This window comes from Athalia rosae, chromosome 4, assembly GCF_917208135.1.
Source record: "Athalia rosae chromosome 4, iyAthRosa1.1, whole genome shotgun sequence".
Taxonomy (NCBI): domain Eukaryota; kingdom Metazoa; phylum Arthropoda; class Insecta; order Hymenoptera; family Athaliidae; genus Athalia; species Athalia rosae.
Window position 1 is genome coordinate 14434818 of NC_064029.1, and position 564771 is coordinate 14999588.

Here is a 564771-nt window from a genome sequence, read left to right on the forward strand (position 1 = left end):
TCACTAGGTAAAGATAAAAAAAAAACTCCGCTAGGATATGAACACTTAATTTCTATTTGCGGACGCGTCGCTTATTCTTTATTGATTTAGGACGGCGAAAAGTCTGATGTATTTCGCGGTGCGGGGAAGCGGTTGAAAAAAATTAGATGAAAAAAATTTCGATCAACTAATTTTCATTTAGCCGTCAGCGCGATCGAATGCACGGTCCAATTTCGCGCCACGTACGACGTTATTATTACTTATTATTACCAACTCTTGGCATCCCGGGGTTTATCATACTTTGGTAATTGATAAGAGTCGAGCGAGAAACTTTTTCACGTCAAAGTGTCGTGTCTCGGTAATACCGTTTTTCCCTTAACACGCTGCGGATATAAATTTTTTACGTAACTTATCTACTCGTAACAGTGAAATAAGATAGTTGTTAAACTCAAGTACGCAGTGTGCGGCTACGACGCAGTCTACGAGCCACTTGATTTATCTGATATTTTCCATAATACAATAGAGGAGAGGCTCATCCTCGGTGATCGAATCGTTACAGTGTTTCGAGTGGAAATAGAAAGAAAAAAAAAAATGAATCAAACTGAAGAGACTCACTTGAGACACCTTTTCGACGGTGAACCGATACTAAATGTTTATAACGATGAAATTATCAACCTCTCGGTGGGCGCGCCTGGACCGGACCTTTTGCAGCTGTGCGTGTCGAACATGCGCCAGGCTACCGAACACAGACTGGTAAACCTACATGAGTATGAATTATTTAGGTGTGAGAATGCAGATTCGTATTTTCAATGTAAATAACATAACTTTAGAGCGACCGTTCACGTCTGTCATTCGCAGCTGGCCGAAGAAAGGGAGGGAAAGTATTACTTGTTCCAATATGGAATAACCGCTGGCCTTTACGAATGTCGTCGGGAACTTGCGAAGTTTCTGTCGAGACGCTACCTCGATTCGGTCGATGGAAAGGACCTGATTTTAACATGCGGCGCGACCCACGGACTTCAACTTTTGCTCTGCAGCGTCGTATCGCCGAACGGTGTAATTTTTGTCGAAGAAGTTACGTACATGATAGCGTTGAACGTATTCAAACAATTCCCATTGATGCGGATAGTTACAGGTACGCTTTAAAGTGCGAAACAGTGTTCGCGATCACGTATTACGATAATGAAATTTTTCATTTCATCCCCCCATTTACTGCGGATAACGCAGTGCCGATGAAACTCGGTGTCGTCGATCTGGACGCGATGGAAAAAATAGTAGCCGACGAAAAGGAGAGGGGGGAATATCTTATCGACGAAGAAAAGATATTTTGGGCCGTATTCTACACCATCCCGACCTATCACAATCCTACGGGAATGACCTTATCTCCGGGTGAGTTGCCCGTATTGAAATAATTGCCAGAAATCGTTCGCGTTAAAATTTATATACGGACTACGTTTCTCTCTGATTCAGAAAATTGCAAACGACTGGTGTCGATCGCTCGGGAGAATTCGCTTCTCGTTGCCTGCGACGACGTCTACAACCTACTCCGATACGAGGACGTCGAAGATCCTCCGCAGAGATTATTTTATTACGACAATCCGTGCGATCCGGAATACAGAGGAGGTAACGTTGTTTCGAACGGATCTTTCTCGAAAATTTTATCGCCGGCCATACGCCTCGGATGGATGGAATGCGGCTCACGAGTTTGCGGGGTACTCAAACAGTCGTGAGTTAAAAATAAATAAATAACCGCAAAGCGGCGAAAATAAAAACGGTCAAGGTTTATCGCGGCCTCCTAAAGTATTGTTTACCAGGGGCATCATGAAAAGCGGAGGAGCCGTCAACCACTACGTGTCCGGTGTTGTGGCCAGCTTACTCGAGCTGGGACTGGAGGACTCGTACCTTAATTTACTGATTCGAACTTACAAGGAGAGACTGGAATCTCTGTGCAACATCTTGGATCGTTACTTACCGCGATGCTGTTCTTATCGGCGGCCCGAGGGCGGTTACTTTGTGTGGATTTCGCTACCAGTCGGTAAATTTCTGCAGGCGTTAGAAATTTATCACCAGTACACCAGTACCGCACCACCTTACTCTCTGTTCGTTTATCTGTATAAATTGTTCAAGGTACGAACGGTGAACATTTTATACGCTGGTGTCAAGAGAAGTACAAAGTGACCGCGATACCCGGCTCTCGATTCTCGAACGCTGGAAGGTCCGAGAATCATCTTAGATTGAGCATCGCGTTTCATAAGAACGATGTTCTCGAAAAAGCTGTAAAGACCCTTTGCACGGCGTTACTCGATTACGCGAGAAATGAAATTGCGACGACGGGAAACGACACGAGGACGGCTAATGAAGATTAGCGAATACCTTTGTAAGTGCATACCGAAATAAAAATGATGAAATTAATCATCATGTGAGTCGATTTGCACTCAGAGGATCTTATTCGATTATAGAAATTCTTCAGAGGTCACTGAATTAACTCACCGCAAGGGGCGGGAAGGCTGCTGGCTAATGCATCGAGAAGATGAGAAGGTTGCACTGCCTTAATTTTCGTAAACTGAGCATCGATTATGCGGAAGGTTTCCGCGTGATAACGAAAAGTATGTAACATTCGAAGCAGAGAAATGGAACATCTGGTGTAATAGAGGAGATAAAATGAGTTAATCTTCCGACATCGTAGTTTTAATTGCCCATCTATATATATCTGTACAAAGACGTATGATTAAAATTCGCCGGTCGATGAATCGAATTATTATTTTTCTCTCCTTATTGAAAGAACAATTATTTGAACAACCTAATAGGCTGCGAGATAATCGACTCATTATTCGGAGTCTCCCAGCAGCTCCTTGTGCTTCGTTTTGAATATTTCGTCGGCCTCGCTTATGTACTTATCGGCTAAGGCTTGAATTTGAGTCTGCGTGCTGCGCAGCGTGTCTTCGGATATTCCAGGTTTATTTTTCAACGATTTAATGCAACGTAATTGAATATCCTTGACGTGGTCTCGTGCCTCAATAAATAAGGTCTTTGCGTTTTTCGCCAATTTTTCTCTGTGTTCCTTAGTTATTCTGTAGAATATTGCGAGATTATCAAAAGCGTGAATAAACTTGCGAACACTCGAGAATAATGAGGGACAACTTACTTTGGGGTAGGTACAAAAAGCGTCGTACCGTCCTGTTGCGGATTTAGATTCATTCCACTTTTTGATATTGCCTTAATTATGTTCGGTATTGCTTGTGGAAAGGCAGAGATGTTGATAACCACCATCTTTGGCTTTCTCGCGGTCTGCGCTAACTCTTGTAATTTGTACTCTCTACCTTCAAAGGTAACTGGAAGTTCCTCTATCGCACCAATTGACGATCTTAGCGTCAAGTTTTTTGTGTAATTAGTTTTCAGACCATCCAATGCTTTCTGCATTTGCGAAGTGAGATGGTCAACGTCCACAACTTGTGACAATTCGTTAAGGTTTACTTGTACTTTTGCCGACCCTTTCTTCTCTTTGCCGCGGTCTTTATTTTTTGCTAAACTTACGGCAGAACTTGCAATGCCATGTGTAGGCACAGAGGACAGCAAATTCAGAGACGGTAGCCGTCTATCCTCAGTTTTATTTTTACTGTAAAATTCGGTACAGCCAAATCTGTGCGAATAATTGATACTCGTTGATATCTCCGGTGTCTTTCGTGTCGGCGACAACAAAGTAAGCCGGTTCCGTGCAAAACGCGTGCAAATCCATAATTCGCGCGCCATTCCCAGGTTGACCATTCTTTAGAACTTAATGTTTAACTATTTCAAGGTCAATCAAAGCGCACTTGTTAACAAATTATACCTCGACTTGCGGATTCGTCTCACAGTTACTTGATTCAGACCAAGAAACGCACGAAAAAATGTTTGATTCACTAGCAATGTGTAAGGTAGGTTGTTTCAGCTTAGGTTGGATGAGGTGAGGTAAAGTTGGGTCATTCTCGGAATTCAGTAAGACGAGACCTAGAGTTCTGCGCCACTGCAGAGTTCGACCAATCTCATATCGGCTCTGGGAGGAAACCAGGATTGTGGTTCGCCTAAAATGCACTGGCGTCTGCTCAGCACACTTTAGGGATCCCAAAATTCAGCCTCAAGGGGCAGCAAACGTTATTGATTGGATGAATGTGACCATGCTTCAACCCTGTCCTAGGTTATAACCTCGTACAACGATCGATTTCAAACTTCCACGGTTCATTTCGGATTCTATTGCGCTCGTCGTACATTCGTACCGCGTGTCCTTACTGGCTATGCAAGGTCTCCTTTGTGTTTTACACAAGTATTTTATTGGGTGAAGGTTTTCCAAGTTTCCTGGAGTGATGCCGCAAGGCAGAAGAAAGGTGCCTTTCAGTGGCAAGGCGAAAAAATTACAAATGCAAGCCAAAAAACTCCGACAAACGCACGTGCCGCCTCCCGGTAATACATTCTTCAAACAATATCAACTTAATACTAATATCATTGTCTTCTACCAAGTAATTCAATCAATCTAATTATAAGATAAGTCTGTTCGTCCTTACGCTGTGCTTTTCAATCATCGAATCCTCTGCTCATTACCTACTCCACCAATAGATCGGCCCACAATGATGGGTACCGATTAGTCCCCATTCGACTGTTCTGCAACATTCTCGCACGTTCTCTCCAGTTATGGTATAAGCCTCATGATTGGCTGGAACGCCGTAAGATTCAAACTCCCATTATCTTCCCATAGATACACCTAAGTCACGTGATCGAGGAAACTGCTACAAATTTAAACTTCTGGATAATGAAGGCATAAAAATGTAGCCAATCCGAATGATATCCCATGATCGTTTAAATTTGAATAGGTTCGACAGCGAAGATTCATGGGGGACAACGGGGAGACCAGGAATCCGTGATTTTATCGTCTGGAGTCCAGAAAATAAATTTGCAACCGCGTGCAACTAATTCCTCAGGAAATAAATACGCGTTGCAGTTCTACCAGGAATCCAAGGAGGAACTTATGAAGAGAAAAGAAGAGGCCCGACAAGGGATTGTCCCGGTACCATTGGAAAAGCAAGAAATTTCTGACAATTTTTTTCCACCTGAAATCGATTTGCCAAAAAGACCACCATGGGATTTCAACACCGGCAAAGATGTGCTCAATGCGAAGGAACATAGATATTTTACCGTAAGATTACGATACGTAATACCTCCGCGTTGTCGATAATTGCTCTTGTATATCTGCGATGGGGGATGAAGCTAGATTATAATATGAACATTCCGCGTGTGTGCAGGAATATTTGAAGAATATCGAGAACGTGAGCGGTCTGAGTTACTTCGAATTGAATCTGGAGACGTGGCGACAGTTATGGAGAGTCTTGGAAATGTCGGATATACTTTTGATCATAGTAGATATTCGATATCCGGTGCTGATGTTTCCTCCCTATTTGTACGAATATGTGACCAAGACATTGGGAAAAGATATGATATTGGTGTTGAATAAAATCGATTTAGCGCCCGCTGGTTTAGTTATCGCTTGGCGCGATTACTTCAATATTCGTTACCCAAAATTGCACGTATTGACGTTCACCTCATTCCCAACTTACAATCTCCGCGGTCAATCCGAGGAATCCACCGGAGCGGGAAAATCAGAAGGGCTGAGAACGCGTCGCCTCAAAGGAAAATTGAGGATGGCTGCTGAGGGTGCTAAAAAATTATTGGAAGTCTGCGAACAGATCGTCGGAGACGCCGTCGATTTGAGTTCCTGGTGTGAAAAAATTCACGAGGAAATGGAGTCGGATTCCGTGATCGATGAAGTAGCCAGAAGCACACAAGCAGCTCAAACTGAAAAAGAAGATACTGGCTTTTATGAACACGAACGTTACAAAGATGGAATGTTGACGATCGGGTGTCTCGGTACACCGAACGCTGGAAAATCATCCCTGATGAATGCGCTGATGGGTAACAAATCCCGCCTGTAATCTTGCGAACGTATATCAATTCATGGTAAATATAAATTTTACCCAATTTCTTAACAGGAAAAAAAGTGGTCAGCGTATCGAAAACACCGGGCCACACGAAACACTTTCAGACGATATTTTTGACGAAAACGGTTCGCCTGTGCGATTGTCCGGGACTCGTATTCCCCTCCACGGTTCCCAAGCAGCTACAAATCCTCATGGGGTCGTTCCCGATTGCACAAGTCAAGGAACCGTACACCACGGTGAAATTTATCGGCGAAAGATTGAACTTACCGCGGCTTTTGAATATCCGACACCCGGAAAATGACGACACCTGGTCCGCGATGGACATCTGCGACGGCTGGGCATCCAAACGGAATTATTTGACCGCGAGAACCGCACGATTCGATTCGTACCGAGCTGCGAATTCCTTGCTACGAATGGCGCTTGACGGAAAAATTTGCCTCTACGTCTACCCGCCAGGATGGGCTGCTTCGAAAGGTACGTATTAAGATAATGGATTACAAAAAAAATGTCGATTACCTAAAAATTCGTCGTTTCTTTGCTTTTTCAGACGATTGGGAAAAACATCCCGACGTCGAAATGATCCGATGGATTCAGGCGAGGAGTCACGCTAGCGAGCGTCCAACTTACCAATCTGCCATTCTCTCTTCCGAGGAAGAGGAAGAGGATGAGGAAGATGAGAACAATGAGGACGAGGATGAAAATGAGGATGAGGATGATGGGGACGACGACGACGACGACGACGAGGACGAGGATGAAGATTCCGTAGGACTTTCGGGAGCAGGTTCCAGTATTCCACCGATCGTCAACAAGTTCGATGCGTTGGCTAAAACAGCATAAGAATTTAATTGGCGTCACTTATTTTCAAAATTGAACTGTTCTTCCATTTTTATTTGGCACGTGATACCTGGGTTTATTATTAAAATATATGTTACTCGTGATATTTTTGCTAACCATGCTGTCGATAATTATTTTAACCCTCACCCCGAACATTCATTTCAATTTAATAACAGCTGAGCTGATTACGTCGATATTTCGGTATCTGGAAATCGCCAAGCTGCGTAGTTTAATTGTCATTTTTATTAATAAACTATTTATTTGCATCGGATTGAGCGAATAACATGGGATAAAAATCTGTATGCGCCACAACGTCGGACATTCATTTGTACCGACGATTTGTTCTCATGGATCACATGCTCTATAAATCATAATGAGCAATTGATTATCATTATTCTAATTCGCTAATAAGATCAAATCACTCTGCTAACGAGAATCATATTACAGATAACAATTGAAAAAGACAAAAATATTTTATCGCTAATAAAGTATTGCGTACGTACGTTCGTGATTTGTGTGAATTGTGTCGCTATGTTGAAGTGAAATCGGTCCCCTCGAAGATATGTGCGAAATCTGGAGTATGTTCTACGTACTCCTCTCTAACAGTTTTGTACATGAGAAATATTGCGTCAATAACAAACAGAATTGCTGAGACCGGTGTTATTGGTGTGACCTGCGGTGCGTGTAAAAATACAAAGCGATGCGACTGATCAAATCAAGCGCCCAACATCTTTTTAACCGAGTAGCCGGGAATGGCGTAGAAAAATAGAAGAATCAAAACAACTACGGCTAGAAGTACGAGGACTCGGAGAATCGCCCATTTGTAGTTGTGCCATACGATGTATTTTATCGACTTGAGAGGGTTTAAAAACCACATGAATGAGGCGTCGGGTCGGCTGAAAAAAAAAAATGGTTCCATTTGTTGGCGCTGACTGATCATTTTTTGAACGAAGAAAATTACCCCAACTCACTTTGGCTTATCGAGAGGGTCTGGTTCGTTTCTTCCGTAACCAGCTGGATTTTTTTCAGCTTCGTCTTTGGTCAACAGATGAATTTCAGCCTCGACTTTTCCCTGTTAATAATCGACAGAATTATTACGGATGTTAAAAAGCTATTTCAGGTTTACTTACCGTCAATTCCATGTCTTCGTTTTCTTTTTTAACATAAAATGGCCACCAGCCTTTTATGCGTTTTTGCTTGAATATGTTTACGGTGGGTACCGTTCCGTCGGTTTTCAACATCCCTAGAGTGCAGAGCTTGCTGTTTTTCGCTCCCCGTGGAAATCGATTCAAATCCAAGGTGATAGCGCCCAGAAAATCGTCGGCGGAAAAATGATCCGCATCCCATACCTGGATTGCGTGATGGAAGAAAAACGATGTTAACGTTATTTTACATTTTTATGATGTCGAAACGTATAATATAACGATTATTATACCTGTAGCTCCAGTCGTGCAGGTATTTTACATTCCGTCTCATCCCAGCTGAACAAACTCTCCTTTCGATTTATAACAATTTTCTCCTCGGCCACGAGGTAATCGAAGGGGTATATAAATCGCCAATTAAAATTACCTTCTCCCGTCAACGATCTGTAGTGGATATCCGTACATTGGCAATCTTCTGGTCCCTTGAGCCACCTGCCAAAATGACCAAATCAAGTCATCCGGGTTGTCCTAAGAACCGAACGATAAAATTACGAACCCTTTGACGTAAATATCGCTCATCTTTTCACCGGTGAAAAATGCATCGTCCTCCAAAACTACGTCATCCGTGTTCCAAATGATGATCCTGAGTTCGTAGCTTTCTGGTTTCCTTGGAGAGATATCAATCGGTGGACCCGGGAGAGGCATATCCATCGGAAATAAATCGACCCACATTTCTAATTTACCTTGTTCGATGCCGGGCTTATCGGGATTGTACAATGGCCGTGTCTCGACGTGTTCGGGTACCAGTGCCGATCCAATGCGAGGGAATAAGTGCCATTGATGCAAGACTGCCAAGGCAAGATGCTCCTCCATTTCTATACGGCGAAAATAGAAACTCCATTTTTTGACCCCTCGATTGAAACTGTAAGTCACATGAAAAACGCCTGTGCATACCTTTCGTGTGGACGTAATTTTCCATAACGTCGGTAGGCAGAACGAAATTTTTCCGACCTATCGTTACTCGACCGTGAGTGTACGTTGGACCGTCAATTTTTCCATCTTTACAGAGCTTGGATAATATTTGAGTCGGTTTCATCGCATCCCGCCATTTATTGTACCCAAATCTGTGAGCCAAAATTATCAAGTTTTTACCGATTCGCACGAATCGTTCACGTTAACGGATCATCAGGAACTCACTCGTCGTATTTTTTAGCCAGGCCACAAGTCGCTCGATGTCTGCTGTAGAAACGATTTTCCAAATCGATTTTAGTCTCGCCGATCAGGTCGTCAGCCCCAACCAAATCCCAGTCCACTATTTGTACCGTCAAAAGTGAGTCCTGCGGAAAAGTAGCCTCGATCTCAAAGCATCTGTCGAAATATTAATTTCACATTGAAGGGATAAAGAAACGACAAGCGGTCTCAACTTATCGACCGCTACGTGCAAAATTTTTTTTTTTTCTTCACTTCTTTCCATTCACGACTTTCGCCATGTTATCCATTTGATAGGCATGCGAGTATTTAAATACCAAATCCAAGGGATTGAAAATCGGGACGTACTTTCCGAACACCGGATTCAACTGCTTCGATATGTAGCTATCCTTGTCGCTCAACCTCTTCCCCCCAAGCTGAAGAACTACGTAGGGATCGGCCTTCCCGTTCAGATCACAAGGGTGCAAATCGTTCGCTTTGACGACGTAGACTCTGACGAGTACGTGTATCGGTTCGTTCGATGGCACACCTTGGAAAAAACCGTACTGAGGATCGAACCCCATGATCGTGTGATCCGCCACATCCTTCGTGAGTGGCCATTTGTATACTTTTAACGCTCCTTTGAAACTGCCGACTATTCGCGACTCGTCTTCAGGCTCGTCGCCGGTTTTTTTACCGCGATACAACTCGAAGGTGTGAAGCCACTCCTTGAAATGTTCGTATTCCGGCTGCCCCTCTAACTCGTTCGGATAAATTTTGAGTAACGCGGTTTTGTGACAAGTTTTTCGCGCGACGTGTTTGGGACTCAATTTCGAAGCAAATTTTGCCGCCGTCCCTGGCGATCGGAGGCTGAAAAGTTTCTTGGCCGAATGAACGCCGGGACTTTTATTCCCACTCGTCGAACCCGTCGTGTTGCCCGGTAGGCCGAAATCCTCGTCCAGGTATATCGGCAAATTGCCGTTCTGCTGATTCTGGAACAGCGATTTTTCCTTACGTATCTCCTTGTTTTCTTCGATCATCGCCTCCACCGAGGCAAAATATTTCGTCCACCAATCCTGGCTACCTTCCTCGTCCTCGTGACCGCTGAACTCTGCGAAATTTTTTTTTTTTTTTAGTTAGTTAAAAAAAGCGTCGATTTTCGCTGCCTCTTTAGCGGTAAGAGACGTGTGGCCCACCTGCACTGATATCGTTGACCAAGCTCTGCTTTCGTCGAAAATTCTGCTCGGTTTTGTCTCTTTTCGCGGCCGCCCAACCGTCCAATTCAAATCCCAAGGTGATAACGGAATCGCCGTGATTCGACTCGATGTCCGTCAATGATTCGGGTAACGAGGTCTGCTGATGTTTCATTTTAGATTGTTCGAAAGCTGAAATCATCCAGATCGTGGCCGATATAAAATTTTGGTAAACCGAGGTACGAGCTAATCACCGATGGAAGTATTTCTCTCACATTGCAACTGATGGAGACTTCTCTTCCGATCATCCGCAACATCTTTTACGGCATTACGTTTCGACTGCGGTACGTACATGTATCTATGAATAGAGTTTATCGTGTGTGTTCCGACGAGAGTATATCTACCAAAACTTCGGCAATCCACAGCCCGAATGGTCAACGGCGGTCGATAAAGTTCCTGTTCGGGCAGCTCGAGTTCCATGAATTTTATGAGGGTGTTAAAGTTTGGATTTTTTTTCGCGTTCGGTACGACCGACGAATAAAGAATGTGACCAGCGCACTCAACGTCGACGCGTGGCTTGTCGACCGTGAGGAGATGCACCCGTTTCAGATCACGCAGACCCCAGAAGAGTACCTCGATTCTGAAAAACCAGAAAAAATGACTCCCTCGTCGTTCGATCATTTTTTCAAACAAACGATCCGTCGCCCGCTCACCTGTATTTCGAAAGAGTCGGTCTTATGCCGATAGGTACCGGAAGTATAGGTCCGCGATCGGCACCCCCGGACGTCGGGGTTGTCTGGGGAGTCTGGCCAGAGTCCGGGCAGTATTTCGGATCGGGAAGAGTCGGAAATCCGTAAGCATCTCTGGTTTGGGGATGCTCGAGAAGCTCGAAAACGGCCAGAAGCTCACCAGCCCTAGCGGCTCCTCTGGTGACGTCGTACCATTCCAACGAGGGTGGAAATTCGGGTGGAGCGTACGACTCCGACGCCAACTTCACATGGGGTCGGGCGATCGCTCTTCCGATGTACTCCGACTTGCCCTTGAGCACAGTTGAGGTCAATGATCGATGAGAGGTAAAAAATTATTAATTAAAGTTGTCTGTGGATCGCAGGCGTGTCGTATATGGGTGTGGATGGTGGATACAGTATATCCCTATACATGCGTGTACGTATGGTGGATTTTGGGTGTATATGCAATTTTTGGTTATTCTTTTTTTTTTCAGAAATTTTCCGATTATGATTTACTCGTGTGCCGTGGGTGCTGATAAATTGAACAGTGCGTTTCCGACGTGAAAATTTCGTTAAATGTTTAATGTTGTCATACAAACTGTTAAAAGCAGAGCCCTCGCATGCAGTGTTATGTCCTGAGTGTTTAACATGACTCTGAAAAAATGAAAAGAAAGAAAGTTCTTGAGAAGTTTGACAGAGAGAAGAGTCCTGCAGGGGTTGAAATCCCGTTTCATCGCTCAATCAACTCCGTTATACAATTATTACACAGGCGATGCAGACACACCGCAGCTGTCGGAAGAGTTTCACCGTACCACGGATATCCGCATATATGTTTTTGGCGAGTGGTGAAATTTTCAAATAATCGAAAGGATTTTCTTGCGACGGATTCACCCGATTTTTAAATATTTCAGTTAGGGTGGGAAACTTACCACTTTGTCCTGATCGAAGAGCTCTATGACGATCGAAGGTGGGTCGTTTTTTATCTCCTCAGCAGTTCCGTATATCAATATGTCGTCGAATATTAAAAGTTCGTCCCACGTCGGGCTCAAGGTTTCGTCGATGACCTGCGTTGACCTACAAAATTCGCCGCAAATAACCTTGGCGAAAGGATCGGACAACCCCGAGGCGTCGCTACCGATCAACGATCTCGCCTGATACATGTGCGCCCTCAACTGAAATTTCTGTCGATCATCAAGCAACGTGAATATCCTATACGCGTACGGAAAATTTGTGTGAATTTTTTTTTTTCTACGAGGATGCGATTTACGAACGTGTTTTTTGACGTAGTGTATCACGGAGGGTGGCAGAGCTCTGGGGCGGTCGACGTTTCTAAGTTCGTGACTGACTTCGTATCCCTTGGGCAGACCCTGGATGAAGTATTTCTTGTGCTTCAATATCCCGAGCCACATGTAAATTTGTAATTTGGTTTGGATCGACCATCCCGAGGGGCCGAATCTCTTCTTACCTGGTAACTGAATTATCGCGAGGCGTAAATAATTAATACGCGAAAATTCGAGATGACGAGATAATTGAATATGCATGCGTGATGCGTACCTTCAAAAACATCGTTTGTATTTTTCCACAATGACGACCGCATTCTTCGTCGACAATGGAATAAACCAAATCCCTCCCGGGAATTCTGTGATACGCAACTCTTCTGCCGGAACTTATTACCCATATGAATACATCCGGTAGAGAATCCTGCGGCTGTAAACGAAATCGATTGATTATTGATTGGCTCGATTGAAATGCGGTTCGTACTCACGTCTTCGACGAGTAGTTTCAATTTCTGTAAGTAACTCTGCGCAGTCTTGAGTCGTTCTCTGAAGGAGTTTTTGGTGACGACCGCCTTCAAATTTTTCGACATGTTCCCCACGCTCTCAATTTCCCTTTGACAAAGTTTGATTCTTTCTTTGTCCAATTTGGTTTTACCAACACCGGGACCCGTGACCGACGATCTACTGATGCTTACGTACCGATTACAGTTACTACTCAACTCGTCGAGTACGCTTTTCAAATATTTTTCTCCAATCGTGTCTTCGGCGTGCGTTAAAACCTCCGCGAGTCCTTCCTCCTGCGGAAATCACATACACCACAATTTTTTGTCAATCGAAATCCATAAATTTTCGTTTTTCGGACATCTCACCAGTTTGTCGACAATTTTTCCGATTATGTTACTATTGTACATTCTTCGCCGATAATCGGGCCATATACTCCTAACGTGTAGACAGGGTTTGTCGTCCCAGTATGGTAAGAAATAGTACATTTTGTCGTGAGTCATCGGTTTGCACGGGGGTGTCGTACTTTGGCAGGATCCGGTGACGACCTCCTGAAATTCCTCCTCGTCACCGCTTCCGCTCGCGCCGCCCGAAACATTGATTTCACAAACCTGAAAACGAAGACTCGCCTCAAGAAAATGTTCGCAGGACACGAGTCGCAATTATTATTATTATTATTGTTATTATTATTATTATTATTATTAACCTTCGAAGTTTCGTTATGCCCGTCCAAAGCGTTACCGGCGTTACCGATCGATATTTCGAAATACATCGGTTTGTCCCCGATCCTCTTGTCGATCATCGTCGCGTCCAAAATTGTGGCGAACATGAAAAACTCCTCGTTACGCGCGTAAGACGATTCGGTTATCGGCGTTGTCGGTTCGACCTCGACGTCCGAAGGGGCCATGTCCATATTGTCGCTTATTTCCGTTCTGATGGCTATCAGAAGTCTGAAATGTTCATTGCCACGATTGACTCAACCGGGACGATTTTGAGATCGCGAAATACAAAAGGTAGCGCGATTACCTTCCCCTGTAAGAGATGCCCTCGCCAAGCCCGGTGTTCAGGGTGGAATGTTCGTCTATTAAACTGTAATCCCTGATGCTGCCGTACATGTGAATGAAAGCGGGTCCGAACGTCGGTAAGAATCCTTTCTCACCGTCGTTGCTTACTTGTTTCAGATCGACAAAGTGCGTACCGATTACGGTAGCGTGTACCGGATCGTTGTCGCGAAGTTGTATTTTCATACGTTGACAGAGCGGCGGAAACATTTCCGTAAAGACTATCTGTTCGTTCCACACCGGCGCGTAGCTGTTGCGTTTCACACTCGTTTTACCCTGAACAAGAGGAGAAGAAGAAAAAAACAAAAAAAAACAAAAAAATTACGGAAGATAAAGTAATCGGGATAAAGAGAAAGTCTTGCGCGTATCGATATTCCTTTTTTTCTCCGCAGGATTGAGAATAATGAACTCACGCAAAGTCCCGCGAAAGAAACTTGGACGTAGGGATCGACGAGGTCCTTCGCTTCCCCGGTGAAAGCTTTTTTAACGTTGGCCATTATGCTGCTGTTCATTTTGGGAAGACCGTCGGCTCGGTAAATCTTTACGACGAATTTAGCTCGTTGTCTTTCGATCGGTACGCCATCCGGCAGTAGAAGATTGCCCTCGATGTCGTCCTCGTCCTTTTCACTTTTCGGTGGTATTTTAACCGAATCACCTTTCCCTATGACGCTGATGTCGCATTTCAGATATCCCTTTGGTCCACCGGCGACGTCGTCGGGGTCGGTGAGCAGTGCCCATTTGTGATAAAATTGATGATCTGTGGGGGAAAATCGAACGATGGCGTAACTTTAAATAATAAAACGACGAAAAATTTTCACTCCATTTTCAATGTCGAGTTCATATGCGTCTCATAAGTGGGACACCTACCTGCGATTTCACCTATCGATAAAGAATGGTGTTGACGAGTCTTTGAAAATAAACCATAAAAAAAAGTAAAAGAATTTTTGAAGTATCATACGGGTATTACACAGGTATATATATATACAAGAACAACGAGAATTCAGCATGCCGAAATATATAGTTATTGTTGAGAGGGATATCACATCGAGAATATTTTTCAACGAATAATTATTAGAAATTTGCAATGCTGTGCCGCACGTTCTTCAAGCGGGATACCCATTGTTCGTGTATGCAGCATTGAAATAATGTTTGGCTCGTGAATCGTTGATTCCAGTCGCTTGGTAAAACATGTGTACTCAAACCAAGTTCCTTGACCATAAGCGAGGTGTTAAAAATTTCGCAACAACGTGATATATACACACATTCGCCATCGACCATTGGCGGTACAGGTGTGGTGTGTACATACACGTCGTTATATCATAGCGGGTCATTCGTGTGTTTCGAGAGCGTGCAATGCGGTGCTTTGATTCGTGCGATGCTGTCGTACTCGGGTACACAGATTATTATAAAAAAACATATAAATATATTCACACGTGTACACATACCTATGTACATACGCGTGTAAATAAAAACTATGCCGAAGGAGAAGCGAAGGAGAGGAGTGGGCGCAACTCCCTTGATCGGAAGGAACTCGCTTTCTATTAATTATGCCAAAAGTCATTTGAACGGTCTGGCCCTAGGGCAATTATTTGATTGGTATACAAAAATGAAAGAAGAAGAAGAAGAAAAAGTAGGAACGGAACCGCGAACGTACGTAATCGAGCGTATGAAAATGAACAAAAAAAAAAAAACAATCTTCCTATACACAGATATATGACAAATGGGAAAGTTCTATGCAAAGCTCTCTCGGATCCAGGGAGTCTAGTAAAGCGTGTACCTGGCTGAGCCCAGACGGTGGCTACGTCTAACTTAAAGCTGCCCAGTGTTAGATTAGCGCGTAGAAGATTCCGCGATTGCTGCACCTGTGCATCATTACAAATCACAACACATTTATGCCTCACGACAAACTATTATAATATACATATATATATAATATATATATATATATATAAGTATATTCATGTATTTACACATTATTAAGGTTATATACTTATATTGGCTCAACACACCAGATGCTATACGTATATACCTATACACACGTGTATCTCATATCCATATAGGTATGCACGCAATTTCTCTGTCGCGTGCTTATTTACTCTACGCACACCCGGTTGTGCGCAAATATATTTACAGGCACGAATCGTACGTTATCTAATGTACGTACCAACGTACCTACCATATAATATATATATACCTACACAAAAAACATCACAAGATACAGGCGGTTTTTATCGCCCATAATCTGCAGGAAAACTATTTAATATGTGCCTATTGAGAGTCCAATGAATATCTTACTTACGGAAAGTGTGATAATTTTGTCGAACAGCATGATCGGCGGCATGTGGAAGTCGAAAACAAAGTACTGCAATAATTAATTAAACTCGCGTTAGTCATTGCCAAAAATTTTTACGGATGTAGTTCTTCAGAGAACAACTGTGAGAGATGGAGGGAAAAAAAAAAAATTAGGAGCGAGAGGGAGTGGAAGAAAAATTTTTCTCTGAGGAATTAATTGACCTCGTTGTAGTAGGGGCAGTTTGTAGATTCTTTGACGCTCGTATATTTTCTCTGGTCGCCAACCTGAACGCAGACCATGGGATCCATATTAAGTCCGGCGAGTTGTCTCGCCTCTATCACCGTCACACAGACTTGATAGTCCTGAGCTTTGAGAGCGCTCTGACCCGTCTCGCTGCTCTGTAACGAAATAAATCCCATCTTCAGAATGAAAGCCAGAAAAAAAAAAAAAAAAAAAAAAAAGAAAAATCGGTCCTCGAAGCGCGTCTCACCTTCGGTTTGATTTTTTTGGGGGTTTTGCCGATCGAGTCGCGTTCCTCGTGGACGCTGATCTGACTGTCGTTGTCGGATTGGTTCAATTCGAGGGACGTTGACGAATTGGTGCGGGAAACCGCGCTCGACGAAGCGCAACTGGAATCTCGTTGTTCGAGAAGTTGACGCGTCTCCGAATTACTGTCGGTGGATTTTTCTCGCGGTGGACGCTGCTTGCCCAGTCTCATCAACGAACGAACGCTCTTCAGCGTGGAACTCCTGTTATCGAACAATTAATATTATCGCAGTTTCGAAGTCGCGCCGATGACTCTCGACGATTTTCAGTCGCGTCGAATCGCATTTATTTTACCGTTTACGATCCGGTGATCTTTCCGACGCGGACATTGAACTTCCACGTTGAACGGGCCCCGCGACTCTCTTTTTCATTTTTTCCGGACTGTGCCAAGAACCTCGACGGCGAACGGTCCCCGTTTGCTCGAGACTACGTTCCAGATTCGCTATGTTCTGCTCGATATCGATGAGCATTTGTTGTTCGTCCTCCATGACCTCGGTACCGGCGTAAGAACTACAACTACCGTCCGGAGGTGTGTAACGGACTTCGAACGTGACGACTGTCTAAAATAATTGAAAAAATCGGCCGGATCAAACGGGACCGAATAATTTTCCAGACGCGATTTCCGGATCGGAAATGCAATGGTTACCGGAATCGGTCTGTTGTTGAGGTCGACGAGGCAATCGCTGACCAAAATTCTTCCTTCTCTAACGACCGCCTGAAGAACGAGATCGTATCTGGCCACGATTTTTTCACCTCGCAGCATCCCTTTGGATACGACGGCCAGTTGCAGCGTTTCGACATCTTCAACAGGTCTTCCAAGGTTCCACGTGAAACTCTGGAATAGATCGCGGGGTCTCTGAACTTTGAACTATTCGTCGTGAACAGAACGCGGTGATACGAAGTCGAAAGTGGTAAACAAAATTTTTCTACGATTCGGTAAGATACCTGGTCAATTGAGATGAGGTCACCGTTATCCTCGAGGCCTTGGGAATAATGAGATGCACCTGTAACGTCGCAAATAAATATTTCGTTCGCGATATTCTGAGGAGATCGACCTCGTGAACAACAACGGTTTGGGACTCCCCTGACAATTACCTCGAAAATCGAGCCTCAGGTATTTTTCACCCTTGCATTTCAGGGCTTGGAGATTCTTCACGCTGGCGACGAGCGACATAGTCTATGTTCTTCGGGTAGTTCGGCGATGAATCAAACGGAGGGTCTCCTTCACGATTGGCAAACGGCCAACACGTTCACCGTAAACACACCGTATCTAACGTACATTATCGTCATCGACGTGAACGGAACGACGATCTCGAGGACACTGTAGTTGCCGAGTTTTTCGCCAGAAGACTAATCGGCCGATACCGTCTATAATCCGTGTTTACAAATATACACGACGTAGAATATGTGGAAACGTATCGTCGTCCGGTCCGCGGGGCGCCCGATTCACGCACACCACCGAATATATTGACTCGAGTATTCTTGAATGGGTATGATACCGCGAGGGGTTGGGCGAAGGCTATCCTTCCTCTCCGAGACCTCCGGCGCTGCTCTAGTGCATGTAGGACGAATCATTGATCTTCCGACATTCCGCGCACCTTCGCGTCGCCCGCGTAACTCCACGGTTATTTTCACCGCTTTGCAAACGTAGCTTCCGACTGCGAGGGGTTGCTCTCCGCACCGTCCTACACGACTTGCACAATGCGCGGAAAGAATTAATTTCAACCTTACCGTCGACGCGCCGTCGCCGCCGGTATACCTGATATTACTGACTCGCGAACATCATCACCCGCGCCAGCAGGAACGCGACCCACCGACCCTTTTGATGACCACGTTATAAACCTCGTGGCACACTTACGTTACGTATTTTTTTATTCACCCCGTCGCGAACCTTGGATTCGTTGTATCGGTGCGCAGACGCTGATTCCGAATTTATTTCGAAGTGAAAAAAAAAAACGCAGTTTCAAAGGAAACGGGCTTCGTCGACTCGCAGGATAGCCTTCGTTGAAATTCTCCCGTCATCCGTGACGCATCGATCGAATGTTTTTTTTTTTTTTACATTCACCGCGTGTATTAACAAAGTTTCCGACACGGAAAAGGGTGTTTATTTTTCGAATTGTTTCCGGGGCTTCGAATTAGGTGGATCAATACGTCCGAACAGCGCGCTGTTGAATGCCGGTGAAAACGGTGACGTGGCTGAATTAGATTTTATGATTGGTAGTTTTGTTCTCCGTTTTTTTTTTTTTTTTTTTTTTTTCCTTTTCTCATGGTCAACGGAACTCTAAATTTTCTTACAGGACAGGTCGACACCGCGCGATCGCAATCCGACCGGCAACGAAATGTTAATTTTCGTTCTCGAACCCGCCACCTTCTAGCCAGTAAAAATTCTCGCTACAAGAAAACACGTTTATTATCAAAATAAATGACATATATACGAACGGAATAACAAATAAGATATTTTCCTTAAACTATTATTGTTGGAGTAGTGTGGTTTCCAAGCTGTAAGAAATTTTACATCATTCACATACACAGGTACAAAATTTATGTACATCAGATGAATCGATTGAGGCACGTGCGTCTTCGAGGCAGTAAAAAATAAAAAAAAACAAAAATTAAAACCAAAAAAACCTGGTCAATTTTTTGTGACCGGGAAGACGAATGGTGATCTCATCGACATCGTTCGTTGAGCGAAAACTTTCCAAGTACAAACGATCGCCTCGTTTTTCTTCACCTGGAAACTAATTACAAATGTGCTTTATCTACTAGTCCACCCACGATCGGAACACTTTTGAACAATTCCGTGGCGTAATCAAGACCCGTTTTGGCAATTTCGAAATTCTTGCAGACGTAGTAGAAGATCGTGAAGTAGAAGGTGTACACCGCCGCGTAATGAATAACGTAGAGCCTGTGAGGGGGAGAAAAAAAGAAAAAGAAATTGCGATCAGAAATGAAAGGGGAAAAAAAAAAAAAAAATTGAGCACGTAAATCCGCGCGTTATTTTGAGCTCATACATTTTTTGATGGAGTCGCGCTCTCGGCAGTGTTTCCAATTTCTCTTTCATGCAATACTGCCGAGCACCCAACACGACTCTGGTCATGTATTCGATCGTGTCCATATTGATGAAGTCGAAGGAGAAGACCTCCTTGTCCTCAGGACTCATTTCGGACCATACGCCGAGCAGATTTGTGTTGTGAAAATTCCATTCCCTCGTCGTGAAGTATTGGAGAACCTCGAGTCCGTCGCTGATACGTTTCTGAACACGCACCATGCTGCGGGTAATTTACGATCGATAGAAAAAAAAAACAAGTTGACAAAATTAACGCGATACCGAAGCAACGGAAAATACTCACAAACGTTTCTGACGGAATATCAGCATGAGAAAATCGATGAAGTAGGCGGGTATCAAGTGGAAGAAAAACACGAACAGATTGTGAACAAATTTACTGCTGCGAATGTCGCCGTCCGGATACCAAATCGCCCCTTCGAATGGATTGTCGTGTACCACACCGCGTCCTTTCTCCAACACCTCGGCCCACGTTATCGGCACCACGCCGCTCTGAGTGACGTTGAAGACCGGCATTTTTTTTGGTCTGGACGAGGGAGAGAAAAAAAAGTTCACGAGTTACGTAAAATCGCTTGCAAAATATCCCCACATTCGTCGACTGGATCAACTAACTTTTCCGTGAGCGACCCGGTCTTGGCGCAAATCGCTAGTATCGCGTTTATCGCCATGTCCACCGGTGTGACTTCAGCGTGATAATTTCCATTGCAGTGCATAGATCGAATCACACCCTTTCCCGCCCCTACTATCAAACCGGTGGGCCCGTTCAGACTGTCCACCCAACCGGGCAACGGCTCTGCCCACGCCGGTGTCACTGCGGCGTGGCAAAAAAAAAATACCCCATTGAATGACGAAATCGTTAGAAAAAAAAATCTGAGAATTCACGCCGGTCTTCCGGTCACTCACCTATGGACGGTCTCACGATTGCGCAGGGCATGGTCGCGAATTCGTTGGCGATCAATCCCTCGGCGAGTCTTTTCGAGTAGGTGTAGGTGTTCGGATGAGGTTTGATCAATCTGAAATTGATGAGGTGAAAGGAATAATGGCTTGGTTGCAGTTTAGCGAATGATATAAGTCGTATGTAGAGAGAGAAAGAACAAAAAAAAATAAGCCGCCAAAAAAATTACGTCGGCGTTACGAGGTCGATGGCTTCTTCGTCCATCCACTGCATCAGGCGCATTACATCGCTGGGATTTTCATTCGTATCGTAAACCCTTTCACCGAGTTCTTCCTGATCAACGTGGCAGAATGCCGTGCTGAGGTGTATCATAATTTTCAGTCCTTTCATCATCCTGCACAATTCCAGTACCCTCTGCGTACCGGCCTATGGAAAAAACAAATTATTCGCGAAAGTGTACGTGATATTGAAAAAAAATTAATTCGCGCTTATCGGATCCTCCGGATATCGTACCGTGTTCATCTCGATCGCATCCTTGAGCTTGGCTTCGAGACGTAAAGTTGCGGCGCAGTGAAAAACTACAGATACTTCGTCGGCGAGTGTTTTACGCTGTGCGGTGTCGAGACCAAGCTTATCGAGCGTCACATCCCCCTGCATCGGTACGAGCTTCTTCATCATCTCCGGCTTCTCTTTTCGCAGACGATGGAACATCTATCGACAAAATTGTTCGTTTTTTTTTTTTCTCTCATTTTGAGTCTTATCATTTGCTAATTACGAGAACGCAACGCGTGAAAAGATCAGCTGCGATTTTTCGCTTACCGGGAGCTTAAACATATCCTCCAAGCGACCGTCGATCGAGCGTCCACGTTTCGGTCGTAAAAGTATGTAAATACGTTCCAAATCACTGCAACTGTAGAGCAGCTTTTCTATGAGAACTTTTCCCATAAATCCCGTAGCTCCCGTTATGAAAATTGTACGTCCTACGTAGAAGGACTGTATCTTGGTGAGGCTTTTCTCCCCCATGATGGAATCTACGGTAAGTTATGCCTGACGTTCTTAATGCGTTAAATTATTCGGACTTTGATTTTTTTTTTCTTTTAAGGTGAAAACGTTTTATTTCGTATCATTCCAACTATGGATTAACAGGAATTGCGAGAGCGATTGTGGGATTCCGTATAAGTGGAAAGGAAGCCTGTAGGGTTCGGTGGCCGCAACGGTTAGTTTTATTATTTTATTATTATATCCTCTGAAAGTACGTTTAGAGCGAGTACAACGACCGAGACAGGATTTTCACGATAATGGAAGTGAACGGCGAAAAATTAAGAAAATGTTCGGTGAAAGTAATCGCACGGGTTCGTCGAATGATCCTATGAATACGCGACGTGGATTACAGCTAGAAATATACGATTGTTCGCTAACGATCGTGCAATGATATCTGGTTAAAAAATTCTACAATTTTAATTACAACAAATTTAAAGCTCGTTAACCGTCCCGATTTCTCTTCTCGACCGTGTGAATAACGAGACCGCCTAATTCTAAACGCAGGCCATTATTCCCGCGACCTGCACTCTTCGTTGCAAGTCTCGCGGCCAAATTCGGAATGATACTAATAGCCGCGGTTATTTCCGGCATTAATCTACCTTTCACCTATTCACCGACGCGATGCAGAGGGTAACAAATCAGGTTGATCTTCTCTCGCTGGTCGAGGAGTTGCAACGCTACCGGTGAAAGTAGACAAAACACGTCTCATACCTTCAGAGAAAATAGAGTGGCAGTTAACTCGATTAGATCGTAAGTCCCGGCCTATCCCATACCGTACCATATTTAATGAGTCCAAAAAAATGTTCACTCCGACTCGCCGAATGTTATGTATTCGTTCGCATGATATTTGGAAACACGTTAATTATCATATCGTGGATATTGGTCAGGTTTTTGCAACGCTCCGCATCATCGTCGGTCACAGGGGAAAAATAACAAAATTCATCAATCTCACGGGATTGTTACGTAAATTTCATCGATTTCAAATCTATTCGATGGCTAGGAAATATGCGTGATTTGGAAATTCTCGGTGATAATTGTGCTGGGACTCTGGTTATCGAGTCGAGTTTATCGTTATATCAGCTCTGGTCCTATTTTATGTAAGTTAGTTAAATTTTTACATCATCATAAATTGACGTTCGCGTTCTTCTTCAAATGTGACCAAAATTATCGTTTTTTCGATTAGTTCTGTTCAAGGAACATTAAACAGGAACATTTTTTGGTGGGAAAATCGGCTCGATTCTGCTTTCTCATGTGCTTTAGTTGTATTCGATCGACCGTACAGCATCCCACATGCACAGAAATGCAATCAAGGCTTACCCATGTTCTTGTCAACATACCTCGTACACCTGTGCACTTGAATTGTTGTTGAACTGGCGCTGTGGTTAGATAACAGCTACCGATTATATTAGAGCGAGTTTTTCTTTTTTTTTTTTTGCGGTGTACAGATCCTCAGAAAATTCCTCCGTATATCTTCCACCCGGAGATATTTTTCCGACGTGTTGCGCGTACAAAAGGGAAAGATGCGAACAATTTCCGACACTCGAATGGTCCGCGATAAAAACACGAGAATAAAAAAAGATGGTATTTTTTTTTTTTTTGTGCAAAGAACGTTAATGTAACGACGATCGCGCACGCACTGCGTTCAAGGCTCTCCAGCATCGGGTATATTCCTACGTTGGGTCTTCCCGCCTTCGTCCATTCCTTCGGTCTTCAATTCCCCCTCTCCGTTTCAATTCACTCTTCCTTTTACTTTGTGCACCGATTGCCAGTCGCTGGTCCTTTTTACTGTTATCGAGCTATAAGTGGAATAAAAAAATCTAGTTGCACCGCGGGTAAATATATCACCTCGATTACATGCAACGAATCCTTTCTGTCCGATCGGACGTTCGGATATTTCAGTTGAAACTCTTTACTCCGAACAGGTTTCACCTACCGATTATTTTCACGCGCTTGTCTCGGTCCATTAGGAACTTTTCAAACGAAGGTCCTACAATTAAGAAGCGTTCAAGTACGTTTTCATTGCCGCAGTACAAAGTTTCATGTTATTATTGCCATCATCATCATCATCATCATCGTTATTATTAACATCGCATGATCAATTTCATACTGATTTATGCTGGTTTTATTGAAAACATTCTAGAATGAAGTAAGCAATTACGTGTTATCCAACATTCTTGAAAAAAATTGTGCCACCGATATACGTATTTTTATGGTGTCCGTAGGCACTTCACGTTTTCGCAACAGTTTGAAAATTTCTATTTTTCATTAGTTTTGAGACGGATTTTTGCAAAGTACCGTCCAACCGTCGTAGCGTAAGAGTTGGAAAAACCGCGACGCAGTCTCCGTACTCACGCGAGTAACGAGAGAGTTTGCTTATCGTTAGAAGGAATCGAAATTTTCAAACAGTCGGATATGTCCTCTTAGTAATGCTGCTCATGAATATGCATTTCTCCACGAATACAAAGAGGCTATTTAAAAAAATTTCAACACCTCCAATGGACCGGTATATAACAAAACAGTCCTACGGATAACTTTCGAATGTCATATTATGTATAATAGAATGTACACGCATGCTCTGGGCCCAGAGGTACGGCGTCCGTTTAATTTCATCATAAAATTTATAGTATTGAATCCAAGTTACGATCGGCGTACAAGCGTCCGAGTCTCTTATATCACCGATAAAATCGTAGATTTGTCAGAAATTAAGCAAAACGACGGGATCTCGTATTCGAATTTCAACCGCATAACGGACACGCGGTTTCTTCTGAGCGCATGCTCGGCTGATATCGATCGTCAGTAGAGCCAACGTGATAAGAGTTTTATAAGCGTGGGCGAAGGTGATAAGCAGAGGTTTTTTTTTATTCCTATCCAATAATAATACAGTGTGGAATAAACAACGGGTGACAAACGTCGAACGTTGGACCGCGCAGCGAAGATTTCTTTTCGATATGATCGAAGAACTTGCCGTAGAGCACGCGGCCTACGTAAGAGTTGACCTCACTGACCAGGTGAATTTATTACACCGTACTATCCCTAATGCGACGAGGAAATCACGCACCTTGTGCAAAACCTTCTTGGCGCTCGTGTGTGATTTCACGTCCGAAGGCCAAAATGGTCTCCGCCATAATGATTATGTATATGTATGATATGCGTGTGGGAATGTGTTGGATATATAGTTCTCGTTACCAACTTGTTTCATGAAAACCACCAGAACGACTGACTACTACTATGTGAATTCTTACGAACGATCCCAGTCACGCTTTCGCCCACCCAACTTTATTTCGCATTGATTGACCAACAACTGTCGAGAACTTATTTTTAACGTTATTAACGGAGACTTCGTAATATGCAGACCAATATTATTTCCCAATCGAGCAGCGGGCCTATAAAATCTTGTGCCATACCCTCGGATATTTAAATTTCTAGATGACTGTATGAAAATACCAATGTCTCGCGCAGGTGTAACGCACTTTCTTTTTCTACTTCAGGTCAAAACTCTTCACGATACAATCGAAGATATGATGATGAGGCTCGAGGAGTTCGAATCCATATTCGGAATGGTTAGGGGAAGCTATCGGTTCATGGAATCTCATTACTTTCCCAAACATAAACCGGGATTAGCTGTTGCGTTGAAATTTTCAAATCGCAGGTTCAGACAGAAGGCGCGGAATGTCTTAGCGGGCAGATACCGCGGTTACAAATAGCGCAACAACAATTGGGCGGTCTGTGTCGTCGGATCGACGCCCTGGAACACGTTCTTGCACGGGTGAACGTGAACCTCGATTCTTTGGAAACAGCTGTGGAGGCTGCGGAGGCTGACTTGGGAGTCCCGGATTCGTTGCTCAGCAAACTCATTCCATTGTCTTTTTTCGTAAGTTTTGAGCAAACAGTTATGCGAACGTGGCAATGGAAAATTCCCCGTACGGGTGATAACTAGCGGTGGACCGCGTCTGCTTCGTATTCCTGGTAAAGGCTCGCCTTGTTCTCAAACAACAAATATCACGATTGCAGAAAAAAAACCAAGAACCGTCCACCCGCGGCGGAAGAACACCGATTTTCGAACCGCCGATCATTTACAAGACTGAAGATTTTTTCACCCCGGAATGAAGCGCGTTCAACTGAAAAATTGCACGACTATGTAATTGCATAGCGGTACAATACTTATTGATAACTCGTAATTTTGCGTGGGAGGAGAATATTCTCAAGTTTAAGGTCAAACGAAATCATTAGACGCCCCGATAAATGACATAATAACACACGTGATGTAGTTGAATAAAAATTTTTGGAAGATTCTAAACCCATCTTGATGAGATATTTCATGCAGCGACGATGATTCCCGAACGATCAGCAGTCAGGTAAATCGCAAGATTTTATCTGAGCTTCTTTCTCACCTGAGGCACAACCTCCGGTTACGCAATGTCTCCATCTCGTATATTTGCCAGATCCACAAGTAACAGTGCAGGTGGACCACTCACCCCAATGATCCCAGACCTTTGGTTCCTGGTTCCCTATTCATAAAGATATCAATCGCGATGCTGAAAAATAATATCGAATTCCTCGATCGTTTTATTCGTTCCGAGATAATCGCAATTATTCGCGAAAGTTCCGAATCAGCATGCCGAAAGTGTACACGTTTTTAATTGGGCCTCTTTTTCACCGAGCGAACAACCCCCGCCCGTGCAATGACGCCATCTCGTCAATTTGCCAGGGCCACAAGACACGCTGCACACCGACCAATCACCCCATTCGTCCCATATCTTCGGTGCCTGCCTACAACGACGTCCAGCTAATACCAAAGGCGAAATTACATTCACAGCCCCCGACGCCAACGGCGAAGTATCAGAGAGTAGCTAGATCCGATGTGAAAGTATATACATCGGCTAGATAACTTCGTTACCTTTCCACTTTTCCCGTTGATTCGTTTTGTCCTCATCATCGTCAACTTCGTTATCACTTTCATCATCGGCTTCGTCGTCTGGGTCGTCATAGCAACTGCTGCCTCTACGAATCAATCGATTTTTCTCTATTCCAATATCCCTCTTTTTATCGACTTTTATTAACTCCTCGGTTTCCAGGACCGGTGCTTCCGGGACCAGGGCGACCCGCTCAGCTTTTTCATCCCCCTTGTCAACCTTTCGATGAAAAGCCGTAAGGTTGACGGCATTCACAGTTGTCGATTTATTTTCAAGTGGCGATACCGCAGGGGTTGAGGACGTGGTTATTCGATGAAACTGGATGACAAAGAGGAGCGACGACAGGCTCAGGATATGGACTCCAAAAAATTCATTACTCATTGGGTTATGATAATTATTGACAACATTTTGCTCGCAATGAAAACTTTACGGAATATAAACGATGAAGTTGTCGATTTTGTAGTAATGAAACAGTGGAACGGTAGAAACAGCTGTTCTGAAAAATACAGTCATGGAATATCGGGGATATAATGTAATTGGCGCAGGTGACTGTACATCGTGATTAATTAATCCCAGGGTAGAAACGTATTAAAATCAGGCCTTAACCCCCAGCCATGAGAACAAGTTTTTGTTGTTACAATCTCTGAGATGGCACGTTCTTATTTCCGCTCTTTTCAGACCGTTCGAACATTCATTACCGACGCAATGCCGCCAGCGGACTTGCCGTCCGCAACCGCAACTCGTACTGCATTCGCTCCATTCGGCCCATTCGTCCCATTCGCTGTTGTCCACGTCGCTTTCGTCCTCGGTATCATCCCCGTTAGAATCGGCGTTGTCGTCATCGTCGTCGTCCGCTACGACAGATACATACGTCCTTAATCACGTGAATTTTCTTTTTCCGCGGTACAATTAATTCAATCGTCGCAAAACCGCACTCACGTTCGTCCTGACGTTTCGTAAGCCCGTGCGAACGGAGTCCGGTGGATCGCCACCTATTTTCATTCAACGGTCCTTTCAGACGCGAGTTATCATCCCCTTTCGCCTCCCAATTTTCATCGTCACGTTTCGTCTTCGAGTATCCTCTTTCAGAAACGCCGTTGAGCGGAGCGCTTCGATTTGCGAGAACCACTTTCCCTTCGGGTCGCTGAAACGCCTCGACCTGTACAAGGTCAATAGTTCCCGGCTATTTATTATCCGGATACGTGTAACCAGTTGTATTATCAAACGCTAAACTAACCTGGGTACCATTTTCTCGCTTATTTATATTGGACAGCGATTTCGCTGGTAGCAGATACACGGTGCCCGCCTCCCGCGCCCCTGCGAGTCTAGGATTTTTTCCCGGAACATCCGGAAGTCCCGGCTCCTCTTGGTTGTAAGAGATTCGCTCGGTAGTTTCTAAAATTTTTCGACCGTATCTACCGTCCGCGATATCTCGGCGATCCAGGTCGGATATAGAGTATCTGTGGATGAATTCCTCATCGGAATCCTCCGGGATCACACAGCCGAAGCAGTGCGTGAGAACTAATGCAGAAAGTACTCGCATATCATGTTTTCCGCTATGGTGACAGGCGATTACGGTTTGCAGCGGTTACGCGAACTCGTTGCAACTTTCACTTGGTCAATTAAAAAGTGATTTTTGAATCACCTCGTATTTTTATGTCGCATGATGTAGTGTGCAGCTATGATTATTCGATGTTACGCGGAGAGAAGTTGGCTACGGCGATTTATCATGCCCGTTACCTGTACGCGCACGAATGTCCGTCGACATCGACGTTAATTCATTTTTTACCATCGAGTGATTAGCTTTTGTTGGAAAAACTCGGACTGAAAGTGGCGACAAAAAAAATCCATGCTCTTGAGATTAATTATTGCGCGAGATGAACGCGCGTTGCGCAATTATTTTGTGAATTAATATCGAAAGACGATTAATTTAATAAGGTTTGCGGAACTTTATTACAATAATATGTAACAACATATATATAAATGATATGGTAAAAATCTATAAAAATTTCCACAACCAAGTATCAGAAATAGGATTTTCAGATTTTGAGTTCGTCTATAACTTATGATGATTTGTACAATTTTTAATCACGTATACCAGCTATGATTTATCATGTATCTAAAAAGCTGCAGAAATCTTTATCTCGTTATTTTTATAAATGACAATTATAATTTGTACAATTATTCAACAATTTTTTATAATCAATTTACATAGCGTTATTACATTCTGGTGTGAAATAATTGCGAAAATATTCAGAAAACCATCATTCACCAAAGTAAACTTGAACACTCCTCGAGAATTCTCTTGTACCGAGGTTCAAAAAAAAGACAACAAACAGTGGTATAAAATGAAAAATCAGGTATAACAGAAAATAGAATAAAACATTCGGTGAATAAATTTTACTCAATATTTTCGCCGTTATTTTATATAAAATTCGGACAGCTATTCGTTATTAATAAAATAATATGATGCTGCAGCGTTTTTAAACGTTCTCGTCATTACCTACGTCGATGTGGAAATAATATTCTGTTGTGGATATAAATTTTTATTTTTTTCCTGTACAAAATGGCACAATCCTATCCTTAAACTACATTGTGTGCGACGCAATAATTGCGACAAAGACAATTGGTCGAAGTACTTTTCTCTTCATTCTCTCTGGAGTTCACGTTTTCTCTTAACTCTAAATTATTTATTTACAATTGCTTGAAAAATTTCAATTTTTCTATTAATTCGGTTCTCGGCCAATTTTATTGGTCCGCTGTAGTGTAAAAACGGTGCGACTGTCTGAATGATTAAAAGAACGAAAAAATAGGTATATATTCGTATATCTACACTGAATTTCTGATTCGATTCCAGCTCGGTCCGAGTTACCGCAAAGACACATGCGGTAGTCCGACGAATTTTCTTTTTTTCCTAACGGTAAAATTCACCTGCACAAATTTCGATTCAAACGGATAAAACGTTCGTTCAATTTCACCTGTGTATATCCGCGATATTTTTGCAATATATCGATTTTTAGAAAAAAAAGTACAAATAGATATCTATACTGCAAAATTCGGAAATAAAAAAAAAAAAAAAAATACGCACTTCGTGTTATCATAGGCGTCCTTAAAAAATATGTATATAGATGTATACACGTATATAATATATATCTCTCTTATCACAGTCAGCGGCGGGCCGCACGATATTCCGTACAGGGGCGTAAAAACCGAATGAGGGGTTGGCAATATATTTTTAGTACGGACGCTATCAAACTTTGCCATCGATCGAGCGTATTACCAGAATTGCGGCCGTCCTCTCGTCGCTTTCGAGTAACGCGAAAATTCTTTGTCCAATTGTTCATTCGTACAAAATCGTCTTCTCTTAGTCTTGGTCCTCGTTTCCCTCGAAATGGTCGGTGGGAACGATTTTAACCCGCTGATTTCATTCGTCCCCCCCAATATATGCCCATCTGTACGCGAACTTTGTGGAAATTGAATTATGTATGTACCGGCAATAACTCGAGTGACATGATTTTTTTTTTTTTGAATAAAATTTTACGCACGATTTGTTCGTCGTAAGTATGCTACGAATGAAAAGAAAAAAAATTGGATAAAAAATATGATTAGAAAATGTGGTAGTCGACCCTCGCTTCGTTGGACACCCTACGCACGATGGCAAAAAACGCGTGAAAATTGTTCCCGTCGCGTGTTTTTTTTTTTTTCCATTACCGACATCGTATACGCATATATGATAATCTTCGATAACGGGATAGAGCTATGGATTATGAAATTAATTAAAAAAATTACCGATTCATACTAATAATATGTACGTCTATACATATGGTAGGTATCTATCTATTTACTCTAATTGTAAGCCTATTTATAATTGTATATACTACATTTGTATGTCCCTACAAAACACAGACGCATGTACAATGTTACTTAAGCTAAATTCGTATCTCCGAATGTGCGTATGCGAATATAGAGACACGGATAGATTACGTATACGCGTCCCTACGTCACATTTTATTTACAAACCACCGGCGACGGATGGCACATTATTTTTTAAGAATAGTTTTGCACTGAAATTCCGTTGTATTGAAAAAAGATTTTTTATCGGGGTCGCATCAGGAGTTCATCTCGACTTATTATCTGCGGCCCTCCCATATAAACGCCTCGTCAACAATAACGTACTATACATATATTATATAATTGTATACACACAGGTATAGGTATATAGATTTTTGTTCATTGGTAATATTTGTTTACCTTGCGATTTCAACCCCTTCGGGATCGAAGAACGTCGCGCTCGTTCAGCATCGTGTCGTCGTCGTCGTCGTCGTCGTCGTCGTCGTCTTGTAAGTACACAGGGCATTTTAATTATTCACGGTTCGATTTCTCGTTTACCTCGTCGTTCCGTGCACCAAAAGTTCTCCGACAGATGCAACCGCACCCGGTTTCCAAGGTGTCTCGGATCTGCACGATCCTTGTGCGTGTTTCACGTATGCGTACAAGCATGGAATTTATTTAAAAAAATATCCGAACTTTCGTCAGACTTTATTGCTATGTCTACGGGTGAGACGATCCCGTCGAATCGTTGATATGCGTCCATCATACCGTCGTTTCATTTTTCCTAAGCGGTTTCAGCGGCTGAAGTTCCCGCTCGAGTCTATCGAAGTCGTTGTAATACTCGTGATCCGATTCCTCTTCGGAACTTTTTTGCCTTACCTGAGATCCAAATCCTGCACCGTTAACGGGCGCTGCTTTAACTGAGTCGGTAGACGCGGGGATACCCAACGTCTGCGGTGTCATGATTCCGTCGTCCTGTGACATTATGTACTCCGGATTATCCACCGACGTTTTACCCGGTATGGTGAGAAACTCCGGATACTTTCGGTATCCGTTGTTAACGCGCTTCGTATCCGGCTCTGCGTGAAAGAGAAAACGAAAATTGTCAACGTTTCGCGACTTTCGCGGACAAGCGCGTCCTCACGTCGAGAAGAAATTTTCGTCGCAACTCACCCGTCGTTTTAGAGTCACCGATCAGATCCATGTATTGTATGGTATTAGCGGGCATCTGGGGCGAGGGCATCAAATAATCGTCCTCGTCCAGGGGAAGGTCCAACTTCAGATTTCCAACTTGAGCTTGTTGGTGTCCGGCACCGACTTCTTGTTCGAAGCAATCGTCCGTCACATCGCAGTCTGAAATTTATCGCGAGAGAATTGTAAAAAAAATGTACTCGAAAGTGGTTCACCGTTGTCATTTGTCGGTTCGTGAAGATTTTATATATTTTCTTTTTTTTTCACACGCGACGCTTTGTAATCACCTCTGACTCCGACCATCTTCAAAGGATCCGAACAGTATCTGGAACTGGAACCGTCGGACCCCGTGACCTGGCTGCAGTTGCCGTTCGCCTGGGCGTAGTGAGGATGTTGCGTCTGATTTCCTCCCGTAGGATCCCGCGACGTACCCCCGTTACCGTGACCTACGCAGTACCGCAAAAGCTCCCGATCCCAGTTCTGTTGGTTTTGGGGCGTCGGCGAGTCGGCCGCCATCGGCGTACCGTTAGGCCAGCAACTTTTTATCGGTGTAGCGGGTGGCGAACCGGACGTACTCGAAGTAGCGAATATCGGCGGTATCGGTGCCCTGGATTTTGGCTGGAGATACTCGTCCGCGTCCACAACGGCTTCCGGTCCGTCCATTGCCGACGCCAGATTTCGGATCATGTCCTTCTCGTCCTGAGAAAGAAAAATTATATGTATACCGCATCGTCGAGGTTGTGCCGGTGGGAACGGAGTGCGACGAATAAAATTGCCGAAATTTACCTGGAGTGTGTAGGACGGTAGCCTCATGTATTTGTCTCCCTTTATCGCCAGATAACGTCCGGGATCTCTGGACATTTTCGCAAATTCTTCGGCTAGTTCTTTGAAGCTCGGTCTCGACTCGGCGTCGAGCATCCAGCACTTTATCATGATCATGTAGACGTCGATGGTGCATATCGCTGGCTGCGGCAGCCTCTCTCCTTTCTCCAACAATTCGGGAACATTCCTCGCCGGTACGTTCTCGTACGGTCTTCCGCCGTAGGTGAGAATTTCCCATATGGTCACCCCGAACGCCCACACGTCGGATTTGTGGGTGAAAACGCGATGCTGGATGCACTCCAGGGCGAGCCATTTTATCGGCATTTTGCCACCGGCTGCTTTGTACTGTTCCTCGTTTATGTCGAGTAACTTGGCTAGTCCGAAGTCCGTTATTTTCACACAATTCGGCGTCTGGACGAGCACGTTTCTCGCCGCGAGATCCCTGTGCACCAGTCTCCTCTCTTCGAGATAGGCCATACCCCTGCCGATTTGGGTACACCAGTTCAGTAAAGGCTTCGAACCGATTTTATCCCTGTACTTTCTCACGAAGTCCAAAAGACAACCGAGCGGCATTAACTGAGTGACGAGCATCATTTGGGAAGTCATGCAGACAGCCAGTAACTGGAGTAAGTTCGGGTGTTCGACGCTGGCCATTATGTAGGCCTCGTCAAGGAACTCCTTCGAAGTGTTCGCACCGGTACCGTCGTGAAGTACCTTTATGGCCACCGGTATCTTGACGTTTTCACCTTCGGGTACCCAAACACCCTTGTAAACGTTGCCGAACGCCCCGTAACCAAGAATACCGCCCTTCCTCATTTCTTCCTCCTTGATTATGCGGAGTTTGGCGAGGTTCGGTTTTACCCCCGTAGGTCTTAGCGGCTCATTGTCGTCGAGACCGGTTAAAGCCATGGTCATTTTTACAGTGTTCTCTTTCGCCTTTGCCCTCTGTCTCCACAGGCACATAACCGCCGCCAGAAACACCACGACGATCACAACGCAGACCCCAACCCCAGCGAGGATTGCCGGCGTCCTTTCCGTATCTCGGGTGTAACTCAGGCCGTACGATTCCTCCGAACAGAAGGGATCGCTGTCCAGCGGGAACACTTTGTACTGAAATTCTTGAGGGCAGGTGTCCGTGCAGTTGAATAACGTTGTATTGTCCGTAGCGGTACCGTCCTGCGAATGAGAATGGGAAAAAAAAAAAAGAATTCCGTTATCGATCGATCGGATGCGTCGGTTTCGTCGGAAGTTTCAATCGCACTTACGATGTAGACCTTGTAGTTTCTACACTTGTGACATTGATCGACACCGGGACCGTAACAACCTCTGCACTCCGGCATGCAAGGTACGCATATTCTAGTTTCCGAATCGGCGAAATGATCGGCCGGACATTCGTCCTCGCACTGTTCGCCACGTTTGTATTTGTTGCACTCCTGGCAAACCTGTTCGTGAAAACCGAATCCCGTACACCTTCGACAACGGGGGTGACACTTGCGGCACACCGCTTTGCCGGCGAGTGCTCTGAGAGCGCCTCTTTCCTGAGGTCCGATCCACTCCCAGTAGTAACCTTTGCGCAAAAAAATACAATTATTCGAATGTGCAAGAACGTTCGCTTTTCAGGATACGAGGAAGATGGGAGATTTTTTAATTTCAACCACTGACCTTCGGGGCAGGGTTCTCCTTTGTGGAGACAACTTTCCGGCGTGTCGCCGTTCATGATCGCTTTCTCGCAGCTGTGACATCCGTTCGGTCCGATGTTATTTTCCGGACCGTCGCAACCGCCTACGCAATTTTTATGACAGTGTTTGCAAGTTCCGTAAACTTGGTACTTTGAGGAAGGACACTCGGGAACGCAGAATGGTCCGTCGCGCACGTGTTTACATGAATTGCAGTGCTCGGCATTGGGTCCGGAACAAGTACCGTCGCACTGTTCGTGGCAAGGTTTGCACTGACGTTCGTCAGCTTCGTAAATTCTGAAATGTCGAGGGAACGTTTAGCGTTTAATTTTTCGGAAGCGAGTGTAGAAATATCTTCATTTTTTTTTTTTTCCAACAGAGGTGTGAGTCTGAAATTTACCTTGCTCATATCCATAATCTTCGTAAGCAAGTGCGATACACAATTACAGATATATGTACTTTTCAAACATGTCAAGATCGTCGGGATATTGGAAAAATTCGACAATTTCTTTACTCACCCTGGTACCGCGGTACAATTCTGCAGGCAAATATTTTCCAAAAGGAAATTTCTGCACGACAGACACTGGTCCGGTCCCGGTCCCCAGCATCCTTCGTCCGAGCATTGTTCGTCGCACACCAGACCTTCGAGCGCTGCGTTATTAAAATACACGACGCATGAACAGACGAATAATAATTAAATCGACGAACGAGAGGGACAATTATTCGCTAATTACCGCAGGCTGACTCGTTCTTGTTATTGCTGAGCAGACTCTCGTGTTCGGTAGAAAGTTTCAATCTTGTCCAATTGATGCTCTGAGCGTAACAGAGATCTTTGTTTTCCAGGATAACTACCGCGCCCGAATTGATCCTCTTCAGTGAATTCAATCCGAGAGAAACCAGCGCCGTTTTCACGATATAAAGCGAGGCGAAGTAGTCCGTGAGGGTCCTGCCGCCGATTACTTCGAGATTTCGAAAATAGGACAGATTCGTAAAGTCCTTGTGATATCCCTGGATATTGACGTATCCCGTGACTTCCTTCAAGGTACTGAAAACCTCGAGCCTGTCGGGGTGCAACTCCTGATACCTCGGACCGAACGTAAAGTTCGTGTAAATGTGCTGGTACCCCATAAAGCTCTGATCCAATATCGTTATCGAACCCTCGATTATCGTGCAATCCTTGAAACTGTCGATATTTCCCGAGTGCACTTTGTCAACCCCTCGGCAAGTCTTTGGACAAGGTCCGTCGCAGGGCACGCACTCGCCGTTGGCGGCCTTTTTTTTCGGCGGACACGAGCGAACGCAGGCCCCATTATCTTTCAAAAGATGCGTGGGACACTGGCGAACGCAGGTCGCACCGTAAGCGTATTTTCCGTCAGGATTCGTCTCCCACGAATAACTCGTTGGATTGTACCTGATGATCGATGAATGAAAATTCATTAGAATCTTGAAGAAAAGAAAAAAAAAAAAAATCTCACGAATAAATCAGCATGCGTTAATTACTTTTGCATCGGTGGACATTCCTGGGTGCAAACACCGTCGTCGAAAAAGTTTTTGCACGCCAGACAATCGCTTTGTTTAGGGCCCGTGCAGCCAGCAGCGCAGAACAGATGACAGCATTCTCTAGGATTTCGACCGTAACAACGTCCCTGCCAGCACTGGGGCGAACAATTGGTTTTCGAAAATTTTTGACAATTTTCGGGACCCTCGCCCCAGCATCCTTGCTCGCAACTCTTGTCGCACTCGGGGCAGATCCTCTCCGGCGCGGAGAAATTGTAAACGTAAACATACTTCGCCCGGTTCCCCGTTATTATCTCATCCCAGTTAATGGTCTTCATGTGACACAGATTGTAATTATCGTACATTCCAACGCTGCCGTTTAAAATATCTGCGAAACGACGACGCAAAAAAAAAAAACAACACCCCCGTAAATCGATGTTCGATATAATTAAGGGTGACAAGGGGGGGGGGGGGGGGGAATACGGATTATAATTACCTCGCAGTGCCGGTAGCTCGAGGCTGTTCATTCGACACATTGTGACGAAGAAGGCGAACTCGACATCGTGTATGTTGAGTTTGAAGAGGGTTCTGCCGCGTATAATCTGCAGCTGGGGTAGAACGACTCTTTGAACGTCTACGTGACTGATGAGTACGTAACCGGTGACCTCGCGAATGTATTGGAGAAAACTGAGGTCGAGCTGGATATCCGGGAGCCAGGTGATCTCCAGATTACCGTCCACGTACGTACAGTTCGTGTAACGATCCCGCAGATTACGGTAATGGTGGTCCTTGTTCGAGGGCACCGAGAGCCGTCCATTCGTACCGATGCAGACTGAAAATGAAAATTTAAACGATCCCCATAAATTCACGCCCAGTTGAACGTTGTAATTCTGCGTTCGGCCGTTGCGGAGTCGGCCGCCAATCTTTGCTTATGTTTCGAGTGAATGTAAAATCATTGCATCCGTGCGACGAGGTTCGACGGAGTCTACTTTGGAAAGACATCGATGTAGCGGCGGCGGTTGATCGGCGTGTCGCAATACCGGAGATTGACGCCTGCCTCAATGAATGGGAGGAGGAACGACGATAGAATTAACGGGTTTTTCAGCGTAAGAGAACTTCCGGTCGGTGGTAAACGGCCGATTGCAGTCGATAGAAAAATTGGAAAGTTGACCCGCGAGATAGGTGAGATTGCATTGCGTCCGAAGGAAGGGCGTCGCCCGTCAAATCGCAACTTTCGTTCTCCAAATCGCCTCGCCAACGTCGTAGCCGAAGGGCCACGGATCCAAAGAACGGGCTGCCCACTCGTCGATAGTCGCGGATGGAAGGAAATTTTCTCTAGGTCTCGGAACCCCGCTAGGGAAGAGAACAAGTGGGCGATCATCCGTCGCACGCCCTCGCTACGCCGAGAACGGGTTCCTCTCCATTACAATATTGCGCAAGAAAATTTTCAAATCCCGAACGCTACGGATACGGGGACGATCGAACGTCGCGCGATAAGGTATCACCGAGTAAAAGGGTCAAGTCGTGAAGCGAAGCGAAGTAGTACCGAAGTACCGAAGTACCGAAGAAGCCAAAGAGAACCCGAGCGAACCAAAGTGTACAGACAAGGAACAAATAACGGCCCGTGGAATGCGCTTTGTTCGCCAGTCCCTGTTCGCGCCGTGTATCGAGCCTCTATCCTTCTCCCTCGCTCCCTCAGACACCGAGATCGCGGTGCATCGTGTTTCTAAGGTTGAGAGAGGCTGCGAGGCTGGACCGCGCGCGTAGTCGTGTCTGGCTCTGGGCACGCGAGTCTCTCTTTCTCGTTATTAACTTCGAGGTACCGGACTCCAGCTTACCAGCGGTATAGTCGGATCCGGCAAACGGTCGCCACTTTATTGCGAACCTCGATCACCTCGGTAAGCCTTCCCTCCCCAACCTTCGACCGAATCACGGATGCTCTCGCGATGTTTCGAGGCTGCGGGGTGCGCCTTGCACCTCCTTAAGCAAGGGTCGTTTGGACGGCCGAATTCGCGATTGAAAATAAATCGGTCGCAGGACTCGAAAGCTTCGCGAAGGCGATCGATGGTACGAGTGAAGTTCCTCGCATGCAGGTCGTAGGGATAGAAAGAAAAAAATAATTCAAAGCGAGCGCGTCCCGAGGGAACGGAAAACCTCGTCGCTCAGTATAAATTCTCGACGGTCGGCTCGCTCGTCTACGTTGAGAAATTAATGTAGAAACATTCGACGCTGAGATCGGTAGGAACGTCTTATCTCCGAATGCATAGCCGGTAGTACAAATGAGACTGGCATGACTGTACCCATCCACAGCGTTACGGAGGATCCCGATCTGAAAATCAGATATTGCTACACGATAGATTGATTCCTGAGATCCGACCGCACGGGATGGCGTATTTTCAATTCTTCTGGCCGGAGCCACCCAGTTCTCGGAACGTTGGATTGAAATTTATTACACAGGATTCTGCACGGGGAACGACGATATACAAAGTGGGCAGCGCCCGCGGTATCTGGCGTAATAAATTACTATTCCGCTCTATGAGCCGATTCACATGGGATATTCCCGTTTATCCTCAATCTTATCCTTGCCTCCTCGCGAGACACTTTGCTTTGTCCGGCTAAAATGCGAGACGACTTCTTGCCGTAAAGTATAAAAAAGAAAAAAATCTGCGGATTGAAAATTTTTGGAAACATGTCAACGAAAAAATTCCTGTGGAGAGAGAACAAATAATTTTCGAAGATTTTGTCAAGTACCAATGCAGCAGTTCCATTTTGCGTCGACATAAAACGTGAATTCAAAAATCGATACAATTGCGATTACATGGAATGAAAATGAGTCATATCGGGATAGATTGTTACTCGTTGGTTTTTCTCACTTTTCCCATCGACGAATTCCGATTTCAACTCCGCCGAGGTGCATCGGCAGAGTAGTACAATCGTCGCTAGAACGAGCAGCGCTGCGCCGAGGGGGCGACGGTACGTCGACGACGATTGTACCTCGATGCGGTGCAGGCTGGACATGGTGAGAGCTCATGCCCTCCACGACGAAATCGCTGTCTTCGCCGAGGCGAACTCGATTGAACGCGCCTCGTTCGACCCACCGGAAAGCGAGGCTCTTGACAAAGCGACGAGGTAGTCGAGAGGGTTGCGGTACGGTGGTGCGGTTCCCATCGCGCCCGATTCACCAAGTATGGCACATGCCGGGTCCGATATTCACTTTCTGAAACAGAGTAGATGGAAAGAAATGAAAAAAATCGGTACGATTAACCGGGCCACGATTTATCGCGCCGTATCGTGTCGCCGGTGTTTCTCTCTTTTTTGTACGAGTCGAATTAGCGCCTCCGCGAACGTCAGTCGGGGGGTTTTTCCTCTCGTATTGCGGAGTAGACAATCAACGTTTTGTTGTAAACAAGGATATGAATGCATAAACGGAGTGCAGTTAACACGGTTAACACGATGCCCACCGTGTCTCGGACCTTTTTGCCACAGGGGCGTTTCTCAAAAGACGCCGCTGCTACGCGGTCGCGTCGTCCGCCCCATCGCATCGCGCGAGGACCCGGAGTTTAACCACCGAGGGGACCGCCGCCGCTCGGTTTCTCGCTCAGGTTGATAAATACAACCGATGTTGCGGTTTGGCGGGATTTCTTTTACGTTTATTTATCGCTTTTGTTGTTGTTGTTGTTGTTGTTGTTTTTTTTTTTCGTTTTTTCGTTGTTTCTCATAGAGTTCCGAACACCGCAGGTATTATATATATACCACGTAGTGCGGAGTTTCGCGCGGCCGGCGATACGAACGAATTAATATTTCATTACCGTGGTAAATTTTGCATTAGATTCTACACGCTCGAGACGCCGGGAGAGAACACGTAATCGGATAGATCATCATTTATCGTGGTGCTCGAGAGGTGCCTTTGCTCGGGAGGCAAAGGCAGAAGAGAGAGAAAAAAAAAAAAAAAAAACGAAGAAGAAGAAGAAGAAGAAAAAAAAGGAATGAATAAAAGAGAGCCATCGCGGTGCGGTCCAGTGCAGGGATTAGCACTCGAACACGTGCCCGGCATGAGTAGCCAACAGCGTGAAAGATTTCACCTCGCATCCAGGGGGATTGAATCGTGCGCGCAAGCCGTAGGAAGAAACCGGTTCGCAAGTAGAGGTGCCCGTTTGTTCCTTAGATAGATGCGATCCCCGGGCACACACACACACACACGATCCCCGCCGGTTATTGCTCGTGGGATTTTGTAATTTTATTGCCGCAACACTTGATTGGTTAATTAAAATCCTCATTAACGTCGGTTGAGGGGCCTCCTTTTCGAAAGGGGACTCCGAGTTTATATACTCGAGCGATCCCGTCTCTCCCCTCTGCTCTATTCCCCACCGCGCGTTCCCCCGAATCGACGAACGTACCGTCCGTGTACGGCCCACCCGGTCCGCTTTTATCATTCGTGTAAAGTCCTTGAACCACGGGGCTCCGGTACCGTAATAAGAGGTAGGTAGGTACGTACCTCGGCTCCGGTAATTTCATCACCGCCTTACACACCACCGAGTCCAACGTGTAAATATGCGGCGTACGAAAAATTCTCCGATCTCGAGTCGAACGTACGGACGGCGAAGGTGTATTTTGGATACCTGCCGGGGGTGCGAGCAGGTGGTGGTGGTGGTGGTGGTGGTGGTGGTGAAATTTTACGACTTTGGCTGCGCGTCCGAATCACACACGGAGAGAGGGGACGGTTGAAAAAAATAACACTTCGAAGGCACATCGAGCGCGAAAGTCGAGAGCTTATACCTGTAATTACGTCAGATCGAAGAGTAATCTCGGACCTCGGAAGCGGTCCTCTCCTTTCGGGTCCCGAACGTTGGGCCCCCGGGACCCGGGACCCTGTTATTACCGAGGGGCGATGCCCCGCCGCTATCGCCTCCTTCGTACAGGTATACTTTTACCGTACGGGCGGACTATTTTTTTTTTTCTTTTCTTTCGGGACGATACGTCGGTCGCCGCTGGATGCGCGTAAGCCCGCAAGCGCGGGGTCGTACGATTTGTCTAAAAAGTCCGATCGGCTCGAGCACGCCAACTTCGATTACGTCGAGCGTATATTCCTCTCGACCGTTCGATCGCTCCATCTAAGTCTCCGAGTCAGCTGGTACGGTTAACGGTGATGTCATCGTTGCAGCGTACGCTACTCGCAAGTCGCCGATTCTGGCCCACACTCGCCGCGAGAGTAAAACCAACCACTTTTTTCTACGCCCACGTTATTTCGGCGTTCGGTCCGTCTCACGCCCGTACTCCTTACTCGTGCTGTAACGAGGAGCGAACGAAGCTTAGAGCGCGAAACACTCGAGGACGTAACACAGCTGAGCGACGACGAGATCAATTCGTACGACGTGTTCGATTCGTTCGACGTATTGCGGCAGGTAGGTACACGACCTACGTACGTGGGTTACGAACGAATATGGAAGTTCGTCGAATCTTTGGAGAGGAGAAACTCGCGTTCGACCCCTCGAAGGAAAAAATGAAGAGAACAACGCGCCGCGCTATTGCGGTTCGGCGAAGTTTGTTCGGATTGACAGGGCGTTTTATTTTCAATGAAATAATATCAAAGCGGCGCGCAGGAGTCGCGCGGCGAGGTAAAATTTCGTTTTTCTCCATTTATTCATTTATCTATATATTTATTTATTTATTTATTTTTTTGCACCGGTACCCGGGAGAGCCGCCGGCCGTTCGTGGACGGGCTACCGTCGAGTGGAAGTCGAAATCTCTGGTGTCGGCGTATAATAAGACACGGGGACCGGTGTTCGGTCCTCGCGGGACACATGTCAACCGAACGGTAGGGGCGACGTGGGTGCTTTTCTCGTGTCCCGAACTTCTCTCTCCCTGTTCTTCGCCCAGCCGTCAATTAGACGCGACATCCCCCTTCGGACACGAAAAACTTGGCTACGGTAGTAGCTGGCTGACTGACTGACTGACTGACTGACTGACTACTATCGGCGTTCGCCGACTCGCGGTTTATACGGGTATTCGGAAGAATGGCATTAACATGCCGAAGTTTGGTACCGCGGCACCAACGAAACCGGACAAGAAATCCACAATTGTACTTTTGCCGGATGATTCGGGGCGTGCGACGCCTTCCAAATACATCTTATAATATGTTTTGCCGACGCGTCTCCCCTATAGCCGTACGACGCGAGGCGTCCGTTTTATTTCCACTCGTTCCTCGAGGAGGACCTCGATTTATATTCAACGAAATATCGACGTTCCTACGGGACACCGGGGCAGCCCGCCCGGACGTCGAACGTCGTTAGCCGATCTACGAATTGCGGAGAAACTAAAAAAAAATGAAAAACAACGACGAGATTCGTAGTGAACTCGGAGGTCCCGATGTCCCGATTTATCTCGTAGGATTATTCGAGGCTTTCCTCGAGTCGGAGGTTTCGCTCGGTCGGCTCTCGGCTGCCCTCGAGTCTCGGTTTGTCGAAACCCCTGAGGTCATACTGTGAGCCGGGGCGAGATCCTCCTGAGATACGCCCGCTAACCCCGCCGTCAGGTCTCTCTCGACGGGAATGGCTAGGATTTATATTGTGTATACCTCCGTCTCCGGGTACCTAGCTTTTAGCTATGGTAGAAATGAAACAAAAAAAAAAAGAAGAAGAAGAAGAAGAGGAAGAAAATCTTGACCGGCGAGAGACAAAGGAAGATTCTATATACGCCCCGGTATAATAATATGAGTTTGACTCAACCTGAAACTCCAGTTTTTGGATTTATGTTGCGGTCCGGCTACCTTTTTTATCCTGCATACACTAAACGCCAGGTTTTCACCTTTGCCCGCTCATGGCATCTCTCGAAGCGACTCCGAGGAGCATCGGAGAAACTTATGGTATATAACCTACACCGCCGCGTCCGCTATATCCCTTGATCTCGGATGACCCTGCATATAAGAGCTACTCCGTCGCCGTGTGCTTCACGAAAGTTTTAAAAAAAAAAGTGTACGCCTTCTATACGTCTACACGGCCAAAGATACGGGGAATACATAAATATACACACACATATTTACCGCGCGCAAGCGACCGCGTCTCGTTTTTTATATCCACGTCGTCGTATAACTATTAAAAAATCTATCGGCGCCGGTGCAACGACGTCAGCCGCGTGTGCAGGTATACGGATATGGAAAAAAATATCGGTAATAGAAACACGCCACGGAGGCAGAGGCTATGCGATATGATACGCTATCACGCGCGATAGCTGCAGAAGGGGCTCGAAGTTTTCTCGTGGGATCCTCCCTTCGTCCACCTTTCTCACCTCGAACGGTCTAAATGTTGTGGGTTTCAGAAGTACGATCCGTATAATCGTGCGACGCTCGTTGTGCTCACAGTCAGAGCAAACACAAATCGATCGATTATTTTTTTCTCATTCTTCTTCTTCTTTTTTTTTTTTTTTTATCAGAGCGCACTTATCTGGAGTGAAATGTGAATCAGGTAAAACTCTGACGGAGCAAATTTTCAAATTTGTCCACGTCGAGTTTATCTTTTTGACAGCGAGTGTGACAGGATCCGACGATCGGGCGTTTCGGTAGGACGAGGACGACGCGAGTCCTCCCGTAATAGCTGGTGAAAATATATATTTTTTTTGTTTTTTTTCAAACTCTTCGAGAACTCCGTGTAACTGATTCAAATTTAAACTATCGCGTACACGGCTGCGTCACGACAGAAGAACACCGTGTACCGCGCGAGCAACCGGTTGGACGACCGTGTAGAAAACCCAACCGCGAACCAGTGTTTTGATTTTTCCAACGTTTCAACGACTCCGAACCGCTCGATCAAATACAGATGACGATACGCGTCTCGAACCACCCACATTTGTATCAATATGAAATCTACTCGCGGTATACGTATAGATAAATATATGGAATAATGTAAGTCACGTCGATATAGGGTATACGGCACACGTGACGTCGAAGACAGGTCACACCGTGTATTTTGTTGTACAGTACTTTCAAGTAGTCTACGAGAAGAATTTCATCCGAAGGTAAGTCATTCGAGAACGATCAGGATTTCTCGATGTGGCAGAATACAACGTGGTCGAAGGGACGATGTTTTCGGAACGGAGGTACGACGCCAACGCGCGTTCTTGGTGTCTTACCCAGTTGTTCAAGTCTCCGTGTTTTCTACTATCGGTTCAGCACGAAGCGATCTCGAACCCCGCTCGCGCTAACGGATCCCAAGAAATTCCTCACTTGCGTAATTCGTATGTTAAGTTCTGCCGAATACACCTACAAAGAGCGGCTACGCGTTTCTAGGCACGTATGTATATATACCACCGCGTGCAGTCGCTTACCCCGCGAACAATTATTTCTTTCCCGTACAAAGCGGCAATTGGCTCGCGACACACGTTCGCCCGGTAACAGACGCGTGTAGGATCGACGAGAGCTCTCGATCTCCGTAACGATATCGCGCGCAAAGAACGCCTAATTACGTCGGAAAAGATCTCGCCTCGGTTTCTAATCGATCCGACGTACGTTGGCCGGATCTCATCCTCGCGGATAAACGATGTTCCAGTCGGGGAACGGGGAGGGGACGCGAGTGGGAAGAAATTGCGAAAGAGTGCAGCAGTCCGGGGGACACGGCGAAGCCGTAGAGCGCGCGATCAACAGGCATTAACGACGGTCTATCGACGGGAGGATCTATCGCTCGGAAAAGTCGAAGCGGGCAAAAGATATTTTCCACGTATCTATTGTACATGTTTACAGCGGGAATCGGAATCGAGCTAGCTCTAGGAGAATGTAGATATATATATATCCATGATATCTGCGCGGAGGAGTATAACCTACGCCTGCAGTCGTCCGCCATGGTAGGTAGACCTCTCCGGAGCGAGCAATAGCCACACCGCGCGCGGCCTACTTGTGGCATGCTGCAGGATACTTTCATCGCGTATTTCTGGTTTTACTCCTATGTATTCCTGTGGCGCCCACATGTATGTACATATATATACGTTTGACGTTCGTCTTGTGTGCGCCTCTTTTATTCTTCGCTTCACTCGACTGTGCGCACGATCTTTGAATTATCCCGCTTTTCGGTAATCGTCGACGAGTAAAACGAGAGAGATGTCGGTGTGTTTTTCCAAGGATTCATACTCACGGAATCAGGGTCCTGCGAATTTATTCCAGACGTACGCGCGATTCCAAAATCGTTATCCGGGAGGGGTGGTGGTTGGTCGACAATTCGTCAAACTTGTTCAAGATTAATTTTTTTTCCACAGATTCATTCGTTCCGCCGTTGAAACGCACAATCGATCGCACTGATTATTTCCGTATGATTTAAATCCGTGACACGTGCACCGTTTCAGCTGATCGTACAACACCTGTCCGTGATTCGTTCACTGCACAACGAACGTTTCGAAACCCTTCCCAAAAATTTGTCCGACTCGTTTTTCCAAGTCGCACAGTCGCACTACGGTAAAAAACGCACCACACCTCGCAAAACGAATATCGTCCTACACTCGGTGTCCGTACGTTGTTGCGTAAAAATCGGCAGGGGCAGGAACAACGGTGGAAGTTTTTTTTTTTCGTTTGCACAGACAATTGCACAAGTTACCCGACGTGTGGTCGCACAATCTTCATTCCATGAATCTTGGTAAACATGTATTCGCGAAGCTCGTCCAATGGATTATTATATGCATCGGGCACCGATTGCGATAAAAATTTGCACCGAGACGGGAAGAGGGACCGGAGTTCGATTCCGAAACGGTTCGGACTCCAGGTAATCCAGGTGAACGTCTACCGGTGTACGCGCGGTATCGGAATATTTACATGATCTCGTTTCCTCGTTCTCACACCCGAAAGCGGTAAGATGAAGTCGAGGAAGAAATTTTTTTCACTCCGATCACAAACCGCGTTTACCTGTTACTATATTTGCCCATGTTACAACTCGAGATAAGGGTCACGCGACGTCTCGCTTATCGGAGAGTCGGGCCAACCTGGAGACGTGCAACCGCACGTATTTACACGGTTTATATATATATTTATTAATATCGATGTACGTCGACGCGGTTGTGCGGAGATCGATCGTAGGGAAACTAACTTTGAAATTGCGAAACTCGCTATCCTCTCCGCGTATACACAATATGTAATATCGAATGAGAAAAGTCCGCAAGTTGTGCGCGCGTCTCACCTCACCGCGTGAGTCTCTCGGATGGCCATGCATCGCAGGTCCACGCCGGGACTTTTTCCCCCACCCCCCCCCCCCACCTCTTCGACGACCATCGCCACTCTCCGGCACAGCCATCGTCGGGGACCTGACCGGGTCCACCGCGGCTCACCTTCCCTGGTCCCCTTCGCACTCCCTCGGGCAAACCAGAAGACGTCCTCTCCGTCTCTCCGCAACACGGTGCCGCCGCCACCCCTGCCTATACCTGCCCACCGGCCTGCCCGCCCGCCCGCCCGCCTGCCTACCTACCTACCTACCTACCTACCTACCTATCTATCTATCTGCCTACCTGCTCGCCTGCCTGCAGTCCACTCGTTTCGTTCACGTACCTATACATCATGTGTGCTGTATGTGTACGACTCGGTACCTTATGGACTACCACACCACCCCGAAACCCCCCGCGGTCGTATCGCGCGGTGTTTCGCTTCGAAGATTTAAAAGAGCCGAGGGTACGAGCGCGCACCGAAAACCACCGCGCAGGTACGAGTAGTAGACCGAAAGGGCTTTTCTGCACCAGATGCACCGAGGTACAGATTTTTCGCAAACACTCGGAGTTGTCGGGTTTCAACCCCATCGGAGTCCGATCGATTTTCGTTGGTTTTCGGGGTCGGTGAATATTTCCAGATCGATCGCGCGCTCCAATGCCAAGTTCGCGGGCGATTCGATACCCCACTCGAAGAGAGATTTTCGGCTCGGTCCCGATCGCCGTTTCGTCATATCCCGCATGCCCGCGGCGTAGCGATACGTCGTACACGCGAGTGCGACGGAGTAGATTTCTCATATCTGGTCACGTCTCCGCATTCCGAAGTCTGTAACCTGCAGCTGGCGTTTACATCGGTCGAAAGATGGAGGAAAGAAAGATCGGTCGTTCGGCGGTAAACGGGGGGGGAGGGAAGGGGGAGAGAGAGGAGAGAAGAACGGAGAGCGGGGGGAGTATTCGAAACACACGTGTCACCCAATTCCCGCCGTGTATCTCTTCCCCGTGTAACGGAGGAGCCCTTCGCGTATCCGCGTTATATTCGTCGATTTTTAAAAAGCGCGGGGCTATAGGGGGACCCCGGTCGGCTCGCCCGTGACACTCGCGTCGTTTAAATGAAAATAACGCGTCGTCGACGGTCAATCACCAATCATTTCGATCGCCTCAGAGAACTCGGCGCCGCCGTCGTCGTCGTCGTCCTCCCTTTCTTTCCATCTTCCATCTTCCTCCTCCCTCCCTCCCTCCCTCCCTCCCTCCCTCCCTGCCGCCGCTGAGAACCAGCTCGAGTTCTCGCGATAGCAGGTGCCTTTCGAATATCGACGCACCGAAATAGCCGAATGAAAAGGAGATAATCGCACGTTTCTGTTCTCTTCTCTTCGAGGACCCGACGCCCCTCTCTCCGGGCGCAGCCCCTCGTACCGAGAAATCGTCCGAAATCTCGCGCTCCGGGGGGTTACCCTCCAACCCCGTTGACGGGGGTTGCGGACGGATGCGGTGCGAATTCGGCGTTTCGAAAATTCTCGACGATTCGCACGTATTTTCGGAAGAATTTTTTTTAGCGATTTTTCGAATAATCGGCAGAGTCGCGCGTCCCTTTATTGTAACAAGTCGTCAACGAAATATCGAATACTCGGTATAATGGATTTAAAAATGGATTTAAAAATGAGCCGCGAGGCCCGCTTACAACCCGAGTTCGACGAAAAAGATTCTTGGGCAAGCCCGTTGTACCGTTAGAGCTAATGTACAACCTCCGTACACGAAACTATACGTATATATATATATATAATATGTAAACCTAGCGTATTGGATTCTTACAATATTCACGACACTCGCGTTGTTCCCGCAATAGTTTCAGAATTTAACTCGTTTTCCTTTTACAATACGCTGCACCTCGTCATTTACCTGTACACGTATGTCACGCGTACGTATCGCGATACATACCTCGTCGTATCACATGCACGATATATTACGTCGTCAAAGTACGTAGATATGTACATACATACATACGCGCGTTGCGCGGGTAAAAGTGGACGCGAATATTATCTTGAGAAACGTAACTAACCGACCGGTGAGATCATCGGGCCACTTCGGATGTTCGCGGATTTGAAAAAGTTTTTTTTTTTTTTTTCTGTTAAAATTTTGAAAATTTCGTGGGATCGGTACTCGAGATGATTCGGCAAAAACACCTTTTACGAGGAGTGACCATTGTCGGATGGTTTTCACGCTCCGGATGATCGTGTATACTTTGGCACGAGCGCGTGAAAAAATACATTTTCGGTACGAAACCCTCGAGATAGTCCCTTTTCCTTTTGACCATTATTGCTATTCCGACGAAATTTCATCCCTACTACTCCTGCTGTAACCGACTAGTTTCCCTTCTCTCTTTCTCTCTCTCTTTTTTTTTTTTTTCTCTCCATTTCTCTACATCAATCCATTTATCTATTCATCTATTTCTCTTATTCTTCTACTTGTTGCGCTCCTTCGAGTCTCTCTCTCTCGCCGCCTGCACGGCGCGATAGTAGCGGGGCTGAGTGATCGGAGAGAAGAGCTCTCTCAGGTAAAATGTTGCCTCGCGGAGGAAAATACCGGTCCAGAATACAGTGGCGCCGGTTCAGGGGGGTTTGTCGAAAATTTCGCCTCTCGCCCCGACACACGCCTTGTTGCATTTCAACTCGACGATTCCCCCTTAGAATTTTTAATCGACAAATTTTTCTTCCTCTCTCTCTTCTCTCATTTCGAAGCGACGAAAACTGCGTCCGTTCATTCGAATTATTTTCCCGATTTTTTTTTGGAGCTCCATCATGGAAGCCGAGAAATCCTTCGTTCCAGTACGCGTGTAACACCGAGACGAGAATATCATCGTTCTAAGAAGTAATTCGCGCTGAACTTTTGAGAATAAATCTTATGGAAGTATTAAAAAAAAAAAATACTCGAGCGTATGCAGAGAATTCATGAGGCGAAGGTACGTATGTACACGGCCACTCTAGTTACCGAGAAGTCTCTTTGCAGCTCCGTAGGTGACGCGAGAAAATATAAGTAGAGAAACATCGGCCTCCGCGTGTCCGCGTGTTTACTCCTCGCAGGACCGGTTCCACCGACTTACGATCTCATCCTCGTTCCACCGGCGACCTCCGCTTTACCGTTTCTCTCGCACTCGTACACGCTTCTCGTATTCAAATGACCTCGTACCTACGATGGACACGAGCGTCCCCCCCGCCCCCTACCCCCCGTCCCCCCCGCGTCCCTCCCCCTCTCGCACCTTCGTTCCCTTGTTCGTTGGCGTGTTCGGTAATTGCCGGTCTTCCTGTGTTTTCCTTATTGGCAGCCAATCGGCACTATTCATTTTAGTTTTACCCATAAGCCGCCGTCGGTCGTTCGGGTTTTTACAAGAAACAAAAATTAGTAGAGGTCGAAATTCTCGGCGAGTTTTCCGTGGCCCGAAGCGGACGGAGCGGGTTTCTCCGGGGGGTGAGGGTTGCCCGCGGGAGGCGGGAGGTCGAAGTCGCTCGTCGACAGGAGTTCGGCGGGTTGTAAGGTCGTCACACGCCTTCGTTACGAACGCACAATGGTCCCGAAAGCCGGTACCTTTATTCCCTTTTTTTCCTCTCCTCTCCCCCTCCCTCCCTTTATCCCTTCTGCGCCGCTTCGTAAATCAGAAAATAATAACCCGACACTCGAAACTGTTGAAAGTTGAGTGTTTTCGAATTCACTCGAACATGCCAGGAGTTACACGAGTGCAAAAAAGAACCACGGAATCCCGGCGACAGGCGTAAAAGCGGATTTGGATCCCGATCCTTGGCGAAGGACTTCGAAAAATCGCAACGTCGATTACGTCGGTTGTCCCCGTCCACGATGTACGTGGTTTTCGTTGAAAAGCACTCGGCGCACGCGAGTTAATATAACGTACGCGTTACGAACGGGATAGACGACGGGGAATAATAATCGCTGGGCGCGTACGATGTAACGTAGGGCAATAAAACTCGTTGGCGGAACCAGAACGGCATCGCGGTAGTCTTATCCCTTGGGAGTCGAGCATTTTCTAACGCGAAAATAAAGCTAATAAGAAAATGAAGCGAAGGAAATACTTTACGTACGCGATACCGTTCAAAAGTCGTTTTATATACTCTCCGCACCGTGCGGTCAACGAGAGCGTACCTATATGTGTATGCTAACGCAACGCACGCACGCACGCAGGCACGCACATACGTTGTTACCCATAGATTGTGTTGGCCGTGTCGCCGATACGTGCGTGATACCGAACCGCTTTCTCGATGTCCGTGTCGCGTGTACGGTACAGTATTTTACTACCGAACCTCGCCGTACCTGGGTGTATATTCCCATGGTCTACGCCTACGTGTGCGCGCGTACGCAACGGACGTTTTCCTGCTAAAAAAAAAAAAAAAAATATCACCGCCAATTCAGCGATAAACGCGATACATCGGAGCGGAAATAATCCGGGGATATAGATGAGATCGGGGATGAGAAAAAAAAAAATTTTGTTTTTCGCAAAAAATTTCAACCGTCAATTAATCAGCGCTAGGTGGTACGTGATACCGATGAAAACAATTACGCGTACGTCGGATCGCGAGAACGTTCGATCGGTAGCCTAAACAGCCGAACGGACCATTCGAGGAATTGTTTTATTATTTCACCATTCTCCATCTGTGTTCGCTTATTTAGTTTCTGCAGGGCCAATAAAACTAGCGTACGAAATTCGTTGTTTTTTTTATTTTTCATGAGGTAAAAAGTTATAGGTGGTGCGAAACCGTAGGGACGATATCCTTGAAATTCGGTGTACAATTTTATGTATTCGATACCGCGTACCGTTCCGCGCTGCGTTCGGGTTCGGGATAATTCGTGCGCCATGTGTTCGGTTTTCGAAATTTCGCCGTTACCCATGTTTTCGAACGGAACAGGGTGAACGCGATACGAGATGTTCGGAGAGTTCGATACGCGGTACGTGTACATGCATGTATACGCATTGTACGAGTGTACACATATCGAACGTTCGGAGCGTAAATACCTATGTAGGAATAGGTAAAAGGTATCCGCTTTCGAGGAGAGCCCGTGCCGCGTTCGCGTTCACCTGGGTCGACGAACGCTCTTTCATCCGAAGAATCCCGAGGTTGGAGTAAGAGGTAGCAGCCTAGGCTACTCGTTGCCACGAGTAATAATGCTGGTTAAACTCACCGGTTGCCATGACGAAGTTTGTGCTCCTGTTGGTCTCGCCGATCTTTTCACAGATATCGGCAACGCGCATCGCCTGTATACCCGCATCTCACCCCCTCGCCCCTGGTACGGCGGGCGGATGATATCCTCCCATTATTTTCGCATGAAAATCGTGCGGATGGATATTCGGCCGTATGTGTCGCGAATCTTCCGCACCGTCTCTTGCGATCGGGACAGAAATTTTATAGCGGCTACAGGGAAACGACGCACATTTTGTGGATATCACGTAATATCAGCCTCGCGCTTATACAAGGCTATGATATAAACGACGAGTGACGTCAATCTGCAACAAACTTCACATTAAAGGCATTCAAAGATATCGCGAATATATATGTATGCATAGGGGAACATGTATGCCCACATATACGGACGACAATCTGCGGTTTAATTATTTTTTCCTAACTAATTGGCGAGCGAAGAATATATCTGTGTGAGATGGATGTATGTATATATATATATATATATATATATGCGTGACGAACGCCGACCGGGCGTTTAATGACGTCAAGTAAACTCGGTTGAAATATAAACCGAGCGCGATATTTAATTATAAATAAATTTACCCAACGCCCGACCGTGTAATCGCGCTTCTGACTCCTCCATGTGATTTCTTCTCCGTTGAACGAGGAGAATGAATGTGGAAAGAAAAAAAATAATAATAACAAACAAACAAGATAAATAAGATAAAGAGAAACGAGAGCGAAATATTTTCTCCGACGTTCGTTGCCCAAAACAATCTCCCAATGATGGATGTTATCCGATCATTATTCGGCTGTTTCTTTAAATAATGATTCCCCAGACATTTAGGAAGATCCGCGGACGGCCGAAGAACGCAGATTGGCAACTCAGATAATGGCCTTTTGAACCGCGCGCGGCTTTTGAATACTCGTGTATAATACGGGCGCGTATATATGTGAGCATACATGTGGAACGATCGTTTCATTCCTTGTACATAAAGGACGTTCGTTTGCTGAAAGAAATGGATCAGAAGCTAGCATTGTATGACAATTATATTAATTATTAGGTGAATCATGATCGAGGCAATTTTCAAACCGTAGGAACTTCACCACTTCGTTGGTTCATTGGTACTTGACATATTCTTCGAAATGACGATCATTTGAATAAATTAAATATTAAAACACCTATATCTGAAAAGTATAATGAATTCTCCTCCACCTTTTACCACCTTCGTACTTCCTCAATTTCCAAACATTCGAACAATAACACACCGCATTCGTCGTACATCACATGAAAAATGCATACCTAAGTAACGTATACGTACGGCGACGGGAGTTATGCGGCGTGTGAAAGATCTGAAGAAAATTTAGTCGAAGGAGAAGAAAATCCAGGAATCGGTTGTCAGCTAATAACGTATTGCATGACGAATATTTTTTTTTTTTTTTTAAACTTTTGGAACAATAGCTGGAACCTCCCGGGGCGCGGAAACCTTCGAATATGGACGATGCATCGAGACGGCGAAGGTTCGTAAACCTCATCGGTCCCGAAATTCCGACACAAAAGAGAAGAAGAAGAAAAAAAAAGCAAAAAAAGCGCGCCCATCTTTTGTCCGTTTTAACAATGTGAAAAAAACTCTTGAAACAGAGGGCTGTGAAGACCCCGGCGAATCGGCGTGAAGCGGGTCCGAAAATTCTCCCTCGACTTTCTTTTTCCCCTCTTCTTTTCCCGCGACGGAAAATTGATTGGCGAAATCGAAGATTCTTTTTCAATTCCACTACGGACGGACCCGATCGTAGCACGAACCGCGCGGGCGTAACAGAAAACTTTCGCCAAGGTCTTAGCGTCAGCAAAATATATATACGTATCGTTATTTTATAACTTGGGGATGAATCTCGAGTTTCAGCGAAGGTAAAAGGCCAAAACAAAAAATATAAGTTAAATGGAATGAAAAGAAAAAATAAAAAATAAATAAAAAAAAAAAAAAAAGGTCCATAAGGACTCCGCGATTCTTATCGTTTTAACAGACATTAAAAAATATGTCAGTTTCTGTTCAGCACGTGTATATTTTTTAATCTCACCTACCAATCTCTAACCCCACGCAGACGAACGTGAAATTCTTGTACCTATTCGCCGTACGTATACGCGCGTAGAAATCTACACCGGGCCCGTGAGAGTCACGGGGGACAGCGGCTAGCCCTCAGCACGAAATTTTTCTTCCATCGCCACCGCGGTAGAAGTTTATGGTATATTTATTTCTACGAGTTTTTCCAACCAGTGTCCCTATTACACCCGTACTTCAGAATGCCCCGAGTTCGTGCCCATGCCGTGAGCCAAGCTGCAGGGTAACGTTCTTAACGACGGGTTTTCGAGGCTGAAACGCTAACGAACTGAGATGTTTATCCGAATCGGTGGTGCATCATGATCATCATCATCATCATCTCCACGATGCCCAGATGGAGAAAAGTTACCCTTGGCCCGTACGTATTTGGGGACAAATTGTGGAACAGGTTGCAGCTATAGCACGGATGATGGTTTACCTGAAACAGAACGAAAAGAGAGAGAGGGGAATTAAAAAATATTCCCGGTACAACACCGGCATTGTGATATTTAATATGATTCGACTCGGTGGAAGGTCGTTCCATAACCCGCCTCTGTAACGTAATGAAAGGAATCTTAATTAAACCCCGAAAATATAATGACCAGGACGAAGAAGAGCGTTATCTCCGTATACATTAAAGAATTTCCACTAGGTCATCCAATCGCTCGAAACACAGGTACGGGCGCGAGGTGGTTCGACGCGGCGAAGGAGGTACCCCGAAACTATTAACGGAGAAGAGTTTTCCTTCTTTTTTTTTTTTTTTTTTTTCTTCTCTCCTCTGTTTTTTTAGTCATTGTTTTTTACAACCCCGCGCCGCGTGAGTTCGGCGTTAATGTTGCCGTTTATACGCGTCATTCGGACGCGCGTGTTAACAGACGAGAGATATTTCATCGGTGGATCGATCCTCAGAATTTAAATAGGCGAAGAAACGGTCGTAAAGTTTGGAAACGAAACACCCGGTACCTAAAGCGTTTTTCTCATACAACCGACTCTAACGTGTGTTCACCACCGCAGCCTTGAAAAACGGTTATGATGTTCTTGTTATTAATTTGTTTTGCACGCTACCCGGCGAGAGAGGCTGCGCCGGACGGGAACCAGTTTCTTTACGTGTAAGATTACGGGGGCCGCCATGATGTACCTCGGAGATGAAGAATCTTCGAGATCGCGCCGGCACCGGTCGGATGAAAACGCTGAATTTTCTCATCCCCGAAGCTCTGGCAGCGTCGATCGAACGATCGATCTCTACCGAATCATCGCGGATATATTAATCGGAAACTTGCTCGCGGAGCGAAAAAAAAAAAAGAAGTTTTTCCACAAAAACTTCCAAAGGTTCGAAGCTTACAAATTCAGGTTGTGATGCACGACGATCGGGTCGCCGGTTCGGGTCTTTAGCCATTATTTATGAATTTGATGAGCGCCAAAGAAGGGAAGCGAAGACGTCGAACGATTGAATTTCAAATCGATGGGATCCGCTGACTCGTCGAATCCTCGAATCGAATATTTTTCTTCAAATAGGAGGTAGCGATTCGTTCCTCGCGAACGCGCATAGATCCCGCTTGTAAAATCTAATCAGAAATACATCGAACGCGCGCCTGTCGACCCCCGTGTTATTACGCGCAGTTGAAACATTTTCACATGCCCATAAAATGCTCCGATATACATATATATGTGTATACACGTTCGTCGTATTTCGTACACACGTGTGCGAACGGGTGTCCACCGGTCGTCAAGTTCCCTCCACATCTGCCTCGGCGATAACGTCGGAAAACTTTTGAGTCGCGAGCGCGTATTCTACGCGTACCTTACCTCGCGTATACATACACGCCTACGTACTCTCGATGCATTTACGTGCCCGCGTTCCTCATTCTCATGGTTAGCCGATGTATCGGGATACCGAGGAGACGCGACGCCGAACGGATCTTGAATTTTGCTCGTATTGCGTATCCGCGAGTAAAACGACCGCGCAGCAATCGCATTAACGAGAATAAAAATAAAGAATCTCTCGTACGCGCTGTACGTACGTCCGTTGGAAATGTAACTACGAGAGTTATATTATATATACACACACACGTTATTGAGATTGCGTTGTATGAGTTTTATCGAGGGTTGACTTTCTGTTTACAGATAGTTAGATAAGATAAGTCGGGGGGACTTGGGTAAATCAAGCGTAATCCAAGTGGCAACCGGTGTGTAGACTTTGTACGACCAACCCGTGGAATTCCATCGTTTCACCGCGCTCTCGAGGTGCCATCTCGTACAAGTATAATGCGTACAGTTTCTGTGTAAAGAACAAATATGAGAATATAAACGAGAAAAAAAACGCTGACGTTGCTTTTTCGTTGCTTGGAGAAAATTCCCAGCCCGAAAGAACCGGAGTTGAGGAAGAAAAAAAAGAAATTTCTCATTTCGTATCTCGACGTCTCGCTAGGGGGGTGGCGACGTCGCGACACCTTCGAATAGATGAAAAGCATTTTGGTAATGGTCATCCGATATTCCGAGTGTTCGCGAAACACACGGACGCGAGATACCGAGGGGTCCCGCACACATGCTTACATTTTAATGCGCGACCGCGGGGGTATTTTGCGACAAAAAATGACGATTCCCTGCAGAGGCGACTTCTCCGTCGAAATTCCGTCGCGCTTCGAACGGTAGATATTTGGCATCTGGTACCTTTTAAAACAACACTCTCAGAAATATGGTATTCAGCGGTAGATTGGGCAAAAAACTATACAGAAGGCGCGTTATGTCGCGTGCCGAACGCGAGTCGTCCTTCTTAAAAGCGAATAAAATTTGCGGTCGGCATTCGCGTTTCGCGCCAATACCGAAAACCCGTAGGGTTTCGTGTCGCGTCGCAAGAAACTCGAGCCGATGTAGATTATCGGGGATAATCGGACCGCTTCTATTCAAGTAATTAACGTTTTTACGAAAACTCGAGCGTTCGGCCGATGCGAAATTGATGCCTCCGCTTCGTAAGCGTCAGCGGCAAACGACGCCCGCCTCTTAATTCATCGCGTAATTAGTCCGGTGTAATTCGCGGGCCCACCCCGATTCGTCGCGAAAAATGACCGCACACCGAGTAAAATATTTACGATGCGTAGCGAATAATTATTATCGCGAGTGGGCACGCGGAAATTTGAGTGAAAAATTTTCGGGGGATTCAAAACTTGATTCCGAAGGAGGGCCGATGACCCCAAAGTTCCAGCTCTCCGGTACAAACCGACGTACGAACGGAGTAACTCGCCCGAGGGTGAAGAAAAGAGGAAAAGAAGACGCGATGCAAAGCTCGCGCGGTAAACTCTCACTTTATCCGGATTTTTTTTTTTTTTTGTTTCATATAATTTATAATCCGGGAGTGAACCGATCGCGGCAGAAACTTCATTCTTTCGAGTCTCCCGAGATTTTTGTACGTCGAGAGGAAGAAGTGATCTTGGAATCTGGATGAAAAAAATTCAATGGTCCAAATGAAACTTGAATCGAAGAGACGCTGACCAGATTTTTCAGTACAGTCGAATCCTTTTCAACGGTAAAAAAAAATCTAAATCATCGAAAGTGTCGAAAGTCGCTTCTGGTCCTGAGGAGTAGCTAAACTCTAGGATTTTTTAGTCGAAATTGTAGATTGGGAGGCAGTGATTTCCCTCTGACCATCGCTTCGAGATTTATTCTCGAGGGCCGATCCTGAGGAGCTTCGTATCCCGTAGTAGGTAGATACCTACGTTCAAGCTTTAGCGAATAGAGGAAACGGATATTACCGACGGCCATGCAACCTCTGAGAAGGTTACCGAGCGCCCGTAGAAAATCCTCTACCTCCGACAGCCTGTTTTACCGGTGACAAAAATAGCCGTGACGACGACGACGACGACGACGTCGGTGACGGTGACGGTAAAACGATGACGCATCGATGACGCTCACGATGACTTTAGCAGCCCACGATCTCTGTTCGATCGACCACGTTTGAGTTTAACGATCTAAAGAATTGAGAACGGATCGATTCCAAGAACCTCCTTCGCCGATATGACCTCCGCCACTATTGGCAGATATACACATATATATCCAGCGATCGATTTCATTCGTACGTCTCGGTGATTTCAATTTCCCACCTGCAAGAAGGTGTCTAGAGATCTAGAGATCGGGCTCATTGTCAGTTGGCAGACTTTTCGTTATTTTTTTTTTTTTTTCTCGTTCTTCGGGGTTGAAGCCTGCGATTGACTTCGGGCATAACGTGCGTCGGGCTATAAATCGGGACCCGGTCGTTGGATAGGAAAAGAGATACGGTTTTTCAACGGGAGAGTTTATAGTTAGCGCGATTCTCGGCTGGTTATCCTCGTAACGCAGCGTCGACGAAGGAGTTCGAAACGAAGGTGGGGTGTCACGGTTGAGGAGTTTTCTCCTCGGACGCGAAGGAAGGAAGGCTTATATGGCGGTAGATTCAGTCGCCATGCGAAGCAGAAACAAAAACATGACGACCTCATTGTTTTAGACTCGCGTGGTTCGAACGGACCGCGACGACGACGAACGGCGGCTTCGCCGCGTTCGCGCTACCGAGCCCGGGGATAAGATATATAACGACGAACAAGAAAACATATTCCGGAGCTACGTTGTTAGTTATACGTACCGATTATACTTACACCGTAACTACCGCTCGACTCTAGTCGACTCTAACCGACTCTACTCGACTCGACGCTTTATATTCTATTATTTTATTCTATTCACCCAAGTGGACATCGCCAACTCTATATTATTTCGCACCGGGTGATCCCATCGGTACGGATCATCATCCGCGATCTCGCGGCTCCGTGAATTATTTTTTTTTCCCCCGACTCCAAAGAACACCTGAATTTTCAGGGAGGGTGTTCGAAGGTTTCCGTAACCACTTGATGGTCGTCGGAAGTGTAGAGTAACCCTCGCCAGTTCTTTCGAGATTCATCTGGAAGCTATGCGATTGCGTTTCCGACCCCTTATCGACCGGGAGGATGTTAAACAAAGGTGGGTATATAGTTTGTACGTTGAAACACGAGATCTGATGAGAAGGCGAATCCCGAGCCCTTGATACCTCTCGAAAGTTGCGAGGGACGCAAGGAGACGCGACACGCGCGCACACTCCGCGACGCAATGGTATATCACGTATTTTATTTTTCTTTTCAAATCTCTCGGAATTACTTTCAGACGCGAAGCGGAAATCCCAAGGTAGTCGGGCATCGCATCCTACCCGTACGTCGCTCGCCGATGGTCGACGTCGTCGTATAAAAAAGAAATAAAACTCCACGCGCGCGCAGGACGTAGGGTCAAAGTTTCAGAGATAATTGAAAATTAAATTTTCACCTCTCGCGACCGACTGAATTCCATTAAACGTCGGGTTCTCTCGAGTTCATCGAAACGTTCACCAACGACGTAGTCGAACCGCAATTTGGTATTCTCCTTCCGAACTATCGGGCTTCGAGGTTCGCTTGCGGTTGAGATAATGGATTGAAAAATTCGCCCACCGTTTTTTTTTTTATTTTTTATTTATTTATTTATTTTTTTTTGTTCAGGTCGCAATTACGCGCGATCCGCGCCACCCACCTGCGTAGTGTACATCGAACCGATCGTCTTTCCGCGATGTACGCGTACAATTTGAGACGATACACCGAGGCGATCAATCACACCCGACACCTCATTATCAACGTTGAGAAGTTGTCGCGCGTTAACACCATTCGACTGCACATTATTCACATCTTTTGTTTATTTGGTTTTGATATCTGAATATATATATATCCAGAGGTGTTGACGGCCCCGCGAATCACGACAATCTGCATCCAGCGTTCCCTCCGTTCCGCTGACCGTGCGAGAAAAATATACAACAGAGTCAGCGTCAAATTTCTTTCACCGACTTATGTGCTTGCGTAGCCCGCGTCTCGCAAGGCCCCCCGGTAGTACTCGCAGCTTCAGCCTCGCTATATTACACACGACTCTTTTGAAGTAGGATGAGTCCGTTTGTTCGCAGTTGCAGCAAAAGTATTATACAGGCGTCGAGCTTGTACAACGTCGAGAAAACCTTATACACGCGGCCTAAGATGGGCGTAGGGGCAAAAAATGGATACGTAATTCAAGACGGCCGCTCTGCCCGAATAAAGGAGAAATTGTACTTGAACCAAGAACGATCTTCGGGGGAAGGGGGATACATGGGTGTTGAAAAAATAACGCGAGTGATCCCGTTCAATTGCCGTTGGCGCCCGTTCCTCGTCTGGGCCTCCGTACGGTTTTCGATCTTTTTTTCCATCGAAAAAATGAAGAAAATAAAGAAAATAAATAAATAAATGAGAAGAGAAAAAATTCGGTCAACGAACGAAACACGTAAGCGGACAAAGGGCTACAAGAAAATACCTTTTCTCATTGTCAGTCAATTCCTTAGCTCCAACAATGACCATCCGAATAAAACTACCCTTGTGTGACCCTCGGTCCTTCTCCGGTTGAACGCGCTCCAAGTTCAGCTAACTAGCCAATCGTAATATTAAAAGCAGGTAGACCGCACCGCCAGGTATTGTGGGGGGGCGGGTTGATGCCTTTCAACTTTACCTACCTGTATATATAATACTTACATAAGTAAGAATATGGTATACGAGTATTGCTTTCACTCGACGACTTGAAATCTGGAACGGACGCAAAGTCCACGCCAATTTTCTTTCTTACACTGTCTTCGAATCCGCAACAGGTACACGCTGAGCGCTATAAAATCCGGTTATAAATCATACGGCGTTGTGTAAAAAAAAGAAAAAGGAGAAAAGAAAAAAAAAACAGCTCCTCGAACCAACGATACCGAGCCGTCTTTCTATTTCCTTTATTTTTCCGCGTTCGATTATTTTTTCACAGTCTTTCGTAAATCACAAAATTCCAAGGAACGGAATACGACGTTAAGCTGGCAACCAACTGGCCCATATATTTCAATTGTGAAAATCTTTCGCAAATATATATCATCGCTCACGCACACACGAGTGTGTTAGAATTGACGTTCCGTGTGCGCGCTTTCGCAATACGTACACTGCTGTAACGTTATACCAACATTTTCAGAACGTCTCGCACACGGCGGTAATTACAAAACTATACATTCGCGCATATCTTGCGATATAATGTTTTTTTTTCCCTAAGGCAATAACGTCGCGTGGATACCGCGTAGAGAATCGTCGCGTTTACAACTAGCATAGAGGCTGTTTACATGCACGGCGTACACACGTGATCGGAGTTTAATATTAATTGTACACCTTGTCCTTATACGTGGCGCGCAATAGAACATCGAAACAATAGGAGGCACGTATGCTAATTAAGGTAGAGGAAAACTATCGCAATTTATTCAACTCGGTCGTGAGATAGGAGTAAGTTTTCAACTATCCGATCGGTTGGTGTGTACCCAACCACCGTGTACCAGCAACTATATTCGCATCTGTCGGATCGATGTCCGGTATCAATATCGATATCGGTGTAACGGTCTGAGGATATCGAATATCGGGAACTGCGTTCTGTTTGACCGTAAATAATTCGCGGTACGCCGTCAATATCGCGCACGTAAATGAAAAATTGATGGGAAAATAATTATTGAATGAAGAGAAAAAAGAAAAAAAAATATATGCCCAGAGTGAAATCTGCTTGTATATTTGATTCGGAGGCGCACAGATTGATTCGAGACGATCTATTATACTCAAGCGAATCACTTGTATATTTTTCGACAAGGTGTTTCAAATATCGTTCCTCGACGAACAAATATTTGGTTCGATGTAATCGGACTTTCGGCCGCGTGCAATTTTGACTAATTTTCAAATCTGTAGTACGACGAGTCGTGCGCGTTCGATTGTTGTTTTACAATACATCGTTCGAAAGGTTTTCGTAATATTTCCTGATTATGAGAACGGTTCCGTTGCGACGGAATACAACGCCGCTCGTGTATATCGGTTTATCGATCGTTATTAGTTCAGCTGAAACGATTATTTTTCCACAGAGGAGGTCGGAGTAGCCCCCGGGTGACGTGCGGTCGTTAATAGAAAGAATATCTTAATTACCGTTCAGAATTCTATCTAAGTGGCCCATATCACTTGCCCCGAAAGTGCATCTCGACTGCATGCGGGCCCTCCGCAAATTGGTGGGAAATTTTTTTCTTTATCAAACGTTGAAATTTATTTCCCACAAATATATATCGTTGTAACGCGGGGACGATCGTTGTCCGGGCGATAATCGAAACGGCAATTTTTCACAATTATATCAAAACCACCACCGACCCCGTGTGAATCGAATATCGCAGTGTAGAAGTGTACGCGTTGCGCACTGACACGGACTAATCGGCATAACATACGTTTCGAGCCGCTCATCTTTTTACAGTGGTGTAATAAAATAAACAGATCTTCCGATTGCGTCACAACGGAAAAAACAAGAATCTGATAAATGTGTGTTGAAAAATAATTCGCCGACGGATCGAGTACAGCTGAATATTCGACTCGATTCCGCGTACATTTTCAACGGTATCTCGAGACAATTGGTGGTAAAATTGGAAAAAATCCGTATCCGAAGAACGGTTCGCTTCAAGGAACGGCTCGTAGAAATAACGTGAGATATAACGCGGACTGTAAGAAGCGATTAAATATTCAAAAGGTGTGTCAGTCCCGACCGTGTACCGTCTAAAACGCCCTTAGAATGATAATGTTATTTATTCAGACGAGTTGAAAAATGCCTCGACGAAACTCCTCGCGTCCGAGTTCACTTCAACTCCTGCAGCCTTAACACGGGACAAAATAGCTCAAATCTCGCATCCAGAACGCCCCGTGGTTGAAACCTCCGCGTTCTTCGCCAGGCAACACGTGGTTTCACCCGAGTCCATCTGTGTATCAACGACGTACGTACCAGCTGAGTTCCTATTCCAACACGTGTGGAACTCCGCTTGTTTTTAAATTCGTAACTTCTCGTGGAGTCTCGTTTTTTTCTCACGCCATCGAGAGGTTCCCTTTTCTCCCTTGTATCTGTTTCCGAGAACGGATCGCGCGTAACGCGGCTACGGATCGCGTCGGTTTCGGTCGCATTGAAAATATGGCGCGTTCGAATCGCGGTGAATATAAGGCACGTCCGCGTTGTAAAAGCGAGAAGAAAAATTTTCACTCCGTATACGGAGCAAAGAAAAAAAAAAAAAAGGAGGAGAAACCGATCCGATCCGATGGAAGAAGATTCCCGTAATTATCATAACAGAAACTGCTGCTCGTCAATGGAACGGAAGGAGCCGGGTACCGCCCGTTCGAACGGCGGAAATGGTTACCACCTTGCCGCGAGATGAAAGGAGATGGATCCGCGCGTACGTCGTGACTGCTGGTACAGGTATAACGCGCGGGTTACGGATACCTACCGACGTACATAATGTGAAATTGCGAACCCGCGTACACCCGCGGTATATTATTCAACAAAGAATTTGCGTTTTTTACGACGCGCCGCGCGGCAGATGGAACTTATTCTTTTGTGATATGTGCGCGATATTGTGAGCGTTGCATTTCGAAACCCAGCATCCTTGAGCTACGAGATTATCCAAACAACGTGTCGAATCCGACAATAAACAAAAATTTCGGCATTTTTCTTTTAGCTCTTATTTCGCCGAAACGCGCGATACACAAGTGTGCAAACGCGACGTACGCCAGGTGGTACGTATTGTTATCGCAAGATCGCGGCGGGTGTTTCTCGGCGAGAAAAAATCTCCGCGTGGGAAGTTAGTGAAAAAAAGGAAGATATTTTTTTTCTTCAAACAGACACGTCTATTTGTTTGCCGAAGATGTTAATGGCGATGACGATGTAGGTATTATAGCGGTGATCTGGTTAAACGGGACGCGGCTGTGAACACAAACTCGCGGAGGAGTCCTGCGACTCGGAGGAACTGGGCCAATAGTTCTCCTTTGTGTGTAAGTTTACGTATACTATAGTCGGATATACGTACGTCGAACGTGGAAGTTATCCACACGCACCGTGTTTCTCATATACATTCAACAAATTCAACCTACGTATCGAGCATCTGCCCATAGTTAAAACTAACTCACCGGCAGACCTGTCTTCTCCTGACTCAACTCAACCTCACCCAATCCCAACCGACCCTACGGTCGAACTATAAAACGCATCGTACGGTCATCACCACCTGCTCATCTCCGGCGTGGGATGCTGCTGCGGATTCAGGTATACGTCCGCACTATTTCTGCCTCGGTGTAGATTTTTGGGATAAAAAGAAGCCGAGGAATATCCAGGATGGTCCGGGAAGATCGAGTGTCGAAATCGCGCCTGCGCGTCCCTAAGCTCCGAGGGTCAAGGATTTTCCAGGAACGTTGACCGTCCGATGATTATCCGCATCCGCGACTCGTTTTTTAGCAGGCTCTCGAGTACAGCGCGATAATTGATACGACAAAGTTCGGGCGAACTCGATGTTAAAATATCACACGAGATTTCCTGCTAAAAGGAAACAGGTTGGACCCTCGGAGGGTCGTTGTTTTTTAAAAACACGCATACACCGGATCCCCCATGTTCCTACACGGCACTCGAGGAGTATCCAGGTGCTGCCTGCGAGAGATCGAATGCGCACGCGAACCCGGAAGTAGGATCTTCGCACAGGAGAACATCCTGTTACGAGGATTTCATCCCGTTTTCGTCCCATGACCTCAAGTTTAGTGTCCTGTCACGCGAACCGCGGCAGCTGCCCGATTCCCTCTTCCTCCCTTCTACTTCGCAGCATCGGTTTCCCTCGGAAAAATTTTCATCCTCGCGCCAGACGGCCAACTGTTTTGCCTCAGTTCCCCCGAAAGTTTTTTAAGGTAAATTTATTTCCAAATTTCGACTGTAGCTCGCACCGTAAAACACGAACTGCGGTGCAGATGCGGCGAGACGCTGGCGCGCAGCCTCCCTAATTTTTTCGAAGGATCTGTGTCGAAGTTATAGGAAGGCTGCTTTTTCCGGGGCTGGATGTATATGTCGCGTCATTGAAAGAATTCCTCAACGTCTGTTTAAATTCGTTCAGACGAACACCTCGCGATTGGACATAAAACACGCGGCTGTAGGGGCGTCTGAAAAAATTTTCAGAAGAATCTCTTACCGAGGATAAAACGGCCTTAGCGCGGAGTTTACTTATATCCTCCTCCCAATAAAGCACTCGAGAACGAGCTAGCTCGCCTCTCGAGTAAATGATATATCTGTGAAAATACATATATACACACACAAAAAATACGAGGCGGCGTACCTGTGAGACCGAGATAAAGAATCCCTCTGTCTAATGTCTCGGCAATGATAAAAATTTCTGTTTGTACAAACATCCCCGTTTACAAGGGGCGCCGCTGGGGGGGGGGGGAGGGTTGTTTCTCGGTTCTCGTCTGGCTCCGTCTGGTACCCTTTCAGGACTTTCGAGGGTGCGTTTGCCTTCGGCTGTGCCAATATTTACGAAGCGGTGGCGCCTTTTTTTTTAGCTAGGAAAAAAAAATTTCTCATCGAGTCTATAGGTACTTTCGAAAACGGCAAAGAAATGACAGAGGGTCCGTGGGTGGTAGAATTCGACGATCGTGAATTTTCGACGACAAATTAAAGAGGTCTCGAGGTGTAAGAGGCTAAGGTTGCGCCTGCAGCGGACGTCTGAACAGTCCGCCTGTAAAAAGATCATCGCCGAGCGAAACGAGAAACGAGAAACGAGCGAGAACCTGCGCGCTGTACGGTGTACGGGGATTCGTCGGCATTCAGGTTCGGTGTATACACCACCGACTTGAAGTGGTCTCTACGCGTATTATACTTACACACACACACACACACACGCACGCGTACACACGGGGGGATATTCTCAGGTACAAATGCGAGCGTATAGACATTTCTCTAAAGAGGTATACCGACCAGCTCCTACGTTTCTCTCCCCCCCCCTCCCCCCTCCCCGCTGTATTGTCCGCGAGAGAAGGCGGAATACAATACCCGGCCGTACCGTCTCGTCGACATGGATTTCAATGAGCACCGGCTTAACGCACTTTCGTAGTAAACGGGGAGTCCGTAGACCCCGGAGAATCCAGATGAACACACTTCTCAGACGCGAACGGGTGCCCAAAATTTCAACGATATCAGCGCACCCCCGTATCGGTGAAAATCTCGGCTGATTGAATTCCGAAGCGATCGGACGCGCCGTTAGATTAATTGAAATTCTGGCGACGGTATCGCTACAAATGTACAATAAAAAAAAAAAAAAAAAAAAAACAAATAAAATCCAACGTCAGCTGAGGTGTGACACGGCTGCCTTGGCTCGGATGTGAAACAATTGGATTTACATGCGTGTATTGTATACATATCTACACACGTTTGTCCAAAGTGAACGGAGCGTAAGTGTAAGCTCTCCGCGAGAATATTTTTCATATTTCCCACGGAAAGTGGTCGTCAGCCGTCCTCCGGTAAATTGTAATGAAATTACGTTACAAGTTTCTCATAACAATTTCAACCGCGGGCGCAGCTTCCCCCGTGTGCAACGAGCGGTTGGAAAAAATGAAAAAAAAAAAAAAAAAGCGTCCAGCGCCCACGGGAGACTAGACTAATTCCGTGGTGGGGTTCTCATTGTGTCGAGGACTCGGGAGCAAAGGATGAAAAAAGAATGGAAAAAAGAAGAAGAAGAAGAAGAAAAAAAAAAATTAAAAAAAGAAGCGTTCTAGACACGAAGTATAGTGGCTGCCTACCGACAGCCGTGGGAATACGCGTACATGTGTGGACACGCATGAAAAGTGCGACCCGTCGTCGCTTCTACGCGCACGCATCGGCACAGGTATATGCAGGGATACGAGAAACTCGTGTGCACAGAAATCTTAGAATGTATAATATTCAACACGTACGTGTCCCGGGGTTATACGAGTCCCGCAGCCACCCAATCCTCCCGGAGCCATCTTGTACCTACACAACCGATGACAAGAGACTCAAGATCGCCCTGTGCCTGTAATTTACTAATAAAAATTCACCGCGTCCTCGCGCACACGCATAGGTGTATGTAATACCGGCGTCGTGCCCCGATACCGCGTGCCTTTTCGTATTGGTTTTAATGCGCGCGGTTGAGCTGGTGGTAAGCTCGGAGGCACGTACGTACGTACGTACTCGCTTGCTTGCTTACTTCGTGCGTCGGTCGACGTAAGCTGACGCAGGGTGCGGCAAAAGTTGGATCCGCAAGCGAGGATCGTTCGAAAGCGAAGACTGGCTACGGATACACCGTGTATCGCGTGTGTGATAAAGAATGAATAATTTCCACCGGGATCGAATAATAATAATAATAATCGATACGGTCCGGCGACTGTAATGCAGCTTCTCGTTTTCTTGGAGGGTACCCAATGGCGGCGACGGCCGTGATCGAGCGTTCGTCGCGATTTCCCAAGAGATTCGCGCGTCCCTCGAAACATGCGTTTATCTCAAAACTCGACGCGGTAATGTTATGAATTAGCGACATGTGCCGGTGGTATATACGCGATCGTGATCGTTCAGCCGGTGCAGATGGCCTCGCCGTTTTTTCTCCTCCCCCCCCTCCCCGTCCTCCTCATCCCTTCGCGCCGTAAGAAAAAACCAAATTGTAATAAAAAGAAAAAATTCGCGCTTAGCGTGTGGTCGTTGTTTTCGCAAAGGCGCATAAAGTATCGCGTTGCGTGTGTATAACGCTGAGGGGGAAACGAAAAAGAAATGAGGAGCAAAGATGAAAATGGAAGAAAAAAAAAAAAAGAGAATTTGCCGAAAGTTGCGGGCTTCGGGTTGGTTAGCAATTTTTTTTTTTCATTCGCCAATAACAATGGCGAGACACGGCGTTTCGTCCGTCTGCGAAACACGTGTAGGAATTTTTTGTTTTCCTCCCCGTTCATCTCGCGTTTACGATCGACAACAATTAGAAGACAACACGAGGTGGTTCTCGATCGAATGAAATATCGTGAAATCTATATATTTCTACCGATTATTCGATGACTAGTATTTCTAGGCGTAAGACGGTGGCGCGAAGCGATCGGTTTAGAATAACCCCCCCCCTCGTTTATTCACGATATCTCATCTTTCTCACCCTCTCGCATTCCCACCTGCGTGGGCAGTATCGCGTGTCGGTAAAAGGCACAGGTTACACAGGCCACAGAGGCTGACAAGGCGAAGTGTCCCTTATTGGACGACACTCGAGAATACCCAATACTCGGAGATCCCTACGGGTACCTGCAAAACCTCCACTCGATCGTATTCGCCTCTATTTTCTTACGGCGCTGTACAACGCTGAAACATTATCCACGATTTGAAATTTTTAAATATACGGGCGACCGTTCGCACACGTCGGAGTGAATACGCCACCGTGACTAGATTATTTGGGCCGTGGGTGGCCAACCCCCCGAGCCACTCCGTCGACGGTGTTTCGGGTTCAAAGTATAACAGGGATAAGCGAGGTAACGCGTACCGCGTTATACGGTGTAGTCGAGGAGTACGTTCACCCCTGAAGCTCCCGGTCGCTTCCACGTTTGGAGTTGCAAGGCCCCGAGAGACATATCTGGGTTGTTTTCTCGAGGAGACGGGTTTCCCCATTTGGTCAAGAAAGTCTACGCTGTGACGGGAGCCCTGACGTTGCCGTTCGTCGTACTTACGCATCGTACCTACCTACACTCGTCGTCCAGGAGAGTAAATTCTCACCAACGAGCGCGTATCGTCGTCCTGGTACCGGGGCTCCGACTCCTGCCACGTTTATTTATCGTCAAGCTCGGCTCGGAATGCAACTAATACCGCGAATCGAGGATCGCGCAACCCCCTTTTACCGAGGACGCTGAATTCTCATCAACCGTCGTCGTCGTCGTCGTCGTCGTCGTTGGCTTCGTGATTTTTAGACGCCGTACTCGACGATCCGTTCCTAACTCGGTTGACCCCGCGCAACGGGGTTCGAACGAGTCCACTTCGCTCGAATCTTCGAGAATCGATCGGTCACGATCGCTAAGGGGATTTGTCGAAGCGTCGTTTCGAATCGTACGGACGGGACTTACGAAAGTACAATATAATCTCGGCCTTTGTAAAAACTTTGCTCTCCCGCGGAGCGTACGATAATTCCCCCTTGCCCAGAACCCTCTTGGCTCCGTTAATTCGTCCCTCAAAGACGCATCGTAACGCTATTGAGTGACACGCGCGTCGTACGAGCGTCGAACAAAACGGCTAATAAATATATAAGCGCGCGGTGGACTGTCTCTCGGTGAATGGCTGCTCGTAGGAATGTCGCATACGTACCACCAGACACCTAACAGCTGATAAGTCGAGTCGACTATCGCCGGAGCATGCCTCGCTTTCAAGTCTCGTTATTATACATATCTCCGTTATATACATGTGACTCGTACCGCGGCGTTTAGAGGACGATTGAATACCCCGCGGTACCTCTGCGCGGTGCGTCGCCCGGCGGTGCGATTTTCATCGCGGGTATCTCGAGCGGGCGGACGGACGGACGGACGGACGGACGGACTTACGACGCGATTATCGAAACGATCCGGGGGCTAGCGTCTTCTCGCCAGCGGCGAAAACGCCGTCGCATACGTCTTCTGCCGCACTGAATTCCGGTCCAATACCAGAGCCCCCCTCATCAACCTCAATTAAACTTTAGCGTCTCGCTAGCATCGAGGCTTCAACTTCACACCCGAGTCTCATCGCGCCAAGTGCCGCCTGCCGCTGCTGCTACTCGGACCACCGTCGCCACTCGTAGCATTATCAGCCTAGCGGGATGGAATTCACACTACGTAACGGACGGATATCGGCGTACGAAATTACAGACGAATTTATTCGATACCCCGAACCGGTTGGTTTCTCCGACGGTGTATCGTTCGCGGTCCGACGTACGGTTTTTCGAGAACAACCGAGGCTCAATTGCACGGACACGGGTATTACGCAATCCCCGGCAATATTACTCCCGCTGTATCGCTGACCCGACCCTTGACCCGGACGGACATTCGAGGCGTGCCGGACACACGAGACATGTCGTTGAATCTCACCGAAAGATTAGCTGGGTGAAAAAAAAAAGAAAAAAAAAAAAACGACGGTGAAAAAATTTCAATGGTCGCGTTACGCGCGGAGGTTGAAATTGACGGGGAACGTCCTTTAACGTCTTTTCATATCAAGTTTAAGAGCGCGACGGTCGACCGGCGGAAAAAGGGCCTTTGATAGTGTAGCTGGGATGCTGAGCGTACTCGAATTGTTTCGAACGTCGCGACCGCTCGATGTGCATCCCGGTCATTCATTCTCACTCCCTTTAGCCTTTTTTTTTTCTACGTACCTTTTTTCGCATGTTTCCGGTCGCTCGTACACGTCGACTTCCCCCCTACCCTCCCGTTGAATGGAAAACTTCAAGGATTTCTTTCGGCTATTCCGGGAAAATAATATTCCCGTCTATCGCCGTCTATGTCCAATCGTGCCCAGCTCGTAAGTCGAAACGGTGTCGGTCCGCGCCTTGACTTACCGCGTAAGAGTCAAGAGGGAGGTCAAAGTCAGCGTACCGCTTCGAATTGGCTCCGGTCGCGGTTTGACGCGTTAGAACGGTTCTGGATTCGGATCTCCGATTCGTGGTAAATTATTATCGTTCGTCTCGTGAGACGGGGGAAAAATATTCGTTCGAATCTAGATGTAACCGAAATCTCAATGTTCTCCCCCATCAATTCCTCGTAAATTTATCGGCGCGCACGTCATCGCGAAATAACGTACAAGATGAAATTATGACGAACGAGAGACTTGAGCGCGTGTTACGATGCGTCATCATCGAGTGTTCGCCGTTGAATCAGATTATTGTACAGTTGATCTGTCACGAGCAACAATCAGACCCCTCCCCCCCACCCGTTCTGCGATTCGTCGTCGATTCGTGAGAAACGTCGTCGCATGGGCCACTTGAAATCATATCGAGAAGCAAAAAGCACGAGTCTCCATTCCCCCCCTACCTTTTTTTTTTTTTTTTTTCTCTTTCACCGCTTCCCAAACACGACCGACCACTGGACGTTTAAACGCCCGTACACCGTACTGCATATATACTTATGCACACCTACCGCGAACCACACGGTTATTTGCCGGTGACTTTTCCGTAACCCCGGAAACCGGAGGGTGACATTATCCCGTCCATTACCCCCGCCGCATGTGCCCGTTCACTCGGACCGAACGACGTCCCCAAAAAAAAGACACGCGAGTCCGAGACGGTCGACGATACGTCCCACCGAGGCTACCAAAATCACTGGCGAACGAATCTCGCGGCCACTCCCAAAAACTTGAATGGCCCGAGACCCTCGAAGATCCTTTGTACGATCGTCGCCATCCCTAAGCTCGCCGTAGAATTCCCGCAGCGCAAGGGCGTCTCTGGGGTTACAATGTACTCCTGAAAAGCTTCCACCCTCGGACCTCTTACATTCTATGAATTCGGCGTTAATCAGCGATTGCGCATTTTGACGGAATTCATCGTCGAATCGAGGCTCACCGATGAGATGGAGGTAAAGGAGAGAACGCGAATTACGTAGCGGAAGTAGAGAAATCTCCAAACACGGCACGAATTATTTACACCTGTCCTGTAACGAATGAGTGTTCACGGCATTGGCGCGACCACGAGGACAGTTTTTCTTTTCTTACCTTTTCTCTTTAGATTTTATCGAGTATGGAAAGCCGCGACGATTGTAAAATGAAACATGAGTATACGTACAGAGGTGCATATACATATATCGATTGGAAATAAACGATAACGGTTTACGGGACAGAGGCGAGCTAGCCGTATCCCCTGTACGCTGCGTGTATACACTCGAGAACGACCGCGATGAAATCGGGCAACGTCGCAGGCGGAATCTTGGGCAGACACAGAAGCCAGGTCTAGATGGGACATCGGGCCCTCCGTTCGGAGTTTTTGGTCTTGTGGCGATTTTGGGGAATAGCGGGGGATCGCACCCCGCCGAGAAGGCTCCGGACGTCGTCTACCCCGACGAAACGCGTCGTACCCGTCCTCCCGGACTTTCGTTACATTCGTGCGGATTTTTCGTGTTTTTCATTTTCCGACCGTCAGTCCAAAAGACGCGGACTCACAATTAGGCGCAGATGAGGCCGACCGCAAATTTTCGGACTTCTTTTATTTCGGTGCAACGTAACGTAACGTCGCCGTACACGCTGGTCGTATCTTCCTGAAAATATACGTCGTCTTACATTTGCACATTTCATCGCTTGTCACTCGATCTACGGATGAAAGGAATGCCTCGGCATACTGCTGCAGCGGTCTCCGAGGAACCGAGCTACTGCGGTTTCAATTCTTGCAGACGGTCGGGCGCGGGGCCCTATCGTGTGTCATGTGTGTCGGGAAACGCGCCCGCCTCGAACACGATATCTCTGTACCGAACACGCTCGTCGTATACCATACTGCAACGTGCATTCTCCGGCGGTAATTATTAAATAGAAAGGAATGGTATTGTACATTAGCTCCGCAACTTTTCAATCTCCGGCATTCCAAATTCCAAATTCCAAATTCCGAATTCCGAATCGGGTGACAACGCGGAACCGTTGCACGTGCGAACGGTGATGAATCTTTCAATTATCCCTATAATTCAGGGTATAATGGGGGCCCGGAGAATACGGCGAGGAAATAATAAAAAGCGAGGAAGGTAATAATTGGAGGAGAAGTAGGCGCGCGGTATACCTGGCGATATCAAGAACGAGAGGTTCACGGTACCCGGGTACGGGATACCTCCGCATCCATGGGGTACCACTACAACCCATTTCTATAGCCTGCGGAGTGCAGCGAGTGAGCGCGCCCCCCCCGTTATGGAGTATGATAAAAAAGCGGCGTACCGAGTGCGAGAAGCGAGAAGATATCCGAAGAAACTGAACGTGAAGTACAGTGAGACACACAAAAGCTGGTTAGCCGAGAGGATCTTTTATTTACTTGGACGCGTACGCGCGTACACCACCTTCTCGCCATGGGTAGAATCGAAACGGCGATAAACGACGGAGGCATCGAGAGAAACCGAGGAACACGGAATGCGTAGTAGTTGTTTTTTTTTTTTTTTTTTTTTCTTTTTTCCCCTCGACTCGAGGCTACGGAGTTGAATTCAGTGTTAGTTTATGCTTGGCTGATCACCCGAGCCCAGTACACCACCGGCTCGTCCGAGTCAGCCTGACAATGAGCTCTGGGCTCCGCTTGCTTCGTCCGTCGTCTCGAGGTACGATAGCGATCCGTGAAACGAACACACGCTGCGGGAAAAGTTTCGAACGTCCTCAAGATGAAATTAATGTAACTCGCGGAGTCGCTGCGAGTTCTGCGGTGAGCCGAGATGGCGAACCGACCGGACGACCTGTTGCTTCCGAAGAGAGATTACCGGGGCGGTCCGCCATTGAAAAAGCCGGGTTCTTCGAAATTTGATAACACGGAGAAAATAATTTCTATCTCGCTACAGAGCGGACGATGCGATAAGAGTTTGTGGTTTTTTTTTTTTTTTTTTTTTTTTCTTTCTTTTTTTGGCAACCGAACGGAGTTGACCTGTCGCGATTACGCTATCACAATTTGGTCCAGCGAAAAATTAAGATGTGAGGCGCAAAATGTTCGGAGCTAGAAGAACATTTCAGCGAGGAGTTTTTGAAAATCCGTGCGTTTGAAATCGTACCGTGCGAGGTGTCGCGACGTTTTGTCATACAGTTACAAACCGTGGATATCGCACGGCTGCGACTGCTATGCCCGGAATAACAAGATAAGGGTGATATAAAAGTGACGAAGTATCCGAATATCGTACGTAAACGTGTTCGAATCGCTCTCGCACGGACGTGGTTGGAAATAGGAATGAAACGGCAACGAGTCGGAGGAGATAGCGAAGATAATCAAGGTCGCCTGAATACATCGGCTATCGTTGACCGGGCTTTGTGCTTTTGCGTCTTTCAAAATAATAATACTCTCGTCAATTCTTGCACTCGGCGATACTACTCTCGCCTACGCGTACGGTACGTTTGAGACAAGTTCCTTGAGACGCAACGTTGTTGGCCTGAATTCGACGCACTGCTTTGGGTGAACTGATCTTATTAAGCCCTAATTAACCGTTTAACGAGATATATTTAACCCATGGTGTATTCGCCGCTAGCAGTGCACATTAGACGTGTCGCCACCGTTTTACAGTTATAAATAACAACAATAGAAACCACCGTGTGTGTGTGTGTGTGTGTGTGCGCGTCTCCATAGGCAACCACCGTCCGAGGTGCAGGGATTTAATTTTCCAAACTATAATCTCTTTCGTAATTACGTGTCGCAATAACATCGTTACTTCGTTTATCGTTACGACGCATCGTTGGAGCTGATAACGAAAAATTATCAACCCGAACTCCGTGTATTCCAATGTAGTAGAGACTACGGAGATAAGATTTCGGTGCAGATCTTTTCTTATCAATTATTTTTCATTCGTTCATTGTTTTTAATCGTCACCCTTACGCCTTGTTTTTTGAATCTATTAATCATTGTGTAGTTTTATTTTTCACACCGAATTCGGACAGAGGGGGAAAAAAGAAGAAGAAGAAGAAGAAGAAGAAGAAAAAGGAAGAAAAAGAATTCCTGATACGCAGTCGTCCGAGTCTGCAGGTTTCAAAACCCCCATAGGAATCCGAGCGATTCATCCGAGATGTGTTTTCTTCTTTCTTTTTTCCTCTTTTTTCCTCCTACGGAAAGGGGGCGACTCCGGCTCAAAGTTCGGAGCTCTGACCATTGTCGAAACGAACTCAATGGGGGAAAAGTCTGTATAGGTGGCTGATTTTTGGATGAGAAACCCGTTGGAATTCAGGGGGGGAAAAAGTTGGAACGGTTACGCACCAGTATCTGGTCGATCCACCCCCAGGTCATGATTTATGTACTCTGCGCTTCCACCTCTCCCCTCGACTTTGAGAAATATTCAAAAATTTCAACGGGATTTCAACAACTCGAATCAACGACGTCGACGACATTATTCAAGAGTTAGAAATTATTCAACGTGTGCCGATAATATGTAAGATGGAATATTTTTTTATGATTTTCCTCACCTCTTTCCTCGATGACCTCTGCAACGAAGATCCGCGCGAAGACCAGGATCAGGTATATCCAATGTACTGGGTTGATCCCCATTTTCACGAATCGTTTTTTCACGAGAAACGTTCACCAATAAATAAGAAATACATATCCTGCACTTCACCACACGGTTTCACTTCCGATAGAAAAAAAGAAAAAAAAAAAAAGGAGAGAAAGGACGAGAAAATAATCGAAGGGGTTTTATCACTCCTCTACACCGAGCACACCGAGCAGGACAATAATCGTACCTCAGGTATAGGAAGACATGAGTACACCGTTTTCGCACGGTATGTGCGAGTTGCGCGACCAACCAGCTCGGCGAACAACATGCGACTGATTCTCAGAGACATTCACTGTGTGTGTATCCGGAGCCCCGACGTTGATACGAACGTTCTTATATTATTGTATCGTAGGTATTACTGGCGCGTACACGCAACAAGTAAGCGAGTTGTGTTGCAGGTATGTAATTGCGCGTATCCCAACGACGCGCGCTCTCCGAGGTTTTTGACGAACGGCACTCGCTTTTTCTTTCACCTCTGCACCCGGGTAGGAGGTCGTTAGAGATTCGTACAAAGGAAACCGAGTAGGAATCGAGGCTGGATCACCTGTTGCCGCTTAAACGGAATGACGTCTCGCTCACCCCTGAGGCTGCGGCGGCGTTGCACAGTCCGTTACGTTGCACCGGTGCCTCTTCCTGACCTCTAGAGCCTTTTCCACCTGTCGACGGTGTTTTTGTTGTTTTCGAAAATTTCCACTTCACTCGCACTGAGCAGCGTTGCGCTGATTATCGTCGGGATTCTTCCGCGATTCGAACGGCTCCGCCACCCGGCGCAATTTTCTTCAAAGGACGAAGGTCGCGACGCCGCAGGACATTTGCTGATTTCTCGCGCGACTTTTTCTCGTTCTCATTGAATTCGGGAAATTATCGCAACTCCATAGAGTCGACGCACTCGTCGTTTTCTTCACTCATTTCGACGTCGTCGATAAAACCGCTTTATCCATCGGCGGTTTTATTCGAAAACAAAAAAACAAAAAAACAAACAGAAAAATTGCACCCCCTCGTTCAGAAATGGAATTCGCGAGACATCGAATTCGCGAAATTTATCGACGAGCGATGACGAATTACTTTGAGAAATCAACTGTCGGATATTTCGAAAGTTTTCAAACTTCTCATCCCGCAGATCGGTAGAAGGATCTAGGAAAAAAAAACGATCGAAGGAGCGTTCGTAGACCCTACCACTCCCGATGCGAGTCGACTCGAGAATACGCGCCCCTCGAAGGAGGCGGATTTAGGTTGTTGCCGCGTTCACCAGATGTCGTAAACTCTACCGTAATGGGAAATGGGAAGGTACAAAACGGGCTGCAGAAGACTGGGACCCAGGTTCTGCCGCTGGCCCTTCAAAATAAATTCGTATCGTTTACCCGGCCCGGCCCGGCCCGGCCCGGCCCGTCCCGTCCCTCCCACCCACCGATTTTCTAATGCGTAATTAAAGACGCGGTCGTTACATGAAAATTAGAAAAAAAATAAAAAAAAGAATTCGGAACTCCACGTTTCAACCGTAAATGGAAAGATCGTTTCGATTACCACGTCCCGACGGAAAACCGCGGATCGATTATTCGGTTAAACAATCCTGCAACGTATATTTCGAGTAATTTAGAGTTATTTCTCGTGGTTTGTCTCCAACGTATCAAACCGACTGGACTTACGACCGCGAGAAAGCGAAAAATTTCCCCCTCCCATCGATGTCGCATTCACATATGAGTGCGAGCCTTAGACGATCTTTGCCGTACGGGAGATGTGTATGTGGCGTTGTTAAAATCTACCGAAACAGTTCATACGACGGTGCAGATGTCTTCATCCGACGCCTTACCAGAAATTTTTTTTTCCCCAATTTTTCTTCTCTTTATTTTCTTCTTCTTCTTCTTCTTCTTTTTCCTCAGCATCTTCGGCGCCCTGTGCCTGGTCGTCAGTTCCCACAGAAACCTCCAGGATCTGCAGCCGGCGTTCTGTTAACTTTTTTACGGAGACGAACCAAATGCTCGCTCGCCCGCTGCACTTCTCTCCCTTCCCAATACCAACGGGCAGCGGGGGTGGCGAAGGGGGGAAGAAAAAAATCTTAGCATCCGCGGCTCCGGGAGTCGAACGCCGGCGCCATGATAAATATTGAACAGTTTATTAAATTTCGACGAGACGAATGTATCGTTGAAAACTCAGAAAACAAACCAAAAAATTCCGTTTGGTGAGATTTTCTTCACATTTTCGATACGATGTCGAGATCGTTGCGATATTCGGACGGTCCGCTTCGAACATCGACGAAAACGAAGCGGACGTTTCCTTGCGTGGATCGGGCTACAATTATGAATGGTAGAAAATTAATCGCATCTTTATGTTTTCTATATTTGTTTATTACAAATAACAGGGTGTATACATCGTTCGCCTATAGTGTTACGTGAGTCCAAGCTATGTAGTTCAAGCTTTTTATATACCTAGAAAATCGTTTCTCGATCGTTAATGCTAGACGCAACGGTTAACTACCTAAATGTATTTTCACGCCGGACCGACTTACCCATTTTTTTTCGTAATACCGTAGAGGGGTGATCGTTTCGCGGTAATATCCTCGATAAATCTGCCAGAAAAATCGATCGAGCGTCGTATCCGTACGCGACGCCCGTTGCCCGGTGCGATCCGATAAACTGTTTCGGTGCTGATTAATGACGATTAATATCGATTATAGGTACGATTATTTTTGCGTTATCGATAGCTTTATTTACTTATAATAACCTGTAGCCAAATTTTCAAATCCGCGAGACACCAGCGACGCAAGCTGCAGCCTCGTATTTTAATTCCGTGTTGGCTAATATTCCGCGCCAATATCATTCGTCCTCGATGAATGTAGTGGTACCGATCGTCGTTCGATTTCTTAGCGATCGGTACCGTAAGCCATTCCGATTTATCAGCTCACCGTTCCTTCCGTCACCACTGTACGTGTACCGGCAATTTCAATAAAATCCTCATCCTATAAACCTAACTATTGTATAAAAATCGATAATTAATTGTCTATACATTCAAATCGAACGCAATACCAATAAACAACAGGGCAGTCAACGATAATCAATGATTGCTGTTTAAATGCAAACGGCGGCAACAATCGTAGAAATGTTATTATTATTATTTACTTTTTTTTTTTTTTTTAAATTTATTTTATTTTATTTAATTATTTTTTTATTTTTTTGCATTCATTTTTTTTTAAAGACTTTCAAGACACGTTTAAAACACTCGAGAGCGTGCTTATCACAGCTTGGAGATTCGTGGGGATCACGGCCACATCCGTTTTTCGAATAACCGTGGTCGAGAGACATCCGAGAGCGGGCTAATTACCGTACGTATACGTATATATACGTACGATACAATTATGAAAAATAATCATCAATTCGATAAATAATGAATGCAACCGCGAGTAGTTATCTGATCGTTAAAATCAAGCTGTGCGTAGCGTATTCGATAAAAATAATATTTCACATATAATTCCATTCACATTACGTGCTCGTAGACAAATATATATATTTATATTTATTTTTCTTTCTTTTTTTTTTTTTTCTCTTTATACATACGCACAGCCACGTTCGGCCGCGTATTTAATTCTTTGGAAGATTAACCAACACCTTAGCAAAAATATAGCAACAGGGACTCGTGAAAATTGGATCACCATATTGTGCATGTGAAATAAATAATCATTCTACCGTATAATTACGGGGTGAGTCGGAACGGCTGAGTTGTTTTTTTTATTTTTTTTTCATCTGCTAAAAATGATCGCAGTCCTGCAGGATAAAATTCACCTATTGTCAATTTTATCGAAAGACATAAGGACTTGGGGGTATATCGCCGATTTATTCTTTCGACTCTCCTCTACTGGCAATACGTCCCGTTCCGAATCACTCCGTTTTATTCATCTACAAGGGAAAAGGAAATAAAATTAAACAATAATTAACAAAGAAAAAAACACAAATGATGATCGCTAATATTCGAAATCACGCGTACGTATGTAGCAGGCACGTCTTGTAATATGCTCTGGGCATGAAAAACCTCATATTATAGCTCTCTATAGAAAACAAACGCAACATTTGTCCCTAACTTATTGCACTACGATATACACGTATCTAATGCACGTATACCTAATTATCAATATCGACCTATCGGTGTTTCTATTTATTCAATTAACGAGGGATTCATGATTGTTGTGGGAACAAGATTTACATCTATCGATTATTTTTCTTCTTCGGTTCTAATCAAATCCCATGTGATAATAAAATTGTACGTTATTTCCCCACGTGAGGTTGTATAGCGATAAGAAACACCGTACACACTAGATAACATTAACATCTAATCAATGATTTCAATTTTTTTTCCTTCGATCTGCTCTCCTGCATCTTCGTCGTTCTCAACGTGGATTCAACAAAATTGTGCAAATTCCCCTTCCCCCCCCCCCCCCCTGCCCCACGTTTCATCCACATTTGAAAAGGTTTCCGTCGATCCTCTTCGGATCATTAGCGGATGAAAGAACAAAAATTTCTCATCTCATTTCCCCTCACTAAATAACGCACATGGAAAGCCGTGCGGTGCACGCTGCGTGCTCACTTATTTCGGCTACGAATTTAACGTCCGCGACGGTGATATACATGATATATATATATATTATTTTTCTTATATATGTATACCTATCGTTAATGTTTATACGAGTTTATTTTTTTTTTTCTTCTTTTTTATGTATATACTAAATCGTCGCTCGTTCGTTGATTTCGGATCGAACTCGTACGATATTAAATTATCCGGCTCCGTTCGCACGATCGTTTCAGCGTCCTTTTTAGACGATAAGATTAATCTACTTTTCGTTTCGTTCCCTTTTTTGCCAGTCTCCAACAAGAGCCCGTGAAAGCAGAGGTGTGCGCCAAAGATTTTGGGGGCACGAGACCGTCGTCGGGTCGAAAATTCTACGTTACCTATTTCAGATCCTCGATTCGTTCGTCTCGTTTCATCTGACGTCGATCAAAGTTCACGCTCCCTTACGTACATTTTATTAGAAAAATATCCAGACCCAGAAACAGGACGCCGATTGTTTTTATATACCTGGAGATCGTACCCGGCTCGTGATTAATTAGAGCTACTCGGTTGTTACAACCATTCTGACGGGGCGTCGTGATCGAGAACTTAATTTAATTTCTTACTCATTACCGAATCTTCTAACATTTTCACCGATCACGATTTGATAAAATTCATTTGTAATATGTGTATTTCGCGTGCGTGTGCGTGTGCGTGTTTGTGTTTTGTGTTTAACAATGTTTGTTTCTTTTTTTTTTTACTTTTCTTCTTCGCGTTCTCTTGTTCCTATATAATTGTTCTGCTCGTGTGTATAACTAATGAAATAACTTCGTAGGGATAGGAATTGTAGGAGCTCGCGCTACGACGGCGGATTATTAATATTATTTAGCAGACGACCGCTTCTGATATGGGATTCTCGGTGATGTGGATAGTCGCCGACAGCCACTCAGACTTTTGATTGCAGATTTCCAGGTACAGTGACGCTAAGCGATAGTCGGCGATCTTCGTGGGCGACAGAGGAGCAACTGAAAAATATTTCAAATTTTTACGATAAATTAAACTACCGATATAATATATTATTCAAAAATTCTTTCTTTTTTTTTTTTGCCAATCCGTCAATATCTTTCGATTTTCAAAGCCGCGTCGCCGTTCTTTTCTATGTTCACTTAGTATTCACGAGCTTTTTTTTACGTACATCCTATGTCTAGGCGCTAATTACTGTAGTACAGAACATACATTATAAATGATAGGGAAATAAAAAAGCGGCATGCAAATAAAATATAAAATTACGTGTGTCGGTGAATTTGTTGTGAGTATAATAGAGGAGAGTGATAAAATAATACCGTGAATTCTACTCTACCCGGTGCACCAATTTTTCTTAGACAAAAAGTAGGTTTCTTTATTTTTAAGTATATCTTTTCTGATCCTACCACGACGAGTGAGGGCTGCTAGAACAGGAAGATAGAACTATAGGCAGATGATAGAATTCAGAAGATTCATAGATCGATAGATTATGTCCACGCCACGCGGGTAAAATTCGGCTTCCCATCTAATTCGGATCTAAAAATTTTGTTTCACAAGATCTCAATTGGTGAGACGATGTAGTTAGTAGGAATAATTATTTTGGAATTTTTTTTCATCGGGAAAAAATCGCTTTCTACTCGGGGATTTCTGAAATCAGCATTGAGGTCCACATAAAGTAGGTTGATTACGAATACAATTTTGTTTTTTTTTTAGTACGTTAGTTGATAGCCTGTATAATTTTAAGGTGTAGAAATTAATTAGTAGGTTACAAAAGCTCCCCAAATTCCGTAAGTCCGTGTAGAGAAACAGATTAAACTCACGAAGCTTCAAGTTGGGTTAGATCAAAGTTCGATTAGTTGATTGAGTACAGGTATTTGAGTAGCACTCTAGATTTGAGGGTGACTTACTTAACATTTAGACGGGGGCCTAATTGATCGGCGGTACACTTGTCTCCTCGTTGTCTCAATTCCTAATTACAATTACCTTCGAGTGATGAGGACGTCGTGAGCTGCCGCGGGGCTTTCACCACTAAAACGCATAAAAATAAAATCTTTTAAAACAAACACCGGATAACGTTTGAAAATAAAAAAACCAATCATGTGCTCGTTCTAAGAGGGCCTCGTGCCGATACGGGGTTTCGGAGAAGAAAAAATAACCATTAAGAATAATCGCATCGATTTTAGAACAAACGTGAAAATTTTTAATGACATGGTAGTAACTACGTGAACAAATTTGGATTTCCACGTAATGTGATCTAAGGAAATTTATCTACCCGTCTGATTCTGGGACGTAATTTCGCAGGATGAGGTAATGAATTCACTCGTTGTAGTCGAAGACAAAGCGAAAAGATTTGAAAATGGAAGAGAAAAAAACAAGAACGTAATGAACGGACATGAAACGGTGAGAAATCAATGATTTGACGCAAGACAGGGAAAACGCTAATGATAAAAAGCTTGAGGATGTGATTACATCAAAGTTTTTAAAAATGATTTTGTAATATACATACCACACGAGACTCCGAGGCGCGTGGGGCGAGAGGGAGAAAAAAAAGTAGTAATAATAATAATAATAATAAATTCGCAATTTTTCAAAGAAATGTTATCACAAAAAATATTATAATACAAATCTAATGTAACGAAGAACCTAAATTATAGAGATCAGTCGTGATGATTTTTGATAATTTCATTTTATTTATCAAGTCAAAATGATAGCTGTCAATCGAAATTACATTATTACCGAAGCTGGGGATGGATCTTGGAGTGATAAGACGGTTTCAGGTCTTCGTCTACAGCCGCGAGATTCGCGCGATCGAATGCCCGTCGCGGATCGATCGGTCGGCGGCAACGGACGGGGGAAAAGGGGAGTTCAGGCCGACCCTTTGACAAACGAGATAACAGGAAGAGCGACGATAAACTTCGAATTACCGTGCAGGGAGTGGATTAACCCGTCGATGATAATCGAGAGATGATTTAGGGCGAAAAAGCCTTGAAAAATCCAGCGCGATTCGACTCGTTGAATTTTCATGATCTACTCAGGAGTGAAAATCTTTTCGCTCGGACCCCCCGAAGCCCCCGACAAATTTCCTCAACCCCTTATAACGCTAAAACCCAGCCCCATATTGAAAACGAAAGAGAGACATTGAGGCCGTTAACAACATAGGACATATATAATATTCTAACGAAGTTTCGTTGCGATTTTTTTTTTTTTTTTCTTCTTCTCATGGAAATTACACACATTCAGAACCTTTGGTTACAACCTTAATAACAATAATTCTGGTGGCACAGAAATGGTACAGGTATAACAGTGTAGTATTCGTGTGTCTGAATTGACTCGGATACAAATACCTACAACTTTTTTGATTCTTTTATTTTTCTTCTTAATCTTTGGGGAGGAGAAACATCGCTATTCCTACTGATATTCTACATAACAGAAAAAAAAAATTTTCATCGCAACACCGGAAAAACACGGAAACGAGGTAAATTTTTCATTCAATTTTAACGTTCCATATATAATTTTTCAATTTTAAAAGTTCGTCAATCCCATTCAACTTTCGTAACGTAACAAGCATTGTGTTTCAATTTATTTTGAAATTTTTTTTTTTTTCTTTTTTACTGTGATAAAGTGCCAGTGTGTAGAATTTTGTGACCAAAAAAAGCAAAACGCAACAATGAGCTTTTTAAGGATAAATACGATTGATCAAATCAATCGTGATCAGAATCATTGAACTGATAGTATAAATTATACGTATAATTATAATATGCAATACGCGCACCGTATACGATTAAATAGAATGATTGTGATGATCAGTATACAAGCAGTCTGTGCATGATGATAATCATCCCTTCTTAATGATGAATATTTTTTCAACCAGCGAAAATTGCTGCGTATCTAGAGCTTCGCGATCCTTCGATTACAGGCAATTATATTCCCCGATTTCAGGGTCGAAAGAAAACAAACTATTAATAATAATGGTAATGATAAATTAATTTATAATAACAGTGTAATATTAATAATGATGAAAACGAACATGTAAAATTATGAATAATAATTACGGCAATATAACAACCATAATAACAACGACAGTACAATGATGCGATCGTAATGATAATATATATATACATATATATATATATATATATATATATATATATATACCTACTCAAATGTTGGGTGAACAATAACGCTATGAAATATACCTATAATTATATATGTGTACAACATTTCAATCCATTGTGATATTCGAATAAAATTATACGTATATTGCGTGTACCATTACTGTTATAAATAAAAGATGCAAATTCGTCGAGATCGAAATGAAATCTCTAACGACTCATTTTTTCTTCTTTCCTCTTTCAATGCCTTTTCTCATTCAAGGCGGCAGCTTTTTTCGATTACCTGCAATGCGTAGCCACCTTACCGAAAATCATCGTTTGGGCATAAATTATGTTCATTTGAAATGAATTTAATTTATAAAAATGAAAATCAATTTGTCGAACCCCTGTGTTCTGAATGTATTTACACCGATTTTTCGAAGCCAAGATAATTTTCACGCTAAGTTTAACCCACGATCAAACTGATCCTTGGAGATGACGATATTCGATCGAATTTATTTTTTACATAAATCGTTTCAACTGCGTTACGAGTAATCAATTGAATCACGGCATCGGGACGAGGCGCATGAGATTCGGTCGGTAAGGCGGCCACGAAGCGGTTTTCGGGTTGTTTTCTAATTTTTTTTTATAATATGTTACAGTCCCATGCGCTATAGGAATGCCCGAACGGGTCTCGCTCAAGTAATGAAACTTGTGATGAAGTTTAATTTAAATTACGGTGCTTTACGCAGAAAAGGATCGGTTCGATGTTCACTTACCGTATCCCTCGCCCTGAAGGAACAGTCGGAAGGCTTCGCTGACTTTTCCCGGTTGTTCTTCGAGCACCATTCCGCAGTCCGAAATCTGTTGGAAAACGAAATAATGAGACGGATGTACTCTCAACGATCGGTCGTACACTTGATCTCATTTTTTTCTCCGTTTCGATAATCATCCCTCACCTTCATCCAGGAGCTGTTGGTCGGATCGAGGCGACCGTTTAGCGTAACGGTGTCGTCGACGTGAGGGCTCAACGAACCGGTAATATTTATAACTGGAACCCCTAGGGTGAGTCCTTCCTTCTTACGGGTCGGGTCCAACTCGCGTACGATGTTCAGGTCGGTGCGACGAACGTAGCTGTCGATTAGGAGGGCCAGATTCGTTGGGTTTACTCGTCGCTCGAAGTAGGTCTTGTAAACTTGCACCAGATCGTGATTACGTTCTTCGGTGCCCTGCGGATGTCCATCGAAGAAGCGAAAATAGCGTGAACTCGATCGGCGGGGTGGAAAGAAAAAAGGGAGGAAATTTTCATAAGAGAGTGAAAAATCTCACCCTTCCGAAGTGATGCCACATCAGGTAATCTAGAACACCCTGCGTCATCCCCTGGGAACGGAGGTGGCGCACGTTCAGTTTTTGATAACCCCATTCGATCCAACCGGCCTGCGTCGAGACGCAATTTATTAGGCACAACGCGTTGATTTTCTCGGGATGGGCGAGGGCGAATCTTGACAGAATATTAGCGCCGGCGCCAACCCCGAAACCGATCACAGATTTCAGACCGAAATGCCCCAAAACGAACTGCAACTGTTCCGCGAGCTCGTCCATGGACGGATAAGTGTAGCTGTAACGAATCAATTTTCAAAAATTATAAAACAATTTTATAATAACCGTGTATACACGCTCCGATAATAAAATCGAGAGAACAAACGAGCCGGAAAATTTTCTCTCCATCCAGTTCGTGCGTTTTATCTTCAAATTATAGCGCTCCAAGGTCTACACACGCTACGCGTCATGTAATCGAATCACGTCCCGGGATGCTTCGAAAGGATCCATCACATCTCCGACGTTCGGGAAAGCGGATCTCGATAATGGCGATGCTTAATTCAATTCTCTCAGGCCGTAGAGTAGTTCCGGAATGAACGAGGAACAAAAAAGAAAAAGAAGAAGAAAACGAAAAAAAAAAAAAAATGGAAACGCCGAGCGAAGCTGTGTACTCTTGGAAGCGCGTTACTTATTTCTTAAGAATAAATAATGAAGAAAAAGATTTCTCACTTCTCTGGCAACGTTGGTGCGCCTTCCTCCTGTCCAGGTGCGTTCACGTGATAGACGCAGAAATTTTCGAGGAGAACACGCATGTCGATGTAATTGAAAAATGCCTGGAAGCTCGAGATATCTGGAGTGAATAAAATCGTGGCTATCGTTAGATCGCTTCTGGTCGAACGATTCACGGGCAAATATCTGTTCGTCGGACTCACAGTTAAGGCCTAGGTCGTGGTAAGTTAAAATCGCTGGTTTTCCCTGATTCCCGTGAATGGCTACCAGCAAGCTACCCTTGTCCGTTTCGACCCGCTCCTCGCGTACAGGTTTGTCGTCGCGAGTCAGATACCGGAGTTCAGGGAACTGGAGCTGGATGTTTTTCAGTTCAATATCGTCCATGCTGTCTGAAGGCATCGTGCTGTCGTAGAAAATATCGTTAATATTCACGCATGTTCGTCGTCTCGATCGCCCATCGAATCGAACGACGAGAGATCGTCGTTAAAACAATGAAGAACAACGTGGCCGTGAAAATCGATCGTAACGATCCAAGCAGAAAATTTGGCAACCTGATTTATCAAAGCGAATGAGTTAATTTCAATTAAAATAAGCTGGCGATGAAAAATTCCCAACAAAATTATTTAAAAATCTCACACAGGTTAGACAGGTAACTTGTGACACCTGCGGTGCTATCGCTCGCACTTTTCAAGTCTGAAGTTACCAGCGATTCAGCATCCCCAATGGCATTAGAAAACCGTTAGCGATATTGATGTTTTTCATTTTTCATTTTTTTTTTTCTCCATTCCTTTATGGAATCGTGACGAAATTTTTCACATGCGACGATCCGTGTACCGACAAAACGTCGTCGTTCTCGTGTACGTTCAAGTTTCGCGTATTGATCTAAGCGTGCGCCGCCACGCCCGAGAGTCGAAGGAGCTGCGGGGAGAGTTTACGAGGCCTGAGAAATATAGGGAAGAACTAATTTCTCGGTGATACGATCCTCGAGGAGAAAAAGAAAAAAAAACAAAAAAAACAAACTTTTATACGACGTGACGTACGCCGTAACTCTGCGTCACGTTGTATACGTGGTTCGCGCGAGCCAAATAACTTTTACAGCCGTCGTACGATCCGATCCGATCCCCGAGGCGAAACGAGACCCTCGTTCTTTCGTGGAAAAAGTATCATCGGACCAGTTTTAGCGAGGAGGGATTAATTTTCATCGATCGATTCATCGCATTCTGTTGTTTATTACTCCGATTGCAAGTTACGTCATTTCGCGATTCAGTTCCATCGAGTCTACGGATACAAGTTGTATATCCCCTTCGCGGTCGGAGCGCTTCGTTTTCTGTCGAAGGACGATTTAACGCCCCGTCAAAACGAATGAAAATTCATATTTTTTCCGATTCGTAAAACCGATTCTTCGACGAATAATCGAGATAACGTCACCGCCGCGCCTTTGCGGAGCTGTTTGTGCATTTTACGTACGCCGTACGAACGTACGTTCGCTTCCGTTCCCCGTCCCGTAGAACCCGGTGCAACGTCGGGTTTACGAGCGTGAATACCAACGAACTCGCTACCGAGCCAACGATAAGTCGTCGGCAGCATTTCCTCGGCTCCCCCCGGCAGCGGTGCGTGAATATAGGAAACGAGATGTAAAACAAACAAAAAAATAAAGAAACAACGATGATGAAAAAATTATAATCGTGATCGAGATGCGACGGAGGAGGAAGACAGAATTTTTCTGTACGTCGTAGAGCGTACAGGGAGGTAGGTAGGAGGTGGGATGGAGGAGGGGGATTATCGTGACTGCGGTGAGGGCAACATCCGATACTCCGACACTCGATACTTGACCAGAAAATTTTTCTACGTCAAGTAAAGTTACCGCGAAAGGTTGCGGATGATGAAAAAAAAAAAAGGAAAAAAAAATTTCGGTTCTTCGGAATTTTTAGCCGAGCGATTATTTCAGGCTCGGATAAATCCCGGTATACCGGCGAGGGTGAAACGGTGCTTGAGGAAAATCGAGTACCTTGATCGCCGGCTAACGCCGGCTTTCGAAGGACCCTTGCCGATGATTCGAGCGAGGATAATTCCCTGCCAGAAATACAACGTTATAACCGTTGAAATCAGCCGCACAAAGTGTTTGTTCAGAGTTTCAAAAACTACGAATACGTAGAAATTTTTCTATTTCTATTTTTTTTTTAATTTTTTTCTCGTGTGTTCAACAGCGCTCTACCATGCTTCAATCGATGAGAAAAATTTTACTAACTCATAACTCGATCCAAATACATTATACAAATTATGAAATGTAACCCAATGCAAAATGTTACCTTAAACGTGTACGTTGGGAAATTTGGTGATTCTTTTTGTCATTTTCTTTCTATTTCCAAGGCGTCTGCTAGCCCTTCGAAACGTTCGAATATCGAGGTAATTACCAAGCGCCTATTGTTACTCCAGGTATTACTCGACGGAGGGACGTTAATGATGGATTTTGGGAACAACGCGATCCACGGTCGTGATCGTGGTCGTCGGCTACGATGTGTTAGCGATTACGTGCAGGCTCGCAAATTCGAATTACTATATCTATATATATATGTATATAAGTGTACAAATATACCTACTTGCAACCGCTGTTCGTTTATTCAATGTAATTACTGTTAATTTTCTGTTAATTACTTTGCGAGCACCGAACGCCGCGGTGTGAATACTTATAATCGTATATACACGTATATATAGGTACACGTATTTTATCTCGTCTTCGTTAACTCGGGACGACTGAAAACTATTCCTCCTTTTATATCACACGACTTTAACGTCACCCGCGACAGCTAAGGTCTCTTTAAAAGTGTCTCCGCCTACTACTCTACCCGTAATCAGTTGAAATTATACGCCGGAAACTAAGCGCACCGTGTTACCCGTCTCGTTATACCTATACATACATACATTGGAGAGCTGCGAAGTGTTCGAGCTAACGCTTAAAAAACCCCCCCGGTATTCTGAAATTCAACCGAGTCATACTCGGTGTCTACGAAACGAACGAGCGAAGACGGAACGATATCGGGGTACGTTAATTCCGATCCTGCAACAGGTCGAACCCCCTACTTCTTTTTTCTTTTTTTTTTGCTTTAATTTTACCGTTTTCCGAGGTGCAACTCGACGTTAGAACGAATTTCACAAGGACCTCGTACACGTTATTTGCGATATGTTAATTGGAATGAAATGTTGTTTTTTTTTTTTTAAATTTTGTTCATAAACTTCGCGAACGAATCAAGCTGCACTCTATCCCATTAACCGACTCCTGGGGCCGGCGAATATAGACGGAGGAGGGGGTACGCTTTACTTGTACGTTTTTACTCGCGTATATGTCGTGAGAGAGCCTCCAATTACGGTTGCGGGGACGTTAACTAGGTCAAAATATAGGAGCTGGTGGAAAATTTCCCTGCAGAACGAACGAACGAACGAACGAACGGTGGTGACCCGTTCTATAGATAATACAGAAGGGAAGTTCATACGTTGGCGAGGGGTATATACATATAACGCGAATGCGGTAAAAATGACAGTGGGATTTCAGGATCGATTCAATTTTATCGATTCCCATATAACGCGGGCAGGGGAACGTGGGGTTCGTTGGAAAATCAAAACGACCATCGCGATATCCGGTTTTCCGGTAATCTCCCCGAATGGTAAAATTCGATCGGTCTAAAAAAATGTGCGGACGCAGTGTAGTTCGCAGGGTAATCGAGTACTTCGAACGATGTTGCATTCGTCTAAAATAAATGAAAATTAAAACTGCGATTCTACGTTACGCAGCGCATGACACATAAGGAACTATCGAGGGAATGAGAGGAAGTCGTGTGTTGTGCCATTTTTAACTTACCCCAATAGAGCAGATTCTTCGGCACTTGCTGCTGTCGGCATCTTGTTTCTTTCCCTAAAACAAACATGGCGGCGAATAATCATACGAATGGCCCTAAAGGCTCGACTACTACACACTCCAGCTAATCCGCCGACACCGCAAGGCTGGTTAATATTAACTACCGTTAATTCAAATAATTAGCAAGCCTACGTCAACGAACAACAGGCGGTTATTTAAATTAAAAAAAAAAAAAAAAAAAAAAAACTCTCGTCTCTTTTCTAGACTCTGTTTTTTATTTTTGTTTTTTTTTTCTTTTCTTTCATTCACGTTGTACACTACTGGACGGTTACGACTCACCGCCGCGGACACAGTTGCCAAGGAAGAATTTTCTCAGTCGCGGCGCGTATTCATTGATTAGAATATATAGGGGTTCAACGGTATATACGACAACCTCAGCATGGGCATCGCGGCGTTCCACATTTTCCCCATCGATCCCAGTGAGTCACACTTACCTGGCAAAGGTTGCGCGGGCTGCTCTATATCTGGACATTCTATTATATTGTATACATATACGTATATATATATACGTTACACAACTACGCTAAAAGAAAAACTACGATGATTTCAGTTTTTTTAACACCCCGTTAACGTCCAAAGGTCGTCATTCGAACGTCGCGTCGACGCCGGTGACTTTTTCACGTCGCACTTTATGGAAAGCTTTCAAAAACGTAAACAAGTATACGTATACGCGGTACGTTACACCCGCACCCTTCGATCGTCCAGGATAAATAGCACGCGACCAGCGAATGCCATTTACCCTTGAGTCACACGTGGACTTTGGACGAGTACGCGAACTCAGGTGTGTACACACTCGAAAACAAAATGTCGCGTTCGTCAATAATAATCGTGTAAAATGTAACGTCGATCGTATATGAATGGGCGTACAGGTGATGAACAATACATACATACATACATATATAGCCTTACGTGTAGAATGCAAGTGCGATGCACGGTTGAAGGTGATCTCGAAGCGAAGCGTTACCTTTATCGAGGGTATAAGGGTGTGCACGATGAGGGGGGTTGGGTGTTTTAACGGCTCGTGCAAAATATAATATCCTTTAGCTTAAAGGTAATCTCATCGAGCGATGACGCGACGAGTGTAACTTACTTCACCTCAACATCTCTCGGTACACTTCCGCTTACAATAAACCAGCTAGCATGCGACTTACCTCGAGGTCTTCGGACCCAAGGTGATCGATAGTTCACCGGGCTAGCCGATGGTCTCTGCTACGGGATAATATTTACGCCTCGCAAACGAAATAAGTTTAGCCCGTCGAGCCACGTGAACGCTATTGATTCGATCGGCCTATTCGATCAGCCCGGATGAGCCCCACGAACCCGTTTTTACGCGAGCTTCGCGTTCGCCCCGCCGCCCGCAGAGAATACGACGGGATGGGTTTTTTTCCTGAAAATTTCGGTGCGGACAGTACCTGCGAACGGGGCTCGAATTCGACCGATTTCTCGATCGTCCTTTTTGCGATCCCGCAGGATCGCCGACACCTGGCCTGGATCGTTGGCTCTTTGCCCACTGTATTTTTTGCATGCAAACGAGTTGTACGAATACAGCTACGCGCACGTGGGACGTGTGTGTCTTTATATGTATATATAATATATATATAACGTGTGCAAAAACGCAGGTAAAGCAGAATAAGAAATCCTTCGACGACTCGTTCGGCGAGTCGTTGGAACGTTGAGTCAGCTCCCGATCGATCAGTCGGACGGTAAAGCCTCGACGGATGAAAAAAAGAGAAAGAAAAAAAAAAAAGAAAAAAGAAAGGAAAAGAGAAAATTCATTTTATACGGTTTCGCTGAAAGGTGGCAACGGTGCGACCGTTACCACCCTCGTCAAAGGTTTCCCTCAGCGATGCAGTACGCTGGATCGGAGAAGAAGAAAGAAAAAAAATGGAAAAATAGAAAATTAGAAAAATAGAAAAATAAAAAAATCTAACGAACGAGGGCGTGCTATTCGGATGTGTTAATGACAAACGTTCGGTTACAGGCAAATGGAGAAATGAATGAGAGACGTGACGGAAAATGAAGAGACAAAATCACCCCCCTCCCAACACCAAATTCCGAAGCCAGAAGCCCAAGAAGCCCAACGTGTTTCTCTACAGCTTTCAGTTCATCGTTGTTTTCGCTATTTCTTTCACACCAACAAAATTCCCATAGTATATATCTCTCGTTCTCCCGCTTTGCATGCGCACAATTCTTTTACTCTACTCCTTTTTATTTTTTTCTCTCGTCTTTACCTCTCTCTCTCCCTTCATTTCTTTGGACGTTCAACTTTCGATCAGACTTACCTTGATACGATCGACACGCACTCCCGGCGATCCTCGATCAACGGATCCTTTTTCCTTATCTCAACTTTCGGCGATGCGAAACTGAACGCCTTCTTAACACTCTCAAGTACGCTTTGCCCGGTGCTCTGCGTCTGGTCCGCAATGGTCGTGCTTTTGTAGACGTCTTCGCCCAGGTCACCTAACGACCTGTACGAAGCGCCCGTACCTGCCGGCATGGCTATCGGGTAGAGACTCCCTTAGGACCGCCGCGGGGACGGGGCCAGAGGGTCGTCTTCAAATTGTAGAGAAGGTTGCAGCAGCAGACGGGGTTGCCGAATGGGCCGCGTGCAGACTGGATGGTAAGGCGTGCCCAAAGCCAATATGCCAATTCGTACGTCAACAAGGCAAACAAACCAGACAGAACGAAATGAAAATCAAAACTGGAAAAATACGACAAATTCCAAGGGCGGGCGGGGCTGTGGGGGCCGGGGGTTAAGGGTACGCTGCCGGTAACCCGAAATCCGAACAAACCACCGCCTGGATTTCTCGATAAAAAATCGACCCGGAGAAATTTTATTGAAGAAATTCGAACAGACAGCAGGTCATCGGCAGCGAACCGATATCACCCCCTGTGATTCATATTTAGGGAAATAAGATGCCTATAGGTGTGTAATATAATATACAGCATGCATATTCATAGAAATATAATAAACATGACACATCGATATTCATGCGGTGTTTGCATGCCGATTGTATTGTGGTGTAGGTGTAATTATCCGATAAATTACGGGTGTGATTATTTCCGCATCGTTATTTTTTTTTTATCTCGTTTTTCTTTTTATCGGACGAACCGAATGATACACTATCCGTTCGCACGTTGAGTGAGTTTCAACCGGCGAGAATCAATCGGAACGTTTCGCAAGAGAGAGAGAGAGAAAAAAAAACAAAAAAACATAACAACAACATTCGCAAAACACTGGATCGGGAAGTGAAGGTGATTTCTGGTGCATGATCGATGAAAAGTCGATACGATCATCTCGTCGAAGGGCGCGCACATCGAACATTTAACAACGAACCACCCAACAAACATGGTATAACATATATACAAATTTATATACGTATGAGACGTATAAAAGCGATATTTTTTTTTTTTTTTTCATACAGACACAGAGACAAGTGTGCGAACGTCAAATCACGCACGTTTCATACCAAACTTCTCGCTACGTGTGTCGGTCTTCTTTTCAGATGCGTATCGTTCCTAATCGCGATTCCGACATTCGGTAGGTCTTTCTTTTTTTTTTTTTTTTCAAACATTTCGAATATCAAAAGGACACCCGACTGGTGCACACACGTGCGGTCGATCGTATGAATGTGTGCGTGTGTGCGTGTGTGTGTGAACTGCTGAGGCACACGTATATACCACAGACGGATAATATATTAATGATATTAAAGTAAGGTACGATATACGCGCGTGCTGCATATTCGTTATGTACGCCGCAGGTGCGGGTATATTTCGTGTGTGTGTGCGGTCGTTTGTCTGGAAAGGCGTGTTGTTTTGTGCTGTAATAATTGATGAAAGGAAAATTCTGTCATTCGTTGATCGTTTATCGATACATCGGAATATCGTCGTCTCGTTTCCTTGAATAATGAGAGTACTATGCAGTCGGCGAATGCGTGGGTAGGTATGAGAACCGTACCTGTTCGTAGACGTTGCAACAACGGTCGGTCGTCGGATGAGAGGAGGAGATTAAATGAAATTTTCAACCTCCGAAACGAATGACGTTAAAACGAAGTGTAAAAAAAAATCATCCGTAATCCAAATGGTACACCGTACACGACTGTACAACGCGCGACAAATGATCGGCAATGAAAATAATACAAAGATTAAACGGGGACCCGGTGAATGAATATTCAAAATTTGAATTTCAATTAAGAGTTGCGAATCGATCGAGTTTTAATTTGAACGTCGATACGAATCGGGTTTGTCGCACTTGTTACTGGTAAGACCACTGGCAACACAATTCCATCGTTCAACTGGGCCGGGTATTGATTTTTCAGGGAAACGTAACATTCGAGCCATTTAAAGCCATCCCTCCTCGTCCCTTTAAACTGTTTCAGCGGAGGTCGGTGGTCCGAGTATCGTGAAAATTGAAGATTTCATTGATATTAATTTCGTAACGACGTTGGCGCAATCAAACGCAGGAAGTAAGCCTCGTGCGTATACCAGTTACAAATGGTTTCAATTTGCATCGTCCTGACGTATCATACATTGGTATATGGTACGGTGAACGAATTACTCGGGATGACGATTGTTCAATATCAATTAAATTCACCTACCTTTTTGACGGCTTACGAACTTTTACCGGGGATCGACGCACACCCGAAGAGCCAAGAAAAAGCTGCAGCGTTACGAAAAAGACTACTGCCCTCGATCGAAAAATCCCTTTGAATTTCGGAGCGATTCTCGCTGCGGAATGTACGGGATGGACTGACGGTCGTTTCTACGAACCGATGCTGCCTGGGATTATTATTGGCTGCGGAGTTTTTCACTGGTTCGATGTGGTCTGCGCAGACAAAAACGCTCGCGCATCTTACTGAAGAAACCCTCGGAATTCCGGGAATCGTGCAGAGATGGACATCTGACGTTACTTACTTGAAGCTGAGGCAGTAACCAGCGGTTACTTTTTACTACTCGCCTTTCACGATCGAAGGTAGTCCGTTCCCCGTTCCCGTTCGAAACGACCGTTGAAACCGTAGTCCTTATCCTCGTCCGATACGGACGCGACGCACGGTAAACCTCGTCGACCTCCGCACGACCTTGGGAAGAAGCTTCGGCGATGGGGAAAAAAACGGCGGAACGAAGGAGGTTTTGGGTTTTTCGGGAAGCGGAATTCACGAGATCGAAACGCGCGTACATCGTTTTTTGGAATCGGTGGTGAAAGGATATGGATTTGCGAAATTTTTAGTTGGAAAAGAAGGGTTTAGACGGTACAAATTCCCCGGGGGGTGGTGGTGTTAACCGTCTGCCTCGCGGAAGGCGCGAAGAATATTTTCCATTTGCTTTCGGAGAGAGGCAAGATAATCCGGTAGAGATTACCGAGAGCGTACTCTTATTTATGTTCGGTTAAAAGGATTTTAATACACGTCGAGCACCTGTGTATGTATATATGTAGTTCAGTCTCATAATTCAAAGGGATGATGGCCGCCGTATATTTCATGCGCTTATCTCTATAGGAGATTTACATAAGGTATAAAAGTAAACTACTGACAATGTGATTCGCGCGGACCTCACGACGCATAAATACTATCTTCATTTCTTTCCAGATTACTGGAGTTTCTCGCACCTATACGTTCGATTCAACTTTTACTCGTCTGTAAGCTCGCTGGAACGGTTGCATCGATTTTCAAACAACACTCTAGTTTTTTTTTCTGTTTTGGTTTCTCGAATCGCGAGAGGCACGTGCCCACGTGGAAATACACGTATACATGTATTCCGTGTAGTCTATTTATCATACGGAGATGTATTTACGCATTTTTTCCTCCCCTCCTCCCCTCCTCCCGCCCCTCGCGCCACCTGTTATATATCGCGGGGTGAAAGGTGTTTTATAATACAATAACCGGGACGTTTCCCACGGATGGGGATGGCGACCCTACACGGCGTTTTGCGTCTCATCCCTCGGCATCGGGAGAAAGGCCTTGTTGCACACGGTATTTCGGACGTCGTGGAAGGTGACGGATAGCCGAACGCAGAGCCTCCTATAAACTTGATAATTTATTGCAGGATATTTGGGGGGGTGGGTGGGTCATCGGCGCTTAGGGTTTAATTTTTTTTTCTTCCCTCTCCCTCACCATTTCGAGTGGCAGCTAAGTTGTACGGAGTGCGAATGACGAGCGAAATTCCTCGTTCGGCCGCGGTTGACTTACCCCGGGTATATGTATAGTATATATATATATATATCTCTTCATCCGATAATCAAGGGATCTCTCAACTTGTCGAGATTATAATTTACCGCGAATCGGGTGCCACGTGAACCGGGAACGTTATACACTGGTGTATACCCACGCATAAATATACATGAACGTATATACACACATATATATATATATATACATATACACGAGAAGATGGGTACAATGAAGATTCTAAGGGATTTACATAATTGCGCGTACAAATTTCCCGAACTTTGCCTGCAGTAGTAAGGATTTGCGAAAGGGCGTCTTGGAGTTGTGCCACAGCCGGCGTGGTGTGGATTCGTTTAAATAATATTATGAATTATTTATCAATGGAAACGTATGATTTAAACACCTGTTACAGCGCTCTCGGTTCCGGAGCCTGATATCGATCGACGGCCGGAGGGTGAGAACGCGCTGTAAAATCCTCGGGGGAAGTTCGTTTGGCAATCGCTACCCGGAATCCGGCGAAATTTCAAGATTGACCCCCTCGGTCTGGCGAACTATTCTTGCTCGGTGAACGGTAGACGAAACGATGCACGCTTACCTCTACGAATCTAATATTAATGCACAGTTCGCTTCCACTGTCTTCCCCGAGAACACGTACTACGGTATATAATATTCATATATATATATATATATATATCCAAGTCGTGCGATACGCGAAACTCCCTGTCACATCGAGTAGAGGTGACACGAAATTTTCTCAGTCGAAGAAAATATCCTCGCAAAGATGAAGCCTAGAATACGACTAGGGGTGGAATTCCGCTGTGTGCGGGGTGGTAAAGTGCGGGGGGGGGGGGAGGGTGGTGAAAAAAAAAAAACCCGTTAGAGTAGCGCGGGGGAAAAACGGGAGAACGGAAGGCAACCAGGGCTGGGAATACACCCTGGTGCCTCGTTCTTGGATTTTTTATTACACCTGGTAATACGCCAACCCCTCCCTCGCTGCGTATCTATTGCAAAGTTTTCGCAACTGATGCTGATCCCGCGTAGCTGTAGAGGATTATCGGATTTACAGACGCGGGATATCCATTTCGCAGGGATCCAGTCATTGCGTACGGAGAGAAGGTCATCGTTTCGCGTACCTCCGATTCACTCACCCGAGTCCCTTACTTGGAATTCGCTAAAACTGGGAGCAGAGCTCGAGCTGAGCGGGTTGATTCCGGGCGATATGTGACGTAATTGGAGGGCGTTTAGCGAAATCCAGCGATACGCGCTTGTGAGTTGGTGTTCGCTTTTTTGAGTTTATCGTTTCTGGGGAGGAACGGCGACAATGTTCAGGTTTGGTATTTCAGAGGTGCAAACAGAGCGAGCCTTTGAACTTTTGTATTATCATTTTGAGTGGTTCCAGCTCCTCCGAGTTACCTGCCCCTACGTGTCACAGATATCCTCATACAGAAGAGGACAATATCAAACTGCAGCAACGACAACTCGCGAAGAAGCCAAAAGTCGAGAACTTACGGGGCGACTCGCGACGGTAGCAATCTCGTGAAATGTTGAATTAAAATTTGTCCCGCAATGCTCGGGGGTGTATTTGCATGAGAAACATAAAGTTTTCTTTTTACCCGACTCCCTTTTTTTCGTTATCCGACTCCGTCCCTCTCTCTCTCTCTCTTTCCTTTCTTCTCTCTACTCCGGCACTTTCACCGATTGTAGCAGAAAAGGCCTCCTCTTCTTCTTCCTCTTCTTCTTCTTCTTCTTCGTCGCCGTGCGTCTCTACGGCGAGCGAGCTTTTACGGAAATTATATACCCGTTTGAGCCGCGTCGCCCTCCGCGCGACCGTGCTCGCGCTATCCATTCAAAAGTTTTCATAACGGAGCCACTTATGCGAATAGCGCGCGATCGCATTCGCTGCAACTTAGTCGACGTCGCATAATACTCAAGACGAATTATTGTAGACATGTGGGTAAGCCGATGTTGCGTTGCGGGTTTTAGAAATGGCTTCAAAGTTGGCACATACCGGAACGATCGTTATACCGTGCGGCGCCGCGGTCTCTCGGAAGCGCTACAAGGTTGACCGTAGCGATAAAGAGAGAACAAAAAAACGAAACTGTATAAAACATGAAAATAAAAGGGGGGAAGGGAAAAAGAATTAGAAAAAAGCGCGTCTTTTAAAATTCATAGCCAAGGGCCAACTGGCCGGCCGAAAGTTCGCGATATTTTCATCAAAACGCCAATAAATTCTTGGCTAGAAGGTCTTCGGGGCATCAAAGGAGCTGCCAATCCCTGCCCATGCCGCGAACTACCCCGGAAAAGCCTGGATTTAAGATTCTCCATTTTACCGAGAAATATATTGGTATGAGCCACCGTTCCCTCGGGATAGGTTAACTTCTTACTTGGTACGAGGGCGCAGACGAGGAAGAGGAGGAGGAGCAGGTGGAGGACGAGGAGGAGGAGGAGGCGATGGGGTATTTCGGGTCGTGGAGAGCGCATCGATCAGATCCTCTGTCATTAAATATTTAATACGGACACGGAGTCCGTGAAACCACCGGGAGTTGTCGGTGGATCCCGGAGTCTGCCAACCTTCGAAAGACTCGGCGAAATTTCGCGACACTTCGACGAACTTCTCGAAGAATTACAACTGCGGACCGGTATATTCGTTTCACCCCACGAAATAACTGGACGATGGGAAAAATTTTTCTCGGACAAAATAACTTTTACCTGATCGATCCCTCGATTATCACCACCTTAGGGGGGTGCACGGTCAGTCGACCGTTCTCCTTCGTCACCATCGTTCCCCGATACATAGCTGTGATCGGCGACATCCCATCGATCGCTTCGATTTTCATGTGAGACGGAAAGTCCGTGGAAATGGAAATCCCATCGCGGGGCAATTTCGACTCCACCTTTGACGTAGTATTTGACTCGTCGTTTACCTCTTCGTTCACCATTTTTCCACCCCTGTATCCTTCTGATCCCAAAATTGAAAAAATAAAAAAAGGAAAAGAAGATACTAAGAAGGCTGGGATGTGTGTAGTTATCACATGTAATGTACTGTACTGTTATGGGCAAAACCCGAGCGAAAGTCACCGACGCTTATTAACGAGGAAAAACGCGACGGTTGTTCGGCCGGTTGGAAAAAAATCGACTGATCGTGAATTTCGTGCGTTCGTAGTTAAATACCGGGAGGATAATCGAATCGTACTCGTTTCCGAGGGAACGGTGTTCGCCTATGGTTCAACAATTGCGATCCATACTCGTTTGACTTCCGATATTTTGACGCACCCATATTTCGGATCGTCCGTAAGCGCTCCGTTTACAAACACAGGCGTCCGTGTACAATCGGATCTCGGGTGTGTAGGTCGCGATACGCCGTGTTAAATAACGAATGAGCTGACCCTCCTTGATCGCGATCCAAACATGTGAACGATCCGGCGTATTACCGCGACCGGTAAAACCATGAGACGAATGAGGATTTATGTGAGTTATGTTAAACCCAGCCGCCTTTTTCGTTACGTTGCGAGCGACGGGAGGGGGGGAGTTGCGGAGGACATAAAGTCGAGGGGTCAGAGGTGAATCCTTCCGCTCCCGCTACTCGCGCTTTAGTTTCACACATTTTTCCCCGCGGCTCTATGTACGTACGCTGGTCAAAAATAAATAAATAAATAAATAGGAGAGAAAAAAAAATAGTATGAAATAAAATCCGGAAACAAGATTTTTCAAGCCGCGGCAACTCTTCCGCCCTCGGTACAGTAATATACAAGAGTTCGGGTGCTGAAGAATTGATGTGGAATGTATAATAAAATTCTCGGTTTCTCGCAACAAAAAAAGTCAGCGCCGTTCGAATCGGCATGTGGTACGGGCGGACGTGATTCGCGAAATAGCTGTTCGTCTTCCGTAAACCCGAGACGGCAGCACCCCGCGGGCTTGATACATATTTTTTCCATCGCGATATACTCGAGGTTCTTCTGGCGCGGAATCGCGGAACGACAGGAAGTCGACGCGAACGTCATCGCGAAATGGTGGTACGCGAACTCGGTCTCTGGAGTTTACTCTTAACGCTCGTAACCCGCGGAGCACGTTAAATACCCGACTACGAGTGCCGCTTTTTTATTGCATCAACAAACTTGGGAAAAATGTAACGGAGCGACGAACGGCGGGGCGGCGGCATACGAGATGACGATGATGATGACGATGATGAAAAAAACAAATTAAATTTCAGAAAGCGGACGGCATTAGACGAAAATTCATCGATCTCTTCCGACCGCCGCGCAGTTAGGTCCAACTGCGATCTTGTTGTTCATAAGTTATTGAGGGTTCCATGGTTGCGTTAGGTGGAGGGTGAAGGTGGGGCTCAGGTGGCGCAGGTGGAACCGCCTTAGCACCAGTCGTTTTCGTGATGAACTAATGCATAAGTAAAATCTTCTCCTTGTAACTCGTAAAGTGTGGCACGTGCTACTCGACGACCCGAACCCGCCCGCATCTCTACGGACGGGTACGAATTTTTTTCCGCGGAAAAAAAAATATATTACCAAATTCATTAGGTATTCCGTATTTTTATTTTTTACGGTTTTATACTTTGGCATTTTTCACCACCCGGATTTAATAAGAATTTCGTTCACAATTTTTCCTTTTTTTTTCTAAATTTTCTCAGACTCTCTCAAAAACCTGATGTCGACTCACGGAGAGAAAGCGAGTATGTCTCGAATAACTATTTTCTAATTATGTACACCGGGCACGTAGGTTTCATCAAAACATCGTTTACACCGCTTAATAAATTAAGCTAGGGAACACACATCGAATATTTCAGATCAACGAAACGGTCGGCCAAGTTGAAATTATCGCCGGTTAAAAAGTTTTATTTTTTGACCAGCGGACGTAGATCGGAGAGTTTTTTATTTTTTTTTCAATCCAAAGCGATATTACCGGTCTGAGCGTTAGAGGATTTCGAACGTGACACGAATTTCGAAGTACAAGCTCTGGATGCAATCATCGTTCCACGCTACGACGTTTTGTGATGAAGCTGTGGACGACGTCGTTCGGACCGTATAATATAGGATAACGGAAGAGCGTTGGTTAGTCGTCTAGCGAAGAGAGCGGGTCAACAATCACGGACGATTGAATCTAACCCTATCACCCCCCAGAGTTATCTAGTCTCGCGACTCTCAATGAGACTGCAGTCCGGTTAATACGCCCGTACGGATGTGCCCCCCGTGTATTCGGAGCTGCCGAGCGACTCGGATAACCGGACCGAAAATCCTTTCGCCGTCGACCGCTGAAAGAGGGACAAGGTTCCCGCGAACTTCGCCATACCGGAGACAAGCGGTCACGTCTCCGCACTTTCACCGTAGAGATTATGATAATTAATCGCCGAAACTTGCCGAGCGAGAACTCGATTACTTCGTATCTCCCGTCCCGTGAACTTGACACTGTAAATTTTTTTTTATTTTTTCCCGAATCAGATGTGGGACGCTAACAATTTTCTCGAATAACAACTCCCAGACTCGTTGTTATCGGTGGAAATCAGAGCGAGTCTATAAATCTCCTTTAAAAAAAGGAAAACCGGCTTTTACAGAGTTTTTTTCGAGTGGTACAGGTACAGGAATAACCGAAGGGAAAAAGGGGTCGGAATATAAAACGCTCGGGGGATGGCCGGCGAACATAAGGATTTGCGAGAAACCGTTCGTTTTTATAGGGGTAGTAAAATTTCATGGAAGATTCGGGTGGGGCTAGTGGCCAGTCGATCACGACTGGCCGGTGGCGTGGCCTTCCGACGCTGTACATTTACCTATCCAGCGATCCTACCGCACCGCTCGTCATTTTTCCTCGTAACGTATGAGTAAATCTTCGGTTACCTGCGTACACGATAAGTCTTACGCACGTGGGAGCACCGGGCCACCCCGGAGAACGATCTTTTATTTTTTTTCAATCCAAAGAACCGGGGATTCGCGTGCGTATAACGGAATACTGGGGATGCTGAATCACTTCGAAGTACATTCGATGTAGGACCTTTACAGTTTTGTTATACCCTCGCGCGAGATGTCGAGTCGTTCGAATTCATGATATACATATATATACGATATCCCTGTGGAATAATTCGATGCTTTTAATTGAAAGGTAATACGACCTGGTACTCGGAGGGATCGGTGTCTCCGCCATGATCGTTGACCGCTTCTTTTCTGCAGCTGGTTCCACCGTGACGAAGTGTTCTGCGAACAAAAAAAAGAAAGTAAAACTAAGATCAGGGTACGATGGACAACGGCAATAATTTCAATTCCTTCGTTATTTTGGTAAGAAATATTTTGTGCGTTTCTAAGCTAGGATTCTAGTTCGCTATGGTCGATGCGTAGCTAGGAGCCTTATGAAATTTCATTCGTTTCCAGCTAGCAGCTGAATAAACTTTCTCGCAAACGTTTTCTACCGTTGTTTACGAACGTAGCTACATCTGGATGGCACAGAGGCATAATCGTGGTGCATATCAAACACACGCTCTCGCTGATCAAACTGGCTTGGAGAGTCCACTCGTGTTTATATTCTACCGTTGGACGCGATTTCTATACAAGCAATTCGCGGGTGGGTATATATTCACGGTGTGTGTGCGCGTGTGCGTGTACGTACGTACCTTCCACACCGTGAACGAACGCCGATATTAAAATTCTTTTTTGTCTAGCTGGTACTTTACTCGGCTTATCTCGCAGATCCCTATATATACCGTTGGAAGGTTTAACGATATTTACACAAAGCTTATAACTGGCTTTCATATCACCTCGCGCCTAAGTTAGCCTTCTTTTCCGCTATTACCGAGACTCGCAAATGAGCATTTCTTTCGCTCGCGCAACGACGGTTTTGTCCGTTCTTATCCGGCAGCAGCTATACGTATTATATTCTGAAAATTTATTTCACAGTTTATCGCCCGTTCTTGTACCAAAGTAGCGAGCGGAGACCCTCAAAAGTCTTGTCGCAGATGGTTTCGCCGTTGAAAAAGTTAAGGAACAAATTTCATTCCGTCGTTCGTAGAAGTAGCGCAAACTTTTAGCGGACCTGCACTCGAAACATTCCATAGAGGCATCGAAAATTATAGGTTTCAAACGTACGGCGAGCGTGTTTTCTCTGTACACATGCAACCCTCCGCGACCCGAGGGATGTTGAGGAGGTAGAAATTGGAATAACGGGGATGTGCGCGTCGAAATGTAGGTCGGCAAGGTTTGACCTAAAAGTATCATGGTTTTGATTATTAGACGGCGAGAGAATCACCGATTCCTGTCTCACCAGATTCTCAGCACTGCAGCTTCCTTCCTTCTGGTAACCACGCCCTCGTGAGACCCTTAAGGGAGAATTATTTTGTATAATACAGTGGGAAGAGTTTTAATGCAATCATTAATGCACGGCAAAATGAATATAAACATTAGGCGAGTAACTTTGGTATTCGGAAGTTGGCGGATTGCTAATTTTCAGTGAATAGCGACTTTACGCGGTACTTGGCATATAATAGATGGTGTCCGCATGCGCCAAGTACACTTGTTAAGTTTCAAGAGAAATGATAAGAAGATTACACGAGTTGAAGACGCGTCTTACCACTAGCCTATGAATTTTTTACTCTCACGGAAGATTTAATCCTTCTTCATTATAGCGTATATTAGTATTTACAACAGTTGCGAATGTTGGATTAAGGATGGAGACTCATAAAAATTCAAAGCAGAAACTGAATCAAAAGATTTTAATTTCTTGCCCAACGCGAGCCACGAACTTACCCCATCGAGATATCTCCATTTTTGGCAATAACTCGATCATTTCAACGGTCTGATCAATTTGGACAGCAGAGTGAAATTCCAGAGCGCAAAATACATAGGAATTGCATAAAAAAACCAACAGTCGAAAATGTTGATTTTTTACCTGTTGAAATGTTCAAGTATTTCCAGAAACGCTCTTTCAAATTATTTTGCCCTCAGGAGTACGAATCCGTTGACTGACGATTCAATTTCATCCAGATATCTCATTTTTTCTGTTCCGAAAAAATGAAAAATTGGCGATAACTCGATAATTTCGATGAATGGATCAATTTAGCTCGTGGGTTCGAATCCCTGAGCTCAAAATACAATGCGAGTTCACCGTATGGTAACGCTTGTGAATTTTTGAAATGAAAATTCAACATAGAAATACGAAATTTATGCTGATTAGATGACTAGAAAAATTCTGCCTAGGATGTGGCGTAGTCAGTGGAACGACGTTTCCGAATCTTTTGGGTCTTTTTGGAAAATTTGAATCGAGATTACACGCTCACATACATATATATATATAACTGTAAAGCGGTTTCTCATGTGCGGACGATAAAATATACCGGAGGTTCAATATTGTAGTCCAGGTCTTGGCTCGGTTCCAGCGGTGGCACTGCAAAAGCAGGAACAACAATTGGAACAAAAAGTGTTCGGTATATTCGACGGTATAGTCATTACCGGCGAATATGCCAGCGTCACATGATCCGCAGTCTCAAAAAATTCCAACAATGCGTCAAGATTCGGAAAATCTCCAGAATTTGTCGATCGAGCTAACGTATTTAACTCCGTTTCATATATTTTCGTATACATATTTCCAGTCGCGCGTCAGCTGCGGTATTATCATGCTCTCCGAATATCGTCCCTTTTACTCGTGTCTCGTTATTGAATTAAACTTACTTTTATTTTTTTTTCATATAAACGAACGCAATATTATGGCAGTACGGTGCTCGAAACGAAATAACATCGTTCGCTTTTTCTCTTTGATATATTTTTGCGGAATATTAGGAATTGAAGTGGTATCCTCGACAAGATGCTCTAGACATCGATCCGTTTCCGCGTTTTTAAAATTGACAAACGTTACGCGGACAGATGTATCCGGCGATTATTTTTCGATTCGCGGTAATATCGCGGAGACGTATCTCAATTTTCGAATTGTTTCGACGACAAGCGTTTCGAGAGGCCGACTGTATGCACACACACACACACGAGAGCCGCTACGATTTCACCGTTACTTCGATAACCGAGGACCTTACACCTGCACTCAAACTCGAAATAGACCGAACGTCATCACCATAAACCGGAAATCGTATTATCCCAGTTGAAATGTCCTGGAATAGCGGCAGCACTCCAGATGCATCAGGACGGTAAATCGTCGCACCGACAGACGTGCCATATTTAATCCTCATGACCTTTCAACCGGAGTTTAATCAGCTTCCAGATGAATCGAAATCCGTTGAAATTCCAAACCATCGTCATTACGTGGCGCATAAATTTATACACAACGAGAACGGAAAACCGGGGTATTAAATTTGCGACTCGGTATCACATTAAATAATAGAAACGCAAAAATTATGTGGAATACATCAGAGACACGGTGCGGATATTGTCTGGTGGGAATGTCGTTGAAAAAGGTTCATCGACGAATTCCGTTGCTGCGGATGAAATTTTTCTATCTTTAATTTCCCGGTGCAAAGTCGTATCCGAATACCGATATTTATGACGTCTGCTGATGCAACTGTAACTCGGGCAAAATTCATTTATTCCATTTATATCCAGAAGTCAAACAAGTTGGAAGACAAGGTTACGCCCGGCTGAACTTTGTTAACGTAGCTACGAAAAACCCCAATAAGCTGAGAATATTCGGTGGGTGGCGGTACTCCCGGCAATTTTCTACCTACACGCATTAATTAGGAGATACAAGTTGGATGTTCCTACGAATTCATTTATATGTATATATACACCGGTATAATATGGCGCACGTTCAGGCACGGTGTCTTTTCATACCCATTTTCCCATTCTCCCGCACCCCTACGAGGAATATCCCGGGAGTTTCGCTTTTGGACGTGTTGCTGGTAGCGCGGTGTTATCGCAGTTCTTCGGAGCCCCCTGGTATAGCCCTAGTTTATGGTTCACCGTACATTAAAACTTTCACGTCATTATAAAGCGTAATACATAAAGTTGTGAGAGTTCAAGCAAGTACTCAAACCGTGGCAGTTCAGGTTGGACAGCCCTAACTTTACCCGATGTTAGATTTTCTAAAATCGCCAACAAGGGAGGCATTTCCTAAGGAGATGTTAATATCGTAAATGCGGGCCCGGTATTAATTCCTCGATGAATCTTTCCGCCCGGTTTTATTTTTTTTTCACAATTTTGAGATAGCGACCTACGAAAAAGGAATGAAAAAAGTTGAGGGAAATTGAAAAAAATAAAATAAAACAACTCCCGCGGCTCGTCTCGAATTATTTTTTTTTTCAGGGAGACTCGTATCACCGTTCAAACTTTCCCACACACAGTCTTACTCGCACTTTGTAAAGTTTAAATTAAATTAACCTAACAAGATTTATCCCGCATGGCCCGCGTTCCATCGGGGTGCCACTCGAGAACGAGGTCTTACCAGCGCGGCTGATAGAGAAAAACTTTATTTCTACACAATATACCTTTTCCGCATCGGAGCTAAACGGTCCATTATTTATCGGACTTTTCACCTCGACGTCCTGGGGAATGATAAATCTGAAAAAATTGACCCGTCCTTGTTGCGGGACGATCTCGGGTACGCCGCGGTTGACGGCGATAATCAATGGCGATTTGCGGATTCGAAAGTTCGCGATAGGTTGCAAAAAAAATTTCTTCGTGTAGCGCGAATACACCGCGAGTCGAGCCGATATTTTACCGCTCGAGCTATGTGTAACGCGAAATCCATCCGTAAATGGATTACGGAAACCGTAATCGGAAATTATGGGCGATAAGTCAACGTCTCAGTGAGCTCAGGGGTAATATATTCGGGTTTCACGTGGTTCTGTGTACACGTGTATATATATATAGTTCGGAATTATGACCCAGAGCGAGTAAATTTTTTTCTCTACTTTATTTTCTCCCCGCGATTGCAACTGCACAAATAGAAAAAAAAAAAAAAAACAACCGGCATGCGACGGCCGATATATTCATATTGTACAGATAGGAGTAAGGACAAAAGCTCGAGGTAAACTGTTTCGAGTCATTTTTCATCTCTATACGTGTACGTACCTCGCGAAGATGTGAGTCTCGTCAAAAGAGAAGATACAATCAAGGGCGGTCAGTGACCTCAGTTCTAAATGAACTCGCGCATCGGTGTACATCAATATTTCAATACCCTCTGATCCCCCGTTCGGAGCGACTGTGAAGATGAATGCGAAAGAGATATCGCCGAAGGATCGCTCGTTCGCGAAAATATCAAAGTCCCGGTAGACGTTCGAGTATTGGGCAAATAATTAGCGATTCTCGTTCGTGGCCTGAAAATTACAACTTTCGCAATTCGCCCATTCCACGAATTACATCGGAACGCGATCGAAACGAGGATCCGCCGCTTGTGCTAGTTTCGTATAAAAATGTGACGCAGAAACGTTCACCCTTTTCAATAAAGAGAGAACAAAAAAAAAAAAGAAAAAGAAAGGAAAAGAGGAACCGTAAAATTTTGAATGGTATAACGACTTCCGCTGCGATTCACAGAGAAAAAAAAACTTTCGAGATAGATACGCACCGATAATTTCGAATTAATCAGCCCACCTATTTTTTTTTTTTTTTTTTTTTCTATTTCAAACAACATTCGCCGGTACAACGTAACCTCGTTGCATTATAATTCCACGGTGAATCGGGTGGTGGAAGGTCGCGAAAAATGTCCAAGTACACTCGCAGAGACATGTACGATAAAAGGCGAATGGAGGTGTATGGGTAGCGTTGTCGTTGGAGCAGTCTAATCGAGGAGAAATCTTTCGTCGCTTTCCCCCTCTGTAGGGTAAATATTGTCTGAAGAAAATTGGCCGCTTCCCCACTCGACGAGGGTTTTCGCCATTCACATAGCCTCTGTATACGCAGATCACCAACGCCTCGGAAGCAACCGTTGATGTTCCGCAGGTGAGAAGGATCCATTGTTAGCCGTACCAGTTTACTTCAATACCCGGTGCTACGTCGCTAAGAACACAAGACTGGTTTTAATTGAATCACGTACAACAACCCACACAAATTCGCAAAATCTTATCCCAAATATATTCTATATGTGAGGCGAGGGTTAAATGAATTATATTTCAACGTCGCTCTCGAGATCAAACTGAGAAAATTTTCGGAAAGTTTACTCATAAAATTCCCCCATATTTTCACAACCCACACCATTCGAACCCCCGCTGTCGACGGTGTTTGTACCGCCGTTCGTGTCATCCGTTCCGGGTCTTTCCTTTCATCTCGCTGCCCCGAATATCGGGGGCTCACTTGACGAGAAATAATCAAACGGAGTCGTTAGCTAAGACGCGGTGGCGTCGGGGGAGTCCTCGTTTCGAAAAATCCGCGCAGGTGAAGAGAGAGAGAGAAAAAAAGAAGAGAGAAGACGAAACAAAGGGAGAAAAAATGATTCGCCGCGATATGGAAGAAGAGAAAATTACGCTCCGATTGATATCCCATTTCGCCGAACTCACATTTTGGAATCTGGTGCACGCGTAGCTGGAACCGCCATTCCACTCGCCGCTTCTTCTTCTTCTTCTTCTTCTTCTTCTCCTCTTCGAGCGGGCAACACCGGGTCAACAACCTTGCACCGAGCGAACCAACTCCGCCGTGAACCTGTACCGTTATGCCCTCCTCCTCCTCCTCCTCCTCTCGCTGGCTGATGACGGTAAGTGCTTCTGCTTGGAAAAAATGCCAAAGATGTTCCAACCGAGACTGTGAAAGCGGTGAATGTGAACCAACCGACGGCCCCTCGTACGAGGCGAAACTGAGGTGCGTTATCCGTCTAGATAGGCATACGCGGATGACGAGCGCGTTGTGAATAATCGCGGCGAAAAATATCCCATACGAAGCTAAATAATACGATGCAATCGAAAGATTCACCTTTTTGTTTTTTTTTCTATTCTTTCATCGACGTGCGCATTTCGCGTGAAATCCGAGGTTGCAACGCTGAAGTTCAGGTGACTTTCACCCGGTATTCAATTTCGCTCGGTCATCGTCGATGACTCAGCGGACCTCCTGGACTGCGAGATGCCTATCGCGGTGACGGAAAATCCGACCGCGACGGCAGGACGCAACGAAAGTAGTGGAAAATGTGCTTTAGGATCTATACTTTGCGTCTCGTACGTGAGACGCGAAATAACCGCGTCCACGTTAAACGTATATGGTAAAGTTGCTCGTGGTGATACACGCGTTATGTTCCGTACTAACGTGGCACCGATTTCTCTTCTGCACCGCCGATGTCCCGCTGATAAATCTACGACCTTTGTAGCGCAAAATTATTATCAGAGTGCAGGTTTCAGATCTGGCGCATCTTTTCGATCATCGGTTCGAAGGAAGGTAACGAATGATCGATTTCAACCTTCTCCTTAAAAATGCGAGTTCGTCAACCGAGTTGACACGGAGCTAAGAATAATCAAGTTACCTACGACGACGACGGAGGGCAGAGTGGCGAAGGGGCAAAAAAGAGGATCGCGGGCCGCGAATCGGATTCGTCCGGAGAGACGGTCGACGGTCCGACCTCGACGTCTCGTATGTTTGTTGAGGCATGGCCACGTCATCTGGAAATCGTTCTCCTTATGTCACCTCACCCGCCTCGCGAGTAGAACTCGTGAAACTTTCCTACACATCGCCGTACAATACGCAAAGTGCGTACAAATGACGCTGCAGCGGCGTAACGGTCGGGGGGGAAAGTGAACGGATGAAATAAAAAAGGTAAGGAAGATGGGAAGAAAAGCTGTTGCTGAGCGGTGCGCTCGTCTCGAAAGATTATAAAAATTTGGCGATTGCTATGGTCGGGAATTCGATGCCTCGGGTACTCTGCGTATAATCTACTTTACAAATTCGGATCTTAGTAACGCGGCTCGTCGATGATTATTTTACTAGATGCATGCCGGTCAATTCTCCGGGGAGAAACTAAACGGCTGGGCTACAGATAAAAATGCCCGCATCTAATTATATGTACACACACATATGTGAAGAAGATAATGAGCTTATCTTCGAACTCGTTGCGGCTCCGAGCGTTCCAAACGAACGTGAATAAGTACGTGAGGAAAATTCACGCCGACGTCGGACACGCGTTCGAACAATTATACAGAGTTTCTTCCACGTTCAGCCCGAGCTATCGAAGTCCGTCTATTTTTACGTCTCTATGTGGCGAGCGAATTATCGGTACGACAGCGTCATTCGAGACGTCAAACATCCTGCGGCTCCTGTTAGATAACTTTATTTTCTCCGTTCGTATCTGCTTTTATCGGTCCGATCGCACAATGCCGGTGATGCCGCATAAAGTCTGACGTTTTTGACGGTTTTCCGGATAATTGAGGAGGGGCGGGTGGGTATCGATCGATCGAAAATTTTACCATCGACGAGGACGCCGTTTCTTCTTAATTATAACGCCGATAAAAAAAAGGCTCCTGGTGCCAAGATTGCGCGAAAATAAGCTGCGATGCGTAAAACGTTGAACGTTCGCTTTGGAATGGAAAGAAGCCACGAATATCGCTCTATAGTCGGACGCTTTCGGAGGGGGGTCAAGCTTCCGAAAGTCAAACAGCGTAGCGGCTTTCGGTCGCGATGACATCATCGGATTTTGTAAAATCGAGTGAAAGAGGAGGAAAACGAGGCTATCGGACCTCCGTATAATGGTGAAGCACGCTAGGTGCGTAGGTGCTACGTAGAGACCGCGGGAGGAGAACCAATGAGACGGCGCAATGTGGCGGTCGGCTTTCGGCCGCGCGGCTTCCTCCTGAGCCGGGTGATTCCCCCCTCTCGCTCTTCCTCGTCCTCACCCACGTCCTCGGGGCCTCCTCCTCCTCCTCCTCCTCTTCGCCCGCGAACCTCCGAGCCCTCCGACCTCGTCGCCGCACCACCTCGCTCGACTCTCGCGGCTCAGTTGCCGTCAGTTTCCGTCGGCACCCGACCTCGTGCAGACATGCAGAGCCGTTCGCTTACCATGATTTTCGCCCTGGCGACGTGTTGCGCGCTCGCGTACATCACCGCGAACACCGCGGAGGCCGCCGCCGATGCTTTCAAAGTGAATACGGTCTACGTACCGGAGGGCTGTACCGTTAAATCGAAAAAAGGAAACCAGCTGACGATGCACTACACGGGTACTCTGACCGACGGTACCAAGTTCGACTCGAGGTCAGTGGTATTTTCAAATTAACTCGTCGCCTTCCTTTGCACTTCTTCCATTTCAGTGTGAAAAACGCTTGTCACCGTCGCCTCTCGACTACTTGTTGGTTCGTCTCCCGCAAACCTTACATACTTTTCACCACATCCCATGCCATATTTCCAATCGAAACATTCGTCGGATTATCTCGACTCCACCAGCTGCGCAGCTGGGAAGATCCGTATACCCAGTTGCCGCCAATTCCCGAATACATACGTTCCCACCGAAATATGCTTGAAGAAAGCCTTACCAGATTTTCACGGTTCGTCTTCACGTTATTCGCTTCAACGGATAACCCGAAGTCTGACGCGCGATACTACTGAAAAAAACATATGTCTTCAGTTTAACACGTTGCGATCGCATCACCACGTCAGACATTCCGTTACGATCGGAGTCGTTCCACTACCTTAGCATATCGAACGATCATCTACGTAGGTTGTACATATTATCGTCGGAATGACGCAAACCGTTAGGTGTACAACGATTATAATCAATTCTAATCACGGATCGAGAATATACGCCTCTTTTTTGTCCTTCTCCTATTTTTCGTCAACCGCGGTACGTGCAGAGATACGTGGGCCAATACGCGATGTTCCGATCGTTGACCGAAAGAAAAAAAAAAAAAAATATATATATATCTCTACTCACTTTGCGTTATCTGCCGGAGGTCAGAGCCTGCCCGCGCGAACCGAACGGTTTTCCGAATCGCGGTGATTCGAAAACTCGAAGCACCAATCAACCCGGGACTTAACGAACGTCGATGGTATAATCAGCTGTGCGCGGCGACGAGAGGAATGGATAAAATTAATTTCGACTCACTGCACAACCGACCCACACACGCACGCACGTGTAATTCCTCGGCCACTAATATCGAGTCGTTCGACGAAGAGCGAACGCAAGAACTAGTTATTCGTCCGATGAAATTATTAGCTCCGCGTATTCCACGGAGCCCGGGCTCCGATCCGTGCGTTATTTGACTAATTCTTATCGGTGGTCGACGCGAACGACCGTTGAGGTTCGATAAATTATACGGTTAATCGTGAATCGAGCTAATCTGTAATCAGCTCGAACGCTGAAAGCTTACCAACGGCTAGCTCTTCATGCCTCGGTTAAAGTCGACCAAACCGGATCGCTCTATCTAAACGTCCGATCGATGAGCTTATGGTTTTGTATCGGATGACCACGGTATCGTTCCTCCAAGTTTAATGAGTCTCATTTTCCGTGGAACGTTCGCTTCGACGCCACGTTGTTTTTTTTATTTTTTTATCCTCGTCGACTCGAAGCGCTTGCATTTCTCCGAAACCGTGTGGACGAAATTTTTGTATTCTTCCCGCCTCGGTAGTCCGGGCTTTGACGAACGTAGAGTTGGGCGCGTAAATTCTGAGGTAACTTTCTAAGCGAGAACGTGAACTAACGTACACCGTGCGCTCTACTGCATCCTACTTTGTGTAATTATGAATACAGTTATACCTGCAGTTTGACGATAAGCCGATTACCGCTCGAGTAGAGACGTCGTCGACTCTTCGACGTCCACCGGTGAAAGTTCCGTTCCGTTCGCGACGCGACGCTACGCTCTTTGACACGAACTACACGTTGTACTTGACGATCTGAAACTGTCCAACGGAAAAATCGATGTTTGCAAAGTTCAACCGGACAAACGCCCACTCGACTGGATGCCGCTTTTCGGGGCTTTTTACTTTTTTCTTATGCTCGAATAAAAAAGCTATACCTCGCGTCCTTGAAAGCGCACGTGAAAGTTCGGCAGTTATTCGGTATCCGTATCTCCTCGAAATCATTCGATCCTCGGGACTTTCGAATTCCAAAAAATAGGCGCGAGAGAAAAGGGGCATAAGGAGGCTGCCGATTTTACCGGCTCCGAGGGTCGATCGCGCGCATCGTTCGGCTTACGGAATAATATTCTTATCGCGGTTACGCCGCGGTATTATAACGTCGTAAAAAAAAAAAAAAAAAATCCACCGCTAATTGTAAGTGGATCGAAAGAGCGCGCGCGAGCTTCTCGGTTTCGAGGTGCCGGCAAAAGCGTGCCAATTAATTTCGGAATACGCGATCGCGTCAAGATTTGTCGGGGTTATCGATCGTGCGGGAAACCGACGTGCAGTGGACGGACGATTTAACAAAAAAAAAGTAAAAACAATGCGTCGAAAGTGCGGAGTCGAAAAGGAAGGAGGACGTTCACGTCCCGTAACCCGCGAGTCATCGTCGGCGACGATGTTTCGAAACGGGCGAAACACCCGGGGTCAAAACTAGAAAGCTTCGTTCCAATTTCTCGGTAGAATGTGGGTAAAAATTTCCAACGTGGACGTACGTACCCGTCGACGATATTCGATGCCGAGATTTCTCAGTTTCTGAGCGAAAGTATATCCAGCGGCAAGAGGAACGGAGGGAATGCGAGGTCAAATTTTATTATCTCGTATTCGAGAGCGTATATATTTTTACACGCTTTGATCGTACGACCCGAAACGGAGAAAGTATTATACGTACAACGTAATGAAAGCTATCGTCGTACCGCGACGCGTGTGACAAACCGTCCGCGCACGGAAATATAAGCTACCTACGCGTATAATTCATTTCACAAAAGGTGATAATTAATCGTCTCAACTCCGCGTGGCGTGCGTGGAAAAATTTTTCAGTCGACGCCACCCGCGGTCTCGTCGAGTCGAAATTGTTTCAGCCGTTACGAAAAACCGGATAGAAAGTAATACGCACGCGTTGTCGGTACGCGTAGCCTTCGTACATCAGGTGGTAAATAAATGTCACACGCTGACCTTACTTCCAGATTGACCCGGCCCGAAAGGGGTTGATAGTTAACGAGGTACAGTTTCGAATCATTAACGTCCAACTAAGCAAAGACTATAGCCGTCGCCGCACGCAATAAAGGCGACCGATAGCGTTATCGCCTACGACACGGTGGGGAGAAAATGATACGAAATGGAAGGAGCAAAAGGAGGGTCAAAAACCCGAAGTTTCTCCGCTACGGTTACCCACCCGTTATCGGTCGAACTGCACCGCTGCGACCGAGCACTGCCCGTATCCTCGGTGGAAAGTCTGTTTTAATTGAAATTTGAATCGCGTCGTCGCTATCCCGGGATACATACAGCCTTCCAGGGTCATATCGAACCATCCGGGGACAGCGTGTACGGGTATCGGAATCGCGTACGGTGAGATGCGAAACAGGAACGGGCTAGCCGTTCGTCCGACCGCGACGTTTCCCCGTCCACGACGCGCACCAACGAAGGAGGAATATTGAAAAAAACGAACTTCCTGACCAGAGATAAAAACGTGGCGATCGCTTCGTTCTCGCAATTATGGGCATAGATCGCGCGGTCGGTCGCTCGGTCGGTTCAATCAAAGCTGGTTTGTTTCGAATAGAAAGGTAATTCCGTCCATTCAACAAGTCACTTGTTAGCCCTAAGCCGTATTCGTACGTGTGTTGATTCGACATCTGGTAGCGTCAAATTCGTAACCATTTTCGCTGTAATATTTCTGGCTGGATATCGTTGTACAGGAGTAGGTATACATACATATACACAAGTGACTCGTAGGTCCGTATCTCATTTCTACGTAGAAACTGTCGGGTGAAAACGCGTTTGCCAGAAGTAAGACGGGACGGTAGCGCAGTGCAGAAGCGGTATCTAAGTAAGCCGCGGTCGTATCCTTGCCAGACAGGGCGTACGATTCGATCCTTTGCTTCGTCTCGTCTCGTCTTGTCGCCCCATCTCTTCTCCGCTCTCATTTCACCTCGCCCTTATTTTCCCCCGTCGTTTTAGAGACGCGATAAATTTTAGCCTAGAGGGAGACGGTGAGATAGAGAGAAATAGAGAGAGAGAGAGAGAGAGAGGGAGAGTGAATCTCCCATCTAAATTTTCAACCGTTCGACTATTTATGCCGTGGAAGTGCGAGCGGCGGTCTAATACCAAGGTAGAGGCATAATATGTCAGCTGAATGACGGAGCGTGCGGGGTACCAGGTGATACGTGACTCGCCGAGGGATGCGAATCGATTCTCCACATTTTACTTCTCTGTACGTTTCAAGGTATCGGCTATTCGTTTTTCCACGTACGGTTCACGTTGCAGGTGTTGCACCCGACCGGGCCATCTCCTCCCGTCTTCGATTCCCGTGGTCCCCGTGTCCTGCCCGGCTACTACTGCCGCTACTACTGCTACGGTGTCCGTTGAACCGTGGACTGCTGCGAAATAATTAATTACCCTTGTACCGTTGCCGCTGCGCTCTCCAAAGATTCAAGCCCCGTATAGCGTAGTCATTCTGAATATTGATCAGCAACAATTTTAAAACAACCTCCCTATCGAGTTTTCTACCATGAAACATGCAGCGTGTTCGGTGGTGTATACCAGTGTAGATATCGACCGTACGGTATCGAGAATTTAAAAATGCGAGGAGAAGTAAGACTTGACAAAAAAAAACAAAAAAAAAAAAAGAAGGGAAAAAAAAAAATTTCATACCGATTCGGCGGTCAGACTTTCCGTACGGTCGTTTATTCGGATTAAACTGGTTCTCGGTATAATCACTGAACATATATACACAATCCTTGACCTTTTCAACGGGTTTTTCTCGTCAGTGATTCCGAATTGCCTTCGGCTATTAGACATTTCTTTATTTCTTCATTTTTTGGCTCTTCGCTTATTTTTTTTTTTTTTTTTCTTTCTTGTACTCGCTCTATTCATCGCTGGCCAAGCTCTCTTCGTTCGTTTCAACTTTTCAATTTGGAGGAATATTTTATGCGAGGTAGACCCGTTCCAATTTATGGGGAGAAAGTTTTTTTCCAACCCGAAACTATACGATTCGACGATCGTGTGTCCGAATAATCCACGAATATCACGTGAAGAAACAAGCGGAAAAATTTCCATTTCCCTCTTGTGACGCGTTATTTTCCTCTCACTTTTTCTTTCAGCGTTAGTAACGCCGTTGAGAAAAATACACGCCGTGTGCGTCTCTACGGTATGTGGACGACGCGCACTGCGACGCTTTCGATATCGGAATTAGGGCGTTCGGCATCCGCATTCTTACAGCTTTCACATTTCACATTTCCCCTCCCCCCCCCCCCCCCCCCCCCACCCCCGGCAGCGTTGGCTACGGGAAGTTCATCTGTATTCCAAGTAGCGTATCCGACGCGTTCACCTGCGCTACGTATACTTACACGCGCGCCATACCTACCCTACCGCGCAAGAGTTATCATAGCAAGTATCCCATCCCTTGTGGCTGCACGATGGAACAACGAGAGTTATCAGAATGTCGTGTCTCGTCCCCCCCCCCCTCCTCCCCTCCGCCCCTCGACTAAAACCCGACCCGCCAGCCCCGATCGCCCGTTACACCGGTTGTTCCGTTCTCCGGCGATCCCGCGGTGTCTCGAGGGTGCAGTCGACGCACCGCCGAGGTGCGAACCTGCGAACATCCGGCGCGGGGGGACCTCGTTACCCGATCGACTGCAAATAGACGCCGTGTACACGTCGGACAACGGCGCCACTATTTCTCGCCGAACAACCCCTCGGAGATATACGAACGTATCGGTCAGTCGGAACGCATCGATATTCGCGAACGCGCGTAACGCGAAGAAGAAGAAGAAGACTTCTTCGGGCGATCGAAGCGGCGGTGGGGGGTATTCGACGCTGAAAATCCATCGTTGTCGGTCGTTTGATCAGCGTCACCATTTTCTACGATTATGTCAGAAGCCAAATTGATTTAGGAACGAATCGATGGCCCTCGATTGATACCCCGGGGGGCTACGACCGTGTTGCAAAATTGGAAGGAAATATCATTTCCGAGAGAACAAAGGCGGGTCAACCCGCCGAACGATGTATAGACCTGTAACCAGGTATACGTATCCGTCCGCTTGTGTCTGTCTCTACCTGGCCACGTGTAGTTACCTTCGCGTTTACGGATCTCAGAATACGCGCGCACACGTACACCGCACGCTCACGGCATCTGTTCGTTTTCTTGGGGGATGAGGGCATCGCGTTAGCCCGCGGGCTTCTTCGTCCTTATAGGTTACGCGCTGAAATAAATGAGCTTTCGAATGAAATACTTGCGCGCTATTAGCCGGCTTTAATGCCGCGACTCCGTACCGAGCGATTCCTCTCAAAAATTTAAGCAACCATCCGTCTTGCTTCCAAAAACCGTGAGAAAGTACCGGATGGGAAAAGGGAAGCCCCGTATCTGTGGGATTCTAAAAAATCGGAGAGAATCGTGGGAAACCTACGGAGTACTGCTACTAATAATCAATTATTGGCATCGATTCGTAGCGGTGTACGAATTTTCCGCAGAGTATAGCGGTACGCAACGGTAATGCACATCGTCGTCGAAGGGTTGGTTTTGTCGAGGGATCGGTGCAACGGGGAACTTCGGTAAATAGAATCAGCGAATATTGACACGATGAAATTTAAGGATCGAGGGAGATACAACGCGTCTGAACCGATCGGGGATTGCAGGAGAGGGCACGGTTGTATTGATTGATCAAACAAAACGGACTCCGAATCAAAGTTGAGCGCCGACCCGTTCACCGATTATCGATTGGATTTTATTCACTTAAATTATTAAGTGTTCGAAGGGCGGTTCACCCTCCGAAACTCACTCGCGGTTCGAATCGGTTCTCGTTAATTGCTGATTTGTGCAAAAATTTTTTGTCGCCCGATCGAATCGCAGAACTTCGCTCCGAGCTAGAACGCGAACCCCGAAGGGGGGGCTGCAGGTAATAAAATTGAAAATAATGAAAAACGCGTGATGATTTTTTTTTAATTTTTATACCTCCCTACCCAACCCCCGTGTAGCTCCCGGCGTTCGTGCGATGTGATATTATTTTACCGACGAACGCAAACTAGTTGTACTCGCTGGAGTTAATTAACCATTCATTGTTAGCGGTTAATAACGTGAAATATTAGTTCTCACGCTAGCCAATATGCAATACCCGATATCCCGGGAGCCATATTAATTCTAAAATCATTTTACTTCGGAAATTTATTACCCAGTTAACGTTACGCCTACTCTGCTCGTGCACACGTACGCTTCGTTATAACACGTTTGCGGAGTTATACCTTGGAAACGATTGAAAGGTGAAACTGGGGTAAAGTCACGTATACGCTGAAATTACACCCGACTACTTTCGATAGGCGAATTAATCGGAACTTTGCTCGCGGACGTATTATGTATAGCGAGATCGTCGGATCGCGAGGTTGCGGAAAATCCGAGGACTTCCGGGGATGAGGAGAGGCGGGCCTCGTGCGAAATTCCGAGCTTGCGTTCAGGTGGACGGATAAAATCGCGAACTATAACCGAAAGAACGGAGGCAAATGTGGCGAATCGCGAGGCGATATCGTTGCAGGAAAACTCTTTCATAAAACTCGAGACAACGTTCCACGCTCCGCTGTTCCTACGGAGCGTTCAACACCGAGGTTATAACGGAATTAAACCTGAGGATTTTACTACTCCGCTCTCCAATTGAGTGCGGAGCAAAATTGCCGATTGGAGCTGTCTCTTCTTCCGTTTTACTTTGCCACTTTTTCCATTTATTCTGTGCGTTGCACCGGCGCGTCGACGGTATTCTACTCGACTCTTTTCCTCATCTGCGTCTACTTTGCGCCAAATAGATGAACGAAAAAGTTGAAAATCCTCGACTCGTTTCGGTTTCCCTCCGTCCTCGACTTTGGTTTCGACCCTCAACTTCCATTCATCGGTCAATAACTAGAGCTCGGAGCTCTGCTTTGATCAGACGAGTCGATGAATTACACAGAATTTCACTGTATCGAATACAAGATATCCTCATCATTCGATTCGCTCGTTGATCGCTAAATAAAGTCGAACGACCATATGTTCTTCTCACATTGACGATCACCTGCGGATACGTTTTCGGACGATCATATTAAATGTGTTATACATACGATTTTCAACCCCCGGCAGGTCGCTCGTCGCCAGACGTGACGATATGTCTGACCGGGGCAGGCAGAGAGGTCTCGTCGACTGTCACCCTCGACACTTGTTGCTCAATACGGAAACCAACGTAATACGTAATATAGGTATGATCCACCGCTTGATCCTCGCGACGTTTTTCCTCTCATTCGTACGGTTTCGCGCTTACACGATTCCAATTGGCGAACTTTTTTCCACGGAATTTCCATTCCCTTCGACGTTCAGTTTCAGCCATCCACTACTCGTCGTCGTCGTCGTGGTCGTCGTCGTCGTCCGGAGAATAATTTCCATATCATTTACAGCGTGGACTCTGTCTGGTTTCGTCGTCGATGTATCGTCGCTACTCGGTGAGACGTTGTGTCAATATTCTCAGCGAGTTAATCAGACGATTGAGATGAAAAAGGAGCGGGAAGAGCGTAACCTGAAACTAGGTACCTTCAGCCACGTTGGATTATGGCAACAACTACCGCGCTCCAATATGTACATAATCCGGCTAAAAGCGGATTTACGTATACGTTTTTCCCTCGCCGCGTATCCATAATAGATTGGTCAACGAAAAAGGTGGACCGGAAACCGAATGAAACGCGCTTTACGTTGCTATTCCAACGTTTCGCTGCGCCGCGTTTACTCCTAGTCGCAAACTCGTACGTTTCCCACAGTTTTTGCCGAGCAAATATGGAAACTGGAAAATTTCGCCCATCGGACCTGGTCAAAGATTTTTATTTCACCTACCGTTCTTTACGGATAATGAACAACCTGATTAACTTCACTGACGAAGCGATCTACGCGTAGCTACCCGTACCTTTTGAGCGAGACTCCGTCGTCCGGGGCGATTGGAAGTAAAATGTTGAATCACCGTGCTCCGTATCTCGACTACAACTCAATAAGTGGCTGCAATCCTCGCATTTCCACGATCGATTCTAGTGCCTCTCGGAGATTTGGTTTCAGGGTAAACAGCCGCGGGAGGGGGAGGGGGGGGTTGTGTAAATCTCTCGATATTCAAAGCTCTTCAGCTCTCTCAAGATCGAACGGTTGTCGCGAAGTGCACCCGGTACCAGCGCGCTATTTTCCGAGGCGAAAAGGAGGAGCGCAAAAAAGGAAAAAAAAAAAACGGAAAATAGAAAGAAAAAAAAAAAGAAAAGAAAAACAATCGAAGACAAGTTACACCCGCCAGACGGACGTGTTACTCCCCAGCTGTTCAAACGATACGACGCGGCCGGACGATTCCCTTTTTCCCTCACATCCTTCGGCGTGTGTGTACGTGTGGCCGAACAAAACTCCCTCAAGGGAGAAAGAGGGTAGGTATACGCGGAGCCGCGGCGTGGACCACGCCGAGTGACCCCCAACGGGCAAATATTAACTTGTCGACACCGAAATACGTGAATCATGGATCACGATTCGTCGGGTGTATTCGCAACGCGAAACGCGAAAAAAAAGAGAGAGAGAGTGAGAGAGAGAGAGAGATAGAAAAAAAAAACGAGGAAGGAAATAATTATATTTAGGGTAAATTTAAAGCAATGGTTTTTCCCTAACCGCGACAAAGTGGCTTTCAAGCGCAGTCCTTAAAGCAAGCTGCACATTCGCAGAACCCGTCTAGATACACTAGAGAAGCAGTAGTACCGTTGGGGGCATTGGCGGGTTAGAAATGGGCTTCGGGCACCGGTACCCCGGCAAGATAGCGCTGCATATTTCATGACGGCTTGTAGCGTAACGTACGCCTCGCTTGGGAAATCCGGGCGAGGCTGCGCCCCAACTTCCGGCGGAACGGGCGACGGGGAACACGCCTCCTCTGCAAAACCTTGTACACCTCCGCGAGCGAGATCCTTTAAGCGTCAACGTCGGCGTCATTAAAAATAAGGGGGGGACACGGGCGCCCTCGAAAATTTTTTCGAAAAATAATAACATCGAACCCTTTCCGAAAAAGTACCCGAAGCCCTCCGAATTACCCCCGGAGCGAAAAGCCAGTTCTGGCATACGTTTCGGCTAACGAGAACGGGTACAAGATGTGTAACGGTGTAGTGGGGAATATAACTCCGGTAAGAGATAAGGATGGAGTCCATAAATTAATTAGTCCAAGTCGCTAAGACTAAAAGCCGTTGGTACGCGTATACCTGCAACGCGGTATCTAATGCTCTCTACATCGGGGGGGGAGGGAGTTCTTAGCCAAGTGCGCAATGAGATTGAGGCACGTTCGTTCAGCCGGGCGAACGTTCCAGAGCAAAACTTATAAACGTCGGATTTCTTACCCGGGTTGTTACACGTTATAACGTACCCTGCTGGAAATTACTTTAACATTGTTCGTCGTCGTGTATCTCCTCTTCGATTGTGTTGCGCGCCGTACAGCAGAGTAGCTGGTATATCGTCCCTCGAAAGAGCGTGGAGCCCGGGTCCTTTATGTATAGGCCCATGTTTAGTAATATCTTCGGGCGGAGGAAGCTCTGTTTATTTCAGTATAAAGGATACTGCGAAACCCGCGGAGCAATGAAAAGGCCGGCGATTTCCCCGACCCAAAGAAACGGCTCGGGAAATAAAGGTTCATGTTTTTCAAATGAATTACATTAAAGATATAAACCAAACGGTATGGGGCAACGGCTCTCGTGGGTGAATACCGGAGCTTACATCTGACCAGATCTCTACGTCCGAAGCTGGTACTTTGCGCCTCTTATTTATAATGTTTACGGAACCGTTCCGTTCCATTTTTTTTTTTTTTTTTTTTCTTTCTATTTCGCAACTCCGTTTATTCCAGTTCCGGTAGCAAACTTCAGCTTCGGTGAGGTATCAACGAAATTTAAACGTTCGCCCCGCGGGTCCGCCACCGAGCGACGCGCGACGGACTCGAGCGAACTCCGCGCCTTCCGCTCGGTACGGCGGTTGTCTCTGCGTTTCTAAGGTCTGCGAAAGCAGCTAGCTCGCTAAATACATTTTGCGGTGTCCAAGTCGGCGCCGTGGAAGTAACTCAACCGCCCCGGGTTACTCGTTACCGGTTGCAGGGGTCCACCGTACACGGCGAGCTCTTCCGTTCTACAGATGCACGAAATTACGGTATACGTACGAAATTCTAACCGCGAACGGACGAGATAAAAAAGAATTAGGGTAAGAAAAAGAAGAAAAAAAAAAAGAAAACTAGGAAACAACAAATTGGGCGGTGCGCGACCACGTGCGAGTTCCAGTTAACGCGAAATTCACGGTTTCAACCGAAACTCGAATGACGCCTTATGAAATAGTCGCTGAACACCTGATCTCCATTATCATCCCCTGATCATGTCTCACAGGTACTTCAGAACCCCGGGCTGTATTGTTAATATTATTTATCATCACACCCCGAACCCCATAAACGGCGAAATCGTAAAACGCGAGCCGTAAAGTTTGTACCGTAAACAGGAAACCCGCGACGGTGTAATATAATGACGATGCGGTAAAATTCTGGAAGGGATTACGATTGTACGGAGAGTAGCTGGCTGGCTCGCTGGTCGTGGATCCGAGTAGATTTTCCGTATCCAGAATTTTTAAGCGTGAAACTCGAAAAAACGAAAATAATAATAACGACGACGCTAGACGGTCGTTGCAGTCGGTCGGGCCATTCCGAACGCATGCGGTTGTTCCGCAAAATTATTATGCGGTGGTTTAGATGGGAGAAGAAAAAAAAACAAAATGCAGAATCATCAGGCCCCGATACGGAAACGCGTTTTTTTTTGTATGTTAGGTGTACGCGAAAAGGTGAGGCTACGGTAGGCAACCGTCGAATTCGTATAGGATACAGAAGACTCCTTCGAATAAATTTAAATAACGTGCAATCCTTTGATATGCTAATATTTTCTGTATGGGTATTCGGTACCTTGGAGGTTCGGAAATTCTTCGATATATAACGATTTTCCGCAGTCTTTTTTTTCTTGATTTATTTCTCTAGTCGCAAGATCGTTACACCCGTTTGTGACTCTGTGTGTATATACATATGTATATATATATATAGGTGGGTGAAAATTATTCTTGGATTTTAGCACGGCCCATTGTATGTACATTACATTCGCAATTTTATACTCTTGCTCTTTCAAACTCACTACGGGTTTTTGCATTTAACGCGAAATAGCGAACGAATTTTTTCTCAACTCTCTTCTCGAAAAAAATATAAATGCTGAACAAGTTATAAGAAAAAAACAAAAAAAATGAAATGAAATGAAATAAAATGATCAAAGCGAACTTTGGAGAACGAAACTACTGCCGTATTTCACCCTACCTTCTGCGGTGGTCAAAGACCTGGTATCCAAAATCCGGTGATTTTCCTCTTGAAATGCCGCAAACTCGATGAAGCGTGTAATTTCGATCGAAAAACAAAAAAAAAAAAAAATAGCGATTTCAATTTTTAAACCCTCTTGTTTAGTTATTCGTTTTCATTTTTTTCAACCCGTACACCAACTTGAAATGTTACGCTGCTAACCTTATCTCCGCGTACCACTTACGCGTACGTACAGAAATTCCCTCGAGTTAAATTTTCACTCTTACAGAAACCGGTGACATCGAACGACGGAATATTAGCAGCGTCTCGACACTCGACTCGACGATAAATAAAAAAGTAGAATCTATAGCCACGCACGGTACGAATAAATATTTGGATGTACGGAAAAATTGAATGAAAAAAAAAATAATTAACAATCTCGAGAAGTACGACGCGTCGTACGTCTGATTTTCTTAAAACGTAATCTAAACGAGCAGACGACCCGACGGCTGTATAAATACTCGAACATTATGTACCCACTCGTATCTCGAATCTGATAAACGCGATAAGGATAAAATTAAGAAATTTTTACACACCCTTTAAAGTCGTACCGATACACATATAGAGATGCTTAGTTCGTAAAATGAGCGTACGGATCGGAGGGGGGTGATTCTTGGGGGAAGGGATGCAACGCGAACGACTATAAGTATACACCTGTACCTAAGTATATACCTGGACGTGAACAAGAAGAATAAGAAGAAAAAGCGGGGGTTTCATCCTCTTACGCGGGAGGTTCGCGATCTCAGCTGGATAAAGTATGAAAACTTTTCTTCCTACCATTGCGACACGGTCACCCGTCCCCCCCCCCCCCCATGGGATAGATACAAGTCCAGGTCCCACATCAGCGCCCGGCTATTTCACCCCACCCGCTCATCTCCAGTTTCTTCGCCGTGTCTACTATCCCTTCACCGAACCTTCGTCGGTATCTCCTGAATATTTAAAACCTCCCTATGATACAAAACTTTACCCCACCAGCTCTCTCTCTCTCCTCTCGCTTGGCCCTTCTTTGTAGCGAGGCGGCGGCTGCTCCTGCACAACCTCCTCGTCGTAACCCCCCCTTCCTTTTCTTTTCTCTCGCGTTTCCCTCTACCCCTCTCCCGAATTCCGTTCCGGGGAGTCCAACGAGACCTTCCGCGGTATAAACTCGGGTGTCCCGTACATATATATATGTAAGTGTACATATTTATATGTAAGTATATATCGCCACACACGCCCATCGGGGACCGTCGAAAACGGCAGCGTATATACACATGAAAATTGTCGAGTATACGTGAGAACGTGTGCGTACGTACAAGATGTGTACGTATACAACGGATACCGGCGTATACTCCTGACGGTGGGAAAGACAAAGTTTTCAATTTTTTACGTACTCGCGAGACCTGTCCCACAGCAATTATCTTCTCCTCGTGGGAAGGTAGTAACAAAAAAGTTGAAAGTTTTAAACGCGTTTTGCCGCTCGATCGTCCTCGTGCCTCTTCTATCCGTTTCATTTCCATTTCACGTTGAAACTCCTGCGGAAATAAAAATAAAATGAAATAAAAATATAGATGAAGGAAAAAAAAAAGAGGGGGGGGGGAAATGAGAAGGTAGAGCGAACTAGTTTTGTAAACTCTTACACCGAAGAAGGCGGACAACGAGGTTCCTCGAGTCATGAAAAGTCTGGGTACCCGTACGAGTTTTGAAACCGCTGGTAGGAACGGGCGTCAAGGAAAACCTAAAATAAGTGGATATTCTTGTAGGGCGCGCGCGCTCCGCTCCGCGCGATGCCCGAATAACAGGAACCTCTTGGTGGCGGTAAAACAGGCTCCTGATTAAATAATTAAACAGCTACTACAACAGTATCTTAACGGTTATTGCCTCCGCACCGGGAGAACGGGGGTTGAACGGGGGAGGGCGGGAGGTATAAAGGGGGAGCAGGTGAGTGCGTACCTACCCGTCTCTCCCATGAAAATTAATTTCAGATAATACTTCGAGGACGATAGAGGCGCACTTAGCACTCGTCCTCTTACCTCGTCGCCTAAATTACGGATATTAAATTTATGATGAAAACCTTCTTGTTAAGTCCGAACATCCGAGCGATCATGTATATCCCTTCCCTCTGGTTTGACGCCGGAACGGAAATTCGCGTTTGTTTTTATCCCTCCATCGCGTAGGTATACGCTTTCGTCTCCACAGTGTCAGAAACGAGGAGGAAAGGGATTGTACGTTTCACGTGATGAAAAAAAAAAACGTCACAGGATCAAAGAGTACGAACGTTTACGGCGGTTAATTTTAATCCCTGCGAAATCTTGCCGAATAAATTGCGCCCGTTTTCCCCCACCCGAAAAAAGGTCCGACCCTGTCGCATGTTCTGAGAAAATTTCGCCGTTGGTTATCATCAACGACCCGTATACCTACGTTTAATTCGGGGTGTGTTTCATCCCGTTGATCGGCCAGGATTAATTAACGATCGCAATTAGTCGAAAAATTTCATTCGACTAATTTGATAATAATTTATTTCGATATCTTTTTGTTTCAGCATCGACCGAGATCAACCGTTCACCTTCCAGCTGGGCGTGGGCCAGGTGATCAAAGGATGGGATCAGGGACTGGTTGACATGTGCGTCGGCGAAAAGAGGCAACTTATCATCCCGCCGGAATTGGGATACGGCGATCGCGGTGCCGGAAAAGTTATTCCCGGAGGTAGGAAACGGAACAAGAAAAAAAAACGAAAAAAAGAACACTTTTATTTCCTATAACAATCCGACGAGGTAATTGCCAATCGATGGATGGCAACGTTAATTCGTCGAACTGCGTTATACGTGTACGTTGATTAAATGTGAAGCATACTCCCCGCGTGTACATCAACCGTATCTCGGTGTCGGTGCGTACGGAATCATCAACAATCGTAATTTATCGTTGGAAAGAGGAACGAAATACCGGTAGAGGCGGGGATGTATTGTTACACGGGATATCTTGGTGCAATTTACTCATCAGCACTACCGATAATTAATTGTTGTTACAAATCTATCGGTTATATACGTTTCCAAACAATCGAAACCCACGTCGATTACGAATTATAATTACCCCCATAATTTCGGTTGGACGGAGCTAATTATGCGCAAACAAACGTCAGACCGATAACGATTAATTCAATTGAACAAAAACGATCGATGAACCATTCTCCTGTAGTGTAATGACAATCAATTCTCGCTATCCGCGAATACGTGTACACGGCGGGCTTACTTTTTACAACGCTTTTTTTATTCGTTCGGTCGATGAAACGCGAAACAATTCCACCGAAACACCCGTAGTGATTCATATCGCGCGCGATTCGTTAGTATTTGAAAAAATAAAAAAATAAAAAAAAACAAGTCGAAAGATAACAAAAAAAGAAACGAACTTGCGCGCACTCATCGTTTCGACGTATTTTATTCATTTCCAATTGATTTCTACTCGGACCAATACCGATGACTCTGCTCGACGATCAATCCGTCGAGTGGAATTGCGATCAATTTGTGAATCGCTGGCTAATTTCGAGCAAGAATGGCGGACGAAAAGTTTCATCGATCGTTACGATCGGATTATAGTAATGAAAGTTCATCAAGCCGTACAAAACTTCTACCGTACACGTGAACGGTGTCGTACGCGGTAATTTGCTTGATTATTTTACCCCGATAGTTAGGTACTTTACGTCAAACGGCGAACGAATAGAACGTCGGCCGTTAGACGTCGCGTGTCCGCCACAATCTCGTTCCGCGGGAGTCGGAGGTTTTAGCGACATTGACGTATGGGAATTTCATCGGAATTCGCGGACGATTCGGCCGCGCTCGCTCGCGCAGTCATTTTTAAAAAGATTCGCTTCCCCTCGCCGTGAAAAAAAAATAAAAAAAAAAACGCGCTTTATTTCTCTCGTCTCTTTCAACCTTCCGAAAACTGCCCTCGCAGACTTACCCTCGAGCATTTTTCGATGCGCTACCACCGCCAATTAATTTCGTCACCTCCGTTCGAGGGGGAGGGGGCTTTATTATTTTTATCATCGCCCGGTATACCGGCTCAATTTCTGAGCTGAGCGTTAATTACAATTTTCACTTACCACCCTGTAACGAGGTGAACAAAAAAAAAGGAAAAAAAAAAGGAACGGGTAAAAAATGAAAAATAACACCGACTCGATCATTGCGATTCCATCGCTCGAGTGGAATTGGCATCGGCGGGTTTTCGCCACTTGTTTACGGTGTGTGTGTGTGATACAACGTAGTGTTTTCACGCGTCGTTCCTTTGTCCCCGAAGTATCGCTATACGAAGGCCCGGTTCACCGAGAGATTTACGTTATCGCCAAAAGCTCTCATAGCGAATTCCTTTGAATCGAGTCCTACCCCGTTATTGTTATCATCGTTGTCGTTATTATTTATTCATTCATTCATTTTTACTTTTCTTTTTGCCCCCACTCTGCAGGAGCTACTTTGTTGTTCGACGTTGAGCTAATCGACATCAGCGATTCACCCCCAACGACCAACGTCTTCAAGGAGATCGACGCTAACAAAGACAACCAACTGTCCCGCGAGGAGGTGAGAACAATGGCAAGATCATTTCCATTTATTTACGGGAATCAAATATATGGTGTCGGTTATCAAATGTGTGGATATACGCACTGCGTGTATTTACCCATATCAATACCCACTGAACGCGTTGTATTCCCCCGATTATGTATATCTCACCTCTGAATTAAACGGCGTGAACTGCAACGTCTGAACCCCGTGACCCGGGCTACTTGGAAATGATCTCAACTCGTGGGTAAAATGGGAGAAAAGGGGGGGGGGGGGGGGTGAGGGGCTTCCTGCCTTAATCGCACAAACCCCTTTCACCCCCAAGTAGAGGATTAGCGGTGAGACTCACGACTCCACCGTTTGCCCTTTGTTTCAACGGCTCGTTACTCGGCTACTGCTGCAGAACAATAAGTCACGGTGCAGCGGGCGTTGATATATCAAGGAACGTACCTATGTGCTGTGTGTACGTATATAGGTAGACGTTCATGTCCCAAGGGACGTTGAGACGGTTAACACTCCCGAGGAAGACGGTGGGGTCGGTTTTTGCCGCGACCGATTCCGTATTTAATTTTACTCGCAGGACTGCGGTAAATTTTCTTTGCTAATTTTCATTCGTTTAAAAATTTTCTTCGATTTACGGTTTTCACGATCACCGTTTAACCGTGATGTTGCAGGTCAGCGAATACTTGAGAAAGCAAATGGTCGAGGCGGAACAAGCCGGCAGCGAAGGCGACGGCGACGAAGTCAAGAAAATGCTAGCTGACCACGACAAACTCGTCGAGGAGATATTCCAGCACGAGGATGGTGACAAGAACGGTTTCATTTCCCACGATGAATTCAGCGGACCAAAGCACGACGAGCTTTGAAGCCAGTAATTAACAAACTTAATTAATCGCGTCGTATATACTGACCACCGAACGGAGGGGCTGCGACGCTTCTTCGTCTCGACTTTCCACTTCGCATCGCCGAGCTTTATATATGCATACCGAAAACTTTGGCGAGCTTCCGAGACACGATATTATATTGAATTACCTCCTGACCAGATGCAACGAAATTAAAAAAGTCGCCACGCCCACGAGTAATCGAATATTAATACAGATGTATAAATGCGTACACATCGCATGTATAAAATCGTCGAGTCGCGGATGCTGTAAATTTCTAAAAAACTACGTGTCAATTTCAAAATATTACGTCACACCGCTGTATAACGAACGATGTCAACGATTGGTCGATCGCGGTTTCGCCGTGAATCGACGACCGAACGATCAAGAGAGAGAGAGAACAAAAAAAAAAAAAAAAAAAACTATGAATGAACAAACCTGTCCCAGCATTCCGAAGTGATGAAAGAACGAAGGGTTGAAAAAAAAAAAAAAAAAAAAAAACTTATAGGGAAAAGGGTTGAAATTGTATATTAAATCGAAATCTTAGTTTTTGCGACGCGAGACAATCAATTATCATTATAGGTATATTATATAAAATAATTAAAAGAACAATTTTCATTAGTGTAATTGTAACCGGATATACAAATAAATGATCTTGCGTCGTAAAAATCCGGTTCGATTGAACAGTGTGTAATAACTATTTATCGTGTACAGATGAGAGGTATATTAATTATACATGATATAGAGGGTGTTTTTTACATAACGCTAGATATCTTACGATTAGAGAATGTCGAAATTACTTACCGCATCGAATATTGATGTTGTCACGAAATTCTCCTGATCCAAAATTTCATGCTTTTTCTAAATAGATCGCACAAAGAGAAGAAATTTATTTTGTCCCCTCCCATTTTTTTCGTTTTTCTTGATATCACCTTTATCCCGATCGATATTGTATCTTCGCAATATTATTTTTATTATCATATATATCGATGTTGAAGTTAATGTTGATTATCATCGTGATCATAATTATGATTATTATTATTATAATTTCGAGTCGTCTGCAATCTCGGTTATCAAATATTGTATGTTGTTAAAGATGGAGAAAAGGTTAATAATATTAATAAAACGGTGTTCTGAACACATTTTGTTAAATAAACGTCTTTGATAATTTATCCCCTCATTACAAAGGATGTGTGTAGAATTATTACGATGTATGATATTGTCGATAGTTTTGCGATTTGTTTATTCATTAATTTCGAAGAAACTTACACATACATGGTTTCTACGGTTCATCGCACAATGATTAAAAATTAAATTACATTCATTTATATATTTAATTAATTATTTTGTAAATATATATCGTATAGAAATAAATTTTACTATCTATTTCTCTCTCGAATCTTACAATTTATTTTATTGATTCTTCTTTTCAAACGCGAATTAATAAAATCGAGCAACAGGTAATTCAATCGAGGTTTTTTTTTTTTTTTTTCTTGTTTTATCTCGTTTTTCTCCTTTCACAAACGTTCAGATCAGCGAGAGTGATCCGAAATTTCGGCAACTGATCGAACACGATTAATCTTTATCAGATCACAAATATAGAGGCACAATTTTTTTTTTTTTCAATTAAAATCTAAGTTTATTATCACCATTTTATCGTTAGCAACTCTATACGTAATTATTTTATACATAAATACTCCGCCCTCCGTATCTACCGATTTTCCAGAGGGAATCAATTACGTTTTACAATTTATCTTCTCTTTTTTTTTCTTTTTGCTTTGTTTCTCAACAAATTGAAATTGAAATTTTCGACGCTGCTCGTTTTTCGTCAATCGGTCATTCATCTGCTGTATAATGAATCGGCAATAAAGTCGATAATTCATTCATGGATACACAGTTATTTCATGTATCGTTCGATGTTTGTACGTTTCTCGAAGGTTATATATTATGGAACATAAAAGCCCTGGCGATTATTTTCGGTTATCGATAAATTGGTCGGTTTTTTTTTTTTTTTATTATCGTATGAAGGAAAACGTAAAATTATTCGGATGTGACAGAGTTTGACAGGGACCGAATGAACGAGTCATTGAATTGCGGTCGTCTATCGAGGATTTTTAAATTAAATTTGAAGATTGCATCTGCCCAGATAATATTCAGTATGCGTGTATATCTAGGTGAAAAGCAGATTGACGTTTACCATTATTCGTAAAGATAACTATTTCATTTTTTTTCTTTACCTCTTTGTTGGAAAAAAAAAAAGAAAAGAGGAAATGGCGCGTTACTCGTTCCACGGTAATGCCAACAACATACCAAGCGATTGACTCGAGTCAATGAGTTTTCATTTAACTAATTTTTTTTTTTTTTTAAATTATAATGTAATTTACTTATTAACACCACAGTCGTTATCCGACCGCAGAATGTTTGGCAAGATATTCGTATATAGGAAAAGTTATCAGGGTGCGAATAATACCCTATAACCAATTGTGAGTAAAAGAGACTCTGCGAAATAAAACTATACGATACTCCCTCGCGTACGTGCGTCCAGAAGACGAGAAAAAAAAAAAATAAAATAAAATAATTCAGGAGTCGATCGGGCCATCGATTTGGGTTCCCGTTTGTGACCCCTGGACTTCCTGCACAGATTTAAATTCGAGGATTCGCTCTCAAAATTCCAAGAGATTTTTTTATCGCCCCCGCGATTCCCATCATGTATATCACAGTCAGTAGCCCTTGATGTACGCGGCGAGGTGCTTCTTCTCTTCTTCGGAGAGACCATTCTTCAATGTTCTACGCACTGTAACAAACGTTCGCCTTTCCTATAAAAATATCTCTACCGCAAAGAAAAAAAATCTACCGGACATCGTCAAAGCTCGAAGCATTCTGTTGCTGCCGCCGCCGTTATACCCGTTGCTTTCGTTGTCAGATAACACAAGATTGGATCAGATTAGATTAGAAATGTACACATCATGCCAGGTTCTCATTGTTATGTAAGCATGCCAAACCGCCCCAGCTTAAAGTAATGTCGGAGCTGTCTATCTTCTTCAAAAATTGCAAGTCACTCGTTAAGAAGATGGCCTCAGACTAGATGAGAAAAAGAAGAATAAGCAAAAAAAAAAAAAACGAAGTACAGGGAACAGAAGAAGAGAAACGAGGGGGTTGAAAAACAAAAAATAAAACTCCTCAAGATAAAAGGTTTTTCCCACCTGACTGAAGCGACTATCCACGAAATATAGTGTTGCCCGATAGCTGAAGGGGGAATTATATCTCCTTCTCTTTTTTTTTTTTTATCCTCTCTCCTCGAGAGAGGAGATGCGTAAATTTAAATTAAATATGCCGCGCGCAAATTACTACGTGCGATCCCCCTAGTCGCGAGAACAGGGTAATATGTTTAAAAAAAAATAGAGAGAAAAAAAAAAAAACAACCGCTCTACTAATTAGGTTCACGAGACAAGGTAACACCCCTCCGGTGTAATAATAACTGCAGGAAATTCGACTATACAGAGTCTCTAAAGGCCCAGTGAGGTAAAAAAATAAGTTGCATTTTTTGTCGGATTGAGTTCAGGGATTAAATATGAAAATAAAAATGAAACGATACTATTATACGCTACTCTGCCTTTATTTTAACGAGTGGGAGGCCAGGGATGCGATCTTTTTTTTTTTTCTTTTTAAATTCCTTACCCGGTTTAGAACACACGTACCCTCCCCGTTACCTTTTCAGCAGGCGTCTTTATTTTCGCGAAAGCCATTATAACGCTGGCGGGTACCGGAGGCGAGATAATTTCCTTATTATAATTAATCCGATTTATTAAGCTAATTAGAATCTGCCGCCGCAATTGTCATCCCTAATTACCATTTAATTTCCTATGCTTGTCGGGGCACAAATTTCATCCACATACCCGCCGCGGAATGATGCATAAATGAAACTAGAATTAAAAACAAGCCGAACTCCGAGGTATTTCTATCTTTGAACTCTGGAAATAATTGATGCAATCTGTAGAATTATATTTTCATGCGAGGAGATGGGGATGAAATGACCGAGTTTAGAAGCGCATGCGAAATAATAAAATTAAAAAAAATTCAAAATCAAAAAAATAGAAGGAATGAAAGGAAACCGAAACCATGCTAAAAAAGCTTTAACCTATTAACCTTACAGCAGAGTATATACGAATGGTCGTTCACGGTTGATAGCCTTCCGGCGTAGTGTTGTTCTCGCGGGTTCGGGATCGCTTCACTGTTAGGACAGAAGAGAAACGAAGCCTGTGAAAAGCTATGAAAATCCACAGAAGCCCCTCGAGAACCTTACAGACCATCACCTGCACCATACCCATACATGTCATATACACACACAAAAAATATTGTACGATAAACCGAATGCAACCGTCCCGCCAAAGTTTATGGCGATCCTTCACCCTCTTGTTTTATCCACCCCCTCGGCGTCATCGACACACCCTAGATGGGGCGGGGGGGCGGTTATACGCCGGGAATTGTTTGTTTCTTCGCGTCTCTGGCGTATCGTATTTAATACAAAACTGCGATGCTCCACGAGATATCCGAGTAAACGGAACACCTCGTTCGATCACCCGTTCAGATATATGTATGTATACCTGCGATGATCTACAAATCGCTGGCACACGACCAAACGGTATGAAGATAATAACAGCAAACCAATATCGAGTGAATAAATTTGGGAAAAAAAATCTCGGCTGTTGAAATAAGAAAAAAAAAAAACAAAAAAAAAAAAACTCGACGATTATTCATCGTCGGCAGTTTTTCAAAAATTCAACTTCACGTTATTAGAGGTATGGAAAGAAAAACAAACCATTAGTCGGTTATATACATACAAATTGAAAACGAATTGTCCAGGGGGTTTGTCGGGTGGATTAGCAAAAGCAATTCGGTGATGGGTGTACGAGGCGCGAATTCGCCGGTGAAAAGGCCGGCGAGCTTTACGAGGGTCTGCGCAGAGGACCCGGTGAAAAAAAAAGAGTAGATAAAAACCAAATAACCGCGGTGATAAAGAGATGAGAAGACAAGGCATGGCATTCCATAGAATTGGATTCGGATTCCAAATCCATTGGGCGTCGGGACACTTTGATTGATTGAGCGAGGAATGGTATTTCCAGAGGGCATATATATTTTTTCAATATATATATTTATTTATTTATTTTTTTTTTCTTTTTTGCCACCGTTTTTTTGCGCCTCAGTTATACCGTGAACGCGTGCCCAGGGTGCAGCGGGGTGCGGGGTGCGGGGTGCAGGGTGCGGGGATCACACTTACGGGACTTACGATCGGCGTGGCGTGTCCTCTTGCGTTCCCTAGGCGTTGTACGCGTAGCCGGTGATTTCGTCGCAGTCTTCACGAGTGATTCGAGCAGTTCGTCATCCCCGTCCGTAAGATTGCCGTTGGTCGATTCGTCCCTCAGAAGAGGACCCAAAACCGTGCGACCTGAAACACGAGCTTGAAAATTTTGGCCCACTTTCGACGGGAAAAAAAACGTGCGAATCGTTTATTTGTCGAATCGCCGTTCGGAAAGTGTGGGGAAAAAATTCGAGGAAAAAATTCCGCGTCCACTCTCTTTTAAAAAAAAAACCCGCAGTCCGCGCGATTTTACCCCGTTAAACTCTGCGCAAGATGTACGTAGCAGAAATCCTACCCCGGAAATGTCCCTGACGCTGCACACCGATACACTTCGCACGTTGTAAACCAACGGAAGTCCCTCTGTATTTCATATTTTGCGACCGTCGGTGGATATATCCCATTGCGAGAGTAAAATGTGAGAATGAGAGAGAGAGAGAGAAAAAAAAAGAACGCGAAAGCAAAACTCTCCTATACTGTATGGGGCAGCTAAGGGGGGTCTTATACGCTCGTGTTATACCCTCTCGTTCGTCGTTCGAGAGAACGGGCAGCTGACATTTATTTCGGCTGAAAATTTATCTGTCGCTATGTATACGGTGCGTGTGTGTACGTATCTAGGAAATAAAGGCTTCGAGACCGGAAGTAGACTGTATCGTCGAAAAGTCTCGCGAAACAGATATCCCCCCCGTTTCAAACTATCCGAATATTTGCTCTCGACAGTTTTTAGGGACGAGAAACTGCGCGACTCGTGATGATCGTCATCGCTGGGCGAGGGGGGGGGGGGGTAACCCCCTCGTAAAAAGTTTGATTCAATAAAGCCTCGTAAAATCGGTTGCGCGAAACATCGACTCCCTATACCTTTTATACTTACGACCTACATCGCGTTATCGAACGGAGGCTGCCGTGCGGACCGCCTCGGAGGCAACGGCAGCTCCTAGCGGGGAAACGGATGATCCTCGTGGATTGAATCGGCTTAAAAGTTTGACGAAAACCTCTTAGCCCCTGTTTAAATCCTATTGTGATTGAATCCTTGCCACTGTACACAGCGGTGAGGAATACGAAGTGGAATGAGAATCGAGCGGAAGATTTTTGCCCGTTCAATAATTTTCGCCTCGCGATCTAGCCCCGATTATCACCCATCGCGTAATCCGAGATATAACGACGACGAGGAAACAACAACGAGAGCGACGCTTGAGGTGCGCGAGGCGGAATTACATATCGTATAAGTTTAGCGGGTGTACAAAGTTTCGGGAAAACACACACACCTGTTCATATTAAAGTTATTTAATTCTTCGGCAACGTACCTTCCTTCCGTTGCCGCCTCCAGGGCAAAGTGCCGTGGATTGTCTCGACATTAGAGATATCGCATCCGAGGACTTGCCTCAGTTCCGCATCCTCTCTGTCTTCCTTAGTTCGAAATTTCCCGACCTGAAACAAAGCAGACGTACGCCACGCCGTGGGCGTTCAGCTAACAGTTAAAACCGCATCACCGCACTATCGTCCGGTTGCTCGGGATTAGGGTCAGGGTTACAAGGTCAACGTGAACTCGGAAACGTCAAATTTTTCACCGTCCCTTCTCCGTACAGTTACCTCTCACCTCAGTTATCATTTTTCCTCTGGTTTTATTCCTCTCCCGATGATTCGCCTTTTTCTCCAGCTGCTGTATAACTCTTTCCCTGGTCGTTCTGAACTCGAGGGCGAACTCCGATATTATTCTGCAGAATTCATTCGGTTTCGTGTCCTGGAGACGATGCAACGGTATACCGAGCCACAGTATAAACTTATGGAAACGATTTATTATACGTCTGTGGACGATCCCTAGAACGATTATACGCTCCGCGCAGTCGGACAGAAAATCGGACATCCTGAAATATAAGGAATAAGACGTTTCGTGTTACACACACCGAAATCGCTTTCGGAATTTTTCCGCTCTGGCGTCGTTCGAGCGATAAGATCGACTAAATACTCGCTCGGTGGGTGAGGGAAGAAACGAGAGAGGAAAGAGAAAAAAAAAAAATAAATAGAAGTAAGTGAGAGGGAAGAAAATGCGAAAACTATGAGGGATGTTCGAGGGTGGGGTCCGAGAAAATCGTGGTCGGAGTAATTAATGGAGGACCGCTTGGGCGAGGGCCAAGTTTGATAGAAAAAAAGGCTTTCAGATTTATTGGTAGATCTTTCGGCGGGATGTTCCGTATCTTTTGTAATTTGCAGCTCGAGTCGCGCAAACTAATAGGAGAACGTGAGGCGAAAGATCACGTGCGTTCCACCCTGCAACGAGGACGCGATACCGAATCCTTGATATTCCCTAGATTTTGTTGAAAGGGAGATACGAGACGCGAGAGGTACGTCGTCACGTGCGTTTATGCACGTACCGAAATTAACTAATTAACTCTCGAATCGAATGGTTGTACATATACGAGCGGGGGGTTACTCACTTCACTTTCATCATCGTAGAGCCGTCGTGTTTGGCGATGAGTTTCAAGTGGTCCCACGATGCTTTGCACTCGTTCTCCAATTTTCCTATATTCCCCGACAGCTCGTCGAAGTCTATCTTTGATGCTCGGGTCACGGCACCGATCTGAGCGAAAGTAAACCGAGAAAAAGGAAATATGTGAAGAGAAAAAAAAAAGAAAATGAAAAATGAAAAAGCTCAATACGTAGACGTCAGCCGTTCGAAGTTGGCAGCGCGAACTACGTCTAATATTGGAAGGCACACCTGTCTTTTATCCGCACTATTCGGAAATAACTATTCGCGAATTTCATAACTCACCTCTGAGTACAGGTCGGTTGAGTCGGGGAACTTTTCCATCACCATGTGACATAGATGATGCAGCAGAGAGTGCTTGTGTACGGTATCTTTGACTTCGGGCACTTTTGCCAGATACTCGAGTTGAAATCCTTTCACCTGAAACGAAAAAGACGAAAGCGCAAGTTCAAGACTCGGTGTATGGGGAAAATTTTAGATCAGAGTAGTTCGAACGAGTAGCAGGGCTGTCTAGAGATTATTCAGCAGGCTTGAATTTTTTTTTTATCGACGTACCTCATTTCCGTTCAGGAATATCCCGATCGAAAGCAGCGTGCTCAGAATCCCGCGGAACGTTTTGTTAACTTTGAGGGTCTCCATTCCTTGTTTGAGGTCCATCAGGGGATCCGCTATTTCCTAAAACCGAGATGTGCACGTTTCTTTTTCTTTGTCGGTCGAAAATTCGATTCAGTTATATCTAAGCGTCGCTCGATCAACGATCATTGAAAATATCCGTACGTTTTCTCCACGTGGTAGTGGGAAAAGAGTAACGTATGCATGCGAAAATTGCGTTTCGCACTTCCGCTTACCTTCTCGGAGTTTTCGAAATCAAGTTTGAAAGCCCAGAGTTTCAATCGTGCGGGAAGTTCCGATATGGACGCCAGTGTCAGGAGAAATTGTTCGGCGGATCCCAACGGAAGATCTGGACTAGCGGCTTGAGCTTCTTGTATTCTAGATCTTTCTTCCTCGGTGGGCAACATGGTCAGTAGTTTCTAAGAGTTTGAAAATAACCGAATGAAGACCGCCCGATTTTTTTTACGTGAAAAAGCAAAAGTGTCGAAATTTCATTCGACTCACCTCGATCCCTTCTCTGTTCATAATCGTAGCGTCCATTTTGAGAATTGCCGTTTTTATGGATCTTGGGGGTGGTAGTTTCGTCATCCCGATATTTATTGCGTTTGACCGCTTGTGATCCAGCACGATGATTTCCTTGTTTTTATTCATCTCTTGCTGTTTCTATTCGATGAAATGATAATGAAAAAAAAAAACGAGAAGAGCGAAGACGGAGACAAAAAAAAAAAAATAAACAATTACTGTTTCTCGCTTTCGACAGAGAGAGTATTTCGTCAAACGAAGCAAAGCACCTACAGACGCGTCAATGTTCAGTTGAATTCTGAGACGCTCACGGAACACAATCGATGGGTTTTGTTTTCTCACTTACATTGTCGACATTCGTTCCGTCTGTTTTATATCACAACGATTGAATGACGAGACTTAATTACAAATCCACCAAAACCCCGGGGGAGGGGGGGGGGGGGGGGGGGGGAGAAATATGGATAGAAAGAAGAAGCGTGGTACACGACTACGAGCCGGTAGGAAATTAACTACTAGAAATTCGAGTGAAGTTTCTGCTCTATCCCACGTGCAAAATAAAGACACGAAAACCACGAAATTACGTTCCAGTTGAGTTCAAGCTCGCCGCGTTTCTCCTTAAACAAAATTAGCTCGTTAATGTTCACCAAGCTGCTATGATGAGCCAACCGTGCGAGTGAGTAGCCTGCAACTAATCAGTCAGCCAACTAACCACAATAAGCCGGCAAACAGCCCGTAAGAAATTCCGGTAGCGAATCGAGGCGGTTCGTATACGGTTGATTTTATTAGAAGCCGGCTGATTTTCAATATACCCTCGTAGCAAAACGTGTGAATGGATCGGTAACGATACGATGCGATTATAACGACGTGTTCTATTTTATTTCACTTTTTCAACCCTCCGCCAACACCATATAGATCTGGAATCGCGTTACTCAAAAATCAATCGTCGGGTCAATCGCAGCTCTGGCTTCAATAAAATCAATCAATGATCACGAACGCTGTTACGTGTTAAAAAGCTTTAGGTTCGAAAGTTAAATTAAGGAATTAGGACTCACCTCCTGTCAAATTCCAGCATGCCAATTTGTATCGTGCGCGCACCAACAAGATTGCAAAGAATACAAGAAAAAAAAATTAGTCTTCTTTTTTAATAAAAATTCTCTCTTCTTTATTCTACTCTCTTCTCCGGTTCGATTATTTTATTCTTTTCATTTCCTCTCGAATGGAAACCATTACCATTCCTCATAATCTTTACGATACCCAATAACGTAAATCACATCCAATCATTATCCGCGTAATATATTTTATGTAATCATGTCACACAAGCATCCACCACCATAAATCGCACGATCGTTACCGAATTCTCGACAATACCAATAGCAGTCATACCTTTTCCAACTGGTTAATTTCTAGCCAGATTGAGTGCACCCCTAGAACGTGTCGGAGCGTAAAACGTAAATGGGTCCGCGACCCAGCTATTTAATTCAATTAATAGCTAAACACGTTAAGGCAAACTCGTATTTGCCTTTCGTCGACGAGTCAAAGTCCAACATCGTGGCGTTGTATACCTTCAAGTTGCACACCATTTCCGTAAAAGCCCATAACAAGCCGCGACCTATGCGCATAGCGTAACGTGGGAGAGAACGTGGAACGGGGGTGGAGAGCGGCTGGTCAAAATGTTTTGGAAATTGCGGGGTCGGAGCGATTTGCAAAGCAAATAGAAATACATTATACAGTCGGGAGTTTGTTGCAGTGGGATTCGGGGCGTAATCTAGGGCAGGATTAAAGCATTTCGGGCTGTCCGCATAGGGCTTTAAAGTAATATCTACGGTCCTACTGCTGAGTAGGGCGTTTCGGGCTGTTCATTCGATTATTCACCGGGGGGTGCATCTTGACCCTGAGTAGATCTGCCTCGCTATGAATATCGCCCTCGTTTCGACGTGTCGCTATCTAAAGATTTCGTCGAAGGTCATATCGCTTTAAAACCCGAATATAAGATCACGGAATATTTCGCATCACAGCCGTAGAGTATGAGAATTAATGAAAATTTTCAAAGAGAATATTCCGAATTTAACAAGCGTCGAGTTACATCCCATTATCACCCGTTTTATCGCCGAAGCGAACCGAAAATTATTTTCCCACGTAATCGCTACCGCGTATCGCCCTCGAAATGGGAGCTGATATTTCTTCCGCACATCGGAGTTACCGGTTAATACCTACCCTGAAATTTTCTTAATTAAAATACGAAAACTTATCGCTCACCTTTGTGATGAGGTCCTTGGCGCGGCTCTCGAACAGGTGTTCCAATTTTTGCGTGTCAACCATAACCGGGGAAAGTTCGTCCCATATCATTTTATTCTTGTCGAGCCTCGACAGTATTATGGGATCATCCCTAACTTCTTTCCAGAATAATTTCACCGTCTTTTTACTCTTCTTATTCGAAAGCACGGGACTTTTCGGGGAACTCGCTACGTCGGAGTTTGGTGGCGACCTCGGGGATTTAAAATTTGCACCAAACAAAGGCGACGCGGCGTTCGGCAGCGGAGGTGGAGGAAGTCTCGCTCCCGGGGGTGGAGGCGGCGGAGCCCGACCCGCCATCGATGAAGGAGCCATCGGCGGGGGTGGCGGAGGAATTCCGTTGGCGATGCTAACCGGACTGAGAACGTCGACTTCGTCTTCGGAATTGAGATCAGTGAAGTCCAGATCACAGAGTGCCAGAGGCCGTGTCATTTTGCTCGCTAACTCTTCCCAGTGGAGTTCGTTTTCGGATTTTTTCACCTCCGTCAACTTCGGAATATTATCGGCGGTCGGCGATTTCAGAACGTCCGCCTTCGATTTCGATTTAGCCAAGCCCTCCTTCGCCTTGGATATCAATCCGCTCATGTCACCTATCCTGGAAAAATGAAAAAAAACAAAAATCGCACCAAGAATTGAAGAACAGAACGTCGAACCGGAAATGAAATTGACTCATATCGGTGACATTGAACCTCCGAGAATTTACCTGGAGACCTTGTCCTCCACCGGACTGCTTGGGATGAGATTTTGCGCGGCCAACTTTTGAGTCAGATCCTTGACCGTTCCTTCCCTTTTCAGTTGAAGTACCACTCTGCGATCCTGGTCATCTTCGTCGGTGTGATTACCCTCGTCACACTCGACACCCTCGTCCCGATTTTTACCGTACCAGGGTTTTTTTTCTTCCGAATCAAGTTTGTTCGCGGCGTTCATTAGCGGGGTCAAATCTTTGCGGCTGTTGCCGCGCGATAATTTATTAGAAGTCGTATCGGCGTTGCCGTCGTAAGCCGGCGATCCGTTGGTGTATCTCTGACCATTGGTCGGAAACGAACCTTCGAATAAGGCGAAAAAAAAATAATTAAAATCCAACGGAAAGGGAACGTTGCGCGAAAAACTATTTTTTTTTTCCCTCGCGAAGACTTACTCTCCTGGTCATCCGAGTGTCCGATGGACGCCCTCATATTGGCGGTAGCCTCCTGCTGCTCTCTGATAAAACTACGCTGTCTTTCGGCGCGTTCGCGACGACGTCGGAGTGCCGGAGTAACGCCAACGTCAACTGTAAGATCGAGCGGTGGGTTTTTTTTTTTTAATTTATTGGAACGTAGCGTTCGGGGAGAGGAGGAGGGTTGTCCGCGGTCCGACGATGATTATCGTCCGTTTCCGAAACAGTTCAGACCTTCCCACCGACGTGAAAATTAAGTTCGACGATATTCCCGGGTGGCGAGGTATAAACACCGGTGAAGATAACCGGTAACTTGCGTCGAGTCTGGTTGGGAGAGCGATACCGTGGCAAAGTTGTGCGTCGAGACACCGTCGATAGCCGCAACATCTCGGCAGGCGGTGGGCGGTGGGCGGCCAAGTTCAAATTCATCGACTGGATAGTTGGCAACGTTTAATTTACGCCGTGTCATTATCGCATACCGGAGTTTCGTAGGAGAAATGTTGGCGGGGCGCGATTAGCAACAAATTGGATTAACCGAGGAGACGAATATCGCCCCGGTCCTCCCGATATATCGGGATGTTTTCCGAATCCCAAGCGGCACCAGGCGTTTGCGAGCTTCGCGAAATTTGATACGCGCTGTCGCGAGGAGAGAACCTCCGTTTGCATAACGATTGGTACAACGAGCAATTAACAATTTGCAATTAATTTTCGCATTCCCGCTGTCTATGGGGAAGGGGGGGGGGGGGGGGGGGGCGGAAGTGGGGGGCGTCAACGGGGGTGGAGAAAGGGGGTGTTGAAATATTTAATTAACGCTGAGCACACTCGGTGTACAGAAGTGAACATGGTGAATATATATAGACCGGTGCGCCGGTTAAGTGTGTGGGTGCGTGTACACAGCTATACGTAACTTGAAATTAAATTAGCGTTGGAGAAATATCGTAACGGGGGAGGGGGGGGGGGATGAAACTCGTAGAAATAGGTGGGGGACTCAACAAAGTGGGGGGGCCTTACCCTTGTTCTCCTTGTAGCTACCGTTCAACTGAACATCCCCGAGACCTTGGGAACTCTGCGAGCTACTCGACTCGTCCCCGTCGTCGGGTAAAGTTGAATTTAGGGTGGTGTTCAAAGAGCTAAGACCTAAAGTGTGATTAAGCCGAGGACTCAGTCGGGCGTTCAAGGACATCGATAGGGGGGACGTGCCGGTCGAGTGCCTTCGAGATTTTCGACGCTCGTGCGAATCCACCAGTGATTTTCGATTCCTCAGTGTCTTTCTGCAACGAAATCCGCCCCGCCCCGCCCCGCAAGAAATCAAATAAAATGAAAACGGAAAGAAAGAAAGAAAGAAAGAAAAATAAATTCAACCGAACCCTCAGCGATACCGAGGAAACAAACTCGGACGGGCGTATAAATTTCATACCGTCCGCTACTGACCTGATGTTGTCGTCGAGCTGACGTATGGGAGTGCCCCTGTCATCCCCGTCCTCGTGATGAAGCACGGCTTCGTAGATTTGGAATTGCCTGAGGAGATCGAGGTCGGTTCCTTGCTTGGACATGTACCTTTGAATTATACCCTCGACCCCCTGTTCCTCGAGACAGTCGACTTGATCGTAGTAGGTATCTTGATCGGGTATCCCGTTGAGGCATTTGTTAACTAGGGTCGTTGCGTATATCAGGAGTTCGGTGTCGGCCGCGTCGTAATCCTTCAGTAACTTCATGATATTCGTCCAGGGTATCATACCCCTCGAGGTGTCCACGGACCTCACAGCTCTCACGAGTAGCAAACTGTTCGTCTCCACGTACTCGACGAAAACCAGAAGAAGTTTCAGGGCCGTTTTCACCACCAGACGAAAACGACTAGCTATCAACGTGTAGAGCCATTGGACCGTCTGCCCGTGTTCCATCACACCGTTCATACCGTCCACGTAGAGCATCACCTGACCGAGGGCTACGTCGTCCGCAAAAACGCAAAGATATAATTCGACGAATCGAATCAAGCAGATCGTATAAAATACGTCAATCTCTACGTGAGGAAAGAAACTCATTCCGTGGACCGAATTAATAAGGGACCCGGAATAAACGATCGTGTAAATTTTCCAAGTTTCGAAATATCGACAAATATTATGTTACGTTTACAACTTTATTCAACGGCGGAGTCGGAATTGTGTAATAAAAATTTATCGCCTCAACTTCGCGTATTTTAATGTACGGCGTTGCTGCCGTTGGAACACTTCGGAATCGATGTACAATATACACCGCGGCAATGTCGCGTTCGCCCTGTCATTTCGCTGATATTTGCGAAGCCAATTAACGGCGTGCCCAGATGTGACGCTTGTTCGCCTGGTTCGCGAAGGGTTTGCGTTACGGCACAGAGAACGGCTGATAACGGACGTTGAATTAGACGCGGATAATGAGGCTTCGCAATTGTTACCGTGGAGGTATCTTTGTTCGATTGTGAGAGTGGTAAGGTCGCCGGATTCAGGTACCCGCTACGTGCCACTCCTGACCGAGTTCTAGACGATCTTCAATTACGAACGAAAAAAACCTTAAGGAGAACGCGAACTGTATGAGAATCTGGTCACGAACCGCATGAGAAAATATATCTATGAGAGAAACGGTTAAAGATATCCCCGGTATATCCTCTTCACGTCACGCGATACCTACGCCCAGTTGGCACGCATCGAAATTAAGTTTACTCGAGACGAGGCTGCACGTTGGTATAAGGCTGTCCGGCTAACAATTGAAAGTATTTTATTTTTCCTTTCGAATTTTATACCTAAAACGAATCGAGACGGAAACTTTCGTTCGACGAAGGAGGCTGCTAGCAACGCGTACCTTGAGACGTACACATATACCTGTTCGTGGAACGATTTACCCGCGATTAAGTATTTTTAACGGAGCTCACTCGAGTAACTAGCGAAACGGATGGATTTTCGCTATTCTCGCCCAAGGATTTCCACTTGGGTATTATACGTTCGTACGCAAAAGGCTGCGGGCAGCAAACCATTCGAGATAATTTAACCCGCCCGATTCCGGTCGTTCGCGGTTTTTCCCCCTCCGCCGTTCGATCGAGTGTAAAACGATTTTCGGGTTTCCGCAAACCTCCACTTCGACTCGTACACACAGCCCAGCGATCCCTTCGGCTCTTCTTTTACGCGCCGTCGTTCCACCCTATCAGTTTCTCTCACCTCGACTCACCGCACGGTTGCACGCAAAGGCCACCCAACTCCGTACTACGTATATATATATATATATATGTTTCGATACCTTTCTAACGGATGGATAATCTCGATCCACGCTGGTACCACGCGACGCGGACGAAATTCCGCTATCATTTATCGTCGTATCGTCGATGTGATTCCGATTCGATATACGACTGAATTTAATTAACGTTAGAACTAGGTAACTATGGAGGATTTCTACTCACCGCGAAGTATGTAATTCTGATAATTTTGGTCGGCCTCGTTCCCGACTTTGATGAGACAAGCCAGCCCGTCATTTTGCACGAACTCGTGCACGAGATCTTTGTCTTCCTGCGACAATAACCGTTGACGTGTTACCGTGATTCGTACGATCGTTTCGTTGACCGCGGTTAATGAGATTTTTTGAAAACTTACTTGAAATATCTGCTTCAGAGAGAACAAGGCCCGCCTCAATTCTCTACCCTCGCTGTTGAGCAATTTTTCTGCAACAAAAATTTTCAAATACATACTATAATAACGGCGAATACCGTCCGAGACGAGAGTCGAGCGAAGTTCTAACGATTATCAGTGCGTTATCTGATGAGAAATTATCAAATTCCTTATCACCGTAGACAACGGTTATTATATCGCGAATGTGAATTTGCATAATTGAGTTAACGGTACGAGCGAAGTTTAAAAAAGTGTTCGCGAATAAAAAAACATGCGACCGCGGTCATTCGAATTCCGGGGTAATTTCAGGTGGACCTCGTGTAATTTGATTATCTTCGAAGTCTCTCTCTCTCGGTGGACCAGTCCTCTCCTCCGTAGCTTTCGTCTAATTACCGTTGTTCCGCGAAAAAACGGTGAACCGACGCCACGCGCAAAACTTGTTACAGAGAGAGACCTCTTGTCGGCGGTTATTTTTATTTCAATACGAATTACTTTTTTCGTTTCTCTTTCGTATACCTTGTTTATTAGCGCGGAGTTACGACGACTCCAATTAGCGTAAAGTCCAATTAAGCTCGTTTAATTCGCGCGCGAGAACTTTTCTAGCTGTGAGCCGCGCGCGGTGCGTGCCCTCCTCCTAGGTGCGCCGTTCGAAAACAATTTTTACGGCCGAATACTTTCGAATGGATTTCCAATTAATTGAATCCCGTACAAAACAACGTTGAACGGATCGAATACCCGGTCTCTCTCCTCTCTATATATTCTCCGACGCGTTGAAATATGTTTAACGATGAAGAAAAATATTTGTGAAAACAAAAAAAAAAACAAAAAAAGCAGCCCGCAATCGAATACAACCGATCTTCGATCCTGTAATGAATTATCGCACGATAGAACGTAATCCTGTTTTAGTAGAATTTTTTTCGTTCCGTTACTTGCGGGATCCGTTCAAAGTACCCGGGTTGCCCCGTTTATCTTGTACGGATCGTTCGCGCGCACACGCGCGCACACGCGCGCACACCACGCCACACTTCACCGGCCCGCTGAAAAGCCACGCGATGCCGAGGCGATACGATGCAAAATTAGAAAGTGGTTAGCATAATTTTACGATCTCCTACGAGAGAAAAGCTGCCATCTTACGGCGGTATTAAGTAATATTGACCGGTAATGATCGTCTTCTTCTCGATGGCCTTCCCGTTTCTTTGCCGTTGGTACAGTCCGGTGAACAAGTATTGGCGACGCCGAAACTATAGCCGAAGAGCGAGTTTCGTTCGGAACCGAAAGAGTTGAACCTGCAAAAGTCGTTCACCCGAAAACAACCGGTCCCCATGGGGTCGTTTCTGCTCTCCGAGTCTCCGCGTCTCGTTACCGAATATAATTTCCAAGGATATTCTCGTACGTCGTCGAATATTATCTCCGATCCCATTCTACCTGCATTTGAACGATACGAGAGAATTTTTGCTAGCCCGCCCGCGCACCGCCGCCGGTTTCTCTCACTACAATAGGCAACGGAGATTATTTTACAAGTTTGTTCCACCCCATAGACCGCGACGTCGAAACGGAATTTGATTATTTTTCCCTTCCAAGTTTCGCTGGAAAAAAGAGCGGAGGTAAAAAAAGAACAAAAAAAAACGAAAAAAAAAAACAAAAAAACGGATGGAAATAAAAAATTCTGCCAAGCGCATAATCGCCGAGTATCACGCAATCTCCGAATGCATAATGCATCTTGGTGCATCGGGTTACAGGTAGAGGTAATTAGGGTCTGCCTGCAGGGCCCGTTTCTAAGAATAGCGGAGCCCGCGCTCAGGACCGGTTACCTACCTGCCTCCCCAGTCACCTCCCACGCCTGGGACCTCTCACGAGTTCATCACGCGCCCGGATTTCTCAAGGTACACGGAAATAACGAGTTTCGTTTCATTGGCCGACGCGCGATCTCCCGTCCAAAAAAATATGGACGGTTAATGTAAACGAGGGAGGAAAAATTGAAGAAGGAATCGAAAGCGACGAGCGGCCTCGTCGGGCGGCTCTTGTGTTCCGACGTACATACGTTCCTCGTTCGCGGACATATCGAAGTTCGCGTTGAATTTCGCGGACATAAAGAGACGTTTCAACCGCGCACTCTGATTTAGAGTATAAAATAAACGACGCGTTATTTCCTCGTCGGACGCGTTGCGCGGAGTAAACCTGACCACCGGAGTCCCGTTACGCGAGAATTTCGTTGGTGGGATGAAAAGAAGAGAGAGAAAGAAGAAAAAAAAAAAGGGCGGAGGGAACCTCGCAAACCCTTTACCGTAATACGAAACACGACGTTTATACGTACGAGGAGAGATTCGGGATCGAGATAAAAGAATTCTCCTTGATCGAAAGACAATTTAAGGTCTCGCGATACACCACCGGTGCATATGGGACAATTAAGAGTCGTATCGTCGGCGTCACGTCCCCGAAGAACGAATAAAAAAGAAATCCGGAAGTGAAAAATTGAGATTCGCCAAGATCATGCAAAACGCGGCGCAACGGCAGCTTCGATCGTACGCGTGATTTTTTTTTTTTTTTATTTTCTTTAATTATTTTTATATATTCCCTTTACAACTCTGTCCTTGATCTACCGACTCTTTTTTTTTTACTCTCCGCTCTTTCTCCGGCTCTCTTCTTTCACCGAAGTCTTCGGGTGGTACGCACCAGTCGAAGCCGGGTCAACGAACGAAGCCTTTGAGGCAGGTGGATCGTGTTCGGAGCCGACAAAACTCTTTCGTCTCCGTGAACCGGTGTCCCCTATACATATAACAACAACACGGGTACGCACTCACGCATCGGTTTTACGATTCGTACGAAGCGTGCGACGATCCCTCGTATAATAATTTTTGATCGCGGATACGATTCGAACGGACGAAATTCGATCGGTTCGCATCGGATGTGAAAAAAATCGCGAACAGCCGTTCGTCTCCGCAGATTTTTAGCGGTCGATCCGAAAGCCGATTTGATTTTCCTACGGTATATCTGACAAATCGTTTGAAAAAGGGGCGGAATTAAATCCCTACGCCCTACTACGCCAGTTTATCGTGGCACCCGAACGTCGAACGGATATTTTTTCACCGTCCGAAGCGAACGACTCAAAAATCGAATCGATCATCTTCGTCGGCGGTATCGCGGGATTATCGGTAGCATGAATCAACCGTACAGGTTCCATAATTTTTCGATATCACCGCGAGCGACGGTCCGTGCAAGCTAGGGATGAAAAATACTCCGGGGTGATCGTAGATCGGAAAATTTGAAGGTTGAAAGAAGAAAAAAAAAAAAACAGATGAAAAATCGAACTCACCTATTATCGTATGGACCCGTACGGAAAGTTGAGTCCTCAGGACGATCGAATTTTTTCGGCTGAAACAAAATTAGATAATACATCAGACGGAGGTATGCAGAAATAAAATTGGCGAGTGAAGTTCTGATTGAATTCTCGTGGATGAGATTTTTTTTTTTTTTTGTTTTCTCTTTTCTTTTCTCGTTTCATTCGGTTTCATATGGTCGCATGGCACCTAGCTCGGCCGTATAATTGTTGCATATCAATTTATGCCGCACGAACGCGTGGCGGAGTTGATTAAACTGGGTTAGAACGCTAGAGTGGTTCAAGTTCAAGTCCGCTGCGAACCTTCTCACGGAGTCGTCGGTGAGAAAGTCACGGGTAACAGACAAAGAATTCTTAAAAAAAAAAAAAAGAAGGAAATAAAAAAACAACAAAGAGGAAGATAAGAATAAGAAGAAAAAAAAAACATTTAAATTTAAAAGAAGTGAAATAAAACAAGAGTGAAGAAGTAGGTAGACTTTATGGTGTACACGCGGGAACAAAGATGAACCACGTGTGATAACGTGTTCGTTTCCTGTCTGAAACGAAGGGGGATGTTCGTAATTTAGCCACCGGCATTTCTATTCATTCTCCTTGTTATAATAAGTATCGTAACGATGCGTTAGCCCTTTCGAAATGTGTACTGAAATATACTCGCGTTCGCAGCGTACTTTGAAGTTGGCATTTCGACGTTATGGTGCTATTTTTAGCCGCGTGTTTTGAGATGATAAAAAAACGACGTAACGCCGGCCATTACCACTTTTATTATTTTAAACGCGCGGTTCGTAATTTTGCGAATCAAAGGGTCGACATCTAGCGCCTATTCAATTGATCAGTCAATAAGCAAAAGAGACGAACGAGCGACTCGACGTTTCCATATCCGCGTATGTCTCCCGAAAGAATTTTGTTTTTTTTTTCTCCTCCTATCGCTCCGAGTAAATCGCGCAAGCTCAGAAATCAATTTCACTCGCAATACCACACTAATTGTTAATTAGCAAATGAGCAATAAGGTCCCTCGAGCAATGGGAAAAAAAGCGCTACTAGCCACGGTAATTAAACAGTCTAAACGGACACGCTTGGTTTTACTGCACCTGCGGGGTGGTTTTAGCCAAGGTCAGCCCCCGGAGCCCGCATCTACGCTACGCTATTTCTCGAGGTGTTTTCTTTTCCTTTTTTTTTACTACACCTATTTTTTTTTTCCCCTCTCTTTATTCGCCATTGTTTGTACCGAGCGAGTAATCTTCGTGGGATGTGAATTAACGACGGTCGTCATACGCGTCGCCGTAACGATCCGTTGCTTACCACCCCTGCAGTAAAATGCAGGGGGAAAAGTTAACGTAACGAAGACGACCACGTGTCAGCGAACCGTATTTAGCCAAGGTCAATGCTTCGATTAACATCGGCAAGGCCATTCCGTCAATTGCTCGGCCGATCTCGCTCGAGAGGAGATAAATAATCCCCCTTGGATCGGTTATTCGTTGTACAATATCGTATCATCTTTGCGCGAATCGAGCGAGAAGATTTTTGATTTTTCGAAGAACGTTGTCATCGAAAATTAGAGTATGTGAAATTTTTCAAATTATCTTTCATCGAGATCTTATTAATAACGTTGTTAAAAATTTTTTAAAAATAAATTACACGGATATCTAAACGCATCCTATCCTTGTCGACGGAAATAAATTCGGCCGCAACGGCGGTGCCAAGATCCAAGATTTCGTCGAAGCGACTCTGTACCGAAAGTTTTGATCAAAATCAGACAATGCTTGTACTAAATTTGATTTCACCGTCGCGCGATTTCAAGTGCAGCGTAAGATTTCCGTTCCTCTTCCGGTTCACCTCGTTTCCAAGATCGTTCGGATAACCCGAGAAAAATCGGGAATCGGGTGAACGTGAGTTCGTCGTCGAGCGAAGTGTTCTACGTCGAGATTCGCGGGATCCGAAAATCCCTTGGACGAAAACCGCGTCTCCTTATCGGCTTAATTAGAATCGCCGATCCAGCGAGTCTTGGGAATCCGCGAACCGCGCTAACCAGAGCAAATGATTGTTCAAACAAATTAAGGTGATTGCGCAACATTCCGAACAAACAACGTTTGTTAAGTAAGCGTATATATACACGCGTATATTATCCTCCGTCACCCTCCGCCCCTTTTCGGGGTCATAAATCATTTGAGAAATTAACCTCTCTAATTGGTCCTCGCGTTAATGTCTCGTGCCTCGCTGACGTTCGGAGTTTAGTATTTGGTGTTTGGTATCTGTCACGTTTCCTACGCACCAGATACATCACTTTCCGTCCGAGCAATTGCATTCTCTCCTTCAGCTCCGACGTCAATCTCGAAGAAGATTAACAGCCATTTCCACCCCCCCTCGACCGCCCCCCGTTCGAACGGATATAATTCTCACGTTCTCGCGCATTATACGCTCAGACGTATCAATCTTCCCTTCATTATTTTGATAACGTACGTATACGCGCAAAGCCCGCGCTCGCTCGCGCGAATACAACGGAAGTAGGATTGATGAAATTCGAACCGTCCTGACCAGAGTTTGTTAAAAATAAATATTCGTTGCGAAAGAAAGAAGAAGAGTAGGCTAGTGTAGGCTTTTTTACAAGCTCAATAGTCTTTTCTTCTTTTTTTTGGGATAGTTGACGGACAAATATCACTCCACCGAATTATTCCCACGAATGACGTATCAGATTTCAAAACTTTTTCATCGAACGGAAACTCGTGAATCAACATCCGTTGGGACGACGCGGTGTCTTCCGTAGCGCGGATGTCTCTTGCGCAAGGCAATCTTCGAATTATAAGTAACTTAAATCTGGAGTGGAAGGAAAAAAAAAAATTGAAAAAAAATTTCCTGCCAAAAATGAGGGAATAAAAAAAAAGCATTTTTTTTATAATTACCAATGAGGTGGCATGATATGATCCAATTTCATAGCACCGTAATCACAATATCCCAACGAAATGGAGAGAAAAAAAAAAAAAAAAAAAAAATGTCCCGATGCACGGCGTGATCAGGATCACCTCTTGCGACGCGACGTCCTTCCTCAGAATACGTAGGAACTTTTCGACCGCGAAATTCGAAATTCGCCCGAATCGTGACGTTCGGTAACTCCGTTGGTTTCGGAACTAAAAAAATTTAATCGTGTCATTGCCACCCACTACGCCCGAGAAGTAAACGCCAACTGCAGAGTGTATCGACGTTGGCTCGGTCGAGAGCAACTTCTTCTTCTTCTTCTTCTTCTACTTCTTCTTCTCGTTTCCCGCGAGCCGCCGACTCTCGCGAGTAGCCGCCACCACAATAGAAATGGTGGTGGGAGATCAAAGCGCTGACTGTACACAACGAGTAAAACCGAGCTGCAATAACTGTGTACCGTATCCCCTTTATACAAACGCCCGATGATCACGCACAATTGCGGAGTACGTAAGATCACTTAAGATGGTAAAACCACGCGTCACAGTGTCTTCGCCTCAACGTTTTCAACGTCGACGCGTGCGTTCCGCGTAGAGAATACAAGCGATAACGCTTACACTCGTACGTACGTACGCCAGGCATCTGATGGATATCCCGCTAATTGACACACGCGCGATTTCATGGCTTCGTTACCGACTCAACAGAGTAAATTGATTGGAAATTAAAACCCCTTAAGGATATACATACTCCGCGAATAGAAGGTTCTATCCACGATACAACATGGTTCGCGACGGACGCGTCCACCCGGACTCGAGACGCTCTTAATTATGTCATTTCAATTTATTCTCGCACACCTTTCGTCGCGTAGCTACGGAATCCGTTGCGTAAAATACCACGCTATTCCGACAACAACCCCGTCCATTCGGCCGTTCTCTGTAAACCTCCGTTTATTCGATCGAATTGAAATTACGGTAGCTCAACGTGATACCTCGGCGTGTATAATTTTCTCGGCGTATCAAGGGCGTTGATCCTCGAGCTGCCCACGGAACAACGAACTCTACTTCCGTTAGGGTCAAATCATCGGTCGAATTAGTTCGGGTGCCGAGTGAGATCGTCGGGAATCTTTCTCCAGAGGAGGGAGGTAACGAAAGAAATAAAAGACTCTCCGCCATTCCCTAAAAACTGGCGCGTAAACAGCGACACACGCGTTACGTTGGCGTGCGGAGTTCCAAGACTGGAAGTGTGCCTTGGCCGGCGAAGAAAAATCTACTCGCGAGAACGGAGACGAGGCGAGTAAGGCCAAGGTAGTGGAAAGGAGAATGTTCGTTGTTGCGCTCGCTACGTTGCGTGGGAGTCGATCGCCACGGTTTTACGCCGAAGAAAGGGAATACGGAAGAGGTGAAAAAATTGGGAAAAGGTAAAAAAAAGAGCGAAACGAGACGTAAGAAAATTACGGTAAACGACGAGACCGCGTAATCCTGTTTGCGTAGGTACGTATAGAAAGACGAATCAATTGCCCGGGGAATTTTCGTTCACGCTCGCGGTTAGGAAGCTGCGCAGGTATTAGAATAAAATAGGAAAACCTTATTCATCGCGGGATCTCAAATCGTCACCGTGAATATTAACGGAGACTGAATCATTCTGGAGTTTTTCCAATTCCCGCGTATTATTATCGTCCAACAAAACCCAGCTTTGGCATAGTTTTAACGCTATTTTAAGAAAACGACCGTAATCCAATACACAGGTAACCCGATACTTGTGTGCAGCGCGAGCTTGCACATCGACGCGCGCGAACCAGCGCAGGTATCGTAGAACGGAAAATTTAGTGCTTCAAGTTTTTCGTGTTATCTGTGAACGAAAAAAATAAAAAAAAAAAAATATATAAAATAATTTGAAAAGGTGGCCGCTGCTCTAAATCCATCGTCAACGACGTTGTAGATGTGTGGTCTATTACTCACGATACGTCGCGATACACTTGCGAGTTTAAAAATAAATTTTCCACACGCACCTCTGGCGAATTTACCTCTGAGAGATTTCCACCGTTTGGATTTCAGAATTCTCTCAGGTCCGTGCGACTTTATTTCGAAAAAACGTTGCCTCACCTGACCCTGCCGCGTCACGCGCTACGTTCCGTACATATTTACGCTTTTAATTAGGAACGGACACATCGACTCCCCGTACTAAATCTTACGCGCGCGGCTACCTCGAGAGATGTTAAAACGTGCGGTGACGGTAAAGAAAACGTGAGCGCGGATCCGTCAATCGTTACATAACGTCGAATGAGCCGGTTGCCCTCGGGGGCTCGCGTCGCGCACCTTGGCCGTCAAAATTTCACGGTAGAGAGAGGTGGTATTCGTTCGTTCGCGCCTCTCGCCAACGAACACCTCGAGGAGGTTATCGTGTGCCGGTGTGAGAAGAAAAAAAAAAAATCAGACACCGGAATCGAGATAATCCAGAGTTACGTGGTTCGACGTGTCTGACCTTTCGCAAATGTATGAATGGAGGATAGAGCGGTGGTGCCTTTTGTCGAAGGTTCAACCATGCGAGTCCCATCCGTCCATCGATCCATTCGTCCGTTCGTTTGCGCGTCGTGTGGTTTATTACTTCCGTAAGCTTTTCTCGTTACGTGATCGTTCATCGTCGGATTTTTGCGCAGCTGCGGGGATTATATTGTTCGCGCTAAAATCCGGCTGGTTCGCAATCTGCGGATGATCGATCGAAATCCAGGATACGGAACGAAACGCGTCCGAACTGTTATTACCGCATTGCGATCAAGATCCGCGGGGGGTTCGCGCTTTGTAAAACAATGTCGTCGAAGCCAGCTGCGTTTCGAAGCGGTTTGCCGACCGAATCATCCTTGGCGCCTCGACAAACCGTAGACGCAAAGTTGTTCCAGCCGCGTTTACGTTTCAGTATTGCAGCGAATCTTTTGATACATTCATTTTCTAATTCGAATCGGCTGACCTTGACCGATTCATCGAATCTCAACTCTGTGCGAAAATACGTTCGTACACGTAACTCCGATAATGCAGAATCGAGTATTTTGTTCGTCTGCAGTCAGTAGCTGCGGTTGGTGTAACGTCTAAATATTTACTCTCCTCGATTCTGCGCCTGTTCGACCACGGGATATACTCGCACTCATCGTCGGTGTTTGGATGTGGGCGGAATATTTTGATTTCCGTGAATTTTTCACACGTGTGCTTCGATGCTCTGAATTTTTAGGAGTACGCAAAAACTACTACGCGACCGTTCGATGATATTCCGGAAAGAAGAGAAAGTGGAATGAGAAGAATAAAAAAAAAAAAAAAACAATCCGTAAGAAAAGCGTTGAGCAAACTTGCCGTGGAAATTGAGTGGTGGAAAAGTTTTCATAGAAATATATATACATAGGGGAATGGGGTTTTCGGTCGGACGTCCGAAAGTAAAAGAAGAGTCCTCTTCCAGGTTCAACGTGGTCACTGACACGAATGAATATTTTACAGCAGTATATGACGCGAAATGGTCCGCGTGCGTCCCGTCGGGACACGGGGACACCGGGGACACCGGTGGTACCGCGACCGACGCAAGGAGAACACGGAGGGATGCGGAGAGAGGAGTAGAGAAAAGAATGAGAAAGTACGAGAGGGAAGACGTCCGGAGCACAAGAGAGACCCCGGCGAAGGTAGAAATAACTAAACGCCAGGACGAATTCGCAGTTCGAGCGCGTAGCCAAGCTTATTTCAAGTCGATCTCCATCCGTCCCTCTCCCTCTCTTTCCATCTCGCCCTTCGTCCCATCCCTTCGTACCTCCCAGGCGAGACGAGAGAGCTCCGTACCTTTTTTCTCTAGTTTTCCCAGCTCTTGCCTCGCTACACATTCGCCGCCTCTTATTTTATTCCGTACCACGGATCCGCGGAATAAGATATAAGCTGCAGTTTATTCATCTCCCTGTTTTAACCAAGAGTTTCGCGTAGTCCCACCCTCCGTTTTACCCGGATCTTTCGTACGTGGAATTTTACTACACACGTTAGACACACATACCGACGGACGGTCTTCTTTCCGGCTTTTTAACACCGTCGTCTCTCCGTTGTTTTTTTTTTTTTTTGTTTTTTTTTGTTTTCAAATCTCGAGTACCATTTTCAAAATTAACCGAGTCGGAGCTAAACGAGACGCGCACGAAAACCACACACGCTCTATTCGCCTCCCCCGCCGTTCATTCGGCTGTACCTCGGGCTCCGATATCGCTTACATCGATCCGACTCATCTCCAACGAGTTTATATGACCGACGTTGTTACGCGGAGAACACAAAACATTAGGAACCGAATGATCGATTGCCCAAGATCTCGGGGATACGAGAACGGAAGCCGTACCGCACGCTGCACACGATAATGTCTCATTCCTTCCCCCGGCGTTTCTTGATCGATCCGACCGCGACGATACAACAGCAGACACACGCACGCACGTGTGAGTGCGGTAATCGAAACGCCAGCAGGTGTTGGGAATCCGATGAGCGAAATGCCGAATCGACGCGTCCGCAGAAAGTGATTTAGTTAGCCGCGGCGTATAATCGTTTAAAACTTGACCGTCCGAGAGATTGCGCGCATCAACATCACCAAGTTCGTTGGGCTCTCGGACGTCTCGGATAAATCGACGATATTATCTCGCGTACCCCCGTTGATTGGAAGCGCTCCCCGGAGCGGTCCCCCGGTACCGATCTACGCTCGATCTAATTCCGCCGTACGCTATGACGTGTGTCCGTACGAACGAACTCGCGTTCGAAACGATATCGGTTCGAATTGCGTTAATGACTGGCAAAATGGCAGACGAATTTTATAAGAACTCACGGCATTGTAACCGGCTTGACCGGCTTCGCGTTTCTTTAGCTACGTCTGCGCTCAACCGCCCCCGGCAAAATTCTGAAAAACTTACCGACAAAGTGAATCAGCTGGATATTTTTGTTTTCACACCGCGAACACGACGGTCGTCCAAACGATGCGATAAATCGTCACGATTTTTTCTCTAATCGACGCCATTTTGCGAAGCGAATTTATTTCGAAAACGTTCCTCTCTTCCTTCACGCCGAAAAAAATCACTTTCGAACGAACATTGTTCAACAGCGCTAATTGTAAGTCCATAATAGATGAGCGTGGCTAATCAGGAAATGTATTTGCAAAGGGGCCACCTTTTCAGAACTCCGGCAGGACCAAGACCGCAATGTCCTCGTTCGTCGCAGGCCAAATTGTCAATTACGGCTTGCAGAGTAAACGCTTGACATTCGTCGTACCCGAGGGTAAGAAGCGTAGCTGGTCCGATTTCGATTTGAAAATTCGTCCGGTAGTGTTTGACGTGGTACGCGTAACGTTGAAGGGAAGGAGAGAAGACTTATTTGTTTTTGACAAGGTCCGAGACTGCGGACGTTAAAAATTTTACGATCTGGGTCGAACGACTCTGGAAATCATCTCGTTTCTCGTTCTCTCTCTCTCTCTCTCTCTGTCTCTCTACCGAAAGTATGCCAGTCTTAAAGAGCGACCCAATTTTTTTTTTCTCCTGACCTTATCAAAGGTGCGGAGGAGCAGAGGAAAAGAGGAAGGAGGAAGAAAAATAAAAATAAAAAGAAACGAAAACGCATTTCCCCTCTCCGATAATTAATCAACTCCATTGCGCGCACGACTTTCACGAATCGAAACCGGACGGAGGAAAAACTGACGATCGTTTATTAAGTATTAAGCACACATAACGATCGAGACCGAGCAGTGCTCAAGAGTCTTCGACGTTGTAACGTGTCAACATCGTTCACGCGGGGTCAGCGTTAAACGAAACCAAAAAACACGTTCCGGTCCTCCCACGGCTCGAATTCCGACAAGGTTTGAAAACCTTTCACCCGATCGCGCCTATATCGCGATTCGTTAGAAATTGCGAGGAAAATCATTTTCGAGTCATTAGTTGCGGTCGCACCGAACGGACCCAGGGCCATTCCTGATCATTATCATTACACTCGTTGTACCTACCGCCACCTCCTGTCTCGCTCCTTCTCCTCGTTCTTAAAAATAATTTTTCTCCACCTTCCCGCGGGAATAATAATGACATCCAACGTACGATATCGACACTTGGATCGGATTACTGTTCACTCGTACAGCGGAACGATCGCTTAGATTCACCGGTTGTTTACGGTGTCGGTCCCTAATCGCTTGGACGAAGTCGAGCGCATCAACACCCTCTGAATATCGATCAACGATCGAGTATTTTGTCGTTGATAAATCTGAAGCTTTTCAAATTCGCCGGTTGATGCACACCGCGCGCGGTTCGTCGATGTTGAAAAAGGGAAGAAAAATTCTCGCAGGAAAAGACAAGGAAACTCTGCCGGGGGTTTCTAATTTGTAAATAGAAAAGGAGAGAATATACGTATCCCCTTATACCTGTGTAAAATAATACTCCGTATGAAAATCGGAGGGAAAGAAAATCGAGAGAGAAGAGTTAAAGCCGGGGGACGGAACGTCGCTTCTTACGGGGGTCTGGGGGGGGGGGGGGGGGGGAACAAAGGGGAATCTACACCGAGCGTCTAGATCGAACCGGTTATAAGGAGTAGCGAAGAGATCGCCGGTTGCACCTGTACACCCTCGATCTTCTCCGGTTCGTCGTATAGCCACCTACCTACCTTTTCAAACCCTCGAGGAATCGATCAGCGCGGTCAACTTCCTCCATGTTTCTCAACGACGCTGCAGAGAGAAGACGTCGCGATTCAAAGATCGCACATATCCCTTCGGACCGCACCTCCCAACAATTCGCAATTTCTATCCCATTTCGAGTCATGGTTTTTCAATTGAGCGAGCGAAACTTTTTCATCTTTCTATCACATGGCGGTCGTGAGAAAGAGGAAACTAAAAAAGAATTGCTGAGAACTGGAAAAACTTTGTGTAATTGAACGAAATTTTGTTGTTCTTAATTATACACCGTGACGAGGGAGAAGCGAAGCGCTCGTTATTAGGTAGCGACACTGAAAACTCTTCAAGTTTTGTCAAATTTTGTGTCAAGCTCTGTCGAATCAGGTATAAAACAAAAAAAACAACGGCCTGCGGTGGCCCGAGAGATGAGAAAGGAAAAAAAAATGAACTATGAAATTGAATTTCCGATTGAATTAAAATCGAGGATTTACATGGTGAAAGGGGAGAAGAATTTTAGTTTCCGTATCGTTCGTGTAGGTGAAGGATTCTCTCTCATTGGTTTTACGAAGCGCGACCGAAGTTACCCGTCGCATACTGATACCCGACCATACCGAGCCGTGGACGAAGGTATAAAGAGCGTGTTACGGAAAGACTCGGAGAGACCAACCGCGTTCAAAGCGATGTAGACTCGGTCCAACGAAGCTGATGATAAATCGCGGAACACCCGCTGCATAAATATGAGAAGATCCGGTGCGGAATAAGCCGTAGTATAGCGGAATGAGCTGTAGTCGCACACAGGTTCAGATATATATATATATATATATATATACATATATATCCGCGGATTGCAGAGGACAATCTATTTATTGAAGCGATTCCCTAGGGCGCCACGTCTCAGTCGGTCTGCGGCGGATCATTCAACGTTCACACGGAAAGTTGGTTAAAGGTAGATACGGAAATCGGCCCTAAGGCGATACCGGAGGAACGGCAGCCCGTAGATTCCTTGAGTTTAATAATTATACGCCGCGTAAATCGACTAACAGTACGGATACCCCAAAGAACGAGCGAGACGCGTCGACCGAAAGATAAAAAGTTTTCATTCAAACGCGCTCTCTGTACACTCGGCTCGATCATAAGTGGTGTGGTTAGACACTACGCGATGAGATTTCGATTTGTACAAAATATCCCTGGGGAGAATTTACCTACGATCGATGCGGTTCGATCACCACCTCTGCTGTGCACCGTTGCGAATTCCCCGACAGGATTTTTTTGTACCAACCCAAATCTCACCGTTTATGATTAAACCGAGTGTACACAGAAATTTGTCGCCCTCGTTTCGTGTAATCTGGTCTAATTTACAAAGAATGGCGAGTTACAGGGTCGGTTGGTCGCGTATCATCGCATGGTCGGGTGGTGGTTCCGCCGTGCCATCCGGATAGCGCGGTGTAAAATGCAATTCACCAAGAGTTGAATCGAGCGTGATGTTGTTACACGGGAAACGAGAGAACGATTGGAAGTGTATATATAGTAAGAAAACGGGATGTAGAGTACCGGATTTTATCGACGTGTCATTTGTTATTCGAAAAGTGCCCTTTGCCCCGGTGATGGGGACGCGACTTCCGCGAGCACTCGCTTCCTTTTCTATCTCTTTACTTTGCCCGGCCCCCCCCCCCCGTTCGGGTCATCCCGAGAGAATCGCGGGGTTCGACAATGGAATTCGCAGTCGAAACGATCAGAGCATGTAAAAACAGCGAGCGAAATAGAGAGAGAGAGTATTGAGAGGAGGAGGAAAGGAGGGTGGAAAAAAAGCTGCGAAGAAGAACGATCGTAGAATCTTTTCAACACTTCGAAAAAAGACGTCGTTGAAAAATACGGAACCGATGGCGAAAGACGACCTTTCTCTCCTCCTTTTTTCCACGCTGCAGGCCAACTGCAGCTGTCTAAGCTCGTCGTCGTAAGCCACGATCGGTTCAGAGCGAAGTCCGAAAACTTTGGCAAACTTATTTTCTCCCCTGCACTACATCTGTATTCACACTTTATTATCCGAGCCGTCTGCCCCTCGTCTGACAGATCGCGCCTCCCGCCTCCTCGCAATTCACGTTTTTGTTAAAAACCAGAAAAAAATCCGGAAATCGAAACGAAATAAAATTCCGGACCGTTCGCAGCGATGACGAGAAAAATCAATCCGCGGAGGAGACCGCGAGGGTGACGTTATGTTTTCGTATTTTAATAGAAATTACTCACGATTGGCCGGCGCGAGGAAACTGAGCGGACGTCGTCATCACCTGGACATCGTACGGCGATAAGAATAAGAAATAACAACAACAGAGAACGGTTGTAACCTCGACGATGACAGCGTCGCCGAGCTGACTCAGAATCTTGAATGGTCGGTCGGTGGAGAATATATATTTACGAGATAACATGTGCCAGCAGACTCGTTGGCGACACGGAAATAGATTTTTCGTTTGCCCGGTTCGTCCGCGTTTATTCTACAAAACGTCGTTACACGGTTACACCCCGTCCGCACTAATTTTCCCCGAGCTTTTGTCCATCGACGCGATCGCGGGACGGAAGGAGAAATTTTTCGATCCTCCGAGCCGCGTACGATTAACGGCGGTGTTTTAATATTGCGACACTTTAACTCAACGTCGATAACTCTTTTGAGAGTGCTCGCTCCTGTAGAAAAAGGCGTTACAGGCCGCCTATACATCTCGGGGCCATCTGCCACCGACACAACCAGTTTTACCCAGCTAACGGCAAGCTCCTCTCGCTCAAGGACCATTCGATTTTAAGTCCGCAACGATAGCGAACCGACCTTCGTATTTCTGCGGGTCGATGTAAAACTACACGTACATAATTGCGGTAATAGAGCGGAGGATTCGTTGCGGTTTGAAAGAATGAATTAAATTTTCGTACAACGATACGGAATTCGATTCGGACCTGTGCCAAGAGCTACATCATCGCGGCTGGAGAAATCTCGCCGCTTAAATTCCACGCTTGGCACAGCGTTGATTGAACCTGGACGGCCTAGGTATGTGCGGAAAATTTGAGAAAACACATTTCCATCGGACGCGAGAATCTCTGACCCCCGTTTAGCGATATTTCCATTATTCCGTGACATTATTTTTTTTTTTCTCAGGGAAATTTGGAGCGCGATTGTACTGCAGATTTTCAACGGTTTGCCAAGAATAACATAGAGCAGGTAGCTTATACTCCAAAGCTAGATGACGGTTAGCTAGCGTTAAAAATATACCAAGAAAATTGCACCACTCTACTTTGCCCGGGAATTTAACGCCGGGTTTTCTCAAAACTTCTTTTTCATTGTATCGCTACCTCGGAGTCGACTGCTATTGTCATTTTTGCTTCGGATTCTTCTTATTGTTGTCGTACTTTTATCCGTTCCGATAGGGTATTTCCGACGACACCGGAAATAGTTTTCATAGAAAGTACAACTTTTGTCATTTAGTCGACTACGAGAATCGGCGAATGGAAAATCCAAACGGCGACGCCGGAAAATGAAAAATGAAAGTCAAAGTAAACCGAATGAATTTGAAGAAAAGAGAGAGAGAGAACGAAAAAAAAAAAAAAAAAAAAGGAAACCGACGAACCGGCAACTCACCTAGTCTGAAAGCCCTCGAATTCTTCTTGCTGCTCTGTGATGGACGCCTCGAGATCGAGGTAGGCTCCGTAGTCGCCGTCCTTGTAGAGCTGAAGGGCCGTATCGTCAAGCTGAAACAGAGAACGACGAGTGGTAGAGTTATTTTACCGTGTACTCTCTCCTACGACCACCATCGGCAACTTGGATTGGTATCGTATAAATGATTCAAAGATGGATGAAATTGCTTTCGCGCGGAGTAAACTTTAACTGCAAACGTCACCCTCCTAGAACAACGTTCGCCGTTCTCTCTACACTGTCGTCTGAAAATCAAATCAATCGTCTTTCCAACCGTGAGCTATGAATCTCATCAACCGGCTGATAAATATTCCAATCGTTCGATGCGCGCCTAATTTTTCCGGTTCGAGGAAGGCGAGTGCATGGGACACCGAGAAGGGGAGAAAAAAAAAAAGAAACAAAGAATGGTCGGCCGCTACGGAAAAGCGAGGAAAGTATAAACGAGTAAGCGGAGAGCGCACGCCGGCTCGGCGGCCGTGCTGACCCATATTTCGAAAAATTCGTGGTTCAAAATAGTTTAGCAGCCGGTGGCACGCAGGCGTAGAAATAATCTCGGTATTAGTAGTCGGATACCGCGAGACTTTCGGTAGTAAATTCAGCGCACCGGTTCTTCTTGTTGTGAATCCGTTTGGAAAACCAATAACGGGCTTATACCACTAATGGAAGTACCGGTGAATAATGCAAAATAGTAATTAAATTCACCCCTGATCAGTAGAACGCAATGTTGCTATTCACTTCGACGTATTTTTCCCCGGGTCCCTTTCTCCTTCTTTCCACCGTCTACGATATAAAACGGATGAGCTTGCGGTGCAGGTGAATCAATTTAATCCGTACGTACACACCGGGCAAAAAGGGTTGAATATCCCTTGTCCGCGTCTGAATCCTCCAGCTCTTGGTTTTACACGCTTTTCTTTCTGCGTTCTTTTTTTATTTTGTTTGTTGTTTTTTTTTCTTGTCGTTTTGTTTTTTACAACAGAGGACGTGTAAAGAACAGTAAGTGGGGAAAGTACTTCCAAGTTGAGTGAGTAGCTATAAAATATACGACCCAGGGAATACCGATACCAACGACCGCTAGGGAATTTCTCCCGCTGCTGGACATATTACACATTGATTCACGTATCGAGGAATCTACGTATGATACATTATACATACGCACGTGCATCATACATACTTTGGATATCGTTACGGGGGGAGAGGAATATACGCGCCGGTCGCTACGGTATATAGCGGCTGTATATTTATTTTCCTACACACACACACAACCCGGTAGACGTCAAATGTGCCTCCGCGATCGCGTGAATACATAGCCCGTGCGTTCGTGGGTGTATACGCGTTCTAGAGTCGGGCGAAGATCGAGTGGCGTTATGTACGTAGATCTCCATATGCATAATACATGCGAATATACATAAATGTATGTATTACATGTATACTACGGTAGGCGTACACATGCAACGAGAGTCTTCGTCGTCGTCGTCGTCGTCGAGGTGGAGATGGTCTGGCGACGTAACGAATCGCCTGGGAGTCAGGGGCGGTCGGAGGTTTCCTCTCAAGTTCCCCGAATAACGGTAAGGCTTCACCGCGCGCGGCTCTCTCTCTATCCTTCAAGGGTTTCCCATTTCCTCAGTTGAACACCTGCCAAACGGTGAAACGTCGCAACCCCACAGGTGTGGCGCATGTTAAGCCCTGCAGATATATCGAACCAAAGAACGAACGGGGAAGGTTTTCGGTCGCTTGTATTCCCTGCGCTACCTTTTCACCTCCTTTGCCAGACGCTCGAAATCCCGAGCAAAATCATGGCGCTGCGCAAATCGCTGCGGATGTTCGTCCGGGTAACCGCTCTCGATCGGGCCGAGGAGCGAGCAAAATTTGAAAGATCTCGGGAAAGCGGAAGACATCCCTCTCCGTGAACGTATACCTCCGACGAGGACCGCTTTGACGCGATTTTTTTTTTTCTCGCGAGGGTACTTCATCCGGATTGTTTTCTCTCCTACCTTTTTTCCTCCCAACGACAGAAATCGTCGCTATTTTACGTACGGATAGAAACAACCGTGTAAAAAAAATATCTCTCAAACGATATTTGCCTTTTTTTTCCCTGCTTTTTCGTCTTTTACTTGTTCTTTTTCCGAATCACGCGAGTCAACCTTTTTTTCGTCTCCTTCTTTCGCTTTTTATTTTTCAAGAAATTTTCTGCACACGGTGTGAAAATATTTGATTTTCGTCGGCACGGCTGCGTAATCTTCCCCCCCCTTAAATAAACAGCGCGGGTTTGGTAGGTCGGTCGGTTGGTTGGCTGATTATATTCTCGCGCAGTGTAGGTATCGCGGGTCGGTTTGACAATCAAGCCGGCTTAAAGCTCGCTAAAACGAGACAAAGTTGAGAATAAAAATAAACGCCGGTTTTAATGTATTCCACGGTTTTGATAATTTTATACGGTAACGTCGTCCACCGTATCTCCGTCGTGTGTATAATATGTACGTATGCATGTGAAACGCCATTAAGTCAGTTTCAGTTTTGAAAGTCGGCCGAGACAATAATTCAACGAACACCTATGATGTCGTTAGTGCATATCGGCGTGCTTTCGATAGCCTTAGAACGTATTTCAACCGGTGGGATATACCGTTGGAAAAATTTTTCAAACGAAATCGCGGTTAATCATGGCATTTTTACGAGTGAGCGTATTCCACACACGACCGTTGCCGTGGCGAAGAGATATTCGTTCGGAATGCGCGAAACTCGCTAAGAGAGAACGGAAAATTTTTTGCTCTGAAAAGCGAAAAAATTGGAGACGATTCGATAAATTTTCTAGATAGAATTGTTCCCGAGATCGAAAATTGAAATAAATTGAAAGAAATGAAGAAAAAAAAAGCCAACGCGATGCGGCGAACGCGTGCAACGCAGTTAGGTTAAAACAAAGAGGAGAATGTAGCGAAAAAAAAAAAAATCGTACAAAATACGAGTAGCGCGAGGTGCAAAAGTAGTTTGCGTTACCCCCGGGCGGTGTCAAGAATCCTGAGAGATATGTACCATAATAGCGGCTTGAGGCCCTGCAGAGCAATTACGATTTACGAGGGCAGATATCACGGTGCTGTTAGCTAGGAAGGACTTTCAACGTCGCGTCTGATGGACAAGCCGAGAGAGAAACTCGTACTCTTGAAAATCACGGGTAAACCGAACCTCCGGGTATAATATGCGAATTAAAAACAAATTACGAACTAACAAACCTGGCTGAGCTCGCGGCTCGCGGCTCGCTTAGCGGCCGGTAGCCCGCACTGACAACTTTCTTCTGAAAATCATTAAATTCCGTTAAATATGTGGACCCTTGACCCACGCCAGACGCTGAAAAATAACCCGTAGACCACGGCCGAGACCGCTCGCTTGGAGAAGAAAAAAAAAATAAACGAAAATTAAATAAAATAGTCGCTACGTTGCTCTCAAATTTTCTCGAGTCACTCTGTCGCGATCATTATAATGCTCGGCGTACGGCTATTTAACAGGAGAAAACCAACTTTACGTCGCTGTATAAATAATAATCGTTTTCGAAAAGTCCGATTGCGAGAGGAGGACAGGATTTGAAAACTCTTCTTTTTCAACCGGGTCGAACTGTTGCGAGTGTACGTGATTTTTTTTTTCTTTGTTATTATTTACCACCGTTGCAGTTACGTTGTTACATTCGTAAAAACTTGTTGTATGCACACGTGTACATGTATGTATATATATATAAATTCATACAACAATTGTAATGCAAAAACTTAGCTATGCGCATACATAATGTATCAGCGAGACTGATAATAACTGGCAGCTCGATCTCCGTCATAAGAGGCATAATTAGCTCGGATCGTCAGCGTTGACCCGAGTTGGATAGAAAGAAACCTCGCGACAAAACAGAAATGTACGCGTCCGCGGGCTGCGTAAACGATGTTTTCTAGTAATTTCGCAGCCAGCCAGCCATCCATCCAGCTTCTGCTTCTACGTTAAAATTTACCTTTGTACTTTCCGGGCGAAAGAACTTTTGTGAAAAACCATATCGTCGCTTGCGTCACCAACGGTATAAATTACGTAATACCGTCCAGGACGTAAGCCGCATATCCGCGACGACAGTGAAACCTGCGAAGACACGGGACTAACGTAACGAGCAAAATAGCCTCTTTTAAATATACATATACCTCCCGAATTATCGTCGTCGGATGGGAACGTTAACTTATTGTTAGTCTGCTCAACGATAAGATACGCTTTTCGATGAAAACGAACACAACTAGCCACTCAAATGATTGGTCATACCCACCCCGAAATCGTCACGGTCATATTCCTCGTCCTCCTCTTCTTTTTTTTTTTTACACCGCTCTTCAAAAATTAAACGCAATCATCGTTGCAATCGATGAAATTTGAACGGAAATCGCAACGGGTAATCCCACCCCGATCCATCCGCACGTAGGGAGAACGGAGAGAAAAACAATCAACGCGCGTAATACGACAAAACTTTTGAAAATATTCAGCCCCCGTGCACGTAGATGGCATATGCACGTCCAACTTTCACTTACAATTAGTCGTCGTCGAGTCAGTCGATGGGCTAGCTAGATTACGAGAAGAATCGCTTAGATTATTATATACCCATGCGCAAAGCTTGTATAATACGTGTGTATACCTGTATCGGTCACGAAGCGCAACTTAGAAAATCGTCGATCGTGTAGGTGAGTCATCGCTCTTGGCGGGACTAGAAAAAGAAAGAAAAAAAAAAAAAAAAAAAAAAAAGGGGGCCAAAGTCGTTGGCCACTTCCACGTTGTCGTTGCACACCACATTTCGTTATTACACACGGTATGCATACAAGCAAGTATATCGCTTCGGCGAAACGGTTTCGTCGGTCGCGGATTTTCATCGGATTTAAAAATAGAACGGTGTTTTCGTAATAACGTCGCGGGGGGAAAGTTTAAGTTCAATTACGTGTATTATACACGCGGCGGTAACGTGTACGTTTCTTTTGCGTTACATACCGTAGACCTTGCAGTTCCTACGGCGCAACGTCTATAATACAAACCGAGCGAGGCGTCCGAGCGACGCGGCGCAGTTGTCCATTGTATGAAATAAATCAGCGACGGTGTTTTTATTTCTGCGTGGGCGGCAGTCAGCTGGAACGGAAGAGAGAATCACGAAAGGATGGCGCAGCGGCCGGGCAAACGTGTTTCTTCGAGATACACGCGGTACGTACGTACGTATGTACGTAAGTACGTGTGTACGAAAACTCGGTGACTCGAGGTGCACCGAGTACAGAGAAAGAGAGAGAGAGAGAGAGAGAGAGAGAGAGACTTATAAACCCGAGATCGTACGAGACGCTGGCCCCCCGTCTTTTCTTCGCCTCCCTCCGTTCCTCCGCCCCGCGATCTATATTTCCTATCTTTCCGATCGCCTATCTATATATATGTATACACGTTCCCCGGGTCTTCCCGATCTCCGAGATTCCCTCTTCCTCTCCTCCGTCCTATCGAATGACTCGTGGCCGTTCGACCGAATCTCGTCGATACTACTCCGTTCGCATCCGAGTACACGAAAGTGAGCCAAGGCTGAAGGTCACAGTTCAAACTGACCGACGAACGTCCCACGATCTCAAAGATATCGAAGCACACACTCGCACACAGAGAGAGAGAGAGAGGGAGTCTGAAAAAGAGTCAATTTATACGTGTACTTTATAAACGGGCGTAGGCAGATCGTTGCCCGGTATACCTCCGTCATTCGCGTGATATAATTCCGTTTGAAGAATATATAAAGTACGTTATACCGCGGCCGGGGTTATCCACCTTTGTCTGTAAGCCACACGTCGTTGAAGGCACGAGGAGACGGTGTGTACCGCGAGTCATACTCTCGGCCGTATGAAATCGACGGTAAAACTTAGGCCACGTCTTCTGTAGGTGTGCGACGTGTACGACGGAGTCTGGTGCTCTCTCTCTCTCTCTCTCTCTCTCTCTCGAGGCTGTGCGGTACACAACGTACGCCAAGAATCCCTCGCCTTGTGCCTTCCCCTCTGGCTAAACAATAGGCTACGTTCAACGTATGCAGAGATTGTACGATAGGGCGACCAACCTCTCATACTCTACGTTCAACTCGCTCTCACGGCAAACAATATGCCTACGCGAACCAAGAGGCGATATTATATCGACAGCCCGTTCTCGCCGCATCGAAATCTCTTTCTTCCAAACCCCAATCTCGTCTACGACCGTAACAACGACGACAGCTATTTTTTCGATCGACGAGTTTTTCGATAATTTCTGTTTCGAACTCCGTACAACCGACCGTATCGTTGCCGTCGATCCGCGAACGTCATACGGGTCAAATTGCACGTATATAGATTCCACTCGACGTTGTATCTCTACCGTGGAGATTTATCCGTCGTACACCCGTGTAAACGCTGTTACATGTACGTTATCGCTCGTTTCCGTATGGGTGGAATATACAATATATATACAGTAGCCTTTGCAGAGGGTATAATATATGCACACACGTAGACGAGCGATGTAACCCTCTGCGAATCGCCGGACATAAATTTGCCAATAGTCCCCATATGTTTACTCTGTTGGGTATTTGGTAGGTGGGGGTGGTGGTACCGGGGCGAGGGGTTGTCAGTCGTTGAACCGTAGGACCAGATGGGAATTTAGTTCCTCGTTCATCAGTTCGAATACGGGGGAGGGAAGGGGGGGAGGGCGAGGAGGGCAGGATTACATCGGGTCAGGGTTCGCCGGAGGGTCCAATTCTGTTGCGTAAATATATCGCGAAACCACCCCCAACGTACAATGTACAACGCGGAGGAACACCGGTACGGTTTTTGTCCACCGGACGGTCCGGACACTTGGAACATTGTTTTAAATTATTTCTTTTTCTTCTTTTTTTTTTTTTTTGTTTTTTTCTACGGGGCATGACCCACGGATTTCCCACGGATGCGTAGAGAGGACCACCCACCCCCCCTCCCCCCCTCGGCTTTCGATGCGCTACACATTTAATAGTTGTCTCGCCCACGCTCAACTTCGAGGAGATGGGGTGGACGCGTATCGCCCGATTAGTTGCGGGAATAAACTAACGCATGTACTCGCACGTTATGTGTACCACGTATACAGAGGCGTGTTTGACTGTAGATGAAATAAAATAGTAGTGGAGAGAGAGAGTGGGAAGAGCGATGTATATTCCACTCGCCAATGATGAAGTAATAATTATCGTTGCCCGGTACTGCAACGCAGCTACCGCGGCGGTCGATGTTAAATTGAATTTAATCGACGTCTACGTTTTTCAATAACTTCTTCATCTGTCCGTCGAACGTAACGCTATCGGCTCGTAACGAGCGTCGCAAGAGTGTGTGGAAAAAATAATTACGACCACCGTTGCGTTGAAATGACGCTTGTGTGATGTAATTTCATGGACATCCGACAGTAGCGTTCCGTCCTCACGATTATCGTCGTGAAAATTTTTCAACTTCCCACTACGAAGCGAAGGCTGCCGACGTCGAACGTCCTCATAAATGAAAGACGATGTTACGCAGGTGAGTAACGAGATTTGATTTTTTTGTCGCCATTTGTTTTGTTTCTTTTTCTTTTTTTTTTTTTTTTTTAACAGTAATGAGAAATTTATTAAATACTTTACGTAATCGATTTATTTATTCTTTCAACGCGACCTTCCAACCTTTTTTTTTTTTTTTTTTTCTCCATTCAGTTCTTCGGATACCGCGGTCTGCCGGGGATCGAAAAAAAGGAAAAATTGAATAAGGTATACGTATAATAAAAGGTAAGGGAAAAGGCGAGTAATACCGCGAATGAAATCCCGAAGCCCCTGTTATTGTTAGAGACAGCGTTGTAGGCATTCGTATTAAAAGTTATCCAGAAGTTTTGGGATCGATATGCATCGGTATACATCGTCGCTTGCACCGTTCTAGCGCGATATAGTAATGACAACAAGAAAAAAAAGTGCGGCGTACGGATCCGAAATTGTTTGAGTCGCGCACACGTCCGTATAATGGAGATTTGAATCCCATGACTACATGAATACATATCGGACCGCGACACGGATCACGTGTATCATTATACATCTCGCGATGCACGCGCAATACATGCAATCCGAGGTGTAAAAAGGGTCGGAGTAGCTACCGGGACGAAAACGAACCAAGCTACGTCAAAGGAATCCCAAACGGTGAATAGCTTAAAAATCGTCGCCTCCTCGTGTCGCCGCATAAATAGTTAAGTAAGAGACGCGTATAGAGTGTCACGTAACCTTAACCGGCCCCCAACTTAATCCCCGATACAGTAGCCTATCAAATGCAATTTGACCCTGGTGCACCGAGGACGGAGGATTAGCGGGACGGACGAGAGGCCTTTAACGTGCGGGTCGCGGCTCTGTGATCGTGTTCGGAAAATTGACCGACGCGCTCCGATCTCGTCCGGGAACGGGGGAACATATCTGTCCATTTTTTCAATCATCGAAGATAACGTGGGAGGGTACCGCGCTCCGGAATCCGTACGAGGGAATTTTTACGCCACCGCCGCCACCACCGCCACCGCCGCGCGGCGCCCGTCTCTCTCATTGTTGAAGGAATAAATCGCCGCTAACCGTCCTCTGCATCGCTCCATATTATTCCATGAGAAAGCCGTGAACTAGAACAACCTGACCCGAATCTAACCAGCTGCCATTCGAACTTGCGCCCGTCGGATTCTCTGTGCTCTCTGCGCGCCCACCTTTCCGCGGTCAACTGCCCCGTTATAGTCAGCCTCCGGTATATCTCCGCTATTCACTTTATGGTATTTACAGTTACGGGGGATGGAGATTCAACGGCAAAGTCGACGGTTCTCGTATCCTACGTAGGATGGAGGGGGAGGGGGCAGGGGGCAGGGGGGTCAAAGAGATTCACATTCGGTCGTCCCGCGAACGACCAGCTCAGCGTTACCGTCGCACTCTGTACGGGGTCAACGGGAAGCTATTAAAAATTTTCAAACGCTCGATTTTCCCGCTGGTGGAAAAAATATAGATTCGAAGGCGTGTGAGAATGTAAAACAGTTTCGAGTCGCCGGTGTACGGGTAGGATGAAAAGACGACTGTAAAGAGGAGAACGAGAGGAGTTGGCAGCGCCAATCAGTTCGCATTGTGCTTCTTTTCATTGTCGACGCCCTCGATCTCTGCCCGAGAAAACGTTCGATAAAATTATAGGTTGCAGTCCGACGCGGAAGAAGAAAGAGACAAAAATGAAAAAGGTGGGGAAAAGAAAGAAAGAAAAAAAAAAATACATTGGGGAGGTATCGCTCTACCGCTAAGCCAACGCGGTATCAGTTCCCGACAACAATGGCGTTCATTCATATAATGGAAGAAGAAGAGGTCCGGTTTCACAATGCTCGCGAAATGGTTAGTTTACCGGCCGACGCGAGAGAGCCGGTTGTTCGGTATATATTATATGGAAATCTCCTCGCACACGTACACCGGCGCTATATAATGCACGGCGTACCTGTGTTAAAGTTTATAGCCCCCCCCCCCCCCCCCCCCGCTATCCTTGCCGCTAAGGATTAATTCGGTGGTTTCTGACCATTATTCGCGGTGGCCGGCCTCGCTAAATCATCGATAGTTTCCCTGCACAACCCGTCTCTAATTGCGGCAAGATTGCAAGAGATGAGTGAATTTAAACGCGCGCGCGTTAGGCGAACGGGGTATCGGTCAGCCGAAAGAAATTTCGATTCCTTATCGGGGAAAACTCGTCGCGGGATACAGCGGATCGGGGTGGTATCTCGCGATGGGTGCTGTGGGGTACTCGTGTTTCAATTTTGTGATTTTCTAAGATTCGATCCCGAAAGTTGATCCCCGGAAAATTGGATACGCGATGGGATTCCGGACGAATGGTATGAAAATATTTTCTAAATAGAAAAAATCCCAAACTACTCCGTACATCCCCCGTCACTTTAGAACTCGGCTCGTTCAACCGTGACCGCGGGTACGACGATCTTTCCACCGTATTCTTCGTCTTATTTGTTTTTTTTTTTTATTTTCCGCTCTCCTCTTTCTCATCGCCGATGACGAAAGAATAAACGGCACAAACGCCGGACGATCGAGTTGTCGAGATGGCACCTGCTACGACAAACGCGGAAAAGGGCGTATCGTATTTTCATTATCGATTTAACGAAGCGAAAATTATTACAAAACTTCCTCGGATCGCCGACGATCTCGTAACCGATACGCGACCGTCGATTCGGTTCACCATGGTGCGAATAATTTTTCACCGTTTTTCATTCGATCGGGGGCAAAAAAAAAAAAAAAAAAAAACATCCGAACGAACTTCGAAGTCAACCCTTACAACGCTGCACATCGCGTTACACCTCGTAGCTTACCGGTGCGCGTCTCTCCCTGCAGGAAATCCCGTTGTAACCCGAGGTAAACTCATCCTTCAACTGTTACGAGAAGATATATATATATATATATTCTAAGGATCGGATATTCCCGGGTATAAACTTACGCTCGGAGGAATAATGAGCGTTCATATACACCGGTGTAGCGTACGTACGTACGTACGTAAGACCTGCACCAGCCTAGCTATTTGGATATCGAATCATAACGGAGTGGAAATACCTACACCTATATTACACACGTCCAAAGCGATTCCACCGTGGAGATCTTCGATCGCTGCACGACGTTGCGCCGCACAAACCCTACGCGTCGCAGGTAGTTACGTACGTACGTACGTACGTGGACGTAAGACGGATATTTTCTTAGTCGGATGGACGTTGCCGCTGGCTCTGGAAGAACGGTCCGACTACCGGGGGCCGCCTTCAGCTCTTAGAGAGCCTTACAAATTAACTCGGAGCAAAAAGAGAACGGATGACGGTATTTACCTGCGAAGCTCCTACCTTCGCGTCGGCTAGACTCGGCTACAGACTTGACGAAAATGGATTCAGAAAGAACTGCGAAAATGGATAAGATATGCATGGAATTTATGTATACGCGAGAGCCGAGAGACTCGTAATTGAGAGACCCCGAAGATTCTGAGGAAGTTTCCAACAATTTTTAATGCCGGAATCAACGAGGACGGGAAAATTTTCTCTCTACTACCGATGTGAAACAGCGATGTATATTATATACACTTTGCTACTTCACTCACTTTCGTACGTTTCGCTACGCCGATATTACGCGAACGTCTGGAAACCTGTTCTAATAATTTACTCTCTATGATACGTAAGATGTGTTGGAGATCAACGCTCTAGTTTCAATTAATATTACGTACAAAAATTACGAACGAAAAGTTGGAGCGTTATTAATGTCTAACGCGTGTTCGAAGCGATCGAAGCGATAATCGCCGTCTGCGAATATAAAATCTTTGAATGTGTAGATAACCTTTGATTAGATAAGAGACAAATAAACAATGTATATCCGCAGCTGCAACGGGCCTGACGTTAAATTCAATTTTGTGCATCTGGGACGATAAAAAATATTGCCGAAGATAACGACGATCGAATATCAAAGAGAGTTCTGAAAATCGGCTAAGACTTTTCGTTTCAATGCGACACCGTGAAATCTTCCTGCCTTCGATTTCCTTGTATAGGGGAAGCCGGGGCAAGTTGGAGGCTGGGGCAAGATGACGAATTGATTGTTTTTAGAATATTTTGACAGATAGCGCCGGGTAAGTTATCAAAAAGTGTTAAACACTCTTCTACGCAATAATATTTGTGATGTAGCTAGCGTGGCAAGGTCATCCGGCTTTTTTACGGAGGCATTGTGGTTTCAGACGTGTGCGAAGTAACATTTGGAGCTCAAGAAAATAGTTGTAGACAACTACAGATAAGCAAGATCGGACTTGTGAATTAATACTTTATATCTATACGCATATAGATCCTAGAGATCATAGAATCTCCGAATTTTCACCAATGTACTTTTTGTGGGGTTCTTTTTTTGCAAATAGTAGCAAATGGGGCAAGATGGTGGGGGCAAGTTGACGGATCGTCCTTATCGAGATCTTTGCATGTTGTTTAGTTAATTGATATTTAGGCTACATACGATTGTGCAGCTCATTGAATAATTCGATAAATAAATAAATGAATAAATTTATTCACCATTCAATGTTGGCATGTTCTAATGTCGAAGGAGCAGCTCAGTTCGTTTGCGACCAGTGTTAATTATCACTATATGTATATCTAAGCTAAACTACATAAACTATGCGTATTTGTATTTTCATATCTTTTATGGATTTAAATAAACTGAAGTATATTTTGACGAAAAAAGTATTTTTTTAGGCCCATTAAACCAAAATCTAATATTCGTCAACTTGCCCCGGTAGGTTCGCCATCTTGCCCCGTGGTCGGGGCAAGTTGACGAATTTGCAGAATTTCGGAAAAATGGAAATTACGTAGTTTGTGAATGATCGAATTCAATGTCAATTTTTTTTTTAATAGCTAACATCTCATACTTTTGAAAAATACCAAAAGATTTTGAAATTCGCTTACAATCGATTAAAAAACCGCACTTGAAGCTTAACGTCTCCAACTTGCCCCGGTCTCCCCTACTCGTTACGGGAATAAAATTCACGATACCACGTGCGAGAAATTCTTCGTTCAGCTGCTGCAGCTGGGATCAATTGACTGGGAAAAACTTGAAAAATAATTGGTGACGACCGTCGCGGACATTATATCGCACACGTCGTCGAACGTCCATTACGTCTGAATTTTTCTAATGCTCAAACGCCATTCAAAACTGTCGTCGAGAATGTTTCGAGTTAGCGACGCATGCCGCCCGCTGTACCACCACCGCCACCACCACCGCACCCCATAAAATTTACGTTTACAAATTTGAACACGTGTTTTTATTTTTGGACACGATACACTCGGCGAAAGTTTATCTTTTCAAACTACACACTATCCGATCGATATACATACGTGTGGAGTGAAACTTTGGTAATATAATTGAACGTTTGAAAATAAAAATTGATTCCTATGACGGAATAAATTTCCACACGTATCCATGGGAATTCTATCGCTAATTACAACGCGATGATATTATAGTCGGTAGGCGGAAACGGCGGCGATACGAGATAGAAAAAAAAAGAAAAAAAAACCGTTTATTACCGCACCGGGTGATTCTTGAATAAAATTTTTTTTTTTTTTTTCATTGCCAATCAGCTGCTCGTCGAACGGGGTCTCGATTCTCCAATCAAGCGCGAGGTCATGTCGGCATTCGCGATATACACTCGAGAGAGAGAGAGAGAGAGATTCGAGCCGGCTGAGAACCAGATGTGAATCGAAGCATTAACGTGATTTTATTGGCCGTGACGTCAATACCTTTCAATCCCGGCGAACTTTTTTTTTTCTTGCATCGTTATTTTTACAACTCGAAGAAATGCGCGCCACGGTCATAGAAGAAAATACGCTAGTCGTGAAAAGTTGAAGGTAGGTGGATAGGTGGGTAGGTAGGTAGGTAGGTAGGTAGGTATACCGAGGATCGAAGCTTCGCGAACTTTCATCCTATTTCTCATCGTGACGTTGGGGGGAGAGGTTCGAAAAGCCCCGGATATTGGGGATACGGACGATCATTGTATTTCCGGAAATGAGCTTTACTCCTCAACGTATGACACGTTATAGGGACAGGGGGTCGTTGAACCGGCGCGTTGATCCTTTCGTACAACACATCCATAAACACGTTCGCCAAAGATATTCATGAATATTAAATCGGGCCCAAGGACCCGGCTGAAAATACCTGCCCGTGCAGAGGTACGGGCTACCTATGTAATTTGAGGTATTCGAACGTTGCACGCGCCCCAGACCTGTATCCCAATCTTACGCCGGGTTATATGAATATTAATAAGCGATCTCCCGAAATACCAGAACCTCTCTCTATCCCCTTCGTATTTCCTCCTAACCCAAGCGTACGTATCAATGGTAATGATCCGATCAAGGGCACGCGCGCTCTTCCATTTTCCCAAAACGCAGCTGGAATATGATTTCCGAAATCGACTGTACACGCACTTTCGCGGGTAAAGCAATCCCCCAGGTACGTACGTTGGAATCGAACGAGAAGTGAGTCGGTCCTTGTTTTTTTTTTTTGTTTTTTTTCGTTTTTTTCGTTTTTTTTCGTTTTTTTTATTACAACGAGGGCGATACGGCGACGGGAACAACACCTTTAAGGAGCGAACATCGTTGGACATTTGAAAAAGCGAGGCGGAGAGCCGGATCGTACCGCAACTCCTCGATTGTAGCGAAGCCGCCGTGCCGTAGTAGTAGTAGTCGCCCGCGCCGGTTGCATTCGAGACGGAATGCAACAAAGAGACTCGCGGCGGCGGCAGCAGCAGCAGCAGCTACGCGCGGGCAAAGGGTCGGCGGAGCGAGAAGCGAGGTACGAGAAGCGAGAGGGGGGGGGGAGATGAAACGGAGGAATGGGCGGCGACCCGGTCGTACCGCAGCTGAGAGCGAGGTGGGTGAGGACCTCGCGAGGTGGATGACGGTCCACGAGGTAACTTTTGCGCCCCGACACCGCCGCCCCCCCCCTACCCTACGCCGGGCAGTCGTCGTCTCTCCCGGACAAAGAGATCGTGGGCGATACACGTCGGCCCTGTCGGCCCTACCCCTCCTTCGCTCCACCGCGAGCACCGAGAAAACGAGGGCGCGCTCCGAGCCCACGAGGGTGTAAAATAACCCTCCGCGACCACGATATTCCCCATTCATCCTCGACCACCGCTCCGATGTACAACGTGAATAATTTTATCGGCGATCCGATTCGAGGCGCGAGAGACGCCTTTGCGCTCGATCTCCGGTTGGTATGGGAGAATGTTTCAAACACCGAAGCGGTCGCGAGGTCCTTCGAGATTTCCGATGTTTATGGAAGCCCGGCATTCTTCGACTCGAAAGGTGCACGAAACGCATCGTCCGGTATCGCCCCACGGCCGTTAGAAAAAAAAAACCATTTTCTAGCTCCGGAATCGCGCGGTGTACGCAAATACCCGCGTCGTTCCGCTCGTAGGTATACGCGCGAGAGACGCACATCTCGCCGGCTAATAACAGTGTCTTCCGACACTGATTCGGTCGAACCGTTGATAATTCAACATGATTTATTACCGAGGGAGTAAATGTATCGCGGGAATCCTGGTAGCCCGTTAATTCTGGTTCAAATGGAAGAAGTCACGGGTAATGATATAGATTCGGTCGGCGATCGTTCACGACGGGTTATTAAGTCCGTTGGAATCGAGCCGCCCTCCCGACTCCCCGCTCTCCGTCGTTCGTGACAATTTCTTGCGGAAACCGCGAATTCGAGGGACACGAGGTGCAGGAGTGTAACGCGAGTGGGTATCCGGTTAGTCGGTCGATTTTCAACGTTACAACGGAGAGCGCGAGTAAGTCCCCCCTACGCATTCGTTTGGTTGAATTCGAGTCAAAGAAAACGCATCGGGGGAGGGGGGGGGGATCAAGTTCCCCTGGAAAGCGTTACACCACCACCGTACGCAGCGTAAGCAGCGATCTATGTATATACATATATGTAATTATATGCATGAACTCGCGAGTTACGGCAAAAGGCATAATTGGGTCACTCGCGTGCAACGATCGAGCTTCGCTCCGTCCGGACGCACGCGGAATTCGCGAGTTATACGCACTGCACGAGAGATAGAGTACAACGTGCACCGGGTAACACTCGCGTCTATATTTACGTTACACCCCGCGTTCCTAGATCCGTTTTACCGAAAGCCTGTCGTCCCGTGGGTTCTACGCCGCGGATAATCTCGATAAAAATATTCTTCGAATCGACCGCGCGAACTTTGACCTCTCCCGAAAAGACGAGAGATTCGCTACCCCCCCCCCCCCCCCCCCATCCCCGACCCTTTTCGATCCTCGCACCCTCCGCAACGTCGAAGAGAAAAAACCATTCGATCTTCGAAACCATCGCGAAACGATCGAGAGATCGCGATGCGCCGGTTGCTCGGTACCTACCGCGTACCGCATCGTCGACGATATTGTGTGTCTGTATAACGGCGAAGGTGCGGTAGATGCGATGAACGATTTGCAGACGTTGAAGGCGAACGCGCTGGCGGTAACCGATATTCCAACGAATAATGAGACGATCGCTCGGAATGTACGGGAGAAAAACGGATGAGCGTATCCATACGTTTGTATAGGTGGTGTAGGTTTCGTGCGTGCACCTGTACGATATATATATATACATATGTACAGGTACGAATGTGTTTGCGTCGAGATGAAAAATACAGCAGCAAAAGCAGCGGCAGCGGCAGCAACAGCAGCGGTGGTACCGGACTGACATAAATTTACCTCTCCCAGCTCTCTAACCGAGCGCGCACATGTATTACACATGCACGCAGAGGTATATACATATATATAATAATAATAAGCATCGTGCGGTTCCTGTTATCCAGACGAAATATATCTGGTCCCGTTGCCGTTGCTCCGATGAGATCGGGAAGTAGTGGCGCGCCTCGTTTTTATCGCCTCGCCGGATAATCGCGATAAAAATTTAAAAAAAAAATCACCCCCCCGGAGGAGGACGTGATAATTTTTGAGGGGTTGAAAATAAACTTACCCTATGGGGCGCCCTCAGCAGTCTGTGGACCGCGGCTAGCTGGTTGATCAGCGGTAAAGTTGCGCTAAACGTGTGAACCGGAGGTCGGGGTGGCTCGGGATAAGAACTTGCGTAGGCAAACGGGTCCACGTCGTTCAGATACTGAACACGACACGTTAGCGAAAGCATTTTACTCCTCTACCCCTGCGATTGTTCACGATCGAGAAGTATATATATATATATATATATATATATAGATATTCGGAGACGTATTTCCGATCTTCGTACCCAGGAGTTTAGTGGCACGTCTGCGGTATAGTGTCACTTGTTGAGTCGAAAACGGTAACCAAAGATGAATTGTGATGTATAGGATAACCGGTTCACCGCACGATACACTGTTTTGATGATTTTTCTTTTTCTATTTTTTATTTGTTTTTTTTTATTACTTTTATTCCTTTCTTGTTTTTCAACCAACTTTTTTTCTCATTTAATCCTTTTATCCTCGAGACTGTATATATATATATACATTTATATAAGCGTACGATATTCTCTTCGTTAATTAAAACTCGGTGCCTGTAATTGTAAGGAAGTTATAAATTGCGTCCGACTTAGCCTTCGGGGTCTGGGGGGGGAATTACACGGCGGCAAAGAATCGAGAATCGGCAACGAATAGAAGATCGGTACGGGGTAAAGTGATGCTTGATGAGTTTTTATTTCAACGATACACGGGGATCCCGACATGTCGAATATACAGCGACGCGATAAGATCGTTAAGAAAGATCGGTTCGCGCGCGGTAACGTCGTTAATTACCCGACACCGAAATAATTTCGAACCGATCGCGAAACAAAGACTCGCAGGATGCGAAGAAAATGAAAATCTTCTTTGTTAGCCGGGAATTTCCGGGACTCTTGTTTCCAAAAAAAAAAAAACGCCTCTTTCTCTCCGAATCCACGAGAGAAGTTCACCGATCCTCCATTCCCGATTCCGAAAGGGCGAGGAATCGAAGAAAGAAAAGCGATGCAACGATCCGAAATTCGATCGAGAAAAACAAAAACTTTGCGAAAAATACCGCGCGAAACTCTACGATACGATTGGATAATATTTATTCCGGTACATTCGAATCACCTTTTGGCAATGAACTACGAACGGTCTCTGCCGCAACCGCACCGGAGACATCAATGCCGAAATATAAATATTTACCGCTCGGCGGGCACAAGTCGAGTGCGTTTCCCACTCGAAGATACGACGGTATGGGATATCCCTCGGTGTGTCCTCGGTACGAAACTGAGAAAAATTTATGCGAATGTTTAAACGAGGCATTTATCGAATCCCCCTCCGACGTATCACCGGATGACGCCTGGACCCGCGGAACGCGACGACGGTACGAAAAAAAAATGCGAACACGCGGACATTAAAATTGCAAGCGGCATGCGGCATGCCTACTTCGGTCCTCGCGCGCGTCCGCCGCGACACTGAGACCCACGTCGGACACCTGTCGACGCCCGGTGCAGAGCCTCCTAACGGAGGCGCCGGCAATCGTTCCCTCACGCCTTTCGGTCGCTACTTTCAAAATACGATTCCAGATTTGCGCTCTTTTTATTATTCACGGGGATACGGCAGCCCGTCCGATCGGACCCGGGGTACGATTTTACGAGCGCAGGATCGGCCGGATATTTCTCATTCGAGGAAAAAGAAACTCTTTTTTTTTTTTCTTTTCATCTTCGTCGTCGTCGCACCGCACGAACGGAGAAGATTCGCTCACATTTAAAGGGTCAGAAGTCGAACCTTTCACCGTGTGGACGCAGCTCCGGAGAAACCATTAAAAATTCTAGAACGCCATAATTTATGTGAATAATTTTCTTTTCACTAATCGGAAACAAACTATCCACGATCTGGGCGCGTGTCTCCGGTCGGCTAACGCTCGCAACGAGAGCGACACTGATTTTGTTTACCCGAATGACCTCGACGGTCGGACGCGTCGTACACACACGATTTCTCCGGCAACCCGCCGAAGTGCGCACTGGTATTAATACCAGATCGAAAAACTTCCAACTCCGCTCGAATGTCAACCATTCGGATCGATATTTTCAACCCCCGTTGGAACGAACGCTTGATTCCTAAGAAATCACACGCCAGGGGTGGGGGGGGGGGGGGGGGGAGAATTCCCCTCTGAAAATGCAGTGTGCGATCGCGCTGCGAGCACAAGTTCGATCGCAGCTGCGGAAACGTAGATGCGATTAAGCGGCGGACCATATGACGTTATAAGTCACGGATCCACCCCCGCGTTATTGCAAATCGCCGCGAACACCGTGGGAAACACACAATAGGCACGTAGATGCACTTCGAAGGGAAGCCCGGTCGCCCGCGAGGCGACCGATTACTTTTTCACAGCACAATAACGAGGGTTGCGACGCGACACGGGGGATACTCGACTCGGCGCGGTACTCTGCTGCGGGTCACGTATTTCTATGGGGGTTTTTGTTGTGTACGGAATTGCACCCTTGCGGTCCTGTATACGACTCGTTCGCCAAACGGTAGAATTACCCATTTACAAAGGAGAGAATTTCGCACCACTTTAACGACGCGTTCGCCAATCGTTCGCCACGTACTTTTTTACGTCGCGACAAACGGCGAGGAGCTTGAACTTTAGATCGGGTCTCAAACTATCGCGTTCTCATCAACGTTTCCGCTACGCTTCGTTTTATTTGAATTTTTTCTTTCCTTTTCTTCGCCTTCTCATATTCGGCATATTCCGCGTTCGATCGTAAAACGAGTCCGCTATTTAGCATTCGATTATAAAATTTCGTTTCACTCACCGGTATGTAGCCGTCCGGTTGAGGTCTGTCCGAATCCCTGTGAAGAGTAAAATTTTTGCCATGAAATTTACGACGACGATATGTAATTAACGTAGCCGTTAGATGGAAGAAAAAATTCACCTATTCCTCCGGCGTATTATCGGAATTTGGGGCGTGCTGTCGTGAATGATGACTTGATCAGCGTCTATTTCCTCGCACTCGGAACTCTCTTCGGAAGATTCTGAAAAAAATCCAACGAGAAAGAGTCAATATTTTTTTTTTCTTCAATTTCCAATGCGGTTGTCAGGCGTAATCACCTTTGCAGCGGTCGTTTCTCGTCATTCGCGAGGCTAACGGACTGTGCCTGGGGGTCGAAGGGGCGCCCAATAGGTCGTCGATGTTCGTGTGGTTACCGATGAACAGGGGAAGCGTCGAAGGACGTTTTCTCGGTGGCGACCTTCTGCAGGGTGGCGATTGGGATATCGACTTGACGTTCACGTTGTCGTAGGGGGAATTTCGTCCGCCGTAGCTGTCGGGAGGATCCGGAGGGTTCTCGACCTGCGACAAAGTTCAACGACGCAAAGGAGACGTGAGATTAACGGCGAATCGATCGCCTCCTTCCGGGGCGGTAGGGAGGGCGGTAGGTAGGGAGGCAGAGCCGCGGAACAAAATTTTCGGGGGTCGGACGTCGCGACGAGACTCCTCGCTAAATAATAAAAAAAAATTGCAAAGCGACGTATACTCACGCCCTCGGGACTGGCGCGGTCCCCGAGCGGTTCGTCGGGCGGCGGTGGCGGCGGGAATTCGATCGGAAATCTGGACAAACTTCTTCTCAGTTGTACTTCCGGTTGCGGCTGATCGCCGATGTCGACCTTCTCCAACGATTGCGACGAGTCGGAATTGCTCATCGACGTATCGAGTTGAATATTTTCAACGCCCTCCGGCACGTTCGCGGTGCTGTCCATCCACCATGCCTTCTCCCCCGAGTCGATGTGTCTTATTTTGCTGACTGCTGTTTTCGGGAATCCAGTTTCCGCCGTCGAATTCTCCGTACGTTCCGCCTCCTGCGGTGTCAGCACTCGCGGGACCGGTATCACCTCTATACCCTCGGGGACGCTTTTCGGATCCTCGCTCATCCACCAGGCGCGCTCCCCCGACTGTTGATGCCTTATCCTATTACGCCGCTCGGACTTGGAGCTACAACGACTCGAACCCCGTCTCGAGAGCGGCGAGTTTGGCGATGATTCCTTCCTCAGATCCTCCGGGATATTATCGTTCGCGTCCAGCCACCACGCTCTATCTCCCGAGTCCTGACGCCAAATTTTGAACTTGAATTTCCCTGTAGAATTTTGACAGATGGATGAGAAGAAAAAAAAAAACAAACAAAAAACAGGATGAAAACAACGCAATGAATAAATGAAAATACTTCAGCGCGTGGAGGGTTGATATTTTGAATATTCATTCGAACTCACCATCGTCGGGGAGAACGTTGCTGACTGTTGTATCCTGACTCACGTCGTCGCTGTGTACGCTTAGTTTTTCCACCCCTTCCGGCACGTTATCCGAATTGGATTCAAGCCACCATGCCTTTTCTCCGGACGCTTGGTGGGTCAGTTTGTGTGCTTTTCTCTTCTTATCGCCGCGTTCCGAATTGTTGGTAAAACTCAAACTCTTCGACAACGATTGGGTGATCGACTTGGAAATGGACATCCCGTTGTTGGCATTTTTCTTCAACGATTCGGATATCTCGGCATTGGAATCCGGCCAGCCGGCGGACTTCGAATCGCCGGAGTCCTGGTGTTTGACTTTGAATAAATTGGTCACCGGGGCGAGCGCCCGCATCAGAAACGATTTAGCCTCCTCAGTTTTAACGGAAGCGTCGCTGCGCGATTTCGGACTGGCCGGTGGCCGGGGTGGTCTGTCCGCCGTTAACGACAGCTCGTCGGCGGAGGAAGCCAACACGCTCGTACGCGACGAACCCGCGCTGCTACGGCACCGTTTGTCCAGTGGGGAGTTTGACGCGCGCCTCCGTCTCCTTCGGGAATTCGCTGAGCGTTGATCGACGTCGTCTTCCTCGCTGCTCGACGAACTGGACGATGTATCGAGGCTCTCCGAACTGGAGGTCGCGCTCCTCGACGTACTTTTTTTTCGCCTGTGCGAGGGCGACTTGGACGCTCTGGTCGAGTTACTTTCATCCAAATTCGAGGAGGTAGGACCCACGCGTTCCGTCGGTGTCCCGACTCGTTGGATCAGCCCCTTCGACAGGGTGGAGGGCAGCTTCAGCTTGGAACCCGAGTGATTGGATTTACCGGAGGTGGAGGATCCCGAAGATGCGGCTTGATTTATCGATTCGGAATTAGCCTCGGACTGCGAATCTTGAGAGCTTATGGATACGCTCCTCTGTTTTTTCAGACGTTTTCTTTCGAGCTTGGATCGCGAGCTGTCACCGCCCTCCATATTCAGCGCTGATTTCCTGAAGTCTTTATTGACGTATTTCAAAGAACCAGAGGAGCCCTTGACGGCGGTCCCGCTGTCATTTTTGGGCACCGGTGGTTTGCCTCGGGCGGCTCCGTCGGCCGGAGTACCGTGACGGAGATTCATAGACGAGTTTCCGTTAGCGGTCGATTTTCCCGACGCCGGAGGCGGCGTCGTTCTTACTTTTGTACTCTGACTGCTCATCGAACCGGCTGACGAAGATTTCGATTTTCCGTTCGGCAGATTAACCGCGCTGTCGGATGAATCCGTACGAGATATTTGCCTGTTGACATTTTTCCCCGAACTGTTTCTCGACAGCGATTTACTCTGCGAAGATCCGCTGTCCGATTTTGACAGCGAGTCCCTCCGGGACTGACAATTTTCAGTTTTTGTTGGGGTCCCGTCACGTTTTTGACCAGACGTCGAAGATTGCTCCTCGTATTTGGGCGCTGAAGTCTGCCTCTGATTCGCTCCGTCGCTCCTCGGCGACGATTTGACTAATTTACTCTCGTTACTCGAGTTAACGACGCCCTCGATCTTTGGAAGAGAATTTTTTCTTTGGTTTGTTTTTTCCATATTTGGTATAGAACTCTTCTGTCTGCCGCAGTCCGGCTTCTCGTCCTCGTAGATCGACTCGGATCTTCGACCGGATCCCTCCGTTTTTGCCGGGGAAACTTCCCTACTCGGAGTGCCGAAATCACCCCTCAATAAATTTTTATTTGAACTCGACTGACTAGGCTCGTTTCGAAAGATATTTTTCGCCATACCGCTTTGGCGTTGTGCTTTGGCATTAGAATCGACCGAATCGCCCCTCGAAGAGGACGTGCTTTCGCTTGGCTTCGAATAACCGAATCCTCCGATCCTCGAGGGTACCGATGAGGCTCCGTTACCGCTGCCGTAACTCCTTGACACATATCCCGAGGAACTCGACGAATTTGGCGAGTATTTTTCCAGATACGAAGTCCAAGGGGTCGCCGCTACTCTACCACCACCGTAACGGGAAAATCTCGCGGTATCGTCCATTCTGTCCGACTGCATCTGTTCGTCCTTCATCGGCGGTCGTTTTCTCGGTCTCGTTATCTCCTTTTGAATGACCCTGGCTGTGTCCGCTCTTCGCGTTCGCACGAAAGCGGAGGAGGCAGGTGCGGATGGTGAAGTTCCTCGAGAGACGACTGTCAAGGTTACGAAATTTCTACCTTTTTCATCGTCTTCTTCCTCCTCGTCCTCGTCCTCCTCTTCCTCTTCCTCTTCCTCTTCCTCTTCCTCTTCTTCCGCCTCGCCGTCCCCCTCGTCATCCTCTTCCTCCTCGTCTTTCGCCTGGTCCGCGTGGCTCTGCGAACAACGGTCGGGGTGGCGGAGGAGAGTTTCCGGCGTTCTCGAATTCGCCTCAATTTTTTTCGCCGTATTTACGGCGCGCGGCGACATTTCGACCCGCGACACCGTATTTCTGGAAGTTACGTCATCCTTCAGAGGAGTAATCGACCTCCTGCTACTCGGGGCTCGAAATCGATCCGAACCGGAATAACTTATGGCCGTTGGCACGTGGTCCGAATTGCTCCTGGGCGTCAACCCGAAGCGGGTACCGGCCGCACTGCAGAATCTCGACGAGGTAACCGGAGTCAGGGCCGAATCCGTTGTCGCTGAAATTCATACGAACTAGAATAAAATTCGCTTAACCTAAGGTGGAATCGGAGAGAAAACAAACAAACGTCCGCAGGATGCTCACCCAGACTTCCGGGCGTCGTCCTGCCGTACGAAGGTGTCCTGGGATAAAATCGGGAGCAGCTGCTCTTGCCCGTAGCAATTTCGGGACTCGGTTCGCGGGATGATCTGCCTGAGGGCACGCGTATTCCCCTGTAAGAAACCGGAGGATGTTCGCTCCTTTCTTTCCTCTCAGGACGCTCGGCGGCGTACGTCCTGCCCGTTGTCGTGCCGGGGTACGTGCTGGAGACAAAACGTGGAATAATATCTGGCTCACGGCTCCTTTCTCTCGATGCGCCGCGCGTGTATTTGTCCAAAACCGACGTCGGCCGTTCCGACGATTTGACATTCCCATCCCGGATGTTCGAGTATTTCTCGAGGAGGGAACTCCGACTACCGGACAACGGGCTCTTCGATCTCGTATCCTCTTTGGCGGACGTTCTCTCGGGATGCAGACGATTTTTGTTCCCGTCCTTCGGAGTAGCTGGAAGAATTTAGAAAAAAAATGAACGAACCTTTTACTTTCCAACGATTCGCCAAAATTTCCGACCGATACGGGTAAAGTAAAAATTCGAGTCACCGGCGTATTTGTAAGACGTTCTGTCTTCCGTATTTTCCCTATCTTTTTTGGCGTAGTTTCCACCGTAGTTTGAAATTGTGCGATCTTTCGATTGCGAACGATTAGAATTCGCCGGACCGACGACGTTCGAATAGGCGCTTCTGTAGCCGGGTAATTGACTTCCGCTATTGGCGTTACGTCCGAAATTATTCGATTCGAGCGTAGCGTTCGCTTTTGGCTTGTAATTGTTGGCGTCGCTCTGAAAAAAACATCACGGGAATCGAAAGTGAAATAGAAAAAAAAAAAAAAGGGAAAAGATTCAACGGATATTTTTACCCCGCGCCGGGGGAAGGTACCGGCAACTTACCTGTTGCGTAGACGAGTCGGATTTCGTGGAACTGTACGAATTTTCTCTTTCACGTTTGCTCCAAGGCACCTGTAATCACACAAGAGCAAAATATCAATCGTCTGCCGATTCGCCTACGCTCTTTTCGATAGCCATCGAATAATCCTCATACACCGAGGTGTGTACCAAACTAGCGTTCGTTTCCTACCCACCAATTAACCCGTAGCCAATCAGCGCATTTATTTTGATTAATAGTCGTTCGAGCCATTGATTGACTCGCGTTAAAAGGATCCGAAATCAATTTTTTTGGAACCGCGATCACGTCGTACCACGTGCGAATTTAACTGCGATCGATCCAGGGGGAAAGGGGTAGAGGAAGTGAGAGGGGCAGGGGGAGGGAAATAGGTATAACGCGGTACACTCTACAACCGCACAGAGAGTGCGACTCCGTAATAACGGGGGGCATGATAATCCTCCGACAAAAATTATGATTCGTTTAATTAACATAAAGCTTGGCAAGTTGCCCCGCGCTTGAAATAGTGCCTCGACCTGCCCGGGTGTAACAACCTTTCGGTTTCTCTCCGCGCCTCTAACGGGTGGTGCAACTTGTCAGCCGTTCGCCTCGTCATTCAATAATAGATGCGGAATAATAGATTCGGCGGCGGTCGTTTAATTTGGCTACGATTAGTCGAACAATTATTCCCGAAAATCAGAGCCCGTGTTCCCGCAACGCGTCTGTCGAGTGACGTTTTTTTTTTTTATTTTTTATTTTTTTCTGTTTATCGACGCCCGGGCGATGCCGAGCTTTCGACGGAATCGACGTCGGACCAAAGAGAATCTCATATCGAGGCGAGAGCCTTTGAGGAAGCGATTCGAGTGACGTCCTTGAGCACTTGGAGACGTGTTCGCACTCTTAAAGTCCAATCTATTCCGATCGACGCGTCCCGAGGTGGGACGTCGGAGTCCCGAGACCACCGAAGTGGCTACCGTCCCGGAAGTCGACGATGAAACCGGAAACGATAACTTGAACCGAGTCTCCGTTATTACCGTCTGAAAAAAATTCTTCCCACCCCGGATCTCGAGAGGTTTCGATGAGCCCGCTTCAAAATCTGGACCGGGCGTGGAAAGTCGGTTTTTTTTTTTTTTTTACGACCGGGTTAAGCCCGATAATTATTGGTTTTTCTGTTCGCAAAATCGACGAATGAGGGTAACTCCGCGGGGACTCTGTGGCTGAAAAATTTCCAACCCTTCGGTATTAAGGTATCAGAATTGCAATTTTCCCCGTCAATATCGTCACCCGGGTGATCCATCAACTAGGAAGCGTCGCGGCGCGATGACCACGGCTAAACCACGCGGGGTATTCCGGCACCGCGACGCCCGAAGTCTCGTTGGCACGTGTTCGAGTCGGCGTCGGAAAGCGCGAAGGCAAACTTTTACGGCGTTCAGAGCCACCGGGTCACAGGGTATAGAAATGGCTCGACGTGCACCGGTCCGCTATCAATCCAAGCTGCCGCCTAGGCGGTAAAAGATGAGTTTAGAGAAACGGGGGGACGACGACACTCGTCGCTTGTTTTAAAAAAGACTCGAATTTTGTTTTTTAACGGAGGGCGGAGACCTCGGAATATCGAGGAGAAAGTAAAAAAATTAAACGGGAAGAAATCACCGTCTCGAACAAAATACTCCACTCCGCAACCCGCCTCATATCTCCCTCTTATTGTGAGATGTAGGTACGGCCAAGCGAATGAAAAAGGTGCGCGAGAAAATCCTCCCGTCATAACTGTGCACTATATCCTACCACCTCTGCGAACGAAGAAACTACTAGTCGCGTTGAATATGTGACAAAGAAAAAAATAAAAAAAACCGGAAGCAAACTATTTCGCCGACATACATTGCCAGGCGCATACGTTTCCGTTTTCGCGTCTATTTTACACCCTCCGAAAACTACGAAGGGTCCGCAATAACTCGGGAAGCGATCGAGCGGGAGGTTTTGTTGCGCTTTTCCGGGTTATTCAACTCAACGTAAAACCAGCGGCGGAATTGAAACGCGAACGAGGTAGGATAGCCGCTTTGAAAAATCGATGGTAAAGTGAATCAACGATAAAATCGTAGCGGAATAAGGATTTATAGGAGCGACCGTGCGACCGCGACCCAATTTTTCACACCGACGATCACCTACTGCCTCAAAGTTATTCCGCGCAAACGGTGCAGTGGGAGGAATCTCCTTGTTTTTGGATCGGATTTTTATATTTTTTTTTTTTTCTCCATCATCATCGTCCTCGAAAAAATGTGTTCACCGAAGAGCGATGAATCGGCGTACCCGAACCAGGTTTAGTTCCTCGTACAAAGAGTTTCGCAAAGTTCATTTCTTGAGGGATAAGATTTTTACACGATTTGTCAGACGATATTTTCCCACTCCCCGCCACCGTCGGATCCCCGTGAAACTTGATTCATTGGCTACGAGACGATCACCACCGTACGTGGAAAATGATGAAAAAACAAAAAAAAGTGGAAAAAAAGTGAAACAAAAATCCGCTTCTATTTTCCAACGACGCAGTTTCAAGCCTAAAAGATGCACACGCGATAGGTTTATCGACGTTGTTACGAGACGTTTGGAAACGGAAAGTACCTAGAAGCGTGTCTAATGAGTCGGCGACGCGGAGATTCTCGTTGCTCTCACCGGTTCCATTGGTCGATTGGGATTCATATGTCGTTACCGTCGGCGATGCTCGGACTCGAAATTTCCATCCATCAGCAACGAGTAGGAACGATATAAACGCGAGACGTGAAGTCAGGTATTCCGTTGACTCGAGGAAAATCGATGTCAGCTGCGGGACATAAACTAGATTCTCAGGCCGCAAAATCGCTCGCTCACTCGCTCCGCTCTCGGCTCTCGATCAATTAAAATCTCGTCAGATATCCGAAGGGCAAACTTCCATCTCCGGCTATTGAAGTACGGGACGATTGTCCTCCCCCCCCCCCCCCCCCGCCGGCAGCACCCCGTCGCGACGCCGTGACGTCGGAACTCGCAAAGTTCCGCGGGGTGTAAGCGGGGGGGAGGGAGATTTAATCTAGGGCTAGGCACCACCGACGGGGTCGACTAGTTCGATCGAGCCCGCTTTTACTCCGATGCGAACGTAGGCGCAGCTACTCTTATACGTACGTTACGTACGTACGTATATATATTCAAGCGGAGCCAAGAGGCGTCCAATTGAATGGTGACAACCTTGTTTAACTCAACGGCCTGCAGACGAAGAGCGTTATTAGAATTTATCACGCGGGCTGCCTCCAGTCTAACGGGCGGACATTGTAATCAATCAACCCCATAGACGTTTCAAAAACATTCTCCTTTCCTAAACTTTTTTAAAGTCGATCGGTCGGCGGACTCGGGGCACTGACCCCCTCCCCCCCCCCCCCCTCCCAGATATCCGATGCTCTGATAAAAAACACCACCTCTCAAAGTCTTGAAACCGGAAACCGAAGGCGACAAAAAAAATGTAGAAGTGCATTATTTTTCACAAACTAAAGTCTAGTTTCCCGGTTTACCGGTTTCTCGTCTACGACGAAGTGCGAGCGCGGTATACGTTCGCCGCGACGAAAAAGGAAGGGAAATAGAAATAAACAAAAGAACTTTGAGAAGAAAAAAAGAGAAAAAGCCACAAGTGAGCGGAAAAGGAGGAAAATTTATTCTCGGTTATTGTTTCGTCGACTAAGTTAGCCGGGGTGTTATTCTACGTTTTACGTATTGGATCTTTGCCAGCCGGTCGGGTTCGATACGTGCGACGACGACGTGATACGGGAACCCCTGTAGCTCCGCTGGCACCGTATATATAAATGACCAGGAATAGAAAGTCTTATTACGAACGATGACATTCACGGGTACGGAATTGACGCGGGTAGAACGACAGCTACGATCCCATCGGCGAACGATCGTCCGATTGCGTCTGTATAATTTTTAATACTAAGTTCGTCTCACGACGATGATCAAGTAAAACGTCGTTCGCTGATACGGAATCACGCGAGATGCGCCCCTGGAAATCGAACATCTCCGGTATACCCGAAGCGGAGCGGTACGCCTTCTTTCAGAAACGTCCAACACCGCAAACTTATAGTGCACTGAGGAAACCTTTTAAACTATTTACTCGATGCTTTTCAGAAAATTGGAATGCTTGCGAGAGTTCTTCGTAGCGATCGCAAATATACTCGGAGTATTACAGCGGTGCTTGGGTATCACGGAGCCATGGAATTTCGAGTAATTTTTACAACGACGTCCAGATCCGCCGCGGTCCCTTTCGAGATCGATCGTGCAACTTATAGTACCGCAATAATTAAATTTCGCCACTCGTTGTACACAGGTGTACATTTTGGAAAGAAGACGGGAACATCTACAGGTGATAATTGAAAAACTTTCGTTGGATAACTGATCTCCAAGTTTTTTTCAAAAGAATGGAAAAATCAAACATCGTTAAATAAAATGAGCTTCGAATCAAACCGACGATCGAGTTACCTCATTATTTCGTAAGACTAGCGCGCGATGCCTGTGGTACAGCGATCGACTTTCGGTTGCTACTATATCACGTAGGGATTTTATGGTGTTTACCCTCCCGCGTGATAAGATTCCAAAGAGAAATGGAGAGGCCGATACCGCTGTAAGCGGAATTTTTCCGTAGGGGTGTTACATGGGTACGAACGCGCGTACACGTAAAACACGAGTAGGTATATCGCTACCGAAACGACGTTGTACCGAATGATTCGTCGGTCGCGGTAAAAGAAGGTCCACCCATTTGTAACTGAACTTTTTCCAATCTCTATCATATCGGATCTCTCCTCTCCGAGTAGCATGAAAATTGAATTCCCTCGAGGATTCGCGTTCGTCGATTTCGACCTCCTCGCGGTGTCGAATAGACATTCCGATCCAGGTCACGTACCTATGTTTGCAAGATGACACCGCCGCCAACGACCTATCGGATATTCTACGTTTCTTAGCGTCTAAATAAAATCAAACTCCTATGAGTTTTCCTGTCAAACGAACCGGGGGAAAGGGTCCCGAACCCGCTCGAAGTCTTTTGCTCTTCCTCCTCCTCCCCCTAGAACAATCGATAACCGCAAGAAAATTATATTCGTCTCAAGCGCGACGAGGAGGAAATAATTCAAACCGCATTCGGGGTACGACCTTATGGTTCGACAGATTTCCTTGGCGCTAAATTCGCCAAAAAAAAAAAAAAAACAACACATCGTCGTATTCCCATTTGGAAATACGGAGAGTTACATCCACCCGGCCCGGTTCTATACGGAATCTGAATCCGTTCCAAATACTGATTTATCTCCGCTCTGAAATAATTCTCAACGAGATTATACGCAGTTTTCGGCACCGTTATTAATCTACATACATACACTATCACTTTCGTTCGCCGATATGTATTCGAACTTTTCTAGCGCAAAGGGGCATCGCGGTTATCCGTCGACTCGCGTTGCCACCGACTTCTCTTGGATCGGGTCAATCGAAGGGATTGACTTTAATTCGGCCAATTGGTCAGCGCTGTCTCATCCAGATGTAAGTACGACTCGAGGGGAAGAAGAAGGGGGATCGTTCGATACGCCCTAGAGCGAAAATGCAGCTCGCTGCGCGACTCACGCCGAATGGAAAAGACGCGTGAAAACGGAAGGATCCCCTCGACATTCTTCGAGTATTTTTTTTCAACGAGGCTTCCAGGCGTCTAGGGATGCGTTCCGTTCTCGGGTCATTCGCTGGGCAGGCGGACTCGAGTGCCTCGTACAGATATGCAGGCGGGAGTTGGAAGCCGTGTCGGCTATATTTAAAACAGACAACGTTCCGCCGCCCTCCCGAGAAAAACCACGAGAGACCCTTTCGCCGCAGCCTCAAAGACTCACGGAGACGGGGGATTCGGGATGAACGAATGAACGAGGTGGAGCCGATGACAGAAAATCGAGAATAACACCTACTTGCCACTTCCGGTGCGTGAGAGCGCACCGCCTATAGCGTTGTGTACCTCGGACAAAAATTTCACTCAAGTTAAAGCTCTCCCGTGTACAGCGATTTATTATTCCGTGCGACGCGCTTACGGCGAGCCTTTACGAATAATCGCTGATAACTGTATCCGTATTCCTCGGGGCTCAGGGCGGTTTTCTGTACCGAAGTGTCCGGTTGGCGCACGTGTCCATTGAGATTGCTTGTTTTCTACGGCGGGAGCATATCTATACGGATATCTAACGTAACGTCTACGTAGACACCCGGTTGCCCGCCACTTGAAAATTTTCTTTTTGCCGTAACTATTTTCAGCTCGAACGTGCGCTATGCCTCGACCGATCTTCTCTGTTTAACTCCGCGGTGTACACGGAAACGGGAATTTATCGAATCGCTGTTGTATACGAGAGCTGTGACAAATGTCTCGAATAGCATATGTCACGGGAATCGGACGTGCAAGCCAATCGAATTTTGGCCAACGATTTTGCTCGCCGATTGCGTCGATTTTGTAACGAACGCCTCTGCGTATATCGGGTTTGTTTGCAAGCACGTTGCAAACGGCAGCGGAAACATTTAACATCTTGCCAAGCGAAGCTGATCGCGCGGACGGAAAATCCCATCTAATTTCGTAAGGCGCGTTAAAGCTTTCCGTTCGGGGCTTTTATTCAATCCAAACATCCGCGTCTTTAATCCGTTTACACCGCAGACCAGACACGCGAATTCGGAACGGAGTAACCGAATTTTTACTTCCGACAATTAATTCGGGACTTTTTATTCCAGCTCACACGTGGTCGTGCGAATTCATAGTGTCACAGCGGCGGAGAGCTTCGATACAGTCGAGATTACAGTGGAGGTTCAGGCAATTATGGGATGCAAATTGACCCGATCAAGTTGATCTGAAGGCAGCGAAGATTGGTGCACACGGTAAATCAGAGCATGAGCAATATTTACGGAACAATTTGATCGTTCGTGGAATGAAAAATTACGTGGGTAATTCAATGGACAGTCAGCTGTGTGAACATCATCGCGTTCGATCGAATCGAAGAAAATCCGTGCGTCCAAAAGCGACCTCGACATGTTGGATTATAGATCCGCCGTACCGTATTGTCTATACCCATTGGAATGGACTGCACGGCAAATTGTGCATGAAAATATTGACGTTCGCTTCGTGACATCCGGTTTGCCGGATTCGAACGGCAACGTTGCGTACCGGCACGAGCTAGCCGAATGCTGTGTCAGCGAAAAAGCTCGACGAAACTACCGATAAAGTTCATCGGGCAAGGGACGAGGGATTTGTGTGACTTTTTCGAAGCGAGATGTTAGCGTACGTGCACCGAAAGTACTGCGACCCCGTGTCTCGTTGTAAAATTGATAATCAATTTCCTATGCAGCTCGTTCTCGATCGTAATGTTATTCCATTCCGTCACCACGTGTACAAACGAACTTACGTAACTCTTGTAGGTGGACATCGCCGTTAATATTCACCGCCTCGATCACTCGACACAGAACAAGAAGGAACCTCCGATTCGACGATTCGATCCGGACGAAAACCGGTAACACGACGACGACGACGACGGACACTTGTTACTTTCCGTCCGCTCGAACTCGCGCGAAATCACGACGAAACGACGCATCTAACGTATCACAAGAATCCGGTGTGACTGTCGTCGGTATTCCGCACTGGACGAGGCATCGGATGATCGGCGATATCGCCGGTGTGCTTCGAGGCACCCGGGGGGCCCGTGGAACGTGAAAAACCGTGTCCGATTTAACGGGGCGAACGGACCCCAAGACCCGGTGACTCGTAGCGCGATTCTCGCGTGCGCTAGTCACCCGCGAGACAACCGCGAGGTAAAGACTCGAGCGACTCGATGTCGGATCCGGAGTCGCGGGCAAAGACAGACGACTTCCCCGCCGCTACGTCCGAGTTTCTGCTCGGCCTGACGCCGCTCCGCTCTACGCCGCACTCTTCACGCCAGCCCTATTTTAAGACTAGCTATAATCTCTTTCTTCTTCTTATTCTTATTCTCTCTTCCTCGGCGCTCGGAAGGCTCACGATTAAGGCTCTGCTCACACTGGACGATATCGTCGTGTGCCGCTCGAAAGTCGACTTCCAAGTGGTGACCGGAAGAGGATTTGAAACCGGGAAGTAGACGGCCGTTACTCTTACGGGGTACGAAAATAATCGAGCAGCTTCTACGACACGACGGACGAGTCGGTAGCGCCGTTGAAAGAATTTACTTTCCTATCGAAATTCGATCGAAGAAATTCGTTCTTTGGTTCAATGTCCTATTTCAGATATATATTCATAGCGCACGGGCGCACCGTGGTTTAAAACGCTGCGCGAAAAACAGATTTACCAATTTACAGGGAATTAGAATTTGCATGCAGAATATTTCTACGCTGAAAAAGTTTAAAACAATGCAGAAAAATTTTACGTCGTTATAAAAATTTTTCACTGTAATTACCGGGTTTCGTTTCCCGAGTGAAGTTCTCGAAAACAATTTTCAGGAAACCCAATAGACAAAATTATAATTAATGATAAAATCACGGTACTATATTTAATTAAAAATTCATTAATTCTTGTCAGAGATTTCAGTGTCGAATTCTCGCTTTCATCTGATATTTTGATCAAGTGTGTTTGAAAACGAACCTTGAAGTTATCCGGAAATATTACATGTACGAGGAACTAGCCGATTTATCTTGGCTATGATATTGATTGACAGAAAACTTTCGATGTATGATTTTGCGAGGACTTCATTCCTGTTTCGTTTTTCGAAAAAATTCCTTGAAAAAAAAAGAGAAAACATGTTCAGAATGAGTAACGTGAATTTCAGCAAAATGCTGAGCCTTACGATTTTCAAATTCATCGAACACGATTTCCGATCCGATTTCGTTATCGAAATTAACGCGTGCGTGTAACACAGTTTTGCACGCACCAAACTCCATTAATCAGCAGAAAAGCGTAACGAACATTTTTACGCAACTGGATAACAATCTTTCACAATAACGCGCATTACGGAGATCGTGTTGCACTCTGGCTAAAAATCACTGCAAATACGATGCAACCCAAGTCGTATGCGGCAACTGTGATCCCCTTCGAAGGTATATTCTAGTGCGAATTAACAGTAGCCGAATTCGATAGAACTGAATAAGAAAATCGATCTTTTGATTTGCTGATCTGAATGAATTTTGGAAGAGAGTTAAACGTCAAGTTCACTCACTTTTTCTCTCCGCTCTCGCGATTTCTGTCTGAAAAAAAGTTTCACCGACGATACGCGCCGTACGATAGATTGAAAATTATCTACCGTAGATAACGGTGGAGAACTCGGACCGCGCGGGATGCTGCGGCGAATGGACCAGAAGTTGGCGCCATCGAACGAACACAGCGACGATTCGACTCACTATCATTTTTTGGATAGGTGACATGGTAACAGCGCAAATCAACGTACGTGAACAAACGGGGCGAAAAATATGAGTTGAAATTCCAGAGAATGTCGAAAATTATACCAGTCGACCGTTGGCGAACTGCGCTCTTATGAAACACACAAAAATTGGGATGATGCGAAGAAGAAACGAATGCAATTCCAATTTTTTGGAAGATTTTATGATGACCTGCGCTAACGATTTTGGGATTACAGAATGCCAAAAAAAATCTTTCGCTGAATCGATTTCAAAGATTTGAGTCACGTTCCGTCTTTGTTGCGGACGACCACGTTCATTACAGATCTCTTGGTCAGTCAGAGTCTAGCCGCGCATTCCGTTTCCCATTATAAATCTTGACTCAATTCGCAAATTCCTCATATCCTACCATTGCCAACTTATGTGAAAATCAGTCTGCGCCGTTTTCACAAATATGAAAATCCAGAACTTACTCCTCTACTGCGTTTCTTCTCTGATTCCAGTTATAGCTTTCTGCCCTACAAAGCTCGCCGGATGCAACCCTACAAATATCTGGGTCAGCTTTTGTTTACGACGATTTACCTGATTTGGAAAATTCCGACATCATCGAGTAAATCGTATCCCGATGATCATTCGGACGATAGGAATTAAATTGAACGATCAAACGGTCAAATCTGACGGTCCATTCATCCGATCGCGTAATAACAATGAACGTGGCACGAGAGGAGATCGTTATGCAGATGCATTTGGGAGATGTCGGGGTGTTGCAAATAATTAGCCGGGTGCACTCGTGGAATATATTCTTGGCGCGCTTGCGCCAAGAATGGGATACGTTAGAGAACACCGGGAAGGTTCGACCATTCAAACATAAGCCGTAACCGTCACCATTACCCCGGTGCGATACTCAGATGCGGACAATGAGATCGTAAAGTGCGCGGGTGAAATGAAATGGCGAAGATCGCGCGAGCAGCCGGTCAGGTTCCGAGTGACCTGAGTAGGGGTATCTTCATTCGGTACGAATTCACGGGTAGTAGTCGTAGGCCGGCGTAACAGCGTTTGACAATAGCCCCCCTAGGTCGTATCATCGAAGATAAACGAGCGAAATGGGTTTGTTGGTCGACAGGAAACAGAAGGACGGTTTACGCGGAGTTCAGGTCTTTTGGTCGTTGCCGTAGTTATTCTTGGCTAGTCCTTAATATCTGGAATTCTTCGCTACCAGAGAGAGAGCTGAGAGTGTGGAGCGAGCGTCCCCCGACGACGACGACGACGGCGGCAGCGGCGGCGGCGGCGGCGGTGACGCCAAAGAGGCGAACCGTCGAGATGTCTGCGTGTTACACACGGGCTTCGGGCTAATCTCAAATTACGCGGAGGAGCCCTCGCACGGTTGCTATACGTCTTTTGCCCACCGGCGTTCGCAGCAACCATTTATAGACACTCGGAGTAGCGGGGCATAGCAGGAGCTTTAGGAAACCAAATGAAAACCAACATTATATTACCCGATTATTTCTACTGTTGCACCATACCAACGACGTGCGCGCAATTTCCAAGTATTATTTGATTTATCGAAAGAGGCTTGTGCACTGGCTGCACATTCGAGAAAAAAAAAAAAAAAAAAAAAAATAGAAGAAGAAGAAGAAGAAAAAAAAAAACCAGAGAGAGCGGTATACGTGTTTCTCGCGAGCGGGGTGACATTCTGATCAGCTGTTCCCTCGGGCCGATAATACACCTGTTATTTTACTTCAGATCTGTATAAGACGGTGTATCGATTAGACACTCCGCTTTCGAAATGATTGATTCTTCGGATTAGCCGAAGCGCGTTCTCGATCACCCTTAGCGCTATTCGCCGAGCGGATGCGGCTCCGGTCTTCCGGCATACCGCGGATGATATCCGCGACATTTCTTTCAAGGACAGCGGAAGTTGTCCCCCCTAAGATCGTCTTCGTGGTAACTCTTACAATTGGTATCGATGCGACGGACGAGCGATAGCTCTTCGGTTATCGCGGTTTTCGTTGCAGGTGATGCAGGCGCTCTGGCATCGTCTCAAGAAGCCCGATCTGGAGAGGAGTGAGCGAGCGACGATCGCGGTGAACGTGGGAAATGAGAGCATACGGAAAGATCGTCGAGGGATTCGGCTGCAGCGGAGGGGGATGTGGAAACTGGAGGCAACAGGGGGTGCAACAACCGTGGGTTGCCACCGATTTCTCACGATATTCGTTGCAGATATGAAATTATTCCTTAGCTCACTTGGCGATGGCGTTGGCAATGTTTTTGGAAACTGGGCGGAGCGGCAAAAGACGCATGCGTCGCCGCTAGTAATTTTGACGGGGCCATGGAGATGCCGTCGGGTCATACGAACGACGGGTCGCGCACTACGAGCAGGGCGCTGGTCGGCTCCGAAACGCAACGCACGACAGAGCGACTGACGAAGGCTGGGACACACGTACTCCTCCGTTGATCTCATCGCCATTAAAAAAATAAAAAAGATAAAATAAAAAAAAAAAAAAAGATACATATATAAACCGCGAACGTAAACCGCGCGTGCAACGAGAAGGCGATTAGAATTAATTTCTTCCCCAGTGAAGTTAAACTAATACGGACACGATCGACTATACAGTTCATAAACAAGGATGTCTTCTTCAGCGGTAGCGAAGAGTTCCAAGTACACGTACCGGTCTTCGGGCGGTGCGGGCTCTGCCGATGTTAGCATCGAGTACAGCGCCGACCTGAGCGCTCTCTCCAGACTCGAGGTAGGTCTTCGTTATTTTCTCTCTCTATCATTCTGAACAGAAACATGAAAAAAAAAAAAAAAAAAAAAACAAGAAATCCGAGTGATCCAGGCTCGTCGTTTATTGGCAAAGTGAGAACACAATGAAACGCGCTACTTCGATACGTGCCGGATGTGACGGACCGATGGGACCGAAAAAGTATTTTCACCTGCGAGCACAGGAGCTCAGTGAATCCTCCCCCCCGACACTTAGAATATTTCAGTGACTCCAGGTACAAAATGGAAGAAGTCGATGAAATTCAGATGATCCTGAAAATGTTGAAAATGTTCCTCACATCCCATGGGGATGATTCCTGGAACAAGGCGGGCTGTAATCTTCGCTGATTCGGTTATCCAAAATGGCGGATGAAAAAGTATACGTAACAGTGGAATCAATCCACTGGGCCGACCTGGGTTTGGATTTGAAATATACTGGTCATCTTCAAGAATGGGATCATGTTGCATTAGCTGTTTCATTTTTTATTTTTTTTTCCCTCAATCGTAATAATTTTCGCGAATAATTGACTGGAATTACAACAGGTATAGCAACGCAGTGATCCCGTGCTAATAAAAAAGAAAAAAAAAAATTACAGTGAATGAAAGTATGCAAGTTTCATGATTCGATAGTGAAAAGAAGACATGTGCATTGAAGTTCAGTGAAAAAAAAAAAAAAAAAAAAAAAAAAAAAAACCATAATGGCAACTGACCAAACCAAAAGTGGACGAACACACGGTGACCGGTGGCTACCGGCTAGCTGTGTCCGGAAATAGTAATGGATTATTTTTAAATAATACAATCGCAACGCTAGCTGCCAAAAAAACTTTGTCGATCAATAATGTATGTGAACTGCACAGATCATTTCGAAACGGTGTAAAAATTGAGCCGGATAAATCGACGATGGAATTTATAGAATTCGTCAGACATCATGAATGCGAAGTCATGAAAATTTGCGTGTCTATTTGTTTGCCATTAATTGTCGATAACAGTCTGCGTTCTCTCGTTTCAGGACAAAATTCGCCTTCTTCAAGACGATTTGGAGTCGGAGAGGGAGTTGCGACAGAGGGTGAGTTTCGTAGCTGAAAATAGAAACATGGAAATAACCGATAAAATTTCGAAAAAAAAATTTCCACAGTATCAGAATAGCGCTCAGTAGGTTGAAAATCTCGTAACGGCGTGTCTTATTTTTGTCTCACGATTATCGAAACATCAAAATTCCAACTTCAACTTGTGCAAGTAACAAAAACGAGGGGGCGGCAAACGGGCCGGGAAAGAAAGAGCGAAGAAGTACGACGGGGTAGGGGGAGGAAGGGGGGGATGGGGGGGCAAGAGGTGTTAAGGAATGTCCAGCTCACTCCGCGTCTATTTTCGGACCCTCGGGCCTTCAGAAGCTCTTAGCATTCTGAATTCTTTCATTATTTACCCAACAGTTACTGAAAATACAGAGATAATATCATTGAAAAGCTCTCAACTCTTTCACCCATCGAAAGCTGAATATCCAGCTGTTCATACGGAGTATCGAGTTCCAAAAGTTGCTCATTGTCGGCAGCTCTTCTAGCGTCGCATCATCCGATCGTCTCACCAATGCTAATTTTGATTGACTTCCTTTTTCTATATCGCGCGAACAACCAGGCCAGCCGCGATTGAGACCTGGGATTAGCGCTTCTTGAGCAACGGCCAAGAATTGCGCGGCGGTCGTACCGCGAAAAGGAGAAAATATAATCTGACAATGATCAACTGGTAGAGTTGCCGCTAGATTTACAACCGTTAATCAATGACCGCGTACGAGAACGGTCCCCGACCGATCCGGAGTCATTTTCGACGATGTGAAAATATTACAGGATCGAGGATCCCGCGGGAGAGCAGAAATCATTTGTCAGAGGTCCTTGGCAAGGATAGGGTAGTCGGAAGATGATGCAATTTTTTTAATTACTCGCAGATATGGTTCTCGTATTTGTGTAATATGAATCTTACACGTAGCCGCGGTGACTCGACCGCCCGAAATTAGATCGCGGCTATTCGAGGAATATGACGTCACACGCGCCCCGAACAGCCCCGCTATCCTCGTCGTCGTTCGCATCGTCGGAAATTCCATACAAAAACGCCGATTTGCCTGGTGGAAATTTTTGAAATTCATTCGTTTCCGGAGACAAGATCCCGTGGGACTCTACGACGTTTTCGGGACCCATCGCCCGTCGCGACGTACTTTCGGATTCGGCTCTTACTAACGACTCAATGAATTGTCATCACGTGACACCCGTGACCGAATGATTTTCATTTTCAGATCGAACGGGAGCGCGCTGACCTGAGCGTGCAAGTAATTCAGCTGTCCGAACGCCTAGAGGAGGCTGAAGGCGGCGCCGAATCTCAGGTATTTACCTTTACCGATACGATGCTCGATTTACGATTCAGCGTTGATCCGATGGAAGAGAAAGTTGATTTTTTTTCTAATTTCAGTTCGAGATCAACAGAAAGAGAGACACGGAGTTGGCCAAGCTGCGCAAACTACTCGAAGATGTCCACCTCGAGAGCGAAGAGACCGCCCACATCCTGCGCAAAAAGCACCAGGAAGTTGTAACCGATTTCCAAGACCAGATCGATCAACTTTCCAAGTCCCGTGCCAGGTGGGTTCGCCCTTTTCGAAATCAGCCCGATTTTTACCCCTCCCACGATTCGAGGGTATCTTGACCCAAAACATTACCCGACGGTGCGAAGAAAGTCGAAGGGGGATGGAAAGCTCGGAGTAGCGAAAGCGGCTCGCAACTCCAGCGTGATTCACGGTGATAATTTCTGGACGGGTTGCTCGGTTAACGTAGAAATAAGAAATTCACATCCGTTAGGTGATTCACGTACGGAATCCAAGGTAAATATAGCCGCACCGTGGAAAATATCCGAAAATTTCTCAGCCGTATACATCTCGGCTGGCCAGGGTCCAAACAGAGAAGTCTCCACACCTGAAATACATGGAGCGTCCCGCGGTTTCTAAACATAGGCTACCCTAACGTCCCGGCGCCCGGCGTACGACAAACACAATGTTACAAGGACGTCACCGGATAATAAGGGAACTCGCTAATTGTTTTGGGGAGGGTCGCTATTTCTGGTAGAGACTCGACAGTGACATAATATCGCGTTCTCCCGAGTTACGGAAGACCCAAAACATTCCGCCGGTAACGACGTCGACGTTCGATCCTGTTTACGAATCCTTTGGAGCTACGTTCACCCTTGCATCGCACGTTGCACGTAACGCGAAGGACGGGTAAAGACGTCAATGATCGATACCGAAAGGCGACGGGGCAAAGTCCTGTCTAGTAAAAAGCATCAAAGCCATTTCACTTTCATAACGACTTCCGGCTCGAAAAGCTCCGAGTCAAACAACCCCGAGTGACAGTTGTCACGTGCCGGAGGCGCCAACGGCTCAGCCAGCGTCTGGTGCAGGGAAATACCTCGTAAAAGTGTTTCGACTTTTTAATATCAGATCGATACACGCTGAAATGAGTCAATGGCGTTCGAAAATAAATAACCCCCCACCCCCGTTCGTCTCCGTACTTCCGACTATGCGGATAAATAAAATTGACCTTGTCGAACCGCAGCTTCTCGGTCCGGCGACGTTCCGATGCGGATCGATCGTTTCCGAACTCGCTTAGACTCGTATCGGCAAATTTCTCTACGGCCCGCTCAACGAAGAGGCGGGCTAATTTTTCTCTATCTCGGAAATCGCGTCGCTACGCGGTCCACCTGTTGAACGTTGTCTTGACCGAGGGAACGAGACGGGGCTGCTGGGCCGACTCTAGTTAAAATAGCGAGTCCGACATCGGGGTGCTCTTTCTCTTCCTCTTTCTCGCTCGCTCCGCTTATGACTATTTTTAACCCTGGTAGTCTCAGGCATGCCGCAACCAACGTTGGCGCGCCATATTAGTCCACGCCACCGGTCCACGACTATCCCCCACTTTATATACGAAACCGAATGGCCTGACACCTTACACCTTACACCTTTCCTCGCGTGTTCTGCGTAGGTGGTTGCCGAGCTTTCCGAATTTAAGTAAAAAAAACTAATGTTGACACCTCGCTACGCGACCGCCTCCAGTCCGACTCGTATCAAGAGTTGAAAATAAAATTCCCTCCCCCCCCCCCCCCCCCTCCCCGCCTCCCCACGTGTGGATGGGTTCGCTTTACATGAACAACGAAACGAGTCATTTCAATGAAATTTCAGGGCTGATAAAGAAAAGGCGAAATTCCAGCAGGAGGTTTACGAACTGCTCGCTCAGGTCGACGCCGTAACAAAGGAGAAGATTCTGTCCATCAAAACGGTGGAGAAACTCGAGATTCACGTCTCGGAATTGAACGTTAAGATCGAGGAACTGAACCGTACGATCGTCGACATCACCAGCCACAAGACTCGCTTGTCCCAGGAGAACATCGAACTCACCAAGGAAGTCCAGGACCTCAAGGTGACCCTCAGATCCCGATAGAGTTCTCCGATCTCCTTCCCTCCGATCTCTTGTCTACCTTTTTTTTCACGTCTTTCGCCCGTCACGAATTTCAGGTGAACATCGAGAACGTTATTTACCTGAAGTCACAGATCGCCAGCCAGCTCGACGATGCCCGACGTCGCCTCGAAGACGAGGAACGCCGTCGCTCTTTGGTCGAGGCTTCGCTCCACCAGGTCAGCTGAGACAAATAGAACTTGCCGATAAAATCTTTGCTATGATAAATCGATCGATCCGAACAGACCGACTGACCTTCCGCTCGATTAACAGGTTGAAATCGAATTGGAGTCCGTCCGCGTTCAGTTGGAAGAGGAATCCGAGGCTCGTCTGGACCTCGAACGGCAGTTGGTCAAGGCCAACGGTGAGGTATCCATCTGGAGATCCAAGTACGAAACGGAAGCCAACGCTCGCGCCGAAGAGGTAGAGGAATTGCGCCGCAAGTACTCAGCTCGTATCCAGGAACAGGAGGAACAGATCGAGACACTGTTGGTGAAGATCAACAACTTGGAGAAACAGAAGTCGCGTCTCCAGTCCGAAGTCGAAATCCTGATCATCGATCTTGAAAAGGTGCGTGCCGAATATTTTCCAACACGGCGAACGCCCGCAGGTGGTCAGGACTTCGAACACATTGAGATCCTTTATTTTCGTCCTTCAGGCCAACGGAACCGCTCGCGACCTCCAGAAGCGCGTCGAACACTTCGAGAAGGTCCACATCGAGCTGAAGGCACGCTTGGAGGAAACCGTACAGCTTTACGAACAGACCCAACGTGACCTACGCAACAAACAACAGGAACTCCAGCGTACCAATGCCGAACTCGACAAGACCCGCGAGATTAAGGATGGACTCGCGCGCGATAACAAGAAGCTCGCAGGTCAGTCGGCGCAAATTATTCCAGTCCTGAATTTCGTCGATCTCGATGAAACAATGAATTACTGACTCTCCGTTGATCATTCACAGACGATTTGACCGACGCCAAGAACCAATTGGCTGACATGAACCGTCGCCTGCACGAACTCGAGTTGGAACTTCGTCGTCTGGAGAATGAACGTGAAGAACTGGCCGCAGCGTACAAAGAAGCCGAGGCCGTTAGTATTATGAATGCTCGCGAATGCTCAATTTTTTCTCCGAAATCGTTATTCAATTTTTCGTTCGAATTTCAGGGCCGCAAGGTAGAGGAACAACGCTCTCAGCGTTTGGCCGCTGAGCTCAGCCAGTTCCGCCACGAGGCTGAGCGTCGTCTCGCCGAGAAGGACGAGGAATTCGAGGCGTTCCGGTAGGTCGAAAGTTATTAACATTATTTTCAATGACACCCGGTGTGTACGTATCGCAGTACGAGTCACCGAGCCAAATCAATTAAATGGCTCTTCGAGTAGCAGATGCGATCGAAATCGAGCATTGCTACTATTCACGCGAAATTTGCTAACGATTTGGCAGCAACGCGATCGCCTGTACAATAGTACCAGAGTTGATAATATCTTGGCTCGGGATGTCCCGCGAGTTGACGCAACTCTAATTATTTATAATCGTTTGTCATTGTTTATTCTCTCGACTAATTTTCTATTTGTATTTCATGGCTACTCGTCACGTGGTTCGAATGATCGATATATTTGCCAATCAATTTTTAACCACGACGAATCAATATCTCAGTAATTTGATAACGCGGCGATATCGAATTCCAGTTCAATATCCTTTTTATAATTTTTTACGTTTAACGATGCTGAAGCACAGAGAGCCGTCGAAGAGTTTTCGATTCTTTTCTCCTACTTATCTCGGGTAGGTCTTCCTACGATCTTCCATCGAACAGTCTAGGACGATATCGAACAATCATCTACAAATTTCTTCAGATTTTCAAACCGAACGATCAATAATTAGCGAAGAAGTTTCCCAAAGGGATGATTAGCGAAAAGAAAATTTAGCCTTATCTGGCACACGACCGTCATCGGAGTTCTCTATTAATATCGGAGCGAACATCTTCGAAGAGACGATCCATTTATTAAAGGTAGGCATCGTGATTGGCTGTGTGAATCATTTCGACCTCATTAGTCAATCGATCGAAAGACTACAAATGAAAGCCGAACGTGACGATCGACTTCAAATTTGATTACACGTTCGATAACGTTCGTCGGCCCGTGTCAGAGGGTCCCAGATCTACGGAAACGTACCGATAAATCCTGGGAACAGGATCGACGACAGTCGACAAATAAAATATCATCGAGAGACCTGGAAGAGGGATTGTTAGAAAAAAAAAAGAAAAAAAAACAACAACAATGTCCAAACAACCATTGTCGCAAATGCCCGTGGGCTCGAAATGGCGTCACGGGCCGACGCACGTCTACGACCAGAATTACTCTTTGGGAATGAACTACTACCAGCCAATGATCGACTACATCGATCAAAGAGACAGGCGCGTCAGAGCCAAGTCTGATTATCCCCACCTTCCTTGGTCAGATGGCCGGTTACTTTGGGAGGACAAGAAGGTTGAGCCTTACACGAAGAACGAGCTTCAAAGGTTGGCGGTTGACGCTGAGGTTCAAGCCAAAGAACACCTGAACACGTTCAAGGTAAAATAATTTTCAAAAATTCAAAAAAAAAAAAAACGGGTCTGTGAAAAAGTCGAAAAAAAAACGAAACAGTGGTAATGAATTGCAGCGCAGCTTGCCCGTGGCGTGACCTTTTGCAGTTCTAAATTCGTACCGCCAGAGACTGCACTTTAGAGTGTCCGATAGTACGCGGTAACATATCCACCGATTGCATTTTCTAAAACCGCATCGCGTTAACGTGTGTGTATCTATTTTATTCCGATTACGCGCGTTACGCCGCAAAAATTTTTTAACTAATTGTAAGTAAAAAAAACTTCGAGGGGGATCGAAGGTGGATTTTTATTTTCTCACGAAATCGTTTCGCTCTCTTCTAATTTCGAGACAGAAAATAACGAGCGTAAAAGAACCGTCATAACAGTGGTAGCTGGCAGTTTGACATGTCATACGAAGCAAAACGATACGAAATTAACGAACAAGCCAAATGCGCTCGATGCCAAAAAGTCCGCTGCATATTGTTAGACAATAGTAGAATATTTGCCCATCGATCTCGTGAACTAATTTCAAATAATGGATCCTAGGCTGCTAAACGTTCGGACTTCAGTCTCACGAAAACTATCGAAGCCGCTCACGTGACGAAAGAAGTTTTCCCGCACAAAGTTGCACACAAAGCAGAAGTTCGTCAGCCGTCAGAGACGCGAGAAGTGGATAAAAAAAAGATTGAGGAGTACGAGCAAACTTTGCGCGACATCAAGGATCTGAAAAGTGTCGAAGAAGTTCTGGAGCACAGCAGACTGGCACGTGCGAAATCGGCGAGGGCTATCGAATTCCAATTAAGAGCTGCTTCTATTCAGAATATTGAACGCGAAAAGGACATGGAGGACTTTAAAAGGTTTCAGAGACACGCTGTCCGTTTGATGCACGACGATCTGGCGCACGCCGAATTTATGGAAGAGAGATCGAGGATGTACAAGAACGAGAAGAAGTTCGTCGAACCTACGGGCGCTTCCAGTCGAGCGTTAAAAAATTGGGAGGAAAAATCGAGCGCCTATATTTCGCAGAAGAGGTAGATCGGAATTAGCTAACGGACGATATCGTAGAGGTAGAGACGAGGACAGAAACTGACCGATTACGAAGACGTTGACGCGTTAGGATTAGGAGTAGAACGAGACCGATAGGATTACTGTAACAATTCGAATGAAATTTTTACTTCGGATCTTCCGGCTCTCTGTGCAAAAAAAAAAAAAAAATTCGTTCCCCAATCGTGACGTTCAACGATGGCTAATAATAATTGCCTCCGAGACTCGGTCAGGGGATATCTCTGTGCGGGGACTGATTTTTATTTGCCAACAGCAAGCAGACCAGTATCGAGATCGAACAACTGAACGCCCGCGTCGTCGAGGCTGAGACAAAACTCAAGTCGGAGGTACAACGCGTAAAGAAGAAGCTGCAGATCCAGATCACCGAACTCGAGCTCTCACTGGATGTTGCCAACAAGAGCAACATCGACTTGCAGAAGACCATCAAGAAGCAATCTTTGACACTCACGGTTAGCCAATGGATTCGTTTAAATTCATGTCCGATCGCGGGAAACGGGTGGATAAAATCGGACTCCTGATAACAAGTGACCGTTGATTGAATGAATTCTTTTGCTTTCGCAGGAATTGCAATCTCACTACGACGAGGTTCAGCGTCAATTGCAGGTCACTTTGGACCAGCTCGGCATCAGCCAGCGCCGTCTCCTGTCCCTCACTTCGGAGCTCGAAGAAATTCGCGGCAACTACGAGTCTGTGAGTTTTCGATCCTGGTGGTTTGAGAATTCCTTTTTTTTTTTTCTAAGGTAAAATCTAGGAACCGCGTTAACGTTCTTTCGACACCCGATTTCAGGCACTTCGTGCAAAGAGGTCCGTCGAGCAGCAGTACGAGGAGTCGGTTAGCCGAATCAACGAGCTGACCACGATTAACGTGAACCTTTCGTCATCGAGGGCAAAACTTGAGCAAGAATTGGCTACCATCGCCGGTGATTACGAGGAGGTGACCAAGGAGCTCCGCGTTAGCGACGAACGCTACCAGCGCGTCCAAACCGAATTGAAGCACACCGTTGAAATTCTCCACGACGAGCAAGAGCGCATCGTCAAAATCGAAGCGATCAAGAAGTCGCTCGAAATCGAAGTCAAGAACCTCTCCATCCGTCTGGAGGAGGTCGAGGCTAACGCTATCGTCGGTGGAAAGAGAATCATCAGCAAGCTGGAAGCTAGAGTAAGTACAAAAACCTGCGGATGAAAAATGACCGATCAAATTTTATTTACCTACGTGAAACGACCGATAACCGAGTCCCCCACCGATTCGCAGATCCGTGATCTGGAGCTCGAGCTTGACGAAGAGAAACGCAGACACGCCGAAACCGTGAAGATCCTCCGCAAGAAGGAGCGCAACATCAAGGAGGTGATGATCCAGGTCGAGGAGGACTCGAAGAACATCGCGCTGCTCCAAGAGGCGTTGGACAAGTCGAGCCAGAAGGTGAACATCTACAAGAGGCAGCTGCAGGAGCAGGAGGGTATGTCTCAGCAGAGCGTTACGCGAGTACGTCGCTTCCAACGCGAACTCGAAGCCGCCGAAGACCGTGCCGATACCGCCGAGAGCAACCTGACCTTGATCCGCGCGAAGCACCGCAGCTTCGTGACAACATCATCGGTACCTGGTTCCCAGGTTTACCTGGTTCAAGAGACGAGGCAGGAATCTTCTTAGGCCACCAATCCCGCACCGTTTGCAGCTTTGATACCGCTACACCATCATCACTATCATGTAGGTCCAACTGAAATTGTTTATCAATAATATTTGTACCTACGGCCAGCTCTCTTATTTCATCCCGACTCGTCCTCCGCACATTGTCCAGGTACTCCTAAAACAATATCGATGAAAGAATTCATTTTCAAAAATCCCAGCTGGGGATTTTTTTTTCTCAATCAGTTAATTTCGTATACATGGCGATGAGCTACGTGAACAATTTCGACTATCAACACCATCGCCAGCAACAATCCAGTACACCGAGTATGAACTAACCCTTGATCCGTATTTAAAAAAAAAAAAAAGAAAAAATCTAATATTAATAAAATTACATGTATATATAATACATTATACATCTACCTACATTTACACACATGCCTTATTATTCACGCGTCAAAGATTCGAGCGGTCTTCTTCGTCATTTCTAACAACCCTACGAACATACGCATGTTATAATTATCAACGTCATTAATTATACTATACTTTATCACTTTAATTATAAAAAAAAAAACTAAGTCAAATACAAAATACATACGTCTATCATACATACTTGTATTTAAATAATAATAATAATATTATTAATAATGATAATAATAATAATGATAATGATGATAATAATAATAATAATGATAATATAATATTAATAATAATATTTAATAATAATAATAATAGCAATATTGATGATGATTCTGTCCTATCTTGGTAGGTAGGTACTATTGCCCTTACACAACTCTCACTGTACGACATGTGCAATAATCTATATATGTCATCTTTAATTTAATAATAAACTGAAACACGTATACGTACGAAACAGTTCCGATATATAACGATCTTTTGGTTTGCGAAAGTGCAGGTGAGGATTTATGACTGTTACAAATTTTGTCGGTGTCCATCGACGAACGCAATAAAAAAAATCATCGTTCGACTGATATGCTGCGAAATTTCTTCTTCGTTTCAATGTTACAGGTAAGTATATGAGTGTAACAATAAATTCACATTACATGTAATTGTTTTCGATCTAGAAAATAGAATTTAGATGTCCGCAAAATAAAATTCTGGAATATAAAAAAAGCTTTTTGAAGCTCGTAAGACGATGCTTTGAATTTTTTCTCAATAAGTGAAATCGCGCGTCAATCGTACCAGAGCGTACCGCGGTGGAAAAAAACGAGAAAACACGATTTTTACTAACGTCTCTGAAAGTAGAAGGTTCGAGCTTAAATTTGGTTCAAGTTTCGTTCGTCTGAGTGCATTTTTCCGAAAGTTATGAGCGATTAAAGTTGACCACTTTCACGCAGGAGCTGTTAAGGCGTCCCTCTGATTCTTTCAAACGTCTTTCATGAATGCATCGATGAGTAAGCAGCAGCTGCCAATCAGCACTTACTACGTATACCCCTTCTACTACACGTAGTAAAAGGGTTACCGAAAAGGGTTATAAAATGTAGGTCAGTGGGTGAGTTACGTTAGAGTATAGCTTATGATTTGTTATACAGGGTGTGTTTTTTGCCAGACATTTTTGTTTCTTCAAATTCTGTGGGTGCACATTAGGGCGATTCGAGAACTTCCGCATCACCCTTTTCGATTTTTCGTAAGAATAACACAGGGAACGTTATTACTTTTCCTCCTGATTTTTATAACTAACGAACGGTACGTCGTTTTTTGAAGTTGTTACGATATTTTTGTAGAAAATTGTACGCTCTACAGAAAAGCTCTGAAATTATTTTTCGATAAGTCAACTCGGTCAAAAGTTATTCAGAGTCGAAGTCAACACCATCTGTTTAGCCGTTTTCTTCAAAGAAAAACTCCTGGATTTCTTAGTTCAAAGGGCTCAAAACGAACTAAAACCTTATCTTTAAGCTCTAGAAGTTTTAAAAATCAAAACTATCAATATTACGCCCTCGAAGTGCGCTGAAATTTGACGGTAGAAAGATTGTTGAATGATATCCTGGCATTCAAACGAAACTTTCGAGTTTGTTGACGAGAAGAAAAAATTGTCACCCTATTGCTTAGCCATGAGGAATCTCCGATATGCAATGTATGCAATGTATGTAAGTGATGTTCCTTGCGTTATTCTCATGGAAAATCAAAAAGGGCGATGCGGAAGTTCTTGATAATAATATTGAGAGCTCATACTTGAGGAGGCATACACGTCTTCTGGCATCCAAACGGATCGTTTGAGCCTCTGTATTTTTTTTCTCCCACTCTAGAACGTCATGTAGACTTACTATAGGTCCACGATGGGGGGTATATATGAGTTTGCGTCCATGTGTAAAAATACCCTTGTATATATGGTGAATTTTTTGACAAATCTACCAACGCTTAGAAATCGCGTGGGTACATCTGTGGTAGAGATTACTCGATCTTCGTGCGGAATGCGAACTGAAATGAGGATCGGGTGGACAATGAGGATAATAGAGATGATGATGATGATGTTTATATTAGAGATAACAATAATAAATGACAGTAATCAACGGCAGTCATAATATTAATAAATAATAGTATCGTGAATATTAACAGAGGATGTATTTGCTCGTAAATTATTTATAGCGGGAAACGGCGTCGTCGCTAATCGAACTGAAACCCCCCCTGGCCCGTTAAACAAACGTCAAAATATAACAAAACAAAGCAGATGAAATTCGGGTGTCTAGCGCGCTAAAGGCGAACAAGAAATTAATAAAATATTGGTAATTATCGACTTGTCGATCACCGCACGCCATCGATATAAATAGCTGCTTTATGTATATGGTGGTGTATATATACGTATATAAAAATGCTTTGTACTGTTTCGGTGATAGCGATAATATTTTTAAGGGTAGTGAAGCATAAGATTTTCTCTAAGAACTTTTCATCTGACGCCTTGGTATGGTTTATATGTATTAATAACTTACAATAAATATATGTTGAAAAAAATTTTGATAACTTTTAATATAAATTCTCAGCCTGGCTAAATTAATAATAATTTCACTACTTTACTCGATATGCCGCATTCGATTTTTCAATCAATTTCATAACGCGTTTTTTCAAAAGGGTTATTTCTAGTCAGCTGAGCATGAATTGTGAATAACGTTTGGTATAGTTACGTTTGTTCATTGCCGATATCAAAATTCATAATTCTTATGATGAATACGATGAAGATGAGAATGACCACAATAATAGTAGTAATAATGATAGTAATAATGATAATAATGATAATAATAATGTTAATAATAGTAATGATGATCGTAATCACAATGATAATAATTATGATAGCAATAAATGGTATATAGTAATAGTAATTCAGTTTTTAGACAAATTACAAGATGTGCATTATAAAAATCGCTACAATTAACGCGATAAACTTAAAACTCTCAAAATACATCTTCAAAGTTTGTTTTTTTTTTATGTTTCTCATTTTTCATTTTTCTTGTTTCATTCGCCTCGTCAATTTATGTTACGTAATTAATTTTTATTTTTATTTTTTCCTCTCTCTTTTTTGCATTCATTTTTATGAATAATTTTGTTTCTTGTCCCTTCACTTATGAATAAGTAATAATTATCGATCATATTAGCGATCTACAATGTTACGTAACTAATTGTATCATTTATTTTCACCGATTACTTAAATATATAATATATATAATATATACTATATATATACTCATATATAAATTCATTGAAGGCCATTCGATTCCAGAAATCATCCCAAGGTCCAATCACACTTAAGAATTGTTCGATAAATGTCGGTAACTGATCGTCGTTGAAAGTAAAATCACTCGCAAAGTGCCGCCACCGATTGATTGCTATGGTTACAATGCAAAATTTATGGCGATCTATATCTATTTTGTTGTCCGATGATTTTTTCATTCTCTTTCTTTCTTTTTTGTTAATGTTTTTTTTTTTTTTTTTCATCAATCGATAATTTGAGAGCGATAATACCCCACGACGTAACTAACTACCACTTAACATTTGGGGTCGCAAAAAATATATTCATTATTATTATAATATATTTTACAACAAATAAACAACCACCCACTCGTAGTTACAAATTACAATGTTTCGTAATCAATAATATAATAAACATTTACACCATTATGTACAGGTTTATATATCATACAGGAAAATGTAAATAATGATTGGTTCGTAAAAATGCAATATATATGTGGAAAAAAAACCTATGCGATTTTTTAATTTTTTTTTTTTTTTTTCGTTTTCTTCGCTACGTTTATTTGTAAAACTGTTACTTTTGTATCAAAAATCTATAGATAATGCTCGGAGAATTTGCTTAATCTTTTTCTTCTTTTTTTGCATGCAAATTCTTTGAAAATGTGATATCCGGGAAAAAAAACCTTGTAACTTTTGAGGAGATGAATTTGTTGAAACACAAGTTGGGTACCGATATTACTAATACATATAAACAGATTTCATTCATTTATATATGTTTTTTTTTATCAATTTTAAAATTTTTTTTCTTCATATCGTATTCCGATAGGTATTTTTTCATTTTTTCTTCGAGCCTAGTGCCAAAACTATAGATATGAACTACCCACAAACAGTTGGCCGCAGCAAAAAAATAAGTAATGAAAAATAAAAAACGATCAAAGAGAAACTGAACATCCTCACAATTCCTGAAGCAAGATTTGTAACATTTTCGTTTTTTCTTCTTTTTTATTTATTTTTTTTTTTTTGTACCAGGTTTATGGAGCAAAATTTTCAGGATATGAAACTATGTAGTTGGCAGCCTATATCATCAGATACGGAAATCAGACTGTTCGTTCAGGGGGCCCAGCCAATTTTTAATTAAAAAAAAAAAACTTATCAATGATGTCTCGTTATTCTAAATTGAATAGAAAACACGTTCGCGCTTACTGACGCGAAATTTTATCATTATAGTATCTGCTTTAGTTAACTTTCGACAAAGTATTGGCACAAAATTGTACTGGTGGTAAAAAATCTCTCGGGGGTTATCGGTGAAAAGGCGTTCGCCCTTAAATTCGAAAAATAAAATAAATAAAATAACACCGATCGACAAAACGTTTATGTATATCATATATATGTATCTATGCAGTGATAACACGACTATCACCATTGTTTTATGAAATTAACCTATTATTTACGTATTCTAGGAATGTATTAAACAAAATTACGTACGTATATCAATTATCGATCACGCAATGTACGTACTTTACACAGTTTGTATCCTACGTTTCTGGTCCAGAGGAAAAATTGGAGTCAAGAAATTCGCTGGGCCCCGCTTTTAATTGAGAGTGTAGAAAAAGTATGTTGGAAGATATAAAAACTGAACGATAGAAAAAAAAAAAAAAAAAAAGTTATATTAAAAAGGAGGCAGAAAAATGAACGATACAAAAATATGATTATGTGTTACTTTTTTCCAGTACTTTTTTCATTAGGTTCCATTCTGATACTGCAGACTTTTACGTTGACTATTGGATGACGAAGATTATTCATTCATTGTTTAAGATACTTCTGTGTTCATTCTATTTGTGTGATTTGCATATATTATACCTATGTTTTTTGTTTTCTTTTTTTTGTTTATATAGGAATGACTTCGGTCTCGCATCTTTCTCATCCCCTGTTGATTATTCTTCTCTTTTTTTATTTCTCTTTCGAAAAAAACACCTCTCCCCCTCCTTCGCCCCTATGTACACGTACGTAAAACGCCGATTTTTAGTCGGTATTATACGTCAGACTGCGGTTTAATTAATTGTTTATTGGTTTTTGTTGTATTTTATTTATCTATTTTTATTTTTATAGTTTTTCACTTATTATTCTTCCCATATCCTGGGGTCGGCAACCGTTGTTATCTGTCGTGGTTAACGTTACTTTGTTATTTAAAATTAATGAATTATCATGTGAATCATTCAAGAGATATACCATACACGTCCTAATGAGTATAAAACTGCACGCGAAATACAATAATTTCAATTTCATCGATCCGAAACTCCCCATTTCTCGTCCTCTTTGGCAAAGAAAACTTATATCTTTATTCGACCTAATACTTAATTTTTAATATCGCCATTATTCCACCGACAATAAAATGATATTCGAAAAATATACAATTTTTATATTTTCAATCTTGTTCCTTTCTCTCTCTCTTTACTCTTTCCCTCCCCGTTACGTATATCATGTCTTTCACGATACAATTTAATTTGTTTTGTATTTTGTATTTTTTTTTTTTTTTGGTTAAACTTTCGACCAAATTAGCACCCTTCAAATTTAATTATCCCGTGTCTGTGAACGTCTCGACGGTGTCCACGTGTGACGTTAGCGCAGTTCCTCGACTCGATTTGCTCCAGACTCGGCGATTTTTCATCTGAAAAAAAACCTCGAGGAACTTGTAATAACACGTGACATCGTTCGCGATCGCAGACACATCGTATGGTATACTCCTCTGCTTATTTTTTCATCCACTCCGTCCCACTCCTGAAAGTCTTTCAATTTTTCACTCGATAGTCGTGAGCGCGGTTCCACATTTCCTACGGTCATTGCGCCGCACCCCTCATTTGGATTGTCCGATTTATTTTATTAATTTATTTATTTTTTTTTTTCTTTCTTCTTTCTCAGGATGATGTACATCTTTTGAAAAATTGACACCAAACTCAACGAAGAGTTCACATCAACACGTTTAAAAATCATCACACCGTTTTAAATACAAAAACAAAAAAACAAAACCCAAATCAAAGAGGTCATGTGAAAAAAAAAGATTGATTCTCAATGTTCTTTTTTCATCGTCGTCACATCGCAGTCATTTCTTTTTTTTTTTTTTTTAAATGATAAAGGTACTTCAGTCACGATTGTTTATTTCATCTACTTTATGTCCTCGATCGTGCAGTAGCTTGCTATTGACTTTTTAATCCTGAGGGCTGTGAGCCTAGCTGCAGCGTTGTGGTACCAACATTCCTTCATCACCTTCGTCATCACCCGTAGCGCCTGTGGTAGGAAATCGCCAAAGAAAAGGAGGGAATAAAAATATCAATCATCGAAATGGGAATGGAAAATTTGTAATCACTCAAATAGATCATTTTCACTCGTTACACTACCTCGATTGACTGCCACCTCGTGGGAATCGAGGGTCTCTGTTTGTCGCCGCAGACGACCTTCCGCATTTCTTCGATGGTGGGGTCGGACGGTACCAAGTCGTAGAACGGAAGTTGGTACTCGTCGTGCATGCCGCCCACGTTGCAACGTCTAGCGATCTCCCATAGAATCAGTCCCAGCGCATAAACGTCCGCCCTTTTGAAGGAATCGAAGTGATTCATGTTTATCGTCTCCTCGAGGATCTGCAACGAGCCAAGCGTCCCTTTGTTACCAGTACCTACATTCGCTTGATACGCTTTTTGAGACCGTACAAGCGTTAGCCGACTGCCGACCGCAAGAGTCTTTAAACGAACTTGTGCCCAAGATATCCCAGTAAGAAACAAAGTCGAAAAACTACCGACTGTACAGATTTGCATACATCTTACGTTTTACCAGAACTGAAAGGAGAACGGGAGACAAAGGTTGATGTGAAAAAAAAAAAAAAACCAAAAAATAGAAACTCACTTCCGGCGCCATGTAACGCTTCGTCCCGACCCTGTTGTTGAGTTGAATGTCGACGGTGTCGGTGATCACGTCGTGCCTGACGGCGAGTCCCAAGTCACCGATGGCGCAGGTGCCGTTCGTTTTGACGAGGACATTTTTCGACTTGAGATCCCGATGGGCGATCGCCGGTTTACCCTGAGTGCCGACGATCTCCATGTGGAGGTGGGCGAGCCCGGTCGCGATCGACAGAGCCATTCGTATCATACCGTTCGTGTCGACGGTCGAACGATTGAGGTAATCGAACAGAGAACCCTTTTCATGATAGTCGGTTATCAGCCACAGCTGCGTCCACGTCCCATTGTCTGAAATACCGAGTAAAGAGGTGACGGCGTCGAAGTAAAATAGCGATCGGCGAGGTTGCTTCTCCCCCCCTCCCCCCCCCCCCCCCCCCTCGGCGCGGCGAAACCCCCCCCCGGTTTCGAACTTTTTATCGGCACGGCATACCTTTATTGTCCGCTGCGATGAACCCCAGGATGTTATCGTGCCTGAGCATCACCGTCTGGTATATTTCAGCCTCTCTGAACCAGGATCTCTCCTCTCTCGAGCTGAATATTTTCACGGCAACATTTTCGCCCCTCCATCGTCCGCGCCAGACCTCGCCGAATCGACCCTTGCCGATCGTTTCCACCAGCTGGATCTGGCGCGCGATGCTCCGCTGAACCAGGAGCGGCAAACCTACTTGAGAAACAAGGACAGTTGACGACACGTCAGATTCGGCGATACTCGGATGAAAGAAAATTTTTCATCCGTCCGTCTCTCCTAGGAATCTTAGAATCGAGATCGCGGTGCGTTTTGATATTTAGACCTACCGGAACCGCTTCCGCTGGTCGTCATCTCGATCATGTCTCTGATCGAGACCGCGCTGAGGATCGGCTGATCCGGGGCACCGAGAGAGTCCTCGGTGAAATGACGCGGCGCTCGTTTTCTTGTCACTTGAATGTGATACACCGTCATTACGAGGGCGCAGATCGCGCAGATCGGCAAAGCGATCGTCAACGCTATTTTCCACGTCGGCCATGCTCCGCTCTCGTCGTCGGGTGGACCTTCAGTTCAGACGAAACAAGCGTTATGAAATTTTTTCTTCAACTGTATTCGTTAGTTTTCGGTTAGTGTGGATAGCGTCCCATAAGCAATTGAAAGCGAGTATTCGAGGCGGATGCACGAGGTTCGGTCGAAGATTTCTCTCAATTTTTCAAATTTTCACACTTCGTTGAATACGGCAGAATTTTTTTACCGTCGATCAGCGACGTCGTGTACACGTGACACCGGGTGCACCCTCCTCAGCAAGTGACATTCGAAGCGCTTGGTTTGTTTGTTTGTTTTTTTTTTTTTTTTTTACTCTAATTTTCAAAGTGCAGTCAAAGAGTTACATGGGGTACCAGATAAAAATTGCAATTACAATACCAAAAGCAGTACGAAAGAATCTTTCAAGCCAATAGCCAAGAATACACCGACTTCATAGCATACACGTAACACAGATCTGGTCATATGTGTGCGAGTCGTCGTGTGTTGAAAAAAAAAAAAAAAAAAAAAAAAAAATAGAAAATCCGTGCAACTACAACTAGAAGTTAAAAATGCAGTCGTGAAAACAATTCCTGACTCGAAGGATGAGAAAGAACATGCGGTAATTGTGTAACAGGCATATATATCATATAGAGGTATATATATCTTTTTCGATTGCTGTGTTTTTTTTTTTTTTTGTTTTTAACTACGGGAAGGATTTCGGGATGCACGATGTGATTTTTTGTCAAATGCGATTTTGTGGAATGTACGAAAAATCAACGACTAGTCCGTTTGATACGGGGGATCGATCGGCGGGAAGGGGACGGCAAAAAGAATCACTTTGTTGCGCACCCCACTGCACACGGGGCAGACTCAAAATAAAAAAAAAAATCGTCGCGTTTCTCGTTCTATTCCTTACGTTGATCCCGTCTCTTCGGGACTCGGACGATATTCGAACTCGATTAATTCTTCGTTACGCAGATTCTTAGAATCTGATGTGGAGACGGCTGAAAAGATCCGCTGGAAATCTGTGGATGTAGCTTTTCTCCTCTTACCTGGCCGCAGGTGTTGCCTCAAGTAAACGGTTCTCGTTGTTTTTCTCTTTTACTTATTCATTTACCTAGTTTCATTTTTTATTGTTTTTTTTTTTCCATCGAAACAGTTGCGTCTGTCCGTGAGAAATCTGTGCTGTTAATTTTGTTAAGAATTCGGTCCACAGGCAGTAAAAGTGTAACAAACATTAGACCAAAAGACATTGTTAATCGATATATGAAGAGCAGAGAACAGGTTCGGGTGGATGTACAGGATTTTTAAGGGGAACGAATCAGGGTGTCCCGTAGATGGAGAAGCTTTCCCAAATAATTGAACAATTTTCCCCCGTTTCTATTCTAGGATGTATTTCTATTTATTCAGCATCGTAATTATTTCTTTTTTTTTTTTTATTTTATTTTCTCTCGTCGCATGCGCGTTTCCCTCATTTTGCGAACGAGTAAAATTTCCTTGCGACTATCCAATCGGTACAACTAAACTACAGATTCATCAAATCAAGTCGAACTCAATTATCCCAGACCGGCAGTAACGTACCTGCCCATGCTACAGTCTTGATACAACAACGGACAAAAACTATAACTGAACAATACGATTCCCTGAGAACCCATCTTTTCGAATAGTTGATAAAAATAGATAAACAAGTTGCAGCAAACCCCGAGGATATCGGATGCGGATGACAAAAGTGAAACGATCACTCAATTTTCCCAATTATTTCATTTTTATACAGCAGCCTCGAAAGCAGCCCACATAGCATCATATAGTGACCCCCACTTGTGTTGACAATTACATTGCTTCGCCTGCATTTTGATTTTTTGTGTAATTCAATGTTTGTTTTTTATTTTTTTTTTTTTTTAGTTCGATTCTTATTTTTTTTTTTTTTTTCAACTGTTACACTGACAATAAGTACCGTGTGTGAAACATGGATGGACAGAGAGAAGCGGGCGATCTGCAGACAAACGGAAGTAAGGGACCGATAATTTAATCTCTCTTTCTCTATAATGTGCACCGTGGTGTTTGTGCCGTGAGTAAATGCTGCCTTGTTAGAAAATATATATAAATATATATGTATATAATCGATTATCGTGTACATACATAAGCGATGAAAACATATAAGAGATTATTATAACGTGTTATTAAATGCGATTCGCGTAATGTTATGTATCCCTCAATGAAAGCTGATCACGTTTTTTCAACGAATATATATATATATACAATGAATACATGTGTACACAATATGCATTATAACGAATATGTATATACACAAGCTAATTGAACTGCAATTTCAAACGAATTCGCTTTAGCAGTCGTTTTCAAACAACTTCCGCCCCCCCTCCCCCTCCCCCTCCCTCCCCCTCCCTCCACGCTCTCTTCTCGCGACAAATATTTAGGCTGCGCGAAACGCCTCTCAGTTGAATTTCGTCCGTAATTTTTTTTTATCGCCGGACCTTATCCTTGAATATTTTTTTCTATCTCAACGTATTTCTGTTCTTCTTTTTTTACGCGCACGGGAACGCGGACGCGTACGCGAATTTGACGTCCGATTACGCGGCGTAATGAGATGACGAGTGAATTTTTATCGGAGGACAGGTACGTGTACAGATATAAGCGCGCGAGGATATATTTTGGCACGATAAGCGGAAGATAGTAGATCGCGTATCACGACGAACGGAATCCTCGTCGAAAGCCCACCCCGGTGCGACGGACGTTGATTACACCTACGGTATAATACAGGCGAAGAATTTTCATCGCGAGGTTTTCTTATCGTTCGGTATGCGCAACGTTGAGCAATTAGCAATTCAGATGAAGTCCGAGACGTGATGACTGGTGGCGGAGCCCCCCCGGGTTATATACCTCCACGCTAAGTTTCACGCGCAAACAATCAATCCCCGCATTACGTCCACCATCCGCTCTCTTCGAAGGCAATTCAAACGTAATTGAACCTGTCGCTCCGAGAAAAGATACGTCAGTGACTCGAATTCGAGATTTATCATTCGCACTTCCCTTATTTTCCCTTAGCTCGTCGACGCAACAGCTGATCGCGAACGAATGTTAAATTTCGCGCGTTCGAATGATGTGCGAGGAGTTCGAGAGTTTGAAAAAACGGAAGAAGTTTATAAGATAATATCACGGGGCATAACAACAACCGGAATAATAATACACTCATTCACACCCTTAAGCTTGTTATTGTTGTTTATACGAGGCTGAAATTGCGATGGAAATGTTCTTATCTTATCGCTTGGCGCGGAGAATTAAAACGTGCGTTATCTCGTGCCAGCGTTTTAGCGGTCGTGAAAAATGTACGTTAAAATTATACGCGATCAGCCGAGTAGTAGCAAGTCAGCCTGCCAATTGCAATACGCGTACGCGCATCCGTTTCGTGGTTTTTTTCTTTTTTTTTTTCTATTTATTTCTTTCCAATAATAACCGACAGAGATTAAAATTTCAAAATCGGAAACTGGCACGATTCCCCTCTGCGTTCGATTAGATTCTTTTTTCAGCCCGCAAACTCCGAAAAGGTTTCAACGAAAACGAGCAACCCCCCGAACTTTGTGGAAAAAATAATTCGCAACGTACTCCGCGTTGCACCAGATCTTTGAAATATTACGAATATACGCCGGCGTGATTTAACGCGCCTTGATGATCGTATAACGTGTAAGCTTATATTAATTACACGCGTGTGCGAGCCTTGGGTTTTCTGTATGTTCGCTCGTACGTGCGCGCATAATACATAAATAAATATATTTATAAATTTTCTGAGAGCGACGGTGGGGATTTGAGACGTTATGTAACGCAATTACATACGTACGATGCATTATATGTGTGTGGCGACCGTTGATAGTACGTTGTATCATAGAGTACGTATGTACAATTGTATAGTATATATGTACATGCGATGTACAGAGCGCGCGATGTAAAAGAAAGAAAATAGAGAAAAAAAAAAAAACAAATGTAATCTAGTTTTTTTTGTGGAACAAGGCAGCTTCTCTCACGGATTTGTTAATTATAAACGCACGATATCACGATTGGCCAATCTCTCGTCGATCGGAGTGCCGTTGCAACTATAGTTGCAATACGTTTGATTTTTTGTATTTTGATTTTTTTGTCTTATTGACGTGGTGGGAAGCACGGAAACATTATGACGATGTTACAATAACGAATACAGAAATACAGGGCGTGGAGCGGGGGAGGGGGGGGGGGGGGGATAGAAACAGTGATAGACAGAAACAGAGACAGAAACAGAGACGAAGGACAAAGACAGAAACGAGAAACAGAGGCAGAGATTCAGAGATGTAGACATTATATAATATTGTATATATATTAAATTGAAAGAGAGAATAAATTTCGTATAGCCCCATGACAGCACAATTAAGCACTTTGCATTGTCACAATTTCCTATAAAATAAACAGATATTTATATATAATAAATATATCTATATAAAGTAAATTGAATCCCAAACGACGGCGAAGAGCAGTGATGGCGATTTCAATTGTACAACGATAATGACGCGAACGCCGCGTAAGTTGTCTCGGGTGTATAAAAAAAAACTTTTTTTTTTTTTTTTTTTTCTAATAAACTGCAGCAATATTCGTCGTTATCTTCTCCGATAATTCGTTGGTTTTTTCCATTTTTTTTTTTTTTTCTATTCTTTACACAACCGTTTCACGAACAATAAAATAGATTTCCTTTTCATTCGTCTTGTAGTGAATTTTCAACCACCGGTTATCACGTTATGACCGAATCACGATCCAATCCTTGTTTACAATCGGTCAAAACTTTTCGACCGCCAATTGCCTTTGGCCGCGAGGGTTCACGGCCGGCAACGCGATACTACGTGACAATCGCGTTGAGGAAGTCGAGACTGATTTTGCCCGACGTTCGGCTTCTATACCTATAGCTGTGTATACGAAAAAAGAAAAAAAAAAAGAAAATAAAAAATAACAAAAGTAACTACAATAAGTGCCGAGTACGCAAAGACCGGGTTGTCACGTATCTATCGTGTACTGTACTTGCATTATTATACGCTTGTATATGTCCGCCGTACATACATTTGAAGACCAGAAAATAAGAAAAAAAAAAAAATAAAAAACGAGTCTTCGCGAACATTATCAGGATATACGACGACGACTTGTTTGCACGTTTGTTGAATGTAAAATAGAATCGAATGTGAATAAATCGATAATCATAACGGAGGGAATCTAATTCGAAATATCCCGGGGGATAGGCATTCGCGAACTGATCTCTCCGAAGCTAATGCGGGAACGGAGAAAGAGAAGAAAAAAACCACACGAAAATTTCTGCAAATTTAGAGTTGAAAAAAAAAGACGAACAGCCTTGGGAAACTCAGAAAAAAAAAATTCATAACTTCGATCGGTTACGTGATTTGTCTATTTCGTCTCGACGGTTCTTGAAATTTTTCAATGCCAGTCTAACGTAATTAGCACATCACGATCCATACAAGACTTCTCTTTCTTATTTTTTTTTCAGCACGGCTCTCAAAATGCCGTTTCAAAAATTTTCGACAACGAATACTAAGGTCTTATTTCGAACAGTCAAGGAGACAAATTGATATCTCCTTGACACTTCCGTTAAGTAGGTTACAGTCGGAATCGTGATTTTTTTTCTCTTTCTTTTCACTTCGCAAGACCCGCGATGTCGATACGAATTTTTCATTTTTATTTCATTCTTCTTCCTTCAATGCCGTCAATCACTTTCGGAGACATCAGCCTCTCATATTCGAGAAAAAGAAGACTCGAGAGAAAAAAAAAAATCAAAAAAACTCTACCGACGTCTTAGAGGAGCAAAAGATAGGAGGGTAGTAGTGAGAACTTGCAATAAACACATAGATAACAGAGTGAGAGATTAAGATAAAATAGAACTGAATTAAACAGAGATAAAAAAGGGAAAACGAACCCCCGATTTATCGAAAAAAAAGACAACCTGCGCGGCGAGAGCGTCGTTACTGGGTTGCAATGACGCGAGAAGAGAGAACAGTTTGGGGTTGTAGGTACCTCCGTTGATAGGAGTGCGAGTGACGTGAGTCGAGGAGGATTTTGTCTGAGAGGGCGAAGGGGGAAGAGAGGGCGTGAGGTTGCGGTTGCAGAAGTCAGCGTCGTTGCAGCAGACCACTATAGATGCACCTTCCCCGCCCAGGCCCGTTGGGCCGTTGTAACCTCTCGATGAACTACACCAAATCGAGTACTCCATGTCCGGGAAGAACCTCGTTTTATCGTAACACCTGCCAACAATCCCACAACACTCCCCCGCGTGACTGACTGACTGACTGACTGACTTACTGACTTACTGACTGACTGACTCACTGACTCACTGACTGATTCGTTACATTTGCACAGCTGCTAAAATTAGCTAAAAATCTTCTTTTCCTTTTTTTTTTTTCATTTTCATTTTCTTTTCATTTTTTTTTGTTTTTTTCTTTTCTTACAAATTCGGGCGTACCCTCCGTATGTCTATGGAGATTGTTGACGCGTACATATAAAAAAAAAATATATATACGCGTACGTGCGTACCGAGGATACGCGCGAATATGATCTATCTTATCAAGTCATCAAATATATCACAAACCCCTGTGTTTAGAATGTGTATATTGGTATAATGTATGAGGTGCTCAAGTGATCGAATAGTATTTTTCCACAAAAAAAAAAAGATAAAATAAAAACCGTACGTCAAAAAAGGAAAATCAGTTCCTGCAGATCATTCGGCTGGTATTTTTCACGGCGGGATTAAAATAAAAATTGTCTCTTAGAAATTGAATGCGAAATTTTTGGCTGCAAATATTTTTCTCAGAACGTATGTGTGTTACGAATCTATAGATTATCGACGATCTCTCGAAGCGATTGAAATAAACGTTGCAACGAACACCTCGAAAATAGGTTGGCGCGTATCAAGTACATACAATATTATAATACTAGTACGCGATAAAACGATGGGAAAGAATAAATATTTATAGGCTTGTCGCGCGAGAGAACGGCATGAGATAGGTATATAAATAAATTTTCGCATCGCGATCACCGACGATGGTACCCGAATAAGAAGAGGGTAAAGAAAAAAAAAAAAAATCATTTCGCGAGGTACCATTATTCCGTACGACGTGATTTTACATCCGTTAAAAAATTTGTTTCTCTTCTCTTTGTTTTTTGTTTTTTTTCTCATTGTAAGTGTAGGAATTTGGAACGAAAATTGATTTTGGCATGCCAATAAAAATGTGAAAAAAGGATCGATGAGGGTGAGGTGTGAATAATGTGTCAATAGTAATTACATATACATATATATATATGTATGTACAAATACATACACATACAAGTGTGATTAGGTAAAGAGACTACATCAGGTTACTGAAAATAACAATAGAAAATTAGTGGTGGAAAAATTATCTTACAACATCGTATAGATGGTCGATCGAAGACCGTAGCCCTGGAACGCTGATAAAAATTTGACAAGTCATTGCTACAGCTAATTGTAAGCTCCGTAATCTGTCGATAAAAATCATCGGATCAACGAATACTCATACGTTTCACATCAAAGAATTTCACAGAGTAACAGGGCAACGTATCCGTCTTTGACCGAATAACACAAATTACATACAACTATCGAGTCAAGAATAGATAAATATATATACACGTGTATATAAATAATTACATATGTTATCATTCCCTGAGTCACGACCATTTTCGTAGAGACCAAGTAAAACGTTTACTTTTTCTTTCGTCAATTCATAATTTTATACACATAATCAAATTATACCGTTGAAAATATATCCGATGAGAGAGATTGAAAAAAAAATCCATCCACCTAGCGTCTACCGTATAATCAAAAAAAAAAAAAAGCCGAACGTACGAATTTTCGTTCTCTTTTTTACTCTCGTTTCTCTAATTAATTCTTCGACGAGCCGATGAGAGTCAGGATTGACACGGGTATATCCAATTGATGAATAATTTATGCGGATCATATAAATGCGAAAGGGCATGCGTAGAGAAAGCCAAGAATGTATAGTATGTATGAGAGAAATAATGAAAAAATATTTGAGAAAAAAATAAAATAAAATAAAATAAAAATAGTTGAAAATTATTCACGAATTACAGAATGCCCGGAGATTCTTTACCGGCATAAATATATCGCATCGTGTAGTTTGTATACTTCGAATCAACAAAATATGAGACAACGAGAACAACCGTGGCAAAGGATCCCTCGCTGTCTAATTGATTAAGTGGAACTTCGTAGAGAATCTCCGACATGGTCCCGCTTTAATCCACGTGAATACATACGCGGCTATATACATACACGTATATCGAATGATGGGGTTACTTCCGAAACGCTAGTCGTAGGAAGATACGTAGAATTGACAAAGATGTGAAACAAAAAAAAAAAAAAAAAACACGTTGAAGAAATAAATTGTCCAGATATACTACGATAACGCCTAATGTACAGATTCTAGAAACGATCCAGACAGACTGCCATATGCAATAGTATGGTATACAATAATAATAACAGTAATAATAACATGGTGTAAGTATAATAACGACACTAATGTAGTAACAGTAATACTCCTAGTACTAATAACCCTATAACGATGATGGTAAAAGTAGCATTACATATAGGACTGCTTTGTAAAAAATAGAAAAAAAAAAAACGAAGAAAAATCTGTAACTTGAAGATTTTCCTTAACCGATCCAATCATCAGTTATAATTGATGTAAGAAATAAATGTGATATAAGTAATACAGGAAAGTAGATGTATAGTGGGGGTGTAATTTCTATAATACATGAATAATAGGTGTATTCCAAGATAAGGGAGACAGCGTATAAAAGGTATGAAAAAAAAAATAAGGTCTACGAGTCATAAATTGCGAATAGAAGAGCGTCATGCTAGCACCGTATTCCAGGGCCCATTTTGCGAGGGCTCACGCTCCCCTTCGAATTATATAATAATAAATGTATGTACGATAATACCGAAGAGATCTTGGGTGCAGATTTATGTACTTACGAAGTAGCACCCGAATTCAAACGGAGGTGGCAAGGCCGACGATTGCTAATTAATTTTTTCTCCTAAATTTTTTTATTTTCCATATAAAATTCATTCCCAAATTCCCAGGTGTACCTACAAATAAAATTCACACGAGCCAACGCGCGTTTTTCAACGTTGTTGAATTTAAAAATATTGAATAGATTCAAGGGGGTGGTTAATGATCAATTAAAAATGTGTCTGCGAATCTCTGCTCTGCAGATCGATGAAGCTTGCGTACAAATGTAATTCACGTATATATAGATACCTGTAAAATCGATTGATTCGTGAATGTGAATGGCTAGTCGCACCGTTCGAATTACGTGATGAATTTCATCGGTGGGATAATCAAGAGAGAGAAACACGAATAATGAAAAAAAAAAAAAAAAAAACAAGAAGCCGAGCGACCTCCGGTTGATTTGGCACTCGCAATACACCGTTGGGGAAAAGGAGACTGTACCTGTCGAGGGTTTGGGATGAAGCAGCGGTTTCCGGTCGCGATTGCAAAAATCCTCGGAGCAGCACTCGATGACGAAGGTCGTGTTAATTGAGTTGCTTGTCGAACAGAAGATCCGCGGTTCGGGTTGCTGCGAGGGTAGCTGTTTATGCACGCAGCTTCAACGCCATTTTGGAATACAATTGATCTCTTTTTATTACATCGATTATTATACACAATTCAATGTATGTATATATATATACACAAAGATATCAAATCACATTATCATTGTTCTACCTAACAACATGTCAATCGAAAGATAATCAATCATATTATGGGGCGTGGAAAATGGGGAGATCAAATCGGGGGTGAAATCGTTCGACGACTTTTACTTATCAATATATACTTACTATCGGGTCGTTTACGTGGACCACAACGGCGTCTCCCTTGTGGTTATTGAATTTTCCTAATTATTTGTCAAAAGAAAAAATAAAACAGAAAAAAAAATATCTATTCACGATCGACCTAGTGACTACAACTAATCGTAAGATTCCTCGACTTCGACGTGACGATTTACGATCGGAGGAAAGTCGCCAACGATTCTTAATTATTTAATTTCTTTTTCAAATTATGTATGTATGTATATTTATGTACCATTGAATAAATTGTGGATCACGGCAGCTGGGTTTCACGCATTATAACGAGGAAAAAAAAAAAAAAAGAAAAAAATGGAAAATAAAGAAACACAAAATATCTGAGCAATTATGAATATCAGCAAAAAAACTCAAAATTAAAACAACGTGCAACGAAATGAACATCAATAATTAATGTACCTGAACATGGGTGGGGGGTAGCCAGTGATACCTACGTAGTCTCAGAGATCTGTGCTCGCTTTTGGGTATTTTAATGTATTACAAACAGAGTACAAGGAATGTTAATTGTCTCACGAGGAATGTAGAGAGGAAACAAAGATGACAAAAAAAAGTAACGCAAAAGAAGTATATACTGCACAAAAAAGGGGTACTCCATATCTCACGTGTGTGAATTTCATGATTAAAATATTTGAGCTCAGAAAATATGAAGATTGCGTATGGGGATACTCTTAGTTTGCAAGTTATTTTGAAAGAGAAGTTTACAGAAAATTTCAGCTTGTATCCGCACGATGCGACCCGATGTGTCTATTGCAGCGATTCAATTTTCGATGCTCTTCATGTACGTTGTTGAAAAAAATTTCTCATCGTCAAATCTGTTTTAAGATTTCCGACACGCGATCATCGCCGCGAGACACCACTGGTCGCATGTGCAGATACGAGAGGCGTTTTTAATTTTGTACTCGTCGTCTCCTTTCATCCGATTACGATGCGGAAATGAAAATTACAAGAGATTTGTAACACAGAGATAGATCTGAGAAATTACCACACTGTATAAACGGGGGCAAAATGTACGAGAAAATTAATTATCAAAAAAAAAAACAAAAAAAAACAAGGAACGAAATAAAGAAAACCACGATCATCTCGTTAGATATATGGTATTCAACAAGGGAAATAACGAACGAAAATTGTTCATCGCTTGTAAAAAGAAGAAAAAAAAATATGCGGTTAATGTGATTTGGTTAATAATCGCTGATTCGTGAAAAATGTTCTCTTTTTTTTTTTTTTAATTCAATTATTTGAATATATTTGTTTGGTTTCTCTTGGGGATTTTTTTTTTGTTTCTTTGGTTAGATGAAAAATGTATTATTTCGCAAATGCCGCACACTGATGGCCAATCAATAATAATACCTGGGGGTAATTTAGTCGAGTCAGGTGAGCGCGAAACCGGAATTAAATTCTCATTGCAGTAATCACTTTTGCAACAGATTGCTGCTTGATAGATTGTCGTTCGGCCTGAGCAGAATAGGGGTTCCTCCGGTGGATACCAATTTCTCCGATCGAGGCACCTTCCGGAATTATTCACTTGGTTTATTATATTTATTTACATATATATATATATATATATACCTCAGTTACTTATCAAAGAAAAGATAACTTATCTATATGCGCTCGCTGCACAGCCTGTGCTTACTACACATTTATAATTCACATCGGACACAATCAGATTCATAATAATATAAAAAGATCTCCATTATTTTTCGTTCCTTCTTCACAGCGTGAAGTTTCGTTGATTACATATTTACTCTAAAGTACGGAATACATGTATAATATAATAATATGTATGTGCGATACACCTACGAATTGTAAAATCTCTCGAAAATTATATTACGGTATCGCATTTACAGTCCGGTGCTGGTGCGAGTATTTCTATCGTAATTGAAACTAATGAGTATCGACATTTATTTCGGAAAACGACGATGAAACATGAAATGAATTTATTCAACGATGAGCCGAGCGAACGATCAGGACAAGTCCAATTATCGCGCGATAAATATAAAACAAATTAAAATGAAACTCGTGGGACGTCCCATAGCGCGGTGATGTTATTCGACGACCGATCGAGCACGGTTTCAATCTGATTGAGAAATAAATTGAATTTTTGTTTCATCTGTTTTTTTTTTGTTTTTTTTTCAAATTTCATACCCACAATAATCCTGCGGTTTACTCGGCTCTGTAATCGTGCACAATACGATTGAATATGAGTTATGACAATGTAGCGATATTTCGTTCATGCCAATTGTAATGGGTTGCAAGATGAAAAAGAAAAAAAAAAAAAAAATCAAGTATATATATACACATAAGAAAATTTGGAAACGTTTTTTTTTTTTTTTTTTTTAAACAATAAGTTCAGAGTTAATTTGCGTTTCCCGAAAACGTGCGATGGAGAATAATGAAAATAAATAAAAACGCGAGCTCAATCAGAGAAGAGATTGTTCTTCGTTAGATTTTCTTCTCTTCTTTTAATTTGGCTACCCCCAACCAACGCCCACCCATCCCCGGCCTGCGCTACCACCGCGTACTCATTCGCTTCTACACAGGCGTACGTACGTAATCGAGAGACGTTTTCGTTTCATTTCGTCGATATCGTTCATTCTTTGATTGATTTTTCGCTTGTTTGCAGCCTCCTCGATTACCTGTCGTACACGTATATTCCACTCCCACGTATTACACGCTGTAAGTTTTTTTTTTTCTACTTTTCCTCTCGATTCCCGCAGTACCTTTCTTCCAGCTACAACACCGTACCCCACATGTTCCCGGTATTATTTTGGCTCCGTGACGATCGCAGGCGTACCGAACTCCGAATAACCCCGGTAAATGTTGAGATCGATAAACGGTAGGTGTGTGTTGTTATGTACGAGGAAGATGAAAGCGCGCCACGTATACGTGCACGCTTACAACACGGCTATTCATTTTTCACGTACGTTATGCAGTTTTATTCGCGATCGATTCTACCCGCTACAGCTGCAGTTACTACTCCACCGTGTTCGCCGCCACGCTTTTCACTCTTCAGAAAGCAAGCAACCCTCTCGCCGCTTTCGGCCCCTCGATCCGGCACCCGACACCGAACCACCGACCGACCGACCCTCCCTCCCCTACCCTCGACTCCGCCTACGCAAGCTTTCGCCCCCGCGGCGAAAGCTTGTTCATTGAAAAACGACACATAAGGTATACACACGTCGCCGCGTGTATACGTGTATATACGCGTGTACATATGTAACAACCAACGACGAGGCTTGTAGGGGTGGTACCGAGAAAATTGTCAATGCGATGTTCGACGAACTGCAGATTTTATACGTATACATATGTAATATGTGCGAAAATCGGAGGATATACGAAAATAAATCTGCGACATATAACTCGGATCGTGTTATATTAGAACAAAATTCTTCCGCACGGTAACAAACCCCCGCGGAATATATTTCCGAGTAGAAATCAGGTCTTCGGATACTATACTGAATGGGTAATATCATTTCTCTAACGATCGCGTACGTAACGCGTGGGATATTTATTCTAAGTTTTCACGTGCCTCGAATCTAGTTTTACATTTTTCTTCGCTTTTGTACGTCGTGAATAAAAACAGAGTCGCGCGGACAGTCGAAGGGCCGAAAGAATCGCGCCTGTACATCCGGGTGTATTTTTTCCGAACGGACAAGATCGTCCGTTAATCGAATTTTCCTGAGACTCGCTTTTCATCGACCTGACCGGTGATAAAATTCTTTTTTTTTTTTTTTTCTCCCTCTCTTTTAAATGGCAGTGCGACGACTCACGTCGAAATTTTTTTCCGATTCCGAATGAATCGTACGACGATATTTCTATGTACATATTATAAAGTGTTTAGAATAAATTCCAGTCGCGGTACATGCGTCTAAAAGTAAACCCTATACATAATTAATTGAATATAATAATAGTGAAAAAAAAAAAAAAATAAACAAAGAAGAAGAAGGCTATATGTAATCGTATGGTATCTCTACTGAATCGAAGATCCGATGTGTTACCTGTAGGCATACGTGGTCAGGCCCTTCTCTAGGGTAGTACTCGTGAAACAGTACCCGTCGGTCTCGCACGTGTAATTTGTGTCTTTGCAGTAGTCACAGGTGCATTTCAGACCTGAAAAATGGAAAAAAAAATTCGTCAAAAAGCGGATCTGGGACGGACGGTTACGTTTCGTCATTTGATCGATTATAATTGTTACGAGGGCGGGTTATAGTCGGTATACGGAGAGAACCGACAATCCGTTACGTTCGTTGCTGAGATAAGGGTCGGTGAAAATAAGTCGGGTGAAGAGTCGACGGCTCCGGGACGTGGGTATCTAATAATAGGATCGTCTAATCTCAACTACTTCCCTCCGGGTTCGAGTCCGCGGCAGTCGTGTCGCGAGCTCCGACTCTCGACTTCTTGTTTGTTCGAAAAAGGGGCGTACCAGGGGCTGCTCTGAACGCTGTCGCAGCTTCCCGTCCACAGCACCCTTCTTCCGCACGCTACGCAGGGAAGGGTACTTTTTATCTAGCCAGCTACAGAGACGCGTCCACTAGCGCACAGGCGCGCGGTGGTGCATTAGATCCTCGAACGTATACCGCCGCGCCGCCCCCGTCGTACAACGTACGTACAATGTACATGATAAAACTAATAACATCCGCCCACGAATAGGAAAGACAAATATTGGGATGCTTCACCGTACGCGACCAGGTATAATGAGAGAATATTCACTCGAATAATACAACGTACACACACACGTATACCTATACGTGAAACTCTGACGCATCGGTTTTATTTATTTTTTTTTTATTTTTATTTTCGCGTGTACACGAGATCTATCTCTCGCGGTACGCCATATCCATTATATTTGCGAACGTCTTATTACACATCCTTCGGAAATTGGTCCTTGGAGAAAATATAGCTGGCCGTTTAAGGTTACCGGAATGCTCGCGGATCTTTACATTAAACTTGGTTGTATAGGCATGGCAAAATATTCTTTTCTATGAAACTTCGAAATCTCTTGCGGTGCACCTTCCAGGGATGATCGAGAAAACGGTTTTACATCGTTGAAAAATCATGTAAATCATCTGCTGTAATAATCCGTACGGAAAAAAAAAATATTTTTATATCGAAGATATCGACGGTGGAAAATGAAAAAAAAATTGTTTTCTCTCATCGGCAACGCGTTGTGAAACAGAGGGAGTGTAAGATATGGTTTCAAATATTGCCCGGGGGTTTATTATTGAATGAAATTAAAGTGGCTATATTTATGTACGTAAACTCTCGTTAACCCGCAAGCTGTGTGAATAATTGATACATTTGCATGAAAATGGGCCGGCTTCGCACGCGCCTTTTTCAGGTATAATACGCGCGTGTGCGTTTTTAATTTTAACGAAACATCCGCGTCGATGTATAGGGGTGTCCGATATATCGCCAAGTGTACGAGAAAAGCAAATTTTGAAAAAAATCAAAAAAGGAGTGGTATCCGCTGTACGGAAATCACGAACAAAAATCTCTCGCCACGTATGCTCGAAAAATGTACAATATAAAGATGAGACGATATGATAAATAAAAAGTCTAAATATATGTAAGTAAATAAAAGCGCATGGGTGTATGTTATGTGTGAGGAATGTGTACATGCGCGAAAGTGCATTTTGTAACACGGTAACACAATCCACTTCGACTGCATAAAGTTGGCTGTCCAACGCAAGATATTACGTGACATTATACCCTTCTCGCATCCTGTTTTGCGTGTTTTTTGCCGCGTTCGTAGGTAAGACGGCGATGATAAATAGTATATACGCATGTATTTACAATAAATTAGATCTACACGTGCGGCGATATACAATAGATTATGCGACGAGATACGCTGCAATAATTATCGAATAATTAAAACCGGAGTAGCGAGATGTCTCGTATACTACTGCACGTTACAAACGCCCGCGGGGCGATCGTTCAATTTCCTATTCCCGACGGCGTCCATCTTTTTTGGATCGGTGTGCACGATATCGCGATTCAATATAGAAATGCGTTTCGTAGATACACTCGGATGGATAAAATCAGGTGCTAAAACGCTGTGACGTAAATGGGTACGTGTATATATATATATATACGTATAACGAGTAACGAAAACGACGATCGAGGACCTTTCGCGGCGTTTCGAATTGACATAAACGATCGGTTTCACTGCATATCGTACACCGGGTTTCGCGCATGTTAACGCGCCGTTAACCTTCAACCGTTGATTCCTCGTCAACCTCGAAGCAGGATTGTAAGTAGGTATGGAATACACGTATACGCACGCACGTATCCGTACACGTGTATCCACATAATACGTATGTGCATAGAATACATCGAGATATGAATTATTTACAAAGAAACCGAATTATCCTGCGCCGCATTGATGACCCTCGCGCTCCGAAATACGTCTGCGTATACGTGACATTCGCATTTTTTCCGCTTGTATACGTGTAACCTGCACGAGAATTAAAAAATGCGTAGGATTCACATTACGCGGCCGCTGCAGGGAGTCGTATGCAGGCCGGCAGGTACAACGTAGGTATAACATTGTGCCGGTATAAGGTATATATTTCGAAGAGAACCGTACATACATCAGCCAAACGCTGAGTTGGCTCGGTAAAAGATCTCTAACCGATTCCACGTCATTTCCGGTTAACCAGTTTTTAGATTTCGACAATAGTAGTTTGGCCCAGCTCGTACACGGGGGTTAATATTTGAACAGGTGCTGCAGGTGCGGCGCTTCTGTCCCATATATATATATATATATAAGAATCATATATAATCCCGCCATCGTGTTTTGTAAACTGATCTCGTGTAAACGAAAGTAATAATTTTTCAACCGGCGATTATTGAATTAATCAAAAACGACGATATCCCTTTTTTCGTCTTTCCCCTTCGCGTTTCTACCGAGCATCCTTGCGGCGAACCGCCGTCGCTTGTTACGCATCTCGCAATTTTCTCCGGATTTTTCTGTTCGAGCGAATGCGGGATGGAAAAAAAAAATTTCCAGTTTATCTCTAGCCTCGATCATCACGATCCGGACTCCCGTATGTTATTTCTTCGGCTCGATAGCCACCCGGTATATATATATTATATATCTTGGCCTCAGCCTCGGGCAACCCGGGCACGCCATAACGACTTAACAAAACGAGTTTAATTCACGTCATTAGCGCACGCCTACATTCGGCCCCCCCCTTCTCCTCCTTCTTCCACCCTGCTCGCTCCCCTATTCCCCCCGCGCGACGCCGACTTATTACAAAGAGGGCCCCTCTTACCTCCCTCGACCTCGCCTCCTTCCCTCGAGGAAACGTTTCCTACCTACACAGGATTCGGCGCACGTATATATATATATATATATATATATATATATATAGGTACCCGGGCCTTCCTCCACAGACCGCGAGGATCCTTTGCCTACCGCCACGTTGCGGATGTTAATATTTCCTTTGGTATTTTCAGATTTTCGAAGGCGATAACTTTCATGCGCCATCGTGTAAACGTTATTTCGGAAATCGAATTGACGATCGATGTCGCAATTTCGACGCGGAAGGTATTAGGATTTTGAGGACGGTCAGTATATCCTGTGAAAACCACGTGCGGTTTGTAAAAGGATGTGTTGATAGCATCCCGCTACGCGGTGAACCATACAAGCGAACGTTGACAGCAAGGTTTTTGGACTGTTTCCAGGTATACGTATCGCGAAGAGAAAATTCCAAACTTTTTCACTCGAAGCGGTCCCAGGGGATCGAAAACAAACAGACGCACGTGATACGTCGAGAGCGATATCACGCAATGTCGAGGGTCAGAATTTTAATTGAAAACGCGGCTGATTTAGACCCGAAGATGAAGAAGTTTACATCCCGCTTGTACACGATCGCGGTGAAATTCCGTAGGTAACGAGTATCCGGATGCGAAAATAGCCGCGTAAAGTTTCGTATCCTGACAGGGTTCGTTATCCGTGAACGGTGACGTGACCCAAAGTACGAATAAAAAATCGAGGCGAATCGAACGAACGTTTGAGATGAAGTGATTCGGAACGGACGATGTGGTGATATCGGCGACGACCAATGTTGTCGGTTCGTACGTCGATGGATCTCCGTATAATTTTTTTTTGGCCCGATTTTCCAATACCCGGTGAATCCGGAATGTTCGGGGTTATGCGAACGGCGCCCCGTGGAGGGTGATGAACTTCGCCGGGGGGTAACAAAAGTAGCTTTTTGCGAAATATTGATTTAATTTTCGTCGAGTTGCCGTGTAAACACGAGGAATATTTACGAACGAGCGAACGAACCGTCAGCCCCTCGCTCTCTTTCACTCCCTGCGATCGTTCCTTCCGTCTCGCTCCCTCCCTCCCTCGACCCGCGTTGTGGCAACGAACGCGAAATATAGGTTGCCGTTCTCCCGCTGACCCGAGTCACGAGGAGGATCGGAGCAAACTAATACCGTGTTAATGACGAAATAGTTTGACGTACCATTTACGAAGCATGTTTGAATTAAACACGCGACCGCCAGCACGAGCAGGAGGCCCGTCGTCTTGCGGACCATCAGACGACCGCTCTTCATCATCGCTGTACCACAATAATAGCACTTAACACACTGTCATCGCCTCTTCTCACTCCCTTCAACTATTTTCACATTTATTCACATTTCGATGACAAGACCGTACGTCGCTCCTGTCGCCCTCCCCCCGAACTTATGTCGATCGCACGTTTACGTGAAATTGTTGTTCACTCGTTTTTGCGAAGAGTTCGCAGCCATTTTCTACAAAATAGGCCCAGCCTAGTTCGCTAGCGGTTTCTAAGCCTCTTTATTTAAGTCACCTTACAAATATAATCGATACTCGATGCTTCCGGTAAAGTCCCTTTATCCCGCATGCTACCCGATCGGCTGCCTTTGTCAGGCGTATTTTCGCCGGTCTTGGATAGAATTTTTAGCAGCGAGGTAAATCGGCGGTGTTGAGCGCTTCTGACACGACGCCATGACACGGTCGTCGCTTACCACGGACTATACGATCTACCGAACAAACGTACAAGAACGGATCTACCGAAAGAGCACGGTCGACGTACGCCATCGCTACGCCGTCGAACGTCGCGACGCCCGTCAGAAGAAACAAAGTTAAGTCGGCGCTTCCCGTTGACGGATTTCAAATTACCCCTACGAAATTCCCCCCTTTCGACCCCCGAACGATCGAATCGAACCCCAAATTTTTTCCTCAAAAAACGATCGGGACAACCGCTACCGATCTCCGACCGATTTTCACTCGTTACGATCGCACGCGTCCAACAAAACTCAACTAATTCGACCTCCCTGTGGATCAGACGCCATACTTTTCACTCGGTACTGATAGCGCTTCCACGTAATCATTAGTTCGTTCGAGAGACGCGGGAGAGAAGAAACTTCGAATCAATACCTCAGCCAGCAAAACCGACCGCCGGTACAGCGTGCCCGACGACATCCCTGACGCGATGAACGTTATCACCCTTGCCCTCCTCCATTTTCGACTCTCAAAACCACCCCGAAGGACTCGGAAATAAATGTACAGGGCTGTTGGCCAAAGAGGGATGCTTGGATGGTCGGTATGTGTATATTTAATTTTATTTTAATATCATATCGTAGGCGTATAAACATCAGGTGGAATAAAAATCCGATTATCAGAAGTTGGGCGTATAGTTGGAATGTGGCCACCTTCCAGCACCCAAAATTTTGGGATCGTCTTACCCGTTAAATAATTAAGGATTTCCTAGCTATCGATTTATAGTTGGACTTATTTCCATGAAATATCGTCTTATATATATCAAAGATGCATTTCAATGCGATATCGTTTGAAATTTTAAGAATGTCATCGCTTATCCTATTATTGCTTTCGTCCCCTAATTCTTAATCGTATAAATGCCTCTATTCGCGGATAGGTGCGATTTTCTTTTTACACTCCGCACTTCCGCTTCGTTAAATTAGAAATTAAAAGGTAAAGGGGGGAACCCAATGGAAACGATACACATTCGACGTAAGTTTTTCTCCACGGTTTCATAAGTTTCGTCGTCTGTATAGTCGCGTAATACTTCGATCCATAATTTTTCCAATTGTCAAAATAGTACGATCAAATTACCAGGAATTAATAGCCGCGTTTCGATCGAAAAAAAACAAACAAATTTCACACACCCAAGACTACGTCTGGCTCTGACTAGCCCAGGATCTCGACACCGCAGTCCTCGACAATTTTCTACCGATCGTCTGTACGATGAAACCAATTTTCTGCAGCGCTTCGTGAGCCAGAATTTTTCTTCCATCGAATATGTAGGCAGGTTTCATCATTCCCGCGTAGATTCTCTTGTAGTCCAGAGCCTGGAAGAATATTTTTCGGAAGAAAAATTTGCCGGTGAAACGATAGCGTCGTAACGAAAAAAAAAATAGAGCCAATCGTTTATCTACCATGAATTCGTCCCACTCGGTGCAGAGGACGATAGCGTGGGTTCCTTCCGTTGCCGAATAAGCGTCCTCGTAAATTTCCACGTGCCTTTTGACGTTCTCAGGGTCGTCGGTGACGCTTGGATGCGTGAGATCATGCATTATTTGGCTCTCTTCCACCTGGACCAGAAAGGAGCATGCCGAAAACGAACTATACTTGACGTCGAGTTCACGTCTTTGAATGCAATATTGTCTCAAGCGCCGGATATCCGTTTCTCACCTTCGGATCGTAGATGTGGAGTTTCGCACCCTCGTCCAGCAGCGTTTTGGCGACGTGGATTGCGGGGGATTCCCTCGTATCGCCGGTGTTCTTTTTGAAGGCGAATCCGAGCATGGCGATCTGTTTGTCGGTCACCGTGTTGAACAGAGACTCGATAACCTTGGCGGAAAATCGCGATTTCTGGTACTCGTTCATGTCGATGACCTGCTGCCAGTAAGCCGCGACCTCCGGGAGATTCAGGCACTCGCAAATGTAAACGAGATTCAGAATGTCTTTTTGAAAACAGGAACCCCCGAATCCCACCGAAGCCTGAAGGAATTTCGATCCTATCCGAGAATCCCAGCCAACCGCCCGCGCTACTTCGGATACGTCGGCACCGGTTGCCTCGCAGACTGCCGATAACGAATTTATGCTGGATATCCGTTGCGCCAGAAACGCGTTAGCAGCCTGCGGAATAAATAGGCCTGATGGCAGGTTATTGGCCATATCCAACCCCCGATTAAAAGGAGTGAAATCCTTATTTCAATTCGCAGTGATTATTTTATCGGGACGGGATATGCGGGGACGCGAGATTCACCGACCAATTTCGATAGCTCCGAGCTCCAAGTGTTGGTCGTCAAGATGTTGGCTCTGGGTATCCAACGTTCGTAGACCTTGCAGAGTTCCTCGACGGCCGCGTGACCCTGAACGGTGTCCTCGCCGCCGATCAGGACCCGATCGGCGTTAACCAGATCGTCGATGGCCGTCCCCTCAGCGAGAAATTCGGGATTCGACAGAATCTGAAAGGCGCCGGGATAATCAACGATATTTCGTCGGCTCCAGCGCGTGCAAGTAACTCTGGAATCGGAGAATTAGAGAAATTTTGCCTTCGAGCCGTCGAGCGATAACAGCTGAAGCAATCAGACGGGCAATAAAAATTGCACCCGTCACGACGGAGTGAGGTGAAAAAAAAAAAAAAAAAAAAAAAACTGAAATAAAGATTGAAAAATGAGGCGGCAAAGAGCTATAAATTTTTCGCCCAGCCAGCATAATCTGCGATGGGAGAAGCAGCCTCGTAAAATTACCTGATAAGAAACTCCGGGTCTGTGATTCGCGGTGAGAATATTCAAAATACTTTCAGCCGCTCGTACCGGAACCGTACTTTTTTCAACGACGATTTTGTCACCAGTCGCAATTTCAGCGATCATTCTCGCCGCACTTTCGACGTACTTCAAATCTGCGGCTCTCCCTCTGCCGTTGCCGAACGTTTTCGTCGGTGTGTTGACGGAAATGAAAATCAAATCAGCTTCCATGATAGCGGTTTCTATATCGGTTGAAAAGAACAAGTTCGTGCCGCGACATTTCGCCACCACTTCGTCAAGTCCCGGTTCGTAAATTGGCAACTTTTCCGAATTCCACTGCGCTATTCTCTCCTTGCTTTTGTCGACGACCGTCACTATTATGTCCGGACATTTCAGGGCGATCACGCTACAGGTGGGACCGCCTACGTAACCAGCTCCCATGCAGCAGATTTTTTTTATCACCATCGTTCACCTTCTGATCTGAAAAAAAATGATAAATTTTGTTGAATTTTTTTTGAAAATTCTCTTAGCAACGGTTAAGACGAATTCGAACCACGCGCGGTACATTCTCGTCGCCGTACACACTGATAACGGTCGATACACACACATTTTGTATCGAAGTACGTCAGTCTCTCCGTGCTCGATCAGCGTTCAACCGGATCGTTCGGTCGGAACGATTAGATTGACTACAATGAAAATTGTCTAGGGCAATAAGTGTTCGCCTATTACCGGTGAGGCCGATCATACTCCGTTCGAGAAGGGTCAGTATACATATATATATTCGAAAAATTTGAACTCACTTTAGAACGTCGGTATTCCGAATGAGAGAGGAATTCCCCCTTGCGAGAAAAGGGTTGAAAATTTTGAAAAAAAAAAAAAAATTTCCAAATTATTTTTCAACCCGAACGAGGCGAACCGTAGTGATTATTTGCTCGGAAATTCCACGAATACGCCCCATTCGTTGGCGAACCCTTGTACACAGCTTGAGGGGCAGGCTGGAACTGTTTTCGAACACTTGGCAACGCTGCTGTACTTATTTCCCTGTAACAAAATGCGCGTGCGCGCACTTACACGTTCAAGTTGTATCGAAACTATCTTAAAATTCGACCAACACCATCGCAGTCGGTCCGTTGTTATCGTTATCTATGTAGGATCCCAGTCCAGTCGGGATGCTGGATTACAGGAAGTTGCACCCTACGAATCTGTAGCTCGTCTCTGTTCGGTAACACCGAAGATGTTCGGGACCACATCCGCCTTCCGATTGTCACACGAACACGTCTCGTTACACGTAAGAGAAATATTTACTGAGAGGAAGATCGCCAGACTCGGTAGAAATCGACCTACGGGACGACCAACGATTTCTAAACTGCGGAGAAGCTACCGGTTGTAGATGGATTCGGGCGGAGAGTTTCGTTCTCTATGGTCTCGAACGGGGGAGCGAGAGGTATAAACGAAAGAGGCGCAGAGACTACCTGCGAATTCGGGCCCCTCAGGAATGCAAAAAGGTTCCATTGAGCGACCCTCCGCAACAGCGAAGAGAAGACCAGTCCGATTCGCTGGAAAAAACTCACACACGCGTTCAGCGATCCTGAATACCCGCATCACGCGAATAACATACTTCAACGTCTCGAGTTTTACGTGTCTCAAGTTTAACGCGAGTGAAAATCACTGCGGACTACGTGTCAACCGATTGATGATTCACCCGAATGGGAAAGTATACGGAACGAGCGGTCGGCCGGATCGACTTGCTGCCGCTCGCCTAACGGATCACGAAGCATATACATACCTATATAGGTTTTTTGGCGAGAATTAATAATCGCACGGCAGTCTCGATTCTCCGACTGCTTCGTCTTTATTTGTTGATTAATTTTAATCTCCTATGTTCAACAGAGATCAACGATCAATCGTACGATGACGACGTGGAATTGGAACAATGAATCACGACGCAAACTTTAATTCCTCGAATCATTTCTCGTACGCACACGCGTATAAACAGTCGGACAATTTTTGGCAACGGAAGTACACCAGATTATGCTAAAGTCCGACGTTCGTCGGTAAAACCCTCCCTTCCATCGACTTGTCGGTCTGGTAATTATTTTCTATCGAATCGCCAGTCGTTTGAATTATCATTTCGGTGCCAATTGGAGCACGATGGAAGTATACGTAAAAGACATTCGTTAAGTTCGTAGCACGTGAAGATACGAAACTGAAAATAAACTGGCGTTGATAAAAATTTATCTCTCCTAGCGAAAAGGTGTTAAAGAAACATTTTCCTCCCTCCACCGACTGTCGTCGATACATTTTCTGACGTTAGTCATCGCCAGAGCTTTTCAGCGGTCTGTTTTCTGGAAGTCATTCAAAAATTATATCATCCTTTTTTTATACGTACGATGTGGAAAATGATTGGCAATGTTTCCCCAGATTACACGCTATCGTTTTCGCGAGTAAATAATCTAGAAACAGACGGGTTCCATGAGTAAGAATCTTTTTATTATCAGAAAATTCTTGCGTCGGTAGATAGGCGTCGTTTTTATAAATGCCGCCTGTGCTTCGTAACGTAGGAACGTTGAATGGCGTCGTTCAAAACCTGCGTCGACCAAACTGCGCGAAGAGAACGTCGGCGTCGGCGTCGGCGTCGTTACGTCCATCGTTACATTTAGCAGACGACAAAGACGTCGCCCGCAAGGCCCACAAAGAGTTTCACATGAGCGAGTGAGGTTACTTCCAATCTCGTTTTTACGAATTTAAACGTCGTATACCAGTTGATTTTCGTTCGAAAATCGATCGATAAATTTGCCGCATGCATCTCGAACCGCGATTGGTCAATTTCAATTCGCCATTTGAATTTCGACGCTACTTGTCAGCGTTTCTTTTGTTTCCACCCTACCCTACTACCCGGCATGGTCGCCGTGACGTTCGATTCAGCGGGAAAATAGTCAATAGATATTTGAAATTTTCGAAAGGATTGCGATAATTGATTATTAAATTAGTGTAAAACATTTCTAAAATCGTTCGGATATTTAAAGAATCGTATAACGATAAATTCGTCCAAATATGAGTGAAAAATCGGGAGATCAACCGGATGTGGAACCGCGCAACGAAACAAAAGAAGACAAAGTTCCGGAGGAATTGAAAAAGGCCATCCTAGTTCAAAGCGTATCACTGCCCGCTGGTACCCCAACGGTTAAAGGTATGAGTTTAAAATAGATCTTGTTTTAAATTTTGGAACTGCAATAATTTGCAGTAAATGGCACGAGCAATTCAAATTCTTTTCACAGGATACGACTGGAACTCCGGTATCGACTACCATGCGTTATTTCAAAGTTACAAATATTCGGGATTCCAAGCCACAAATTTCGGCTTGGCCGTCGATGAAATAAATAAAATGTTGGCGACTAGAAAAGTTCCATTAACAGAGGAGCAGGAAGACCTCCTCGAGGACGACGAATTTATCAAAAGAAAGAGCAGTTGTACAATATTCTTGGGCTACACATCCAATATGGCATCATGCGGATTGCGGGATACCATTAGATTTTTAGTTCAGCATAAAATGGTCAGTTCAGCGTGTGTTTTCTCAGCGCAAGCTATACTCGGCAGATATTCTTTCTGCGCCTTGAAAGCGAATCAACTTTTCGTGTCTCCCAGGTGGATTGCATCGTGGCAACAGCCGGAGGAGTCGAGGAAGACTTTATAAAATGCCTGGCGCCAACTTACCTGGGTGATTTTCACCTCGAGGGTAAACGGCTCAGAGAAAAAGGGATAAATAGGATCGGAAACTTACTGGTACCGAACGCGAACTATTGCCTATTCGAGGACTGGGTGACTCCGAAGCTGGACGCGATGCTGGCTGAGCAGAAGGAGAAGGTAAAAGGACCGATTAAAATTTTGCGATAATTCGCCACGCGATTCGACCTCATCTTTCTCGCGATAGCGATCTGCTGCATCCGATATCGGCGATTGCATGTCCATAATTTCAGGGCACCTTGTGGACACCTTCAAAAGTTATCGCGAGGCTGGGCGAAGAAATTAACAATCCCGATTCGATCTACTACTGGGCCGCAAAAAATAAAATCCCCGTTTTCAGCCCCGCATTAACCGACGGGAGTCTCGGCGACATGATGTACTTTCATTCATTCCGTAACCCCGGTCTTGTTTTAGACATTTTATCCGGTGATTAAATTTTTTCTAAATTTCAAAAATCGATAAACCATCAGCGAAACTATAATAGGCAAATTTTTCCAAAAGATTTAAGACGCCTCAACACGATGGCTATGAAAGCGGTCAACAGTGGCATCATCATACTCGGCGGAGGAGTCGTCAAACACCACATTTGCAACGCTAATCTGATGGTAATAATCACCAATAAAAATAGGGGATGATTTTTTTTTTTTTTTCTCAAAAAAAAAAAAAAACAATTTCCTTCATCCATTTTTTGCTTCTCTTCAATTTTCTATTTTCAGAGAAACGGTGCGGATTATGCGGTATTTTTGAACACAGCCTCGGAATTCGACGGCAGTGACAGCGGAGCGAGACCCGACGAGGCAATTTCTTGGGGAAAGATAAAGAAGGATGCCACCCCCGTCAAGGTACTCGCAATGCCGAGATTCAAGTACGAAGACGTTAATTTTTTTTGTTCAGGAATTTTAAACGTGTTTTTTTTTTTTTTTGCAAATTCTTGCCGCAGATATACGCGGAGTCTTCTCTGGTATTCCCGTTGCTGGTAGGCGAGACGTTCGCTCGTCAATTTCACTCGGCAAAAGAACGGGCGGTTTCCGATGTATGATCAAATAAATTAATATTTCTCAACTCGCATCGATATCTCTCCTGTAAATACAAACCGTACACTCGAATCTCCCTACGACCAACTCGAATTCGATTACCATTAATTCCCCTTATCTAGCCGAGGTATTTCACGTGTACCGACCTAACGTTCCATACGTATACGTACGTACGTACGTACGTATCTTTTACCTCTGAATTTTCGACGCTTGCGCAAATCGTTCGCCTTATCCCGTTGAGGTATCCGGCCCCCAAGTTTTGCGGAGGGTTGTCGGTGGTTGGTGCGGGTGCGGGTGCGGGTGGTATATACACCTTCGTTCGGGGATACGGGGGATGTGCACTGCTCGGGGGTGCAAAAGTAGCGGTTGTCAGTTGATTCCCGTTGGCCCGCGGTCGCGGACGGGCGTGGGTGGATAGAGAATTCAACCCTCTCATCCGCCTCCCCGCAATCGGTATTATATACCGCACAACACCCTCCCCCCGATTGTACAGTTTTTCCGTTACGCTCCAAAGGTGTGCTCAGGTATAATAATCCGCATTACGACCGATTATTCGCCGGATGACAAGGGAGGGATAATTAATCCGAAAAATAATTACGTTCGGAAGGGGCTGTTACGGGGTGCAGCGTTATCGCCGTTCGAAGTGACCAAGTTTCTCTTTGGGTTTTTTATGTCGCTTGGATAAATTCCACGTTATCGCAAAACTCCGTCGATATGACACAATAGTTGGTCGTAATGAACGATGATGGACGTGGACGAAACCAACACCGCATCTACAGCGAGTTCGTCACCGAGGCCGTCCAGTCCAGCCGCTGATTCTACGTTTATCAGGTAATTACTTTGATCAATTCTATCGACGTTTTCAAAGCCCTGCCACCTTCGAATTTCAGTCTTATTTTTTAGCCAGTCTGAATGAGTACACCGAGTTTTTTCTCCGCCCCTCCGCACCTGCCCACGAAATCATTTTTTCCGGGAACATCATCGACAATTTTTCGCTCATCAATTCAGTTCCGTATCAAAATGTTGAATTCGCATGGCGATGGGCACTGTGACCGACTGTAGCAGCAAATCGTAGGATAATTATTTCCATCGATTCAACAAACCCGTTACACTTTTTTTTTTCCAAATCCGTCGTCCCAGTTCAGACGTGTAACCGAGCACGCACGTGTCAGTCACGACTAACAACGAGCAACAATAACGAGTTGGATTTCGATTGAAGAATTTTTAGTAAATTTTTTCAAGTATCTCGACGGATAAATTAATCGACGGTAATCGATTAAATTTCACTGGGGGATGAAATGAAGAATTACACAGCCGTGAATTTCGGGAGAAATTGTTTTTAACTAGATGAAAAATTGAGCCTGTCGTAGTTCGAACGTAACGACAGAGTATCGTGCGTAAGCGTGGATCGCGATGAATAATGCAAACGGCAAGTACACCGATATTGGCCTCATCCCACCCCCGCGATAAAAGCGATTCAATTTTCTATCCCGGAAGCGCGAAAGAAATTTCCTCAGCCGGTAGAGAGGTGTGTAAGTTAATTTTCAATAGTTGGGAAACAACCGTCTTGATTGCTCCGAAAGCAGTTGGATGCATTATGCAAATCGTTTCGAATTATCTATTCTGCATTCTCGACGACTACCGTTGCAGCGCTTTCGAGATATAAAGTTGCAGCAAATCGCAATCCGGAAGTTCCTGCACAAACGAAAATTAGAAACGCGATTCTGAAATATCCATTGTTCAAAATCCAGATGCTCGAGTCTCGGTCATTGTAGAACTGCTCGATAAAAATTTATTCGCGAACAATACGGGTGAAAAATAATTAATCGCAAAAGGGCGTTCATTTTTTAGTAAAGTCAGCCCCAAATTGGTCCTTTTTTTTCCCTTTTGTTGTTTCACCCGCGTGCCGCTAGCTTCAACGAGAGTTTTTTTTTTCACCCTTATCTCTTTCTCCACCCCTTCGCGCACCGCTTCCTTTTTTTTTTTTTTTTTTCAACCAAATATTCCCGCAAGTATTTCGGAATGACCTACTTCCCGGTATCTATTTAGAAGCGATAACTATTGGCGTGTCTCTGAATAACCGGCGATGCAGTCCGACTGCAATAATCGTTAGTGATCCGGTTCGAAACATATTGCGGCGTAGGAAAATGCCAAATTGAACTCGCGAATTGTTCGGGGATGTGAATAATCTGATATGCGCGGTAATCGCCGGGAGAGCACGTTGATCAAAATTTAACCGTTTCACTTTTTCCCGTGTAGCGTATAATATCTTTTCTCTCGGTGTTTTTTCTACTTTTTTTTTTTTGTTTTTTTTTTTCGTTGGACCCGCGAGCGGAAGCATCAAGGGGGAAGTGGTGCGATCCATACCGCGGTGCAAAACCGTCAGCCATCATCGGTTTATTTATCTTACTCACAAGCGGGTTTGTTTGCCGAGCGAAAATATTCGTGCCGATTAAAACGCACGGGAGTTTTCATTCTAACAAATGAACACCGGATCGGAACGCCATTGTAAAATTACACGTACGGACGAGCGGCACCCGTAACATGAACTATTCGACTTTTTTGACAATTTCTACAAAGCGCGTTCCCTCTGGAAAATGAAAGTATTCAAAATAAGAGAAAAATAGCCGAGGCTAGGAAGCATCGTGAACCAGTTACCGTAATCCCATCACCCAGTTAAGCGATTTCCTCTGCATTTTACGAAGCATGGAGCATTTCTGCAGTTGATTATTTTTTTCTCTCATTCTCTCCGTGAGTAAACAACTCTTTTTATTTATTTTTTTTTCTAATTTCATTTCAGCGTTAAAAGAGAACCGGATTCGGAGGAGCCGAATAGTCCTCTCGAAGCGGCCAGTCCAGGATCTATCCTTCGCAACAATGGTGAGTTGTACCGGTTAACTTTTGTGCCCCTTATAATCATTATTCGGGATTTTCGATCAACCGAAACGAGTTCATTAATTGGCTTCGATTTACCTGACTCTCCTCACGATAACCTGGAATTATTTTTCGAGAGCAATTTTATCGGGGAATTTCTACATACCAATTTATAAAGTTCTTCGGTCATCTCGTTAATTCCTCGTGCGAGGGTGCAGCTGGTAGTAAGAGAAAAAATAAAAAAAAAAAACAAGAAAAAGAAAGAGCAAAAAAAAAAGTGAAACGAAAATGAGGAGTTAAAAGTGGAGTTAAAATTGTCGAGCCACCCGAGCAACGGAATTATGGGCTTCATTCGGTTACCGTTCGCCACTTTTGTTCCTATTCTCCGGCGTAGAATTCTTCTTCCCCCCCCCGATGTTGAAGGGTGGGTAGATCGCGCACAGGTCCCCGTGTGCAGGGGGAAGCTAACCTGACACAATGAGAACCACTGAAACTCGGGAGGGCATGAGGTTCCAGCTGTAGCTGGTGCTGGATCGATTCAAAGCGGCAGCTCGCGCCCCACCCTATAATACACTTTCCTCCGCGTAACTCCAGCGCGGCACCCTCTACCTTCTACTCTCCGTTCCCCTTTCCCTCTCTCTCTCTCTCTCTCCCTCCTACCTGGATATGCGCACCCCTCGTATAATAATACCACCACCGACATTTCTCGCTCGTTTCTTCGTTGTCGTGTAACCATAACCAGCCCCGATGCTTTCGGATCCCTTCGCTTTCCCCCCGCCACCCCCCGCCACCCCCCTGTTCGTAACTTTTCTTCGCGCACCACGCTGAATCATCCCCGCCCGAAACGGAAACGGGCAGGAGTCTGTGACCGGAAGTTCCACAGATAATTTCCCGTCGAAATTGATTGCCCTGAATACACACAGTTCGCGCTCTGTACGGATCTTGCGCAGGTGTTTAATGGTCAGAAATTGATACGCGAAAAATCTGCCGAAACGTCCTTTCAAAAATGTGACGCAAAATGGGTTTCGATCAGGTGTCCGTCGCTTCGATTTTGTCGATTGAAAAATATTTGGGGATGCGCATGAAACAGACGTGCCGCTATTGCGTATGCGGAGAATCGGAGGAAGACGAGTCCGCGGGAGGCTGTATGTCATTTCTTTGAACCGGTATGCGAAATGGCCGCTGCTACCGTGTCCGGGCCCTTTCGTGGTTACCTTCGCGTGCGGTACACGTACACGTATGTATATACATACACGTACACGTGTACGACGGATAGGTATTAGTCGTACATAGGACACGGTGTACGTATAATACACGTACGTGTGACGTGGTACCAACGGGATGGTTATCTCGGTTCCGCCCCTCCCGTCCTCCCGAGTTTTTCGTCTCGGTGCTCAAGACGTGCTCGAAACGTGGCGAAAAACCAAAAGGCGAGGTTTTACGCGAAATGCGAGGGGTAGGGGGGGAGGGGGGGGGGGAAATTGGTTAGGGAAAACTCAATTAGATATACCCGCGCAGCTATACGGGGCGTACAAGAAACATGCGCGAAACCGATCTGTATAATACACGTGCAGAACTAACCGGTTCTCGAGGTTCATTACTCTGAGCGTGCATCTTCCCTCCTCTTTTCCCCTTTTCTTTCTTCCTTCCTTCTGGACAAGTGTGCTTGCTGCTGCTGCTGCTGCTGCTGCTGTTGCTGTTGCTGTTGCTGCTTGATTCTGCTACGTGGTTATTGCTAACTCTTACCAGAGAACCGCGTCGCTGTCTCCGGGGTGCTTAATGCCCAACGGTCAGCAAAACTCCTCGACTATTCGCCCTTTATTTTTACCCAAACGAAAGTTCATTTTTTCGCCATATTTTTCATCCGATTTTTTTTTTTTTTTTGGTACTAAATCTTTTGAAGACTATAAAGAACGATGGAAAAAGTCGAAGGGGGGGGGGGGGGTCGGTGGACGATTATAGAAAATAAAAGGGACGCAAGTCCAGCTTTTCAGCTCAGTAATACGAAGTCAACGAGTCGACTGTATTTAAAAAATGAGGAAAGAAAAAAAAGGCGAACGGTGCAGTGGAAGAGGCCTTGGCGCCTCACCTTGACACTGCAATACTCGACTGGAGGAAATAAAAAAAAAAAATGAAGTATCACAGCGTTACTGAAATAGGATAGGGGTTAGCAATTAGCAAATTATCCGGCATTCCGTTGCCCGCCCGCCCGCCTTCCCGAGTGTAGTGGGCACGTTATTTTTACGTTCATGCGGAGTACTCGTCAAAAGCTCCACGTCACTGGTTATGACGTTAACGTTACAAAAGCTCCGCGCGCTACACCGGCGAAGGGGTAACGGGGGAAAAAAAAAAATTTTTTTTTCAAACAATGTCGGACAACTTGTGTTGAAAGAAAAAAAAAAAAGTCTCGCAAATTGGCAAAAAACGAACAAAAAGCTCGGGCGAATCCGGTGGTCAATCTCGATTCTCTGCAATCTATCGTCCAATCGCGAGATCCTCTCGCGATTTTTTTTATCGCCAACTCCGGTCCACCTCCCAGCAAAAGCTCGTCGTTTCTTCCTGCGCGATCTACCTGGTTTTCAAGTTCGGGGATGACGAATTGCATCGGAAAGAACAGTGTCGTCGCATGCGTTGAAGTTTTCGTTGTCATAACCGGACGGACGAGGCGTTTCGATCGGTGGGTCGATTTCCGCACGTGTACCTAGGAGGCTCGTTGAAAAAGGGTGAGCCTCGCGGGCGCGAACGGACACGGTACAAATTCTGTTTTAGTAGCGGGCATGCATGGGGTCCGGTACCCGTACGGATACCTACGTGAAGCCGTGCGGTTCGGGCCCGCTCGGCTCTTCTCGGTCAATGAACTATCGCTGCTGCTGAACCCAGTTGGTCCACTCCGCTCCCCCCCCCCTTCCCCTTCCCCTCCCCCTCCCATCCCCACCCCCCGGCCATCGCTTCTTTCCTCTTTCTCTTCCCTCTTTCCTCTTCCCTCTTTCCTCTTTCCCTCCCTTGACCCTCCAGCCTCCCTTGCCACCCCCCGTTCACTTAATTCCCCCCGTGAGTTGCAATGCCGTAACAGCGCGGTGCCAGGGTCTTACTTACGGCACAGGTAAGCGAGCGAGCTCGCGCAACTTGCCTGACTCGTGCCTCGGCCGAGTGCTCGAGTGCTCGAAACGCGTTGACAAGTAGCGGGCAAAACCGAACGTAGTCTGCCCAACAGAGCGCACACGTGATCTATTAACAGACACGCACATTATCGTTGTTGTCATCGGTATTATCGTCGCACCTGCATATCTTCGACGTCGAATCGCGCGGATACCGTAGACTGATCCGGTACCCTCGTCGTCGCCGTCGTCATCGTCATCGTCATCGTCATCGTCATCGTCGTCGTCGTCGCGACCACCGTCACCCTCGTCGTCGATTTTTGCCGCACGCATGATTCCGCAGAGATCGGAGCGGAACGGTTCGTCGGCGAACGGAATCTAATGAGTTTGTTCAGTTTTGTTGCTATTGGTTTTTTTTTTTTTTTTGTTTTCGTCGGTTTTTCATACCGTCAGTGATCACGATGAACCGGTGAACGAATACGGTAGAGATTTTTGCACGTAATCTACTAGCCAAGGATGATGATAAAGTGACAGTTGCCATCAACTCCACGTGATCTCCGGTCGACCTTACTGCATCGGTGTGGTTGCAGCTTACGCCGACGAGCTTTGAAGGAAAAAAAAAAAACAAAAAAAAACACAGAGAGAAGGATTTAGGTAGTCTCGTCCTTGAGGTTGCTTAAGAACTCTGAGCTCCTTTGAGTAGTTCGAAACGACCAGATGACCGATTCTTTGATTCGCTACTGGATATGTACGTCGAGCAGTTGTAATTGTCGAGAATGTGAAATCTGTAGCGCGAAAATTTTTTCATTCAGTGACAGTGTAGATTCTCAATTGAATGTGACCGATTACCCTGTGAACACAATAATAGTAAAATACGTAAGTGCGGTGTACTGGTAATACAGTGCGGGTTGAGTTGTGGCCGCGGAGCTTAATTATGAAATATATCGATTCACGATTCAGATCGTCCAATGATAATTAATTTCCGGAAGAAGATATACAGTGTGAAAATAGGATCGATCCTTTACGGACGATCGGTAAAAATCAAGGAATCGTAAGATACAGTGATTGGCGTAACGCGAAAATTAATTGCATCGGTGAATTTTCGAATGATAATCCGAAAGGTGAACGCACTGTCCTCAGAGGCGCGAGGAACGCGGAACCTCCTCGAAGGTGTTTCACAAGACGCATGACTCTACCCCACGTGACTTCGTTCGAACGAAAAGCACATAGGTGATTATTCGATCGTTGCTTATTTATTTATAGATTCGTTTCCCCCCCCCCCCCCCCCCCCCCGTTTATTTTTTCCAAACATTTTCACGTCGCATATATTCCCCCGTACGCGTCGCAGATCCGTTGCAAAATTCATAATTCTCGTCTAATCTTTAACCCGCACGCACAACGCTTCGCACCGACGAACTCTTGTTGAAAATTTACTTCTCCGCGACCCGCGAGAGCGAATATCTCGAGTCGCGGATTATTTCGTGTCTCTTGTACAACGGGGATTCGGTACATCAGGAAATTCTCTTTGAAGAAAGGGAAAAAAAAAAAGCAAGAAAAGCAAGAGACTTATGGTCGTGTTCGGAGATGTATATGTAGCGTTCGTGACGTGAAAGCTCCGCTGATAAAGAGAAAATAACCGGCGCTCCGTTTTCTATACTCCAGGCCATCGATCGTTCTCGTTTGCTTTTCTACGTGCGCCGTTCGCGGATAAAGTATCGGGGGCGCGGGGAGGGCGGGGGGGCGCGGAGGGGGAGGATATTTTTCTCCTCTTCCTTTTCGCGTTGCGTTTTTTTTTTTTTTTCGTCCCTCCCTCCCATTTCGCGCCGGACATGATCGCCCGTTGAATTTTTCGAGGGAAGATAAAATCCCGTAACACCGTAACGATCGTTTTATTTTATTTTATTTTATTTTTTTCTCCGCGCTCTCTTCTTTCGGAGGGTGAAAAAATTCTACTCGCGATTTTACTCCGCTCACCCGCCCTCTTTATTCGGTCCCACGTCATCCGCACAACCGCACGATCTTATAGCCACTCGCCCGACATAACCGGGAATAACGTAAAATGTACGTTGGGAAGGACTCGTCGTACTCGTCGTACTCGTCGCACGTATATTAACGCGGGCCGCGAGTTCCACGTCGTCTACGTAGCGTGGTACGTCTCTTTCGAACGCCTGCATAGAACAGACTGCTGACTTACAAACCGTCGTCTCTTCCCGAGTTGTTATTGACTCTGATAAATTAATCTCTTGCCTTTTGAGCTTTTGTCGCGGTATACGTACATATGTATGCATACGGTACGTACGTACGAACACGTGAAACGGACGAACGAGTGCTGAAAATTGCGGGGACATTTTACGCGTGCCAACTCTTCCTTCCGCGGTGTTAGGCTATAGGTATACCGTAACCAAACTGTGAACTTCATTCGCGGAGCTTGCGGACTCGGATTTCTGTCCATGGGTGATGAACGGTCGGCTATTTTCAACGAAGAATCCAGGCGACGTGATAGCTTCAGGATATTCCGGATGATTCTAACGAAACGGTACGGCAAAGATACGCCCACGAATTTTCGGAATCTCGAAATCTGGAAATAGAGAAAATGGAGAAAACTTTCGCAGAGGCGGATGAATGAGAGACCGAACGAGACGTATGTAAAAGTCCGAGATCACGGACGGAATGAAAAGTATTGACTTCGGTCGTGAAGCAACCGAGGGGTAAGACGAGAGGACGAGCAAGGAAGTCAACGGCCGAAGATTACGGCAATGACATTCACTTTTTCTCGCGCCTCGTGAAGCCACATCGCTTCTGTTTTTCTTCTCCTTTTTTTCTTCTTCGTAATCCTTTTTTATTTTACTTTTTATTTTTATTTATTATTTTTTTTTTTCTCAAATTCTTTTTCATTTCCGTCATACCGCGTTTATTTTCTCAACTCGCGCGCACAGTCGCGGTATACGGTGTACGTGTGCGTACATGTAATTTTTTTTTTTTTTTTTCTTTTTCAAGTTGCATCGTCGCCCCGGGCGTATATTTCGTAGGTGAGTAAACGCCGGTGTGGTAGGGTTTGACGCATGTGAATTCGCACCTCGCCCCCACACGACGTTATCGAAACATCGAAAAATTCGTAGGACAGCGTATAACGGACGGACGAAAAGTCTCTCGTGAAGTAAAATTATCCCAAGTAACGAGTGAGACGCGAAAACCAAAATTTTTGGAAAACAAAATTTTAATCCATTGGCGACGATTCTATTTCTGAACCATGCGTACATACCTCGCGTGCGTGGTGTATATATGCGACAGTGATTTAATTATACCTTCGTTAATTTTTTTTTTCTTTTAATTGGTTTGTTTTATTAAGTTTTTTTTTTTTGTTTTTTTTTCTTTCTCTTTTCTTAATTTACCTTTCGCCTTTGTTATTTCGTTTCAGCAATGAAAAACGTCGTAAGGATGCCAGGCGAAGTGAAAATACCTTGCCGCTATGATGTAACGCGAAAAAAGTGTTCGCCTTGAATGAAAGACGTCGGGACTTTATAGACACTAGAAATAAAAATAAAAGAATGGGTTGAAACTCCACCCTTGAGTTTCGTGATTTACGCCGTCTTTTCGTAATTTCTTCAACAATATAAAATCGAGGGCGTGGGCATCGAGTATCAAGACATTCTCAAACTTCAGAATATATACCGGTCGAGCTTACTGTACGAACGGAAAAGCCAAATTAATAATAGAATTTCACGCCACTCTTTGTAACGATAGTAAAATGAAAAAATTTTCAGTGTCTCGATGAGGAGTGCGCCACCGTATCGTTTCCCAAAAAACTAAATCTACCATTTTGTCAGAGGGTGGGTAGGTGCTGGCCAACATTCTCGGATTAACGCCGGAGAACTTATAACTGTAGAATGCCTCAGTTCGATAGCCACCGATACAGACGTGGCTTATTCCATTAGAAACAACCCAATTAATCCCAAAGCACCGATTTTCTTATCCTCCCGATCAAATTGCCCCGATCCATCCCATCGCGATTCCGCTTTTTTTCTCCTTGTTTTTTTTGTTTTTTTGTTTTCCGAACCTCGTCGCCGGCTCCCAATCGTATTGAAATCGATCGTCGTCCCGTCGAACAAATTTCCACTTTCAGACATATGTTAGGAGAGTTAAAAGCTAGATTGAGAATCAGCAATACACCCGCAACCGTGAATTACGGGGCCCCCGGGCCACCGTTCGCGTTCATTTGATTCGCCCTTGGTTAAAAAAAAAAAACAAAGTGTTCTCGCGCCAGAGGTGATCGAACGACTTTCATGAATTCTCCGATAAATTTCGTACGATGGACGTATTCAAAATCGACCAATCGCTGAGCGCAGGACTGGGTAGCGCACCAGCGCCTGATACCCTTACGCCGGAAGTGTCCTTCGACGCCGGGAGTGAGTTCAATTTGAGCTTCTTCGACGGCCCGGAGGATAACAGTACTCAAGGATTCAGCGATCCCGGGTCCGTCGGTAGCGCCAGCGCGTCTCCACCACCAGGAACCCCGGGGAACTTGGCCGTAAGCCCCCCGAATACGTCGTTACCCATCGTCCAAGTGCCCCCAGGCGTCGTCATTAAACAAGGTTTGTTTTAAACATTTATTTCATTCGAGTTTTATTTTTTTTTTTTTCCTCTTCTCGTTATTTCGTTATGCCTAACTCTGTTCCGCCCTCGCAACGTCGTCGCGAAAGTCGAGTCCTCCGAGGTGAGGAAAAAATTTTTCGCCGAATGGCCGGCAAGGGGTGTTAATTATCGTTTCGTTAAAAAAAGAAATATTTGCCACCAACGTTTCGGGACGACGAAAATTTTCAACGATCTTAACTCGGCCCTACGGCGTTACGCGGCCGATCGCGAAACGTGTACGTTAAACGCGACGTACGTACACACGGCGTATCGTACGCTTTTCGTACAATATACACGCACTCGCGTCTTCCTACTCTCTCCGATGCACGATCGGGGAGCTGAGCTGACATTTCACTCGCGGCCGGGCGAAATCATCGGACTTTCATTTCCTTTTTCAACTCTCACGGCGTACCGTGGAGTAGCCATTTTGATTCGCTCGATACAACCGAGTAGTTCCTATACGTGTGTACATAAATTCTCTTTACCCACACCGTTTACATGCGAGAACGTACGCGTGTGTACCGATAAGTATATTATCTCATTATCGGTGCGCGAGGATATACACACGGTGAGCCGGAATTGCCGGTGCAGCTGCCGACGCAAGTTCGCTGCAAGCTCAGGGAGTTTCCGACACTTTTCTACCCCCACTTACCGGCGCGCAGTATACAGCGGCGATAATCGTATAACCGTATAATTGCGAGTTATCACTGTTACGTGCGCCGGGTATTTTCCGCCATCCCCTCGCGCCATAAGGAAGTTTCTGCGAAAATCTCTCCGGGCGCTCCCTATTAGTTTGTTTTTTTTTTTTTTTTTTTTTTGTTTTTTATTTCTCACAACAACCTCCGCTTATTTGCTCTACCGTTACGACTGTAATATCGCTATACGCGCGTTATGCGGCTACCGCCGATGCCGCAACTCCGTTGGAATATAAATATAATATACTCGTGCAGTCGGTACGTTGCACGATATCGGTTTAGAACGGTTCGTAAAACAATTACCGTAGATATACCTTTGCTCGGTACGCTTGAATCGACTCGTTTTCGAGGAGGTGACCACAGATGTGGGAAAATCGAACGGTTCGCTAGGCTGAGAATATTTATTGAAAAGTGAGACGACGACCTCGAATCCTTTTCACTTGAACCTGAATCGGCGGTATCCCCGACGTTCACGATCAAGGACAATAGATTTCTTTTTTTTTCAAATTTTTGCCAAATATCAGAATACAATTACGCGAAGCAGCTGATGCGTCATCGGAAAACCGTTCCTATACGTGTGTGTGTGGGTAATGGAATGTAAAGCTGTATGCGAGACGGATTCGTATTAGCCGTTTGGAATTTTTCGCGCGGTTCATATTGCGTCACTACTTTCCTCGAACCGAAAATTCATTTTCGGACGTTCGATTAACTCGTTTTTTTTTTAGAAAAAAAAAAAAAAAAAATTGACTCAGATAACACGGCGATGAAAAATCTCTCGGCCGGTCGTAATCGGTGTCCGAGCGAAACACAGCTTCGTCTGAATTATACATTCGCGAACCGCGGTGTGCACGTTCGTTTCTCGGACGATGGTAATCTACCCGCGATCGTCTCACAATTTCGACTTTGAATTTCAATCTCCGAGCGACGGTCAAGGCTCGATTACTAAAACCTATTCAAGAGACGTTTTCGAGCGAACCCGAGCTCCGGATCTATGCGGCACAACATCGAGAGGCGGAAAAAAAAAAAAAAAAACAACAACAACAAAGCGAACAAAACAAATACAACGAGATAAAAAACGGAACAATCTCACGTTGCCTCGATTACCACCTCGAGCCGCCCGATGTCAACGAGATGCGTAGGTGCGTAACCGCTACACACACACCCCACCCCCTCCCCTCCTTCCCCCGAATCTCCCGACCTTCTCCCGACCTCCGCAGGGTGATAAATTAATTAACGTCCACCTCGCAGTCGCTCGCGCAGTCCGCACCTCGAGGGGCTTATATCTCTCTTACGTACGAATTTCGAGTCGTTCTTTCGAATAATTGAGATCGATCGTCATTACCTTAAACACCGGAACTTCGTTAGCTGAGAAAGTTTGAAAGATCGATCGGAGTGATTCTCCATCGTGTAGAAAGGGATGAAACTTACACCCCGTCGTTCGCGGGAGCGGAAGAAGAAGAAGAAAAAAAAAATAAAAAAAATAAAGAAAGAGAGTATTCGATTCGCGATCGGCTAGACAACGATATCCAAGGACGTGGAGTGCGAAGGTCAACGAAAAGATCGAACGGCCGGTCACGGCGTGAAAGTTTCAAGTGCTAGTTCAGTGCCACGGTCACCGTTGACCAGCGAATGCCGCCCGCCGAGTGCCCAGTGACCGAGCAGAGTGACCAGTATATACATATATATATATATATATATGTGTATATATATGTATATATCCGCGGGTGGCGGACAGTGGCATCGCCTCGGACGAAAGTCAACTAAATCCGAAGGTTACGTAACGCTGTTTAAAAGTCAACGTGCATCTTGGCTTACGCCGGGTATATAACTTGCCCACGCGGTACGCCGCCCGTGTAGAGGAGAACGTTGTCCCGTATAGCTACATCGACGCCATTCAGAGCGACTTCACGGGCCCGTCAGATTTGACGACGAACTAGACTACTTGAAAATAAAAGAAATTGAAGAAAAAAAAAAAAAATATATATATATATATCGGATAGCGTTGCGCGACGGAATCGCGTTTATCGGAGCTAGTCCCGAGTGGTGGTCTGGCGTCGATCGGAACGCGTGGCCAGGGAATATGATAATTCTCGACGAAGAGGGACTCTCGAAGACACGGGGATGTGTCGTCGGGTCGAAACGATCGGAGTCGGCTGTAGGAGAAAAAAAAAAAAAAAAAAAAAAAGGGAGAAAACAAAGTTGAGGAGAGAAAAAAAATCGTAGGAGAGATTTGAATACACGGAGTCGGACAACGATTATTATACATGTACGGTGTGCTGTACTCGAATATAGCGAGCGATCGGTAAGCGGCAACCGCGTAAAGATAATATACGTGGGCATTTCGTATATCGCATCCAACTCCGGCGGAAAGAATCGGTAAATCGGTAAATCGCGAACCGGTAAAAAAATATATATATATTTATCGAATCTCCGTATATCCGATATCACCGCGTGTCCTTTTTTTTTTCGCGCCTCTTCCACCCGCGCCTCGGCAACCCTCCGAAAGTGGAGGCGAAGCGAGCCAATAACGTTTCTTTCTCATGTATATACGCGTGCATTAGAGATGAAGCGTGGCGTACACGCATACATCGATGCATAATGAATAACGTATATTCCAGCCGGTCGAGCTCGAACGTATCGCTGCATACGCCTTGCTTGTCGGATCCAGAACTTGTGGATTATATATATATATGTACGTGTGGAATCTTATTCCACCTATAGGAATACCGCGGGCGACTCTAAACCCTCCGTGATACGTGAACGCGTAGATACGTTGCAGGCGGCCTTGTGAATTCATCTAGGATCGTTGCACCCGGTTTCTCCCGTGGGGAATAGAAAATTTTTCCCGATTAAATATACCGCCAGATATCCTCCTCGATATACCGTACATCGATATTCCAAATCCTATTCTCTCTCTCTCTCTATCCCGCGCTCTCGTCATCCAAGACGTAAGGGTGGTTTGATCGCGAAGCAAAAAGCTGCAGCGTACAGATGACGCGAAAGCTCCCTCCTATTCTTTCGCTCTCCTTTTTTTCCACGAGGTGGTTTTTTAGAAAAATAGATGCAGCCGCGTTGGGTCAGCGATGATGTGGGAGAATCGAGGGTTTTTCTCATTTCGTTCGAATTTCAGTAACTGGCGATTCTAGGATAGAAGAGTTTCCACGGTGTAGTGTAGGCTCTGCACGTGTTTCTACGTCCCCATCGCGTAACGTCGTGAAGGCCGATAAAGATCCGCGGTCGAAATTCTTCTAGCAGCGTGAATTATTATCGCTCAGATCAATGAGCTAAGAAAAACTCATCTTATCCTTGACCTCGGAAGTTTTAGGGGACTATTTATACAACGAACAGTCGGTGGTGTTCACCGCGAGTGAAGAATACGCGCGAACACGCGGTAACGCGGAATCCTATAAATATACGTGTGCGTGAAAGCCGTTGGTCGGAAAGCTGCGATTTCGGGATAACTCCGAGAAGGGGGTAGGGTGAGGGGGGAGGGGGGAGGGGGGGGAGGAGGGATCGATCGATTGTTTGGAAGGATACGTAGATGTCCGGGAGCGATTGGGAGTTTCGTTTGCGAAGCGCGCGCAGAAATTGGTTTTGCATCGACGTCGATCCTCCTACTACCGGTACCATCGACTGACAAAGGGAATAAATCCATTGACCATGTTACTCGGCTCATATCGAAGTTGCGTGTGAATTATTAAGAGGCAACCAGGCGTTCTGGTGATCTCCTCTTCTCTCTCTCTCTCTGTCTCTCTCTCTCTCTCTCTCCCTTTTCCTCCCTCGCCTCCCCGCGCCTCCGTGAAATCTCTTTCTTTCTTTCTCGCTCCTTTAAAGCTCTGCCTTTCCCGGGGTACCGGCGCGTTCTCTCCGTCCTCCGTTTTCCATCTTCGTTACCGCCGCCTCTTGACTCCGGCCTAGCGGTTGCCCACGTCTCTGTCGCACCTCGAGGGCAACGAACTCGACGAGGGTATATATCATCGCTGAAGTGAAGTGATGCTACCGATATATATATATACATATATATATATGTATATACAAGCAACTTCAAAGTGTTGGTAGTCGCACGAGTGGGTACCTACCGAATAAAACCCCGCGGTTTCTCAGGGTACCTGTTGGACTCCGAGTTATACATGTACGTACGTACCATGTATAACAACACAACTTGCATACGAGACGTTCACATTTTCGTTTCGTTTTTACGCACACCCACGGGAATCGACACGGGTTAGACACACACGTTGAACCCGCGCGGGATCTTCCGCCGGAAACCTCGACGCTTTCAATCGAACCGCGATCAGATATACGATCGTTTCTAAAATTTTTTTTTCATCTACAATAACCGCGGCTATTTCGCACGGTGAATTTTTCGATTCGTTCGAATCTTTTTTCTCATCAGTATTTGGAGCGATTCGTATTCGGCGCGAGTCCACGCGTTATTACGTAAAAGTACCATTCAACCGTCGGACACTCGGTGAAGACTATTTGTTGTTTTTTTTTTTTTTTTTTTTTTAGTTAGACTTTTCACCCAGTCGAGGTCGGGTAGTTGCGGAATCGATAACGGGTGAAAAGGGATCGTCGTCGCAGATGCGACGGGACGGGTATTTTAACGTTTGGAAAAATAGAAGAAAAATTTTTGTACGATTCTTGGAAAGGTATCGCGGATCGAGCCACCACCTTTCCGAAGATCTCAGAAGTTTAGTACCGAATAGGGTATCCTGCCGTATTCGCTCAGTGCGTCGACTTAGTATTCCAACTGGACATCGGATGGTCGGGTATCAACCTGTAGGAAAAAGTTGATCTGCTTCAAAGACCGCCATAAGGGAGGCCAAACGAGAGAGAACGAGCAAACCGAGGGTAGAGAAACGACGCGCGTTCCAATACGTATGCAGCGCTCACTAACGCCCGCATTTCTCTACTCTTACGTTATATACGTACCGAGCGTCCCGTCGTCGAGCACTTCCGGTCAAACGTCTCCGCTTTTCTGCTTTTGCGTGTAACTGACCATCGGATTCGATCGGGAATAAATCCGAGAGAGAAACAGAACGCTTCGGATCTTGTTGTCTTGAATTTCGTCGAACCGAAGAACGCCAAGATCATCGCGGAGATATCATGGCCCGGGTGAACCGTCGTGCGAAGTCAGAGGCTGATCGATCGGCTTGTGGTTTTCGTTAACGTTCCATACGGTGGCACCGACGATGGAAAATCGTCGAATCGAATCGACTCCGAATAAAATCCGGACGGATCGTCGTAGGAGGAGAGCAAAAATTCAGGTGATACTCGAAATACGCGGCGGATCGTGATCCGTACGGCGAAATGTTCACGGAACGATAAAATTGAGGGAAATTGATTAGAATCGCGGTCGTTTTTCCGTAAGCGTTGTTCGTATGGTGTAAAATTTTCAACGCGTCGCACGTTGCCGGTTTATAAAATTATCGTGCGTAGAGCTCGAGCCCCCGGGGGTTCTGGTTCCCCGACTTTTGTGTGCGTTACGCACCTAGTCTACGTGCAGGACAAGGGATAGAGCGGTCGAGATATGGCACCTACGGGCGTATGGTATATACAAGCGAATGCAAATGATTTCCACTTCCTGCAACTCGTTTCAATATATTTATACACAACATCGTGTGCGCGACGTTGCATCGCGCGACGTTACTCCGCTTTTTACAAGCTACGCGGTGTTTGGATTTTATAAAAACTCGCGCAGCGCGCGGAAAATATCGCGAGACACGGATGTTCGAATGGAAGCGAAATAATACTCCCGAGTCGCCGAAAAGAGAGGTGTGAAAAATCATAGCTATTCGACGTCCGCCCGGCGTCACGTTTCACTCGTCGGTTAGCCCACCTCGTAATTATCCCGTCGTCCTCGCGGTTACGTCGCCGGGTGGAAACGACCTTGTCGCAAAGTCTGAAACAGCTGTTCGCAAGGTTGGCGTGTTCCGAACCCCCGGTGTACGAAATCGTCAGATTCTACCGGACGACGACTACCGATAGCGTTCGAACGAATTTCTCTCCTCCCAGTTTCCGCGCAAATTTATTTTGCCATCGGAACCCCCGAACTCGAATATCCTCTTGATTGCAGACCTCGTCAACGAAACACCGCACGTGCAGAAATTCCGTTAACGTCCTCTGCCTAGGTGTTACGAAATACCGTCTATTGTCAACCGCAACTGGCAAATTCAAACGCTAGAAACACGTTACGGAATCAAGTTTATAGCCTCCGGATCGATGCAGGAGGAGCTGAGTAAAATAAAACGGAACGAAACGAAATGAAAAAGAGACGAAGAAGAAGGGAAAAGGAAAAAAAACTCACCGTCGAACGGAGTGTCACGCCTTAGGGGTCGCGTCCAATCCTCCGTTCGATCGTAGAAAGAATCAAGAGTACGGGGCGCGAATATTTTAAGGAAGTTCACCCGTTACAGCCGGTCGCCGCATTCGCGCCGCCGTTCGTTCCTGATAAATAAATATTTCGATTCTCCCGCAGTTTTGACTGTTTTTTTTTTTTTTTTTTTTTTCTTTCTCCTGACCGACGCCGATCCCCGAAAGCACGTACGTACGTCGAAGGAATACCACGCGGACGATACGCGTACGCGAGCGGGTATACGCCGATCGAATTTCACGCGTCGTTTGCATGCCCCGTGGAACCGGGGACGGGTGCATCAGCGATGATCGTCACGGGTCCAGGAAGTTATTCGGCAAGAATTTTTGTCCGAAGTATTATAATGGTGTACGTATACAGGACGGGGGACGAAGTCTTGTCGTGGGTTGAGGCCGCGGCTACACGTGGAGCCGGTCAAGCGAGGCTGGACGATATTTGATCGACCTCCCTGGTGGGGGATTCATCAACAAGGCATTGAACCCGGGGGGGGGGGGGGTATACTCTCCGCGGCCCGGCGAAGAATCAGATGGTCTTAAGATAGAGTTAAGACGAATTTTAAGCGCGAGCGTCAACTCTTGGCTTGGCGCTCACGCCGCAGGAATGCCGACGACAGTCGTACACGCCACTCTCACCGAACACACGGTGAATAATTACGAAAACATCACTCGCCCGACGAACGCGCAGCACGCGACGACACCCGACGAAGACTACCCTCGCCCTATCCTCGACAAAGATCCGAATATCGTACTCGAATATTTCGCGATGCGCGAAGGAAAAAAAACTCGGAAAATAGTACACCGGTTTCACAGATCTTTGTAACAGCGTGAAATTTTCGCCCGCAAATTTCAATGACTCGATCATCGAATTTATCGTAAACGACAGAACGCAATCATTTCTATAAATATAATCGAATCGTTGCGACTGTACGGAGAAAGGAAGATGCGGGATAAGAAGAGGTCAAATAAAATAGAAAAAAGAGGGACGGAGAACGAAGGAGAAAAAGACGGAGAGACCGACATCGAAAGAAGGAAAGAAAGAAAGAAAGAAAGAAAAAAAAAAGATCTAAACGTGTATCGATGTACGAGTATCCGGCAGCCACGTCAGTATCCCGCGTCGAAAAGAGCCCCGGAGTCTTTCGAGTTACGAACTGCCCCTCGAGATACGAGCTCGCCGATACAAAGGTCCGGTGATTTTTTATTCTCTTTTCCGATTCGCGCGTAACGTATCGTCGAGTCCGTCCGTCGGTTATACGGGGGCCGACGGGTGATCGCGAAAGCCCGACGTCTCGGGTGAGAAGAGAGAGAAAAAAAAAATAAATAAATAACGGAGAGGAAAGACAAATAAAAGAGAAAACAAAAAGAAGGGTCGGTGAATTTCGCTCTAAAATAACCGTCTAATAATGCAACGCGGAACAAGTTATTCTCGTAGTTGAGCCCCCCCTGACTCGGTCAAGTCTCGTTTGTGGTCGGTTTTACTTTAGCGACATACATTGGGACAGGGCATGGATATCGCTGTACGACTCGCGGACTTTCCCTCGCGCCCGTACGTACGTACAACGTGTACGTACGTGGGTGAGAGATGGACGGCGAGATCTCCTCCGTCGCTCCCGCTCGTGCGAAGCGGACCGAGAAAAGAAGAAATGGGAAATGAAATGAAATAAGATAAAAGGAAAGAAAAGAAGAAAAGAAGAAAAGAAAAAAGAAAAAAAAAACAACAACCAAGAGAGAAAGGGAGCGGCGAAACGCGACTGCGAGTATCAGACCGGAGGGCTGCGAGGGCTGCGGGAGTGGAAACGGAGATAAAGAGAGAAAGCGATGAGCCACCGCGTTACGCGAACGAAGACAACGGCTAGAAATGGAACCTCGCGCATTTCTGAACAGCCGAGGCATGTGCTTATATGCAGATGCTTTTATTGCGATATACGTGTACCCGTACCGGGGCTCGTCTTGGCCCAGTTGAAAACCGGTTGAAATAATTGCTCGGCTGTGATCGTTTTCCCTTCCGTAATTCTTTGCTCTTAACTCAACGTACGTTTATCCCAAAATCTCGTCCACGTTACACGTATATCATCTCGGATACGAAGATCGACGATCTAAAAATCTTACCCGTCTTCTTCGATTTCTCCTATTTCTTCTCTTTCTTTCGTTCAACAATTTTCTGCGAGCGGTTGGGGGAAAAAATAAAATTCGCCGGAGTGAAACTCGATCGAACGATCGCGCCGAATCGTTCGCGATCAATTTACCTCGTGGTATTACAGTCTCGCGCCAATAGGTCTTAGAGAGTGCATTACGTATACCCAGGCCTGCAGTCGGGTACTTCGAACCAGACCAGCAGCCTCTTCCGCATATACGGACGAGATATCTTACGCCTGCCTAACCCGATGCATAACCCATAAGGCATTAGAGCGCGCTCTCCTTACGCAACCTTATTAAAGCCCGTGCAGCTTACGGACGCCGCGTGGTTCCGAACGTTGAAACGAGCGAAACGTATAGAGATAGATACGCCTTAGCGCTACGGAGAACCCACGAGAAATAATTTCACAAGATGAAACCGTTAACGAATGTTAACTCCGACTTTAGCCGCCGATTTACGCGATATCATTAGAACCCCCCCGAGGGCGACCGATCGGAGATCCTCGTTAATATTCCAGCGGAGACGATTCGACATTTGGCGATACACACATACGACACGTATGTAACTCTACCTCGGAGCAGTCGAGTGGCGTTCCATGGGATGAAGAGCGGACGGCAGAAAGTTATCGGACCCCGCCGTTCCCGATTCATCAAAATTTGAACGGTTCCTATCCAACCGTCTAGACGCCCGCAGACCTCGTCTATGAAACCCTAAATTATTTTCGAGCCTTTGGTTTTTCGGACTATAGCGATTAATTTTCCACGTGCATTCGCCGTACGTGTTTCGTTCGACGGGATATCGACGGAACGAGGAGGGGCCGACGGGGAGGTCTGATTTTTTTATTTATTTATTTATTTATTTTTTTTTTTTTGCCCGTTGAATACGATCGTAACGAGAACGATCGTGAGGACATCGTTTGTCCGAACGGGGGGGGGGGGGGGGTTTCTTTGTTGCTAGGTTGAAATAGTCGACCGGTATCTCCCGTTGAAGCCGCGTTATGGGTGTGGCTATGAATCCATGGGAAATGGCAGAGCCGAGCGAGCGAGAGATGTACGGATGAAAAGGAGATAGTAAAAGCAACATCATGGATCTGATTGCCGACACGGCGTTTCATGACAAAGGGTCATTTTATACGTTAGACGAGCCCACTTTTCCAACCCCGGAACGCTGAGCGAGCTTTCCCCGCTTTCAACTCAACTTTTTTTCCCTCCCGAACGCTCTGGAAAAAATCCGGAAAATTTCTCCCCTCGCGGAATTTTTGGCTAAAAAATGAAATTGACGAAAACTGGGGGGAGGGGTGATCGAAGCTTCGCGAATCTGGAGTTTGGTGCCACCGGCAGCTACGGAGAAGATGGAGCCGGGTGTCGTGTTCTCTAGGGTTAAATAAATCAAATCTGAAACCCGGAAACCTTAGAACTATCCGCTCCGGCTATACGGCGGTGACGTCACGGACTGGTTGTGTGTACAGCGAGAAGATACGTGTGTGTAGATTTTATACTTCTGTACCACCTTATACTTCGTCCGAGAGTCTGCGCTGCAGCCGATCCAGGAAACATCTGCCACTGGCAAGCCGCCGACAAAATCAATGAAATAAAATGAGACGCGGATTAAGGTGGGAGAAAAAGCGAATTACACGTTCGCGACGGCTGTGCGTATACCGTGCAGGCCGTGTACACTTTTATACGAAAAAGGACAGACGGAGAATAAGGAGAGAAAAACTTTACCGTAAATGATATCGCATATTGCGCAACGACGCGCCAAAGGTGGAAGGTAGTGCTTCGACTCTCTTGTTACACGTGCGTTGGTACGACACAACCCCGTGTTGTTATTACAATAGCCGTACTTTTAACAACGTGCGCTCCGCGACGATCATTCGAGATACTCGACCGAGATCGTCGTTTCCTTTTTTTTTCTCTCCGTCGTCGTACAAAACTCGCTGCAATTAACAGCGGACAACCGATTTTATCCAACGATTCATAATTGGATCAGGTTTTTGGAAAACAGGTTATCGAATTCGAGCGATCGTCGAGTAGGGAGGAAATGTCCGACGCTCGATAATTCTAATTCGTATAGCTCGGAGGCTTGATAAGTGAGCTTCCTTGTTCCCTCGGCCATTTCGAGCGATGTTTTTCAAGGCCCAGGAACTCGGAGAAACCGATACACGAAACGCGGATGGGCGTTGTCTTGAGAATCGCGACCACCCTCCGCGCAAGTCGTAAACGATTAAATACATGTATATTTCTTTTTTATTTTCTCGAGGATTTTAACCGGGAATGATGAAAGCCAGAAGCTCCAAAAAAGAAAATATAATCCGGCAGCATTTAATTTCAAAGATATCGTTATTATATCTCGCGCTCGGATTCCACTCGACACCCGCACTACTCGTCGGTTGTCTGTGTGTGTCTGTATATATAACGTGGGTTTCGAATTACCGAGTCCTGTAACGTCTGGATTTTACTTAGCGAAGTACATTTGTTCAATAAACTGACGCGGCTATCGTCCAGTAGTTCCTTTTAATAACGGACGAAAATCGTAGTACGGAATATATATCCCAGTTTCCCATTCCACCCTATGCGATGGGTCGATGCATTGCAGTTGCCGGATTCGAGGTTTTCCGGGCACTCGGCCAGCATCGGAAAGTCGATAACACCTTCGAGTTTAATAACACTTGCGTGACCAAAAACTCATCCGTTCGAGGATCATTATATGGTAAAAAGGTGGCTAATTTTTCCCTACCACATCCTGACCAACGAACGCGCCCAACCTGCGTCCGCGGAACCCGACGATCCCCCCCGCCCCCCTATAGCACGAATACTTCCTCTGAATTAAATCAAAAATTGCGTACCCAACATCCTTCGCATTTTTGTTTTTTTTTTTTTGAGTAATCGAGAAATCAGCGTCCTTTTTTTGCGTCTCATCGACCGACGAGGAGACGATTCGCTACAAGGAGCAGGACGACGTCGTGACCGAATACACATAGTGGAGCATTTCATTTCGATTTCAACCTCCCATTAGTTTCGCGTTCGCTTTATTTCTATCCTCTAGCGATAAAAATGCGCGTGTGCTCCGGTATAGAAAGCGTTCTACATAAAGCTAAAGGTAATTTTCTCCTCTGGAAATAAATGTGGTTGGGAAAAGAAAAAAACAGATTGTGCGAATGCAATTTTTTGACCGTACAATTATAGTACGTTCGGCGAAAATGCTCATCCGTCGCTTTATACCGCCTGTATCCGATCTATCCGGTGAATATATATATATATTTATTATAAATTTACTAACGAGATAGCGCGCGAAACTTGAGGATCGATAACTTTACTGTTCTCCTCTGTAGCCGATCTGTGGAACTGCAGCGGGGCCCAACTTGTAGAATAGAAAGTGCGTTTTGTAGGAGCTTAAGCCAGGATTAATATCCGTATATTCACCGATACAGATCTTTACTGTACGTATAAGCTATACCGCTCTACCTCCAACGGAATCAAGCTCGCGAGATTCTTTACAGAGTCGTACGAACGTGAAGTCGCGCTAGTCCGAGAGGGATGCCGATATTTTCCCATGTTCAGTATCATATAATTAGCCGGTTACATAACCGTGTAACACGCGTACATAAATGTCCAGGGATATATACACGCGTATTATATATTTATGGTAAGGTGGACGCCGTCGTTAAAAACTGGTAAGATCGGTTCGGCAGGATGTGAGAGACGCGGTCTCTGACAATCTGATTTTGTTCGACGGATCGCTTCTTTAATAATAATCGCTACAAACGATCGTCGCGGATATCGTTACAAGGGTGTTGAATGTTCATTCTTTTCGCAACCCTGTAGCTACGCTACAGAAAATATCCGACGCTTCGCGATTGTAAACGACGAATCATCGAGAAACCAAAAAATCGAATCGAATAAAAGGAAAAAGGATGTAAAAAAAAAAAAAAATCCATCAATTTCCCAACCGTTTGCATCGGTCGACCGACGACGAACCGTTCGTTGCGGCGCGCCGTTGCGCGCGATGACCATAAACTGTTCGAAGTTTGGACGAAAATTTTTTAAACGCATCGGAATGTCAAACTCGTTTGGAGATCGTTGACACCTAGATCTCGTCGTATTTGTAAAGGAAGAAAAAGAAAAAAAAGGATAGAAAAGAAGGAAAGAAAAAAACAAAGAAAAAAAAAGTAAAATAAAATTCTTAAATTCGCTCGTGTTTCCGCATCTCATTCCGAGGCATGCGTGTCGTCGTCGTGTTCTTTCCCAACCCGATCGACGTGACTGACTTCGTTGTATTCGTCGTCGGAGAGCGTTTTTTTTTAAACGAATTCTCTTCTGGTTTCGACGTCGGTATAATCAGAATTCGGTATCGGTCTCGCGGCGTCGCACGAAAATTCGAGTAATTTCGACAGGTGTGGCTGCTGCATCGCCGCAGATCAACTCAAGGTATCGGGCACCGCGTACCCTACGTTTCGGCGGTCGTCCGCAACAATCGTTTACGATTTTTCGCTCACAATCAGTTATTCGCGGTGCAAAATAAACGTTGAACGTACACGGTATAAAATATGTAGGCAGACGTGTTCGCTCGCGTGTGCACAACTCGGCGTACCCTCGTATATATGTAATACCTATACGCTTCGAAGATGAGCTAATGTAAGGCAGTTTAAGGCAGGGTTTAGTTGGGTCGGTTCGACGAGTGAGTCGACGAGGAGCCGGCTCGGGCCGTCCCGGTATCCTTGTGTCGGTGCCTTCGTGTGTTGTGATTCGCAATTTCCTAGAGCATTCACCTTCGAATTACCGTTACTTCGGAGCCGCCATCTTACTTACGCGGTGCTGTCTCTCTAATAACAACACGACACAAACGGGAGAAACGAAAAATTTACGACGATTTATTCAACCGCACCGCGTGCACGAATATTTGGACGTCTAATGGTCAAAAGCTTTCCGTATATATGTATGTATATACTTTACGTGCATTCTTATCCGTTTCGTTATACCCTAATAATCGTTAATTACGTGCAGCCGAAATTGCGCAAGAAGATCCAAAAGTATCGCGTCTCCTTTCGTGTCCATACCTTTTGCCACGGTAATCGATTTCCGAATATGCGAACGAAATAAAACACACACCCGAATTTGCAAATCGTTTCGTTTTTACCATACAGACGATAAAATTCGACGATAACACAGCCAATTACGTCGGCACGAATGACGACGAAAATATTGCCGGGAATAGCGTGCTGTGGTTTATTATTCGGATCAGATTGACGGACATTGGACCTTATAAAACGATCGATTCGCGAACCCGACCCCCCACGAATATCGCGAGGCCCCCGATATAATTGATGCTCGTTGAAAAAAAATATTTTCCAATTGTACGAAAGAAAAAAAACAACGAGTAATCGATGACTCGTCGTTCGTAAAAATTTTCGAGCATAATTAACTACGGGCATTAATCTTTCGCAGGAATTTCATTTTGTCGCGGTGCTGAATACCTCATAGGATGTAACGGACACCTCAATTTTTAGATTTATCCGAGCGAGGATCGTACGGACGTATATACCTGGAACGACGTTCCTCTATACGTTATCCTGTGTATATACGTAAAAAAAAAAAAAAAGAAAATATCTAGGTAATATTTATACACACAGAGAGACATAGAAACTAGCGTCCATAGAAAGCCTCGTATATATGACGTTAAATTTATAGATTTGGGATTTGCGAGAGATTTACGCTCGTGCACGAGCCCCAGTCGGCGCATTTGGTATACCTGTGCCGCGTATACCTATACATCGATCCATCTCTCCCCTCCCTCCCCCCCCATCCCCCCCCCCCCCCCGCGTCTCTCTCAGCGGCAAACGAACGATAGATCACGACGATGGGAAGATATAATATCAGTAATATAACTACGGAGTGCAACTACGAATACATATTACAGATTCGCCATACGATCCCGAACGAGAGAGGTAGGAGGTATCGCGGATTCTTCTGACTTCGCATAGACCGAGGGGGAGGGCGGGCGATCGTTTTGCACGTCTTATTACATATCGCCTAGTGAAAGTGCAACGATTTTTAAACGTTTCCCTACCCACGCGAGAACTAGCGCGAAAATTTTTCCACACCGCTCTGTTTCACATCGATGAAAAATATCCTCAGCGCAGTACATACATAATTCACCCATGGAAAGATTGATGCATAATTTTTTGTTAACCGTGACACGAAAATTTTCAGATATCTTTCTTTTTCAATTCCTGCACGATCCCACGTGCGAATTCACTTATCTCACACGAACGTGGTATACCGTAGGTCTGAAGCGTCGATTACAATGGCGTGAAAATTCATGACTCTCGGATGGTTACAGTTAGTTTAAAAATTGCTTGGCCTTTTCTTCTTTTTTTTCTTTTTGTTTTTTTTTTTTTCTGTCGTTGCTTCGTTCATCCGTTCGACGCGACGACAGGATTAACGAGTGAGCGGAACGGTAATAATGAGAGAAAAAGAGAGCAGAGACTGCGAGATGAGAGAATAAGATTGCGATAAGAGCGATACGTATTATAATGACAATTATAATGTACGGATTGTTGGCGAAGAGGCACCGGTGCATTGTTCCTCCGTACCGAGCTTTTCCGTTAATGGTTATAATTGCCCGTGAGGGCGATGCGCCTCCAGTTGTTACGTTGCATCTTACTTTGCCATTATGAATTATGCATAACCGTTCGACCGTTCGTCCGCCTCTCTTTCTTTCCCCTACTTTCGTACACGCCATTGAAGAAAAAAAAAAAAAAAAAAAAAAAAGAATATGTAGAAGAAAAAAAATCGTAAAAAAGCGAAAAAAAAAACAGAGACGAAGAAAGACTGTACCGCATACGCACCTATGTACATCAAGCGCACTTCCGCGAATCTCGCGAACGCTGTTGGCCGAAAAGAAGAAGAGATGAGGAAAAAAAAAAAAAAAATTCGATACCCCGACGAATTTCAATCGAAGATTCGGGTCTTCGGTAAAACCAGCGAACGATACACGTCGTTCGAAGAAATATGAATGAAATAATTTTCGTAGTAGTTTTTCCACGCGCGATCAAGAGCCTCGATCTATATGGAGTAGCTAATTAGCGGACTAACAATTATCCAATTAATTCAGATAATTAAACAGTTGCACAACGTGGTATTATGTACACCGGTCGTGGCAATGAACTCTATCTGCCGAGTCTTTTCTCACGTGTCGCCTGAGTTATAAAATATAATACACAGATTAATAAAAAGGATAGCCTTACTGGAAAAAAAAAAAAAAAAAAAAAGAAATCAACAGAAAAAAGATCATTCTTTCACTCGCGCGTATGAGATTCGCGTGAAGCTACGCTACGTACATTATAATCACGCTGCATACATCTAGTTTTTTCTCATTCGCGGTAGATATAATACCTCGTTTTCTATCCCATTACCTTTTTATTACCAGTATTTAATATCGGCGCTCGATTTTCACAAGAGAACCGCGATGCGGATCCGATTGATTTTGATTTTTTCATCCGCCCTGTATTTTCCCTTCACTTTTTTTTCACCGCAGAAAAGCCGGAGGTCCGACCTTCGGGACCCGTCAGCCATCCGACTCCGCGCGTACGTGTGTACGCGTTCCCGTTATCGCTTCGGGTTAATCATTCCGATGCGTGCGATAGACTTTTCTCCGTGTCATCGCGACGCCCGCGTTATACACATACCGCAGTTTACAACGTACGTGAAAACTGAAATTGCCTCACTTGCGACGGAGATTGTAAAAGTTTTGTTCGATTTGTACGTCGATGCGTGTTAACGAAGATCCCGTCGTAGCTGTACCCTGTTACATACGTACACTTGGAAAAAGAAAAGGCGAGGAAAGAGTAGAGAGAAAAAAAAGGAAAAAACAAAAAAAAAGAATTGATGAACGTTCGATACTCGGTGCAGAAAGTGATACAAAGACTCTCCGTGACTCTCCGGTGTAGACTTCCCGGTGAACGAGTAGAGGCACTAGGTATTAATAGTCAATTATAGCTGAACGTCGAGACGCCGACGCTTTTAACTAGCACCACGATCTGCACCTTTATGCTGTAGGCTTCGCTGCAGGTTACGTTGACGTTTCCGTATGTTTCATCACGTAACACCTGTTTCTCTCCTCTCGGGCCCTTTGCAGAACATGGATATTATGGATCCTACGTCGCCGTCTAGCGCTCTACCGTTTCTTTTTTTTCATTTCCGATAATTACCCATTCTGTTTGGTTCCTTTTTTTAAAAAAAAAAAAAAAAAAAAAAAAAATACGAATTCGCCCGCGTTAAATATGATGTAATTTTCTGCGGGTGCGCCGATTCAAGTATTACTCCAAGTGTACGAGAAAAAATCGTGGCGTGGGTGTAGAGTGAAACGTGAAACGCACTTTCAGCACGTTATGATAGCCCATAGTTATTTTACACCGTTCGCAATTAAGCCGGCGGTTTCAGGTGAAAAATAATCAAACAAGTAATGATATAAATATAAAGTATCATACGTAGGTAGAAAAGTAGCGATGAGAGGATATGGGAGACAGAGTTAAAGTTTATATGTACGTATGTAGCGTACGCAGAGGTAGAGGAGACTCGACGGTGATCGTAACATATTAGAGCTATAAGTTACGTCAGTGCATACGTACAGTTTAACAGGGTAGATGGATAGAGATAAGCATGGGTGGGTGATGGAGGCTAGAAAGTGCATTGGGAAAGTCTGTACAAGCGGTGGAGAACGTGGAGCGATATATACGTTGGTATAAATGTAATAATAAATTATTCTCTCTCTCGGGAGAGTTAGCTTGTAAGACTCCGGGTTAGCCGTTCCTCGACAAGACTCTCGTATACCGTACAGAACCTACGGCGAGCAGATATCCATCCGATATACATACGTATACAAGGCTCGGTAAAATTCCTCCTACAATTAGACGTACGAATGCAGGCGGTTATATTCGACGCGAACGCGAACGACGACTTTTTTCACCGATAACCAGATGCGCGCATCACCGACTCGTTATTATTAACTTATAGAAATTATCTCGACGGAACTAACTCGTTACCATTTCGTTCGTTTTTCCCAACCCGATTGCAGCTGGTCTCTCATCATCATCTTCTCCCAAAAAAAAAAAAAAAATGCTTTCGACGAGAAAATTCGAAAGGCGCGAGCGGCGGGAAGGCGGTGATTCGGCGTGCGATATCGAGCGCGAGTCGCCTAGTTGGGGGGGAAAGTTTAGCTTTTAGCTTCGATATAACAATATATAAGTATTACGTCCGAGGCGAGTTAAAGACGGCCGTATACCTGGATAGAACGGCACTCCTCGTTCGGCAGGCGGTACTTGATAATGAAGCGAAGGGTGCGGCTTTTCCTGGCACAGTGTTTCTTCGCGAGGGTACGAATTCCGACACGTTTCCACACTAGAGGCACACTCGCACAGTGCACTTTGCGCGAAATGAAATAAAATAAAGAAAAAAGAAAACGAAAAAAAGTTAAAGAAAATAACAACGTGAAATAAAACCCGAACGGTGACACGCGGTGAGCGAGGGGGGGGGGGGTAACTCCGGAGGATCGTACGAACGTAACTTGAATATCAATGCAAATACGATGACCCGAGAAAATGTATGCGGTGACGAGGCTTCCTTGTAAATAAGGGTGCTCGCTACGCCAACTGTTCTTTAATTCGACCTTCAACTATCGACCTACCGACTAGTCATTCGCCAATTGAATCTTAATTCTTCGCCTAGTTCGTCGCCAATAACGACGGGATAAGATCTGCTTTTTTTCCCCTTCGGAGGTGACGCGTGCTTCCGAAAGGACCACCGGATAACTTAGGCCACGCAGACGAACTTCCCGGGTACAGGGTATAGACATAATAACACGTTTACGCGATATATATATATATATTATGTACATATTTTTCTCAACGTTCTTGCATAATTTGAAAATATTTTATGCGTTGCGTGTGGCGTGCATTAGATACGCAATGGTATTACATCGGGTGTACAGTATACCCGACGTGTAACCATGTGCGTTACATGGTTGCGGGGCGCTTACATACTCGCACAACTCGCATGTATATATATATATGCGGTTCGGTGTGCGTATGGAAGTATTATAAATAAGTAAAAGAGCGAAGGAGCTCTGTAATGGAGTAGAGGTGTACGGTGCGAGAGAGGGACGGAATATGCAACTATCCGTAAATGTATAATATGCCTAGAAATTCTCGTGGCGAAGCGACGTGGCTGCGCGGAGCCGCGGAGAAGCCGTGCGGTGTGAGACTACGGACTTCGTGGCGGTACGAAGTGAGTACCGCGAGTCCAGAAGTGTTTATTATGATAATGGGCCGCTATTGCCCTCAGGATTCTCACGGTGTCAGTGTCGTTGCTCCGGTACACCCGCGCTGCCCTGGAAACACAGGAAAACTGGAAAACAGGAAAACTGGAAAATTGAAGCGGCGAAGGCCGGGTCCCCCCGGGGGAAACCGGAGAGTTCAACGGCGGGTAGAAGGATGAAAAATTTTTCTTGCGAAAACGGTTCGATCGCGAGGAGGCTGATTGAGGATAACGTGTGCACGGATAATATGCTTTGACACTGTAGCGGTTGACTTGAACTTGCATCGAGTGAAGCCACGGTCGACTGCCCAAGGACAATTGCGATTCTCTGCCTCCTCCTCTCCTCCCCCCCTCCCCCCCTGAGACCCGGAGAAGAGCCCGACGTTCTTCTTCCTTTTCCTCCGCAACTTTTTCCTATGCTTTCAGTCATTTATTCGCATCTCAACGTCCGCCTGCTGTCCGCAACGTGGCGAACGAACTTTCGTTAGAACAATGAATATCCGTTTCTGCGATCGCGCGTTATGAATTCTTTTCATTTCCCCTCCGATCATTTTTATAACCGAAGAATTTTTTTTTTTTTTTTCACACCCCTCGACTACGTCGGAGGAAAGAACTTTTCCACGGCGGTTGCATTTCGTTCGACGAGTACGACGACCGAACGAACATTCGCTAATCGTTGCACACGAGATGCGAAAGCGGGTAAAGTTGCTCCTGCCCCCGTTGTTCGTCGCTACTAATTATAACTAAATACGAGGGGGTAGGGTTAAACGTTCCCCAAATCCTCTTTCGGATCTAGAAAGCACATGGCAAAAGCGCTGAAATTTCAAAGAGAGCAACGTATCGGAAGAGTAAGGGTGCAAAATAGCGGAAGAGTTGAAGAGCGAATAAACGGAAGCTCGGTGAAAATGGAGGGAAGAGAGAAACGGACGAATCTGGAAGGGTCTTTCTACATCGGATTATATCACTACGTGCGTTATCTCCTACCACTTCGGACCACATTGTCGTTTTAGGCTATACAAAAGCTACATTATAAAGTCACTCCGAATCGTGTACGCAAGCCACTTTCCACCGTGTTCGTGTTTTCTCCTAACTACCCCCGAAATATGGGTACTTTGCAAATTTCTATTACCACCGGATGAACGCCGTTACCACGCGTGTGAATGGGACGCTGCGGGGATCGAAACTCCAACGCCGTTCCCTTGAATATAATGAAAAAAAAAAAGGCAAATCAAATGAGACGAGATTCGAAGCAACGATTCGGCGTTTTACCTCGCGTAAAAAAAATTGCTTTTCCCTTTCTTTCTTCGGCAGTGTTCAGGACGTTATTCCCTGCTTATAATATGAAGTCCTGCAACCGTTAAATTAGTCACCCAGCTCACGTGGATTTCAGCAGAAATTTTACCGTCCGTCCGATCCGATCGGACGTGGTCTGTCCGAACGAACGTACGTCGTCGGATCGTAAAAAATTTTTACGCCGAAAGACCCGGGGCGAAAAACAACTCGGCTTGTGGTATTCGACGACTGTTCTCACGCGTCGACACCCTCGGGTATCATCTCCTGATATTCGGAAGGATAACGAGCAATTTTGTGATACGGTTGTTTTCTTTCTTTTTTTGTTTTTTTTTTTTGGTTTCATTTCGTCGAGCGATGATTCGTTCTGCGGGTAATCAATGGTTCTTCGGATTGGGTCGTTAGAAAATATTCGGGGGGTGAATCCGTCGAAGTAGGTACCTCGGGCAAATAATTGCTACCGTCGAGTAGCGCACATCGGTTACGTACATGTATAACTCGTTACACGGGATGCTCGTTAGTCACGACAAAGGTCTAATTAGATTTAGGACAGACCGGACGACGAAAAGCACAGCGCGCGCGCCCCGATGTAACGGGTACGTACGTGCACGTGCGCGGATTCCTGCAGACCCCGAGGGCGCGAGGCGCGCTGAAACGCGATTTTGCACCTGAAATGAAACCTACGGTGCAGCGGGTACGCGGACCGGGGAACCAGGAGCGGGCATCGAATATGCATTAAACCGAGGGGGCGAGGGGGATAAAAAGTACGCCTTCGGGGGTGGAAACGGAAGAAGCAGAGACAGAAACTCGCGTGGGGAACGACGGAAGGCGAAGGGGTGACGTCGGGCATGGCATTATATATTCCACGGGTGAAAATGGCTGCTAAATTAATCATTTTCCATGCCGTATATATACGCTACCCCCGTACGGTAACTTCCGCTCACATGTACGCCTTCCGTTCCTTGTAGCCGCCCACCCACCCATCCACCCTTTCCAGGTAACATGATTTATTATTCAAAACTCTACGACCTGTCCATCGGATCTCGTATTCCAAACTATCACCCGGTGCATCAGCGTCCGCGTTTTTCCCCCCTAATCCTACGGGAGGTGTTTCCGACACTGGTCCCTCTTATTTCCATTCGTATACCATAATCTCGGTGGATTTCTCGTACAAAACGGCTGGAAGAGAAGTCCGAGTCAACGTCGACGTCGACGTCGGATGAATTTACGCGAAGTAGAGAAAGCCGCATGTACGCGATACGATTCAACGCGCCACTCGCGAAGCGAACTCCATACTCCGTGCAAACCGTGGAAGACTATCCGGGGATCATCTGTGCTGCTGGTTGGTTACAAGGGGGAGAAAACGTACCCACATTTATCCTAGCGTTTAGCGGAGGGGTTGGAAATACGGGAGTCGCGTACCAACGTACTTGAGTCGAGGGTTATGACCTAGTTTTTCGGGGGGGGGGGGGGTGGGGTGGAGGGCGGAGGACGGAGGGCGGAGGGACTCGGTATAAAGCCAGCGTTCGCTTCGCGAAGGCCACGAGCTTTGCACGAGGGAGGCGGCGGCGGCGGCGGCGGTTGGGCGGAACTGTAAATGGAGGGAAAACGCTCGAAGCACTCTGGAAAACAAGTTTGGCGCCGAGCTTACCGGGAATTTACGTTGCACCCCCTCTACCCCCGAATCCCCCCCCCCCCCCCGACCCCTTGGGGCGGATGATGTACACCGAAAGAAGGAAACAAAAGCCGGCAACGATCGCTTTTCTGCGATAGTTTTTCGAGAGAAAAACGAGGAGGACGGTCGCTATCGGGAACAACAGCATCGTCCACCGTAACCGAGATGAATTTCTCTATTTACCGCCGGCAATCAATCGACCGAATACATTTCGCGATTACTTTATTCGCTTCCAGCGGTACACGGGGAGGTGAACTTCCCCGTACGGTCGAGTCGAGTCGATGCGTAATCGATCAATCCCGATGATATTAACCGCGATGCAAACTCGACGCCGACGAGATGTTCGTATAAGGAGGAGGGTTGGTTAAGTTTTATCAAGTCGCCGTACCGAAACGACCAATTACCGGAGCCTGGCATCCTCGAGATGAATCTCATGAAAGCCTGAAAACTTGCCGTACCAGGCGGAGACCTCTGTTTATGGATTTCCTCGCTCGCTTACGGAAGACGTACGTACACGTACTTCTGTCTGAGAATCTCTCCGGAATAACGGAATTTTTTTTTTTTTTCCCGCCCATTTCTCTTTTTCCTACCATCTTTCTCTCGATAGCGAAGCGTACGGTAGACGAGGACGAGTACGAGTTCACCGCAAACTCCGAGAAACTAGAAAAAGCTACCGGGCGAGACTTAACCGCGGATTGACGAGTGACGGCCGGCGGATGACATCTCGGTGTCCGGTTTTTAGGAGAATTTACCCCGTGCCGTTGCGTACCGAGGCGATTTAACCGTTTCTGACTATAGTCGCGGAAGCTTCTGCTCCGCGGAGATAAGAACTAGGAGCACTGCTCGAGTTATTCGGCCCCGAAGACAACAACGGTAACTAATTAACCCGAGCGATCTCACTATAACGCCCGTGAGTGTAACGTGTAACGCAGACACGCTCGCGTTATTTGTTCATATACGAATAACGAGGGGAGTAACGGTAGAGGATTTTTCATCGAAGAGAGCGAACGAGGTTCGGATGAAAGAATGAAAAAAAAATGAAAAAAAAACGCAACAGAGAGGGACGAGATATTACAGTCGGTTCCTGTCGCTGTAATGATTATCAACTGCGGTGTCCGGGGGCAGATATCGCTGGTGGACAGAGAAGTCGCGCCACTTTGCACCCCGCGGCTCGTTAGCGAGTCATTACCGAACGAAGGAATGCCCTCGCCTTACCTCGCCTCGCGCATTTTCCTCTCCTCTCCTCTCTCGTCTCCTCGGTGACGATCTTCCGCTTTGTCCGTCCCTCGAGAGGGTGAGCCCGAAAAGAGGGGAAGAAAGTGGGAGCTGGAGGCGAACTTGAAAATCTCGAGGATACCGAAACTTCCCGGTCTCGCCGGTCTACCGCTAAATTGTAAAAAAATGCGACGAAACGGTATTACGCGCGGCGTGTGCGCGATTCCGTCATTTTCTTTCCTATACGTCGTTCCATTCGCTCTTTCTTGTTTCCCTCTTGTAACAGGCGTGCCTTATACCATACCATCCCCCTCCACGACTAAAGTCCGCGCTTCTCGTGCGTCTCTCCGTTTTCTTTTCTATATAACTGTCACGGGCTCGATTACTGTTAACGTCGCAATCCGGTGCGATCGACCAATCAACCACATTCCCTCCTCCCCGCCGGCCGCCGCCGGTTGACGATGCGTTTCCACCGGGGTAAACGCGGTAGACCGGTCGGTACGGAGTTTTCAGACTTTCAGGAGACCGACGATCCCTCTTCCGACACTGAACGTCTTCTCATTTCACTAGTCCCAAGGTTTTTTTTTCCTTAGACTCTTTTTTTGCGACGCCCGGTTGCCAGGAAATTCTCCTCAAACCATAGCGGCTGCGGAGCTACGGAGCTTTTGACATGCCGTTACGCGAAGGATCTTTTTTCCGTTGCGGGAATAACGCGTTGCGAGCGCACGCTTCGATTTTATGAGAAAGAAAGAAGGAGCGTTGTTATTACAGCAAATTTCGACGAGGGACGATAGTTGATTGATTATTTCTGTTTATCGAACAAGTCGATGAATTTCATTATTTTATTGTCTCTGTTATTTCTAACTTGTCACAGAACAACATTACGCAGCGGCGGACTCCAACAGCTCGACACCAGCGAAGAGTTTCGTACCGTGTAAGGTTTGCGGTGACAAGGCCAGCGGCTACCACTACGGAGTTACTAGCTGCGAGGGTTGCAAGGTAAGCGTATACCTTCAATTATCAATCGATCAATTCAATAGAACGCAAACAGATGACACACACTTATCGAACGTCCGTTACATTTTTATCGAGGTCGCAGAAGACGGCGGCAACGATATTCCCCCTGTTATCATCTTCTTATTTTTCAATTTTTCTCCATTTCAAGGACGAAGGTTGTAGGTAGAAATTACCGATATATAATTAGCGCGAAGAAATCGTCGCCAATATCGCGAAAATCGCCGCGCTGGCGGATCCACTTCGCCCCGAACGTAGCGCGAGAAGGATAAATTTCACGTCTGACCTAACGCTGATCGTTCTACTAGCTGCCGTCGTACCACTACTGCCGTTACTACTGCGCGAGATTTTTCGCTCTAGAGAAGACGGAAAAAACTTTACACATTCGGCTATAATATAAGAATATAATTCCACGTCTCTCTTATATCTCCGGTATTTCCGCAAGGTTTTCGACGATTCAGTGGATCTCCCCGTCGAAATCTCGACGGGTTTCAATCGCGTTTCGCGAGTCTAATTGCAGTAATATTGAAATCTTCGGCGAACGTATTTCCGGGAGCGTGTATTCCGTTTTTCCATTCGATCGGATAGGAGATGACGTTATTGATTTACCCCTCTCGGTATACACCCGTCGTGTTTGGATAGTTCAACAGTCAAAAGCTAGAGAGGCCGGAGTAATCGATGGATGTGCATTAGCGTTGTATTTACGCAGAGGTATTAGACACGCGTGCAGAACACCTATCCCCGTTCGGAGTTTGTGTAAGTGACATAATGCACGCTGGTAAAGCATATTATCGGACACCAGATACACCGGTGGCTAGCTAGCTACCTTTCCGTCCGATGACCGTTCTCGCTTGTCCCTCGCACGTACGCTACATTCCGTTAATTAACGCGATTGCGACGATCGACAAACGCGAACGCGTCCTGTGTACGCGGAGGTACGGAAATATCGTATACGCGTGTTACCGTCCCCCAATATTGTATTCCGCTAGTTTGTCGTCCCGGGAGAACCTTTAGGGATTCTCAAGGGATAACGGTAATCATCGAGGCTCCTAGTCGATCGCCAAGTACGATTCGATCCCCGCACGTGTAAAACGCGCGAACGTTATCGCCGGATGTTCGCGGAGTTGTAATGACGTTTGAAAAATTTGAGAGAAAAAAATTTTCCCACGGTTTCCATCGGCGAGGCGAAGACTCGGCCGTTTAATAAACGGGAGTTGTAATGTTTCGCCGGTATGGTCGGACGGCGTTGTGAGTAAAAAATTTTGAAAAAGCACCGTTCCGCGCGACGAACTTCAATGCCGAAAATTCTAAAGACTGAAAACGAAGTTTTCCCTCAGTCTGTGAATTTTGCTAAATTTACCTCAAAGTTGTACCCGAGTTTCCTCGAGTTTTCCCGTACCGCGGAGTTCTTCTTTCGAAACTCCATCTCATAGAAACTATACACCGGAGAATTATTATCGTTCGGATGAAAAGCTTTTTCTCTGATAAAATATACGGGTGAACCGGCGCTCTTTTTATCATCGTGTTCGGACGGTAGTTTTTCCCCCCACCCCAGTTGCTTTATGTATTTTTCAATGTACGAGTTAATCGCGATGTTCGTATCCACGTATATACAGTACATTGTATACATATATACCTGCGTTATACTCATCGCCGATTGCACGCGTTTATGCGTTAAAAAACTAACCAGGTCAACTTTGTCTTCCGCGATACGTACATCGCGTATTTCATACACACACATATAGGTATACACGCGGTCATAACTTTGCTTACGTAAATATTGTTGGATTATTTCCGGAAACGGAATACCTGCAGCGCAGTTATACACCCAACAATTTGTCCACATACCGTTACAAATTATCGCATATATGTGTATAAGTTTCGCGTACACAGGAGACTCGCGGTACACCGTCGTCCGTTCGTCGCTGTATAACGAAAAAACCGAAGAGAAAATAAACGCATAAAATAAAACGAAGAAGGAAAAAAAATTCTCTTCCGGGGTGACAAACTTGTTGGCGCCCTAGCGCTTCCGTAATAAAAAAAATTGGGTGGGTATGTACGGGGATAGAAAAAAAAAACTCTCGAATCATTATGCGAAGTACTCGGTGATCGACGCTTTCCCGCCAGCTACGTTCATCGTGCCAACTTTTTAAGTTGTTTATCGACCAGCCTGCTCCAATGTTCTCCGTTCGACGGTGCATGGTTTGAAACGATATTTCACACGCGAGACCACTTTCGCGAAGCTTTTTTTTTTTTTTTTTTGTTACTCGTAGCAAATTGGGACATCATTTTATCGCTCATACGATCGATCCGGTTGATGAAAAAAGTATCAAAAAAAAAAAAATAATACTCAGGGATCGTTTGGAAGGGCAATAAAAATTCAGCGATAAACTAGATGCGTTTTCGATTAAACTGCGGCAACTGGTGTGCAGCCGGTGTTGTACACACACGGTACGTGCATCGATATCGCGTAAGGTAATTCTGCATTTCCGTGCGTCCGTCGGAATTATGTTTAGCTTGAAATATCGTGGCGTATTGCAATTTCACCGGCACCATTGTTTACCCCATTCAGAGTTGAGAATCTATTGACATTTTCAACCCCAACGTCGGCTCAATTTCAACTCCGACCGCGCGCGCGAGTTGATAAACTTTCATCGCTGTATTCGGATATCCACCCGGAAATACACGAAACTAGAACCGCGGTCCCACCGCCCTTTGCACCCCGATGTTTCACAGGTTGGGAAAAATTATTAGAAACTTCATCGTAGGATATAGTTATAGTCGAAGTTCTAGTTCGCCGACACGTATCCAAGCGTTTTGCGTTTGTCCCCCCCAAATTACACGCTTTGATAGATTTCACGTCTGATTAGGGTTTAGCGTGTATGGGGATGTAACGGAAATATTGAAGGGTGAATTTAGCCTACTTTTTTTTTCGTGATATTCGGAGCCCCACGAACCGTATGGGCGATATATATATATATATCTCTTTCCGAATACGCGATGTGCGCGACGGAGGGATGGAAAAATACAATAAATTTTGCAGCGAGACGATATCGTACTTCCATTTTTCATATCTTATGCACCAGTTGTTTCCGTAGAACAATATAGCCCGGAGCGCCTCGTAGATAAATAAAACTGAATTATGCATAACCTTCTCCGCCCCAACGACTGTAATACAAGAAAGCTTTCTCCGAAGAAAGGACCGTCTACATGCGAAGGAACGACGTGCGGTGACGTTTCTTCACTTCGAGTGAAATTACAAATTATTGATTTCGTTTGTACGATCATGCGGCTGTTGAAAAACATACCCGTACACACATATCATCGTGGTAATGAGAGCGATATGGTGTGTAAAATAAATTAATATTAGATGATCATTTCCCGATATATCCGACAAACCGCGTACCGTATACGCTCGCCACGTCAGCCATCGCTGTTGTATTTTTATATCGATCATAACACGCTAAACAGATACAACTGCCGATAAGAATTGAACATTATGAAAATTGTCTCTGCGTTATGCCGACCTGCTTTACGATCCTACCGAGTAACGCTCGCCGTTCGCACACCGCTCGACACTATCCTTTTATTATTCCTATTTCAAAAATTCATTTTCCTCCAACCGACTCCAATCGCTTGAATTGGATCCTTTTTTTCCCCTCCATGTTAATTTTTCATCAATTTTTGCCCACAGGGATTCTTCAGGCGAAGTATACAGAAACAGATCGAGTACAGGTGTCTGAGAGACGGAAAGTGTCTGGTGATAAGACTGAACAGAAATCGCTGCCAGTATTGCAGATTCAAGAAGTGTCTCGCCGTCGGGATGTCCAGGGATTGTGAGTTGTTCTCATACGCGATTGGTCGTAGTTTCGTAGAAACTGGAATCTTCTCGTCGATATTTCACGTTCATTTTACTATCCGCAGCCGTGAGATACGGGCGCGTGCCGAAACGGTCGCGTGAACGAGGTCAGGAGGAAACAGTGGCTACAACGACAGGGGTCCAGCAGATCACGCCGAGCGGTAACACGCAGCCTCCGACGTCCATTGCCAGGGTACCGGCAGCCGCGGTTGAACCTGATCAATCGGATGCCGACACAAAACAACTCGCCGTTTACGACGTGATTTTAACCGTGTCGCAAGCTCATCACGCCCATTGCGGATTCACGGAGGAATTGACCAGAGGACTGGTACGGAAGCCGATGGTCATGCCGGTAATTGTATTGTCTATTTTAATGCGAATCCAACGCCCCCGAATTCGTCGAATTCGGACCATTCGGTCATGAGATACGATGGAAAACGCATGCGGATCGGATCGACGTTTGAATTTTTTTTACATAACGTTTTTGAATACAGATCATCTTGGACATCAACGTTAACGTCTCTCTCAATTATTTGATTATTCTTTTTTTTTTTGAGTTACAAACAGAATCAATACATTACAAGGATGATGGAAATTCTTTGACAAATATTTCCAATTCCTCTTTTTTCATTAAATTTTTCGATCGTCTTGGAAAAATTCCGGGACTGATATTTTTGCGTTGAAATGATTCGTTAAGCCCGCGAGTCCGGAGGATCCGGAGGCAGCATCTTCGACGGCAGAAGCGGTAGAGTCCCAGAAAATTTGGCTTTGGCAACAATTCGCAGCCAGAGTAACGCCGTCCGTTCAAAGGGTCGTCGAATTCGCGAAGAGAGTACCGGGATTCTGTGACTTGACACAGGACGATCAACTGATACTGATAAAAGTTGGTTTCTTCGAAATCTGGCTAACTCACGTAGCAAAAATGGTCTCCGATTCCTCGATGACCTTCGACGACGGCACCTACATCACCAGACACCAAATGGAACTCATCTACGAGGTGATTGTTCACGATATTCCAAATCTCGAATGATACCATGTTACTCTACCTCCCCCAAAAGGCACGAGATTGATCTTCCACTATCTCTCTCTCTATTTTTTCGCAGCCCGATTTCGTTTCGGCTGTGATACAGTTCGCAGCATCCCTTAACGCTCATCAACTCAGCGATACGGAATTAGGTCTATTCTCCGGGGCTGTACTTCTCGGGGAAAGACCGGGATTGAACGATGTAAAGGCGGTTCAAAGACTGCAGGATAAGCTCCTCGAAGCTCTCCGCGTCCAGGCTGCCAGAAGTCATTCGACCAGCGAAGCGAGCGTGGCCACCAGCGTTGCCCAACGGCTTCCCGAACTTCGAGCCCTCGGCAGTCGTCACGCCAACCTGTTGGACTGGTTCCGAAGGAATTGGCCAAAGCTCAGGCTACCACCGCTGTTCGCCGAAATATTCGACATTCCAAAATGCGAGGAGGACCTCCAGTGAAGTGAGTTTATAACTCCGGCCTGTGCGCTCGCCGAAAGAAAACCGAGATATAAATCCAGAAGAAAAATAGCTACTTGGAGAACGTACGGAGAGGTAAAAACCGCCGAGGTGCTAAGAGTGCCCCGGCGTGTTCGCGGATCCGTTCGACGATCCGTCGAATTTTTCCTCTTGCAGCGAGAGACGTCATCGTAGATACGTATGACGTCCGACCGATCTGTGCGACCGCGTATACGACGCGTCGTTGATTCGTGACGTGAGTTTATTGACCTTCTTCTTTTGATTATTCCAAGAAATATGTTGTCTCGTACAAGGAGATCGATATTGTGGGATGCGATTCTCCGTTTCTACCTAATGCCTCTTTGCTCAATAGATGTCGAGTACGGGCCAATCGCGAGCCGGTGTATGTAACGTATACCTCCGCGCTAAATCTTCTTCGACTATTGTTTCTATCGTAGCGAATAATTTCGAAAAAAAAATAAAAAAAAACAACATTTGTTGGTTGAAAATAATAAAATGAATGAATATCAGTGCAGGGGCGTTTCCGTTTTCGGACAGACGTGGAGTTGTATTGACGAGATTTTTTTTTCTTAAAGCTATTCAGTAGATACCTCGTAAATACTTGTACAAAATACTCAACGCGAAAATTTGCATAATAAGAAGAAGAATGAAAAAAAAAAAAAAAAATAAGTGCAGCGCACGACATGCAGTTATATCAGAACAAAGTGGAGACGAGAATGAGGGAAGGAATTGAAAAAGAGCAAAGTAAATAACAATAAAATAATATAATTAAAATAATCGCGTCGAGAAAGCTCAATTCCAGTGTAATTAATTGTTAATCGATAAATTAATTTTTACAATACGTTTAAGGGATTATTATCGAAGTATACGCAATTTGATGCATCTTGTATCCTGGTTTCAAATTATCAATCATTTCGAAAGCTGAGAAATCTTATGTGAGAAAGATTCAAGAAATATCCGTGACAAAAATCTAAATGGAATCCGCGAGCTTTCCGACCCTGAGCAGAAACCGCAGCTTAAATGACGTTCGTAAGTTTTATTCAAACACTTGGTATTCGGTTATCCTGTTTATCGGACGTAAAACGGTAAACTTTAAAAAGGTTAAATAATTAAGAAAAAAAATTACATGCAGATGCATATTATGTGCAAATTTTAGGACTGTGCTAAATGAATACTCATCCGCGATGATGCGTTGTAACATACCGTTGTTCCAATCGAATGTACGAGTTTGATTGGGAATTTAGATGTAAATTTGATTCGTTGGAACACGGAGTTCAAATCGGAAGCTCACTCGACACATCATTCTAAACTAGAAGGAAAAAAATAAATGAATAAAAAAACCAAAAAAAAATTAAAAAAAAACTTCAAGAGTCTAGACTGAAAACTCTAAGCTCTAAACTCTATACTATAAACTTTGATAAGCGCTATAAACTCTAAAACTCTGAAAAAAAAAAAAAAATTAAAAAAATAAAATACACTACACTCTACAGTCCAACTGTACTACTCAAAAGTTCTATAATATATAAGCTATTAAGGAGATATTAAGTTAACAAATTAATAAATGAGTAAAGAAGGAAGAAAAAAAAACAAGAAATTATATATATATATATCACTTAACATATGAAAAGAAGAACAACAAAGAATAAACAACAAACTTTATTATAGTGAATATCTAAGTTTGAAATGAAGTAGTAGAATTGAATTTTTAAACAAACGAGATGAAAATGGGAAAAAGCAGAAAAAAAGAAAAAAAGAAAGAAAACTAAATAAGTACTAGGATATTCCCGAAGACTTGAGGAATTCCTCTGGAGCGTATAATATAATATATATACACATATAAATAGGTATATATCTATTAGGCGCATGCGCTACGAATCTTGATCTATGCAATCTATTTTTATTACTCGACGTAGAATAGCAAATTACACTAGGATTCACTGCGTTTTTTATCGAAACAATAATTTTTATCGAATCATCAAATTCGCTTCAAGCATTCAAGTTGTATTCGATTCAATGTACGTTTCGGCAAAAATCACAGCCTCTCTTTCATGCTCTGAACACGAATAACTCTCTGACAATGATTAGAATAATGCATAATATTATTATCTATGATGAAATTATTATTACTATCATAAATCGATGGTATCGCCGTCATCTTACATATATAATGAAAAATCATTATTACAATACGTCGTTAAACTATGATTATTATTATTATTATTATTATTATTATTAATAATATTATTATTATTGATATCATCATAATTGTTGTTGTTATTATCATCAATTATTAATCGAACAATTAATTGATCATTTTTATTATAATTATTTCTATTATCGTCATCATCATAATTATTATAATTATTATTAATATTATTGTGATAGAGAATTTAATGTTACATAGGGTTGTACTTAATCAATGATATCATTATTATCTTCACGATATAAAATCTCAATTTTAAGCGCTCACATCAAGTTGTGAATAAACATATCATACCTATCTAATATACATATATATTAAAAAGGATATTACAGTTTAATATACATAATATATTTGTTACTGATAGGTGTTGATTTATCGAGTATCGCGTCATCGACTCCGCATCTGATAGTTAAAGAGACAAATTGTTATATTTTATTGTTGCATCGTCGTTGACTGATGAAGTTTATTTATACGATCGTTAATTTATAATAAATATGTTAATTATTTTTATTTTTTAATTTTCAATTCTCAACGAATATATAATCTCATGAATTGTATTGTTCAAATGAAATAATTTAACTATCAGTCGCGGTGGCGACGTGCTGCAATAAATCTATGCAATAAGTATTTGAAAAAAATAAAAATAAAATAAAATAAAAAGAAAGGAAATTTTTAATTGTAATAATATGTATCGTTTCAGAATCTATACATATAGAAAATAGTCGTATATATGCGGTTAATTATAACTTTTTTCAAAATTTCTAGTCCTGGCTATACTTTTGTCTGTCTTCTTTATTTCTCTGACATTTTTTACCTTCTTATTTAAATTCTTTTTTGTAGTCTCTTCAATCGTTGCGCTGTCGGGGAGTTCTGGAAGTGGTATTAATATGTATTGTCAAATTGAAACGGCCAAATATTTAATTAGCGTATGTATAGTTTTAGATTTAATACGCCTAATTGTAAAATATACAAGTTCAGTTTTTTATTACTTAAAAAATATTATTTTCTCTTATTGCTTGATTTTTTTCATTTCTTTCTTTCTTTCTATTCTTTACGCCACAGCTGGAACCATTTCGACAAAAGTTTCATAAATATTATTACATTATCCATAATTCGTCGTTCGTTTGTATAATATACATACGTTTTCGATTCGGTGCTAATAATCACATTATATCAATGTTGTTGATAAAAATACAAATAACGAATACGCTGGGAATTGTTTTGTACGAATGTATTAAGATCGTGCGACGAATTGAATAAGATGTTCGAAAAAGAGGAAAACAGAAAAATCCATATTATATACATCATCATCATACTCCACAATAACTATATACTAATATTACAATAATTAATAAGCGAGTTATTTTATTTTTAATTTTCAAATATGAATAATATAGATTCAAAAATTTATTATATCTATATAGAACGTGATAACTTGTCAAGAGAGAAAAAAGAGAACAAAAAATCAACTTTCATCTACGAAAGATAATGCTCTTCTCTTTAGTTATTATTATTTTTTATTTTTCTTATTTCGTTCTTATATTTTCTTCATCTTGTTGCTTCTTTCTTTTAAATTAAATATATATCTATATATCTATATAAATAAATATATACATATATATATTATATATTGTATTACAAACGACTGCTCTATACTGCTAAAGTACAAATGTTTCATTTATTTTATGAATATAATTAGTTGGTTAGAATTTAGCTATAAAAGTTATCGCATATATATAAAAATATATAATACATATAATATACACACACATATATTTATTTGTAACATCGAAAAAAGAAAGATCTATACATTATATTGTAATAATGCGGGCGTGCAGTCATTTATTAACAATATAATGAAGTGCATTGAGATTTTTCAATAAGCGAAGGACGTTCGATTTCCCGTTTTCGCTTTCATGTGACTCGTTTTTGAACGTCCTCATATGAATCGGTTGATAACGAGCGATTGAATTTTTTTCGATCTCTCAAAATCTCAAGGTATATATATATAATTGCCAATTTGACTCCTGCACGAGTAAAAAGAACCAGCTTCAGTACTTACGAAACTAAACCCGGTGTATTCTACCCACTAAGTTTGAATATCGATATACTTATTAAATTGAACAGAAACATAAAGAGGAAAAACAACAATTTATATACTTTTAATTACATACGTCATAATTATATTTGCTCAGTGCTTACCTATATTTTATATTATCGGTAACGATTCCCATATATGCAAAATACATTTTCGACACAAATAATTCAATTGCGAGCTATTGGGTTGTCACGCACGAATATTAATATCAGCAATCGTCGTGGTTCATAGGAATTTTCAAAAGGAAAGGGATGCAAATTGAATGCCATTCAATCGTAAATTAATATATGTACGTATAGAGGCACTAATATGGCGCTTTCATTTCCGAATGAACGTGAATTATTACACAATATTTCAGATATATAAATCAATAACCGCTCGTTAAATTGCACGGGTATAGAGGCGCGGGTGGACATTTTCGAAATAAATTCAGCAATTTCAGGATTATCAAATTTCTTAACCCATCATGATTATTAGACGGAACGTACGAAATCTGTCTGTACGTGAGTCTTAATATACCTAATTTTTTTTCTTCTCATTTTCTTTTTGTTTTTTTTTTTATGAAGTTTTTTCTACAAGTGAAATCTGCGTATTCGCGTCTCCTAAAATCGTCCGGAAAAAACAGAAGATTCTTCATCGCTTTTTCCCCGTAAATTTTCTTAAAATTCATATTCTTCCGCGTTCGTCGTCGTATATATTCATCACTGCATACTTATTGATAAAAAAAATAAAAAATTAACATCATCTTCGTCATATAATCATTATGGTCATCGTACATAATTGATTCTTTATTCTGTGATCTATAACTAACTATGCTGTATACTAACTTTTAGAAGAAAAAATAAAAAAAAAAAAGAAGAAGAAAAATGAAAAAAAAAGAAAATAAAATAGATAAATAAACTGATATTTCTATCCAATAATTTTCAACTGCAGACAATTAAATATTAGTTCGTGATCATTATAATATATCATTATTAAATAATATATAAGGTGATAGCGTATTAGACTGTAAATAAATTTAGAAAGCCTCTTATACTGATCAAATCGGTAATAATATCATATTTTAATGTTGATGTATAACGATCGTTATGCATAATTATACACGATATTAGTAAATGAAGTTATCGATGAGAAAAATATCATGTTGTAGGTATACCATATATGTAATAATGCATATATTAATATATATATTGTATATGTATAATACGTTACGGCGATATCGCAATCATTTCACTGCCTCATATATCTTAATTTTCAAAAACAAAAAATCCGATAGACCGACCATGAGTTATATTTGGCAATTATTCGGTTACTTGTTCTTCAACAAATATTACCTTTCAAAAAATGGCGAAACCAACTTCCTCACCTCCTTACAAATAAATCCCTGCATCATTTTACTGGTAGTCGTAACTAAGGAAGTTAAAAAAAATAAACGTAGAGTACAACTAATTCTCCTTCACCATTTTTTTTTGTATTTTGAGAGCGTTCAGAAATATGTCCAACGCAAATACAAAACGTTCAAGTAATAAAATGCGCCGATAATAGATGTTATATTACATTAAGTACAAAATTTATCATTTAATTGAATCTATATAGACAATCATATGTATATTGGCTCTGCACCGCTACCCCTAAATTCACATAATTGCTGGATTAATTAATTTTTTTTTTTTTTGTCACCGCAGAGAAAAGATTTGCCTATTCATTCAACTTCTGAAAATAATTAGAAATTGTTTCATGCTTAATTTTTCCATCAATCGACGACTTCAACAACGTGATCCTCCCTTTCTTTTTGGAAGAAATCAATTTATGGATTAATGAATATACATACATATTATACTCGGGTATTTGAATGAAATTCACTCTATCCCCCATTACAAGCAATTCAATGATAGAAACGGAATGAGATTAAATTAAAAATTGGTAATGATGTAGAGTACATTGATTGCTAAAATTTGTTTCAGTGCTTGCAGTGGTTTTGAAAAAATGACTGTAAAATTTATGTGTTACATTGAGAGAAATGGAAGAAAAATCACACGTGACATAAATTTAAATTCACAAAGTACTTGGTGCCAATTAAAAACTAATCTCTAAACTATAGTTGCGAAGTTTAAACGAATGCACTTCAATTCTAATAGAATAAATTTATATAAGTATATATATGTATAAATTGATCTAAAGCGGGATCTAAAAATTAAAAGAGTAAAAGAGAAAAAAAAATTAAACACGTTGCCTCCGAGAGTATTCTGTAGTATGGCAATAAGCAAATAAAACTTCAAAATAGCAATTTGTAAGTTTCTATTGTGCACTTTACACCGAAAGTCAATGATGAATCTGATACGTTGTAGATTTGCGCGAAATAGAAACTACTTATTTTTGAAGCTATAATAACGACAAATGAAAGGAGAAAAATTAATTAATTAAATTGTCTCGAAGCAATTATGCAATAGCCAACTCGAATTTTATATCATACAATCGCGTTAAAATAATTATATTTATTACATCATCCAGCACATTATCATGCGCTCATATTTTCAACCCATTCACTACCCTCTCAATAAAAACAAATTTTGCTTTACAATTTGTCGCTTACCTCGGTGCTCAAAACTCGAATTTTGCCAGAAAGTCCGTGATGAGTTGGCTTTCAGTCATTTCTCTGTAAGCTTTGAAAATATTTACACATAATTTCTTTATCTCCCACTCTGTATGATCTATATTATACGTACATCTCGTCTCTCTATATAGCGACTGAATCTGCGATATGTTAATAATTAAAGTTTTAATCAAGGCCCACAAAAAGCGCGCGGCAAAGTCCTACCCGCGGAGATGATTATGAATAATGCCCGCACCTCTCGTGATAGCAATAATAAATTTTCACCTTGAATTTATCGTCTCTGCAACCCTCAAATTCGAAGCTACAGAAATGAAAATTGAATTCAATTGAAAAATACCAATAAATTCTATGATTAAAAATTGACAAAATATTGTTTCACGCATATCTTTCAGAGCTGATCATAAGCATCATATTAATAAAAATATTACTAATAATAGTAGTAATAATAATAATAATAATTGTATAGATGAACTGGAGTCGATTATGGTTGATCACATTATTATTAAAGCAAATATATATATATGTACATATATATATACAGAGCGGACAACGTGAAATTGCGCACCCAGATTTTGTGCGCAAGCGTGAATCAAAACGACAGACGAATTTATCATCTGCTAGCGTGTTGTACCAACAGCCTCAGATTTCAGCTGTAGCTGTCAAATTGTCGATCACCAATACAGCTGAGATCGCCGTATTCAAATATGACTGAGGTATGTTGTGTCAGGTGAATAATGCGACACAAAACCAGACACAGATAAGTAGGGTGGCATAGCATCAAATAAAATTGATCAATTGAATGAGAGATTAATTAAATGTCGACAGAAATACACTCATCGAAAAGTTCAGGTTAGGTTCTTGTATTTGACAGCTAAATCTGAAAGCGGAGTGTTGTTGGACATTCTGCGAAACAAATGCCGACGATCGCGCATGTGCAAATGGGGTGCGCAATTTCACGTTGTCCGCTCTGTATATATATACGTACATGAAAATCGCCTTCGCGTGTTTATGTAGGCATGATACGTACATATGTAATAACAAAAAACCCAAGATGAATATGATATAATTTAAGAGCATAAAATAATATATACACTTTTTTTATTCAGCGCTAACCATATTTTATATTGTTATATGATTTTTATTATTATTATTATTAAGATACTATCATATTACCATTAATATTTTTACTATTAAGTTCATTATGTTTAAGTAATATTACCTTATTAATAAGGTACTCTGTTTGCAGTATACCCCTCAACATGTATTGTCCCTATCGAGAAATGGTGTACTTTTTCATATAAAAGGCATTGCCGAAATAAATATGGGGTTGGAAGGATTAAATTCCTTGAATTATTTGACCATGCTATCGTGATGTTCCCACCCACCCACCCATGCACCCATCGGTTATTTAAATAAATGAGACAATATCGTTCAATTTATATTTCACAAAGTTTATTATAAAATATATCAGAACTTAATTAAGTACATATTCAACTACGTATTTATATATATTTGTATGTATATATATGTGTGCGTGCGTGAACATCCTAGTGATGAGCACGTGGCATACGAATACAGCCTAAAACTAGTCTAGCGGTGAACTCGCTATAAGTAAGAGACACACTCGACGATTCGCACGTACCTTATAGATAAATACATAAATGCGAATAATGATGAAACGCAAAGTCAGTCGGTAATTGTAAGCTAGACAGGGCGGTTGCGGGTCCGGAAAAACGGTTCACAATCAGTAAGATTCTTTTTGGGTGTGCAGCGAGGTGCGCAGCCCTTCGATTTTATGGATTATGTGGAAATTTTGTTTGAAAATATTTGCGAAAAAAACTAACGGTTCCACTATTTCGCCCTATAAAGTGCAGTGTAAATCATGGCGAATCACATATTATTGTACTATTTACATCACAACCGTAAACACAAAGGTAAGAGAAAACTAATTAACAATGCTGCAAGTATTTGTGCTACTCGTGGTGACTACTTATGATCCAATATTACATTCTAACAGATTATCTCCACGTGCTTAAATGATTAATTCGTTGTCGATATCTCAGGAGGATTTATTTATCCTGGCGTTATCCTGTGTATTGTAGGTGCACGAAGTACACCGTATACATTTTTATATTTTAATACTAATAAATTCGAAATCTTGACAGTAATTTTGATTAAAATGGCCCCAGTCTTTTCAGTCTTTCGCGGATATCTTCCTAATTTCATAAAACAGTTGAGCCTGGCAGGTCGAGCCTCGATTAACATTTGTCTGCTTGTTTGTTTTAAATGTTCGTAACAAAATAAATAAGTATTTAACACCAGAAAGAAAAATACAAGATAACAGAAAAACTTATTACGTTGCTTAGGTACGAGATCTGTGAACAAATTATTTAACAGATATATAAGGGTATGCAGGTATATTTGTTATAAATATCGTATATTCACGAGTCACCTATATGCAAATTCCGATAAACGCGAGCACGTTGCGGTGAGCTGTTATCAGTCAATATTCGATTCGTTTATTCATCGAATCCCAAGAATTTCCGTATGCTGCGTAACCGTCAATATACAAATATAAATACATGGTATTTCACAAGCTCACTTTTGGGAAACATTCTACGGGTATAAAGGGATATGGGATTACGGAGAATAGGAACCAGCCTATACATCGATACTATCAGAAATAACGAGAAACCGAACGAACAAATATAGTAGAGACAAATTGTAAATGGCAGTTGAGATGTATAAAACAAAGAGAAAAAAACAAAAACAAAAATCACGCTATACAAATATTATCTTATTTTTAGCTAAATTAGTGCCTTATACTTATACAACGAAGGTTTAACAATGAATATTTTTCACAACTAAAACAGTTCTCCAAATCGGTTGATCCGGCATGGCAATGAATACTTGAACTCAATGATACATGATTATAATTGCGTTTGTTGTTCGTAATCAACGAAACAACGTCCGCGTAAATTTCAGCTTATTATTTTCCGTTTTTTCATGTAAGCCATTTTCACTACGTTAGCAGCATCCAGTATCAGCGAATCCAATATCGCGGTGGTTAGTTCATTTTTCACAGCCAGTTCGTCGTGATGGAACTTTGTCCATTCGTCCTCCTCCGCTTGGGCCTCTCTCGCCAATAGTTCATCCACGCGATCGCGTCTTTTTCTACTCCAACGCATGACCAGATTTTCCCTCTGCAACTTAGTCTTGAATCCGAATAAAGTTGCCACTTCTTTGCTCACGTAATCATTGAGTCCCTCGACCGTTTTCGGAATTTTCATCACAGGCTTCGTCTTGGCATTTGGTTTGAGCCAACTCGGGCCTGGTTTCTCGTATTCGGATTGATATACTTCCGATATAGTTTCCTTGCAAAGGTCGAATAAAAATGTGTTGTAAATTTTTCTATCTCTTCTCGTCGTCTCATTATTATCTTTGCTCAATTCGATTATTTCTATCGGATGTTCAAGGTTTATTATATCCTCTCCGGACTGTTTAGCACGATAAATTAAATGTGTCGCTCGTTCAGTAAATGCTGTCAAGTCATCAACGTTGGTAGGTACCACAGCAAGAACGGGGGACGGTGATGTCTGTGAAACAGATAATCTTCCGCCACTTGGAGGTGTGTACGGCGGAGGTGGTTTATTGGGAATTTCTCTAACATAATAAGAAACTTCTTCGGCTTCTAATTTTTTTATCTATAAAATAAAAAATCCGATTATTTTCAAATTACGGACGAAACTGAATCTCTATTAAACTCGCGAGTTTCAGATTCTGTCACTAATCACCTCTAATTCAATTTGCAGTTGCTGAATCCGAAGTAGTTTTGCCTCTAGTTCCGCAACATCCAATCCCGGTTGTTCTAGCGACACTGCGATTTTTCAAATGGTAAAAAAAAAACAATCATTAACGAATGTAAATTAGTATCTATCCAAAATTATATTATCTTCAATCCATTAGTCGATTGGTTTCTTTTTTTTAATTTTGATTTAATACTTGAAAAAATGCGAATCATCAAAGTATGGACGGGACGGATTTACAATTTACTTGTTCGAGTGCTATAGATAAACAACTATAGTATTTCAAGGTACGCAATTGTCATAGTATAACGTGTGACAAAGCCGTGATGAGCTTGATGGCATTCCACAAATATCGATAATGTACACTATGAAGTTAAATAATTGTGAAATAAAAATCCGTAGCATTTTCAGGGGAAGGTGGTTACTATAACTTGTGTATTAAAAAAGAAAACCATAATTTTCAATTACATCGTGGAATGGCTACTCTAGAACGGTATCATTTAGTTGCAGGAAAATCTCATAGATATAAAATCGAAATAGAAATGGGAGTGTTTTTCGTTTATAGATCGATTGGTGAAATTAGGAAGTTCGTTACTGTGAATTTCGCAGAAATTGATAGTTTGTAAAATCGGATTTCTATAAAACGATATACTATCCTAGAAATCATCGTTAGATAGTACAATGCCACGTCCCTACAACGAACTATATTGAAATATCGATTTTTTATTTAATTTGATTTAATTTCTTTTCTTTCTATCCACACTTCATAAGAATCCATGCTCCAAAATTTATGGGATACACATCCAGATATTGTTTGGTGTGCACGAAGGAATCAAGATCAAGCATTCATGCGACATATAAATCGTACAAGGAGGGAAAATCAATATTTTTATCACATTCCAAGTTTTGTAGAAAATTACCTTTTAGGTAAAAATTGTCTTGATATTGTTATTCTGAAAATAAACAACATATGGCTATACCAAAGATGCTTCACACATTAGCAAAACATTTAGTATTGTGGAAAAATTAAGAATATCATTTGTCAATGAGTATATGTATGTAGAGAGCACACAAAAATAATGTCATACAGCGGAGCAACGTCTTATCGTCAGCCAGAGTAGTAATTCATAAAATCATAGCAAGAATTGTTGTATATGCGATTTCAAATATTTGAACATTTAATTTATGACGCGTAACGCAGCGTTGAAACAAAGCGAACTAAAGCATCTCTGCTGTCGTGTTTTGCATTTGAAACACAACCAGTACCTACTCTTCAAATAATTGCATCTACTTTTCAAAGATCCATCGAATCTTCTCGGCTCCCAATCTTAGCAAAATTATATTCATATGAAATCCTAAGACTACGGTCTAATCGCAATAAATTTGAAATTATTTTATTAGCGTGAAATCTAATGAATGCACTGTAAACGTAAAACAAAATGTATGAAATATGGGCAATATAATGATATGCATATGCAGTGCTTCTTAATTGAAATGATTAATTACTACACTAAATCGATCGTAAATTTCAATAAAAAAATGATCATATGATCTGTTGAAAAACAAGTATACACGCCGTGTCTTCGTGTGAACGATAATAACGCAGATCGTTGAAGAATCAAAAATTGGCAGGTACTGATTTCCGTTCATAAAATTTTATCATAATATTCGAAACAACGTTTTCTGGATATCGTCTAACATAAATGGGGGCCATTTCATATATTTCGTTAAATAGAGAACACCCTTACCTTTTAATTTGTCGATCATTGCTTCGATGTCCTTCTCTGAAGTAGCGACGACAGGGGTGGCGTGAAACTCGGTCCTCAATTCATTATTTGTAGCCAGCAAATCATCGTCCAAATTTTCAATATCGAGCCTAGAGTCATTCGGATCTCTGGGTGAATCCATCTCTATCTCAGATACACTTCTCGGGGTGTCCACCTCCTCGCTGGATTCGGAGGGTAGTTCGACTTCATACTTCTGTAAGATGTCTTCCGATTTTTCCGACGCTTGCGACTCGTCTGATTTTTGCGAGGCACAGTCTGATTTTTCTCCTATATTCGTTTTGTTTGACGAGTCCTCGGAATTTTGCGACATGGCAGAAAGATCTTGCGAGGGCTCGTGCATTTCGTCAACTTTTTGGGACGCATCTTGGTATCCGATTATTGGACGGTCGTCAAGCTGCAGCTCCAAGTTTAACTCGGACGATTCGTCCGGAATTTTTGAATCACTCTGCCTCCCAAGATTAGGTGGATCAGTAGATTCATCGACAGTGAGTTGAATTTTTCCTTTATTTTCCTGTTTCGATAAATTTTCTTCGGAACGCAATGTTGGACTCGTGCTCTGGGGTTGATGCATGATCACATCAACGTTGCATGAGTGGGAATCAGGTTTCTCCAACTCTTCCTCAGATTTTGAAGTGACATTATTAATTTCGGGATCAGAAGTTTCTTTTATTACACATCCAACTTCTTGATAATCCAATATCATGTTTATTATATCAGATTCCGATATTTCTCCTATTTTGTCATCCTGTGAAATTTCTTCGGAAACTTCTCCTGAACTTTTATCGGACGAGGCCTCAGACTTTTGTGACGACCTGCCTACCTCTGATTCCGTATAGGTTTCTTTCAGAGATTTCTCAACTGTTGAACGATCGTCTAATTTAGCAGCACTGATATTTGTATCAGATGCTGATTCGGTGGCTTCGACAATTGGTGTTATGCGATGAGCAATTGAATTCGGATCGCTCGATGCATCTGGTTTTCCGCTAGAATCGGGTACGCCAAAATCACGTAATATATTTTCAATCTTGCTTGGTGGTACGGTTGATTTTTTCGATGAATTATTTTCCTGATCGATCGCAATAATTTCTTGGTGTTTGGAAATCAATTCTGCTCGAGAAACGGCATTAACAATCGGCAGATCAGATACCGTATTCGCTTGAATGGGTTTTTTCTTCATCGCTTCAAAATTTTGCGATAACTTCCCGGACCTTTGAAGCAGTTCGTCAATCTTTTTACCGTGATTGTCAGGGGTGAGAGAAAAGTGTTGAGATCTCTGCAGGCCGTTGTTTGATTTCTGAGTAATCTCGTCCAAAATTCGGAGTACATCTTCAGATTTTTGTTTGATCTCATACTTTTCGGGAAGTCTGTGAGTCTTTTCGAGTCCCTGTCGATCGGAACGATGCGATTCAGATTTATCCATAATTTCCGAGACCTCCAAACTTTCTTCGGATATGTCTTCGTATTCCGGATCTTTGATTGTTTCGAACATAGCGTCAGTTTGCTCCAAATGTTTCGCCACATTATGGGAATTCCGACGATCCGAAATTGAATTTAAACTCTGTAAATATTCCTCTTCTTCTTCGTTTGCTTCGGGTCCAAGAGGTATATTTAAAATCTGTTTACCGTGGCTATCTTCCTCGTCAGTCTGCGATTTCCTATCAGACTGCTCGAGTTTCGATGCATCCGAAATGGAAGGCGGTTCAACGATATTTTCATCGAACAGATGATCTGTACCTATACTTGTAATCTTCCGAATATCTTTCTTCGCGTCAGACGCGTGAGAAATTATTTCCGCGATAGACATAATGTCATGTTCTAAAGAATTTAGATAGTCGATCACTTCCTCGTTTTTATTTTCTAGAGAGGATATATTTTCCTCCATGAGTTTTGTGCTCATATCTGCCAGTTCGGGAGATTTAACGTGTTCAGATATGATCGATTTCTCAATTTCATTCAGAATTTCTCTACTTCTTGCTTTGAAATCGATTTCTTTGTCAACCGATTTTGGTGATGTTGAGTTCTCGGGCATTATTTTCAACATTATTTCGGTCACTTGCGCGGTCAAGTCTTTATCATTGATTTCTGAATCGTTACATTGTTCCTCTACAATATACGTAGCGTTGTTATTTGCAATGATCGATCCCCCAAGCTCATCCTTATCTTGACAAACGATATCTGACTCAGACAGCTCTGGCGACTTGTTGGTCTTAGAATCATTCGCGCTAGTATTTAGATCAGATTGCGGATTATCTAAGTCCGTAATGTCTGCGGAAGTACCTTTTTCAGAGTCGCCAGTAATATCTGTTGCCCTACCCTCGTTCTCGTGAATAATTTCAGGTTTTAATTTACTGTCCGATTTTTTACTGAATTGTGACATCATTTCGGAAAGTGTTTTCAAATCATTCTCAAGCGTGCTTATGTCATGGTTCAAATTTTTATCCCCCAGCTCCAAAAAACTTAATTTATTCGACATGGATTGCGATTTTTGCACCGAATTATCAACATTCATTTGACTGATCGCGGCAGACCCTTCGGTTGTAGACACGATATCACCGGCAGTAGCTATGGAAATAGCTTCGACTATTTTTTCAGAAGAAATGGATATCGGCACTGACTTCGCGATTGAAACATCATAGCTCTTTGAATGCTCGATTTCAGAATTTGATTTAATTGATTCGGACTCACCCTCTCGCACGGAATCAACTTCTTGTATGCTTTCCGAAATGCTGCTGGTTTCTTGATTTGAAGATCTTCTTGATTTCCCTGACACGACACTTCCTTCGGAATCCTTGACTTGTTCAATTGGTGTACCCTGATCATTATCCGTGCCTCGCGTCTCATGTTGAGCAACTTCCGTATGGTGTATTTTCGCCGAACGCGAATACTCGGTCTCATTATATTTCGAATCGGATTCAATCTTTGCACTAATATTAGAACTTTCATCTCCTGATTTATCTGACGACGATCTCGCAGTTATTAAACGGCTATTATCTTCAATACGTTCAGATATTATTCCACTTTCAATATTTTCGGAAATGAAGTCCGATGCTCTCGATGCGGTACTTTTAACATCTTCGAAAATTGATTGAATACTCTGAGTCGTGGCTTTTCTATCAGAAACTGAAACCTCAGATGGATCTATGATATCACTCACAGTTGATCTTAGTGCTTTCCTATAACTCGAATATTCGTGTTCTGAATTTTCACTTCCGTAGGCATTGTCCTGATCCTTACGCCGACTGTTATCAGATATTAAATTTCTCAATTCGGATTCTGATCTGGATTTTGACAAATCGCTGTTCTTGCAAATTTCCTTTATTCTTTCTATTGGAATATCTGGGATTTTAAAATCGGTAAGAGATTTTGACTCAATGGGAAGCTTCTCTGACAAACCATCGTTCAATACGCCACGTTTGTTCTCCAACTTTTTACGCATTTCATGGATGGTTGTATCATATTTCTGTCGTTAAAAAAAAAAAAGCATAAAACCATAAAATATGTTCGATACACTATGTCAAGTTTTCCACTGGGTTCTTTTTTTTTAATATAGATTAAATAAATAATTTACCTTGATTTGATTGAGCAGATTAGCTTCCAATGCTTTGAGCCTCTGTTTGGCTTGCCGCTTAGCTTCCCTTTTCAACCGAGCCATCTCAGTTCTTCGTTCTGCCAGTTTCTCAGCTAATACTTCAATTCTACTTTCTACATCACTCGTATCCGATGATACCGTTGTATCTGAAAAAAAAAAAAAATATTCAATGCATGATTTCTTCAAGCTTTGATAGAAAAACGATCACAAAGATTAGGTCAACTATTTACCGTGATATGAAAGAGCATTGGAAGCTGCACTGACAAGCTTGAACGCAGCTTCCTCCATGCGAGCAACACGACTTTCTTCTGCACGAAGTCGAGAATGCCATGCAATCCACTCTTCGACACAATTTCTGCGCGATGCAAGAGCAGCCTCTCTGGCATTCAAGATTCTAGATCATTGAAATATTATTCGTGTTAAATTGTGATAGGAAACTTTTACACCATACATAAAGAAACACAAAAGTAATATTACCTCCATTTACATACAATTTGTTCTATAAGAGGGATATTATTACGAGAAAATCAAGAAATCTCAGGTTTTCACGCACTAACATATGGTTCTTTACCTCAAAAATGCAACGTACAACTAAATACCGATTTTGGAGACAAAATGAGTCCGTAATGATTTGATGGTAAAGTGAGCAAAACCATAAATGGCTCCTGATAGAGCAGAGCTTCTTGATAGAACAGAATCTGCAAAAACTGTGGTATCTGCTGTGCAACTTTGGGATACGCAGAGGGAAATCTATTTATATCGGTGTACTCCAAGCGAATATACATTCTGAAGTTATTCTTAGACGAATGGCAGAATGCAATTTCTAAATGCCAGTATCACGACATCCGAAGTTTGTTACGAATTGATAGTGAAAATTGCATTCAAAAAATTGACACAAAAAATTACACCATTTTCAGTAAAATTCAACCAGCTTGTGTGGAAATTTGAAGAAGAAAGATAGAGGTTTTTCTCTAATAAATGGGTGTTTAAATGAAACAATGTACTCACTGTTCAAGTTTCTTAGAAGTTCTGAAGTGGTGGTCTTGCGCTCGAATTACTACAGATCTGGAATAACTTTTTTCGCTCTCTCCTGAACTGTGATGTGAGATGGTAAGCGTGCTGACTTGTGACCTGGTTGACATATTTCCCACATTTTTCAAATTTCCGTCTTGTCTACCAGAAACACTTCGTAATTTATCTAGCTCTTTTCTAGACATGTTCTCTTTGGCCTCATGTTCGTTTGCTATATTTTTAAGTAACTGGTAGTTCTTTTCCTTCACAGCCCTCGAGTGCTTCACTAATGCATCCAAAGAGCTTTGACTTTCATTCACATCAATATCATCCATCATACAACTTTGATGATTACCCTCAAGTGGTGTATCATCTCTTTCAATTTTTGATCGTTTACTATGGTATTTCACAATTTCCTCTGGGATTTGGGAACTCGACTTAGATCGTAGAATATTTTCAGATAGAATATCTGATGAAGATTTTGATTTAATACTTCTGGACCCCTTACGTTTTGAACTAGACTTAGAGTTCTTAGAGCTGCTTTGGGATTTTTTAGAGATTTCCTTATTTGTCATAGATGTGTATTGATTCTTACTCGAAGTTTTAGAAGTCATCTCAGATATATCTTCAATCACCTGTGAGGACTTGGATTTCCTAGAACTAAGTTCTTCTGCGATGGAGTCAGATTCACCACTATCCAAATCTTCTAGATCAGGTATATTTTTCTCATTCAAATACTCTTTTTCCCTCTTTGGCTTTGAACTTCCAAAATTTATCTCAGTTGCCTGAGAGGATTTGGATTTCTTGGAAATATCATCAACCAATGTGTCAGTCTCAGATCTAATATTTTCTGATATTGATTTATCAGGGTCGTCCAAAGCTGGTTTCAGCTGAATCTCCTTGAACTTTAATTTTTCTGGGCCGATCGAAGCGTCTGAGCTCTTTGGAAGCTTTTTGGTAAGTGTGTTTGATTCAAGATGAGTCACATGAGATTTATGATGGAGATTGTCTATTGTCGGCATGGCCTCTTTGTATTTACACGATTTGGCCTCATATCTAGACTTTCCATCTAACTTCTGAGCAGTAAGTTGTTTCATGATTAATTTCTGTGAGTCTGGTGACATCTTTGAATCCATTAACGAAAGGTCAGAATGCTCAGTCAGGTTATCAAATTGATCATTCATCAACGACTTAGCATCATGTCTCTGAAAAAAAAATTAAAATTCAGAAAATCCAATGCATCATTATTAAAACTGGATTTCCATCGCAATATTATTCATGATCTCACCTCCTGCACAGCGCTATTATTATCGGACTTTATCATTCTTCCTTCAGATTTATGAACTCTAACATCAGGTATCTGAACTTTTGTTTCCAAATGAGAACGATCTAGTTGCGATTTATCTGAATCTACGAGTGAGCTCATAGAACTTGGACTTCTGATATCATACCCTTTCATAGGGCCAGACAAACGTCGCGGAGATTGACTATCTGCACTCCTCTTTAATTTAGTAAGAATATTTTTCGTGGACATTTGAGGATTCAACATATTTCTTTGCTTTTGAAGCATAAGTTTACGTTCTTGGCTAGCTTTTTTGTGCAGTTCCTTCAATCTGTGCGAATAATGTGATTAGATGGTATTACAATACAGAATCGCACTTACTTCTCCATTTCTACTCACCTAGTCATTTCATCTTTTTCCTGTTGCAATTTTAGAAGCAAGGCTCGCTGTTTTTTCTTTACAGAACTGATTCGACTATCCTGACCCATGTCACGTAAAGCACGTTTCTGTTCTTCCAACTTGACTAACTTTTTTGTGCGATCATTCAAAGTCTTTTCACGTGATTTAAAAAGCATTTCAATTTCATCATACCTCTCCTTCTCATCTTTTATTAATTGAGCCAACTGGAATAAGTTTTTGATGTTATATTTGCAACTTGATACATCAATACTTCAAACTGTTATGCCTAGGTAGGAATTAAAAAAAAGTTCATACCTCTGAATCTAGATATTTATTAAAAGAACAAGTAACATCTCTCCTTGAGATACTTATTTCTGTACCAGTTTCTGTCCTAATTGACGATGTTGTTTCGTGTAAACTTATCTCAGACATTGTGTGCATTCTACTAGGTAAAGAGATATTCTCTATTTGGTCACATTCTTCAAACTGATCAAAGGATTCCAAAGATAATTGTGGTATCTCTTCTATAGCTGCAGAACCTCTCTGATAAGTGATACCAGGTATTTGTCTGCCTGGTGAAGTCTGTATGAATAGTTAATCAGTCATCAATTTAACTCAAACGATACATGGCAAAAGTAATATTTGAGCATATTAGAAAGCTTATTTACATGTCGCCGTCTAACTCTGGGAGCTTCCGTTTGCGTTGCAATATCATTTGCAGTTTGAGTTTGGACTTCTATCACACTCACAGGAAGACGATTATGTTTTCTCAAGGCATAATCAGCACCTCCTATTGTGTCTTGGGACTGTTTTACACAATCCAGTACACCAGCCGGTTCTACACTTGGGTTCTCATTACCAGTATTCATTACTTCATGATTTGCTTCCTTCGAATTATTTTCCCCTTTACCCTCAGATGTTGTAGGATACGTCGAAAAATCATCTATTGCAGAATTTCAATGAAGATGTCAATATTTTAGTATTATAGGAAGTATCAACCAAATTATGATTGGTGAATATTTAAATATGTACTTTTTTTCAACGTTTCTGGTATATTGTGATCACTCTGTATTTTTTCCCGGTCCCGTTGCAAAAGCAGCAAGTTTTTTCGTCTGATTTGGTTTTCTTTTTGTCTAAGTGAAAATTCTTGTTCTTTGTCTTGTGTAGCATTATATAAACAATTTTCAACATCCATGACTTGTCTCAGCGATTCATTGAATGAATCTAACAAGTGTAATTCCGCTTGAAATTGCATGTGCAATGCGGTTGGGTGAAACTAAAATTCGAAAGGAAACCATGACTACGGTACAATAAAATATTTGAGTAGATGAAGAGTAAAATTAAGAAAAAATATTAATACCAATTGAATGCCAACATCTTTTGATTGAGTGTTATTAGCCAAGGGTTTGTGTTTAGGACTCCGTAATTCAGTTTCACTATCTTGTTCTTTTACTACATTTTTTCTCCTCTTGGATCGAGGAAGCAAATTGATATCTGGTGTTACTAAATCACAAAATTCATTTTGCTCTTCAAGACTTTCATCACGAAACGAAATTCTTACTGGGTCCAACAAAATCCCTGAGGATGACTTAGATAGCGAATTTTCGTATCCAGAATTTGATTTGTTTAAGGCTTCACTAACTGTACCGTCAACTGTTTGAGAGTCAGTATTCGTACTTTGGCATGGTAATTTTTCGGTACAGATTATCTCTTCTGAATTTTCATAAACTTTTTCTATTCGACTTGTGGTACGAGAAGGCTGGTCAGATTCACGCGTCAACTGGTTGCTTTTTGATTGCTGTGATAATGTTTCATTTCGTAATGAATCATCGCTCTTACTTGTCACATCTATTCTACATGAGTACCCTGCATCTTTTAAACTTGTGAGTGATCCAGATGGAGCTTTATTATCATCTGAAGTATCAGACAAAATTATATCTTTTGCATCCGATTCACTGTTAGCAGGTCTCTGTTTCTCGTAAGACTTTTTCATCTGGATCTTGGAATAATTTTCAAACTGCTTGGTTTGCCCTGGAGATACTAGCTTGCTTGAATGTTTTTGCTGCTTCAAACTCAATGGCTCTGGATTCTTGTACTTGTGATCATTACATTGCCTCGAGCTATTGAAGTCCTGAGTAGTCACTTTATGCAAATGTTCATCATTGTCACTGAGCTTACCTCTGGAACTATCTCTTATAGTGATTCTATCGTGTGATTTTATATTTTTCTCAGAATTCGAATCAGTGTCGTAATTTCTGTTCTTACTTTCTGAAGAACGTTCACGGACTGACCTAACTGACTGCATGCTAGCAGATCTGTGCTTTTTGTCTTCATTTTTTTTTGCAGTAGAAGTTAGAAAATTCTTACTCTTAGGTTTTTTCAATCCAAAATCACTCTCCCTAGGCACACTACTTAGAAAATTTTCAGCTTTAAACATTTCGAACATCGAATCTGGTTCTTCCTCAATGTCTTTCCTGGAAACGTGTTTTGACGTTTTTGATCTCCTTGGGGTATCTTTTAAGATATCATCTTTCCTTAGGAGGCTCGAATCATCTTTCTTAATCCTTTTTGATCGATTTTCTTTTTCTCTAGAGCTATCTCTAGCGTGTTCTTTTTTTTTACTGAGACTAGAGCTAATAGACAACTCTGGGACTTTAAGTGGTTCTATGTTTTCACAATTTTTTATTGGAGATCCCTCAAGTAAACTGAAATCTAATTTGCGATGTGCCTTTTCACCATTTTTAGGAGATTTATTACTGCCAAGCGATACATCATCTAATGCATGGGCATCAAATTTCTTGGCGCTCATGCCTCCTAGAGGCTGGACAAAATCTTTTGCTGTAAAACCATCTTTAATTGAATAATCTAATGTCTTTGGGGAAATTTTCAGGTCTGGAACTTTGAGTGGCCTGATGAAATCCATTTTCTGTGCCGCTTGATTAATGTTTCGTTTAAAATCTGTAATCGTTTTACTTATGTCAACATCGCTATGTGACTTATCCAGTTTATCAGGTTCATAAGCTCTTTTGCATGCCTCGTCATGCATGTTAAGCGCAAGCTTTCGTTTAACTGCTGTAATAAATGTGAACGGATATGGCTGAACAGGATGGTAGGAAAGCAGAGTTTCCAAGCCTTTAATATCAGATTTTGTCTGTGGATTTGTAGAACTTTCTGGTTTGAACTGATTTAGTTCAGGACAAGCACGATATTGTTCGTTAAAAATCTTAAAATTCTGGAGTGCCTGCGATGTCTGCAACAGCAATAATTGATTCTTTAGGGAAAGTAGCATGAATTTTAGGTGCCTTGGTTATTAGGCAAGAAAATAGAAATGCTTGAATAAATTTTAGACACAGTGCCATTGAGAAGAAAGTAATCTTACAGCTGCTGTAGACTCTGCACGACGGACAATGACATCTGGATCAGAGAAGAATACATATTTTTTTTTTGTTTCTGTCTCTTCTTTATTGATATTGCTCTTCATATTCTCATTGCTTGTTTAGATATTTAGCATATTCGATATCTACCCAGTCTGCAATAATTACTGAAATATTCGCATCCTGGAATTCATTATTTCAATTGCACTTTAATTAATCATCGGCATTGCATCCTAACAAAACAGGTTGATATGTTGGGATGAGGATCTGAGAAAGTCTTATGTAAATCTTAGTAGGAAATAAACTGTGCAATGGGGAAAAAAATCCTTTCATATGCTTAATGAGTTATTTATCAATCTGTGAAAGAATGCATGATAAAATTCATCAATTGGGAAGTAAAAGACTTTGTTGTAGGATCTTTGGTAGGAATGTTTTTTTTATTGTTCCTGGGAAGTAATTGCGTAAAAAGACATCAACTAAGAATCAGAATTTTACCCTGGAGGTCTATACGTATGTTGTAAAATATGTCAAGTTCAAAATTTAACGTACCAAATTAACAGGTCCTGTATGAAAATACGGTAAACCAACGAATTCACTTATAACCTATGGTACGACACAGAATTGAATAAGGTATGCACCTTCACGTTTAAGGTGAAATATAACTGTTAAAATATCTCGAGTAACAGGTTTAATTTCTTCGATAAAAATTTGTTAAATTGATTTTTGCACCACTCCAACGTATAAGATTATTTTTCACGAATCAGCAGTCTACGCTTTTACACTATTTATATTGCAACTGCATAGATGGCACAAGTATTACTGGCTATCGTTTAGAGTGATGACGATGACAGTAAGATACCCCGTTGCCAACCCCTAGCTGGCGCTGTCGACTCCGATCAGTTGGCTGTCAAGCGTCATGGCGTCGTGCTCAGTAGCTTAGCAACGAGCCTAGCAACCAGATGGGTAGACGCTCCTGGACGCTATACGAATTCTTCAGACTGTGGCCATCGTCCCGTGCAGCCGGTTCATCGGGGGTCGCAGGGTCGAAATGGAACACCTGGTAATATCTTTTCCCAACGAAATTGAAGGTGAAAATTCTATTTTACCATATAAAATATTATTTAACTCGTTCGCTGCTAAATAAAACTTTTACGCATCGAAACATGGTAAGGTCATGCAAGGTGAGCTATGCTTTGCTCAACGTCGTGTAGCAGCGAACGTTTTAATTACGTCCTAAACGATTTACTCTTGATTAAATAATCTGAAAATATGATTGTCGCTATGCAATATTGAAAATGTTTCTCTATCCCATCCCAAATATTAAAAGCCAGGATTTTTATTAAGCGAAAAATATACTGTCCCGCTGTAAGAGGGAAAACTTGTATTTTCAAATGTTTAATGTCTTATTGTTAGTTGTTCTGTAACTATTTCTAAGATTACTCTATTTTGAAGCTGCATTTTTTTCTTAATCACCTTGGGTAAGTCAATAATTTCAAATTTACGAGCACCCTTCAATTGCCTAACACGAAGCTGAAGAAAAATTGCAACATTCGATCAACTATTAGATCGATTTCTAGGTGCATGGCGTGTAGGGAATAATTTATTTACTCAAAATGATTGCTCAATACGCAATGTCACCTTTCTCATTTGAGCAGGCAACGAGAAAGAAATTAATTAAATCTCGTTTCACACCCTTAATTTTATTACTATTCCATGACAGGATCCAGATAGACTTATGTAACCCAAATCCTCACATCTCATCTAGAAAAAAATCCAGTTACCGTACCGAAATACGTCTCAAAATAATTAGAATGAATCATTTTTTTCATGGCCCTGGTCATGACATGCTTTCGTTATACAACTCTGTATACTCGCAGTTTGAAAGCAATATCAAATTAGCGAAGAAAAAAAATGATATCAATATATTAAACTATTTTTTCATCCATATGCTGCCAGAAATCAATGTGGTCACGATTTTTTTCATACGTACAAACCAAGTACGATAAATGCTGTGAATTTCCGGCCCAATTCATGCAATAATTATTGCGAAATCGAAGCACGTGGAGATATATACCTATCTAAAAAAGAAATGAACAAATAGCTCATTTAGGAGTTTATTTAATATTCCACGGGCGATTCTGGTACGGTACAAGTCTGTTTAAACCTCGTTTCACACCTTTTATATGCCTAAAACTTCGGGCACCTGCAATTACGCAAGATCGACAACGATTAACGGTGAACGGAATGGAGTTAATCATCGGCAGAAGTGTACGTATAATACCATGTAAGTAAAGGTGCTATTGTTTTATTGATTTATTTGAAAGCACATAAACTGTGAACGAGTGAAAGAATATGGGAAGCAGTATTGCGTAGGAGCTGATCGACTTTATGTTTGTTTACCTCATTCGCAATGTTATGATCTTACCGCGGTCGACCAGTTGACCTGACAATAACAAGCCTCGTGCGTTGCTGCCTCAAAATATTCCTATTGAGGGATTGAGGAGTTATTCATTGAAATGGTTCATTGAACATTCCATTCATTCATTCAGCAATATTTGCACAGTGTTTTATTTATTCATATTCTTTGTGCAATATTCTTTATGAATTTCTACGTTTGTAAGAGATATTATTTTTCGCAAAATAATACAGGCGTGGATCAGCGAGTCGTGTACATACTTTGCAAGAAGATCGAGAGTTCCGTAGTAGCCTTACCGGTTATAGCGTGTTCACGGACCGTAGAAATTGACACAATTTCAACTACTCCTCCCATTCTTATAAGTACTCGCTAACATATATTACAAACTTCATAATTATGTAAAATTCAGGCTAATAACCGCGTTTCTTACCCGCTGCACACTGCACTGCATATACATATAACAAATTCTTTCCCCTGTACGTCACGAAGAATGGACGCGAATTTTCTACGGGGTGGGATTTTCCACCCTGGGACAACAATGAAATTCTGTCGCCGATACATCGGTGGTCAGTAATTTTATTGCATCGCGTATCACGTAGGATACAATATGCAGCATAAATAGCGCAGTTCTCCACCCACCTATGTCTTGTCGTGCGTAACGTCGGTTGTACGTACCTACGGTAAATAACTCGAGGGATTAGAAAATGAAAAAAAAATTCGCATTCTAGCTCACATGACATACATCGATATCCACTGTCAGAATCTCAGTTTCTGGATCCCATAGCTTACCGCACATTCTATACGCGTGTCATATTAGACTTTTCTAGAATATTTCTCCGTAGTTATATAGAATGATAATTAATACGTGGAATGCCGATAATGAAACCGGCAAGTACCACAGTCCATACAATGAATTACCGATTTGATTGAATAAAATTTTGAAAACTAAATAATTGGCGTTTCGAATAAGATTTTGAATTCAATAGAATCGAAAGGACTAACATGCGTGGACTGACACCTATGTAACTGCACGTGATCTCGAGTAAAAAGAAGTACATATGTATGTATAATCGGGTGGGTAAATCGAGTATAACTTCAAGGCGAACATTCTCCTGCTACAATAATTTGCGATTCAGCCTTACTCCAATATCGAATAAGTACACTCTGAATAAGCGACCCTAAGTTAATAACTGCCGATCACAAGGGGAGATCATCGCATAAATTCACACGATGAAAAAAATGTGGGCGTCAATATATAATTGCATATTTTATTTGATCTGCCGCACAAGCCGTGAGATCGAGGACATTTATCGTACGTAGTATAGCAGATCAAGTTTATCAAGGAAATTTCACATTCCAGCGCATTCGCGACGCATCGTTGACCATAAGCAGGATATGTTCCTTATCAAATTATTTATTGAATACGAATTGTAATGCCAAAGTTTAAATCCCAGGCTTCGTTGTCGAACGTTCGTCGGAGGGGGTTACAGTAAAATTATGGAGAGATTTTCATCTGAACCGCGCTGCGGCATAACTGAGAAAATAGAAACACGTTTGACTTTGGGAATTTATCGGATGAATGATCATTGTCGCTATAACCAAATGATTATTGCATCATTCTCATTTTTTGCGGGGTGGCGAAGCGGTTTTCGATATACTCGCGTTATGGGGATAGATAACATTAATCAAGCTGGGAGCGTGAGATCGCTTGGATTATATACCGAAAGATATTCAAACACCTGTCGAGTGACTATCTACAGAATTTGCATTTCACCATTTCGACTTGAGATTTATCGTTACGTTTATTTTATTCAGTTTACAAACTAAATAAATGCAACATTCGTTAAACGTGTGTTCCTCTAATTAAAGGCAGACCGCCGAATTTTTGCAATCTTATCTCGCGTACGTGGTTTCGAAAAATCGAAACGCGGATATTTCTTTCGGAGTTGAGTTTGAAACGTTTCTTTGAATTTTTTTCATTTCTCTATTTTTTACCTGGATTTTTAAAAATCGTACGTGCGTGAATTTTTAATATCTGTTAAAAATGTACCTGAAACTAGAGTAGAACTTTCACCACTTTTTGCTCAAGGCATATGGAATCGTGATAAGCACAGTATTTGTGGTCATTGTTGTAAACGTACGAGAAGACCCCGAGGCGTAGCGACCTGCTTAAATTCAACTTAATTATATAAAAGTGCGAATGTACCTGTATAGATTGTTGTCGCGTACGCACACGTAATCTTTTAGGTTTTCGAAAATTTTACCGAAATAGGACATGCCAGAAAAAAATATACATACATCTTCGCATAGCTTGCGTGAATATTCAGAGGAAAATTACCCAAAAATTATGCGATCCGGGAATATTTTATCCAAAGAAATCTTCATATTCCTGTCAAATATATTTTTATAATTGGTTAATTTTATTTATTTTTTTTCTGCAAAGAATCATTGAATTAATTTGAAAAAGAAGAACTTCTTACACGTGCCGATCTGCATTATCCTCGCGTAAATCTCGACGCTGCAAACTACTGCAGAGTTACACAGTCGCATCGTTCGATTACTTCAGCGAAACAATTCGCTATTGCAATATTTTCTGCATACAAACGTTGAACTCTCGCTAGAGCTAGAGCGACAAAGGAATGGGTGTCCTGCAGTCCGTAGGAATCTATTGTCTTATCTATCTATCCATCAATCTAGCTACCTGTTGTACCTCGGCTGACGTGACTCATTTATCCTTCGTCGTTCGCTCGACGTCGCATAACGATGCTTATTTTTTCCTGTTCATTTTTTCCTTCAAGTTTTGTTTTTTTTTTTCTTTTTTTTCCATTTGTACCAAGTAACAATTTCACATATCATTGCCTGCGAGAGCCTTATCATATGAAATTAAATCAATCAACGGCCGGTTGCAAAACTCTCTTGAAACCTGGGGAAAAATGACGGAATCGTTCGTACGTTACACGATAATAATTGAGATCGGAATTATTCGATGTGGGAAATGCCAACCATGACCTTACGTCTGGTGTGTCTGGTGTCTGGTGCCCCGTGTATTGCGTCGGCAGGTGCCACCAGACAATACGGATAGACCGATGAACAGATAAGCAGATGTAAAGCCAAGCCAAGTCATGACACGCGCAGGGTCGATCGCCTTGCACTTCACTCAACCTTTACCCGATGTGTCCGTCGTGCGGCGTGTATACACCGCTGTATTGCTGAGATTCTCGCTGGTGTAATACCACGTTATTTTATATCTACCACGGGAAAAAAGGGTGCGGTGAACCTGACCGAAAATAAAGATAAAGCAATCGGGAAACCGAGCGAATAATGGCTACGAATTACAAACTTTTCGACACAAATAAATTCAGCCCTTTTTGATCGCTGTTGGAAATGTTACGCAACGTTCCGCGGGTCTCACGCAGCGGAATTGCAGTCTCCGATCCATCGCGCGGAACCGCGTTGCAGCGGTCGAGTTGAGGGCGCGAATAAATGATGAGCGTACAACGTGCGATGGTTAACAATGTTTCTTTTTAGACAATGAAAAATTAACTTTATGGTGTTTTGACGCGGTCCGCGTAATAAAGTGGCCTTCATCGTTTCTAGGACAGTATATTACGAGCCTTTCTATAAGGTAGCCGACTTTTCCTGCAACGGAATATCGTTCTTGCGGTAAAACTAGCCGTCGTCTTATTGACGCTGGCAACCCAGATTGTACCGCAAAAACAATACGATAATATTCGTTCGAAGCTTGCTCAAACGTTCTTGAACAAACACAGATCTCAACTTGGTATGATTTTAATCGCACCTTATACGTACGAACCTCTGGTACGCCTATAGATACTTCACTTTACATTCCCCCGCGGGTCATTGCGATTTGTGCTAAGAGATAAATAAATAACCGGTACAGATTTGCTCGGAATCGGACGTTGTCCTATTCGAACTCTGCGTTATTAGAATAATTTTCATACGCTTTGCAACGGCGAGCTTTGTCGCGATCGCGCGAAAACTTATCGATTTTCACCTGGCGAGACAGCGCCCTTACGATCCTCGAGATATTTCTGTCGTTGGAAACAATTTGAAATAAAAAAACAAAAAAAAAACATAAAATCCAAAAACGATTAATATATACAATTATTATCCTTGACTTATTTACTGTACAGTCGGTTAGATGCGTGTGTGTTTGTGGTGTACGTTCCAAAACAAGATAGTTCCACACCTCGTAACTCGATATGCCTTTGTACGGAATTCAGTATTTGATATTAGGTGCATAATATTAATTCGTACTATTTATGGTTACTTTTTATAAACTTTACATCGCCCAGAAGGGGACGGCAAAAACCTAAAAGAAAAAATTATTTCACTACTCAACGCCCGCCTTACGATACAGCGATATAACATACACCACCTACGTGATAATTATACACATCCACACTCGTGCAGCCCTTTTAGAAATGCAAGGCTGCACTCCTTACGTACGGAATGGCGGTATACCGCGCAAGTTACGCTCCGTATTTCAAAGTCGTGTCATGCGTATTATTATTACCTACACCGTCAATAAAAACGTAAGGCATTAGTTTTTTTTTCCTTTTTTCTTTTTTCTCTACCACACGCAGCGTGCGCTATTTCTCGATTCTCGCAGAGGAAGACGCGAAAGAAACAGGCGATCGACGAACGACGAATTGATCGGGGAATCGATTCGTATGGATTTTGTCCCATTATCCTAATTTCATTGGTTTTTTGTTTCGGTCTCTTCCAATTTTCGTTTATATCCAACTAGAATACGCGTGTATAAGGCCCCACCATAGCGAGCAAAGCGATCTTATGTGAAAGTAAGTCTGCCGGTTGACTGAGAGCGCGTGCCCTGCCTCCTGGCCCGGAGACGACGACGGGGTAACGCCGTCGTACGACACCCGAGCCCGCAGGAGACAGACGTACGGACAGACACTTTGCCAGCTGCTGCGTCTACGGACGGACCGGGACCCACTGGGACAGGGACTTCCACGAGAACGAACGAGATATATCAGTCTAATTGTAATACGCATCGATTATAACGAGAACATTCGACCGAGTTAATTGTGATTAAAAAAAAATTATTCAACCAGATCGAAGAAAAGTTTCATTGATACGCGAAGGATATTCGTTAGTCGATACCTTTTTTTTTTAATTTCTTTCATTTTTACTGCAATTTTTTTTAACACCAACGAAAATCGAAAATTTGTGAGGCGTTTGCACGGGATTTTTCGTCGTTTTTTTGGCCCCATACGTTTTCAATCGCAGACTAAAAACCGCAACTGATGACCGATTCGAAAGAAATAATTGTACGATTATTCGTCAAACTCCGGGTAATTTCTCAGGCTGATTATCCGTAGCTTGTGATTTTTCGATAACGCGGGCTTTCAGTTATATTCTGATAAAATTTAAACGCCCCACAATTTTTCCAACTATACTTTTAACGACCGTACGTTTCCGCATTGACATACACAGAAGTATTCGTTGGATAACGATCTAAATTTCCATCCCATGGTTTGATACAATTTTTTTCTCTTTTTTTTTTTTTTTTCTTTTTACCGCTTCCCGTATTTCTTTTCTTCATTGTCTCGATCTGGAAGTTTACATATACGGTGATAATCGCCGCGTTACGGTCGAAGAACTGAAATAAAAGTAACTTTATTTGTGCAGAATACAGATAGCTACAGTGCGCCGGATGTATAATATACTACCCATGTACACGGGGGAAAGTACGAAGTAAGGAGCAAACGCATGGATTAAATCGAAGCCTTGCTATTATCGTTGTGCTTAATCATGTACTTTTCAATGAGTGACGTTTTTCCTGCAAATGTGTTAACCGATCAGTTTCACCTCGACTATTAAAAGTTGTCGTGTACCGTAAAAGTGCTACCCGCCGTTGTACCGCGTTTCACCGGAGTGCCAGCAAGCTTGCACGTATAAAACGAACCCAGTGAATCGACGCCACGAAGGACATAAAAATAAAATTAATATATACATATATAAATAAAAAAAATAAAGGATATCCAGGACAATATCACTTTCGCATGGCAGAAGCACTACCCACTTCGCGTTTCTTTCTACTCGTGTAAAAGGGGAGTCGTATTTTCAGGGGCTGCCCTTCGAAACCCCAGATTCTTTCGCATAGAATTGGACTCGAAAATTTTCGCTATCAATAGCTGCGCTTTACTGGGATACGCGTAGAAATTATTTACCATTAATACCGAGTGGACGTTGAGTGGACAAGATATATCGTTATCGTAATTTTCATGGTAATTATTTTTTAATTATTGTGCACACCGTGAGCGAAACGCGCCAGTTTGGTGCGTCTTTTACGATACACATCGTTTGTTAGAAACTGGAAAAATTTGATCGGTAGTGATCATGATAAGAGCAGTGTTAACAGCGTGTCTTTTGGGCTTCGCTATTGCTGGAAGTCCGAGGCTTCCGAGGACGTCCGCTGATCAGAGGAGCATAAGAAACGCGCACGGGATCAGCTCGAGCAGCAGTAATAACATAAGTGGAAGCATTTTACCCGCTCCTTCGCGAGGTGCTCAAAGAAACAGGTAAAAATTAAAAAAAAATTTTCCCCTCTCATCCCAGCGCAATACGGTGTCCCGGAACGTGTTCGAATCGTGTATCGAAGATCCGTCACGTTCAAACGTAGTCGCGGAAATCGATCGACTTCACAAGCCGCAAATTATCCCTCTGACCATGGTTTACCCTATTCAATGAACTATAAAATAGGATAATGATTCGGTCTGTTTTATTTTTCTATTCCGCTTCGCGCGGAGATTATTTTTTTTGTTTTTTTTTTTTTTTCTCTCTTATTTTTCAACAACATCGAAATTGCTGCCGGGGAACTTTCGCCCGCACGTTGAAATCCATACTTGAATTTTAAACAAACTTTGTTTATTACCAACGCTTCTAACAAGCTGTTCAAATTATCGACGTTGTAATAATACGATGAGATCGAAGTTATGTGAGGAAAAAAAAAAAGTCGTGATCGTCGGATATCGATAGAATTGTAGAAACACCGAGCTGGCTTTTTGTTTTTTTTAACAATTTTCGAATCGTCGCTCGATGAAATGTATCTTACGTCGAAATACGAGAGAGTGGAATTTTTTTTTTTTTCCTTCTATAATCAGCGATGAGTTTTTTGCAGTTATTTTCGGCTCTTGTACCGACGATCGTTAATTACATCGCAGTTTACTAATTGGGAAATTTTTAGCGAATAGAATACCTTCCGGTTTTTCTTTTATTCGCGGTAACCGTACCGACGTGCGCGAACAATCAGACCAAAACGCTACCGCAAAAATAATTGCCCGTTATATTACGTTGATCAACGAACGAGAAGTTATAGGTACGTGGGATACACGTAGTTTGACGAATAGCATCGCATCGATTTTACTTCCGGAAGAGAGAGATATCGAAATTCCTCCGATATTACACTGCCGTGTTTTATGTATATTACTTGCGATTCGGCTAACGAATCACTCATAAATTAAATGATTCAATTACAATTAATCAATGCTTTTTAGAGGCTGCGTAATTAATTTACGGATACGTAGGTACGTACGTCGTGTGCACGCGTGTATTCGCTGCTTTCACGTGGCGTAACTGACGAAACGTTGTCCACGTCACACTCCGTATCTGGATGTTTGATTTGCTCTCTTTTTCCCCATCAACGAATAATCCTTAAGCTCTTAACAAATATTCCGAATCTAACGTCTCCGGTAACGGGGGACCCATTGTGTTTCACTTTCTTCTCGACAATCCCTTACGCGATAATTTTTTCGTAATTTCCGTTCTTTCATTAGGCCGGAAGCTTATCGTTATCGATAATCGATGAAATTTTACTCAGGAGATTCGTCACGCGATCCCCTTTAAATTCATCGGTAGTCGCCAGCCCGCAGAGACGAGGATATAAATTAAAAAAAATCGAGAGTAAACCGAGGAAGAAGTGGAACGTTAACGGGTTCCCTATCGGGGTTGCAGACTCGATTTCGGAACGATCTCGAGCTATCGGGATTCCTTTTTAACATAAATATTTATGCGGGTTTTTTTAATTGGATACCTAATAGTATAACTGCCCCATCCGATTATCGTCTCGGTTTTATGCATACGAGAGTGAATCGGTTATCGTTTCGAGAGATGAAAACACGTAGTTTTATTACTCCATTTTTCAATTAAACAGCGACGAATGTGGTTCTCCTCCTCTGTCGTCGGTTTGGGAGGAGTATTAAAAATTTTTTTCTATCATCTTTGATCTAATATCCTTGAACTTTAAAAACGCGATACTGCATAACTGTGACCGGGCTGATCCTAACCGGGCGTCAACACCGGTTATCCAATTTCCATATTTATACAATTTACTGTACGAAAATAATTGTCTTTGCAATTTTACATAAAACGCGAATAAATGTATATTTAATTATAGCGACGAAGAAACAATTTCTATCATTTCTTTCACGCACCCAAGAGTAATTTCAACTCTGGATCATCAATAATTCCATCGACATATATTCACCTATCATCTGTCGCCGCAATCCCGTCTCTGTAGATACCGATAAAAAAAACTTCTCATACACCTATTCTCCTCTCGAACAATTTACAACTCGAGATGGACACGCAGATCTGTTCGAGAAGCTTGTACCTTGTTATACTTGTTATACTTGTACCGAATGTTCGATTCGGATTGGAGCCACTGCGGAACAAGGATTGAAGAGATTATCTATCTGGGCTGGGCAACGGATGAATCTAAATTGCGTAGGCGTTCGCGATGGTGATATAAAAAGCTTCTCTAGTTCGACAATTAGCTTCGGAAGCAAGCTCTAGTTTCCCGTCCAATAATAACAACGACAACAATTGTCGAATCGCGGAACGATCGTTCTGCCAATTTAAATTCAATCGATGACCCGACGATAAGACGAGCGGAAAAGAATTTGAAGAAGAAGAAGAAAAAAAAAAAAACAGAAAAAAAAAAAAACAAACAAATCAAACTACTCCTGTTAACCTTGGAGAACTCGAGTCGGGTATATGCAGAAATGAAACTCAACTCGAATGCGAATTATACACGACTACGTTAACGTACACTTTTATACCAGCGACGATGTGTGTTGCCTGCATCTTCTTCTGTATACCTGTGCGCAAAAGTAACGGTATTTGGAGTAGAAATATATCCAATGTCAAAGCTAGCGAGATCAACGTCTCCTTTCGCGCTACGATCGTACGTGTGTTTCAGGTATGAGTATGCGCCGTACACCTAAGTCCTGAAAATGGTGTACACAATTTACGTTAACCTTCTTTTTCAGTCCAATTATTTTAAGGCCGAACTTTCGATTCCGTTAGACACACCTGACGCCGCTAATCCAAATTACGCACGGCCGAAGGAAACCGATAATTTCTCGGTTATTTTACGCGCGTCCACCGAAGGCGATCGAAAATATCGACACGACTGCGATGCGATGTTAATATCATCGGGTTGGGCGTGCCCGTTCGCGGTACTTTGAATTCCGATTTTAATGAATGAACGAATGAAAGAAGGTGGTGGGAGCGTATCAGGATTTCCTGCGGTTTCTCCGAACGGGAAAAATCATCCTACGTTGCATCGAACGGTTTATCAGCACATTTGCCGGGGTAGAAAGTTACCGCGCGTAGTCAGCGTTTCTAGGAGTCAAGATTTAAGGTCTCAGCTCGGTATCGCGTGTTACAAGTCAAGCTTCATTTCTGCTTGTAATAAATTCTGAGCCTTCGGTGTCTTTAGATCTCTATCGAGATTGGGCCATTGTGAGACCTTAGAGAATTTTATGTAGAGAAATATACGCGTACTCGTGTACACATGTGCCACGAAGCGACATGATATTATCTGGCAAAAGTAGCGACGTGGAGAAGATTTTTTTATTTTTTAATTTATTTCTTCGCTCTCCCGGCTTTCGGATAGAATTCAAAAAATACGGTGGTCCTTTGTTCGTTTTTAGGTAACTTCGGATTTTTCATTCGTTTCGTATGACAACTGCCTGATAATCTTGACAAAAGGAAGACTGTAACTAAGAAGTAACCGCAGAGTAAAATGGCCTATCGAAAATGATCTTCGGAGTTCACATTCGAGCTATTCAAAGGACCCTTTTATCGAATGCCTCTCGCGTGGGTGGTGAACGACCTTTATCCCGTCGTTGATCATCTGGTACGATTTATTTTATTTTTTTCTCTCGATTTATTTCTTTCACTTTATCAGGAGTAATTTTTCAGCGTTGCAGTACGCGCACGATACGTGCTTTTCATTTCCATCGGCGTAATTATTCCTATTGCGTGACAAAATATACGCCGGGGAGATTTTAATCATTACAATGGATTTGCGGAGAATTAAACCGGGTGCAGATGAGTCTTATTCATAATTACAGCAATGAACTTTTCAACGGAATTACGTATAATTAGGTACTGTACTACTCATCACGGGCAAGAAGGTCAATGACGCAGCTGTAGCATGCGAAGAGTCGGGAGTGGTTCGTTTGGACAGAAATCGTTTGGACAGAATTCGTTTCTACAGAGAAAATTTGCCCATGGTTCGTTTGGACAGAGGAAATTTCGACTTAGGTTCGTTTGGACAGAAACTCATTTCTACAGCGAAAATGGATTCTGTCCAAACGTACCTAAGTCGGTTCGTTTGGACAGAATTCGTTTTAGCTGCCCAAATCACATTCTGTCCAAACGAACCCACTTAGGTTCGTTTGGACAGAATCCATTTTCGCTGTAGAAATGAGTTTCTGTCCAAACGAACCGACTTAGGTACGTTTGGACAGAAACTGATTTCTGCAGTATAAACGGATTCTGTCCAAACGAACCGACGTAGGTACGTTTGGACAGAATATGATCTTTCTGTACAAATGCAGCGAAAACGGATTCTGTTCAAACGAACCTAATTCGATCGGTAGAAAATAAACTAATCTAACCCATGTCAGCGTATATAGGCAGAATCCGTTTTCGTTGCATTTATATAGAAAGATCAGATTCTGTCAAAACGAACCTAATTCGATCGACAGAAAATAAACTAATCTAACCCATGTCAGTGTATTTGGGCAGAATTCGTTTTCGCTGCCCAAATCATATTCTGTCCAAACGTACCTAAGTCGGTTCGTTTGGACAGAATTCATTTTTGCTACCCAAATCATATTCTGTCCAAACGAACCTAAGTCGGTTCGTTTGGACAGAAACTCATTTCTACAGCGAAAATGGATTCTGTCCAAACGAACCTAAGTGGGTTCGTTTGGACAGAATGTGATTTGGGCAGCTAAAACGAATTCTGTCCAAACGAACCGACTTGGGTTCGTTTGGACAGAATCCATTTTCGCTGTAGAAATGAGTTTCTGTCCAAACGAACCTAAGTCGAAATTTCCTCTGTCCAAACGAACCATGGGCAAATTTTCTCTGTAGAAACGAATTCTGTCCAAACGATTTCTGTCCAAACGTACCTCACTCGAAGAGTCGCGTAATAAGTATGGAAATAATTTTTAATTTTTTCTTAATTTGCTGTTTTTTTTCTCTCTCTCTCTCTCTCTCTCTTTCACAGAGAACGTATAATTACAATGTACGAGCATTGTTAGCGAGTTTAATTGTCATAATTTTTCTAACATCACTCGTTCTGCCGCGGATGTACCTAATGTCCTACGCGTATACACCTTAATATCTGGGAATCGGGACGTCGCGATTAGAGAAACTCTATCATCGAATCAAGTAGACAATTAATCCGTGAAATCTTCGCTCTCATGAAAAAATGTTGAAAACAATAGGAACCCAGGCCAACCCCGATGGACTACCAGTCCTCGATTAATCTCATCTGCATTGAAGAAATTTACCCACTCGACGCACGTTCCGATAACATTTATCGATAGGTAATGAGCTAAGATTAATCGATTTGATGTTACTAATGTAGTCGGAAGATATCGGCCCACGGATTTCTTGAAGGTTTCTAAAATAAAAATTTCAAAGGTGCTGTACGGGACACCTCCGCTCGTCACGGAAAGATAGATAAGATAATTGAACTGGATGGAATAATTTCTCGTACTATGTGGCTACCGGGATTAACCTAGTTTCTAATTAATATTTTCTAATTTATTATACATGAGTCGGTTATTAATCATCCGAAAATTAGGCTCGTCGCACCGGGGGATTCACCGTGAGATCAATTATTGTTTCAGTGGATATAATTCTTCAGCTCCGATGATCTATGGTCAGGTGAATTTTTTCGGAACTTCGTTCTCAGCTCTTATCCCACGAGACTAGCTTCTATTTTTTTCACTTCACTTCGAATTGCTTTTGAATTAATAATCGTTTGATTAAAAACATCCGTGATTGATCTCCCGCGCAATAAGCTCGATATCAGAAATCTCTCGTGGATCGCGATGCTGTGCCGGACACCTGTTGATTCTCGAAGCGTCGCCCACGCGCCTCGAGTATTTTTGCTTCTCTCTGTCATTAGCCGAGAATCGTTGAGATCGCCAGGTTTCAAGGTAGGAAAGTCTAAAAAGTTAAAAATCACCTGTCGCGTGGTATTGATTGAATTCTCCGTTTCCACCCCCTGCTTCTGTCCCAACGACGCTCCGGTCCCCGAACTCGTGGCGTCTGAATTTTATATCAGCTCGAATGAAAAAAAATTTTCGATCGATACGAACCAACCAACGACCTATACGTGCGATGTGTTTTGAGAATTAATTAATCGAGGTAAAATCTATTCACTTCGTGGGCGGGTCCCGATACCCGATGCTTCGTTTTTTTTATTTTTGTTCGAAAAAAATTTACGATTCTACCACTTCAAGGTTTTCTGGTCAATTTAGTCAGTTGGGAAGAGATTGGAATTCGGAGTTCAACTTTTCGACGACGTTGTAGTTCATCAACAGTGAATTATGAAATCGCGACTCGTTCGATAAAAAAATTATCCGCAGCACGACGTTGGCGTCAATTAATTAATTGGCTAATTAACCAGCCGTTGGATTTTTGCCGTTGTAAAAATAACTCGAACGTATAAATTTATAGTTAGCATAATCTTGTTCACGGAAGGGGAGGATATCGCGCTGAAAAATTTATGAGCATCACAAAGAATGACGATTCGTTGAAATTCAAATCAACGTTGGGGACAAGTGCGATTTTTATCGGATCCGATCGCCGTCGTAGCTATAATAGATGATCGTAAATGTAGAATTGTTGATAACACAACCGGCGAACTTGCGCGAGGCTCGCAATTCATCGAGAATTTGAAATTAAATTTTTTATTTAATCAGTGAAAGGATTCGAGCCAACGACAAACTGTATCGCGTGATTCAAATTTTCGGTCGAAAATAGAAAAAGATAAAAGTCCGATCGCAATCAATCCTCGTGTGGGACCTTCACTAATTGTACGGTGATTACTGTGCACGTGAAAATATTTAATCGAGTCGTAAAGATTAGTTAATTTTTAACAATAGAAAATAATTAGATAGGATTGCCGCTGATTATCGTATATGCTTACGTTCACCCTGACACTGACAATGGAAACTTTATTTCGCGTGTTCTCACGCGCCTTTCATTCAGTTGGACTACGTCGAACGACCTGCAATGCCATCAAACGAAGTTGAAGTAAAAAAGGTGATGATCGTAAATTGAAATGAAAAATTAATTTGGCGCACTCGATAATTGCATCTATACGTGCTCGGAGATCAGCGCATAGGACGTCTCGTAGGAAGATGTGGTATTTGCATATAGGATAGGTAAGGTGAATATTTCCGAATTGGCAGTGAAACGAAATAGCGATAAAAATTGAGGGGGGGGGGGGGGGGAGCGATCGGGTTGACGGTCGTTCTGTTTTCTCGGGGTTCGAGGAGGACAGAAGTATGACATTAACGGGCTCATTCTTTGGTATACGAGTACAAGAAGTTGTAAAAGCGGTTCTTACGCAATTATCAACCTGTCCTCTCCACCGAGCTTCCTATATATATATATGTGCCATAGCAGATATACAGACACGTGAGCTCTTATATTTGCTCTTCAACGATCGCGGGTCCGGTCCATCTGACCGATCACTCTTTCGCTCTTCAACACGACGACTCTTTTCTACCCTTTCACTCTCCGTGCTCATTCTATCTTTTTCTCATCGAATGCGCGCAGGGTCCAAAGAACATATTCATCGACTCCGAGTATCGGGCACCGCATTCTTTTTTTCACCTTATTTTCTTTTTTTTTTAATTTTCTTTTTCCTTTTTCTTTTTCTTTTTATTTATTTATTTTTTTTTTCTCTCTCCTTACGAGCCTCCGACGACAATATGGAACTCCGTACGCGTATACGTTATACGCGTATACATACATGTGAACGCGAGAAGCCTCAAGGGGCCAAAGCGATATTTAGTCGGTGCTAACTTTCGAGATTACTGTACGTTGGGCCACTGCGTGGCGGAGCTACGCGAGTCCATTATAGTCGTAGTTTGGAAATAGAGAAATCGGAAGGCAAGAGAATTCTTGCCGCCGCCGAGAGCAGCTGCAGCTAACGGGGCTGATAGAACGCCTCGTAAATACAATCGCACGATCGGGTAATCCACCCGCGCGAAATTATTTCGGACGGGGAAAATCGATACGGGTGGCTTGAACGGCTGTCAAAAATCTTTCTCAATCCGAGATCGAATCTCCGAATCAAGCTCCGTCTCCGCTAAAATGCTTTCAATATTCGGCTGATATTATAACATTAGATTCATTGCGCAATAACTTAAGTGGCATTAGCGACGGTTCGTGTCCTATACGGTATTATTACATCGCAATTTATGAGAGCGGAAAGATCGTTTTGTCGAAAAGATTTTTTGACACGCTTTTAAATGTTATCGCATTTTTCGTACGGCCTAATGCTTATCAATCGGCTACGGTGAATGGCTTTTAAGAATCCAGTTCAATCCGTACACCCATAACGTTCCTTTCAAATCTTTCAACTCTTGTGAAATATTTCAAGTCGATCTGGTCACTGCAACTCCGTGCAGCCCGAAGCTTGCACGTAGGTACACCTTATCCTGCAGCTATCCTGTCGCGATTACGGATTCGAATTAATTTTTATTACCAACGATTAATTCCACAAATTCAACATATACCCTGCGCGGAGAATAAGGTCCCTTTGAACAACGAGGAACAAAAAAAGGTCCAGAGTTCGTCAAAACTGAAAATTTGAATTCTCTCTACCTCCATCGACAATGGCGAGGGATCCTGTTCTCCGCCCATCAACTCCTGATAAACAAATTCTTTTGGCCGCGAATGGGCCTGAAATTGACGTCGTAAAGTTATCTGTAAAACAGGAAGAACTAATTGCATCCTGCAACTATCCGTGATTAGATCCGTGTGTACGGGGAAATTACAACTGACTGCTCATTTGGGGGTCAAACGATCACCGGTCTTGACGAAGATGCGTACCCACGATGTTTCGGATAAATTAATAACTCGTGTGTATTACTCAACTGGTTATAATCGGTTATGGTTTAATTATTACGACATTTTACGGGGATTATACGGTAGACTTATTACATAGGATTCAGCATACGGATACTGAGGTATATACCTATCTAATTGTAAGAGCGGCTAATTCACACCTTATGTACCGAGACTTTCTCGTGGTATTCTTAAACCGTCGATTTGTTATTCCGTTATTACATAATTTTCACTCGAAAGTTCATCACGGGCTTCTAATCTAACTTTTGTATCAAGAAGTGCAGCGACAGACGAAAATGTTGTATGCAATTTACGGCGTGAGAACCGAGTGGTCAGTTGAGGTCCCTTAATTTTATCTCCGTTAATCGGACGCTTCCATGATTCGTAACCTCTGATGATTTTATCGCCATTGTATCGAAATTTTATAACTCTGGGCATTCGATAAGAGATTAACGTAAAATTGTCTTACTCGTCTTGAGCTCGCGTGTTCGTACAAAATGGATGGAAAAAAATAAATTGAAAACAAAAATCTTATTAGTCAAAAATATGTTCTCCTCGTATCACCTATTAAATATGCTAATTTTATAAATTGTCCAATTTTATTTTGAATTAATTAATTTACCTCGTTGAATCCTGCGGATCGTTATTATTTTATGATTTTGTTCGTTTGTTTTATTCATTTTTTATTCCACCGATCTCGGACTTCCATAACTGGCATGAAAAAAAAAAAAAGCAGATGATATTTCACCCACAACCGTACATATTGATCTGTCGCAAAAAAAACTCTATTACACTTGAATTTTTTTTCGTCGCTTGATCTTTCTTTTCTACAATAAAAAGAAAAAGATAGAAAGATCGGTGTGTCTATAAAAATCACCCGTCCTCGCGATCGCGTTCAAGTTCATTTGGTTTTTTTTTTTTGTTTTATTTGCTGCGGCAAATTGAAATTTTTTTTCACATCGTTGGTGGCTCGTCTCATGTGAGGTGTAGATTACGGGGTGAACGTTCGTATTTCGCAAGTATTTTTAATAACAACTTTGCAGTTGACGGCTAACCGACTACTGGTACTAGCCAGAGTCGAGGGGGTATCTCGAAAGTAATTTGGTCAGGGAATTAGATAAGTACGATTATCCGTTTATTATCTCAACAATCCCTCGGTATACAGGATTACCCTGACACACATCACATCCAGTTAGTAAAGGGGATACCGTTGGTGCCCCGAAGCGAGGTGGATTATTTTTTTTTTCGGGTAGCATCTCTCGTCTGAAAATGAAAACTTGGTTTTTGCCCCCGGGGATTATTTTCACCCCACTCTTGCCATATTAACTCGGGTAATTAGGGTATATCGTAAAGTACGGAGTTGCGGCGTTTCTTCGAGCCGGTTTTCGGAATGATCGTTGTTACGCCGCAGCCGAACTGCCTCTCTGCCTCCTTTCGGGTGGCCGCCACGGACGCAAAACAGGGCTTGAACTACCGCTGACTATAGTGAAAGCGGAGGGTAGGGACTCAGACTCCACAGACTTAAACTCACAGACTCCACAGACTTAAACTCGGGCGCGGCGTTAATATATACATATACACAACGGCAAATTGAAGGAGCGCGGTACGAAAGAAAACCACGCGAAACTCTTCGCCGACCGCGCGCGCTCTTGGAATGCCGCGAAAGAAATGAAAGAAAAAGAAAAAGCAAAAAATGAACTAGTTTTCGGCAAAAAAAAAATAAAAAAATAAACGGACGTGTGTCGGGTGGTTTTTCGTTCCTGAAATATATGCAGCGGATCGAGGAAATTTTTGATATCGCATACTCTCGACTCTCCGGGTAAACGTATTCGCGCTGAGTGTACGTTCCGCGAGATATAAATCGTCGAAAAAGGTGGAACAAGACGCCTACCATATCTCGTTATTTCTTATCTCCGTGTACGAATCTCGAGATGTCCTCGAAACACAATGTTGCTTTGGACTTGGCCAAGATCGCCGATGCACCGCGTCGCTTATATATATCCTCGCCTCCTTTACTCGCTGACTGGTGACTGTTTCATAAGTAACCGCTGTAACAGCTTGTTACAACGTGACTCAGCTTTCGGCGGGTCCGCGCGGTATCGGACTTATGGTGAAAAGAGAACCAGTTAATTCGATCCGCCCGTACAAAAACGGAACCGACAAATTGCCAGTTGCGCTTTATGGCTCGCCTCGTGTGCACCCGCTGAATACACGATTCAGAAAATTTATATCAATCTCATAAATTACGCTGGTGTATACACCGACTCCTTTTTCCGCTAGCGAATCGTAGAAAATCGAGCCTCCGAACCTCTTGGGAATTTTCTATCGATTTCGCATCATTGTTCGTGCATGAAAATCTATAGGAAATTACGGATCGTCGTAGAACAGTGGAAAGTATTTTCTAATGATTTCACTTCGTAGTATAATTTTCCTCCTTTCTTCTGTTCGTCGCGCGTATACCGCCGATATACCGAACACCGTGATTTTAATTTAATGCTAATATTCATTCACGTAACGTAGGTACAGCGTTTACGCTACGGTTAGGTATGCGCGATTTATTCGTTAGTCTCCATACGAATGTGAGCGAAGAACGTTCGATAATTTTAGAAATCTATTTGCTCCTCGATTGTTGTATTATGTATCGTTAGCGTTACGCTTCGCCGATATTTTTAACCGTATACTACACATGAACTTGCATGGAGTGAATGGATGTACGTTATGTTTTTTTTTTTTTTTGTTGTTTTTTTTTTTTGAATTTAAAAATTGTATAACACAAAAGAGCATAAATTATCGCAAATGTAATTAGAATTCATCAAACGTTGAACAGGATTGTATGGCGAGGCGCGCGCTTTATGCTCCGCATTATTCAAAAACGGACACGCGTTCCACTTCGAAGGTGTTTTGAGAATGAAGTCTGTTCTACAGGTATTATTATATTATCGTATCCTTGTCCTCTTTCGCCTACGTTGAGGTAGGAAGAATCGCGGCTGGAAGTAACGTAGATCGATCGTATTTACCTCCGTTCGTTAATCGCGCGAAAATCTTCCTACCGAAACGTCGTAAATTAATGAATTAACAATTTACGAAAGATTTACTTTCGCCTTAGCGCGATGGCGACGGTAGTAAAGACGTCTGAGGAGGGCAGCGGTAGAGCCACCGGATCGTAGTCATTGAACTGGAGATAAACCGCCCGCTTCACTTTCATATTTATTTAGCGTGTCCACGTGAAAAGAAAATTGAAGAATTCTTACGAAGTCGTGCGCGGGATAGAAATAGGGGAGACCGGGGCAAGTTGGAGACGTTAAGCTTCAAGTGCGGTTTTTTAATCGATTGTAAGCGAATTTCAAAATCTTTTGGTATTTTTCAAAAGTATGAGATGTTAGCTATTAAAAAAAAAATTGACATTGAATTCGATCATTCACAAACTATGTAATTTCCATTTTTCCGAAATTCTGCAAATTCGTCATCTTGCCCCGACCACGGGGCAAGATGACGAACCTATCGGGGCAAGTTGACGAATATTAGATTTTGGTTTAATGGGCCTAAAAAAATACTTTTTTCGTCAAAATATACTTCAGTTTATTCAAATCCATAAAAGATATGAAAATACAAATACGCATAGTTTATGTAGTTTAGCTTAGATATACAATTAACACTGGTCGCAAACGAACTGAGCTGCTCCTTCGACATTAGAACATGCCAACATTGAATCGTGAATAAATTTATTCATTTATTTATTTATCAATTTATTCAATGAGCTGCACAATCGTATGTAGCCTAAATATCAATTAACTAAACAACATGCAAAGATCTCGATAAGGACGATCCGTCAACTTGCCCCCACCATCTTGCCCCATTTGCCACTATTTGCAAAAAAAGAACCCCACAAAAAGTACATTGGTGAAAATTCGGAGATTCTATGATCTCTAGGATCTATATGCGTGTAGAAATAAAGTATTAATTCACAAGTCCGATCTTGCTTATCTGTAGTTGCGTACAACTATTTTCTTGAGCTCCAGATATTACTTCGCACACGTCTGAAACCACAATGCCTCCGTAAAAAAGCCGGATGACCTTGCCACGCTAGCTATATCGCAAATATTATTGCGTAGAAGAGTGTTTAACACTTTTTGATAACTTACCCGGCGCTATCTGTCAAAATATTCTAAAAACAATCAATTCGTCATCTTGCCCCAGCCTCCAACTTGCCCCGGTCTCCCCTATATATATATATATATATATGTATATTCCCGTTTCTACACACATTTTCAATACCTCATCGCGCTGCTCGTCGCGACACGCGAATTACAACCGGCTTATATTTATCGACAGCTATCTCCGCAGGAAGTGACGATTTACTCTTATTACTACCATTATTCTAATTACACTTTGCGTCCAACTTACGAGTTTGTCTTACGCCAGTTTTCCGCCGTCTTAGAACGCACAGATACCCCGAAGCGAGTTTGAAAATTCGAGGGGGGGGGGAAAAAACTCGTGGTCCAGACGGGCCGTTTACGATAAATTTTGGTGGTTTTCTTTTTTTTCTTTTTTTTCTTTTTTTTTACCACATGTGGGCGCGGGTACGATTAGCGTAAGGTGTACGCGGCGGCGCGTCGCTCGGTTCGTGACCAAAAGTGAGAGCCGGTTGGAAAATATCGGTAAGTTCTCCGGTTCTTTTGGTGGGCAGGGGCTAATTTCGAATTCAGTTCACGCGCGCGTACGGTGCCTATAACCATTGGCACAAAACTGCGGCAACGGCATCGGCGAGTAAGTAAATCGGGGCCCCGCGGTACCCCGCGCGAGCATATCGTGGCATCCGTACGAGTCTTCCGATCCTTCGTGACTTTTTGCTACCAGATATCGCTCGAGGAATTCACCTGCACGCGGTATCGGCGAGGAAACGCTACGGACCACCGAAATCGACGTCACGGTGAAATTTACGAGGCATTTACTTCGGAAGGCATACGCGATATCGGGACCCGATGCATTATTCATATTAGAATTGCGCGCTCGCGTGATCGACGCCGATCGACGATGACTCGAAAATAAGGGAAAAAAGATCGCCCCCCCCCCCCCCCCCGTCGCGGTTACGGATAGTTATCGATTTTTTCGCCACGATACGAAGCGAATTAAAAATTGAGTTTTAAACTATTTCGAATTGCGATAAACGGATTTATGGATTTATGGTATAAAATAGCGTTAAGTACACACCTCACGGTCGATCATGTACGACCGATCATTTATGAGGTTACAGAGTTATTCTACCGTGAAACTAACTCTCTCATATTCGCCGACGTATCGGACACAAGTACAGCCGGCTTCGTATTTTTGCACTTTCGATTCGCTCGCGAACTCGTGTTAAAAATGTTGATTTCCATAAAATCAAAAGGCGACCAGTTTTATGTACAGTTGTATCGATAATCGCGGGCGTGCCTTAGAAAATGAGGCAGTACTCGGTATCCGTTCGGATACCGACTACGGCGAGAGGTGACCGTGAAAGATGGTGAAAATTCTGACTTACGAGTAGAGATAAAAGGATCGAATGATGAATGGAGGCGTGGGCGAGCCGTGTCGCTGAAAACAATCCCGCAACATACCGTGCCATTTCTGTTTTTCTAACATAAATTATGCATGCACATTTCTATTAGAGAAATTAATACGCGTAGGAAATTCGTGTAGCACCACGGTACGACATCAATGATTATTATACATCCGATCGTCCTACCGGCGATCGTCATCGGTTCTAATATAGTAAAGTCTTTAATAATACGAACGACGAAGGTGCAACGACCTTCGAATACGATTTTATTACAATGTTCGAAGTTCGAAGGGGATAGTAAAATCATTAGCGATGTGTCATCGTTCTGTGATCTTCGCAACGACGTATAAATCTATCGCTATACACACTCCGTTATTAATTCGATTAGTTTGTAATGACTGTGATGACGATCGTCGATACGATTTTCACCTGCTAACAGCGTCGTGTGAGATTAGACCCTTTTGGTACACAGTATAGGTATAATAACGTCGAAGGAATTGGATATTTCTGTGTTAGAGTCCCCGTGGAACGAGATTACGATATCAAACGTTCGGCTCATAAAGTGCATTATTCTTCTCAGACAATTCGCCGCGATGCTGGATTCAACTGCGTTGCGAAAGCTTTTTGAAATCACAGCCTCCCCCTCCCACCCCCCGGTCACGAAGTCGTTGATCTCATTCCATACGAAATGAATCGCGTTGCACCGTAGTCTTTAGTATTTATTGAAATTACCGTAGTTCGAATAGAAAAAGAGAAAAAATATTCTTACTTCCCAAGAGCATAGCGTCTAGCAGTAGCAGCAGCTACGTTGTAATTCCACCATAGCTTCTCTGAATTCATCTCGAATAATGAATCGCAATTTTATTTTCGTCATATCTTTCAACTATTTGCATTTTAATTGCTTCAATTTTTCATCGTTCTTTCCATTCTTGCGGGGAGGCGAAAGGGGGGGGGGGGGGGCACGGGGTTTGACAATGTCGGTTACATTTGCATACCGTGTATCTGGTAGAATTGAATCGCGATGCGGATATAATCGCGATAAGATGTTGAAAAAATCGATGTGAGAGTAACGCGAATAATGTCAATGCTCGATATATTTATGTACGCCGATCGTTAAGTGTATGGAAATGTATTGCATCGCTAATGAGGACACCGTACGTTCCCGATGTCATTATCTAGCCAGGAAACAGACGTCCTACAGACGATGTCCTGACCCATTGGATAAAGTCATCAAGCTACGGTGTGCGTCTGCATCGAAAATCGTGTATATCAATTCTGCGTACATTATTTGCACGCATGTTTTGTCGTTTTTTCTATTATCGAATCGATTTTTTTATAACACGATCTTTATTGCCGCTCGTAAGATTATTTTATCGACTTTTTGACCCGACGACATTATTCATTTATTTATAATTCATTTGATTTTTTTTTTAATTTCCCTTCCAGACGATATTACAATTAATTGTCAATTCTGATGGAAGTTTGAAGTTCGTCGTAGTTTCATACCTGTTTGAGTACGATAAAAATCTCCAGCATCGTCGTGGGGGGCGAATGGGCACAATATCATACAGTTTCAGGGTAATTCCGAGTCTACTTTTTTCGGTACGAAGATTAGCGAACGTGATATCCATGTGCTCTTAATCACCTCATAACGTTCCGGCTAATCACTTCGTCTGCGGTTATTGAAATAGCAGGAAATAAAAAAAAAAAAAAAAACCTTAAAATTTCAAAATTAAACACCTATCGAATTGATATCTCCCGGTTTTCTACAAACAAATTAAGTCGGAAGGCCGAGCATAATCGTTATTATTTTATTATCGTTGAACTTTACCGAGAAAATTATTCTTCTGGGCGGTAACTTTATGGTCAATATGAAAAGGCCAACGATTAATTACCCGGCTCGTTTTTATTCATTTTTCCCCCCCCCTCCAAATTTTAAATAATTTTTTCGAATCAAATTCAGCATCGATCCAATCAAATTGCTAATGTGTCCAAAGTTCGTGATCCCAGATCATCATTAGGGACATAAAATTTGTGAATTATTCCTGAAACGCGCTCGAAAGTTATTACCTTTGCGGAACGTTATACGCCGTTAAAATTAAAAGGAAAAAATAATAAACGTCATTAATTTTGTAAGATTTGAAAATTTATGGGCACGGTTTGAGTGATCAGCGATTACCTACCTCATTATGCATCACAAGCAGAATTTCACAAAGGGGGTTACTCGCTATGCCCAGCAGAATTCTGGATATTTACGACCAAGTTTTCACAATATTTTTATTTTTATTTCACTTAATTTGTAAAATAATTGTCTTCGATCGTCGAATCAATACGCAAAATTGTGGAGAGAATTCTAATTAATTCACGAGGATAAACGTCGCGATTTACACTAATTGATTCTAAGTATACTCCAATCCCCTTTTCCGTTGCGCATCGCACGGGCATCTTTTTTACCTCTAGTAAAAATCGAGGAATTAAGTTACCTCTCAAATTCCCCCCCAACCACCCATCCCTCTCGTCGTACCTACTCTCCCAATTCCCCGGATCATATAATTACGAAGATACGCATGTGAATGAAAATATGATTGTACGAATAACGTTCGTCAGAGTCGTCCACATTCACTCGTCTAACGTTACTGCTGCTTAGCTCGGCATGTTCGCGGTCGGCTAAAATCTTCAACACGACCTGCATTAATGTGGTTTTACACGTATCGGATCGAACGAAAGGTAGCTCGTCATTGAACGCAGGTACTTCACAAGCGGCAATTGTGAACTAGTCTCTTGCACATAGACAGACGGCGTATCCTAACGTGACCGCAGCAGCATCGGTTTGATCCATGTGTAATCGAGGCGTAAATCTGTCTTCATCTGGTTTTTCTTTTTTTTTTTTTTTTTCTATTTAGCTCGAGAACGCGGACTCCATACGTCGCGAATATTGCAACGTTTTTTGCTCGAAAGGAGAAGAAAAATTAGCCGCATTGTGGTAGTCGCTCGCTTGTTGTATATGTATATATAAGTACGCTTCGGTGTACAAGCGAGGAGGGAATCTCTGGCGCAACATACCGAGCGATCCTTGTTGCAGGTTTTATATGGGACTAACTTTTACCTCGATCGGTTTTTCGTCATTTTCCGTTCGTCGACGAACCGCATGGAACTCGGCTACGTGAACAATTAAAACTCAGTAGCACTACCACCTCTCGATAAAATGATCGAACACGGCTCTCCGCGAGTCGATATTATGTTTTCAGTTTTCCTTGACCCAGAAGTCTAAACTCTATCAATCTTATAACAGGTGTATAATATAACAGATATAACGAGAACAATGGACAATGCCAGTAGGTCATGTACAGTTTATGTTTATGGGATATGCTGAGGAATCAAAAATTCTCATTCTAAGCTATCTCTCGTTAGACGATGAAAAAAATGTCCCTTGAAAATAAGCGTAAAAGTTATTATTTCAGCGGCTCTTCAGCGAGGACGTTTTTCATACGTCGCGCCCACGAGATGCGAAATTTAATCAATTCTCAAGGTTCATCGTAGAAGCTACCTCGCGTACGGGTGTTTGAAACGAAACAATCGGAAACTGGTCGTACAAAAAAAATTTTGGGCCCACTCGCGGCGAGTTGTCGCGTGAGTAACGAAACTTCACGGGCGAGCACGCGTCAGATCCACACTGCGCGGCGGTGGTCACTCGGGTGGCCGAAGTAACGATAAAATGAAAAAACGAAGAAGAGAAAATGGAGAGAAAAAAAAAAGAAGTCAAGTTTGCGATAGTTATCGCGATCGGTGGTCATTGCGCAATGAGTATAAGCGGAGGGTGGCGTGCGGAGGGGAAGACATCGGGGTATCCGTACCGTAATGTCCATTATTACGCAAGAGTTGTGCACGCCCAAGGCGAATGAAAGATATCATTAATATAAAATTGATCGGAATTATAATTCATTTGTGTGTCTGCGTATTTCGTATCGCGGACGTGAATCTCATTTCGTTTGTGATCAGGTTAAAAGAAACGAACCGCCCTGTAATTAAAATGAACTATGGATAAATCTATGCTCTTGAATTAACCAATAAAGAATCGATACGAATAACGACGACAATACGAATTGTTTATCGAACTGATCCTCGCTCCCGCGAATAGTGGGGGGGGGGGGGGATATTCGTAGGTGTTAATTAATATTTGAAACTTACACCCGTATTACAATCCTTGATATCATCGCTAATCGCTGATGAGAGAAACGTAGAGACAAATAAATTATCTCTTTTCGCGCGATGAATTTTTTTTCCGAATACCCACGCTTTGACAAAAAAAAAAAAAAAAAAGCTCACGCATCGATTCAAATTCGACCTAAAATCTTGGTGGTATTGAGCAACTGAAATTCCGTTTACGGGGTTATAAGGATATTGCACAAGGATCGAGTAACATCGTTGGAAAAGTATAAACACTCACAGAGATCGTTACAAGCGTCGATCGAGTTCAATGGTGGGTGTATAATAAGAGCGTTCGATGAAATCTCAATAACGTGTAAAACTTTTTATTCGCAATCACAGGCGACCAAATAAATATTCCGGTTTTAATTAAAAACCGTACCTCAGATGCGCGCCGACTTCTCACCGTCGATCGAACGGGTCGTGCAGGCCGATCGTATGGTTCGGATAAATTTCACGAGTTACACTTACGGGGTGGTAAGAAATTGCGAATTACTTTTCGACCTTCAATCCCGTTCAATGATTCCGACAAAATATCAAATACCTCTATCTCGTTGCGTTACTTAAACTCTACTTTGAAACGAGCTGCAATTCGCTTCGGTAGGACGTGCTTAACCGTATGGCTAGCCAGGTATACGGCATGAAATTCCTCGACGAACGTAACGCGAATACAATTTTTTATGCAATTGAAAGATTTATCGAATTTTCGAAGCATCGGACGTCGAAAAAAAATCGACGCTCATTGTACGACGTAGTGGCGACAGTTCGCCGGAACCGATTGGCTAATTAGTCAACGGTGGAACAAATGGGGAACCCGAGTAAAATAAATCGTTAAACTTTTCGCATGACACGGTCGAGAAACGCCGTTGCATATTCAAGCGAATTGCCTACTACGATAGCATTATCTCCGTGGTATTACGGATACGGTGCCGTCGACCTGTCCCTAACGAGAGAAATTCGGTTTGCTCGAATCCGAGTAAAATTTTACACGACTCTTATGGGAATGACCAACTACTTACTATTGGTGGTACACTGACAAAAGGCACTCAAGGTTGTCTGGGGAACAGGCTACCGTAGCCGCTTCATTGGCAGTTTAACAACCTTGGATTCACTCGTTCGTTCCTTTTTGCACAAAGTAACCCGCTTTCTTGACTCTGTATAATTTGAAAAATAACAAAACTAAAAAAGGCGCTGCGTCCTCCGCACTTCTTCTCGTTGGCTGAAAACTTGCATTATAATGTTAATCGGCGAGATGTTAGATTCGGTTATTTCGTCAAAATAGTTTTACCCTTTTTCTTCGAAGTTTCTTGCCACCGTTTTGATTTTTTATTTTTCTTCACAACGTGATCACACGGAATCTTGTCCCTCGCTTATCATAACTGCACAGTCGTCGATTAAGATGTCTGAAAGACGGTTGACAAATTTACGATCAAGACTTACGCACTACGTCGTTTGTGTCGCACTCCCGGGCTTGAGATCGCCCCCGGGTCGATTTATATTCGTGTCTATATAGAGCCGGATAGCACCCTGTACTGTAGTATATCGGTACGTACGTAATAATGCACCAAGCGCGTGGACAATTCGCCACGGGATATAATAACGTTACGCTCTTAGCTATAATCCATTAGTTATGCAAGTCTGAAAAGTATTACTGAATATCATAAGGCACGACGCCGGTTCACGTGCAAGTAGGGACCGTAAGTGTATCATACCAGTCGTACAGTATGTAGGCAGTTGGGCATCGGGTAGTAGGCTAGCTCGCTTGGAAAGAGAATGTCAAAAGCTAAGGAAACCACCTTTCTGCCTACAAACCGATGTGGCGGCCGGTCACTTGTACCTACTTACATTTTACGATTTATTCGTTACCTTAGTCCATACATGTGTGGACAGTCGCGAGATCGAGTCTCTTTCGTTATTATATCCGTACGATTTTACACGTACCGCACGCAGGATTTACTGTAACAGTCGAACGAGACAAGCGCAATATCGCCGCTGCTACCGCTGCTCCATTTATTTTGGAATGTTGTCTCGGTACTCTAGCTGCGCTCGAATTCGGAGATTGTCGTTAACGCCTTGTTATCCTTCGCGAGTTATTGTACACGGTGCGTGTGGAGAAAAAGAGAAGAAAAAAAAAAAAAAAATATCACAACTGCCGACTGCGTCGCGATGAAAATGCGTGAAATCGCGGCCTCGCAGATTTGGAGAAAGATTCGTCGAGATTAGAATGAAATAATTGTCGGTACCACCGAGCGCGACGTTTCGACGGACGAATTGTTGTTCTGAAAAATTTCTTCGTCGCCTTCTGCGACAGGCCGGTTCGCTGTACGTCTCAAAGGACACAAATCTGAAAATGATAAAGTGGGCGCCGCAACGCGTGTAGCCAAGCTGTCTGCGATCGACGATAAACTACCAGTTTTATTTTTTTTAAAAAACACCAGAGGCTAGAGCCGTACAAGCGTAACTCCGACCCGATCGCGAATCGCCGTCAGGTGATTCCTGCTCGTATTGAAATTATTTTTAAAAATAAAATTCGTACGTTCGTTTTTATTTTTTTTGGATTAAATGATCTAATTATGGTTTGTTTTTTTTTTTTATTTTCGTTGCTTTTAATCGCCTACAACAGACGAGATCATCGGGTTTAACGATACCGATACGCTAATCGTTTAGCCCGCATCGATGGACCGATATTTCTTTCTTCTCTTTTTTTTTCCTATTTAATAAACCGGAAACGCGGAGATGGGGGATATATATTATTTAATCAAGCCAAAGAGAAACTCGTGGACCACCTATCTTCGCCGTACAATCTGCGGGTCAGGTGTATACCGTCGGCACGTTTGACTCATTTATATACTTATTTTGAAATGATGTCCGTCATTCTTTTTGTGCTCGAGAGACCAACAAACCTAAAATCTTTGGTCCCGGCAGCTTTCATAGTTTCTAAAGAAGGTCGCTGTCCGTCGTAAGATCGTCGCAGCTTATCTCGTTTCTCTCCGAATTACCCTGTCTTGAGAAAAAAAAAAAAAATGTCAAGGAAAGAAAGGTGAAAGAATTCGGCAGGAATTATTACACTCATCTTCGCGTACCTTTGGTCGACGAATACGTCGATTCAATTTTCGAAACGGTCGCCCGTGTCGTGGGCCGAAGCATTTCTGTTCTCACCTATCCCGAGCCTCGTGCAACAATGAGAGAAAGTGCATAGCGGTGCGAATGGGTGTTCAGGAGTAACTCGAATCGTTCGGTATCGCCGACATGGGATCTCGTTAGAACCTTGGCCGGTCCTTTGAAACACGCGGTATAGAGATTTTCTCCGTTGTATCGTATCGAATCCGAACGTGCGCGATTGTCTCCTGTACGAAAAACGTACAGTCATACGTACCAACGGTTACTGAACTTTCTAGTATCGTTATAAATGGAAGTTGAATAGTTTTAAACCACGAGCCAACCGGGTGTCCCCCGCGGTCTTATGACTATTCCAAATATAATACAAAGCACGATCGCCTCCTGTAGACCGTATTTAAACTACAGCGTATGTAGGTACGAACGCAATTCAGAAGAGAGGAAAGAAAAAAAAAAAAGAGAATTAATAGGAAATGATAGACAGTTACCAAATGTGGGGTAAATCGACGTGTATTTACTTACTTCGTCACGCACCTTGGGTACACGTGAACGCATGTGATCCGTAAGAATGGAGGAGAAAAAATTCAACCTGTTTAAAATCAAGTATTCGTTTCGCGAGTATATTTCAACTTTTGGAGCGGCGCTTGAAATCCTTGAATACTGCAGGCCGGTCGTGAGTTCCTGTCGGTCCATAATTTCAGGCACAAATTACGTTTCTCGATGCGTTCGATTTGACGTACGTATAAAAATCAAAAAAAAGAAGAAGAAGAAGCACGAGAAGAGAAAAAAAGAAAGAAACACACCTGTCGAGCGTTGAAAAGCAGAGCGAGGACAAAAGCAGCGGTGTTCGAGTAAAAATTATTCAAATTGTCCCAAAAATTTTAGAATCGAGGTGGCCTTCGATTTTGCGATAAAAGATCCGAGACACATTCGAAAGACAAAATAGGTAAATGTAATACCGCATAGACACCTGTTCATTAAAAAATTGTAATTCGCTCCTCGGGCTTCGCGAAACCGAACAGTTGACGTCAGTTGTCAACGGTGTTCCAATGTTGCACAATAATCAACGCGTTAGAGGTACCTTTCCCACAAGTCACGAACAACTCGCCCGGGTATGCAACTCCTCTACCGTCCTCCTTAGATGGACGTTTGAGAAAACTTCCTCGTATCAGCGAAAGTTTCGGACCGCCGGATCTCTTTGCGAAAATCTGCGCGAAACGATCTCGGCCGCGGATTTTCCCTCGTCCCGTCGAGGGAAAGAAGATCAAGAAAGAAAACGGACGCAGAAATTTACTCACCTGTTGGTTTTATTCGACTCAGAAGCTGGAGAAAGGTTTCGGGCTCGCGGAAGTTTACGGCGCGAACGTCGTTTTCGCGTAGTTAAAAATTGTCGAACGGTCTAGGCCGTGACCTCTCGGTATGCGAAAGGTCGTCACGGGGTTATAGAAACAATGTCATCGGATCTTTCTCCTGGACAAAGTCGTACGCGACTCTGGATTATCTTACGAGTCGGTGAAAATGATAATAAAGCAAAAGTGTCGGCAGGTCACCGTTTTATAGCGACTCAAGTACAATTCCAGACATTCACTTCGAGATTTGCTGCAGCTCTTGCCGCTGCAAAATGACCAACCACGCTTTACTCTAACACGAGCGATACGGCTCATTCCCCGGATTACATAATCGCTCCACCGAGAGCCCCGGGTAGTTCTTGACTTGACAGCTATCCTCGTCGTCCATATACAGCAGCCTTGGAAGTTGGTACAGATGTATATACCTGTATACGTATAAACTCTTCGCTTATACGTGTGCGCTTCCATAATGAAACATATCTACGGCGGAACGTTCGAGTCGTTTTTCGCACCTATGCGAAATATAACAGTTAACGGTTAAATATGAGCCGTAATAAAGTCGTGGCAATTTGTTCGCGCCGTGTCAAGTCCCCCCCCCGGTTTACAACCGTTCCGAGTTGGACCTCTCTGACGAGGAACCGCGCGAGTGTTTTTACATCCTCTTTTTTCACCCCGAAGATCGCGAAAGGTAATAAATCATGCGATTAAACGAATAAAGAGGAATTCAGACGAGTCAATTTCCATCGGTTGAGAATATTTTATTCTACATCATGCAACAAGGACGTGAATCATACGCTGCCGATCTGTTGGCGGATAATTTTCGACCTCGAGAGCCATCCGTCTCTAGTAGTACTGCCCTCTTCGGGGAGGGTGCAGCGTTCGAATAGCGTTGCTCACCGAGCTGCATCCGTTTCTGCATGGTTGTTGCATAGCGTTGTTGGTATCATCGGCGTTCGACGCGGTGGACGTCATGGTTTTGTCTGAATGATAAAAATTGCGATTAAAATAAATCGGTATTATCGAGTGCCGTTTTCAAAGCCCGGCAAAAAATACTTACACCCTCCCATTACGGGGCTGGGGAGAACGACCGTCACGCATTGTCCGTACTGGGTGGGAAACTTTTCGGTGTAAGATTGCATCGGTGGTGGAGGAGCCTGCGGCATCACGGAATATTGTGGACAAGACGAAATTTGCGGTTGCTGGGGCGCTTGTTGCGGAGACGGAGACGGTGGTTGGTGACCCACCTGTTGAGCCTGGGTCGGAGGGGGAGGAGGGGGCGGGGGCAACTGGGGTGCGGACGGTTGATCTTGGACCGGTACCTGAGGGGCCGTGTACACCGGTTGCTGCTGTTGTTGCACCTGGGGAGGGTTGTAGACGGGTTGCTGAGACTGTTGAACTTGGGGAGAGGTGTAGACGGGCTGCTGTACCTGGGGGGTCGGGTTGTACACGGGTTTTTGGACTTGTTGGGGGGCTTGGTTGTAGACTTGTTGCTGAGGTTGCTGCCCTTGGGTGTTCGTGCTCGCGCCAACCCATCCCCATTGTTGCTGTTTCATGCCCATCAGAGCGTTGACCAAAAATCTACGGTAGGATTCGTCGTCCTGCTGACCTTCGCCGGTCGGACCGCTGTTGGGCTTGGCGTCTTTCGCCTGGGCAACGCCGGCGCCTGTGGAACGCCGTGCTACTTGGGTATCGAAATCTTCGTCGCTGGTCTCCGTGCGTGATTTTCCTAGATTTTATTCGACGGTTTAGCGGAACGAATCGTCGAGGATACGGGCGGAAAAATTTTAGTGGAACGGGAGTTCGAAAATGATATTTCATGTGTTTTAACGTTATCTAATATCTCCATTCTGATCCCAGTCCTAATTTTTTGCATGTACTTTCATTTCTCGAGGATAGGATCAGCCACTATTTGAATTTTGAAATATTTTTCCATTTACTTTCAACGCAATACACACCATGGTCCACGGGATCGGCAGCTACCACCACGACCGACCAGACGCCGAGCAACAGAAACACGGCCGAGTATTTCCCAAGAAAGCTGGATCGATCCATTTTCGGGTACCTTTTTTTAAGCAAGTCGTATATATATATATGTATTATCAGACCCCACAACGAGCCTAGAAGAGACACAAACTCTGTGTTGCTCTCCAAGTGAGAGCCGGGCCTTATATCGTCCAACGTTCGCCTCCCGCACGCACGCCTGACTTTCGTGATAAAACATTTAATGATTCAAAAACCGTAGGTTCGCTCGATATTTTCTTACTTTATTAATAACCATATCGATAACAATGGACGATAATATCGTAGAGCGGAAACACGAACGAAACTGGGAAAAGCAAACGTCATTATATCGCCGCTCTTCGCGACGAGTCATAACGAGAGATTTTATACGGAAGGGTAACCGATATCTGCATACCATCTCGTTTTTCAATCACGATATTTCACCCGAATGATTCCACACGTAATGAAAACAGTTGTAAATCCGATGTCAACGGTTGTTATTGTTACGATTGAAAATTTGTAAACAACGTCGGACGTGACGAGGTGACTCCGGTCACCGGATACACCGATGGCTTTGACTTTTCTGTCGAAAGAAAAACAAAATAAACATCACGTACTCGTGGCCAGGTCAAGGCACAAGGTTCGACTCGAAGGGAACTACCATTACGTTCGATAAAATATGACGTTGAATGAATAACTGTCCTAATCATTGTGCGATAAAATGGAAAATATTTAAGGATGAGCACTTAGAAACGTTTCGACGACCGCGATGGGCTTGTCCTCGGTTCGTATATCCCCATTAACCCCTCGATCTAATGGATACACGAAACGTTACTTATAACTTACGTGCGAAAAGAGACGTGAGAACAACCTTGGCAATGAGCAACACGGCAGATGAATCTTGTCCCGAAATTGCAGAACACGGTAGACCGTCGGAACGACTCGACCGTGAATCTTGGGGACGTGAGTCGATTCGGAATATCCGCGATCGTGACTCGATTGAAATCAGGAAACTAAATCGACGCAGTTTTGCATTTTTGTTTTTTTTTTTTATTTATCGCACCGCGTAGTTCGCTTGCTAAAGAGCGGAGGCCTCAACTATCGAGAAGAAATTCGCCCGACTCCGGAATGGAGAATTTGATTGACCCGAATAATCTCGCGGCTACTCACCTTCCTTACAAACAAGCGAATCCGATTACGAGCCATGAGGTTCTCGAAGATAATCTGAATGGCAAAGAGGTATCGCTTTACACTCGTGGAACATAAATCGTACACCTATGTACAATACGTGGTCGCGTTTCGTTAGTTTTATCGGGTGTTTGCGCGAAACGAAAAATGAAAACAGAAAACTTTTGGCTCAGATTTTCAACTAACGACCAGTTTTCACTTCGCGGTATAAATTTAACGATTACGGAAAAAATTTCCGCGATCTTCAAATACGTTAAAGGCGAATTGTGAGAACTGAGGCTGCAGTGTACCGGATAACGATCAACTGCACCGCCAAAATAATCGATCTTGAAATCAGCGACGGATATTTCGAGGATCGTAGAGGCTATAGGCCCTGATCACGGAGGTAGTACACAGTACGCTTTCTCAGTCTCAAGGCTGATGCTAACGAATTCATTATTATTAGCTCGCGGCTGTCACAGCGTTAACAGTTAACGCCGCCGCCTAAGCCGTAGCAACCAGAACCGCGTCTCGACCGAATAGAAATCATCCATTGCTCGCTCGTGTACGCTTACAACTCCTCTCGGTAAACTCTTTCTCTGTGTCAAAAGAACAGCGTTCACACGAAATTTAAACTTTCATCGATCAGTGGCCCCGCGAAAAGCGCACCTCCGTCGTACTCTTCGCGCTATAGGATTTCGACGAAATTCGAGCTCGACTTGCGGTTTTATTTTTATTTTTTTTTTCAAACGCGAGATGACGATTCTTCTCGTTCCATATTCGATCGAAGATGCTCGTCGTCATTGTTATTGTTCGCGATCGTCGCTCTCGATCCTCGCGACGTGTCCGGTGCGAGAAATACTTAAATCCGAGAAACGTTAATCGGTTTCATTCACGGCTGTTACAAAGCGCCGAAGAAAGTCAAAGTACAGCGAACGACTGTACTGATGCAATTAAAATGACGACGGAAATTCAATTCCCGATTATCATTCGTCGGTCTAAATTGAACAGGTGGGATACGTCGACTACGTCGTCGGATCCCGTTATTCGGCGGGTTCTCCGGTTGCCGGATTTTTCACCGTTCTTTATTAATTCGATCCGTACGAATACCTGGGAGGGGGGAAGTGGTACGTATTGCCGGCGTTTGATGAGAGCCGCTCAAATATCGTTGGATGGATTGACGAAAATTAGCATAACATTGGATTACAAGTTCTTACAAGCTGAAACAAAAAAAAGAAGAAACAAATAAATAAATAAATAATTTCGCGTTACTCCGGCGCCCGGACGAAAATTTATAGCCGTTTAAAAGTTGAATCGGATTACGGCGAACGGCAAATTGTTATACTAATTTGAACGACAAAACTCGTCGTGCAACGAGATTCCGCACCTCACGCGGCCTGTCGTTCCCCGATAATCAAGCTATTCGCACCTTTCTATATATATCGGGCCCACGGGGCTGGTTTTAATGGATGTATCGATTCCACGGTTAACGTCAATAAGGCAATTATCACGCTCGAAGCGTATCTAATTTTCTGGTTTCATCTCAGCTTCCGCAAACTATTTTCCCGTCTCTCAATTTCCCCTCGTTTATCCGAGACGTAGAAATAAACGGAAATAAACGGCCCGCGAGTAACAACGAAGTTATCGTCCAAAGGTGCGCCAGGTGTTTTCGAACTGCGGAAATTCTTTGATCGGGAAATAAGTTTTAATCCGAGGAACGTATGATCTCTCCATTTCGATGCAAAGGTCGTACGATGTTCCGGCGTCGATGAGACCCGGGGTGAAATCTTCGACGGCGATGCGTAACCCATTTACCTTAATCGTTCAACGATCGCAGTTTCGATACCGATGATACACGGCCGGCGAATTTTATGCGCAAGTAAACGTTTTCATATCCGGAAGGATCGAGGTGGTACGTTGATCGAAGAATGCGGAATATTCTTCGGATCTAAAGTCGAGATGGTTGAATAATTGTTCGATTAAAGAGCGATAGAAATATTTGATAATTGATAGGATCCGCGCACGTGTTCGGTACCGCGTTCGTTGACAGGCTAAAAACAGAGAGGCGGACCCCCTGCAGTTTCGACGTCACCTGATACTCGAACGTGCGCGCATTATCCGAGCGTTTATCGTCTCCCTGTCATAAAACGATATTAATTATGACTTAGTTTGAAAAATGAACGTGTTAAGATAATAGGCACGTATACACACACACACACGTATCCGACTTTGTTCGATCGAATCGAGTGGAATTAACGGTTATCTCGAATTCGACTAACTTCTTCTGCCAAGCGGAGATGAACTTCGATAATTTCTAATGCGAATCGTCGGCGCTATTAGTCAATTTCATTTCGCGCAATCGGTTTATCGATTTTTTTTATTCTTTTAAAAATCAATTCGACTTTCCGATAGCCTCGATCCGCGCCGCGTTGTACAATTACTTTCGCGCATTTTACTTTTCTTTAGCGCGGATCTCGAAGAAGCTGACCTAATCGGCGCCCCCTTCAATTACCGTATCAACAGGTGTAACTCAAGCGATGAGTTATGCATTGCGAAACACGAAATCGATAAATTTTAAACGATATATACCCGATATAATAGAGGCTAAATGTCACGGGGCCCGGGGGCGACACGGCGGATCCCGCATAACCGATCCGTCGATACGCGTGTACAAGCGGGACTTTCTTTACTTTTCAAATTTCACGCCATTCGTACTTTACTCACAATCCGGAGATCGCACTGTCTCCCTATCCTTGCGAAAAATAAACACCTCGACGCGGTCGGTATTCGTGTTACGGTTTTTTCTTTTTTTCTCTCTTCTCTCTCTCTCGAGGGTTGATCGATTGATTTTATTGAAACGATCGAACAATATGCGTATCTATACGTTTAGAAAGCAGTACGGTACGTACACATGACGCTGCGGGAAGTTGTAACGTCTCATCGCGATTCTTCGAGTGGCGATTACACACCGTAACTCGTACGTGTATACATTTCACGATCATCATCGATTCGCTGTAGCAAAAATTACGAACGGTAGGTGTTGTTCGGTAAGAAACTTTTCATCGCGTGTCAATCGGTACGTGTAAAAGCCCCGCCCCCCCCCCCCCCCTCCCTCCCGTTGAAAGAGAGTTCAAAGCTTTTCAACTACCGTGGCATCCACCCGATGAATCTAAATGGCAAAATTTTGTTGTCAGCGATTCTCAGTTTTTCCTCGCCCGCGAGTAGAAACGCGCTCCAGAGACTATGCTCGCCGAATACTTTGGAAAGTTTGACTTTTTTTTTTTTTGTTTTTTTTTTTTCTCGAATAAAGTAGAGGCGTAATCATAAGTGAACTCGCTTTTTAAGTGACCCTAAATTATCCGCGTTACCCAACTTCTTTAATCCAGAAGTTGAAACGCGTATACATACATATAGGTGCGTACGTACGTAAACAGGTATATATCTGTTTACTATCCGCGCTACCATACCCGTAATCGTTTGGAAATTCTCGTACGTACAGGATCCAGCTGTGTAACGAATAACCTCCGACGGACGTTTAATTATTTAACCAATGACTTTTTAACGCAGACGTCGTTCGGTACGTACGTATCGCCTGGCGTGTTACGTTCGGCGCTCGAGGCGATCAAACTTCCGACTAATCTATATATTTATCACAGTCCTTGTAATACCGGATATTTTTTTCAGCCCCCTCGATTTTTCTGTAAATTGAAAACCTTGTTCCGTATCTACATCCCGTCGAGCACTACGGGCTCCGACCCTCCGAATTATCGTCCCGCGATTTCGGGTCACCCCACGATGGGACGGGGCTTGTCGCGCTATTATTTTCGCATTTCAAATTAGTGCATTGCGCGGAGTAATTCCGACGTGTCGACTGCAATTGTGCGGCGATTCGGGTCTGATCTCGTAAGATAAAAGTGAAAGTGTTAGGCGGTGGCACCGGACCTCTCCTTCTTTTTTCCCTCTTTTTCTCACTCGCGGTAGTCGTCAGAATCTCGTAATCCCGCGGATAATATATCCAGCCGAGCTTTATCGTCACCCTTGCAGTTTCCGACTAACAATAAGCGCTACGATTCGCTCGAAGGATCGTTGAAACGAGGTCCTGCGATCCGCGTCGTAATGAATTTGAAACTTTTCGAGGATCCTCACCGCAAGGTAATCGCAAACGAGATGACAAACTTTCGCGGGTAAAAAAATAGGGAATCCGAAACGGGAGGAACGGAGCCGAACTTCGAGCGAATGAATTAGGATGTTGTTGTCCCCGAAAGAGAGTTCCTATCACCTTCCGAGACACCGTTGCGCTTTTTTGCCGGCGGGCAATATCGAGCTGGTCTTGGGAAGCGTTAGGCGGTCGGCGATCAAAAGAGATTAATTAACATCGTTAGCCAGAACGGGCAAGACATCGCCGTCTCTATTCCAATCGTATATCTTTTTATTATCCTTCCCCGTTGGTTCGCTCTGTTTGTTTTTGTTAGTTTTCTTTTTCCTTTTTCCATTTCATTTTTTTTTTCTTCTCTTTCTTTTTCTTATCGTTTTCGATTGGCTTCTTTTATTTTCTTCCATTTTATTTCTTTTCATTCCTGGTCGCGAGTTCCTGCCATAGCAGGACCTGGCGACACTTCAAGTGTCTTTCTTCTCTGTGTGAGGCGTTGGTCTCGAATGTCTCGATAATTGTGTTGAAAAAACATAGTGGTTTACGAGCGACCGTTCGCCCCGTAAGGCAGCCTACCGCGATCCAACATTCACGAGCAGCCAGACCGGAAGTTACCGTGACAGCAGGTGTAAGAGAGAACTGACTTTATTCGCCCGGCCGATTTCTAACGATTTACTAGACACGCAATGATGGATTATATAGTCCGAAAAGAACATCGCGGTTCGTATCAAACTATTTTTTCTATTTTTTTTTTCCCATTCACGCAATTATTTTACCGACAGATAGGTAATACGCGGCACGCCGCGTACCTTCATTTTTATCCCCGGGGGGTGAGACGATACGTATTCTTTTTTTTTGTTCTTTCTTCGTTGATATTTTTCGGACGGTCGAACGCATCCCGTAAAGAAATCGCCCTCGACACAGCTGTCCTGAAAACTGCGACGGCTCGGCCAATGCACCACCGCCATCGCTCACGTACGTCCAGCTGAACCGAAGGAGTGCATTGACGGTCTCGCGTATCGTCATTCATATAAAACATGAGCCAGTTTTGCGCTCGCTTCTTTTTTTTTTTTTCCCCTCTTCTTCGTTCTCTCGCATCGTCCGATCGTGATGTACTCCAGTTAAAACGGAACTGGTCTACCGGCCGGGGTGTTAGGTAATACGAAAAAATTTCACTTTCAATCAGTTAAATACACGACCGCCCGTATGAAAATTCAACTTCTTAACCGCACGTCCCCCGTATGTGTTATTATGAGATCGAGAGGTTTTGTTTTTTTTTTTTTCATTTTTTTGATTCGTTTTTATTTTTTCGGACGATCGATTAATGCCAGAGGTGTTTTTTTTTTTCTCCCCCCCGACTCGGATCGTCGTCGGGACCCCGGGACGAAAGTAAAAATCGTTAGTTTATCTTCCGTAATAATTAGCTGGGAACGAGCGGCCGTTCGTTACCGAAGATTAGAGCTTTGGAATTCTAAGCTGCGTAACGAGTCGCAAGTACCTCTAATACCTCGCCGATTAAACTGATCCCCGATTGTTGAGTGTTTTTCAAACTTAATTACTCGAAAGTAGCTCGTACTTAGACGACATTCAGTGTGTCGTATAAAACAATCCTGTCCGGCTTCCAGGAATCAAATGGAATACCTGCAGCATCGGTAGCTAGAAAATTGTCTCGTAAACGGCATGAAAGTGAAACTAACGCGCAGTTACTTAGAATAATGGTCGTCCCATGGATAAATTGTTACTCGCAAACTAACCACACCCGTATTTTTTTTTTTTTTCATCTTTCTGGGCTTTTATCGCGATGATTATTGAGTAATTACTTCCTGAATGGTTGAAAGCGACGTTGAGCAGCACCAGGGGGAGGGGGAGGGGGGGAAGGGACTTATCTTCTTGAGAGATCTCATTAGACGCGTAATCCCATTGTCAGATACGTTGGTGAGTTAATATGGAATTTTTTTTTTTCATTTTTTATTTCCCATCGCAGGGAACAATATCTGTTCAATGTCTTCGAGGTGATCGTCTCCACTTTGGAATCGAAACTGCAGAGGATAGAAAATCTCGACAAAGCTGTGGAACACCTGATGCGGAGGGTCGAGGCACTCGATTCCAGGGTTAACGACAACATCGACAAAACCGACAATGTAATCTCGAAACTGAGGACTCTGGACCTCAAGCTGTTCCACGCGCAACCTTCTCTTCCGCCGGAAGCTATGCTGGAATCCAGAACAGCCGAGAGCAGAAGCGGCACCGACGAGAGTGGTGAGTTATTTCGGAAAATAATTAAGCTTGTTAGTCATTCGCCAGCGGCTCGATTCCAAATTCCATATTGTTAAATCAGTTCCGGTGATTCGTTTGATTCATCACGACGGTCCTTCTCCGGAATACCTGGGCGAGAAACTTCTGTCCCTTGACCAGAAGGTATCTGACATCGACGACAAACTGGTGAACTTGAAAAATCAACTGGATAACAATTTTCTGCCGGCCGACGACATAAACGCCGAAGCCAGCGAGAAAAAACCGATCAGTATGAACGTCGTCGAAATAACGAAAGCGCTGAACAGCGAAGTTATGAATCACGTTTCCGCTGAAATCGAAAATTTGCGACAAGTCACCGGCAGCATGGATCGTAAACTGCAGTACCACATGAATCTCGTTTCCGATAATCTCGGCGCGGTTTACACCATGATCAGAGATGTTCACGAAGCGATCGTCGACAAGGACTCTCCCAGTTACAACGTGACAACGACACCGCCTCCGCCGAAGCAGAGTAAAATCGACCGACTAGTGGAACAAATGCATCCCATGCTCACCGTGTCCGAAAAAATGGACGAGGTCTGGGACGTTGTGGTAAGTGTACCGGGTTGATCGGGCGATTTTTCTAGGGGGGTAGGGAGGATATTCAGCAACATTTTTCGACAGGTCGGCACGAAAAGCTCCGTGGACGACCTCGTCCCAAAGTCGGACGAACTTCTCACGCAGACTCAGCGTCAGGAGAGAGCGATTAGCGAAATTCACGCCGACCTCAGAACGAAAACGAACAAGATAATCGAGAACTTGGAGGGGGTCGAGAGTAGGCTGAAAAAACAAGAGGATGACGTTGCAACGTTGGCCCAGAGACCGGTACCCGCCGAACTTCTTCTCGACCCGACGATCGACAGACTCGTCGAGTACGACCCCAACAGGTGCGCCGAATGTTTTTCCCTCATCGTCTCACGTCCGACGACAGGATCGCCGACCCCGTCGGGCTGACATATTTTTTTTTTTTTTTTATCTCCAGGTACGTCGGCGTTCCCGACGATCAACTCATCACCGAGTCACCTGTACCAACTTTCGTCACGACCCAACCGCCCCCCGTCACCACCACGACAACCCCATCGACTACGGCTCCTTCGTCAAGTCACCTGCCCTCCGTTGCTACTACTCCTGTAACGCCGTCCACCAGTCAGCGGATCGCCACCAGGAACAGAGGCGTGATTTTCCCCAGCGTGAAGAACAAGCCGAGTCCCGCTAACTCGACGTTCACGACCGACCTGCTCACCAATTTCAAAGACGTGAAGGTAACGAAATTTTAGTTTATTTTCCGTATTCGTTGAAGTTGCGTATCCTTGATCGCCCGGATACCGAATCGCTCGGCGAGGATCTGACGTCGACGAATTACGACTCGAGGAGCGAACCAGACTGCATCGGTGTAATTACAAGCCGCGGGATGATCGCAAATCGATTTGCACCTCGATCTTCTTACCCGTTATTTTCCAGGCAATCTCGCCGATAACTCAGCCGGTCGCACCGACATTTTTTTCTTTCGCCCGCTCGATCGTTATTGCGAGGCAGGTAAAACGCCGAGCGCGCGCACACACACGATCGGGGTCATCGCGAAAAAGTACGAGTTATTCACTCGCAACGTCGGAAATTGCCTACCGGGCGCTCGATCCCGCTGTTAATTTCTGCCGCCGCGACGTGAAAAATTCATTTTGTATTCGCGGTTCGTTAGAGAGTTTGCACTCTTTTCGGTATGGTGGCAAATCCCCCGTGTAACCCGTAGTACGACTACCGACGACAGGTTTGTTATGCGCCGACAATCGAGTATCCTGGTTCGACAAACCTTTCCTCCGACTCTGGTTAACCCAGCGTTCGAACAATCATCGCAATTAACCGTATATCCTTATACCGCGAACTGCGTACGTTATACGTTCCTCAGGGCGACGATTTTTTTTTTTTTTTTCTTCGTTCAACTCTCTTCCGCCGAATGATGACAATTAAGATTACGTCGCGCGAACCTACCTAACGTCTACCCGACTGCCGGCTGCCAGCCTACTCGTTGCACGTACGCATCATTTTCTATTCATTTATTCTATAATTCGATCACACGATCTTGTGGTGAGCTAATAAATTGCTCAACTTCCCATTTTCGCAACGTGCGGACGGTTTGAAAATACGATTCCCCTGCGCGACATTCCAGTCGAACGAGTCCCTCGGCCGACTCACATTTTTAACGCGTTCTTATCTCGCCACAGATACTGCAGGGTGAGCGCGCTGTGAAGTCGGAGTTAAAAAATGTGTTAAAATTCTTTTATTCGATCTACCAACGCGGTGCATTTCCTTCGGTCATTAGAAGCTGTAATTTACAATCCGGTTGTGTGCGCGCGTGTTGCCTTCGAAGATGTAATGCTGGAACGTTGAACGCGGTACAGGCGAGACCGACGTTTCCCGCGAGTTGCCGCAGGTTCGCGTGACGCGCGCGAAAATTGCGTGACATGCGGTTTCGAACTATAATGTGTAAGAAATTGAAAAAAAAAAAAAGAATTATTAACATCACCGTTTACCCTCGACACGAGAATTTCGAACCTCGACGGTCGATCGGTCGAGAAATAATTTGTTTGGTTTTTAGTTTTTTTGTTTTTTTTCTTGACGTCTTTCAATTTTTCCACTTATTTTATGTACGAGTGAAAATATCACGGTGAGATGTTCGCGATTGCGACGATCCGAAACACCTTCGCCTCCCACGCATCTCGAGGATCCATGAGTATTAATTTGCTCGGCGGTCCAATTACCAGGAGCTATAACTCATCGGGGAAAAAGGTGTACACGCGCGAAGATACGGTGGCTCGCCATCTTTGGAACCACTTGTCATTATCTCGCTTCTTCGGTCATTCCGAAACACCTTTGTTTCGATATTATTTATTTATTTTTTTTTTCAGTCACCTCAGTCACCTCTCCCTTACGAGATTGTTATTTGCTCCCGAAAAAAAGAATCAACGTCGCGACATAAATCACACAAAGAGAAAACACTACCACAGTCGATATTAATATCGTGTAACTGGGTGGTCCGACTCGCGGTTATGCAAATCTTCGGGTCTCAATACTCGATACTTACGAGGTGATTATACGTATAGAGGACCGTAATTAAAATTATCATTCATAATTTATCCAACCGAGACAAGAGTGAAGAAAAATCAGGAGGAGAATAAATTCGGTACGATAATTAAAGATTTGATAATGTCGCCGCTTGAGGTGGTTGAAAGTAATTTCGAATTGATGAACTGCAGTCGACGAAAATCTTGCGAGGATTGTTTCATTTCCCATTGCGAGAAAAAAATCAAATGGGATGAAGAAGACAAAATTTAAAAAAAAATTGCAGATAATCGTTTCGCAGTGATCGGTAGTAGTAGTTGGTATAGTTTCTTGAAATCTATATCTGTGCTGTCGGTGAAAGCCGACAAGTAGTGTCGACAATCCGTAGCACTATATAAGCCGTTCACCCTGACCGGTGATTACTATTTCAATTATTGCTAGATTTTTGCGAGTGGTCTTTTTTTTTTTTTCTTCTTATTATTCTATTTTATTTCTATTTCTATTTTTACGTTTTATTTTATTTTTTTTTTTCTATTTTTTTTTTTTATCTATCGCCAAAGGCCACCCCGAGGCAAATCTTGTCTTGTGAGTTGACGTGAGCAAAAAGCTGCCACCTCGTATACCTTCGGGTTACTACACGGCGCGTATTATAGCTTTACTTCTCGGTGCAGTATTTCTACTACCTTGTCGATTATTAACGAGCTGCCGCATTGTCGAAACGTTTCCCGTCTGATATTTTCATCGACATCGAGAATTACGCACACCTTCATTTATACTTTAATAACGTTAGCTACCACCTGTGGCCCGCGTATACTATTTTGGTAACCTCGTGTGTCCGCCAATTAATTCGATCACCCATGTACGCATAAATCGTTCAAATAAAAATAATAATTCATTTACAAATATCGCAGAGCACACGCTACGATACGCGATGGCAAAATTTATTCCAACGAGATACCGTATGGAAATATACGTGTAACAAATTACGAAACTCCTCTTTCGAACGAGAGACTATGCGATCAAATAACTTGAAGAAATTATATTAATCGTAATAATTTTCACTAATTAACTCGGGGTATTCCGGCCGAGTAAATAATTAATTGAAATTATTCAGACCGTCTGTAAATTGGCTGGTTAAAAAAGAATTAAAAGAAAGTTGGCCGCCGTACACACCTACACCGTTTTCCGGCATAAGAAATTTCACGTCACAGTACGAATTTTTGCTCGTATCACCGAATTAATTTTTTTTCGCAAAAGGACAGAATGAAAAATTTATGAAAAAAAGAGCATGAGCAGTGCAAACTTGTAGAATATTGCACAAATTCGCGTAGGCAATAGGAATCCGTGGATGGTTGAACTGTTGTAAAATAATTTATCGTATCCGGTGTGCGTCCCTGATCTGAATATCGTTGCTAAGACTATTTTGTCGCACGCAACTGCCATATCAACTACCTTTTCGATTATAACGAGGCACGAAGGATCATAGTACATTTCAAGTAATGATAATCAGGTAGCGAAATTTCTCATGCCGAAGATGCGCGGCTTTTTGCACGCTCGTTCGCGAGTCGCGTGTTTGCATGCGAAGGTATATTATATCGCATGTCGGAGGAATTGGCGGAAACACAGCGAATTAATTTAGATGCTAATTGGCGATAGTAGAAATGACCGTAAATTCTTTGGCTACTGCGGTGTGTACAAAAGTATGCGGGACCCGAAGATAGTTCAATTCAGTATTCAATACTTGTCTCGACAACTTCGTGAAACTTTGTTCCGCAGCTATATTTGTTCATTCTTATATTTTATTTTGTTCCGCAGATTTTTTGTTTTTTTTTTTCCACCGTAGAAAACGTAGATGGAAAACCTGGTTTCTTACGTTGTCTTACCTTCTGTGTAACTCTTGTCCATATCGGGTGGGTAGATTCTAAGGTAGAGCTGTAACACAGAAAACTTACGTCTGTTTGAACTGGCGGTATAAATTTGATGACGATAATTTGGTAAATTGCCGAGTAAACGCGTTGTTATGCGTTACATACGTCTTCATATAAAACGAACGTAGCAAATCTGTTCGAAATGCGTTTTTAACTGCAGAATGTAGAACAGATGATAAAATAATCGTAACTTGCATACATGCGAATGGATTGATATACATATAGATATATATATATATATATCTGGCTATTATATCGGCGTTTGTAAAGTTGCGAGTTTTTTTTTTCTTCTCAACGTAAAATGTTACCTTCTGCGATTAGAAGTATAGCTAGCTATTACTGTAGAATAGAAATTTTGCCCGGGGTCACACATAAATAGAAATTCTTCTTTTCATCATTTCAAATATCATCCCACACAGGTCCTCTGTTTCTGACCCATACCATCTCTCACAACGCTCCAAGCCTCGCAGCTAGTATGGATAAATTAATATTGATTATTGGCAATTAATAAGAGATACGTCATGAAATTATTAGTCATGTGAAAAAAGGCGTGCCCACGCGTTCGTCATACTTCCCCATAAATTGTTATTTGTCGAAGTTCCATCGTCTTCAGATATATCACACATTAATTGGAATCCGAGGGATTAATTGCATAGATTTAATCGACATCGATGTATGATTATAAACGCCGTTTATGCGATTTCTGGGGCAAGAAATTGAATATTCTTCAATTTCGTTGCAAAGATTTTTCGTCATTCCCATTTCATCTCGCATCAATGCCTATAATCATCGAAAATTTCAACCACCCTTATGGTTTATCCGGGCAAATTGCCTACCATAAGGCGCACCGGTCCTCCGCAACCCCCTCAGTCCACCAAAAATCCGCGGGGGGCGCCAGCTCCCGGGACCCTTAGATTTATTCTTACTTGATCAGATTTTTTCCGATGTTGCGAAAGATCGGCGTTAAACCGATCAATTTTATGAATTTAATTTAGCTCACACATTTGGATTCTTGAGATCAAAATACATAGTATCAGAATATCATAAAAATCTTTAGAAAAAATCCTAATTTTTAATACAAATTTTGAGAAATATCTCAACTTTTCGGCTTGGCATTTTTTGGGTGAAAAGTGAAGTTAAATAATTTTAAGACACTTTTTTAAATCCAATTAGGTATAAATCCCCTCGAGATGTTCTCGATTTTTCTTTTTTTGTTCAATAAATTGGGTATAACTCAATAAATTGTATAGATAGATCAGTTCGGCTTCTAGATTTGAATTTCTGAGCTCTAACTTCGTAAGGATGTCCCATAAAACCCAATTAAAAGAATGAATCATTTTTAAAATCGAATACAGGACACTTTTCTAATGTATTTTAACCCCAGGGACACGAATCCGATGAGTAATTGAGCTACGAATCTTTTCCATCGAGATATCCTTGATTTTCAACGTTTTGGAGCCATAAATTAGCGATAACTCGATCATTTTGATAGATAGATCAATTGAACGTGCGGATTCGGATTCTCGAGTTCAAAGGACGTCATGTTACGTGAAAAAAATTGCAATATTTCACCCCAAAAATTCTACAGGCATCATTGAAGACACTGCATTTCTGATTCATTTGAAAGAATCTGATTATTAAATTAAATTCGTAGTTTTCTATGAGCTGGCGCCACCCCTCGGAATTTCCATAAACTCGGAGGGTTGCAGAAAAGTTGTCCCTTTAAATTTTCACAACTCGTAGTACTACGCGTAGTGGAAGGGGTATTCGTAGTAAACGCTGATTGGCTACTGCTGTTCATTCATAAATTCATTCACAAGGGTTCGTCGTTTGGTTGCCCGTGATACTCCTGCGCGAGAATGGACAATTTTCAAACGTTCATAACTTTTCGAAAAATGCACTTAGACCATTGAATCTTGAACTCAATTAAAGCGTGAACTCTATGCTTTCAGATACGTCTTAATGAAACATTTTCTCTTATTTTTTCCCTGCAGTGCAACGCCCGAAAGCGAACGTTGCATAAAGTTTAGGCATACAAACCTTTATATTTGTTATCATTTTTATTTTTTTGTTAATTATTATTTTACTTTTTTTCATCAATCTTCAGGGCTACTCTTGCGTCGATCTATCGAACGCTGGGATGCGGGAAAGCGGGGTCTACTACCTTCAAATTCGTGGCACTACTTACTGGTTCTTGAAGGTCTACTGCGAACAGGAAATCGCCGATGGAGGCTGGACCGTATGTACCAAATTTTTTACGATCACTTAACTCGTAATTCGATTAACACGATACCCTTATATTACACTTTTGAGCACGTTTTTTTTATTTTCCATTTACCGAGGAACATATTTGTTGTATAATAGTTAATTATCTAGGGAATTAAGGATGTCACGATTGCGTCGAACTCTGTTTAATAATTACATAGGTATATATACGTTCGTACGACAATATAATCTGCTAATTATGAGACATCTGCGATATTAAACTTTCCGAATATAATTGATTCCGTAAATGCTCATAGAGTTTTGTGGTTTTGGCTTTTCAAGCGTTTACGCACAAAGTAATGGGCAAGGCGATATAATAGTTGTGACTAGCTACAGATAGCTGTGAACTGAAAAAAAAAAATTAAAAAAAAATCATTGTGGTCTGGCTCGTGTACGTTTCTCCATTCTATAAGGCTCTCTTTAATACGTCGATTCCTTACTTCTGGTATTGAGAAACACGACCGAAACTAAACGGTCATGAGGTTAAGGTATTGCACCCTTTCTAATGCCTCATTAAACCTATCTCCACGATATTATCCTATACCTACACGTAAAAAAATTACAGTGCGGTAGTGTCTTACGTAAGAACGATTTTTTTTTTAACCTCATCGTGTTAAAATTCAGTTTTATCGAAAGAATCCGAACGCAGCTAAAGCTCTGACGAGAGAGAGAGATTGCGAATTTTATTCTCGATTATATAAATACATCGATCTATCTTGTAGTCCGACATTAGAACATGCAAAATTTTCTATTTGTTCGTTTGCCAGGCTCGAATTATTTCATTCACGATCGAATTCCTCATTCTCCTTTGTACGCGATGCCAATAATTATACATAAAATTAACGCCAATATGTATGTCCATTTTTATTCTTTTTTTTTTTTCGAAAGAGTTGCCAAAAAATTTCACCTGCGTGCATCCACGATGATTTCCTATAGGTTTATACACCGGAACGTTACACTTGTATACCGTGTAACGTACTACAGTATAGATGATATGATAATATGATGTGTGAACATCATGCACTGATTGCGAAATTTTATTCATTACGTAAAATTCCCAGGATATTTACAGTCTAATCTTTATAAGTCGGATACATATACGTAGGGCCCTGAGAAATTTACAACGCCGTAATATAATCGTATAATCATTTTGATGCATGCATCTATTCTGAATGAGGTATTACGGTATTCTCATATGTGTTTTAACCGGAGAGCCGTGGAGTTTATACGAAGGTAACTCCGGGTTACGAAACTTACGTGCATTTTCCTTCGTCCAAATACTTACCTCACGTGTCTATATGCATCGAACGAACAATAAATTACGTGATTGTGGTTCTTATTTTCTTTTTATATTTCACCGGAAATACAGCCCTTTGTCAGATCTGCGATTTTGCAATATTTATGTTATACCATATAATGCATTTTATTTCATGCTCACGGTTCACTGATTCGGACTTGTGATTCAATTTTTATTATATGGACGAACAAACACGAACTTTTTTTTTTTTTCTTCAATTATCTTACACTTTTTTTTCTTCGCATTGTTCTCCCGACAACTTTCCTCGCGGTGTACGATACTTTTATTTCTTCATATTTTTCTTCTCGTTACTTTACTTTTACTTTATTTATTTATTGTTTATTTTATCTTTTATTTTACACATATATAATTGCCCAACTGTACAACTTGTTCGAATATCACGTCATGTCAGAACAGTTATTTCGCGTGCAGCGTTCTTAACCATATAGCCGATATATTTGCAACAAGGACAACGTGGCGTGAATAACCGGCGTAATGTAACCTTACATAATGGGGAGGTAGGGGTCCCGATTATTTCAAAGAGATCAAAAATTATCATTCATCAACTGCAACAATTAGGTTGAGTCCAAAAGTGAGACCTTGGCCTCCGGCTAAATATAAGGAATATAACACGTCTATAGATATATCAGAGGATTTTTATACTACATTAACACATGTCTCTACAACAGTTTATTATATCTACGCGTTCACCATTATTATAGTATTCGGGTAACGAAAATTTTTATTCTTTCGCCCATCGATTTTCAAATGACAAAAGAAGAAAAAGTCGCCCATCGAACACTAGTCAATCGATATTCGTGGTGGGGAAATTTCAACTAATTATGAAAATCGTAATCTCGATTCGTTCAGTTTTTTTTCATTTCAATTCGTACACATCGTTGATAATTGTCGTTGACATACCTACAGAGCGACGACCGAAGTTTTTTTTTTTCTGAACCGTGCGATTTTATATAAAATAATGAAAAGCGACGATTTTATACGAGTTATCCAATCCTCGCGCAAGGGAGCATGTAATTAAATTTTAGTTTTTGTTACAACAACCGCAGTAATATTTAGCACCTCAGTTTTTGCAAAAGAAATACGGGTACAAGCGAAAGTCATATGATTTCAAATAATTATCGATCAGTTTATAAGGCGACAGGTGAAACAGGTGCAATTATCAGAGATATAAAAATAAACGATGTCTGATTCATTTTGTACTTAACTTTACAATATAATCCGAAATAGACGATCTACTTTTTGACGTATACAATTTTGGATTATTATTTTTTATTTTTTTTGTTGTTGCTTCAAAGTCGACACATCTCTAACAACTAATTGAAATAATTATTATTCTATGAAATTCATCATCATCTGGTTCACTTTCACCGTCGCCTTTAGCACAATTTTCAAACAGTTAATACTATCTAATACAAATTTGTTAAAACTACGAGTCGATTTTTTTTTTTTTTTTCACTTTCATACCTCGTGCGCAAGAAAGATAATTTATTTTACCACATTATTATATTACAATTGTTTATTGTACCGGGGCAAGAAGATGAAGAAGAAAAGAAATTCAACGCTTTCCTTCCTAATGCACCGGTATTTCAGCCCTGCGAATTAGCCATCCGTAGAATTCCGTCACGTTTGATATGCATTAGCTGTAAAATAAATAAATTCAAATGAAATCGATCGGAACTGATCGTGATGTGATAGTTCACATTAATCAAATTCAAACGTAATTTGTTCCTTTTTGCGTTTGCTAATATTTTTCCCGATAACTTGTTTTACGGATCGATAGCAATTCTATTGAAAAATCTTAATCCCCCTCGGATTATGCATGCTTTAGTATGTCCCGCATTTGAATAACAATTGTACCTTTTATACATTCAATATTTTACTTCACTTACAATTATACTTTCACTATGCACATTCGTAATGAGTTCTAACTAATACCATTGATAATTTGCGGTAACGAAGCGCAATTTATACAGCCTTGAGAAAAGCAATGAGCTTATAAATTTTATTTTCTGTTCATGGCCAATACGGGCAATCGGATCAGTCGATACAATTTTCAGTCAAATTTCGACCTCCTCCCTTTGCGAATTTTAACGGTCGATTGATTTTTTTCTTTCGGTATTCAATGTGATTTCCTGCTGAAAAAATTTAGCACGAAGGTTTAACATACATCCGCCTTTCGTACAGCGAAAAATAACGTGTATATGACAGGTGTTTAAGGAACATTGGATCATGACGAGGCATGATCTATTACGATCGAAATGATCGTTCGGAAAGTTCAAAACCGCCGTTGAATTGTTGCGGTTACGAAACGTGGGGTATAACATGCAATTACGACAAAATCGAACCGCCATTAGAGAACTGCTCTACATAATATCTACAACTGCAGAGTGTGATGAAGAAAAATTAGAAAAGTATTATATTAAACCCACGTATGATCTGGGCTACAAAATTATATACCATTTTGTTCATTTCGTAGAATTGCACGTGGTGAAAATTTGATTGAATTATACTATCGCGAGTATTTCACATATTGCGATTTTAAATGACAAGTGCACATTTCCCTCGCTGTGAATAATACTCCGTCCTCTTTCCGAACGCACCTGGGGCTATTTGGTAGATTGAAGTCAGTTGCAATATGGTGTGAAACCAGCTTAATATATTGATGGTAATTAGTTTTGATCGGATGACATAAAGGAGGCGATTTAATCGATTAACCTGTAGTAAATAACTTAAACTTCTGACACAATGGCAATTATTTAATTATCGACCGCGAGGGCGTACGTAAATCTTCAAGGCGTTCTTACTTAACGTAACGCCTTTATTTTATACATGCGGAATAGTTGAAACGATTGAATATTGAACTTTGACGAATCAATATCAATTTGATGGAAATTTTTCTATTCATATTTTCGACAATTTCAAACGAAGAATCACACATCACATTTGTTACAGCGCATAGCTTTCTTCTCCTCACCCCCCTAAAATCTATAACTGTTAAATATTGATAAATTGGAAGCTACCTTTAAATCGATGGCAACGTATCGCGATCATGAGTAGTTGTACAGCTTACACTATACGATTTGTACTACTATTATCCAATTATATGATACATTTTGTAATAACAAGCGCGGGTTCATGGTCAAATATATGCGGATAGTGAAAGGTTCTGCATTTTATATAGCACGTAATGATACCAATCATATCCGTGATCATGATCGATGTATATGATCTATATATATTTATGGGGAGTTAATACCGTTGACGGATTTTTCGAGAAAATAATTAAAGCTTATAAAATTGTTTCAAAATTAACGATTTCAGGTTATTCAAAGGAGGGACGACTTTGGTGATTCGAGGGAAAATTTCAACCGTGATTGGGCCGATTATAAAAATGGTTTCGGTGATCCTGCCAGAGAATTTTGGCTGGGTAATGAAAACATTTACATGCTCACGAACAACGAGGATTACATGCTCAGAGTTGAACTCGAGGACTTCGAAGGAAACAAGAGGTATTATTTTCAATCCACAATTACTGGAATGTAAAGATTTTTTTCTTTCATGCCCAAATATCGAAAATTCGATCACCGAATTACGCCTACACGCTGCACGCGGTAATGACTTTTAGCCTCAAGCGATACGCTATCTCGTAGGTGAGCACGTATATCCTTATGCCCCTGTAAAATTAAAGAGGAGGACAGGTAATGGCGTTTCATCACCTAGTTGCAGTGATTTTTTTTTTTTTTTTTTTTTCTACAAGTGTGTAAATTATTTCTCACTCGCCTACACGCGCTGGATCTTCTGGATCTTCGCTTTATTATTGATCGACATTTCACTGGTGTAAACTTGTATGAAACTTATACATATATGTATACAACAGTCTGCTGTGTGAATTCTGCAGTGGAGCATCTTCCTTTCTAGATTAAAATAAATCCAACAAATTACGAAACGTCGTATACGGTAAGATGCAATTCTCGAATAGACTACACATGCACGTCACGTATGTGCAGAGTGTACGGGTTTAATGGTAACAGTATCAGATGAGATATTATGAAACTAGATTTACCAACGATAGAATGAATATTTTACATCGGTGGCAAAAGGTCGATGAAATTAACAACGATTCAATCAGCAACTACCTATATTTATATATATATATACTCGCAAATCGATTTGACAATACACAAACATACTTGTTTACACAATGCTAATAATTGCTGATCGTTTTCCGTTGTATTCCCGATATTGGCAACACGAATTGAATCGACGATTTGACGGTCATTTCACCGATCATATATAATTTCGATTTATTTTTCTGACCATCTGACCCGTCAGTCCCAATATTATAGTTATCCAATACGACGGGCCGAAATAATATATCACAATATCCGTTTCGTGTAGTCGTAAATCAGTTGCGGTGAGTCAGCGTCATATTTTATTCGTTTTTCTTTTCGTTTTTAACTTTTTCTTTTTCAATACCCGCAGAATCTGTAATACATCGAGTGAACCGATCTCGAGCAAACTACTGTGCTTATACGCAACGATTACGTCTGCACGGTTACAGTTTATTGTAAAAAAAAAAAAAAAAAAACGTTCTCATGTAGTTGTTAACGTTTATTATTCGCTAGCCTGATTATTCTTAATTTCGTGAAGTTATGCCAGAAATTATAAGTTCATTGCGATCTACTATACGACAGAGCTTGCGGTGAATTAGTAATAACTCGTTGAGGTGCGTGAGCTGAATTTCCAATCGATTATCAGATCAGTTCGTAATTCAACTCATATAGACGAAGATAATTCAATATAATCGCGATACGATTTCTCTTCGCTTGTGTTTCAGCTGTTACATCATTTTCATACCCGTCTTCGCGCCGAATAATCAAAAAAAATCCGTTAACTACCCCATTCGGGATTCCGAAATATGTCGAGATTATCAATAATTTACACGTAGGTATATAAAGTGGTCGGTTGTATCTATTTGATTTTCGCACCAGAAACCTTTAGCCTTTCGGAGCTTATACTTTCATATGTTATGTAAGCGTTTCCGAGTGCATCGGACATGTACACATAATATGGATGTATAGAATCGAACCGCGCAATCTTACGGAGTCGCGAACACTCGTATCTCGTTTGAATGGCGGCTGAGGTGTAATACTTATAAATTGGATTAAATTATCGATGAAAATTTTTCATATTTCAGATACGCTCAATATTCTCACTTCAAGATATACTCCGAAGGAGAATATTACAAGTTGGAAATCGACGGGTACGAAGGGAACGCAGGGGATTCCTTGAACGACCCTTGGTACGGGTCTAACAACAGCCCCTTCTCTACCTATAACAGGTACGATTCTTTTTTCTCCGCCCATTTTTCGCCCTCAAAACAGGTTCCGGAATAGCCCTACCTGCAGGTGCAATACGAGGCTGTTACACGTTGTCGAAGTTTCAACGAAATTCTTTAGGAAGACTCGAATTTTATTTCACAGGGACAACGACCGATCGTCTCTCAACTGTGCTTCGATGCTCAAGGGAGGATGGTGGTGGAAATCTTGCGGTCGTGGATTGAACGGATTGTATCTGAACGATCCCCAAGATCTAACAGCTCGTCAGGGTGAGAGAATTCGATAATGCAATATCGTTGAAAAATTCTTGCAATTTTTAAATAATCACGAACAATCTTCACCACCCATTTGATATAAATTTTTCACCAGGAATCGTTTGGTTCCGTTGGAGAGGTTGGGACTACACACTCAAGAAGGCCCAGATGATGATCAAACCGAAGGGCCCGGTACCCATTATATAAACGGATGTCATCGAACCGGACAACCTCATGACCCCATACCTAGACTCCTAGACCTGAACTCTCGCACCGTCGTGAGACAATTTTCGGTAACTACTCGCCTAACCGTTTTTCTTATTGTTTTTCGTCGTATAAAACAGTAACGGGGCGATGATTTTTTTTTTTTTTATTTCAATTACATCCATCGATATTGTTGAAGGAGTTTAAAGTCAACAAGATTTGTCAGAAACGATGAAACACGTGTTACCCTCTGGCACTTTGGCATAACAAATGAGCCGGTGATTACTTTTATATTTACCTAGTTTCGATCTTGTCAATTAATTTCGGAGCTTGGTATATGAGAGCATTAATCAACTGGTTTGAAAAATTGATCATTACTCTCGTACGAGATGTCCGAGAATCATTGCAAGTTTTTTTTTTTTTTTTTTTTTTTCTTCTGGGAAGGGAGAGGGAAGGGAGGGCTTGTTTCATACACTTTTGCAGGTACCAGAGTTAACCAGTACGGAGTAAGTATGTGAATTTCATATAAAATAGCAAAAAACTACTGCAAATATCATTTTCCCCGTAAAAATCGTCGACTATTTATTAACGTTTATATGAATATATACGTGATCTGAATTTAAATCTACATGTTATATTTCAGTACGTAGTGTTTGATTAGGATTAGCTATAAGTATATTTGATAAACCACAGAAAATTTTTATTTTAGCGTTAATACCAATGTAGATTTAGAAAATGGGTGATTTTTATCGCGAATGCACTAACAGAAGCTGACGTCGGTTGATTAGTATTTATCGCTAATAAATCATAATCGAAATTAGTTTTCTCCGTGTATGATAGATCGTGTATCAAATTAGCTTTTCAATATGATCAACAGATATGATTATTGAATCGTAATTACTTTCTGAGTTTATTCCAAAAATGCAGGCTTCTGAGTGCGCAACACCCTCTGTATGTTATAATTATATTAGAGAAAAATATTTAACGTATGGCGTATTAATATTCGACCGAAAAATATTTTCATTCGCAACGATGAAGCGTTTAGTATGTATGCTTAGGATTGGATTGGCTGTATTTTATCCACAATATTATGCGATTTTAATACGGCATTACTTTCGAGAGTGAAGAGTGCATCCATAATTTGTCTGAAATAATATTGCGTCCGCATTCCCGTCAATCTACCAATCGCAAATAAAATCATACGTAATTGAAAAAATTAAAAAAAAAATAAAATAAAATAATCTAAATCAAATTACGTAATCGAAGCTACATGGGGAAATACGAAATTAAACTTTCCATACCGATGATTTCAATGCGTGATTTAATTGATTATAAATTTTCAATATAATTCGTTCAATTGAAAACTGCTATAGACACGGGACTATAATAAAAAAGTACTCTGCTCTCTTTCTGGATTTTCAAAGATTTCTTATTAATTTTTTTAATCCGAATTTTTTTCTCTCTCGTTAACGCTGATTATAAGAATCAGTTGAGCTAACAATCACTTCGCTATAAGATTAGAAAGATCTTATTTGTTATATAAATTGGCGAATCCAGGTAAGATACCTCTCATATATTTTCTCTGTTTGCAATGCCGGAATCGTAATACTACAGCCAGTTTACACCGCATCGTGCGAATGTGGGTGGAATATATTAACGTATAGTTTATTACTTTTATGTACACTCTATGCCCTCCAACCTTTTAAATTATTAATGTCCGGTAAAAAATACGCGAAAGTTAGGCCGTTAAGTCAACTAGTATGAATATATGTTTAATCATTATGCCTTCCATAGGTTTGATCGTATTTTTCAGTTCTCTCGTAATTTGAGATACACGGCTCGCTGCAGAACTTGCCAATTTTTTTTACTTTTTCTTCGAGTTGTGAGAAAAATATTACCAGTGAAAACTGAATCGAAGGCTATCGGGACATCACTGCAATGTAGACCTAATTTTTTATTCGAACTCGGGATATGTTTGTACGCGTCGTGCATAGCATAGAATTGCAAAGAAATCATACGAACGTCCCTTACAATGAGATAATTGCATTGTCCTCAATATGGTATATAATGTGGATATTCGATTCTTGACAAAAAAAAAAAATAGCTTGTACAAAGGTTTTTTAATTTTCTTTTTTTATTTATGCAAATTGAATATATACTTGGTGCATTTTAATTAATCGTTTTCCGTCTCGTGAGGATCACGACAAAATTGGCAACAATAATATATATGAATACGTCTAGAAATTATATATGGATGATACCACTATACATTAGTTAAAACCATATTATCAATTAAGTGACTAATTGTAAATAAAGCGAGCTCCAATATTATAATATGAAATGCAATATATGTACAATGTTATTGATTGCAAAATGATGTGAAATATAAGTTGTAAAAAGACCTCAAATAAATATATGTTTTGTAATATATCAAATATGTCCCCAAGGTTCCAAGACTAATGAAATTTTATTTCTTTACAAAATCTCTTGCGGTTTTGGTGCATTGATACACCGTGACGGAACAACGGGTCTTCCTCAAATACCTGTGGTCAGGTGAGTTTCGTCGCTGGAGGCTATAGTAAGGTGAACAAGGGGTGAGAATTTAATGAAAAATCGCTCATTGAGGCGTATATACAGAATATTTTACTTCGTACATCAACTATTGGTATGTATAAATCATGTGCTGGTGGCTTTTTTAATTTAGTTTTTAGGTGCACGTGTCCCGTAGACCGTACGATAAAGGCTACAACCGTAGCGTATGGTCAAGCTCAAGTGGGAGCTGCACAAATACCTACACACAACAAATTCATCCTTGCTGCAGTAAGTCGCCTTGTAGGCGTGGGGGAGACCCCCATACTATGGTCAGCAGAGATCCTCAACCGGATTCTTAAATTTCAGATTTCTTTAGGCCGAATACCGATAGATCATGTAGAATCTTAACAGGTATCTATGGTGAGGATTTCTGGGCCTAAAAATTTCGAAACATGAATCTGGAGAGCTGAAAATATTCAAAAACATCTAAACTCGTCGCCAAGCCTTTTTACTACAAGCGCATCATCTACAGCAAGGGATTGTTATCTATTTTTATTAAAGTGTTTTATTATAAGTATTTTATCGCGCCGGAAATGCGCTCATGCCAGCCAGTAGCTTTAACTGACTGCATTGTAAACGAGGAGCTCATAATTGTAGCAATAAAGCTTTCAGACTGCGAAAAAAATTCAAAATTCCAATAAGGGTTCAACGAAGTTAGTTATAATTGAATTTCAAAATTAAACGGTCTCTTAGTTGGATTTTAATAGACTTTTAAACTATCGTTGCGCCCCCTTCTCTACACGCCATTGAACCACGAGACCGACGTGTCGTCGTGGGGACGAACCCATGAACCAGTTGCATAGGACGCCCGGAGCGAGAATAGTAATCGTGTGTGGTTGCCTGCGAAGATTTTATGTTTTAAATAACCCGTGTAATAAGTGTTAAAGACGAAGTTTATTACACATTATATATCGCTGTGCTAAGCCGCTTCGAAAGGTGTTGACCAGTTGGACTGTAGAGGTAAAAAATATTCGGCAATGAGCATCTATTTTCATCAGATTTCTCGCCCTTCTTTCTAACAGCGTAAATACAACTTGTTCCTTCCCCACGACTCCACTCGACGCAACAGCCTGTTGCGCTGTATTGAATTTACTCTGATCATTTGACATACGCAAAGTTACTTTTAACACTTTAACTCGAATATCTGCGTTCCTAACCATGATTCGCATGATTTTTATTTTGCTATGTACCCTGAAGTTCCACCGATTACATTAAGTGATAGTTTTTATTATAAACGGTGCTTTCTAGTTTCGAGATGCTACACCCAGTCTCATCCACTTGGGTCTTTGAGTTCAAGTCTCTCCTTTAGTTCAGACCTTTGTTCATCTTGTATTCAATAACAGGGCAACAGATACCAATGTAAAGATTTAATTTTCCTTGAAGAAATTTTACTGATTTTGTTTACAAGCGACTACTATTCTTGCTTTCCTGTAATTTCTGATGATAGAATATGACAGTTTGTAATGATAAATCACAGCAGCTGGAATTTAATTGGGGTGGTAGTATCAACGACCTACAGGTCATTGCCTGCAACCTATTGCACTTGGAAATATTTTATTAGTTCACTAAATCCTGACGATATTGACACATGATTATGTTGCTTATATTGATGTGCGTCTGATACTTTTATTACAAGTAATATTGACGTCCCATTTATTTTTATTTTCAGGTAATTGGCTCTCATGTTCAAATGAAGTCATAATCAAATTAAAACACTTCATTGTTATTTTCGAACCAGAAACAAGGTTTAAAAGCCTACAGTAGTTGTATTTTCATAATGTATGAAAAACAGAACTTGGAAGAATCATTTGAAGAAACAAACTCTGATGATGATTTTGCATTTTGTAACATAGAAACGGGCCAGAAATTTGATATAAAATGTAGTCCGCCCGAAGACGTGAAACTCGTTGCTAAAAATCGTTTCACTGGCACAAGGCCACTCAGCAGATCCTTGCCAAGAAAAAAACGAAGCTTGTATCAATACAGAATAAACAGATCTTTGAACTTTGAAATTGGTTCATCCAGACATGACAACGTTTTCAAATCACCTAATTGTGATTCTGAAGAGAGTCCACTTTGCAATGAAAAATATTTAACAAGGTCGGCTAAAATATTGAGATCTTTGAATATCAACTTCAGTCCTTCAAATATAAGAGCTAAGAGAATAAATAAAACGTTAAACTTTGACTCAAGTCCAAGCCCCAAGAAAATGTTCAGCTCATCAGAGAGTCTTTGCGATAAAAGATCGCCAAAGTTTGAGTCTAACATAAACAGAATAGTGAAGATAAATAAAACGCTGAATTTTAGCTCCAGTTCCAATGGTTCTCACTCAAGTAGTTGTTTAGGTTCATCCATCAACTCGATTGATGAAAATCAAAATCAAACTCCATCTCATAAGAACCGGAATGTTAAAAAATCATTGAACTATCTCACCCCGAGCCCGACTTTGAATACAAACACCTCTCGTTCGATGAATAGAACCCCAATGTCAAGGGAGAAATTCATTAATGATCTGAAAGCTCACGCCGAAACTGCTGACCTGCAAAGCAATAAACAAAGCGGAAGAAAATCAAAAAATATTGATGCAGTCAGCACTCCCAGGAATTTGCTACAAGATTTTGTAAATGATGAGAAGAATGAGAGGCCCTTTACCCCAGAAAATATGTTCCAATTTGTACCAGAAAGTATGAGCGCCATCAAAAAGAGTCATAAAAAGGTGTGTTGAATGGTTTAGTTGATTTTTAACAATGCTCACTTTGATCTTCATCCTGACTGCTTGATTTGGATATCTAACATATCTGTTTGATTTAATTTATTTACAGGAGCGGCAAAGTCATCGATCGCAAAAATCACATATCATTGAATCAAGAGAACATTATCATCAGACAGATGATTTAACACAAGATCCCATCATTTTATCTCATTCTGAAGAGAGGCCTGTGACACCAATTACCAATGATACTTATCCAAGTCCAACTTACAGTCTAGGGTCTATCAAACAATCTCATAAAAAAGATAAAAGTAAAAAACGAGCAATTCTCAATAATTCCGAGGATGAAATCTCAGACTCAGGATCAATCTTTGATTACACAGAGTTGAAAGAACGGGAACAAGTTTGTGAGACTGATATTTCACACAATTCACAGCTTGATTCAAGTGTTCACAGCAATGATAGTTCAGGATTTGGTATAATTTCTTTTAAACAAGAGGACAAGGGTAGTAAAACAAATTTATTCAACAACTCTATAGAAGAGCTCACTAGTTGTGGAACAAATCTCGATTACTCCCATGAACTTAAATTTGAGCGTGATACAAATTCCGAGCATTCGATATCTATCATGAGTTGTAATGATGATCACTCCAAGTCCGATGACTTGGATGATTCTAAAGAACGGCTTAAATTATCACCCAATCAACTAGAGCTAATTTCACCGAAAAAATACGAAACTTCGCACAGTTGTAGTAACCGTGAGTTAGACGGAAATCAGAATAGACCAGTTACACCAGAGAATGTAATAAATGTTCTGGACCAAATAATGACCGATTCCATAAAAAAATCTCATAAGAAGAACAAAGACATGAACAAAAAGATTTTCATTAAGCCGCTAATAATTTTGGAAAAAGCTCCGAGCGTATCTCCTCTATCATCAAGCGGAAGTTACGAAGAAAATCAAGACTCGAGTCGCCCAAGTGATCATTATAACCCTGAACATGTTTCCCGAGCTGGTACACCAGAGAACGTAAATTCCAGCAGATTGTTATTGGGACAATTTAGTTCTGTTAAGAAATCCCACAAAAAAAATAAACACCAGAAAATTGTTACGGAATTTGAGAAACGCCAAAAATATTTCAACAGGGAGGATCAAGAAGGATCGACCGACAACTTATCGACGCCTAACAACGGATTCGCATCGAAAAGACGCAAATCTTCTACCATTCCGGTTGTATCTGATACAGAATTAATTTCAGCTACACCCGATAAATTGATCCCTTGTGATCGTTCTACAGAGTCTTCAGCGAGTGATGCATCACCATTGGAAAAATCCACCCCAAATAAAAGAAAAAAATCATTTTCTATGAATGAAACTGGAACGAGTGCTTCTTCAGTTGATTTATCTCCTATGGAGTCCTCTTCAATGGAATACGAGAGCGCTGAAGAAGAATTTAAGATTTTCACGCCAATCAAGAAGCGGAGATCCTTGCATACAGTAACCGATATTAAAAGAATCTCGCCTCTGAAATGTGAATCAGAAGACCCTCAGCCACCACTTAGTGAGTCCCTGGCGTGTACTCCTATATTGCCGGAAAACTTTTTCACTACACCCCCTTCTACAAGCAGAGAAAACATGTCCGAAAAAAAAAATGATTCCGATTCAATCGTTTGCGAAGAATATGCCGTTGCTGAAAGTGCCAACGGACGGTCAACCCCTCAGAATCGATCGACTGCAGAACTGATTTTTAACATCAACTCCATTAAAAAGTCCCACAAGAAAGATAAGAAAAATAGCAGATTACGAAGAAGTTTGAATGTCGCCGATGAAAATAGTGATTTATGCAACGATACAAATACAGATTTAACTACAGAGAACTATGATCACGATCCTGAACCATCGACTAGCGGCGAGAATTTGTCTACCGAAAAGGAAACAAATTATTCCCCAATTCGGATAAACAAAACTCCCCCGAATTGTCCGAAGGTGATAAGTTACTTGAAACTGAGGCAGGCTGATTCAATAAAACGTTCGCACAAGAAAGTTCGTGAGCAAAAAAGACGGAACTCAACTCGCAATGACCCGGAATTGTCGGACGATGGGTCAATATTCGACACCACTGACAAAATCAGCCTCAATAATTTTAACGAATCTATTAGTAATTCGGACGTTGAAAATGTCGTGAGTTCAAGCAGCGGAATTGCATCTCCGAGGACGGACGGCAACAATGCGGCTTCTCAATCATTAGTTCAAACTCCACCAAACCGATCAAAACCGCCGATGCAAATAGAGTCGATAAAGAAATCGCACAAAAAGGTAATGCTGCAGATTTTTTATTTTTGAAAATTACTTTGATCAATTATACCGGATGACTGTCCAGCACATAACGGCGCTATTAGCGTATTCGCCGGTCCGTTAAACAACCAAGAATTCATTTGATTTCAGGTCCGTGAATTTAAACGTGTAGATGCCCGTGATCTGCGCTTGGGTGCAGAATTTTCGGACGACGGATCGATCTTTGATCCCCATAAAAGCTCCGACGAATCAATGAAAGATCCAGCAGAATTACGAGATACGAAAGCTATATCGCAATGTAATTGAGGGGACGTACCCCGGTCATGATCAGGATCCCGTATCGAATGCATCTGACAAAAATATGATTTTTTTCTCTTCTCTTTGTTGTCGCTGCGAGGGTAGTTTCCATAAAAAGAGAATAGGTAACTACCCTATTCATGTATCCCTATTCGAAATCAGAATTTCGGCACAGCGATTCTATATCTACTCAAGGTTGGGTCTCGCAATAGAAGTAAGTCCTCATTGATACAGAAAATTCGTTACAAACGTATGAGCATATTGGGACAGTGTGATGAAATTTTTTTACTCTCATTAATTATGGTTATTCTTATGTTTATCCTTAAAATGTTGCAGAAATAGTATTCTGGATAATTTTTTGTCTTTTTTTGCTTCATCGAGTTCATCATCATTTCGATATTAGCACATAACTGTTTGCTTAAGTATTTGATTGACATTTTGGCATAGCCAATCATTACCACGCAACGGTTACTCATCTAATGAAATGCAAAAGTTTGGTCGGAATTGACAACTTGCAGATCATTGGGCCCATTCCTATACACCAAACTCTTTGCAAATACTTTTACCTTATTTCATTTTATCTCCTAAATTTAGATCGCAGTCATAGTTTTCACTGGAATAATTAAGAATTGGTTCAGTGAAAACTACGCGACTTTTACGTGCTAACATTCGTCAGTGAAAAAGCAGTTGCCTCTTTGTTTAACGCCTTCGAAACTCATAGATGAATTGATTGAAAACTTTCGTTTATTGATTCAGCAAAATCATCGATGAAAATTACTTTCCGGCCGATTCTCAGATCTGTAATTCAAAATATCCCACTGAACGGTTTTTTTAGGCATCATGCTATGTATAATATATATATATATATATATATATATTTTTTCACGAACTTTTTAAAAGATATCTATTAGTTTGAACAGATTCTATTTGGTGCCTTAGCATATATACGAAGTTAATTCTTCTGGTAAGATATTGTCTGCATTTATAAAAGATATATAAAAAACGTTGCTCATTTCATATACGATTTAGCCAATTGAATATAACGTTTATTAATCTTACTGTTAGTTACGTTATGAACGTGAAACTTTTCGTTATTTCAATATAAGATTTATTGCACTATTTAACTTAGGGTTCATTTTCTTTATGTTACGTTATTCATCACGTTCATTTTTTCAAGTCCTAGTATAATTGTGATATGTACATACATAGGTATTCTAAACGTATAAAACGAAAGGAATGTTATAATTCCGATAAGTCGCACCCTCGGGCAACTAATCAACAGGTAATACCCGGGTTTATCACGATTTCAGCGAAGTTAGAACACAGGGAAATGGCCGATCTTCACCTCGATTATTTTTAAGAACCATCCATCCATCTTGAGTCGTGATAATCCTGAGTCGACATAGCTCAGTGCTGAGATTAGTTGCCCAGGTTCCCAAAGTGGACAAAAAAACCTTTAAATATATCCCCTACCGTAAAGGGTGAGTTTATAATTATTGTTACGAAAGGGTCGAGGTAAAATTCTCTATAAAATTATTGTTGTTAATTATCCTAGCACCCCATGATTGAATTAATTTACATATTACTACGATAATTATAATGTACCCATATTTTAAAAATTAGGTGTCATTCGTAGTCGCAATAGTTGCCGATGACATGGTTTTTCTCACTTTTGCGGCGAATCGCTTTTATCCCAGAGCGTAATGCGGTAACCGAACAATATTATAACGTTTTATGTGTCATTTAAGTTTAGAAAAATTCACGAATCATCGTATTGATAAACCTTCCTGTTATTCCTAATTGCCAGGTGCTTGACCTCGTCAATGATATTCCGTAAAGTTTAATTTCCCAGTGGTTTCTTTCGTCCTATATCATTCACCCAGAGATAAGGAGCGCTATTGTCGTTATGTTATTTATGGAAATGCGCTTCGCAAAATATTGTAATCTGAATAATATTTTTTTAAAGGACTTCATTTATACGAATTGTTGAAATGTCCGTCAATTATTTCTAATCGGTATGTCACAATTTGGTTAATATTCTTTTAAAAATTGGAAAGATTGAACATAAAATACTTCGTTTTTATTTAGCGCCTGTAAGACCCAGCATAATCAAATTTACATGGTGGAATAATTTTTGAAAATCTGGTAGCGTTCAGGATCCATAATAAGTCCCATTCCCTATACATGCAGGGTAAAATTGGACAAATGTCTTCGGTATCTACCACTTACTATGGCTCTAGGAAATGACCGTGTAGCCATAACGTCGCGTCGCGCATTTTTAAACACAACTGTGGTTGAGAACCAGCATGGAACCAGCCCTGCGTTGAAAAATTATTCAACGCTCAAGTATTTTTGACCTAAAGGAAAGCTGTAACTTTGTATAGCAGGTGTATAAACTATGAATTTTGTGATATGCGTGTATACTGATATTTTTTTTCGTAAGACAAGCGTTGGATTAATTAATTATTATTTATTAAATAGTCGAGTATTAATGCTGACTTTGATAAATGTGAACAAAATTTAAGAGTAACGTAATAATCACAATTTCGGCTCAGAACTGATGTGGATGTAACATTATTTAAAAGTAGAAGCCAATAGTTTGGAGCGTATTTAAAATTATTTTTCATATTTATTTAAAGAAAGAAGAAAATAACATACATTATAGTTTGATAAATATTGTATTCAATTGTTAAAATACATAAAAGTAAGAGAAATCTTCCAGTGCTGTGTGGTGCTGTTGAGCTTCGTTAAAAATTGTATTTCAAACGCGAGAAAACCATTCCTTGATTATTGCAGAAGTTTAAAAAATTATGTTCGCTGATAAAACTCTGAAACAATTGCGAAGGAATTAATATGTAACGTTTCAATAAATATTTTGTCTACAATAATAAAGTAGCGTGACTTGTTGCATTCATTATAATTCTATAAAAATATACTAGTAATTTTAATAATAGATTTCGATTAAAAAGAAGAATAGAACACAAGCTTACATTTTCAAGATTTCATTTGCCGCGGTAGTAGAGATATTACCGTGAAAGTATCACCTACGGACATTTACGTCAAATCCTTCCTTTCCAGACACGGGTCAGTTTTGGATTGCCGGTAACATTCGGTATGGTATGGGTCATACAGATCTTCTACTTTGTCGAAAAATCGGTAGATATTTAGACGATTTCCTACTCTCTTCTGAACACCTTGAAGGCGTATACCATTGAGCTTTCTTATCGTTTCAAAATTTATTTTATTTATTTAGAAGCTTCGGGAAAGTAAATGTTTGAAAAGAAATAAAAAATACATGTTTTACTTGATACTAGCAGTATTGTTGAATACATTTTGCTTTTGCATAATAAAGAGAACGGTTTTAACTAACAACAAATATTACTTATTCTAGTTTCATAAACGAAATTATATAACAAATAAAGTTTGAAAATTTTATCATGTTCTCTTAGTTATATTAGCGGCAAACACATGCTTGAGCAAGTTACTGAAAATTATGTTCAATTTTCTCTATCTATGAATAACTATCCGGACTTAAAACAATATCGACGTTACCCCAACGTTATCACATATTTCATGACATGACACAAATCCGAATTGGCATTCGCTCAAAACTAGCTCAGCTGCCGCTTTCCTAAATCAAATTAAAATATTTCTCAATTCTTAGAGTCAGTATAATAATCAATGACTCCAACAAACTTAAGTTTTCGCAAATAATTGCAAAAATTTTCTCCATAATTTCAAAATATTCCCTAAAGAGTGGCAGTTATTCAGCGAGAAATTTAAATTAATCGCAGTTAGATCACGCTTAAATGAAAGTAAATACACATCAACTCGTTGATTCAAATTGAATTGCTCAAAAACTAAAATGAATAAGACATGGATGAATAATCGGTCTATCTAAACTCTGCAATTATCTAGATTAAAAACAATGAATTCAATCAAATATTAGTCTACTTTGAACAGTTATCCAGTTCAACGTAGAAGTGTAGTGCACAGCACTATCATATTAAAGACTAAAGATCCACACAACAAGACAGGTAACCAAATAGGACTAGTTAGGACTGTGGTGTGAATTGTCTGCCTCGGTATTTCTTGAACATCTCTACTATCGCTATTATTACTTGTGACCTGAGTCACCTGACTTCGCGAATGTTGATCTGTTTGATGCAAATTTTGTAGCAAAGGCATACTCTGGTGGTTTACCGTGGTTTTTGTAGGAACTTTTGAAAACTGTCTATTGACTGGACTGTCCGGTCTTTGAAATGAAAATGCAGACCCTTGGCGACAGCAAGAATTTAGTGAATTCGCACTGAGATGTCTCGACATATGACAACATTGTGTCATGTCAGAGACTACGGAATATCGATCATAGTCATTGTAAACTGAAGGTTCTCTAGAATGGACAAAGTTAGAACCAATCGAACCGAAACCAGAGCTTTGGCTAGATGATCTAGATAATGTCGGTACGTCCATACCTGCCTGCCAGTAGCCACCAGCTACCCAAGACGATTGCGTAACAGATTTGAGCTTGGGGGGACTGAGGACGAATTTTCTATTTGGTGATTTGTTCAATTTCGTAAACAAATCAGGGCTTGCGCTATCATACACTTTGGTTTGAAATATTTCCGGAATCTTTGATATCTGTTTGCGATTACTATTACTCAGAGATAGTGTGCTCAGTGTACTCAGACTTTCGTTTAAAGATGTTTTATCGTCAAACGATCGATATGACAAACTATTTGAACTATAAGGATTCTGATTCTGTTTCATGCAATAGTTTGGAAGAGGCAGTCTGGTTCCCATAGGATCCTTATCAAACATCCTGTAAAAACAAAAAAACTTTTTACTCCAATTGTAATTACTCAAATCAAGAGACAGTGAATATCACTGCTGTGAACACAATTGAATAAAGATTTGGAATTTGTTCTTACCCAGAATTTTGCATAAATAATGTTGGTTTGATAGGCATCGGTGTTTCAACAGAAACAGGTGTCATTAACAAATTTGTTATGTTGACAGGTGATCGGCAGTGTTTGATATTTGGATTATCATTTTCAATAGCTTTCTCCGCCATACACGACGCCATCGTTGCTGCTCTCGGAATGGGCGGTATTGCTTGGAGCTTCTTATTTTTGGGTGATTCTAGTTTCTTCAAAGATACAATCGGCTTCATTCCAACGGTAAATGAACTCAATCTCACATTCATTAGACCAATAATTACAGTTAATCCCACCATCTGTAAATTTATGATATTCAATGCATTTTAGCTAGTTTATTGACAAGGATCATCGTTGTCATCCTTTGTAAATTGGCAAAACCGAACTAGCATGTTAGCATATAAACAAGAGGTGGACTTACCACATGATGTTGTGTTACGAACTCGATTGCAAACCATGCATTCTGTAGATGAATTTTCAATAGTTTCAGTTCTTTGAATGGCAACAGGAGGATTATGAAGACCCAAAAAAATGCTGCCACCATATCGAGGCCCTGTTTATTAGGCGGGCTTGCCAGACACGCACCTAACTGTAGTAGCATTCCTACAATTGGAAGTGGCCAGAACGCAAAGTCATAAAGCAGAATGGAATTTAAGAGTATTAATGAAATGCGGAATATACGTTCCCACTTTTCTCCATTCTGCAAAAGGAAGATCTTCTTAGTACACAGTATTGAAATAGAAGTCCTAGAAAGATATTGGATTTAAGGATTTTTCTCTTACATTGATTATGTTTTGAATCGGTTTATTCTTGAAGAATGCCATTTTGTACTGTAAAAGCCATGAGGCCTGTTTACTCAGCACTGCTTCAACAAATTTAGAACACTTTGGGCACAAACTATATTTTTCTTCTAAATGTTGTTTGAAAACATCCAGTTCTAAGTTATATTCATTGTGGTTAGAAGGTTCAAAATTTGCCAGCTCCAACATTTTCTTCTCTTCATTTTTGTTGCACTTCACACAAAGTCCATTATTACCATCCAACCGTTCTGCACTAGATAGCTTTGAGTATCGTACAAAATTCTTTGCTGGGCTTTTATATTGTTCAGGTATCTCAAAGTTGTAATCCCCATTCTGTGAAAAGTGTAAGAAAAAACATGTTTAATCAATTCAATCTAATAGAAGTGTAAGAACTAAAGACCGTATGTATAAATTTATTGCCTTTGATCAAAAATTTGGAGGCTTTTGGTTTGTAACTAATGAAAAAATGAAGAAAACTTAGGCTATTATCTGACAATCTTCGCTACTAGGTACCTTAGTAAATCCATTATGCTGTTCACAAAAAGAGCAGAGCCACCAGTCACGTTGTTGTCTATAAATTTTTGAGTCATTATTGCAGAACCAGCAATTCACTTTGACAGGCCATCTGTTCCTGGGAACATTTCAATTGGAGCATTATATATACATCAAGGAGAATACAATGAATCGAACATTGCTGTATTCAGACTCACTTCAACTTTTGGGCAACAGTGACAAAAGTGATTATTGTTGTCACAAATGCGACAGCAACCGATGTAAAATTAAGTACAAAATTTTGTTCAAGATCCATCTTTTAGATTATTTTGTTTAACTCAGAAATAAGTAGAAAAAATTTTGAAACAGTGTCGAGTTTCGGACGGAATAACCTCTTGATGGATGCTATATTGATGCCATATCTCCCGCCAAGAAACTACCACATCCCTCAGGATCTACAGGCCGTTACAAATTCTGTCGACTTTCGCTATTTAACAAGCACGAAGCACATGAGATCATCGACGTAAGCGCACGTGTAGAGACCTTTGGTCAGATTAATGCAATATAGAATGATTGCTAAAAGCTTTCATCTTGATTAGAAGATATTTATTTCACGATTATTATTATTATTCATTAATTTAGTTAAGTATATCACATGTCGAGAATGTAGTACATTGGGGTTTACGGTTATGCATTGATTTCATTATAGCCTATTTTGACAGGCACAATTGAAACAAAAATAATCGAAAGTACAACTCTTTTGATAGAAGACACTTGTTGCGAAGGATATGCGGTTGTTAATCAGTATTCCAAAACATTGTTAAACGCGTATTTTTTTTTCACTAATTTATCGCTAACGGTGGCTATCGTAAGAATAGGTTTCACGTGCGTTTACCAGGAAAATGTGAACTAGCGGCTTCTGATTTTAAGTCAGATACGAGTTTATATTGCTAATACTTGAATCCTTCATAAAACGTAACACCAGTTCAACTTTATGAACTTCGTATGTCTTGGTCACGACCGTGTCAAAATTCAGTATTTATTTAAAAATTTGTCGCCAATCTGCTCTAAAGTTTCACAACTTATGGAGGTAAAACGGCAAACATGGTCACAGAGAGCATGGTCCATTCTCGCTCGTATTTCGAGTCACCACAAAACCTAGCGGATATTTTTGTAAATATTGCAGCAGTAGGATGCGTTCGTATTCGATGCAACTTCAAGCTCTTTGATTTGACATATGTATGTTCTAGGGAATTTCGACTCCATGGTACACGCAGTGACAAGCGGTTTCTATTCTGTGATTCTGCCTTCGTGCTTTCGCTTAGCCGGAGAGCAGAGAGTTATCAATATTTTTCTCACTTTTTAATAAACACTTGAGCCTTTAAGGTTCGGGGAACATCCATTTCATTCATCGAACAATTGTACCCAATTTTCGAGCGCAAAATGACGCTCACAACTAAGGTATGTGTAATAATTTTTTAACCTGTTACTCTGTTAGAACGAACTAAACTACTTTACTGTTGCTACTTCAGATGGAAATCGACGAAAAAAATATGAAGGGTGAAGGCTTTAAGCCCTACTATATTACGAAAATCGAAGAATTGCAACTAATAGTTGCTGAAAAAAGCCAAAACCTTCGCCGTCTCCAGGCTCAGCGCAATGAGCTCAATGCCAAAGGTTTGTAACCCAACTTTGAACCTAGTTAAAATGTAGTTTTCATAAACATTCTAGTATGGACAAGAACTATTGTCTAGTCTCATTGTGGCCCATTGAGTAGATGAAATCAATTGATTTCTACATTGAATTATAGTTCGCATGTTACGTGAAGAACTGCAACTTCTTCAAGAACAAGGATCATATGTCGGAGAGGTAGTGAAGCCTATGGATAAAAAAAAAGTATTGGTGAAAGTCCATCCAGAGGGAAAATTTGTTGTCGATTTAGACAAGAACATTGACATAAATGATGTTACACCTAACTCCCGAGTTGCTTTGCGTAATGAAAGTTATACACTGCACAAAATTTTACCAAACAAAGTCGATCCATTAGTGTCGCTCATGATGGTTGAAAAGGTTCCTGACTCCACCTATGAAATGGTCGGTGGTCTTGACAAGCAGATCAAGGAAATCAAGGAAGTAATCGAACTTCCTGTTAAACATCCTGAACTATTTGATGCTCTGGGTATTGCACAACCCAAAGGAGTGTTACTGTATGGCCCACCGGGTAAGTCAAAAGTTGGAGAAGAAATAATGCCCATCGATAAATTGTTAATAATCTCATGGTCATGTATCCTTCAGGTACCGGTAAAACTCTATTAGCTCGAGCAGTTGCTCATCACACTGAATGCACATTTATCAGAGTTTCTGGTTCTGAGCTAGTCCAGAAATTTATAGGTGAAGGATCTCGCATGGTCCGAGAGCTTTTTGTGATGGCTAGAGAACACGCGCCATCTATAATTTTTATGGATGAAATTGACTCCATTGGTAGCTCGCGAATTGAATCTGGGTCTGGTGGAGATAGTGAGGTATTTATGTTCTAATCTGAAAATTTTCAAATGTCTAGCTTGTACACAATCAGAGTCTTTCCCTCAGGTTCAACGAACAATGTTGGAACTTCTAAATCAATTGGATGGTTTTGAGGCCACCAAGAATATAAAAGTGATAATGGCAACAAACAGGATCGATATCTTAGACCAAGCATTATTACGTCCTGGTCGCATTGATCGTAAAATAGAATTTCCGCCACCAAACGAAGAAGCTAGACTTGACATTCTTAAAATTCATTCACGGAAAATGAATTTAACTCGCGGCATAAACTTGAGGAAAATTGCTGAGCTCATGCCTGGTGCTTCTGGTGCAGAAGTTAAAGTAAATTTTCCGTTTGTTATCTCCAATGAATAATGATACCTGTATTCCTCCACTTGCTGTGCAGATTTTTTAGAATCAGTTACTATGAATAAATTTGATTATTACAGGGTGTTTGTACTGAGGCTGGTATGTATGCTCTCAGAGAACGTCGGGTCCATGTTACCCAGGAGGATTTCGAAATGGCCGTAGCCAAGGTGATGCAGAAAGATTCAGAGAAGAATATGTCGATCAAAAAATTATGGAAGTAGATGAGCTTTGAGAAATTCAAATCATCCACTTTCATTTTTCTCTTTCTGTATACGACAATATGTCCAAAAGATACTGTTATAAAAATATCACAGCTGTAAAGAACTGTAAGTTTGAAGTATGTTCAATATTAAATTAAATTCACAACGTAATTTTCACTGAACATAAAAGTTATTAATACCTGTAACCAAACAATAAAAATTAATGCATCTGTGAAATTTCACTCCCAACAAGGGACAAAATCGAACTTTTGATAAAGGGTGCTCTACTGAATGCTGGGCGCAAATTGACGCTCAACAATTTTTCCGAGTTCTCATAACAATAATTATATTTTGTCAACAGTATACATATTTTTTATAAAAATTATTTTCAAAAAGCAATAACTCTTCTCATATTACTTATGGTAACAATAAGTACAAAAATAAATTCAATAAAAGTAAGTAAGGCTTATTCTAGATTAACATTATCCAGTTCTTTTGATCGATGATGATTATATTGGTAACAGGGTAGCAGTTTCCTAATTCTAACTTCCTGCCCTTCGAAGGAGACAATACCAAAAGAAGAAACAAGGTAGGAACAAAAACATATGGAATGATTGGAAAAAAGCACAGAATATATGTATCAGTCTCATCCATCAATGTCTGACTAATGCGTACGATAAATAAAACAAGGACGAGATGTTCATTGTTGAAGCTCAGTTTTACGCGTTAAATATTCTTAACATTGCTCAACAGCAATCGCACGTCCTTCTATCATTAAAACTTTGTCGACATGGACGTCCGTCGCACCGCTTACGTCAATCAATTGCAAGCTCAGAACGGAGTGATCAGCGTGTAGGGGGTCTAGACGAGAGTCTATAACAATGGAAACAAAGTCTTTGTTGACTACAAGTTGCTGGAATCGCAGGCGATCTTCATCAGACCAGTTTTTCTTGATCGGTTGCACACCTGTGGAATAAAAACTTACGTTGATCTAGTTTACTAGTACCTAGGATTAGAATGGATTTATCGACTAATTTATTACAGATTTTCACTTACCTGAGAGCCTTGCCTTCATTGCTTGGTACGGTAAATCAAGAAATTGTCTATCGAGCGGCTGAAGTTGATCAAAATTGATGATGATGAAGTTGCCAAAGTCGCAAAAGTATACTGAGACCATCTCATCAGTCATTACTTTATCAATGCAAGCTCTGAAAGTGGTATGATTTAAATAGGAGCATGACATTTACAATCGATAAAGTACCCAAGTAAGTTGGATTTTTTGTTAAATTTTTACCTATAGAACCACCCATCATGCTTAACAGCATATAAATTTCCCTTTCTGATTGAGTCATATGGCGGGTAGGGTCCACTGTAATTAGTGTAAACTTCATGCAGTTTTAACATCATTGTCTGAAATGACACATTGGCTATTTAAATCTCAGAATTTTCGTGTAAGTCTAAAATCATGAATCACGTGAATCGTTTTTCACCATGTGAATTGTGACTCCAGAGTATTTTTGAACTAATTTGGATACGTTACCTCAAGTTTAGCCTGATCTTGGTAGGGCTGAATGATAAAACTATCCGGACTACGAGCCGAGCTAATGTGAACGTCAAAGTAGCTACCACGATTTGGAATAACTAGTAGCTTCGGGTACTTAACGCAATTCTCCCCATCGTTTGTTAGCCCTTGTCTTGACACTGTCTTTTCCAAATTCTGCTCTGGTTGAACGTCATTTTTACTAACGTTCTCAGATCTAAACATGTGTGTAAAATAGCAGTGTTAGTTTACTCTATGAAACGTTGTTAGTTTCTTTTTTTATTCCAGGATCAGCTGCAATGAACATTCAAATGATCGAAGATGAGAAATTTACCTTTCAAGCTCTGGATCTATAGCCAAAGTATTGTTGATCGATATCAGGATATTGTTTGGTTCAAGACGTTTGAACAACTCGACAGACGGACGTGATGATTCAGAGTCTGCTCTAATGATTTTAGCAAGCACCAACTCGTTCGGAGGAGCAAGCATTCTTAGTCTTGCTACTATATCCCGATTACATGCCGATTGTTGTATGCCGTGTAGGCGTACACTCACTGCCTGGAATTCACGGGAGCATTCAATGACAAGTAGAATTGAAAAAAAAAATTTGAATTGAACGATTTATAAAATTTTTCAAACAAAGTTTTCAAAAACCTACTTGATGCGGATATTTGGCCAGAATTTTTGAGAGTTGGTCAAGTACAAGAAGATGACTAATTCTTTCAACAGTAATGCTTTTTCCTACATCAATAGCGAAGACTTTCACTTTGCTGTCAGCCAGTACATGGGTGACAATACCTCTATACCAATTGCCATCCTCTGTAGACTGAACAAAGTAGATCTTTCCATATTCAACTTCTTTCGCTTGACTCTTTTCTATGTTCTCTGCTGTTAGGCCAAAACGTACTATAGAATCCATGATATTACGGAGATACCGCCTACTGTGAGAAGAGGCATTCAAGAATACTGTTCCATCATCCATAACATGGGTTACAAAGACTTCAGATACTCGACGTTCCTGAAAATAAGAGATAATTTGTAAATTCGGGAAACTGAAATTTTTGCAATAATTTACCAGAAGTGTCAAAGTACCCGGATCAATTTTGGTTGGAGAATACCGTGTTCCATTTTGCTGAACAGAATTTCATTCAGATTCACATCAGTGTTCGATTTCGTGTCATAAAGTATAACGCTTGCCATGACTTTGTCTGCGACAGATTTGCAGCTCAGCACTTGGGCAACAAGCATCTGATCCATTAGCAGTTCTTCCAAGTAGGTATTCACCTCATCACAGTCACTGAATTCTTCAAACTCAGCAAGGCGCAACTTAACTGCCTAAACTCCAACAGTTGATTGAAACCATACGAAATTTTGATCGAAATGGAGAAGTATACATTACCTGTGCAGGGACTGTACAGAATTTTTGTTCCAGAGGATAGAGTGTGCTATAGTGTACAGAAGTTTCATCGCCATAATCGATGAAAAACACTACTGCCGTTCCAGTTGTTACTTTAAAATCGATGCATTTTACTCTCTGCCACGAATCTTCATCACAAACGGCATAATAATTTCCCACCTTGACGTTCGAAGTTGCAAGTTTATTTGCTGTAATATTGTAGTAGGTTTCCAAGTCCTTCGTCATATTCTGGAATTTCACCTAGACAAAAATATTTTCCGTGCAAATGATAATGAATGCAAATGATGATAGATAATTGATTATTCACTCACGCTGTACTCATCACTGATCAATCTGGCCCATATTTCAGTGGTGCTAATTACAGTTGTGATGCAGACGTCCCAATATTCTTCATCTGGTGGTTGTGTGACTCCAGGAACAGAATCTCTGATGGAGTTTAGCTGCATCTTATCGATTCTTGAGATAAGGTTGGCAGATACCTTTTGTTGAAAAAAAAAAAAAATTTGATTGTGTAGACCAAGAGCAATGAAAATTACTGGATACTTGAATGGACGAAAACTAAATGGAAGCAAATTAAATACCTTATCAGAGACGCCGACCTCATTCCCGGGAACATAATTGAGTATAGTGAAATTTTCATCACTCTTCTGGGATATTTCGGAATACATTTCTATATGTTTTTCCCAATTCTTTGGAAGGTTTTCGTTGTACTGATTTTTGTAGTAAATCGGTAACTGATGCTGGAAGATACCGCTATCGTGCCGAGCTATGATCTGCAATACCCGTTCTTTGATCAGATTCCTATTCATAGTCTCTGAAGGACGGCCGTTCGCGGCAAGCTCCAGGAAAGCTTTTGATGCGACTACTGTCTTTGCCTGTTCTGGTGTTGTGCTTTCTTCTGGATAACTTGTATAACTGTGAGTACCAATCTATAACGGAGAATGCAAGTACAAATTAAATATTAAAACGTACGATCCGTTTTGAAAAGTAGTTTACATTTTGGACACTAGTAGCATAGTTAATAAATTAAAACCTGGACTCGACAACTGTAGAAAGACTGTTTTTGTTGTTTGTGCAGCCACGGGACAATTCTGTAAACCGGATCTGGTAATTTCATGGACTTGGTCAAAAGTTGCAGCTCTCTACAAGGACCGTGATTATCTGAACCAGGAGATTGACCCGTTGCTGCCTTTCCAATCAGAAAAGTAAGCGTTCAGAAGAGAAACTCAAATACTGTCATCAAAAGTACGATATCTTACAGGTTTTACTGATGTCCGCAATGGAGTCGAGCTGGAAGCGAATTGTATGCCAGGAAGGAGTTTGGTTGCAGAAAGCGAAGTAGGTGTTACTGCCTCTGGCTCAGGTGGATTTATTGTTGGTTTGTACATCAATCTTTCACTAAGTGTCTTGTAGGGTTTGAGCTGCTGAAAAGGTTGTTCCTTAGAAATCTTTAACTCTGCTGGTTGTTTAATTGGCGTGGAAAACGGTGTTGGAATTGACATCAGCGGAGTGATATTGTGAGATTTTAAGCTGTGAATCAAATACGAGAAATGATGACCATAGTTAATGCCGGTGAAAAAACAGAATTGAACAGATTCCAATGAAGCACATACTTTCGTTTAACAACAGGGGTTGACTGTTGTTGGTTTCTAAGGTGCATAGTTTGCTGGGCTGGTTTGTGAGCTACCGGCGGTCTCCCTGACCTTCCCATTCTTCTGTATGCATCACCCTGTAAAACGAATTGGAAAGCAAAATCACCAAACGATCAACTGTGTAGGAATAAAAATTCACAAGTTTGAATGTCTCACTCTTCTACGTGAACGTTTCCGGGTTGATGCAGATTTTTGTCTCTGGATCATAGTGGTGAGGTGAATGGTATCTTGTGTAGGCTTTGCTGACACATTCCAGCCATCGCCCTTCCTAGTGATGATAAGCCCAGGAATATCATTCAAAAGCTCCTCAAGTGAAGTGTAGCCAAGCTTTTGATATGGAATGTTTTCTCCTAATAATTGTCTGTAGTCACCTAAACATCAGAAATTAGTAGGGAAAAATTCCAACATACATGGGAAATAATGGGCAACTCTTTAATTGCGTATTTATATGGAAAATATTCTTCAAATCTTACTATTTAGTGCTGCAAAGGACACACCCCCCTTTGCTGACAAAAGACATGCCCGCAGGTTGGATATGACTTCGTCAAACAACTTTTTATCCATTTGGACAGGTGTTTCAAATCCTTGATGGACCGTTAAGAAAACTTCTTTTTTACTTTTATTTTACGTAAAGAGCCTAATCCAAATCAAGGAGAAAAAATGTACCATCCAAGTCTTGAGTAATGAAAGCGGTGTGCCTATGAGTGTTTATATGATCAGAATGATCAAGTCGCTGTACCTCCAACTGCGAACGAAGAAAGAACTGCTGAGTTGGCTGTCACTAGTGAGCCCGCAAACTTAATACCTATGTTTTCATAATAAGCTGAGTAATGAGTTTTCAAGACTCATGAAGGATTAGGATATGTATGCCTTATATTTACTCAAGTGTTTACAGCACACAACTTCTTTTAGCCATCTGTATATTTCATATGTTGAATGGCATCATTCAACATAGCCGTGTTAATATAAAACACATTATATGCACATCAAGGTGAAGTATACATTGGAATAAGTGCATACCACAAAAGATTTAAGATAATGTATATTGAAAGTGTACGTGGAAAAATCGCGCCGACAAGATCATTGACAACAATCGCAAAATGTTTTATTCGTAAATTTCTGTATATTGTTATTACCAAGCAACGAATGGCCAAGCAGTTTAAACGTCACATACGGTAAATAAAAACCCGCATGTATCCCACGTGTCGGCTTATGTAAATTTTGAAGCAGCACATAATGATTCTTTTTTTGCTATTGTTACTAAATTCTTTTTGTTTTCATTAAAGACATTCAATATGTGACTACAATGCCCAGAAATTATCCGCAATTGCCGCTAAATATTGTAACTTTATTGTAAAATGACCAATACTGTAGTGACATTCAAATATTTACCTTGAGCAATTTATTGCATGTTCTAATGGTTCTAAACACAAGGTTCTATTACGTACCTGCTTCGTTGGTTAAGTAGTACTAATCATTCTTGAAGATTCAGCAAAAATAACGATAAAGATAACAATTCTATGAGTGAAGAGTTATGTATTAGAATTTTATAGAAAATTAAACAGAAAGAATCACACCCCATCAACAGAAACCGCGCTGCTCTTGGTTTTCACCGAATTCAAAGTAATCTTTTGTAGACATTTGTTAACGTAATACCAGCTAATGGTTTATATTACCAATGAAAGGTAATCTAGATTTGATTGTTTAACATTTTATTCACCCATTTGAGGTCTCGCCCGTGCATTTCTGTATAGAACGCTGATATCACCAGACCGTTCTACCAATATTGCAAGGGAAAATATCTAAATTTTAAAGCTAAATTCGGAGTCAGGGTCGACAAACTGGAGGGTATAAAATTTCACTGTGAAGTTGAAGTGGCTGTCATCGCTTCCCTGTGACAGATGTTTTATGTGATTAATATTCTTTGTTAATTTGCGGGCAGACGAGATCTGCGATAATATAAGCTGTAGTTGAATATTGGTAGCTGTTATAGACAACTGGGCCGAGTAACTCGGTTACTATTATCCCTTGATAAATGCGTGGCATCTACGGTGGATAGATTTCCGGGAAGACTCGTATACGGGTATAACAACCAGCTGTCTTGACCACCACCAGATCTACCACCACCACCACACGAAGACGAAACATCCGGGCACGGCGAATCAAATAGTGTAGATAGTTTGTGATTGAATAATATTGTAATAATTAAAATGGCAAAGACCTATGACTATTTATTTAAATTGCTACTAATCGGAGATTCGGGCGTAGGCAAGACTTGTGTGTTGTTCAGATTTTCGGAGGATGCTTTCAACACGACCTTCATATCCACGATCGGTATGTATATACTATATACACACGTATCTAAAATCTTTGCTTGTGTACCTACTATACTCTTATCAAACTTTTTCTCCTCGTTTTATATTTCATACTTACACGGATGTGTATTTTCCCCTATGACTCCTCTTCAATTATTTCCTACCAAGGGTGTGTCTCAAGACTCTAAGTCTTCTTTGACATTAATCTTATTCACCATGAAACAAAGAGTACATTGTGTCATCTATAATTATCTCAAAACTACTTCAAGAGCAACTCGAATGCCAACCGTTTACTTCATGCATTCCTCATTTTAGGCATAGACTTCAAGATCAGGACTATCGAGCTGGACAGCAAGAAAGTAAAGCTACAGATATGGTGAGTTTGATAATATCTTCTGCTACCTCCCTCTCGCTTTTGTCCTCATGGGTATCATTTCCAATTGATAAACTACTGCAGTTGTGATTAAAGTTTTTGAGTTGTTGACACATGTGTTTTTGTTATTCTCATAGGGACACAGCGGGGCAAGAACGGTTTAGAACGATAACAACGGCATATTACCGTGGAGCAATGGGTATAATGTTGGTTTATGATGTGAACAATGAAAGAAGTTTTGAAAATATAAAGAACTGGATTCGTAACATCGAAGAAAATGCATCAGCTGATGTTGAAAAAATGCTTTTGGGTAACAAATGCGACCTAGCAGACAGGAGGCAGGTCTCAAAAGAAAGAGGAGAACAATTGGCTGTTGAATATGGTATTAAATTTATGGAAACCTCGGCCAAGGCTAGTATTAATGTTGAGGAGGCTTTCTATACCTTGGCTCGTGATATTAAGGCCAAAACAGAAAAAAAATTGGTAAGTTTGATCTAATGAAACCCTCAATGCTTAAACATTAGTCGTAGAAGTTGCAGAAATATGGACTGTGAGTCCTGTTCCATTTGTATGATATCATACTTTATAATATGTGTATATTAATAATGTTTCTCTGTTTCCCATGTCTCTTTCTCTCTGTACGGTGCGGGTCTATATTGGCAGAAGGTAACTCTAGCTCTATTCTGTCTCCTATAATTTTAACCCCTAACATTTTTCTCACAATTTGATGCTTTGAATAATCTCACCCAATTCAAATGATTCTTACTGATTTGTATATAATAATTTGTACCTCAATGTGCATAAACATAAGTCACCAATAGAAGTTTGATGTTTCTCACTAATATATGTGTTAACATACTTATAAATTGATCTGTTGGACTTATCGCTAGAGATCATATTCGAGGTAACTACAAAATCCTTGTCCTCATCTTTAATTTCTCTGTTCAACAGGAGGCATCCAATCCAACCAAGTCGAGTGGTCATCCGTTGAGAGCTTCAGAGATATCGAGAAAGCCACCAGTCTGGCTCGCTCGTTGTTCCATACTTTGACCCACCAAGCCACAAGCACAGTTTATCGAGGCTCATTCATGTACTTCTATCATCAATTTACGTTATTTTTGTCGAACAAAATTAACGTTCAACGAGGCTACACGCTTGCTCGATATTGCACTCCGACATTTTATTCTTTGACAACAAAAACTTGTTTCATCATTTGGGTGGTGTTTTTTATAAATTATTAATTGTAAATCCTTTTACTGACCGAAGGATCAGGGAAAAAACGACCAACTTACATTCTGTTATTCCCCCACACATTCAAATTGAAACTTTCAAGAGCATGAGACTCGTGTACAATGTGTTATACTTATTCGTTTATCTTATTTTATTATTATTATTTTTTTTCTCCTTGCCTTTGTGCCCGCACTGTGATTGCTCCTGAAGACCATAGTTTTGGTAAAGTTATACTATTTGTTGAAGATTTGATATGCTATCATTAAATTTGCCCTCGATTCTTAAGCTACTCTCGTATCTCTTGTCCTCGAATTTCATCAGTTCGTGTACAGTGACAAAGGCATCAAAGAAATCCGCGCATGGAACGAAAGTATTCATGCATTAGCAAATTATTTAGGTAACCGGGAGATTTTATGCTGTGTAACTGTGGGTGGGGATTTATGTACAGAGTAACTATAGAAGAAGTCATTTATTGCTTATTGTTGTCACAGCTTCTTACATATTCTTATCGATCTTCGCATTTTAATCTTTTGATTCGGTTCGACAGATTTGAATATACATACGATAATACATTTTATATTAATCCTATGTGTGTGTTCGTTGACAAAGCCCTCTCTTTCCAATCCTGCTTATATTTTCGAAAAAATTCACGAAGTCGGAATCGGCGAAACGCCTACACAATACTCAACGATCCATATTCGACGAAATCAATATTGAAATGGGGAAACTGTATCCAATTTGTTCTCCAACTCCTCAATTCTCATTTTGAGTTTTTGTTGTATGCCGTGTGCACACATCCCTGCAGCCTGGAGTCGCCCGTTAAGTTTATTTGTATTTTCTAAAGATTTTTGTAACTCTTCAAGCTCCTGGCGTAGCTTTGGAAATTCACTGAAATTAAATTGACTTTTATTGATATTTATATATGAATGAAACAGCATTATTCATGTTCAACTGTAAATTACAAATATCCTAATATGCACCTATTAGCAGCGTTTACGACCAATAATACTTTATTTTTCAATTGTGTCAAGGTATCTTGAAGTGGTTCTCTGTTTGCATTTATAGTCTCAAATTCGTGAATCTTCTGTTGCAGTATCATGTTTTCTAACTGTAAATTTTTTGTTTGTTGAAGAAGAGAGTCCCTCTCTCTTAGAACAGTTTCTGAATGCATGTTCGATTGTACTTGCTGGCATCTATTTAAAGTTTTTTCTTCTTCCCAGTGCCTCATCGCTGTCATAGCTACATCTAATTGGCTTTGCATCAATGCGATATCTCGTCTGGCCTCTTCATTTCTTCGTTCCATTTCATATAGGGACTGCCGTGCCTGTGCAAGCTGCTGCTGAGTTTCTTCTAAGCTCTTCTATTTCGAAAATAAATGAGATCATTTAATATGAATATTGATTTTACAATGCAATATAAAAATTTGGAAATTAAATAATACATTAGTAGCACCGTTTTCAACTGCAATTCGATCAATTTGTTGCGTATAGTAGATTCTAATCTTGCAAAATCAATTGCAGCTTCATCCTGAATAATTTCCATTTCTAAAAATGTTCAGTAGCAATTTGAAATCTTGAAATATATTTTTTTGAATTACGCTCTACAGCGGTATCCCTTCATCAATTTTATATGCGGGTTTGGAATGCGGCAAGGTTCTGGCCTTGAGGAGACTATCTCCTAGTGTGTAGTAGCCTTCTCGGATCAGCCGCTTAATTGCCAAAAGCGTACTATTGTCAGGGATGAGGTCATCTCAAAGAATGAAATCTTTCTCTCCTACATTCACGGTTACGCGATCATTCGATCACGTCTATCTAGACATCGTAATGCGCATCATATGGACCAAGGTTTACATATGCATACGGATTTACATGGTATTTTTTTTCGATGTAACCGACGAGCTCCATAATCAAGAAATACCTGACGATATTATTCTATCTGAAAAAAAAAATTTAGAAATTCATTGTCAACATGATAATCAACTCAGCAGTGCAAACCCTGGCCTTAGCAGATAAAGTCGAGCTAAGTCGGATCACCTGCTTTGTTTGATTTATTGTTAGTTTGTCTCGTTTTTCCCTATACATACATATGTATGTGTAGTAAAAGGAAAATCTTCTAACCAGAAAAGATCTAGTACAGGCATTCTCCGTGTTTTTCAGACAGCGTCAACTGTCAAGTGTGCCTAGTGCAGACCACGGAGGGATGGGGGTTAAGTTAGGTTGGGTTTGACACGAACAACCTGTTTCCTCGAATGCCATCTCTTGAAACCTTGCCGAGCAACGATTGGTTCAGAGATGAGTGTTTTTCGCGTCTGCCATTTTGCGATCAGTAAACATCTATTCGGCGTGTAGTTTGACAATTTTGTGAAATGTGAGTGAAATTTCAGGTATTTTCAGAGCTAGATTTCAAATAGGAAGTTGTAGTTATTCCAGAAATGCATGTCAAATACCATAGCGCAATTTTCTTATCGATAATTACTCGTGATTTCTACATAGAGAACGAGTTGGTGATTCATTAATTAGCTGTGACATTTATGTCACATGCAAAGCAAACGCTTCCACTTTTCATTCACTAATACCGTCTCAGTCCCACAAGGTTCATAGCTAATCTGGAATGGATTCTTCGTTTTCGTATATTTTAATTGACCAATGTTTCTACAATTTTCACACTTATTCGTAAATTCACTGTTTCATATATCGTAATTGAAAAGGAATATACTTGTGATACCAAACAGTCATTAATTGTAGATAGATTTTTGGTTAGAATAGAATTTTATTTGTGACTGCTAAATCGTCATAGATTTACTGGAATTACTTGAACATATTTTCAAGAATTACCACAGCTGTAATTATTATGGATACGAAATAACTGAGTTGCTGATTTTTAATTTGAACACTATTCATTCATCTTATTCCAGAATGTGCCATCCTGCATATTATTCTGTGTAGTATATGTGTGTACATCGTGGGACAACTAGATCTAGTATCATTACCACATTAAAAAGTTCTATTGAAGAAAATTAATATATTTCGATCAAAGTGAATAATACACCAACAACATGATGGAGATTGATCCACCGCACTTTTCTAATAAGGATGAAGAAATTCAATATTGGATGGAGCTTGCAAATCAATTACATCAGCGGTAAGATTATAAAAAAAATGCCATAGATAATCCATACAGTTCAAATTATACTTCGTATTGCCAGTATCTGTAAAATACAGCTTTAACATTACAGCAAAGAGGACACAGAGAGAGAATTGGAAGAATTTCAAGAGAATTCACAAATGTTAGAGAAGGAACTCGAAACCTCATTAGAACAGTCTGAAAAGGCAAACAGAGAATTGCGACAGAGAAATACACGCCTTGCTACCGAGATAGAACAGCTAAGAACTCGGTTAGATCAGCAAACAATTGATTGCGCTGCATTCCAGGCACAGGCACATGATCTTCAAGGTAGACAAGATCAGCTGGTCAAATATATACGAGAATTAGAACAGAAAAACGATGACTTAGAAAGAGCACAAAGGTACTTGAAGAATTATAGCTTTTTTTTGAACATCAAGTAATATTTGCTAATACTTTGAATAAAATAAATGTTTTATCTAGAGTAAATATGGTAACGGAAGAGGAGATGGAGGCAAAGTGCAATTTAGCTATTGAACGAAATGCCTTACTGGAATCTGAGTTAGATGAAAAAGAGGGCTTGAAAGTCATGGTACAACGGCTTATGGATGAAATTAGAGGTAAGTTTTGCACTTCACACACTGCATAATTCCGATCACTGATTCGTACGTTGTCTGAAGAATGAACAAGAAATTTGTCACTCCGCGTCTTGAACTGATTTACAGACTTGAAGCAAGAAATTCAAGTGCAGGAACGACATCAACCTGACAATGACAAATCCGTGGACAGAGTGCGTAGCATTGTAGATAGCAACAAGCTTCAGGTAGAGCTGGAGGCAATCCCGCCTAGTAGCAGTCCTTCTACTCCACAAACGATACCTCCTCCAACACATGCGACAACTTCGCCCTTAAAGAGTAAGCTGCACAGTGTTGTTAATACAACAGAAAATATATCTAATTTTATGACAAAAACTGAGCTGTTCACTTCTGCAAAAAAGTCACCTGTTAGAGCAAAGAGATGTCCAACCCCGAAAGTAACACGGAAACTTCGCAGACGGATAAATTTTGAGCTCAGAATTTAGTGTTATAGATGACGAAATTTCTTTGTACTAGGACTGACTTCTCTTCGTGATTGGTCAAGTTCAAATTTGTGATACCATAATTTCGATTTCAGCAATGAACAAAATTTTTGTTCCTTATCTGACATCATTTTTATCTGACCATATTTTAGGTAGCATAAGCTCAAGGAGATCTAGTTTTACTCTTATAAAGTGTATACTGTCTTTTAGAAAGTGCAGATAGGTGATGCTAAATTAGTCTTGGATCTTAGATTTCATTTGACTTGCAAATAGATCCATTTTTACTGTATTATTATTTTACCGCCGTGACTATCAATTCGGAAATATTTAATTGCATTTAATTTAATCGTTCAAGTTCTGAAGATGTCAGACTGTGTCTTTCACAGTGTTTATAGTAAAATCTTTCAGTACTCTTATAGATACGTATAAAATGAAAATATTAGGATTGGCAGATCAAATTCGAGGAAAAAAAACTTCAACATTTTTTTGCAACAATATAAGACTTGACAAAAAAAAAAAAATATAAATAATGTTTTATCAAAATATGTATTTTGTATACTTACTTCATTGCTCGGTATAATGCTGCTTGCTATTGATCTTCTACATAAAGTACCTATACGTATACTCTATGATTTGAATAAAATTACATTTTCATTTCTAATTTGTTTCATTTTTATCGTGTGAATTTGTTCACTGATGTTAAAAACCTCAAATGTGCTTGTCTTTCCAATGTGGAGGTTGTGGTAGCTTTTACTTATTTGTTACATGTGAAATGATAGAACTTGGTTTGTCAGTCAAAGACTATTAATTTTTATGACTTGTTCTGTATTGGAATTTTAAAATAATTTTGAATTCTTTGTGAACAGTTGGAAATGGCGTAATCGGAGCTATGATTGGTAACAACAATAACAACAACAATATCAATCCACCACTGACACCTTGCACAAGGATACTTGCCATGAATATGATTGGGGATCTTATGCGGAAAGTTGGGGTGAGTTTAGAACAACTTTTAATATCCCTTACTCTGCACGGTGAGTTCAGCTTTTCTCCATGTAGATTGTGCAGTAGCCAAATATTATACCTACAGAAATAGTTAGTGGCATGGCTTGTTGTACAGTTTCTTTCTATCAGATGTTCCATCAGTTTTGATATCGATGGAAATTTCTATAAATTGACGCATTTGACCTCTGTCCACATCGTTCAATCTTCAAACTTACTGTTATTTCTGTGCAGCAGGCATTTATTTCGTTTGTGTTAAATCAATAATCCTTGTACCCGTCCAAAGTGGAAACTTTGAAGACTGTCCAAAAATTAATTGCATTCATATTACGTTTTATAATTGAATTAAGGTATTAGGACTATGTTATTGTAAGCATCTATAAAATGAATTCCTATGCGTTCTTTAGCGATAGGAATATTCGAAAAATCCTATTGAATAGATATTCCTGTAACCTGGTGGTAAGTTTGATGTAGTTAGGTGGTGTGTTGGTAGCTTGACAGGTGGGTCTGCATGGACTGTAAAAGGATAAAGTGTTCATGTCCTGGTGGAAAAAAGACCAATTCTACTCCACCTGCTGCTAAACCATCAGTTCAGGTTCAGACACCTGCTGAATGCAACCAGCAGCAACCCAGGCCTGCCAAATGCTGACGCGTGATACTCTCCCACTATACTACATATACCTCCATATGCCACAGGTCCTTATTTGGTTTGTCTTCTTTACGTTTGCATGTTTCTGCCTAATAAAAATCCATTTTTCCATGCTTCAATCATCCCTTGATGTGTCTAGATAAATTGTTAGAAACGAATCCGTACAGCATTGTAAATAACGCAACCATCAAGTGAAGGGCTCTATGTAGCTGTAGTTTTCTCTGGATGTTAAAGATGCGTTTTTAGTTCTCCTGTTGGTTATATTTTCAGTATTGATTTTTTCTTTCAAGTTTCTCACATAATAAAGCATACATGTGCATGCATTCATTGCCTAATTTGAAAACAAGTATTCTAAAAATGGTTATACGCATGTACAAGATAGAATAAAAGGTGCAACATAGATTCTAATGTCACCCTTTTACTTTTTTCTGATACAGGCCCTGGAAAGTAAGCTGAACACATGCCGCAACTCAACTCGAGAGGATCAAGCAGTGCGGGATCACTACAGGTAATACTAACTTATCTAATCCATAGGATTACAATGTTTATTTGCAATATAACGCTCATGCACTAGCTCGAGAGCCAAGTACTCCATATGATTGCTAGGTATTTAAGACAATCAGAATTATACCAAGGAATCTGTGAAAATCTCCGTACCATCACATTGTTTGATTAAATATAGCTAAGATTGATGTTGGAATTTAAAGACAACACTTGGAATCTGATGGAGTGCTCAATGCTGACTGCATAATTTGTACTTATCCTATAGACACGCTGGTTGTGCTTCCTCGTACTAGTTATTCTCAAATTTTCAGATATCACATTTTATTTTATGTTTGAAATTTCTCATTCTGGCAAACACAGCTATTCTGCGACACACTATAGGTTCGATTTGTTTCTATTTTCGAAACATTTAAGACTAATATGATCAACAGAAACTTATTATAATTAGGGTAATTAGGATGTGGTATAGTACAAACTGGGTTCTGGGAGTAATTTTAGATCGTTAAGATTTGTTATTGGCAATAATTATTAGTTTATTTAATACTATCTGACTATTAAATCTTATTCAACTTGGGCCATGTTTTTGTTTGAAATAAATTCAGGCCCACAGTTTGTCTGATATCCATATTGGTTACCGAAAATGAGAATGAACTAAGACAATATAATTCCTATGCCAACTGGCTATTTTTAAAAATGATTGCATATTGACAATGGCAAAAGCAATTACGATTATCAGCAATCACGTATTTCAGTCGTTATTATTCATAACTCAGGTTGCAGGATTGCTTCCATGCTACTTCTTCCTTCAAAGTATTAATACGTAGATAATTATGTATTGATGTTAATACTCAGTGAATGCCTAGAATATAATGCAGCAATTATTTGTTTCTTCCCGTATATTTAAGAAAATTTATTTATGTTAGAAATAGAACGCAATGTTCATGTACATACACAAGTTTTAGGATATATTGTATACATAAATAATAATTTTATCACGAGAATCAATATCCTCTACATTATCTGAATATGAATGATCTAAACAATTGATAAGTTTTTAATTGATCCGACCAATTTTATATGTATGTCAATGATTATTTCGTACTTTGGCCAGTGAATATAATGATGAGCGTGCTCACACTCGACTACAATCAAAGCACATGTATAATCAAAATTCATAAGCGATAATAGTAATTGCAATCAACTTTAGACGAAAGAAAGCTGATATTAGAATAAAACAACACAGATTTTATCGTACTATTAAAAAATGTTTACTGAAAAGTGTTTATCATAGTTTGAAATTTGTATTCGAATTTTTCACATTATGCATATATCATAGAGTGTCTTTGGAATTTATTATTTAATTAGATGTTTTAAAAAAATTTTTGCACGTAGATGAACAATGCTTTTATTTTTGCATGCTATGTATAAAACTCACAGTAGAAATTATTTAAAATTCTGCTAGATTTGCGTAGACAAATCGTTCAAGTCAGAGTTGTAAAATTTATTTCGCTCTCTGACCCAAATTGTGCATCCAATCTAAAATTTGGCTGTGTACATATTTGTTAGTGACTGTATATAAATATTTTTTTTTACACATAAATTTTGGCGTCGTCTATTTACGCACTTCAGAGTTTGCTTTCTATACTATGCTATCCCTTAAACAAGGATAGTAACAGTTTTTGCGTGTGTTTAACCAGGACTAGACGGCAGGTGCGAACCCCCGCCTCTGGAAACAACAACCACATGCGTTTGTAAGAGATCGATAGAGTTAACAGCCATACCTTAACGAAATGATAGTGCTTCTTTCCAAAGGTTTGATATAAATTTTCGTCAATATATAGCCATGTTTGACCTATTCTTTATGATTGATCGAGTGTCAATACAATTAGATTTCAGACTGATCGTTACTGATACTTATCGTGTGCGCAGCTATTCCAATTGTTACTAAATCTTTTTCAAATGTGTTCGTCTGATCCGGGTATTAAAATAATTGATATCAACGGTGATCATAATTCGTTGTTTAGTGATATTCGTTTTAATATATTCGCAGCAGATTCATGGTCTATCTATATATTTGATGAGGATCGAGCATTGGAAGGAACGCATAATATGGAACGAATGGTTGAATTTTTTAACTTCATCAAGAGGAAAGGTCCGTACCCTTTTGTAAATACAATTTATTCATAGATATCTTGCGATTTGTAATATAAATTATTCTAGTTTCAATTATAGCACCATTGTAGATATTTATCGAAAAAAAAAACTTTAATAAACAATTTATCGTGATTCCCCAATTGTTGAAACATATTTCAACAAATAAAATTGGGCTTAATAGGCCGCTATGCGGCAGTTGAATTTTATGCAGCTGCAAATTCTGATTAATTTGAGAAAGACATTTGTTAGACAAGTTCTCATGATATATTTTTTATCTAGATATTGTTTGGATATTTTAATGCAAGACATACGTAGTTTCAACAATGATATGAAATGATAAATTATCTGATAATATTTCTGTTCTATGGTTCTTTTCTTTTCAATTTTCTGAAAACCTTTTCCAAACAGGTTCGAGTGAGCTTTATAAAATAGATACCATCCTTACAAATAACTTATATTATATCAATGTATTTTCGAGTAGAACATCATAGAGTTACCATGATTGGTATATAGTGATAAAAAATATTGACTGTATACTCTGTTCAAGCCAGAACTTCTCTTCATAAGATGTTTTTTCATTCGTATGCCAACTAAATGGTTATTTTATTTATTAATCCAGTGAAATTATTGTTCAATTCTTGTTAAAATTGTCATTTATATTTAAAGCTATACTTGCGTTGTCTCAGGTCTTGAACAGAACTATAATTTTTTCTGATATGAATCAGTGAAATAAATGTGGTGATTGAAAAATTATACCATTTTCATTAAATCGATACTAATATTATTCAGTTAAATAATTCAGCATAAAGATGGGAAATACATCGTATCCGGATTGGGTTTTGGTCATCGCAGTAATAATGATACTAGTGGATTTGAATTTTGAGTGTTTTTATTTATGAAATGTACTCTGCACAGTGGATAAACACAGAAAGATAATGAAAGTCAAATACGTAACTTATAAGGTAACCAAATGTGAGAATAAGATAAATGATATAGAATGCTATATAAGGAAATACTTAATTCTAACGTACGCTTACATAATGTTATAGTGTTTCAATGATATTCTTGAATATCATTGATACTGTCCAACATTCATACCAAATGGGAATCTATACTATGGAGGAGCTTCAAGACTACACACAAAAAAAATAAGTGGCAATTCGTTAGACAGTAAGATATTCAAGCTAATGAGCAAACATTGATTGGATAATTGAACAAATTGAAGCTGTAGTTGCTGACACCAATCACGTTATTTTTTTCTCATTTTATAGGTGACCAAAAGCAAAAACATGTCAACAGCGACACGTGAAAAAAGGCATCAACAGTGGTATATGAATATGTAGAGCTGTTCGGTGTGACAATGTCTATATATAATGTTAGTATGAATTTTGTTACAACCTTTGCGTCCAGAATACAAACGAATGAATTTGGTATAATATCTGAAACATTCGATACAATGAAGAATACAAGACTATAGATCGAGTAGTGAACATTAATAATGGTAATAAACGGTATGCGTGAAAGTAAGCTGCTTTTTTTTTAAGCGCGCTCGCCACGGATTCGTCGAGCCAACTGTATATCCTTGGGCATGATGGTTACCCGCTTAGCGTGGATAGCGCACAAGTTAGTGTCTTCAAACAAACCAACTAGGTAAGCTTCAGAAGCTTCCTGCAAAGCTCCAATGGCTGCACTTTGAAAACGTAAATCAGTTTTGAAGTCCTGCGCTATTTCACGAACTAAACGCTGAAACGGCAATTTCCTGATCAGCAACTCTGTGGATTTCTGATATCTTCTGATTTCACGAAGAGCAACTGTTCCTGGCCTAAGATCAACAAATAGTAGGGTCAATTATTTTATCAATATGTGAACAATCAGGTATTTGAAAAGCATTTTGTGTAATATTAGTAGTATTTTCATACCTATAACGATGGGGTTTTTTCACTCCTCCAGTTGAAGGTGCGCTTTTTCGGGCAGCTTTAGTAGCAAGCTGTTTACGGGGAGCTTTTCCTCCAGTTGATTTACGGGCTGTCTGCTTGGTACGAGCCATGATTTACAACTGAAATGAGTAATAATTATGCATCAAATTTATTTTATTATCGATCAATCGCTACTGAACAACACTGGAAACAAAGCCTGGTGACATCATACAGACAAAATAATTTATGACGTCACAATGAATTGCGATTGGCTATACATATGTAAGTAAATAGTAATAATTAGGAACTTGAGCACTTCTGATTTTGAAAGTATTTGTACAAATTTAATTGAGTAGCAACAAAGTCAGCTGTCAAAACTAGGTTTTCTGGATCAAATACTGTCATTATTCATGTAACTCTAGGATCAAATGGTACTCCGAACTTGAATATGGCGTTAATGAGGTTACGCGTTAAAGTTGCTTGTGGGAATTGGCTATAAGTTGTATTGCAACTGCAATCACTATGATAATAGAAATTTTGACGTTTCCCACAATTTACTTTCGTTTGTAGTATAAACTAATGATCTGACAGTTGCTAAATGAATGTAATCGTTGATACCCGATTAGCGTCTATCGAAGTTTACGATGGTTCAACAACCTCGGATCAGCGTGCTCTAAAAATGTCAATACTTGAATCACCTCTTCCTTCCAGACAAACAGCTCAACAACAAAAATGGTAAAATGGCGACGACGCCAATGTCGAGAAATACTGAATTGGACCGAAACAAGTCTTATTGATTCAGATATAACTGACGAATAAAATCAACGAAAATGACAGCTGGAATCCCAGTATCAAGGCACCCAAAATTTGCTTTTTTTCGCAACGACTCACCTCTGATACTCGAGATTTGTTGAAAAATGTCGACTCTGAATAATAACTCGTCTTGTGTTTCGATTCAACGCTTTGACGGCAGTGGCTGCTCTCTCCGAGATTTCCCCTACTCCTTTGCCCTACCCTCGAAAATTTCAGTCTGGAATGAAGTTAAACGCGGGGCTTCAAAGACCAATGGTTGTTTCTCTTACACTTTAGTTTAACAAACTGTTTTGGATTGGTGGAATAAGCTTGATTGTATGCATCTGAGTCTTCAGCAATATTTTTATGTCAAAGTCACAGGCAACGAATTCAAATTAATTCAGATTTGCAGCTTCGTTCATCTTAACAATCAGCTGAGCGTTGAGATATCATTGTGTGGATGATGCTTACCTGAGTTGTCACAGAAAATAGCATAGATAATAGTAAAGATTGCTGTTTCGAAAATGAAGAAGTTGAAATTTGGTAACTTGTCATCACCAAGGTATACTAGATCAATGACAAAAAATATTGGTGATATTACACAACCGACAACAAATAAGTCCACATATTTCTCCCACGAGTCAAGTGAAAAAGCGTCAAAGCAGGCCAAAATCATCTCTAAAAAACGCTCACCAATTAAAGTTGAGTACGAAGATGAACTGCAAACGAAACCTCAAACCAAAACATTTCCAAGCACTGAAAACATACAGCAAGGCTACAGTGGCTTACCAATTAAAGCTGAACCAGATGAAGTACTTGAAACAAAGTCTGAAATAAAATTATTACCACCTGAAATTGGCATTACGTTTCCAATCAAAACTGAGTATAATGATTTTCCTGAGGGTATTACAATTGATGTAAAACCAAAAATCATTAATGGATGGCACCCAAAGGATTGGGAACTTATGCTATCAAATATCCAAGAAATGCGAAAGGGTCAAACAGCCCCTGTAGATGTTATGGGGTGCCACAAATGTTCCGATCCACACGCCAGTGCAGTAGATACTAGATTCCAGGCCTTGCTTGCCTTGATGTTGAGCAGCCAGACTAAAGATCAAGTAACTTATGCAGCAATGCAAAGATTAAAGAGCCATGGTTGTACCGCTTCGAACATTATAAATACATCTGATGAAGTACTAGGTCAATTAATTCATCCGGTTGGTTTTTGGAAGGTATGTATTCATGCGGAGTTCCATAGATAATTCCCAGTATTAGCTTCAGGGTAGCATTGATGTTTGTTCATTTAAACTGAATTGATTCTTATGACAGGTCTTCTATGGTTGTATTTCAGAAAAAAGTTGTGTATATAAAGAAAACTGTAGAAATCTTGCTGAGGGAATATGGAGGGGACATTCCAAAGACGATAGAAGATTTGTGTAAGCTTCCCGGCGTGGGACCAAAAATGGGTCACATTTGTATGCAAGTTGCATGGGGTGAGGTTTCTGGCATCGGGGTCGATACTCATGTTCATCGAATATCTAACAGACTCGGTTGGGTTCGAAAACCAACTAAAGTACCTGAAGAAACACGAATCGAGCTAGAATCCTGGCTTCCTAAAGAAAGATGGACAGACATAAATCACATTTTGGTCGGTTTTGGCCAAGAAATATGTCAACCCTTGAGGCCCAAGTGCTCAGAGTGTTTGAACAAGAATATTTGTCCATTCGGCAAGCAGAATTCTGGTGGAAATAGCCGAAAGAAAAAATTACGTTGAAGAGCATTTAATATAATACTGATATTCGTTAAGTTCAAATACGTTTCTTGAGATCCTGGGTTTTTCTAGATTAGTTATTCATCAAAATCTTCAAATGTTGAATGATCTATTTTTGTACGTCTTCATACTGTTGACATTCTTTGTACAGTATTATTTTGACATCATCTTGTTTTGGTATGATTTTCCGTAAGAGGCTTTAACATAAAGATGGAGAACAGGGGCTGTTGAAAAAGCTAATAAAAAATAAGTCATTATCAACAAACTTGTTATAAATAGGATTGTATTTATTATCAATTGCTCATTCATTCGAATTAAAAAAAAAAAGATTCATTGAACACTCACAAACTTTAATTGGTTTATAAACAATCACAATTATCTACGACAACGGTGTACCAGTAGAAAGCAGTGCAAGTAGCCCACTAGCTGTGCCGATAGACATGGTATAGTTAGCGGCTGGTGAAAATGTCCTCAGAACATAAAATGAGAAGAGGATAACTAATGCTAAGAATATTGCGTTATTGTAGAAGATGGAAAAGGTCGTTGCCTCATAGTCAGCCACTTCATTCTTCTTCCACAAGATCCTTGGGGGTAAAAATTGGTGTGGTAAGAAAAAAATAGTTTAATTAGCATTTAATGTTTGCGAATTGAATTTAGGATTGTAATACGCCAAAATATTTATTACCGTTCGTCTTTTTCCTTTTTACTCATTTTCTTGTCTTCAGCTAGTTTCCTGTTCATTTCCCTTGTGACAGCATCTTCTCGCTTCACTGCAATCTGTTGGCACAGGATAATGTTTGATTAGAATGAATAGATAACTATTGAGCAGAATAATATCAATTTTCATAGTATACAATGTACCTTGTGTTTAAGAACAAATTTGGTATTTTTGTAGGCCAGTGCAACAAGGTATGTGCTGGCAATAGTAACCAGAACAAATGATATCAAGCTGGAATAGAGATCGATGAGGTGAATTCTCCAAAAGAGCCCTGTGAACATAATTCAAATCTGAAGAAATTGTTGCAGTTCGTCTTTTTCAATATAAATTATTGGTATCTTCACATAATCATCTGAGTTGAAGTATTGCCTCAACCTATTGTAGGGCAATAAAATCTACTGAAGACTACAGATATTGCTTTTGAATGAGAGTTGGCTTTTTTTTGTCAAGACTGGTTGGTCCATGTATGAAAATAAAAGTAGAAATATAAATAAATGATATAACTCAGGATGTGACCGCACAAATGGACTTTTGACAGTAAATAAGTTGTGAATGGATGTCTGAATACAGATGAGGCAGATGAATAAATCAGAAGCTTATGATCCTTCAAATGATATATGGAATATGATAAAAGAAAAATATGAGGCAGTCAGGCTATGCATTAAATTTAACCCTTGCTTATACCAGATCGACTTGATGCTAACTAAGGTGTAGAAACAATCCCATACGGATCAACTCACAGATGGGAATGGCAGAGACGATGAAAGCGTTGCCATAGAAAAGCGCGGATGATTTCGTGGATACATTTCTGGAGAAATCTTGGAGAAGGAGTTCCTCTTCCTTAGTGAATGCCTTTGATTTGCCTGACATTGCAGTTACTTTATGATGATACTTTTAGTCAAAATGAAACGTCAACTACACCACTCCTCTGTGTTAGCAGAGTGATTTGGATATCGGTTAAGGGTATCGGCAATGTTTAAGTAGCGCTTGCGCGGAGGTTTTCATCGCCGTGTGGAAGTCTTTTTTGACGACGTGTCAGACAGTGGGAGCCACGGGAACGAAACAGCAGACAAGCGTCACGTGGCATTCCAAGATTTGAAAATCCCCGCTACACACAATCCGATTTGAATGTTGACTAATTTGAATGTAATTTACGTGAATAGATTCGTAAATAATCAATTTAGCTTGAAGATTTTGATTTCTATGGGCACAAAATACTTGAAAGGACCTCACGATTTTGAGAAAAATGTTGCGTTGGGCCACTTGGGCCGAGAATCAAGAAAAATCATAGACTATAGTCATTGAATTTTTTCGATTTTTGAGCTGAAAATTACATATTTTAAAAATTTATTGTGTGACGTTTGTCAAACGAATTTTAACCTCATCACGAACCCTTTGAGTAAAATGAGCTACAAAAAAATCCCATCAAGATGTAATCTTTTGGACTGTAAATGTATATAAATAAATGTTTATTACATCGTACCATAGATATATTGTTCAATATATCTATGATCGTACTACCTACCCTGCTTCATAGTGATTAATTGAGTTTGTAATTTGATTTTTATTATCTTTTCCCCAAATTGTCGGTCATTTAAACTTCGATTTGGCGAATATGACAATTTAAATCTATACGCTCATAGCCTAAGAGGGACGGCAATTTATCTGACGTCTTCTTTAGAATTATACTTAAATAATTGAAGGACAAAGATTTTCCACTAAGTTCATCGAATGATTAGGGAAGAGGTACATTTTTTAGGTGCACATGGAGATATCTATGTTCTTGTACGACATGATCATGGATATTTTGTAATAATAAATCAAAAAATTGAACCATAATTGACTAGCCAATTCCATCTGGTCTAAATATATTATATATATACTATATATATAGTTCCTAGTTAATAATATAATTCTGATTCTGAAGAAGTGTGGAACTGCGCCCGATCGGTTTTCGTAAAATGGTCTCCTAGCTCACGATATGGCTAAGAGATCTGAAAACTGATCGGCACACTTTTTTTCCTTTTTTTCTCTCGTTCTTTGCTTCAAGTCGTCAGATTAAAAATAATTAATTATCATCAGTTGAATTTCACGTTATCAATTTAAGCTTATAGTTGTTCGATTGTAAATGATTGAATGAAAAAGTATATTCGGGTCTGAGCCATTGTATACGTATAGTATGAAAATCTGACAAATTCACGGCTATAAACTAGTAGTATAAGTATAGTAGTGGAAGGATTGCAGCGAATTTTGTAACAGTCAATCACGGGCGGGTAATTTGGTATTCAGTTGACAAAGTATGTTATGGATTTCTCGTCTCTGAGACAACGGCAGTAAAACCGCTCCAGTAGAAGGAACATCAGGAGCGACGGATCCTCAAAGGAGAGGGGGAGATCAAGGTATGACGACTTCAGGCAAAATCGTCATTTTGCTACATACGAAATATCGTGTAACATACCTATATATTTATTTCTTCACATGCCTTTGCTTGAAGCGTTAGAATCTCGATATTTCCTTGGTAAATGTTCGAATCACAATACGATGCAATGATATGCATTTAGATAATCCTATATGCGCATACGTATTATTGATAATATCCTTGATTTCGAGATAATTCTACGCGTATTTAACAATGCTTTTATCCATCGAATTGAAGAAGTCGCGGGATTTCGAATTAGGAATATTCTTCGTTGGTTTATTGTCCTGAAAGAATGTATCGATATACTTTAGCTTCAGTTTTACAATCTTACTGTATTTCTTAGATAATATTTTCTCATTTCAGGTTGATAATCGATGGTCACGGAATTTGCCGAGTTCTTCGCAGTATTTATTCATCTTTGAATTACGTGTGAAGGAGTTACATGGCATCGGGAAATATATTTCACAGGTATTTACACGTACTGAAGATCAAGATTAATAGCTTTAAACCGAACTTTGATTACTGTTAATGTTTTGCAAAGAGAAATTTGAACTTCTCGTATACGATCGTGCGATAAGGTGAAGTATATCCTTGATTTCTCACTGGTTGGATCGATGAATTGGCGATAACTTGTTCAATTTTGGGGATAGGATTATTTGGCTTGCAGTTCCGGATCCTCGAGATCAAAATACATGAGCAAAGCATAGGAAACTTTCTGAAAAATCTGAATTCTCCGTTTAAATTTGGAAAATTTTGCCTAAAAAAACGCCTGCAGCCTATGGCCTTAGATATTTCTCAAAATCTTAGATCAGAAAAAGGATTTGTTTTTTGAGAGTGTTCCCACGCTATTCTCATGTATTATGATATCGGGAATCCGAATGTGCGAGATGAATAATTTCATCTGTGAAATTGAACGAGTCATCGCCGATTAATCGACCTAGAGAATGACAAATTAAGAATTTATTGACATGATTTAGCGATCGGAATGATTACCTATGAACTGCGGAATCGCAAACTATGATTGCTTCACATGTAAAATGATATAAAAATGATGCACGTTTCATAAATCAATTGAGGAGCATCATAATCATACCAATTAATTGAATTGATTATTTAATCTATTTATTTATTCATTTATTGAATTGGATAATTGAATCATAAATATTGCTTCCGAAATAGTCTTTGCTCATTTGTCAGGCGATTTTGGCGGAATTAGGGTTGTCGAAACACCAAAGACAATAGTCTTTGCTCATTCTTCGAGAGATTTTGAAAGATTTCGGGGCAAAAAATAACAAAGACTCTAGTCTTTGCTCATTCTTCGAGAGATTTTGAAAGATTTCGGGGCAAAAAACAACAAAGACTATAGTCTTTGCCCATTTTTCGAGGAATTCTGGAAGGTGGTGGGTAGTGAAAACACCAAAAACAATAGTCATTGCTCAGTTTTCGAGCGATTTAGCAGATTGTGGCGTGAAACAACACCGAAGACTATAGTCTTCTCCGAAGATTCAGACGATTTTCCGGGACTTCGGGTTGTAGAAAATGGGTCAAGTAATTCGTTCTCCTGAATTGAACAAGGTACCGCTAATTTATTGATCCAAGATCGTAATAATCGAAGATATCTGGACTGGCTTTATTACTAGCTAAACTTGAGGAACGTTTTTGTGTTTGTTGCACATTCTAACGATCATTAAGCGTCCCGTAATGATTCTCTCTCAGGCGCTATCTCTTGTAAATAATAATCTTTAATTGTATCGCAATTCGGTATTTGGTCGTCAGAGCGTCTCGTACGTAGATCCTTCTTTTTCAAAACAACGGCAGTATGGCCGTAGCAGCCGAAGCGTCGTCACGCGTTGTCAGGAGCGGCATCGATGGTAGCGCGTAGATCCCGGCGAAGAAAAAAACAAAGCCAGCGAGGCGGGAGAGAGGGAAATAAATACATTGCGGTAAGGATTGATACGTAGTTACTGCCGTGCTATGGTTCTTTCATTTGTCGGAGTTTCTCTGGTCGTGTTCCGTACATTCCAAAATTAATGTGTTAATTTAATTATTCATTCGTTTAATTCTTTATCTATGCCCTCATTCATTCGTTTATTGAGTAAGTTGACTTTTTATTTATCTGTCGAAGTCTAAATTCACACGTGATGCCTATAAATATACTTTCAACGCAAAGCACTCGTTGCGTCCATCATTATAGACTGTTTCAAAGTTAGTTAATGAACAATTAATTTTCATGAGTGGTATTTTAAACTTTTAAATAATTCATTAGTTTTTCGGAAGCATTTTTTCATTCATCCATTATTCAATTATTCGTTCATTAGATTCACATTAGTATTTCTGAAGCATTCATTTATCCATTAATTTATTCATCCTTTCATTCATTTATTTATCATCAAATTATTTGTTCATTAAAATTTATATTAGCATTTCTAAAGTATTTAATAATTCATTCATTTATCCATTCAGTTATTTATTCATTCATCCATTCATCTATTCATTCATTTATTTGAATAATTAATCAATAGGTATGATCGCGATGCTTCTAAATATATGAGTTCTTCTGTGTCCTTATTCAGTCATTGAGTCCTTTTATCTATTCATTCATTTACTGAATTAAGAACTCAAACATGATGCCTTTATACCTTCTCTTGATATAAAGCAATATTCGTCGCGTCTATGATTGCAGACTGCTTCACTGTTAGTTATCAAACAATTGATTATCATGAATAGCAATTTCGACTGTTGATTGATACATCAGTATTTCGGAAATATTTTTCATCAATCAATTCATCAAATGAATGAATAAATAACTAACTAGTTGAATAAATGAATAGATTAAATTATTAATTCAATCAATTGGTGTGATTTCGATGGTTCTCAATTCGTGCGTTCATTCATTATTTAATCAGTCATTCATCCATTTATTTATCCATTCAATTAGGAACTTATACACGAGAAAAATCTGAGGCTATATACTTACCGTTATTTCGAGTGAAAAATATTATTCACGTATTCCAATGTCAGGCATTTGAATCCGGTATTCAAATTCACTCGTATATCGGATAAAAAAAGTTGGCATCGTAACTTTGGGCTAGGAATATCCTTTGTCGTTGAAATCTCGAATAATCAGGCATGAATAATTACACCCTCATGAACTCTCGCATTAGTAATTGTTCAGTGATAATGTTCTCAACTGCCAGATAGTGTTACCCATGTTCAAAGACTATAATTCGTCTATCTAGGTATAGGATTTGGGAATTCATCATAGGTTTATAAATAATCTCGGCTGTTATATTTTGAGCAAATTTATTCATATATTTTAGGTTCAGGTTTACAATTTCACTTTATTTCTGATAAATTTTCATTCAGGCTTTCAATCAGTCACCACGGCGGTTCATCCGTCGCAGTACTCATTCAACTTCCAACCACGAAGGGTAGGAGTTATACATGGCATCGCTTAATTCATTCACGGGTATGAAATAATTATCAGTCAGTATGATATATAAGTTAGTGTATTATAAAAATATATTCAATTTGATATATTATAACGTCACATTGGTAGTAATATATTCTTACATTATGTCATTATTAATGCACTTAAACAATATATTCAATTTGATATATTATAACATCACATTGGCAGTAATATATTAACATATAATATAATATATTGACATAGAATATAATATTGGTAATAATTTATTCTTATATTACACGCCATTATTAATTCACTTTTCGTATGTTTTAGGTACCTATCCGGAGATGCTGCCGCCGTAGCTGCTGTTTGACCGGACTCCCCCTGTTCACCAGGGGGAGTCCACCGTCCCCTGGGACTGCGCGGCCTCCCACCGCCCCCGGGGTCCCAGGGGACCCGGTCCCCGAGGACATGTCTTCGGGGATGCGGTATCCCCGCTGGAGGGGATGCCATATCCCGAGGGACATGTCCTCGGGAACTGGTCTTCGGGGACACGTGTCCCCCCAGGGACACGTCCCCGGGGATGCGGTATCCCCGCTGGAGGGGATGCCGTGTCCTTGGGGGCGTGGCCTTGGGGGAATACGAGTCCTCGAAAATCCCGGGAAAAGGAGGTCCCAAGCGGTCACTCGTTTTCTTGATTTCTCTAGAGAAACGAAAAACAAAGTGTCCGCTTGGGACCTCCTTTTCCCGGGATTTTCGAGGACTCGTATTCCCCCAAGGCCACGCCCCCAAGGACACGGCATCCCCTCCAGCGGGGATACCGCATCCCCGGGGACGTGTCCCTGGGGGGACACGTGTCCCCGAAGACCAGTTCCCGAGGACATGTCCCTCGGGATATGGCATCCCCTCCAGCGGGGATACCGCATCCCCGAAGACATGTCCTCGGGGACCGGGTCCCCTGGGACCCCGGGGGCGGTGGGAGGCCGCGCAGTCCCAGGGGACGGTGGACTCCCCCTGGTGAACAGGGGGAGTCCGGTCAATGATGTTGGAGGAACTGCGACCTGTAACACAAATAACAAATAAATAATTAGTTAACGCAATACATGACTTAATGTATGACCTATCATGTCACCTAATGTATAACTTATTTTATGACTCAATATATAAGTATATAAGACATTTGAATTATAATAAATTGTACCAAGTTATGTGATAATAAATTATTGTCTAGCCTTATTGGAGTGTCTGATGAGTTATATTGCGAGGGTGCATGAATTTACTAAGTCCAATGGGTAATACTGGGCGATCTGATTTTATGAGAAGGATTTTGAAAATCTTTTTCAAGGGGGTGCAATTTATATCAGATGTAAAATTCAAGTCATGATGTAACAATCACTTATATTTATATTATTTTTGTATCCATGAATAAGATCAATAAATTTTTCCGTATCTCATTAATAGAAGAAATTGAGTGAATCATTGAAAAACCATCCCGCAAATCCCGAGGAATTTTTCAGGTGCTGCATTGAGTGCATTTGCATTACGTCCTCTCGCCGAGATCATAATAGAGAACGTTATCAAATTACAATGGAAAACAGCCGCTCGAGCGATTTGAGGAATGCTACGTTGACGGCCCAAAAATATCAAAAAATTTTTTTGTATAGATAGTTGATTGGAAATAATAGCTGTATCCAATTTGTATTAGTTAAATATATCAATTGATCATCTCAAAATACTAGAAAATAAAATGAAACGCGTATGATTCAATTGAAGAGTCATCTCTCGGAATTTCAAAGGATTGTTAAGAACCCGGGCGAGTATATTTATAACGACTGATTTCAGTATGATGAATCGGGAGCGCGTGATCAAAATGGAAATGAAAAGTTGGCGCAAGCGATTTAAACAATATTTAACTAAATCGTGCACGAAAGCTTGCTCACCGTTTCCTCTCGCCATCGTCGCTCTGAGGAAACTGCGTTGCTACTGATGTCGCTCCTGATGTCGCCGCTTCTGTCGCTGAAGCTGAACTGCCGTTGTATCCAAATTCCAAGACGGAAAATCTACGACATACATGTACTCTGTTAACCATATACCAAATTACACGTCCCCGATCGAATGTTTCGTAATTGGCTGCAACGGACATACTCATTAATTCGTAATTTAATTTATTATTGAATACTTTGGGGTAATTCAATGAATAGATGAATAAAGAAATAAATGAATTAATTGATGAATTAATGAATAAATGAATAAATAAATGAATGAATGAATGAATGAATGAATGAATGAATGAATGAATGAATGAATGAATTAATTAATTAATTAATGAATAAATGAATGAATGAATGAATGAATGAATGAATGAATGAATGAATGAATAAATAATGAAATTAATGAATGAATAAATACTTCATAAATACTGGTGAATAATTAAATAGTTTGAAATACTATTCATCATAATGAATTGTTTGATTACTGAGAGGATCTGCAATAATAGACACGACGATTGTTCTGTGTTGAGATGTATAGGCATCACGTGTAAATTCATAATTCGAAGATCGAATATATAGTTGACTTACTAGATGCATGAATGGATGAATGGATAAACGAATGAATGAATAAGTAATCAATGAATAAATGAATGAATGAATGAAAAAATGAATGAATGAATAAATGAATGAATCATTGAATTAATGAATGAATGCTTTATAAATACTGATGAATAATTGAATAGTTTGAAATACTATTTATCATAATGAATTGCTTGATTACTGAAAGAGTCTGCAATGATAGACGCGACGATTGCATCACGTGAAAGTCTATAATTCGATGGATAAATGAATAGTTGACTTCCTAAATAAATGAATCAATAAATGAATGAATAAATAAATGAATAAACGAACACAGAAATGATTGAATGAGGAAATAAATAAATAAATAAATTATCACATGAATTTAGGTATTTCCAGATCGCGACCGGAGAAACTTCGACAACTGATGAACTATGGCTCAGCACTAACTGCGTACTAAAACTCACCGCAATGTATTTATTTCCTATTCTCCCACCTCGCTGCTTTTTTTTTTGCTTCTTCAAGGATGTACGCGCTACCATCGATGTCGCTCCTGACAACGTGTGACGACGCTTCGGCTGCTACGGCTATACTGCCGTTGCTTCGGAAGAAGAGGATCTACGTACGTGACGCTCTGACGACCGAATACCGAATTGCAATGGGGTTTCCTTGCGACAGGGGTTGCGACTGACGATAAGGGACAATCATTCCGTGATGTTATTTGAACGTTGAAATGAGCAAAAAACACGGAAACGACGTTCAAGTTTAGCGAGTGATAAAGCCAGTCCAAATATCTTCAATTTTGAACATATTAGATCGATAAATTAGCGATATTATGTTCAATTCAGGATAACGAATTATTTGGATAAATTTCTACAACTCAAAATCCCGAAAAGACGTTCGGATTTGCGGCACAAAATATAGTCTCCGATGTTTTCAGACCCCTAAATATGCCAAAGTCGCGGAAATGATAAGCGAAGACTATAGTCTTAGGTAATTTCAGAACCGCAATTCTGCTGGAATCGCTCAGAAAGTAAGAAAAAGCTATAGTCTTTGTCTTTTCCGCACCTCCAATTCTGCCCAAATCACGTGAAAAATGAGCAAAAACTATAGTCTTTGGTGTTATATCATCTCTAATTCTGCCAGAATCGCTCGAAAAATACGCAAAGACTATAGTCTTTGGTGTTTTTCAACTCCGAAATCTTCCAAAATCCCTCGAAAAATGAGCAAAGACTATAGTCTTTGTTGTTTTTTGACTCTGATATCTTTAAAAATCCCTCGAAAAATGAGCAAAGACTATAGTCTTTGGTGTTTTTCAACTCCGAAATCTTTCAAAATTCCTCGGAAAATAAGCGAAGACTATAGTCTTTGTTGTTTTTTGACTCTGATATCTTCCAGAATCCCTCGGAAAATGAGCGAAGACTATAGTCTTTGTTGTTTTTTGACTCCTATATCTTCCAAAATCCCTCGAGAAATGAGCAAAGACCATAGTCTTTGGTGTTTTTCAACTCTGATATCTTTTAAAATCCCTCGAAAAATGAACAAAGACTATAGTCTTTGTTGTTTTTTGACTCTGATATCTTCCAAAATCCCCCGAAAAATGAGCAAAGATTATAGTCTTTGGTGTTTTTCAACTCCGAAATTATTTAGAATCCCTCGAAAAATAAGCAAAGACTATAGTCTTTGTTGGTTTTTGACTCTGATATCTTTCAAAGACCCTCGAAAAATGAGCAAAGACTATAGTCTTTGGTGTTTTTCAACTCCGAAATCTTCGAAAATCCCTCGAAAAATGAGCAAAGACTATAGTCTTTGTTGTTTTTTGACTCTGATATCTTCCAAAATCCCCCGAAAAATGAGCAAAGATTATAGTCTTTGGTGTTTTTCAACTCCGAAATTATTTAGAATCCCTCGAAAAATAAGCAAAGACTATAGTCTTTGTTGTTTTTTGACTCTGATATCTTCCAAAATCCCTCGAAAAATGAGCAAAGACTGTAGTCTTTGGTGTTTTTCAACTCTGATATCTTTCAAAATCCCTCGAAAAATGAGCAAAGACTATAGTCTTTGGTGTTTTTCAACTCCGAAATCCTTCAAAATCCCTCGAAAAATAAGCAAAGACTATAGTGTTTGGTGTTTTTCAACTCCGAAATCTTTCAAAATTCCTCGGAAAATAAGCAAAGACTATAGTCTTTGTTGTTTTTTGACTCTGATATCTTCCAAAATCCCTCGAGAAATGAGCAAAGACTATAGTCTTTGGTGTTTTTCAACTCCGAAATCTTCCAAAATCCTCCGAAAAATGAGCAAAGACTATAGTCTTTGGTGTTTTTCAACTCCGAAATCTCCCAAAATCCCTCGAGAAATAAGCAAAGACTATAGTTTTTGGTGTTTTTCGACTCCGAAATCTTCCAAAATCCCGCGAAAAATGAGCAAAGACTATAGTTTTTGTTGTTTTTTGACTTTGATATCTTTCAAAATCCCTCGAAAAATGAGCAAAGATTATGGTCTTTGTTGTTTTTTGACTCCTATATCTTCCAAAATCCCTCGAGAAATGAGCAAAGACCATAGTCTTTGGTGTTTTTCAACTCTGATATCTTTGAAAAACCCCTGAAAAATTAACAAAGACTATAGTTTTTGTTGTTTTTTGACTCTGATATCTTCCAAAATCCCTCGAGAAATGAGCAAAGACTATAGTCTTTGGTGTTTTCCAACTCTGATATCTTTCAAAATCCCTCGAAAAATGAGCAAAGACTATAGTCTTTGTTGTTTTTTGACTCTGATATCTTCCAAAATCCCTCGAAAAATAAGCAAAGACTATAGTCTTTGGTGTTTTTCAACTCTGATATCTTTCAAAATCCCTCGAAAAATGAGCAAAGACTATAGTCTTTGGTGTTTTTCAACTCCGAAATCCGTCAAAATCCCTCGAAAAATGAGCAAAGACTATAGTCTTTGGTGTTTTTCAACTCCGAAATCTTTCAAAATTCCTCGGAAAATAAGCAAAGACTATAGTCTTTGTTGTTTTTTGACTCTGATATCTTCCAGAATCCCTCGGAAAATGAGCGAAGCCTATAGTCTTTGGTGTTTTCCAACTCCGAAATCTTCCAAAATCCTCCGAAAAATGAGCAAAGACTGAAGTCTTTGGTGTTTTTCAACTCCGAAATCTTCCAAAATCCCTCGAGAAATAAGCAAAGACTATAGTCTTTGGTGTTTTTCAACTCCGAAATCTTTTAAAATCCCTCGAAAAATAAGCATAGACTATAGTCTTTGTTGTTCTTTGACTCTTATATCTTCCGAAATCCCTCGAGAAATAAGCAAAGACTATAGTCTTTGGTGTTTTTCAACTCTTATATCTTTCAAAATCCCTCGAAAAATGAGCAAAGACTATAGTCTTTGGTGTTTTTCAACTCTGATATCTTTGAAAATCCCTCGAAAAATGAGCAAAGACTATAGTCTTTGGTGTTTTTCGACTCCAAAATCTTCCAAAATCCCTCGAAAAATGAGCAAAGACTATAGTCTTTGTTGTTTTTTGACTCCTATATCTTCCAAAATCCCTCGAGAAATGAGCAAAGACCATTGTCTTTGGTGTTTTTCAACTCTGATATCTTTTGAAATCCCTCGAAAAATGAACAAAGACTATAGTCTTTGTTGTTTTTTGACTCTGATATCTTCCAAAATCCCTCGAGAAATGAGCAAAGACTATAGTCTTTGGTGTTTTTCAACTCCGATATCTTTCAAAATCCCTCGAAAAATGAGCAAAGACTATAGTCTTTGTTGTTTTTTGACTCTGATATCTTCCAAAATCCCTCGAAAAATGAGCAAAGACTGTAGTCTTTGGTGTTTTTCAACTCTGATATCTTTCAAAATCCCTCGAAAAATGAGCAAAGACTATAGTCTTTGGTGTTTTTCAACTCCGAAATCCTTCAAAATCCCTCGAAAAATGAGCAAAGACTATAGTGTTTGGTGTTTTTCAACTCCGAAATCTTTCAAAATTCCTCGGAAAATAAGCAAAGACTATAGTCTTTGTTGTTTTTTGACTCTGATATCTTCCAAAATCCCTCGAAAAATGAGCAAAGACTATAGTCTTTGGTGTTTTTCAACTCCGAAATCTTCCAAAATCCCTCGAAAAATGAGCAAAGACTATAGTCTTTGGTGTTTTTCAACTCCGAAATCCTTCAAAATCCCTCGAAAAATGAGCAAAGACTATAGTGTTTGGTGTTTTTCAACTCCGAAATCTTTAAAAATTCCTCGGAAAATAAGCAAAGACTATAGTCTTTGTTGTTTTTTGACTCTGATATCTTCCAAAATCCCCCGAGAAATGAGCAAAGACTATAGTCTTTGGTGTTTTTCAACTCCGAAATCTTCCGAAATCCTCCGAAAAATGAGCAAAGACTATAGTCTTTGGTGTTTTTCAACTCCGAAATCCTTCAAAATCCCTCGAAAAATGAGCAAAGACTATAGTGTTTGGTGTTTTTCAACTCCGAAATCTTTCAAAATTCCTCGAAAAATAAGCAAAGACTATAGTCTTTGTTGTTTTTTGACTCTGATATCTTCCAAAATCCCTCGAGAAATGAGCAAAGACTATAGTCTTTGGTGTTTTTCAACTCCGAAATCTTCCAAAATCCCTCGAGAAATAAGCAAAGACTATAGTTTTTGGTGTTTTTCGACTCCGAAATCTTCCAAAATCCCGCGAAAAATGAGCAAAGACTATAGTTTTTGTTGTTTTTTGACTTTGATATCTTTCAAAATCCCTCGAAAAATGAGCAAAGATTATAGTCTTTGTTGTTTTTTGACTCCTATATCTTCCAAAATCCCTCGAGAAATGAGCAAAGACCATAGTCTTTGGTGTTTTTCAACTCTGATATCTTTCAAAATCCCTCGAAAAATGAGCAAAGACTATAGTCTTTGTTGTTTTTTGACTCTGATATCTTCCAAAATCCCTCGAAAAATAAGCAAAGACTGTAGTCTTTGGTGTTTTTCAACTCTGATATCTTTCAAAATCCCTCGAAAAATGAGCAAAGACTATAGTCTTTGGTGTTTTTCAACTCCGAAATCCGTCAAAATCCCTCGAAAAATGAGCAAAGACTATAGTGTTTGGTGTTTTTTAACTCCGAAATCCTTCAAAATTCCTCGGAAAATAAGCAAAGACTATAGTCTTTGTTGTTTTTCAACTCCGAAATCTTCCAAAATCCCTCGAGAAATGAGCAAAGACCATAGTCTTTGGTGTTTTTCAACTCCGAAATCTTCCAAAATACCTCGAAAAATGAGCAAAGACTATAGTCTTTGTTGTTTTTTGACTCTGATATCTTTCAAAATCCCCCGAAAAATGAGCAAAGACTATAGTCTTCGGTGTTTTTGAAATCCGAAATATTTCAAAATCCCTTGGAAAATAAGCAGAGACTATAGTCTTTGGTGTTTTTCACTTCTGAAATCTTCGAAAATCCCTCGAAAAATGAGCAAAGACTATAGTCTTTGGTGTTTCTCGACTCCGAAATCTTCCAAAATCCCGCGAAAAATGAGCAAAGACCATAGTCTTTGTTGTTTTTTGACTCTGATATCTTACAAAATTTCCCGAAAAATGAGCAAAGACTATAGTCTTTGTTGTTTTTTGACTCCTATATCTTCTAAAATCCCTCGAGAAATGAGCAAAGACTATAGTCTTTGGTGTTTTTTAACTCTGATATCTTTAAAAATCCCTCGAAAAATGAGCAAAGACTATAGTCTTTGGTGTTTTTCGACTCCGAAATCTTCCAAAATCCCTCGAAAAATGAGCAAAGACTATAGTCTTTGTTGTTTTTTGACTCTGATATCTTACAAAATTTCCCGAAAAATGAGCAAAGACTATAGTCTTTGTTGTTTTTTGACTCCTATATCTTCCAAAATCCCTCGAGAAATGAGCAAAGACCATAGTCTTTGGTGTTTTTCAACTCTGATATCTTTTAAAATCCCTCGAAAAATGAACAAAGACTATAGTCTTTGTTGTTTTTTGACTCTGATATCTTCCAAAATCCCTCGAGAAATGAGCAAAGACTATAGTCTTTGTTGTTTTTTGACTCCTATATCTTCCAAAATCCCTCGAGAAATGAGCAAAGACCATAGTCTTTGGTGTTTTTCAACTCTGATATCTTTTAAAATCCCTCGAAAAATGAACAAAGACTATAGTCTTTGTTGTTTTTTGACTCCGAAATCTTCGAAAATCCCTCGAAAAATGAGCAAAGACTATAGTCTTTGTTGTTTTTTGACTCTGATATCTTCCAAAATCCCCCGAAAAATGAGCAAAGACTATAGTCGTTGGTGTTTTTCAACTCCGAAATCCTTCAAAATCCCTCGAAAAATGAGCAAAGACTATAGTGTTTGGTGTTTTTCAACTCCGAAATCTTTCGAAATTCCTCGGAAAATAAGCAAAGACTATAGTCTTTGTTGTTTTTTGACTCTGATATCTTCCAAAATCCCTCGAAAAATGAGCAAAGACTATAGTCTTTGGTGTTTTTCAACTCCGAAATCTTCCAAAATCCCTCGAAAAATGAGCAAAGACTATAGTCTTTGGTGTTTTTCAACTCCGAAATCCTTCAAAATCCCTCGAAAAATGAGCAAAGACTATAGTGTTTGGTGTTTTTCAACTCCGAAATCTTTAAAAATTCCTCGGAAAATAAGCAAAGACTATAGTCTTTGTTGTTTTTTGACTCTGATATCTTCCAAAATCCCTCGAGAAATGAGCAAAGACTATAGTCTTTGGTGTTTTTCAACTCCGAAATCTTCCAAAATCCTCCGAAAAATGAGCAAAGACTATAGTCTTTGGTGTTTTTTGACTTTGATATCTTTCAAAATCCCTCGGAAAATGAGCAAAGATTATAGTCTTTGTTGTTTTTTGACTCCTATATCTTCCAAAATCCCTCGAAAAATGAGCAAAGACCATAGTCTTTGGTGTTTTTCAACTCTGATATCTTTGAAAAACCCCTGAAAAATTAACAAAGACTATAGTTTTTGTTGTTTTTTGACTCTGATATCTTCCAAAATCCCTCGAGAAATGAGCAAAGACTATAGTCTTTGGTGTTTTTCAACTCTGATATCTTTCAAAATCCCTCGAAAAATGAGCAAAGACTATAGTGTTTGGTGTTTTTCAACTCCGAAATCTCCCAAAATCACTCGAAAAATGAGCGAAGACTATAGTCTTTGGTGTTTCTCAACTCCGAAATCCTTCAAAATCTCTCGAAAAATAAGCAAAGACTATAGTCTTTGGTGTTTTTCAACTCCGAAATCTTCCAAAATCCCTCGAGAAATAAGCAAAGACTATAGTTTTTGGTGTTTTTCGACTCCGAAATCTTCCAAAATCCCTCGAAAAATGAGCAAAGACTATAGTCTTTGGTGTTTTTCAACTCTGATATCTTTGAAAATCCCTCGAAAAATGAGCGAAGACGATAGTCTTTGGTGTTTTTCGACTCCGAAATCTTCCAAAATCCCGCAAAAAATGAGCAAAGACTATAGTTTTTGTTGTTTTTTGACTCTGATATCTTTCAAAATCCCTCGAAAAATGAGCAAAGACTATAGTCTTTGTTGTTTTTTGACTTCTATATCTTCCAAAATCCCTCGAGAAATGAGCAAAGACCATAGTCTTTGGTGTTTTCCAACTCTGATATCTTTTAAAATCCCTCGAAAAATGAACAAAGACTATAGTCTTTGTTGTTTTTTGACTCTGATATCTTCCAAAATCCCTCGAGAAATGAGCAAAGACTATAGTCTTTGGTGTTTTTTAACTCCGAAATCTTCCAAAATCCCTCGAAAAATGAGCAAAGACTATAGTCTTTGTTGTTTTTTGACTCCTATATCTTTCAAAATCCCTCGGAAAATGAGCAACGCCTATAGTCTTTGGTGTTTTTCAACTCCGAAATCCTTCAAAATCCCTCGAAAAATGAGCAAAGACTATAGTGTTTGGTGTTTTTCAACTCCGAAATCTTTCAAAATTCCTCGAAAAATAAGCAAAGACTATAGTCTTTGTTGTTTTTTGACTCTGATATCTTCCAAAATCCCTCGAGAAATGAGCGAAGACTATAGTCTTTGGTGTTTTTCAACTCCGAAATCTTCCAAAATACCTCGAAAAATGAGCAAAGACTATAGTCTTTGGTGTTTTTCAACTCCGAAATCTTCCAAAATCCCTCGAGAAATGAGCAAAGACTATAGTCTTTGTTGTTTTTTGACTCCGAAATCTTTCAAAATCCCTCGAAAAATAAGCAAAGACTATAGTCTTTGTTGTTTTCCAACTCCGAAATCTTCTAAAATCCCTCGAAAAATGAGCAAAGACTATAGTCTTCGGTGTTTTTCAACTCCGAAATCTCCCAAAATCACTCGAAAAATGAGCGAAGACTATAGTCTTTGGTGTTTCTCAACTCCGAAATCCTTCAAAATCTCTCGAAAAATAAGCAAAGACTATAGTCTTTGTTGTTTTCCAACTCCGAAATCTTCTAAAATCTCTCGAAAAATAAGCAAAGACTATAGTCTTTGTTGTTTTTTGACTCTGATATCTTTCAAAATCCCTCGAAAAATGAGCAAAGACTATAGTCTTCGTTGTTTTTTGACTCTTATATTTTCCAAAATCCCTCGAGAAATGAGCAAAGACTATAGTCTTTGGTGTTTTTCAACTCTGATATCTTTCAAAATCCCTCGAAAAATGAACAAAGACTATAGTCTTCGGTGTTTTTCAACTCTGATATCTTCCAAATCCCTCGGAAAATGAGCAAAGACTATAGTCTTCGGTGTTTTTCAACTCCGAAATCTTCCAAAATCCCTCGAAAAATGAGCAAAGACTATAGTCTTCCATGTTTTTTAATCTTGATATCTTCCAAAATCCCTCGAAAAATGAGCAAAGACTATAGTCTTTGTTGTTTTTTGACTCTGATATCTTTCAAAATCCCCCGAAAAATGAGCAAAGACTATAGTCTTCGGTGTTTTTCGAATCCGAAATATTTCAAAATCCCTTGGAAAATAAGCAGAGACTATAGTCTTTGGTGTTTTTCACTTCTGAAATCTTCGAAAATCCCTCGAAAAATGAGCAAAGACTATAGTCTTTGGTGTTTCTCGACTCCGAAATCTTCCAAAATCCCGCGAAAAATGAGCAAAGACCATAGTCTTTGTTGTTTTTTGACTCTGATATCTTACAAAATTTCCCGAAAAATGAGCAAAGACTATAGTCTTTGTTGTTTTTTGACTCCTATATCTTCCAAAATCCCTCGAGAAATGAGCAAAGACCATAGTCTTTGGTGTTTTTCAACTCTGATATCTTTTAAAATCCCTCGAAAAATGAACAAAGACTATAGTCTTTGTTGTTTTTTGACTCTGATATCTTCCAAAATCCCTCGAGAAATGAGCAAAGACTATAGTCTTTGGTGTTTTTTCAACTCTGATATCTTTAAAAATCCCTCGAAAAATGAGCAAAGACTATAGTCTTTGTTGTTTTTTGACTCCTATATCTTCCAAAATCCCTCGAGAAATGAGCAAAGACCATAGTCTTTGGTGTTTTTCAACTCTGATATCTTTTAAAATCCCTCGAGAAATGAACAAAAACTATAGTCTTTGTTGTTTTTTGACTCTGATATCTTCCAAAATCCCTCAAGAAATGAGCAAAGACTATAGTCTTTGGTGTTTTTCAACTCTGATATCTTTAAAAATCCCTCGAAACATGAGCAAAGACTATAGTCTTTGGTGTTTTTCAACTCCGAAATCTTTCAAAATTCCTCGAAAAATAAGCAAAGACTATAGTCTTTGTTGTTTTTTGACTCTGATATCTTCCAAAATCCCTCGAGGAATGAGCAAAGACTATAGTCTTTGGTGTTTTTCAACTCCGAAATCTTCCAAAATCCTCCGAAAGATGAGCAAAGACTGAAGTCTTTGGTGTTTTTCAACTCCGAAATCTTCCAAAATCCCTCGAGAAATAAGCAAAGACTATAGTCTTTGTTGTTTTTTGACTCTGATATCTTCCAAAATCCCTCGAGAAATGAGCAAAGACTATAGTCTTTGGTGTTTTTCGACTCCGAAATCTTTAAAAATCCCTCGAAACATGAGCAAAGACTATAGTCTTTGGTGTTTCTCAACTCCGAAATCTTTCAAAATTCCTCGAAAAATAAGCAAAGACTATAGTCTTTGTTGTTTTTTGACTCTGATATCTTCCAAAATCCCTCGAGGAATGAGCAAAGACTATAGTCTTCGGTGTTTTTCAACTCCGAAATCTTTTAAAATCCCTCGAAAAATAATCAAAGACTATAGTCTTTGTTGTTTTTTGACTCTGATATCTTTCAAAATCCCTCGGAAAATGAGCGACGCCTATAGTCTTTGGTGTTTTTCAACTCCGAAATCTTCCAAAATCCTCCGAAAGATGAGCAAAGACTGAAGTCTTTGGTGTTTTTCAACTCCGAAATCTTCCAAAATCCCTCGAGAAATAAGCAAAGACTATAGTCTTTGTTGTTTTTTGACTCTGATATCTTCTAAAATCCCTCGAGAAATGAGCAAAGACTATAGTTTTTGTTGTTTTTTGACTCTGATATCTTCCAAAATCCCTCGAGAAATGAGCAAAGACCATAGTCTTTGGTGTTTTTGAACTCTGATATCTTTTGAAATCCCTCGAAAAATGAACGAAGACTATAGTCTTTGGTGTTTTTCAACTCTGATATCTTTCAAAATCCCTCGAAAAATGAGCAAAGACTATAGTCTTTGTTGTTTTTTGACTCTGATATCTTTCAAAATCCCTCGAAAAATGAGCAAAGACTATAGTTTTTGGTGTTTTTCGACTCCGAAATCTTCCAAAATACCTCGAAAAATGAGCAAAGACTATAGTCTTTGGTGTTTTTCAACTCCGAAATCTTCCAAAATCCCTCGAGAAATGAGCAAAGACTATAGTCTTTGTTGTTTTTTGACTCCGAAATCTTTCAAAATTCCTCGGAAAATAAGCAAAGACTATAGTCTTTGATTTTTTTCGACTCCGAAATCTTTCAAAATTCCTCGGAAAAAAAGCAAAGACTATAGTCTTTGTTTTTTTTTGACTCTGATATCTCCCAGAATCCCTCGAAAAATGAGCAAAGACTATAGTCTTTGGTGTTTTTCAACTCTGATATCTTTCAAAATCCCTCGAAAAATGAGCAAAGACTATAGTCTTTGGTGTTTTTCAACTCCGAAATCCTTCAAAATCCCTCGAAAAATGAGCAAAGACCATAGTCTTTGGTGTTTTTCAACTTCGAAATCTTCCAAAATCCCTCGAAAAATGAGCAAAGACTATAGTCTTTGTTGTTTTTTGACTTTGATATCTTTAAAAATTCCTCGAAAAATGAGCAAAGACTATAGTCTTTGGTGTTTTTCAACTCCGAAATCTTTCAAAATTCCTCGGAAAATAAGCAAAGACTATAGTCTTTGTTGTTTTTTGACTCTGATATCTTCCAAAATCCCTCGAAAAATGAGCAAAGACTATAGTCTTTGGTGTTCTTCAACTCTGATATCGTTGAAAATCCCTCGAAAAATGAGCGAAGACTATAGTCTTTGTTGTTTTCCAACTCCGAAATCTTCTAAAATCTCTCGAAAAATAAGCAAAGACTATAGTCTTTGTTGTTTTTTGACTCTGATATCTTTCAAAATCCCTCGAAAAATGAGCAAAGACTATAGTCTTTGTTGTTTTCCAACTCCGAAATCTTCTAAAATCCCTCGAAAAATGAGCAAAGACTATAGTCTTCGGTGTTTTTCAACTCCGAAATCTCCCAAAATCACTCGAAAAATGAGCGAAGACTATAGTCTTTGGTGTTTCTCAACTCCGAAATCCTTCAAAATCTCTCGAAAAATAAGCAAAGACTATAGTCTTTGTTGTTTTCCAACTCCGAAATCTTCTAAAATCTCTCGAAAAATAAGCAAAGACTATAGTCTTTGTTGTTTTTTGACTCTGATATCTTTCAAAATCCCTCGAAAAATGAGCAAAGACTATAGTCTTCGTTGTTTTTTGACTCTTATATTTTCCAAAATCCCTCGAGAAATGAGCAAAGACTATAGTCTTTGGTGTTTTTCAACTCTGATATCTTTCAAAATCCCTCGAAAAATGAACAAAGACTATAGTCTTCGGTGTTTTTCAACTCTGATATCTTCCAAATCCCTCGGAAAATGAGCAAAGACTATAGTCTTCGGTGTTTTTCAACTCCGAAATCTTCCAAAATCCCTCGAAAAATGAGCAAAGACTATAGTCTTCCATGTTTTTTAATCTTGATATCTTCCAAAATCCCTCGAAAAATGAGCAAAGACTATAGTCTTTGTTGTTTTTTGACTCTGATATCTTTCAAAATCCCCCGAAAAATGAGCAAAGACTATAGTCTTCGGTGTTTTTCGAATCCGAAATATTTCAAAATCCCTTGGAAAATAAGCAGAGACTATAGTCTTTGGTGTTTTTCACTTCTGAAATCTTCGAAAATCCCTCGAAAAATGAGCAAAGACTATAGTCTTTGGTGTTTCTCGACTCCGAAATCTTCCAAAATCCCGCGAAAAATGAGCAAAGACCATAGTCTTTGTTGTTTTTTGACTCTGATATCTTACAAAATTTCCCGAAAAATGAGCAAAGACTATAGTCTTTGTTGTTTTTTGACTCCTATATCTTCCAAAATCCCTCGAGAAATGAGCAAAGACCATAGTCTTTGGTGTTTTTCAACTCTGATATCTTTTAAAATCCCTCGAAAAATGAACAAAGACTATAGTCTTTGTTGTTTTTTGACTCTGATATCTTCCAAAATCCCTCGAGAAATGAGCAAAGACTATAGTCTTTGGTGTTTTTTCAACTCTGATATCTTTAAAAATCCCTCGAAAAATGAGCAAAGACTATAGTCTTTGTTGTTTTTTGACTCCTATATCTTCCAAAATCCCTCGAGAAATGAGCAAAGACCATAGTCTTTGGTGTTTTTCAACTCTGATATCTTTTAAAATCCCTCGAGAAATGAACAAAAACTATAGTCTTTGTTGTTTTTTGACTCTGATATCTTCCAAAATCCCTCAAGAAATGAGCAAAGACTATAGTCTTTGGTGTTTTTCAACTCTGATATCTTTAAAAATCCCTCGAAACATGAGCAAAGACTATAGTCTTTGGTGTTTTTCAACTCCGAAATCTTTCAAAATTCCTCGAAAAATAAGCAAAGACTATAGTCTTTGTTGTTTTTTGACTCTGATATCTTCCAAAATCCCTCGAGAAATGAGCAAAGACTATAGTCTTTGGTGTTTTTCAACTCCGAAATCTTCCAAAATCCTCCGAAAGATGAGCAAAGACTGAAGTCTTTGGTGTTTTTCAACTCCGAAATCTTCCAAAATCCCTCGAGAAATAAGCAAAGACTATAGTCTTTGTTGTTTTTTGACTCTGATATCTTCCAAAATCCCTCGAGAAATGAGCAAAGACTATAGTCTTTGGTGTTTTTCGACTCCGAAATCTTTAAAAATCCCTCGAAACATGAGCAAAGACTATAGTCTTTGGTGTTTCTCAACTCCGAAATCTTTCAAAATTCCTCGAAAAATAAGCAAAGACTATAGTCTTTGTTGTTTTTTGACTCTGATATCTTCCAAAATCCCTCGAGGAATGAGCAAAGACTATAGTCTTCGGTGTTTTTCAACTCCGAAATCTTTTAAAATCCCTCGAAAAATAATCAAAGACTATAGTCTTTGTTGTTTTTTGACTCTGATATCTTTCAAAATCCCTCGGAAAATGAGCGACGCCTATAGTCTTTGGTGTTTTTCAACTCCGAAATCTTCCAAAATCCTCCGAAAGATGAGCAAAGACTGAAGTCTTTGGTGTTTTTCAACTCCGAAATCTTCCAAAATCCCTCGAGAAATAAGCAAAGACTATAGTCTTTGTTGTTTTTTGACTCTGATATCTTCCAAAATCCCTCGAGAAATGAGCAAAGACTATAGTTTTTGTTGTTTTTTGACTCTGATATCTTCCAAAATCCCTCGAGAAATGAGCAAAGACCATAGTCTTTGGTGTTTTTGAACTCTGATATCTTTTGAAATCCCTCGAAAAATGAACGAAGACTATAGTCTTTGGTGTTTTTCAACTCTGATATCTTTCAAAATCCCTCGAAAAATGAGCAAAGACTATAGTCTTTGTTGTTTTTTGACTCTGATATCTTTCAAAATCCCTCGAAAAATGAGCAAAGACTATAGTTTTTGGTGTTTTTCGACTCCGAAATCTTCCAAAATACCTCGAAAAATGAGCAAAGACTATAGTCTTTGGTGTTTTTCAACTCCGAAATCTTCCAAAATCCCTCGAGAAATGAGCAAAGACTATAGTCTTTGTTGTTTTTTGACTCCGAAATCTTTCAAAATTCCTCGGAAAATAAGCAAAGACTATAGTCTTTGGTGTTTTTCGACTCCGAAATCTTTCAAAATTCCTCGGAAAAAAAGCAAAGACTATAGTCTTTGTTTTTTTTTGACTCTGATATCTCCCAGAATCCCTCGAAAAATGAGCAAAGACTATAGTCTTTGGTGTTTTTCAACTCTGATATCTTTCAAAATCCCTCGAAAAATGAGCAAAGACTATAGTCTTTGGTGTTTTTCAACTCCGAAATCCTTCAAAATCCCTCGAAAAATGAGCAAAGACCATAGTCTTTGGTGTTTTTCAACTTCGAAATCTTCCAAAATCCCTCGAAAAATGAGCAAAGACTATAGTCTTTGTTGTTTTTTGACTTTGATATCTTTAAAAATTCCTCGAAAAATGAGCAAAGACTATAGTCTTTGGTGTCTTTCAACTCCGAAATCTTTCAAAATTCCTCGGAAAATAAGCAAAGACTATAGTCTTTGTTGTTTTTTGACTCTGATATCTTCCAAAATCCCTCGAAAAATGAGCAAAGACTATAGTCTTTGGTGTTCTTCAACTCTGATATCGTTGAAAATCCCTCGAAAAATGAGCGAAGACTATAGTCTTTGGTGTTTTTCGACTCCGAAATCTTCCAAAATCCCGCGAAAAATGAGCAAAGACTATAGTTTTTGTTGTTTTTTGACTCTCATATCTTTCAAAATCCCTCGAAAAATGAGCAAAGACTATAGTCTTTGGTGTTTTTCAACTCCGAAATCTTCGAAAATCCCTCGAAAAATGAGCAAAGACTATAGTCTTTGTTGTTTTTTGACTCTGATATCTTCCAAAATCCCCCGAAAAATGAGCAAAGATTATAGTCTTTGGTGTTTTTCAACTCCGAAATTATTTAGAATCCCTCGAAAAATAAGCAAAGACTATAGTCTTTGTTATTTTTTTACTCTTATATCATATAAAATCCCTCGAGAAATGAGCAAAGACTATAGTCTTTGGTGTTTGTCGAAACTGATAGCTTTTAAAATCCCTCGAAAAATAAGCATAGACTTTAGTCTTTGTTGTTTTTTGACTCTGATATCTTCCAAAATCCCTCGAGAAATGAGCAAAGACTATAGTCTTTGTTGTTTTTTGACTCTGATATCTTCCAAAATCCGCCGAAAAATGAGCAAAGATTATAGTCTTTGGTGTTTTTCAACTCCGAAATTATTTAGAATCCCTCGAAAAATAAGCAAAGACTATAGTCTTTGTTATTTTTCAACTCTGATATCTCTCAAGATCACCCGGAAAATGAGCAAAGACTATAGTCTTTGTTGTTTTTTGACTCTCAGATCTTCCAAAATCCCTCGAGAAATGAGCAAAGACCATAGTCTTTGTTGTTTTTTGACTCCTATATCTTCCAAAATCCCTCGAGAAATGAGCAAAGACCATAGTCTTTGGTGTTTTTCAACTCTGATATCTTCCAAAATCCCTCGAGAAATAAGCAAAGACTATAGTCTTTGTTGTTTTTTGACTCTGATATCTTCCAAAATCCCTCGAGAAATGAGCAAAGACTATAGTCTTTGTTGTTTTTTGACTCTGATATCTTCCAAAATCCCCCGAAAAACGAGCAAAGATTATAGTCTTTGGTGTTTTTCAATTTCGAAATTATTTAGAATCCCTCGAAAAAAAGCAAAGACTATAGTCTTTGTTTTTTTTTGACTCTGATATCTCCCAGAATCCCTCGAAAAATGAGCAAAGACTCCAGTCTTTGGTGTTTTTCAACTCCGAATTCCTTCAAAATCCCTCGAAAAATGAGCAAAGACTATAATCTTTGTTGTTTTTTGACTCTGATATCTTTAAAAATCCCTCGGAAAATGAGCAAAGACTATAGTGTTTGGTGTTTTTCAACTCCGAAATCTTTCATAATTCCTCGGAAAATAAGCAAAGACTATAGTCTTTGTTGTTTTTTGACTCTGATATCTTCCAAAATCCCTCGAAAAATGAGCAAAGACTATAGTCTTTGGTGTTTTTCAACTCTGATATCTTTCAAAATCCCTCGAAAAATGAGCAAAGACTCCAGTCTTTGGTGTTTTTCAACTTCGAAATCCTTCAAAATCCCTCGAAAAATGAGCAAAGTCTATAGTCTTTGATGTTTTTCAACTCCAAAATCTTCCAAAATCCCTCGAAAAATGAGCAAAGACTCCAGTCTTTGGTGTTTTTCAACTCCGAAATCCTTCAAAATCCCTCGAAAAATGAGCAAAGACTATAGTCTTTGTTGTTTTTTGACTCTGATATTTTTAAAAATCCCTCGAAAAATGAGCAAAGACTATAGTGTTTGGTGTTTTTCAACTCCGAAATCTTTCAAAATTCCTCGGAAAATAAGCAAAGACTATAGTCTTTGTTGTTTTTTGACTCTGATATCTTCCAAAATCCCTCGAAAAATGAGCAAAGACTCCAGTCTTTGGTGTTTTTCAACTTCGAAATCCTTCAAAATCCCTCGAAAAATGAGCAAAGTCTATAGTCTTTGATGTTTTTCAACTCCAAAATCTTCCAAAATCCCTCGAAGAATGAGCAAAGACTATAGTCTTTGTTGTTTTTTGACTCTGATATCTTCAAAAATCCCTCGAAAAATGAGCAAAGACTATAGTCTTTGGTGTTTTTCAACTCCGAAATCGTTCAAAATTCCTCGGAAAATAAGCAAAGACTATAGTCTTTGTTGTTTTTTGACTCTGATATCTTCCAAAATCCCTCGAGAAATGAGCAAAGACTATAGTCTTTGGTGTTTCTCAACTCCGAAATCTTCCAAAATCCCTCGAGAAATAAGCAGAGACTATAGTCTTTGGTGTTTTTCAACTCTGATATCGTTGAAAATCCCTCGAAAAATAAGCGAAGACTATAGTCTTTGGTGTTTTTCGACTCCGAAATCTTCCAAAATCCCGCGAAAAATGAGCAAAGACTATAGTTTTTGTTGTTTTTTGACTCTGATATCTTTCAAAATCCCTCGAAAAATGAGCAAAGACTATAGTCTTTGTTGTTTTTCAACTCCGAAATCTTCCAAAATTCCTCGGAAAATGAGCAAAGACTATAGTCTTTGTTGTTTTTTGACTCTGATATCTTTCAAAATCCCCCGAAAAATGAGCAAAGACTATAGTCTTCGGTGTTTTTCGAATCCGAAATATTTCAAAATCCCTTGGAAAATAAGCAGAGACTATAGTCTTTGGTGTTTTTCACTTCTGAAATCTTCGAAAATCCCTCGAAAAATGAGCAAAGACTATGGTCTTTGGTGTTTCTCGACTCCGAAATCTTCCAAAATCCCGCGAAAAATGAGCAAAGACCATAGTCTTTGTTGTTTTTTGACTCCGAAATCTTTCAAAATCCCTCGAAAAATAAGCAAAGACTATAGTCTTCGGTGTTTTTCAAATCCGAAATCTTTCAAAATCCCTTGGAAAATAAGCAAAGACTAGAGTCTTTGGTGTTTTTCACTTCTGAAATCTTCGAAAATCCCTCGAAAAATGAGCAAAGACTATAGTCTTTGATGTTTTTCGACTCCGAAATCTTCCAAAATCCTCCGAAAAATGAGCAAAGACTGAAGTCTTTGGTGTTTTTCAACTCCGAAATCTTCCAAAATTCCTCGAGAAATAAGCAAAGACTATAGTCTTTCGTGTTCATTCAACTCCGAAATCTTTTAAAATCCCTCGAAAAATGAGCAAAGACTATAGTCTTTGGTGTTTTTCAACTCCGAAATCGTTCAAAATTCCTCGGAAAATAAGCAAAGACTATAGTCTTTGTTGTTTTTTGACTCTGATATCTTCCAAAATCCCTCGAGAAATGAGCAAAGACTATAGTCTTTGGTGTTTTTCAACTCCGAAATCTTCCAAAATCCCTCGAGAAATAAGCAGAGACTATAGTCTTTGGTGTTTTTCAACTCTGATATCTTTGAAAATCCCTCGAAAAATGAGCGAAGACGATAGTCTTTGGTGTTTTTCGACTCCGAAATCTTCCAAAATCCCGCAAAAAATGAGCAAAGACTATAGTTTTTGTTGTTTTTTGACTCTGATATCTTTCAAAATCCCTCGAAAAATGAGCAAAGACTATAGTCTTTGTTGTTTTTTGACTTCTATATCTTCCAAAATCCCTCGAGAAATGAGCAAAGACCATAGTCTTTGGTGTTTTCCAACTCTGATATCTTTTAAAATCCCTCGCAAAATGAACAAAGACTATAGTCTTCGTTGTTTTTTGACTCTGATATCTTCCAAAATCCCTCGAGAAATGAGCAAAGACTATAGTCTTTGGTGTTTTTCAACTCTGATACCTTTCAAAATCCCTCGAAAAATGAGCAAAGACTATAGCCTTTGGTGTTTTTCAACTCTGATATCTTTCAAAATACCTCGAAGAATAGGCAAAGACTATGGTCTTTGGTGTTTTTCAACTGCGAAATCTTTCATAATCCTTCGAAAAATGAGCAAAGACTATAGTCTTTGGTGTTTTTCCAACTCCGAAATCTTTCGAAATCCCTCGAAAAATAGGCAAAGACTATAGTTTTCGTTGTTTTTTGACTTTTATATCTTCCAAAATCCCTCGAGAAATGAGCAAAGACTATAGTCTTTGGTTTTTTTCAACTCTGATATCTTTCAAAATCCCTCGAAAAATGAGCAAAGACTATAGTCTTTGTTGTTTTTTGACTCTTTGATCTTCCAAAATCCCTCGAGAAATGAGCAAAGATCATAGTCTTTGGTGTTTTTCAACTCTCATATCTTTCAAAATCCCTCGAAAAATGAGCAAAGACTATAGTTTTTGTTGTTTTTTGACTCTGATATCTTTTAAAATCCCTCGAAAAATGAGCAAAGACTATAGTCTTTGTTGGTTTTTTGACTCTGATATCTTTCAAAGACCCCTCGAAAAATGAGCAAAGACTATAGTCCTTTGGTGTTTTTTCAACTCCGAAATCTTCGAAAATCCCTCGAAAAATGAGCAAAGACTATAGTCTTTGTTGTTTTTTGACTCTGATATCTTCAAAAATCCCTCGAAAAATGAGCAAAGACTATAGTCTTTGGTGTTTTTCAACTCCGAAATCGTTCAAAATTCCTCGGAAAATAAGCAAAGACTATAGTCTTTGTTGTTTTTTTGACTCTGATATCTTCCAAAATCCCTCGAGAAATGAGCAAAGACTATAGTCTTTGGTGTTTCTCAACTCCGAAATCTTCCAAAATCCCTCGAGAAATAAGCAGAGGACTATAGTCTTTGGTGTTTTTTCAACTCTGATATCGTTGAAAATCCCTCGAAAAAATAAGCGAAGACTATAGTCTTTGGTGTTTTTCGACTCCGAAATCTTCCAAAATCCCGCGAAAAATGAGCAAAGACTATAGTTTTTGTTGTTTTTTGACTCTGATATCTTTCAAAAATCCCTCGAAAAATGAGCAAAGACTATAGTCTTTGTTGTTTTTCAACTCCGAAATCTTCCAAAATTCCTCGGAAAAATGAGCAAAGACTATAGTCTTTGTTGTTTTTTTGACTCTGATATCTTTCAAAATCCCCCGAAAAATGAGCAAAGACTATAGTCTTCATCCGAAATATTTCAAAATCCCTTGGAAAATAAGCAGAGACTATAGTCTTTGGTGTTTTTCACTTCTGAAATCTTCGAAAATCCCTCGAAAAATGAGCAAAGACTATGGTCTTTGGTGTTTCTCGACTCCGAAATCTTCCAAAATCCCGCGAAAAATGAGCAAAGACCATAGTCTTTGTTGTTTTTTGACTCCGAAATCTTTCAAAATCCCTCGAAAAATAAGCAAAGACTATAGTCTTCGGTGTTTTTCAAATCCGAAATCTTTCAAAATCCCTTGGAAAATAAGCAAAGACTAGAGTCTTTGGTGTTTTTCACTTCTGAAATCTTCGAAAATCCCTCGAAAAATGAGCAAAGACTATAGTCTTTGATGTTTTTCGACTCCGAAATCTTCCAAAATCCTCCGAAAAATGAGCAAAGACTGAAGTCTTTGGTGTTTTTCAACTCCGAAATCTTCCAAAATTCCTCGAGAAATAAGCAAAGACTATAGTCTTTCGTGTTCATTCAACTCCGAAATCTTTTAAAATCCCTCGAAAAATGAGCAAAGACTATAGTCTTTGGTGTTTTTCAACTCCGAAATCGTTCAAAATTCCTCGGAAAATAAGCAAAGACTATAGTCTTTGTTGTTTTTTGACTCTGATATCTTCCAAAATCCCTCGAGAAATGAGCAAAGACTATAGTCTTTGGTGTTTTTCAACTCCGAAATCTTCCAAAATCCCTCGAGAAATAAGCAGAGACTATAGTCTTTGGTGTTTTTCAACTCTGATATCTTTGAAAATCCCTCGAAAAATGAGCGAAGACGATAGTCTTTGGTGTTTTTCGACTCCGAAATCTTCCAAAATCCCGCAAAAAATGAGCAAAGACTATAGTTTTTGTTGTTTTTTGACTCTGATATCTTTCAAAATCCCTCGAAAAATGAGCAAAGACTATAGTCTTTGTTGTTTTTTGACTTCTATATCTTCCAAAATCCCTCGAGAAATGAGCAAAGACCATAGTCTTTGGTGTTTTCCAACTCTGATATCTTTTAAAATCCCTCGCAAAATGAACAAAGACTATAGTCTTCGTTGTTTTTTGACTCTGATATCTTCCAAAATCCCTCGAGAAATGAGCAAAGACTATAGTCTTTGGTGTTTTTCAACTCTGATACCTTTCAAAATCCCTCGAAAAATGAGCAAAGACTATAGCCTTTGGTGTTTTTCAACTCTGATATCTTTCAAAATACCTCGAAGAATAGGCAAAGACTATGGTCTTTGGTGTTTTTCAACTGCGAAATCTTTCATAATCCTTCGAAAAATGAGCAAAGACTATAGTCTTTGGTGTTTTTCAACTCCGAAATCTTTCGAAATCCCTCGAAAAATAGGCAAAGACTATAGTTTTCGTTGTTTTTTGACTTTTATATCTTCCAAAATCCCTCGAGAAATGAGCAAAGACTATAGTCTTTGGTTTTTTTCAACTCTGATATCTTTCAAAATCCCTCGAAAAATGAGCAAAGACTATAGTCTTTGTTGTTTTTTGACTCTTTGATCTTCCAAAATCCCTCGAGAAATGAGCAAAGATCATAGTCTTTGGTGTTTTTCAACTCTCATATCTTTCAAAATCCCTCGAAAAATGAGCAAAGACTATAGTTTTTGTTGTTTTTTGACTCTGATATCTTTTAAAATCCCTCGAAAAATGAGCAAAGACTATAGTCTTTGTTGGTTTTTGACTCTGATATCTTTCAAAGACCCTCGAAAAATGAGCAAAGACTATAGTCTTTGGTGTTTTTCAACTCCGAAATCTTCGAAAATCCCTCGAAAAATGAGCAAAGACTATAGTCTTTGTTGTTTTTTGACTCTGATATCTTCCAAAATCCCCCGAAAAATGAGCAAAGATTATAGTCTTTGGTGTTTTTCAACTCCGAAATTATTTAGAATCCCTCGAAAAATAAGCAAAGACTATAGTCTTTGTTATTTTTTTACTCTTATATCTTATAAAATCCCTCGAGAAATGAGCAAAGACTATAGTCTTTGGTGTTTGTCGAAACTGATATCTTTTAAAATCCCTCGAAAAATAAGCATAGACTTTAGTCTTTGTTGTTTTTTGACTCTGATATCTTCCAAAATCCCTCGAGAAATGAGCAAAGACTATAGTCTTTGTTGTTTTTTGACTCTGATATCTTCCAAAATCCCCCGAAAAATGAGCAAAGATTATAGTTTTTGGTGTTTTTCAACTCCGAAATTATTTAGAATCCCTCGAAAAATAAGCAAAGACTATAGTCTTTGTTATTTTTCAACTCTGATATCTCTCAAAATCACCCGGAAAATGAGCAAAGACTATAGTCTTTGTTGTTTTTTGACTCTCAGATCTTCCAAAATCCCTCGAGAAATGAGCAAAGACCATAGTCTTTGTTGTTTTTTGACTCCTATATCTTCCAAAATCCCTCGAGAAATGAGCAAAGACCATAGTCTTTGGTGTTTTTCAACTCCGAAATCTTCCAAAATACCTCGAAAAATGAGCAAAGACTATAGTCTTTGGTGTTTTTCAACTCCGAAATCTTCCAAAATCCCTCGAGAAATGAGCAAAGACTATAGTCTTTGTTGTTTTTTGACTCCGAAATCTTTCAAAATCCCTCGAAAAATAAGCAAAGACTATAGTCTTTGTTGTTTTCCAACTCCGAAATCTTCTAAAATCCCTCGAAAAATGAGCAAAGACTATAGTCTTCGGTGTTTTTCAACTCCGAAATCTCCCAAAATCACTCGAAAAATGAGCGAAGACTATAGTCTTTGGTGTTTCTCAACTCCGAAATCCTTCAAAATCTCTCGAAAAATAAGCAAAGACTATAGTCTTTGTTGTTTTCCAACTCCGAAATCTTCTAAAATCTCTCGAAAAATAAGCAAAGACTATAGTCTTTGTTGTTTTTTGACTCTGATATCTTTCAAAATCCCTCGAAAAATGAGCAAAGACTATAGTCTTCGTTGTTTTTTGACTCTTATATTTTCCAAAATCCCTCGAGAAATGAGCAAAGACTATAGTCTTTGGTGTTTTTCAACTCTGATATCTTTCAAAATCCCTCGAAAAATGAACAAAGTCTATAGTCTTCGGTGTTTTTCAACTCTGATATCTTCCAAATCCCTCGGAAAATGAGCAAAGACTATAGTCTTCGGTGTTTTTCAACTCCGAAATCTTCCAAAATCCCTCGAAAAATGAGCAAAGACTATAGTCTTCCATGTTTTTTAATCTTGATATCTTCCAAAATCCCTCGGAAAATGAGCAAAGACTATAGTCTTTGTTGTTTTTTGACTTTGATATCTTTCAAAATCCCTCGAAAAATGAGCAAAGACTATAGTCTTTGTTTTTTCTTGACTCTTATATCTTCCAAAATTCCTCGAGAAATGAGCAAAGACTATAGTCTTCGGTGTTTTTCAACTCTGATATCTTTCAAAATCCCTCGAAAAATGAACAAAGACTATTGTCTTTGGTGTTTTTCAATTTTGATATCTTCCAAAATCCCTCGGAAAATGAGCAAAGACTATAGTCTTTGGTGTTTTTTAACTCCGAAATCTTCCAAAATCCCTCGAAAAATGACCAAAGACTATTGTCTTTGGTGTTTTTCAACTCTGATATCTTCCAAAATCCCTCGGAAAATGAGCAAATACTATAGTCTTCGGTGTTTTTTAACTCCGAAATCTTCCAAAATCCCTCGAAAAATGACCAAAGACTATTGTCTTTGGTGTTTTTCAACTCTGATATCTTCCAAAATCCCTCGGAAAATGAGCAAATACTATAGTCTTTGGTGTTTTTCAACTCCGAAATCTTCCAAAATCCCTCGAAAAATGAGCAAAGACTGTAGTCTTTGGTGTTTTTTAAATCTGATATCTTCCAAAATCCCTTGAAAAATGAGCAGAGACTATAGTCTTTGGTGTTCTCCAACTCCGAAATCTTTCAAAATCCCTTGAAAAATAAGCAAAGACTATAATCTTTGGTGTTTTTCAACTCTGAAATCTTCAAAAATCCCTCGAAAAATGAGCAAAGACTATAGTCTTTGGTGTTGTTCAACTCCGAAATCTTCCAAAATCCCTCGAAAAATGAGCAAAGACTATAGTCTTTGTTGTTTTTTGACTCCGAAATCTTCCAAAATCTTTCGAAAAATGAGCAAATACTATAGTTTTTGGTGTTCTCTAACTCTGCTATCTCCCCACATCTCTTTGGAAAACATTTTTCGGAGTGAAACACACTAAAAACTATAGTCTTTGCACATTTTTCTTCAGGGAAAAAAACCAGATTCAGTCTTTTTTTTTTTCGTATGTTTCTAATTTTTTCGTATCTTTTTGACGTTTGCAATTTATTCCGACTTTCTCTGATTTTTCCTGATTTTTCACAATTTTTTCCGATTTTTTATAGATTTTCGAAATTATTTTCCACTTGAGCCGCCCCTAGATGGTTGCGGGCCCTGGAATCTATTCGTCCAGCACTATTTTCAGGCTCCACCCCTAAAGGGTCACGTGTTCGGTCCGGAAACTACAGCTAGCGCCATGTGGCGGAATTTTCGTGAACTAAAATCTCTAGTATCTTCCCCCTTGACGTCAGGCAATATAAGGCGTGAATGGATGCTTTTAGTGTCAATACTTTTTCAGTTTTGCTCGAAGAAATGACCTCGGCAAAAGCTTTGTCCCCTTCTTAACCCAAACCAGAAAAGCATTGACCCTTTTCCAGAGGAAAAAACGGCAAACCGTCACCCCGAAAAATGAGCGAAGACTATAGTCTTCGGTGTTTTGACGCCTCTAATTCTGCCAAAATCAATCGAAAAATGAGCAAAGACTATAGTCTTTGGTGTTCTTTGACTCCGAAATCTTCCAAAATCCCTCGAAAAATGAGCAAAGACCACAGTCTTCGGTGTTTTTTGACTCTGAAATCTTTTAAAATCCCTCGAAAAATGAGCAAAGTTTATAGCCTTTGGTGTTTTTTGACTCCGAAATCTTCCAAAATCCTTCGGAACATGAGCAAAGACTTTAATTTAATATAGTCTTTGGTGTTTTTTGACTCCGGAATCTTTCAAAATCCCTCGAAAAATGAGCAAAGACTATAGTCTTTGGTGTTTTTCAACTCCGAAATCTTCCAAAATCCCTCGAAAAATGAGCGAAGACTATAGTCTTTGGTGTTTCTCAACTCCGAAATCCTTCAAAATCCCTCGAAAAATAAGCAAAGACTATAGTCTTTGGTGTTTTTCAACTCCAAAATCCTTCAAAATCCCTCGAAAAATGAGCAAAGACTATAGTCTTTGGTGTTTTTTGACTCCGAAATCTTCCAAAATTCTTCGAAAAATGAGCAAAGACTATAGTCTTTGGTGTTTTTTGACTCCGAAACCTTCCAAAATCCCTCGAAAAATGAGCAAAGACTATAGTGTTTGGATTTCTTTCCCCTCTTAATCTTCTGAAATCGCACGAACGAAGAGCGATATCCACAGTCTCTGCTGTTTTTTCTTTTTCAATTCTGCTGAAATCTTCCGAAAAATGAGCAACTTACTTATGTTCTCCGACATCAGTGAAATGATTTTTTTTTTGATTTCTAAAAAAAGTGCTTTCAGAAAACAGATGTGCATCGTCAGAGCGAACATTGAAAAAAATCTGGCCATTAATTTCAAATCATATACTTTTCATTTGAATATATATTTTTTTTTTTCTCTCAAGACGAACAAATTATTTGATTTCTCTGGTTTACAGGAGCTCGCGCCCTCCTACAAATTTTAACTGAACTGTGACGAGTAAAATCAATCGATGAGGGTAAAGTACCATCGTATGTTGAGTTGCATATAACTAGACGCCAATCAGGGATGAAACGAGGACATCGATCCAATCCAGAAGCTGGCGCCACCCTTCGAATTTTCATTAAACTGTGGATAGTAAAAAGAATCTGCGAGGGTAAAACACAATTGTATGTTGAATTGCATATAACCAGGCGCTAATAAGGGATGAAATGAGGATATAGAATTGACGTAATAATAATGAAAATATATCAATTTTTGAATTCATGGGTATTGTATAATTCGCAATATCCATAGAACTGATTTAGTATTCTATGAATGTTTGAAATGAAAATTTGCGTTTACGCGCGAAGCGCGCAGGGTTGAAGCCCCTAGTTGTTAATAATTTCATGGGAGGCTTGGTTCAGAAGTTGACTGTCAATGAAATAAATTTGCCGCTTCTCCTAACTCTCGACAACGATAGTCGCGTCTTCAAAACGAGCTGCAGTCGTACTTTGATCCGAAGTTGGTTGTCAGCTTCGGCGGGTTGTCAGTCGCAGATGAATGTTTAAATGGACGTTCATTCCTTAGAATCACAATTGAAACAATTTTTCAACAATGTTAGAAGGAGTGAAACACGTTGTTTTAGTGTTATCGGGTAAAGGAGGTGTCGGGAAATCAACTGTAAGCACTCAGTTGGCACTGACATTGAAGGAATCTGGATTTAAGGTGAACTACAACCTCCAACCTCAAACATCAGTTTAGGTTATGTTAGACTGACTTGAGCCTCCTTTTCTAGGTCGGTTTATTAGACGTTGATTTATGCGGTCCAAGTATACCGTATTTGTTACATTTGGAAGATAAAGATGTTCACCAGTCAACAAAGGGGTGAGTCAAACTCTGTCGACGACTTTCTATCAACACGTTATTCATCTAGCTGACTTTCCTGGAGGTATTGACAAAGTTTAATTTGAACTTCAGATGGGTTCCAGTTTATGCAGACAAAGAGCAAAGACTAGCAGTTATGTCTATAGGATTCCTTTTAAAAAATCGTAATGATGGTGTTGTCTGGCGTGGACCAAAGAAAACTGGAATGATCAAGCAGTTTTTGATGGATGTTGTGTGGGAAGACATAGATTATCTAATTATTGACACACCGCCAGGAACCTCAGACGAACACATTACAGTCATGGAAAATTTGAGGTAAATGAGTCTTCACCTATACTCATGTGTAAGTGAAGATCATCCCCCAACATGGATGCATTCTTATACAACTTGAAAGAGGTAGATAGCAGTAACAAATTATGTTAAGGACTGTTTTTTTACTTCGAATAGGAGATTTGCAACTATGAATTTCTGAACAATAGATTTTCTTCAAAAATATTGATTTTCATATTGAATTTGACCTTGTTCATTAGCTATCATCAAGCTTTGGTAATTATGAACGTGAGAGGTATTAAATGTGTTTGTGTATTATCATGAGTGGAGAAATCACATGTCCATTAGTAACAGTCACATGTGGTGATGATAAATCATGTGACGGACTCTTAGAAATAACATACACACAGATAAGCATTCTACCGATTATGAGACTGACTAGTCAAAGAGAAAGAAAAGCTGATAATAGCTACAAGTAGAATGAGATAGTTTCTCAATATTTTAGTCATATTTTCAGGAAAATTATTTCAACTGATCTCAATGTCACTGTTATTGCCTATTTTTCAAGCACTGAAATTGTCACTCATCAGGCTCTGAGTGAGGCAACAATTTTTGTACTTTGTTGACCCAATTAATTAATCACTAAAATGATCTATTTTTCTAGGTCAGTAAAATGCGATGGAGCAGTCATTGTTACTACACCTCAGGCAGTGGCAGTGGATGATGTATTGCGAGAAGTAACATTTTGCCGCAAAACTGGCATCCCAATTATTGGCATAGTGGAAAATATGAGCGGTTTTGTCTGCCCAACTTGCTCGGTTTGTAAACTCTGAAATGTGTTTTATTCTGATTGGATGATGGAATAAATAATTTTTTTCTCCTTACGTGCTATAGGAATGCAGTAACATATTTTCATCTGGTGGTGGGCAATCTCTTGCCGAAATGGTGAAAGTTCCATACTTAGGAAGAATTCCGATTGACCCCGCAGTTGGTAGACTCGCAGATAAAGGTCAGAGTATTTTGGTCACGCTTCCCGATAGTGAGCTTGCCAGAATTTTCAGAAAGCTAATCGAACAGATCACCAGAAGCAAAGAAGCTTAACATATTCTGGACCTGAGTGACTTTCCGTCTATAAAAGGTTTAATTTCTCCTTGCGAAGTGGTTAACATTTATTTTTCTATGCCACTAATATTTTTCCATATTAATAAGTATTACCTAGTACTTGTTTTGGGTTTGTGAAAATAATGTTGAATATTAGAGAAATAATTTATGCGCACAAATGATGTAAATATTTGGTGAATGTGCCTTCCGCAAATTGTGTGATTCAACAGATTTGTACGTGACGAGTCGCAACTTAACTTGTTTTGAATAATTCACCATCTCAATGATTATGGATTTTTTTACAAAAGTTTCAAGCTTAAGATTACGTACGTCATGGTGTTACCACAGCTTATCAGTATGGAATAACTAAACAGCCATAGGTAATCGACAAAGTGCATTATCTGAGGTGTGTTGTCCTTATCGAGAAACACCGTCGATTGTACCTGTGATGATTATACCGACAAATTTATAAGAATAAAAAAAGGATTTGTATTCATATCTTTTTGAGGAATAAATGTACCTATTGAGTACATGTATCTCTGTCTTCACTGTCTTTCATTACAAGTTTAATTTATGTTCCCATATTAATCCCACCAACTAGGTAACAAATTCAAAGAAGAGTAATGATGCATCAGTTTCATTTTACCTTGTTTTTTTTATTACTGATACAAATTATCAACCCAAATTCTGTCAAGGTGAGTAGAATTTTGAATTGCATTCGAATAACAAAAATTCTTGAACCTTGTCAAAAATTAAGGAATTTTTATAATTTTCATGAACGACGATTACTTATTTCCCCATCCCCAGAGGCCTTTAACAAATCCAGTAAGGCCAGCCTGTCCTGATTTTTTCCCCTGATCTCCTAATTTATCAGACAAATCAGGAAATTCAGCAAGATTGAAAGCCAAGTCAAAGAACAAGGGCTTACAAGGTATACTCTGCATTGGCGGTGGAAGTTTGTATACATTTGGTTGTTTAGTCAGAAGAGATGTGTCTTCTCTGTATTCATGCAACCGTTCGTACAGAGGCTTCTTACTTCTTGTCTGCTTATTCACACCAGGTTCTTCGTCTTGACCTTCTTCAAGTACGCTATGAGCATGAGCTGCATATTGAGCCCCTTCGATCAATGTCTCTAATTTTTGTAGTTCATTTTTAAGATCATCCGGTAAGAGGGTAGATTCCTTGAGTGCGTCTGTAGCGTGTTGAAAAGATCTTTGATACAAGGCCATAGCATCTCGCCATCTATGAAGATTGGCCAACGATTGAGCCATGTAGAAACATCTAAACGCACGATAACCTTTAGTTTTAGCATCCTGCTCTTTTTGATAAGCCTCATCTTCTTGAAGTTGAGCAATTTCCACAAGATTATGCAATGCTGCTTCATACAATCTGACGATATCCTGAGGCTTGGTCTTGTCAGACTCCTGAGCCACTTTCACGAGAGTCAAGTATCTCTCCAAAGTTCTTGATAATCTAATGTACTGCAAATATGTTACTAAGTGCTGTGAAGCATTAGGTTTGTCGGAGTCACGATTTTTCAGCTCAACTTTGAAGTCCTCTCTTACAGCTGCTATAGCGTCTTTACAATCTATGAGATGAGCTTCTAGCAAATCAATCTTTGCTTGATTGTTAGGTGCCTTAGCAAGAGTCTGATTCAATCTTGAGTCTGATATTAATAAACCAGCTGCTCTTGGTGGTACAGTTCCACATGATTTACCACGCCATGTTACTTCCTCCGCAGTTGATTGTTTTTCCCGAGTTTGTGCCATCAAAGAATCTAAACTAGCAAGCAATTCTCCACTGAGTTGCCCTCTCATCTGCATCAGATCATCAATAGCAGAAGTATCCCCGATATTATAGGCACAGTATCTGAGACTAGGAGCTAACTCTTCAACCTTAGCCTTATAAATTATTTGTTCCAAGTCTGGCAATGCCGAAGCTAATTTTTCGTAAACAACTTGAGCCTTCTTCAAGTTCTCCATTGCTGGTTTCCACAGTTGTAACTCGAAATGAAGAGAGCCATGCATCCAAGCAACGTAAGCTTGAGCCTCCAGCTTAGTGCGGGCATTACAGTTAACACTCTAGTTACAAAAACAAAAATTTCAGGGTAATGTGAAATGTGAAATAATTTAAAAAAAAAAGGTATGACTGCACCTCACCTCAATCAGTTCTTGCAACTGCAGAGAATAAGCTGTAGCTTTCCTGAGTCTGCTGATAAGATGAAATTTTTTTCTGGGTTCTGTGTTTGACTCTTGGCGTAATTGCATAGCATAGCTCCAAGCTCTCTCAGCCATTGTCAATGGAACTTGTAAGAACTTGTCATCACTGACCATTGCAGGAACGACATCCCGACGTTTGAAATGACGCCTGTCACCCTGTGGCACTTTCAGAACTTTACGTAGTCTACGTAATCGCCGAGAGCAATATCCTCTATAGCGTTGATAGTCGCTGTGCCTTAGGCCATGCTGTTGCTGGGCATCTTTGATTATTTTCAAAACTAAAGTTTATGCATCAGGAATATTATAGTCAAAATTCGAGTAGAGAAAACACAAAAAATCTCAAGGATTCGAACGCCGTGGCAAGGCTATAATGAATATAAGTGGTAATAGGTTATGACATATGGTATTAAAACTGATCAAAAGTTTAAGTCAAGTGGGGTCTCTGTGATGGAATAATTAATTTTTAAGGATACTTTCTAGTGAGTAAATTTTCTCGTCGTTCGACACCTCGACGTCTTCTTTACCGAAAGTTTCGGTGTCTATTTCGGAATTCTCCTCCTGGACCACCATCTTTTACTACAGACCTCCAAACCTATATTTCAGTGCTCCAAACGTCGAACACAATCAGGCGCAGTTCGACTTGATTCTACATTCATCATAAAGAGGGAGACGTACGTCAGTCTCCAGACGCCAGCTGGAGAAGGGGGTCGACGTGGGGCCGACACGTGGCATAATACGTCACTTTGACAAGTACTGATCTACTCTAAAATTGATCTTACAAGTAGATCTTTATCGAAGATCTCATCGGAGTCTGGACGATTAAAGAGCTTACCAGTTAGAATGAATTCGCTACAATTTATGGCTCTACTATACAATCAATAGTTTACTTGAATTTATTTTCTAAATGATACGCAAACATCCTAAATTGACAAATTTTTTTTTTCCAAATTTAAAGAAAACGAAGTAAAACTAAAAACGCAACAAATTATCTGTATCTATGCGCAAATACCTATAGTTCCTATAGGAAATATTTCAAGACACCCTAAAAAATCAGATTGAAGACATGTGGAAGATAGTTTAATTTCTCTAAAGATTTTGCAGGTGATTGAACATTTTTTAGGCTTTTGAAAAATGAAAAGAAAATTACATGGATGAATAGATGACTTGAATGAGTTTTTTTTTGCTTTATTCTACCTTCAATAAAATTTATTTAGCTGCTGGAGCACGTAATATCGGCTGCGACTGCGTCCCATGGAAATCTTCAGATCAGTTTATCGACATGCCGAATTGCAGGGGTGGTTTTCCACACCGGCGCATTAGTCGTGTCTTGCAGCAGGTCAAGAAAAATTCGCACAAGCGCAAACTCTGGTATAAATACGTGTATCCACAGTTTGCAAATATCTCTATTCCGTGGATCTGCATTTGTAGTTTACGCGTTGCAAAGTTCTCCTTCTGTTACCCTTAACGAGAGGTCAATTATATTACAACTTGCAGCTAATAAGTTCGTGTTCCAAAGGTGGTCGCAAAAAAAAGAAGAAATATACAATTTAGATTGAGCTTAGAGCCTTGCACCGGTTATTGATAAAAAATTATATAATGACAAAAAGAAACTGATAAGTAAATTTTCATTCTACGGTTTGGATTTATATATACATGAACTGTGATCATGTTATTGGAAAGATGTTTTTGAAACAAACTACCTGTTGACGATATCCTGCTATAACATTATAATATTAATTTCAAGACGATTGGAAGCGTTTAGATATGGATTTTATTTCGCTGGACCAAAAAAAGGGAGATGTTTTGTAGCTTTAATCCCTGGCAGTGGGCACAATGCATTTGTCGAAGACCAGGATTATTTGTTATTCTTTTATTATTGGCTCTTTTCACAATGCCGTACTTGATTTTCGAAAATTACGCCGATCCAAATCGATCTCTTGACATGCATTCAAGAATTTTCAACAGATCTGAAGGTAAGCCTAAGACAATTTTATTCAAAACGGAAATTAAAAAATATCCGTAATTATATTACCGCCAGATAATAGACGAGGGTTTCTGGTGTGGAATCCAAAGTGTCAGATCTTTGCTAGAGATCCGTTAGATCCATCGATCAGAAAATTTGTATGGAAAGAAAAATTCGAGGCTTGTACAAAGACTGCTCTAATGAGCAAAATAGTAAGGGTTTCAGATAGTCAATCAAAATTAAAACTGGATCGGAAATTGGCTAAGAATTATCCTGGGATGTCCTGCTGCTGGGCGCCAATTTGGAGACCGAAACCAACGGAAATTCCTGATGCTCAAATAGACTCTGAAATAATGTGCGTTTGAAATTCAAGTAATTCTGGCATGAGATATAAATAATTAATTTCATATTACGTCATATCCTCCCTCCTATTCATGTGCTTACGTGCTCCAATCACGTGGCGATAGCTGTAGTAATTATTAATAAATGATTAACTTTGTCGACCCACCTTGACCCACAATGTATCTCGTTATATTTACTACATGTAGTTTTGTTCCGAGTTGCAATAGTTTTCAAAATATAAGGTAATCATCGGATTAAAAAAATATTACCAAGATGTATATTTTTACAGACTTGGTACCTGTACAGATTTCAAGGATGAGGTAATGCTGCCTACTAACGTAGAAGTAATCCTAGTAAGATGCCAATCCAAGCGAATAAATCTACGAACAAAAAGAGGAAAAAAGACGGTGTACGAAAATGTTCATCCTATTCTACGAATGGAAAATGTTCGTAACAGATTAGAACTACAAAAGCGTTCATCAAATTTCACCAAAAAGTTAAGCGTCCTAATTTTAGGGATGGACAACGTCTCACGTTTCAATATTGAACGTTCAATGCCGATAACTACACGCTATTTGAAAGAAACTGGATGGACAGAACTAATGGGTTATAATAAAATGGCAGACAATACCTTTCCGAATTTAATGGCAATTTTAACCGGACTGAACAGCTCAAAAATTTACGAAATTTGCACACCGACTAAATCCTTCGGTCTAGATAAATGCCCCCTAATTTGGTACGCCTTTAAAAATGCTGGTTACGTTACGGCTTATGGAGAAGACGCAGCTGCTATCAGTACCTTCGATTACATGAAAACAGGTTTTGTTTATTCACCAACAGATTTTTATCTACGACCTTACATAATCGCATCCGAAAAATATCTTACCCCAAAGCGGCATTTGAATGCAAGCCATTACTGTACCGGTCCAGAATCCAGTGGTGATAGAATATTGAATTACGCATTAGAATTCGCAAGTACTTTTACCGGTGAACCGTACTTCGGTTTTTTTTGGACAAACACAATGAGCCACGATAATATAAATGGTCCATCATCAGTGGACTTTCACATATTGAGCATGTTCAAAAATCTGGAACAAAAGGGAATTCTAAACGATGCAATGGTAATTTTTTTGAGCGATCATGGATCGAGATATGGACCTCTCAGAGAAACTACCCAGGGATGGTACGAGGAAAAGTTACCATTCGCTTACATTTGGCTACCTCAATTTTTCATAGAAGAAAATCCCAAAGCATTTGAAGCCTTAAGAGAAAATGGTAGAAGTTTAACTTCCCCTTTCAACGTTTACGAGACTTTGAGGGATGTCCTCGTTCGGGGTGGTGGTGAATCTGATCTTAGCAGGAGTTGCCCGCAATGTAAATCACTTTTTATTCCTGTACCAGCTGAAAGAGGTTGCGAAGATGTTGGTATTGGACATCACTGGTGTACCTGTACAGTAATATTTGGAAATAGCAGTATCAATGGTGATATTGTACTCAAAGGGGCGCATAAAATTATTGAACACATCAATAACGTTACTAAAAAGTACATGGATGAAAATGGTAAAAGAATTTGCACGAATCTAAAACTGAAAAAAATACTCAGAGTTGACGAGATGATCGAGTCACAGGAGGATAAACCGAACTCGACTCATTATAAACAATTTTTATGTCAACTTCAGGCGACTCCAGGTAATGGAAAGTTCGAGGCAACGATAAGGTATCAAGAGTTAAATGCAAGTTTTACTATAATCGATAATGAGGTCAGTAGAATAAACACTTACAAGAGAACAGCTAAGTGCCTAAATGTTGGGTATAAAGAATATTGTTATTGCAAGTGAAAATTAAGTTTGAAATTTTATATTATCAGAAGTACTCTTAATATTTTATCCGCAGTTACAAATAATTGGGGAAAAAATTGTTGAGCGCAAGAATAAAATAATATATTTTAATAATTCATATTAATAATCATTAGTAAACCGATGCTGTACACATAAGAAAAAAAAAAAACATCTGGTTTCAATTCTGTGGATGCCAAAATTTGACTCAATTTTTACACACAATGATTATAAATATAGACTGCAGAATATAAATGCCAATAAAAATGTTTACCTAATTTCTGCAGCTTCAAGTTACTGTAATCAATTTTGTAAGCAATCTTCTTTCCCCTCATCCCTTTAATTTTTCTTAAATTTAAGTAACAGAGCTAGATTTTAAACGATTTGAATCAGAACCGCTGTTGCATCGACGATGGATTTGCTATTGCTGTTTACATCCTGAACACGTTTGATAGAATTATTAGCTACAAAGGAGGACGTTTGGGGGTCGGTGATTAGATCATTCGAAAGATTTCGAGCGTGCGAAATGGACGGCGATACGCGAATGTTTAAGAGGAAATTGCTGCTTTGGGTAACCAGCTGGTTACAAGAAGATCAGCAAGATGCCAAAGATCAGGTCAGCCACAGAATAATTATACGAATGAAATTATTTGGGTAAAAAATACATGATAGTATAGTAATCTCAATTATGCAAAGGAAGAATCTTGCTCCACGTGTTCGTGTGAAATACATCCATATACTAGCTGCTGATTTCGTATTTTACAAGATACTATATCATATCCCCGTATCTTATACAAATATTTCATAATGAAGGAAACAATTGTAACTCCTGATCTGGTGGATATCGCTCGGCTTCTACAAGCTACTGGATTCAAAATTAGTCACATGGACCGATCCAATCCAACGGAAATTAGTCAAATATCGGAACATTCTCAAGACCACCCAACATGTCGAGTTATCCTGATGTGTCCTAATTCTGGAGTAAGGATAGATCTGAGCGCTCCGACTTCTACGTGCACATGCTCGTCTTCTAGTTCTATTTTCAATCACAATTGGACTGCCGGAGAAAAAGTATTTTGAAAACTTACAAACGAGTTTTTGCATTATTTTTTTTTTTGCATAAATTCATGGATACACGACTCACACGAGTGAATTATTTGCAGAGTGAGGAGATGATGAACTTCATAGCACCGAAATCATCTTACGAAAGTTCTGAAAATGTTACTCAAGTAATCAGAGCAGTACTGCAAATCAATAGCTCGCTTTCAGACATGAATCAAAATGACACTGAATGCCATACCTGCAGTCCAATTGAAGTTGTAAAAACGAATTCGTCAATGAAGACACCAGCTACTGGAATAGCTGTTGTAACACCAAACGCACCCTGCATACCAAAATTGACGGAAGAAGACGCGAATTGTTCAGTTATACCAGGAAGGTGATTGAACTATTAGATGGATCGTATACCTGACCTTTATAGTGCATTGAAGAGTGAAGATTTTTTTTCTAATTCGTTTGCTCCAGATATAGGTCCTTGGATACCTTGATCGCGGGCAAAGGTTGTTCCGACGATCTTCCAGATCCTGGACCACTAACACCCAAGGAGGATGAAAATTTCAATTCAGATATAGCGATGGATGTTGAATACTGCGATCTCAATGCAACCATAATTTATACCTCAGATTCAGAAAAGAAACAGGTGCGTGTACATCAAATTAACTTCTTGCAAATTGTACAAATTGTTCTGTTAGGAACTGCACTATTGAACTGCACTAAACTGTAGTATGGAATTAAATCTTCCTGAGATGCTGATACTGATACTAATAATGAATGCATCCGTCACTTTTTTATTTTTTTTTTCCCCAGCAAAAGACGATGAACGACGTCCGTCCAATTCGTAGTTTATTAGACTTCGCTAGTGTTAAAAATTCAATTCGCAAAGTTAACCCGGGGGTCAGTTTGATTCCGCGGCCGAATTTTTCACGACGAAGTAATCCAATGATGCCCATTACATCGGGAACCCCAACAACTTCAAGACGGAGTATGACTCCCTCAGGTGGAGTTCGTAGAAAAAGCGCGTCAACTACAGGTCTTCTGACTGCTGGTAGAGTTGGAAAAATCTCAACAACTGATACGAATGGTCGAGCTAGTCGGTTGGTTTTCCCTGGCACTAGGAGTACCTCAGTAAAAAGGGGCCCTTCGTCCTCTTCGACGATTTTAAATTCAGCACCGAAGGATAAAGAAGCGCGGCTGATCACTCCACGTTCTAAGTTCACGATCCGCAGACTCAGTATTGAGAAAAAGTAGATTTCTTGAGTCATTTATAATGCTAGTTTATTATGGCATGTTCTAATTTTTAATATAAACTTATAGATTTTTATCCAAATTTGAAATGGACTGGTTTATAGTTGAGGAATTTCATTTTGTTCCTAATTTCGTTCGAAATAAAATCGATTACATTAAATGGATAATAATACTCAAAGAACTACATACAGTTAAATATATTTCATTTGTTCTGAAATTGCATCAGTTTTCTAGTCCTTCTTTATAAATACTTTCAAGGAATAATTAGTAGTCAGGATTTTTTTTCTATTTTCCATTTGCCACGTTCGCCATGACACGTTATTATACGGTCGCATAATCGATGAATAAATATTTTAGTTTTTGATACCTGTATTATCATATATCTCCCTGTTCCTCCCCATTATATCTCACAGAATCACAGCCATTAATCAATTACATACATATAGGTATTTTCCAATTATCAATGGAAAATAAGCACATACTTATCAGACTTGCTCTTGGAAGGATTTTCGTAAATCAATCGGCACCTCAGATTACGATCAACTACTGAAAGGGTTCAGTACAGTCCAATCTCCTGTAAGAGCGGTACAACATACAAAAATTTCGTGATCAAATGGACGTTACGACGTCTACATAATATTGGGTAGAGAAACTCATCGTCAGATGCTAATTAAATAATCAAAGCATCATCGGTGGAGCGCCAAATTCGTGTCACGCTAGCAATTTGTGTATTAGCGGGGGTGATGGGATTCTCATTTCCACAAAAATATTCGGATCCAACATGATGCAATGTTTCTATAGACTGATTGCGGTTGTGGATAACCGGTATACCCCGCGCTGCAAGAAAAGAGTCTAAAATTTTCATTCCCTCATACAAGCTTTCCAAATCACAAGTGGAATAGCTGCGAGCTCTAGCTGGTATACGACTCGTTATTCGCGGAGTACAATTCGGAGTATTCGCCAGAGTGTTGTAATTCGTGGTCCCTCCGACACTGGCAACTTCCGAGACAATATCAAATTCGTCTTGGAGCTCATCGGTACTGTATCGTGAACTCACCGTCGATATTCTGGTGATGCAACTGTCTCTAGAGCAAGTGGAAGGCGTACGACGACTCGGCTGACTCCCAGGTCTTTCGAGAGTTGAGTCTGGGGTAGAAGTCTTCGAAACTGTCGTGGAATTCAGACTAGTTCGAATTGGGGATCTCCCAGAGCTGCTGGAATTTCCTAGTAATTTAATAATTGCATCTTTTCTGGACGTCAAGTCCGAGGGACGATCTGCAGTAATCGGGGGTATCATTTCAAGGAGTGCCGTATCCTCCGTTGAGTTATTAGGCTCGCTATTAGCACACCCGCAAGCACCCTCGCAAGCGCAATTTTCTCGTCCAACGTCAAGATTAATTTCGTCTTTTTGGTCTTTTGATCTTTCTTCGTATGTTAGATTCGTGTCCCTCGATGCATCTTGAGAGCTGCATTGCTGCAGGGTAGAATTTTGTGTTATGTCTGCTATGTAAGATCGGAGATACGCACCAAGCGTTTCAGCATCCAACCGAGACGGCGCCCCCTCAAAGGGGGTTGCCTCCAAAACTGGAGGGGGTGATGTCGAACTTGGACCTGCATTGTCGATCCAAGTACATCGAGCCCTGCTACCTTGTCTGCTGATATAAATTTGACTCTCGTCTGCCGCGTCTGTATTGTAGAAAACATCACTCTTAGTTACTGTAAGAAAATTTGAAATCGTTTAATACGAAAATCGTTGCGTAAAATACCATTAGAAAAAGGGGGAGGTGTTGTTATAGGAATTCCAATATTTCTATGAACACTTCCAGGTGGAGTTATATATGCCGGGGGTGGACTTTCAGGTATTGGTTGCCTGTGCTCTGGTAGCACAGGAGTCGTTTGACTGCTGCGACTTGTGTTTGCATCCTCTCCCACTAATAGGGATGTTGATTGCGTTTCCAAATCAAAGCTTCGTTGAAAAAAAAAAAAAATCAAAGGTATGAATTCACTTGAATTCACTAGTCTTAGAATTACTGAGGAGTAAATTTAGTCACTCACGAATTTTGATTAGGAGTACTTCTACTGCGAGGTTGTCTACATGGAGTCCTCTTTCGTTTACGTCTAGTGCCCTCAGATTCAAGTCCGACTTTTACAACTTCGTCGTACCCTGGAGGGGCTTCATAAACAGGAGGATCGTCGGAAACTGTTATTTCATCAATTCGTGCTCCATCTGTGATATCAAAAACTGCTCAAACAAGAATAAGATGTATTCTACAATGACTATTTCGGAAGCTAAATTAATCGGCTGGTACCTAGAAGTTCGCTGATGGTCTGCAAACGTGATTGTAATTCTCTCTGTTGACGAGCTCGAGCACCCATTCGGTATAATAATACAATCAAAGCAGATATGAGAACAATCAATCCGAGACTGCTGGCAACAAATACTAGCGTCGCTGTTTTCAAGTCAGGATATCGATCAATTTTCGGGAAATAATAGTTTGCCTTGTTAACATGCCATTTTCTATCTTGTGGCTCCATTTCCCAATCTTCCAAACATGATAAAGAAAAATTGGATAGATAAGTAACGCTAGTCAATGATCGAAACTTGGATTGAAAAATAAAATTTTTGCAACAATTAGCTTACTTCTGAAGCAAGTTGCTGGCTCATCACTGTCATCTCCACAATGATCGAATCCATCACAGTTAAGCTGACTCGGTATGCATCTATGATTTTGACATAGAAAATCTGATCCAGTGAAACAATCTGAAAATTCAGTAAGTCAGAAAAAAAAAAAAATGCACCGTAATTATATTCGTTATTTGTAAAATTACCCATATAGCTGAAAGCAGAATATGCAATAGCAAGTCTAGAAGTAGGGCCAAATGTTCCTCTCAGACTGACATGAAAGCCACTTGCAACTGGAGCAATATGCTCCCTTAATCTCGGAGGCTGCAATTGACTAGCAGGATGCCTCAATATTTCGAGTGGAGAGAGAGCAGATGTGGGACCTTGTTTGATCGTTAATTCTGTTGTGCCAGCTACAATTTTATAGTAAAAAACAAGTTCATATGATTACCTTTAAACTGTTGAACTGTGAACCAAATTTACGATAGGATGATGAATAATTTCAATGTATTCAGATTGGATATTTTCGTTCAGTCACATGGAATTCAGAATAGGGCTTACCCATGTCAGCGAATGTAACAACTTTCAAATACAGGTGAGTTTTCATGTGCAAAAAGTTTTTTGGGGGTCTGATCAGCCAGACACAATCGTAGGTCTTTGCTCCCTGCCCAACCATATCCATCATTGTTATGGCTCCACCCAAATTTTCAACATATCCGCCACAATCCGTAATTGGTTGTACAGATTTGTCATATAAATGACCGATAACAAATGAGTAAAATGCTTTATAGCCAAGACCAGTTCCACCATTCGCATAAAATCTTATGAGAAGGGAAGGTCCTGAGCTAACTATTACTGGAGGTCGAAATCTCGCGCCGCTACTCACATCCAAACGCTGTCCATTCCAGTCGTAAAACTAAAAAATTTTTATTCATGAAAACACAATTCGCATTGTGTGTAATTCATCTGTATTCTTCCTACCTCCACAATGGAAACAGTAGCGAGCTGAAAATCACTAAAAAGCACCCTAACTCGACAGGAAGAAGCTTCAGTAGCACATGTTATCACATATTCCATCCCCAAATCTCTAGGATAACGTGCTGGAAAAAATGGGGAGGTCAATATTCCACCGCCAGTACTATTCAACGTCTTAGCCACTCCAGTTACAATATCTGTGCCCTTTAGATGTAATCTATTCCCTGAAAATTTGGATTGCTTGGAAAACAAATCTTAGGATAAACAAATCAACGAAAGATACATCATCGCATCTTACTCTCAGCTGTATATTCCATAGCAAACGCATGCTTGTGCGATTTGCTATACAACAAAGTGATGGATAATGTTCGTGTGCTAGACCTATAAGTTAGAGGTGTGTACAAGCCACAGAACGGTGTGCCAGATACATCTTCGTATGGAGGTTCGGCAATCCATACATAATCACACCTAAGAAATAATGAAGATAATTACAAGGCAATATTTTAAAAACCTCGGATGCTTAAAGGTCACTTTGCGAAATAAAATCGTTGTTGCGAGGCGACCACCGCCGATTTCGTTCACACTTTGTAAATATGTTCTCTACATTGTAGAAAAAAAATCCTGAAAATTTGGGCTCTTATTATGCAGTCATTAGGAAGTTATGATTTTTCGAATTTCCGAAGAAAATTTTTTTTTTTAAATTTTGACTTGTTTATAAACTAAACTCTTTTATAAACATTTTTTATAAAGATTGGAAAATTAGAGCTCTCTGTAGGATTAATTCTCAGCTTTTCAATGCAAATATTCATTTTTTGTCATACGCAACAGGAGACCCTTTAAAATCCAATTAAAGTGGGACCGAAATTTAAAAACCGATTCTTCTCACAGTGCGGCGCGTGTTACTTCAAATTTTATACTTTTTTTCTGAAAGCTGAGAGTTCTTCCTACGAAACATGTCATTTTCGTGGATGCATATTTTTCGTTTAATCACAATTGAATGAAATGTAAACTCTTTAGAATTGAAAAAGTTTTATTTGTGAACTTTCTTGGAATGTTGATACAGTTTTAATACAAGGATCATGCGATGAACTTGCATGTTCAGTAAAACGACTTGCTGCTGGAACTTCAATACAAATAGATGTTAAAAAACATATACTCATTCAGGGGTTGATTTTACTTTGATTACAAATAAAGATTATTTATACGAAAAAAATGTGTTAGACGGACGATATTCTTTATCAAAAATGGTGAAGGGTACACAAACATTGCACACTTTCTTGCCTATTAATGCTAGATAGGATATGCTTGTATCAAAACTGTATCAACATCCGAAGAAAGTTCAGAAATAAAAGTTTTAATTGTAAAGAGTTTACATTTCATGATTATGTTTAAGCAAAAAATACGCACTTTGCAGAAATGATATATTTCGTAGGAAAACTCACAGCTTTGAGAAAAAAATGTCAAATTTGAAGTAACACGCGCCGCGCTGCGAGAAAAATCGGCTTTCTACTTTAATTGGAATCTCAAGGGTCTTCCGTTGCGTATGACAAGAAATGAATATTCCTATTGAAAAGCTTTTTTCCTACAGATAGCTATCTTTTCCAATTTAATCTTTATGAAAAAGGTTTCTACGCCGAAAAACTTAATGGAAAAATGTTTTATTCGAGAACTCAAAAATCATTACTTCGTAATGGCTACTTAATAAGGGCCCAAATTTTCGGGATTTTTTTTCTACGATGTAGAGAACATATTTACGATGTTTGAAAAAATACGTCGTGGATTGCCCCGTAAAAATGATTTTATTCGATGGAATGACCCTTATAAATCATTACCTGCAGGGACTGTCCATCGTTATGCTTCCATCACCACAGTGATGAGATAATTCCAAGTGTTTGAAAGTCACAGTTATAATGCAAGAGGGACAAGATACAAGTTCTAAACTGCACTGGTTGTGTGAACTATTGGTCACGTAAATCCGTGACGTTTGTTGTCTCGGTACATTTTTAGCGAAGGTGACATTCTTTGCATAGAGCAAACCTCGTTCTCCGAGTTCAAGATAAAGGCGCCTGCCATTATTCTGACCACAGATGTCTTCGTTGCGCACAAAATTACTCGCTCCCGTTGAAATAACAACCAATGTGGCAATAAATACTTTTAAAGAAAATCGATTAATGTTTAATATTATGGAGAAAAGTCTTACAAGGTAAAGAATTATTTGGTAAAAATCCATTAAGGAAACAATAACAGGAGGAAATATGGTCAACAAATACTCAAGACCAGCAAATTCAAGATTTTAAGCATGATTTCAATTGCTAAGATAAATGCAGTTCAGTTTTTTTAGTCGTTTCAAATGCAATATATAACTCTCAGATTAGTGACCTGGGAGAAATAGTAAAGAGGGAAAAGTTATTCTTCAGAATTTTCGGCACTAATATCTTACACTCGTTTTAATATCAGAAAATCTACATACCACAAAGAAAATGAAACATATCCGCAAGAGGGAACCAGACAATCTGTTGGCTGGGAAGCCTAACATGATTCTATTTAATTTTATTAGTTGCTGCAGAGTTACGTACATTGTATAATGGCTTAAGACGTTCCTATGGATTCTTTTACGCATAACTAAAATTCGTCATGATATTTTCTTTCTATAATTAGATGTGGAAAATAATTTTTTTTTAAAAGAATACTTGTTTTGTTTATTTACGTATGATACAATAATAATTACTTGACATTCTATCAATCCAATATCTTTTGTAGTAAGTATAAAGTTTTATTTACGATTTAATTAATATATAATATTTCACTAAGTTTAAGAACATCTGTATGAATGCAACTGAGAACAGAGTTTTAGTCGGTCATCAGAAAGTATTCTCATTCTTGCCGAAACTAAAATTCCATCAAGATGTCTGCAAAAATAAGTGAAAAAATAAAAATACAATAATATAGGAGCTAATCATCTCAGAGAACTTGTTCTAGGATTAATTACTTACCACTATTCACGATTTTCTGGCCTTTATACGTGTACTCTAAGTTCCTCAAGAATTCACGAAAAATATGAATTGACTTGTTCAAGCTAGTTTTTTTATAATCTTTAATTTTTTGCGTGATCTGTCCTTTCAATATGGTGTTTTCTTTTGAATCGTAAACATTGATTTCCTCGATTAACAAATTTATTGTTGGCACAGCCAGGGGATTGAATTTATCAACTGCTTTAGGGTTGAATGGCACGCTGACTTTTCCCGATTTCGGGTGAACACAAAACGGAGATTTTAATAGATGATTTATTCCTTTAGTAACATTGATATCCAATCTGGGATATGCATATTGTATCATTATCTCAGCTAGAAGATTTTGCTGGCGACGTCTTTTACCCTTAAAAATATATTAATGTAGCATTAACAACTGTAATTCAAGCTTAAACTTTCGAAAGTCGAAATAATCATAATTTTCGAACGATTGGAAATATTTATTAATAGTTTACCGAATGCTGCTCTGACTCATAGTAAGACTTGAAAGCTGCCCAGCGTTCTACACTAGTTTGATATGATTTGAATAGTGTTTTGACGTGCGTTCTCATTCCATCATCCAAGATCAATGGTAGGAACTTAGCGATTGCTTTCTCAGTGCCTAACATGTCTTGTTCTTCAACACACATAGGTACAAACAGTGGTTCTATAATATTTACTGCACGCCTAATAAATGAGAAGCAACTGTATCTCATTGATACTAAATAATTCATTGCATTATTTAGGAACAGAGATAAGTACTGACCGGATAGAATGATGTAGCGTATGCCCAGGAAAATTGACTTTTTTCGCTGTCAGTTCTCCTCCAATTATGAGTTGTAAATATTCAGCGATACTACTACGAACCATAGAACTTAATTTTCGTGCTGACTCATCGCATACCCAACAATGTATTCCTCTTCTTCCAGAAAATACCCAGAGTAATTGATGGAACCCAAAGTCCTCTGAAATGAAAGTTACATCCTTCATTTTTTCAAATATAAAAAAATCTCAACCATTTCTATCTTGTGCACCTTGTAGTGCTAAATCTAGGATTTGGCAAGCAACTGCCATAAACTTCCAGCATTTAAGGCATAAATCTGCCCCTGTACAGCATGTTCTAACATCGTCATAATCTGACATGTCTATATCAAAAATCAGCTCTCTCTCAACAGCTGTGAAATTGGAATATTTTTTTTCATCCTTTGGACTGCAAAAAAAAGATACCAATGTTATTCAGGTTCTCACATATTTGATTTTACGGCAGCAGAGTTAAAAACTGACCAGACATTGTAGATTGCGCCGATATCAATTTTGAATGGTACTAGACGTTTGCATTCAAGCTGTAGTTCTTCTTGAGTGGCAAATGACCGATATCGTATGTAAACATCGTCTTTCACAGTGAAAGAAAACTCTCTACGTGAAAACAAGTCGGCTGAAAGAAAAGAATGTTTAAAGAAGAGCGAGCTCATCATATTGGTTTTTTAAGTGAAATGTAATTGACATTATTACGATTATTGTAACTCAGCCACTTGTAATAATATTGGAATGGAAACAGCCGTTGATAGTAGAGAGGAAGAAGATCCCCTAGATTTTCCACTTTATCCTTAGACATGGTTTTAGGTTACAAGAACGGTTTTTTTGAAATGGTGTAATATTAATTTTACAGCAGCGTTGTCGGAGTTAATCGTAAAACTATTACGTCTAGTGACTTGTAATGTGATCCCACTTTATTTTCAATTTACAAATTTGGCGAACAGAAACTGAATGAATTCTTATCCCATACAATGCTTCCCGGCTTTGTTTCTTCTACTATGTCTTTGGCGCGATATTTTAGCTGTCAATAGTGACCGAAGCGACGTCTGAGTTTGACAGCCGCAACTAACACGGAGAGCTGAACAAAACTGAAGAACCGTCAATGGTGAAATTTATGAATGAATCTGGTGGCCTAGCTTATGATTGGCTAAGCGTACTACGCGTAGTAATTTCCTGGAATTAACCCTTCTACTACATTCATTCTGTGCTACCGCATTCCTCCTTTGGTGTTTCGCTTTGACGTTAGATGGCGATCACTGTACTAAATGTTAATAAAGCGTCAAAACATTTATAATAAAAGTTGTACAAAATAATCAAACGAATTATTTATTCCCGCACCAATTTCAGATACGACGAATTTGAACGTGATAATGACAATAATTTGAAAACTAGCACAGAAATCAATTGCAGAGCACGCTTTTTCTTGAATAAAAATAACATAGTTTTGAAATACTGCCTATTTTGAAAATTATACGTACGATCGGTAATGCTAAAAAGCTTTCAAACCAATTATCTACTGTAGCGTATTTTCTTCTAATAACTAGCGATTTCTAAAGTTGCAAAATGGAAAATGGAATCGCAAGATAAAAACGACAATTTCGCAGAACACATTTCTACTCGCATTGACGGATTGACATCCAGTCTCGAGGTTCAGTGGTTTCGTACCTCGTCACCTTGTCGTACGTTAAAAATACGAAATACTAAATTGTTTTTGAAAAGCAAATTAACATGAGGTTTACGTTGATATCATTACCGTTGGTGTTCAATCTAATTCAACTATGCCGATCGGTAGAATTGTTGCAGCATTCTTTTTGGAAACATCAGATACTTTCATCTAATACTAACAACGCTAACGATCTTCTCGGATTATTTTGTCAAAATTTAATAAATACCCACAATTTCCGTAAAAAGGATTTTGGGCAGATTATAATAAGCGGAGCATCCCTTTACGAACTACAGCAAGTTCGAACGGCATTTAAAACCTACCCAAATACAATCTGTTCGGATTCAAAATTCTGTAAATATAGCTGTATTTCAAAAAAGAAGAGTTTCGCTTTCTTTTTTCTAAACGATCTAAGCGAAACTACGATCAAGAGGAATCTAGAAATTATATCAGCCTGTGGAACATCCAATGTTCTATTCATTTACAAGGGTATCGTTCGGGCTAGTGATCTACTCTCGTTTATCCAGTCAACAATTTTAGAACGACGTGTGCATTTTGAATTTGCACTAATTGAAAGTGACGTTGTTAAAATGTACAAACCTATTTGGGTAGAAAATTGCACTGTAGTAATCACGGAATCTTTAGTTTGGCGGCGTGGTACAAAATTTAACGCTAATTACCAATGGGATATTGGAGGATATGATGATCTATATGGTTGTCCAGTTGTGATTGGCACTTTAAAACTTCCGCCGACGATGGTGATCGAGGAAAATGAGGAAGGGTTGCCAGTCATAGTGGGCGGAACTGAGGGAAATTTGTTGCTAATTATAGCCGAAAAACTGAACTTCAGCATAATTTTGACATTTCCACCAGATGATGACGAACTAAAAAACTATTCTCAAAAAGCAGAAATAGTTAACCAAGTTGCTTCTCGAGATATCGATATAGGTATTGTTCGGTTAGGTCTAAATAATAAAATTCAAAACACATATTCACCATCGTATGTCTACGATACCGAATGTCTGACATGGGGAGTACCAATTACTTATGAAGGCTTCTTAAATATACTGTGGGTGGAATTTGATTGGAAAGTTTGGATCCTTATTGCATCGGTATTGGTTATAACTGCAGTGATTACATTCTTCTCCCATCACAAAATAAGTTCATCAATAAAGGGTACGAAAAAATTACCATATTTCAAAGATATTCATATTAATAACTCAATTCTTATTTTCTTTCTTGCTCATAGATAACCGTAAAAAAGTGGAATTTACGGTGTTGCTTCTCGACTTGATATCATTAAATTTGGGAGGCAACGTGATTTATTTACCAACATCTAAAGGAGGAAGATGGCTATTATTGATAGGCTTATTTTACGCACTTATAATAACAACGGCGTACAGGAGTTCATTAGGTTCTATTTTAACGGCTGTAAAAACTTTCCCGACAGTTAACGATATGGAAGGCATTGTTAAGTCGAATTTGAGCGCTCGTGGTTCGTGGTACAATTTTAAAATTTTGCAAGCTCAAGCTGAGGAAAACGATTTGGCATTAAAACTGGTAGAAAAGTACGTGATCTATAATAATGCTTCTGAAGCGATATCAAAGTTACATTCCGAACACAACTTTGCTTATCTTTCACGAAGTTCTAACTTGTATTACGAAAAACGTAGGATTCTGAAAGCTGGTTATACTGTAAATTTCAACATCCTTCAGGAGTGTGTTTTAAATTATCAAGTCGTGATGATTCTGAGAAAGGATCACTACCTTCTAAGACCGATAAATCGGGCTATACTTTATTTGCAACAATCCGGTATCATGGATTACTGGCGAACTGAGTTTAACAAAGAGAAAATCGACAGAGAAGATGCTGATAGAATTTCAAAGATAAAAATACTGACTCAAAGATTTTACTCGTTATTTTATGTCTACTGTTATGCTCTCATCTTATGTTCACTTGTATTTCTCGCGGAATTATTTTCCCTCAAATTTCGACCTAAGAATCGACGTCAGCGTGCCGTTCTGGTTCGATGTAATCAATAATATTGATGGAAATTATAGATTTATCCGAATACAAACGTTATTAATAATTACTATGCAGTGTGGATTAGCATAGTTTGAAAGCACTGAGTGAAATAAATGATTACATGTACCATAGATAAATTATATCTATGCATGTACTATTTTTTGTTCCTTTAAAAAAATGACTTAGGGTGAGAAAAATGATATGCAGCCAGGCAAAAAGTGACCGTAATTTTCTATGGATTTCCGATCATTATATGTGTAGACCTTGCGTGTCTTTATCTACTCGTCTATCTGCAACGAGCAAAGTACTCGGTAAATTCATACTTTACTATGAAACCAAACCAGTTATAGGAGATTCCTAATGGAAAATCTGTTTCATAGTTTTTCACAACTTATACTAGTGATAAGTTCTCTGGGCGCACAGTGTCGAATATTTAGAAGATCACGAAATATTGTAAGATAATTGAAGCATATAATAAAAATATATTATGAAACATCATTTCCTCAGCAGATACTAATTCATCATAACGTGATAATTTTTGATGATCCATCAAATTAGTCAAACATTCCTCATTTACTCCTGATGTATTTCTTACCCAGCCAAAAGCAGATTCTGGTTTATTAAGCTGTATTCTCCTTTTGGAAATCACAATCAGACTGAAAAAATAAGAATAGTGTGTTGACTTATGAAAATATGGAAAATCTTCAAAAGGACGCGTTTCCATAACCACCCATGAACATATTGTACGTTCAAGAGGTAGCGTCCACAGCTCGTTTCGTTTTTTTTTTTTTTTTTATGTATAGTGGAACGATCGCCAAGAGCCCTATGCAAACCACTAGCTGCTCGGCAACCCCCGGCCAGTGGAAAGGATTCTGCAGAGAAATAGAAAATACGAAAAAATAAATGGACATTAAAAGCACAATACGTATGGCAATAATGCAAGCATCAGAAATGACAGAGACATGAATTTTAAATTCTTAAAAATTCTAAATATGCACAATGAAACTTACACGAGACAAAACGCACAATCACATAAAACATTAACATGCACAAAACATGGTATCACATTGATTATTGAGCACAACAGAGAAACAGGTAATAATCATTAGTACCGAATATACATACATATATATCACAATGTAATAAGATTCAAATAATGAGAAATATCAACTGCTTCGATGGAAATTCTGAAAAGAGAAATAAGAATTGTCAATTCAAATGTAAATCGTGAAACCTATGAAAGAGAGAGAAATGATGTCAGATAAACTCAATAGTATCATTATTACGAAAAAAACAGAAAAATTTGAACTACAAGTAATAAGATTGAGGAACTGCATAAATGGAATTCCTGAAAAGAGAAAAGAGTATTGTCAATTCAAATATGAATTATGAAACGTAAAACAGAAAAACAATCAGTAATTTATTATCACGACGATATAGTATCATTATCACAAAACAGAAATCGAGAAAGGTCGGGATTAAGTAATAAGATGAATAAACTGCATCGGTGGAATTTCTGCAAAGAGAGATAAAGATTGTAAATTTAAACATGATATGAAACCTAGAACAGAGAAACATGTATGATCATTTCAAGAATATCATTAACACGAAATAGAAATAAAAGAATATAGTATGAAACGAAAAAGAAAATGAGCTAGTCAGGTTTCTGAAACACAAATTAAATACGTTAGTCAAAATTTTGTTGATTATAGAATAAAGACTTTGGACAAGCAGGAAGCCATTCAAATTTTCGGATTTCGTTATTCTAATAAAAAAGGTAATCAAAAGATTTTTCCCCCATCAGTCTTTCTCAAACTAAGGATCTGAAAAAATGGAGAGTTCTCTTTCTGCAATCAGAAAGCAAACTGGATTGGTAGCCTGCAGAGACAGCCTGTGAACAAAATTTCATTAGTATTAAAACTGAGAATCTGACAAAATCTTGATAGTTCCTCGCGAGTTTTGATTCCTGAAATCAGAAAGCAAACTGGATTAATAGCCAGAGACAGCCTGTGAAGAACATCTCATTAGTATCGAAACTAAGAAGATGAAAAAAAAAACGGAAGGTCCTCTAGGACTTTGGATTTCTGAAATCAGAAAGCAGACGGGATTAATAGCCAGAGACAGCCTGTGAAGAACATCTCATAAGTATCGAAACTAAGAAGATGAAAAAAAAAAAACGGAAGGTCCTCTAGGACTTTGGATTTCTGAAATCAGAAAGCAGACGGGATAAGTAGCCAGGGGCAGCCTGTGAACAACATCTCATTAGTATTGAAACTAAGAAGATGAAAAAAAAAAAACGGAGGGTCCTCTAGGACTTTGGATTTCTGAAATGAGAAAGCAGACGGGATAAGTAGCCAGGGACAGCCTGTGAACAACATCTCATCAGTATCGAAACTAAGGATATGAAAAAAAAAAAAAAAAAAACGGAGGGTCCTCTGGAAGTTTGGATTTCTGAAATCAGAAAGCAGACGGGATAAGTAGCCAAGGACAGCCTGTGAAGAACATCTCATTAGCAATAAAACTAAAAACTGAAACCTAACATCTGTAAAAAACTTTGAATTAGTATTGAAACTGGAAAAAAAAAATCATTGATTAGGACCTGTAAGAAAATTTTATTAGTGACAATAATAACGAAATAATAATCTGAAAGGTGAAAATTTTGATTAGTATCTTACAAATAATCGCGTGGAACTCGAGTACCACGCACAAAAGGTTGCGATAGTACTCGATTCCTTACAATTTTTCGGCTTTTGGGTTTAAAACACATGAAGCGTTGCGATGCATGTTTTAAGCGCCAAGTCCGCGCGCATACGAGTTGCAGCGACGGAACTTGGGTTTTTATTTCTCTTTAAATTCCTGAAAGAAAATCTCTCAATACATATTCCCGCCACCAAAATCAGTCAAGTATTTAAAGCGCCTTGCAAGATGGCAAGTCACGCTAGTTATTGTTTTTAAAAATTTCTTAGGACCCCTAAGGACGGCACAAAACATAAATTGAGCAAACACAGATTGTGCGATTCCTCGTCCTCGCGCTATACCCGCGCGAGCAGCGTCGGATTTGGAATATTTTTGCCAATAGCAATCGAGGGATGCAATTTAATATCGCATCCTCCGATTCGAATTAACAAAGGGAATGGAGAGGAAAAGGGTAGACGATATACAAAAAATTTTTGGCGTGACGGTCGGCGATCCTCTTCGACGCGACGTTTTCGAGCTCAACGTCCACCTCACTTCCATGCACCACGGCTGGTACGGAGAGCAAAGCGGACGTATTTTGCCCATTCCAAGTGACCACAAATATTACAGGCAACAAGAGATTGAATTTAATTCTTCAGGTTTGGGTTTGTCAATTATTGAAAGACAAATGATCTGATCCATTCGATCTCGGCAAAAAGATCGAAAAGACCACGTGAGCAAAATGTTATTTGACGTTGGGAAAAATCGAGGAAAATATTATAGAAAATAAAATAATGCAATTTGATACGAACTCTCGTACTTAATTGATCACTTGGAATTGCTGTGGAAAGAAAAAACGCAGTTCCGATTTCTTGCCTACCCATTTTTCTCAGCCCACACCCCACCCAACGGTTAAAACTATGATTCGCACACTCGCATCATACACGCACCACAAACACATTCCAAATAAAAACCCTACGCGATACATGAATTTACCTATACCTGCCTTTCACCTATATTTATCCAAGAAATGATTTTACTGACGAAAAACTCAGATTCGTACTTGCGCCGGCGCACCAAAACGTTCGTTTCACATTCGTTTTGCCATTTTTATGGCAACTGAATCTACAGAAAAAAAAATATTCAAATATCTCAACCAAAACATTCATTCTCACTCGTATCTCACATTCATTGCCGTGGTATCTCGTTCAGAAACTTACTGTCGACCTGTTGTGTGTATAGAAATTAGAGGCTGCCCATGCCCCGGCCAAAGCCGTAAATTATTATAAATTTTGAGAGAAAGTGTGTTTTTTATCGATCCGAAATTGCTTAAAAATTGAATGATTTTACAAATTATTTAATAGACTAAAAAGTATTATAAATGCGAAAATGAATTTGAGTCATCTGACAAACAACTCTATTCATTAAGCAAAAAAAATTAAGGGCTGTAAAATATGTGTAAGGGAAGAAAATTCCTATAGTGATTAGACATCCTCGCTCTAGTGAATTTAACTATCGCTACCTTATTGTAAGCTTATACGGTTTTCAATTTAGTTAAGTGAATTCAAATTTTGACCATGCAAATAAATGAAAAATATTGACATTTAATTCAAAATTGATTCAGCTGATCGCTGACTATTAAATTGAAACTGGATGGATTCTGATTATTCGCGAAATCTACTCTAAGCAATTGCTGATGTACCTGAAAAAGCTGAAACTATGGCAAAGACCGCCATTCGCCCGATAAAATATTGTTGCCAATCAGTGATCAACGCAAACGAGATCGATCACAGGAAATTATCGACGGTCTTCACCGTTGCCTATGAGCTACGCACTCTCGGACTCACAAAATTGATCGAAGATCTTATTTTTTTTTTAATAATAGTTAATATTCAATTACCTGATTGCTCAAATAACTGATAAATTAAATTACCAACCGACTGATTCGTGGATTATCTGACTGATTGGTTTTTTGTAAGAATTTTTTTATTTTTTACTCTACAGAGTGCAGATGCGCTGTGCTCAACGACAACAAACCCTAAAATTACCTGATATAGAAAACTAGGGTACCGCCACGCCAAGTAGTAAAATGGGGGAAAGGATAAACAATACAACGACTCCAACGCCAGCGTTCACCATCGTGTGAGCTGGCAAAGAAGTCGAGGAACTTCAAATGCTGGGACTCACCATCGCTGCCGGTACCAAGACCGGACCCGAGCCGGTTCCCAGGTCTCGGGGGTCTCGGATTTTACCCGGAAGTCTCTGCCTCCCTGATGGCTATAGCTGTGTAGTAGGTTGAGAAGTCGTAGGTGTTGTAAGATGAAAGGTCGATGCGATGATGCTACGAAGGCCGGTGCTGTAAGAGTGGTTAAATAAAGTTAATTAATGGAGATCAAAAAATTTTTAATAAGAAAAAAAAAACGATTGAGAAAAATTATAATTACCAAGAATTATCACTTCGATTTGTTATCGATTATCGATGCTCAGCCAGACGATGAGAGTTTGTTCTTGTGAAGCGAGAACGTTGGACTATAATACAGGTTGAAGAAAAAAATTATCATGGTCGATTTGCAATAAACAGACAAGATGATCTAAGGAATTTTAAAAGAATGGAAAAAAAAATATTCAATTTCTAACTCACCATATTTTCTAAAGTCAAGGGAGATAAAATCCGGTCTCAAATAGCTTAGGGATTCTCATCCTTAATGTGGATGCAAGTTGCACTAGCAATGCAAGTGTGTAATTGCAGTTGCAGTAGCTCAGGATACTACAATTCAAAAAAGATTTTCTAATAAATGTTCTGGTCGCAAATGAAATTGAGGAAAGAACGAGAGTCGTAATATACTGTGTTTACGATAAAATAACACCCAGGCGTCCCAAACCCCATGCAATAGACCGCAAAACAATAACTTGACCTCTGCGCGGCTTAGTAAACACAGTGAATACAACTCTTGAATGAGCTGATGCTAGCGCGTCGCAGTAGTAGAAAAATAAGAGAACTCGAGTTTCAGAACAAAGAAATCATAGATTTAAATCGAAATATTAAAAGGCAAGCACATTTTTTTTGTTATCTCAAATTAATTGTCCCAACTAATCGTAGTAAAGTCGACGCATAAAGGAACGTGACTACTACGTGAAACGTTTAAATGCGTCTAGGTAGTGAATAATGGTAAAAGACGTCTCAGAGTAAAGAAAATTTGGAAACACCCAAGTAATAAGATAAAAGAATCTTCGATCTAATGCGCAATATGAGCACGACCTAATAAGAATTTTCATAAGTAGCTCAAATGCGTAATTAAATCGTCATATTCCAATACATGGTAAATGGTTATACATGGTAAAAATGCATGGTAGAATATTAAAAAAAAATTTCAAAATAAGAACTGACCTTCATTCGTAGTAAAGGAATCGATGATCTGGTAGAAGTAGTTAGCAGATTTTTAAATGTAGTTTTAATTAATCGTAGAGACGCTTCTGCAGAAGCAACAGGTAGGAAATTTTTCATAGTCAATATCTGCGTAGCGTCGAAGTACTTTGATTTATTATTAAATAATTTTCAACACGATTATTGAAGGGTTTATTCGTATCTGGATTTAGGCGGATAAATTAATTAATTTTTTGGATAATTATAACGCAGTTTAAAGCCCCGTGAAACACGAGGTATTTGAATTAGCAGCGAGTTGCGCAGTTCCGAACCGCATGGCTTGGAATACGGAGAGGAACTAATCTCGAGGCTCCGATCGCTTTCCCCACCCCACCAGGTTTAGGCGTCGCGTCCAAGCATTCGTCGAATTAAGGAGTTCAAAATATGCTGAACATACATACACACATACATACAAAGGCTCTGGAATAATAGATAACGAAAAACTGACTCCAGCTTTGAATACATGTTTATTTGAAGATGGATTTTCTCTCATTGAACTAAATAATTAATTTAATAATCAGCCTTTCATTAACTAAAGGCTCTAGTATCGCCTGTACAGAATTTTGCAAAGGAGAAAACGTAATCAAAAGTGATAGTAACGAACTTGGCTAGAGAATAAAGATGCTGATGATTTTTAAAAAAATACCCACCAACTAGAAATAACTTTTCAGGGAAAAATTATGATGAAATTAATCATCATTATCAAGTATAATATGACAATTGAATATTATTTTTATCACTACGATATGCCACGATTTTCGGCAGTTACGTCTGTTCGTAACAACGATCAACGTTGCATTCGGTTTACCGAACGTGAGTGCAGCAGCGCCTGATGCACTTTTTCTTGCACAGCTCGAACGCTATGCATCTAGCGTTGACTGAATCTTCAGTCAACGCATCTAGAGATAACTCTCGAAGACGCGGAAGCAGCGTTGCTCAGCGTCAGTTTCTGTTACTACATATTTATTGTAATCCAAACCCTGACCTAGCCAAATGCGTACCCTGTTCTTCGTATCTTGAATGGCATTTGAAAAAAAAATTAAAATTAGGGTGCATTAATTTCAAATGCCATTGCAACTTGCAGATGCGTTTCATCGAGGGATTGGAATTAAATATTTAGGGAACATGAGTAGGATTATTTTATTACAAATGATATCAACGTGTTATGATTATGAAATGATTAAAAAAAGTATTTCTTTATTAGAGATTATTTATTTTTATTAAATCAATATGCTCATGGTTGTATGTACGTATTTTTACAGAATATTTATATAATTGATTCTGACGATCAATATATTAAGTTTCTACGAGCTGTACCTGATTAATTAATTAATTAATAAAAAATCAGCAATTAGGACAACCTCGAAAATTAGGTTTATATTCAGATTGGTGATAATTCCTATTCCATTTTTTTTTTCTAACGCGTCTGGATCAGCAGCCGAATTGGCCCCGAAAATTTTTCTAGAAGCATTTGATTTTGGTTCGTCCCTCACCTGCAGTGGTTATTCTAGAAGCTGTGACGTCATGACGACAGATGCGCAAATGTAGTCATGCGACCATCTTTCAGTCGATTCTTGCTATGCTTGCTCTGGTTCTGCGAAAAATTAATAATTATTTGATGAGAAAATTAATTTTTTTTAATTTTCCGGTTATTCAGAAATATGTGTAGACCCTAAATCCGTTCAACTTGGATTGTCAACTGATTGAAAGTTCCAGAATTTGTACGGCATCCGGGCTCGGCCTTCTGGAATATTCAGAGTTCAATAAAAACGGGGTCGACGCGGCAGTATTCAATAATCGTGAAACTGACAGTGAACCGTTCAGGTCGTTGGAAGGACATCCAAGTAAAATTGCGTCGCTTTTAATAGCGCCTGGAATAATCGAGAGTTCCGTAATTAAATTAACAAATAAAGTGGTGATCACTACATCTGAACATTTTAGTGCACAAAATATTAAAAAGTTTCTGAATTTCATCAACGATATCAAAAATAAATAATCGAGATGCCGGAGGAAGATTCATCTATGGCCGAGAATGGCGAGGTGGAGACCTTCGCTTTTCAAGCTGAAATCGCTCAATTAATGAGCTTGATTATCAACACATTTTATTCCAATAAGGAAATTTTCATCAGGGAATTAATTTCCAACAGTTCTGATGTAAGTGCAAAAATAATTTTTGCTTCGCTGATGCAGTTGGCATGTTGACAAGAATTTCTTGCGATCTGAAAATTTGAATAGTTTTTTTTTCTAATTTCGTCTCAAATTTTTTTCAATTCAATATCACATCCCCGATCGAAAACTGTAATGAAAATTATATCACATAGACGTAAATAATTATAACTAATGGACATAATTTTCGATTGACTTCAGGCATTGGATAAGATTCGCTACGAATCCTTGACTGATCCATCAAAGTTAGAAAGCTGCAAGGAATTATACATAAAATTAATTCCTAATAAAAATGACCGTACGCTGACAATAATTGACACGTAAGTATGACTTATCTATTCATTATATCTTTATTCCAATCCTAAAAAATTATTTTCATTTGAACACGAGTAATAAACCATGATCGTATGTTTGTGCAGAGGAATCGGTATGACCAAAGCAGACTTGGTAAATAATTTGGGAACGATTGCTAAATCTGGAACGAAAGCTTTTATGGAAGCTTTGCAAGCAGGCGCCGATATCTCAATGATCGGTCAATTTGGAGTCGGTTTTTACTCGGCCTATCTGGTAGCCGATAAAGTGACCGTCAGTTCAAAACACAACGACGACGAACAATACCTGTGGGAGTCATCTGCTGGTGGTTCATTCACGGTTCGTCCCGATACCGGTGAACCATTGTACAGAGGGACGAAAATTGTACTTCATATTAAAGAGGACCAGTCTGAGTATTTGGAGGAATCAAAGATAAAAGAGATCGTGAAAAAGCATTCCCAGTTCATTGGTTATCCGATAAAATTAGTTGTTGAAAAAGAAAGGGACAAGGAATTGAGCGAAGAAGAAGAAGAAGAAGAGGAAGACGAAAAGCCGGCTAAAGACGAAAAAGACAAACCAAAGATCGAAGAGATAGAGGATGACGAGGACGAAGAGAAATCAACCGACAAGAAGAAGAAAAAGAAAACTGTAAAGGAGAAGTACACGGAAGACGAAGAATTGAATAAGACTAAACCAATATGGACCAGAAATCCTGATGATATAACCCAAGAGGAATACGGCGAGTTTTACAAAAGCCTAACGAACGATTGGGAAGATCATTTGGCAGTGAAACATTTCTCTGTTGAAGGTCAGCTGGAATTCAGAGCCCTCTTATTCGTTCCCCGAAGGGCACCGTTCGACCTATTCGAAAATAAGAAGAAAAAGAATAACATAAAACTTTATGTTCGTCGAGTATTTATAATGGATAACTGCGAGGATCTCATACCGGAATACCTGAATTTCATTAAGGGTGTAGTCGACAGTGAAGATCTGCCGCTGAATATATCCCGTGAAATGTTACAACAAAATAAAATCTTGAAAGTTATAAGAAAAAATCTGGTTAAAAAATGTCTCGAGCTTTTCGACGAGTTGGCTGAGGATAAAGAAAGTTACAAAAAATTCTACGAACAATTCAGCAAGAACTTGAAACTCGGTATTCACGAGGATAGTCAAAACAGGAAGAAACTATCGGAGCTGCTGCGCTACTATACCTCTGCATCTGGAGATGAGAAGTGTTCTTTAAAAGATTATGTTGGTCGAATGAAAGAACATCAAAAGCACATATATTTCATCACAGGTGAAAGCAAGGAGCAAGTTTCTAACAGCGCATTCGTCGAGCGTGTGAAAAAACGCGGATTCGAAGTTGTATATATGACAGAACCGATCGATGAGTACGTCGTTCAACAAATGAAAGAATACGATGGCAAGCAATTGACATCGGTCACAAAAGAAGGCTTAGAACTTCCGGAAGATGACGCAGAAAAAAAAAAAAGAGAAGATGACAAAGCTAAATTCGAAAGTCTTTGCAAAGTAATGAAAGACTTACTGGATAAGAAGGTTGAAAAGGTTGTAGTATCAAACAGACTTGTAGATTCACCTTGCTGCATAGTTACCTCGCAATATGGATGGACGGCTAACATGGAAAGAATAATGAAGGCACAGGCCCTACATGATACCTCGACGATGGGCTACATGGCAGCGAAAAAACACTTGGAGATAAATCCTGATCATCCTATTATAGAATCTCTCAGGCAAAAGGCAGAAGCGGATAAAAACGATAAGGCAGTTAAAGACCTGGTTATGCTATTATTTGAAACCGCCCTTCTTGCCTCTGGTTTTGGTCTTGAAGACCCACAAGTTCACGCTTCGAGAATTCACAGAATGATTAAATTAGGGCTAGGACTTGACGAGGATGAAGCTCCTGAGGAAGAGGAAAAAATGGTTGAAGAAGTGCCTCCGTTAGAAGAAACTGCGGATGAAGCAATGAGGATGGAAGAGGTCGATTAAAATTCTTGTTATACCTGATGTTGGAGTTGGTTGAATGAAAGAAAGCAAGACTGATGTTGAAAGTTTGTGTGAGGATCGAGAAAAATGTATCCGTGTACGTGATACACAAAAATTTTGTAATAGTCAATGCGATCTAATCCTTATTCAATGTACTATTTTTTTCATATCTGTTGATTAATTAATAAGTTCATAATCACGGTTTGAAAACTGTATTCATACTGTTTATCCAATCATTTAACTCGTTCATCGCATTCCTGTCGTTATATTTATTTTACTTTGTGATAAGCAGATACCTTAGAGAGTGAAGATGTAATTCAGATTGCAAATAAATAACTCCGTTACCTAAATACCTGATTATTCATTGTTATTGCAGTTATCTTCGACTATGAATTTTTGAAATCATTACCTGATCAGTCATCTAAATGCAGAGATCGCGCAGCCTTTAAAGAGACCCGCGCAATATATTTGACTCATAGCCCGCAAGGCTGTACCGGAAATCTTAACTACGTATACTAACACAGAATCCAATCCGAGTATAGTAAGAGGGATTTAAATTATTTTATTCCGGTATTCTTTGTACAGCCACATTATCAAGAAATCATGAAATGACACTATTGAATTCTACAAAAAAAAAATTAGCTACCTGAATTGATACTCTGCGGCTTTTTGCATCTCCGGTTTGTTTTTAACCAATTCTAACCTCTAATGAATGGATGCAAAGCGAAGCTGGTTTTGTTGATCTGCTTTCCTGGCTTAAAATAACGAAAAATGATATTTTATACTTAGTTTTACGTGATCCTCGATTTTACGAATACTAGGTATGATTAATTAAAGAAGTAGGAAAGTATAATAGCATACATTCATTGCTATTAGAAACTCTGGAAGGATCCTGATATACTCAACGTTACAAAGTCCCTTTATCATTAATTCCTTTCTGTCTAGACGTATCAATTTAATAGTAATTATGACGTCTATCATTAAACTACATGCCATTTCTGGGGCAATGGATGAGTCCCCTCCGTGCTATATCCTGCAAGTAGATGAACTCCGCATACTCCTTGATTGTGGATGGGATGAAAATTTTGATCAAGATTTCATTAAGGAACTTAAGAGGTAATTTTTCACCCTTCCCGATTGGTCATTAGAGACGAATTTATTTTTGATATCCTTGATAATAAAAATGATTGTTTTCAGACATGTCCATCAAATTGATGCTGTACTGCTATCGTATCCCGATCCATTACATTTAGGTGCTCTGCCATACCTAGTTGGTAAATGCGACCTCACCTGTCCCATCTATGCAACCATTCCAGTTTATAAAATGGGTCAGATGTTCATGTATGATATGTACCAGGTAATAAACAACAAATTTTTCAATAACTATGTAAAAATTATTTTTACTTGGTTTGGTAATCATGCAATAATATTGTGATTTTAGTCGCGCAATAATATGGAAGACTTTGATTTATTTACCCTGGATGATGTTGATGCAGCATTCGATAAAATAGTCCAATTAAAGTACAATCAGAGTATTTCAATGAAGGGTAAAGGCTATGGAGTCACATTGACTCCATTACCTGCTGGCCATATGATTGGTGGTACTATTTGGAAGATTGTTAAAGTTGGTGAAGAGGACATTATTTATGCAGTTGATTTCAATCACAAGAAAGAAAGACATTTGAATGGCTGTGAGCTAGAGAGACTTCAACGACCCTCTTTGCTGATCACAGATGCTTTCAATGCAACTTATCAGCAAGCCAGGCGAAGGACAAGAGATGAGAAGCTTATGAGTAAGTAACATTTTCTGTAATAATTATTACTAGAAAATAAATTAATCATTTCTTGTCTCACAGCAAATATTTTACAAACACTTCGGGGTGGTGGAAATGTCCTGGTGGGCGTGGATACCGCAGGTAGAGTCCTTGAGTTGGCACATATGCTGGATCAGCTTTGGAGAAATAAAGAATCCGGGCTGCTCGCTTACTCCCTTGCACTTCTGAACAATGTTAGCTACAACGTTGTGGAATTTGCTAAATCTCAAATAGAATGGATGAGTGATAAGTTGATGCGGAGTTTTGAGGGAGCCAGAAATAATCCTTTCCAATTCAAGCATTTGCAGTTGTGTCACAGCATGGCTGAGCTAAACCAAGTTCCAAGCCCTAAGGTATGTTAATATAACAACTTTTGGAATTGCGCTCAGATATTCACTGTTTTGCTTTTCAATTGCCGATTGTTCACCAGGTGGTTCTAGCAAGCACTCCTGACATGGAATGTGGATTTTCGCGGGAGTTATTTTTACAATGGTGCAGCAACCCACAGAACAGCATAATACTGACTAGTAGAAGTTCACCAGGTACATTGGCCAGAGATTTAGTAGAGAATGGCGGTAACAGGAATATTACTTTAGAAATAAAAAGGCGAGTCAAGCTAGAAGGGGCTGAGCTAGAAGAATATCAGAAGAAGCAAAAAATAAAGCAGGAGCAGATAAAACAAGAAGCAATGTGAGTATATTTGAACTAAAAAATATACTGCGTCCTATCCGAGTCGAAGATTTCATTCTGAAAGGTGTTGAATTGTTTTGTCACCAGGGAAACAGCAGACGTTAGTTCCGAATCTGAGGACGAAATTGAAGTTGGAGGTGGAAAAGGAAAACATGATTTGTTGGTCAAGCAGGAAAGCAAACCGGGCTTTTTCAAGCAAAGCAAGAAACAGCATCCCATGTTTCCTTTTGCAGAGGAAAAAATCAAAGTCGACGAATACGGGGAAATTATTAGGTAATTATACAGATATATGCAGAGAATGTGTCTAATTAAATAAATTCCGTCATAGGCCAGAAGACTATAAAATAGCGGATGCCACACCCGAATTGGAAGATAACAAAGAAAATGTAGAAGTGAAACAAGAAGACACAGTGCCGCAGCCGGAAATCGCGGCAGATATCCCTACAAAATGTATTCAGCTCACACGCGTGGTTACAGTAAACGCATCAGTAACTTACATTGACTTCGAAGGTCGCTCCGATGGAGAATCCCTCCAAAAGATTCTTGCTCAACTCAGACCAAGAAGAGTCGTCTTGGTCAGGGGCTCTCAGAAAGACACCGAAGTTCTTGCCCAACAGGCTCAAGCTGCTGGAGCTCGGGTGTTTATTCCTGGCAGAGGGGAAACTCTAGATGCTACAACAGAAACACACATCTATCAGGTAATTTTCCCGAGTTTCAAGGATAGGGAAAAATCTCATTACAGGTTCCCCACATTTCTCTATAACATCTTAATAATATTGAAATTACATATGTTTTCTTTGAATACAGGTTCGCCTGACCGATGCATTGGTCAGTGGATTGAATTTCTCCAGGGGTAGAGGGGAAACTGAGATAGCGTGGATTGATGCTTTGATGACAGCTCGCGATCAAGTACGCCGTGATGCTATGATTGAGGGAGATGCTTCTGAAGCTGTCGATCAGAAGGATCAGATACTGACCCTAGAACCCCTACCGCTCAATGAGGTAACGAATCTATTTTCAATTTATTTAAAGGACGAGATGCATCGGTTAAAAATAAAGAACCATGAAAGATTATCTGTGTCTCTGTTTTAGGTTCCTGGACATCAAACTGCTTTCATCAATGAACTGAAATTATCAGACTTCAAACAAATTTTAAATCGGAGTAACATTCCATCAGAATTTAGTGGAGGTGTTTTGTGGTGCTGTAATAACACAATTGCAGTAAGAAGGGTAGGTTTTTCAATAACTCTTGCTTCAGTTTTTCAAACACCAGAAAGTAAGAATCTTGTTTTTTTTATAGCACGAAGCGGGCAAAGTTATTCTTGAGGGATGTATTTCAGAAGACTATTACAAAGTTCGAGAACTACTGTATGAACAATATGCTATTGTTTGAATAAAAAATTAATTTAATTCTTCGTACAGATTGCGCAGTCTCTATCACCCCTCATATTTTTAATTCTATTCCTTCATTAAGCACCGTCTATAATAATAATTACAAAAGTCTAGAAAATGCTGGATGCCCAAAGTACCTAAAATAATAGCAAGTAACGCCATCTGTACTACAGGGAAATGGGAGATTAAATATATGGAGACAATATGCTTGTTTACTGAAGTCAGCAGCTTTGCCTTGTCTGAACCTCTTGTACATCTTGCATGCATCCAACATGCAACATTCTATGTCAGCCCTACCGGAGCCTTCAACTGAAATATTGAGGCAAGCAATACTTGAATTGGAAGAGCCACTTGTTTTCAATAATTTATTGCGTAGTTCAGATGGCAATAGTTTATGGAAGTTCCTTGACTGGAATTTGGTTGAACTTGCTGAGAAATTGAAGGACCTTAGCTTGCCTTTCAGAATTGGACTCAATGCTAAAACCTTGGTACATTACTACAAATAAATATTTTCATTATACTCAAGTTTTTTTCTGTTGAACGTGGATCATCTTCAATAAATATGGTTTTAGGAACCGCAGTGGGACTTTAAATGTAGATTAGAAAATATGACAATGAAAGAATTCCTCAAGAAGGTGGGATCTCCAGAACAAAATGAGAAGTCCTATTACTTTGACTATAAGTACATGCATGAATGGTTAGTTGATAATCCAGAAATACTTTCATCTATTGACTGGCAAAGATTTGGTTTTGATAAACAAGGAGCAGATTCTACCATGTGGATTGGAAGTCAAGGAGCACATACAAACTGTCATCAGGATTCTTATGGGTGTAATCTGGTTGCTCAAATTCATGGAAGGTGAGAATGAGAGAAATAGATAATTGCCCCCCCTTATCTATGTTCCAAGTATTTTAGATATTATACGGTTTGGTAGCACTTTTGTTTAATTATAGAAAGCGATGGCTTTTATTTCCACCTGACTCTGGATCAGGGCTCCATCCCACTAGAGTACCTTATGAGGAATCAACAGTTTACAGTAGTTTCAATCTATTCTGTCCATCAAAAAATGATGAAAAAGCTCTCTTAGAATCTGATCTAAAACCAAGGATGATAGTTTTGGATCCCGGTGCGGTATTACTTGTCCCTAGAGGATGGTGGCATTATGTGGAATCTATTGACTTAAGTGTCAGTGTCAATGTGTGGCTACCTATACCAGCAGATGACCAGTCAAGACTTGGGGAAGCCGTTGTTAAATTATTAGTCAATGAGATTGGAAGGGGGGTGGTACCTACATCTGATAAATCACCTGCTCCTTCAATAAAAGAAGCTATGGAACTGGTATCTAACAATAAGACTTAATGTTTGCAGGTTTGTTTTTATATATTGTTAGAGTTTACTTATAACATTGTATGAATTTCAGATACAAATATGCATCAAGCAGTGCAACATAACAGAATCAGCAGCCTCTTCCCCAGCAAAAAAATTCAAAAGAATCAAATGGTCGGCTCAACAACTTGTCAGTGAATATCCCAAATACATTTCATTGATTCCAATACTAGAGACTGCAGAATTGCAGACATTACTTTCTGGTAACCGAAATCGTTTCTCAGATATAGATCATGATTACTCAATGGAGGTACAACAATCTGGTGATAATTTACATGATAAGAATGACTTACCTCATAACAAAATGACTAATGTTATAGTAAATGCACTATGTCATCCAGATGTTATTGCTCAAGTTACTAAACTAATCTTACAGGAAAGTACTGATGAAAAATAAATCTATTGAATGAAATCTGAGTCGTTCAATCTGGCAATCTTATTTGACATTAACAGTAATTGAGAATACTATTCTCCTCACTATTCTCGTACAACTGATTTGAAGGTCCGTTAGATCACGTGGGGTTCCATTTGAAGCACGTGTGCGAAGAGCTTCGCAAACCCCTGGCAGAGCGCGCTAGCATTCGTTTAAACAAATAACATTAATCTCATTCTCCGAAAAAATAAACGTCAAGCGTGAATGTTTAAACTGTCAGTGTCACCTGTCAATTTGAAATCGATTATTACCGATTTACTTGCACAGAAAGAAATCTCAAGGACATGGGGCTGCTCACGGTTTTGAAAAAGTTGAAACAGAAGGAAAAGGAAGTCAGAATACTAATGCTGTACGTATTTTCAGCCTCTATCGTTCAACATTTTGACAAAGGTTATGTTCTCCACATAACGTTTGTAACTCATTGATTATTTTTGTTTACAGAGGCTTGGATAATGCTGGAAAGACGACTATACTCAAAAGAATGATTGGAGAACCAATAGACACCATTTCCCCTACCCTTGGCTTCAATATCAAAACACTTGAGCACCGGGGTTACAAGCTGAATATCTGGGATGTTGGAGGCCAAAAATCACTACGATCTTATTGGCGGAATTACTTTGAATGTACCGATGGTCTTATATGGGTTGTAGATAGTGCTGACAGGCGACGGCTAGAAGACTGTAAAGCCGAACTGTCTAATCTATTGCAAGAAGAAAGATTAGAAGGTGCCAGCCTCCTAATTTTTGCTAACAAGCAAGATCTTCCAGGGGCCCTCTCAGCCCCTGAGATTGCCGAAGTTTTAAACTTGGCATCCATAAAAACCCACCATTGGCAGATTTACAAATCTTCTGCTGTTACAGCCGAGAATTTGCTAGAAGGCATCAACTGGATAGTAGATGATATTGCTGCTAGAGTATTTTATCTTGACTGAATGCTATATAAAGTTCTGTTAGAGATTTAAAAGCTAGACACGTTCTCTTTTCATTAAAATTCTTATATGATCTAATAAATTATGTCTTGAAATCAATTCCACAAAAACAAGGAAGTATAAAAATAATGAATTTTGAATTTATTCATCACCATACGTTAATTCGTGAATAACTATTCACGTGCTGAGTTATTATTCTTTGTTTTCAGTGAAAAAAAGTTCATTGATTCTGTTAAATAGAGCAGCAAACAAATCATTTTTATCTGCCAAAACTATTGAATTAGGATGCTGGGTTTCTAGTGTTGTGATTCATGAAATTGTACATTCGTAGATAGGTCTTTATATAATTTTTATACAAAGCTAACTTAATAAAAGAAATATTTCTTTTCGCCTTTTGTTACAATTAATGTATCGTTTATAAACCCATTCCAAATAATTAATCCTTAACTTGTTATTTTAGTACTATAAAAATGCGAAAAAACGCAAAATCTTCCAGCTATAAAATTCACGTAGCATTCAATTCGCTTCCGCAAATTGTTGAGTGAATTTGGAAATTTTATTCCGAAACTATGTCATAATATTATTTGTTCAAAATGAAATTTTTGCCAGCAGCTTTTACTGATCGACACATAAAAATCACGACAAATTCATTTCAGTTTTCAGGTTCATCCTCGTTTTCTAACTCGTCCGACTCTTCTTCCGTATTGGAATTAGATTCTGCTATTTTCACTACCTTCAGGCCTTTTCGCTTACCTTTTTTAGTTTTTTCCTTAGATTGCTTTTGGACGTTATTATCGTTCCTTTCCTTCGGTTTTTTGCTGTCCGACTTTTTATCCTTCGATTTATTTTTTTTTACTACTGGAGGTGGAGGAGGAGTTGTATCAGGGTACTGCTGAAGAAAGGTTGCCTTCATAGCAGTCTGGTCAACTTTTTTATTCGGCCCGGCGAACGCGGTCATGAGTCCTTGCACAAGGGTATCTGATAATTTTATTTTAAAGGCTTTGACCAGTCCCTTGAAGTTCTCTGTAATTTTCATTTCACATATTAGATGCTTCGGAAGATGTTCCCTTCTACGATTTTTCTAGCAATATAAAAATATACGATCCGATAGATCAAAATAAGTAAACTCGCCTCTCGTATTCAATTTATCTTCTAGTGACAAGATGAAGTGTCCGAATTCCCTTCGCTGTTTCTTTTTCTTCGGCTTTATTCCCTCGTATAAAGCGCGTTTAAAATATATCATTCCTTCATCTGGTCCTACAACTTTATAGTTGCTGAATATTCCTCCGAGTTCTACGCGAAGCCAGGGTCTTTCTCTCTCGATCTTCTCCAGGTCCGGCAAGACGTCTTTGTTCACCCAAAGGTTTTCCAAATTCACGTACTGTAGGGTAGACTCTGGAGATTGTTCGGGAATTAAAACATGAATGAGAGCTGATCCTCCGGTTTGTTTCACGGGATTATCTCCCAAATATAACTTCTGAAGACCAATATTTTTTGCTAGTGATTTGGCGATAATAGTTCCAGCCTGTTCATCAAACCTATTCCCTATATGGTTTCGAAAACATTTTTTTAATTATTTTTGATAATTGCGAAGGGAAGAAAAAAATAAGGAATGTCAATCTCACCACTTAAATTCAAAATCTGCAATGTTTGATTTTGTTGTAAAAATGTACTGAGGGATGGCAAAGTTTCCTTGTTGAATGCATTCCAAGATAAATTGATGGATAAAAGTGTTTTGTTCTCAACAAGTCCTTTGAAAAGTGCGATAGATGCTTCTTTGGTGAAGAAACCATTCCAGGACAGATTTAGATGCAAGAGTTTGGTATTATGAGTCAGCATCGCTTGCAGTGCTTGCGCGCATTCACTTCCCAATTGATTATCAGCTAGGTTTAAAGTCTGTAGAAGTTGATTATCCTTGATGACAGGCGCTAGAATATTCATTCCCTCGTCTCCTAGAGCGCAATTACTCAAATCTAATTCAACGAGTGACCAGTTTTCGGTGATTCCGGGCAGTAGATTTTTAACACCTTCACTTCCGATTTTACAACCACTGAGGTTCATGCTCTCAAGTATCTCAGTTTCCAAAAGGAGATTTTTCAGGTGTTCACAAGCGTCTAACGTGAGCCAGTTATCCTGAAGGATTAAATTTCAAAATTCAATATAATTCTATAATTGAAAATGTGGATCACCGTTGACCTTCAGGTCCAAGGATTGTACGGAAGTATTGTTGTAAATGGATTCGCATATGGCTTTCACAGCCCTGGGATCCAATCCGTAATATCGGAGATTGATTGCGTCGGAACGAAGAAGATCGTTCATGCAAGAAATCGGTCTAATATTCAAGGCTTTCATTGTGTCCGCAAATCGTTTTATCCCGTCGTTCGTGTAGGTCGGTACAGGATTGTAAAGTGCCCAAAAAGCTCGGACGTTACCGGGATCATCAGGAATGGGATACACGTTGAAAAGATTGAGGAGTTTCAGTTGCGAATCGCTGATTTCAGTATCTGGGAATGAATAATTTTTGGAAGTAGAACTGGAACCAGAAGTTTGGATGTCAGATTCCTCATCATCCGGAGTGATGATCGTCTCGATTGATGCGGTCTCATTCTTCATCCCACATCCCTGAAGATTGACGAAAGGTTTTTTATCCCCCAGTTATCTGGATGGTACTACATTCGAAGTCGGAAAAAAATATCACAGGATAATTAATACTTGCGGCTATTAATTTTCTGAACGCATCGGACTTTTTTTCAGCCTTTCTCCTGAGGATCGATTGCTTCCGTTTCTCAACTTGTACCACACCGAAATCGGGAACACTTTCCTGCGATGATTCGAGACTTGTACTTTCCTTCGATTCCTCAACTTCCACCTCTTCGTAATCTTCGCCTTTGTACTCATTATCGTCCTCATCCTCCCATTCATCCCATTCCGCTCGCTCATATCGCATTTGCAGTTTTTTCAAAGTGCCATCGAGATCCTACATCGATGAAAACTATAATATTTGTTCTTCTCATAATCAACTATATCATGAAATTTGGGAGCTACCCACCTGTGGTTCGGGATCGTCCATGAGCATTTTGTATATTTTGTATATTTCCCAACTAGAAAAAAACCAAAAAGCCAGTACAAGTTGATTAGAATAACAAAGGCTCTATCAAGCTGTCATCGTGACACGAATTCGTGAATCATTCCGAAGTTATTCGTATTTTGAATGCGTAAAATTTTGACCAAGTATCATGCCATTATTTTTTATATCCAGAGATACGTGAGGGGTATGGGAATACGTTATGGATATGGATCAAATAATCAAATTGTGTTGGATAATTATTTGAAAGTTTTAATTATTTTAGGACATGTTTCATATGTATTTTGAACACAGAAACACGAATAATTTAAAATAGAATGAAAATTCTCGTGCGATAAAAAGAAATACGAATCGTATCGTGTCAGTCATTCATCGTATACTTCAGGAAGCTCGTACTATGTTATACGTGGAATTAAATTAACTGCGTATAAAGATTGACATTGGGCAGGGAAAACTGCTTCACATTACAAAGTGTCTTTACCATTACGTCCGAGTGACTCATTTACTGAGTACTCGTCAAGTGGTAGGTACAATTGTTCATTGTATTGTCATTTTAAGAGTCCCTTCAATTAACGTTAAGTCTGTTGCAAAGTTTAACTCTATATAAACGTCAGTAAGTCCTTTACTTTTAATTTCCAGATAATTATATATGCGTTATCTGTAAAATGAAATGAAACATGCATTAAAATAATAAAATCAATAATCAAGATTGTACTTTTTATTGAAAATTTTCATCATCTTTATCATATAGTGGGGCAAAAGGAGCCTATTTACACGCACTCATTCACACTATAAAAATTCCAAACTTTTAAACTCGGAATTTAATAAAATCACGCTCAATTTATATACTTCAATAGACACTTGCAGGGTATTTTTTATCTATCTATAGTCTAGACCTGCAAAGGCATCGGTTCCATTCCAAGTCCTGGACGCACAGAATTCATTTCACTTATTACTTATTTATTTATTGTTTTTTCATATTTAATTTCTTTTCTTTCTCTTCTCTCCAATATTTTATCCACCAATATAAACGATATGCGAATGACAACAATTGTATAAATATATTCTTCTATTATATTCCGATTGTGATGAATCTGCCGATTTGAACTATGCAGAAACTGAGAAGAACTAGTGCCTGCGATCTTGAAATATAATAATTAATAGTTACAATACAATAAAAATAATAATACAACATAATATCAACCTATCTATTGAAATAATATTAATAATGATAAGAATAATAACTATCATAATTTTAATAATAATAATAACAATATCAATAATATCATTTGTATAATAAAAATGCTATTATATAAAAAAATTCTCTTGCGAATGTAATATAAAGTTATTACTTACAAAGCTACGTACTTAGTATATTATATTTATATATGTATATATAATGTGTGTTTTATTATATTAGCGCATTTGAAAATACTAATTATGATATCCACGAACGTATAAATCAATTAGTAATTTTTCTATGTGTATGTATATTTTATATGAATATATGTATGTATGTATATATATATATTATGTGTATGAAAAATAAAGAAGGAGGACGATTGTCATAAGGCGTCCTACTGCTGATTGTGAGATTCACTGGTGGGCGTTCACTGATATATGTATATCATACTGAATATTATACACTGTGGAAGATTTACCGCGCGTTTTACGTTGAATTGCACTTAAGGTATTTAATTTTTTTTTCGTTTCGTATATCTGAATACATGTACGTATATTATATTTATATATATATATATAGATTTTTTTTCTAAATAAAATCATGAAGCTTATTTTCATATGCATACGTATGGACATACCTATAATATGCACGGATTGTGTATTATAAATCACGATCTATTTTAAGTAATCAAAAAAAATTCATACAAAGGCGTGATTCTTTTCATGATTATGAGTATCACAATAATATATTCTGAAGGAACGTGAGCTTGCGTTATTATATTTATAATACAACACAATTATTGTTATTAATATTATTATTAACATCATCATTATTATTATCATTATCATAATTATGCATGTATAATACATATAAATGCATGATTTTATATGATGTCGGTCGGCTTGTGCATCGCTGTATCACAACCTAGAGCTGGTATACGTAATGATTCTTCGTTTACGATATTTATTAAGGCAAAAAAAAAACAAAAAAAATGAACCAATAATTCAATTACTAGAAAATACGATAGGTATTTATGTATATCGAATAGTTATTTAGCAGAAGATACATAGATAGTCGATAAAGATGCTTAGTGAAATTAATAAGTACGGGCTATGTACATATGTACAACGATAAAGACTGTTCATTAGGGTTTTATCATGATTATTATTAATTATATTATTTATTATCATCATTGTGATTCATTGTTATTATTATTATCATTATTATTCCTGTTATTAATGTTATTGTAATAAAAGTTATTACATTCAATAGTTGATTCTCGTCGAGATAACATTATTCTAATTTATATGTTATCATCACACGATTCCAATTAAAAATAAATCAATATTACTCTTTATAAAGTAAAATGTTATTAATCCTGCTATTGCTATGTAGTGTGTGTCAATATTGTTATCATTATCGATATTATTATTTCCTTATTATTATTACTATCGTTATCGTGTTATAGAAATCGTTATGGGTAGGTATTGATATGTAAATCCTACAGTCATTGAAACCGATTTACTGTTACGTTATTATTGAATCGTGAAAAGATGATGGGGTGTTGGAACTGCTTCCGCAGTTCCTAATCTCTGATTCATTTATTCAGTGTTTATTTTTTTTTGTGCTTTTCATTTTTTATTTAATTTTTTCATTATACTAATTAGGTAATACATATATACTATTTTTCTTTCATACTCAATCTCACTATGGTACAACATCGTTTAATTATATTAATAATCGATTCGGTGCCCGAATGCCGATCCAAATTTGCAGTCGTGACGTATACATATTACATTAGTAACGCCAAATGCAATTATTGCACTAATATCAAACCGGTACATATGAGTCGGAATGAGAAAATCGTTTCGTTTATTCTTTTTCTATCCCTCCAGACTGAGATGAGACGTTTTGAAACCTCTGGTTTATTAAAATTTTGCCATTGATAATGTCCTATGCAACTAGTTTTGACGAGATGATCAATTACCGACGTATTAACGTTAGCTAAACGTCTGTTAGAGCATAATTGAATTATCTCGAATCGTGGGGAAAGAACAAATTTTCCTAGGAAACACGTAATCCCGTAAAAATGCGAGGTCAAGCGTTCGCGCGAATTGACGAAAGCTACCACCGCGTCATCTCTGCATTCTTGTCAATTTTTTTTGTCTTTTTTTTTTTGATGAAAAAAATTGTATGTACCTTTCATTACACTCTGAAAATATCTAAACTCCACTTCTGGTGGACAAAATCGTTGGGCCTTTACACGTGTACGGTAAGTACTTGGTGGGGGCCTGCTTGGCTGGTTCCGGGCTGTTGGAGAGGATAAGGTGGCTCTTGAAGTCTCGGTTTCGTGTACGGTTTGTGAAGTCCTTCCTCGTAGCTGAAAGTTGCCGTATTATTTCGCGTCTCGGCACTGGGAGGTTTGTAGAGAGGCGGTAATCGGTGCCTTCCTTCTTCCGACACCATTTCGAGGCTTTCCTCCGCAGGACCCAACGCTCCCATCGAGGCTCCGGACAACGGTCTGACTACGGAAACGCGAGGCTCCACGGAATCCTGATCTTTGAGGGGGTTCGCGTACCTCCTCAGATTTTCCTCGTTCTGAAGATTGTTCGATTTCTCGTCCATGTCGCTCCGATGTCGGTGCAGGGACGTCTCGCTGCTGGTGGTCGCCGTCATTCCCGACCTTTGTCTGACCGATCTGAGGTACCAAACACCACCGAGAGCGGCCAAGAATAAAATTGTCGCTAAAGCACCCCCTAGAACCGCGAGGTAACTACCGCCCCCGGAATTCCCGGTATTTGGCTCGCTGAGCGTTGCGGTTTCCACCTTTACTTCCAGAACCGAAGCCAGAGCGACCGGTCTCGTTAAAGGCCTGGTCAATGTCTCGCCAAGGTCTCTCGCCGCCGCAGCAGCTGCTTCGGAGAATATCGTTACTTCGACCGTGTCATTGTCACCTGGTTTCAAATCGCAGAGGAGAACGATCGATTGCGGTCTCCTTGGGTCGGCCAAAAGCCGTCTCAATCTGCGGCATAGGAGTTCGACGGACGTTCCCGTAGCCAGCGTGTCTCTCCTGAGGAGGATCGTGAGTCTGGAGCAAGTCGGACCCGGGGTAGCTTGTCCCGGCCAACAGGAAGGCGGAGCGGGCAGAGCCGGTGGTCCGACTCTCCTGCCGCTTTCCACAGGTCGGCATTCACCCCAGGGTGGACAAGGTGGTGCCAGACAACTTTCTCCCGGCGACGGAACGCAGACCTCGTGAGCCAGACAGGATGTACCGTTCAAACAGCTCCCCGGTCCGCACCATACGTTACTGCACTGATTCTTACCGTCGGTGCACTCGCATAGATTGCAGTAATCGTCCCAGCTAGCGGCCACGCATCCGCGACCTCCCGGCGTACGAGATTCGCACTGGGTACCCGTTCGTCCCGGGGGACAAACGCAGGCGTAGCTCGCTATTCCGTCTATGCAAGTAGCTCCGCCGACGCACGGATCACTCGCGCATTCGTTCACGTTTATCCGGCAATCGGGTCCGGTGAAACCGGCGGCGCATTCGCACCTGAACCAATTCACCCCGTCCACGCAACGTCCGCCGTTCAGACAGGGAAGGGCCTGGCAATCGTCGACGTCTCTTCTGCAATTCGGTCCCTCGAATCCCTCTCGGCAAACGCACCTGTAACCACCGTCAGCGGTATTCACGCACGTCGCTCCGTTTTCGCAAGGATCACTGGCGCAGGCCGGCGCGGCTATGTGGCAGGCGGCACCCTCCCAACCCGGGGGACAGTGGCAGGTGAAACCGTCGCCCCTGTCCTGGCAGGTTCCTCCGTGACGACACGTTCCTGGTTCGCAATGACCCCCGCGAAGGGCGCAAGTCTTCCCTTTCCAACCACCTCGGCAAGTGCAGGTGAAATCTGCCACACCGTCGACGCATGTCCCGTTGTTACGACACGGGGCCGTGGCGCATTCGTCGACGTCTGCAATTGATAGAAAAGCTGAATTAAAGCGATAAATTCGCGACGATGTCGTATCGTTCGAATGAAAGCTCCGCTCACCTTGATCGCAGAGATCTCCGGCCCATCCCTCCCTGCATATACATTGAAAGGAGTTGACGAGGTCGACGCAGGTGCCTCCGTTCAGACAGGGGTTTCCTCGGCAGTCGTTGATATTCTCGTGACAATGAAGTCCGGTGTATCCGGGGTCGCAGGTGCACCTTCCACCGCTGCATCGTCCTCGGCCACCGCAGGGGGCTCCTTCGCTACCGCAGCCGGTGTCGTCATCGGTAACGCCGAAATCGGGATTGTGAGACGCCGGTTCGGAGCAATTTTTCCCTTGCCATCTTTCGGGGCAGTGGCAGTAGTAATCCGCCTGCGTGTTGAAGCAAGGCGCCGAATTTCTGCAGGGATTGGGGCTGCAATGGTCCCTGTCGATTTCGCACTGATATCCCGTGTATCCGACGGGGCAAACGCACTCGTAAGAATTAATGAGATCTCTGCATTCCCCTCCGTTCTGGCAGGGCTGAGACGCGCAATCGTCGATATCCACGTCGCAGTCTTTCCCCGAATAACCCGGTGTACAGGAACAGTGGTAATCGTCCACCAGGTCGATGCACAAAGCGCCGTGCTGGCACTGACCCACGCAGTCGTTTATATTCCTCGTGCAATTTTTCCCCGTGAATCCGCTGCGGCATCTACACCTGTAATCACCCGCCAGATTGACGCAGGTGATCGAATTTTTACAAGGCGATTCTTTGAGGCCGCACTCGTCTACGTCGAATTGGCAGAGGGTCCCTTGCCAGGCCGACGGACAATTGCACACGAATTCGTTCTTCCCGTCGACGCACGTACCCCCATTCTGACACGGCTGCGAAGCACACTCGTCGATATCGGTGGCGCAATAATTTCCGGCGTATCCTTGGGCACATTCGCAGTGTGCCGTCTCACCTGATTCCCTGCAGGTAGCTCCGTTCAGGCAGGGATTGGACGCGCACGGGTTGTCCACCTTTTCGCAAGTCGGTCCGGAGAATCCGTCGGGACAGGTGCATCTGTACTGATCGGGTGCGGTGTTTTCGCAAGTGCCGCCGTTCTGGCACGGTTCGTGGGTTCCGCAGTAATTGAGATCCTGATCGCACAGTATTCCGCCCCAATTCGTGTCGCAGATACACTGCCAACTGGAACCGTTGCAGTAGCCGTGCTTACAGCCCGGATAAGGTGTACATTGATCGCAATATTCACCGCGCCATCCCGGACGACAGGTACACTCTCCGCTTACGTCGCAGTGACCGTGAACAGGATGACAACCTTCCTTGCAAACGGCTGGAAAATAATGATGAAAATTGTTTATCGTTTAGGAAGGGGATGCGATAATTTTTTGGAAATGGAAGAACAAGAAGAAGAAGAAGAGAAAAATCTTCAGAAGCGACCGGACGCCGTATTACAAATGTTCTGTATTATAGATGCGAAGGCGGAAGCAACGATTAGCCGGCAAAGAAAGAGCTGTTGAATTAACGAGTTCTCTATTGTACCTCGAGATCTGGCGTGATCCCGCCGCTATCTTTGTATCATCGTATGACATGCGTCTAGCCGTCATCCATTAAGGAAGACGCTTCAAGATAATATATCAGCCATCGTACACATGTACGAACACGATAGAGAGACGCTGCGCGTTCAATGTTATAAACGCGCGTTTTATCACATCTGTACAATATAAACTTAACCGCAACTTTCACCCGTCCCAAGAACATCCAACGTTAGTGTAAATTTTAGTTCGACCTAATGCGATATCGATAAGAGAACCGGGGGGAAATAGAGAGAAAAGAAATCAGCGAATCGGACGATTGATTTGCATTCGATCGCGGTACGAATATATTATTCGTCAATGTTTTTCGAGGTGTAATTAACAAACGGGGACTTTCTACAATATAATCCTTATCGAAGTTATGCTCACCGGTTTCACAGTTCACTCCTTTCCATCCGTGTATGCAAACTTTATCGCCATTATTGTCGCAAGTGTAATGACCAAACTTGTCGTCCCTCGGCCTGCATAGTTTCGTGCAAGTCGCGTTGTAATAATGATCGGCGCATTGCACTCTGACTCTGTAAGCCAGGTGAGCGTTTCTACCCTGATGATTCAAGGTGTTCCAAGTTGCACCCGGTAACACGATTCCGCTGTAACTGGCCTCTTCGATCACTCCCAGTGTAGCCTCATCTCTGGCTTGTAGGATGAGCGTGAATTGTCTCTGCAAACAGGAGGAAAAAAAAAAAAAAAAACGTAAATTATGTAGAATGACGAATTCCTTTGACATTTAACGAGTGAAAAGTTTTTCGACGATCGAATCAAGTTATCCGCGTTGAACGGGATACTATTGATTGCCCGAATTTCGCACAGTTTACGCATTATCGATTAGCGCAACAGCTCCGTATTGTTTTTAATGTTTTTTAATCTTGATTCGAACGAGTTGTAATCGGCTTGTTTTCAATTTTTCAAGCTAACGTAGTTACAGTCGACGATGAGGTGGGATAACAGTAAATTCTGAGATTTCGAAATTACCATACAAGAGATCGAAATGGTGTTTGGGTTCCCAGTGGCAAATCTAGAATTTCGCATTGCGACGGTACGAGGATGTAATACGTGACCAAGCAAACGGATTAGGGGCACTGTATACTCTTCGTATACATGTATATATATATATATATATATGTAATAGTGGCGTTGCGCTCGAGATGGTCAAATTTATGTTCTGAAAGGGTTCCTGGTCATTGGCTTATCGCCACGGTCATCTGCGCGCCTAGTTAGCGTGGACATTCGACGTGGTACGTGCACGCTCGATGTAGTAGAGAACCTGATTGAAACCACCAATCCAACCGATCCCGGCCAATCCGTCCGGCGACGTGAGTGACGGCTGCCTAATGTAATAAATGAATTCCAATCATGCAACGCGACCAGCTCTTTCTCCCGCTCTCTCACCCCGTATACATATATCTCCATATATACACGATTTTCTCACATCTCTTTCTCTCGATCCTGAACACGTACGATCTGGCCAATATAGAAAGTGGTGAAGATGGCAGTCGGAGAACTCCGATGCTAATCGAATGAAAAAGAAAAGAAATGAAAAAAAAAAAAAAAAAAGAAACTAAATAAAAGCAATTAATTTCGTACGCCTCAAATCTGAACTCCGGGGGTTTCGTTGGAGAGAACCGAAGACGAACGAGGATACAATTTTGCCGCCGAAATACCCTTTTGAATATTCATAAGTGCGCGTGTGTCCGAGTCACAAATTTTCCTCCTGCTTGCCAAGATTGTGAAGAAAAAAGGCAAACAATTCTCCTGCGCGATTCGTGCACAGACTTCGGCAAGATCTGCGACATTTTTTTCAAAACGATATCTCGCTATTCGAAGACCGAAAAACCAAAAAAAAAAATCGGAGACTTGAGCGATTTTTTTCGAATCGCTCCGATATCGCACCTCAGTGCGGCGAGCAAAATGCGGTGTCTCGCGCACCGAATGGTTCACGTCTGAATCGCCCACTCCTATTAATTAGGTATTACTAAGCAAGGCTGGTGCGTGTGCGCGACACACAATGGCTAATATATGTATAAAATGTTACAAGAAAGATGTAGTTCGCGGTGCGCGATGTTCGTACAGCCGAAGGATCGGTGTTGTGGCGATGTAAACGTGAAGTTCGTTCGGCGGTAGTACCTAGAGTATATGAGCGCTAATTGGTGTTAATTGGTGGCTCGCTCGATGCCTTCTTTCCCACGCCCGCCACTTTGATGCCCAACGTCTTCCTTCTATTTTTATCTCGTCTAGTTTTTTCGTCTTTTATTTTTTCTCACATTTCCTAAATTTTTCCTTTTCCATAGTACTCCACTAATTTTCTCGCACGTCTCCCAAAATTCATATCCATAATCCCCTTTTGCCCAAGAATACAGGACGCGCAACGAAAGCACGAGCTTTTACGAGTAAATTTTAAAACACACACACACGGAACCCTTTTTTTCCTCTTATTTATTACGGAATATCAAACCGTATACGTCCACCTAGGAGGTCCTTGAAAGCGCTAATTAGACCCGGGCAATGAAAGCATCAGAGGAGCGCGTAAAAGTGTCCGGCGAAAGAAAGCTTATCAGCTTCGTTGTAAATAATAAATATCACATACGCCCGCTCTACGGAAAATCGGGTGGTTTACTTGAAAGTTTTCTTTCAACGCAACAGAGAGAGTCTGCGTGCCTAGGGTAAACCTTGACTAGGTTACGCTAGGTTATTTACCGCGTGACGTATACGTAAACGCTTCCAGCTGGGGCCTTAATTTAAGTGGTCCCCCCCGGCCCAAAATCACGGGGATCGTAAACTCGGACAAAGGATCGAGGCGGGCGCAGCTGATCCGGTCAGCTTGTTATTAATACTGTTGTCTGAATTGCGAACGAATCAGATATCGGAGGCGCAAAAAATATTTTTTTTCATTATCCTTAAACTCGATTGCGACGATTAATTAATCGTAGCGTACCTGTATACGAGCAACGCGTGTGGAAGTAGACGGGGAAGAAAAAGAAAAAGAAAAAGAAAAAGAAAAAGAAAAAGAAAAAGAAAAAGAAAAAGAAGAAGAAAAGGTTATTCATGTGAATTAATAAATTTCCGCGATATCGGTACAGAAAATAACAACTCTGCGTATAATTTCATTTTACGGCCATCGCGATCACCGTGAGATTATGTGTCGGATATAAATCGGTTTCTTTTTATATATATATAAACGATATTGTTATACCTGCCAAGAGAGAATTGCTGCCGAGTTACGGTTCGTTACTCGTCCCGAACACCGTGAAAACTCGATTCTCTCTCTAGCTTCTATACCCAGCGCTTCGTCGTTAATATTTTCAATATATCGTTTACCCCCCCTGCGGCGGTACACCGTGGTGCCACAATTTTCACGGCGTGATTAAAAGCGCTCTTTTCTTCGTCTCCGTCGACTGTGACATCGCGTACGTGCGAATCGCGCGACACTAAATTTCTCGGGGCGGTCCATGAGGAGGAAATCGTCGGAATCGAGACCGATCGATTCCTCAGATTTTCACGAAAGAGTTAAAACGGTCGCAGAGCACGGGGTTCGTACAGTCACGAATACCGCGTCACGTGCGTTTTTATCCCTTTATGAAATTCACGTCCAAAAAATTCGCGGAAAAGATGTAACCGTCGATTTTTTACGTGCTAGGACGCCGGCCCACGCCGTCCAACGATACAATCATTACGTACGTGAAGGTATGACGCATTGCCGACGGACTCTCCTCCTTACATACATTCTAAACGCGATGTGTAGTAGCGGGTCTAACGTGGATGCACAATGGCTGCTGTAACTTTGAAAAATAAAATGAAAAATTGAATGGTGAAAAAAGAGATTCTTTTTTTTTTTTTCTTTTCTTTTCAATTTCGTTGTACTTATATTACACGTGATGGTGACAAAGTCTAATCACGTGTGTCCTTGACAGGCGTAGAACCTTCCATGCGTATAGCTGCTTCTGCTTCTGGTGTGAACACCTATACGAGAAGATTTTTGATCCTCACGTTTAAAATGTTTGAGAATATATTTGAGTTTGGTGAATGTGTGGTGGGCAGCGTGTATTTATATAAGGTGGAGGTCTTCTCTCTGTGCGCAGGTTGGTTGGTTATTCGGGTTCGTTAGTTCCTGAGCGACCATCAGGAGTCTAATTTTTTATCGTTTCTTTTATACCGACTTTTTCTTTCTTCTCTTTTTATTATTCATTCATTTTCTTTTTAAATTTATTCCTCCACATTATATACATGTGTATAGATTTAGTTTTTTTCTTATTATTATTTTTTTTCGTTCCTCTTTTGATCCGCCCACAAAGTGCTTCCTATTAATTATATTTATTATGCTTCGGAATACGGTGGTTTGATTGACGCCTAGGTGGTTCTTCTTTCTTTCAATGCAGGTAGACACCGTGTATATAATAATGCCGAACTTTATTCTTCTTTTCAAGTTTATAATACACCTATAGATATATATATATAAAGTTCTTCGATAATTCCTTGGTAATTATCTTACACGCTTATACGTTCAACTAATTCATTTTTTCTCATCATTATTGTTCCTCGACTGACGCTCTCTCTATCTATCCTCGTTTTTAGAATCCGTCTTCCCCCGAAACGGTCATATCGATGTATAACATATAATCCCAAATATTTACAATCAATTATACATATAATTATGAGTAATATTTCAAATATTCTTATTAAATGCTCGAGATAAAACCAGCTTTTGGGCAGCTCGAACACGTACGATAAAAGAACAACAAAAAAAAAGAAAAAAGAAAAAATTAAAAAAAAAAAAAGGAACCACTCAACGAATAAAAAAATATACCGGATTGACGAGTGGCCGCTGCAGTGGTGGGCGGTGTGGGGCATATACGGATACATATATTTTTGTGTATACATATTTAATGCATACGAAACTGACGATAGATGCGCGTAAGACGCGACATTCCGTCCACGTGTTAAATTTACCTACATTCATGTGTGTGTGTGCGCGTGTGTGTGAAAGTAAATTTTTTCATTTGATTTTTGTTTTTTTGGTACTGTTCCGTGCGGTAGAATACGTGCAGTAAAGGTATACCGAAAGTAGAGAAGCTCTCGGGGATACGACCCAAAGAAGAGACTGCGGAGAGCCAAGTTTAAAAAGTCTTTGGTATGCGGTCCGCGAGGCCGGTTCACACACACACACACACACACAAACGCGTATCCGTACGAAGGTATTGCCCAAACCAAAGCGACATTCTACCTTAATTTACATACCCCCGTCACACGTGTGTACATACAGGTAAGCGTCTTACACACCGTTCACAGGTATTGGTATACAAAGCGGTATAAAGTTGCCCGATGTGTACGCATACATACGTACGTACGGTGTGTCTTCTATTCCTCTCTTCGCGTGTATACGCTCATCGAGTCGACACAACCGTACCTTATTTCCCGCATACCTATATATGTATACACACGACGCCCGCGGACTCTGGAGAGGAACATCCACCGGTTTCTGAGATGCAGGCATACACCTGTTGGGTCCCCTGAGTCACTATGTGGTCCCCTGTGGGGCCACGCAACGGCTAGTTCTCCTCTTTCCCCCCCCCCCCCCCCCCCCTTCTCTTTCTGTCTCTCTTTTTCTTTCTCCGTCTCTTCTATTTTTCATTACACCGACTCTATGCCAATGCTTATCTCCGACTGATTACAGGACGTATTTAAATTACGCCCGATCCTCCACTCCGCGAATCGTTGCGTTTATCGCATCGCGGTTGACATTCGCGTGTACATACACACGTATACCTATACATGTTTCGTTAGTTCGATAGCGAATATAATCAACCCCCGGCTGCAACAGCCACCCTCGGACGCGACCGTGTTTATTTATTATTTATGTATGTAATCTGAACGAATTTATCTGGCGGAGAGGTGCGACTCGCGTACCTTCGCGAGGCTGTGGGTATTTTATAATTACTATTCAAAATATGGTACACACATACGTTACGTGTGTATGTGTTTGTATACCGTACGCGGTTCGCAACGCGTTCACCGATCGAGCCACGTGCTTTTATACGATATTATTCATACGTGTCCGTCTCCCTTATTCCCCCTTCACGCTAACAACGTCCCCTCGTTTCACGACGTGACGTCATGTCATTGATATATGTATAAAGGCACCCACATTAGATACGCATGAGTGCATTCGTGAAATGCCTCGCCAACACTAGCGAGTAACACGGATAGGGTTTTGTACGCTACCTGTGTTCCCCTATCGCGATTGTAAAACTGCAAGTGATTGATTATGTACATGTATGTAGATTGGAAACGCACAGGTAAGTAATAACGATTAAGGGTAATGAACGTTCGATCGGAGTTCGGTATTATATATACGTTCTTTACGCGCGTGTGACAATAATTATAAAATCACCGTTACACGAAGCTGCGATTCGAGTCGATTAACTCGGCGAGAAATGAATAACCAAAAATCTTATCGTCAACCCTTTCGCGATCCCGGACCTCCACCGATTATACGGTCTTAACTAACTTTGTGGCAGTCGTTTTGCGACGGACTTGTTTAGTTTTTTTTTTTTTTAGTTTTTTTTTTTGTCTCTCCGCGAAATGAGGAGACCGCGGGATAACGCGGAGATAAAGAGGTGGACCTCGGAGAGTTTCTACGTAAAATGTTTGAAATGTCTTCGACCAAAAGGAAGTCATCGATCACGCCCGATCAGGGTCTACCGATCGGGGATTTTTGCTTTTTTCCAACCGGGTTCATCCAATTAGCTGAGGCTGAGATCGAGAGATTAAATAAACTGCAGATCTCAAAACGGAACGCTGCTCTTCCCATCGGCTGTTACAAGCCGCGTAGTCCCACAAGAATACTCAACAATAATTAATATAATTACCGTGTCTATACGCTACGCGCGTTCGCCACATTTCATTTTCAAATCAAATATCAATACTTCCCTTCGGATTAACCGTGGAGCGAATTATTTTTTTTTTTTCTCCCCTCTCGTCGAATCGTCAACTCTCGATGTTCGAATAATTGGCTTTGTAAAAAAAAATATTCTACCTTTAGATTTCGATAGAAAATATCGAAACCGACTCACCGCTCCGTCGAATCTCATCGAATCTACAGCTAAGAAGAAAAAGGGATTAGACTTTTTGAGAGGATCGTTCTGATTCGCGTGACGGGAAATGTTTCGCCAGTTAACAACCGCGGTATGTATATGTACAATAAGTTATGAATGGATGGATGATATATACCGACGGTGTCAGTCAGTCTCAGTGAACTGGCGCGTGCGAGTTTCTGATAGTGAGAAAATAAGCTGCCGGGCGATGCGGGTCGAACGGAAAACGGAGTGAGAGAAAAACGTGGCCAGCGAGTGTCGAGCATCGAAGTCTGATAGTAAGGCATCCGGGTCATTATCGTCCCGTCGAGGACGAGGGCGGCGGTGCAGCGTCGGGTACGGAGGGGAAAGGAGGAATACCACCCCATCGGGTGTGAGACGTGGAAGCGTGAAAGTTGGACTCACGCGGGGAGATGCGAGGAGGAGGAGAAAATTTTTTTTTCTTTTTCAAAATTAAAAAGACAAAAATTGTAGAGGTTTCTCTTCTTCCAGAGATATTCCACTTCGCCGGTCTGTTTACTTTTCATATTTTTCATATTATTATCATTGTTGCGTTTGGGCCGCGTTAATAATTTGATTAACTTAGGACGGGACGCGCTAACTGGGCGAGACGTGTGCAGCACATGTACCGGCAGAGCTGCGATGCCGCGTTACCGCAGCGGTGAAGAAAAATAAGAGGACGCCAGGGACCCTTTCGTCGGTCCACTCGGTGGGCCCCTCTTGGAACTCCGGAGCAATTTGAGGGGCCCCGCGTGTATAAACACCGCGAAGCTTGGGCCCTTGAGGAAAAAATTTATGAAAAAAGAGAGGAAAGTAGAAAAAAACACAAAACGAAGAAACGAAAGAAGGAACAGTAGATTCGAAAAAGACGGAAAGCGAAAAGGGGGGGGATGAGGAGGACGGGACGCGCGGGACCCGCAGGACCTCGCTCCGGGACCGCGGGCGGGTTATGAAATATACAAACAAAAACCTCTTCAAATAATCTTCAATGTGTACTTTAATATTTAATGCGTGCGCTCCATCCCGCAACACAACCCGCAACATACCCGCTAACCCCCCCCGCCCCTGAAACGCCGTCGAGTCGAGATTCTCCGGGGTCTTTCTGCCGGTCTTCTCGCATCGGATCGACCTGCGATACTCCGGCTTACTTCGTTTTTTCCGGAGACGTGAAATCTGGAAAGTTTTTTTTTTTCGACCGGCTCGACGCTGCAGCGCAGACAGATTCGATGATTTTACTTACAATTGTCAGTTTCATTTGCGAACTCGGATCTCCCGAACGCCGAGCATTCGTTTTTCGGGTTTACAATGGCTCGGTAGACTCGTAGGAGAAACGAAGAGAACGCCGCTCGTCGAGCGAACCCTAATTAGCCCTTAATTAGAAGTTGCGTTCGAGGAGTCGCGTTACGCACGTAATGAAATGTAGCGTAGAAAAAGGGGAGCGTTATTATTATAAAACCGTATATCTTGGGCGCGAAAGTCTTGCGGATGGACGGTCAAAGTTCAAAGTTCAACTTAATCGACGCGTCCGGAGTCAGTGGCGTCGGACGTTGGACGGGGTGTGGCGTTCAGGAATCGCGGATTACCATACAGTTGAGATATCGGCGACCTCGATACGCGCGATATTCTCTATCGAGGAGACGAAATTACGTCCCGACTTTCGCCGATGTTTACGTTTGCGATGTTGTTTGTTGACGTTGACTACGTTCGGCGATTCGTCGGCTAGTATCAACGCCTGAAATGTTATCGATTCGACTTACCGTCCATCTGAAGGTGAAGTGGAGCTGTAGGGTGACCGGTTCGTTCAGGGTGAACGTATTCTGGCCCAAAACGTGACTAGATACGTTTCCGAAACTGCACGACCCGATGGCCGTCACGTTTGACTGATATTCCTTGAGACAGAGCCAAAATGCGGTTGTGCACGGCGTTGTGCAGGGTGAAAAACCTCCGTTTCTTTTACCACCTTCGCCGTCGGTTCCTCCGCCGCAGCACCTCCCGTCGACCAGGGTGCCCCTGTTATTCGTCAACGAGAGAATCTGCACCTCGAAGAATCCGGTGGCCGTTGTCGCCTGCGTGACAATAAAGAATATTCGCTAAATAATTATGTATACATAAATTATTTATGAAAATTTTGTAAAAATAAATTACCGCCCGCCGGGACGACGTTACGTGACGTTGGTGTTTAATGAATTTTTAGAAATCCGAATGGGTGTATACGCGTGGTTCGGGGATACGCGCGCACAAAAAAGATTCGATTCAGCGATTCTTGAAAGGAACACAACCGTAAAGTGTAATTTTAATTTTTAAAGTTACGCGCTAATTTGCCGCACTCATATGAATAATACGAATATTATACTTATATTCGTTTCGCTTTTTGGAGTGAAAAGAAATCGTTGAATTTGCGCAATATATGGATATACAGATATATATACAGATATATAAATAGTAATTTCAGTTCCCCTTATGCTAATGCAGTTCGATACCTATGTACGTACGGTAAATACATTGTGGGGCATATAGTATGCGGCCGCGTGAGGAGGATAAGAACGTAAACTGTGAAACGTGCCGTAAACGTATTCCCGTCTCCCTTTTCTCAGTCCCCTGCATATGTAGAAATTTACCAACACCGCGCGAATCACGACGTGCTCGAAGTCGTATTACAGTACCGTGGCTTAGCAGGCTATAGACCGACGCCGTATAAGCCCGATTTTTGTGGCATAAGAACGTCGGTAGAAAGTGCCGAGGAGCGTCTTCCCGTTTGCTTTTAGTTTTCATATAATATTATATATATATATATTTTCTTATACTCTCCGCGTACGTAACCGCCGATAACTTTGTAGCGGGTGTCTCGCCCGGAAAGCTCCGATCGACTTCGCCGAAAATTCGTGCCCCGTCCGCGATCGGCCGAGAGAAAAAAAAATACCATCTCCCCGCGCGCCCCCGACTGTCCCGTGGAGAAAATTTCTTTTTTTTTTTTTTTTTTTCAAAAACTTATTACAACGATAATTAATCTCGCACGACCATCGACGGGCGTGGTCTTTGTAATTACGGTTAGAAATCGGTAGCGTTTTTTTTGTTTTTGTTTTTTATTTTGAAAGCCGCGTGCAGTATTACAGTTTAATACCGGACGGGTCACGGTTGGCGGGGTCGGACGTCTCGCGCAGAAGATCGAGGAACGATTCTCGTCAAATTTCTACTTCTTCTTCTTCTTCTTCTTCTCCATCTTTATCTTCTTCTTTCTATCCCAGCTCTTATCCTTCTTAGGAATCGGACTGACGGGTGTCAAGAAATATACGCAGCATCGCGTGACTGACTGACAGTATAAATAATTGGCACCAGAGCTCTTTATATGGTATAACAGAACGTGAAACGTAACCCAAATGAAGAAAAAAAAAAAAAAAAACAAGTAAAAAATAAAACATTCAACCATACGGGTCAAGACGTCTTTCATTAAAACCATAAGATCGTTAAATTTATTTATAATCATTGATTGACGAAGGCGAAGCGAGCGAACGAGATCTGCGGACCCCGTATAATCGTCGAGTTTTATCACTTCGGTCTCGGAAATTAATAGTCTGGAAGCTCGTGGGCCTCTTGTTATTTTCAGGTGATTCGGGAAAACCGTTCGTTCGATTCTCTCCCTTGTACGTACAGATGACATTCCTAGCTCGCGGTGGTGGTATACGGAGGAATGCGGTGACTTCGGACTCTAGGACCGAATTTCTGGGACTCGGGAGCCCGATATTCGAGAGATTCCCTCTGAAATTGATTTTCACTTCGGCGTACGTTCAGCGGCTGAACCAACGTCACCCGGTATATAGGTGCATATACGTACACACACGTTTATCTACATATGTAAAAACACGTATACATATATATATATATATATGCAATAGGTACGTATGTGCACACATAAAAGCGAACGGCTCGGCGTACGCGCGCTTTTAACCGTGCACCGTGGTATATTACAAAGCCAGCCGTTATTTATGTACCTGTTGCGCGTCGTGTACCGGGTATATACCTAAGGCATGTATACGCCTTGTTCGCCGGTTTCGTGTGTTGGTATAAGTCGAAGAAGAGTTGCTCGAAGAGCCTTTCCTTTCCGCATAGTCAAGGTGCAGCGAGCCGTACCTCTGAAGTTCTCTCGAATGGTAGTGGTATATAGGAGAGGAGGATGACGATGGTAGTGCGTATTACGTAGTCTATATGGGATCCGAGGTCTTCTTCCTTTTCCTTATTCGTCTGAATTTTTTTTTTTTTTCTCTTTTTTTTTTTTTTTTTTTTTTCTCGTCCATTTTTTCTCATCTCCGCGCAGCGCGAAACGTTTCAACCCTCCAGAATGCGATATTTAATACGAAGCGGGTCTCGCACGCCGGCCACATCCGTATATCGTACGAGACGTTCAACGGAGACGGAAGAAGAAGAATTTGAACGCGAGGGTTCAACGATCCGGAGAAAAATGTAAAAATCAGACAAACCATCACGTTAATTTCATAATTAAGAAGCGATTAACGACACTGGTCGGCGAGTGAGATGAGATTCGGGTAACCATTATCGACGGTGAACACGAACAATCCACATCGCGCACGCACCGGTATACGTATACATAATATACGAATATCGGAGATATTTCCGTACACATTTACTTCGTAATCAAAGCTAAATCCTTTCCCGATTTCTTTTCTTTTTTCTTCTTTATTTTTTTCTCTTTTTCCACCTTTTGCTCCGGCGTTCCCGAACACGTGGATTTCGTAGCGGGGTAACTATAACTTGTAAAATCTCGGTTAACGGCGGTATCATGAGAAGAGGGTATTAAAATTAAACGCGAACGAGTCACTCGTGGATAATAATTTTTGTGCGTTACGTTACCGTGCACCGAGTTTTCTCACGTTATATACTTTGCGGGGATATGTATATATACACGGATATATATATATATATATTCTATATATATACACACCGCTATAATACCAAGTATATTATATCGGACTATCGAAGTTTTCGGTTTCAGTTTCGAAAATATCCATGGGTCTCGCCTTTCATCTTCCAGCTCCTAAGTTATATCCTAGGTAGTAATTACCGGTGGCCGCTACCTGCCCGAACGGAATAGGCCTGCCGAATAGCATTTAATTTTATACCGTACGGGTTGCGCTCGTACGCCCGAGTCCCGAGCCTATCTATATATCTATGTACTGCACACACACATAGCTGACCATATACCGGTGGAATATACTCGGCAAATCGTATCCGTATATACGCGTACACGTATTAAAAGATGGAAGATCCGACGCGGACGCGGGTCCGGACCCGTAGCCCATATATCTCTCGCAGTTAAAAGAGAGCCTATACTTATGTTCCTGCTACCCGATCGACCCCCGTCAGAAAAACGTTCCTCGGATATCTAGCCGGGAATTGACCACAAATTACTGAAATAATTAAAAATTCTTTTCCCGCGCTTTTAAGGCGGGAACCATTTAACCATACCGCTGTACATACATACATGTATAGGCAGAGCAGCACCGGTATGCAGAGATGGTCCAGCTTCTATGCACTCGAAAAATAAACCGAATAACGTACATCTGCAGGATTATTCCGATGGAAGTAGACTATTCTGGTTCCATTTTGTCTTTGATATTTTTTATTTATTTATTTATTTATTTTTTTCTTCTTATTTTGTTCTCCTTGGTCAACGGTACGCCTGTGTGTGTGTATATGTGTATATGTACATTCGAGCGTAGGAATCGCGAAAGAATCTCGCCATTGTTTTTGCTCGTGGCCGGTGTATAGGTATAATACGTATGAGAGAACTTGGAACTGAGAATATCGGGTCGGTTAAAGAGTTGCTTAAGAAAGGATCGTCTGTCCGTTTGTCAAGTCCAATTAACGCGGCTAGGCGCGTACCATTGTTTCGTCAGAGTTTCGTCGAGACGTTTCGCGGTGCGCGCGGTACCACCGCACTCGTTGGTGTGTATCGTCCGTATCGCGCGGCGGAAATTTTTCTAAAAAAATTTCTCGTTCTCCCGACGTTCGCCGCACGTTTTGTCGGATAATAAAATGGAAGGTCCCCTCATCGTCTATCTCCAAACGCATTAATATTTAACGGTTTCAGGGTTGCTGCAAATCATGGGATGCTTTGCAGCGGTGCAATCGCTCTTATAATTTATATTACTTTATATTCATCTTGCGATCCCGTGGCTCGTTCAACCGCATTACCTGTCCCCTATATCTATACAGACAACTAGATTCTCTTGAACTCATCTAATAGCTGCAACAGTAACTGCATCAATATGCAGCTTCCGAGGTCGAACGCGCGAAAGGCCTTCTTATAGGTATATAATATAACGTAAACGCGGTACGCTGCATAGGTATACATATACCTCTACGCCAAGCGTACGTAGTCGAACGTTAAATCATCTCGTCGTATCTCTCGGTTAATTTTTATTATTCATCTACGCAATATGTTATCTCGCGCACAGGTATTAAATAGGACGGACGAATAAAAAGCGAAGATTTACCGATAACTTTGACGCGTCTTGTGTCACACGGTAGGTAGGTGTACGGCGATATCACGGTGATATCCAGAATTGAGAATTTTCAAAAAGGTCGACGTCTAACGACGACGTTACACCGTTCGCCGTTGTCCTTATACAGGGTTAATTCAATATCCGTGGATACTTCTTTCCAATTGTACAGAAATAAATTACAAAAGTAATTCAGCGGGTAACGATAATGAATAAATTATGCATATATAAAATTACTGCGAGGAGATGAGATTTTATTGTCTCGGTTTTATACCATGGGGTACTATTTAAACAATGTTAATAGCTCTTAGCAATTGAATCTCGTGTGTGTGCGCGCGCGCGTTTGTGTGTAGAAACGCGTATATCTATACCGGTCATAATTGAATTATAAATAAGAAATTGAAAACCGAGGGGAAAAGTTCACGTGGCATTACAAGAAGAAGGTAAAGTTTGCTCGCTCGAGGTGATTCCGAGCGACCGCAGAGAGGAGGCCACCGTGCGGAGATACCGTGGCAGAGTAAATTTCTTTGACGGCGTCCAATTACCTAGCTTCGCGGAGGAGCATCGGGTGGAGGTTGTTAGCCCTCGAGCTTTAATCGACGCGTACGTCGTCGACGAGATTTCTCCTGGCGGCTCTACGGAATACAAGACCCCGTCGCAACGTTTCAGAAAGAACGAACGGAGAAAAGAGCAGCAGCGGCGGCAACGGCACACCGGCAACGTCTGTACCTCACGTGAATTAGCACATATCCGCGCTACTCGCGAGCAACTCGCCGCAAAACTATAGAAGTAGAAGCGAACGCGACGTTGATGCGGACTCGAAAAATTATCGCACCGGTTGTCCGGCGCAACTCACATAGATTCCTCGATACAACGACACCGATTCGTGAGCGACGCGGGGGAATTTCTATCGGACGATCGATCGGTTCGATCCCCGTTCCCGTGACGCGCGGACGTCACCAACGGCGTGTGCGGCGGACCTCGCGCAATCCGAGTGGGATTAATAATCGGTAGGGCTCTGTCGAATGCGGGCCAAGAAACTTGGTACACGTCGTACACGGGTATAATATAAATACGGCGTATTGAAGTTAAAACCGAGCGTTTAGTTCTCGGTCACGCGAGGCACCTATAAAAATTGCCCCCTCGAGGCTCTCCGAGGCTTTTATACTCCGCACTTCTACGCCACGAGCGTTTCATCCCGCTCGGTAGTCACAGGTGCGCTCGTTTTCAACGTTTCTCGGATAAAACCGGCCCGATTTAGACTATGTAAAATAGAAACTCCGTCTACCTTTTTTTTTTTTTTTCCCGAAAACCTTTTTTTCTTTCTTTTTCCTCTTACGGAGTGGCTAATTTCTGTCTATCGGCATCACGCGAGCGAGAACGAATCCAGATAGACGGTGCACATCCGGTGCCGTCGTCGTCGTAGTCGCGCGCGTTTCAGACCCCAGCGATTGTGTTGGGGTTGAAAATTTTTATTCAGAAACGATCGATCGTTCGGTTCGGAATTCATCGACCGAGAACCGCGGAGGGGGAAAAGATTTATTTCTTCGAGTCATCGAGGAAGGCTACCGATGCCCGAGTTCAGTTTTCCGGAGGCAATGCGGTCGATATTATTCGGTGGCAAATTGGGCGAGACGTTCGGTTATGGCGGGGCCCCCCCTTGGGCCGATATAACTGTATCGTCTCGTATTATTCTCGAGAGGCGTTGACGAGCGAATGAAAAAGAAAGAAAGAAAGAAAGAAAGAAAAAAAAAAAAAAATGAAGAAGAAGAAAAAGAGCAAAATTTCTACGCGAACTCATTCGCGTTTTTGTTTAACCGAATAATACCGGTCGAACAGAAACCGCAGGATATTACGGATCATAACTATCGCGTGATTACCGAATTTCGATAGATCATCGATATTGGCGAACGAAGAATTGGCGAAATATTCTCTGTGTTTCTTCCGAGCAAGTGATCGTGTCCCGTAACCGAAGAAGTGAAAAATCTGCGACTCCTACGCGCGAAGGATACCGACCCCGTTGAACGAACTACACGGGATCTCAGGTCAGAAGACGAACCTTCTACCCCTCGCGTCGACAATGCCGGAGGCTCACGAACGGCAGCGGCGGTGCGAAAAAAAAAAGTCGTAGAAGTTCTTCATTCTTTCGAGATAAAGCGAAAAAAAGTGGAAAAGTAAAGAATGAAAAAAAAAGAAAAAATACACCGTACGGCCGTTGAGAATAGAGAAATATCGCATCCCTCGTACGGCAGCTCTGGGGATGCCTACGGCCACGCGTTTGTTCTTTGGGAATCGTTCCTCGAGACACCTATATGTATACCTGGGGTATAATATTTTTTACGGAGGTGTAGGAAAGTACGATGTGAATACACACCTCGACGGTCTCAAGGTTCGTAAAACTTGGCGCTCCGTATAACTTCGGAGGAGGTCGATTGCGCTAACGAAACAAAATACAATGGGCAGATCGTGAGACTCCTTGTAATCCGATTCTAACGATACCTCAAAACTTAAAACCGCGGTTCGGTTCGTTGTACACGTCTATAGTTATACACACCGTAGTACCACGAGTAGGTGTTACTACACAACACCGCGATAGGTGAAACACAAATCTAACGAATAATAAGATACATCTCTCGAGTCTCGCGGATCGGAATCTACGAAACCGTATCGCGCACGAGGTTCACACTGAAAGGAAGCAAACGAACGAGAGAAAAAAAAATAAAATAGAAACGAACCAATAATAAAATAACCCGCGAGTTTTATGATAACTCGAGTCACGCGGAAATGCGCGTGTGTGTGTGTGCGTGTGCGTGTGTGTGATACGCGGTGGATACGGATGGATAATCTGGTTACCTGTATGAGGTGGGCGAGGAACAGAACGAATGCAGCGGCCGCCCGCATGACTTCCCTCAGGTTTCCCTTCCACTACCGCATCACCACTTTATTTTTTTTCTCCTCCCTTCGCACTGCAGCTATCCTTTTTATCTGATACAATCGGCGTCGCTGTCTCCGTTTCGATTGTCGTATCGAGGCGACGAAAAATTAAAAGAAAAACCCAAAGACAAAAAAAAAATAATCAACTTCTTGGGACGTTAGCGATACACCACTGCGGATCAACACCATCCGAACGAACGAAAAATCGATATTTATCTCGTTCAACTCTCTATACCTTAGTCTCACTCGTCGGAATCATCATCACTTTTGCATAAATATTTGCGAATATCTTCGTTGTATTTTTTTTTTTCGTTTTAAATAAATTTTTCTTTTTTTTTTTTTTTTTCTTTTTCTCCCTCGTTTTCAGTGACTCATTTATTCCTAATCGATGCGTGCATGCTTCTGCATCTCTTTGTATATCACCACTGCACTATACTCCTTGTTCTCTTCTTATCTCCACGGAAGCACCCACCAAATAATCCACTGCGCGTCCCAAAGCGGGAATCCGGGGGCGGCATGCGTCGGCGCGCCCTGACCCACCGGCGGAAATAAAAATAAAAACGCTGCGGAAACTCAACACGTACCCAAACACACTTTATTTATTTATAACACTTTTCATTGCTGTGAAACAACGTGGAAAAAGTTTGATAATATTGAACGCATTCGAAATATCCTCCACAAGAAACCACCGTCGAGGAAAAAATCCACCTAATGCAAGGTGCGCGTTGCGTGCGGTGCACCTGAAAAACCGCGCGACGCACGTGGGCACAAATATGTTTTTTTCAATCTGACGTTTGCCTTACTTTGTTACTTTTGTTCTTCGACGATCTTCCTTGTCGCATGACGCACGTGTTAGATCCGTAGAGAAATGAAACGAAAATTGCGCGGAAAAACTCGAAAGAGAACCAATGTTCCGCGAGGTTTCGAATTTCGTAGCGGGGGTAGTTTCTCCCTCCCTGTGTCTTCTTTGCCCCTCTGTATTTCTCGAGTTATTCTCTTTTTTTCTTTCGGAATCTTTTTCAACCCCGAATCAGGTGAGTCCGTAACAAGACTCCGTTCATCGTGTGTGCGCGGGTTCGGTAAAGCGTCAGCAGGTAGGTATAACTTATAAGTTGAGAATAGCTTATAGAAAATCGCTCCCACGGCCCGCGTTCTACTTTGCGGCACTGCAGGCCGCTCACTACTCCGTGGCTGAGGGAATCGGGGGGGCAGGGGGAGTAGGGGGGGAGAGAAGATTTAAACCAAAGGGGGAAGGAGGAGGAGGAGTGCCGGAGTCCCGCTCTTACGATAGACGGACACTTGCTGCTCCAGCTCTGGATGCGATTGCGATTGCTAATTTTCTTTTTCTTTCCTGCCCAGCTAACGTCCCTCTTCATTCGACACTTATCGCCAGAATCGCAACCCCCTCGAACTTTTTCATCCCTGATGCCGACGGGGAGGGGGAAGAATTTTCGAAAAAAAAAAAAAAAAAAATTTCGAGTATTGCGAAAACTTCTTTTATTCCCGGTGGTACGAGTTCCGTGTTTTACTTTTTTTTTTTTTTTTCTTTCCTCCCCAAGGAATAATTTGACGCACTTGTCACTCGGTTACTCGCCGAGGGTGAGTGAGGGTGGGGGGGGGGGGATGATCCTTACGACGTAGTCTCAACACTTCGATATCACTCAATGGATATTTTCACTCGTTTTTCGCTCTGCGGAGTATATCGGACGATATGTAACGGGTACATTGGTGAATGCGTGTGTTTCTATCACTTGTACATAAAACTGGTCCCCCCGGTAGGCTTTCACGAAGAACTAAACGGCAACTAATACGATAGTCAGGCGAGGTACTGCCACGGGGTCTTCGCGACGGTTGCTGCGGGGATACTGGAGTCCGGAGCCGCAGGCCGGCCTGCGGGCCTCTCCCCCTCGTCCCTCCCTCGTCCCCCTGTCTCCCCACCTTCGGGGGTCCCCTCATCTCCCGTCTCTCTCCCTTTTTTCTCTCTCTCTCTCTCCCTCTCTCTTCCTCTCTCTCTCTCGTCGTCAGTGGTCTTGTACATCACCGACGCCAATGAAACCAATACACCGGACACCGATGCACGAACTGCCCACCTTCGATTCTCTCGCGATCATCCCCTGGCTCGACAACCTTCCGGCGAGAAGCCGGAAATCTAAGACGAAATATCGAATTCGGTCGAGGATTAGGTGTTTTATAGGAGCGAGGCGTTTTGACATTTTGTAAAAAAAAAACTAACTTTCCATACACGGGAATCGATGTAATTATTTACTACCCCACAAATGAGACGTTTACGTTCGAGGGGTGTGGAGATATCCGGGAGCGTTGAATAATCGTTTAATTCGGGGATACGTGTGTTGAACGGTGTTGGAAAAGGAGTCCCGTCTACCCCCGGGGTTTTCGAAGGGAAGTTTATACCTTCGGGGTGAAGACGTCGGTAGCACGCGAAGGATACACAACGTAGGGTATAACGTATGTATACGCGTATATGTATACGGGTTCGCGGCTATCTATTCTCGCGCGGGACGGTGCAACGGTGAGGAGGGTCCGAAACGGCGTGGCATCGTCGGGGTCCGGGAGACACCGAGAAAGTATTTTATCCAGCTATGCAGACGTTTTATCGAACACGGTCAAAGTTTTGAGTTTGTAGTGGAGAATGGATGCTGCGCGCGAGGGGGCCCTGCCTCCCTTTCCTTACCTCGGACTTCTCCCACCTCAACGTGGGCAGCTCGGCTTACTCTTTATCCCCCTCCCTTCGATCCTATACGGTTGCGCGTCGCTCCTCTTTTTCCCTCCTCTTCCTCCATCTTTTTCTGCCTCTTCTTCTTCTACTTCCACTTCTTCTTCTTCTTCTTCTTCTTCTTCGTCGACAGCTCCGCGGGGCCTTGCGTTCGCCGGCGGGCATCATGGTGGCTACTCTCCGGCACCGTCTTGCGGCACAACACACGACTCAACGGAGAGCCTGAGGGTCAAGGAACTCCCTCGGGAACAGGTTCACTCCCTCCTCCTCCTCCTCCTCATCCTCCTCCTGCCGCCCTATACCCCCTCTGGTTTGTATCTTAGGGTTTTACTTATTTTCTCTTATTATTACCCACAGGTACATAGGTGCGCTTACGTACACCGAGGTATCTTCGTGTTGGTCCTCGGCAACGCCACTCTTAGGGCCTGACGAGGACTCCCCTGTCCGTTGGTCGTGGCTCGTACGTACGGATAGGGGGGGGAGGGGGGGGGGGGGGGTGTCTTGCGGTGTTGGTTCGTCGGTTCTGTCGTATTGGTGAAATGCTGGAGGGACCGCGGATACCTGGAGCACGAGCGTGTGCATGCGCTGCATCGGCGTACGGAACGTTGCTCGTGGCCAAACGGGGCCCCCGGGGGTGCCGCGAAGGTAGAAGGTTCGTTGGTGTGTCTCGCCGAGAGCCGAGATACGAGATTCCACCTGTGCTGCTGCCGCTGCCGCTGCCGCTGCCGCCGCTGCTGCTACTTCTGTTGCTGCTGATGTTCCTACCGCCGATGCTTCAACGCCGATGTCCCTCCGTACTCCTCAGGCGTTGCTGCAACGTAGAGTGCAGTGCGCGAAGAGAGCCTCGCCTCGGCATCGTCGGATCATCTCGTACATCCTCTCTGCCTACCTGAGCTGTATTAATAATAGTTTGATTTTTACAATCGAGAGGAGGAGGAGGAGGAGAGGACCGGACGGCGAGATGATATTCGAGAGGAGCGGAGAAACTCCGATGGGGTAGAATAAAAAACAGAAGAAACAGAAAGAGCAGAAGAAAAAAAAAAAAAAAAAAAACAACAGGGATGCCGCATCTCCAGGGCGGCGTGCCTTCGCGAACCTTGACCGTACGTGTGCGATGCGGTGCGGTGCGGTGCGGTGCGGAAATCGTATTTTGTATTTTTATCGATCGATCGATAATTTCATCTCGCGGTAATAGCCGCCTCGCCTTGGGCTCGCGGAAGGGCTGCTTTTTTTTCACACCGTGTCATTGACAAGTTCGAACGATCGTATAAACGCTAGTAGGTATTGTATAGCTATGGAATCGAGGTGGACTGCAACGGACGCGTTTCAGCTTCGGGGCGAATAACAACTGAGATCTCTGGGACAAAGTAGCTTTGTATATGTATAGACCGGTGAATGGTAGAAAATACGATTGAACTGGGCGAAGGGTTTCTCAAGAGAACGTTACGAGCTGAACGCGTACAGCGAGAGCGCGAGGTCCGCGCTACGGAATTCGATAACAACCGGCCGCGCCGCTACCTGACTCGTATTAATAATGCCAACATTTTCATACAAATTCCTCGACAATCGAACCGCGAATGTCCAACGACGTAGTAATTCCGATTGATTTTTCGATACACTTTATTAGATCCTTAGCGATCCCATTACTCTTTCGTATCAATGTACATACATACGTGATCTCGTATCTCCCAGAACCGTAAAGAGCCGCGGTACAATTATACTTTTTGTCCTCATCTCTTTCGTACAGCGAGTTGCGGAATCGCTGTCACTCTCGTTTTGAAAATTCATCCGGAATCGATGTGAGAAATAATTTTCGATTAAAATCGTACGGGTTGAAAACTGCTCCTCCGATCTCACCGTCTGCAAGAGGCAAATTCGGAATGGGGGGGGGGGGGAGCGGGGGCAGGTCAAGGAATTCCATCTCTAATGGAGAATTTGAAATACGTCGATAAGTCGCTGATTAATTTTTTAATTTCTTTGCCCGCGTCTGCCCGGTTACATTTTCGGTACATTGGATTATGAATAAGTCGAGGGACGTTTCACGGTCGGTCATAGACGGTGGACTTTTCACCGTTAATTAAAAACCGTATACATTTCAGTTCTTAATTACCAACTTATCATTTTAATTGCTTCGCCCAACCTGCGCGCTTCGGAGGAAAAAAAGAAACTCCCGAGTCAAATGTTATCCAGGTTAGACCTTGCGGTGCGACGCTTGTTACGGGACTTTCGTTTAAAACTTCAATTTGTCCGTGTATTGAACCTACCGAGATTTGGCGAGACAACGAGGTGAAAACGTGAAAACTTTGATTTTATTCGACAACATCTCTTGCCAAAATTAAATTCTCCAATTCCAGATCGAATGTAAAATATTCGTTCTCGGTGTTCTCCGGGCTCTTTTTTTTTTTTTTTCTCTTATTCCGATTCCCTATAGAGTTCGAGATCTTTTAGCGCTCGTTAATTACAATTCGAATCCGCTCCACTAACGAGCGATGAGTCGACATTTTTGTTATTTTTTTTTCTTCTCTTTCCTTTCGATCGTTGTCTCGTTCGTTTTTCGTTTTTGTTTTTCTGATTCGATGTGTTTTTTTATAGCTTCTTTTTTTCACCAACGATTCCACAATTTTTGCATACACACGCACGCGTACACCTTGCACGTGTGAGCCGCGGACGAGGCGTCGACGTCATCCGGCCCCTCGAAATCACCTCGTCTTAATTAGCGAGATAACGCGATCGAGGAACCCCGTCGCAAACCGTAACGAAAATATCGCCGGACCGATGTATACCTACCTTGCCGGACCGAAAAAAAATCCTTCGCGTATATCTTAAAACCTGAATATCTGTATAGTTATACAAACACCTGCGGGGGAAACTCGAACGTTGAAAACTACGACGAGCGGTGGACGCGTGTAGCTTGCTCTTACGACAACAAATGTCAACGGCATAGATCCGTATTTTATTTAATTTTATTTTCCATTCTCCTCTTTCCTTCGTCTCCTTTTCCTCCGCTCAGCTTATAAGAAATTTCAAAGGTTCGGGGCGCGAGTCGAGAACGCGATGCTCCGGCTCCAGCAGTTAAAGAACCATTAGTAGAAATCCCGGTTTTTGGAGGGACCTTTCGACCGGGAGGGACGAGCGTAGATGTCACCCGAGATCTCAGGTGATATATTGGAGTCACCGAGGACGGTTTTAACGAGTGCCTCGCTCCTCCTCGTTCGACCAGCAGCCCGGGACCATCGCCGCTTCTCGCTTCTGCTCCCCCCCCCCCCCCCCCCCCCCCTCTTTCCTCCGTATTTTCTCTACAGCTTGACTAAAGCCTGCCAAAGGTATTCCTACTACGCTCTCTCGCAACGTTTAACAGGTGTCTGTCTCCGTATACCTTATACCTTATACCTTATACCTTATACCTGGGCTCCCCGGCTTTTGCCGGTGCTGTTTCGAAGGCCGGTTCGCTCCACGGCGGCAAATGGGACTTATTGAAATCCGTTTAGCGTCCGCAAGAAACAAGGAGGCTCGATGCTCCCACAGTTATTAAAGGCTGACTATTATCCCGATGCGGTATTCAGCTTTACGAGGGGGGGCCGGACCAGCTACCACCGTTGACAAGCCACGTAGTCCTTCTGACGGGATAGTCACCTGTCAATTATAGACAGAGGACCGCCACGAGTCACCCTTATACCACGCGTTGAAGTTTCCTGCGAGCCGCCAGCAGATAGAGATCTCTTCGACTACGTAGAAAATTGAGAGCCCATCTCCGCTCTGGCCGTGGTTGGAAAAAAAATTGTTTAGATAACCTCGCGTGTGGTATTTATCCGGTGCGGACTGCGTACGTCGCGAAATGAACAGGGGTAGTTTCGAGATCGGGGTTTCAATTCTTTTCAAAATTAATTCCGAACAATCTTCGTTGTTTCCTTCGGTTCGTAATTATCGTGACGAGTAAAACTGCAGCTACGGAGTAAGTTGAGAGCAAAGAAAAAAAAAATAAAAAAAGTAGGATTCGCTTCGGTGTCTCGAACGCCTGCACGGGTTGACGCGATAGTCAGCGCGATCCTCACGCCTCCGTGCAACTCTTCCACTCCTATTCGTGTCCTCGGACCCTTGAAATACTTTGACCAAAATAAAGGAAAATAAATAAAGCTTCCATATTAATATCGCGTGTATTAAACCACGTTCACAACGTTTCCGATGATCTTTTTCACTCCTGCGGATAGAAAAAAAAAAACTGAAAAAAATGTCATCCATTCAGTCTCGATTGGAATTTATTCTCCGGTCGAACGAATGAAATCTCGATGAATCTTGAGCGGCACGTCCGATCGGTGTGATTTTCGGTTTTTAAAGAACGAGAAATTTCCAAATTTACTTCACTGGAAATAGAATGAAACTTGCAACTGTACAGGGAATTGTTGGATCGGGCGGCGATCGAGGTCGTAAAAATTTTTGTAACGTTTCAAACGGTTATAATTATAATCGAAAACTCGTTGTGCACGCGGCATTAAGTCCGTCCTTGCCCGGCGTCTGGGGGTCGGGGGTTTGTAATATTAAGAGTTAAAAATTGCATAGGCTCGAGTTCACCTCGACGCCCCCGCGGACTTTGGGGAGAGACGTGGGGTGGGGTGAGGGGGAAATGGTGGGCCCAGGTCCTCATAGCCAAGCTAATCGCCACGGAGCTTGGCGAGCACGCCCGCCGCTCGAAAACTCCGCGGGTCTTTATCTCGAGGTTGTATAGTTACGCGAATTCTTAGCGTCTCACTCCGCGCGTTTCAGGTTTATAATAATAATAATAATTCTCGTATCCTCCCGCCTATCCTTGACGCTCTGAAATCGAACGAATTAAGAAAATAAATACAAATGAAACAATTCAGGGATCTCCTCGAGCTTTTTTTTTTATTCCTCGCCCGAAATTAAATCGATGAGAAAGTTGGCGTCCGTACAGGCGTCTTCGATCGGCAGTCGTTAATCCGAGGATCGAATTATATTCTACATTCAATTTCAGCGGGATACCAGAAGGAGATCCTGCAACGGCGTGACGAACGCGACCGCGTACGGTAATTCGCGGAGCGCATCATTTATTCGATCGTCCTCCTGTATCGTTTCTTCTTATTTTCTTTATTTTTCCACTCAACTATTACAGCGGAGAAAGCACAATTTATACATCTTCTCTTCGCATCGGCACACTTCAACGGAACGACTCCCCTCTTCCTTTTACTCGTTACAACGAAGATCGTATCGCACGGAGTTATATCGTTGCGCGTGCATGGGACAAAGTCGAAAGGTTACCTTCTTATAATTTTGGCGAAACGCGTTACGAAGAAACGCGAACCTATTGTTTCAATCGGAGCTCAGCTGTCGGAAACGACGAAAAGGGAAGAGAGGAAAAAAAAAAAACGTTGCCGGACCATCGGGTCCGGACCCCGGATTAGTCACACTCGCGAGTCAATAAATCGGCGATACGTTTGAACGTTAATAAGGCAATGAAGCGACGACGTACGGAAGCCATTAAAATAAATTGATTCACAAAACCTATAAATAAATGGACATTAGCCCCGATCGAAGCCGGAAATCTGTACACGTATATATATACGTATGTATGTATAACCTTTCCATCGAGCAGCCACTGGGCCACCTCTTACAGTCTTACGTGCAACCGTTCGACCGATGCATCTTGACCATTGAGAAATTATCTGGTGAATAAATTCCACCTGAAAGACAGTCGGATTCCAAATAAGTTTCTATCTGTACTCTAATAGAAATGCAATCGACCGGTTTCTCGTCTTCTTTATTTTACTTAAAATTTTTTCAACATTTTTCTCGATTTTTTTTTTTTCTTCGTTCATTCACCGCGAATCACGACGGCCAGGGGGGGGGTCAAACCTCGCTCGGTCCCCTCGAGAAATCAATCTTGCCGAACATTTGCGCGCGAATCTGTTTTTTTTTATCCACCGAACGCCTTCGGCCCCTATTAATTCGAGCTTGATGACCCTACTCGCACCTAGGGGGTCCGAATTGTTCTCCCTCTCGCCATTTTTTTTCCTCCATACTCTTCTCGTCGGAGATACGTCGGTCGTACGGCGTTCGATCTGTGACGAAATTTTGATTGGCACGAAAAAATGGTGCAATCTATATTCACTCTTTTACCGCGCTGCGGCGTGTCAACTTTTTTGCAACGAAGTATTTACGCGGGGCACTGCAGCTCGATCGGATTATCGAGCACTCGGCTGGATCGACGGTTAATTTAACGAAGAACGAAACCCCCCCCGGACCGAGTCGGGAGATCCTCGGGGCATCGAGGAGCGATTGTGTAACGCGAGGGTAACGTGACGGTGACAAGTTTGCGTTGTTTTCTCCGACTGACGATCGTCGTACGGGTATAACAAGAGTTGAGTCGGTCGGTTCCGCGGGCAAGCGGATGAGGATATCGCGGACGAGGATTACCGCCAGGAACTTTCAATTCACGTGTGGTTAACGAGCGATTCATGGGTTATAATACTATTGCCAAGCGACGACTAAAAGCGACTGGCTGGTAAGTGTAGCGCGGAATCGTTCGACCGGCGGAAAATATCCCTCGCTTTTGCGAGCGCGCGCGAGTCGAACGCCCGTATATACTCCCTTGAAAGATTCCCTCCGATCTCCTCGCTGCACTCGAGCAGTTTAACGAGTAGACTGAGAAGAGCCTAATCGACTGAAGACCAGAGGCATCTCCAGTCTCACTTTTAACTCGTTTGCCTCCTATATTCCCATGCGCAAAATTGCCGACGTTGTTGTATGTGCTGCACTGTTACAGCAGCAGCAGCGGCGGCAGCTACTACCTAATGGACGGTAAATTTATACGTAAACCGACGCGGGTAATTGCAGGTGCAGAGGCGGTATTAAATATATATATATATATACACATATATTATATATATATATCTATGTATACGTATATATGTATGCGTACAAGACAATTCCAACTAATTTCTGAAACTTTATTGAAGAATAAATATTAATTCGATAGGTACGGGCGCTGCAGGTATTATACCTGTAGGCGTACGGCGATAGTTTTCAATTTATATATCCGATACTCTAAATAGGCCTCGCGGGAATTGTAATATACAGCCCGTTCTTAAATTATCGATATATCTCTCCACACGTGTGTCCCCGCGCAATACACACGACGACAATACATATGCATGACGAAGCCGGGCTTGTACTCGTACGCGGGGTATAATATTGTGTATGAAACGGGGTCGTGCGATTTGCAAAGCTGCTGTGGAGGAAAAACAGCCGCCGGGCTCCGCGTACTTATAAAAGCGCTACGAGCAGAGGCTCGGGATATCTGTAACTGTACATTGCGCGTAGCCGTATTACACATGGGCGACCATACCGGCGGGTAAAGATCGGTAAATCGACTAGAAGAAATTTAAAAGTGAAGTGTTTCGAAACGCGGTTGAACAGGGGGGGGCAAACGCATACGGTAGCCGCTCTTTGGCGCTTTGCGAGTTGCGTTAACGTTTAACCGTGTTACCCGTGTAACTCCGCACGTTTCAGATTCTCTCTTTCCGTCGCGGAATTATACGTACGTACACGCACAATACACCTGCACGTATCGCCGCGCTCGCGCACGCGGTGGGATTCAATTATTTCGCGATTACAAACCAGACGACTGCCCCCGAGTCGTTCTTTCTTACTCGCTTACTTTATTTATTTATTTATTTATTTATTTATTTATTTTCTTTTTTACTTTATTCATTTTCACCGCCCTCTCGTTCGTTGGTCCGCCTAGCGCCGCGTATATCCATGTCGGGGCGATACGCGTTGATCTCGCGTTGACCACCTCCTTTTCACATACCGAGGGGGAAAAGTTGGCGGAGGAACGCTCGCTCACTCGGCGCGGATGTTATTACCGCTATAGTTACACGCGGCTGCGAGTTCAGCTACAGCCGCTAGCGATAAGCTCTGTTCGCTCGTAGCTTAATTGGTTATTAGTTCCATTAGTTCTCCCACGCGATTCATTGGTTCACCGACGTTTCAGGCCATAGCGCTTTTACCACCCCCTGCCCCACGTCGTTTCTACGTTTATCCTCGAGATCGATCTGGGGCAATGTTAAAACGGAATTTTAAAGTAGAGGGTGTCCACGATGCGAATTTCCTCCCTCTGAACACGTCCGATTCGTAGATCTTCGACCGCTGGAAAAGTATTTTTTTGTTCGTTCGCCGGAGGGGCGAGAAGATTTCCGGAAGCTGAGGGTGGGTCGGATGCGTTCGGCGCCGGAGGGCGAGAATAAGACAGGGGCGTAAGCGAGGGCGTGCGGTGCGATCATTGAGAACGACGAGAGGGGCGTAAGCGGTGGAAAGAGAGAAGGCGGAGGAGGCTCCGACACATTGTTAAGAGATTCGACGTCGAACTCGGGTGCCCCCGCGTCGCGTTCAGCCTTGGAGTCGGTGCACGAGACGACGGGTTTCTGTTTTTACTCGCGGCACACAGTTCCATCCACCGAGGTTGAGCTCCGGTAGAGTCCGTTCTCGTCCCTCTCGATTCTCCCTGCTCCTTTTTACCTCATCGTCCACCTCGCATTACATACCGGCTTATATTCTCTCTACCTACCGTGATGACTGCAACGGCATCGCCGGCAGCAGCCCCCGTCCGGCTATTTTCCGATCCTACTCACTTCTGCGCTTCTCCTACCTCCACCTCCGCCTCGCATTACGGCATTCCCATTATACGTACGTAGGTACATACGTGTACGACGCGCGCTTATTCCGATGTCGTACTTCCAAATTACCAGCCACTCCAATCAATTCTGTGATGCATCTCCGAAATTGAAATCAACGAATACCTCTACATCGGGACGATATCGACGTGTGTACGATTCTTAACGAGACGAACAAATTAATCGATCGAATGCAAAAAAATATACATTCAAACTCTCGGCGCAAATTCGTTTGAACTTTTCGTTCGAAAATTTGTTGTAGGATAAGGATAATTAAAAAGTTTCGTCGAATGAGGAGATATGTAAGAGAAAAATAAAGAAGAAAAAAAAAAAAAACTCGAGTGCAAAATTAAGTAGGTACAACATAATATTGTAAAGGTAGGTATACATGTAACCCGTTCTTTTTGAGTTTGAGCGCGGGTTACACGATATCCTTTACGTCGACGATGTTGGCGGAGCCAATTAGTGAGTGTCGCATGTGTGCGCGCGCTCCTTTTTTTACGTCTACGTCTATGCCATATACTGCAAGAAATATAACTTTATCTCGTCAATTTCGCCCGCGCGAGCTATATGGTATAACATAATGACGATGGTAATATTAATGATAATAATGATGATAACAACCGGGCAATCGGATCCGCGTGTATACACATGTACACGTACATGGATACGCGTGTGCGTACGTACGTACACAGGTATGCGTACGTCGGTGCGCGTCTTATGAGACGGGAGGAGTTTTCACAGTCGATTATTATCGTATAATATCGTAACCCCCGAGGGACATACGACTCTCTATCAATTTCTGATCCAATATCAATAATGACCAATAAACGACCCGGCGTATTCAACCGCGGTGAGCGGCCAGTCAGCGGTCCTAAGTCCCTCACGCTGAGTCATTTCCATTACGCTCGGCGGTCGCTCGCCGCCCGATCCTCCGAGGAGGTTTTTTTTTTGTTTTTTTTTCAAGCGAAAGATGAAAAAGCGAGAAAAAGAATGAGAAACCGATGCTGCGGAGGAGAGACGGACCGATGAAACTCCGAGGAGAGTTGTACCTTTTTTCTCTTTCACCTCGCGGTTCTCCTTCTCTCTCTGTGTGTTTTTTTTTTTTTCCTTTTTCATTTCCCTCTCTCTCTCCCTCCCTCGCTCTCGACACTCACTGGACAGGTTAAAGTAGTTTTACTGTACGCACGAACGCATACCATTCGTACGTGAGTTTCTCGGGACTGGGGGGGCTGCTGACGCTGCTCCCGCTGGACCGGCCCGGGGATCGGATTCGAGATGGTGTACGGCGCCCCCCTGTAGGGTGAAGACCGAAGAGCGGAGAGATCGAAGAAGCGAAGAGGTAGAAAGTGCAGAGGAGAAGAATCCTGCCGGACGGCAGCCGCTCGGCTACGGTGCACCATAAAACCCTGTGGCAGAAAGATCAACGGATCTTAGCCGCGCGCGCGCACAAGTTAACAACATTCGATATAACTGTACACGGGTTACCCGAAGCATTCAAACTACCCGATTATCACCCCATTCACTCCTGTCAGTCACCTCTTGCCGCCGGTCAACCATAGAAACCAGATTAAGTTACAATCGGGTATAGTAGTGTATACTTTTCCTTTCCTATGGCGCGACGCGCGATTCACCCCGTAAGGGTATATTCGTAAACCCGTAAAAGGTACCCAGTTCCACGGCGGAGTGACGACGACGACGACGACGACGATGATGATGTCTTCGCGGTGTCTGACGTTCGAACGAACGGCACAAAAAAAAAAAAAAAAAAACAAATCGGAAAAAACGCGTTCTACGAAATAGCGAATAGCGCCCGACGATACGTTAGAATATGAAAAGAAGGGGGGAAAATCTGGCGATAAAACGATTAACGCACCGACGGATAGCGGCAAAGACCGCAAGACCGGTCCCGAGGGCAATTTAAATCAGACGTAATTTACGAATTTAAATTTAATAGTCTATTGGGCTTCGGCTGGAGGCGCTAAATTAAGTTAAGTTTAGTTCGCTGCCGAGAGTATGGTCAACCATACGTACACACTTGTATACATATGTATACGTACAGATGTGAAGTATCATGGATACTTGACACGCGTACAAATAAAAATCCATAAAAATCAACTGGATAAATTTGTACACCTATACGTGTGTATATTAATGTATACCGAACGGCACAATCGTCCGTAATAAATCTGCTTTAATTAAGATACCGATTCCGTAATCAATCCCGTCCGTCATTATCGATTATTCGCCGGACAATCGACGCTTTTCCGAGGCCGGTGCGTGTATCGAGTCTACTTCAAACAGCGTTCCGAGCGCTGACAAACGAGAAAAAAGAAGAAGAAAAAAAAAAAAAAAAACAACAACAAACAGTACAAATTAAACGAATTAAAAAAAGAGACCTCGCAAAGCCGTGAACCGTAAGATTTTCCTCGACTCTCACTTATTTCTGGCTAATTGGCCGTAAAAGGTGTGGTTAATAAAGAGACGAGCCGCGGTAAAAATTAGTCACCAGCAGGCTTATATATCGGATGACCAGCTGCGCATTTTACCTGTACCGCGTATCGAGCCTCCCGTGGGTTTTTTTTTTTTTTTTTTTTTTTTTTTTCTTTTTCGAGACGAGAAAATAGAAAGAAAAGAAAGTGGGACGAAAAAAGACGCGAAGATTCTTCGGGATGATGTTTTTCGACCCGTAGCGGTACGGATGAGATGGTCACGCTCCCTAATTGAGCGAGAAAAAGATCGCAATAATTTAGGGGTGCGTCAAACGCGAGGCCAGCAGCTTAGGATTCTTCGGAGTTCGAAGAGGTGGAGGGATATCGCGGGGCATATCCTCGCTCGGGAGGACGAATGTTGTTGTAAGTATAACGTGCGTACACCTCGGACAGAAAGAAAATTCTCATCGGATATCCAAAAGGCAAGTTCTATCCTCCCTTGTCTTATACGAAAAATTTCCGTCGGTTATTCCGAGCGGTGTGTATACTCGCGTATACGCGGCTTTGACGCGTGTGTATCACCGACGCGGTGCGGTAGAATCGGTGGGGGCCACCTTAGCTTAGTCACGCTTCGCAATGAGCCACGGTCTCACACTATTCCGAATCACTTTTTCAGTCTCACACTCAAAAACTTGGGGTCTCGTACGCTCACGCTATTAGCTATCATTATCAGATTTTTAATAGCCCCCCCCGAGAAGCGAGGAAGTGAGGACACCGGAGGAAACACCAATTACCGATTTCCTACCGCCAAAAAAAAAAAAAAAAAAAACACCGAGCCGTGTGATCTCGTAATTTGGATCACGAAACTCACGATCAGCCGGCTCTTCTACTCTCCGGCTTGACGGGGAACGAGAGCAGGCGGTGTATGAAAAAAAAAAAAAAAGCCCCCGTAAGCTCGCGTGTAATAGAAAGTGTAACTGGAACCCCGTAAGCGCGTCTCCTATTATTATACATGTGTTCCTGCATCTGGCGGTAGATGAACCACATTTCGTATATCATACGGTCGGAAAATCAAGGGGGGGGGGGGGGGGGAGGGGTGGTTACTCTATAGGATATTTTCGATCCCCCGTCGAGCACCTGTGCGTTTTCCAGACGTGGCGTGTAGAATTCGGCGGAGGGACGAACGGATCGTTTGCTCCACTCAGCCCTGAAGCACCTTATGCACGTATAAACTGGGGGGGTGGTGGGGGGGGAAGGGGGGGAGGGGGGGAGGGGGGTGCAAAATGTAAAAGGGCACGCGCCCGCGTGCATCTGTCGCAATCACTATACGCATTGTCAGCGACGGGGGATGAAATTTATGGGGGGAGGGAGGCGGGATACCCTGGCGTCGGGGCGAACCCGGGAGCCCTTCCTCCGTCTGGACAGAGGCGAGAGGCCCAATTTCATAGGGGCGTATCTCGTAAGCGTTGCGAAGAGCGTTGGGAATTAAAATCGTCGGCGACTTGCGGAAAAAGTCATTAAAGTTTTTGCACAAGCGACGATGTTCGTTGGGACGAGTCGAAGGGAAAAAATTTCTAACGCTCTTTGAAAAAAAAGTGAGCGAACGTCTTGCGATGATAATCGTACGTGAAAATGAGACGAAAAATCCAGCGGTGGCGAGTGTTTCGTAGCCGGGGCGTATCGATACTCGCGTCTTTTTGGTTCTGTACAACGGTTGAATAGGGATCACTAGACAGAATTCGCTTGGGGATTCGTAACAATGGAGGGTCCCCGTCTGGCCGGAATATCACGCGTTAAGTCAGACGCAGGACCACGCGCACGTGGATATCGTCCGTGTGTATTCGTACGCGGGAGGAAAAGGGGGTTGAAGCGCACTTGTCGCGTTCCCGCGACCACGTATACGACACAGATGCATTGTATCGAGACAAGTGTGCTCGAATCGAGAGCGAATCGTCCCGTTAATTTTTTTTCTTCTCGCTTTCCTATGTATTTTTTCCGGTTTTTTTTTTTAGCAACGCAGTCACAACGCAGTCCCCCTGTACTATATCCTCTGAGGATCGTGATGTGGCGGAGATTTTGATCAGTTGACGAAATGTTTTACGTTATCGTATACTTGAATGGAAGTGGTCATTCAAATTTCGAAACGATTCGAGTCAGCTAACCCGAAAATTGTTGAAAATATTTTTCAATTTTTTTACTTTTCAAAGCGAAAAATTGGCTATAACTCGGTCAATTCCATGGATAGATAAATTTGGATTGCATCGGAGACTAGCCTATATGTATACGAATACTTTCTCCACTCCATAAGTTCGACGAATGATCGATTGATGGGTTTTCGATTCGATAAAAGAAAAAAAAAATAGAAAAATTATTTTTATTCTTAATTCGGATTCCATAGAACCGAGACTAGATGAATTCACGTGCTTTGAATGAAGCGATAATTGAATGGATGTTAGTTAAATACATGTAGAGTAACGGATCGAACTTCTAGGATCGATACAATAATATTTTTCTCGAAGATACGTGTAACGGAGTGCAAGTTCGAATCGGAGATACGGATCCAATTTATTGAAAGTAATATACTCGCGAGATGACGATCTGGTTCGAGGATGAAAACGTTCCCATCAGGAAGATCGTGACTTAGACTCGGCGCCGATGATCGAATCGACCGAGTATCCTATATATATATATATATATATATAATATATATAGGTATGAGTTGATCAGGTTGCGAGCGCGATTGTCCTCGTAGAGCTTACTTACGGCGTGGCGTGGTTCGAAAGGCGCGGTGCGCCGCGCCAGAGGGAACGTTCGTTGAGATCATTAATTTCCATCGTCTTCCATTTCTGACGATATAGAACGTGAAATCCATCACACTCGCGGTATCGGTAGATGGAATACGGATATAATCGATTCGGGCACCTAAACTCCGGGCGTATGTTCTCGGATCGCAGGGGGGGGAGGGGAGGGTAGGGATAGGGAAACGGAGGATACGAACGGGGGGGCCCCGATCGTCGTTCGTGGGCATCGTAAAAAGGACGATCGAGAGTCGACAGGTCGGAATATCGGGCGCGCCGATATCCGTTGCCAGTTATTAATTACATCGGGTAAGTTGTACAGGTTCGTTTCTTCATTTCACGTGGGCATATCGCCCCGTTGTCCAAACCTTCGATAATCCCGAATAAGTTTTCTGTACGCGCGCAAGACAGTATAAATCACGTAACGTTTCGTTCTCGTAAGAGAAAAAAAATAAATAAATAAAATAAAATAAAATCTATCTACACACAACCGAGAAGCGTCCTTGATTACATACCGTCGACGAATTTTACACAGAAAATTCCGTAAAAACGGCGGAGCACGAATCGAATAATTAGATTTTCCGTTATTACCGATTAAAAAGGAGGAAAAAAAAAAAACACGGATCTTATTCCACGGCGGCGCCCGCTGCACGCCGATGTGTTTCATATGACGATATCGTATGTATTTTACTTTCTGGTATATGGCTGTACGACATAAAAGTATATATATATATACATATATATACATATATGCGATGGTTACAAGTACGTGAGTTTCTACTTTCCAGATCACGTTTTTATAGAAGTCGAAGAATTTTCTGAACGAGTTCCTGCCATTACGCGACAGCACGACGCAATTCAGGTTGATCAATGACGCGCAAGAAGCTGAATCAATTCAACCAATGACGTTTAAGAATCTGACAGTTTTTTACCCGAGTGTTTTGGACGGTTCGAATTCGACAAAACGATACTTTTTGTCAAATCGTATCGTATCGGCCAACCGCACCGAGACTATCAACCAATCGGAAGTCTCCGTCCGCCGCCGCGGGATCGTCCAAGTTCAACCTCGTCCCGAAAGAAAAAAACAAAACAAAACAAATCAAACCTCACAAACTTTACGCATTAATAACAACAAAAAAAAAAGAGAAAAAAGAAAAGAAAATAAAATAACAATTCCCGTCGTTCGACGAATTGCTTCGAATCGGAGGAAACCAATCATCGAAATCTTATCGTCGTCGGCGCCACATAGCCCGCGACGAGATGTCCGGGTGTAATAACAACTCGAAAGATTATCCTTGCCGGGAATATCCCCGTAACAGTATATACACCGGTTGATAGAGGTGAGTGAAATGCCCTCGTCTCGTAACGCCTACAGCCGGCGTATGAATATGAGACCCGTATAGTCGACGAAGGGGGTGAGGAAGGTGAGTTGTAAGGTACCTCATAGCTAATAATCATTAGCCGGAGATGCGGGAGCAGATATCAGTCGAGGCAATCACTGCGGCGTTCGATCAAACGACTCACCTCTGCGTATACGATGACGACTGCGTCACGATTAATAGATACAAATTACAAAGTAAAGGCACACGGATACGTGTATACGTGGCCGCCGCTGAGCCTCCTCATCATCATCGAGCGGAGGTATAATATATGTATAACCGGATAATATATCCCCCGTACACGTAAACTTACCCTCGACGTACCTGCAATTATAATGTACACACGTCCGTTCGAATATATACTTCCAGACACAGGCGAGATTCGCGATTCCTCCGTATCGAGGTGGCGATATATCCGGTTCGAACGAAGTTCGACGAGAAAATGCAGAGCGCAACGATTTTCGGGTAAAACACCACCGGGGGTTGTTGATCAGATTTTTGAGAAAAAATCGCTCGAAGCGGACGACGTTCCTCGATATACACCGAGTTAAGTTACCGCTTGATTCGAGTTCGTGGTCCGCAGTTATGCTCGTCCGCAGGTAATTTTTTTTCTCGAAACTGTTTTTTCTCTCCCTCCTCTTTCTCGGTTGAAAAGTTTTTTTTTTTTTTTTTTTTACCTTCTTTCAAACGTTCCGCGGTTCACCGCATGTCCAACACGGATAACTCGGTCTTACTCGTACCCGTCTGATACGGAAAGTGTAGTAACCACGAGGTGGGTATGGGGCTACTTCCCCCCCCCCCCCCCCCCCCCGGCCCCATCAAGGTCCATTAGCATCGGCTTATTCGTATCGTTTTTTGAAAAATTCATTTTCTTACGATTTTATTTTTCATCCTCCCAACGGACGGTATTTGAATTATTGTACTCACCGTACCTGAATAGCTGCAGAATGTCACCGTTGACCCGCGAACTTTGTGTCCCTCAAAAGTAGCTACCTGCGCACCGCTCCCGGCTTCGACTCCCCCCGTGTTCCCGTACCATACAGAAGAGGAATGTTACGAGTTTGGTTTACGGGGAAAAAAAGAGAAATTTCCGAACGAATTAGAGATTCAAGGTTTTCAGAGGTGTACTCGGGCGGTACAGGTTTTGTGCGGTATGTTATGTGTGTTCCGAAGCGCAAGCACCGTGCAGAACGTCCGGACAGAACGGAATTGTGATGTGGGTACACGTACACACACCCCACGTATATACGTATACCCATACGTCAATTTATTCCTGCGGTATAATATCGTGCGGCCCGCTTCTCTCTCTCTCTCTATGTACCGAAGAAATAAACTGCTGCCGTTGCCGCCGCTGCACATCGTTCGTATACCGTGCACCGTACGATCAACTCCGCGCGTCTCATGTGCTTGCAAAAGGATTTACGATAGACAGAAATTTTGCGGTTTTGGTTTCAGGATATGCGAAAGGATATATATGTGTACGTGAGTCCGTACTCTACATCGTTTGTACGAATATCGGAATATCCCACGCGACTAGCTCGCTCTACGAATTTCGGGAACGTGATTGAGGTTTTCGTGACGTACGCTATTTAATTCCAAGAGTTTTACGGTTCGGAGCGAAAGACTCGCGGTTCGCGGGATCATATTTACACCGGATTCGGCTCCTCGCGTCGCAACGAACGAACTTTGCGATTAGGGAGACACGCGAATCGTATACCAATTACGACGTGATATTTTTCGACGATATATCACAGCGGCCCGTATCGCACACCTTTGATATTTCGTTGTACGAATAACGCCGACGACAAGCGCGTTCCTAATATCGTATTTTATTGTAACCGTACGCCTCTTTATTCACCGCCCGAGCCTCGTTAGAACGTAAATCACTCCTTGTACACCCATTACCGAAGTGATACAAATCCCGTATTAATAAAACCTGGACAACAACCGGTGTACACGTGACCATTTACAGTAAATACATATACGCATGTACACGGATTCACCATTCGGATTTATATTTTAGACGTTATTCATCACTCAACTCGCTCTGCAGCTGTTAGAAAAAACGCGCGCCAAACGTTGCCCCCGGGCGTTTTTTGAGTTTCTTTTTTTTTTTCTTTTTTTTTTTTTCTTTTCTCTTTTTCTCCTCTCCTCTTAAATATCGTGCTGTTACACACGACGTCTGTACGGAATACGAAAAATGATCGGGTGATCGTTGTTGCGCTATGGAAAGAAATAAACTTTCAAAAAATATAAATACGTTTACGCACATACGTATGTACGTACCTCTGCCCATCGTCGACTGTGTAGAGTAGCGACCGACGGAGGCTTAGTATTATACATATATTTTAAAAGAAGGCGAACGGATTTCTTGGGCCGGTACAAAATTCGTTCCGGTAGGTTTTTCGGGATAGCCACCGCGAGCGTGTCGCTTATTCGATTAACTTATGCTCTTCTTATTTCCCGTATTCTTCTATTTTCTTTAACTCTCGTTTTTTTTTTTTTCTTTTTTTTTTTTTATTCTGAACACATTTCGGATCGTCGAATCGGAGCGGACTCTCCGTTCCTCCGGGCCGTGTGTATACGATACAGTGTAACTCCTGATTTTTCAGGGCCCAAAAATTCTCGCTCACCTTTACACCGAGCCCGCCCAAGAGGAACGTTCACTCTCGTCGCCTCGGAGCTCCTTACACGCTCCGGACGTGATGGACGAGAAAAAGAAAAAAGAAAAAGGGATAAACAAAAAAAGGAATTATAAAATCTAAGCATTGTCCATCTTTTACACAGTGGACATGTGTACATAGCTACGTGTCACGCGGGTAATTGGATTCCGGATTCTTAATCAAATTACAGCTCACAGGTATTTGAGATACTATTTCTCATCGGTTTCGAGGAGACGCTTAGATTTTCGCCGATAGCGTATATCACACAAGGTGTACGTTAATACGCCGTAATATTTCAGTTTTTTTTTTTCTTTTTTTTTCTTATTTTAATATCGTGTCCGAGGAGATCCGTAGAGATTTTTGTGACGTTGAGATTTTTTTTTTTTTCTTTTCCTATTATTATTTTTCTCGTCTTTTTCTACAGTTCACGAAGATACGATGTTGCGTAAGACAGGAAATGAAATTAACCATATACTAATCTACGAGTTAATCGCTTCGGAGTTTGAGGAATTTTTACCAAGATTGTTTAGCTGTTGTAAGATTTTCAGTTTTCTGAGCAGACGCGACGATCACCGCGAATGGATTATGAATTCCTTTATCTTTCCACCACCTATACGATACTGTACTGTAACGTCGTAACGATCGCACCACGCGTACATGGAACGAATTGGGATAAAGTGAGAAACCATAGATTACGTTATAGTATATATGTATATCGCCCATGCATACCGTGCAGTGTACGGTAAAATGAGACGAGCTTTTTATTTTACACATTAAACAATGTAATATATTATCGCGTGTACGATATAAACGAATAAGGAAAGGAATATGAGAAATTGAAAAACACAAAAAATAGAAAATAAAATTTGAAAAAAAAAATTTACCCGTAAGAGATCACGTGACAAACATACGAAACCTTGACCGCATCGCCGGAAAGAGGATAGCTGCTCGGAAGAGGAGGCGTTTCGAGTTTCGACAGATAGAGATGAAAACGTCCCCGCGCGTTATCTTTATCTCCCGCAGGTTTGCAGCTCTATATATACTATACTATATGTATATATGTATATGCATCGGACGAAGGATGGCCCACTGACGAATCACGATAATATTGCTTCGCCGCAACGTTCGATCGCCTCGAACCCCGTCCCCCTGCGATAATGCTAATCAGATGTAGCCCACCCCTCCCCTTAATTTTCAATGCGTACAATCGCATCGAGGCGATGAAAATAAACGAATACAAGAATAATCTCCCGGGCGCCAAATGTGTCGTTGATTCGAATGAATGGAACCCTCCTCGACCGATAAACGCCTGCAAGGTGTAATCGTGGGTGATATTTGTGGAAAAATGAGCGGAGGAGGAAAAGAAAAAGGTATAAATTTGTCCGGGAGAAAAGTAACAAGATTCCCTGGGCGTGTTTCTCTAATCAAGATTCAAATTAAACGGTGTATATACTTCGGACGCGCATATTACGACTACCCGACGGACACGGGAGGTGGTCGATTATCGTCGATATTTGAACACCTGAGCGCTGGCATACATATAACGGGACACGTTGTTTGTACCGAAAATTTCAAGTTTATCCAATTTTATTGGGCAATAGGTGATCGACGGCACGTACCACGGTTGTTACCGGTACACGGGATGACGACCACGACGCCGCTGCCGCCTCCGTTGCGCGGCAACGTTATCTTTCATTGAAAGCGGCGAGGTACTCGGTATTTACCTAATCTCACAATAACATAGGATAACAAGAATTTTCGGGTGACGTTAACCATTTCCTGCGGTCAAGGAATTTCCTGTCGCTGGACATTCGCTTATCCGTATATTACAGATACAACGTGTCGTAGAGCGTATGAATATATATTTTGTCAACTTATATATACATATATGTATATATATATATATATATATATATATACCTACATCGCTTCGTACTCGGTGAATATCATCGGGTCCAACAGTAAACTCATTGTGGTCGGACACTCCAGAGTATAATATAATAAACTATATACCTTGAGTTGAAGCACTTTAGTAATGGGTCGTGTTTCTCCTAGAAAGCGCGTTTGTACGTATTACGGGGAGTTGAACCGTACGTTGCCCGTGGTGAAGAGAACGCGGGCGACATTCTTCGTCGTCAGGTTGTTTTCACCCGACTCTGGATACCGGGGGCAGGTTTTTTCACGCGCTCGACATTTTCCGGGCGCAAGCAATGGTTTCTCGATGAAAAATATCGCGTACATAAAACAGCGGTGTGTATACCAGCGGTCCTCGTGGTATTATATCGATTTCGATGTATATGTATATAATATACGTATGTAATGATAATAAAGATCGATATTATACGAGCTGCCGTTTATAATATAGTAGAGTGCGGTATACGCAATGTTGTACGTCTCAACTATTGCTTTCTCCGAACGGGGCCCCAAGAGATCTAGATAATTTGTGATTAATTAGATATTATCACAGTTATTGATGGGAACAGGAGGTCGCGAGGCACGAAACGAATGAACTATAACTAGAAGAAACGGACTAACCGATGTTACGGAGAAGCTTGAAAACGACTACGCTCTTAAAACGAACCAACGAACGACCCGATGTACGGAGATCGGATCAACGCCGGTAGGTGGTCCATCCTCCTGCTGCCGCTGCTGCTGATGCTGCTGCTGCTGCCGCTGCAGCAGCATCCCGACTACACGGACTGTGTCTGCCGTACAACCGCATTTTTCAATAGTTTCTCCACCATCGATTCCAGTTTTCATTTTTTATCCAACGAATGAAAAAATCAAAAATCGACTCGCGTCGTCTGAACTTTCAAGCTCACCGGTTTGAAAAAAAAACAAACAACAACAAAATTGAAAACGATCAACCGCACGTTATTAGATCGAAGCTCTTCGACGAGAACCGATGTTGATAAGTTCTTTTGAAACATCCCTAAAATATTTATAAGTCCGAAAAGCGATTCCTCGGTACGTACGTACAATGATGTTATAGCTTGAAAGGCTGAAGTTCGGAAGATGGATGTTCCCGTTCAAGATCAATCCTTCACTGTAAGTTTAACCTTCGGGGCAAGACTTCTTCCTTGTGCGCTATATAGCGCGGAGAAGATATAATGGAATGGATTTTTGTCTTCGTTGACAAGTAACCGGATGAGTAGGCAGAAGAGAGGAAGCGGAGGCAGCATCAGCAGCAGCGGTATCGGAGTGCATGGGAGCCAGCGCGTTACCTCCGTGTATTGAAACGTGGTAGAAGGATCTCGACAGGTTTTCGGGGTTCTGACGTGGCTAATGGTTCGGTAAATACCCAATTAAGTCAGTTGCGATGTAAAGTCCGCGGTTAGATTAATTTTCAAACTCGATTGATTCGCTCCGACGCTCGTATTAATTAATACGAGTCATTCGGAGTTACGCTCTTTGACTGGACAACAATTTCCACGAATTTCATTCCAATTATCTTCTTATAATGCCAGCGGAGTCGGACAAAAAGGACAACGAAGTAGTCGAAAAAAGAGGAGGAAAGGGAAGAGGAGAAGAAAGGAAGAATGACGAACATCCCGCGAAGCGGTCGCCTCTCCCACGAAGCCGAGGCAACCGCGATAAAATCGTTCGATTCCGAATATTCCGATACTCCGTAACGTGTGCGTGAAAAACGAAAAACCATTATTTCACGGGGGTGTCGATCGTTCGATTGATCGGATAAGACCGTGCGACCTGGACGATAACGGACGTTGAGTTTCGCGACGCGAGCGTCGCGTACGTTTTAGCTCCTCGCTTTATTATATATATACATATATACACGCGATAATTTATGATAAGTAACGAGGTTTAATCTACATGAATTATCTAGCCGCTATTATTTACATAAATTACAAAATCCCGCGCGCGGTGACTACGCCATCATGTAAATATGGTAAATGATCAGCGATCTACCCGGTTATTAGCTAACTATCTCCAACGACTCCCATGTTATTCTGCCCACGTGTTTGTTACATTTACGCATTTCTTTACACCCAATTAATACCGTACACATACCACGGAACGCTGATCCAAACGATAATATCGTACAACGAACTTCGACGAATCGTTCCACAAAATATACCCGATAATTATAATCGCACGAAATTCTCGAGGAAGTCGAAAATTAGGAACAATACCTCGGATTGTAATAAAAAAAATTGAACCCTCCTTCTCCGTTTGTCGTATACAAATATTTTCTGTTGTAAAATTTTCTTTATTTTCTTCGGTCTCTTATCCCCACGTGAGCACGCTCGTAGGCGACGCGTAGCGCTGGGCGATCCGCGTATACCCCGGGCGTTTTTAAAGGTGTGTAATAAGTCGGCGTTGAAGTGCGTTGATCTTGAAACGAAATGGTCCGAGTAGGAGGAGGTGTTACCGACAAGTTTACTCCGTAACTCCAGAAGGAGAAAAGAAGAGGCGAGGAGGAGGCGGTCGGTGCCCGTCGAGAGGGTCACGCCTGTTGGCACGAGCTCTTTGGTCACAGCTCCTTCACGCAGGATTCGTAATTACTCACCGTGTCGTACCACCGGCTCTTCCATTTGGTAATTCTTCAATCTTATTTTCTGTTACTTTTATTCGGTTGCTGCTTTATTTTTTTTGTTTTTTTTTTTCATTCACCACTTCTTTTCCATTAGAAAACTTATCCTACGCCCCGGCCCGAGCTACGACTCTCAACGTTTCCGTTAACCAACCCCTTGTTCGTCGAAGAAGAAGAGAAATGAAACGGATTCTATATATTCACCCTGTACAGGATTCAATTTCGATGAATAAAATCTTCGGACTCAAAAAATGAAAGTGGTAAGAACGGAGAGGGATTTCTGGTATCTGATTCCGATTCGGTTACCCCCCCGAGATGGCGGCGGCCCATCTTCCTTTACGGATGAGCAACTCCGCCGAGTTTCGAGCTGGCACATCTTGTACATACTTGTAACGCGGTAATGTGATGTATGTAGTCGGGGGTACAGGTACATCGGTTATATATTATATATATATATATATAAGAGTTAGTAACCTATACGAAGTTGAAAGTGGAAGATGGCGTGTAGGTATAGATGGTGACTTACGTCGCGTAATTGGACGCTTCGGGATCTCAAGAACTGATTACCCTGCCCGGTTACCCAGGTTCGCAGCTTCGGTTTCTCTACCCTTCTTATACAGGTATATATACGTATACATATGCGACCTTGCACTCAACTATATCCCTCGCTGCAAACCGCGCGTTGATGTTACTTTGCAGCAAATAATCAGATGAGCTTGTGATTTCAAGTACTGTACAGCTTTCATTTTCCCGTACATATATACATATATATATATATACGTATAATGATACCTTGAGATAAAATATCAACAAAAAAAACCAAAAAAAAAAAACCAAAAAATTTCAGAAGTCACGCGAAACCCTTTTAACGATTATGTAGTTCATTGATATATCTCATGTAACAAGAACGGCTTTGTCTTCACATAGCGTTCGGTATATAGCTATTAATTCGAGCGACGGGAATATATCTTTATTGCACGCGATCATAGGCTGGCCCGTACCAGCGGGGCTATAAAACATAAAACTTTAATTTTTCCGTTTCTCTTTCCCTTTCTTCTCTTCTTCTTCGTTTTTTTTTTCGTAATAATATTTGTACACTCGTCTTTTTCTTTCTCTCGCGGCACCGCGTATACCTGTTCCGGCGTACGAGTCGTAGTAAAAAAGCTTATAATTAATAAGTTTCTTTCGAATGAGATAGATCATTAATATCGCATTTATTGGGCTCCGTTTCGATCCAAATCCGAACCCGCTTCGGACTCAATAGGCGTGGCTGGAAAGGAATAAAAATCGCGGGGGTCGCGAAGGGTCGCAATAAAATGAAGGCGAATTCGATACACGATCGCAGCTTCTTACGTTCGTTCGTTATTTTCGAACTCTGCCGACGATCAAGACCTAATTATTGCCTCATTTCGTGCAACGTGTACAACGTTATTAGTTGTACGAGTACCACCTATATAGTATATATATATATATACATAATATTAAAACCGGAAACTTGAGGACCCCGTGCGACCCCGTCGTCTACTACGCAACGCAACTTGACCTAGCACCTCGCCTTTTATTACGTCATGACGGGCAAAACGGACTGCGCCCACGTGACCCTCGATTAATTTTACACAGCTAGCAACGTAACGTAAGTTTTATACACCTCAATTTATGTATGATACAGATACATTTTTTTTTTTCACCTACGCGCGCACACCGTCTCCCCGTCGAACGTCGAATATTTCGAAAGGTTTCCCATGTACATTCGGTTATTAATTGTCGTTCGCCGCGAAATCGCTAAGATTATTACAGTCTCCGCGCGTTACAATATGAGTATATGTACGTAGAATAAAACACACGTATTATACAGTCATCAATTATCATTGTACACAGGCGAGGAAAACTTTCTCTAATTATTTGCTACCTGCAGAATCTTCGCGGTCGGAAACGTTGTGGAGCGCGCGCGTTACGGGTACGAGAGATTTGACGACGAAACGGGTTAAAGAATTGATGTTTTCAAAGACGGGAAAATTCGGATGTACTTCGACAGCTAAGTTTCACCTTGACTCGGGACACCCTGTAGATTATCATAACGAGTGTGGAGCTCACCACGAGGACTCGACGAGAAGTTTTCAGACTGGGCTGCAGTATAAGGGGATCTCTCGGTGGCGGTGCAGGTCGTACACTGTCTCATTTCTACCGGTGAAGCGAATTCTCTTCTCTTCTCTTAAGCTTTTTCTTTTCTCATTCTCTTTTTATTCATTTTATTCTTAGTCGCATATCTACTGCACCGCTGATGCTGCCGCTGCTGCTGCTGCTGCTGCTGCTGCAGCAGGTCCGTCTACCTTTTGTAAATTTTACTCAGAGTTGAATCGTACGTTGAATCGCGATTCACTTCGCGGTACGTATATTATATACGTGTACGATCCATCTACCTGTATCGTACCTGTTGTGCGGTGTGTACCTATACGAGGGTATATAATAGACGTAATAGGCACGATATTTATACACACGAGGACCATAAAAGCGAATTTTATGAGCCGTACGCAAGAGATGGGATTTTATAATACACCCGACTCGTTGTACGCGTGTTTCGAATTCCTCAATTCGACTGGTACCATTTTTATTTATTTACTCGTCCTTTGTTTCACTTTTTTCTTTTTTTTTTTTTTTCTCTCCTCTCGTATCAAAGATGAGACGAAGTCGCTAATTGATTGAAATCATCGAGCTCGTTATATTACGATAATAAAACTTAAAGAAAGCATTAGCAGGTATAAATTATACCCTCGGCAATCCATCAGCTTCTAACGTCGTAATACATACGGTGTCCCGTTTAGGAGGACGCGCATCGAAACATCGGACGTGAAAAATATCCTGAATAAAAATTGTAAGGAGATACGGAAACTTGCCAATTTTTTTTTTTCTTCTATTTCCTCATCTTCTTTTTTCTACGGGGATGAAAATCGTGAAGCTCTCGTTGAAGGTGGATTAAATTCTCTCTAGTTTCCGGAAATATTTCGACGCGTTATCTTTTGGCCGGAACATTACGTACGAAACGGCGGAATCGTCAGTTAGAAAAACACGAAATTACGTACATTCGCGTCGTACGTACGTCGTTATGCACATTTCAAAATAATGCTCACGCGTTCTATTCCGTGCCAACTTAATAACGGCTACTCATCCATGCGGATTAAATCTTTGAATATATATATTTCTGCGACTCGCTATTATCGCGCGACAGTTCGCAACTGGGATCGCATAATCGCCATCTGTTAGTGCGATAAACCCACCAGGAGAAACGGTAAACAGCCTCTAATGTATGGCAGAAGGAATAAATCTGACGAGAAAAAAAGTCTTTTTTTTTTTGCTTTCGAAGCTTCGTCATACGATACCTCGGCAATTCGTAATGCAGTTTTGATTGTCTCGTCGCTCATTTCTCATCTTTCTTTATCCGAGTCGTCGGATTTCTCGGTGGAAAAATCCGTTGATTCCGTCTACTTCGAATCTCCGAAATTACGAAACTTGATCTTTGGCGAGACAAAAATTGAGAAAAAAAACAAAAACAAAAACTAGACAATCGAGGCATCCGGTAAAATCTGGTAGATCGTTGGCGCTGTAACTGCAGTTTCCGGAACAAATTAATTACACAGAGAATTACGTACATGGAGCAACTTTACGGGCTTCCGATTTCCCTTTTTTGGTAAGCCGTGTCACAATTGAGAAAATGATTTTCAGTCGAGATGTCATGTTCGGGGATTTCTATCGGAGATAGATACCTATATTCTCGAGCGCGTCGCGCGTTCCTTTAGAAATGTGTACAGCCGGGCGTACCGACCATACATATATCGGTGATGGTCGTTACACGTACGCGTTGTACGTACATACCGATAGTCGTGTAGTTAAACGGCGGGAATACACAGGGTCTTCGCGGGCCTGGACATTTCGTAGATATTGAGCCGATAGGAGCCGCGATAGATACACAGGTATAATGACGAGGCTGCAGTCGCAGCAACTGGGGCCCCAGGTAACTACACGTCAATTCGAGGGTACCAACCGGGAGATGGGAGATGCTATCGGGTACCCCGCTGCGCCCAGTGATGTATCGATCCCGGTTATACGGCCCTGGATGCCCCCCTAGCTCGCCACGTACCCCCGGACGTTCGCTTAACCGGACTCGATTTTCACCGAACGTCGCACCACGTGCCCACGGTGTGAAACCATTCGGAGGGTAGTTGGCTTGCCGGTAAACCAGCAGCACCTGACGTCTCGGACGTTATAAGGAGCCTTCGACGGCGTTCTCGGTCTTAAATTTGAATTCGAAATTTTACTGAATGAACTCCGAGTCTCTTGGAGCTGAGAGCGCGGGGGCGTCGGGGTAGCGTCGCGACGCGACGCTACCCGCGGGTACAACGACGCGTCGCGCCGCTACCCGGCTCTTGATACGTTTGAAATTTTTTTGAAACTCGAACCTCCCGGAGTCACGCATGGTCAGTTCTGCTAATGGCTCGCTAATAGCCCTGTTTCTCCTAGTTTTAATTTATTGCCATGTATTTCTCTGCCGGCGTTGCAAGTACCGCGGGTTATTACAACGCCCGCTTATACGTACGTACGTATACTATATACAGCTTTCGTCCCGCGCGTCGTTCTACGTCACGTAACGTCTCGTTCGTCTCGTGACGGGGTGGTCCACCGGTGGTCCACGCGGGGCACGTGATCCAGCGTGACTTGATGAATTTGCTACGCGTTCGAGTCGAACTCTTTGCTTCGGATTTCTTTTTATCATTTCGTTTAGTTTTATTTTCTTAACTCGGGTAATAAATTCCCACGAGCTAGAAGCAGAGCGTTCCATCTCCTCCCCCCCCACCCGCACTTATCTAAACCGTGGTATTCTAGTTAACCGGCATAAATACCCGCTAACGCAAACCGTTCTACGGTGTAATAATCATTGATGGAACGACGAGGAATCGCGATTGTCCGGTTATAAATTCGTGACGCGAATATAACCGTGATTCGCGCTCGTAATAATCCGGAGCTTTCAGTCACGGAGTTAAAAATACCGGCGGTACAAGACAAAGAAATATCCGCACGGATTGACGAAAACCTCAGAGATACGCGCTCCCGACGTTCGTTTCTGGTGGTAAGGGAAAAAAAAAAACAACAAAAAAAAAAAAATCAACCGTTAAGAGTATATCTTCGAACGGTTCCTCTGCTCGAAAATCGTCGATTTCCGCCGTCTCCGATATGATCGTTAAATAAAATTTTAGTCTCGTCGTTCCAGTGTCGTACGTCGACGGAGGAATCGGAACTCGACTCGTAACGGCGGGCGAGCGAGAGAACTTTTCACAACTTCGATACATCCTACCGGGGGATGGATACGTGGGATCTTTTTTTTTTTTTTACGAATTTATACGAAATCCCCGCCACGTTCGAAATGAATATAAGAAGTTTGGAACGACGTTCGGGCATCCGATTCGAGGGGCATGCGCGACCCCGCGACTAATCCTCGGTTTTACGCTTTTTATCCTGTACCGCTCTTCTTTTAGTCATTTTTATTCCGTTCTTCCGCCACCGTTCGTTGGTTCGCGTTATATTCATTCGGTTTTATACGTGCGGTAGCTCGATTCTCTGGGGACAGCGTTTTCCCACAGAAATATATATACATACATATATACATATATATACGTACTATACACGGTAACCTACACACAGTAGTTACATTCAGCCGGGGGATTGACCCGCCTGTTTTCTGCCGGTGGTGGTCACGGTGCTACAGGAATCAGGATTGATCGTCGTTCCTTACAACAACTCCTTCGAAAGAATGCCATCCGCGCGGCTCACGCGGCGCGGGCGTGCGACTCGCTCCTTATATTCGAGACTCGAACGTAAGGGCGGCGTAATATCGGCAAGAATTTCGTACCCGTTTCGGTTAATTTCGATACCTCGAAACGAACGGGAATGAGAAGGGAAAAGCAACGAAAAAAAACCGCCCAGAACCAGCGAGGCTGCAGAGGACGCCGCGCCACTATCCGCATTTCAGATACACATCCGCTCCCCCCGATCCCCGCGCGTACGCGCGGATAGTCGTTCCGTGTCGCTCCGACACACGAAAAGAAGCTCAAGTGTCGATGTTATCGTCGGTGGAGGAGGTTCCGCGTAATCTATCCAATTATCGGTTGATCAGTGCCGTACGGAAGTGGGGGCCCGACGAAGGGCCTCTTCGACGAACGGGGGTTGGTAGCTCGCGTCGGCAGCCCGATCAAACATCGTCCCGGGGCGTAATCCGGCGCTTATCGAAGCCGAGTCCCGAGCTCGCCGTTTTACGGGTGGCTCGGGACGGCCCCCGGATATTGGGATCCCGAGGGTCCGTCGAGGGGCCCCTTTCGAGGCGGGGTCGCGGCGTGTTGCGCAACGTTGGTATTGCCCTGGCGTGCGATTGCCACTTAAAGTGCACTATAATGGCTGTAAGACCGCTAAGAAGAACGCGCTCTTAAGAAACGCCGTGCAACCCGTTCCGCGGTGTGTCGGTGCCTACGCCTGTACGTGTATAGGTGTACCGTGTACACCGCGGTTAGGTACACCGAGGGGGCCCTGCGGACGCGGATCGCCGTTGGGCCTTTCACTGGGGGCCCGCAGGCTGCGGGTCACGACCTCACCGCGGTCCACTCCCTTTTATTTTTCATTTTTATTTTATTTTCTGTTCTGTTCTCCTCTGTTTTATTTATTTTATTTTTTTCGTTTCGTTTCGTTTTGTTTTTTTTTGATTCTTTTTCTCTTTTCATCCCGACTCCATTTTACCTAACCAGCACGCCTCTCCTCGATCCGCTTGCTCCGGCTTCGGTTGTGGCCGCGCGGCCGCCCGTCCGGCTCCTCGTTCGATCTCCTATCCTCGTTTTTCTCGCGCCAGGACCAGAGCAGCACCTCTATCTTCACGGTTCGCTCGCCTTATCTGATGCTGTAATACCTTCTTTACGGTTTGGTCAACCCCCGCCGAACCGCGATCTCGATATAATTGCTCTCTTACGAGCGAACGATAATAACGCCGCGCAACTTCTCTAGCCCGGCCTCTAGATTCGACCCACAACAACACCCTATCACCTTCATTGTTTTACTTCGATAAAATTGCCAATAATAAGATCGCTCGAATTATCGTCACGTCGCACTCTCGTGGGATTTTTGATTTCACCTCAACCGCGTCATTTTTACCCCCCGGCAAGCCTGTAATTATGCCAAAATTTATAACCGCGTATATCTCCACCGATATTCCCAACGATTTTCATCCGTTGCTGTTTTTTTTTTTTTTTTGTTTCTCTTCTCCTCTCCGCCCCGTCGCTCTTCATATTTATAATATACCTACCGCGAAATATATTTGACGTGAAATCGGGCTGTCGGTACGTGTCGAATTTTTAAAACAGCTCCCAAAGCAGCTTAGGTACATTTTTATATGTAATATAAATATACATATATATATACATACGCGCACCGAAGTATCAGAGGGACGGCCGGGGGGATCACGACGAATCTGGTATTCTCCGTCGCTCGACAATGTCACCGCTTGTTTCGTAATACCGTTTCCTGCGCGGCTCTTAAAAAAAAAAAAAAAAAAACACCAGTGTTATGTTTATACGTAAATTTAATACAGATATACACGTACGCGACACCGAAACCCCCCCAAATTACACCTCGGAAGTGTGTAAGCTATAAAAAAGATTGTTTCGGTCCCCCTTCGTCGCTTTGCCTAAATGAGAACATGGTTTGAACAAATTCAGGGGATCCTTTTGAACAGCCGCGCGTGGTTTGTGTCGAAGGAAATTTTTCCTCGATTTTACCATCGGTTTCTCTACTTTTTTTTCCTCATGTATCCGATTCCACCCTACCCCCTCGTTTTCATCCGCCGAACGAATTATACTTTCTTCCGATATTTCACAGCTCCACCTCAGCTTATTCCGTAATCGGGGATATTTGATAGTTTCGCGGAAAGGAGAAGATGTTTTGTGTATTTTATTTTCTCTTTCTTTTTTTTTTTTTTTTTTTCCGAAACCATAATCGAGCAAAAAACCGCCATGAGAAGTTCGCGTCCACGATGCGGAGAAGAAGGCGAAGGCGAAGGCGAAGGCCGGCCGCATTTCGAACTTCGAAATTGCTGGCGCCCGAGGGCCAAAACACGAGTGGCGTAATTCGAATCCGCGCACCTGTTGCACGATATTCTAGTTCCAATGATAAAACCCCCCCTAAGAATAACCGTAATTGCGTTACCTAAAACCCCCAAGCTTAACTTTCGATGATCGTCAGAACTCGTGGCATACCGCGTATTTTCCGAACATACGTCGTATATTATATACATATACATATATTTTCGAGAAGAGACGGAAGAACGGAATAATTTTATACAACTCATCGTGACTCGCTACGTGGATTTTGATGTCCCCTATCGTCCGCAGCAGCCTCCGCGACGTGAATATCAATGTTTTTTTTTTTTTTTTTTTTTCTTTCGCTTTTTTTTTCTCTATTTCTTTCGTTCAAAGGCTCGAGATAAAGCGTAAGCTCTCCGGTACATCGTGTAACCGGGCGCAACTTTTTTTCACCACCGCGAGAATATGACGAGACGTTGGAATTAACGAGACGCCCAAGGTCTCCGTGTACGTACGTTATGCTTTTTCTGGAGAGGAGAAGAAGAAAAAAAAAAAAACCAAAAAAAAAAAACCAAACTGCGGCGGCAAAATTACGGTAGGCATTCGCGTATTTTAATGTGCATTCGAATTATCACGAGCTACCGTAATAGCCCATGCGAAGAATGAACGTGGCATGTGTTCGTCGTTACATATACCTGTACCGAGATAGACTTTTTTCTCCTTCTGGAGTGGCGACATTTCAAAGAATCGCTTTCGATGCCTCGTGGTGTTCAATTGTTCGGATAAGAGATATAACGCTCCTCAGGCGCGGTTACAGTACACGACGGTTACGTTCTCATGCCTGAATCGAACTTGACCGGTTGTACCAAATTTCGTTTCAATCGGTCAAAGCAAATTCTCACAACGTCGAATATCTCGTCTCTACGTACCCACGTATATACCACGTTTACATATATACTTCTTTCGGTCACGTCCGCACCTAACTTAAATCATCGCTTCGTTGACTGATAAATATTACTATCTACATACAGTTCGAAAGCGCTGGTCAAAGCCGCCTGGGTAACGAGAGAATTTAAATTCAAGGTACACTCTGGCCACTTAAAACGGTTGTTGGATCTATCCCATTTTCAATAAGATTTCTCGCGCGCGGTAACATGTTCGGAGATAATACGCCGTTGATACACACGTATACACCGGCGCGGTATTTAGAAGCGTCGAGTTTCCCGTACACGAACCCCCCCTTCCCCCCCTCCCATCCCTCACCCCTCGATCCCACGGGATAAAATTCGGTCCCACCCACATCGAAGATCGAAAAATTAATGCGCCCGACAAAATCCCAAAAAACACTGGGAGCTCCCCGAAGCTGTTTGTAAGCAAAACGGCTCGTCCAGTTCTCGTGTATACGGGCGATATACGTATACATCAGCGTATACGCATCTCCCCGGCAGAGCGGCAGCCTCCTCGACATACACCCGAGGGTTCGTAAAGAATGCCTTCGACTTTCGTACCTATACGTCATACGTGTAACACATACAGGTACAAATTGGGCTGCGCGGGTTGTTTAACAAATTTGGTCTAGCTCCGCGGGGGGTTGTTCGGCCGCTCGGTTGGCCGGTCGTTCGCTGCCGCTGCCGCTGCCGCCGAACGCGCGGTTCTAATCTTCCTCGGTATACAAGAAATGAGATGAAAAAGAGCGGAGAGAGTAAGAGGAGGAGAGGAGAACGAGAGCCTGGAGGAGAGCGAGTTCGGGGCCGGCCGGCGGGCATCCTTCGGTATTCGTTGCACGAGCGGTCGCGCCGCGTCCCCGTATACAGGGAACACCGGGGCGCCCGTGGTCCGTGTCGGCGCTGTGCCTCGTCTGATGCGCTTACCTCGAGCTACGTACACACAACGTACAGCGAGCTACGTAGGTACGTAGGTACGTACGTAGTCGCATAACGCACGTGTGTACACACAGAGGTACAACAATATATACCATCGCGGTTTGGTGAAAACACGCGCAAGTCGAGACGACGACCGGTGTGTCCCTGCCGTAGTATGAGGCGAGCTTAGCCCCCGGGGCTCTCTCTCTCTCCCTGTTGTACAACGACGTAGAGTCCGTAGCAGCGCCGAAGGCAGGAGCACGAGTGAGGAGGCATCCTGCCTCTGCCTCCCGGGAGAAGAGGTACCGCTATCGCCCTTTGACCTCTTAGAGCAGGCGAACGAGGCTTCGCGTCCGTCGCTGGTATATCGGTAATTTTGCGCCCGACTCCCGCCGCACGTTCGCTTCCTGGTCCCCGGACCAACTGGACCGGACCCCGATATCCCCCCGCTGGCCCCGGCTCCCTCGGATCTAGATCATCCCGAACCTCCCCCTCCCCGCCCTCCCTCGGACGATCTTGTAGCGGACGATTAATTAAATGCGGGGAAACGTCGGTATCTACCGTTCGGAGAGAGAGAGAGAGATTTACCGAATTCGAGAATAATCCTTCACAGTCTGCATTTGCCCTCGTTGCTTTCAGCGGAGTAAGATATAGCGTGTAGTGGCTTACGCAGTGCGCAACTTATTTTCGAAGCTAGGGTAAAAAAAAGGTGAACGAGTGATGCGCGGCGGTCAAAGGTTTCGTTAAGCTTGCTGACCACGTAGATTGTTGAGGAACGGCGGTCGTCGCTCGCCGAGCCCCCTCCCCCTCCCCCCCCCCTCCCCCCCGGCGTACGGATTCTTTCGATGAAATTGGCACAGCTTCTTCGTTGCCTAGGCGCCAAGAGAGGTACGCGGCACATACGCCGAGCTGAATTCCTCGTGTGCGTGTAATAGCTCACGGCTTACAGGTTCTCAGGGTTGGTATACCGTTACGATCCTCTCAGCGGCATCGGCATCGCGGGGCATCGGCAACGGCATAAGAAAGAGCGCGCGCCAATGGTGTACGTTATACGGAGGATTATATTTTGCCTCTCGCAACGTAGCAGCTCCGTTCGATTCATGATTCGAAAAAAATTCCCGTGACAAGGCCAGAAGTAAAGAGGCGACTCGGAAAGAGGCGACGTTCCGATCCGATCACGCGACACACGTTCCGTGTATAGCCCATATAGATCGGAGGTTCGCGCGGGGTATACCCTTACGAACCGAACGAGACCTCCGGATCCGTAACCGCGTGTGCATTTATATACATATAACTGTTTTCGAGGTATGTACGAGTATTTTAAAAGCGGCGACAAAACGTACGACGCGGTCGGGGTATAACACCGCGCTTTGTTCCTTCGGGTGGACGAAACCCTGGCGAAGGATCGCTTCGTTTTAATCGCTAATCACCAATTAACCGGGCGTCCTACGTCCAAAACCCCCAGAAGCATTTTAACGAGCTGCGTGGTCGCCTGGTTCGGAATTTTACTTCGGCTTACTTGTTGCTTCGCTGCTGATGCTGATGCTGCTGCTGCTGCTGCTGCTGCTGCTGATGTTGCGGGCTGGTACGCTGGATGCGCTGCTCGGATGGCCGTTCGGTCGGTTCGCTGTCGGGCAGCCACAGGTCGGTCTTCCCTCCCTCCGCTGAATACCCTGCCCCTGGACTATGCGAGGTTTTCTCGTACGTGTGTGTGTGTGTGTGCGCGCGTGCGTGTGCCCGGACCAATTAGTGCATACTTCGGCTCGGTGTGCAGTCGGTGGTGGCTTAAGAGAAACACGCGGGCCACGGACAAGCGGGCATTGCTTCGCCTTTCGCTCTTCTATTTTCCGCTTGTTTCTCGCGTTTCCAGTCTCGGCCCCTCCGTTTGATCTGTCAACTGGACGGCGGAGCGCGAGGGGGGGACCTTTCGAATTTTCAGTGCTAAATTTTGGCGAACGGTACCGCGCGTCGAGCTCCGCACGAGTTTGGCGAACGAGCGAAAAGGGCGAACGACGAATACGTTACAGGGACGACAAAAAATACGGTCGTTTAACATGAGTTGTTTCGGCGGCAGGGACGAGCGGCTCTACCTGCTGGAGCTCACGGTCGGACGTCTGTGTTTGACGGACGAAAAATTGAAGGAGATCCGCGACGGTCACCTCGTCGTTAAAATAAAGTTCATCGATTTTCCCGTCTTCGAGGTATCGCGAAACGACTTCTCCTCGGCCAGACCGACTCCGCGAAATTCCGCAGACGGATCCCTCGACTACTACGCCGGAAAATCGTGCCTCTTCACGATGCAGCCCAGAGATTTGGTGCGGGGAATGCAGTCCGATCCGTTGAGAATCGGTGTGTTTTGCCACGGCGACACGTTTCCCATCGCCGAGGCCGAGGTACCCGTTTCGGGTTGCCTCTGCGACCAAGTAGCAATGGCGATGAACGATACCGATAACTTGCCGAAACCGTTCACGTTGAACGGAGGATTTCACCTTTCCGATCCCGGTGGCAATCCGTCAGGTAATATCAGTCTGGATTTGAGGCTCACGTGTTTCGGCAAATCGATCACCACCCATTACCGATTACGGCCGAATTCCTTTCTCTTCAAAAACGACAAGGAGAAGGGTGAATTTTGCGTGAAACGGGTCGTTCCACCGCCGGTTTGCGGAGACCGGAAAATCAACATCACGATAGACGGGAGAGAGGTGCAGATGGGAAAGTGCGGAGATAGCATGCTACCCGACGCCTTTTCCGATGAACGATTATCATCGCCGCCACCGACGACGGAGGAAATTGAGGACGAGAAGAAACCGAAGGAGACAATAAAAATAAAAAAAGAAAAGAAGCCAAGAGGAAAGGGAAAGAAAAATAAAGGGCAGTGATCGGAGCGATCCCTTTTTGTTGGGAAAATATCCGTGGTAACGGAGCATCGATACGCGAATCACAATCATCAGTTGGTTTACCGAGATCTACCGTCCGTGGTGTCGCGGCACCCTGTTGGCAACTGGGTCCAAAATTAATGGAGTGGTTAAGCTAGCAAATTGTAAAACGGGTAGTTCCGTTGAAAAAAAAAACAATACACGTCTGTAAAAACTTGGAAATAAAATTTCTCATAGCGCTGTACGTAATCGCGAATAGCGGAAAACATAATTGAAATGGAGACTACGGGCGGCTGCGTCGGCTCGAAAAAGGAGCAACTTTACATGCTCGAACTTCTCGTCGATAAGTTGAACCTCAGCGCCGACAAGATTCGGGAAATCGGTAGCGCGCCTCTCTGCGTACGTCTGAAATTCGTCGATTTTCCGCCGTTCGAGATCAGCCAGGCCGAATTCGTCAAACAAAAAGTCAAGGAACCTTCGGTGACATCCGAGAGAACGACCGCTGCAGAATACACGGTTGATTTCAGCGCTGGGAAATCGTGTCTTTTCACGAAACAGCCTCGCGATTTGGTACAGGCGATGCAATCGCGACCCTTGCAGGTAGGAGTTTACAGAACTATCGCAAAAGCGGCGTGCGGAGCGTTTGTGGACGATTTACCGATTTGCGAAACGCGAGTTCCACTCTCCGGCTGTCTGTGCGACCAAGTAGCGATGGCGATGAACGATGCCGATCACCTGCCCAAGCCCTACACGTTAAAAAATACCTACAACCTGCTGGACGACAAGGGAAGTCCCTCCGGGACGATCGCCATTTTTCTGAGGCTCTCCTGTTTCGGGAAGTCGATAGTGACGCATTTCACATTTCAAGAACGATCGTTCCTTTTCAAAAGTTCGGAATCCAGCGACGAATTTCAGTGCACCAGAGTTCCTCCGACCGAAGAAGAACTGGCGAGGAGAGCTAACGAGGTCAAGGATAAGATTTGCGTTTCTCAGGCTGAACCGGAACCGGAAGAAGATCCTCTTCCGAAACCTAGTGACGTCATCGGACTGGCACCGATTTGCCAGGAACTTGCGAAGAGGGACGGAGGTCCGGCAAATTTGTATCCACCGATATCGGCACCCCTAAGATCTCCAAAAATCCCTATGGATCATCCCGATTTTGAAAAGTTAACGAGCGCGGAAAAATTGAACGACAAAAGTTACAGGGGTCTCGTTTATCGCGAACATACCAACGAGAAGATTTGCGAATGCGCTTGTTCTCCCGGTGGAATTTTCCTGAATCGTTTAACCGGTGATTTTCCTTGTACCGGTGCGGCGTGCGGTGGAGGAATTTGCGTTGGTACAAGGCGTTTGGATCCTCCCCCTCGGGATCACCACGGAGGCAGCGATGAGATGCCGTGTTACACAGGAAACTGCTGTTCCGGGACACCGAAATCATCTGCTACGGGTGATATCTCTTACGGGGGATGCTGTAACGGTACTCGAATGCGGGGTGGTGGTTGCTGCGACGGGATGAATTCGGGAACTGGACCCCCCGGGGGACTCGACGTCTCGGAAAACAGGGTGAATCCATTTCACAGAAATCGATCGATCAACGCCGATATTTCCGGAGCTTGCACTTCCTCCCAGGGCGGAGAAGGCTCGTCAAAAAAACCAGGTTGCGGTTGCTACGGGAAGAGTGGTACAGGCGAAATGCAAACCAGACCAGCCCTCGGGAAAGCAGGAGGCTCCTGTTCGAAAAGACCTTGCCTCGGGGTCGACTGTCTCCTCCGGGCTTTCAAAGAAACGCAAGATTTCGTGGACTCGATCGGTAAAGTTCCCGGGCTCGCGGGTCTCGGACTTCCCGACCCGTCGGAGAGCCCGTATTTCGGCAGGGATAGAGACGACGTGGAAGATACTTGCGCCCCGAAAAAAACACCTGGAATAGGGTCTTCCCGTCACCTGAGTACCACGAGTGCTTCATTCGCAACGAGGAATCAAAATTTTCCAAAAGCGCCGAGGTCCACCGGAGGGATAAATTTTCCTCCTCTACCGAATCCGTTTCCTTCGATAATCCCAGGGCGTACAGGAGTCGTAAGAGAGGCTATTACCGCCTCGCCTGAGATCGGATCGTTCGGTACGGGGCGTGGAAGAAGGAAAGACGATAGAAGCGAGAAACAGAAAGAGATGGAAATGAGCCCCATGACTCCGATGGATATCGAATTCGGTCCTTGCGGGGAACCGAGGTGTAAAGCGCGCAGGAAAAAAACTCATAATGATCCGCATCAGACCGGAGAAGGTCACAGCGGTCTCTCGCTATCGAAGAAACTTCCGGTCCAGGTGCGACCCAACAGTGGGGGAGGTTTTTTCAGGATAGGCGGCGGAAGATCTTCCAGTAAATTTCAGAAGCATACCTCTAAAACTCCGCAAACGGTCCTTGGACCGTTTGGTGACCGAAACCTGAACTCCAAGTCCTACGTGAAGGTCAGCAGGCGAGTAATGAAGTTTGTATATTCTACGGGAGCGTCCTATCCAGGAATTAATTACGGGCATAAAAATTGCTTGGACAATCGAATGAGGGTACCCGCGAATATGGGATGGCTATGGAATACGAATCAAGTCGTGGGTAGGCTTAAGCCACGTCTTGGTTGGAAGCCTGGCGCGATTTCTCGGTTCATGAACGAGCTCCTGAGGCAGGCGAAGGTCGCTGGTTCAACCGAGAGCAGGCCGACGAGTTCCTCTTCGAAGAGCAAAAAGGGGAAGATGTTGAAGAACAAGAGCAGGAGCTCGCCGTCAGTAAATAAGGGACTGGGAACTAAGAAGAAGGATGGAGAAGACGAGGAGACGGAGCTACCGCCCACGTTGCACATTCACCGGAAAGATGGGACGTACTACGTTACGATGTACCCGATAAAGCAGGAAACAATGGATGTCCCGCAATTGCAAGAGCCCATGAAACCTCTCCAGTTTAAAATCACCAAAAATAAGGATGACGCTTCGATTGCATCCAGCTCAACTGCTTCGGATATGGAGATTGAATTTTCTCCCCCAGCTGCTGTTAATCGCTATCGTAAAAAGCCAAACGTTATTCACGTCACCACGCAGGTTAAACAACAAGAAATAATTGATGCATTGAAACCACCGGGAAGCAAAAAAGGCAAGCGAGAGGGAAAAGGAGCTGGGAAGAAAGGAAAAAAGAAGTAATTTCATCGGGACATCAGGGTGATTCCATCTGTGAACGGTATGCTGAAAAGTTTTACTGCTCAATCTTGAAGCTGATCAATTAGCATTTTGAAAATCATTGGACATCAAAGGAAAATGTTTCGCCGATGTAATTATCGAATTATAATAGCAGAGGTTTTCACATACGCTTGTTCAATTGATGTTTCAGCTCTGTCAGCAAATTCTTGGGACTTGAATTTCTCCGCGTTCGCTCGATCGCAGCGCTACAACCAAGAACTAAACAAAAGTGTCCTTGTGGTGTCTGCTATTAACCTTCTGCTGTCCGCTGCCGCTGCTGTCACATCGAACTTAACCTGATATTCAAAAGTAGTTTGTTATCTAAAACATCTTTGATAAAATGAGCGATACCAGTGATCAACTCAGGAGGGAATCCTTGAAAAAGAAGATGCTAGATTTGCAAAATGTTAACATAGGACCTCTTCCCGCTGACTCGCCGTGGGTTAGACCTGTGCGAATGCAATTCCAGCAGGATGGAAAAATTAAAAATTGGGACCTACTTCGAACACACGATTCCGTAGCTATAATCATTTTTAACACTAGCAGAAAAAAATTGATATTTGTCTCTCAATTCCGTCCTGCGGTTTATTACGCAAGTTTACCAGAGAAGCAGGGAAAAGTCGATGTTCAACAATATCCACCAAGCCTTGGTGTTACCTTAGAACTATGTGCTGGTATTGTAGACAAAAATTTACCTGTAATTGAAATTGCTAGGGAAGAAGTACTCGAAGAGTGTGGATATGACGTGCCTGTTTCTAACTTCACTAAAATCAGCGGTTGCAGGTCTGAACCCAGTCCAAATCTCTTCCTTGTTTCAGAGTCCAATAAACATTTGCTAACAGTTGCATGTGTAAAAATAGCTTCTGCTTTTTCCTAATGAATTTATAATTTTGTCCGTCTATGTGAGAGTAATAAATTATGTCCTACCCCAGAGATCTCTCTTATTTATGGAGTAACAAATAGAATTTACAATACTTTTATGTGGCTCCGTGGTTTCAGGAGTGGGGTGGGAGCCATAGGCTCTAATGAGACATTATTCTATGCTGAAGTCACAGACGAAATGCGTGTGAATCCTGGTAAGTGTTATGAGCATGAGCTAGAAATCAATGATGCATTACAGTATGATATTTAAGGATTACGAAACTGGATGATATTTCAGGGGGTGGTTCAGAGGTTGAGGGCGAACTTATTGAGGTGGTTGAATTAAGTCCACAAGAGTTCAAGGAATACATCAATCGGCCGAGCATCCCAAGCCCTCCAGAGACACTGGCAGCAGCGTTTTGGTTCTTTCACAACAAGCCTGAGTACTGCTCCTAGATGAATGATACGGTATTTTCCTTCAAAAGTTAACTCGTCCACTGACAGAAGAACAAATTGATACATACTAATATATAACAAAATAAATAATAATTGATTGATTTGCTAGGGGTATTAATCGATGAATGATGAAGTCGGCATTTATCAATTTACTTTTTATTTACAAGGCGCGTGTATGTACATGGTCGGTGCACTGTAGCAGCTATTTAACTCGCTTCTAACTAACTGTTTGCATATTAGGTACTCTAATGCTCAGCCTCATCTTTTGTGAACTGTGAACTGACCCATGCCAAACCCCACTTCAGATTTGTCAGTAAAAATTTAAGGGCTTTTGTCCATTGCTCTTCGGAATTAAATTGAATCCTGTAACCAAAAGAAGGGGATAATAAGATTTGGTTATCACTTTTCACTCAGGGATTATAGATAGTCTGAGAACATATCGATGTCACTTTACTTGATAGAGTAGGAATTGCCGGTGGCGGAATCCTCAATCTTCCCACGATCCATTCTATAGGGAAGGCAAAAACCACTATCACCTTTCTCGACCTGTTCTTTGAACTGTTGCAAGCAATCCAAAAAAGCGACCATTGCCGCGTCAAATTTAGTATCCCATAAAAATTTGAATCCACCACTGCCATATAATGGAAGTTCTCTGTGTTGATCCAAAACTTCAATGTAGCTATGATTACCAAATGGGACCAATCGAAAGCGCTGGAATGTAAGATTCATCTTTCGGGCTAGGGCTGTTAGTAAGAGGGTCGTTTGACCCCATGCTGCATTTATTTCACTCCAGTCTACAGGGGCACTAGGTAGTCGACCCAACCGAAATGAATTTATTGTTCCAAAATGTCCAGAGTGCCAAATATGGAACGTCGCATTAAATACGTTCGTCTTTTTCAGCCTCTCTAGTTGTGAAGCTGCGTAAGCCACCTGATTCTCTAAGCTGTAAAAGCATATCTATGTAGCATACAACGTTTTAAATTCATCCTTTGCGAGTTATTTCAGATCCAAACACATAGAAAATTCGGAGACACTCAAGGACTGTATGAAATAATGAAATGAATACGCTTTACATTGTTCAGCCAATTGCTCTACGCAATAATTGATAAAGCAAACATGCTACAATGGGATAGAGATTTAGTACTCTACAGCTATTCAGTGGGAAATTATGACAATGGTTACTTGCTTACATGGCCTACGGATAACAATGAATCAAATATCTATGGAATTACCTTCTGAATTCATCTTCAGCAAACATTAGATCCCTCCTATGCCTGGAATATTCTCTCCAATATCTTTCTTCCTCACTCTGTAATCGCTCTCTCTCTCTTTCCTGCTGAGCTATAGCATTCCTCGTCGCAGCTTCCTCCCTCCTTAGAGCCTCGAGCTCACCGATCATTCGCTCCTCTTCAGCTTTAATGTCCTGGAGTTCTTTAACGAGATTACTCATCTCCATATCTCCATCCTGTTGCTGTTGCTCAGATTCTAAGTGTTTTATGTATTCGTTGTAGTCTGACCATTCTCCCTCTGTCAATCTCAATTGCTGATCCATCAACATCAAAAGGCTGTCTGTACATTCATCACATAACGGATGATCTGCAGAACTACTGCTGCTCAATATATCAAACAATGTTGCTCTCACCTAAAGAAAAAAATCGTAAAAAACAAGATTCAAAATTCAGTTCTGATACATCTGGAAAGGTGATACCCTCAAGTGATGGCTAAGGCTTTCCGTTTCACCAGAATCTCCAACCAGCATAAATCCATTAGCACCATTAGCTGATTCTGTGAGACGAAAAGGTGGAGCTAACTGTTCTAGACTACCGCTGTGGTGATCGAGCTCTCCAACTGTCTGTTGTTGTATCGGTACTGCCATTTAAATTCAGATTAGATTAATGAGGACATATTTATTAATATTACTTCTGCATAAAATTTTTCTGAATTAATTCAACGAGTATTTTAGTATTTCGTTTTTGAAATGCGAATGTAATTTTTATAGTGATTATCAAAGGCCGAAGTTTCAACGGCAATGTTTATACATATCGAAATGGAATTACCTACGTGAAAGTTCAGCAAGCGTGTGTTCCCCCAAATGATTGAAGCTCGAATCTAATCTGAGAGGCTGGAGGCATCGCTGACAGGCAAAGCTCACGATAGTTTTGGTATCCACCATTGTTACCTCCTCGACGATGGATTATTACAAGACTGCGCTTTATGCAACGGATCGTTATTTACAAATACGCATTTGACACTTGGAAGACGTGGATCAGCTGATTGTACGTTACCCAAGCTTCACAGTCACTGTTCACAGTTCAATGGGAGTCCTCAACTCTACTAGGTGGCGCCAGATCCTGGTACAGCGATTGTTGTTGAGCTTTAGCGAGCTTAGGAAATGTGTAGCCGAGGAGGTGTGGAATCCACCATATTCAGATCATAGGAATTAGTTTAGCGCGAGATTTGAGATATTCCCTAGAGCGATGAGAGGGTGGCTGTTGTAATTTATAACATTTCGAATAATTCGTGTACTCTAAACTCTAATGATTCTGAAAATCCTTGGAATTTCGGGGACAGGAATAAAATTCTAAAATCCAACCACAGTTCAATCTCCACCCAATTCCTGAATTTCTAAGACAAGCAAAATGAAGTTATTTCATCAACTTGTCGGCCACTTGCTATCAAAGCGTTGACTGAACATTGGTATCAAAGTGTGTGCAATGTGCATTGTACCACCGGAGCTTTTCATGACCTTAGTCATTGACTGTCGGTTTTATCATTGCCATGTCGGTCTGCCGAATCCAAGGGTATCCGTTGAGTCGTGGGTCAGCCCGTTGCTGAGCTTCGGTTGCAAGTTTTTCGAGAGATGGCGCCTACAATGCATTGGATCGTGGCGTCTTCACTGTGCTGATGCACTCAACTGCATTCACGACCCCGCAGGAGTTTGGTCGAATACAAATGAATCTAGGAAATTGGAAATAATTACATAATATGTTTTTCCAATGCAACATGCTGGAAAAAACGATCCCGAAAATTTTACGCCCTTATTCTAGTTGTTGACACCCTTAAGATCTCGAAGCGCATAGGAAGAATGGCTGCATCAGGATCTTGATCGCATGCACTACGTGTTCCGTTCTCTGATAGCGCAGCTTTTCAACGATATCTTCCCGATGGAATTGTCGGAAATCCAATGAATTAAGATTCGTTTGTTGTAATTCGCGTCGGTTACGTAGAAACGAGGGATAATAATTAACGCGGTCGTGTAATTTTCTGTTTCGTAATTATAGATTAGGAGATGAATAAATTTGGTTCCCAGCCCTTATGGGTTCGTAATAAAAGCTTGTCTTTGGGGCTCGTATCTTCGTTTGGTACGACCGCATCGTGTGCTGCATCGGCGTTATATTAACTGCCTCATAGTTTAGAAACGTGTTTTCAAACTTTCCTGAAATAGTCGAGGCAATTAACTCAGCGGGACGTTCGTCCGTGGCATAGGATCGAGATTGACGAGGAGGCGGGAAGCCGAATGTTACGTTGAAAAAAAAAAAAAACTCATTCAAAATTTGAATATAGCATTTCGAGTTACACTCGGACATTTGATTGGAATATAATGATGACGGTAACTGCACGCTGAGAAAATATTAAATCCAACCCAACAGCCCATCTCATTATCAGAATTAACGTCGAGTATATTCATATAACATGTATATATGGGTATAAACTTTCCTCGGTTTCCCAGATACAAATTCTCGAATTCCATTTCTATCGGTACAATCGCCGCATGCAGGTTGCAGAATCGCGAAATTAGACATCGCCGAGATTGGAAAAAAAATCGCCCTCTTCGTTATCGAAAAGTGTTACACGGCGTATCTCCTTCCTTTATTGTAAAATCAAGAACACCGCTTTCTGCTCCCATCGCCCCGCACTTCTTCACGTCCCAGCTGCATCTGTTGCTGCTCGTCTTCTCCGCAGGATCCCTCGGCTAGTTCGGGTTAAAAAAGACTGTCGTTATCTTCGAGACGTATCCGTAGAGAATCTCGTGAGTTTCTTCGGTAGGTATACAGCGGCAGCGCATGTTACAGGGTTGGCGATGCCGCGAAGGTTTTTCAGGGGTATATACCTATACCCGTGGGTGGTGAGCGGTGACGGAGATCGAAAAAAAGATGGAGATGAAGATGGAGGCGAAGAGATACGGTTCGGAAAGGGTCCGAGCGAGTGGACAGACGGAGGAAGCGATGCGACAGATACAACTGCACCGTCCACACGGGACTTATGCTAATGTCCACCCGCAGACGTTTTGTAGAACGACAGGGTGGTGCGGAGCGGCCCGCGGGTATCTCGCGGTACGGGGCGACTCGGAAAACAAAAAAGATATGAAGAAAATAAAGGAAATAAAATAAATACAAAAATCTAACAGATAAAACGTAATACACGAATGAAATGTAAGAAGATGCCGAAGACCCCGATACCGCCGTTCCCCCTGCTGCAGCTAAGGGCTCAACAGGTGGGTTCTTACAGTTTCGTTGAATTTTCTCAACAAGGCCGTGGGAGTTCTGCGGGTCCCCCCATCAGGATCGCGGAGATATCTCTCAGACGTCGAGTCGTACGAGAATTCCGGATAGTTATCTGCGCGTATACATATTAGACGTCTTGGTTTTTTTTTTTTTTTTTTTTTTTTTTTGCAAATGTTTAACGTAGATACAGCAATCGAATTATACGCGGAGAAATATATATGGGCATCCTGACGAGGTCTAGGTTGAGGTTGTATTATAGATCGTGTTTGATTCCAAGGCTCGTTTGTGGTAATTAATTATTCCTATATACGCGCGCGTATATAGTTATACACGTAGTAAAATGGTATATATGTACAGTTGAGACGGTAATTCCAAGCTAACATAACCGCGGTATAGGTATACAAGTATGTCGTATACATAGATATATATTTGGTTGTTTGCATTTGAAAGTGTAAAACGAGAGATACCGGGGCATCAGATTTAAATCTGATGTTTGTTCTGCCGGAGGTGTCGACGTCTATAATTGTACACCAAGCCCATGGCGTAGGTAAATACATGTACGATCGTCGTGTATATTATAATTATAATTCTTACCAGCGGTAGGTGTATACGTCTGTGTTAGAATTTTTGGTTTCTCCTCGCTCTATACGCGCGTACAGATATAACATTTCGCTGATACGTTGGTTACATTTCATGTTCACCGTTCAAAATCATCGTGATATATGAGACCGACTGATCGCGATACGGAGATAAACAATTTCAGGCTTCTAAACAAGCACACACGGTTGGCAAACGCTGATAATAATTGTAACGTTTCAAATAAAGATATCCGATAAAATTACACGAAGCTCGCTCGATCTGTTCTAAATTCGGTTCTATTAATTGGATCGACTGCGTTCCAGAGAAAAGATTACATGTATATAAATCGTTGGAACGATGATTTGATTTTCCAATAAATTATATCGAACTCGTGCGATCCCCCGCTCGATCGTATTATCGCACCTAGGATTCGCAGAATATTGCGTGTAGCATCATTAGCCGGTATATCTAATAACGTATACGTGTATATATATATATATATATATACCATATACCAGATATCGCGCGAAGCTCGCGGCATGCGCATCATCAGGGTCGATTAATCTCAATTTGGCGGTACGCTGGACTTCTCGACCCGGGTCACTGCACGACTTTCGGCATTCCATTAGTCATTTACCTATACCAGCCGCGCGGTACACCTCTCTATATACGCGTATAGTGTGCGTGCAATGGTATATACATAGCTGTGCAAATAGCTGGTACCGGTAATTAATATTAATTATGGTACAGCGTCCTAAAAGCCATATGATCAGAAGATACCCGAGCGCTGACATTGTTCCCGATCATCCGCAGAGTGGAAGGGCTGATGTAATCGCGTGCAACGTCAACGTCGTCCTCGTCGTCGCGCCCCCTCCCCCCTCCCCCCTCCCGACCGCGATGACCTTCGCGATGTGCATCGTACGAAAATTCGCTTATTTTCTTTTAAGCGGGAACCGCGCGGCTCGGAGGGTTTTCGAACGAGGCGCGAGGTGTTCGGGCGGCTCGCGACCCGATCCACACCTGATTCCTCCGGTGCGGGCGAGCCGGGCCCGGGCTGAAGTGGGTGGGCGGTGACTGGCGACCAGGTTGATTCTACCAAGGCGGAGTTGTACCCGGGTAGCGAAGTGAAGCCGAGGTTCGAAAGTTCGAGAGTTGAGTGAGGCGCGGGCGTCAACGACGGCATCGCCGTCGAGAGGGTCTCCGCCAATCCGTCGTTCAGCGGCCATGTTGCCGGGGCGGAGCCCTCCTCTTTTACTCTTGCGATACTCACTCACCACTACCATATCCAACGAGCGGCACCTCTCTCCCCCGACGTTAAAGTTGTTGGTATCGCCGCGCGTTGCCCTCCGCACCGGTGTTCGCTTATACGCTTACGTGAAACGCGTCGCTCGCCACGCACCTGTAAGCTCCGTACAAGCCGTGCGCTGCAACCCGACCTCCGCAGCTTCGCAATCGAACGCTTTCGCCCTCGCCCTTGCGCTACGCGCCAACCGCCGCCTCGATATACATACACGCGTTTATTTTCCTCCCTGCAGCATCCACCTCTCGGAACGGATGAGAAACAACAATTAGATGAAAAGCTGCGGATTATCACCGACGATGATGCAAGTCGGAGGACACGCGTTGACGATTGTCGAGGGCTCAGATTTGGGAAAGTAGTCATATGTAGACGCGTGGAACGGGGATTATAAAGGTGGACTGCAGGTGCACCGTGTGACGCATGGCTACCAATTAGTATTTTGGATTAATTTGTCTTTTTCACACCTCGACGAAGAGGGACCGAGCGTTCTCGTCTCGTATTATATATAAGTATAGAGGGAATATAAATAAATCTTAAGATTTCGGCGCCGCCAAATCAGAAGCGTACGGGAGTTGTTGTCGATGCCGACATCGTGTCGGACTAATGTAGACGGTATTTCAATGTAACTGCTTCGCCTATCGTAACGCCGAGCTTTTCGTACGCATACACGCGTACACATGAGATGAACCTTTACGATATATAGTCGGGAATCTCGCATATTATGGGCAGGATAAGTGGGTACTCACGTATATACGTGTGTATATATATATACGGACGTTATACACACACAGGCATCCACCGGTGTATAACTTTCTCGAAGAACGCGCGACCGGTGTACGATTTCCTGAATCAAACAATTTATCGTCGGTTTATTGGGCTAATTCAAACGGCGTGTTTCTTATTATACGTATGTATATACCAATATCGAGCGCGTATTTATCCAGCATCCGACTATTGGGCGAACGATCGACGCGCGGCCACTGGCTTAGCGCTCGGTCCCCGGATCTACTGACGTGATTAAAACGATAAAAATCACCACCGTTAATGGATCAAATTGAAATACATGAATCCACCTACTCGGTAGGCGAACCACCGATTTATACGCTTGTCGGCAGTCTCAGAAAATTTATGTCAGTCTTCTAGCTTATAAATTATACCGGTGAAACAGTACCGGCTATCCTATCTATATACATACGACTACACCGGCTACCATACACAGCTCTTCGACGTACACGTATACCAAGATAATGTGCACGTTGTACATAAAATACCGTATATATGTATATGTATAAGACTGGTACAGCCGCTCAAGAGTCGGTCGGGCGCTGCTACCGCGCGGGCTTTTATGCCGGTATATTTTTTTTCTCTTCGGATAAATTTCTCAACAAATATCGCGCTCGCCGTACAACGTAATATGATTTCATTTCCTACCGGCCTCGGTGACTGATACAATGCAATATAATGGTTTATGTGCCGTTTGAATTTTCTGAATAGATTCCATATTTCGAAACACGAGCCGCCGCCGGTACTCGAAGGTTTTTCCTGGACATGAAGAATATTACAACACAACGTCGGGGTTATCGTATAATAGAACAATAGGTACGACTTTCTCGCGTATTATGTAAAATAAGCATGTGAAGTTTAAGCCTCGCCTAATTTCCATTATTAATTTATGTCCCTCGCGGTGAGTCCGGGGCGTATGCGGAGTTAATAGCGCCCGGTTGTAGCGAGTGCTTGGTAAAATAATGAAATCAGGTAAACGCGGCTGTTCTATGAAAAACTGTTTCGAACGCGTGTACGGAGCAGCGGAGGAAATATATCTAACCGAGGAATCTCGACCCCGTGTATCAGTCAGTCAGTTCTCGCCCGATGAATTTGTTCCTTTCCTTATTCGTATATAGCAACGTTGGCGCTCACGGTGCCGAGGAGGCAGGATGTCGAAAGACAAACTGTATTACGGTATACCTATACCCGTATGCGGTACACGCATTAAAACTAGACTCGCGCACGATAATGGCAATAAATGTGGCGAGTTAATTAGGGGAGGAAATGTGAAATCTGAAAAACAATTTCTTTTTTTCTACTCACACGACGTCGTGCGTGTGGGATAATTCGAGATTTATCTCCGCGTAAACCGTTTCAGATGAAGATTCTGGGGTATTTTATACAGTAATTAAAATTTCTCATCCTACTATATGTATACTCGATCCTATAAGTCCGGTGCTCGCGCGGACCCGCGGCCACAGAGGCGGACAGGTTTTTATTTTATTTCATGGTTCTAAAAATCTTCTAACCGTCGGATAAAAAGCTTGTTTATGAACGGTTTGTTTCGCTTGAAAACTAACAATTTTTCAAGGACCGCTGCGTACGCTCTCGTGGATCGTGTGTACGCGTCTCCATATAACACAATGAAACTCGCGTATATATGTGTACGTACGTCGTATATACCTTCAACGTGTACCCGCATATATACTGTACAGTACAAATTGCATATTCAAATTAGACAAAATTTGTTTATTGTTTTTTTTTTTCTTCTCTTTCTATTCCGTAACTTCTCTCCACTCGTTATATCATTCGCCCATTGTACAAGGAATTCACGCACGACGATAAATTAATTCAAACGCATCTATATGGAGAATATTGTTTGTTTTTTTTTTAAATGTATTTGCCTCTGATGGCCGGACATTTATATAAATTTGATGATATTACAATCCTAGGTACGGTGCATCGCTGACCGATTAGTTGAAATAAAATAACGAAGGGTGGAAGAATTAGGTCTAAAAATCATAGCAGCATAGTTCTCTGCGAACGTGCATAATATGTAATTCCAGCGTATACACGACGAAAAGGGAAAGCGTAGGACATATATAATACGTACATATTGTGGGTTTTGAAACATGACCATGTACAATATGAGTGGAACGCGCGTTGGTTGCAGCTGTATTGACACCCAACAAAGTGCTTTTTCTTGAGTAAAAAAAGAAAAAAACAAGAAAAAGGAAGAGAAAACCGCATAAATCAGAGAACAGATTGTTACAGCTATTCCGAAAATATGCTCGGAACATTCTGCACAGCTTCTACATATTATTGAAATAATATTTGTTACGCGATAATTCGCGAATCGTTTCGATTTTTTACATAGCGCTGTGTACACACACACATATACATCCGAAAGTTGATTCGTAGAGGCGCTACTAAATAATTATATCGGTTACGGTACGAGGCCATAGCGTAATTAGCTTGGGCGCAGGGCAGCTGAATTCTGAGCGCTCTTCATGGGGTTTATTTTCCTAGATGGATATTTACGCGATGAATCTATTGCGCCGCGAAGGTTGTTTGCCAAACACTGGAGAATCCTGTTTACACCGATGGTATTTACGAGTACCGCCCACGTACGCGTACGGTTCACGGGATCCCTTGTCTTCTTCCGGCGTGTAACGTAACGTAACGTATAAGTACGAAACGCCGCTGCATTCTCAGGTACACGGATAATGCGCACACGTGATGTCGATTGACAAACGCGCGCGAAGAACTCGGACGTATAGTAAGTAGCGTCGGCCGACGCGGAAAATCGAGAGAGATCGAGGGGAAATTAGTTTTACGACGTATACGAACGTGCTTATTAGGTAAACGTCAATTTAAAGTGTACCTAGTCGTCGTCGTAGTCGTAGTCGTCGTCGTCGTCGTGGATACATATAGTGCAAAGTGGCAGCAGCTTGTGTACTACCTGCTGTGCTTTCTGAGTGCCTTTTATATTTAACAATTACGGGTACCCCGTTGAATTTTTTTTTTTTCTTTTTTTTTACCTGTAAAACATGAACTGTTCTGTAAACACGTAAGCCAAGAGGTATCCGCGTAGGTATCGTGTGTGTGTTTGCCTACGACATATGGGCGTTATCGAGGATCAATTTTTCTGAATAAAGAAAGAAAGAAAAAACCAAAATATAATATTTGTTGTCCATTTAAATGTCGAACTTCTATCTACACGGGGTATCGGTGACGATCGCTCCGCGCGACAGGTAGGCGCATCCCGAACACCGCTGTTTCGTGTTATTACTCTGCACTCGAAACCACGAGAACGAGCGGCGTTTTTCCCTGTTGATTTTTCTCTTAAACATTTATAAAATTTTAATATCTTTTGTCACGGTGGTATATAGAGCGCGTATCAGCACCTCCACTCGGAACCGTCTACTACCCTCCGCAGAGATAACTCGCTGATCAACCTTCGAATACCGCAAGTATAAAGCTACTCGCGTTACATCGCATCGTATCGAAGGTGGTTAGAAATTTTTTCCACTGGGAAATATGATTTTTTTTGTCCATCCTTTATACTCCGCGTGGATCGCGGACGCCTGTTCGTTACGAACTATCGGATGTAAAATCGAGACATTTCGTTGAGCGGGGGCGTCGTCCGTATCTCGCAGCTTGGCGCACATCTTGACCTTGCTGTTATGGGTAGAAAACCTATGTACCGCGCTACGGTGTATCAAAGCACACGGCGAAGCCGTATGTAATATATATCCCGGAGTTCCTTCGTCGAGCGTATTAAAGCGAAGTCGGACGAGGAATGAGTGGGTGGTTGCAAACTCAACGGGGGGGGTCTAGCTCGCGGTCCCTCGTCGATGTTATTTATGGATGAAATTAGTTCTTTTTGAAGTAAATTCTTCTTCTTCTTTTTTTTTTTTCTCCTGTCTTTGCCTTTTTTTCTCGGCAAACATTTTTATCGCAATAACGCAGAACTGACGCTGTTTTTGCCGAACTTGCGATCTCGCAACCCCGCGAGAGCGGATCGGTACACGTATACCGCACACCTAATTGTTCGCGGTAAATTGATCGTCGATTACATTTTAAGGTATACGCGACTGACAAAGTCGAGGGTATTTTATTTTCACACGTATCGCCTGCGCCGCGTTACGTCCTTTAAAAATTTCCGATAAATAAAATAAAAGTGAGGTATAAATAATAATAATTGCGGTTGTAACTATTCACGTACAACTCATCGTGACAGGAGTATTTATCATTTCGAATTCGGCGCACACCATGTGCGACGTTCGATCTTCGGCTTCGTGTAGAAGAAATTTGCCTCGGAGGTGCAGCCGCGTATGGCGCAATAAATACGTCCGTGTACGCGTGCAACGTTGGGCCAGCACACGTTGTAGTTCGTTATTTCTTATTTATTGTCGCCAGTAAAATTCTTATCCGTATTGCGGCACCTAATTTTTATGTTTAGATATTACAGGCGTAGAAACACGCGGCGCGGTTATCTCCATGCCGATATTGTCGGAGTTACGTAAAAATAAATAAATAAATAAATAAATAAATAAATAAACGAACGAACGAATGAATAAATAAATAAAAGTGAAGCGAGGTTACCTTGCGACAGCGCCAACCGCGCAAATATATTTCCAAATCATCGATCGGTAAGCGCTCTGATTATTCGAAAAGGTCCTCTTAACTTTTTCTTCAACGTTCGGACGAATCGAGATCATGGTAGGGTGATGGTCGAGATGCAGCTTATGCAAAATTGTGCGTTCGTTCAGTTTTTGCATCTGGTAGAATATAGAGGAGATATTCTGAATGGAGTTGTTTGCGTGTTATGAAAGGACGATGACACGGTGTTTAGGAGGATCGCCCGGTGTCATTAATCACCGAAAATCTTATACGGGGGGGGGGGGTAACCAAAATGACGTCGCGCTCCCGCACGCGGTGCGTATAACATCGTCGCTTCATCGGTAACGAACCTGATCGATTTTCCCTTCCGATCGATACTCCTTCTCATTTTATATTCGAATAAAAAAATTCCTTCGACAACTCTCGGCTGCCCGCGTATTATTTTCCGAGTCGGTTTTCGAAAAAGGAAAAAGAGAAGCGCGCGCGAAAGGGCGGCCGGCGGAGGAACACCCCCGACTTCTGGAACTCTGTACGAAGGGAAGGATTTCGAAGGCGCGTCCCGCGGAGTCGAACAATGCGCTCGGACCCCGGGCCACCCTTTCTGGGTTGCCACTCAAAAAGCCCGTTTCCAAGAGATCAGGTTTAGGTCGAACGGCATCTCACCAAATCTGACCGTAACCGTGGCACAGCGTATATCCCTGGTGTAAGATGCGGTGTCGGCGGCAGTTACCTAGCTAGGTATGGGTGTATCGCGGGGATTGATGTAAGCTGACCGAAAGTTAACGTATAACCGGCCGCAAAAGGGCCGTCAAATGTGGGCGGGCGACGCGAATCTCACTTTGTGTCAATGGGACTCTCGGCCCTCCCCTAAATTTCACTAATTCTTTGTAGCCGGGCTAAAAGCGAGCGACTCCGGGGCCCCCGGGTCGGAGAAAAAGGAGGTAATGGAAAATAGAAACCGTCGAGCGGCGCATTTTTTTTTTCATCCCCGCGTCGCTCCCGAAGGGATGAAGACACCACAGTTTCGGGAGATTGTCGTTACGTACCTTTTGAGAAGAACAAAACACGAGAAGAATTGTACAATCGTATACGACGTGCAGTTTTCTCGTTGTGAAAATTTTTCGACAGAAGTCGCGCGCTTCGAAATTCACCTAGGGCATGCGTGTTACAATACCCATCCTTTTTCTCGTTTCGAAACAGTTCGTAAGCACATGCACCGCACGTTACGACATCCGAGACGCGGGGGTTAATTTTTAACAGTCTTTCCAGAACACACCCTGAAATTTTCATCTCATCCGCTAGACAAGTATAATTACAAATTACACGGCTAGTCTTTATAATCCCCGGTGCCGGTGGTGATGCTGTAACGGGCACCTGTTGAAATCTGCCGCCGTGACGTCTAGGAATTTCTTCTTAGGTTTCGGATCGACCCGGGTCCCGTCAGAGAGATCCTTGTGCACGGGTGCTCCACCCCTCGGAATCGAAAGAGCTCCGCACTCGAAGCTGTTCGTAAATAGATTATTCCTCGAGAAAAAAAAAAATAAAAATAAAAAGAACACGTAACACAAGCGCGGTAAGATTATTTTAAAATACGCTTCGATCGAAATGTAAATGTCGAAAGAATTCCACCGCTTTCGAGGGTTTGAATTATTTTAAATGAGTTTTTTTTTCGGTGTAATTGATTGTGTACAACGGCGAGAAAAATAATTTGTAGAAAAACGTGGCGAGAAATTTCAATTACAAAAGTTGAAAGAGCAAGTAGCCTTAATAATTTTTTAGTCATACGCCGCGCGGTGTGTATTGTATGTAATACAGAGGAATATACGGGCCGCTTAGCTCGGTGAGCTTCTTAAAATGGAAAGAAAATTAGCGGGCAACCCGCCGAGGGAAGGTAAAGAGATGAAGAGATAAGTTTCACGATAACCGCTCGCTCGCCGGAGGAAGGGTGAATAAATTTCGAATCGCATCCGTGAACACAAGCTACACGCGCGCATTCATGCCGTATAACCACGGTATTAGTTATTTAATTCACGGGGCCCCCGTGTCACTCGACGTTCCGACATTTTTCCACCTTCGAAGATAACGCCCTCCGAAGATTTCTTTCTATTTTCTTTTCTTTTCGTTGTTGTCGCTGTTGTTTTCGTTGTTTTTTCGGTAAATTTGTCGGCATTGACAAATTCATCAAGGGGTGAATAATGCCCAATGATTTGGGGAATCGAGGTGCTTAGATAATAAGTTATTTACGTAGAGCGACTGCACGTCCACTTCGGTAACAGCTGACTGACCCCGTATAACACTACTGTACGCTATTCGCGAGCCGTATAACAAAGCGGCTAACGGTCCGCACTAATCCAATTTATAATCCGAATCGCAACCCTTCTAATCCCATTACAAAGTCGCATTTTCAAGGACCCCCCCCCCAGCAATTGCTCGCCAGCTACACCTATACAGTCTGTTTAGGTATAGATTCCGGCCTACCGAGGAAACCCACCCCACCCTCGCAGCTTATGGTACATTCGTATACCTGAACCGCTCCCCGCTTTTATTAGAACGATCTACACCGCTACTTACGCGAGTCTGAAAGAATGGGTTTTAACGACAAAAAAAAAAAAAAGAAAAAAAAAGAAAAAAAACAAAACGAAATAGAAACTCGAAGGAAAGAGAAACGGCGCAACGTACACAGACGTGTGGAGTATTTGAATTTTTATTTCTTTTTATATATCTTTTTCGTTCTCTACACGTCGGATCATCACACCGTGACATGAAACGTCAGGATTTAATGTTCTGTTCAATTCAATTCCTGTAGTAGTACTCGTGGAGCTATTAGGTAATTAGATTCCGCGGGGGGGAGGGGGGCGGTACCACCGCGATAATATCTATGACCGTAACGTACGCGTATTATTCTAATTTGAAAATCGAGCTCTCATCGGTTGAAAAAATCAACTCCTCGCTCACCGATATACTCGTTCACAAAATTTCATGCGCGATAATCATCGCTGTTCTTTACAGACGGTCGTGTCCCGCACTGATTAAAAATACGTGGTCGCTCGAAACTTGCTAAATTCAATTCAAAAAAAAAAAAAATGTCGATTCTCGACTCCAGAGACTGAAAACAAAAAAAATCCAAGGTGTAACGCTTTGAATTTTTTCGATTTTTGGGGCGAGAATGACGCATTCTTTAAAATCGATCGCGTGACGCTCTTCCAACGTATATTTTCTCAGGAACTCGAATCCTCCGACTAAGTTGAGCTAGGTATGGATCTCACCGAGATATCTCAATTTTGTTGTCGCTGAAGAAAAAAAAACAAAACAGCTGCGCCATGTTCGCATCCCTACGATTTTTCTCCCAGCGAAATAGCTAGGTATGCAGGTACGTTTGGCAAAAAAAAAAAAAAAAGTATATATATTGATATACACTTATACGCATACAGGACGTGCATCTCATCGGTGCAATATCGAACGAACGAAATGTCTGTCGCTATTCCATTTCACGCATTATTGCACCCCGAGTCGCATCCATGTTTGCGAAGGGACGCGTTGAGCTAGCAAACCAGCAAAAAAAAGAAAGGGGCGGAGGGGGGGGGGGGAAATAACAGATAGACAGATAGAAAAAATTTAACAACCCCTCACCCCTTGAGGCCTACTACTGTTGCCAGACAAGTATATCGGGGATAGCCCACTGCACTCCGTAGGTTTGTGACCCCGAGAAACACCGACAATTAATCAAACTATGCCTATGTGGAGGCTACGTGCGTGAGAAATACAAGCTCCGATCTACTGCTAGCCGCCTGCTGTCTGCTTGCCTGCCTGCCCGCCCTGCCTGCCCGCCCTGCCTGCCGACTGGCTGCCTCGATGTTTGACTAAACGTCTGCTTTTCCTCCGTCGAAATCGGTATATCAGGTATATACCTAGTTCTCCCCGACCGATTCGGGTTCACGGTGAAACGAGAAGCGAACAAAATTATGCAGCTAAAATCCTGGGCGCGTGGGGAGGGCAAGCCAGACTCCGAAGCGGGCTGTTTTACGTGTCAATATCGTTGCGTACGAGCCGGTCCCAGATGTTCGAACGAGGGATGATCGGGCTTTCACATTTCGCGACGTGATTCCCGGTCCGCGAACCTCCCCCCTTAACTGCACTCGGCGGTTAGTGCGCGGAAATCGGAAATACAAGCGAAATCTTATTTTATTTCGTTAGTTCTTTTCAGGTGTTTCGTGTGATTTTTGTTTTTTTTTGTCTTTCTATTTTCCTTCTGGTTTTTCTCTTCCTCTTTACCTCGCTCTCTTATCACCGGGATCTTGTTCGCGTTTTGACCCCTGTGCAACGCCACCGTGCTCACAAACACGGCTTATATACGCTGTATAGCGTGACTCACGCGATATTTTGCACTCGGGAGTTTTATGCGCGAAGCGCACGCGCTCGGAAATCGGAAACTAGATACACACTTGCCGAACGTAACGGAGCAACGGGCGAGTAAGATCCTCAAAATCGTTGAGACGGTTTGCGAAAATTTTGCAAATTACACGCGAAGATGGTAAAATAATTTACCCCCCCCCCGTTCGGATTCCGATTGCTGTAGCAATATTTGTTCCCATATGATTACCGCGGGGTCGCTTTCCACCACCTCCCTTCGTCTTCGTCGTGACGCTTGGTTTTCGGTTTCGTCCGTCGCCTTGATTCTCACCCCCTTCGACCAACGCGATTTTTCGAGCACGGGGAAGCAGGTCGTCTAGCTTTACTCTACCGTTGAAACAACCCCGTATAACCGTACCTGAATTAGTTTCAACGACGAATGCCTTAGCGTCCGTAAAAATTGGATCAAAATATATAATAACGACGCGGTACGAAAGAAACGCGTGGGTTCGACGAGGTACGAAAAATTTAATTCTTCAATTACTTCGCGAAGAATCGATCGATTATAATTCATTACACGTATCGTCGGCAAGGCTCGCTCGCTCGCGCGTATATTATACAACCCCCCCGCATACACCTATATTGAATTTAGGCAAACTACAAGAGCTTACGCTTGTAAGCCACAGGTTCGAAAAGCTCACAGCGTATTATAACCCTGCGTGACGTGCCTGAAGAACTTTCCAACCTTACGCGGTATTACGTCGTACGTAATACGTAAGTGTGTATGCGTGCGTGCGCGTGTACCACATACACGCTTTTCGTAATCAGGCTACGAACAACAGCTGCACGCTCCAGCTTTCGAGCTTCCGTACAACTCTGTCTGTGCGTGTGTCGTCGTCGTCGTCGTCCAAAGTCCAAAGTCCAAAGTCAACCGACGCACCTTCCACTTATTTCCGCGGGACGCGGGCCGCATCCCTCGCATCGAATGATTAATAGTCGCGGGCCCAGAAGGACCTTATCGCGGGGACGCGCGCGCGTTACGCTTTCAGGCTGCTACGCTACGGGATATATATCGTAAAACCGTGGGGAAGTCGGCGCGCATCGGGGATCAACCGAGGATCCGGGGTATCGGGTACCCGGGGTAACCGGGGTGTCCTGCGACACCGGAGGACCCGACGCGGTATTTCTACATTGTATCGTGCGCGCTATACGCGACTGTGCACCGCCGGCACGAGGACCGAAAAAGGGGCGACTCTTGTTGACTCGCCCGCGGAACGACTTGTATTCCACACCCGTATTATTCCCGCCCGACATGAGTAATCGAGACTCTGTCTATTTGTTAATATTTTTTTTTCTCCCCCCCCCCTCCCCCCTCTTCGCTCCTCTCTTATTCATCCTTCCTATATTTCCATTCCAAATTTAATCCCTCATGAATATTTATCCGTTAGATTCCTCGGAGAAGATCTATATCCTGCGCGCTACCCTCCCCGCCGTTGATATAATTTTTTTTTTTTTCGAAATTCGAGCATCCCGAATAACCCGCACCGATTTTCGGGGACAGACGATGCGTACAAGCGGGCGTATCGCGATACACACGCGGACCGCGGTAGCGCGGCGGATAATTTTTGTTACCAATACTTTTTGGGAAATATCGGAGAAATTCGGGCGGCAGGTAACCGGAACTCCGCCGGTGTGTGTACATATCGGGTAAGGTGAGATGGCATAACTCGACCGCAAAGCCCGGTAATAGAGAGCTCGTTAGAAACGCTTCGATTATACGGCACGTCACTCCGCTCGCTCTTTGAGTTGTCCCGTTACGCTCATTGGGCCCTTCTGCAGAGCCCTTGTGACCGTATTGTAACAATGGGACTTTGTAATACCCGAGTCACACCCGAATAAAACGTATCGCATTGAATCGTCGATGACTCCATTCTTCCTTTGGTATCGCCGCACGTGAGACGAACGACTTTTTTTTTCTCCAAAATTGTTGATTTTTTCTCAAAAAAACAAAAAAAAAAAAAACATTTCGCGTTTTGGAGAAAATGATTTTTCGGACTCTTCTCTTTTTTTTTTTTTTGTTTATTCATTTATACCACTCGCTTGAGCCGTAAGCTCTTATACTGTCGTAGACGGAGCAAGTTGGCTTTTACGAAAAGTTTACGACTCTCGAGAAAGAGAAAAGTAGGGAACCTGGAGTTTGAGGATCGGTTTGTTGCCCCAACAAGAAGAAGAACACTCGAACACTCGGGGGGGGACGGGAGGCCCGATGGGTCGCATGCCCTCCGTTTTGTCATATAATAGTTTTTCCTTTTTATTACACGGTGTACAACACACTTGTATAAATATTTTAGAGAGAGTATATATATGTGGGAAATTACCTCAGAACGTCCTGGAGGAAGGATAAAATATTTTTTACTAACTCATTCCTACGCCTATACTCTGGCGCGGGGTTCATGTTTGCACACGAAATTTGTCACGGATATTTCTTCGTCGTAAATCACATCCCCGAGGTACATATATACGTTTTACGAAATTTACCCAACACCGATATATACATATACCCAACGATATAGAAAAATTGATCGATTTTCTATTCCAAGTTATCGGAAAATTATCGGCTTTTCCGGTATAAAGCTTTATTTGGACAACCCCGTGAAACGACTTGGCATTGAATAAATGACGTTACAGAGAGTATATGAAATCGAAATTGATTCGAGTGTGTGTACAGGAAAATCTGCGCGACTCGAATCGAGACGAAGGGTGAAAAAGAATCGTAGGGATGTTTTTCATTTCGTTACATTGTCGACGAATGGACCGGCGGAGAGATGCGTGTTAGATTCCTGGAAATCAATTTGCATCGAACAAGGGACGTTATAACTTTTCAGTCACCCTGTTTGCACGCACCGCCGTATACGAGGCAAAGGGGCGAACCGGCGAACCGGCGAAGGGCGAAGAAGGAAGGGCGGCGGGAGGGGCGGGGGGGAGGGGGGGAGGGGGGAAGGTACGGAGTCGAGGGTTGAGAGACTTTCTCCCTTGAATCCCTTTTTCGGTTTGGGTCATGCCTGTCGCGGTCGTCGAGTTCATGGAATTCCAAAGAGGGCCAGAAATTCACGGATTCCGTTTCAACGGAGAACAACGGAACGGAATGGTGTGCCGTGCCGTGCCGTGCGGGACGAACGAACGGCGGAGGGTGCGGGACGTTGCTGCCAGGGGAGTCGGGGAGAAAAAAAGGGCGGTGGGGGGGGGGGGACCGGGGGGAGTTCGAGTCGACCTGCGTCCCTCTCGGCCTCGTCCTCGACTCCGCAACCTGCACCAACCCGGCGGCATAAGGGACGTGGTATTCCTCCGGCAGGACGGGATCGGCGGATCGTACCGGATCGCGCACGCATGCGTCTCGTCCGTCGCAGCGGGCGGTGAATTCTTTTTCCCTTTTTCCCTCAGTTTCTTTTTCACCTTATTTTTTTCCGCGTGTATATATATAGATATATTTTTTCCCTCTTATTCCTTCTTTCCTTTTTTCTTATTTATTTATTTATTTTTTTTTTATTCACTTTTCTCTTTTCGTTCACTCTCGCCTGTATACAGCGCGCCGGTATCGCGAGGCAGTCGAACTTTTCCCTCTGCCGTTCCTCTTCGCCCCGATATTCGCTCGTTCTTTCCATCGTTTAACTCCGACTTCGAAACTTCGCCCTCGAATATCCGCGTAGGCGTTGCCGTTGCGATGAAAAATCAGAGTCTTATCGAACGAACTTTTTTATCATCTACGATTCGGGGGGGTCCGGATAATTTTCGGGAAAAATTTTGAACGTTGATCCGAGCTTTTCTTCGGATCCATTCGTATGTCCCGTGGTTTGCGCGATTCGCCGGAGCAGAAAGCCAACACCCCTTCGATCGACGATTCGGCGACGGTGATCCGTTCCAATGAAAAGGCTCGTTAATCATCGAGATTAATGATCGTAATAAAGATTGAATTCGATCGCGCGGTGGACTGCTATTCATTCGTTTCATTCCTTTTTTTTTTTTTATAGTTACATACATCCGCATACTATACATATATAGGACTCTGCTTTTGGAAGCTTTTTGACAATAATTGCGCGCCCTATTTCTCGAAGAAAGGAAGATCGCGTGGTCACCTCTCTGTACGCGTATAATAGGTTTTGATCCTACGATCCTATAACGTAACGAGACTTTCGGTCGCTCTGTCCGCTCACTTGTATAGAAATATGAAATTAGTCGTTAATCAGCTCACCGCGGGCGGTTGAAAAAGTCAACGCTGTGCTAGCGGTCGGCGATTTTTTCATAACCGAGAAAAATATCTCGTGATCAACGCGTCGCATCTGAATTCTCCGTTGTTGTCGTCGTTGTTCGTCAAAGCCAACGAATTAAATATATATATCAAAAATATATAAATATATAAGACGCGGTCGGACGAAGCTCAAAGCTCGAGAACTGTATATAATCTCCTCAGCTCCGCGTCCGGGACGATGGTGAATATAAAAAAAAAAAAAACCAAAAAAAACCGTAAGGGTGTCTCGGTGGTGTAACAAACGGAGAAAAGATTCGTAAAAAAAAAAAAAAAAGAGAAGTTTGTCTCTCTTATTATACCGAGAGTACGGGTCGATCGGTCCGCGGTGGTTCGGTGGTGGTGCCGCAGCTCGTCGTTTCTTCTCACGTGAGACCGTAACAAAAGATACAACGAACTAAAAGGTGAGCTGGCCAAAGATACGGAGTTTGGATACGCCGCGTATACGATGCCTCGGAAACTTCAGCTATACTTTGAGACGAGGACAGACATAATTCAGAATTATCCCTCGCCGCGGCCCTCCGTCTCACATATATCACTCGACGCGCGTTGGTCTCCTCTCCTCCTCGGATACACACGGACTGCGCGCAGTATGTGTATCCGAGGAGAGTGTCAAAGCTGCTCTCGGGGTTCTTACAACTAGGAGGATACCGAAACTCGCCCGAACATCGTTTCGTACATTAATATAATATATATATATATATACGTATACACCTGAATCTCGTCTTGGTTACGACGAGAGAGAGTCGAAGGATCCGTGTGTGTAAATTTTGTTTGTTTGCGTCCACGTCGTCTCACGGGGCGGAAAAACGCATTTCGATATACACACAGCCGGAGTAGTAACGCCGTACACTGTACGCCTACTAATATGAGCGCATCTCTTTGGATCGTAGGTGGGGTTTCTTTAAATCTGAGCAGGTGTCGCGTCGGCCATACTTATGCACCACACCTGTCTCCCACGTATTCACCTAACTTCGAACGATTCCGACGGATGAAAATTTCACTCGTACAGTTTTAGATTGTACAGTGTTTTTTTTTTTTTTTTTTTTTTTTCGGAAAACCGTGTTAATGTACGGAAAAATATTTCGGCGGGCGTGAGCTCAAATCGATACGAAGATCATTTTCATTCAACGAACTCGTACGGAATCCACGTTTTACATTTTCTCTAATCGCTGAGGAGCTCGCGGTTTTGTTTGTCCTTTGCGGGTTATCATCGTCGATGTACATACAACGCGATGTGTAGACAGACACGGTGCCACCGTGTTACGTCTATCTTGAATGGTTTAATTATATATTTTTTTAACGCTTTTGTACATCACCATATTATCATATTATCTCTTGTTAAGATAGGGTAAAGATCCACGACGAGCGGGAGAGGCTGAGATTCCGAGCTACCGCTGTACGCGCGTCCGTTTTCATAATATTATAATAAACCTCTGGATGAAAATTCAACTTGTGACACGCATCTCCGGACACGGACCCGAGAGCCGTGAACAACGTCTCGGAGAACGTCGGTTTAAAAAGAGACCGAAACCGTCGCTCGACGCTCGGAACAACCCAGGCCACGGTTAAATAAGGCCCCCTAATAAGGCATCGCGACAGTTTTACCGGGCGTTGTAAAACAATCGTAATCTCAAGTCGAGCTACCGCACCCCGGCATTTCTTACACACTTGTACACGGACGACGCTATCAACGTACCAGACACGTACGATATACACCCCACAACTTTTTTTCTTTCCACCGAAACGAACTACGCTACCGCGTACTAATTCAAGCCGCATATTGTACAGCCGTATCGTGTATATACGCTCGACGCGAGAAGTTTTATTTTTCAAATTTTTTTAACGGATGAAAAAATTTTTTTTTTTTCTTCACCCGATAAACCGCAAATCCGTGGAGTTCGCGGTTTCACTTTTGGTTCGTAGAGAAGCTGCGGGGGGCAGGGGGGAGGCGGGAGTAAAAGGAAGGACGAGGGCAGGAATAAAAGAAAGAAGCGGAGCAGGACGAGAAACAAACGGTAGGACGAGAGAATGAGAGTATAAGTATATAAGTCGGATGAAAAGGTCGAAAAGAGGAAGGGGAAGGCGGTGCAGAAGTCGCGGTAGCCGCTGGCCGCCCTCCAGAGTAGGTAGAGAGGCTTAA

General features: G+C 42.6%; 48 protein-coding genes and 4 long non-coding RNA genes across 127 annotated transcripts; 28 read left to right on the forward strand and 24 right to left on the reverse strand.

Moving 5' to 3' along the window:
• Positions 1-343: 343 nt before the first annotated feature.
• Positions 344-2734, forward strand: LOC105694062 (2-aminoadipate transaminase-like). 4 transcript variants are annotated; one of them, XM_012414397.3, is made up of 7 exons: positions 397-732; positions 838-1114; positions 1207-1368; positions 1450-1705; positions 1794-2014; positions 2107-2356; positions 2439-2734. In XM_012414397.3, the coding sequence occupies exons 1-6, from the start codon at positions 571-573 to the stop codon at positions 2343-2345; spliced, it is 1317 nt and encodes a 438-aa protein (XP_012269820.2). In that variant the 5' UTR covers positions 397-570; the 3' UTR covers positions 2346-2356; positions 2439-2734. The 4 variants fall into 4 exon arrangements, with proteins under 4 accessions (XP_048510525.1, XP_048510523.1, XP_012269820.2 ...); XM_048654566.1 differs by having other exon boundaries at positions 390-732; positions 810-1368; XM_048654567.1 differs by having other exon boundaries at positions 630-761; positions 838-1368.
• On the reverse strand, positions 2646-3934 carry LOC105694064 (ribosome-recycling factor, mitochondrial). Its single transcript, XM_048654569.1, has 2 exons — positions 3125-3934; positions 2646-3050 (listed from the first exon to the last, which is right to left on the reverse strand). The coding sequence occupies exons 1-2, from the start codon at positions 3742-3744 to the stop codon at positions 2807-2809; spliced, it is 864 nt and encodes a 287-aa protein (XP_048510526.1). The 5' UTR covers positions 3745-3934; the 3' UTR covers positions 2646-2806.
• Positions 3935-4155: 221 nt separating this feature from the next.
• On the forward strand, positions 4156-6895 carry LOC105694065 (guanine nucleotide-binding protein-like 1). The gene is made up of 5 exons (XM_012414400.3): positions 4156-4416; positions 4824-5146; positions 5253-5919; positions 5997-6419; positions 6493-6895. The coding sequence occupies exons 1-5, from the start codon at positions 4320-4322 to the stop codon at positions 6780-6782; spliced, it is 1800 nt and encodes a 599-aa protein (XP_012269823.2). The 5' UTR covers positions 4156-4319; the 3' UTR covers positions 6783-6895.
• A 111-nt stretch (positions 6896-7006) lies between these two features.
• Positions 7007-18332, reverse strand: LOC105694077 (otoferlin). Of its 2 annotated transcripts, none has more exons than XM_012414427.3 (27): positions 17804-18332; positions 17654-17712; positions 17355-17543; positions 17003-17268; positions 16653-16911; positions 16384-16560; positions 16169-16231; positions 15647-15731; positions 14283-14626; positions 13835-14145; positions 13515-13758; positions 13177-13419; positions 12796-13104; positions 12585-12737; positions 12302-12502; positions 11963-12211; positions 11016-11341; positions 10578-10942; positions 10306-10494; positions 9479-10220; positions 9119-9289; positions 8876-9045; positions 8478-8796; positions 8215-8413; positions 7910-8128; positions 7751-7851; positions 7007-7675 (listed from the first exon to the last, which is right to left on the reverse strand). In XM_012414427.3, the coding sequence occupies exons 1-27, from the start codon at positions 17880-17882 to the stop codon at positions 7495-7497; spliced, it is 6213 nt and encodes a 2070-aa protein (XP_012269850.2). In that variant the 5' UTR covers positions 17883-18332; the 3' UTR covers positions 7007-7494. The 2 variants fall into 2 exon arrangements, with proteins under 2 accessions (XP_012269850.2, XP_020706222.2); XM_020850563.2 differs by having other exon boundaries at positions 11960-12211.
• A 406-nt stretch (positions 18333-18738) lies between these two features.
• On the forward strand, positions 18739-19217 carry LOC125500736. Its single transcript, XR_007278195.1, has 2 exons — positions 18739-18895; positions 19006-19217. It is a non-coding gene; the product is annotated as an uncharacterized LOC125500736 (long non-coding RNA).
• On the reverse strand, positions 19101-23405 carry LOC105694060 (putative fatty acyl-CoA reductase CG5065). The gene is made up of 9 exons (XM_012414394.3): positions 23046-23405; positions 21487-21698; positions 21181-21378; positions 20897-21093; positions 20676-20785; positions 20385-20583; positions 20059-20298; positions 19720-19977; positions 19101-19613 (listed from the first exon to the last, which is right to left on the reverse strand). The coding sequence occupies exons 2-9, from the start codon at positions 21688-21690 to the stop codon at positions 19451-19453; spliced, it is 1569 nt and encodes a 522-aa protein (XP_012269817.2). The 5' UTR covers positions 21691-21698; positions 23046-23405; the 3' UTR covers positions 19101-19450.
• A 1104-nt stretch (positions 23406-24509) lies between these two features.
• LOC105694066 (biogenesis of lysosome-related organelles complex 1 subunit 4) lies at positions 24510-26005 on the forward strand. 2 transcript variants are annotated; one of them, XM_048654571.1, is made up of 4 exons: positions 24510-24716; positions 25197-25268; positions 25358-25583; positions 25720-26005. In XM_048654571.1, the coding sequence occupies exons 1-4, from the start codon at positions 24657-24659 to the stop codon at positions 25791-25793; spliced, it is 432 nt and encodes a 143-aa protein (XP_048510528.1). In that variant the 5' UTR covers positions 24510-24656; the 3' UTR covers positions 25794-26005. The 2 variants fall into 2 exon arrangements, with proteins under 2 accessions (XP_048510528.1, XP_012269824.2); XM_012414401.3 differs by having other exon boundaries at positions 24527-24716; positions 25358-25579.
• A 984-nt stretch (positions 26006-26989) lies between these two features.
• Positions 26990-28408, reverse strand: LOC125500735. The gene is made up of 3 exons (XM_048654570.1): positions 27859-28408; positions 27561-27780; positions 26990-27475 (listed from the first exon to the last, which is right to left on the reverse strand). The coding sequence occupies exons 1-3, from the start codon at positions 28162-28164 to the stop codon at positions 27216-27218; spliced, it is 786 nt and encodes a 261-aa protein (XP_048510527.1). The 5' UTR covers positions 28165-28408; the 3' UTR covers positions 26990-27215.
• A 138-nt stretch (positions 28409-28546) lies between these two features.
• Positions 28547-75109, reverse strand: LOC105694075 (epidermal growth factor receptor). 4 transcript variants are annotated; one of them, XM_012414424.3, is made up of 12 exons: positions 50993-51412; positions 38512-38855; positions 36135-36470; positions 35642-36026; positions 34876-35552; positions 34660-34792; positions 34128-34438; positions 33731-34032; positions 32430-33641; positions 31931-32342; positions 31626-31805; positions 28547-31531 (listed from the first exon to the last, which is right to left on the reverse strand). In XM_012414424.3, the coding sequence occupies exons 2-12, from the start codon at positions 38654-38656 to the stop codon at positions 31215-31217; spliced, it is 4410 nt and encodes a 1469-aa protein (XP_012269847.2). In that variant the 5' UTR covers positions 38657-38855; positions 50993-51412; the 3' UTR covers positions 28547-31214. The 4 variants fall into 4 exon arrangements, with proteins under 4 accessions (XP_012269847.2, XP_012269848.2, XP_012269849.2 ...); XM_012414425.3 differs by lacking the exon at positions 50993-51412 and adding an exon at positions 44758-45806; XM_012414426.3 differs by lacking the exons at positions 38512-38855; positions 50993-51412 and adding an exon at positions 74073-75109.
• A 2182-nt stretch (positions 75110-77291) lies between these two features.
• On the reverse strand, positions 77292-122701 carry LOC105694070 (protein NDRG3). Of its 10 annotated transcripts, none has more exons than XM_012414419.3 (10): positions 93370-93624; positions 91054-91384; positions 88715-88768; positions 85062-85261; positions 84859-84979; positions 84139-84427; positions 83769-84038; positions 83589-83673; positions 80702-80746; positions 77292-79719 (listed from the first exon to the last, which is right to left on the reverse strand). In XM_012414419.3, exons 2-10 carry the CDS (start codon positions 91266-91268, stop codon positions 79580-79582), a joined length of 1419 nt encoding a protein of 472 aa, XP_012269842.2. In that variant the 5' UTR covers positions 91269-91384; positions 93370-93624; the 3' UTR covers positions 77292-79579. The 10 variants fall into 10 exon arrangements, 9 of the variants coding, with proteins under 9 accessions (XP_012269842.2, XP_048510307.1, XP_048510308.1 ...); XR_001103499.3 differs by having other exon boundaries at positions 79486-79719; positions 80626-80746; positions 93370-93613; XM_048654350.1 differs by lacking the exons at positions 88715-88768; positions 91054-91384; positions 93370-93624 and adding exons at positions 101051-101132; positions 122231-122701.
• Positions 109771-128282, forward strand: LOC105694080 (FK506-binding protein 2). 2 transcript variants are annotated; one of them, XM_020850569.2, is made up of 4 exons: positions 109771-110030; positions 124788-124951; positions 126704-126828; positions 127470-128282. In XM_020850569.2, the coding sequence occupies exons 1-4, from the start codon at positions 109819-109821 to the stop codon at positions 127659-127661; spliced, it is 693 nt and encodes a 230-aa protein (XP_020706228.2). In that variant the 5' UTR covers positions 109771-109818; the 3' UTR covers positions 127662-128282. The 2 variants fall into 2 exon arrangements, with proteins under 2 accessions (XP_020706228.2, XP_012269855.2); XM_012414432.3 differs by having other exon boundaries at positions 109773-110030; positions 126704-126816.
• A 611-nt stretch (positions 128283-128893) lies between these two features.
• Positions 128894-192574, reverse strand: LOC105694068 (FH1/FH2 domain-containing protein 3). Of its 18 annotated transcripts, none has more exons than XM_048654319.1 (28): positions 192094-192545; positions 184684-184752; positions 184338-184575; positions 183783-184241; positions 181054-183696; positions 180328-180920; positions 179899-180139; positions 179723-179822; positions 179603-179639; positions 160234-160343; positions 147042-147100; positions 143714-143781; positions 143524-143629; positions 141531-142044; positions 141111-141370; positions 140082-140213; positions 139647-139989; positions 138907-139538; positions 136634-136794; positions 136366-136548; positions 136073-136192; positions 135803-135937; positions 135468-135610; positions 134630-134897; positions 134337-134460; positions 132955-133134; positions 131828-131907; positions 128894-130470 (listed from the first exon to the last, which is right to left on the reverse strand). In XM_048654319.1, the coding sequence occupies exons 1-27, from the start codon at positions 192112-192114 to the stop codon at positions 131852-131854; spliced, it is 7995 nt and encodes a 2664-aa protein (XP_048510276.1). In that variant the 5' UTR covers positions 192115-192545; the 3' UTR covers positions 128894-130470; positions 131828-131851. The 18 variants fall into 18 exon arrangements, with proteins under 18 accessions (XP_048510276.1, XP_048510277.1, XP_048510278.1 ...); XM_048654320.1 differs by having other exon boundaries at positions 131823-131907; XM_048654321.1 differs by having other exon boundaries at positions 132964-133134; positions 192094-192544.
• LOC125500698 lies at positions 167772-196552 on the forward strand. 2 transcript variants are annotated; one of them, XM_048654362.1, is made up of 2 exons: positions 167772-167807; positions 196063-196552. In XM_048654362.1, the coding sequence occupies exons 1-2, from the start codon at positions 167787-167789 to the stop codon at positions 196468-196470; spliced, it is 429 nt and encodes a 142-aa protein (XP_048510319.1). In that variant the 5' UTR covers positions 167772-167786; the 3' UTR covers positions 196471-196552. The 2 variants fall into 2 exon arrangements, with proteins under 2 accessions (XP_048510319.1, XP_048510318.1); XM_048654361.1 differs by lacking the exon at positions 167772-167807 and adding an exon at positions 195789-195991.
• Positions 196423-206680, forward strand: LOC105687647 (paramyosin, long form). Its single transcript, XM_012403452.3, has 14 exons — positions 196423-196794; positions 197818-197874; positions 199093-199179; positions 199266-199432; positions 201019-201256; positions 201352-201471; positions 201566-201862; positions 201951-202167; positions 202254-202381; positions 202457-202569; positions 205187-205382; positions 205495-205623; positions 205721-206092; positions 206186-206680. The coding sequence occupies exons 1-14, from the start codon at positions 196675-196677 to the stop codon at positions 206579-206581; spliced, it is 2637 nt and encodes an 878-aa protein (XP_012258875.2). The 5' UTR covers positions 196423-196674; the 3' UTR covers positions 206582-206680.
• A 4223-nt stretch (positions 206681-210903) lies between these two features.
• On the reverse strand, positions 210904-234443 carry LOC105687637 (TGF-beta receptor type-1). Of its 6 annotated transcripts, none has more exons than XM_012403432.3 (8): positions 233603-234443; positions 229130-229241; positions 221258-221484; positions 215005-215238; positions 214640-214870; positions 214157-214497; positions 213655-213894; positions 210904-213544 (listed from the first exon to the last, which is right to left on the reverse strand). In XM_012403432.3, the coding sequence occupies exons 1-8, from the start codon at positions 233694-233696 to the stop codon at positions 213422-213424; spliced, it is 1602 nt and encodes a 533-aa protein (XP_012258855.2). In that variant the 5' UTR covers positions 233697-234443; the 3' UTR covers positions 210904-213421. The 6 variants fall into 6 exon arrangements, with proteins under 6 accessions (XP_012258855.2, XP_020708955.2, XP_012258854.2 ...); XM_020853296.2 differs by lacking the exon at positions 221258-221484 and adding an exon at positions 226482-226639 and having other exon boundaries at positions 214640-214873; positions 233603-234441; XM_012403431.3 differs by having other exon boundaries at positions 214640-214873; positions 233603-234440.
• A 264-nt stretch (positions 234444-234707) lies between these two features.
• LOC105687668 (UDP-glucose 6-dehydrogenase) lies at positions 234708-238812 on the reverse strand. Of its 5 annotated transcripts, none has more exons than XM_048654346.1 (6): positions 238663-238812; positions 236880-237356; positions 236397-236594; positions 235816-236262; positions 235560-235715; positions 234708-235472 (listed from the first exon to the last, which is right to left on the reverse strand). In XM_048654346.1, exons 2-6 carry the CDS (start codon positions 237339-237341, stop codon positions 235296-235298), a joined length of 1440 nt encoding a protein of 479 aa, XP_048510303.1. In that variant the 5' UTR covers positions 237342-237356; positions 238663-238812; the 3' UTR covers positions 234708-235295. The 5 variants fall into 5 exon arrangements, with proteins under 5 accessions (XP_048510303.1, XP_048510302.1, XP_048510301.1 ...); XM_048654345.1 differs by lacking the exon at positions 238663-238812 and adding an exon at positions 238349-238489; XM_048654344.1 differs by lacking the exon at positions 238663-238812 and adding an exon at positions 237948-238086.
• Positions 237489-241688, forward strand: LOC105687634 (probable deoxyhypusine synthase). 3 transcript variants are annotated; one of them, XM_048654355.1, is made up of 8 exons: positions 237489-237637; positions 238767-240066; positions 240155-240429; positions 240522-240740; positions 240854-241046; positions 241122-241225; positions 241337-241462; positions 241561-241688. In XM_048654355.1, the coding sequence occupies exons 2-8, from the start codon at positions 239931-239933 to the stop codon at positions 241657-241659; spliced, it is 1152 nt and encodes a 383-aa protein (XP_048510312.1). In that variant the 5' UTR covers positions 237489-237637; positions 238767-239930; the 3' UTR covers positions 241660-241688. The 3 variants fall into 3 exon arrangements, with proteins under 3 accessions (XP_048510312.1, XP_020708946.2, XP_048510313.1); XM_020853287.2 differs by having other exon boundaries at positions 237498-237637; positions 239903-240066; XM_048654356.1 differs by lacking the exon at positions 237489-237637 and adding an exon at positions 238527-238670.
• A 140-nt stretch (positions 241689-241828) lies between these two features.
• Positions 241829-283764, forward strand: LOC105687628 (ecdysone-induced protein 78C). Of its 4 annotated transcripts, none has more exons than XM_020853281.2 (8): positions 241829-242485; positions 244455-244534; positions 251973-252218; positions 276830-276954; positions 280664-280805; positions 280894-281180; positions 281526-281825; positions 281932-283764. In XM_020853281.2, exons 1-8 carry the CDS (start codon positions 242397-242399, stop codon positions 282301-282303), a joined length of 1641 nt encoding a protein of 546 aa, XP_020708940.1. In that variant the 5' UTR covers positions 241829-242396; the 3' UTR covers positions 282304-283764. The 4 variants fall into 4 exon arrangements, with proteins under 4 accessions (XP_020708940.1, XP_020708941.1, XP_048510297.1 ...); XM_048654340.1 differs by having other exon boundaries at positions 242446-242485; positions 251045-252218; XM_020853282.2 differs by lacking the exon at positions 251973-252218.
• Positions 283765-290666: 6902 nt separating this feature from the next.
• Positions 290667-305175, reverse strand: LOC105687649 (centrosome-associated protein 350-like). Its single transcript, XM_012403456.3, has 14 exons — positions 305034-305175; positions 304490-304667; positions 302471-304360; positions 302143-302386; positions 301779-302053; positions 301426-301692; positions 301111-301334; positions 300718-301042; positions 299427-300634; positions 298649-298812; positions 298398-298564; positions 294791-298289; positions 293031-293113; positions 290667-292940 (listed from the first exon to the last, which is right to left on the reverse strand). Exons 2-14 carry the CDS (start codon positions 304589-304591, stop codon positions 292218-292220), a joined length of 9171 nt encoding a protein of 3056 aa, XP_012258879.2. The 5' UTR covers positions 304592-304667; positions 305034-305175; the 3' UTR covers positions 290667-292217.
• Positions 305176-305434: 259 nt separating this feature from the next.
• LOC105687631 (angiopoietin-2) lies at positions 305435-362970 on the forward strand. Of its 4 annotated transcripts, none has more exons than XM_048654337.1 (11): positions 311488-312033; positions 312574-313466; positions 345849-346123; positions 346203-346711; positions 346784-347046; positions 347142-347421; positions 353252-353383; positions 358049-358236; positions 359925-360068; positions 360211-360335; positions 360436-362970. In XM_048654337.1, exons 2-11 carry the CDS (start codon positions 313285-313287, stop codon positions 360525-360527), a joined length of 2190 nt encoding a protein of 729 aa, XP_048510294.1. In that variant the 5' UTR covers positions 311488-312033; positions 312574-313284; the 3' UTR covers positions 360528-362970. The 4 variants fall into 4 exon arrangements, with proteins under 4 accessions (XP_020708953.2, XP_048510294.1, XP_048510295.1 ...); XM_048654338.1 differs by having other exon boundaries at positions 311488-311969; XM_048654336.1 differs by having other exon boundaries at positions 311488-311925.
• LOC105687632 (DNA translocase FtsK-like) lies at positions 337284-338696 on the reverse strand. 2 transcript variants are annotated; one of them, XM_048654360.1, is made up of 3 exons: positions 338484-338696; positions 337604-338272; positions 337284-337526 (listed from the first exon to the last, which is right to left on the reverse strand). In XM_048654360.1, the coding sequence occupies exons 1-3, from the start codon at positions 338596-338598 to the stop codon at positions 337390-337392; spliced, it is 921 nt and encodes a 306-aa protein (XP_048510317.1). In that variant the 5' UTR covers positions 338599-338696; the 3' UTR covers positions 337284-337389. The 2 variants fall into 2 exon arrangements, with proteins under 2 accessions (XP_048510317.1, XP_012258847.2); XM_012403424.2 differs by having other exon boundaries at positions 338502-338692.
• On the reverse strand, positions 355753-360253 carry LOC125500699. Its single transcript, XR_007278140.1, has 2 exons — positions 360130-360253; positions 355753-356367 (listed from the first exon to the last, which is right to left on the reverse strand). It is a non-coding gene; the product is annotated as an uncharacterized LOC125500699 (long non-coding RNA).
• Positions 362971-363891: 921 nt separating the features above from the next.
• Positions 363892-371311, forward strand: LOC105687664. Its single transcript, XM_012403475.4, has 4 exons — positions 363892-364076; positions 364786-365832; positions 365939-368143; positions 368273-371311. Exons 2-4 carry the CDS (start codon positions 364894-364896, stop codon positions 368426-368428), a joined length of 3300 nt encoding a protein of 1099 aa, XP_012258898.2. The 5' UTR covers positions 363892-364076; positions 364786-364893; the 3' UTR covers positions 368429-371311.
• Positions 371312-371704: 393 nt separating this feature from the next.
• LOC105687667 lies at positions 371705-375008 on the reverse strand. Its single transcript, XM_012403479.3, has 6 exons — positions 374867-375008; positions 374670-374787; positions 374139-374489; positions 373778-374056; positions 373351-373655; positions 371705-373241 (listed from the first exon to the last, which is right to left on the reverse strand). Exons 1-6 carry the CDS (start codon positions 374962-374964, stop codon positions 372392-372394), a joined length of 2001 nt encoding a protein of 666 aa, XP_012258902.2. The 5' UTR covers positions 374965-375008; the 3' UTR covers positions 371705-372391.
• A 958-nt stretch (positions 375009-375966) lies between these two features.
• On the forward strand, positions 375967-377911 carry LOC105687644 (26S proteasome regulatory subunit 8). The gene is made up of 6 exons (XM_012403447.3): positions 375967-376109; positions 376181-376325; positions 376459-376869; positions 376944-377170; positions 377238-377513; positions 377621-377911. Exons 1-6 carry the CDS (start codon positions 376092-376094, stop codon positions 377759-377761), a joined length of 1218 nt encoding a protein of 405 aa, XP_012258870.1. The 5' UTR covers positions 375967-376091; the 3' UTR covers positions 377762-377911.
• A 158-nt stretch (positions 377912-378069) lies between these two features.
• LOC105687642 (tudor domain-containing protein 7A-like) lies at positions 378070-383982 on the reverse strand. Of its 5 annotated transcripts, none has more exons than XM_048654333.1 (17): positions 383798-383982; positions 383016-383094; positions 382823-382933; positions 382506-382720; positions 382311-382426; positions 381957-382227; positions 381731-381886; positions 381279-381626; positions 381009-381176; positions 380680-380937; positions 380373-380615; positions 379939-380298; positions 379615-379838; positions 379281-379497; positions 379035-379150; positions 378797-378948; positions 378070-378706 (listed from the first exon to the last, which is right to left on the reverse strand). In XM_048654333.1, exons 3-17 carry the CDS (start codon positions 382911-382913, stop codon positions 378477-378479), a joined length of 3165 nt encoding a protein of 1054 aa, XP_048510290.1. In that variant the 5' UTR covers positions 382914-382933; positions 383016-383094; positions 383798-383982; the 3' UTR covers positions 378070-378476. The 5 variants fall into 5 exon arrangements, with proteins under 5 accessions (XP_048510290.1, XP_048510291.1, XP_012258867.2 ...); XM_048654334.1 differs by lacking the exon at positions 383798-383982 and adding an exon at positions 383486-383596; XM_012403444.3 differs by having other exon boundaries at positions 382823-383094; positions 383798-383978.
• An 80-nt stretch (positions 383983-384062) lies between these two features.
• On the forward strand, positions 384063-386855 carry LOC105687646 (ras-related protein Rab-8A). 2 transcript variants are annotated; one of them, XM_012403449.3, is made up of 5 exons: positions 384063-384683; positions 384980-385040; positions 385175-385520; positions 385701-385703; positions 385989-386855. In XM_012403449.3, the coding sequence occupies exons 1-5, from the start codon at positions 384560-384562 to the stop codon at positions 386085-386087; spliced, it is 633 nt and encodes a 210-aa protein (XP_012258872.1). In that variant the 5' UTR covers positions 384063-384559; the 3' UTR covers positions 386088-386855. The 2 variants fall into 2 exon arrangements, with proteins under 2 accessions (XP_012258872.1, XP_012258873.1); XM_012403450.3 differs by lacking the exon at positions 385701-385703.
• LOC105687645 (myomegalin-like) lies at positions 386722-387858 on the reverse strand. Its single transcript, XM_012403448.3, has 3 exons — positions 387720-387858; positions 387248-387627; positions 386722-387155 (listed from the first exon to the last, which is right to left on the reverse strand). Exons 1-3 carry the CDS (start codon positions 387807-387809, stop codon positions 386975-386977), a joined length of 651 nt encoding a protein of 216 aa, XP_012258871.1. The 5' UTR covers positions 387810-387858; the 3' UTR covers positions 386722-386974.
• Positions 387859-388495: 637 nt separating this feature from the next.
• LOC105687639 (nuclear distribution protein nudE homolog 1) lies at positions 388496-396018 on the forward strand. 10 transcript variants are annotated; one of them, XR_007278139.1, is made up of 9 exons: positions 388496-388634; positions 389182-389408; positions 389503-389793; positions 389874-390010; positions 390116-390304; positions 391335-391462; positions 391964-392166; positions 392557-392627; positions 394674-396018. XR_007278139.1 is itself a non-coding variant. In XM_048654358.1 (8 exons), exons 3-7 carry the CDS (start codon positions 389552-389554, stop codon positions 392117-392119), a joined length of 852 nt encoding a protein of 283 aa, XP_048510315.1. In that variant the 5' UTR covers positions 388496-388634; positions 389182-389408; positions 389489-389551; the 3' UTR covers positions 392120-392166; positions 392557-396018. The 10 variants fall into 10 exon arrangements, 7 of the variants coding, with proteins under 7 accessions (XP_048510315.1, XP_020708949.1, XP_012258859.1 ...); XR_001103135.3 differs by lacking the exon at positions 391964-392166 and adding an exon at positions 394321-394435; XR_007278138.1 differs by lacking the exon at positions 394674-396018 and adding an exon at positions 394321-394369.
• On the reverse strand, positions 395649-397726 carry LOC105687641 (histone H3.3A). Of its 3 annotated transcripts, none has more exons than XM_012403443.3 (3): positions 397585-397726; positions 396697-396833; positions 395649-396599 (listed from the first exon to the last, which is right to left on the reverse strand). In XM_012403443.3, exons 2-3 carry the CDS (start codon positions 396822-396824, stop codon positions 396317-396319), a joined length of 411 nt encoding a protein of 136 aa, XP_012258866.1. In that variant the 5' UTR covers positions 396825-396833; positions 397585-397726; the 3' UTR covers positions 395649-396316. The 3 variants fall into 3 exon arrangements, with proteins under 3 accessions (XP_012258866.1, XP_025601883.1, XP_025601882.1); XM_025746098.2 differs by lacking the exon at positions 397585-397726 and adding an exon at positions 397392-397526; XM_025746097.2 differs by lacking the exon at positions 397585-397726 and adding an exon at positions 397312-397447.
• Positions 397727-397893: 167 nt separating this feature from the next.
• LOC105687638 (endonuclease III-like protein 1) lies at positions 397894-399594 on the forward strand. The gene is made up of 2 exons (XM_012403435.3): positions 397894-398717; positions 398837-399594. Exons 1-2 carry the CDS (start codon positions 398010-398012, stop codon positions 399257-399259), a joined length of 1131 nt encoding a protein of 376 aa, XP_012258858.2. The 5' UTR covers positions 397894-398009; the 3' UTR covers positions 399260-399594.
• LOC105687640 (translocon-associated protein subunit gamma) lies at positions 399523-400954 on the reverse strand. Its single transcript, XM_012403442.3, has 4 exons — positions 400715-400954; positions 400118-400245; positions 399942-400033; positions 399523-399840 (listed from the first exon to the last, which is right to left on the reverse strand). The coding sequence occupies exons 1-4, from the start codon at positions 400842-400844 to the stop codon at positions 399636-399638; spliced, it is 555 nt and encodes a 184-aa protein (XP_012258865.1). The 5' UTR covers positions 400845-400954; the 3' UTR covers positions 399523-399635.
• Positions 400955-404196: 3242 nt separating this feature from the next.
• LOC125500776 lies at positions 404197-406284 on the forward strand. 2 transcript variants are annotated; one of them, XR_007278233.1, is made up of 3 exons: positions 404197-404336; positions 405760-405862; positions 406139-406276. It is a non-coding gene; the product is annotated as an uncharacterized LOC125500776 (long non-coding RNA). The 2 variants fall into 2 exon arrangements; XR_007278234.1 differs by lacking the exon at positions 404197-404336 and adding an exon at positions 404344-404488 and having other exon boundaries at positions 406139-406284.
• Positions 406285-434382: 28098 nt separating this feature from the next.
• Positions 434383-436735, forward strand: LOC105687666 (cytosolic Fe-S cluster assembly factor NUBP2 homolog). The gene is made up of 5 exons (XM_012403477.3): positions 434383-434661; positions 434732-434820; positions 434914-435135; positions 435755-435908; positions 435985-436735. The coding sequence occupies exons 1-5, from the start codon at positions 434551-434553 to the stop codon at positions 436189-436191; spliced, it is 783 nt and encodes a 260-aa protein (XP_012258900.1). The 5' UTR covers positions 434383-434550; the 3' UTR covers positions 436192-436735.
• A 91-nt stretch (positions 436736-436826) lies between these two features.
• On the reverse strand, positions 436827-439251 carry LOC105687665 (signal recognition particle subunit SRP68). Its single transcript, XM_012403476.3, has 3 exons — positions 438884-439251; positions 438351-438688; positions 436827-438272 (listed from the first exon to the last, which is right to left on the reverse strand). Exons 1-3 carry the CDS (start codon positions 438978-438980, stop codon positions 436977-436979), a joined length of 1731 nt encoding a protein of 576 aa, XP_012258899.2. The 5' UTR covers positions 438981-439251; the 3' UTR covers positions 436827-436976.
• Positions 439252-439670: 419 nt separating this feature from the next.
• LOC105687619 lies at positions 439671-442828 on the forward strand. The gene is made up of 3 exons (XM_012403407.3): positions 439671-440383; positions 440449-440728; positions 441005-442828. The coding sequence occupies exons 1-3, from the start codon at positions 440209-440211 to the stop codon at positions 442551-442553; spliced, it is 2004 nt and encodes a 667-aa protein (XP_012258830.3). The 5' UTR covers positions 439671-440208; the 3' UTR covers positions 442554-442828.
• A 146-nt stretch (positions 442829-442974) lies between these two features.
• Positions 442975-445035, forward strand: LOC105687663. Its single transcript, XM_012403474.3, has 5 exons — positions 442975-443166; positions 443364-443621; positions 443714-443988; positions 444075-444249; positions 444417-445035. Exons 1-5 carry the CDS (start codon positions 443077-443079, stop codon positions 444855-444857), a joined length of 1239 nt encoding a protein of 412 aa, XP_012258897.2. The 5' UTR covers positions 442975-443076; the 3' UTR covers positions 444858-445035.
• On the reverse strand, positions 444868-450913 carry LOC105687662. 2 transcript variants are annotated; one of them, XM_012403472.3, is made up of 10 exons: positions 450285-450913; positions 448751-448920; positions 448459-448676; positions 448039-448393; positions 447684-447890; positions 447496-447615; positions 447164-447397; positions 446910-447081; positions 446621-446820; positions 444868-446540 (listed from the first exon to the last, which is right to left on the reverse strand). In XM_012403472.3, exons 1-10 carry the CDS (start codon positions 450680-450682, stop codon positions 445525-445527), a joined length of 3090 nt encoding a protein of 1029 aa, XP_012258895.2. In that variant the 5' UTR covers positions 450683-450913; the 3' UTR covers positions 444868-445524. The 2 variants fall into 2 exon arrangements, with proteins under 2 accessions (XP_012258895.2, XP_012258894.2); XM_012403471.3 differs by having other exon boundaries at positions 446910-447096.
• A 210-nt stretch (positions 450914-451123) lies between these two features.
• LOC105687636 (DNA primase small subunit) lies at positions 451124-453287 on the reverse strand. Its single transcript, XM_012403429.3, has 7 exons — positions 452973-453287; positions 452745-452895; positions 452495-452670; positions 452227-452425; positions 451937-452147; positions 451446-451827; positions 451124-451361 (listed from the first exon to the last, which is right to left on the reverse strand). The coding sequence occupies exons 1-7, from the start codon at positions 453073-453075 to the stop codon at positions 451342-451344; spliced, it is 1242 nt and encodes a 413-aa protein (XP_012258852.2). The 5' UTR covers positions 453076-453287; the 3' UTR covers positions 451124-451341.
• Positions 453288-454529: 1242 nt separating this feature from the next.
• LOC125500694 (ionotropic receptor 21a-like) lies at positions 454530-455982 on the forward strand. The gene is made up of 2 exons (XM_048654303.1): positions 454530-455115; positions 455189-455982. Exons 1-2 carry the CDS (start codon positions 454530-454532, stop codon positions 455980-455982), a joined length of 1380 nt encoding a protein of 459 aa, XP_048510260.1.
• A 7718-nt stretch (positions 455983-463700) lies between these two features.
• On the forward strand, positions 463701-466897 carry LOC105687650 (heat shock protein 83-like). Its single transcript, XM_012403457.3, has 3 exons — positions 463701-464219; positions 464433-464551; positions 464651-466897. The coding sequence occupies exons 1-3, from the start codon at positions 464067-464069 to the stop codon at positions 466548-466550; spliced, it is 2172 nt and encodes a 723-aa protein (XP_012258880.2). The 5' UTR covers positions 463701-464066; the 3' UTR covers positions 466551-466897.
• Positions 466898-467042: 145 nt separating this feature from the next.
• LOC105687630 (probable cleavage and polyadenylation specificity factor subunit 2) lies at positions 467043-470470 on the forward strand. 2 transcript variants are annotated; one of them, XM_012403419.3, is made up of 11 exons: positions 467043-467368; positions 467493-467663; positions 467745-467904; positions 467989-468340; positions 468404-468714; positions 468792-469051; positions 469139-469324; positions 469380-469749; positions 469859-470053; positions 470144-470281; positions 470352-470470. In XM_012403419.3, exons 2-11 carry the CDS (start codon positions 467515-467517, stop codon positions 470442-470444), a joined length of 2214 nt encoding a protein of 737 aa, XP_012258842.2. In that variant the 5' UTR covers positions 467043-467368; positions 467493-467514; the 3' UTR covers positions 470445-470470. The 2 variants fall into 2 exon arrangements, with proteins under 2 accessions (XP_012258842.2, XP_048510897.1); XM_048654940.1 differs by having other exon boundaries at positions 467043-467227.
• An 87-nt stretch (positions 470471-470557) lies between these two features.
• LOC105687620 (HSPB1-associated protein 1 homolog) lies at positions 470558-472242 on the forward strand. 2 transcript variants are annotated; one of them, XM_048654941.1, is made up of 4 exons: positions 470558-470931; positions 471016-471302; positions 471593-471782; positions 471865-472242. In XM_048654941.1, exons 1-4 carry the CDS (start codon positions 470716-470718, stop codon positions 472225-472227), a joined length of 1056 nt encoding a protein of 351 aa, XP_048510898.1. In that variant the 5' UTR covers positions 470558-470715; the 3' UTR covers positions 472228-472242. The 2 variants fall into 2 exon arrangements, with proteins under 2 accessions (XP_048510898.1, XP_012258831.2); XM_012403408.3 differs by having other exon boundaries at positions 470563-470931; positions 471398-471782.
• A 174-nt stretch (positions 472243-472416) lies between these two features.
• Positions 472417-473594, forward strand: LOC105687635 (ADP-ribosylation factor-like protein 2). The gene is made up of 2 exons (XM_012403428.3): positions 472417-472612; positions 472705-473594. The coding sequence occupies exons 1-2, from the start codon at positions 472548-472550 to the stop codon at positions 473192-473194; spliced, it is 555 nt and encodes a 184-aa protein (XP_012258851.2). The 5' UTR covers positions 472417-472547; the 3' UTR covers positions 473195-473594.
• A 249-nt stretch (positions 473595-473843) lies between these two features.
• LOC105687621 lies at positions 473844-474227 on the reverse strand. The gene has a single exon (XM_012403409.2). The coding sequence runs from the start codon at positions 474225-474227 to the stop codon at positions 473844-473846; it is 384 nt and encodes a 127-aa protein (XP_012258832.2).
• LOC125499686 (leucine-rich repeat-containing protein 74A-like) lies at positions 474209-476267 on the reverse strand. The gene is made up of 5 exons (XM_048654304.1): positions 476241-476267; positions 475890-476168; positions 475388-475813; positions 474817-475324; positions 474209-474736 (listed from the first exon to the last, which is right to left on the reverse strand). Exons 1-5 carry the CDS (start codon positions 476265-476267, stop codon positions 474273-474275), a joined length of 1704 nt encoding a protein of 567 aa, XP_048510261.1. The 3' UTR covers positions 474209-474272.
• A 712-nt stretch (positions 476268-476979) lies between these two features.
• LOC105687633 (protein jagged-1) lies at positions 476980-501441 on the reverse strand. Its single transcript, XM_012403426.3, has 5 exons — positions 499487-501441; positions 491873-492181; positions 483397-483688; positions 481506-482765; positions 476980-481427 (listed from the first exon to the last, which is right to left on the reverse strand). The coding sequence occupies exons 1-5, from the start codon at positions 499532-499534 to the stop codon at positions 479719-479721; spliced, it is 3618 nt and encodes a 1205-aa protein (XP_012258849.2). The 5' UTR covers positions 499535-501441; the 3' UTR covers positions 476980-479718.
• On the forward strand, positions 485681-486841 carry LOC125500550. The gene is made up of 2 exons (XR_007277917.1): positions 485681-486582; positions 486662-486841. It is a non-coding gene; the product is annotated as an uncharacterized LOC125500550 (long non-coding RNA).
• A 34444-nt stretch (positions 501442-535885) lies between the features above and the next one.
• LOC105687660 lies at positions 535886-537698 on the forward strand. The gene has a single exon (XM_012403468.3). It carries the CDS (start codon positions 536843-536845, stop codon positions 537665-537667), a length of 825 nt encoding a protein of 274 aa, XP_012258891.2. The 5' UTR covers positions 535886-536842; the 3' UTR covers positions 537668-537698.
• A 241-nt stretch (positions 537699-537939) lies between these two features.
• Positions 537940-541165, forward strand: LOC105687622. Its single transcript, XM_012403411.3, has 2 exons — positions 537940-540884; positions 541035-541165. The coding sequence occupies exon 1, from the start codon at positions 537941-537943 to the stop codon at positions 540845-540847; it is 2907 nt and encodes a 968-aa protein (XP_012258834.3). The 5' UTR covers position 537940; the 3' UTR covers positions 540848-540884; positions 541035-541165.
• LOC105687661 (uridine diphosphate glucose pyrophosphatase NUDT14-like) lies at positions 541122-542301 on the forward strand. Its single transcript, XM_012403469.3, has 3 exons — positions 541122-541666; positions 541883-541959; positions 542043-542301. Exons 1-3 carry the CDS (start codon positions 541224-541226, stop codon positions 542198-542200), a joined length of 678 nt encoding a protein of 225 aa, XP_012258892.1. The 5' UTR covers positions 541122-541223; the 3' UTR covers positions 542201-542301.
• Positions 542302-542340: 39 nt separating this feature from the next.
• Positions 542341-544726, reverse strand: LOC105687658 (beclin-1-like protein). Of its 2 annotated transcripts, none has more exons than XM_012403466.3 (5): positions 544262-544726; positions 543909-544069; positions 543433-543842; positions 542655-543143; positions 542341-542563 (listed from the first exon to the last, which is right to left on the reverse strand). In XM_012403466.3, the coding sequence occupies exons 1-5, from the start codon at positions 544371-544373 to the stop codon at positions 542446-542448; spliced, it is 1290 nt and encodes a 429-aa protein (XP_012258889.1). In that variant the 5' UTR covers positions 544374-544726; the 3' UTR covers positions 542341-542445. The 2 variants fall into 2 exon arrangements, with proteins under 2 accessions (XP_012258889.1, XP_012258890.1); XM_012403467.2 differs by having other exon boundaries at positions 544258-544724.
• Positions 544727-564771: the final 20045 nt, after the last annotated feature.

Coding starts and splice junctions, on each gene's coding strand:
- LOC105687619 (XM_012403407.3), top strand. CDS start 440,209: ATGTTTTGTAGCTTTAATCCCTGGCAGTGGGCACAATGCATTTGTCGA. Junction 440,384..440,448: donor AATTTTCAACAGATCTGAAG/GTAAGCCTAAGA, acceptor TATTACCGCCAG/ATAATAGACGAGGGTTTCTG. Junction 440,729..441,004: donor CAAATAGACTCTGAAATAAT/GTGCGTTTGAAA, acceptor ATATTTTTACAG/ACTTGGTACCTGTACAGATT.
- LOC105687632 (XM_048654360.1), bottom strand. CDS start 338,598: ATGGATCGATCCAGCTTTCTTGGGAAATACTCGGCCGTGTTTCTGTTG. Junction 338,273..338,483: donor TGGTGTGTATTGCGTTGAAA/GTAAATGGAAAA, acceptor AATAAAATCTAG/GAAAATCACGCACGGAGACC. Junction 337,527..337,603: donor CAGCCCCGTAATGGGAGGGT/GTAAGTATTTTT, acceptor TTTATCATTCAG/ACAAAACCATGACGTCCACC.
- LOC125499686 (XM_048654304.1), bottom strand. CDS start 476,267: ATGCTCATGGACGATCCCGAACCACAG. Junction 476,169..476,240: donor TGGACGATCCCGAACCACAG/GTGGGTAGCTCC, acceptor TCATCGATGTAG/GATCTCGATGGCACTTTGAA. Junction 475,814..475,889: donor CCGCAAGTATTAATTATCCT/GTGATATTTTTT, acceptor GTCAATCTTCAG/GGATGTGGGATGAAGAATGA.
- LOC105687641 (XM_012403443.3), bottom strand. CDS start 396,824: ATGGCTCGTACCAAGCAGACAGCCCGTAAATCAACTGGAGGAAAAGCT. Junction 396,600..396,696: donor AAAAAACCCCATCGTTATAG/GTATGAAAATAC, acceptor TGTTGATCTTAG/GCCAGGAACAGTTGCTCTTC.
- LOC105694077 (XM_020850563.2), bottom strand. CDS start 17,882: ATGTCGCTCGTCGCCAGCGTGAAGAATCTCCAAGCCCTGAAATGCAAG. Junction 16,232..16,383: donor ACTGCCCCTACTACAACGAG/GTCAATTAATTC, acceptor TAATTATTGCAG/TACTTTGTTTTCGACTTCCA. Junction 10,943..11,015: donor CCGACTCTTTCGAAATACAG/GTGAGCGGGCGA, acceptor CTGGTTTTTCAG/AATCGAGGTACTCTTCTGGG.
- LOC105687661 (XM_012403469.3), top strand. CDS start 541,224: ATGAGCGATACCAGTGATCAACTCAGGAGGGAATCCTTGAAAAAGAAG. Junction 541,667..541,882: donor ACTAAAATCAGCGGTTGCAG/GTCTGAACCCAG, acceptor CCGTGGTTTCAG/GAGTGGGGTGGGAGCCATAG. Junction 541,960..542,042: donor CGAAATGCGTGTGAATCCTG/GTAAGTGTTATG, acceptor ATGATATTTCAG/GGGGTGGTTCAGAGGTTGAG.
- LOC105694075 (XM_012414424.3), bottom strand. CDS start 38,656: ATGTCCAGCCTGCACCGCATCGAGGTACAATCGTCGTCGACGTACCGT. Junction 35,553..35,641: donor GAATGTCCACCGATGCAAAA/GTAATTAACGCA, acceptor ATCGATCATCAG/GTACAATCCAACGAGTTATT. Junction 31,532..31,625: donor CGGTGACTCTAAAACGACGG/GTGAGTTGCGAC, acceptor TCTTTCACGCAG/AGCCGGATACGAAGCGCGTT.
- LOC105687635 (XM_012403428.3), top strand. CDS start 472,548: ATGGGGCTGCTCACGGTTTTGAAAAAGTTGAAACAGAAGGAAAAGGAA. Junction 472,613..472,704: donor GAAGTCAGAATACTAATGCT/GTACGTATTTTC, acceptor TTTTGTTTACAG/AGGCTTGGATAATGCTGGAA.
- LOC105694068 (XM_048654316.1), bottom strand. CDS start 192,114: ATGTCCACCTACAAGAGTTAC. Junction 143,782..147,041: donor ACGGGTCCATACGATAATAG/GTGAGTTCGATT, acceptor TTTTTGTTGCAG/AAAAATTGCTCAACAGCGAG. Junction 135,938..136,072: donor TATTCCTGAACGGAAATGAG/GTACGTCGATAA, acceptor TTTTCGTTTCAG/GTGAAAGGATTTCAACTCGA.
- LOC105687662 (XM_012403471.3), bottom strand. CDS start 450,682: ATGGATTTTTACCAAATAATTCTTTACCTTGTAAGACTTTTCTCCATA. Junction 447,398..447,495: donor GCCAGCAACTTGCTTCAGAA/GTAAGCTAATTG, acceptor CATGTTTGGAAG/ATTGGGAAATGGAGCCACAA. Junction 446,821..446,909: donor AGTACTCCTAATCAAAATTC/GTGAGTGACTAA, acceptor TTTTCAACGAAG/CTTTGATTTGGAAACGCAAT.
- LOC105687647 (XM_012403452.3), top strand. CDS start 196,675: ATGTCTTCTTCAGCGGTAGCGAAGAGTTCCAAGTACACGTACCGGTCT. Junction 196,795..197,817: donor GCGCTCTCTCCAGACTCGAG/GTAGGTCTTCGT, acceptor CTCTCGTTTCAG/GACAAAATTCGCCTTCTTCA. Junction 199,433..201,018: donor CTTTCCAAGTCCCGTGCCAG/GTGGGTTCGCCC, acceptor ATGAAATTTCAG/GGCTGATAAAGAAAAGGCGA.
- LOC105687645 (XM_012403448.3), bottom strand. CDS start 387,809: ATGGAAATTATTCAGGATGAAGCTGCAATTGATTTTGCAAGATTAGAA. Junction 387,628..387,719: donor TCGAATTGCAGTTGAAAACG/GTGCTACTAATG, acceptor TTTTCGAAATAG/AAGAGCTTAGAAGAAACTCA. Junction 387,156..387,247: donor GTCGTAAACGCTGCTAATAG/GTGCATATTAGG, acceptor ATTTAATTTCAG/TGAATTTCCAAAGCTACGCC.
- LOC105694064 (XM_048654569.1), bottom strand. CDS start 3,744: ATGGTCAACCTGGGAATGGCGCGCGAATTATGGATTTGCACGCGTTTT. Junction 3,051..3,124: donor CTTTTTGTACCTACCCCAAA/GTAAGTTGTCCC, acceptor AATATTCTACAG/AATAACTAAGGAACACAGAG.
- LOC105687622 (XM_012403411.3), top strand. CDS start 537,941: ATGGAGACTACGGGCGGCTGCGTCGGCTCGAAAAAGGAGCAACTTTAC.
- LOC105694080 (XM_020850569.2), top strand. CDS start 109,819: ATGCAGAGCCGTTCGCTTACCATGATTTTCGCCCTGGCGACGTGTTGC. Junction 124,952..126,703: donor CGGAAAAGTTATTCCCGGAG/GTAGGAAACGGA, acceptor CCCACTCTGCAG/GAGCTACTTTGTTGTTCGAC. Junction 126,829..127,469: donor GCGAGGAGGTGAGAACAATG/GCAAGATCATTT, acceptor GTGATGTTGCAG/GTCAGCGAATACTTGAGAAA.
- LOC105694070 (XM_012414419.3), bottom strand. CDS start 91,268: ATGCCGGCAGGTACGGGCGCTTCGTACAGGTCGTTAGGTGACCTGGGC. Junction 84,039..84,138: donor TGTGGCATCACTTCGGAAGG/GTGAGATTTTTC, acceptor GGACATCCGCAG/GGCACCGAAGAACGTAATCA. Junction 80,747..83,588: donor CCTTCAGGGCGAGGGATACG/GTAAGTGAACAT, acceptor TATGCGTTTTAG/TGGTGAAAGCCCCGCGGCAG.
- LOC105687640 (XM_012403442.3), bottom strand. CDS start 400,844: ATGTCAGGCAAATCAAAGGCATTCACTAAGGAAGAGGAACTCCTTCTC. Junction 400,246..400,714: donor CGTCTCTGCCATTCCCATCT/GTGAGTTGATCC, acceptor TTATGTTCACAG/GGCTCTTTTGGAGAATTCAC. Junction 400,034..400,117: donor AATTTGTTCTTAAACACAAG/GTACATTGTATA, acceptor CTGTGCCAACAG/ATTGCAGTGAAGCGAGAAGA.
- LOC105687628 (XM_020853281.2), top strand. CDS start 242,397: ATGATGGACGTGGACGAAACCAACACCGCATCTACAGCGAGTTCGTCA. Junction 252,219..276,829: donor AGGCGTCGTCATTAAACAAG/GTTTGTTTTAAA, acceptor AACTTGTCACAG/AACAACATTACGCAGCGGCG. Junction 276,955..280,663: donor CTAGCTGCGAGGGTTGCAAG/GTAAGCGTATAC, acceptor TTTTGCCCACAG/GGATTCTTCAGGCGAAGTAT.
- LOC105687631 (XM_048654337.1), top strand. CDS start 313,285: ATGATAAGAGCAGTGTTAACAGCGTGTCTTTTGGGCTTCGCTATTGCT. Junction 346,124..346,202: donor AAGCGGCACCGACGAGAGTG/GTGAGTTATTTC, acceptor TTGTTAAATCAG/TTCCGGTGATTCGTTTGATT. Junction 360,069..360,210: donor CCCTTCTCTACCTATAACAG/GTACGATTCTTT, acceptor TTTATTTCACAG/GGACAACGACCGATCGTCTC.
- LOC105694060 (XM_012414394.3), bottom strand. CDS start 21,690: ATGGGGGAGAAAAGCCTCACCAAGATACAGTCCTTCTACGTAGGACGT. Junction 21,094..21,180: donor ATGCGATCGAGATGAACACG/GTACGATATCCG, acceptor TTTTTTCCATAG/GCCGGTACGCAGAGGGTACT. Junction 20,584..20,675: donor AATCGTGAGACCGTCCATAG/GTGAGTGACCGG, acceptor GCCACGCCGCAG/TGACACCGGCGTGGGCAGAG.
- LOC105687634 (XM_048654355.1), top strand. CDS start 239,931: ATGAGTGAAAAATCGGGAGATCAACCGGATGTGGAACCGCGCAACGAA. Junction 241,047..241,121: donor TGTTTTAGACATTTTATCCG/GTGATTAAATTT, acceptor TTTTTCCAAAAG/ATTTAAGACGCCTCAACACG. Junction 241,463..241,560: donor AGGATGCCACCCCCGTCAAG/GTACTCGCAATG, acceptor TTCTTGCCGCAG/ATATACGCGGAGTCTTCTCT.
- LOC105687638 (XM_012403435.3), top strand. CDS start 398,010: ATGAAGAAGTTGAAATTTGGTAACTTGTCATCACCAAGGTATACTAGA. Junction 398,718..398,836: donor ATCCGGTTGGTTTTTGGAAG/GTATGTATTCAT, acceptor GTTGTATTTCAG/AAAAAAGTTGTGTATATAAA.
- LOC105687650 (XM_012403457.3), top strand. CDS start 464,067: ATGCCGGAGGAAGATTCATCTATGGCCGAGAATGGCGAGGTGGAGACC. Junction 464,220..464,432: donor TAATTTCCAACAGTTCTGAT/GTAAGTGCAAAA, acceptor GATTGACTTCAG/GCATTGGATAAGATTCGCTA. Junction 464,552..464,650: donor ACGCTGACAATAATTGACAC/GTAAGTATGACT, acceptor ATGTTTGTGCAG/AGGAATCGGTATGACCAAAG.
- LOC105687667 (XM_012403479.3), bottom strand. CDS start 374,964: ATGGATCTTGAACAAAATTTTGTACTTAATTTTACATCGGTTGCTGTC. Junction 373,656..373,777: donor TCGTAACACAACATCATGTG/GTAAGTCCACCT, acceptor ATAAATTTACAG/ATGGTGGGATTAACTGTAAT. Junction 373,242..373,350: donor TTATTTATGCAAAATTCTGG/GTAAGAACAAAT, acceptor TTGTTTTTACAG/GATGTTTGATAAGGATCCTA.
- LOC105687633 (XM_012403426.3), bottom strand. CDS start 499,534: ATGCGGGCGGCCGCTGCATTCGTTCTGTTCCTCGCCCACCTCATACAG. Junction 482,766..483,396: donor AGGAGTGAACTGTGAAACCG/GTGAGCATAACT, acceptor ATTATTTTCCAG/CCGTTTGCAAGGAAGGTTGT. Junction 481,428..481,505: donor CGGAGATCTCTGCGATCAAG/GTGAGCGGAGCT, acceptor TATCAATTGCAG/ACGTCGACGAATGCGCCACG.
- LOC125500698 (XM_048654361.1), top strand. CDS start 195,899: ATGCGGCTCCGGTCTTCCGGCATACCGCGGATGATATCCGCGACATTT. Junction 195,992..196,062: donor CCCCTAAGATCGTCTTCGTG/GTAACTCTTACA, acceptor TTTTCGTTGCAG/GTGATGCAGGCGCTCTGGCA.
- LOC105694065 (XM_012414400.3), top strand. CDS start 4,320: ATGCCGCAAGGCAGAAGAAAGGTGCCTTTCAGTGGCAAGGCGAAAAAA. Junction 4,417..4,823: donor AACGCACGTGCCGCCTCCCG/GTAATACATTCT, acceptor AAATTTGAATAG/GTTCGACAGCGAAGATTCAT. Junction 5,147..5,252: donor AGGAACATAGATATTTTACC/GTAAGATTACGA, acceptor GCGTGTGTGCAG/GAATATTTGAAGAATATCGA.
- LOC105687664 (XM_012403475.4), top strand. CDS start 364,894: ATGTATGAAAAACAGAACTTGGAAGAATCATTTGAAGAAACAAACTCT. Junction 365,833..365,938: donor TCAAAAAGAGTCATAAAAAG/GTGTGTTGAATG, acceptor ATTTATTTACAG/GAGCGGCAAAGTCATCGATC. Junction 368,144..368,272: donor TAAAGAAATCGCACAAAAAG/GTAATGCTGCAG, acceptor ATTTGATTTCAG/GTCCGTGAATTTAAACGTGT.
- LOC105687630 (XM_012403419.3), top strand. CDS start 467,515: ATGACGTCTATCATTAAACTACATGCCATTTCTGGGGCAATGGATGAG. Junction 467,905..467,988: donor TCATGTATGATATGTACCAG/GTAATAAACAAC, acceptor TTGTGATTTTAG/TCGCGCAATAATATGGAAGA. Junction 469,052..469,138: donor CAGATAAAACAAGAAGCAAT/GTGAGTATATTT, acceptor TTTTGTCACCAG/GGAAACAGCAGACGTTAGTT.
- LOC105687621 (XM_012403409.2), bottom strand. CDS start 474,227: ATGAAAATTACAGAGAACTTCAAGGGACTGGTCAAAGCCTTTAAAATA.
- LOC125500694 (XM_048654303.1), top strand. CDS start 454,530: ATGTACAAACCTATTTGGGTAGAAAATTGCACTGTAGTAATCACGGAA. Junction 455,116..455,188: donor AATAAGTTCATCAATAAAGG/GTACGAAAAAAT, acceptor TCTTGCTCATAG/ATAACCGTAAAAAAGTGGAA.
- LOC105687636 (XM_012403429.3), bottom strand. CDS start 453,075: ATGTCTAAGGATAAAGTGGAAAATCTAGGGGATCTTCTTCCTCTCTAC. Junction 452,671..452,744: donor GGCGCAATCTACAATGTCTG/GTCAGTTTTTAA, acceptor TTTTTTTTGCAG/TCCAAAGGATGAAAAAAAAT. Junction 451,362..451,445: donor CCAGAAAATCGTGAATAGTG/GTAAGTAATTAA, acceptor TTATTTTTGCAG/ACATCTTGATGGAATTTTAG.
- LOC105687620 (XM_012403408.3), top strand. CDS start 470,716: ATGCAACATTCTATGTCAGCCCTACCGGAGCCTTCAACTGAAATATTG. Junction 471,303..471,397: donor GTTGCTCAAATTCATGGAAG/GTGAGAATGAGA, acceptor GTTTAATTATAG/AAAGCGATGGCTTTTATTTC. Junction 471,783..471,864: donor TAAAAGAAGCTATGGAACTG/GTATCTAACAAT, acceptor TATGAATTTCAG/ATACAAATATGCATCAAGCA.
- LOC105687642 (XM_048654333.1), bottom strand. CDS start 382,913: ATGGATAAAAAGTTGTTTGACGAAGTCATATCCAACCTGCGGGCATGT. Junction 382,721..382,822: donor GTCCTTTGCAGCACTAAATA/GTAAGATTTGAA, acceptor TCTGATGTTTAG/GTGACTACAGACAATTATTA. Junction 381,887..381,956: donor TGCGGACATCAGTAAAACCT/GTAAGATATCGT, acceptor CTGATTGGAAAG/GCAGCAACGGGTCAATCTCC.
- LOC105687668 (XM_048654346.1), bottom strand. CDS start 237,341: ATGGTGATAAAAAAAATCTGCTGCATGGGAGCTGGTTACGTAGGCGGT. Junction 236,595..236,879: donor GACCCGGAGTTTCTTATCAG/GTAATTTTACGA, acceptor GGCGCCTTTCAG/ATTCTGTCGAATCCCGAATT. Junction 235,716..235,815: donor TCCACATCTACGATCCGAAG/GTGAGAAACGGA, acceptor TTTCTGGTCCAG/GTGGAAGAGAGCCAAATAAT.
- LOC105687637 (XM_012403431.3), bottom strand. CDS start 233,696: ATGATGAAGAGCGGTCGTCTGATGGTCCGCAAGACGACGGGCCTCCTG. Junction 214,874..215,004: donor GACCAGCGGAAGCGGTTCCG/GTAGGTCTAAAT, acceptor TTGTTTCTCAAG/TAGGTTTGCCGCTCCTGGTT. Junction 213,545..213,654: donor CGAGGTGGCAGTCAATCGAG/GTAGTGTAACGA, acceptor TTCCTACCACAG/GCGCTACGGGTGATGACGAA.
- LOC105694066 (XM_012414401.3), top strand. CDS start 24,657: ATGATCGAAGAACTTGCCGTAGAGCACGCGGCCTACGTAAGAGTTGAC. Junction 25,269..25,357: donor TCGAATCCATATTCGGAATG/GTTAGGGGAAGC, acceptor TTCAAATCGCAG/GTTCAGACAGAAGGCGCGGA. Junction 25,580..25,719: donor TCATTCCATTGTCTTTTTTC/GTAAGTTTTGAG, acceptor TCACGATTGCAG/AAAAAAAACCAAGAACCGTC.
- LOC105687644 (XM_012403447.3), top strand. Junction 377,171..377,237: donor GGTCTGGTGGAGATAGTGAG/GTATTTATGTTC, acceptor TCTTTCCCTCAG/GTTCAACGAACAATGTTGGA. Junction 377,514..377,620: donor CTTCTGGTGCAGAAGTTAAA/GTAAATTTTCCG, acceptor TGATTATTACAG/GGTGTTTGTACTGAGGCTGG.
- LOC105687660 (XM_012403468.3), top strand. CDS start 536,843: ATGAGTTGTTTCGGCGGCAGGGACGAGCGGCTCTACCTGCTGGAGCTC.
- LOC105687646 (XM_012403449.3), top strand. CDS start 384,560: ATGGCAAAGACCTATGACTATTTATTTAAATTGCTACTAATCGGAGAT. Junction 384,684..384,979: donor GACCTTCATATCCACGATCG/GTATGTATATAC, acceptor TCCTCATTTTAG/GCATAGACTTCAAGATCAGG. Junction 385,041..385,174: donor AAAGTAAAGCTACAGATATG/GTGAGTTTGATA, acceptor TTATTCTCATAG/GGACACAGCGGGGCAAGAAC.
- LOC105694062 (XM_048654566.1), top strand. CDS start 571: ATGAATCAAACTGAAGAGACTCACTTGAGACACCTTTTCGACGGTGAA. Junction 1,369..1,449: donor GGGAATGACCTTATCTCCGG/GTGAGTTGCCCG, acceptor TCTCTGATTCAG/AAAATTGCAAACGACTGGTG. Junction 2,015..2,106: donor GTGGATTTCGCTACCAGTCG/GTAAATTTCTGC, acceptor AAATTGTTCAAG/GTACGAACGGTGAACATTTT.
- LOC105687666 (XM_012403477.3), top strand. CDS start 434,551: ATGTTAGAAGGAGTGAAACACGTTGTTTTAGTGTTATCGGGTAAAGGA. Junction 434,821..434,913: donor GTTCACCAGTCAACAAAGGG/GTGAGTCAAACT, acceptor TTTGAACTTCAG/ATGGGTTCCAGTTTATGCAG. Junction 435,136..435,754: donor ACAGTCATGGAAAATTTGAG/GTAAATGAGTCT, acceptor CTATTTTTCTAG/GTCAGTAAAATGCGATGGAG.
- LOC105687658 (XM_012403466.3), bottom strand. CDS start 544,373: ATGGTGGATACCAAAACTATCGTGAGCTTTGCCTGTCAGCGATGCCTC. Junction 543,144..543,432: donor GCTGAAGATGAATTCAGAAG/GTAATTCCATAG, acceptor ATGCTTTTACAG/CTTAGAGAATCAGGTGGCTT. Junction 542,564..542,654: donor GGCAATTCCTACTCTATCAA/GTAAAGTGACAT, acceptor TTTTGGTTACAG/GATTCAATTTAATTCCGAAG.
- LOC105687649 (XM_012403456.3), bottom strand. CDS start 304,591: ATGAAGAGCAATATCAATAAAGAAGAGACAGAAACAAAAAAAAAATAT. Junction 302,387..302,470: donor AAGATGTTGGCATTCAATTG/GTATTAATATTT, acceptor TTCGAATTTTAG/TTTCACCCAACCGCATTGCA. Junction 301,043..301,110: donor GAAAAAGATGAAATGACTAG/GTGAGTAGAAAT, acceptor TTATTCGCACAG/ATTGAAGGAACTGCACAAAA.
- LOC105687663 (XM_012403474.3), top strand. CDS start 443,077: ATGGACGGCGATACGCGAATGTTTAAGAGGAAATTGCTGCTTTGGGTA. Junction 443,989..444,074: donor TGTTCAGTTATACCAGGAAG/GTGATTGAACTA, acceptor CGTTTGCTCCAG/ATATAGGTCCTTGGATACCT. Junction 444,250..444,416: donor CAGATTCAGAAAAGAAACAG/GTGCGTGTACAT, acceptor TTTTTTCCCCAG/CAAAAGACGATGAACGACGT.
- LOC105687639 (XM_020853290.2), top strand. CDS start 389,323: ATGATGGAGATTGATCCACCGCACTTTTCTAATAAGGATGAAGAAATT. Junction 389,409..389,502: donor GCAAATCAATTACATCAGCG/GTAAGATTATAA, acceptor TTAACATTACAG/CAAAGAGGACACAGAGAGAG. Junction 390,305..391,334: donor GACAACTTCGCCCTTAAAGA/GTAAGCTGCACA, acceptor CTTTGTGAACAG/TTGGAAATGGCGTAATCGGA.
- LOC125500735 (XM_048654570.1), bottom strand. CDS start 28,164: ATGCGAGTACTTTCTGCATTAGTTCTCACGCACTGCTTCGGCTGTGTG. Junction 27,781..27,858: donor AGCGAGAAAATGGTACCCAG/GTTAGTTTAGCG, acceptor GACCTTGTACAG/GTCGAGGCGTTTCAGCGACC. Junction 27,476..27,560: donor TACGAAACGTCAGGACGAAC/GTGAGTGCGGTT, acceptor TATCTGTCGTAG/CGGACGACGACGATGACGAC.
- LOC105687665 (XM_012403476.3), bottom strand. CDS start 438,980: ATGGTGGTCCAGGAGGAGAATTCCGAAATAGACACCGAAACTTTCGGT. Junction 438,689..438,883: donor GAAAATTTACTCACTAGAAA/GTATCCTTAAAA, acceptor CATAAACTTTAG/TTTTGAAAATAATCAAAGAT. Junction 438,273..438,350: donor AGTTGCAAGAACTGATTGAG/GTGAGGTGCAGT, acceptor TTTTGTAACTAG/AGTGTTAACTGTAATGCCCG.